Here is a 576,716-nt window from a genome sequence, read left to right as displayed (position 1 = left end):
TTACTTTTAGAACCCAGAAGTCTATATGTTGATGGTATAATTGTAGCCGGCCCCCGATTGTCTGAGGAAGAGGCTGAGAGAAAGAAATAGCAGCTATGCTCTCCACGAGTCCGTCAAAGATTGTGCTGGTTTTTGAAGAGCTGCTGGTTGAGACTTTTGTGGACACTCTTGCTTTTTTTCTTCTGCTGAGGTGGACGAGAAACTGCAAGCTTGGAAGAAAAATGCCTCTGATATGATGAAGGTTTAGATGAACGTGAAGTTGAAGAAGGCTTAAACACAGAGCTTCTCCTTCTCACCTTAATCACAAAAAACAAACAACTGCTCAGCACAGGACTCCAAGCAATACTCCTCCAATTCGATATTTCAGCAGCCTTCAACTCCATTGACCACCATTTACTACCAATAAAACTACCAGAAATAGACATAACAGGCACAGTGCTAAAATGGTTCTCAGATTTTCTAAAAAACAGAGAATATATCATCAATAAGAAAGGAAATACCTCCAAACCCTGGAAAGCCTTCTGAGGTGTGCCATAAGGCTCCCAACTCTCCCCCATCCTATTCAATCTCTTCATGAGCTCTCTAGGTAGTATCAAATTCGAAGACGAAAGCATAATGTCATACACAGATGACGTTTTTCTCCTTATTCCCATAACCAAAAAAATCAGGCTTACCCAACAAAATCTCACACAATATAGAAAAAATCCAAAATTGGCCAACAACCTGAAGCTAAACACAACTAAAACCAAAGTTCTATACTTGCAAACGTCACCTACAAGCATCACCCTTCGATCAGGCGAAACCCTCTCCATAGATGAGTCCTCCAAAATCCTAGGTTGCATACTGGACTCCACTCTAACCATGGAACCCCAAATATCTAGTCTCCGAAAGAAATCCCTCTACACCTTGAGACAATTAAGACTAATCAGACCTTACTTTCACCAATAACACTTTGCCTTAATCATGCAACTGATGATCCTAACACAACTGGACCACTGTAACTCCATCTACATGGGAATCAACACTGCTCTAATTCACAAACTGCAACTCATCCAAAACACTGCCGTAAGACTTATCTACAACCTGAGAAAATGCAACTCAGTCACAACCTTCATCAAACAAATGCACTGGCTACCCATCCCATCATGAATAACATTCAAAATATCTTGCATCATTCACCGCATACTTTATGGAAAATGCGGACCTACTCATCCAACTCTTCTCAATAGCATAAGAACAAAGAATTGCCGCTCCTGGGTCAGACCAGTGGTCCATCGTGCCCAGCAGTCCGCTTACGCGGCAGTCCTCTGGTCAAAGACCAGCGACCTGAGACTAGCCCTACCTGCGTACGTTCTGGTTCAGCAGGAACTTGTCTAACTTTGTCTTGAATCCCTGGAGGGTGTTTTCCCCTATGACAGACTACGAAGGAGCATTCCAGTTTTTTACCACTCTCTGGGTGAAAAAAGAACTTCCTCACGTTCGTACGGAATCTATCCCCTTTCAATTTTAGAGAGTGCCCTCTCGTTCTCCCTACCTTGGAGAGGGTGAACAATCTGTCCTTATCTACTAAGTCTATTCCCTTCAGTACTTTGAATTTTTTGATCATGTCCCCTCTCAATCTCCTCTGTTCAAGGGAGAAAAGGCCCAGTTTCTCTAATCTTTCACTGTACGGCAACTCCTCCAGCACCTTAACCATCTTAGTCGCTCTTCTCTGTACCCTTTTGAGTAGTACCGTGTCCTTCTTCATATACGGCGACCAGTGCTGGACGCAGTACTCCAGGTGAGGGCACACCATGGCCGGTACTGCGGCATGATAACCTTCTCCGATCTGTTCGTGATCCCCTTCTTTATCATTCCTAGCATTCTGTTCGCCCTTTTCGCCGCCGCCGCCACACATTGAGAGGACGGCTTCATCGACTTGTCGATCATAACTCCCAAGTCTCTTTCCTGGGAAGTCTCTCCAAGTACCGCCCTGGACATCCTGTATTTGTGCATGAGATTTTTGTTACCTACATGCATCACTTTCCACTTGTCCACGTTGAACCTCATCTGCCATGTTGATGCCCATTCCTCAAGCATGATTATGTCACGTTGCACATCTTTGCAATCCCCCTGCGTCTTCACTACTCTGACTAGCTTCATTTTGTCCGCAAATTTAATCACCTCACTCGTCGTACCAATGTCCAGATCGTTTACAAAGATGTTGAAGAGCACGGGTCCAAGCACCCCACTGGTGACGCTCTTCCAGTCCAAGTATTGTCCATGTACCCCCACTCTCTATTTCCTATGCTCCGGCCAGTTTTTAATCCACATGAGTATTTCACCCATGGCTCGTAATTTTCCAAAGTAGTCGTTCATGCGGAACCTTGTCAAACGCCTTCTGAAAATCCAGATATACAAAGTAAACCAGGTCGCCCTTGTCTATCTGTCTGTTTACGCCTTCAAAGAAGTGCAGCAAGTTCGTCAAACACGATCTGCCTTTGCTAAAACCGTGCTGACTGGTCCGTCAAGGTGATCAATGATGCTGTCCTTTATCAGTGACTCTACCATCTTTTCCGGTACCAAGGTCAGACTCACTGGTCTGTAGTTTCCCGAATCTCCCCTCAAACCTTTCTTGAAGATCGGCGTAACATTCGCCACCTTCCAGTCTTCCGGAATCTTTCCCAATTTGATCGACAGATTAGCTATTGTTGAAGCAGTTCAGCTATGATCTCTTTCAGTTCCTTGATGACTCTCGGATGGATGCCATCCAGTCCCGGGGATTTATCGCTCTTAAGCCTATCAATCTGCCTACACACCTCCTCTAGACTGTCCGTCAATCCTGTCAGCTTTCCATCTTCATTGCCAGCATATAGCCTGATGGGTTCTGGTATTATTCTTAATATATGTTTTTCTTTTACTTTAGTTTTATACCAATTTAAATTGCGGTTTATCTTAAACCTTATCAACCATGGAAGGTCCCTTTATGCCCACTTGACCAATCCGATTGCAGTTCACGCTGTGATTTATGTAGAAAAAAGGAAATCTCCCAAGCCCCAAGTAGGAAACTGTGATCAGGGGGAGAGACTGCCCACAGAGACGACCAGAGTGGAACACACTACTTCCTTTAAACACTACTGAGAAATAATTAAAGATAATATGTAGAGAGCCCTCAGTCGCACAACCAACCTCCGAACTCCGGAGAACATGGCTGCCACTGGTTTGCACCTAGAAGGTGATTTATGTAGAGCATGTAGCACTTTTTTATATACATTATCATCTCCTTTTTTTGTACATTAGTCCACTTATGTATCCCTGTTCACTTCCTATTTAAGTATCATATCTTGATCTTATGTATTTTGCGTGGTTTTGTATCACTCGCACCTACTCAAGTATAATATTATTTATTTGTTCATCACCCCACAAAGGTTATCACTTTGTCACTTATGTACACCAACTTTGTATCTATGATGTATTATCTGTATTTTCTCAGGTTTGCTATTTATATTCATTAGGACCCCTGAAGAAGGCGTGTTCTCCGAAACACGGACCGTGTCGGGTCCCTTGGTTTGTAAAAAGGTGATATCAGTAACCGCATTAAATATTTGGTAACATAGCCTGCATCTTGTACATATCAGTCTGCAGTTTTCTTTTGCTTGCTGTATTTGCACCACAGACCCTGTTGGATTTTTTTTTTGGTTTTCCGGTATGCTGTGTACATCTTGGACGCAAAAAATGTGTTCAGTTTGTTAGCAATTGCTTTGTCCTACTTTAGCGCTCCCTTTATTCATGGTCATCCAACGGTCCCACCGCTTCCTTCGCGGGTCGTTTCCCCTTAATATATCGAAGGAATGGCTTGAAGTTCTTCGCCTCTTTGGCTATTTTTTCCTCGTAGTCTCTTTTGGCCCCTTTTACTGCCTTATGGCACCTGCGTTGATGTTGTTTGTGCTTGTTCCAGTTTTCGTCCGTTTTTTACCTTTTCCATTCCTTAAACGAAGTTTTCTTGTCTCTGGTTGCTTCCTTAACCTTTACAGCGAGTCATGCCAGTTCTTTTTCCTCTTTTTCCTCTTTGATCCCTTGTCAATACACGGTATATTTAGATTTTGCGCCTCGGTAACCGTGTCCTTAAAAAGGAACCAAGCTTGCTCTAGCGTTTTTACATTGCTTATCCTCTTCTTAATCTTCTTCACTACCATGAGTCTCATCCCTTTGTAATTCCCTTTTCGGAAGCTTAGTGCCGTGGCAGTTGTTTTGGACTGATGTTTCTCCCCTGCATCCAGATCGAAGCGGATCATATTGTGATCGCTGTTTCCCAGCATCCCTTCTACTTCTACATCATGTGCCGGTCTTCGCAGGCCATTTAGAATTAAGTCCAGAATTGAATTTCCTCTAGTATTTTCCTTGACAAGTTGTTCCAAGAAGCAATCGCCTACAGCATCCAAGAACTTGGTCTCTCTAATGCAGCCAGAGATGCCTATGTTCCAGTCTATTCCCGGATAGTTGAAGTCACCCATGATAACTGTGTTGCCTCCCTTGCAGTTGCATTTAATCTCATCCGTCATTTCTACTTCCCGCAGAACTCTCAGCCAGATGCTACTAAATCTTCCATCCACTAAAGATCTTCACTATAAACGAGTTCTCCACTCCATGCTTACCTTCCTAGGAGTCAAAACTTGGAATGACCTTACAGAAAAGACCGGAACTGAATCTTGCCACATCATCTTCCAAAGAAAACTGAAAACCCATCTGTTCAATACTTAATCTCCTTTACCCTCTCTTCTCTCCCTTTCCCTTCCTCATCTCTCCCCTTTCTCTTTCTCTCCCCTCTTACCTCTCTTTACAGTCACCTTGAGCCTGTATAGGTATGAGCGACGCACAAATAGAAGATTAAATTAGAATAAAGTTGGATTTAACTGAAGCATTCCAATTCTTTTCAATGTCAATGAGTTTTTGTGTGGCTATCTCAATGGAATCACCAAAAAGCTCTTCTCTCAAACAGGGAATATTAGCCAATCTATTTTAGAAACATAGAAACATGATGGCAGATAAAAGGCCAAATGGCCCATCTAGTCTGCCCATCCGCAGTAACCATTATCTCTTTCTCTCTCCAAGAGATCCCACGTGCCTATCCCAGGCCTTTCTGAATTCAAACACAGTCTCTGTCTCCACCACCTCTTCTGGGAGACTGTTCCAAGCATCTACCATCCTTTCTGTAAAAAAAAGTATTTCCTTAGATTACTCCAGAGCCATTTACACCTCTTAACTTCATCCTATGCCCTCTCACTGCAGAGTTTCCTTTCAAATGAAAGAGACTCGACTCATGCGCATTGAAGATTGATGTCCATATCTGAGATTCTGAACCATGCCAGACATCTCATTGCCACTGACATGGATGAAGCTCTAGATAACTCAAAAGCATCATAAGCCGATCTGGCCAAATATTTTCATGCTTGGGAAAGAATGCGAAAGATATTGTGAAATTCCTGAAGGTGCTGTGCAGGAACATATTTATCAAAGGAAGGCAATTTCCATACTAGGTGCTTTACATAGCAGGACATGTAAAAATTATAATTCAGGACCCTGTTCGCCAACATGGAATTTTGATATGTGACATCTAAATTTATCCATAGTCCATACTTCAAGGCCCGGTAGAGTAGAGGCATAGATCTTAGAAGCAAAATACTTTTTCAAAGTTGATTCCAATACTAATGATTGGTGTTGAAGCTTTAGTTTATCAAAACCCGGAAAAGAAATGACATGGGATCTCTGAGAGAAAGAGATAATGGTTACTGCGGATGGACAGAATAGATGGGCCATTTGGCCTTTGTCTGCAGTCATGTTTCTATATAGACAATCAAGCTTTATGGGAGCCACTACAATAGTCAAGGGTGTTTCCTAATCCTTTTGAAGAGTTTCTTTGAGAATACCATGCAATGGTAGTTTTGAGAAATTTCTTGGGAGGCTCATCATAATCTAAAGCCTCAAGGCGTACAGAATCAGCTTCCAGGTCTTTGCCTAACTGCCTAGTAAATTTAGTGAAGGGAAGTCTTTCAATATCTTGTCTTTAGTGGAGATTTTTGAGAAGGTTCTGAAGGAATATCGCTAGCCTCAGTGGCAGAGCCTAATCAGCATCACTATCAGTGTGTAAGTCAGTGTCATAAACTAGCTTCGGTGACGGGGTGCATTGAGAGGATCGAGGCTTACGTCGACTCCAGTACTGATCCGAAGAAGAAGTGACGTAGGACATGAAGTTCTTTTTCGTTTTGAAGTACATGATGAAGAACGGTGCTTTCTGGTCTTTGAAAACGAGAGGAAGAGAAGGACTATTGATGTCTCGATGAGGTAGATCAATGCACCAATGGGGAACGTGATCTCCGATGCTTTGATCGACATTGAGGCATCAAACATCGAGAAGAGCGGAATTAAGTGGAGGAATATCCACGCCAATGTTCCACTGGAGAGCTGACTACAGTACCACAGGGCCTGGTGGCAGTATGTTCAGGTTGGGCTGGTACCAAGGGAATCAATGCTGGTTTATAGAGTTTAAATAAATCACCCAGCTCCCTTTGGAACAGCTCATCAAGCTTTTCCCAAAAGGAAAGCACTTGGTACCGGTAGATAAACCACAGGTACCAAGGTGCAGCAGCTTGCCTTGGAGAAGGTGACCTCAACGAGGATGCACACCTCAAAGATGAGGCAAGCCATAATAGGGGGCTGTTTGGTCTTTATCGAGGGATTCAATGTTTCGATGACCCGCGACACCAACTGGGAAGCTGGCGGCTTCTTAGCTGGTTTACCTGATGATGCAAGATCTCCCGACACCAATATCCATGGTCCTGAACAACTTCTCCTATTGAAGTTTATGGCTTTTAATGGAGCACTTCTGCAAGGTAGAACACCGGACACAGGATTCTACCCGGTGTTCAGGGCCAAGGCACTGCAAGCACCAACTATGCAGGTCGATGATAGCTATAGGCCTTTGGCACCTGCAGCACTATTTGAAGCTCATTAATGGTCTAGACATGGACAAAAAAACTGCGTCAGCAAGATCAAACTCAATTGCTGAGAGAAAAATGGAGCCTCGAAAGAACAGAGCCCTTGAAGAAAAACAAGAAAACTTTTTCTTTACCAAAAGAAAACAAGTAAACACAAAAAATAGAATAAAAAAAAGATGCATAGCAAGAAGGCAAAGCACAAAAAACTAAACAGAGTTCAGAAACATGACTTCTTCGCTCCATGGAAAACGAAGAACTGAGGTACCGCGTGCCTACGTCGGGAGGGCACATGTGCAGTGCGGGCAGTCGCAAAGTTTCTAAAAACTTAAGTGGCGATTTACTTTTAAAGCTGTCCATACCAGGGCTCCGTGAATGACATCACCCACATGTGAAAATATGCTGCCTGTTTGTCCTGAGATAATTATTTGTTCATTATTAAGACCCCTGATGTTAGCCGAAACACAGGCCATGTTGGGTCTTTGTGAATAGACATTACATTCCCAGTCCTTTTGTGCTGCTTTTCGGTTTATCAAGTATCAGAGCCTTTTTTAAAATCTTATCACTGAGATACCAAGATAAGTGGTACAGAAATGTAAAAACATGCAGAAGAGAAAAAAGGGGGGAGCTGGTTTATATTATCCTGGACTGAAACAAGATCTTGTTGAAATTACCATTTTTTGTCTACAGCATACAAGGGAATGCTGCTGCTCTTCCATTTCACCCCAACATTCTCCTGCTGAGCAGTTCTGTTCAGTGCGATAAAATAACGTTCCAGAATAACTAGCCTCTGCTTCAGCCTTTGTGCAGAAAGTGTTGTGGTAGCAATCTGGACAGCTAGAATTTGTTGTTCTTTCACCAGGATGTATAAGCACTCCTTCAGTTCATTTACATCTAAAAGGAAGATGACAAGACTTTAAATCATTCAGAATAGTCACCTCAATGTACATTAAAAAGAAAAAAAAAATATCAATCATATACTTTTTTTAAGTTCAATTTTTTAATTGAATTTTTCAAATAGATAGATGAACAATTAACAGAACTATCAGGAAATGTCAAACCATTTCAACAGCCAGACATGTCATACAAAGTGATGATGATAAATTACACATTTTGCTCAGTTACGAAATTATCAGTGAGGATCCATGTTGAAGTAGTGGAAAACGTTTCTCAACAACATATTGTTCATACCATTTATATAAGCATAAAGAGCAGTGTTATACCCAGGGCTTTTTAGCCGGACAGTCCACCCAGCTAATTTAGATGACCGCCCAGCTGTCATCTATCAGGAATCCTGCTGCTGCCACCACTCAACATAAAAAAATCCCCCCCAAAAACCATCTCTCACCGGTTTGGAGATGCGAACTCATGCTTCGGGGCTCTAAGGTGTGCTTGCCGGCTTCCCTTCTCTTCTCTCCGAAACCGGAAGTTACGTCCGGGGGGGGGGGGGGGAGAAGAGAAGAGAAGGGAAGCTGACACGCACACCTTAAAGCCCCAAAGCATGAGTTCGCTATGGGCTAAGGCAGGAGACTGGTTAACGATTGATGGAAGCTTACAACTTGCTTCGGGCTTTTCTCGTTGCCGGGTCCTGCCTACTTTCTGTTTCCGCAAAGGCAGGACCCGGCAACGAGGAAGGCCCGAAGCAAGTTGTAAGCTTCCCTCCGTCACTGACCTATGTCTAATGACGCAAAAAAAGTCATGGCGCAAGCAAAGCCTCCCCTTCTCCCGCTTGGAAACTTCACCGCAGCGCAGGATGCCTATGGTGCAGGACAGGACACTGAACAAATCGGACCTCGCACTCTCTACCACGCTGTCATTCGCAACCTTGCTGCTTAAAGCGTGGTCACCACCTGTTAAACCACCGATTCCCCCTCTCCCGTTCTCCGAATCATCATTATGTACAGGTTATTACAGGATATACAATGGCTACCCGATGCAGGTCTTCTACCATAACGGAGACCCTTTCTTCGTTGGCAGGAAATTGGTGATCAATGGCAAGCATGTGCCCACTTTTAATGCCTTCCTGTCAGAGTTGACTAGGCAAGTGCCCGTGCTGCAGGGGTCGGTGCTGCGCGAGGGCCACCCCGTGAGCACCATGGACAACATCCTGCCAGGCCACACCTACGTCGTAGCGAACAAGGAATCTCCGGGAGCTCGAGTACGTGACGTCATTGTGCGAGGGGGGTTGCCGGTAGTAGAAGTCAGGTGGACTGGTCTGGCCTTGTACGTTATAGGAGTGTGAGTGACATATAACTCCATGATTGATATAACTGATTACTAGTTGATAAAGGGCTAAAATTTATTTGTGGATATGTTTTGATATTATTTTATATTTAGCAATTTGTCACTGGAAAAAATGTGCAGGTACAGTAGTACTGTGGTATTTTTTCCCCCCAGGATTTGAAGTTACTGTAAAGTTATTTAAAGTTTGTTTAGCTCTTGTTAGGATAGTAATTGTGAATCATTTCTAACCAAAATTTGTATGTCTACTCAGTAAACAGAGACGTTCAAGATACTGAGTGCACAAAAAAAAAAGAGAAAGAGAAAACTTAAAAAATGGTGAACTTGTGTCATATGAATATAAAGGAGTGAAAAAGCTAATATAAGGGGCCTGTATGCAAAAACTTAAATAGTTATGTGTAGAAAATAGCTCGGTTTGCATCTTGGAATTAAGGATTTTTTAAATCGAAAATGCAAAATTATGCCAAAATATCTTGGATGTGGTCATTCGTCCCTCTTCCTCCCAGCAGGTCTACCATCTCTCCTCCCATACTAGGTCCAACATCCATAGTCAGTAGAATGCTTTTTTGCTTGGGGGGCCCAAAAGCACTGCCCAGGCTCCACCCCAGACCCAGCCGCCATACTAATAATAGTACTAATTGTAAATGCCATTTCTTCCATTCATTTTTCACATACACACAATATAATCGGGCAGAGGACGGGATAGACACACCACAGGAGGAGGGTAAACAGAATGAGGCTCGGGGACTGGCAGCCCGTGCGGAGATCGGCAGGAGCATCAATTCACGAGGAGATCCAAAAGAAACGGTAACAAATTCACGAGGAGATCCAAAAGAAAAGGTAACAAACCGGGACTTAAATTGCCTATACACAAATGCTAGAAGCCTAAGGACTAAAATGGGGGAGCTAGAAGTTATAGCCAGTAATAAGGACCTAGACATAATAGGAATCACAGAGACTTGGTGGTCCGAGGACAACAAATGGGATGTGGCCCTGCCAGGCTACAAACTCTACAGGAGGGACAGGGCACACAAGAAGGGGGGAGGAATAGCACTGTATATAAAGGACTCCATTCCTTCATCCAGAACAGAAACAACAGTAAGGGCGGACAGTCTGGAGTCACTATGGGTTAAGCTAACAGGAGGGGAAAGAGCTGATATCAAATTGGGACTGTACTATCGCCCATCAGGACAGCCAGAAGCAAACGACCTGGACCTGGAGGCCGAACTGAGACAGGTGTGCAAAAGTGGAAGGGTGTGGTTATGGGGGATTTCAACTACCCGGGAATAGACTGGAACATTGGACACTCAAATTGCACAAGAGAAACTAAATTCCTAGAGCCGACAAGGGACTGTTTCATAGAGCAGCTGGTCACGGAACCAACGCGAGGGGATGCCACTCTGGACCTAATCCTCAACAGGCTTGAGGGACCCGCAAAGGAAGTGGTGGTACTAGCACCACTAGGAAACAGCGACCACAACATGATCCAGTACAAATTGAACATAGGAACATCAAAGGTGAAAAGAACCACAACGACAGCACTAAACTTCAAAAAAGGAAACTACGAGGACATGAGGAAAATGGTGGGGAAAAAGCTCAGCAAAAGCTAAGGGAAGATGAAGACCATAGAGGAAGCCTGGACGCTGCTTAAAGGCACAGTGCTCGAGGCACAAGACCTGTATGTCCCAAGGTTTAGGAAAGGGTGTAAAAAAAATTGAGCTAGAAACCCAGCGTGGATAACAAATGCAGTTAAAAAGGCGATAAGCGACAAGAAATCATCCTTCAGAAAATGGAAAAAGGAACCAACAAAGGAAAACCAGAAAGAGCACAAAAGACACCAGAAAGAATGCCATCGAGAGGTCAGGAAAGCGAAGAGAGAATATGAGGAAAGACTGGCGGGAGAAGCAAGAAACTTCAAACCCTTCTTCAGGTATGTGAAAGGGAAACAACCAGCCAGAGAGGAAGTGGGACCACTGTACGACGGAGACAGGAAAGGAATGATAAAGGAGGAAAAAGAAATAGCTGACAGGCTAAACAAATTCTTCTCGTCAATCTTCACCAGAGAGGACACATCCAATATCCCAGAACCCGAGGAGATTATAAGCAGAGACCACGATGAAAGGCTGGTACAACTAGAGGTAAGCAAAGAGGATGTCCTCATACAGATAGACAGACTAAAGAGCGACAAATCACCGGGCCCGGACGGTATCCACCCAAGGGTACTAAAAGAACTGAGAAACGAAATAGCAGAAACACTTCGCCAAATATGTAACCTCTCCTTAAAAACTGGGGAGATCCCAGAGGACTGGAAAATAGCAAATGTCACGCCCATCTTTAAGAAGGGATCAAGGGGTGACCCGGGAAACTACAGGCCTGTGAGCTTGACCTCGGTTCCGGGAAAGATGATGGAAGCACTGGTTAAGGACAAAATCTGTGAACACATAGAAAACAATGGACAATTGAAGGCGAGCCAGCACGGCTTCTGCAAGGGAAGGTCGTGCCTCATGAACTTGCTATACTACTTTGAATTTGTTAGTTGAGAGGCCTCTCTGGCTCTTGACCAGGATCCTTGTATCTGCTGCTATTTCAAGTTGGTGTCTGTCTACCATTTTATTTCTGGTGCGATTTTAGAATTCAACATGGAAGCTCTCCATGTCCCATTGCACGGTCATGAGTGGTTTTAAAGACCAGATCTCTATGGCACATCTGGACTTTACTGCCCTGGTCACAGAGTAGTGGGAGACCCTGGAGAGGTTTTGGGTTATTCCATGTCAAGTGATTAAGGGCTCCCTGCATGACCATCACGGATTTTGATGAAACTTCATATGCAGAGTCCACCATGTCTCAAACGAACTTTGGTAAAGTTTTAGTTTCGCCTGTGGAATATTTGTGGAGATATAGCCATTTGTTTGACCCCATACTGCAATGACATACAGTACGACAGTGACATTCTGACAACTTTGAGTCACAATATCTCACGAGCTATGTTTCCAAAAAAACTGAAACTTAGCTACCCTGCACAACTTTTGGACCTCTATTCAGTGCTACCAATAATAATTTTTGTCGAGCACTGAGTGAATGGCTGAATTACAGTAAACTTGGCCGAAAAAATTAGTGCTCCAAAAAAAGTCAAAGTTTGACATTATTTAGCTCCCACAATAATTGAGTAATAAATGCGAAATTTGGCGCATAATGTCTCAGTACAACGTTGTTTTCAAAAGTACAATTTCAACCTCCAAGCTCTTTCCATTAGTTTACAAATTAAGTGTAAAGTTGCTAATTTGTGTAAAAAGGCCAAAAAGAGGGTATTTTCAGCCTGCTTTTACAGAAAAATACCTTTCAGAAACTCTTTCAAATCAGTCTCATTAGAAAGAGCATATTTCAAACCCCCTAGAAAAGTGGGGCTTCATTTTTCAACGCAGGTTAACAATGCCCGAAAAAGGGGGGACAAAGTTGGGAGATGTCACCATGGCAACGGCCTACGTTTCAACTTACAATTATGTCACTTTTCACACTGTTTTTTTCCCTGTTTATTTTTACTCAAGCTTTGGGTACAATTATAGTGTTCTTAATTAATGATTATTCCTAACTAGAAATTGAGGTGATAATTTTGTTGCATGCAGATCACAAATTACAACTTGTTTTCTTTTTCAGATCCACATTATTATTAATTTCAGTTAAAATGGATACCAACGAATCGATGCCAACAAAGTGGGACTTCACTTCGGCTTGGGAACCATATAAGATACCCAATTTAGGCTGGGAACCTAGGATAAGACACCCTAATCATTGGCTTTGGAACCAGAAAGATACCAACAAAAGGCTTTGGAACCTTGACAAATGAAACCAAATGCGAGGCTTGGGAACCTGGATGAAGTGGCCCACCCGTGGCTGGTATTGCACAGCTATACGGGCGTGACCCCTATGGTGATGGGGTTGCCAGTTCAAACTCTTGAACTGGTAGTGACAATGTCACCATGGACCAACGCAATAGAGTAGTAGTAATACTACGTCAATACAAAACTGTAACTTTAAAAATGACAGAACTATGTTGAAAATAGAGGTTGTTGCCCGTGGGCAACGTCTCCCAACTTTGTCCCCCTTTTTCAGCCATTGTTAACCTGCGTTGAAAAAATGAAGTCCACTTTTCTAGGGGGTTTGAAATATGCTCTTTCTAATGAGACTGATTTGAAAGAGTTTTCTAAAAGGTATTTTTCTGTAAAAGCAGGCTGAAAATACCCTCTTTTTGCCTTTTTACACAATTAGCAAACTTTATACTTAATTTGTAAACTAATGGAAAGAGCTTGGAGGTTGAAATTGTACTTTTGAAAACAATGTTGTACTGAGACATTATGCGCCAAATTTCGCATTTATTACTCAATTATTGTGGGAGCTAAGTAATGTCAAACTTTGACTTTTTTTTGAGCACTAATTTTTTCGGCCAAGGTTAACTGTAATTCAGCCATTCACTCAGTGCTCGACAAAAATTATTATTGGTAGCACTGAATAGAGCTCCAAAAAGTTGTGCAGGGTAGCTAAGTTTCAGTTTTTTTGGAAACATAGCTCGTGAGATATTGTGTCTCAAAGTTGTCAGAATGTCATCGTCGTACTGTATTTCATTGTGGTATGGGGTCAAACAAATGGCTATATCTCCACAAATATTCCACAGGCGAAACTAAAACTTTACCAAAGTTCGTTTGAGGACATGGTGGACTCTGCATATGAAGTTTCATCAAAATCCGTGATGGTCATGCAGGGCACTTTCCAAGAATCTGATCACTTGACATGGAATGACCCTTTTTGTTTGTGTCTTAAGGCCATGTCTAAGCTTTATTACACCTATGGCACCTAAGTTCCAGCAGCTCTTTGACCAGTCAAAGGTGGATTCAGCAGTCGCTTCGGTCACCAAGCGTACAGCTCTCCTGAGAAAAGGTGCTGTAATGCTGAAGGATGCTCAGGACCACAGGGTGGACATGATTGTTAAGAAACAATTTGAAGCTCTTGTTCTGGGGATCAAGGCTGCTGCTGCTTCCTTTGATATGTGGGCCTGCCACACCAGACTATGCTGGACTCCCTTGGCGGGTGGAGCCACTTAAAGCTCCCATTCCAATCATCCTGGCTTTCATTTAGACTGGGCTAGAAAAAGGCCTCCTAAACTTACTTGCTCCACTTCATCACTGACGCTGAAACCGTGGATTGAAGACAAAGTTTTATTTTATTTTTCTTTCCAGCTTATGATTTATCTTTAATCTTATCTATTGTTTTGCCTTTTGTCTTTGTTTTGTTCTATTTCTATCATTTAAATTTCTCCAGAATTCTACTGTTCAACGGCTCCCCCTTCTGCTTCTATTCCTTTCTCTACTCTCTTCTACCTTCCAAAATATTTAGATCAATGCTGTCTTGTTAAAATGTTTATTTTATTTTTATTTTTCCTCTAACTCTACTTTTCACTTCTCTATTACCCTCCAGGTACTTTAGTTAGATTGTGAGCCTTCGGGACAGTAAGGGAATTTTTCAAGTACCTTTCTTATTTCTAATCTTAATGTATATTTTCTGTAAACCGCTTAGAACCTAACGGATGTAGCGGTATATAAGAAATAAATTACATTACAAATAAATTACATTACTGGCTTCCCTCAGGGTGCAGGTGGCGTCTTTCATGCGCTTTTCTAAATTTCTTCCCATCTTGGATACATTTTCAGCATTGGCTGTGACTAAAATGCGTACTAGACATTGGAATTTTTTTCACATTTTATTATAGCTTTTGTTGCTGCATCCTGTAATATGCTGCAGTGTGTTAATTTCCTGAGATATCAATTGTTTCTGCAAGAAATTCATTCCCTTCTGTTATAGAAGCATATAAAACAGGGTCATTGTGGATACTGCTCCACTCATCAAGACTTAGTTTAACAATTTTACTCTCTACCTGTTGCACAGTGCTCCATTTCTCCATCATACGCTTTATCCAGCAGTCTCCCTGCAACATCTGCTCTGCTGGGTGGACTGTATCCTGGTTTCAGTGACTGAACCATATTAATGAATCAAATCTAATCTAAATCTTTGATTTGTATACCGAAACTCAGGGCTTGACTCGGTTAACAATTTTTAATGATAATTTTTTTTATATATTCTGGTAAGAAGCGTTGAAACAGAACAGTAGTCAAAATTTTTTGGAAGAACAAAAGTAAGATCTTAGAAAGGTACTGTATATACTCGAATATAAGTCGATCCAAATATAAGTCGAGACCCCCATTTCTCTCTCCCAAAAAAACAGGGAAAATGGTTGACTTGAAGTCGAACGGCTTAATATTCAAGTCAAGTGCCCTGCCAGGATCTGCACCCAGTGCCCCCTCCCTCCTCTGTCAGGCTCTGCACCCTGGCACTGCACATGGCTAAAAGAACAAAATAGCCCAGAATTACCTCACCTGATTCCTAGAAAACACAAGCGAGGAGGAGGACTAGCAATAATATACTGAAACTCATATACCATCACAGAACTGGACTCAGCCATCCACCCAGACCTGGAATACATAACCTTCAAACTAGAGGTCAAACCCTACTCTACACTAAACAACATAGGAATACTTCTGATCTACACCATCTCCCAACTGTTAGAAATAATAACAAATCTGGCATGCCAACACACCAACCTGCTCATCGTTGGAGATTCCAAACTACCTCTCGAATTGACCAACAATAATGATGTCTCTAAACTCAGGACCCTACTTGAAGACTGTGAAATCATCATCTTACTCTCAGGCCCAACTCATGAAAAAGGACACACCCTTGACCTACTCGCTACTACCCCCGTTGACCTCACCACAAATATCAAATGGTCCCCTATCCCCTGGTCTGAACACTACCTTCTCAAATTCAGCCTAAACCTCACAATAAAAAACCATGCAACCAAAACAGCAAAAGTAGTATATATAATACAAAAAATACCAATCCAGACCTCTTCTGGAAACAAGTAATGACATCTCTTATCTCCCCCTCAAACCGCACTACAACAATGCTAGCAAATTGGAACAAGTCCATAATCAATACCTTAGATGTTCTCTCCCCTCTACACCCCCACCAAATGATACATAAGAACATAAGAATTGCCACTGCTGAGTTAGACCAGTGGTCCATCATGCCCAGCAGTCCGCTCACGCACCCTAACTGAGACTAGCCCTACCAGCGCACGTTCTTGTTCAGCAGAAACTTGTCTAACTTTGTCTTGAATCCTTGGAGGGTGTTTTCCCCTATAACAGCTTCTGGAAGAGCGTTCCAGCTTTCTACCACTCTCTGAGTGAAGAAGAACTTCCTTACGTTTGTACGGAATCTATCCCCTTTCAACTTTAGAGAGTGCCCTCTTGTTCTCCCTACCTTGGAGAGGGTGAACAACCTGTCCTTATCTACTAAGTTTATCCCCTTCAGTACCTTGAATGTTTCGATCATGTCCCCTCTCAATCTCCTCTGTTCGAGGGAGAAGAGGACCAGTTTCTCTAATCTTTCGCTGTACAGCAGCTCCTCCAGCCCCTTAACCATCTTAGTCGCTCTTCTCTGGACCTTTTCGAGTAGTACCGTGCCTTCTTCATGTACGGCGACCAGTGCTGGACACAGTACTCCAGGTGAGGGCGTACCATGGCCCGGTACAGCGGCATGACAACCTTCTCTGATCTGTTTGTGATTCCCTTCTTTATCATTCCTAGCATTCTGTTTGCCCTTTTTGCTGCCGCCGCACATTGTGTGGACAGCTTCATCGACTTGTTGATCAGAACTCCCAAGTCCCTTTCCTGGGAGGTCTCTCCAAGAACTGCCCCGGACATCCTGTATTCATGCATGAGATTTTTGTTACCGACATGCATCACTTTACACTTATCCACGTTGAACCTCATCTGCCATGTCGATGCCCATTCCTCGAGCTTGATTATGTCATGTTGCAGATATTCGCAATCACCCTGCGTCTTTACTATTCTGAATAACTTCATATCATCCGCAAATTTAATCACCTCGCTCATTGTACCTATGTCCAGATCATTTATAAAGATGTTAAAGAGCACGGGTCCAAGCACTGAGCCCTGCGGCACCCCACTGGGGACGCTCTTCCAGTCCGAGAATTGTCCATTTACCCCCACTCTCTGTTTCCTATGCTCCAGCCAGTTTTTAATCCACGTGAGTATTTCACCCTCAATTCCATGGCTTGCAATTTTCCGAAGTAGTCGTTCATGCGGAACCTTGTTGAACGTCGCCTGAAAATCCAGATATTCAATGTCGACTGGATCGCCCATGTCTATCTGTCTGTTTACTTACTCAAAGAAGTGCAGCAAGTTCGTCAAACACGATCTGCCTTTGCTAAAACCGTGCTGACTGGTCCTCATCAGCCTGTGTCCGTCAAGGTGATCAATGATGCTGTTCTTTATTAGTCACTCTACCATCTTTCCCGGTACTGAGGTCAGACTCACCGGTCTGTAGTTCCCCGGATCTCCCCTTGAACCTTTCTTGAAGATCGGTGTAACATTCGCTACCTTCCAGTACATCTTTTCCGATTTGATCAACAGATTGGCTATTAGTTGAAGCAGTTCAGCTATGGTCCCTTTCAGTTCCTTGATGACCCTCGGATGGATGCCATCCGGTCCTGGGGATTTATCACTCTTAAGTCTATCAATCTGCCTACATACCTCCTCTAGACTGACCGTCAATCCTGTCAGCTTTCCGTCTTTGTTTCTAGCATATAGCCTGATGGGTTCCGGTATGCTGTGTACATCTTCTTTGGTAAATATGGATGCAAAAAAATGTGTTCAGTTTGTCAGCGATTGCTTTGTCCTCCTTTATTCCATAGTCATCCATGGTCCTTTGCGGGTCGTTTCACCTTAATATATCGAAAGAACTGCTTGAAGTTCTTCGCCTCCTTGGCTATTTTTTCCTCGTAGTCTCTTTTGGCCCCTTTTACCGCCTTATGGCACCTGCGTTGATGTTGTTTGTGCTTGTTCCAGTTTAAATCCGTTTTTGACCTTTTCCATTTCTTAAATGAAGTTTTCTTGTCTCTGATCACTTCCTTCTCCTCTACAGTGAGCCACGCCGGTTCTTTGTTCTTTTTCCTCTTGGATCCCTTGTTGATACGCGGTATATATAGATTTTGCGCCGGACCTCCCCCTAGTACACAGAATCTCTAAGAGCAGAAAAACAACTATGCAGGCGACTAGAAAGGAGATGGTGAAAGAACAAAATGCTGAACCACAGAGCACTATGGAGAGCAGCAGTTAATAAATATAAGTTCAACATATCAGAAGCCAGGAAATACTACTACGCCAAAGAAATAGGAACGGATGCCACCAACAACAAAAAAATATTCCTTCTGGTAAAACAGTTAGCCCCCCCCCAAAAAAACAAACCACTACAGAACATCTCAACACACCCACAGCCGAAAAGCTAGCAGATTACTTCCTAAACAAGATCAAAACTGTGCATACAGAAGTAGCCAGCAAGCCTCCCGCAAAAACACATCTCAGACTGACTCCTGAACGATCTTCAGAAATCAGCAAGGCCGATCTCATCTGGTCCACCTTCACTACTCTCTCTATCTCCGACACACAAAAATTATTAGACAAACTAGCCATCCGATGTAGCCCCTTAGATAACTGCCCCCCCCTACCTTCTCACATCAGCGCCCAAGGAAATTATCATATGGATCAACTCCCTCCTGAACAAATCCCTAAACCAAGGTTGCCTCCCAGAATAAATGGGAAAAATAGCTTTAACCCAATCCCTAAATCATCTAACACAGATCTCACCACTCCCTCAAATTACAGGCCCATCGCTGGTATCCCCATTCTCACCAAACTTCTCGAAATCTACATAAGCAAACAACTAACAGCATACATAGAGCAACATTCATGCCTTCATCAGACACAATTCGATTTCAGACAACAGCACGGAACTCCTCATCCTGACTTTACTGACCAAAATCAAACAACTGTTAAGTACAGGCTGTCAGGCCATTCTCCTTCAATTCAACATATCCACAACATTTGACTCAGTCGATCATCAACTATTCCTCACAAAACTCTCTGAGATAGGTGCAACAGATATGGTACTGCGCTGGTTCACAGACTTCCTCATGAACAGAGAATACACTGTCAAAGAAGACGGCGTTTACTCCAACACCTGGAGGGCCTTCTGTGGAGTTCTGTAGGGATTACTGCTCTCACCTATTCTTTTCAATCTGTTCATGAGCTCACTCGGAGACATCCAACTTGAAGATGAGAGCATAATGTCGTACGCGGATGACATCTTACTTCTCGTACCAGAGGCAGAAAATCAAGCTAACGCTCTAATGTAGAAAAATCCAAGTATGGGCAACCGCTCAAAAACTAAAACTAAATGCCGCAAAAACCAAGGTCCTCTATTTCCACAATGCCCAACAAACAGTGCCAACAAACATCACGCTCCAGTCAGGCAGCATACTTACCTCAAAAATTCTAGGCTGTATACTAGACTTCACATTATCCATGGAACCCCCAAATATCTCATCTTCGAAAGAAAGCCCTCTTCATCATGAAACAACTAAGACTCATCAGGCCATACTTCCACCAGCATCACTTTGCCATTATTGTCCAGATGATGATTCTTTCCCAACTGGATTACTGCAACTCTGCCTACCTGGGAATCAATACCACCCTCACCCACAAAATGCAACTTATTCAAAACAGTGCAGTAAGACTCATCTTCGGTCTGAAAAAATATGACTCTATCTCAACTCACCTCAAACAACTCCAATGGCTACCCATCACAGCCCGTATAAAATTCAGAATAGCCAGCAAAATTTAAAATAACCAGCATCATCTATGGCAACTCAGCAGTCCTACTCATCAAACTTTTAAATGAGCATGGTCCAGCTTACGCAGAATTCACAACAGGATCCAGCTCATCCTCCCCTTGACAAAAATCTCAAATACAGAAGAATCTTCCAATCCATGTTCACCTTCCTCGGAGTCAAAATTTGGAACAATCTCACAGAGACAATAAGAACGGAAACCAACCATATCCTATTCTGAAAGAAACTGAAAACTTCACTTTTTGACAGTTAACTCTTCTAAGATCACCTTAAGCACCTGACTTTATTTAATTCACCTAAGCTTTATGTTTCCCGTCCCCCTCCGCTCCTCTATCCTAACCCTTTCCAATTCTTTTCCTTAAGTCGCCTAGAGCCTGTTTAGGTATGCGTGACACACAAATACTAGATTTGATTAGAAATAGAATATGATATTAGTCATTTTGGATTTACCTGGACCACTAAAGAAATAAAATACCTCGATATTTATATACACAAAGATTACCATCACAGTATAGACTTCAATATTACTAAACTCAAATCTCTTGTTGCATCCCAATTTGCCAAATGGTCTCCACTATACCTCACTTGGTGGGGAAGGATCTCTTCAATTAAAATGACTTTGGCACCTCAAATAAATTACCAACTCGCCATGTTATCATCCTATACAGTTGGATACACCAGAAAATACAATCCTTCATTTGGCAAAATAAACCAAAAATTTCTCTGAAAAAATTGAAAGCTGCAAAAATAAATGGAGGTATTAATCTGCCAGTTTTTTATAGATACCACTTGGCCTCTGTTAAAATATGGTGCACAATGGTTTCAAACCGATCCATGTACTCCATCTCAACTTCCATCTTGGTTAGAATTAGAACAGCACATCTGTACTCTTTTACCTATCCAAGCTCTTCCTACTATGTCTCCCATCCACTTTCAAACATTTCCCTATTTTGAAAGCTACCCAAATTGCTCTAAGTACACTTGACAAAATCGCTACACAATCAATTTATATGCATCGTAATATGTCAATTTGGAACAATTCGGCTATTAAACATGCTAAAAAACCTTTACCCTGGAAAATTTGGCAAAAGAGTGGGGTTTGGTGTGTTAATCAGTTATATGATGGAGATGATCTCATGCTCTTTTCTAAATTTGTAGAATGCTTCCCATCATTGAATTGCAAATATCAGCAATGGTCAGTGTTGACAAATATATTATATTATCAAAGATGCAATTATCATTAACTGCTTGTATGATCAGTTGGTGCATGAAAGTTAAAAAGAAAGGTAAAGCTATATCATTTTACTATCAGCTCCTACGAGATTCTTATTTTGTGGGAGTAGAAGATATATGGGCAAAAAACCTTAATGTCTCTAACGCATTCTCAATGGAATATATTTTGGTCTAAGACAAATAAACCTCTCTTGTCAGCTAGTTTATCACAATCCATTTTCTTATGTGGACAGTCACCTGGACTCCCTCTCATATGAAAAAAGCAGCACTTAGAGAAAATGATAAATGTTGGCATTGCCTCAAATCTGTGAGTAATTTATCTCGCATGCTCTTTGAATGTGAAACTAATCATCCCTTTTGGAAGCTATATGGTCCACCATTAAGGAGATAACGAATTGTACTGCAGATATATCATATGACCTAATAATCTTGCGTTCTCTACATACTTGTTTTGACAACTTAAACTGTAAACCAAAATTAATAGATATGCTACTATCTATTGTACTACAGCAAGTGTTGCAACATTGGAAATCGGGCTCTAGACTCAACTATTCTTTCTGGTGGAACTCTGCAGTGTTCTCCCCAGAAATTTTTTCAGCCGGGTGGCATGAAAAAGTAGCCGGGTGGGATGGGGAAAATGAACCCCCTCTTTTACTAAGGTGCGCCAGCATTTTTAGCGCACGCAAACCCCTGCGCTAAGGGGGAAAACTAAAGCCAGCTCAATGCTGGTATTAGCGTCTAATGCATATGGTAATTCTGCGCGCGCTAAGCGCACGCTAAAACCACTATCACAACTTAGTAAAAGGAGCCCTAAATGTGTACTATTTTTTATTAGTTTATTATTATTTTCCAATGCTCAATATGACTTCCTTTTTTAAGGTTTGACACTTGTGCCAGAATATTTTTGCTAAATTTGAGAAGTATCCAATTCTAGAAGGGAATAATTAGATATTTGCCTTCTTTCAAATGGTATAGAGCAGGGGTGCCCAACGCGTCGATCGCGATCGACAGGTCGCTCGCTCAGGCGACCCCAGTCGATCGCAGAACGGGTTCCCTTCTTCCCTTCTCTTTTTTCCCCTCCTGACTGGCCCGCTCCTGAATTCTGCTGCTGCCTCCGCTGCTCAACATTTAAAAAAAAAAAAAGGCTTGGAGAACTTATGCTCCGGGGGCTAACATGTGCTTGTACCGGCTTCCCTCTGAAACCGGAAGTTATGTCCGGGGAGGGGGAGGGGGTAAGAAGGGAAGCCGGCACGCACATGTTAGAGCCCTGTTCGCGGGCTAAAGCGGGAGACAGGTCAGTGAAGCTTGCGATTTGCTCTTCTTGCTGCCAAGTCCTGCCTACTTTCTGTTTCCTCAAAGGCAGGACCCGGCAGCATTTTTCCCAAAATGTCGATCTTGGGCCGATCAGCCTTCCTCTTCCCGACCTCAATTGTGCCGTCGGAGAGGAAGTTCTGGCCAGCGGAACTTCCTCTCCGACGGCAAAATTGATGTCGGGGAGAGGAATGCTGGTGGGCCCGAAGCAAGGAGAGCTTGGCCGGCAGCGGGCGGCTTTGGGGGCCTGTTATCCGATGGCAGCGGCAGAAGCAGTGGCTTGTGGGTGGGCAGGGAGGGAGAAAGAGGGCAGGCAGGGAGACAGAAGGAAAGAAGAGAAACAGAAAAAAAGAATGGGGGCATGAAGAGAGAAAGAAAGAGAGGGCAAGGAGAGAAGAAGAAAACATTGGGGTGGGGAATGAGGTCAGGAAGAGAGGAAGCATACAGGCTAAAAGAAGGGAAGAAAGATTGGATGCACAGTCAGAAGAAGAAAGTGCAACCAGAGACTCATGAAATCACCAGACAAGGTAGAAAAAATGATTTTATTTTAAATTTAGTGATCAAAATGTGTCTGAATTTATATCTGCTCTCTATATTTTACAATATGGTCCCCTTTTACTAAACCGCAATAGAGGTTTTTAGGGCAGGGAGCCTATGAGCGTCGAGAGCAGCGCTGGGCATTCAGCGCAGCTCCCTGCGCTAAAAACTGCTATCGTGGTTTAGTAAAAAGGGAGGGGGTGGGTATTTGTCTATTTTTGTATGGTTGTTACTGAGGTGACAGTGCATAGAGTCATCTCCTTTGACCTCTTTGAAAAAACCCCAGAATAGGAATGATAATTAACAATTGTATGCGTACAGTGTGCGTTGTGTTTTTTTTTTTTAAATTTTATTGTTGGTAGATCATTTTGACTTGGTCATTTTAAAAGTAGCTCGCAAGCCCAAAAAGTGTGGGCACCCCTGGTATAGAGGTTTAAAAAAGGGAAAGACACTAATGAAGTCATTAGGTTCAATCTAGCCATTTATTTCTGCATGAATTTAAACAACAACAAAAAAAGATAAATATAGCTCATCCAGTCATACAAGAAATGGCTCTACAGCAGAGGTGCCCACGGGTCATTCCATGTCAAGTGATCAGATTCTTGGAAAGTGCCCTGCATGACCATCACGGATTTTGATGAAACTTCATATGCAGAGTCCACCATGTCTCAAACGAACTTTGGTAAAGTTTTAGTTTCGCCTGTGGAATATTTGTGGAGATATAGCCATTTGTTTGACCCCATACCACAATGAAATACAGTACGACAATGACATTCTGACAACTTTGAGACACAATATCTCCCGAGCTGTGTTTCCAAAAAAACTGAAACTTAGCTACCCTGCACAACTTTTTGAGCTCTGTTCATTGCTACCAATAACAATTTTTGCCGAGCACTGATTGAATGCCTGAATTACAGTAAACTTGGCCGAAAAAATTAGTGCTTCAAAAAAAGTCAAAGTTTGACATTACTTAGCTCCCACAATAATTGAGTAATAAATGCGAAATTTGGCGCATGTCTCAGTACAACGTTGTTTTCAAAAGTACAATTTCAACCTCCAAGCTCTTTCCATTAGTTTACAAATTAAGTGTAAAGTTGCTAATTTGTGTAAAAAGGCCAAAAAGAGGGTATTTTCAGCCTGCTTTTACAGAAAAATACCTTTTAGAAACTCTTTCAAATCAGTCTCATTAGAAAGAGCATATTTCAAACCCCCTAGAAAAGTGGACTTCATTTTTCAACGCAGGTTAACAATGGCTGAAAAAGGGGGACAAAGTTGGGAGACGTTGCCACGGCAACAACCTCTATTTTTCAACATAGTTCTGTCATTTTTAAAGTTACAGTTTTGTATTGACGTAGTATTACTACTACTCTATTGCGTTGGTCCATGGTGACATTGTCACTACCAGTTCAAGAGTTTGAACTGGCAACCCCATCGCCTTAGGGGTTACGCCCGATAGCTGTGCAATACCAGCCACGGGTGGGCCACTTCCCAAGCCTCGCATTTAGTTTCTTTGTCAAGGTTCCAAAGCCTTTTGTTGGTATCTTTCTGGTTCCAAAGCCAATGATTAGGGTGTCTTATCCTAGGTTCCCAAGCCTAAATTGGGTATCTTATATGGTTCCCAAGCCGAAGTGAAGTCCACTTTGTTGGCATCGATTCGTTGGTATCCATTTTAAACTGAATTAATAATAATGTGGATCTGAAAAAGAAAACAAGTTGTAATTTGTGATCTGCATGCAACAAAATTATCACCTCAATTTCTAGTTAGGAATAATCATTAATTAAGAACACTATAATTGTACCCAAAGCTTGAGTAAAAATAAACAGGGAAAAACAGTGTGAAAAGTGACATAATTGTAAGTTGAAACGTAGGCCGTTGCCATGGTGACATCTCCCAACTTTGTCCCCCTTTTTCGGGCATTGTTAACCTGCGTTGAAAAATGAAGCCCACTTTTCTAGGGGGTTTGAAATATGCTCTTTCTAATGAGACTGATTTGAAAGAGTTTCTGAAAGGTATTTTTCTGTAAAAGCAGGCTGAAAATACCCTCTTTTTGGCCTTTTTACACAAATTAGCAACTTTACACTTAATTTGTAAACTAATGGAAAGAGCTTGGAGGTTGAAATTGTACTTTTGAAAACAACGTTGTACTGAGACATTATGCGCCAAATTTCGCATTTATTACTCAATTATTGTGGGAGCTAAGTAATGTCAAACTTTGACTTTTTTTGGAGCACTAATTTATTCAGCCAAGTTTACTGTAATTCAGCCATTCACTCAGTGCTCGACAAAAATTATTATTGGTAGCACTGAATAGAGCTCCAAAAGTTGTGCAGGGTAGCTAAGTTTCAGTTTTTTTGGAAACATAGCTCGTGAGATATTGTGTCACAAAGTTGTCAGAATGTCACTGTCGTACTGTATGTCATTGCAGTATGGGGTCAAACAAATGGCTATATCTCCACGAATATTCCACAGGCGAAACTAAAACTTTACCAAAGTTCGTTTGATACATGTGGGACTCTCCCACTACTCTGTGACCAGGGCAGTAATGTCCAGATGTGCCATAGAGATCTGGTCTTTAAAACCACTCATGACCGTGCAATGGGACATGGAGAGCTTCCATGTTGAATTCTAAAATCGCACCAGAAATAAAATGGTAGACAGACACCAACTTGAAATAGCAGCAGATACAAGGATCCTGGTCAAGAGCCAGAGAGGCCTCTCAACTAACAAATTCAAATAGGGAACCAGACATCCCGGATTGAGTCAGAATCCTGGAACAAAAGCGGCATGAAATCCAGGGCTGTGGAGTTGGTAGATAAATGTTCCGACTCCGGCTCCTCAGTTTTTTGTACTTCAGACTCCGACTCCGACTCCAGGTACCCGAAATTTCCTCCGACTCCACAGCACTGGTTAATTTTCAGATTGTTAAAATGGAATGTCAAGTTGAGAGAAATGAGCATTTCCGACACCACCTTCTTTTTGCTATTAATCAAGGTTCTAAGGCCGCAGAAGCTGCTCGCAACATTTGTGCTGTGTATATAGTGGGTGCTATAGCTGAAAGAATCGCTCGTGATTGGTATTCCAAGTTCAAAAATGAAGTCGGTAGACAAATGTTCTGACTCAGACTCAGACTCCTCAGTTTTTTGTACTTCTGACTCCGACTCCGACTCCAGGTACCCGAAATTTCCTCCGACTCCTCGACTCCGACTCCACAGCCTTGATGAAATCTGACACTCATCGATCCCATCACGATCCAAAAGGTCACTGAAGTCAAGACCCGGCTTGCTTACCCAAGAAGCAGACACTGGTGGGGAAGACATTCTCTAGGTTGATGGATGAGTGCCCGTAGACTGCGCCACCTGTACTGGGCATATCAGAAAGGCTCTCCACATGAGATTCACAAATTCCAGAGAGAAGACTGGTGCAGGGGAAGTATATGAAGCCTGGCTGGGTTCCCACATAGTCCCCAGAAGTAATGCATCTCCTCTTCACATCTTCGTGAGAAGAGAGTCCTGGAAAACAAGAATGAGGCTAAACACAAGACGCCCGCCCCTCCCTCATGTGCATTTCATCACGCGGTATACAGATGCTCTTCTGCCGACAACTCAGCACAAGTTTTACATGAATTCACATCCTCACCCACTAAGGAGCACATCCCAGTTGACTGGTAGCAAAATTGAGGGGGTTTGAGGCAGATCAATTGAAATCCAAGATGGCCATTGCCAGGAAAATCGCACCAATAACAGCTCATGGAGACTTTTTGAAAAGTTCAAACACACAGAAAAAGGGGTTTTGGAGGTGGGAGACCTGAACCCTAACCACAGAAACCCTCAAAACTAGGAGTTTATTTTTACCACCCTGATTTTTTCACAGGAATCAATGGGGTTGTACTCACAAGTCTGTGCTGGTGCCTGCTTGAGGCTTTTTCAATGTAGCTGAGAAGGTGGAAAGGACTTTCTGCCTCAGATACTTTCTGTGAATCTCCAAACCAAGGAATCTTCAGGATGCCAGCCAGACTGATACCAACCTCCACCCCTAGAGACCTCGAAGAACAACAGGAGTGAGTACATTTAAAGCCGAGCTCCAATACCCCAAAGGTTTTTACACAGGGTATCCACAGCCTGCACTCAAGTCACTGAGAAACTCAGAAGGTGAGACAGCCCAGAAGAAACATGGCAGGCTGATCATAAGAACATAAGAATTGCCGCTGCTGGGTCAGACCAGTGGTCCATCGTGCCAAACAGTCCAATCATGCAGCGGCCCCCAGGTCAAAGACCAGTGCTCTAAATGAGTCCAGCCTCACCTGCGTAAGTTCCAGTTTAGCAGGAACTCGTCCAACTTAGTCTTGAATACCTCGAGAGTTTTCCCCTATAATAGACACCAGAAGAGTTTTCCAGTTTTCTACCACTCTCTGGTTGAAGAACTTCCTTATGTTTGTACGGAATCTATCCCATTTCAACTTTAGAGAGTGCCCTCTCGTTCTCCCTACCTTGGAGAGGGTGAACAATCTCTCTTTATCTGCTAAGTCTGTCCCCTTCAGTATTTTGAATGTTTCGATCATGTCCCCTCTCAGTCTCCTCTTTTCAAGGGAGAAGAGGCCCAGTTTCTCTAATCTCTCACTGTACGGCAACTCCTCCAGCCCCTTAACCATTTTAGTCACTCTTCTCTAGACCCTTTCGAGTAGTACCGTGTCTTTCTTCATGTATGGCAACCAGTGCTAGACATAGTACTCAAGGTGAGGGTGCACCATGGCCCGGTACAGCGGCATGATAACCTTTTCCGATCTATTCGTGATCCCCTTCTTAATCATTCCTAGCATTCTGCTCACCCTTTTCACCGCCACCACACATTGCGCAGACGGTTTCATTGACTTGTTGATCAGAACTCCCAAGTCCCTTTCCTGGGAGGTCTCTCCAAGTACCGCCCCGGACATCCTGTATTCATGCATGAGATTTTTGTTACCGACATGCATCACTTAACACTTATCCACGTTGAACCTCATTTGCCATGTCGATGCCCATTTCTCGAGCTTGATTATGCCAAGTTGCAGATCCTTGTCAATTTCCCGTCTTCGTTTCCAGCATATAGCCTTATGGGTTCTGATATGCTGTGTATATTCTCTTCGGTAAATACAGACGCAAAAAATGTGTTCAGTTTGTCAGCGATTGCTTTGTCCTCCTTTAGCACTCCATTTATTCCATGGTCATCCAACAATCCCACCTCTTCCTTTGCGGGTCGTTTCCCCTTAATATATCAAAAGAACAGCTTGAAGTTTTTCGCCTCCTTGGCTATTTTTTCCTTGTAATCTCTTTTGGCCCCTTTTACTGGCTTATGGCACCTGCGTTGATGGCGTTTGTGCTTATTCCAGTTTTCGTTCGTTCTTGACCTTTTCCACTCCTTAAACAAAGTTTTCTTGTCTCTGATCGCTTCCTTCACTTCTACAGCGAGCCACGCCAGTTCCTTGCTCTTTTTCCTCTTGGATCCCTTGTCGATACGCAGTATATATAGATTTTGTGCCTCAGTGACTGTGTCCTTAAAAAGGGACCAAGTTTGCTCTAGTATTTTTACAGTGCTTATCCTCTTCTTAGAGAATCTTCTTCTCCACCATGAGTCTCATCTCTTCATAATTCCCTTTGGGAAGTTAAGTGCCGTGGCCATCGTTATGGACCGATGTTTCGCCTCTGCGTCCAGGTCGAAGTGGCTCATGTTGTTATTGCTGTTTTCCAGTGTCCCTTCTACTTCTACACCTTGTGCCGGTCTTCGCAGTCCATTTAGAATTAAGTCCAGAATTGCATTTCCTCTTGTATTTTCCTTGACAAGTTTTTCAAGGAAGCAATTGCCAACAGCATCCAGGAATTTGGTCTCCCTAGCGCAGCCAAGGTGCCTAGGTTCCAGTCTATCCCCGGATAGTTGAAGTCACCCATGATAACTACGTTGCCTCTCTTGCTGTTGCATTTAATCTCATCCGTCATTTCTCCGTCAATTTCTTCGGACTGCCCTGGGAGTCGGTTGTAGATGCCGAGCTTCGTTTCCAGTCCATTTGCTCCCCGAATTTTGACCCATAGAAACTCTAACTTATCCGTCTGTTGTGGCATGTTCTCTTCAGTAGATTCAATTCCCTCTTTGACGTATATGGCAATGCCCTCAACTTTTTGAGCCATTCTGTCTCTGCGGTATAGTTTATATGCCGGTAGCACAGTGTCCCAGACATTTTCATCAGTCCACCATGTTTCCGTGATGCCTATGATGTCCATGTTATCGTTTTGTGCCATAGCTTCTAATTCACCCATCTTATTCCTTAGGCTCCTTGCATTTGTGTACATACACTTGAGTTTGCAGCCTGTTCCTTTCTTGCATTTCCTTCCCTCTTGTTTCCCTTTCAATCTGTCTTGCCTGTGATCCGGTGAGTCTTCCCCTCTATCTTCCTGCACAGTATCCTCCAGGTATACCAGTTCCCGAACCATCGACTCTCTATCTCAGTCGACTGACGGCTTTCCCCTTCTTCCTAGTTTAAAAACTTCTCTCTTGATGTTGTTTGCAAGTAGCCTAGTTCCGTCTCTGCTGAGGTGGAGTCCATCCTTCCTGAATAGCTTGCTCTTCCCCCAGAACGTCGTCCAGTTGCACACAAAGTGGAATCCTTCTTCCTCACACCAGTCTGCATCCATGTGTTGACTGCTTGCAGCTCCATCTGCCTCTTCTCGCTGCCCCTGGGTACTGACAGGATCCCCGAGAATGCTATCCTCTGCATTCTGGTCTTCAGCTTCCTTCCTATCAGCCGGAACTGGTGCTTCAGTACTTCCCTTTTGTAGTTCCTGTTGCTCATTGTTCGTCCCCACATGGATCACCACCACTGTATCTTCTTCTTCCACACTGTCGATGATCCTGTCGATGCGGCTCACTATGTCTTCTATCTTGGCTCCCGGTAGGCAGGTCACCAGCCGTTCCAGTCTTCCTCCCGCTATGTGGCTGTCGACTTGTCTGATGATGGAGTCCCCCACGACGATTGTTGTCCTCTCTATCTTCTCTTGATTCTCCAGCAAGTCCATGTCCCTGGTGTATGTCCATCTCTCCAGGCGCAGGTCCGTGTCGTTCCCATCCATTTTCTCTCAACCTGGCGTTGGCTTGTACTGGACTCGTCTTCTTGTGGGTCCCCTTTGCTGTTTCCAGATCTCGCTGCTGTGTCACGCATTTCTTCCTGGTGGTTGTGCCTCCCTGTATGCTTCCTCTATGAACTTCTCCAACTCTTGGACTTCTTCCTCGATGGTGTCCTTTGTCTTGATGTTCTCTGCATCCTCTGTCTTGATGTTCTCTGCATCCTCTGTCTTCCTCCTCCACTGCTTGAAGTACCTCCAGTTCCAATATTCTGCCCTCCAGGTCCACCCGAAGGCTTTCACTGCAGAGCTGCAGTCCGGCTCAGCAGCAACTGTATCCTTTCCCAGGTAGAGAATCCTCAAGAATGAGATCTCAGGCCACCAAAGCCTCAGAAAAACAATCTTTGAATGCAAGAAAGGAAAATAAATTTAAGCAGAGCTGATCAGAAACTTCTGCACAGTTCACTTGCAGAATAAAAACTGGAGGGTTCACTGGGCTCCACCTCCATATGGGAGGTGTTCAAAGTTGTAAGTATTCTCACTTCTGCAAATCCAGTTCATCCAGATTACCACACATACAGAATCCGGAGTAGATTTAACAGAAAGAAAGATTAGGTTCCTACCGTGGTAATAATCTTTCTAGTAAATCCATACTCTATTCCTGAACAAGTGGGAAGTCAATCCCATCTTGCGAGATCTCTTGTAGGAAGCCTCATTAGAATAAAACTTTTTGCACCTTCTCTCTTACCACTAGGACAAAAAAGAGAGGGGGGAAACAAGGAAACTCCCTGAAAACAAGTTTAATCTGTTCACATTAATATTAATAAACATTAGAAAACAATCAAAGAGGTTGTGTAAACATAATAAACACTAAAACCTGGAAAACAAGGAGACTCAGTCTGCACCAGCAGTGTGAGGCACAATAGCAAAAGACCCCAAGAAGCAAAGTGCACAATATGTTAATCCTGGAAAGTCTTGTCAAAGAAACAGAAGTCCAACTTACCAGTACTCATGGAGGCAGACAATCAGTGAATCAGTAACTCCCAGGGTGGGCTTCAGGAATAGTGTATGGATTTACAAGAAAGAAGATCTAATCTAATCTTCTATTTGTATGTCGCACATACCTATTCAGGCTCTAGGCGACATTCAGAGAGGGGTTGAAAGGGGATCAGGAGGAAGGACCAAAAGGGGCCTTGAAAGGGGGGGAGGATAAGAGGGGGCAAGAAATCATAGTTGTCTAGGAGCTCATCTAGCGAAAGAGGTGGGAAGATTCATTTCTGAGAAATCAAGTAGGTTCAGCTGTCAAAGAGATTCAGCTGTCAAGTAGGTAGATTTTCAGGTTTTTCCGGAATGTTGTATGTTTAGTTTCTTGTATGTTTAGCTTCTTGTACAATCCAACTCAATTACTGAATAAGTGGGACGTAATAGAGTAGAGAGGAGATAGCAAAGAGAGGTGCAGAGAGCGGAGCGGACAGAGCGGAGCAAGCAGAGGGGGAGGCAGACAGAGCAGAGAAAGCGGAGATAGCAAAGAGAGGAGTGGAGCAAGCAGAGGGGGAGGCAGACAGAGCGGAGAAAGAGGAGATAGCAAAGAGAGGAGCGGACAGAGCAGAGCAAGCAGAGGGGGAGGCAGACAGAGGAAAGAGAGGAGTGGAGCAAGCAGAGGGGGAGGCAGACAGAGCGGAGAAAGAGGAGATAGCAAAGAGAGGAGCGGACAGAGCAGAGCAAGCAGAGGGGGAGGCAGACAGAGGAAAGAGAGGAGCGGAGCAAGCAGAGGGGGAGGCAGACAGAGCAGAGAAAGAGGAGATAGCAAAGAGAGGAGCAGAGCGGACAGAGCAGAGCAAGCAGAGGGAGAGGCAGACAGAGCAGAGCAAGCAGAGGGAGAGGCAGACAGAGCGGAGGAAGCAGAGAGCAGAGCAAGCAGAGGGGGAGGCAGACAGAGCGGAGGAAGTGGAGATAGCAAAGAGAGGAGCGGAGAGCGGAGCAAGCAGAGGGGGAGGCAGACAGAGCGGAGAAAGCGGAGATAGCAAAGAGAGGAGCAGACCAAGCAGAGTCGAGGGGAAGAGGCGAGAGATAACTCCGCCTACCCCCCGACGTCACCAGCCGAACTCCCCCATAAAAGGGGAGGAGCCAATGGCGCGTAGCCATTCGGCGCACGGCAAAGGCGAGCAGCAAAGGCGCTCGCCTTAGCGAGAGCGCCTTTGCGAAGGGCCTCAAGGAGGGCTGAATCTTTATCACTAGGGCTCCGGAAAACCGCCAAGGTAAGGACTCAACACACAACAAGGCAGAGTACAACCACCAGGCACATACAACTAACTAATTAACTTTCAAACTATCTTTTAAACTTCCAATCTATCTTTCAAACTTTCAAAACAGGCAGATCTTTCTAACTAACAAGCAGGCAGACCTAACTAACAGGCAGACCTTACCAGACACTCTATCTTTCAAACTTTCAAACTATCTAACAGGCAGACTTCTCTAACTAACTAACAGGCAGACCTTACCAGACAATCTAGTAGGAGTAAGAAAAAAAAAAAAAAAATTCAATCTTGGAAATGGCAGGGAGAACTAGAAGCACCAAGACTACAATAAAGACCCGCGTTCCAGTCACCGAAGGGATCCAGAGGATGGCCATGGTCTACGTGCAGATGGAGGACAATCCAGGACGGTGAACAGAGGTCTCTGTGCAGACCGGGGGAGCAGACCGAGGCCATTCCCCAGCAGAAGACTACAGTCTCCATACAGACAGAAAAGGTGGGCCAGCTAGACGGAGACATCTTGCAGGAGCTGAGGAGCCTAAGAGAGGAGGTGAAGCACCTGAGAAGCATCCGGGAAGACGGAGTCATCCATCGACGGAGTCATCCAGGAGCTGTCTCAAATCACCGAGCAGGGGCAGAACAAGACCATCTTCGAGACGCCCAAACCGACCAAACCTACAGCTTTGAAACCAACGATTGGGGTACAAGAAGAGGCTAGAGACTCTGACTCCTGGCAGCTGGTAACCTCTTCCAAAGGCAAACACAGAAGACCTTCCTCTTTTTCTGTTTCTTTTTCTTGCAAACAGGGCAGTTTTACATCGACCCCACAAATCACCTTGAGGAACAGATTCCAGCTTTTACAGGAAGGAACTGCCAATGAAGTACAGGAAGTTGTCCAACAGATCAGCTCCCCCAGAAGAAGTGCAGAGTGGTAGTCATTGGGGCTCCCTGCTGAGGGGCACCGAGGGACCAATTTGCAGACCAGATATGCAATCAAGAGAGGTTTGCTGTCTACCAGGAGCCAGGATCCGAGATGTAACCACCTCCCTAGAAAATTATCAAGCCCCAAGACCACTTCCCCATGCTTCTAATCCACGTCGGAACGAACGACACTGCCAGGAATACCCCGGAGAATATACCTGAAGACTTTGGAGCCCTAGGTGAGAAGCTGAGGCGGATGGAAGCGCAAGTGGTCTTCTCCTCGATTCTCCCAGTGAGGGAAGAGCCAGGGAAGATTGTATCCAGAGGACAAACAAGTGGCTACACTGTTAGTGCAAGGAGATGAACTTCGGATTCCTGAACCATGGAGAGGTATTGCACGGACTACAGGGACCAGATGGGCTCCACCTGACCAGAAGGGGTAAGAACTTCTTTGGGACACCGACTAGCCCGCCTGCTTCGTAGGGCTTTAAACAGGTAAGTTGGGGGAGGGTACCCACTCATGTACTAGCGTGGTAAGTAACAATCCTGGTGAGGTAAGTTGCCACTCCATTTCCGAGTCTGAGGTAAGTACACACATTGCAAACAGTACTATAGGAGTCACTCTAACTCAGGCAGGAAAATCTCTACAGAGACCTAGCAAACATAAGGTATGGAGGGCTATGTATGTTAATGCCCACAGTTTAGGCAATAAAATTCTGGAATTGGAGACGGAAATGAGGAACACCAACCTAGATGGGGTGGCAATATCCGAGACTTGGTTCACGGATTCCCATGGGTGGGATATGGTTATACCGGGATACAACTTACTTCGTCGAGACAGAGAGGGCAAAATAGGAGGGGGGGTAGCACTATACACTAAAGAGGACTTCAAACTTACCAGAATCGCTGATGTCAAGTACACTGGGGAATCCCTCTGGGTGAACCTGGCCAGGGGGAATGACAAATGCCTATATCTTGGTGTAGTATACAGACCTTCAAGACAACAGGAAGACATGGATATAGAATTAATCGATGACAACGGAAGAAGCCATATCTGCAGACAGAACATGGACCACCTTCCCAACCCTACAATGGCCTGATTTGAACCGACTATACAAAAAATACAGCCACACCTCATGCGACTTGAACTACTGCCCATCGTATCTGCTTACAAATGCCTCCCTTAAATTCAAAACCAGCCTCATGCAATGGATACAAAGCACTCTCATAGAAGGTCAATTCCCACAAGATCTTGGAGAGATTATAATCACACCCCTACTGAAAGACCAAAAAGGCCCTATAGATGCTCCTACCAACTATAGACCTATCACTTCGATCCCATTATATGTCAAATTGATTGAAGGACTTGTGGCTCAATACCTCACCAACTACCTAGTTGACCATAATATACTTTATTCCTCTCAATCAGGATTTAGATCTCACCACAGCACGGAAACACTACTAGCAACACTACTAGACATAGCCCGACAATACCTCAGTAAAGGACACAGGATCCTAATTATCCAACTAGATCTTTCCGCCGCCTTCGATCTAGTTGATCACACCATATTACTCCAGATACTTGATGCAATCGGGATCTCAGGGGTGGTTTACAACTGGTTCCAAGGATTCCTTAAAATAAGAACGTACAGAGTTAAGACAAACAACACGAAATCTAACCCATGGTCAAATCCATGCGGAGTCCCGCAGGGGTCTCCACTATCGCCCATTCTATTCAATCTCTTCATCTCCTCCCTCGGTACCACTTTAGACAACCTAAATGTAACATCATTCAGCTACGCAGATGACATAACTATTTTCCTCCCCTTCGAAACCCAAGACCACACCTCAACAGGACACCTGGAAATAATTCTGGATGAAGTAGAAAAATGGATGACAAACCACAAACTGAAACTAAACTCGGACAAAACCAAATTCCTAATGCTTGAAACGGACAAAAACCCATCCATAACAGACCTAGAAATTAAAGCAACCAAATACCCAATCCAGACCTCACTCAGAATCCTGGGAGTGCTGATAGACAGATGCTGCACTATGCAGACTCAAATCAACAAAACTACCCAAAAAGCATTCTTCACAATGCGCAACTTAAGAAAAATAAGGAAATTCTTTGACAAAGAACACTACAGGATCATTGTACAATCCCTGGTACTAGGTCTTGTAGACTACTGCAATATCCTATATCTACCATGTCCCACAAACATGATCAAAAAACTTCAAACCGTGCAGAACACAGCTCTTAGACTAATCTACTCACTCGGAAAATTTGACCACATCACCAATGCCTACCTAGACTCACATTGGCTACCGATTCGAGCCAGAATTCAATTCAAACTATACTGTCTACTCTTCAAAGTAATTAACGGTACTGCACCTACCTATCTAAATGATCGCCTAAACCGTAACCTTCCACCCAGAACAAGAAGAACACTGACATCATTCTCATACCCACCACTCAAGGGTACTCATCGCAAAAAGCTTTATGATAGCCTCCTGGCAACACATGCAGCAAAACTCGAACCTTCCATCACCAGATTGTTAACCACAACATCCGACCTCAAGACATTCCGTAAAGAAATCAAAACACTGCTGTTCAAAAAGTATATACAATCTACCTAATCTCCCTCACCTCATCCCCCAAAAAATCATAACACTACTGTTCAAAACATCTTCCGATGTTATTAAGTCTTTACCATCATTCTGTTATTAAGTCTATATCCTCAATCTGTATTCTCCAATGTCATGTACCCTCCTGGAAATGTCCAGTTCTCTTCTTATGTAATCCGCTTTGAACCGCAAGGTACAAGCGGAATAAAAATCAGTAATGTAATGTAATGTAACATAGAGAACATCACCTTGCGTGGAGACACGGTGTTGTTAGGGGACTTCAATATACCTGATGCAGATTGGAACAAACTTTCCGCTACGACCAGCGGAAGCAGAAGGCTATTAACCTCCATAATGGCCCACTCAACATTTCATATTCTGCTCTTTTCACTGGTTTTCAGCATTATATCTGCTTAATTTCTCTTCTCCTCCCTGTTTCTTACTTAAAAAAAAAAAAAAAGCACAAAAAAATAAACCCTTCTCTTTCCTCTGTTAAATCTTATATCCTCTTCCTCTTCATAGGAATAAGGGTAAGACTTATAGTCCTACCATATATAGAAACCCAAATAATCAGGACTACTCAAATCAAGTCACTTCACAACTAATCAAGATGACCTTTATTCTATGCAATCACTGTGGCGCTTTAATTCCAAGACATACTATTTGGAGGTTTAAGGCTTGCCCCATCTTTTTTCACTTGCTAGTTTAAGGAGGAGCTCTGCAAACTTAAGGAATTGAATACAATTAAAGCAGCTTTCATCACTCCACAAAATCATACCAACTTACCACCTCTACCTCAAAGAATAAAACAGCCCAGGAATAAATGGTTCACAGTAGGCTCAGGAAGACTGAGACATGTAACACAGAAACATCCACCTTCACTAATATTACCTCTACATAATTCCTTCACTCCACTAGTGCACTGCGATACTCAAGAAAACAGAAGGGAGGTGGGACTGGAACCAATGAAGATAACTCAAGAGAGCAAGCACACCCTAAGCACAAATAAAAAGCCCAAAAACAGAAAACTATTACTGTTGGGGGATTCCATCATCAGAGGCATTAACCTTGGAACACAAGACGAGGAGACCAAAATAGTGAAATGTCTTCCAGGATCCTCAGCTACCAGGAGTTCCAGGCAAATACAGACTATAATTAAGGAAGAAACTAAGGATTTTAACACTGATGTTGTTATCCATCTGGGAACAAATGACCTGGCCAACAACTCCACACTTGCAGCACAGAGAGCTTTTCGGGAGCTTGGTGAGGGCGTGAAACCTTTTGTAAACACTTTAGCTTTTTCTGAAATACTGCCTACATATGGAAAGGGGGAGGAAAGAGTGAAAAACACAGAGGACTTTAATAGATGGCTCAAAGCCTGGTGTCATCAAGAAGGCTACAGGTACATAGGAGGATGGGGAAATACATGGAAGGACAAGAAGCTATATTGCACTGATGGGCTACATATTACTACAGCAGGAAAAAGAAACCTTGCAGAGAAATTTAGACAATATTTTTCTAGGCATTTAAACTAGAAGGTGGGGGTGGTGTATGTACGAAGGACAATTATAGAGACCACCCCCGGCAAAAGAAAAGATGTGATAGTAGTAAAGACTGCAACATAAGCAATATCAGCAACTCATTTCTTAGTATTGCAACGGAAAGTGAAACGAAACAAAAATCCATACGAAAAAGGAGATTATCACTGAAAAATATCTGGAAAGCGATGACCACAAATGCTCGCAGTCTAAGCAACAAAGTTCATGATCTGCAAGCCCTGATGTTAGAAGCAGATCTAGATATTGTCGCTATCACAGAGACATGGTTCAGTGAATCACACGGATGGGATGCAAACATACCGGGATATAATCTTTTTAGGAAGGACAGAGATGGTCAAAAAGGTGGAGGCTCTCTATGTAAAGATCAATATCCAAGCGACCGAAATGCAAGGGACCTGGGGAAAGGAAGAAGCGATATGGATTACTCTGAAAAGAGAAGATGAGACTTCTATCTATGTGGGTGTAGTCTACAGACCTCCGACTCAATCGCAGCAAATTGATAAAGTTTGGAAGGAAAGAGGAGGTTCTACTGTTGGAAGATTTCAACCTGCCGGATGCAGATTGGAATGTTCCGTCTGCAGAATCGGAAAGAAGTAGGGAGATTGTGGATGCCTTTCAAGAGGCTCTGCTCAGACAAATGGTGACGGAACCCACAAGGGAAAAAGCGATATTGGATCTGGTCCTCACAAATGGAGAATCTCTAATGTTCAAGTGGGTGCTCACCTGGGAAGTAGCGATCATCAAACGGTTTGGTTTGATATATCGGCTAAAGTGGAGAGCGGCCGCACGATACTTAAAGTCCTAGATTTCAAACGTACGGACTTTAATGCTATGGGAGAGTACCTGAAGAAAGAGCTGTTAGGATGGGAGGACATAAGAGAAGTGGAAAGTCAGTGGTCTAAGCTGAAAGGAGTGATAAAAATGGCTACGGACCTTTATGTGAAGAAAATCAATAAAAACAAGAGAAAAAGGAAGCCGATATGGGTCTCCAACCTAGTAGCTGAGAAAATAAAGGCGAAAGAGTTGGCGTTCGTGAAATATAAAAAAAAACAATTAGAGAAAAGCAGAAAGGACTACAGGGTGAAACTGAAAGAAGCCAAGAGAGAGATATGTCTGGCGAAAGCACAGGCGGAAGAACAAATGACTAAAAATGTAAAAAAGGGAGATAAAATTTTTTTCAGATATATTAGTGAAAGGAGGAAGATGAAAAATGGAATTGCTAGGAATCGATATGTGGAGAGTGATGAGGAAAACGCAAATGTGCTAAACAAATACTTCTGTTCTGTGTTCACAGAAGAAAATCCTGGAGAAGGACCGAGATTGTCTAGCAAAGTTACACGAGAAAATGGAGTAGATTCTGCGCCGTTCACGGAGGAGGGTGTTTATGAGCAACTTGAAAAACACAAAGCGATGGGACCAGACGGGATCCATCCCAGGATACTAAGGGAGCTCAGAGAGATTCTGGCGAGTCCTATTAAAGACTTGTTCAACAAATCTCTGGAGACGGAAGTGATTCCTGGGGATTGGAGGAGAGCAGATGTGGTCCCTATTCATAAAAGTGGTCAAAGGATGAAGCAGGAAACTACAGGCCGGTGAGCCTCACTTCAGTTGTTGGAATAAAAATGGAAGTTTTGCTGAAAGAAAGGATAGTGTACTTCCTTGAATCTAATGGGTTACAGGATCCGAGGCAACATGGCTTTACAAAAGGTAAATCGTGCCAAACGAACCTGATTGAATATTTTGATTGGGTGACCAGAGAGCTGGATCGAGGACATATGCTAGATGTAATTTACTTGGATTTCAGCAAAGTCTTTGATACAGTTCCTCATAGGAGGCTGTTAAACAAACTTGAAGGGCTGAAGTTAGGACCCAAAGTGGTGAACTGGGTCAGAAACTGGCTATCTGACAGACGCCAGAGGGTGGTGGTTAATGGAAGTCGCTCGAAGGAAGGAAAGGTGAGTAGTGGAGTCCCTCAGGGATCAGTGCTGGGGCCAATCCTGTTCAATATGTTTGTGAGTGACATTGCTGAAGGGATAGAAGGAAAAGTGTGCCTTTTTGCAGATGATACCAAGATTTGTAACAGAGTAGACACCGAAGAGGGAGTGGAAAAGATGAAAAAGGATCTGCAAAAGTTAGAGGAATGGTCTAATGCCTGGCAACTAAAATTCAATGCAAAGAAATGCAGAGTAATGCATTTGGGGATTAATAATAGGAAGGAACTGTATATGCTGGGAGGAGAGAAGCTGATATGCACGGACGGGGAGAGGGACCTTGGGGTGATAGTGTCCGAAGATCTAAAGGTGAAAAAACAGTGTGACAAGGCAGTGGCTGCTGCCAGAAGGATGCTGGGCTGTATAAAGAGAGGCGTAGTCAGTAGAAGGAAGAAGTTGTTGATGCCCCTGTACAGGTCATTGGTAAGGCCCCACTTGGAGTATTGTGTTCAATTTTGGAGACCGTATCTGGCGAAGTATGTAAGAAGACTTGAGTCGATCCAGAGGAGGGCGACGAAAATGATAGGAGGCTTGCGCCAGAAGACGTATGAGGAGAGACTGGAAGCCCTGAATATGTATACCCTAGAGCAGGGGTGTCCAATGTCGGTCCTCGAGGGCCGCAGTCCAGTCGGGTTTTCAGGATTTCCCCAATGAATATGCATTGAAAGCAGTGCATGCACATAGATCTCATGCATATTCATTGGGGAAATCCTGAAAACCCGACTGGACTGCGGCCCTCGAGGACCGACATTGGACACCCCTGCCCTAGAGGAAAGGAGAGACAGGGGAGATATGATTCAGACATTCAAATACTTGAAGGGTATTAACGTAGAACAAAATCTTTTTCAAAGAAAGGAAAATGGTAAAACCAGAGGACATAATTTGAGGTTGAGGGGTGGTAGATTCAAGAGCAATGTTAGGAAATTCTACTTTACGGAGAGGGTGGTGGATGCCTGGAATGCGTTCCCGAGAGAGATGGTGGAGAGTAAAACTGTGACTGAGTTCAAAGAAGCGTGGGATGAACACAAAGGGTCTAGAATCAGGAAATAAGATTAAATATTGAACTAAGGCCAGTACTGGGCAGACTTGCACGGTTTGTGTCTGTATATGGCCGTTTGGTGGAGGATGGGCTGGGGAGGGCTTCAATGGCTGAGAGGGTGTAGATGGGCTGGAGTAAGTCTTAACAGAGATTTCGTCAGTTGGAACCCAAGAAATAGCTAAGAAGAAACAATTAAAAAATTTAAATTGAATCAGGTTGGGCAGACTGGATGGACCATTCGGGTCTTTATCTGCCGTCATCTACTATGTTACTATGTTACTAGGGATCAGGCGATACTGGGCCTGGTACTCACCAATGGAGAAAGTGTCGGAGGTTTCGGTAGGCGATACGTTGGCCTCCAGTGACCACAACACGGTATGGTTCAACCTCAGGAAAGGTTTCACTAGATCAACACATCAACAAAGTCCTCAACTTTAAGGGCACTAACTTCAAAAGCATGGGAGATTTTGTCCACTGGGCGTTGCAAAATCTAGCCGAAACAGATAATGTAGATGTAATGTGGTCAACTCTGAAATCTACCCTACACGAAGCAACAAACCGCTATATAAAAACAGTAAGTAAATGGCGGAGAAACAATAAACCTCAGTGGTTCTTTGTGGAGATCTCGGATCTCGTAAAAAAGAAGAAAAAAGCATTTATCTCCTGCAAACAATCAGGAAAATGAGAGACTAAGGAAGAATATCTGGCCAAGTCTAAAGCTGTCAAAACAGCAGTCAGAGAGGCCAAACTCCAAATGGAAGAGAATCTGGCAAAGAACATTAAGAAGGGGGATAAATCCTTCTTCAGGTATATTAGTGACAGAAAAAGAAACACAGATGGGATAGTACATCTTAGGAAACCAGACGGGAATTATGTAGAATCGGATTCCGATAAAGCCGAACTACTAAATGAATACTTCTGCTCAGTCTTTGCCTGCAAGGCGCCGGGGTCCAGTCCACAGTTGCAGACAAAGGAAAGCTCGGAAGACCCGTTTTGAAATTTCGAGTTTACGCCCAGCAGCGTCTACTGTGAACTATTTAGACTCAAAGTGAATAAAGCCATGGGACCAGACAATCTACACCCCAAGGTGCTTAGGGAGTTGAGTGATGTCCTGGCGGAACCGTTATCCGCACTCTTCAATCTTTCCCCAAGTACAGGAAGAGTCCCGTTGGACTGGAAAACAGCTAATGTCATTCCACTCCACAAAAAGGGATGCAGGATTATAGACCGGTGAGTCTCACATCGATAGTGAGTAAACTTATGGAAACACTAATCAAACACAAATTTGATACAATCCAAAATGAGGAGAATCTGCGAGATCCCCATCAACATGGATTTACAAAGGGAAGGTCCTGCCAATCCAATCTAATCAGCTTCTTTGACTAGGTAAGAAGAAAGCTGGATATGGGGAAATCCCTGGACGTCGTGTACTTGGACTTCAATAAAGCTTTTGATAGCGTCCCACACCGCAGGTTGTTGAGCAAGATGAGTTTGATGGGAGTAGGTGAAACATTAACTGCATGGGTTAAAGACTGGCTTAGAGGTAGGTTTCAGAGAGTGGTGGTGAACGGTACCCTCTCCAAAAAGTCATTGGTGATCAATGGAGTGTCACAGAGCTCGGTCTTGGACCCGATCCTATTTAACATCTTCGTAAGCGACCTGGCTCAGGGACTTCGAGGTAAAATTACATTATTCGCCGATGACGGCAAACTATGCAACATAGTAGGCAAAAGCACAGTGCCAGACAGTATGACGCAGGACCTACTCTTACTGGAACATTAGTCCATGACTTGGCAACTAAGTTTCAATGCCAAAAAGTGTAAAGTCATGTACCTTGGCAGCAGAAATCCATGCAGATCTTACACCCTAAATGGTGAGACCTTAGCAAGGACTACAGCAGAACGAGACTTGAGGGTAATCATTAGGGAAGACATGAAGACTGCCAATCAAGTGGAGAAAGCTTCATCCAAGGCTAGACAAATGATGGGTTGTATCCGTAGAAGTTTCATCAGCTGAAAGCCCGAAGTCATAATGCTGTTGTACAGATCCATGGCGAGACCTCATCTGGAATATTGTGCACAATTCTGGAGGCCACATTACCAAAAAGATGTGCTGAGAGTTGAGTCGGTTCAGCGAATGGCCACCAGGATGGTTTCGGGACTCAAGGATCTCTCGTATGAGGAACGGCTGGGTAAGTTGCAGCTATACTCACTCGAGGAGCGCATAGAGAGGGAGACATGATTGAGACGTTCAAATATGTCATTGACCGTATCGAGGTGGAAGAAGATATCTTTTTTCTTAAAGGACCCATGGCAACAAGAGGGCATCCGTTGAAAATCAGGGGTGGGAAACTTCATGGCGACACCAGGAAGTATTTCTTCACCGAAAGGGTGGTTGATCATTGGAATGATCTTCTACTGCAGGTAAACAAGTGCCAGATTTTAAGAAAAAATGGGATAAGCATGTGGGATCTCTTCATGGAAGAAATTATGGAGGTGGGTCATTAGAGTGGGCAGACCTGATGGGCCGTGGCCTTTTCTGCCGTCATTTTCTATGTTTCTATATGCTGGGAGCTGCAGCAAGAAGCTAAAACAGCTTACAGAGAGATCGCTGCCCCATGAAGTCTGGAAGATGGAACTGTCTGTGTCTTCTGAATGCCTCTCAAGCCCACGTCCCAGCTGGCGACCTCAACCCCCACTGGATCCTATGCGTGCAATATGGGGGAGAACATAGTAAGCCCCGATCATGGACACACTACCACAGAGCCGTACAGACTGTGCTCCAATCCACTAGCGGACAAACCTGGAGTGAGCTATGCTCTCAAGGGATCGGTCCTAGAGCCCCGAAACTGAGAATGCAGGCTGTTCAAGTGGGTGCACTGCAAAGCAGTCATCCCCATGGAAGCAAAATCTATTTCTGAGAATCTGCGATCTCCCACAGCCGGAGCTGTTCCCCAAGGGGATCCTCTACAGCATAAAAAGAAATCATGCAATTTGGACAAAAAATACTGAGGTTAAAGAAAAAAATGAGCAGAAAAGAGTAGCTCCTACTGTCACACTTGTAGGAAGACAACTAGAAGTGGGAGGTTAGTCTAGAGGTAAGAGAGGAGGAGCAAAAAGTTATGCTAATGAGGCTTCCTACCAAAGATCTTGCAAGATGGGATTGACCACCCACTTGTTCAGGAATAGAGTGAGACTGTACAAGAATTACTTTTGAGAGTAAGTAGTACAACATGACATGACATGACATGTGGTTGGTATGAGTTGATCAAACCTCCTTGAAATAAGAATCAAGAGATGAAGTTATGCAATACACTTCCCCCTCCCCATTCGCGGTTTCTCCATTTGCAGTTTCATATAATTGCGATTTTTTTCTGGGGAGGGGGAAAATAAAAAAAGCAATCTTAATTTTAAAATAACCCATATTTTTTTATTCTCTGCCGCCTTCCCGGCCTTACCTGGTGGTCTAGAGGGCTTTCGGGGCAGGAGCAATCTTCCTATTGCGAGTTCCTGTAGTCTCTCGAGACTACGTCGGGAACTCCCTACAGCCATTTCCTCATGGCGATCTGCAAGGGGCAGGAGCTTAGGAAGATCGCTCCTGCCCCGAAAGCCCTCTAGACCAGGGAAGGCGGCAGGGAGGTGGGGGTGGGTCAGAGCCGGATAATCGCAGTTTTTCGCCATTCGCGGTCCGGCTCTGCCCGTATCCCCCGCGAATGACGAGGGAGAAGTGTATTCATATTGAGATTGTGTATAAAGATGGATATTTTACCTCTTCACATACCATAAGGCTTATACCATAAGGCTTTTACTATAAGTATTCATATTGAGATTGTGTATAAAGATGGATATTTTACCTCTTCACATACCATAAGGCTTATACCATAAGGCTTTTACTATAAGTATTCTTGGATGTGGTTATCAGTAAAGCAAGTAACCAATCAGTAATCAATTACTTTCTTAAATGAGTACTTTAATTACTGTAACTAATTACACTAAGTAACTACTTTTGAAGAGTAACTAGCACAAAACTGGCGATCAATGACTAATGCACGGGTTTCTGTATCAACCCCTCTTTCACCTTGTTAGAGACAAACAATGCAAGGCAAAGAAAGCAGAAAAGTTGCTTTCCCAGGATTTCTTGTGGCTGGGCATCAGTTATAGAATGCTTTGGAGCAGCTCATTGAGGCTATGTAGAGATCTGAAGTCTTTCAAAAAATCTTTGAAAACGCATTTGTTTAAGCATTCTTTTAGACTATAGGATGTTCTTTCTGGCTAAGTTTGACTATGTATGTGAATACTGTAACCCAATTAGGTTATAAGCAGTATAGAAAATTTTAAAATAAATAAATAGTAAGAGACCTTATCAATGAAAGCTTGTATAATAGTAATATAGTTGATTTCCTGCCTTTGGCACCCTCTGATGTATGGTATTTGTGTCTTACCGGGTTGCTGGCCCCAAACCCAACTCTCTATTATTGCTTTGGCCTTATGAGCAGGCACTGGTGTTTCTTCTTCATCTTTCTTCTCTTTTTCATTTTGATCTTCTCTCTTTGATCCAATTTGACATTCAGTGCCTTCATCTATAGAATTGAAAATGGATTCTCAGATTACAACTACATCTAATGCTATCTCTTAAAAACACTTACTCCCTCTTCTACAAAGCTGCGCTAGCGGCTGCCACACGGTAACTGCCACGAAGCCCATAGAGATATAAGAGCTTCGGGGCTGTTGCCGTGCGGCTTTGTAGAAGAAGGGGTTAATGCGCCAAATCAAAACATGTTTAATTACTTTGTCCTAAGGAAAAAATGGCACTAAAGAATCTCTTCTGAACAAGTTACTACAGGATAATAATGACCCTGCAGAACTAAAAACACCCAAAAAAATTCCAGTCCAAAGGATATTTTTAATATCCATCAAATTTAGATTCCAAAACCAGTACACATTAAAACAGATAATAGGGGAAGGGATAAATTGATGTGCTGAGCACAAGCAGGTGAACTTTCTTGAGTGTCTTTATTGTAGTCAAGACTCAACACATATGTATTTCAGCCGTAAGGCCTGTCTCAGGAGTCTACAAACATTAAAAAAATTTAAAAACACTTAAATTTAAAACTTAAATAAAAACAGAAAAAATCTTAATGACAGCCTAAAAAGGGGGATTTCAAATTAACAAACTAACTAAATATAAATATAAACCTTACATTCACAAATATAAAAACCATATATGAAACATGACATATGAAATCAATAAAACACAGGAAATAGAGTATTGCACCCATATACTCAACAACCGTATAAAAACTGGATCTAAACCCTTTCATTTACAAATGTAATCATAAAAATCATATAGAAACATGACATATAAAATCATTAAACCACAAGAAATAGAGTACTGCACTCATAATCAACAGCCATATAGAAACATTACATGTAACATTTTTAAGGCAAAAACAGATAAGACATGGACTATTGCATTTTTGTAAAAACCATCATTGCATTGTGTATGACATCTAGTGAAATATTTATTACAATGTGTTCAATAACATATGGATAACATATGAACTTTGATAAAATATGAGTACAGATAGACACATCTAACACATGGATATGTTTAAACATACCTGAGCCACAATACAGTGTTATATGTTGCTGTGTTTCTCTGTGCAAGAATATAATAAAAAGAATGACTGAAAACCTAAACGTGCGCTTTAAGATTTAAAAAAAAAAAAAAAAAAAAAGGGAAAAGGGGAAAGATGCAATAAGAAAAAAGAAAAGAAGGGGGAAAGAAAGAAGATAGAAAAAAAAGAAAGAAGAAAAATTAGGAATATGAACATACCTTGTTAATATACTATTTTGGCTCAAATCTGCAAGCAAGCAAGTGAAGCTGACAAAATAAACAGTAAACTGGAAAAAGAATTGAAAACTAATCAGATGGTGAAATGATATGGTGTTGTTTCTATTAGATATGCTGCGGTATTTGGAGGTAACCAATGAGTTTTTCATCTCGGACCACCTGTTTGTCCTGGTGAGTCCTGCCCGCAAAGGCAAACCTTCCTCTAAGGCTATCATTTTGAGATGAGATTCGATCGGCCATTTCTGCCGCTTATGTAGCGGCAGGAAAGAAGCCCCCCCCCCTCGGGGTGCGGGCTCATTATACCAAGGGCTTTTCTCCTCCTGAGCCACGTCGTCGTCGGTGACTCTGGATGAGATTTACAGGGCTGCTACGTAGTCCTCTTTGAACACCTGCACCAAGTTTTACAGGGTTGGTGAGGCAGCCAAGTAGGATGCTTCTTTTGGTGCCTTAGTGTTGGCAGCAAGCTCGGTAGTCCCACCTTCAGTCCCACCCTGAATTTTTAGGACTTGTCCGAGAATAAAATGGAATTGTACAAGAACGAAAGGTTAGGTTCTTACCTCTGCTAATCTTCTTTCTTGTAAATCCACACTTTATTCCAGGAACCTGCCCTATCTATGTCTGATTCGCTGATCATCTGCCTTGAAATACTGGTAAGCTGGATTTATGTTTCGGACCAGCATTTATAAGAATGCCATCTGACTGGAACTAGCACTAAATTGGGGGGGGGAGTTTTCCCTGATTTAGCACCCCCTTCTGACAGTGCAGGCTGTGTCTTCCTATAGCACTGTTTCTGTCGTTCAGGTTCTAATGTTTCATACTTTTCATTGTTGCTGTTTTGCATATGTTAATATGAGCAGAATTGATTTGTTTGGCAGGAGTTCCCCGTTTCCCTCTCTCTCTTGTTTATTATTTTCTGTAATTGTTCCTGGCTACTTGAAGACTAACTGGAGTCTAATGGGCATGCTCCAGGATATGCTAGCAGAGGGAGGAGCTATGACTTCAATCATCTGAAGCTACAGTGCCTGCCAGCTGGGTATGCATAAAACCCACTGGTCTCGGAATAAAGTGTGGATTTACAAGAAAGAAGATTAGCAGATGTAAGAGCCTAATTTTTCATTGTGGCTCAGGTAAGTTTAAACATATCCATATGTCTTAGATGTGTCCATCTGCATTCATGTTTTATCAAAGTTCATACATTATCAATATGGGGGTTTAACAGCTTATGGCAGTTGCAATGTGTTAGTACTTTAAATATGTATCCGGAGCAGTTAAAGAGCAGTAGCAGTGCCATCCTGCATTCAGATAAGTCACCTCTTATTTCTTGTATGTTATCAAGGTTGGAAATAAATAGTGGTGTATACTAGCAGGTGGCAGAGACAGTGAACTTGCTGTGATGGTCTCTATTATAACTGACTCCGTGATTTTTCACTAGAGTTTGGTTATGGGTCTGAGTGTTCACTTAGAAATCTAGTCACTGTGTCTGCTTGTTTATTTATATAGAAATAAGGTGATTATTTTTTTTTAATCAATATGCTATTGACATGATGAACTTTAAAATAGAAGTTCTTTTTTTTTTTTTTTTTATTTATAAAATTTACACATTTATTATCAAGCATATCATCTTGTACAGAAAGTGAGATCAAGAAAACATAATAATATTATTTACTCTCAAACCTGAAAGTAATTCAAAAATAATAAAGAAAATATACATCCTAACTTAATCACACACTAGTCCTCAAATAAAATAGAAGTTCTTATGAACACATTGTAATAAATATTTCACTAGATGTCATACACACAATGCAATGATGGTTTTTTACAAAAATGCAATATTCCATGTCTTGTTATCAGTTTTTGCTTTTAAAATGTTACATGTAACGTTTCTATATGGCTGTTGATTATATGAGTGCAATACTCTATTTCTTGTGTTTTAATGATTTTATATGTCATGTTTCTATATGGTTTTTATGATTATATTTGTAAATGAAAGGGTTTATATCCAGTTTCTATATGGTTGTTGATTATATGGGAGCGATACTCTATTTCCTGTGTTTTATTGATTTTATGTGTCATGTTTCATATGGTTTTTATATTTGTGAATGTAAAGGTGTCATATTTATATTTAGTTAGTTAATTTGAAATCCCCCTGTCAATTTTTTTTGTTTTTATTTTAAATTTGTATTGTTTTTAAATAATTTAAAAAATATATTTGTAGACTCCTGAGGCAGGCCTTACAGCCGAAACACATTTGTGTCACGTATTGACTACAATAAAGACATTGAGCACCACAGGTCATCTTCTCTGTTCTTTGTGTCTCTACTGTAGAAAGGTAGGAGCTCCTGTTTGGGTGCAGAACTTTCCCGAGTCACAGGAACCAATCCTTTCCTTACTTTGCACTCCTGGATTTTTTCAAGATCATCAATAATAGTTGGACAGAAATCTGACCCTAAAGCAAATTGAACTGAACAGCAAAACTGCAGGAGGGGAAGAAAAAAATAAAAAACAGGCAAAGTGGAAGAGAACAAAATGGTGGCAGAGCCGTCTATGTTTACCAATAGTCAGATTATTCAGCTTATTTTGTCAGTTGTGCTGGCATTGGATATCTATCCAGCTTGCTGCTTTCACAAACTTTGGCAGAGCACACAGACAAAGCAGCAGGTATCAACTACAGAAATGTAAAGTTAAGTCAACCAAACTGAATATATATGATATTGAAAAGAAATCTAGGGAGTACTAATCTCACTTTTTGGGTCTACCCAGTCATCAATCGGATTTGTACAATGATCAATGGGTAAGGTATGGGTAGAGCAAGAACACTGCCTAGGACCACATAAAGTTAACACAATTGACTTATGTGCATAAGGCTGCCTTGTTGCAGGCATTCTTGAAGAGATGCGAACTACACTATCGGGATCTTAAAGCACAAATATTTCATGACTACTTGACAGATGTTATATTCTCTGCACTGAGCTATTTGAACAGAAGGTGTTTTTCATGCTACTCTACTGGGCCATTGAAGATCTGTTGGAAAAGTAAAAAGAGTACTTTTGAAACAATGGCAGAAAAGAGACCTAGTTAGAACTAATGCTTCTGTGAAATGAAGACCCATAAATGGGTGAGACTAGAGACGAAAGATTATTGCTGGCTCAGGCTGTCATGTGACTGTTAGATTTAAATGAGAGGGCCTTTCATATTTGCTCTAGTGGAGGCAATTTTATGCCGTTGACAGGACCCTGATAAGACGGTAAACCTAGAAATCTGGTTTGTTGTTTGGTGATCCCTCTGGGGCAATTTCACATCTTGAGATAATGAAACTTATTTACAAGGGGACGTTATCCCAGTCTTTGTAATACATTAGAGTGATATCAGAGGCAAAACTAAACTTGCTCTACCATAATTGCGCTGATTCAATATAATATTATTTAGTCCCATCTTATATAAAACCTTAAGCGCGCATGCGTACTCCTACCTGCGTGATCCATGATCCGTATGTCCGTGGCAGGTAGGAGTGCCCATGCACGCGTCTGGCCAGCTCCCTTACACTCCCTGGCCAAAGTTACTTTTAAGTTCAAAGCCGCCACCGCGGCTCCTCTCACAAGCTGCACCTGCGTCGGAGAAGGCTTCCGATGCAGGTGGGGATCGTGAGAGGAGCCGTTGCGGCAGCTTTAAACTTTAAAAAAACTCCGGCAAAGAAACTAAGGAAGCCTATAGCACATCCTGCCCGTGCAGGAGGAGGAATGGGCCCATCTGCTCGCCAGCCACTACGCAGCAGTGATCGTGTATGATGAGGAGTGCGCGGGTGGAGGGTCTACACGAGCGGCGAAACGGACATCTGCTTGCTGAAAGATATGGGGGGGATGGAAAGATTTCTGGGCTCCTCCGATCTGTACCTATAATGCCACCGCTGCTGCAAACCCTAAAGCCCCTGCCTGAGATTTGTCCTACGCGAAGAGGTGTTTATCATGAGAACAGAGAGCAACTTTAAAGTTTAAAAAAAAGAGAGGGAAAGGGGGCTGCTTTGGGGGGAGGGGTGTGCTGGGGGGCAGACAGCAATCATGCTTAGTTCTGGAAGGGAGGGGAACAGAAGGGAGCCTCAAAGCAGGCAGGGCACAACAGGGGGCCAGGGAAAGAGGGAAAGGGGGCTGCTTTGGGTGGAGGGGTGTGCTGGGGGCAGACAGCAATCAGGCTTTGCTCTGGGGGGGGGAACAGAAGGGGGCCATGGAGCAGGCATGCATGGCACAACAGGGGGCAGGGGAGTGCTGGTGGGGCAGACAGCAATCAAGTATCCCATGCTGGTAAGAAGTGGAGGGGGAGAGGTATAGGGGGCTGCTTTGGGGGAGGGGTGTGCTGGGGGGCAGATAGCAATCATGCTTTGCTCTGAGAGCGGAGGGGCCATGGAAAGACAGGCACCCATGGCGCAACAGAGAAATACAGGCAGGCAGGGGGCCAGGGAGACAAAGAATGACAGACAGACAGGGGGGCCAGGGAGAGAGAGACAAAGAAAAAAAATCAGACATCTACTCTAGCACCCGTTAATATAACGGGCTTAAACACTAGTTATACTATAATTAACTCATTCAATGTCAATCGTGGTACTGAAGAAATAACTAATCAGTTATAACCACAATATAATATCTACCATAGTGTACAGCACAAGAGACAGAAAAGCCAGAAGCAGATTAGCAACCTACTCTTGATCGAGTTATAGACCACGTCTTCAAACAGGATTATAACTTCAATGAATATCACAATTAAGGTGCAAATTCACCTAAGAGTGGCATCAATCAGCACATCGCCTTTCCAGATGTCGTGACTCCTGATGCAGCTGTTCCTATCAAAACATGGACCCTTGTGGGGGGGGGGGGGTTTCATTATGGCAGAAACAAAAAAATATTCAACGGGACTGCAGTGAAATAACAAATCAAAGAACAAAGGCAAAAAACTGCAGTGATGATGTACAGGACGCCAAGTCTTTATTGGACAAACATAAAAATAAAATCATAAAACAGTTTGTATCCAAAAGGTCAGATAAAGCCGGACCCAATACAGTCCATGTTTCAAAGAAACACTCCTTCCTCAGGGGTCCTAATCTATACTTTTACAAGGCAAAAAAACCTGATGGATAACAACTGGATAAAAACAGTAATTAGCTGAACAAACTTTAGGGCTCCTACGTGGTGCAGAGCAAAGAATCAAAAAGTCTATTCATTATAACATACCTTTTTATGCGGTGTTGGATATTTCTATAATTGCTTATTTTTCAATAGAAGTACATTTGGAAACTAACTCTTTTGGTAGCATTTCTAAGTTGGAAAGACTAGTGTTCTATTTGTAGGTCTGCTTGATCAAACCAAGTGTCATGTCAGGTATTTTGTTCCACACAGTAGCGAGATGTGCTAGTATGGAATAACTCTGCATTTCTCTTCAATGGAGGTGGAGCTCAAATGGGCTACAAACACAGCCATAGCTCTGACACTGTAAACTGTAACATATCTCTCCAGAGTTAGTCCAGCAGAAGCAGAAATGCAGTCTCCTAGCCAACTGGACAAGGGGCATCTACCAAATGTTCCCACCATGTTTGGATCAAAGAAACAAAAAGCTGGGTATACCATGGGCTTTAATCCACTCCAGATAGAAGGCCAAAGCTCATTTGCAGTCCAAGGTGTGCAGTGCTTTTCACCTGGATGGGCATGAGGTTTTGGGAAGAAATATTGGCAGAACAAATGACTGGATTTTCACCTTCACCAACACTACCTTTGGAAGGAACTTAGGATGCATGCAGATAACTATTCAATTATGAAATTCTATGTAAGGCAGATCCACTACTAGGGCTTAAAGCTCACCTACTCTGTGAACTGAAATGTCTGCCATCCAAAAAAAAGATCTTCCAGGTCAGCCACTTCAGATTTCATAAATCAAGTGGCTCAAAATATTTCCTCCTCTTGGTTTTAAAGGTATTACTCTGTAACTTCATTGAATGTCCCCTAATCTTTGTAAGTTTTGACAAGAGTGAAAAATCGATCCACTTGTACCATTCTACTCCACTCATGATTTTGTAGACTTCAATCATATCTCCCTTCAGCTGTCTCTTTTCCAAGCTGAAGAGCCCAAACCTTTTTGGTCTTTCCTCATACAAGAGGCGTTAAATCCCCTTTAGCATCTTGGTCACTCTTATTTGAACCTTTCCTAGTGCCGCTATAGCTTTCTTGAGATAAGGAGACCAGAATTGAACACAATACTCCAGATGAGGTCGCACCATGGAGAGTAACAGAGGCATTATAACATTCTTAGTTTAACCATACTTTTTAAAATAATTCCTAGCATCCTGTTTGCTTTCTTGGCCGCCACCACACAGTGGGCGAAAGGTTTCATCGTTATTGTCTACAATGACATCCAGATCCTTTTCTTGGACGTTAACCCCCAACTGCCTCCTGGCATAAATAGGACCCTGTAACCCCATGCTTAGTATATGACAACCTGATTGTTTAATGAGAACAATTTGGTTCATTAGCTAATCTCTGAATGCCTTTAATATGTTCCAGATTGACTGAAGCTCCAGGAGATTGATGTGAAGCTAGATCTCCTAAGCGGACCAGTGTCCCTGGGTATGAAGTCCTTACATGTGAGCTCCCAAGTCCAGAATGGATGCATCTGAAGTCAGAAATTTGAAATAGAAGTTCCAGAATCAAATTGGACTGACTCATACACCAGAGAAGAGACTGAACAAACTCCAGTGTGATAGACTGACATCTACAAGGATACACATGGCTTGACACAACTAGGAAGCAAGGGTCCATTGGGTCTCTTTCAAATGGAAGCAAACCATTAGCATAACAATGCATTCTGAGGCCAAGTGGCCTAATAACCTTAACATCTACCAAGCTGTGACCTGCTAGATCTGAGTGGCAATGTATTAAATTTGCATCTGCTCCATAAGCAAGACAGAAATCCTGACAGATCAAAAGGGACACAAGAGGGAAGGAAATGCAAGAAAGCAACAGGCCGCAAGCTCAAGTATATGTATACGAACGTAAGGAGCCTAAGGAATAAGATGGGGGAATTGGAAGCTATGGCACAAAAAGATAACCTTGACATCATCGGCATCACAGAAACATTGTGGAATGAGGAAAACTTCTGGGACACTGTGCTACAGGGATACAAGCTATACCGCAGAGACAGAGAAGGTCAAAAAGGTGGGGGTATTGCCCTATACATCACAGAGGGAATTGAGTCTACCGGAGAGAACATGAAAGACATGAAAAATAAGGTAGAGTCTCTATAGGCCAAAATTCCAGGAATAAATAGAATGGAAACGAAGATTGGCATCTACTACCGACCACCAGGGCAGTCCAAAGAAACTGAAGGAGAAATGACGGACGAAATTAAACGCAACTGCAAGGGAAGCAACGCAGTTATCATGGGCGACTTCAATTATTCAGGGATAGACTAGAACCTAGGCACCTCCGACTGCAGTAGGGAGACCAAGTTCATGGATGCTGTAGGCGATTGCTTCCTGGAACAACTCGTAAGGAAAATATGAGAGGAAATGCAATTCTGGACTTAATTCTAAATGGACTATGAGAACCGGCGCAAGGCGTAAAAGTAGAAGGGACGCTGGGAAGCAATGATTACAATATGATCCACTTCAACCTGGACACAGGGGCAAAACATTGATCCAGAACGACGGCCACAGCACTGAACTTCCGAAAAGGAAATTATGAAGTGATGAGACTCATTGTGGGGAAGAAAATTAAGAAGTGGATAAGCACTGTAAAAATCGCTGGAGCAAGCACGGTCCTTTTTAAGGACACAGTCACCGAATCGCAAAAGAACAAGGAACCAGCGTGGCTCACTGTAGCGGTGAAAGAAACGATCAGCGACAAGAAGATTTTGTTTAAGGAATGGAAAAGGTCAAAAACGGACAAAAACTAGAAAAAGCACAAACAACATCAAAGCAGGTGCCATAAGGCGGTAAGAGGGGCCAAAATAGGTGGAGAAGGGAGGGGCTCTGTTTTACTTCTAAGGTTAATTGCATTATCTTTGGGACATTGCTGAAACAAGGCTGCCCTGTGAACTTCTAAAAGCTACCGTATTTTCACGCAAATAACGCGCACCCGTATAAAACGCGCACACGGGTATAGCGCGCAGAAATCACGATGATATGTACAAAAACTTTGGTATACCGCGCTCACGGGTATACCGCGCATGCTGCCCGACGCTCCTTTCGCCCGCCCTGACTTTCCGTGCGCTGTCCCGACGCTCCGTTCACCCCCCCTGACTTCCGTGCACTGTCCCCCCTTGAAGGTCTGTCCCCATCCTGAAAGCCTGATGCCCCCCCCCGACGTCCGATACATCCCTCCCCCCCCCGAAGGACCGCCGATTCCCCAACAATATCGGGCCAGGAGGGAGCCCAAATCCTCCTGGCCACGGCGACCCCCTAACCCCACCCCGCACTACATTACGGGCAGGAGGGATCCCAGGCCCTCCTGCCCTCGACGCAAACCCCCCTCCCCCCAACGACCGCCACCCCCAAGAACCTCCGACCGCCCCCCCAGCCGACCCGCGACCCCCCTGGCGACCCCCACGACCCCCCCACCCCCCTTCCCCGTACCTTTGGTAGTTGGGCCAGAAGGGAGCCCAAACCCTCCTGGCCACGGCGACCCCCTAACCCCACCCCGCACTACATTACGGGCAGGAGGGATCCCAGGCCCTCCTGCCCTCGACGCAAACCCCCCTCCCCCCCAACGACCGCCCCCCCCAAGAACCTCCGACCGCCCCCCCAGCCGACCCGCGACCCCCCTGGCGATCCCCACGACCCCCCCACCCCCCTTCCCCGTACCTTTGGTAGTTGGCCGGACAGACGGGAGCCAAACCCGCCTGTCCGGCAGGCAGCCAACGAAGGAATGAGGCCGGATTGGCCCATCCATCCTAAAGCTCCGCCTACTGGTGGGGCCTAAGGCGCGTGGGCCAATCAGAATAGGCCCTGGAGCCTTAGGTCCCACCTGGGGGCGCGGCCTGAGGCACATGGTCGGGTTGGGCCCATGTGCCTCAGGCCGCGCCCCCAGGTGGGACCTAAGGCTCCAGGGCCTATTCTGATTGGCCCACGCGCCTTAGGCCCCACCAGTAGGCGGAGCTTTAGGATGGATGGGCCAATCCGGCCTCATTCCTTCGTTGGCTGCCTGCCGGACAGGCGGGTTTGGCTCCCGTCTGTCCGGCCAACTACCAAAGGTACGGGGAAGGGGGGTGGGGGGGTCGTGGGGGTCGCCAGGGGGGTCGCGGGTCGGCTGGGGGGGCGGTCGGAGGTTCTTGGGGGGGGCGGTCGTTGGGGGGGAGGGGGGTTTGCGTCGAGGGCAGGAGGGCCTGGGATCCCTCCTGCCCGTAATGTAGTGCGGGGTGGGGTTAGGGGGTCGCCGTGGCCAGGAGGGTTTGGGCTCCCTTCTGGCCCGATATTGTCGGGAAGTCGGCGGTCCTTCGGGGTGGGGGTGCGAGTGGTCCTGCCGGGGGGGGGGATGTATCGGACGTCGGGGAGTCGGCCGGGCAAGAGGGCTTGGGCTCCCTCTTGCTCCGATCGTGGATGCGGGTGCGGGTGGGAGCGCGTGCGAGCGGTCGTTCGGGGTGGGGGTGCGAGTGGTCCTGCCGGGGGGGGGGGGGATGTATCGGACGTCGGGGAGTCGGCCGGGCAAGAGGGCTTGGGCTCCCTCTTGCTCCGATCGTGGATGCGGGTGCGGGTGGGAGCGCGTGCGAGCGGTCGTTCGGGGTGGGGGTGCGAGTGGTCCTGCCGGGGGGGGGGGATGTATCGGACGTCGGGGAGTCGGCCGGGCAAGAGGGCTTGGGCTCCCTCTTGCTCCGATCGTGGATGCGGGTGCGGGTGGGAGCGCGTGCGAGTGGTCGTTCGGGGTGGGGGTGCGAGTGGTCCTGCTGGGGGGGTGAATCGGGCGTCGGGCGGGGTGGGAACTATGTTTTAAAACTTTTGTATACCGCGCTCACGCATATAACGCGCGAGGGGTATGCGCGGTAGGTAAAAACGCGTATAACGCGCGCGTTATATGCGTGAAAATACGGTAAGTTACTCAGCATTTCATATTCTGCTCTTTTCACTGGTTTTCAGCATTATATCTGCTTAATTTCTCTTCTCCTCCCTGTTTCTTACTAAAAAAAAATATAAAAAAGCACAAAAAAATAAACCCTTCTCTTTCCTCTGTTAAATCTTATTTCCTCTTCCTGCATTTTTGTTTAAAATACTGTGTTTTAGGTGGTATAGAGCCTATATTTCTGGTGCCTGTGGCTCAGGGTGACTAGGGTGGGGAAAATCCTGTTATAAATCCTGTGTTTTAGGGTAGCACTGATAGAACCTGCAGTTTTGTTTAAAATACTGTGTTTTAGGTGGTATAGAGCCTATATTTCTGCCTTACTAGTAGTCTTATTTATAGTCCCACCAACCCCAGGGACCACTATTCATATATAGAGACCCATATAATCAGGACTACTCAAATCAAGTCACTTCACAACCAATCAAGATGACCTTTATTCTATGCAATCACTGTGGTGTTTTAATTCCAAGACATACTATTTGGAGGCTTAAGGCTTGCCCCATCTGTCTTCAACTTGCCAGTATTAAGGAGGAGCTCTGCAAACTTAAACAGGAATTGAATACAATTAAAGCAGCTTCCATCACTCCACAAAATCATACCAACTTACCACCTCTACCTCAAAGAATAAAACAGCCCAGGAATAAATGGGTCACAGTAGGCTCAGGAAGATTGCGACATGTAACACAGAAACATCCACCTTCACTAATATTACCTCTACATAATTCCTTCGCTCCACTAGTGCACTGCGATACTCAGGAAAACAGAAGGGAGGTGGGACTAGAACCAATAAAGGTAACTCAAGAGAACAAGCGCACCCTAAGTACAAATAAAAAAGCCAAAAACAGAAAACTATTACTGTTGGGGGATTCCATCATCAGAGGCATTAACCTTGGAACACAAGGCGAGGAGACCAAAATAGTGAAATGTCTTCCAGGATCCTCAGCTACCAGGAGTTCCAGGCAAATACTGACTATAATTAAGGAAGAAACTAAGGATATTAACACTGATGTTGTTATCCATCTGGGAACAAATGACCTGGCCAACAACTCCACACTTGCAGCACAGAAAGCTTTTCGGGAGCTTGGTGAGGGCGTGAAACCTTTTGTAAAGACTTTAGCTTTTTCTGAAATACTGCCTGCATATGGAAAAGGAGAGCAAAGAGTAAAAAACACAGAGGACTTTAATAGATGGCTCAGAGCCTGGTGTCATCAAGAAGGCTTCAGGTACATAGGAGGATGGGGAAATAAATGGAAGGACAAGAAGCTATATTGCACTGATGGGCTACATATTACTACAGCAGGAAAAAGAAACCTTGCAGAGAAATTTAGACAATATTTTTCTAGGCATTTAAACTAGAAGGAGGGGGTGGTGTATGTACGAAGGACAATTATAGAGACCACCCCCGGCAAAAGAAAAGATGTGATAGAAGTAAAGGCTGCAACATAAACAATATCGGCAACTCATTTCTTAGTATTGCAACGGAAAGTGAAACGACACAAAAATCCATACGAAAAAGGAGATTATCACTGAAAAATAGCTAGAAAGCGATGACCACAAATGCTCGCAGTCTAAGCAACAAAGTTCATGATCTGCAAGCCCTGATATTAGAGGCAGATCTAGATATTGTTGCTATCACAGAGACATGGTTCAGTGAATCACATGGATGGGATGCAAACATACCGGGATATAATCTTTTTAGGAAGGACAGAGATGGTCATAAAGGTGGAGGAGTAGCTCTCTATGTAAAGATCAATATCCAAGCGACCGAAATGCAAGGGACCTGGGGAGAGGAAGAAGCGATATGGATTGCTCTGAAAAGAGAAGATGGAACTTCTATCTACGTGGGTGTAGTCTACAGACCTCCGACTCAATCGCAGCAAATTGATAAGGATCTGATTGTGGATATCCAAAAGTTTGGAAGGAAAGAGGAGGTTCTGCTGTTGGGAGATTTCAACCTGCCGGATGCGGACTGGAATGTTCCGTCTGTGGAATCGGAAAGAAGTAGGGAGATTGTGGATGCCTTTCAAGAGGCTCTGCTCAGACAAATGGTGAAGGAACCCACAAGGGAAAAAGCGATATTGGATCTGGTCCTCACAAATGGAGAGAGTATCTCTAATGTTCGAGTGGGTGCTCACCTGGGTAGTAGCGATCATCAAACGGTTTGGTTTGATATAACGGCTAAAGTTGAGAGCGGCCGCACGATACTTAAAGTCCTAGATTTCAAACGTACGGACTTTAATGCAATGGGAAAGTACCTGAAGAAAGAGCTGTTAGGATGGGAGGACATAAGAGAAGTGGAAAGACAGTGGTCTAAGCTGAAAGGAGCGATAAAAATGGCTACGGACCTTTATGTGAAGAAAATCAATAAAAACAAGAGAAAAAGGAAGCCAATATGGTTCTCCAACCTAGTGGCTGAGAAAATAAAGGCGAAAGAGTTGGCGTTCATGAAATATAAAAAAACCCAAGAAGAGGAGAGCAGAAAGGACTACAGGGTGAAACTGAAAGAAGCCAAGAGAGAGATGCGTTTGGCAAAGGCACAGGCGGAAGAACAAATGGCTAAAAATGTAAAAAAGGGAGATAAAAATTTTTTCAGATATATTAGTGAAAGGAGGAAGATAAAAAATGGAATTGCTAGGCTAAAAGATGCTGGGAACAAATATGTGGAGAGTGATGAGGAGAAAGCAAATGTGCTAAACAAATACTTCTGTTCTGTGTTCACAGAAGAAAATCCTGGAGAAGGACCAAGATTGTCTGGCAAAGTTACACGAGAAAATGGAGTAGATTCTGCGCCGTTCACGGAGGAGGGTGTTTATGAGCAACTTGAAAAACTGAAGGTGGACAAAGCGATGGGACCAGACGGGATCCATCCCAGGATACTAAGGGAGCTCAGAGAGGTTCTGGCGAGTCCTATTAAAGACTTGTTCAACAAATCTCTGGAGACGGGAGTGATTCCTGGGGATTGGAGGAGAGCGGATGTGGTCCCTATTCATAAAAGTGGTCACAGGGATGAAGCAGGAAACTACAGGCCGGTGAGCCTCACTTCAGTTGTTGGAAAAATAATGGAAGTGTTGCTGAAAGAAAGGATAGTGTATTTCCTTGAATCTAATGGGTTACAGGATCCGAGGCAACATGGCTTTACAAAAGGTAAATCGTGCCAAACGAACCTGATTGAATTTTTTGATTGGGTGACCAGAGAGCTGGATCGAGGACATATGCTAGATGTAATTTACTTGGATTTCAGCAAAGCCTTTGATACAGTTCCTCATAGGAGGCTGTTGAACAAACTTGAAGGGCTGAAGTTAGGACCCAAAGTGGTGAACTGGGTCAGAAACTGGCTGTCGGACAGACGCCAGAGGGTGGTGGTTAATGGAAGTCGCTCGAAGGAAGGAAAGGTGACTAGTGGAGTCCCTCAGGGTTCGGTGCTGGGGCCAATCCTGTTCAATATGTATGTAAGTGACATTGCTGAAGGGTTAGAAGGAAAAGTGTGCCTTTTTGCAGATGATACCAAGATTTGTAACAGAGTAGACACCGAAGAGGGAGTGGAAAATATGAAAAAGGATCTGCAAAAGTTAGAGGAATGGTCTAATGCCTGGCAACTAAAATTCAATGCAAAGAAATGCAGAGTAATGCATTTGGGGATTAATAATAGGAAGGAACCGTATATGCTGGGAGGAGAGAAGCTGATATGCACGGACGGGGAGAGGGACCTTGGGGTGATAGTGTCCGAAGATCTAAAGGCGAAAAAACAGTGTGACAAGGCAGTGGCTGCTGCCAGAAGGATTCTGGGCTGTATAAAGAGAGGCGTAGCCAGTAGAAGGAAGAAGGTGTTGATGCCCCTATACAGGTCATTGGTGAGGCCCCACTTGGAGTATTGTGTTCAGTTTTGGAGACCGTATCTGGCGAAAGATGTAAGAAGACTTGAGGCGGTCCAGAGGAGGGCGACAAAAATGATAGGAGGCTTGCGCCAGAAGACGTATGAGGAGAGACTGGAAGCCCTGAATATGTATACCCTAGAGGAAAGGAGAGACAGGGGAGATATGATTCAGACGTTCAAATACTTAAAGGGTATTAACGTAGAACAAAATCTTTTCCAGAGAAAGGAAAATGGTAAAACCAGAGGACATAATTTGAGGTTGAGGGGTGGTAGATTCAGGGGCAATGTTAGGAAATTCTACTTTACGGAAAGGGTGGTGGATGCCTGGAATGCGCTCCCAAGAGAGGTGGTGGAGAGTAAAACTGTGACTGAGTTCAAAGAAGCGTGGGATGAACACAGAAGATTTAGAATCAGAAAATAATATTAAAGATTGAACTAGGCCAGTTACTGGGCAGACTTGTACGGTCTGTGTCTGTGTATGGCCGTTTGGAGGAGGATGGGCAGGGGAGGGCTTCAATGGCTGGGAGGGTGTAGATGGGCTGGAGTAAGTCTTAACAGAGATTTCGGCAGTTGGAACCCAAGCACAGTACCGGGTAAAGCTTTGGATTCTCGCCCAGAAATAGCTAAGAAGAAAAAAAAAAAAAAAATTTAAATTGAATCAGGTTGGGCAGACTGGATGGACCATTCGGGTCTTTATCTGCCGTCATCTACTATGTTACTATGTTTAATAGACTACAAGGAAAAAATAGTCAAGGCGGCAAAAAAATTGAAGCCTTTTTTTGATATATTAAGGGGAAATGACCCGTGAAGAAAGTGGTGGGGCCGTTGGATGACCATGGAATAAAGGGATTGCTAAAGGAGGACAAAGCCATCGCGACAAACTAAACACATTTTTTGTTTCTGTATTTACCAAAGAGGATATACACAACATACTGGAAGCCGACAAGCTATACACGCAGGAAACGAAGACGGGAAACTGATAGGACTGACGGTCAGTCTAGTAGAGGTATGCAGGCATATTGATAGGCTTAAAATCGATAAATCCCCAGGACTGGATGGCATCCATCCAAGGGTAATCAAGGAACTGAAAGGGGCTATAGCTGAACTACTCCAACTAATAGCCAATCTGTCGATCAAATTGGGAAGGATTCCGGAAGACTGGAAAGTGCCAAATGTTACACCGATCTTCAAGAAAGGAAAACCGGGAAACTACAGACCTGTGAGTCTGACCTCAATACCGGTAAAGATGATAGAGGCGCTGATAAAGGACCGCATCATTGATCACCTAGATGGACACACAATCTGATGAGGACCAGCCAGGCTTCAGCAAAGGAAGATCTTGCTTGACGAATTGCTGCAATTCTTCGAGGGAGTAAACAGGCAGATAGAAAAGGGTGACCTGGTCGACCTTCAATATCTGGATTTTCAGGAGGCGTTTGACATGGTCCTGCATGAACAACTACTTCAAAAAATTGCGATCCATCGAATCGAGGGTGAAATACGTGGATAAAAAACTGGTTGATGGATAGAAAACAGAGAGTGGGGATAAATAGACAACACTTGGACTGGAAACGCGTCACAAGTGTAGTGCCGCAGGGTTCGGTGCTTGGACCCGTGCTCTTCAACATATTTATAATCGACCTGGAAATTGGTGCGACGAGGTGATTAAATTTGCAGACGATACAAAGTTATTCAGAGTACTGAGGATGCAGAAGGATTGCAAAGACTTGCAATGCGACAAACACGCTCGAGAAATGGGCCGCGACATGGCAAATGAGGTTTAACGTGGATAAGTACAAGGTGATGCATGTCGGTAAGAAAAATCTCATACACAAATTCAGGATGTCCAGTGCAGTACTTGGAGAAACCCCCCCAGGAAAGAGACTTGGGAGTACTGGTCAGCAAGTCAATGAAACAGTCAGCGCAACGGCGGTGGCGATGCGGCGGTGGCAATGCAGCGGTAGCGAAAAGGGCGAACAGAATGTTAGGAATGATAAAGAAGGGGATCACAAACAGATTGGAGAAGGTTATCATGCCGCTGTACTGAGCCATGGTACGCCCCCACCTGGAATACTGCGTCCAGCACTGGTCGCTGTACATGAAGGACATCGTACTACTCGAAAGGGTTCAGAGGACAGCGACTAGAATGGTTAAGGGACTGGAGGAGATGCTGTATAGTGAGAGATTAGAGAAACTGGGCCTCTTCTCCCTTGAAAAGAGGAGACATGATCGAAACATTCAAGATAATGAAGAGAATAGACTTAGTAGATAAAGACAGGTTGTTCACCCTCTCCAAGGTAGAGAGAAAAAGAGAGCACTCTCTAAAGTTAAAAGGGGATAGATTCCGTACAAACATAAGGAAGTTCTTTTTCTCCCAGAGCGTGGTAAAAAACTGAAACGCTTTTCCAGAGGCTGTTATAGGGGAAAACACCCTCCAGGGATTCAAGACAAAGTTAGACAAGTTCCTGCTGAACCAGAATGTACGCAGGTAAGGCTAGACTTAGGACACTGGTCTTTGATTTAAGGGCCACCGCATGAGTGGACTGCTTGGCATGATGGACAGACTTAGATTTAGCCTAGGATTGTTTGTATTTGTTGCCTGGCAGGGCGGAACTTCCTCTCCGACGGCAGAATTGACGTCGGAGAGAGGAATGCTGGTCAGCCCAAAGCAGGGAGAGCTTGGGGCGGAGTCAGCATCGGCTTTGGGGCCTGTTATCCATGGGTGGCAGTTTGGGTCCTGTTCCCCGATGGCAGCGGCAGTGGCAGTGGCTTGGGGAAGGACAGGGAGAAAGAAAGGGGCAGGCAGGGAGACAGAAGGAAAGAAGAGAAACAGAAAAAAAGAAAGGAGGCATGAAGAGAGAAAGAAAGAAAGGTCAGGGAGAGAGGAAGAAAAAGTTGGGGGAGGGAATGAGGTGTGGAGGAGAGGAAACATACAGGCTGAAAGAAGGGAAGAAAGATTGGATGCACAGTCAGAAGAAGAAAGTACAACTAGCGACTCATGAAATCACCAGACAAGGTAGGAAAAATGATTTTATTTTAAATTTATTGATCAAAATGTGTCTGAATTTATATCTGCTGTCTATATTTTACAATATGGTCCCCTTTTACTAAATAGCAATAGTGTTTTTTAGCGCAGGGAGCCTATGAGCGTCGAGAGCAGCGCTGGGCATTCAGCGCAGCTCCCTGTGCTAAAAACTGCTATTGTGGTTTAGTAAAAAGGGAAGGGGGGTGGATATTTGTCTTTTTTTGTATGGTTGTTACTGAGGTGACGGTGCAAAGAGTCATCTGCTTTGACCTCTTTGAAAAAACCCCGGAATAGGAATGATAATTAACATTTTCTATGCGTACAGTATGCGTTGTGTTTTTTTTTATTTTATTGTTGGTAGATCATTTTGACTTGGTCATTTTAAAAGTAGCTGCTCTACAAGCACTGCCCAGTTCCAAGTGTTGTAAAGCATATACCCATGGTGGACATTTTGAAGGAATCTGATTGAGGGTATAACTCCTTGGGCCATTTTGAGAACCCAACAATCAATGATCATAAAAGGCCACTTTTAATGTAAAAAATTAAGCCTCCCTCCCACCAATAGGTCAATTGGGATAGTCACTTTAGCTATGCTCTCCTGGAGCCAGTCAAAAGCTTGTCCTCTGCTTAAACTGGGGAGATGGCTATGACTTCTGGGGTTTCTGCTGTCAAGTTTTGGAATGGCTCCTTGGGACTGCTGGAAAGGTTGAGCAGGAGTATACCTATGCCTAGAGTCTCCTCTGGATCTTGTCTGAACATCTTTGAAAAGTGGAGGATGCAGAAGAGAGTATCCAAGAAAGGGACTTGGGGGTAATGGTGGACATGACAATGAAGCCGACGGCACAGTGCATAGCGGCCGCTAAAAGAGCGAATAGAATGCTAGGTATAATCAAGAAGGGTATTACTACCAGAACAAAAGAAATTATCCTGCCATTGTATCGGGCAATGGTGCGTCCGCATTTGGAGAACTGCGTCCAATATTGGTCGCCGTACCTTAAGAAGGATATGGCGTTACTCGAGAGGGTTCAGAGGAGAGCGACGCGTCTGATAAAAGGGATGGAAAACCTTTCATACGCTGAGAGACTGGAGAAACTGGGTCTCTTTTCCCTGGAGAAGAGGAGACTTAGAGGGGATATGTTAGAGACTTACAAGATCATGAAGGGCATAGAAAGAGTAAAGAGGGACAGATTCTTCAAACTTTCAAATAATAAAAGAACAAGAGAGCATTCAGAAAAGTTGAAAGGGAACAGATTTAAAACGAATGTTAGGAAGTTCTTCTTTACCCAACGTGTTGGGGATACCTGGAATGCGCTTCCAGAGAGCATAATAGGGCAGAATACGGTACTGGGGTTCAAGAAAGGATTGGACAATTTCCTGCTGGAAAAGGGGATAGAGGGGTATAGATATAGGATTACCGCACAGGTCTTGGACCTGTTGAGCCGCCGCGTGGGCAGACTGCTGGGCACGATGGACCTTAGGTCTGACCCAGCAGAGGTATTGCTTATGTTCTTAGTAGAAATGGGATAAGTTATCATGAGTTAGTTCTCTTCTTGATAATGTCAGCAACCTCCTCCACTTAGTCTCCAAAAAGACTGTTTCCTTGGCAGGGGACATCTGCCAGTTTTTCTTGAAAAGCTGGTTCTAGATCTGATACAGGCAGCTAGGCTAGTCAGGACATCCTACTACCTAACATGAATGCATAGACACCACATCAAAAGCTTCATAGGTTGCCCAAGCTCAGTGCTTTGGAACTCTTCTACAGAGGCCAATGGCAGCCCCCTTCTAGGTGCTGGTGTCGACAACCAGGCAACAGAGAAGGAATGAGCCTCCAGGATCGGTTCAGATGGAGCCATAGCTAGCACTGATGCCCCCAAGGATTTGACATCAAGTTAGGCCAAGATCCTCGCCAACTCTTCCTACAGCATGGCCCAGATCTGTTCCTCAGGGGAAGGCAATGGTAAAAGCAGGGCCGGTGTAAGTTCATTGACAGCCTGAATAGATGCTGATGCCAAACAGGAAGGCTGGTCACAATGAATAAGAAGGCTAGTGTATAAGTACCAGCTTTCTTTCTTGTACCATTTTAAAGAGCAATTTTTTTGCTACAAAACTCAATGAGCCACATTTTTGACTCGCTATTCCTAATAGCTTAAAGTAGGCCTGAAAGTACACCAAGATTTCAAGCTGCATTTAATGTTAAAATATGCTGGAGATGTAGACAGGCACTGAAATAATGAGAGAAACTATGAATTGGAAAAGTGTGGCTTCCTAATAACTGTAAATTTTTATTAGGACAAAAAAGCACAGTTACCTACCGTAACAGGTGTTATCCAGGGACAGCAGGCAGCTATTCTCACATATGGGTGACGTCATCCGACGGAGCCCCGATGCGGACGCCTCACAAGCAGATTTGCTTAAAGAAACTCAAAGTTTCGAGTCACCCGCACTGCGCATGCGCGAGTGCCTTCCCGCCCAGCACAGGGCGCATCGCCTCAGTTCAGATAGCTAGCAGAGAAGCCAACCAGGGGAGGTGGGTGGGTTGTGAGAATAGCTGCCTGCTTTTCCTGGTTAACACCTGTTACGGTAAGTAACTGTGCTTTATCCCAGGACAAGCAGGCAGGTATTCTCACAAGTGGGTGACCTCCAAGCTAACCAGAATGGGATGGTGGGAGTGTTGGCAATTTAGGAGAATAAATTTTGTAATACTGTTTGGCCAAACTGTCCATCCTGTCTGGAGAAAGTAGCCAGACAATAATGAGAAGTGAAGGTATGAACCGAGGACCAAGTAGCAGCCTTGCAAATTTCCTCAATAGGTGTAGATCTGAGGAAAGGTACTGAAGCTGCCATTGCTCTGACTTTATGGACTGTGACTTTACTGTGAAGGGGTAATCCAGCCTGGACATAGCAGAATGAGATACAAGCCGCCATCCAGTTGGAGATGGTGTGCTTAGAAATTGGATGTCCCAACTTATTGGGGTCGAAAGAAAAAAAAAAGTTAAGGAGCAGTTCTATGTGGATTGGTTCGTTCCAAGTAGAAGGCCAAAGCACGTTTGCAGTCCAGAGTATGAAGAGCTGATTTTCCATGGTGAGAATGAGGCTTAAGAAAAAATACTGGAAGGACGATGGATTGGTTGAGATGAAATTCTGAAACCACTTTAGGGAGGAATTTCGGATGAGTACAAAGAACCACTTTGTCATGATAGAACACCGTCAGTGACTAAAGCTTGCAGCTCACTGACTCGTCGAGCAGAAGTGAGAGCAATGAGAAATACCACTTTCCATGTGAGGTACAGTGGTACCTTGGATTATGAGCATAATCCGTTCCAGGAGCATGCTCGTAATCCAAAATGCTCATTTATCAAAGCAAGTTTACCCATAGGAAATAATGGAAACTCGCTTTGATAGGTTCCCACCCCCGCCCCTCCCCCGAGGCCAGCAGCACTGCTTCCCCCCACGAGAACTGGCATTGCTCCCCCTGAAGGCCCCCCCCATGAACTGGCATCCTCCCCCCCGCGATCCAGCACCCCCCCGCCGCCATCGGGCACCCCCCCCCCCTGCCACGACCTGAGGTCCTCCCAACCCACCCGAACCCTCTTCTTACTTTGGTGTAGCCTCCGCACCGGCACCAGCATGTCCCGTGCGTTAGTGCCGGTGCCCGAAGATCTGCCTCCTGTGCTGGGCCTTGAGGGTTCAGGTGGGGGACCTCAGGTCGTGGCGGGGGGGTGCCCGATGGCGGCGGGGGGGGGTGCTGGTTCGCCGGAGGGGGCACTCGCAAATCGAGGCGCGCTCGGTTTCCGAGGCGCCGATTTTGCGAATGTTTTGCTCGTCTTGCAAAACACTCGCAAACCGGTGCACTCATAAACCGAGGTACCACTGTACTTTAGATGAGCTTTATCCATTGGTTCAAATAGAGGCTTCATGAGTTGAGTAAGAACAACATTAAGGTCCCATACCAACGGAGGCAGTTTGATAGGAGGTTTGACATTGAAAAGTCCTTTCATGAATCTGGAAACCACCGGATGAGCAGAGAGGGGTTTTCCTTCAATAGGCTGATGGAAAGCCGCAATTGCACCGAGATGGACTCGGATAGATGTAGACTTGAGGCCAGAATTGGATAAGTGCAACAGGTAGTCCAAAACAGAAGATAAGGAGGAATGCTGAGGCACCTTATGATGAGAAAAACACCATGTAGAAAATCTAGTCCATTTTTGGTGATAGCATTGTCTAGTTGTAAGCTTTCTAGAAGCTTTTAAAACGTCTCTTACAGATTGAGAAAATTGAAGAGGGGTTATGTTGAGAGGTACCAGGCTGTCAGGTGTAGAGACTGCAGGTTGGGATGAAGTAGAGATCCCTGACTCTGTGTAAGCAGAGATGGAAAAACTGGTATAAGGTATGGCTCCCTGCTGCTGAGTTGAAGTAGAAGGGAGTACCAGGGTTGTCTCGGCCACCGAGGAGCGATCAGAATCATGGTGGCATGATCGTTCTTCAACTTGACCAGAGTCTTGAGAATGAGAGGGAATGGAGGGAATGCGTAGAGGAAGAGATTCATCCATTCCAGAGGGAAAGCATCTGCCTCATGGCGGTGAGGGGAGTATATCCTGGAGCAGAACTGAGGCAGTTTGTAGTTTTGGGGAGCTGTGAAAAAATGTGATGAAGAGGCGAGGAATGGAGAGTCCATTCGTGAGGTTGCAGAAGACGACTCAAGTTGTCCGTCAAGCAATTCTTCGCCCCTTGAATGTAGACTGCTTTGAGGAAGGTGTTGTGGCGGATTGCCCAGTCCCAAACTTCCAGAGCTTCTTGACAAAGGGAGGCAGACCCTGTCCCTCCCTGTTTGTTGACATAATACATAGCGACCTGGTTGTCCGTGCGGACGAGAACTACTGTGTCGTGAAGTAATGTTGAAAAGCATGGAGAGCTCCGAGAATCGCTCTGAGTTCCAACTGATTTATATGACACTGACGATCCGTACTGGTCCAGAGGCCTTGAGTACGGAGACCATCGAGATGAGCGCCCCAAGCGTAGGTCAAAGAGTGTCGTGAGGACCTTCTGATGAGGGAGCGTTTGACAAAGCAAGCCTCTGGAAAGATTGGAAGAGAGCATCCACCAACGGAGAGACTGCTTCAACGAAGGAGTGACTGTGAAATGTCAAGAAAGAGGATGCCATGGTCCACTGAGGGATTCTGAGGTGAAGTCTGGCAAAAGGAGTCACATGTACAGTGAAGGCCATGTGACCCAGAAGTACCATCATGTGTCTCGCAGAGATGGAAGAGCGGGAAGACACTGTGTGACAGAGTTGAAGAAGAGTTTCCAGACGTTGTTGTGGAAGGAATGCTCTGAGTTGAACACCTCCAATGAATTGTAGATTCTGTGAGGGCTGAAGCTGAGATTTGGGAAATTGATTTTGAATCCCAGACTTTGTAGGAACCAGGTAGTCCGTTGGGTCCCTACAATAACCCCTTGAGATGTGGAATCTTTGATGAGCCAGTCGTCGAGGTAAGGAAATACCTGAAGACCATGATTCCTTAGAGCTGCCGCTACCACTATCAGGCACTTGGTGAACACTCTGGGAGACGAAAGGTAGTACTCTGTATTGATAGTGCAGATTACCCACCCGAAATCTGAGGTATTGATGGGAAGCTGGATGAATGGGAATATGAGTGTAGGCCTCCTTGAGATCCAGAGAGCATAACCAGTCATTCTGCTCGAGAAGGGGATAAAGGAATGCCTGGGACAACATTCAAAACTTTTCTTTGACTAGAAATTAGTTGAGAGCCCTGAGATCCAGAATGGGCCACAGATCGCCCGTCTTCTTCAGAACAAGGAAATAACAGGAGTAAAAATCCCTGTTTTGCTGTTCCAAGGGAACTGGTTCGATGGCATGGAGATGAAGCAGAGCTTGAGCTTCCTGAAGAAGAAGGGCGGTCTGAGATGGATTGGAAGGATACTCTCTTGGAGGAAGCTCTGGTGGAACCTGAGTGAAATGGAGAGAGTATCCTTCCCTGATGATGGTAAGCACCCAGAGGTCGGATGTAATTAACGTCCGTCGGTTGTAAAAATGATGGAGACGACCTCCTATAGGGAGAAAAACAGTCAAAAAGGCTGAGAAGCCTTAGGTGCAGCAGAAGGTTGAGATTTCTGTTGCTTCTGAGGTTGCTGTTTTTTCAGCGGAGGGCTAGTATAAGGAGCCGGCTTTGGAGCAAAACGCCTTTGATAGATAAGAGCAGGGCGTGCAGGCTTGGCAGGAGCTGGCTTTGGTTTAGGTCTGACAACTGAAGCAAATGATTTTTCATGGTCAGATAATTTTTTAGTGGCTGCCTTGATTGACTCATCAAAGAGGTCGTTGCCTTGACAAGGAAGGTTAGCTAAGCGGTCTTGAAGGTTAGAGTCCATGTCAATGGTACGAAGCCATGCAAGACGACGCATAGCCACAGAGCAAGCAGCCACTCGGGCAGATAACTCAAAGGCATCGTAAGATGATTGCAGGAGATGGAGACGTAACTGAGAGAAAGAAGCAATGACTTCTTGAAACTCAAAATGCATGTGGTTATCCATATAAGCCAAAAACTTTGGTAGAAGAGAAAGAAGAAATTCAAAATAAGTGATGAAATAAAAATTACTGTTGTAACTTCACTGGAAATGTCCAGTTAGCTCTTTTGTAATCCGCCTTGAACTGCAAGGTATAGGCGGAATAGAAGTCCCTAATGTAATGTAGAAACATAGAAACATAGAAAACATAGAAAATGGTGGCAGAAAAGGGCTATAGCCCACCAAGTCTGCCCATTCCAAGTATCCGCCCCCCTGAATTCACTCCCTTAAAGATCCCACGTGAGCATCCCATTTTCTCTTAAAATCCGTCATGCTGCTGGCCTCAATCACCTGCAGTGGGAGTCTGTTCCAATGATCCACCACTCTTTCAGTGAAGAAGTACTTTCTGGAGTCGCTATGAAACTTCCCTCTCCTGATTTTCAGCGGATGCCCTCTGGTGGTCGAGGGTCCCATGAGACAGAAGATATCATCTTCCGACTCGATGCGACCCGTGATGTACTTAAACGTTTCAATCATGTCTCCCCTCTCTCTTCGTTCCTCAAATGAGTACAGCCGCAATTTTTTTAGTTTTTCTTCATACGTGAGGTCCTTGAGCCCCAAGACCATCCTGGTGGCCATTCGCTGAACCGACTCGATCCTCAGCATGTCTTTACGGTAGTGTGGTCTCCAGAATTGAAAACAGTACTCCAAGTGAGGCCTCACCATGGATCTGTATAACAGCATAATGACTTCAGGTTTCCTGCTGACAAAACCTCTACGGATACAACCCATCATTTGTCTTGCCCTGGAGGAAGCCTTCTCCACTTGATTGGCAACTTTCATGTCCTCACTAATGATCACCCCTAGATCACGTTCTGCCGTGGTCCTAACCAAGGTCTCACCATTTAGTGCATAAGTTCTGCGCGGGTTTCTCTTACCCAGGTGCATTACCTTGCATTTTTTAGCATTGAAGCCTAGCTGCCAAGTCGTTGAGCATCGTTCCAGCAGCAGTAGGTCCTGTGTCATATTATCAGGTAACAAGCTTTTGCCTACTATGTTGCAAATTTTGGCAGCGTCGGCAAACAGTGATACCTTTCCTCTAAGTCCTTGCGTCATATCTCTTATGAATAAGTTGAATAGAATCGGGCCCAAGACTGAGCCCTGCGGCACTCCACTGAGCACGTCCGACGCTTCTAAACACTTCAGAAAACATCTGAAAACCTGGCTCTTCTCCAAAATGTAACTTCCCCCTCCCTTCCCCCCTCTCTCTCCTGTTTACCAAGCCCTCCTTCCTTCCATTGGAGTTCCTTTCTTTGTTTTTAATTCCTGTAAACCGTGTCGAGCTCCACTTCTGTGGAGATGACGCGGTATATAAACTTAAGGTTTAGTTTAGTTTAGTACCATTCACCACCACCCTCTGTAGTCTACCGCTCAGCCAGTCCCCAATCCATGTAGTTAGAGTGTCTCCTAATCCTATCGATTTCAGCTTGTTCAATAAACTTCGGTGTGGGACGCTATCAAATGCTTTACTGAAGTCCAAATATACCATGACCAGTGACTCTCCGGCATCCAGTTGTTTAGTAACCCAGTCAAAAAAGCTAATAAAATTGGATTGGCAGGATCTACCCTGGGTGAACCCGTGTTGGTGGGGATCACGTAGGTTTTCCTCATCTAGGATTGTGTCAAGATTCCGTTTGATCAGTGTTTCCATGAGCTTACACACTATAGACGCGAGACTCACTGGTCTGTAGTTTGCTGTCTCTGTCCTGCAGCCCTTTTTGTGGAGTGGGATTACGTTGGTGGTTTTCCAGTCCAAGGGGACTCTTCCTGTGCGTAGAGAAAGATTGAAAAACACAGATAATGGTTCCGCCAGGACTTCACTTAACTCCCTGAGCACCCTGGGGTGTAGGCTGTCCGGTCCCATGGCTTTGTTTATTTTGAGTCTTGATAGTTCGTTGTAGATGCTACTGGGCGTAAATTCAAAATCTTGAAACGGGTCTTTCTGGTTATCTCCCGTCTGAAGCTGTGAACCATCTCCCAGTGCTTCACATGTGAAGACTGAGCAGAAGTATTCGTTTAGTAGTTCTGCCTTGGCAGAATCTGATTCTGCAAAGTTACCGTCTGATTGCTTCAGGCGTTCAATCCCATCTTTGTTTCTTTTCCTGTCACTAATATAGCTAAAGAAAGATTTATCCCCTTTCTTAATGTTCCATGCTAGATCTTCCTCCATTTGGAGTTTGGCCTCTCTGACTACTTTTTTGACAGCTCTAGATCTGTCTGGATAGTCCTCTTTCGCCTCCTGTTTTCCTAAATGTTTGTAGGTGATAAATGCTTCTTTATTCTTTTTAACTAGGTCTGAAATTTCTTTGCTGAACCATTGGGGTCTTTTGTTTCTCCTGCGTTTACTTACTGTTCTTATGTAGCGGGTTGTTGCTTCATGTAGGATGGACTTCAGAGTCGACCACATATCCTCCACATTGTCAGATTTTGCTTGTTTATGTAGCTCTTGATGGACAAAAACTCCCATGCGGTTGAAGTCTGTGCCTCTAAAGTTGAGAACCCTCGTTGCTGTGTTTGACTTAGAGAAACCTTTCTTGAGGTTGAGCCGTACCATATTATGGTCGCTGGAGGCCAGTGTATCACCTACTGAGACTTCCGAGACGCTATCTCCGTTGGTGAGTACTAGGTCTAGTATCGCCTGGTCCCTGGTGGGCTCCAATACCATTTGCTTGAGACGTGCACCTTTTATGGAGGTTAAAATTATTTTGCTGCTACATGTAGTCGCGGAAAGTGTGTTCCAATCTGCAACAGGCATGTTGAAGTCTCCTAGCATTACTGTATCCCCGCGCAGTGTGATGTTCTCTATGTCCTCTATTAATTCCAAGTCTTTGTCTTCCTGTTGCCTGGGAGGTCTGTATATCACACCAAGGTATAGGCATTTTTCATACCCTCTGGCCAGGTTCATCCAGAGGGATTCCCCGGTGTATCTAACATCTGTGATTCTGGTAGTTTTGATGCTTTCCTTAGTGTACAGCACTATTCCTCCTCCCAATTTACCCTCTCTGTCGCAACGAAGTAAGTTGTAGCCCGGTATAACCATATCCCACCCATGCGAGTCCGTGAACCAGGTTTCGGATATCGCTATCACGTCTAGATCGGCGTTTATTATTTCAGTCTCCAATTCTAGAATTTTATTGCCCAAGCTGTGTGCATTAACATACATAGCCCTCCATATCTGTGAAGAGATTCCCTTATGAGTTTGTGTGTCTCCTAAATTATCATTGATAATTTTCCCTGACTTATCGTGGATATCATTGGTACCTACCTTAGACTCAGAAGTGTGGGTGCGACTTGCCTCCTCAGGGTGGTTTCTTACTGCTCTGGGATATAAGTATGTACCCTCCCCCGACTTACCTAGTTTAAAGCCCTATGGAGTAGGCGGGCCAGTCGATGTCCAAATAATTATAATTGAGGACTTTAGAGGACATCATAGCATTCTGGTAGATGCGACGTCCAAATTTGTCCTTAGTTTTCCCCTCTCTTCCAGGAGGACTGTGGCATAGACCTTGGAGGGATGGGATCTCTTCAAGGAAGATTCAACAAGCAGAGATTGATGAGATAACTGTGAGTTGTCAAATCCCTTGTGATGCACAGTCTTATACCTCGAGTCCAATTTTCCTGGAACTGCTGGTATGGAAAAGGGAGTCTCCATGCATCGAGCAAAAGTCTGGTTCAAAAGCTTATGAAGTGGAAGCTTGAGAGACTCTGCCGGAGGCTGAGGAAGACGCATGACTTCTAGATATTCCTTAGAATATTTAGAGCCAGTGTCCAATTGTGCATCCAAGTCTACAGCCATCTGTCGCAGGAAAGACGAGAAAGATAGCTGATCTGGCAATGCTTTGCCTCGAGAAGGACTCGAGGACGTCGAGGCAGCTTGTGTCGAAGAAGCAGCTTCGGCATGGAAAAAAGCATCATAGGAACCTGGTGACTTGGACGAGGCAATCAAGACCGGAATATCCTCGAGGTCCGGCATCGGAAACCTCGAATGAGGAGTTGGTGGTCTGGTCGAGGCTAAAGTAGAACGAGGCTTCGAGGAAGATGGTTTATCCTGCGAAGAACGATGCCTGGAAGAATGTCTCAATGAAGGCCTCGAACGGTGGTGAGAGCTGTGTCTAGAACCTGATCTCAAGGATTGAGGAGATCTCGCCTCAGAGACGTAAGCAGCCGATGCCAATGTATGAATAGGGATAGAAGCTGTAGATCGAAGCTCCAGAGGCTTGGAGGAAGAACCTCGATGCACTCGCAAAGACTTTGCTCCTTGCTGAGAGTGTGAGGATTCTCGTCGATGCACTCACAAAGAATCTACTCCTTGCTTTTCGTGCTTGGATGACAGACCAGACACTCGCAAAGGCTCTGCTCCATGCAAAGAGTGTGGAAGCTCCGACTGGGACATAGGAAGCGGCTTGACCTCGCGGGAGTCTGCTGAATGCCCAGGCAGGATAAGAGGAAGCAGTTTAGGACCCATAATAGTGAGGTACTGAAGAAACAGCTTCTCTAATATGGTCTGGAAAGAAGCCGGCAAGGATGGATCCGCGTCTGAAACCGGACCACCTGCCTTGGCTGGAGATTTCTTCGAGGCAGTGTGAGTGTGTTTCGACTTAGTAGTCTTGGACACTTTAATCACCACTGGTGGAACCGACTGCTGAGCTACCTGACCTGAGGAAACAGGGGAAGATACAGCAGATGACGTCGAAGCAAGAGCCGCTGCAAATGATGAAGGTCTGATGAGGCTCAAGGTGGAAGCAGGAGGCGCAGAAGGAGCCTCGATGGAAGTCGAGGCCGAAGACGCCTTCGAAATCGAGGGATCAGTCGGAAACTCCATCTCGAAGAGCTTGTCCACCAGAATGCAGCGACGCTTGAAAGCACGAGGCTAAAGTATTTGGCAAGGCAGGCACGACCTTGGGATGATGTTTCGGCCCAAGGCACTTGAGGCAGCGTCTGTGAGGGTCCGTGAGAGAGATCGCGCGCTGTCACTTGCTACACCTGTTGCAAGCCGGGACATAGGCCGAAAAATAGCCGCTGCAAAGTCGAAGCTCGCAGGCTGCGGCTGAGCGGCCCATCCTGGAGAACGGACGAAAGTACGAAAAAAAAATTTTTTTATGAACTAAAGGAAATAAAATAAAATAAAACAGCGATTCGTGAAGAAAATACACCAACCGCGGTTGTAGAGAAGGCAAAAGTGAACAAAGTTGAACGCAGAGAGTCAAAGACGGACTTCTCGGCTCCGCGGAAAACTAAGAACTGAGGAGACGCGCCCTGTGCTGGGCGGGAAGGCATTCGTGCATGTGCAGTGCGGGCGACTTGAAACTTCGAGTTTCTTCAAGCAAGTCTGCTTTGAGGCGTCCACATCGGGGCTCCGTTGGATGACGTCACTCATATGTGAGAATACCTGCCTGCTTGTCCTGGGATAAAAGCTCCAATGCTCTTAGAATTCCTATGAAAGTGAGAGCTAATTCTACTGCGGCCAGCAATAAAAAAGCCTAATGCGGCTTCATAAAAGGAAGCCTTTGAATCGTAAGATTATTTCAACTATATTAAACTTGTAAACCAAAGCACATTGATATCTAATAAGTTGTCCAGTTAGTAGCCCATGGCCCAAAACCAATGTCACTAAATTTTATTAAAACTGGAAATGTGCAGCTAGGATCCTTTACTGAACTTGCAATGAATCAACAACAACTAAATGTCCATTTATATGAAAGCAGTAGATGTCGTAACCCAAGTTAGCATGGCGAGCCCAACAAGCTTAACTGCACCATGCAATTTCAAACTTCTAGCTCATTTGCATATTATACAATAGGATGCCAAAAAATGCCCTTTTTACCATGTATATACATGTGAATAATGCAGCAGGCCAAAGCAAGGCTGGTTCAAAAACAAAACAGAATGGCTTCTGTAGCAAAATAAATAAATAAAAATAAGACGCTCTTTCAAGTGATATTAAAGAAAATTGGACAATGTACAGATGAGATATTTTCACTCAAAAAAAAATGGCCAAAATTTGTATGAAGCACTAATATCATTTCTTTAAGCAATTAATAACTTTATTGTTATATACCACAATACCACAAATAGTTCAGAGCAGTTTACAGAGGAAGAGACTGTATGCAGACAGTAATAATACAAAAAACGTTTGAATTTACATTAACATGTTAAGATTAATCGAGTTTATCTGGGAGTGTTTTAGGAATGCATCAAGACAGAAGTGGAGTCAGAGAAATTTGTCAAAGAGATAAGTTTTGATTAACTTCCTGAAAGTTTGATAAGAAAATGTGTTGGAAATAAAGTTGGAATGATTATATCTTTTCTTCCAATTGGAAAGCCTCTTAATGCAAATCCTATGTGCATGTCATGTGCCAAGACTTCTGGTACAGTTATGAAATGAAATACAGGTCAGGAGCAATGAGGAGTCCAAGTAGCTATTAAATTTTTTATAACATTTTTTGCCTACTTTGCTGGCTCATAAAAAGCACAGTTACTTACCGTAATAGTTGTTATCCAGGGACAGCAGGCAGATATTCTCAACATGTGGGTGGCCTCCAAGCTAAGCATAATGGGATAGAGGGAGTGTTGGCAATTTAGGAAAACAAATTTTATAAAAATGACTGGCCAAAATGGCCGTCCCTTCTGGAGAAAGTATCCAGACAATAATGAGAGGTGAATGTATGAACCGAAAACCAAGTGGCAGCTTTACAGATTTCCTCAATAGGAGTTGATCTGAGGAAAGCTACAGACGCCGCCATTGCTCCAACTCTGTGGCCTGTGACTCGACCCTGCAGAGGGAGACCAGCCTGAGCGTAGCAGAAAGAGATGCAAGCAGCCATCCAGTTGGATATGGTTCGCTTTGAGACAGGATGCCCCAACTTATTTGGATCAAAGGAAATGAAAAGTTGTGGGGCCGCTCTGTATGGTTGAGTGTGTTGCAAGTAGAAAGCCAAGGCACGTTTACAGTCCAAAGTATGAAGCGCTATTTCACCAGGGTGAGAATGAGGCTTTGGAAAAAATACTGGAAGAACAATAGACTGATTAATATGAAATTCTGAAACAACTTTAGGTAAGAATTTTGGATGAGTACAAGAGGACCACTTTGTCATGGTGGAAAACTGTGAAGGGTGGATCCGCAACTAAAGCTTGTAACTCACCAACTCTTCGAGCAGATGTGAGGGCAATTAAAAACACCACTTTCCAAGTGAGATACTTCAGATGAGTCTTATCAATTGGTTCAAAGGGAGGCTTCATCAATTGAGCTAGGATAACATTGAGATCCCAGACCACTGGAGGCGGTTTGAGAGGTGGGTTAATATTGAAAAGTCCTTTCATGAAGCGGGAAACCACTGGATGTGCAGACAGGGGTTTCCCTTCAAGAGACTGATGGAAAGCAGCAATTGCACTGAGATGGATTCTAATGGATGTAGACTTGAGACCAGAGTGTGATAAGTGTTGTAAATAATCCAAAACTGAAAACAAGGAGGTAGACATTGGCTCGATGTGATGAGTCGTACACCAAGCTGAAAATCTAGTCCATTTTTGATTGTAACACTGCCTAGTGGACGGCTTTCTAGAAGCCTCCAAAATGTCCTGTACAGATTAAGAAAACTGGAGAGAGGCAGTTAGGTTGAAAGGTACCAAGCTATTAAATGTAGAGACTGCAGGTTGGGATGAAGTAAGCAGAGAGGGAAAAACTGGAAGAAGCAGAGGCTCCCTGGTACTGAGTTGAAGTAGAAGGGAGTACCACAGTTGTCTGGGCCACCGAGGAGCTATCAGAATCATGGTGGCACGTTCTGTCTTGAGCTTGACAAGAGTCTTGAGAATCAAAGGGAATGGAGGGAAGGCATAGAGAAGCTGATCCGTCCAGTACAGAAGGAAAGCATCTGCCTCGAGGCTGCAGCAGAACTGAGGCAGCTTGTGGTTTAAAGGAGACGCAAAGAGATCTATCTGAGGGGTTCCCCATTGAGCAAACTCCTAACGTAGAGGCGAGGAATTGAGTGTCCATTCGTGAGGTTGTAGAAGACGACTCAATTTGTCCCCCAGACAGTTTTGCTGACCTTCAATGTAGACAGCTCTGAGAAAGATGTTGTGAAGAACTGCCCAATCCCACAGCCTGAGAGCTTCTCGACAAAGGGAGAGGGATCCCATGCCCCCGTTTGTTGACATAGTACATGGCGACTTGGTTGTCCATCCGGACAAGGACTACTTCGTCATGAAGAAGATGCTGAAAAGCTTTGAGAGCACTGAAAATCGCTCCGAGTTCCAACAGATTGATTTGACCAATGGCCTTGAGTACGGAGACTGTCGAGGTGGGCTCCCCAAGCGAAGGTTGAAGAGTCTGTTGTAAGAACCTTTTGATGAGGGAGAGAGTGGAAAAGCAAACCTCTGGAAAGACTGGAAGAGAGTCTTTGGCTGGACAAGGGAGGCAAAGGAGCGCTCATGTTCAGAGAGACGCTTGGTAGCCGCCTCTATGGAATCATCAAAAAGTTTATTCCCTTGGGAAGGTAAATTTGCTAGCCGGTCCTGCAAATTGGAGTCCATGTCCACAATGCGTAGCCAAGCGAGACGACGCATAGCCACAGCAAAAGCAGTAACCTTGGATGACAACTCAAATGCATCGTACGTGGCTTGTAGCATGAACAGGCGTATTTGTGACAGAGTGTGGAGAACACTTTTTGAACTCTGGAAGACATTGCTCCTCAAGGGCGGGAAATAACATAGGTAATGGTTAAAGTAAGAGGTAAAGATGTAATTGTAGTTAAGAATACGATTCGCCATCATGGAATTCTGATAGAGCCTGCAGCCAAACTTGTCCATGGTGCGACCTTCCCTGCCTGGAGGAACCACAGCGTAAACCTTAAAGCAGGGGTGTCCAATGTCGGTCCTCGAGGGCCGCAATCCAGTCGGGTTTTCAGGATTTCCCCAATGAATATGCATGAGATCTATTAGCATACAATGAAAGCAGTGTATGCAAATAGACCTCATGTATATTCATTGGGGAAATTCTGAAAATCCGACTGGACTGCGGCCCTCGAGGACCGACATTGGACACCCCTATCTTAAAGGGTTGAGCTTTCTTTAGCGAAGATTCCACCATCAAGGATTGGTGAGATAACTGTGTCATGGGAAGTCTCAAGGTTTCCTTGGGTGGATGAGGTAACTCCATATCAGCCAAGTACTCAGGAATAAGAACATAAGCAGTGCCTCTGCCGGGTCAGACCACAGGTCCATCCCGCCCAGCAGTCCGCCCCCGCGGCGGCCCAACAGGTCATGACCTGCCTGAATCACCAGAAGGGGCCCCCTTGCCCCCTAGGTATCTCATCGAAGTCCTATCTTCCCATCAAAGTCCTAACCCTCCGGCCTTTCACCTACACGACCTGGTGAGCTGTCTATACTTATGCAACATCCCAGCACCTCCCTCAGTACCCCACGATCCCCTTTTCCCTCAGGAATCCGTCCAATCCCTGTTTGAATCCCTGTACTGTACTCTGCCGGATCACTTCCTCCGGGAGCGCATTCCATGTGTCCACAACCCTTTGGGTGAAGAAAAACTTCTTTGCATTTGATTTGAACCTATCCCCCTTCAGTTTCTCTGAGTGCCCCCTCGTACCTGTCGTCCCTTTTAGTCTGAAGAACCTGTCCCTGTCCACCTTCTCTATGCCCCTAAGTATTTTGAAGGTCTCTATCATATCCCCCCTGAGCCTCCTCTTCTCCAGAGAGAAGAGCCCCAGTTTATCCAGCCTCTCGGCGTATGGGCAGTTTTCCAGCCCTCTTACCAGTTTCGTTGCCCTCCTTTGGACTTTCTCAAGAACTGCCATGTCCTTCTTAAGGTGCGGCGACCAATATTGAACGCAGTATTCCAGATGTGGGCGCACCATCGCTCGATACAGCGGCATGATGACTTCCCGCGTCCTGGATGTTATGCCCCTCTTGATGATGCCCAGCATCCTGTTGGCTTTCTTCGATGCTGCTGCACACTGTGCGGATGGTTTCATGGATGGATCCACTAGTACACCCAAGTCTCTCTCAAGTCCAGTGTCTCCCAGCAGTCCCCCTCCCATTTTATACTCGAACAACGGGTTCTTTTTCCCTATGTGCATGACCTTGCATTTGTCTACGTTAAAGCGCATTTGCCATTTGTTTGCACAGTCCTCCAGCTTATCAAGGTCCCTTTGCAGTTCCTCACACTCCTCCCTGGTCCTAACTCTGGCGCAGAGTTTGGTATCGTCTGCAAATTTTATAACCTCACACTTTGCCTCCGTTTCCAGGTCATTGATAAATATGTTGAAGAGTAGCGGTCCCAGCACCGATCCCTGTGGCACACCGCTCGTGACTCCCCTCCAGTCAGAATATTGGCCCTTTACTCCGACCCTCTGTAGTCTACCTGACAACCAGTGCTTGATCCATCTGTGTATATCCCCGCCCACCCCGTGGTTCCACAGCTTCCTAAGCAGCCTTTCATGTGACACCTTGTCAAAGGCCTTTTGAAAGTCGAGGTAAATGATGTCTATGGGTTCCCCTTTGTCCATCTGACTGCTTATTCCCTCAAAGAAGTACAGAAGGTTTGTCAGGCACGACCTTCCCTTACAGAATCCGTGCTGGCTTGTCCGCAGTAGGCCATTTTTTTTCGATGTGCTCGCAAATGCTGTCCTTGATCATTGCTTCCACCATCTTCCCTATAACTGAAGTCAGGCTCACCGGCCTGTAGTTCCCGGGGTCACCTCTCGATCCCTTCTTAAAGATAGGTGTGACATTCGCCAGTTTCCAGTCCTCTGGTACCTCTCCAGTTGTCAAGGATAGGTTGCAAACATGCTGGATTGCGCCCGCTATTTCCTGTCTTAGTTCCTTTAGAACCCTTGGGTGGATCCCGTCCGGTCCCGGTGATTTGCCGCTTTTTAACCTGTCAATCTGTTTGAGGACATCCTCCCGACTTACCTCTATATGCCCCAATTTTTCGGCCTGCTCCCCACTCATGAGCTCCTCTGAGTCCGATATATTGGACGTGTCCTCGCTCGTGAAGACCGACGAGAAGAACGTGTTCAACCTCTCAGCTACCTCTTCATCCTCCTTAATCACTCCCTTCCTATCCCCATCGTTCAATGGCCCCACCTCCTCTCTCACTGGTTGCTTCCCCTTTACGTAACTGAAGAATGCCTTGAAGTTTTTCGCCTCCCTGGCCAGCCCTTCCTCGTATTTCCCTTTTGCTTTTCTAACCTCTCGGTGGCATTCCTTTTGGCATATCCTGTGCTCCTGGTGGTTTTCCTCCGTTTGATCCCTCTTCCATTTCCGGAACGACACTTTCTTGTCACTGATTTCCCTCTTTACTTCAGGTGTCATCCAAACCGGGTCTTTTGACTGCTTGTTCTTGCGGCCTTTCCTGAAACTGGGAATGTACAATTTTTGCACTTCCTGCAGGGTGTCCCTGAGAAGGGTCCATGCGCTTCCTACAGTCTCCATCCTAAAGCCGTTCCTGAGCTTCCTCCCCACCATTTTCCTCATAGCAACATAGTTCCCTTTCCTGAAGTTGAGCGCAGTTGATGCGGTCCTCCCCACTATGGGTGACCCCCTTTCTAATGTGAATCTGATCACGTTGTGATCACTGTTGCCTAGTGTTCCTCCCACCTCTACCCTTCTTGCAGGCCCCCCTAATCCGTTAAGGATGAGGTCAAGAGTAGCACCCCCTCGCGTCGGTTCCTTGACTAGTTGCTCCATGAAGCAGTCCCTCATAGCTTCTACGAATCCTGTTTCCCTCGTGGAGTTGAAGTGACCCGTACTCCAGTCTATCCCTGGGTAGTTGAAGTCCTCCATCACTGTTACACTTCCAATCCTGCATTCCTGCCTCAGTTCTGCTTCCAAGACGTGTCCTATTGTTTCTGACGCACCAGGTGGGCGATAATACAGCCCCAGCTTTATGTCTGCACTCTTCTTTCCCGGCAATTTGACCCATAGCGATTCCAGCTCCTCTGCCTTTGTTGCCATGTCAATCCCAATCGAGTAGATATAGTCCTTTATATAGAGCGCTATGTCTCCCCCCTTCTTGTGGGTCCTGTCCCTCCTGTAGAGCTTGTACCCTGGCAGCGCCACATCCCATTGATTTTCCTCTGTCCACCAGGTTTCTGTAATTCCTATTATATCCAGGTCCTCCCCCTTGGCCATGACTTCCAGTTCACCCATCTTAGCCATGAGGCTTCTTGCATTTGCGTATAAGCACTGTAGGTCCCGGTGTTTGTCCTCCCCCTCTGCCTTTACCTGGGCCGCTTTCCCTTGAGTCTCAGGCAGTTTTCCCGCTCCCGGTGCCTCCACCTCTGCCTTTACCTGGGCCTCCTTCCCTTGGGTCTCGGGCCGTTTTCCCTCTCCCAGTGCCCCTGCTGTGCCCTCCGCCTTTACCCTTGCAACTCTCTTCCTCCCCATGTCCCCTCCACCCCACCTCCCCGCTTTTCCCCGGGGAATACCAGCCCCCTCCCGTGCTATCGTCCCATGAGCCTTGGTTTGATCCCCCTTGCCTTGTGGCTCCCCTTTGCCCTGTGGCTCCACCTTATTGCCTTCTGCTTGCACCCTGGTGCCATCTCATTTCCCTGAATCCCCTGTTTTCCCTTTCCCCTTAGGCTTCTCCCAGCAAGTTGCTGTTACCTGGTGTTTCCTTCGCTGTCTGATCACGAGTTCCATCGGACCCCCGTCCTCCTCCCTACAGTCAGCCCTTTCAGCATCTTTTCTGGATACTGCTGTCCGAAGCGTCATCAGGTCAGCTGTCGGCTTTTCCCCTCTCCGTAGTTTAAAGCCCTCTCGATCTCTTTCTTAACGTTGGCTGCTAGTATTCTTGTTCCCGCCGTGCTCAGGTGCAGGCCATCCCGCCTGTAGAGCTTGCTCTTTCCCCAGAAGGACGACCAGTTTCTCACAAAGTGGAAGCCCTCCTCCTTGCACCACCACCTCAGCCACGCATTCACCTGCTGGAGCTCGGCCTGCCTCCTTGGATCTGCCCTCGGGACTGGCAGGATCTCCGAGAATGCTATCCTCTGTGTCCTCCGTTTCAGCTTCCTTCCCAGGACCCTGAACTGGTCTGTTAGCGCAGGCATGCTGAAATTCCTCCGGCTCACATCATTTGTTCCGACGTGAACAATTACTGCTGTCTCCTCCGTTTCGGCTCCGTCCAAGATCCTCTCGATTCTGTCTGCAATGTCCTTTGTCCTGGCCCCTGGGAGACAAGTCACCAGCCGGTCCTCTCGACCTCCGGCTACATGACTGTCCACCTCCCTCAGGATCGAGTCTCCCACAATTGCAGACTTTCCCTTCCTCAAGAGCCTCCTCTGCCTCAGGTCCGTGTCCATGGTGAATCTTGGCGCTCCTCCCTCGGGGTCCTTGGCCTCCTCTGCCCTCCTGGCCTCTCCACTGGCCTCACCACTAGGTCCATCCTCCGGTGGGTCCTGGCTCTCGTCTGGTGACACCTGTCTGAGCTGCTGCTGGTTTTGCTCCTCGACCCTCCTGTAGCTCTCCTCAATGAATCTCTCAAGGTCCCTCACCTGATCTTCAATGAAGCTGTTTCTGTCTGGATCCTCAGACGCCTGGCATGGCTCCTCTGAAGCGAGCAGCCCCTCCAGGTCCTGAACCCTGGCCTTTAATCTCGCGACCTCATACTTTAGGCCTTCCAGCTCCCGGCACCGACCGCATATGTACTCCCGCCTTCCCGAGGGGAGGTAGTCGTACATATGGCACCCCATGCAGTATACTGGAAAGCTCTGGTGTATTCCGGCTGCCTCCATTTCTATCTTGTCCGCTCCTCTCTCCGGTCTCCCTCAGCTCTCCCACTCTGGTCTCCGCTCCGCTCCTTTGGTCCGTCTATCTGTTCTCCGCTCTCTCGTCTGCCTGTTCTGCTCCCTCCTCTGGCTCTCTCCTCTCTCCTCTGGCTCTCACCACTCTGGTCTCCTCTGGCTCTCACCACTCTGGTCTCCTCTGATCTGCTGGTGTCCTCACTCCCTCGCTCTCCCTCTGCCTGGTGCTGCTGTGTCCCCTCTCCCACTCTCCGCCTGTTGCTGCTGTGTCCTCTCTTCCTTTGCCTAGTGCTACTGTGTCCCCTCTCCCACTCTCCGCCTGTTGCTTCTGTGTCCTCTCTCCCAAACTCACTCTCCGCCTGGTGCTGCTGTGTCCTCTCTCCCTCTGCCTGCTGCTGCTGTGACCTCTTTCCCAAACTCACTCTCCGCCTGGTGCTGCTGTGTCCTCTCTCTCTCTGCCTGCTGCTGCTGTGTCCTCTCTCCCAACTCTCTCTCCGCCTGGTGCTGCTGTGTCCTCTCTCCCTCTGCCTGCTGCTGCTGTGACCTCTCACCCACACTCACTCTCTGCCTCAGGTTGTGTGCTGACCTTGGTGTAGTGCCCTGGCCCTTCTCAAGGCCCTTCGCAAAGGCGCTCTCGCTAAGGCGAGCGCCTTTGCCGCTCGCCTTCGCCGCGCGCCGAACGGCCGTGCGCCGTTGGCTCCCCCCCTTTTAAGGGGGAGTCCGGGCGCCCGACGCTACTGGTGCCTCGCTGGGGGTGGGCGGAGCTTCCTCTCGCCGCTGCCCCTCACCACGTGTCCACCTCTCTCTCCCCTTACTGGTGCCTGCTGCCTCCCGACTCGGCCCCCAAGTAAGTTCCTGCTCTGCTAACCTCCTCTGCCGCTTCTCCTGCTTGTGCCCTCTGCCTCCCGACTTCGGCTCAAGCAAGTGCCTTAGCGCCGCGGTTCTCCTCCTTTTAAGGGGGAGTCCGAGCGCCCGACGCTACTGGTGCCTCGCTGGGGGTGGGCGGAGCTTCCTCTCGCCGCTGCCCCTCACCACGTGTCCACCTCTCTCTCCCCTTACTGGTGCCTGCTGCCTCCCGACTCGGCCCCCAAGTAAGTTCCTGCTCTGCTAACCTCCTCTGCCGCTTCTCCTGCTTGTGCCCTCTGCCTCCCGACTTCGGCTCAAGCAAGTGCCTTAGCGCCGCGGTTCTCCTCCTTTTAAGGGGAAGTCCGGGCGCCCGACGCTACTGGTGCCTTAGATTCAGAGTGTAGATCCAGCTGAAGAGCTCTACCCATGTCAAAGACAAACCTCGCAAAGGAGGTGGACTTAGATGTGGAGAGTTCCTCAGAAGAAGGAGACCGAGACCTGGGAGCCGCCGAATAAGATGGTGAAGCTTCTCTGGAATATTGAGAAGGTATCTCAGGATCTAGCGCCACTGATGAAGCTCCACTGCATGTTAGAGGAGGAGTCAGAGAGTGTTTGCGCTTCAGAAGCCTCGATGGAGAAGTCCCCGGAGTCTGAGGGACGGAATGTCTCGAGGCAGGCGGAGAAGGATCCCTCATAAATGGTCTCGATGGAGGGGTCTTCGACTTGGATGGGCTTCAAAGTGAAGCAACAGGAGTAGAAAGCTGGTTGATCGCTGGAATAATCTTCCACAACAGGTAATTGAGGCAAGCAGCGTGCCAGACTTTAAGAAAAGATGGGATTGGCATTTGGGATCTCTTCATGGAGGTAGTTAGGGGGTGGGTCATTAATGTAGGCAGACTAGATGGGCCGTGGCCCTTTTCTGCCGTCATGTTCTATGTTTCTATGAGACTGAGGTTTGTGCTTAGGCCTCGAAGGAGCCTCGAAAGGCTTTAGATAAACAAGGCATAGAAGACTCAGTACTAGGAGGAGGCGAGTCATCTTGTTTGAGAGAAGACTCCTGATTCTGCTTGGAAGCAAGGTGCCTCGAGATCGAGGTGTGCTTCAAGTGGTGCCTCGATCGAGGTGGAAAAGACTCTGACCTGGAAATATGCGGTGAAGAGTCACTGGAAGATAATCGACGATGGTGCAGGGAGATGAACTTCGGATTCCTGAACCATGGAGCGGCGCTGCAAGGACTACAGGGACCTGATCGACTTCACCTGACCAGAAGGGGAAAGAACGTTTTTGGACACCGACTAGCCTGCCTACTTCGTAGAGCTTTAAACTAGGTAAATTGGGGGAGGGTACCCACTCACGTGCAGTGCAAGTAACCAGTAACCAACTTGGTGAGGTAAGTTGCCAATCCATTTCTGAGTCTGAGGTAAGTACACACATTCCAAACAGTATTATAGGAGTCCAATTAGCTCAAGCAGGAATATCTACACAGAGACATAGCAAACATAAGGTATGGAGGGCTATGTACGTTAATGCCCACAGTTTGGGCAATAAGATTCTGGAATTAGAGACAGAAATGAGGAACGCCGTCCTAGATGTGGTGGCGATATCCGAGACTTGGTTCACGGACTCCCATGGGTGGGATATGGCTATACTGGGATACAACTTACTTTGGCGGGACAAAGAGGGCAAAAAGGGAGGAGGGGTAGCACTATACACTAAAGAGGACATCAAAGTTACCAAAATCGCTGATGTCAAGTACACCGGGGAATCCCTCTGGGTGAATTTGGCTAAGGGGAAGGACAAATGCCTGTATCTTGGTGTAGTATACAGACCTCCAAGACAACAGGAGAACATGGATATAGAATTAGTCAAAGACATTGATAATATCACTTAGCGTGGAGACACAGTATTGTTAGGAGACTTCAATATGCCTGATGTGGATTGGAACACACTTTCCGCTACGACCAGCGGCAGCAGGAAGCTATTAACCTCTATAAAGGATCTACACTTTCTGCTACGACCAGCGGCAGCAGGAAGCTATTAACCTCTATAAAGGGAGCGAGACTCAGACAAATGGTATTAGAGCCCACTAGGGATCGGGCGATACTAGGCCTAATACTCACCAAAAGAGAAAGTGTCACAGAGGTCTCGGTAGGCGATACGTTGGCCTCCAGTGACCACAACATGATATGGTTCAACCCCAGGAAAGCTTTCACTAAGTCAAGCACATCAACCAAGGTCCTCAACTTTAAGGGCACAAACTTCGAAAGCATGGAAGATTTTGTCCATCGGGCACTGCAAAACCATGCCGAAACAGATAATGTAGAGGTAATGTGGTCAACTCTGAAATCAACCTTACACGAAGCAACCAACCGCTACGTCAAATCAGTAAGTAAACGGCGTAGAAACAATAGACCGCAGTGGTTCTCTGTGGAGATCTCAGACCTCATAAAAAAGAAGAAAAGAGCGTTCATCCTCTTCAAACTATCAGGGAAGCGAGAATCCAAGGAAGACTATCTGGCCAAGTCAAAAGCGGTCAAAACGGCAGTCAGGGAGCCCAAACTCCGAATGGAGGAGAACCTTGCGAAGAACATCAAGAAGGACGATAAATCCTTCTTCCGGTATATTAGTGACAGAAAAAGAAACACAGATGGGATAGTACGCCTTAGGAAACCCGATGGGAACTATGTAGAATAGGACTCCGACAAAGCCAAACTTTTAAATGAATACTTCTGCTCGGTCTTCACTTGCGAGGCGCTGGGATCCGGCTCTCAGCTGCCGACAAGGGAAAACTCGGAAGACCCATTTCGAAATATCGAGTTTACGTCCAGCAGTATCTACGATGAGCTATCAAGACTCAAGGTGAACAAAGCTATGGGACTGGACAAACTACACCCCAGGGTGCTCAGGGAGTTGAGTGATGTCCTGGCGGAACCGTTATCCGCGCTCTTCAATCTTTCCCTAAGTACAGGAAGAGTCCCATTGGATTGGAAAATGGCTAACGTCATTCCACTCCACAAAAAGGGATGCAGGACGGAGGCTGAGAATTATAGACCGGTGAGTCTCACATCGATAGTGAGTAAACTTATGGAAACACTAATCAAACGCCAATTGGATACGATCCTGAACAAGGAGAATCTACGAGATCACCATCAACATGGTTTTACGAAGGGAAGGTCCTGCCAATTAAATCTGATCAGCTTCTTTGACTGGGTAACAAGAAAGCTGGATACAGGGGAGTCCCTGGATGTCTCGGACTTGGACTTCAGCAAAGCATTTGTTTGTTATTGAGCAAGATGGGTTCGATGGGACTGGGTGAAACATTAACCGCATAGGTTAGGGACTGGCTTAGAGGTAGACTTCAGAGGGTAGTTGTAAACGGTACCCTCTCCGATACGACGGAGGTGATCAGCGGAGTGCCGCTGGGCTCGGTCTTGGGCCCGATCCTATTTAACATCTTCATAAGAGACTTGGCTGAGGGGCTTCGAGGTAAAATTACATTATTCGCCGATGATGCCAAACTATGCAACATAGTAGGCAACCACACACAAGATGAAAGCACAGTGCCCGACAAAAGCTCAATGCCCGACAGTATGACGCATGACCTACTCCTGCTGGAGCATTGGTCAAAGACTTGGCAACTAAGTTTCAATGCCAAAAAATGCAAGGTCATGCACCTTGGCGGCAAAAATCCATGCAGGACTTACACCTTAAATGGTGAGATCCTAGCAAGGACTGTAGCAGAATGTGACTTGGGGGTGATTATTAGCGAAGACATGAAGACTGCCAATCAAGTAGAGAAAGCTTCATCCGGGGCTAGACAAATCATGGGCTGTATCCGTAAAAGTTTCATCAGCCGTAAGCCCGAGGTCATAATGCCGTTGTACAGATCCATGGTGAGACCTCATCTGGAATACTGCAGTGTTCTCCCCAGAAATTTTTTCTAGCCGGGTGGCACAAAAAAATAGACGGGTGGGACGGGGAAATATGTTGGTGCAAATTTGATGCTATGCAAATTAACCCCCCCCCTGATTACAGTGAAGGAGTAGGAGTGGGGAAGAGGGTTGGCCCACGACCTGGAACGCTATGAAAGTTACCCCTCCCTGCTCACGGTGAAGGAGTAGGGTAGGGGTGTCCAACCTTTTGGCTTCCCTGGGCCACATTGGACAAAATAATTTTCTGGGTCCGCACAAACACCAACACTAGCTGATGAGCAAAAAAAAAAGGCTGAGCAGGTCCCAAATTTGCAGTCACTAATATAGAAGATGTACGTATCTAATAATAAACCTTCATTAAAGGGACACTGTGGAGAGGAACCCAAAAAAGCAGTAATTCTTACCCTGACTGAGTGATCCTCCACGTACACCGCTGACAGTGGGAGCAGCCACAGGCTTCCACATCCCCACTCTGATGAGCAGGGATAAGAACATAAGAAGTTGCCTCCACTGAGTCAGACCAGAGGTCCATCTCGCCCAGCGGTCCGCTCCCGCGGTGGCCCACAAGGTCCGTGACCTGTGAAGTGGTTTTTGTCCACTTTTATAACCTACCTCTAGTTCTATCTGTACCCCTCAATCCCCCTATCCTCTAGGAACCTATCCAAACCTTCCTCGAACCCCTGTAAAGTGCTCTGGCCTATCACCTCCTCCAGAAGCGTGTTCCATGTGTCCACCACCCTTTGGGTAAAAAAGAACTTCCTAGCATTTGTTCTAAACCTGTCCCCTTTCAATTTCTCCGAGTGACCCCTAGTGGTTGTGGGTCCCCACAGTTTGAAGAATCTGTCCTTATTCACTTTCTCTATGCCCTTTAGGATTTTGAAGGTTTCTATCATGTCCCCTCTAAGTCTCCTCTTTTCCAGGGAGAACAGCCCCAGCATTTTTAACCTGTCAGCGTATGCAAAATTTTCCATACCTCTTATCAGTTTAGTCGCTCTTCTCTGGACTCCCTCGAGTACTGCCATGTCCTTCTTGAAGTACGGCGACCAGTACTGGACACAGTACTCTAGGTGCGGGCGCACCATTGCGCGATACAGCGGCAAGATGACTTCCTTCATCCTGGTTGTGATACCCTTTTTGATGATGCCCAGCATTCTGTTTGCTTTCTTTGAGGCTGTCGCACACTGCGCCGATGGTTTCAATGTTGTGTCCACCATCACCCCCAGGTCTCTTTCAAGGTTGCTCACCCCTAGCAATATTCCCCCCATTTTGTATCTGAACATCGGGTTCTTTTTCCCTACATGCATGACCTTGCATTTCTCTACGTTAAAACTCATTTGCCACTTTTTTGCCCATTCTTCCAGTCTCGTTAGGTCCCTTTGCAGGTCTTCACAGTCTTCCGTGCTTCTAACCCTGCTGCAGAGTTTGGTGTCATCAGCAAATTTGATAATCTCACATTTCGTCCCCGTCTCCAGGTCGTCAATAAATATATTGAACAGGAGAGGTCCCAGCACCGACCCCTGTGGAACTCTGCTCGTGACCCATTGCCAGTCTGAGTATAGGCCCTTTACTCCAACCCTCTGTTTCCTGCCTGCCAACCAGTGTTTGATCCATCGGTAGATATCCCCTTGCACCCCGTGGTTCCACAGCTTTTTAAGTAGCCGTTCGTGAGGTACCTTGTCGAAGGCTTTTTGGAAGTCAAGGTAGATGATGTCTATGGATTCCCCCTTATCCATCTGGCTGTTTATTCCCTCAAAGAAGTACAGCAAGTTCGTGAGGCATGATCTTCCCTTGCAGAAGCCATGGTGGCTCGCCTTCAGTTGTACATTGTTTTCTATGTGTTCACAGATTGTGTCCTTAACCAGTGCTTCCATCATCTTTCCCGGAACCGAGGTCAAGCTCACAGGCCTGTAGTTTCCTGGGTCACCCCTTGATCCCTTCTTAAAGATGGGTTTGACATTTGCTATTTTCAAGTCCTCTGGGATCTCCCCAGTTTTTAAGGAGAGGTTACATATTTGGCAAAGTGTTTCTGCTATTTCGTTTCTCAGTTCTTTTAGTACCCTTGGGTGGATGCCGTCCGGGCCCGGTGATTTGTCGAACTTCAGTCTGTCTATTTGTTTGAGGACATCCTCTTTGCTTACCTCTAGTTGTACCAGCCTTTCATCATGGTCTCCGATTATAATTTCCTCAGGTTCTAGGATATTGGTTGTGTCCTCCCTGGTGAAGACTGACGAGAAGAATTTGTTTAACCTGTCAGCTCTCTCTTTTTCCTCCTTTATCACTCCTTTCCTGTCTCCGTCGTACAGTGGTCCCACTTCCTCTCTGGCTGGTTGTTTCCCTTTCACATATCTGAAGAAGGGTTTGAAGTTTCTTGCTTCTCCTGCCAGTCTTTCCTCATATTCTCTCTTCGTTTTCTTGACCTCTCGATGGCATTCTTTCTGGAGTTTTTTGTGCTCTTTCTGGTTTTCCTGTGTTGGTTCCTTTTTCCATTTTCTGAAGGTTGATTTCTTGTCACTTATCGCCTTTTTAACTGCATTTGTTATCCACGCTGGGTTTCTAGCTCAATTTTTTTTGCACCCTTTCCTAAACCTTGGGACGTACAGGTCTTGTGCCTTGAGCACTGTGCCTTTAAGCAGTGTCCAGGCTTCCTCTACGGTCTTCATCTTCCCTGAGCTTTTGCTGAGCTTTTTTCCCACCATTTTCCTCATGTCCTCGTAGTTTCCTTTTCTGAAGTTGAGTGCTGTCGTTGTGGTTCTTTTCACCTTTGATGTTCCTATGTTCAATTTGTACTGGATCATGTTGTGGTCGCTGTTTCCTAGTGGTGCTAGTACCACCACTTCCTTTGCGGGTCCCTCAAGCCCGTTGAGGATTAGGTCCAGAGTGGCATCCCCTCGCGTTGGTTCCGTGACCAGCTGCTCCATGAAACAGTCCCTTGTCGCCTCTAGGAATTTAGTTTCTCTCGTGCAATTTGAGTGTCCAATGTTCCAGTCTATTCCCGGGTAGTTGAAATCCCCCATAACCACCACCCTTCCACTTTTGCACACCTGCCTCAGTTCGGCCTCCAGGTCCAGGTCGTTTGCTTCTGGCTGTCCTGGTGGGCGATAGTACAGTCCCAATTTGATATCAGCTCTTTCCCCTCCTGTTAGCTTAACCCATAGTGACTCCAGACTGTCCGCCCTTACTGTTGTTTCTGTCCTGGATGAAGGAATGGAGTCCTTTATATACAGTGCTATTCCTCCTCCCTTCTTGTGTGCCCTGTCCCTCTTGTAGAGTTTGTACCCTGGCAGGGCCACATCCCATTTGTTGTCCTCGGACCACCATGTCTCTGTGATTCCTATTATGTCTAGGTCCTTATTTCTGGCTATAACTTCTAGCTCCCCCATTTTAGTCCTTAGGCTCCTAGCATTTGTGTATAGGCAATTTAAGTCCCGGTTTGTCACCTTTTCTTTTGGATCTCCTCGTGAATTAATGCTCCTGCCGATCTCCTCACGGGCTGCCAGTCCCAGAGCCTCATTTTGTTCACCCTCCTCCTGTGGTGTGTCTATCCCGACCTCTGCCCGCTTCTTTGTTCTTGGGTAGCCCTCTGGTTCCGGATGTTTCCTCCTTTTCCTGCTCTTTAGCTCTATTTGCCTCTCGGGTCCCTGTAATGCATCTTTGGGTTTATGACCAAAAGGTGTCCATTCAGTCTCTAGTCCTCTATCGCCATTTCCTGTTTCAGTATCCTTGCATGATACTGTGGTCCAATGTGTCGAGGTCAGATCGACTATCGGCTTTCCCCTTGTTATCAGTTTAAAGTCATGTCTATGCAGGTCAGGATGTTGCGTGCCAACATCCTCGTCCCAGCCATGCTCAAGTGCAGTCCGTCTCTCCTGTAGAGCTTGTTTTTCCCCAGGAAGGTTGACCCTCCTCATCACACCATCGCCTCAGCCATCCGTTTGTTGCTTGCAGCTCGATCTGCCTCCTTGCATCTGCTCTCGGTACTGGCAGGATCTCTGAAAAGGCTATCTTCCTTGTCCTCAGCTTCAGTTTCCTCCCCAGGATCTTAAACTGCTCGGTCAGTGTAGTCATGTTGAAATTCCTTCTGCTGATGTCATTTGTTCCGACGTGGATTATCACTGCTGTCTCCTCTGTCTCAGCTCCCTCCATGATTCTCTCGATTCTGTCGGAGATGTCCTTTGTCCTCGCCCCTGGGAGACATGTCACTAGGCGATCTGCTCTGCCTCCTGCTATGTGACTGTCCACCTCTCTCAGGATTGAATCTCCCACCACGATAGCAGATTTCCCTTTCCTCAGCTTCCTCCTGGGTCTCAGGTCTGTGTCGGTGGTTTGATCCTCCAATCCTTCCTTCTCCTGTTTGGTTCCTCCGCAAGGTCCTTCTCCCCCGGCTCCTGGTGGGTCCTGTCCTCCATCTGTTGGTTCCCTTTTGAAAAGCGGGTGATCCTGTGCCTCTACCATCTTGCAGGCCTCCTCGATGAATCTCTCTAGCTCTCTGACCTGTTCGTTGATGTGGTTTTCTCTGGTGGTGTCCTCAGCTGGTTCAAATTCCCTCGGTTCCTCTATGGAGCGGAGTCCCTCTAGCTCCTGTACCTTGATCTGCAGTCTCCCGACCTCCTTCTTTAGGCTAGCCAGTTCCTGACATCGACTGCATATGTAGGCCTGCCTCCCGGTAGGGAGGTAGTCATACATGTGACAATCAATGCAGTATACTGGAAAGCTTCACTGGGCTTCTGCTGCCTCCATTTTTCCTTCCTTGTGTCTAAAGTTCCTTGGTGCGTTGGAGTGTGCCCGTTGTGTAGCTAGGTGGAGAAGTAGAGAGAGAAAAAGCACAGTTACTTACCGTAACAGGTGTTATCCAGGGACAGCAGGCAGATATTCTCACATGTGGGTGACGTCATCTACGGAGCCCCGACGCGGACAGCTTTTCAAGCAAACTTGATTAAAGCTTTCAAGTTTGCTAGTGCTGCACCACGCATGTGTGTGCCTTCCTGATCCACTAGAGGGCGCATACCCTCCTCATGGTCCTCAGTTCAGATAGCTAGCAAAGAAGCCAACCTCGGGGAGGCGGGCGGGTTGTGAGAATATCTGCCTGCTGTCCCTGGATAACACCTGTTACGGTAAGTAACTGTGCTTTATCCCAGGACAAGCAGGCAGCATATTCTCACATGTGGGTGACCTCCAAGCTAACCAAAAAGGGACGGAGGGAAGTTGGCAATTCAAGAAAACAGATTACGCAAAACCGACTGGCCAAACCGGCCGTCGCTCCTGGACAGAGTATCCAGGCAGTAGTGGGAGGTGAAAGTATGAACCGAAGACCAAGTGGCAGCCTTGCAAATCTCCTCGATAGGCGTCGACCTGAGGAAAGCTACAGAAGCCGCCATCGCTCGGACTTTATGTCCCGTGACTCGACCATGCAGCGCGAGACCAGCCTGAGCGTAGGAAAAGGAAATACAAGCAGCCAACCAGTTGGACAAGGTGCGCTTGGAAACTGGGCGTCCCAACCAATTAGGGCGAAGGACAAAAAGAATTGAGGAACCGTCCAAGGAGACTGAGTGCGTTGAAGACAAAAAGCCAACGCCCTCTTACAGTCAAGTGTGTGAAGCGCCACCTCGCCAGGAGGCGAGTGGGGCTTCGGAAAAAAGACCGGAAGAACAATGGAAAGATCGAAAGGAAAGTCCGAAACCACCCTGGACAAGAACTGGGGTTGAGCACGCAGGACCACCGTGTCATGATGAAATGCAGGAAAAGACGGGTCCGCAACCAGAGCTTGCAGCTCACTGACTCTGCGAGCAGACGTGAGAGCAACCAGGAATACCACCTGCCAGGTGAAGTAATTCAAAAGAGCTTTATCAATGGAATCAAATGGAGGTATCACCAATTGAGCCAGGAACACACAAAGATCCCAAACCACCGGAGGGGCTTTGAGCGGAGGATGTACAATGAAGAGATCCCTCATAAAGCGGGAAACCGTCGGATGGACGGAGAGCAGCGTCCCATTCAGCGGCCGATGAAAGGCAGCAAATGCACAGAGGTGGACTCGAAAAGATGTAGATTTGAGACCAGACAGAGACAAGTGCAACAGATAATCCAGCACTGAAGGCAAGGAGGCAGAGAGCGAATCCATGCGGTGCTCAGTACACCACGCAGCAAATCAGGACCATCTCTGGGAAAAGCATTTCCGAGTGGAGATCTTTCGAGAGGCCTCGAGAACACCCCCACCGACTGAGAGAAACAGAAGGAGGGAGGCACGTTGGGAGGAACCAATCTGATAAGTGTAGAGACTGCAGATTGGAATGCAACAGAAACCGCAACACTGAGACAGCAGAGACGGGAACATAGGTAGAAGCTGAGTCTCCCTGACACGCTGGAGGAGCAGGGATAACCATGGCCGCCAGGGCCACAGAGGCGCCATCAAGATCCTGGTGGCGCAGACCGACAGGAGGTGTATCAAAGACCCGAGAATCAGAGTAAAGGGAGGGAACGCATAGAGGAACCTGCCCATTCCATCGAGAAGGAAAGCATCCACCTCGATGCGAACCCAGGAGAACATCGAGCAATATCGATGCAACCAGTGAGTGAGGGGTGAAGCGAACAGAACTACCTGTTGAGTTCCCCACCGAACAACCACATGCCGCAGAGTCTGAGAATGGAGCAACCATTCATGCGGCCGAAAAGGGCGACTCAACGTGTCCACCCGACAATGCTGCACGCCCCGGAAATACACCGCCCGAAGAAAGAAGCAGTGGTGTAACGCCCCCTGCCAATGACGAAGGGCTTCCCTGCAAAGTAACAGGGAACCTGTACACCCTGGCTTGGTCACAGAATACATCGCCACCGAGATGTCGGGACGCACCAGGACCCCGCAATCTTGCAACCGATAACGAAAATCCACCACGGCATTGTAAATGGCCCGGAGCTCCAGCAGATTGATGCGGCTGCGACAGTCCGCACCCGACCCAGGACCCTGAGTCCGAAGGCCGTCGAGGTGCACCCCTAAGCCAATGCCGAGGAGTCCATCGGCAGAACCTTCTGATGCGGGGATACGAAGAGGTGGCCCACCAACGAAACAAGTGTGTCAAGGAGGGAGGCACCACAATGTGCTGGGAAGCGGGATCCCGTCCTGCCATCACTGAGATGCTCGGGTCCAGCGGGGAACACGAAGATGAAACCAGGCGAACATCGGGACATCCACCGTGGAGACCCCTGATCCCAAAAGGATCAGCATCAGCTCGGCCGAGGCCGAAGACCGCTGAGACACCAGCCGACTCAAGCGCCGACAGGGGGCCTGCCGAGGCAGAGGCAGAAAAGACCGGAGGCGGACCGAGGACAGAGGGGCCACCTTCCAGCATAAACAAACAAGGACCTCCCCCTGAGGCCGAGACAAGAAGGCGCGCAGACAAACTGGGTCCAGGTCCGCCCCGACGGACTCCCAAGACTGGGGCGGCCAGAGTCTGACCCACTCCCGTACTAGAAACTAGTGCAGGTCACAGAGGGCCAGGATCAGACGCAGATGGGAGGATGGGAATGCCCAACCGACAGAAGTGAGGCTATACTCCCGGTGCGTAGACACGGAGACACCCCTCCCGAAGGGAGGGGAAGAATCCCCTGAAGGAGAGCAGCCCGGAGGCTATGCGAGAATAGACAAAAAGACGGCCAGGAGTCACCGAAGCCGGCGGCTGAACCCTAACCCGGCGCTGCTGCAGCTATTGCGGCTGCTGCGAAGGAGGCCGAGATAACACAAGAAAGGTGTCCGGAGGGCCCCTCCGGAGAAGGAGTCCAAACCACCAAGGCAGACGGGATTTAGCTGAAGGCGTCCCGATAGACGAAGGACCGGTCACGTTCTGAGAGACGGTTAGTGGCCACCGCAAGAGAGGCCTCAAGAAGCGCAGAACTCACGCAAGTAAAAGCGGCGAGACGATTCTGAAGGTTCGGATCCTCAGCCACACTCTGCGCCAAGCGAGATGACGCATGGCGGGAGCAATAGAGCCAGAGCAGGGAGAGAGTCTCCTCCAGGAAACCAAACTCCGCACTACAAGATTCCGTCACGGCTGCCCGGAATGAACCGAAGAGAAAGCGGGGAACCCTCTCGCACAGGAGCTGGAGACGTCGAGGCGCAAACCCGCAGTCGACGCCGAGGCCCAAAACCTCAGCCGCTGCCGAGGTAAAAAGCCCCCAGCGACGTTGCGGCACCAAGCCACAGTCGACTTCGAAACACAAGGCCACAGCCAACCAAAGGGCATAAAGCCCCAAGTGACGTCAAGTCACAAAGCTCCCGTCGACGGCACGAAGCCTCGGCAACGACGAGGCACAGAGCTCCAGCCGACGAGGAGGCTCCCAGCCTCAGTCGACGTCGAGGCACCCAGCCGCAGTCGACGTCGAGGCACCCAGCCGCAGTCGACGTCGAGGCACCCAGCCCCAGTCGACGTCGAGGCACAAAGCCCCAGTCGACGTCGAGGCACAAAGCCCCAGTCGACGTCGAGGCACAACGCCCCAGTCGACGTCGAGGCACAAAGCCCCAGTCGACGTCGAGGCACAAAGCCCCAGTCGACGTCGAGGCACAAAGCCCCAGTCGACGTCGAGGCACCAAGCCCCAGTCGACGTCGAGGCACCAAGCCCCAGTCGACGTCGAGGCACCAAGCCCCAGTCGACGTCGAGGCACCAAGCCCCAGTCGACGTCGAGGCACCAAGCCCCAGTCGACGTCGAGGCACCAAGCCTCCGTCGAGGCCCAAAGCCTCAGTCGACGTCGAGGCCCGAAGCCTCAGTCGACGTCGAGGCCCGAAGCCTCAGTCGACGTCGAGGCCCGAAGCCTCAGTCGACGTCGAGGCCCGAAGCCTCAGTCGACGTCGAGGCCCGAAGCCTCAGTCGACGTCGAGGCCCGAAGCCTCAGTCGACGTCGAGGCCCGAAGCCTCAGTCGACGTCGAGGCCCGAAGCCTCAGTCGACGTCGAGGCCCGAAGCCTCAGTCGACGTCGAGGCCCGAAGCCTCAGTCGACGTCGAGGCCCGAAGCCTCAGTCGACGTCGAGGCCCGAAGCCTCAGTCGACGTCGAGGCCCGAAGCCTCAGTCGACGTCGAGGCCCGAAGCCTCAGTCGACGTCGAGGCCCGAAGCCCCAGTCGACGTCGAGGCCCGAAGCCCCAGTCGACGTCGAGGCACCAAGCTCCAGTCGACGTCGAGGCACATCGAGGTTCAGAAGTCGGCACCGTACCAATGAAACTGGTAATAAAGGTGCAGCAGTGCACTCCATAAAGGGCAACCTCGAGATGAGTATTCCCATGAAAGGAGGCACGCTTCGAAGGTCTCGTAGAGGCGGGCACGACTGCACTCGATGCCTGGAATGCCTGAGACTCAGCCGATGGCATTACCGAGGTAACGCAGCTAGAAGACAGAAAGAAGACTTACCGGGGATCGAAGCTACTCAGTCCGATTCCAACGAAGGAAAAAGGGTCCCGGCCATCCTGCTCACACGAGGTGAGCCCAGAGAGAGGCCAGGGAAGAAGAAAATACAGCTGCAGCCAAATGAGGCCTAGCCGCATGGCTGAGGCCCAAGAAGGGCCTGCCGGGCAGAAACACAATAAAAAGTCCTTTTTTTTTTTTTTTTTTTTTGAAAACAAAGAAATACACGATCAAGCAACAAACGCACAGCGACTCCCTAATAAAATAAAGAAGCCGCGGTGCTAGAAAGGCACTTAGAAGAACGCAAAGAAGAGAGACAGGGCTTTCTGGCTCCGCGGAAAGCTAAGAACTGAGGACCATGAGGAGGGTATGCGCCCTTCTAGTGGATCAGGAAGGCACACACATGCGTGGTGCAGCACTAGCAAACTTGAAAGCTTTAATCAAGTTTGCTTGAAAAGCTGTCCGTGTCGGGGCTCCGTAGATGACGTCACCCACATGTGAGAATATGCTGCCTGCTTGTCCTGGGATAAAAGAATGAGTATAGTATAGAAGAAAGGAAAAAAAGATTTTTATCTTTTTTTAGAAGTTAATTAGGAAGATTGAAGATTGAAAATTGAAGTTGCTGCTGCGCAGCCGGGACTCCTGGCTCCTTCTCTCGGCTCCTTCGCAAAGGCGCCCTCGCTAAGGCGAGCGCCTGGCCGCGCGCCGTTGGCACGCCCCCTTTTAAGGGGGAGCCTGGGCACTGAAGCGGCCTCTGACGCGGTGGGGGTGGGCGGAGCTTACTCTCGCCGCTACCCCGATCAGTCTTCCACCCTTCCTGTCCTCCGCCTGCTGCCCTAGTGTTTCTCCTCTCAGCCCTGGCTTCCTCCCTGCCTCCCGATCCTGCTTGCTATCCTGAAAAGAAAGGTAAAGAGAAAGAGAAGCCGATTTGAACGCTGCCACGGTCTGCCTCGTGCTCAGTCTTCCTGCCTTTTAAGGGGGAGCCTGGGCACTGAAGCGACCTCTTGACGCGGTGGGGGTGGGCAGAGCTTACTCTCGCCGCTACCCCGATCAGTCTTCCACCCCTCCTGTCCTCTGCCTGCTGCCCTAGTCTCTCTCCTCTCAGCTCTGGCTTCCTCCCTGCCTCCCGATCCTGCTTGCTATCCTGAAAAGAAAGGTAAAGAGAAAGAGAAGCCGATTTGAACGCCGCTACGGTCTGCCTTGTGCTCAGTCTTCCTGCGTGTTCCTGGTTCTCCCATTCACTTCTATTACAGCTATGGTGAGCCTCTTCAGAGAGGGGATGCTGAATCAGCTGTCAGCAGCGCACGAGGAGGATCGTTTAATCAGGGTAAATATTACTGCTTTTTTGGGCCTCCTCCCTGCCCCCCCTTGGTTTTCATGTATGCATGAAAGCAGGGGCAGCTTGAGGATATTGCCTTTGGCTGCAAAGCTTGGAGATTTTGAGTTGCCAGACTGGAGGAAAATGTCTTCAGTTGGCAGGGCTTGGGAATCTCCACTAGCTCAAGTATTTATAAATTGCATTCAGGCAGGGAGAAACTTTGGTGCCCCTCCACTAATTTTGGGCTCCAGTCCCTCCCCCAAATCAGCTGTATACGACTACGCCACTGAATACAAAAATAATTGTGATGCACATATCCTAAAGCTAACATATTCCAGTTAATAAATTCATAATAAAACAATTTTTTCTACCTTATTGTCTGGATGTTTTGTTTTTCCATCATCTTGGTCCCAGTTTCTCTTTCCGCTTTTTGTCGATCTTCTACCAATTCTCTTTCCAGTGTCTGCTGTCCAGTTTTTCTCCTCTTCTCAGTACTGTTCCATTCTTTCCTTATGCCCGTCTCCAACGTATTGATTTTTCCCTTTCAGCCTTCTTAACTTTTTCTCTTTTTTGCCTCTGTCCACTCAAATCTTGCCTTCTTTCTCACCCTTCTTCTTTATAAATGTTCAGCTACCTCTCAATTCTCCATCTTCTCTCAGTCCCTAGCTCTCCCATTTCCCATCTCACTCCTTTCCCAGCCTCCTATTTCCTTCTATTTACTCCCCATTACCACATTTCTACCACTGTACTCACTGCTCTCTCACTCATCTTGTCATTTCCCTTTTGACCTCATCCACATAGCTCACCACTTTCAGAATCCCCCTCCCTCTCTCCACTGGTCAGGCTGTAACTCCCTGTCCCTTTCTTTCCATCTCCTGCCTAGCATCTTCTTATCCCAGCTCTCTTCCCTCCTGCCCTCCCTCTATCTACTCCCCATTACCACATTTCTACTACTGTACTCACTGCTCATCTTGTCATATTTTGACCTCATCCACATGGCTCACCACTTTCAGAATCCCCCTCCCTCTCTCCACTGGTCAGGCTATAAGTCCTTGTCCCTTTCTTTCCATCCCTTAGCATCATCTTATCCCAGCTCTCGTCCCTCCTGCCCTCCCATGGTTCCATCTCTCCTCCTCTATCTCCATGGTCCAACATTTTGCTCCCTCTCTTTTCTGTTTTCTTCTTCCCTCCCCCTTTGATGCTGAACAATGAAATGGAGGGGGAAAAAAAGAGAGATGCTGCATCTCTGCCTTCCATCCACAGACCTAACATTTCTCCCTCCTTCCCATCCCAAGATCCAACTTCTCTCCCTTTCTCTTCCTAACTGACCCCATCCCATCTCTCCCCTTGCCTACCTGCCTCCCTTCCCCAGGTCCACCATTTCTTCCTTTCTCTTCCCAACAGTTCTCCCTTCAAATATATTTTTCCCTCTTCCTCCACACCAATGCTATAAATTCTGTGCAGGTAAGATGAACTAGACCATTTCTAGAATGCTTTTGAAGAGTTATCAAATGTATCTACAATTGATCTGGATCTCTAGAGCAGTGTTCCTCAACCTTTTGACACCTATGGACCGCGCGAGGAGCCGACACCACTCGCAGTCAACTGCAGAAGGGAGCCGGCCAGAAAACTACCGCTGGAAGAAGAGAGAAGCTGGGCCGCACAAAACCCCTTGTCGGGCCACGGATTGGACACCCCTGGAGTAGGAACAGGGAAGAGGATTGGAGCGCAGCTTTGATGCTGGTGGTGCGGATGCAAGATGACAGCCGGGCGCCCGGCTAAAACACGCTAGGGAGAACACTGTACTGTGTACAATTCTGGAGGCCGCATTATCAAAAAGATGTGCGGAGAGTTGAGTCGGTTCAGCAAATGGCCACCAGTATGGTCTCAGGACTCAAGGATCTCCTGTATGAGGAACGACTGGGTAAGTTGCAACTGTACTCACTCGAGGAACGCAGAGAGAGGGGAGACATGATCAAGACGTTCAAATATGTCCGGGCCGTATCGAGGTGGAAGAGGATCTCTTTTTCCTTAAAGGACCCACGGCAACAAGAGGGCATCCGTTGAAAATCAGGGGTGGGAAATTTCATGGCGACACCAGAAAATATTTCTTCACCGAAAGGGTGGTTGACCACTGGAATAATCTTCCACAACAGGTAATTGAGGCCAGTAGCGTGCCAGATTTTAAGAAAAGATGGGATTGGCATGTGGGATCTCTTCATGGAGGTAGTTAGGGGGTGGGCCATTAGTGTGAGCAGACTAGATGGGCCGTGGCCCTTTTCTGCCGTCATTTTCTATGTTTCTATGACATTTCTGAGGCTTGCCTCGAGATGCTTCGACAGGAGGCTTAGGCTTGCTCGTAGGAAGCAGGGCCGAGGCAGGGACAAGTTGAGCCAAGACCGAGGTAATCTGAGTGGTTAAGATGGCTTTTAACATTTCCTCAAACATAGGCACCAAGACCAAGGGATCTGGTCTAGGAGGTGCAGAAGTGCGCTCCAAGGAGGGCGACCTCGAGGATGAGTATTCCCTATGTTTGCAGGCACGCTTAGCTGGAGGTCTGGTAGAGGCTGGCAGGACTGCCCTCACTGCCTGGGATGCCTGAGACTCTGGAGGCTTCTTAGGAAGGGTACCTGAAGGAGAAACAGGAGACTTACCCATAGACGAAACCTTAGAAGGGACCACAGACGAGGCCTTCAAGGACGAGGATGTCGAGGTCTTAGTTGAGGACGCTACAGGGGTCAAGATCGTGGAAGTCGAGACCGCCCCCGAGGTCGAGGTCAAGGCCATGTCCGCAGACTGCTCCATAGTGCCAAATAGTTGAAGAATTTTAGCACAGCGTCTGCGAAGGGCTCAAGGTTGAAGGGTAGCACAGCATGGGCAAGACTCGGGACAATGTTCTGGTCCTAAGCAGGCAATACACCAATGATAGGGGTCGGTGATTAAAATGACCCGGCCGCACTGGCTATACTTTTTAAAACCGGTAAGAGGCCGGGACATAGGAAAAGGGTAAACCCACGATATGAACAAGGTTCAGTGGTAGGGCCTAAGCCCAGAGGCCACCGGTCGAAATACAGCGAAGAAAAAGAAATTATTTCTTCTTTTTTTTTTTTAAAGTATAAAACACACTGGCACAGCGAGTTCAAGAAAATAAGAAAGCCGCGGTGCGAGAAGGCAACGAAGAACTGCAGAGCTGAAGCAACCGGGACTTCTCGGCTCCACGGAAAACGTTGAACTGAAGTACCTCACAGGAGTCGCGCGCCCTAACTCAGGCCCTAACTCGCCCAATGAAGCCGGCGGCACAATGCGCAGCGGCCTCAAAGAAGGCGAACAGAATGTTGGGCATTATCAAAAAAAGGTATCATGACCAGAACGAAGGAAGTTATCCTGCCATTGTATTGGGCAATGGTGCGCCCGCATCTTTAGTACTGCATCCAATACTGGTCGCCGTACCTTAAGAAGGATATGGCGATACTCGAGAGGGTCCAGAGAAGAGCAACAAGGATAATAAAAGACATGGAAAACCTTTCATATGCTGAAAGGCTACAGAAGCTGGGGATCTTTTCCCTGGAAAAGCGGAGACTTAGAGGGGACATGATAGAGACTTATAAGATCATGAAAGGCATAGAGAAGGTGGAGAGGGACAGATTCTTCAGACTAGCGGGGACAACAAAAACAAGAAGGCATTCAGAAAAATTGAAAGGAGACAAATTAAAAACAAATGCTAGGAAGTTCTTCTTCACTCAGAGGGTGGTAGACACCTGGAATGCGCTTCCAGAAGAGGTGATAGGACAGAGTACAATATTGGGTTTCAAAAAGAGATTGGATGATTTCCTGAAGGAGAAGGGGATTTAAGGGTATAGATAGAGGGTTACTATACAGGATATTAAATGATTAGGGAATAAAAGATTTAGATAAAGGATCACTTACAGGTCATGGACCTGGGGGGCCGCCGCAGGAGTAGACTGCTGGGCACGATGGACCCCCTGGTCTGACCCGGCAGAGGCAATGCTTATGTTCTTATGTGCGGTGCAGCACTCATAAGCTCTTAAAAGATCTTCAAGCAAGTCTGCTTGCGAGGCTGTCCGCTGCAGGGCTCCGTTGGTGATGTCACCCACATGTTGAGAATATCCTGCCTGCTTGTCCTGGGATAAAGAAGGTAAGCTAATGTTACATTCCAAACTTTGCACATGAAGTTAGTGCCAGAGGCTGTATTAATCCGCAAAATTTCAATTATCTTGGAGGCTTTGTTGATCTGTAGTTACTAGACAAAGTTGCCATTTTGTGTTATTCAGACCACAGTACTCCGAGAGTGACCTACATTTGACAGCCTCCAGATCTCAAGCCAATAGAGAGCCAGCTTAACATTTTTATATGATTTCATTTGAGGCTATAGGGAACATCCACACAAAATTTTTTTCAATTTGGAGGTTGAGTGGGGATGATTTTCAATACTGGGACCACTTGTCATAGAATGACCCAAATATAAAAAAGAGGAGAGTAATGGAGACAAACTTTAGGGGGCCTAAGTTACATAATTTGATACATGAATTTTAGGGATGACTCAAGACAGACAGAGGAAGGGGACAAGGGGAGGGCTTGAGCTCTCAAACAGGCCATCTACCCCTCCCCTCCCTCCTTCAGTCTCTTCTGCTAACATCCCCTCAATATCTACCCACCCTCTCCTCCTTCTCTGTGATCACTGAAGAGGAAATCACATATCTTCTCTCATCCTCCAAGCCCACGATCTGCTCCTCTGATCCAATTCCCACTCACCTACTCAGCACTCTCTCCCTCGCTGTCATTCCCTCTCATATGTCACATCCTCAACCTATCGCTCTCCACTGCAACTCTCCCTGATGGCTTCAAAACATACTGTCGTTACACCCCCTCATCAAAAAGCTCTCACTAGACCCTGCATGCCCCTCCAACTATTGCCCCATCTCTCTCCTCCCCTTCTTATCCAAGTTACTTGAATATGCTGTTTACCATCGTTGCCTGGACTTTCTCTCATCCCAAACTACTCTTGATCTGCTTCAGTCAGGTTTTCGCCTGCTGCATTCTACAAAAACTGCCCTTACTAAAAAGTTTCCAATGACCTGTCCCTAGCCAGATCCCAGGGCCTCTACTCTATTCTCATCCTTCCTGATCTATCTGCCGCCTTTGATACTGTTGATCACTGCTCCTTGATATGCTGTCCTAGCTGGGATTCCAGGGTTCTGCTCTCTCTTGATTTTACATAGTAACATAGTAGATGACGGCAGATAAAGACCCAAATGGTCCATCCAGTCTGCCCAACCTGATTCAATTAAAATTTTTTTTTTTTTTTTTTCTTCTTAGCTATTTCTGGGCAAGAATCCAAAGCTTTACCCGGTACTGTGCTTGGGTTCCAACTGCCAAAATCTCTGTTAAGACTTACTCCAGCCCATCTACACCCTCCCAGCCATTGAAGCCCTCCCCTGCCCATCCTCCACCAAACAGCCATACACAGACACAGACCGTGCAAGTCTGCCCAGTAACTGGCCTAGTTCAATATTTAATATTATTTTCTGATTCTAAATCTTCTGTGTTCATCCCACGCTTCTTTGAACTCAGTCACTCTCCACCACCTCTCTCGGGAGCGCATTCCAGGCATCAACTATCCTCTCCGTAAAGTAGAATTTCCTAACATTGCCCCTGAATTTACCACCCCTCAACCTCAAATTATGTCCTCTGGTTTTACCATTTTCCTTTCTCTGGAAAAGATTTTGTTCTACGTTAATACCCTTCAAGTATTTGAACGTCTGAATCATATCTCCCCTGTCTCTCCTTTCCTCTAGGGCAGTGGTTCCCAACCGACGTCAATTCTGCCATCGGAGAGGAAGTTCCGCCCAGCCAGGCAGCGATTGGCTGGCCCGAACTTCCTCTCCAACTGCAGCCTTAGGGGGGTGCACAGCCAGGGCGGACCGCCCCCCCTTGGTACGCCACTGAAGACATGGCAGCGGCTCCTCTCACGAATCCCCACCTGCGTCGGAAGTCCGATGCAGTCGGGGATCTTGAGAGGAGCCACCGCTGCATCTTTCAACTTTAAAATACACTAAGGCCGCCGCCGCTTCCTCTCACCTCCGCCCGCCCTCGAGTGAGCGACAGGAGAAAATGTATGAGCGACGCCACTGAAAATAGTGAGCGATCGATCATGCGCTCAGCTTAGAGGGAACATTGGTCTCAGGCTGCCTGGATGTCTCATCGCCATCTAAAACTGAATATGGCTAAAATAGAGCTGCTCATCTTTCCACCTAAATCCACCTCCTCACTTCTCTGTCTCTGTGGACAACTCTCATCCTCCATGTCTTGTCTGCTCATAATCTCCGGGTCATCTCTGACTCCCCTCTCTTCTTCTTCGCCCAGATACAACATATTGCTAAAACTTAATGCTTCTTCCTCTATTACCAAAATCCAACCTTTCCTTTCTGAGCACAATACTAAAATCTTTATCCATGCCCTCATCCCCTCAGGCTTAGATTACTGCAACTCTCTACTCTCAGGTCTTCTGATCTGCCATCTTTCTCCCCTCTAATCCGTTCAGAATTTGGCTGCATGACTCACATTCCATGAGAGCTGCTATACTCGCATTATACCTCTTCTAAAATCACTTCATTGGCTTCTCATCCATTTCTGAACACAATTCAAATTGTCCTACAAATGCATTTAATCAGCTGCCACTTCTCTCTCCCTATGATTCCACCCCCCACCCCCCCGAGCTCCACTCAATGGTTAAGTCCCTCCTATCTGTGCCCTTCTTTTCCTCTGCCAATTCCAGACTCCATCCTGTCTGTCTTGCTGCGCTCCAGACTCCATCCTGTCTTATGGCAGGCTCCACCTCTGGCAGTGTTCAAGTCCAAGTTAAAATCTCACCTCTTTGAGACTGCTTTCAACTCCTAACTCTTCTCACCTTAGGTTCTACATCCCCAACCCTCTATGTCATATGTCTGTCTGTCCAAGTTAGATTGTAAGCTCTTCCGAGTAGGGATTGTCTACCTAATGTCAACATCCTTCAGTGCTATAGAAGTGTTAAATAGTAGTAGTAGGGCAAAGACAGGATCAAGGTAAATCAACTACAGGAATAGCTAAGGTGATGAGTATTTGCCTACCAGTCTGGGGGAAATGCTGTAGTAAAATAGGTTTTTAGTTTTTGCTTTAAAAAGTTTTGTAAGAGTGCTCTAGTCCAAAGCCCAGAGAAAGTAGATTCATTAAGATGGCATTATTACTTTGAAATCTGCTGCTTATTTCTACTATAAGCAGCATAAAATCTGTTTTACTCCTTGAGATCTTGACAGGTACTTGTGACCTGGGTTGGCCACTGTTGACAACAGGATACTTGGCTTGATGAAGTTTCAGTATGTCCCAGTATAGCAACTCTTATGTAAACAAGAGTTTTGAGTAGTTTCAGAAATGATTACATGGTAAAAGATTCTGTTGTACTGTTCACAAGGTGGAGTATAGAGCAGTGAATCGTAAACAGTGTGCCATGGCAAACTTCTGGGTGTGCTGCCAGGGAATGTGTTACTTCCCGCATCAGTGCCTCTCCGCCCCCACTCAAACCTCATCTCGTATCCATACATTTTTGCACCTACCATATTTACTGTTAATATGTTTTGCATCAATGCAAATATCACCAAATAAATAGCAAACTATGTATATACATTTTCTAGAAAGTTATACTTAACTACTGTACTGTGTAGAAGATGCATCAGTTTGTGTTTACTTAGGAATTCATTCATACAAGCTGATAAAGTATGCCTAAAACTTTTGGTTGATATTATTTATATGGCAATATAAAGACAGGTTTAAAAATAAATGAATAAAACACAACCACACTACCTTTTCTAGGAAGTAGTTCTCCATTTTGTGTTAGTTCTGTTCCACCATATATAATTTCACCATCCTTAACCATTTCATTCCAAAGACCACAAAGTCCATCCCGTGTGAATGCAAGCTAAAAAAGAAGAGCATCAAGAATGTGACACAACACCTATTATTTCCACACAAAGCATGTGTCAAAAAGCAGTTACTTACCATAGCAGGTGTTATCTGGAGACAGCAGGCAGATATTTTCACATGTGGGTGACATCAGCCATGGAGCCCAGAATGTACAGTGCTAAAAGTGCACTAACACTAAGCTTTGTGAAGCTTCAAGACTGTCCGCACCGTGCATGCACAAGCGCCATCCCGCCCATCCGCTCACAGTTCCTCAGTTCCGTAAGCAAGCTAAGAAGCCAACAAAAAGAGGTGGGCAGGATGTGCGAATATCTGCCTGCTGTCTCTGAACACCCATTACAGTAAGTAACTGTGCTTTATCCTAGAACAAGCAGACAGCTTATTCTCACATGTGGGACTCCCTAGCTTACTGTAATGGGATGGAGAGAGTGGTGGCTATTATGAAGAGAATAAATTCTGTAATACTGCTTGGCTGAAACGGCCATCTAGGTCTAGGTCCTGGCAACTCAGCTTCAATGCCAAAAAATGCAAAGTCATGCAGCTGGGCAGCCAAAATCCATGCAAGACTTACACCCTTAATGGCGAGATCCTAATAAGAACTGAAGCAGAACGAGACTTAGGGGTGATCGTCAGTGAGAACATGAAGACTGCCAATCAAGTGGAGCAAGCTTCATCCAAGGCAAGGCAAATCATAGGTTGCATACGCAGGAGTTTCGTCAGCCGTAAGCCTGAAGTCATTATGCCATTGTATAGATCCATGGTGAGGCCCCACCTGGAATACTGTGTGCAATTCTGGAGGCCGCATTACCGTAAGGATGTGCTGAGACTGGAGTCGGTCCAGAGAATGGCCACCCGGATGGACTCGGGACTCAAGGATCTCCCATACGAGGAATGGCTGGATAAGTTGCAACTGTACTCACTCGAGGAACGCAGAGAGAGGGGTGACATCTAATCTAATCTAAACCTTAAGTTTATATACCGCATCATCTCCATGAGTATGGAGCTCGACACGGTTTACAAGAACTTAAATAATAAGTAGAGAAGAAGAAAAAGGTTTACATGAACATATGTGTAGAAGGGAGGAGAAAAAGGGGGGGGGGGGAGGATAGAGTTACAATTTGGTGAAAAGCCAAGTTTTCAGTTGTTTGCGGAATAATTGAAGGGAGCCCAGGTTCCGCAACGGGATGGTGAGGTCGTTCCAAAGACCTGCGATTTTGAAGAGAAGGGATTTTCCCAGTTTTCCTGCATAGTGGATGCCGCGTAGAGAGGGGAAGGCTAGTTTATTCCTTTGGGCAGTTCTGGAGGAGTTGAAAGATAGTGGGATAAGGGGGGGGGGAGGATGCCATGAATGATCTTAAAAGCCAGGCAGGAACATTTGAAATGGATTCTGGAGATTATTGGGAGCCAGTGAAGTTTGGCAAGGAGTGGGGAGGCATGGTCAGATTTGCGTTTTGAGAAGATCAACTTGGCTGCAGTATTCTGGATTAGTTGAAGTCTCAGAAGACTTTTTTTTGATAGATTTAAGTAGATGGCGTTGCAGTATTCTAGTTTGGAGAGGATGATGGATTGGACAAGGATGGAAAAGTGTTGTTGGCTGAAGTAGAATCTAACTTTCCTCAGCATGTGAAGGCTGAAAAAGCATGATTTTTGCCAAGGAGTTGAGGTGGTCATTGAGGGAGAGAGAGGAATCGATAATGATGCCAAGGACCTTGCATGAGAATTCGAGCTGTAGTGCATCGCCTGTGGGTAGTGCGAAAAGAGTGGGCAGGTGTTCGAATTTTGGGCCAAGCCAGAGTAATTTTGTTTTTGATTCGTTTAGTTTCATATGTACCGAGAGGGACTAGGCACGGAGTCTCATTATGCAAGCTGTAATGTTTTCGTGGAGGTTGGTGAGGTTCTGGTCAGTCTCAAGGAGGACAAGGATGTCATCTGCTTAAGTGTAGATTGTTTCAAGGGGGGATAGTTGAAAGAGTTTCAGAGAGGACATATAGATGTTAAAGAGAATAGGGGAAAGGGGTGATCCCTGAGGGACACCGCAAGATGGAGTCCAAGGAGTGGACATGTAGCCATTTGTGTTGACGGTGTAGGAGCAGGAGCGTAAGAAGTTAGAGAATCACATTAGGACGGTAGAGTCAATACCAATCTCGGAAAGTTGGTAAAGTAGTATGTCGTGGTGGACGACATCAAAAGCAGCAGAAAGATCGAATTGTAATAGGACAGCGAATTTGTTACGTGAGTGTAGTTGTTGCGACATGATCGAGACATTCAAGTATCTCACGGGCCGCATCGAGGTGGAAGAAGATATCTTCTTTTTCAAGGGTCCCACGGCAACAAGGGGGCATCCGTGGAAAATCAGGGGCGGGAAACTGCACCAGGAAATTCTTTTTCACTGAAAGGGTGGTTGATCGCTGGAATAGTCTTCCACTTCAGGTTATTGAGGCCAGCAGCGTGCCTGATTTTAATGCCAAATGGGATAGACACGTGGGATCTATTCACAGAGAAAGGTAGGGGAGGGTCATTGGGGTGGGCAGACTAGATGGGCCGTGGCCCTTATCTGCCGTCTATTTCTATGTTTTTATGTTTTTATCTCATTTAGAATAGGTTTCTAAACAGTAGTGATATGTAAAAGTGTGAATTGAAGACCAAGTAGCTGTTTTGCAAATGTCTTGGAGTGGAACGCAAGAAGGTTAGTGATGTTGCCATAGCTCGGACTTTGTATGCTGTTACACGACCCTCGAGCTGCAATCCAGCCTAAGCATAGCAGAAGGACATGCAGGCTGCTAACCATGCAAATAGTCCTTTTGATGACAGAAACTCCCAATCTGTTAGGATCAAAAAAAGATGAACAGTTGTGGAGAAGCCCTATGAAACATTTGTGAAGAAGTCTTTGTATGTAATAAGCCAAGGCCCATTTACAGTCCAAAGTATAAAGAGCTGTTTTTCTAGGATGAGAATGAGGCTTTAGAAAAAACACTGGAAGCACAATGGATTGACTGAGATGAAAATCCATGACTACTTTTAGAAGAAATCTTGGATGAGTTCTGAGGACCACCTTGTCATCTATAATAAAACCCTAGAGCGCGCATGCGCTGCCGAACGATCGTGAGTCCTGGTGGCTTGAGGTGTGCTTCTGTGTCAGTCCTCAGGGCGCCTGCGCCAGCGACTCCTCCCTCCTGCTGTCGCTCCTTGGGTCTTCTACAAATTTGCTTGCTCCTTTTACTAGCATTTAAAAAATGTAGGTAAAAGTTCAAATTCTTCATCAGTCCTCTGCAATTCCTAATGTGGGTTTAATTCATTTTCAGTAGCAATAGGGTTAATGTGAACTGAAGCTGGCTTTGAAGAATTGGAAAACTAACAGAGAGAATCACAGACCTCTCACGATGAGCAGGAAAAGCTCAGTATAAATCCAGCAAAACTTTGTGAAATTGTCTTGCCAACAAAGTTATCTAAATTTGAACCTGCGAGGAAAGAAGGAGAGCAGGCTGCAATTTTGATGCAAATTTGCTTCCTGCCCCAGGACCAAAGGGTGTTACTTCCTGATTAAAGGATGCCTGGGGGATTGATGCAGGGAGTTGCCAGAGGAATGGAAAAGAATTAGCGGGAGGGTTTCGTTTTTAAGGGAAGAAGGTTCTGTTTTGTTTGTGCAGAAACGTAGAAAACTGGAAGATACGTTGATTTCACAGAGCGAGAGAGGTAAAAGCAAAATAACTGTATTCTTTGAGCCCAGCTTTGCGTGTATGGTGTGAAGTTGCAATCCCCCTCCTCCAATAAAAACTCTGCCTGTTTTGTTTTGAACTGAGAGAAACTGCCTGTAAAACACATAAGCCCAGATCTTAGTCAGTGTTTGTGGTTCTCCTGATACTCTAGAGCAGTGTTTTTCAACCTTTTTTGGGCAAAGGCACACTTGTTTCATGAAAAAAATCACGAGGCACACCACCATTAGAAAATGTTAAAAAATTTAACTCTGTGCCTATATTGACTATATATATATAAAGTAATTCACTTGAGTGCCACCGCCGCCATCGGGAACAGGCCGGCGCCAAGTTCTCCCTGCTTCTCTTCCCCATGGGGCCAACCAACTCTCGCCACCCGTCGTCAATTCTAACGTCGGAGAGGACGTTCTAGGCCAGCCAGGCAGCGATTGGCTGGCCCAGAACGTCCTCTCCGACGTCAGAATTGACGCGAGTGGCAAGAGTTGGCCGGCCCCACAGGGAAAAGCAGGGAGAACTTGGGGCCGGCCTGTTCCCGATGGCGGCGATGGCACTCAAGTGGCTAAAGAGCCGCAGTTTGCCGGCCTAGGGACAACACTGGAGGGTGGCCAGCTGTGCACCCCCTTGGGACATAAACCCGGGGTGGGGAAGACCGCCCCCCCCACCTTGGTATGCCACTATCTGTACCTCACTCCCTCCCTATGACCAAAAATTCTCCTTTCTTCTATTCCCCGTGTACACAACCATCTCTTTCCCTCCCTTCCTCTCTCCAAAGTCCATGCCTTCTGTGTCTAAACACTCATTCCCTCCCCCACCTCAGCATCTCTTTCCCTCCCATGTCCATTTCTTCTGTGTCCAAAAACGCATTCCCTCCCCCACCTCAGCATCTCTTTCCCTCCCTTCCTCTCTCCCAAGTTCATGCCTTGTGTCCAAAACGCACTCCCTCCCCCCTTTTGTGTTCCGTGTTTGCCTCCCAGCCCATCTTTGCAACTTTCTCAGCAAAACGAAGCTCAAGCCACGAGGCTTGTCTTCTGCTTCCTGCCTGCCCTGCCGCGCACAAATAGCCGAACGGAAGTATTCTCCGACGTCAGTGCTGACGTCGGAGGGCAGGCTTTGCTTAAGCCCTCCCTCCGACGTCAGCGCTGACATCGGGGAACGCTTGCGATCGGCTATATGTTAGCTGCAGGGCAGGCAGGAACAGAAGACGAGCCTCGCGGCTCGAGATGTATTGAACTCCGCGGGTCCCCCGTCCAGCTCTCTCCTGTCCACGTGGGGCGGACCGCCCCTCTCCCTAGACTGTGGCCTAGGACCCTGGGGGAGCCCGGGCCCCCTGTCAGCTCCGGGCCCCTGAATGCAGGACTGGTGGTACTGCCCTGATGGCGGCCCTGACCGTACGGCACACCAGGCAAAATCTCGCGCAGCGGTTGAAAAACACTGCTCTAGAGCAGTGGTCTCAAACCCGTGGCCCAGGGGCCACATGCGGCCCGCCAGGTACTAGTTTGAGGCCCTCGGTATGTTTATCACAATCACAAAAGTAAAATAAGTTTCTTGATCATATGTCTTTAGCTATAAATGACAATATTATTATTAAGACTTAGCTGAAAAGAAAGATTTATAAACTATAAAGCACAGTTACTTACCGTAACAGGTGTTATCCAGGGACAGCAGGCATATATTCTCACATGTGGGTGACGTCATCTACGGAGCCCCAGCGCGGACAGCTTTTCAAGCAAACTTGATTGAAGTTTCAAGTTTGCACACTGCACCACGCATGTGCTAGCCTTCCTGCCCACTAGAGGGCGCATCCCCACCTCGTGGTCCTCAGTTCCATATCAAGCAAAGAAGCCATCCCCGGGGAGGTGGGCGGGGTTGTGAGAATATATGCCTGCTGTCCCTGGATAACACCTGTTACGGTAAGTAACTGTGCTTTATCCCAGGACAAGCAGGCATGATATTCTCACATGTGGGTGACCTCCAAGCCAACCAAAAAAGGGCAGGTGGGAGGATGGCAATTCAGGAAAACAGGTTACGTAACACCGACTGGCCAAACCGGCCAATATGTCCTCCATAGGAGTGGATCGGAGGAAAGCAACCGAAGCTGCCATCGCTCGGACCTTATGCCCCGTGACTCGACCCGAGAGCGGGAGACCAGCCTGAGGGTAGCAAAAAGAAATACAAGCAGCCAACCAGTTAGACAAGGTGCGCTTGGAAACAGGATGTCCCAACCGATTAGGATCAAAGGACAAAAACAATTGAGGAACCTTCCGATAAGACTTGGTACGTTGGATATAAAAAACCAACCCCCTCTTACAGTCAAGCGTGTGAAGCGCCGCCTCACCAGGATGAGAATGGGGCTTCGGGAAGAATACCGGAAGAACAATGGACTGATTGAGGTGGAAATCAGACACCACTTTAGGCAAAAATTTAGGATGGGTGCGAAGAACCACCTTGTCATGATGAAACACAGTAAAAGGAGGATCCGCAACCAAAGCCTGCAACTCGCTAATCCGACGAGCGGATGTGAGCGCAATCAAAAAGACCACTTTCCAAGTGAGGAACTTAAGATGAGATTTGTCGATAGGCTCAAAAGGAGGCTTCATCAGTTGAGCTAAGACCACATTAAGATCCCAAACTACAGGAGGAGGTTTCAGAGGAGGATGGACATTCACGAGACCCCTCATGAAACGAGTAACCAGAGGATGAAGAGAGAGAGATCGACCCTCGAGATGCCGATGAAACGCCGCAATGGCACTGAGATGCACCCGAATGGAAGTCGTCTTCAGTCCAGACTCAGACAGATGCAACAAATATTCCAGCACCGAAGACACGGGAACTGAACTCGGGTCTAGAAGGTTCGAGGAACACCAGGACGAAAATCTGGTCCACTTCTGGGAATAACAAAGCCGAGTCGAGGCCTTGCGCGAGGCTTCCAAAATTTCCCTCACCGACTGAGAAACAGGAACCGAAGTCAAGGGGAAAGGAACCAAGCGGTCAGATGTAAAGACTGAAGATTGGGATGTAACAGCTAAACCCGACTCTGAGACAGCAGAGAGGGAAAGACAGGCAGAAGCAGAGGTTCCCTGACACTGAGTTGAAGAAGCAGGGAGAACCAGTGCTGTCTGGGCCAACGAGGCGCAATGAGAATCATCGTGGCTCTGGTCGATTTGAGATGTACCAGCGTTCTCAAGATCAGAGGAAAAGGAGGGAACGCATAAAGGAATCTCCCCCCCCAGTCGAGAAGGAAGGCATCGGCCTCGAGACGGTCCCGGGAGTACATCCGAGAACAGTAGAGGGGTAGTTTGTGAGTCTCCGGGGAAGCAAACAGATCCACCTGAGGAGTCCCCCAGCGGTCGAAGACCTCGCGTAGAACCCGGGAGTTCAGCGACCACTCGTGTGGCTGGAGAAGACGACTGAGTTTGTCTGCCAGACAGTTCCTCTCTCCCTGAATGTAAACCGCATGCAGGAATATGTTCTGGGAGACTGCCCATTCCCAAAGGCGCAGGGTTTCCTGGCACAGGGGCCAAGAACCCATCCCCCCCTTGCTTGTTTACATAATACATTGCCACCTGGTTGTCCGTCCGTACGAGCACTACTTGATCGTGCAATAGGTGGCAGAAAGCTCGAGCAGCCAGAAAAATGGCACGAAGCTCCAACACATTGATGTGACAAAGACGGTCCTCGGCCGACCATAGACCCTGCATTCGCAGACCGTCGAGATGTGCCCCCCACGCGTACTCCGAGGAGTCCATGGTCAGGACCTTGCGACACGGAGGAACGAGAAACAGCAAACCCCCTGAAAGACTGGAAGAGTTGGTCCACCAACGGAGCGAGCGTCTCAAAGAAGGAGTCACTGTTATCGGACAAGAGACTGGGTCGCGATCCTGCCGCCATTGAGAGGCTAGAGTCCACTGAGGAAGCCTCAGATGCAAGCGGGCGAAGGGAGTGACGTGGACCGTCGACGCCATGTGGCCCAGAAGGATCATCATACGCTGAGCCGACACCACGGATCGCTTCAAAACTTGGCGACCTAACCGAAGCAATGCCTCCCGCCGAAGGGGGGGGGAGGAAAGAGCGGAGGCGAACCGTGTCCAGCACGGCTCCTATAAACTGGAGAGACTGAGCCGGGCACAACTGAGACTTGGGAAAGTTCACTTCGAACCCTAGACGTTGAAGTAAGATGATAGTCTGTTGGGTCGCTAAGATAACTCCCTCCTTGGTCGGGGCCTTGATCAGCCAATCGTCCAGGTAGGGAAAGACTTGTAGCCCCCGAGAGCGCAGGGCCGCCGCGACCACCACCATACACTTTGTGAACACCCGAGGGGACGACGCCAGACCAAAGGGAAGGACCCGATACTGAAGGTGTAAATCTCCCACTTGGAACCGTAAGAACTTGCGGAAAGCGGGATGCACCGGAACATGGGTATAGGCTTCCTTCAAGTCCAGGGAGCACATCCAATCCTCTTCCTCCAACAGGGGGTACAAGACCGGAAGCGATAACATATGGAACTTCTCCCGGACCAGGAACTTGTTGAGCTTCCGGAGGTCCAAAATGGGGCGCAAATCCCCGGTCTTTTTCGGGACCAAAAAGTAACGGGAGTAAAACCCCCGACCCCGCTGGTCGAGAGGGACAAGCTCCACTGCCCGTAGGCTCAACAAGGCCCTGGCCTCGACCAGGAGAAGGGCCAACTGGCTCCGATTGGACGGGCAAGCGCTGGGTGGCATATCTGGAGGTTGCGCTAAGAAGTTGAGCGAATAGCCCTCGGAGACGGTCCGGAGCACCCATGCGTCAGATGTAATCTCGGTCCAAGCCCCGTAAAAGGACCTGAGTCGACCCCCGATGGGGAGGGGGTCCGGCGATACTGCGGAGGGGGCCCGCCCCCAACCGCAGATCCCGTCAAAAAGACGGCGCAGGCTTGGACGCTCCCTGCGCTGGGGGTTTTGATGGACCTCCCCTACCCTGCTGGGGTGGGCGTCGAGGCGGAGGTCTCGAGAAGGCCGGCGTAGATTTCTGAGGGTATCTTCTCGGGGGCTGCCGAAAAGGCTTTTGCAGCGGGGCCTTAGGTTTAGGGCGGACCAGGGAGGCAAGACAGCGCTCCTGCTCCGACAGACGTTTGGTCGCCGCCTCCAAGGAGTCGTCAAACAACTCAGAACCCACGCAGGGCAAATTCGCCAAACGCTCCTGCAGGTTGGGGTCCATCTCGAGGGTACGGAGCCACGCCAGCCGGCGCATAGCCACCGCACAGGCCGAGACCCTCGAGGCGAGTTCAAAGGCGTCGTACACAGCATGGAATAGGTACAAGCGCAGTTGAGATAGATTTGACATAAAGGTGGCGAACTTTTCCCTATGAGAATCAGGTATCACATCCCGAAAACTGGGGAGGTCCTTCACCATGGTACGCAAGTACGAAGAATATGAGAATGCGTAATTCAAGACCCTCGTCGCCATAAGAGAGTTAGCGTAGAGGCGACGACCAAATTTGTCGAGGGTCAGTCCTTCCCTCCCAGGCGGGACCGCTGCAGACACCCTGGAAGGTTGCGTCCTCTTAAGCGCCGACTCCACCAGGAGCGATTGGTGAGAGAGTTGTGCCCTCTCGAACCCCTTAGGAGGGATGGTCCGGTATTTCGACTCCATTTTGGACGGCACCACCGTGACTGTAAGAGGGGCTTCCAAATTTCTGAGGAAGGTCTGATGAAGGACCTTATTTAGCGGAAGGCGAGGGGATTCCCTCGGGGGAGTAGGAAGATCCTGCTCCTCCAAAAACTCTTTGGTGTAATGGGAACCTGCCAACAAGTCCACGCCCAAAGCACCCGCCATATCCTGCACAAACCTGGAGAATGACGAAGGTCTGGCAGGCGGAGAAGGGGTCCGAGATCTCCCCGCCGAGCAGAAGGGGGAGGCCTCGGGAGAGTACCTCGGTTCTCTACCCGACCCCGATCCCCATGAGGTTCGTTCCCGGGACCTCGAGGGGGTCAGGGACCGATCATGCCTGGAAAAACCCTTGGGGGAACCCCCCAGGGTACGAGGTATCGAGACCCGTCCCTTCCGCCCCGGCGAGGAGGCACGGGAACTCTCTCCGACAGGGGAGCGAAAAAGAGAAGGGTTATCCAGGCGGAGCTCCGAGACCTGTTAGGTCTCGCCCCCGAGCGGCGACGAGCGACCGCGCCTCCGAGGCGAGGCCCGTGATCGCTTGGCCTTCCTCGGACGGCGCCTCGCCCGAGGCCTGCCCGAAGGCGAGGAGCCTCGCGAGGACCTCAAGGAAGAAGTGGACGAGAGCCTCCGTACCCGGCGCATCCTGTCACGGGGCCGCACGCTACGCTCAGGCTGGGCCACCGATGCCGGGTCCGAGGGCAAAGCCGAGGTCGAGGTAGTACGAACCTCGGGGGCCGAAGCCCCAGTACCCGAGACCGAGGTCGCCAACTGCGGGGCAGCCGAGACCGAAGCAGTCGAGGCCGAAGCCTGCTGCAGGTGCTCAATGGCCCCGGACAGCTCCGAGGCGATCAAAGCCCGGAGCAAGTCCTGGAAAGCCGGGATCGTCATCCCAGGCGGTAGCACCGAGCCCGGTCGATGCTCCTCAGAGGGCGACCTCGGTCTCGAGTATTCCCTCGGGGCAATCGATTTGGACACCTTGGGCTGGGCGGAGGCAGACCCTCCCGCCGTCGAGGAGCCCGAGGATGGCTTCCTGGTCGATCCCGGAGCTGAGGAGGGAAGTGAAGACTTACCCGAGGCCGGCTTGGACGAGGCAACAGGCTTTGATAGGACCGAAGGTCGAGGCGAAGTCGAGGGGCCGGAGGCCGAGGTCGAGGCCGAGGTCAAGGCCGGGGCCGAAGCCGAGTCCGAACTCGAGGCCTTCCCGGCCGGGGAATCAACGGCGAAAAGTTCCGCCATGCGGGCCCTGCGGCGTTTAAGAGCCCTTTTCTGAAAGGTGGCACACCGGGCACAAGAGTCTGTCGGGTGCTGGGGGCCCAAGCACCGTAAACAGCACCGGTGAGGATCTGTAAGAGATAAGAGTCGGTCGCACCGACTACACTTTTTAAATCCCGTCACAGGCCGGGACATGGGCCCAAAAAGCGGCCGGGAACAGACGAGGTCCCACGGCCGCGGCTACCGGGAGCCCCCGGAGCGACGGAGAAAAATAAAACTTTTTTTTTTTTTTTTTTCCGACGATAACTGAAAGAACAAAACAAAAGAACAAGGAAAAACGCAGCGACCGCGCCGAAAACAGGACACAGCCGCGGCGACAGAAGGCAAATTGAAGAGCACAATTTTCCACAGGGCTTCTGGCTCCGCGGATGAAATTGAACTGAGGACCACGAGGTGGGGATGCGCCCTCTAGTGGGCAGGAAGGCTAGCACATGCGTGGTGCAGTGTGCAAACTTGAAACTTCAATCAAGTTTGCTTGAAAAGCTGTCCGCGCTGGGGCTCCGTAGATGACGTCACCCACATGTGAGAATATCATGCCTGCTTGTCCTGGGATAAAGAGTTTTACCTCATGCAAAATTGTCATTTCTTTAATAAGACATTAACTATTTTTTTTTCTGAGGCCCTCCAAGTACCTACAAATCCAAAATGTGGTCCTGCAAAGGGTTTGAGTTTGAGACCGCTGCTCTAGAGGCTGTGTGCTAAAACAAATCGTAGTTGCTGCGGGCAGATAGGCAGACTTGCATCAGGGGGGGGGATTCAATGGAAGGCAGGCAGGCAGGCTTGGGGGGGAGGGGGGTTTCCATGGAAACATGCTGCTCAGGGGGATGGGAGGCAGGCAGGCAGGCTGACATCGGGGGGGGTTCAATGGAAGGGGAATGGGAGGCAGGCTGACATAGGAGGGGGGTGGGGGGATTTCAATGGCAGGCAGGCTGGCATCGGGGGGTTCAATGGAATGGGAATGGAAGGCAGGCTGGCATCGGAAGGGGGTGGGGGTTTCAAAGGCAAGCAGGCAGGCTGGCATCGGAGGGGGTGGGGTTTCAATGGCAGGCATGCAGGCTGGCGGTGGGGTGGTTTCCATGGAAACATGCTGCTCAGGGGGATGGGAGGCAGGCAGGCTGCCATCGGAGGGGGGGTGAGGGGAGGAAGGAGGCACTAAGGACATAGAAAGGGGCACTGGGGGCACTATGGACATAGGAAGGGGCACTAAGGACACAGGGAGATTCACAGACAGGAAAAATGACAGACAGGCAGCGTGCAAGGAGAGAAAGACAAAGAAAAAAAAATACCCAGACATCTACTCTAGCACCCGTTAATGTAATGGGCTTAAAGACTAGTGATGAAATAATGTAAAAGGTAGGTCACAAACTAGAGCCTGAAGTTCACTCACTCGGTGAGCAAAATTGACAGAAATTAAAAAGACCACTTTCCAAGTGAGAAACTTTAGATGAATAGATGCCATTAGTTCATCAGCGTGGATATGACCACATTTAGATTCCAAAAAACTGGAGGTAGTTTGAATGGAGATTTGGAATTGAAAAGCCCTTTCATGAACCGGGAGACAAGTGGACAAGCAGTGAGAAGTTTATTATTGAAAGGAACACGAAAAGCACTAATAGCACTGAGGAGTACTCTGACCAAAGTAAAGATCAGAGTTGGATAAATGAAGCAGATAATCCAATATTGGAACAAAAGCAGATAGAATATTCAAATTATGGAGGTTACACCACAACAGAAAAATTGTGTCCATTTCTGGTGATAGCCTCCTACTCAGCAGTGCTTTCTGGAAGCAGTTATAATGGCTTGCATTGAGTCAAAAAGATGGCAATCTGTTGAAGTCAGTCCAAGAGGTACCAAGCTGTCAGGTGCAGAGATGGCAGATTGGGATGCAAGAGAGAACCTTGACTCTGAGAAAGTAGAGATGGAAAGATCTGCAGTGGAATTGCATCCCTGGTACTCAGTTGAAGTAGAAGGGAGAACCAATGTTGTCTGGGCCACCAAGGGGCTATCAGAATCATGGTGGCTGAGTCTTGTTTGAGCTTGATTAAGTCTTTAAGATGAGAAGGATTGGTGGAAATGCATACAGGAATTTGTCCATTCAATCCAGAAGGAATGCATCTGCTTCGAGATGATGCGGAAAATACTGTCTGGAGCAGTATTGAGGTAACTTATGATTGAAGGGAGACACAAATAAGTCTATCTGAGGAGTCCCCCAAAGAGAAAAATTGTGGTGCAGGACTGCAGAGCTGATCAACCACTCGTGTGGTTGGAGAACTTGCTGAAACTGTTGGCTAGAAAATTCTGTTCACCCTGCACATAAATGGCCTTCGAGAAAGATGTTGCAAGGAATGGCCCAGTTACAAAAGCTTTCGGCCTCTTGACATAGGGGAAGAGAGCTTTTGCCCTCTTGCTTGTTGATGTAATACATTGCTACCCGATTGTCTCTATGAATGAGGACTTGGTTGAATAGGCGATCCTGAAATGATTTGAACGCATTCTGGATCACTCAAAGCTCCAACAAATTGATGTGGGCAGACTTGTCCCGATAAGACTACAGACCTTGGGTCTGTAGACTGTCCAGGTGAGTTCCCCAAACATATGTGGATGCATCCATGGTTAGTACTTTTTGATGAGGAGAAATATGAAACAGGAGATCTCTGGAGAGATTTGTTGGAGTTAACCACCACTGGCAAGCTATGCTGATTTTTTATTTTAGATGTCTTCGTTTTGATTTTTTGTTCCAAGTTATCAATCGTCTGTTTATGTTTTTTGTTTTGCCCGATGGAGTAGGTTATTATATGGCCCCTGATGGTGGCTTTATAGGCATCCCGCAAAAAACAAAAGGAATTGACCCCAAAATATCCACAAAGAAGAAAATCCAGAAAAAACCAAAAAAACTCTATGGAGTGACGATGTTCCTAAATGGACTTTATTTGAAAGTATCAAAGTTCCAAAGGTACGCTAAAATCATCCACATAAAATAATTTATGTGGATGATTTTAGCGTACCTTTGGAACTTTGATACTTTCAAATAAAGTCCGTTTAGGAACATCGTCACTCCACAGAGTTTTTTGGGGGGGTTTTTTATAGGCATCCCACCAAGTGCTAGTATTATAGTCCCCGTGACTGTTTAGCAAGAAGTAATAATCAGTGATTTCTTGTTTGTCTGACAAATTCTTCAATCTTTGAGTAAAAAGGAATTATATCTCCAAGGGGGGTTTTTGAAGTTTTTTGGTGAGATGTTATCAAGTTCTATAGTTATTGCAGAGTTATCCGAAATAGTCCTGGCAAGGATTCCGGATTTGATGGATGGGATTAAGGAGGAGGAGATTATAAGAAAGAAATCGATACACGAGAAACTAATGTTAGGAAGTGAAAAGAAAGTATAATCACGTTCTGTAGGGTGAATCAGTCTCCAAGGATCAGTTAGACCAGGGGTCTCAAAGTCCCTCCTTGAGGGCCGCAATCCAGTCAGGTTTTCAGGATTTCCCCAATGAATATGCATGAGATCTATGTGCACGCACTGCTTTCAATGCATATTCATTAGGAAATCCTGAAAACCCGACTGGATTGCGGCCCTCAAGGAGGGACTTTGAGATCCCTGAATTAGACTAAATTTTTTTTTTTTTTTTTAAATTTCAATTACCTTGGTGTTAGATTTAGCATACTTGTAAGGACTATTAGATTGTCTGTCTAAAATACCATCCTGAATCCGATTGAAGTCTCCTCCTACAATGATGACCAGATCTGGCGAGCTCAAAAGCTATGTCTTTAAAGAAATCTGGACAGTCAATGTTAGGAGCACATAAGTTCAGAATGTATTTCATCTTTTAGATAAGAATTTCTAATATAACCCATCTACCCTGTAGGTCATTAGATTGGCCCACAATTGTAGCATTAAGTGAGTTCCGGATAAGGATGGCTACTCTGTTATGTTTATTTATGTCTGGAGAAAACCCAGCAATAAAGTATATATTATTTTTCAACCTTTGATTGTCAGAGTGATTTAGGTGGGTCTCTTGTATAAAATCAGTATCAGCATTAAGGTGTTTCAAGTAACGGAGTAATTTGGTTCTTTTGATGGGATTATTTAAATCACTTAATGTTAAGAAATTAAATGAATGCACAAGTATCAAGTAGATAATGAGGGCATAGTAATTTAAAAGAAAATTGTATGTGGGGTAAGAGGTAACAAGAAAAATAAAAAAAATATACAATAGCACATGAGAGGGCAGGCAAAAGGAATCAGCAAGAAAGCTGAATTACTATGTGAACAATGGTTGCTGATGGTACAAATAGATGGACGTGAGCTCCAGCTCGAGAGAAAGCAAGAAATATTATAATTGTGATTAACGTATGAATTAATCAACCAGTATAACAGCAGTAGATTGAAAAGCAACAAGTATCAATAAAAATGTATAACAATTGAAAGGCAGGGAGTAATATTAACTGGATACACAAGCAGATTAGCATTTAACACTTTATATATAGGGCATAAATCATGAGCTTAGTCATAGGAAACAGAACCAGCGATGTTAACAGTGCGAGAAAGCTACAAAAAAGTATTAAGAGTAATAAAATTAAAGTGTAATGGCAAAAAAGCCAAAGGTAACTCAAAGGTGCAAAGTACAAGGGGGTCGAGCGTGGCCTCCTGGTCCATTGACATGGAATGACCGTATAGCGCTACCAGACGCACACAGCGCTGCAGCGAGTCACAAAGAGTACTTCAGGGTTTTGGGTTTTTTTTAATCATTTTTATTAGAAAAGGGTTCAACAGGATAACAGGAACAACAAATGCACCAATAGCTCAAATAAAAGTGATCAGTAGAACTACAAGAAAAAGAATACTCTCCACGGATAGCTACTGGGAGAGGACAGGCATAACATGGCAATAAAGCAACAAAAGAATAAAAGGGCCCTCCCCAGCGAGCTGAAGCGAGAAAAGAGCTGTAATATATAGGCAAAAGCATCCCCAGAACCATAGAAAGGGTAGAAAAACAGAAGGCCCCACTGCCCCCCATTGGGGGGGGGAGACGAGACAAAAAGGTCATCCCAGGTCATCCAGCCGACCCCTTGCATTTTTATTGTTATGGAAAATACAGACATCCCAACCGGAACAGCTCCCCAAGAGGGGAGGGGAGGGTCTGGGCACTCCACACAACACCATCCAGCCATACAGACAGACACACCACAAACACGAACCCATACCCCATTCAACCTCCCTCACTACCCCCCCCTGTAATGCACGACCATAGGTAACTGCAGAAATACCTTCCAGAGTGCCAGATATGCCAACACCTCAGGATTTGTTGATTGGTGATAATAGCAGAGCTCGAAGCAGGCCAGTTCAGACATCTGACCCAGCCAGCTCTCTCGGGGTATATCCCCACCCTGCGTCCAGTGAAGCAATATAGTTCTTTTGACAGTCAAAAAGGTCAGATAGATAAAGCGCCTCTGGGGCACTGTAAGGCCCTGAGCCTCCAGCAACGTCTGATCACCAAAGAGCAGCATTTTATAATCCCACTCCAAATCGGCCTGCAAGACCAATTGAAGCTGTGCAAAAGATGTGTTCTACAGAGTAAGTTTGGGACACTCCGAAGTTCCCTCACATTTTCTACACAGTGCATCATCCCATTGGCCCAACCGGGCATCCCTCGCCTTGGTAATATACGCCCTGTGGAGGACCTTGAATTGCGTTTCCTGCCAAGCCGTGGACTTCACAAAATCATGCAAGGTGTGAAAAAGCTCCTGGAAGACCTCAAGCATATAGTGAGCAGAGAGATCACGATTCCATGCATCCCGCAACTGAGAGAGGAGGCCCTTAGAGTTAATGGTGCAGGCAACCCACCATTAACTCCCCCAGAAGGATAAAGAACCCCCCGCAGCCAGGATCCGTAAAAGATACTCGTCCTAGCCACTCCGGCAACTTTGCTTATTTCAGTGGCTCTTACAATGGACAAAACATGGTTATTGAAGCTATATTTCAAAAATAAACATAAGAGTTTCTAGGACTGAGAATTCAAATGTTTCCTGATTTGGCCAGAGACACACAGAGGTGAAGAAAAGAATTTTTGATATTGAGACCAGCAATTACTGCTCTGGGGACTACCTTTTTTCTTCGGCATCCTTGTAAATGTATAGTACATTATAAGTCGCATAAATTTGTTTTCTTTGAACCCTCACAACTGACAACATTCCTATCATTGTCAAGCCTGGAGAAAGCTCAAGATGGATAAAATGATAAATGACTTCCTTAGCACAGATTTACCTATAACTGTTTTTTCTTTTCCTTGATGATTGCTTAAATTCCGTTTTTGCTTAATCTTGGATTTCAAATGATGAGGACTTGAGTGAGATTTAAGATAATCTTTTTTCCTTTCATATATTATATATTAAGCTTGAATTATTTTCTTTCTTTATTCTTGAATTTTGCTTTCTGTACAAGTATATACTTGATTGTTATATTTGAAAAATTTATAAAATAAAAAAAAAAAAAGATACTCATCCAAGGGCCCACACAGCCACCCCGGCCCATGCAGCTGCTGAAGACTGCAGAAATAGTGCTGAGCTTGCAAATAGATGAAGAATTGATTGTTCGGTATGTCCCATCGTTCCTTGAAATGAGTAAACATGGAGAATGTGCCCGTATCGCCATCAGTCATCTCATAGAGGGTTTGGGCCCCACAAGAGGCCCAAGCTACAAAGGGGCTATATCCAAGGCCCAGCCGAAAAAGCACAGTTATTTACCGTAACAGGTGTTATCCAGGGACAGCAGGCATATATTCTCACATGTGGGTGACGTCATCTACGGAGCCCCAGCGCGGACAGCTTTTCAAGCAAACTTGATTAAAGTTTCAAGTTTGCTACACTGCACCACGCATGTGCATGCCTTCTTGCCCACTAGAGGGCGCATCCTCACCTCGTGGTCCTCAGTTCCATAACCAGCAAAGAAGCCATCCCCGGGGATGTGTGCGGGTTGTGAGAATATATGCCTGCTGTCCCTGGATAACACCTGTTACGGTAAGTAACTGTGCTTTATCCCAGGACAAGCAGGCATGATATTCTCACATGTGGGTGACCTCCAAGCCAACCAAAAAAGGGCAGGTGGGAGGATGGCAATTTAGGAAAACTGGTTACGTAACACCGACTGGCCAAACCGGCCGTCGCTTCTGGACAAATTGTCCAGACAGTAGTGGGAGGTGAACGTATGAACCGAAGACCAAGTGGCAGCTTTACATATGTCCTCCACAGGAGTAGACCGGAGGAAAGCAACAGAAGCTGCCATAGCCCTGACCTTATGCCCCGTGACTCGACCATGGAGCATGAGACCAGCCTGAGCGTAGCAAAAAGAAATACAAGCAGCTAGCCAATTGGACAAGGTGCGCTTGGAAATAGGATGTCCCAGCCGATTAGGATCAAAGGACAAAAATAATTGAGGAACCTTCCGATAAGACTTGGTACGTTGGAGATAAAAAGCCAACGCCCTCTTACAGTCAAGCGTGTGAAACGCCGCCTCTCCAGGATGAGAGTGGGGCTTCGGAAAGAACACCGGAAGGACAATAGACTGATTGAGGTGAAAATCAGACACAACCTTAGGTAGAAATTTTGGATGGGTGCGAAGAACCACCTTGTCATGATGGAACACAGTAAAGGGCAGGTCCGCAACCAAAGCCTGCAGCTCACTAATTCGACGAGCAGACGTGAGCGCAAGTAAAAAGACCACCTTCCAAGTGAGAAACTTAGGAAGAGACTTGTCAATTGGCTCAAAGGGAGGTTTCATCAGCTGAGCCAAGACCACATTCAGATCCCAAACTACAGGAGGAGGTTTCAGAGGAGGATTAACATTAACTAAACCCCTCATGAAACGAACCACCAGAGGATGAAGAGAGAGAGAACGTCCCTCTAGATGCCGATGGAAAGCAGCAACAGCACTGAGATGCACCCGGATGGAAGTTGTCTTCAGCCCAGACTTGGACAAATGTAGCAAATATTCCAGAACTGAGGACACCGGAACCAAATTCGGGTCCAGATGGTGCGAGGTACACCAGGATGAAAATCTGGTCCACTTCTGTGAATAACAAAGCTGAGTCGAGGCCTTGCGCGAGGCTTCCAACACCTCCCTGACCTCCGAAGTCAGGGAGAAAGGAACCAAGCCGTCAGATGTAATGACTGAAGATTGGGATGCAACAGCGAACCCCGACTCTGAGACAGCAGAGAGGGAAACACAGGCAGAAGTAGAGGCTCCCTGACACTGAGTTGAAGGAGCAGGGAGAACCAGTGCTGACGAGGCCAACGAGGCGCAATGAGAATCATAGTGGCTCCGGACGACTTGAGATGAACCAACGTCCTCAAGGTCAGAGGAAAAGGAGGAAATGCATAAAGGAATCTCCCTCCCCAGTCGAGAAGGTAGGCATCTGCCTCGAGGCGGTCCTGGGAGTAAATTTGTGAACAATGGAGGGGCAGTTTGTGAGTCTCCGGGGAGGCGAACAGATCCACCTGAGGCGTCCCCCAGCGGTCGAAGACCTCGCGCAGAACTCGGGAGTTGAGCGACCACTCGTGCGGCTGGAGAAGACGACTGAGTTTGTCGGCTAGACAATTCTTCTCTCCTTGAAAGTAAACCGCCCGCAGGAAGATGTTCTGGGAGGTCGCCCATTCCCAAAGGCGCAAGGCTTCCCGGCACAGGGACCAAGAGCCCGTTCCCCCTTGTTTGTTTACATAATACATCGCCACTTGGTTGTCCGTCCGTACCAGGACCACCTGATTGCGCAGCAGATGACCGAAGGCTCGGGCTGCCAGAAAAATTGCACGAAGCTCCAACACATTGATTTGACAACGACGGTCCCCCGCCGACCATAGCGCTTGATTCCGCAGACCGTCGAGATGAGCCCCCCACGCGTACTCCGAAGAGTCCGTGGTCAGGACCTTGCGATGCGGAGGGATGAGAAAGAGCAAACCTCCGGAAAGATTGGAAGAGTTGGTCCACCAACGGAGCGATCGTCTCAAGGAAGGAGTGACCGTTACAGGAAGGGAGAGCGGGTCTCGATCCTGACGCCACTGGGAGGCCAAGGTCCACTGAGGAAGTCTCAGATGCAATCTGGCAAACGGCGTGACATGAACTGTCGAAGCCATATGGCTGAGTAGAATCATCAGCCGACGTGCAGAGACGGAGCGCTGCAGCAGAATCTGACGGGCCAGGCGAAGCAGAGCCTCCAGTCTCGACGAGGGCAGGAATGCACGAAGGCGAACCGTGTCCAGCACGGCCCCGATAAACTGAAGGGATTGAGCCGGGCACAACTGCGATTTGGGAAAATTTACCTCGAACCCCAGACGTTGAAGGAAGATGATAGTCTGTCGGGTCGCTGAGATAACCCCCTCCTGGGATGAAGCCTTGATTAGCCAATCGTTCAGGTAGGGGAAGACCTGCAGCCCCTGGGATCGTAGGGCAGCCGCAACCACCACCATACACTTCGTAAAGACCCGAGGAGACGAGGCCAGCCCGAAAGGGAGGACTCGATATTGGAGGTGCAACTCCCCCACCTGGAACCGTAAGTACTGGCGAAAGGCGGGATGCACCGGAACATGCGTATATGCTTCCTTGAGGTCCAGGGAGCACATCCAGTCCCCCGAGTCTAGTAGAGGGTACAGGACTGGAAGGGACAACATACGGAACTTCTCCCGGACAAGGAACTTGTTGAGCCTCCGGAGGTCCAGAATGGGGCGTAAGTCCCCGGTCTTCTTCGGGACCAAAAAGTAACGGGAGTAAAACCCCCGTCCCCTTTGGTTCGGGGGCACATGCTCCACCGCCCGAAGGCCCAACAAGGACCTGGCCTTGGACAGGAGAAGAGGAAGCTGGTCTCGGCAGCAAAGAGAAGCCGCCGGCGGATGTTCCGGTGGCATGGACAAAAAATTCAGCGAGTAGCCCTCGGAGATGACGTGATCTCGGCCCATGCTGGGAGAAAGGCCTGCAGTCGGCCCCCGATAGGAAGGGGGTCCTTTAACAGTGCGGAGGGGGCCCTCCCCCAACCGCGCATCACGTCAAAAAGACGGAGCGGGTTTAGACGCTCCTTGTGTCTGAGGCTTTGGTTGGGACGCCCTGCCCTGCTGCTGGGGACGTCGGGGCGGAGGCCTGGAAAAGGCCGGTGTCGACTTCTGCGGGTACCGCCGCGGAGGAGGTCTAAACGGCTTCTGCGGCGGAGCCCGGGGTTTGGGACGGACCAACGAGGCAATAGAGCGCTCGTGTTCAGACAATCGCTTGGTCGCCGCCTCCAAGGACTCATCAAACAGCTCTGAGCAAACACATGGAAGATTGGCCAGACGTTCTTGTAAGTTCGGGTCCATATCCAGGGTACGGAGCCATGCCAGACGGCGCATGGCCACCGCGAAGGCAGACACACGAGAGGCGAGCTCGAATGCGTCATACACCGCATGGAAGAGGTAGAGACGCAGTTGGGACAAATTGGACATAAAAGCCCCAAAATCCTCTTTATGGGAATCTGGCATGACTCCATAATACCTCGGCAACGACTTCACCATCTGTCTCAAATAAGACGAGAAGGTGAATGCATAATTCAGGACCCTGGTCGCCATCAAAGAGTTGGAATAGAGGCGACGACCAAACTTGTCCAAGGTCTGTCCCTCCCGTCCGGGGGGAACAGCCGCCGAGACTCTGGACGGCTGCGACTTCTTCAAAGCTGACTCCACCAGTAAGGACTGGTGGGACAGCTGTGCCTTATCAAAGCCCTTGCACGGAACAGTGCGATATTTAGACTCCATTTTAGAAGGCACCGCTGTGACTGTAAGAGGGGAGTCAAGGTTCCTCAAAAAGGTCTGGTTAAGAACCCTATTGAGAGGTAGCCGAGGCGACTCTCGAGGAGGGGAGGGTAAATCCTGTTCCTCCAAAAACTCCTTCGTGTACTTTGATCCTGCTCCCAGATCAAGGTCCAAAGCCCGTCCCATATCTAGAATGAACCTCGAGAAAAAGGAGGGCTTCGAAGGCGGGGAGGGAGATCGAGACGAGCACCTCGCCAAGAAGGAAGGAGAAGCCTCGCATGAGTAGTGAGGTTCCTTCCCCGTACCAGACCCCGAACCCCAAGAAGCCGCACCGAGCGATCTGGACGGGGTCGGGGACCGCCCATGCCCCGAGGACCCCCTTCGGGAAGTACCCGGGGTATGGGGCACCGAGGCACGCCCCATTCGTCTTGGCGAAGAGTCCCTCGAGCACTCAACCTCAGACGAACGAAAAAGCCTCGGGTTATCGAGGCGCAGTTCGGAGACCCGCAGGGTCTCGGCCCCGGTCGTCGAGGAGCGACCGTGTCGTCGAGGAGACGCCCGGTGGCGTTTGGGCTTCCTCGACCAACGCTTCGCCCGAGGCCGACCCGAGGGCGAGGAACCCCGGGAGGACCTCGACGAGGACGACGAGGAAGAGATCCTCCGAACCCGCCACACCTTGTCCCGAGGCCGCACACTCCGCTCAGGCTGGTCAACCAAGGTCGAGGGCAAGGTCGGGGCCGAGGCCGAAACCCCCCCCCGGGCCCGAAGTCGAGGGCACCGGGACCGAGGTCACGGACACCGGGGCAGCCGAGGCCGAAGCCTGCTGAAGGTGCATGAGGGCCCCGGACAGCTCCGAGGCAATGAGAGCCCGGAGCAAGTCCTGAAAGACGGGAACCCCCATCATAGTCGGCAGGTTCGGGGCCGTCGGGTGCTCCCTCGAGGGTGACCTCGGTACCGAGTATTCCCGCGGGGCACCCGACTTCGGCGCTCGGGGCGGGGCTGAGGACGACCCACCCGCCCCCGCCGAGGAGCTCGAGGATGGCTTCTTCGAGGCTGAAACAGAAGCAGGAAGTGAGGACTTACCCTTCGCCGACTTCGGGGTCGAAGACGCCGGCTTCGACGCCGGGGGTTCCCGGGGCGAGGACGAAGGAGTCAAGGCCGAGGTCAAGGCCGGGGCCGAAGCCGAGGCCGATGTCGAGGCCTTCCCCGTCGCAGGGTCAACAGCAAAGAGCTCCACCATACGAGCCTGACGGCGGCGGAGAGCTCTCCTTTGAAAAGTGGAGCACCGGGAACAGGTGTCGGAGGGGTGCTCAGGGCCCAGGCAACGCAAGCACCACCGGTGAGGATCGGTAATCGACAGGAGCCGATCGCACCGGGTGCACTTTTTAAAGCCCGTCACAGGATGGGACATGGGCCCAAAAACCGGCCGGGAACAAGCGAGGGTCCGCGGCCGCGGCTACCGGGAGCCCCCGGAGCCGAACGAAAAGATTTTTTTTTTTTCCGACGAAAACTGAAAGAAAAAAGAAAGAAAAGTAAAGTAAGCACAGCGACCATGAAATAACACACAGCCGCGGTGTCAGAAGGCTAATTTTAAAGAGCACAATTTCCACAGGGCTTCTGGCTCTGCGGAAAAAACTGAACTGAGGACCACGAGGTGAGGATGCGCCCTCTAGTGGGCAAGAAGGCATGCACATGCGTGGTGCAGTGTAGCAAACTTGAAACTTCAATCAAGTTTGCTTGAAAAGCTGTCCGCGCTGGGGCTCCGTAGATGACGTCACCTACATGTGAGAATATCATGCCTGCTTGTCCTGGGATAATCAGGATTACCCATCAGCTGCAGGAGCGGAGATGCAACGGGAGTCCTAGCCTGAGCCCTACGCCACCACCTACCTCCATGCCAAACAGAAGGGTCTCAGAAACCGAAGTTTGGAGGGCAAGCTCCCCCCACCCCCAAGTAGCACAGGGGGAGTGCAAGAGGTTCAGGAAAGTAAAAGGAGTGCACCAAGCCGTCAACCACCCCGTGGGGGAAAACCTAGCAGATCCCAAAATCCCCTCATGGATGAAGTGCAGAAGAGCCGCCACATTATACACTAACATCGGGGAGTCCTAGACTAGAGAATGACACAGTGGCTGTTACCCGCGGCTAGCCGTGGGTAACCCGCCAAAACGGTGGGGGAAAAACTGTGTTCACCGTTGCTACGGGGACAAGGCTATTCACTGCCCCATGGAGCGGTGAATGGCCTTGTCCCCTCAGTTAAGGGAGGAACGCGCGTGGTCACCTATCTCGCTCCCTCCCTCCTTACTGCTGCCGCCAAGTCTAAACATCTCCCTACTCCTCCCTGCCCCTTACCTTCGTGGCCGCGATTTCTAAACTGCCTTCTTACAGCAGCCAGAACGTTGAAGCTTTCATGTGGCTGCCGTAAAGGTAATCTCTGATACAACCAGAAGTTGCATCAGAGACGACCTTTCCGGCAGCCATATGCAACTTCAACGCTCCAGTTGCTGTAAGAAGGCAGTTTAGAAATCGCCGGCCACAAAGGTAAAGGGCAGGGAGGTTTGTCGGCACAGTTGTGCGCTGCAAGCAGGAAACACTCCTTCTGCCTGTCGGACCGGGCCTGTTGTCCGGGGGGGGGGGCATGGTGGAAGTGGTTAAGAGATGTTCTCGCTGCAGGGGGGGGTGAAAGAGCCACGAAGGTAAGGGGCAGGGAGGGAGACAGAGTGGGGAGAAGGATGCTGAAGGGAAATGGGGAAGAGAGAGAGGGAAGAAGATGCTGGCAGGGAAGAAGACAGAGATGCCAGACTATGGGGGGAGCAGAGGGAAGAAGATGGGTGCCAGACCAATTTGGAGGGGGGGAGAAAGGGAGAGGCACATTAACAGAGCAAATGGAAGACGCAGAGAGAAGAGAGACAGTGGATGGAAGGAACTGAATGAGAAGATGAGGAAAGCAGAAACCAGACAACAAAGGTAGAAAAAAAAATTATATTTCTTTTTCTTTTTTGCTTTAGGATAAAGTAGTATATTAGTTGTGTTGATAAAAATTTATAAACAAAGCCCTGCCAGCTGAACATCTTTTTCTCCAGTTCAGCTGCTAGAACTTTGATTTTTAAGGAAGGAATAAGCTAAATATTGCAGTACTGAGGCTTGTATGGATGCTGCGGGGACGGGGTGGTGAAGGGGATGGCGGTGAAGGGGACGGTGGGACGGCGCAGTGACGGGGACAGATTCTTTCCCCCCGTGTCATTCTCTATCCTAGACCGCCCTGCCCCCTAAGAAGGGTCAGCTTGGCATAGCTGATGCGCACCAATCAATGTCACCATAAAAATGTGGTGAAGACGGATCGAAGTTTGCCAATATCACGCTGCAGGATAGAGAAGTTTGGGTAAAAGTATCATCTTGATTAGAGCGGCCCATCTGAATAGTGACAAAGGGAGATCCTTCCATGTGCAGCAAAGAAGTTTAATTTTCTCAATAGCAGCCAGAATGTTATGCTTGTAAAGGATCCGCGGATCGAGATGTAAGTAAATTCCAAGATACCGTATCAGTTTGCATACTGGAGATATGGGCAGATGAGCATGCCAAGGCTCCCAAGCGAGGCCTGTGAGGGGCAGCAATTCTGACTTCTCGCAGTTCACTTTGAGACCCGAGATGACATCAAAAATCGGTCACCAAGCGAACAGTCAGCGGCAAATGGTGAGGGGCCTGGTCAAGAAAGAGCAAGATGTCATCGGTGAACAGAGTGAGGCGGCATTCAGTATTCCCCACACGGATCCCTCGCAATTCAGAGCTGGCATGGATCTTAATGGCCAAAGGCTCCAAGGCCAAAACAAACAAGAGCGGGGAGCAATTCTGGCGAGTCCCCCAGCATAGCTCAAAGGTGGGGGCAAAAGGCCTCCATTAATAAGAGGTTGGGCCTGGGGCTTGGTATAAAGGCCCTCAATCTAGTGCACAAAATTCCCTGTCACACCGTGCGCCAGCAGCACCCAGAATATGCTGTCAAAGGCCCTGTCCATATCAAGGCCAGCTATCGCAGAAGTGCTGCCGTCACCCCTGCGATCATGCATTGCCGATAATGCCTTAAGTAGGTTCATAGAGGAACAAACCCCACCTGATCCTCACCAATAAACTGCAGTAAGAACATGCTTAACCGGGCGCCAAAATTGAGGCTAGTAACTTAACATCTTGATTCAATAAGGAGATAGGTCGGTAAGAGCCAACCTGGGTAGGGTCCTTCCCCGGTTTGGGAAGCAATATAATATGAGCCAAGTTGCTCCGAGGGCCTGTAGGACTAAGAGATAAGTAATGGAAGTAGGCCCCCCTATGGCTGAGTTTAAGATATCAGACAAGAGTTTGTAATACTCTGGGCCATAGCCGTCTGGGCCAGGCAATTTAGAGAGTGCAGCTTCCGGATCCCCAGACAAATCTCTTCCACTGATATAGGCACATTTAATTGTACCGCCCGAGACTCCGAGAGCCATAGTAGGGGGGAGATCCTGAAAAAAGCGATCCCTCTCCGCCTCAGTATAGTCCTGCCTCGCATAAAGCGACCTATAAAAATCCACAAATTGATCCCTGATTTGAGACTCTTGAGTAAAACACACTCCCTGCTTATTCCGCACCAATCGGATAAGTTGTTTTTTCCTGTAGGGGCGAACCAAATTCGCGAGAAGCTTGCCCGCCTTGCTCCCCCAATGATAAAGCCTAAACTTCTTATAGTAAATGTTTTGTCAGGCCCGCTGATCAAGGATATTGTTGATTTGAAGATGAATAGACTCAAGTGGCTGAAGCTCAGCCACGTCCAAACTTGTGTGATGACGCCAACGCAGGGTAGTCAGTTTCCCCAAGAGGGCCATGAGCTCCGCGCCCTGTTTCTTTCGCTTAGCAGTGACATACTGAATGATATGCCCACGCATAACCACCTTAGAAGCCACCCCCAAAATTTCAGGGTCCACATCCGGAGTGCGGTTGTGAAAGTCGTACTTGAGCCATTTAGCTCTAAGGTAGGTGCAAAAGTCTTTGTCACCATATAGGGCTGCAGAGAAACGCCATGAGCCCTCCTCTTGTCGGTTCGTAACTCCCAACGCAAGTACCACCGCCGAGTGGTCCGATAATGACATGTCTTCAATAGTGACTTATCGACCCAAGACAAAAAGAGAAGACACCAGAAGATAGTCCAGTCGCGAGTATATGTTGTGAGGATTAGAGAAAAATGTATATTCTCGGTCAAACTGATGCAGCATTCTCCATGCATCCAAATGACCACAGAGAAAATTCACCCCCTGCTGATCATGACTTTGGGGCCGCGGCTTGGCAGGGGAGCAATCCAAAGCGGTGTCAGTTGTGATTAATATCCCCACCAACAACCAGCTGATACGTAGGATATTGTGTCAGTATTCCCAGGAGCCCTGAATAGAATTTGTGACTATAAATGTTAGGGGCGTAAAGATTACAAAAGAGGAAATTATACCCCCACAGTTCTCCCAATAAGAGGATATAGCGGCCTTCTTTATCCTGAATAATCTTATGGACATTAAGGGGCAGTTATTTATGGACTAGGATGGACTGTGTATATAGTGGATGCTATAGCTGAAAGAATCGCTCATGATTGGTATGCCAAGTTCAAAAATGGAGTCGGTAGATAAATGTTCCGACTCCGACTCCTCAGTTTTTTGTACTTCTGACTCCGACTCCAGGTACCTGAAATTTCCTCCGACTCCTCGACTCCGACTCCACAGCCCTGGTTATGTTTCATATAAACATTTTCTACAAGCATTCACAGTATATGGTCTTACAAAAGGAACAGATGTTAAGTGTGTATAGATGTAGAGGGTGATCCAAAAGTAGGTATACAATGTTTATTATTGCTTTTTATTTTATAACTGTCACAAATAACGTGAGGTTTTTGTATCAGTTACATCATTTCACTTGATTATAGTTCAGTACTGTATTATACCTATTCAATACCCGTAAACTAAAGAAATAATAAATAAATATTATAACCTACTTCGTGTGTGATGACTTTACACAATAGCACACAATCACATGAACAAAAATAAATAAATAAATATAATAGACACATGAACGCATTTACCTGCAAGTCTGATTTCAACCATTTTGAGTCAAATCTGGGATGGACAACCAAACAAAAAGCTTCTGAAGACATTTTTCTTCTGCCACCTCACTGCGTGGAAATCACTATCCAGACTGCAAAATAGTAAAATGTGTTATGTTCCAAAACAAATAATTATGATTTATGAAAGATTATTTTATTCAATACAGCACTTTATGTTTGCAGCTGCTTGTGATCTTGGGCAAAGCACTTAACTCTTCACTATTTGAAATACAGACTGTAAGTCCTACAAGAAAATATACTTTATCTACTTCAGAGAAACCAAGTCTGCGCGTTCGTTCGGTTGCTCACACGTCGAACACGCCTTTCTACACATACTTGGGAGCCAATCTTCCCTCCCCATCTACGCTTCTCCCCCGATATCATATCGCATCCATATCCTAGCGTCAAATCATTACTCACCACTTTCCTTCGCTAATACACCGTCCCCTCTAACACAACGTCTCTTCCTCAGATACGTCCCACCATACTGAAAACAGGAAGTTGCGTCAGATGAGTGCAGGAAGCTGGAGATTTAAGAATTGCGTCAATGAAGGTGGGACCTGAGAAGGAAAATTGCAGGGCCTGTTTTTGGTGATCTTCAAAGAGTATAGTTAGAATTAGAGGGCAGCATGGGAACGGAGTTTGCGGCAATCGAATAATTCCTGTGGCGTTCACGTCGGAATCTACTAGTTTCTTAGTGATTAACTACCTACCCGGGTTTTTCTGAGCTGTTCTAGTACCGCATCCTCCTTCTGTAAAACAGCGCTGCCTTACTTACTCTCTGTCTGGGAGTGCAAGCTGATAAATGAACGGCCGGCCGTATTAGAGATCACTGATCTACTGACACATGCGACCTCTATGGGTAACGTGACCATTTAATTTTTTTCATCAAAACGGGACATCTATTAATTGTCAGTCTCGCCCCCAATCCCGCCTTAGCTCCGCCCTAATTTCTTCCATTCATTTTTTTTGTGTACTGTACACATAATATCTTATTAATTCATAATGATAAATATAATTTTTTTTAAAAACCACAAAACATACTATAGGCAGAGAAATTGTTAATTATTTATATTTGGGGGTTTCAAAGATGTCAAGGCAGATGATTAAAATATGCAATGTCACCCCAGTAACTATAGAAAAATAGACAAATATAGTGCAAAATATAGACAGCAGATATAAATTCTCAAAACTGACACATTTTGATCACTAAATTAAAAATGAAATCATTTTTCCTACCTTTGCTGTTTGGTGATTTAAAGACTCTCTGGTTGGGTTTCCTTCTGACTGTGCATCCTTTCTGCACTCAGGCCCAACAATTGTCCCTTTCTATTCCCTCCCTCCTTCCTTCCTATGCCCTTAGTGCCCCTGGTGCCTCCTTCCTATGTCCTTGGTACCCCCTCCTATGTCCTTAGTGCCCCCAGTGCCTCCTTCCTATGTCCTTAGTGCCCCCAGTACCTCCTTCGCATGTCCTTAGTGCCCCCGTGCCTCCTTCCTATGTCCTTAATGCCCCCAGTGCCCCTTCCCATGTCCTTAGTTCCCCTTCCTATGTCCTTAGTGCTCCCAGTACTCCTTCCCGTGTCCTTAGTGCCCCCAGTACTCCTTCCTATGTCCTTAGTGCCCCCAGTGCCTCCTTCCTATGTCCTTAATGCCATCAGTACCCCTTCCCATGTCCTTAGTGCCCCAGTATCTCCTTAGTGCCTCCTTCCTATGACCTTAGTGCCCCCAGTGCTTCCTTCCCATGTCCTTAGTGCCCCCAGTGCCTCCTTCCTATGTCCCCCTTACAGCCTTCCAGACTTTGTTCCACCCCACACCCAAAGCCAGCCTGCCTGCCTGCCTACCTCCCTCCCACGCCAAAGCCACCCTGCTTGCCTACCTATTTCCTTCCCTCCCTGCCGCGTACAAAAAAAAATCGCCTCCCTCCTTGCTTCCCCTCCCTCCTCAGTCCGCTCACGGCAGCCTTCTGGTCAAAACCAGCGCAATAACTAAGACTAGCCCTACCTATGTACGTTCTGGTTCAGCAGGAACTTGTCCAACTTCATCTTGAATGCCTGGAGGGTGTTTTCCCCTATGACAGACTCCGGAAGAGCATTCCAGGTTTCTACCACTCTCTGGGTGAAGAAGAACTTCCTTACGTTCGTAAGGAATCTATCCCCTTTCAACTTTAGAGAATGCCCTCTCATTCTCCCTACCTTGGAGAGGGTGAACAACCTGTCCTTATCAAGTTTCAAGTTTATTTAGGAATTTTATAAACTGCCTAATCGGTCTTCTAGGCAGTGAACATTACGTTAAAAACATGTATGAGGTAACTACATCCGTTAAAACAATAATCATAGTTAAAAACATTTAAAAACAATACAAAACAAACAGGAATAAAATAAAGGGAAAGAAGGGTAGAACTACAATTTATCAAGTAAAAGAGAGAACATTTAGGGAAAGAACAATAAGTCTATTCCCTTCAGTACCTTGAATGTTTCGATCATGTTTCCTCTCAATTTCCTCTGTTCGAGGGAGAAGAGGTCCAGTTTCTCTAATATTTTGCTGTACCTCAGCTCCTCCAACCCCTTAACCATCTTAATCGCTCTTCTCTGGACCCTTTCGAGTAGTACCGTGTCCTCCTCCTTCTACGGCAACCAGTGCTGGACGCAGTACTTCAGGTGTGGGCACACCATGGCCCGGTACAGCGGCATGATAACCTTCTCCAATCTGTTCGTGATCCCCTTCTTTATCATTCCTAGCATTCTGTTCGCCCTTTTCGCCATTCTGCACATTGCATGCATGTATGGCTTCATCGACTTGTCGATCAGAACTCCCAAGTCCCTTTCCTGGGAGGTCTCTCCAAGTACCGCCCCAGACATCCTGTATTCATGCATGAGATTTTTGTTACCGACATGCATCACTTTACACTTATCCACGTTGAACCTCATCTACCATGTCAATGCCCATTCCTCGAGCCTGATTATGTCAAGTTGCAGATCTTCGCAATCCCCCTGCGTCTTCATTACTCTGAATAACTTCTTATCGTCCGCAAATTTAATCACCTCGCTTGTCGTACATATGTCCAGATCATTTATAAAGATGTTGAAGAGCACGGGTCCAAGCACCAAGCCCTGCGGCACTGCACTAGTGACGATCTTCCAGTCCGAGTATTGTCCATTTACCCCCCACTCTCTGTTTCCTGTGCTCCAGCCAGTTTTTAATCCACGTGAGTATTTCACCCTCGATTCCATGGCTTGCAATTTTCCGAAGTAGTCGTTCATGCGGAAACTTGTTGAATGCCTACTGAAAGTCCAGATATACAATGTCGACCGGGTTGCCCTTGTCTATCTGCCTGTTTACTCCCTCGAAGAAGTGCAGCAAGTTTGTCAAACAAGATCCTTTGCTGAAACCGTCTGGCTGGTCCTCATCAGACCGTGTCCGTCAAGGTGATCAATGATGCGGTCCTTTATCAGCGCCTTTACCATATTTCCCGGTACCGAGGTCAGACTCACTGGTCTGTAGTTTCTCGGGTCTCCCCTCGAACCTTTTTTGAAGATCAGTTTAACATTCGCCATCTTCCAGTCTTCCGGAATCTTTCCCGATTCGATCGACAGATTAGCTATTAGTTGAAGCAGTTCAGCTATGGTCCCTTTCAGTTCCTTGATGACCCTCAGGTGAATGCCATCCGGTCCCAGGGATTTATCGTTCTTAAACTTATAAGTCTGCCTGCATACCTCTTCTAGACTGACTGTTAGCCCTATTAGTTTCCCGTTTTCACTTCCAGCATATAGCTGTGTATATCCTCTTCGGTAAATACAAGTGCAAAAAATGTGTTCAGTTTGTCAGCAATTGCTTTGTCCTCCTTTAGCGCTCCCTTTATTCCTTGGTCATCCAATGGGTCGTTTCCCTTTAATATACCGAAAGAACGGCTTGAAGTTTTTTGCCTCCTTGGCTATTTTTTCCTCGTAGTCTCTTTTGTCCCTTTTACCACCTTATGGCACCTGCGTTGATGTTGTTTGTGCTTATTCCAGTTTTCGTCCATTTTTGATCTTTTCCCTTCCTTAAACGAGGTTTTTTGTCTCTGATCGCTTCCTTTACCTCTACAGTGATCCACGCCGCTTCCTTATTCTTTTTCCTCTTTGATCCCTTGTTAATACGCAGTATATATAAATTTTGCGCCTTGGTGATTGTATCCTTAAAAAGAGACCAAGCTTGCTCTAGCGTCTTTACAGTGTTCATCCTCTTCTTAATCTTCATCCCCACCAGTGGCGTACCTAGGGTATGTGGCACCCGATGCCCATCATTTTTTGACACCCCCCCATATAAAAAAATATTTTTTGTAATAACTATGAAACGGAATAAATGGTCATAATAGAAACAGGCAGTGAAAAATTTCTTTTATTGAACCTCATATATGGAACCATTATTCCAAAAATAACATAAATTATGTCTGAATTGTCATGACGTCAGAAGTACATATGGAGTAGTTGCAGGTGATGCTTGGGACAGTTCTGATTGTGTTAGTTCGGTTTTATGTGTTTTTTGAATAGAAGGGTTTTTATTTCTTTTTTGAAGATTTTGTAGTCTGTGGTCGAGGTCAATAGGTTGTAGAGTTGGGGGGTCGAGTGTTAGGAGGTTGTCGAACAGTTTTTTTTCTTTTGACGATTTTGGTTGGAGGGTATGTGAATGGTGCCTGAGTTCTCCGTCTGGTTGAGGTGGATTGAATTATTTAGCTGAAGAAATTAGTAACCCCCCTCCCTCATTCCACACACATTAATTCTCTTCCATTTTTGTTCCCATTCTAAAAAACACTGATAAGTTCCCAGAAAAAAAATACATTAAAATAAGAAGTAAAAACAAAGGCCCCTACAGATGAGAACATAACATAAGAATAGCCTAACTGGGTCAGACCAATTGTCCATCATGCCCAGTACCCATTCTCATGGTAACCAATCACTAGTACCTGGTCAAAACCCAAAGAGTAGCCACATTCCATGCTACCGATCCAGGGCAAGCAGACACTTCCCCCATGTCTTAATAACAGACTATGGACTTTTCCTCCAGGAATTTGTCCAAACCTTTCTTAAAATCAGCAACGCTATCTGCTTTTACCATAACTTCTGGCCACTTCATTTTTAAGCTTAGATCTTTCCTTCCAAACAGATACCTTGCTAGATGTCAAATACAGAAAGAACAAGGTAACTTCACAAGGACTTAGCTGTGCAGGAAATGTGAATCTCCTCATACACCCACCATATAGTTCAAAAATGTGCAAAGGTCTGGTTTTTTCTTTCGATCACTACATAGCCTAATGCCACACAAGCAGCGCTGTTACAAACATATTCTGAAGGTCAATGCTAAGGTTAACAAAGTCTCCTTCCAAGGAGATACTGACAAACCACTGGAAGAGATCCCAAAACAACTACCCAGGCACAACACCCAAAGACCCACTCAGTGTGTGAACCAGTTGAATGGAGTGAACTAACTGGGGGGTGGAAATGGGCCCGGAGTTTGCTCAGCAGAATTTCCCAGACCACCTCTTCTTCTCAACACATTGACACGCTGCCACCACCACCACCACCATTAGGAATACCTCACCGGGTAGGCCAGCAATGCTTATAAACTTTATAAAACACATTATTATATTTTCTTATAAAGCACATATTTTAACTGAACTCTCCGACATCCTCAGCCTTGCCATTCACAAAAATAGAAGGAAGAAAAGTTCCGTTTCCTGCTGTCTCATGTCCTTGGCCTATACAATATTTTTCTTCTGCAGACCCTTCAAAAGTCTGACCAAATCCTCGTTTCACTTGCATTATAAAGTACTAAGGATGCCATCTCTCCCCAATCCCAGGTCCTAAAGTCTAAGACAGTAGCGCAAACTAGTGCTGCCCGATTCAAGAAAAAAAAAAAAATTTCGATTCGATTCAGTCTATTGAATTGGTTTTTCAATTCAACTTTCCTGCCCAATTGGGTGTTTTGGTTTTTGTTTTTTTCAAATATCCTGGTGGGTTTATTTTATAGTTTCAAGTTTAATATATATTTGATTGATCGCTTTATCAGTTTCAAAGCGATTAACACATGATTAAAATTACAATATAAAAGAAGTTTTAAAAATAATTAAAAACAAACAAGACATGTACAGTTACAAGATAAACTGGAAACATTAGGATAAGTAGGGGGAGAAATTACAATATATTTGAGCAGAGTGGGAAACAAATAAAGGAAAACACATATGGGTGAGATAAGAGGGGGGATAATTGAAAAAATGTTATAGAAAAGAGAAAAGAATTGGTTCCAAGATTTGTAAAAATATATTAAATGAGACCAAATAGTATTAAATAATAAAGGCGTCATTAAATAAAAAAGTTTTTAGTTTACTTTTAAATTTTTCCAAATTAAGTTCTTCACGTAGATAATTGGGGAGAGAATTCCAGGTTTGGGGCGCTGTGACTGAAAAGATATACTGTCGACGCGTATTGATTATTTTTAGCGAGGGAATTGTTAATAAATGCTGTTCATCTGATCTTAAAGTTCTATTAGAGGAATAAGGGATTAATAATTTATGAATAAAAGCCGGAGTTTTAAATAGAAGGGATTTAAATGTGAGTAAGCAAAGTTTGTAGATTATTCTGTGGGCCACTGGGAGCCAATGGGCTTCTTTAAGAAGAGGAGTAATATGATCAAATTTTTTAGCTTTTGTGATAAGTCTGATAGCTGTATTTTGTATGATTGTAAACGTTTGATTTCCTTTTGTGCAATACCCTTAAACAATGCGTTGCAATAATCTAATTTCGATATAACGAGAGAATGAATGAGTATTTTCAAAGAGTCAGTATTGAATAATTGTGAGATAGAGCGTATTTGTCTAAGTCTAAAAAATGAAGACTTAATGACGCTACTAATGTGGTCATGGAAGGAAAGTTTGTAATCGAGAATTACTCCGAGTATTTTGGTTTTTTGTACAACTTGTAAAGGGAGTCCATAAATAGAGATTGGTGAGACAAGTTTAGGATTATCTTTCCAGGGGAAGAGCAATACATTAGATTTATTGATGTTTAATGCAAGTCGATTTTTGTTTAACCAGTGGTGTACTTTTTCAAGTTTTGTATTGATTAGAGTTATGTCAGAGGAGTTATTAGAGTCTATAGGATGCAGAAGTTGTATGTCGTCGGCATAGGCGAATGTGGTGAAGCCGATTGATTGACATAAAGTCAACAGAGGTGCTAGAAATATATTAAATAAAAGTGGAGATAATATAGAACCTTGAGGTACACCATGCGTAGTAGAGAAGATGTCAGAAATTGTATTATTGAAGGAGACAACTGAGGAACGATTTGAGAAATAAGACTGGAACCAAGATAAGACTTGGTCTGTGATGCCTATTGATTGAAGTCTATCTATTAATAAATCATGATCGATTGTGTCAAAGGCCGCCGAGAGGTCTAAGGAAACTAGAAGAACTGACTGATGATGATCCAAGAAGTAATGGATAGATGTGGTCATGCCGATTAAGGAATGCTCAGTGGAATGATATTGTCTAAAGCCTGTCTGATTAGGGTGAAGAACGTTAGTTTTTTCAATGAAGTCGGAAATCTGATTAAACACCACCTTCTCAGTTAATTTTGCTAGGAATGGAATATTGGCTATAGGTCTATAATTTGAACAATCTCCAGCACTAATTTTTTGATTTTTTAAAATGGGGTGAATAATCGAGTGTTTTTCACCCCCCCCCCTTTGGCTTCTCCTAACAACACTGGCGCTGTGGTGTAAATAAAATAAAGAAACAAAAAGGACTTTTCCTCTCTCTGTTAAATCCTAGCTCACGTTTGCGGTCTAACACCAGCTCTGGCAGGATACACATTTCAAATCTGACATATTGTAATCACAAAACAGAAAATAAAATTAGTTTTTCTACCTTTTGTTGTCTGGTTATTTTTCAAATCTTGTTGGTCCAAGGCTCTGGTTGTCTTCTGATAACTTGCTTGCCAGGGTCTCCTTCTTCCTTCTTTCTGCATGCTAATCATCCATCTGCCATCTCTGTCCTCCCCGTTTCCCTTCCCTCCCCAGGAGGTCTGGTATCTTTCCTTTTTTGTCTCCCTCCACAGATCCATCTTTTCTTAACTACCCTTTCATCCGGCATCTCTCCCTCCTTCCCCACCACCCCAGAGTCCACCATCTCTCCCTTTCTGTTCCCAACTACCCTCCTATCCAGTATCTCTATCCCCCCCCTCCACATCATCCCTTGTGTCCAACTTCTCTCCCTTTCTGTTCCTTCCCTCCCTAAAAACCATGGTCCATCATCTCTCTCCCTCTTCTCTATTTTCAGACCCATTATTTCTTCCCACCCAAAGTCCGGCATATGCGCGTCTCTTTGAACCCCCCATTCCCTCCATGTACTTCTACACCAGGGCCCCCCTCCCTGAAGGCCTGTCCCCCCTTAAAGGTCTGTATCCCACCCCTGAAGGCCTGTCCCCCCCTGATGGCCTGCACCCCCCCGAAGGCCTGTCCCTCCCTTGAAGGCCTGTTCCCCCCCTTTGAAGGCCTGTCCCTCCCTTGAAAGCCTGCCTGCCAGTCCCCCCCTTGAAGGCCTGCCTGCCTGTCCCCCCTTGAAGGCCTGTTCCCCCCCATGAAGGTCTGCCTGCCTGTTCCCCCCTTGAAGGCCGGCCTGCCTGTCCCCCCTCTTCAAGGCCTGCCTGTCACCCTCCCCCCTTGAAGGCCTGCCTGCCGGCCCCCCCCCCCTTGAAGGCCTGCCTGCCTGTCCTCCTGGCCTGCCTGCCTGCCTGTCCCCCCCCTTGAAGGCCTGCCTGCCTGTCCCCCTGGCCTGTCCCCCTTGAAGGCCTGCCTGCCTGTCCCTGCTGGCCTGCCTGTCAACCCCCTTGAAGGCCTGCCTGCCCACCCCACCCTGAAGGCCTGATGTCCCGACCCACCCCGAAGGACCGCTCGCCCCCCTGGCCTCCCCGCACCACCTACGGAGAGAAGCAGCCCGCAGCAGGATCGCGATGCCAGCGATCCCTGCGCTGCTTCGGAGCTGCTTCCTCCGCCGCGGTCCCACCCCTCCTCTGACGTCAGAGGAGGGGCGGGACCGCGGCGGAGGAAGCAGCTCCGAAGCAGCGCAGGGATCACTGGCATCGCGATCCCGCTGTGGGCTGCTTCTCCACCATAAACGGTGAGGGGGGAAAATCTGGACGTTGGGGGGCGGGGAACTGGACACCAAGGCCGGGAGCACCCCCTCAGGGCTAGCACCCGGGGCAGACCGCCCCCCCCCCCTCCCCTTGGTACACCACTGTTCCCCATCATGCGTCTCATCCCTTCATAATTCCCTTTTCAGAAGTTTAGCACCGTGGCCATCGTTCTAGACCAGTGGTCTCAAACTCAAACCCTTTGCAGGGCCGCATTTTGGATTTGTAGGTATTTGGAGGGCCGCAGAAAAAATAGTTAATGTCTTATTAAAGAAATGACAATTTTGCATGAGGTAAAACTCCTTGTAGTTTATAAATCTTCCCCCCCCCCCCTCCCCTGAAGGCCTGCATGTTCCCCACTTCTTTGCAGCGTCCTCCAGCTTCCCCCCTGGCCTCCCAGTCTTAGTTTCAGCTAATTACCTCAGCCTGCAGAGAGGATTGCCGGTGCTGTAACGTTCCCTGCAGGCTGCCATCGGCCTCCGCAACACGTTCCCTCTGCCGCAGTCCCGCCCCTCTTCTGACGTCGGGCAGGATTGCGGCAGAGGGAACATGCTGCAGAGGACCACGGCATCCAGCAAGGTTCGCTGCAGCACCGGCAATCCTCTCTGCAGGCCGTGGCAATTATCTGAAGGTAAGAGTGGGAGGCCAGGGTGAAGCCAGAGGACACTGCAAAGAGCGAGCAGCACTAGGGCCGCAAAATAGTACCTGGCGGGCTGCATGTGGCCCCCGGGCCACAAGTTTGAGACCACTGTTCTAGACTGATATTTCGCCCCTATTTCCAGGCTGAAGCGGATCATATTGTGATCGCTGTTTCCCAGCGTCCCTTCTACTTCTACATCTTGTGCCAGTCCTTGCAGTCCATTTAGAATTAAGTCCAGAATTGTGTTTCTTCTTGTATTTTCCTTGACAAGTTGTTCCAGGAAGCAATCGCCTACAGTTTCCAGGAACTTGATCTCTCTAGCACAGCCGTTGGTGCCTTTATTCCATTCTAACCCCGGATAGTTGAAGCCGCCCATGATAACTGCGTTGCCTCCCTTGCAGTTGCGTTTAATCTCTTCCATCATTTCTCTATCAATTTCTTCGGAGTGCCCTGCGGGTCGGTAGTAGAGGCCTATCCTCGTTTCCGGTCCATTTGTTCCTGGAATTTTGATCCATAGAGACTCTAACTTATCCGTCTGTTGTGACATGTTCTATCCAGTAGATTCAATTCCCTCTTTGACGTATATGGCAATGCCTCCTCCTTTTTTGAGTCACTCTGTCTCAGCAGTAATGAATGGCTCCCAGGACTCTGTTATGGCAAGGGAATAGTAACTCTCAGTACTAGACCCTCTGTCCTTTCTCTTTTTTTCAGATTATTTTGAATTATTCATGAGGTGGATTTGAATGCAGTAGGTCTAAGAACCAAGATGATGTAAAAAAAAACTTGTATGTACCTCACAACTGTTTATACGCAGTTTAAAAATCAGATGGGTTATGGGTGCAACCGAGAACTGGGTTAACAACCATTGACTTGCTGTAGTCTGGATCAGATATTAAACCAAGATTCTGATCTCTGTGGACATTAAAAATCTGAGGCTATTCTTTGCAAAAGATGGTAAGTACATCCCAGAGTCACAGCTAAATTCCATCCGGCACCTGCCAAAACCATCCAACTAATTAATATCAGAAATATCCCTTTCCTGCCATATATTGTCTCATGAAATCCTGTGCGGCACTTGGGGGCGAAAGACTTCTACTGGGCACATGCCAGTTCCATCTCCAAGTTAAAAAAAGTAAACTCTTACCCTAGAAACAGCTCTATAAACATTCATTTTGAATCTGTTCATACTAGAGCCAACCAAAGAGTATCTGATGCCCTAGGCAAACCATGCCCTAGGCTCCCTTCAGAGCAAACAATTAAATGGCACCTTCCAAGGCACTCATAAAGGAGGACTCTCTCAGAATTCTGGTTAGAGAAAAAGGAAGGAAGGAGGGTGAGTCCCCTCACTTAGAACACTCAGGCCAGGCATTGTCCCAGGAAAAAATAATGCAATTTAATGAATACTTTGCAGTTGATTTTTAATCATTAAAAAAAATTGTTGCTGGGATCTAATATAAAAAATATTGACTCCCTGACTTGAACAATGGACCAACATGGTGTTAAATTCTGCATCCACTGAAGTCTCAAGGGAGGCAGAGTAGAATTAGAATATTTCCTCATAGAACTCAGCATTATAAAAAGCCAGATTCAGGGGGGGGGGGTTTCTCTCAATTACAGCAACATAAACTCTATCCAGTATTAGGCATATTCTGAAATACAAAGCCCAGAGCTCATACAACAATGAGTCTACCCAGAAAAAGTCAGCATTACAAATATTGCAATGGGCTCTAGTACATCAATTTATCCCAGGACAAGCAGGCAGCATATTCTCACACATGGGTGACGTCACCGACGGAGCCCCGCAGCGGACAGCCTCGAAAGCAGACTTGCTTGAAGATCTTTAAGAGTACCGTCTCTGGATGAGCGCATAGCATCCATCCTCCAGGTCCAGCTTAAGGAGCAATTACAACACCTGCTCCCGGCTCTGCTCACTCCGAACCTTCCGGTGTCGGTACCTACTGAGCCTACGGTACCGATCGTCACCCAGCCTATTTTGTCGGCATCGACGTTATCGGCACCGCTTAAATCTGCCTCTTTTATTTCTATGCCTATTTTATCGGCAGAGCCAAAGTCTCTTCGTCGAGCTGCTCATGCTGTATCTGATCCGGTACCGCTCTCCGACACCCATACCGCTTTACAGTCGCCAGGTACGGTGTCGATGCGTTCCGGCACATCGGTACGCAAGACCAGGCATACCGAATCCTCTACTCCTCTATCGCAGGGCCGTCTTCCATCGGTACGTGACCCTGATCTATGGGATGACTCCGAGGATCCCCTCAGTACTGAGGAGGATTTTTCATTGGCTGACCCATCAGTGCAGGATCCTGCTAGTAAGCCAGAGCACTCTTCCTTCACTAAATTTCTGAGGGAGATGTCAGACACCCTTTCTCTCCCCTTGGAGTCTGATTCTAAGAAGTCAAAAGCATTCCTGGATGCTTTGGACTTTGACCAACCTCCCAAGGAATTTTTAAAATTACCCCTTCACGATATCTTAAGGGAAACTTTTTACAAAAATCTGGAGACTCCTCTCACCATCCCAGGAGCTCCAAGGAAATTGGAATCACTTTATAAAGTGATCCCTATTCCAGGGTTTGACAAACCTCAGCTTCCACACAAATCTTTGCTAGTGGAATCAACCCTGAAAAAATCTGCAAGCTCAAGTGTGTATGCTTCTGTCCCTCCTGGCAGAGAGGGCAAGGCTATGGACAAATTTGGTAAACGACTTCACCAGAATACTATGTTGGCCAACCGTTCAGGTAACTATGCATTCCACTTCTCCTTTTACCTGAAACATCTTATCCAGCAGATGGCCACTTTTCAGAAATATATTCCTGACTGCAAGCTTTCTGCTTTTCAGCAATGCACTGCCAGTCTCTTGCAGCTCAGGAAGTTTATGGTCCGTTCCATCTATGACACTTTTGAACTGACATCCCGAGCTACTGCTATGTCTGTAGCGATGAGACGATTGGCATGGCTTCGCGTCTCAGAACTTGATGTGAACCACCATGCTCCCTGCCTGGGTGATGAGCTGTTTGGAGAATCTCTGGATACCACCACCCAGAAACTTTCGGCTCATGAGACGAGGTGGGATACCTTATTGAAAAATAAAAAGAAACCTCCTCCTACTCGTCCTTTTAGGCAGCAGACGTCGTACCAGCACCGTTTCTCTGCTCGGCCAATTCAGCCTCATCCTCCTCAGCCTCGGAGACAACGGCAGCAACAGCACCAACAGGCTCGCCAACAATAGCCGCCTGCAATTAAACCTGTGACTCAGCCTAAACCAACTCAGCCCTTTTGACTCTCTTCTCCAGGGCATTGCCAGTCTTCCTCCCTCATGTCCTCTTCCACAGCCTATCGGAGGTCGCCTCCAAATTTTTCTGGCTCGATGGGAGCTAATCACCACCGATCAGTAGGTGCTCTCTATCATCGCCCACGGCTACTCCCTGAATTTTTAGACTCCTCCGCCAAAAGGCCTGCCAAAAGAGTCTGCTTCCAACAGGTCTCAATCCCTCCTTCTCTCTCAAGAGGTTCAATCCCTCCTTCTTCTCAATGCCATCAAAGAAGTTCCTCCAGATCAGCGAGGTCAGGGTTTTTACTCCAGGTATTTTCTGGTTCCCAAAAAGACCGGAGACCTCAGACCTATATTAGATCTCAGAGATCTCAACAAATGTTTGGTCAAGGAGAAGTTCAAAATGCTCTCTCTTGCCACCCTCTACCCTCTTCTCACTCAAGGCGACTGGCTATGCTCCCTCGACCTCAAAGAGGCCTACACACATATTCCTATCCATCTGATGTCCAGGCAATATCTACACTTTCTCATCAATCAAAATCATTATCAGTACAAGGTGCTACCCTTCGGTCTGGCCTCCTCTCCCAGGGTATTCACCAAGTGTCTGATTGTGGTAGCAGCTTATCTCCGCTCTCACAATTTTCAAGTCTTCCCTTATCTGGACGATTGGCTGATCAAGGCTCATTCTCCTCAGGTGGTTCTGCTTGCCACCAACCAGACCATTCACTTCCTGCAACTGTTGGGTTTCGAGATCAATCTACCCAAGTCACATCTCATTCCAACTCAGCGACTTCAATTCATTGGCGCCATTCTGGACACTGTTCTCATGAGGGCGTTTCTTCCATCCAACCGCCTTCAGACCATCCTTCATCTCTGTCGGCAGGTGTTTCAACAAGTTTCAAGTTTATTAGGTTTCTTGATTAATCGCTTAATCAGACTTCTAAGCGATGTACATATTAAAAATTTACATTTGTTAGGTGACAATACAATACATAAAATACTTAAAAAGGATTAACTTACACTCAATTTAACATATTCTTAACATTAGGTGAGGAGGGATGAAATACAATTCATTAAAGTAAAGAAAAGACATTAAGGGAAAATACAAGAGGGTAACAAATAAAAAAAATATAATAAAAAAGTAGGGTAATAAGATAATGAAATTAGTTTGCAAAGGCATCCTTGAAAAGAAATGTTTTTAAGTTACTTTTAAATTTTCCAAATTCCTTCTCCTCCCTTAAAGAAATAGGGAGGGCATTCCAAGTCTGCGGTGCAGTACATGAAAAAATAAATTGTCGTCTAGTGTTTATAATTTTCAACGAGGGAATAGACAATAAGTTTTGTTCATTAGATCTTAAAATTCTCCTTGCAGAATATGGAATTAATAACTTAAATAAAAAAGCGGGGGTCATATTATAGAGGGTTTTGAAAGTAATTATACAAAGTTTATACGTTATTCTGTGAATAACTGGAAGCCAGTGAGCATTTTTAAGAAGTGGTGTTACATGATCAAACTTTCTAGATTTGGTTATTAGCTTAATTGATGCATTTTGTATAATTTGAAGACATTTTATTTCATGTAAAGCAATTCCTTTAAAAAGAGAATTGCAATAGTCGATTTTAGACATCACCAAAGAGTGAATCAGGATGTTAAGTGATTTGGGACATAGAAATTTAGAAATAGATCAAATTTTACGTAACCTGTAAAAGGTAGTTTTCATGATGTTACTGATATAGTCGTGAAAATTAAGTTTGTTGTCGAAAATTACCCCTAAAATTTTAATATTTTTAACTGATTGTAGGGGGACATTTTGAATAGAGATAGGAGTAACAAGAGGGAAACTATCCTTCCACGGAAAAAGCATGACATTAGTTTTTTTGATGTTAAGTGCCAATCTGTTTGTATCCAGCCAATGATAAATTTGGTCAAGTTTTTCATTGATTGCTGAAATTTCAATTGTATTATTATTATTTAAAGGATGTAGTAGCTGAATATCGTCAGCATAGGCAAAGACATGAAAGCCTACAGATTGGCATAAGGTCATTAGTGGTGCAAGAAAAATATTGAAAAGTAAGGGTGAAAGAATAGATCCTTGGGGGACCCCATGTGCAATCTGTGTAGGTTTGGAGGAAGATTCCTTGAAAAGAACGGTAGATGTGCGATCAATGAAATAAGATGTAAACCAAGCAAGAACTTCATCTGTAACCCCAATAGATTGGAGTCTGCTAAGAAGAAGTTGATGATCAATCGTATCAAATGCTGCTGAAAGATCAATAGAGATTAACAGCACCGATTGATGATGATCTAAGAAATATTGAGTAGAAGTGGTCATGCCGATTAGTGAGTGTTCCGTGCTATGGTGCTGTCTGAAACCAGTTTGATTACATGATGGTGCTCTTGGGGCACATGGCTTCGACAGTGCATGTCACCCCTTTCGCACGTCTCCACCTGCGCACTCCTCAATGGACCCTAGCAACCCAGTGGTCCCAAGCGACGGATCCTTGCTCACAACACATATCTGTGACATCGTCTCTTCGACAGTTGCTTCTTTGGTGGTTGACATCTTCAAATCTATCCAGAGGTCTAGTGTTCCATCTACCTCCTCATCATCTCGTGATCACCACAGATGCATCCCCCTATGCCTGGGGAGCTCACTTAAACGAATTCCAAACTCAGTGGTTTTGGACTGCCCAGGAAAAGAAGCATCACATCAATTTCCTGGAACTCCGAGCAATGTTTTATGCCCTCAAGGCATTTCAACATCTTCTCTTTCCTCAAGTACTACTCCTTTGCACAGACAATCAAGTTGCAATGTACTACATCAACAAACAGAGAGGGACGGGCTCTCGCCTGTTGTGTCAGGAAGCCCAACGGATTTGGTCTTGGGCGACAGCTCGTCATTTATTCCTGAAAGCTGTCTACATTCAAGGGGAGCAGAATTCCTTAGCAGACAATCTCAGCAGAATTCTCCAACCTCACAAATGGACTCTTGACCCCTTGACTCTCCAGTCCATTTTCGCTCAATGGGGCACTCCTCAAATGGACCTTTTTGCAGTTCCTCACAATCATCAACTGCCCCTGTTTTGCTCCAGACACTACTCACCTCACCGTCTGGCACCCGATGCATTTCTCCTGGATTGAACCAATTTCTTCCTATATGCATTTCCTCCTCTACCGCTCATGCTGCGGACATTGCTCAAGCTCAAGAGGGAACAAACCACCATGAATCTCATCACTCCACTGTGGCCCAGGCAACACTGGTTCTCCCTTCTACTTCAACTCAGTTCCAGGGAACCCATACTTCTTCCACTGTTTCCTTCTCTGCTTACTCAGCATCAACAGTCCCTACTTCATCCCAACTTACAGTCTCTGCACCTGACAGCTTGGTATCTCTCGGGCTGACTTCGGCTCATTCATTCCTTTCTCAGCCTGTCCATTCTATCATTGATGCTTCCAGGAAACCGGCTACCCTTCATTGTTACCAACAGAAGTGGTCTCGGTTTTCTTCCTGGTGCCTCTTACATCACCATAATCCCACGTCTCTAGCAGTGGGACTGGTGTTGGACTATCTTCTTTCCCTGTCTGACTCTGGTCTCAAATCTACTTCTATCAGAGTTCATCTCAGTGCCATTGCTGCTTTTCAAGAGCCAGTTCATGGAAAACCCCTCTCTGCTCATCCTTTGGTTTCCAGGTTCATGAGGGGCCTTTTCAATGTGAAACCACCTCTTAAAGCCCCTTCTGTTGTCTGGGATCTCAATGTAGTTCTTTCCGCTTTAATGAAGCCTCCTTTTGAACCTTTGGCCACAGCACATTTCAAATTTCTCACTTGGAAAGTGGTCTTCCTTATAGCTCTCACCTCTGCCAGGAGGGTCAGTGAGTTACATGCACTAGTGGCCGATCCACCTTTTACTGTTTTTCACCATGATAAGGTGGTTCTACGTACACACCCAAAGTTTCTCCCTAAGGTTGTGTCTGACTTTCATCTTAATCAGTCCATTGTCCTACCTGTTTTTTTCCCAAAGCCTCATTCTCATCCAGGTGAACAGGCTTTGCATACCTTGGACTGTAAACGTGCTTTGGCTTACTATCTCGAATGCACTAAACCTCACAGATCATCTCCTCAACTGTTTTTGTCATTTGATCCTAACAAGATGGGTCATCCTGTATCTAAACGCACTCTATCCAATTGGCTTGCTGCTTGCGTTTCATTCTGTTATGCTCAGTCGGGCCTGACACTGGAAGGTTCTGTCACGAGCCACAAAGTTAGAGCTATGGCAGCGTCTGTAGCTCCACTTCCATTGAGGAAATCTGCAAGGCTGCTACTTGGTCCTCAGTTCATACTTTTACATCTCACTATTGTCTGGATGCATTCTCCAGACGGGATGGACACTTCGGCCAATCTGTTTTACAAAATTTGTTTTCCTAATGGCCAACCTTCCCTCCATCCCTCTTTTTGTTAGCTTGGAGGTCACCCATCAGTCAAGAATATGCTGCCTGCTTGTCCTGGGATAAAACACAGTTACTTACCGTAACAGGTGTTATCCAGGGACAGCAGGCAGATATTCTTGCGTCCCACCCACCTCCCCGGGTTGGCTTCTTAGCTGGCTTATCCTAACTGGGGACTGCGCGCCTTCGTCGGGCGGGAAGGCACTCGCGCACGTGCGGTGCGGCCTAGCTAGAACTTTCTAAGTTCTTAGAGTGCAATCACTCTAAAATTGTCCGTAACAGGGCTCCGTCGGTGCCGTCACCCATCAGTCAAGAATATCTGCCTGCTGTCCCTGGATAACACCTGTTACAGTAAGTAACTGTGCTATATGGCGATACTCGAGAGGGTTCAGAAGAGAGCGACACATTTGATAAAAGGTATGGAAAACCTTTCATACACTGAAAGATTAGAGAGACTGGGGCTATTTTCGTTGGAGAAGCGGAGACTTGGGATAGAGAAAGTGGAGAGGGACAGATTCTTCAAACTTTCGACAACTAGAAGAACGAGAAGGCATTCGGAAAAATTAAAAGGGGACAGATTTAGAACCAATGTTAGGAAGTTCTTCTTCACCCAACGGGTGGTAGACACCTGGAATGCGCTTCCAGAGGGCGTGATAGGACAGGGTACAGTATTGGAGTTCAAGAAGGGATTGGACAATTTTCTGAAGGAAAAGGGGATATAAGGGTATAGATAGAGGGTTACTATACAGGTCCTGGACCTGATGGGCCGCCGCATGAGCGGACTGCTGGGCATGATGGACTTCTGGTTTGACCCAGCAGAGGCACAGCTTATGTTCTTATGAAATCCCCAAGAAGCCACACTGTACATGCAGTACAACACCAATATCCATCATCTGACTCCCTCTTCACTTCCCCCATGCTCCATAAGAACCATGTTTGCTGTAATGTGTTTCATGAAGCCTTTTGCTTTGTCCATATGTCTTGACTAGGTTGTATGTTTCACACAGCAGGGACTATAAAGCATTACTTATATCTAATAATCTTTTAAGTGTGTTGATTTGTGGTTACAGCAGCAGCCTTCAACACTCAGATGGGAAGTTCTCAGACTGGGAGAAAGTGACTAGTGGTGTGCCCCAGGGCTCGGTACTTGGGCCCATCTTATTTAATATTTTCATCAATGACCTGGAAGAAGGAACGTCCAATGAGATCATCAAGTTTGCAGACGACACAAAGCTATGCCGGGCAATCAGATCGCAGAAGGATAGCGAGGAACTCCAGAGCGACTTGTGTCAGTTAGAGAAATGGACAGAGAAAAGGCAGATGAAGTTTAATGTGGAAAAATGCAAAGTAATGCATTTGGGCAGAAAGAACAAGGAGCACAAGTATAGAATGTCAGGTACAACTCTGGGTAAGAGAGAACAAGAAAAGGACCTGAGTGTACTGATAGATAGGACACTGAAACCGTCGGCACAATGCACAGCGGTGGCAAAGAAAGCAAATAGAATGTTAGGCATGATAAAGAAAGGAATCACGAGATTGGAGAATGTTATAATGCCGCTTTATAGAACAATGGTCAGACCACACTTGGAATACTGTGTCCAACATTGGTCTCCCTACCTAAGGAAGGATATAAAACTGCTGGAGAGGGTGCAGAGGCGAGCAACGATGCTAGTAAAAGGTATGGAGAACTTGGATTACGAAGAACGACTTAGGAAACTGGGATTGTTCTCTTGAGGAGACTGCAAGGGGATCTAATTGAGACTTTCAAAATACTGAAAGGAATCAACAAAATAGAGCAGGAAAAAAAGTTATTTACGATGTCCAATGTGACTTGGACTGAAGCTGAGGGTGGACAAGTCCAGGACAAATATCAGGAAGTTCTGCTTCACGCAGCGAGTGGTGGACACCTGGAATGCTCTCCCAGAGGACGTTGCTGCGGAATCCTCCGTTCTAGGATTTAAAGGCAAGCTAGATGCACATCTCCTTGCAAGGCGCATAGAGGGATACAGGTGACTAAGGTTAACATAAGAACATAAGAACATAAGAACTGCCTTCTCCGGATCAGACCTTCGGTCCATCAAGTCCGGCGATCCGCACACGCGGAGGCCCTGCCAGGTGTACACCTGGCTTAATTTATAGTCCACCATATCCTTATATGCCTCTCTTAAGGAGATATGCATCTAGTTTGCTCTTGAAGCCTAGGACGGTCGATTCCGTCATAATCTCCTCTGGGAGGGCATTCCAGGTGTCAACCACTCTCTGAGTGAAGCAGAACTTCCTGACATTAGTCCTGAACCTGTCCCCCCTTAGCTTCATTACATGTCCTCTAGTCCGTGTCAAATTGGACAATGTAAATAATCTTCTCTGCTCTATTTTGTCGATTCCTTTCAGTATTTTGAAGGTCTCGATCATATCCCCACGCAGTCTCCTTTTCTCAAGGGAGAACAATCCTAGTGTTATAAGTCTGTCCTCGTATTCTAGTTTCTCCATACCCTTCACCAGTTTTGTTGCTCGTCTCTGCACCCTCTCCAGCAGTTTTATATCCTTCTTTAGGTAGGGAGACCAATCTTGGACGCAGTATTCCAAGTGTGGTCTGACCATTGCCCTATAAAGTGGCATTATAACTTTCTCCGATCTACTCGAGATTCCTTTCTTTATCATGCCCAACATTCTATTTGCCTTCTTTGCCGCTGCCGCGCATTGTGCCGACGGCTTCAGGGTCCTATCTATCAGTACACCCAGGTCCTTTTCTTGTTCACTCTTCCCCAGAGTTGCACCTGACATTGTATACTCGTATTCCTTATTTTTATTGCCTAAATGCATTACCTTGCATTTCTCCACATTGAACTTCATCTGCCATTTCTCCGCCCATGTTTCTAACCGACACAAGTCGCTCTGGAGTTTCTCTCTATCATCCTGCGATCTGATTGCCCGGCATAGTTTTGTATCGTCTGCAAACTTGATGATCTCACTGGATGTTCCTTCCTCCAGGTTACGCCATGGTACACCTGGCTGGGCCTCCGTGTGTGCGGATCGCTGGCCTTGATGGACCTAAGGTCTGATCTGGAGATGGCAGTTCTTATGTTCTTATAGCATCATCTTTTTAATATTTGTAAAGCCAGACCTGTAGATGACTTTGAGGACTAAAGGCTATGAAAAATGTCCTATAAATATAAGATTTTTTTTGTGTGTGTGTGTATGTGTATATGCAGTTGTTTTTTCAGCCATCTGAATCAAGTTGAATAACGGTAACATGTCAGCTACTGCTTAATATGGATTCTGTAAAAGTGCATCTATTTGAAAATTGACATTAAGGGATCCTTTTACTAAGGTGCGCACTAAACGCTAACGTGTCCATTATATTCTATGGACGCGTTAGCATTTAGCGCACGCTAAAACGGCTAGTGCGCCTTAGTAAAAGGACCCCTAAATCTTTTACAGATGTTACCTCACAACCTTTGAGTAAATTTGATTGCACACATTACTTTTTTAGGAATGTGACAGATGCCAATATCCTCTCATTGGAACAAAGACTCTTGCAAACGATGGACATGATTGTCAGCAAGAAGAAAAGGTGAATCTGAACACCCAGAAACCCATTATCGATGCTTCTAGCTAGTGGCAGATGATTCTAATATGTCTGAACAAGTATCGTCCAATGCAGCCAGAAAAGTTTTTTTTTACTGCTAAACTCTAACAACCATATTTATATGCTGCAGCAAATATACCTAATGGTTTATATTTCAAACCATTGTGCTAGCGGTGCTTGTAACATTTCATTTATTATTCTGGACTTAAGTTCGTTAATCTGATATGCATATATGTAGGCTATTCCTGCCTACATATATGAGACCGCATGGGCACGTTGTAGGATTTACAGGTGTATTGAAATTAAGTTTTTTGGGCATCCTGGTGGTATCCATTCAGATCCTTCAATGGTCAGTTCACACTATTGTGGCAATTACCATACTTTGTATGTGCTCCAATCAAATCTTCATTGTCAATATCCATATATCTGGATTTGGACAATCGTTCTCCCAGATTTTTTCCCCTATTGTAAGCTATAATAGGAAACTCATGAAAAATCTCGGAAGTCATCTTCATGATGTGCCAGTGTTTTTTCATACTGTCAACCTTTATATATGAGTGATCATAATAAAGAAGTACAGACACCAACTTATCTTCTATATTTTGTTTTTTTTTCTTCCAATAATAATTCTTGGTTCGCATATTTTGCTCAAAGAAATACTCTTCGAATATATTTCATTGGATATCCCTGTTGGGCAATGTGTGCTTCCAAGATCTTAGATTGTTTGACAAATTCTTCCTCCTCTGTGCATATTCTTAACCTGAGAAATTGTCCCACAGGTAAGTTGGACTTAAACCTATATGGATGATGACTATGAAACTGTAGAAGAGTATTTTTTTGACCGGTTTGCAGTATAAGTTGGTTTTTAAATTTCATCTGGACAAGAAAGATGGTGATCCTCGTATCAAAATTGATTTTTTGATCAAATCAGTTGATTTGGTTATATCTCATAACTATTTTTGGTTTGTAGGTGATTTTTACCTGCAAACCCAAGAAGTCGCCATGGAGGCTACTTTGGCCCAATCGGTATCCACCTTATACATAGCTAAGTTAGAAGAATGTTTGATATAGCCATCCTTTCAATTCAAATCTGTAATGTTTTGGAAACGTTTCTTAGATGATATTTTTTTCATCTGGACCAGTGCAGAGGATAATTTGAAAGTGTTTGGAGATTGGATTAATAGCCTGGATCCTCAAATAAAGTTCACACTGAAATATGTGTATAACACATTGAATTTTTGGACTCCCAACAACTAAAAGCCGGTCACAAACCGGACAAAAAAATACTCTTCTACAGTTTCATAGTCATCATCCATATAGGCTATTGTAACACTCCCAAACACCTTTGTTTCTGATAATTGAGTCATCTCCTTTGAGGGTAGCTTTTATCATTTTTGTGAGAGAAGAAACAAAACAGGACAGTCGGGCACTGAGAAACAGAGTGAAGCATTTGTAGATAGGAACTGCACTTATGCTTCAGGAAATGTGGTAGTTACTAAGACAGGACACTGACTTCATAGCATGTGAATGCAGATGTGTTTGTGTGGGGTAGGGCAGGGCTGAGTTAGCATCCATCTCCCAGAGAGCTGGTCATGCTCAAACTTATCATGGATTCTAGAGTAAAAAAGTGTGTAGACCTCATGATGGAAGCCTGGAGAATCTAGATATGTCACTAATTAAATGAAGGCAACAGGGTAGTGGTCATTGGAGTTTGTTCTGAGGAAAGGAATGTTACCGGTGGTGTGCCTCAAGGTTTGGTTCTTGGGTCTTTTCCCCTTAGAAGAGCAAACTTGGCTTACTTCTTCTTCTCCCTCCTCTGCAGATTAGCAGCTCCCTCTCCCACTCCCATGGGCCTACCTTAGGGTCACCTGGTAATCTGATGGCTAGTTGGGGCAGGAGTGATCCAAACCAAGGGGCAAATTTCAGCCACAAATTCAGTTTCAGCCCAAACTAACAAAAATAGTTTTGGTCTGCCTCTAATTTCAATTCACTAAAGAAATATTTATCCTCAAAAAGATGAGATTTCAAGATGGCATCGGGTGAAGACGCCTGAGAGGGAGGCTCCGTTGAGCCGACTCTCCCATCGCTAAGGCAGTCTTTCCCGCGAGCAGGAATGGGAAAGAGGAAGAGAGCCCTGCGCCCTATCCCTCCGATATTGGTGGCCTCTTCTCAGTGATTTAAACAGACGACTATGGGAGTTTTTTCCCTATCGGGTGGGCCAGCATTACCTGTTTCTGGGGAAAGCCCGATGTCTGCGGGTGAACCCTGCAGCAAACTGACCAAGCATCGTAAAGCCCGGATCAGCAACTGGTCCTGCCCCAACCTGGAAGCAAGCTGGTTGTAGGAGAGACTGAAGCAGCAGAGCCAAGAGAGGAAATGCTGAATCTCAGCAATTGAGGGTCCCCTGCTCTAATCCCTGCTGGAGAAGGAGTGGTAGGAGAATTACTACAACCGCTGGGGCAGAGGTGAGAGGGGCTTCAGGTAGGACTACCATTCAATTTGGGGTTTTGGAGAAGCCAGCAAAGATTGACTTAGAAGCTTTATGGCAAGCTATATCAGTTATGGATGCTAACATCAAAGTATCATTTTCAACTTTAAATACTAATTATGGGACTATCTTTTTTTAAAGTCGAGCAACAGGGTTTGGCTTTAACCAAGATGAATGACAAATTGGAGAAACAAGAAGAAAAAATATGTGAAATGAAAGTATTAGAATCTGAACTGGTGAAGGAAAGATCTTTTGTGGCAAGGAAGATGGAAAGGTTTGAAAATCAATTAAGAAAAAATAACCTGAAACTTTTGTGTTTAAATCTTTTATTAATTTTCCAAAGTTAACAAAAATGCAGTACAGTATCTACAGAAGCAACATTATTCATATATGCATTTATAATCAATCAAAATCCCCACACCAAGATTTAAAAAACCCCACCCCCCTTGCAAGAGAATAAAACCTGAAACTTTTAAATTTTCCTAAATGCCCTCTGATCTCACCAGTGGAGATGGTGAGAAAATACTTCAAAGAAATTCTTGCTATACCAACGGAAGATTTGCCTCCTATTGTAAGGGCTAATTACCCTCAGATAAAGAAATAATTGGGGGCTTCAACCCTCAATCAAATTCAAGCAGTCAGACCTGTGGATATGAATTTATTACATTACATTAATGATTTCTATTCCGCCTGTACCTTGCAGTTCTAAGCGGATTACATCAAAAAGATAACTGGACATTTCCAGGAAGAGGATTACAATTAAAGGCGTTGGGGCCTAATACAATTTTGAAGAGAGGATACTAAGTGGGAGAAAGAGGGGAAAAGAGTGGGGGTTAGGACATCTGGATGAATTTTTTGAATAGTAGGGTTTTGATTTCTTTTCGGAAAGCTTTGAGGTCTGTTTTTGCTGTCAGCAGGTTGATGATGGAGGGGTCCAATTTTGCTGCATGAGTTGCTAGTAGGTTGTCATACATCATTTTGCGCTTAGTTCCTTTGAAAAGGGGGTAGGAGAAAGGGGACTGGGTTCTCCTCTGTCTGGATGAGAGGTTCCTGTTTAGGCGGTTGTTTAGGTGGGTGGGTGCCGTTCCGTTTAATGTTTTGAATAATAGGCAGTATAGTTTGAATTGGATGTGGGCTTGTATAGGAAGCCAGTGTGAATCTAGGTAGGCGTTGGTGATGTGGTCAAATTTTCCAAGAGAATAGATCAATCTGAGGGCTGTGTTCTGCACGGTCTGTAGTTGTTTTATTAAGTAGGTGGGGCAAGGAAGGTAGAGGATATTGCAATAGTCCATTAGACTTAGGACTAGGGATTGGACTATGAGTCTGTATTGTTCTTTGTCAAAGTATTTTCTAATTTATCAACTTTTTTGGAAAGTTCACTTGAGGTTATAATAGAGAGGAAAACCTTGCTGATAACTTTGGCTTTAGAAAGTGATAGAGAATATATAATGAGATTGTATTTCCGACATATAAATGATCAGTTTTTGGGCTCTAACGTTAGTATATTTCAGGATATGTCTCAGAGATCCCAAAGGCGAAGGAAGGAGTTCTTGGCATTAAGGCCAAGAATCCTCGCCTTGGGAGGAATTTTTTTATTGAAGTTTCCTGTGAAATGTTTTATTACCTATCAAAATAATAATTTCCTATTTTTTGAGCCCAAACAGCTGTTAGAATTTATAAAATCAAGAGAGGCTGGTAACCGTAACCAAGATATAGAGCCACAACCAGCTGCAGGATATGCTGAGCAGTTCTGTTTCCCGTTAGTATATTTAGTTTTTTTCTTGTGTTTAATTTCCTGATGAAATCTCTCTAAATATTGTGGACTGAGTATCTGAGTTATTATTTCCTGTTTTGTTTTTTTTCTTGTATTTTAATTTGAATTATGAATCTGTTTCAAGTTGTATTATACTTGATTGTAAAGGAATAAATCATAAATAAAGAAAGAAATATTTATCCTCTGCACCCTCAATCCTTTCAGCAGCAACAATAAAAACAACATGGATCTCACTCTTTCCAGTCAAAAGAGGGCCCAAAATAGAGGAAGGCTAAGGGGCTCATAATCAAAAACGAAAGACGTCCAAAAATCAGCCTAAACCAACATTTGGATGATTTACCACTCAAGTTGTCCAAGTAGCGATAATCGAAAGCCGCCAACACTACGTCCAATGGCACAAAACGACCAACGTAAGTCGTACTAAATGGAGGCATTCTGTGGGCATTCCGAGAGCGGGTTTATGGCGGAAACGTACAAATACAATAACCAAAATGAAATCAGTTTGCTCTGTGCGTTCTAAGTGCTATATACATTTAGGCCTACTTGGAACTCATCTAAGTTGATCCTGATTGTGTGCTACTAGTAAAAGCTGTCTTCTGGCAGTGTTTGTGTCCTCCTCCCTCTGGCCATCTGTACCTGACCTTCCCTACTTCTTTGGTACACCCATTTGTCTCCCCACATTTAACAGACCCCTCCAATAGCCCCTTTCCCATCCCACCTACCTCCTATCAGCATCTCCTCTTTATCTTCCTTCCATTTCATCTTACTCATTCACTGTGGTCTCTGTATCCAGTGGCAGGAGCTGCACAGGAGTGAGTGATCAGTTTCCCATCTGGATTGATCCCTGGGGAGGGGGGAGGAGGGAGTTAGGTCACTGCCTGCCTGGGGACTGTATAGATTTTAATTAGCTCTGCTTTGTTTGGTAGATGGTAGTGCCCTGCACCTCTGTGGGCAATGGAAGCCCAGAATGCTCTGCTTAGAACATAAGAAGTTGCCTCCACTGGGTCAGACCAGAGGTCCATCGTGCCCAGCGGTCCGCTCCTGCGGCAGCCCATCAGTATCTGACCTGTGAAGTGGTTCCTGACTATTTCTATAACCTACCTCTACTTCTATCTGTACCCTTCAAACCCCTTATCCTTTAGGAACCTATCCAGACCCTCCTTGAACCCCTGTAGTGTGCTCTGGCCTATCACAACCTCCAGAAGCGCATTCCATGTGTCCACCACCCTCTGAGTAAAAATGAACTTCCTAGCATTTGTTCTAAACCTGTCCCCTTTCAATTTCTCTGAGTGCCCCCTTGTACTTGTGGTTCCCCACAGTCTAAAGAATCTGTCCCTATCTACCTTCTCTATGCCCTTAAGGATTTTGAAGGTTTCTATCATGTCCCCTCTAAGTCTCCGCTTTTCCAGGGAGAATAACCCCAGCATTTCCAACCTGTCAGCGTATGAAAAGTTTTCCATACTTTTTATCAGTTTGGTCACTCTTCTCTGGATTCCCTCAAGCACTGCCATGTCCTTCTTGAGAGATGGCGACCAGTACTGGACACAGTACTCCAAATGTGGGCACACCATTGCACGATACAGTGGCATGATGACTTCCTTCGTCCTGGTCGTGATACCCTTTTTAATGATACCCAACATTCTGTTCGCTTTCTTTGAGGCTGTCGCACACTGTGCTGATGCTTTCAATGTTGTGTCCACCATCACCACTAGGTCTCTTTCAAGGTTGCTCACCTCTAGCAATGATCCCCCCATTTTATAGCTGAACATCGGATTCTTTTTCCCTACATGCATGACCTTGCATTTCTCAATGTTAAAACTCATTTGCCATTTTCTTGTCCACTCTTCCAGTCTCGTTAGGTCCCTTTGCAGGTCTTCATAGTCTTCCGTGGTTCTAACCCTGCTGCAGAGTTTGGTGTCATCCGCAAATTTAATAACCTCACATTTCGTCCCCATTTCCAGGTCGTTAATAAATATATTGAACAGGAGCGGTCCCAGCACCGACCCCTGCGGTACTCCGCTCATGACCCATTGCCATTCTGAGTAATGGACCTTTACTCCAACCCTCTGTTTCCTGCCTGCCAGCCAGTGTTTGATCCATCAGTGGACATCCCCTTGCACCCCGTGGTTCTACAGCTTCTTGAGCAGCCGTTCGTGAGGTACCTTGTCGAAGGCTTTTTGGAAGTCAAGGTAAATGATGTCTATGGATTCCCCTTTATCCATCTGGCTGTTTATTCCCTCAACGAAGTACAGGAAGTTCATGAGGCATGACCTTCCCTTGCAGAAGCCGTGCTGACTTGCTTTCAGCTGTCCATTGTTTTCTATGTGTTCACAGATAGTGTCCTTAACCAGTGCTTCCATCATCTTTCCTGGAACCGAGGTTAAGCTCACCGGTCTGTATTTTCCCGGGTCACCCCTTGATCCCTTCTTAAAGATGGGCGTGACATTTGCTATTTTCCAATCCTCTGGGATCTCCTCAGTTTTTAAGGATAGGTTACATATTTGGCGAAGTGTTTCCGCTAGTTGGACCAGCTTTTCATCCTGGTCTCCATTTATGATCTCCTCGGGTTCTGGAATATTGGATGTGTCGTCTCTCGTGAAGACTGACGAGAAGAACTTGTTTAACCTGTCAGCTATCTCTTTTTCCTCCTTTACCACTACCTTCCTGTCTCCATCATCCAAGGTTCCCACTTCCTCCCTGGCTGGTTGCTTCCCCTTCACATACCTGAAGAATGGTTTGAAGTTTCTAGCAGTCTCTCCTCATATTCTCTTTTTGCTTTCCTAACCACTCGGTGACATTCCTTTTGGTGCCTTTTGTGCTCCTTCTGGTTGTCCTTGGTTTGGTCCTTTTTCCATTTTCTGAACGATGCTTTCTTGTCACTTATCGCCTTTTTCACTGCATTTGTTATTGACACCGGGTTTTTTGTTCGATTCTTTTGGCACCCTTTCCTAAACCTGGTGACGTACAGGTTTTGTGCTTCGTGCACCGTGCCCTTGAGTAGGGACCAGGCTTTTTCTATGGTCTCCATCTTCCCTAGCTGCTGCTGAGTTTCTTTCTCACCATTTTCCTCATGGCCTCGTAGTTCCCTTTTCTGAAATTAAGTGCTGTCGTTGTGGTTCTTTTCACCTTTGATGTTCCTATTTCTAGCTTGCTGCTGAAATCCTGCTGCAAGAGAAGAGGGATAATGAAAGGCTGCATCACAGAGCCTAACGCAGGACAATATTCAGGCCTCGCTCCTGCTTTTTTGGCCTGACCAACCAGCAGTGTCTGGAGAGATACCGCTTCGATAAGGCAACCATCCAGGATCTCTGCCTGCAACTGCACCCCCTCCTACATGCCCATACTCATCGCAATAACCCCATACCTGTTCACCTTAAAGTGACAGCAGCCCTTACATTTTTGGCAACTGGGAGCTTCCAGTCAGTCCTGGCTGCGAACACTGGTCTGACTCAGCCTGCCATCTCAAACTGCCTCAATCAATTCCTCCGTGCCTTCCTGACCCACACCCAAGACTACATCTCCATCCCCACCACTCCCCAGGCCCTAGAGGGCAGTTCTATAATGTGGCATAATTCCCCTGTTATCGGGGTGGTAGACTGTACCCACATTGCTCTCAGACCCTCTCGGGCAGATGAGGCCAGTTATAGAAATTGCAAAGCCTACCACTCTATGAATATGAAGGTGGTGTGCAATGCACAGGGAGAGATCCTGGATGTGTGCACCAGATACCCCCGGCTCCACACATGATGCATACATCCTGCAACATTCGGGTCTGTACAGGAGAGCTACCCAAGGGAAATTCAGTGTCAGGTCAAAAGCGCGCTGGGACAAAGGCGCGCGCAGACAACTGAGCGTAACGTGGAGCCACGTGCCGAAGAAAATGACTGTTTTAAAGGGCTCCGACGGGGTGGGGGGACCCCCCCATTTTACTTTATACAGATCGCGCCGTGTTGTGAGGGGTTTGGGGGGTTGTAACCCCCCCCATTTTACTGAAAACTTCACTTTTTCCCTAAAAAACAGGGAAACAGTTAAGTTTCCAGTATAATGAGGAGGGTTACAACCCCCCAAACCCCCCACAACACCGCCACGATCTGTATTAAGTAAAGTGGGGGGGTTCCCCGTCAGAGCCCCTAAAAACACTCTTTTTCTTCGGCGCGCGCTTCCATTTTGCGCTCAGTTGTCGGCGCGCACCTTTGTCTTCGGCAGTTTTGTCTATGAACCGGGAATTCAATGGCAGTTGGCTTCTAGGTAAGCACTACGGGGACACAGTAACCCTGTTTCCCCCCATCCCAACACTCTCTTCCTGCAAACGCCCACCAATCTACCACTTCAGTAGGTTACCTGCAAATCACTGCCACTCACCATCTTTCCCTCTCTCTCTCTTTTTATCTCTTTCTCTCTCTCCCATAGGTGACAGGGGGTATCCCCAGCAAGTGTGGCTCATGACATCGATTGTACACCCTCACACTCCAGCAGAGGAAGAATATAATCGCAGGCACAGAGCTACCAGTGCATCATAGAGCGGACCTTTGGCCAGCTGGATCGATCAGGGAGCTAGTTGCTCTACAAACTGGAGAAGGTGGCTCAGATATTCTTGGCATGCTGCATGCTACACAATCTTGCTGTACAGAAAAGCCAGCCACTGCCAGATCCCACACAGCAACACCATCAGCAGCCACCAGATGGAGAGGATGACGAGCCTCCTCCACCTCCATGCCACAGAGCCGACCAGAGTGTCTTCCAGGAAGGGGTCAGTACCAGGCACCGATTCTTATCCACTTCTTATCCAAGGCAACTGACAATGTGGAGGTTCAGTGAAACTAAACTGAATCAAAAAAACTGCAGTCACAATAGTCAGCTTCAGTGAAGCTAAACTGAAGCTTGTAAACAGCAATGAAAATAGTCAGCTTCTGTGAAACAAAACACCTTTATTTACAAATAGCATGTGTAGAACACTACCCCTACATACCCCCCCAACAACCCCACCCCCCAAACACCCCCTACCCACCCCAACAACACAATACCTTTACTTTTTTTCCGCCTCCCCGTCCCTCGCCCCCTCGGTCTCCCACGACCCCTGAGAGCCCTCCCAGCTCCCTCTCTAGACTGAGCAGAAGCATCTGGAGCAACTGGGTCCACATCTGTGTCAGAATCGGCACTATCACTGCTGGTGTCAGTGTCCTGATGTGCCTGCTGTTGAAATGCTGGCCATTTGACCGGCGTGGAGCAAAGCAGGCGTACAGGGCCCAAGATCTGGGAGTGTTGGCATTTTTCAGTGGCTTTGCGTCCTCTTGCCACTGAGGCAGTGCTGGAGGGTGGTGCAGGCTCCTGATGAGGGTGCTGGCCTGTGGTGAGAGGATAGTTCTGGCTGTGAGCTCACTCAGGAGGCCTTCCAGCTTTGCTGCGATGCCAGTGTTAGCGTGCAAGAGCTGCCTCAGAATCTCATTGTTCTCACGATGGGCCTCCAATGACTGCTGCTGTGCCTGGATCCCCCTGTCTCAGCAGGTGGAGCTTCTGCTGGCGATAATCCTGCAGGCTGATATTGTGGCCCAGTAGCTTCTGGGCCAGCCTAATTAGATGATGACGCTGGCAACTGGGTGCCTTCCAGCGGGCAGCCTGTGCTCCCTCACTGGCCTCCTCAGTATCTCCAGCCACACTGGCAAACTGCAGAGGTAGTGCAGGAAGGAGCTGGTCCTCATCCCCATAGCCAGGCTCCTGTGGTTGCGTGTCCTGGAACTCTTGAGGCTCCTGCTGGCTGTGTTGCAGATGCCAGCACACCTGCCTCATCCTGATGCTCTTGCACTGCTTGGACTACTATGCCCCTACACCCTGCCTGATCCTCATCGGAGCTGACATCTGCATAAGGGAAAAGCACATATGTCAGCCATAGCATACCACTATTTGTCCTACTCCCTCCAGGTGCTCTTCCCGTGTCTAGGTGAGATGAGCTGCCAGTATCATGCATTCCAAAGGTGTGTGACTACATACCCATCTACCATAGGGAAATGTGCAGGGGAAGTGTGTTGCTGGCATTATGAAGGGGATGGAAGGAGTGTATGTCCAGAAACTTGGCCTGAGGACACCTGCTGATCATATCAAATGTTTCAAACTGCAAGTATAAGGGTCTAAAAATCCAATTCCATGCATCAACATGCTCTGAGACCAGCACATGGAACAGTACCAAACAGGTGTTATTTAAAGGTTAGAACAGCAGGAGTACTCGCAGCCCATTGTAGAAGGAGGAGGAGGAAAAGGATGAAATGGGAGATAGCTCTATGAATATGGGAGATAGCTGTTTGAGGCAAGTATATACCTGAAGGATGTGCAGGTGCTCCAGCTGACGTGTCCTGAGTGCCCACACAATAGGTGGCCTGTGTACAGTAAGAATATCAAGTTAGGATGACCACATCGTGCATTGGTTGCATACTAGTATCAAACAATACACAATAAAAAGGCAACCCTATGCCCAACCCATTGAGACCAAAAAAGTGGTGGTGAAATTAGAGCTGGTATTATGGGGAAACATAGCTGCCGAAGCATTGCTAGGCAATGTGATATAAAAGCCACCGTCATTCATTTTGTTTTTTTCTCTCTCTGTGCTGCTTCAAAAGACAAAATCAGATGTCTTGAATCTCTGAGGCCTTCACCCAACTGTTAAATTTATCAGGCCACCCCTTCCATTTCACGAGACAAATTTTGTTTTTACCCCCTCCTTTTAACTTTAGAACCTTTTCGATATGGTATATTCTGTCCTCTAGAGGCTTGACTTTTAGTAATTCTTCAGGATAAAAAGAACCTTGTATAGCTTCACTATCGTAATCCTGTATCTTGTATATTGTTCTCTGACCCCTGTTTAAAACATCTTTTATTATAAATATCTCATCCGTCCATGTCTGCTCGTAACCTTTCTGAATTTTTCCTTTAAGTTTTGATAGCCTTACATGGTCTCCTTTCATTAAGAGATCTTTGGTGGGATCGCGTTTGATGTTACTGCCGTAAACTGTTTTCCAAATCTGCAAAGAGTTTGAGGGTGTCACATCTACAGGCCTCGCCTGTATCGTTCTGTGAAACTATAATTATAGGACGTCTTGATAAGTAAAGTTATTATAGGCTGTAAAATATCTCCACATTTTGGATTTTAAAGTCCTGTTAAATCTTTCCACTACAGCTGCTTTAACATCATTATGGGTCACAAAATGGCTAACATCTTTTTGTTTTAATAAATTCTTCAGAGACTTATTTAAAAATTCTTTACCCTTGTCTGTTTGAAGTTTTTCAGGTGTACGCCCTAAATTAAATATTGTTTCAAAGGCTTTGGTAACTTCATGACCGGTTTTTGTTTTTAAACACACGACCCATGCATATTTTGACAGGATATCTATTACCGTTAAGATGTATTTGTAACCGTTGTTATAATGGGCAAAGGCTGACATGTCGACTAAGTCACTTTGCCACTGTCTGTCAACTTCCGACACAATTGTTTTATTTATTTTAAAATGGATTCTAGCTGGTTTGTGTAAATTGTATGCGTTTTGACCGGTGACCCAATCCACTACATCTTTTCTCCGGACTGTTATATCACTCTTTTTAGCCGCTTGAAGTAGAGGGTTAATGCCTCCATAGCTTCCTGCCGCGTATGGATCATAATAAATTTGCTTCAATAAAGATTCTTTCATAGCTCTGCCTTTTTAACAGAGCCCTGTTAGGTGACAGCTGCTTTTGTTTTTTGTTTTTTAAGATTGTTAAGACAACAGTAGGGGGCCGGGATAAGTTCAGACATGTTTTAACACACCTCCATCTCTCCCCCCCCTTGGCTTTATCAGGGGAGGGGGGCTGCAAGGGGCTTATCAGCTGTTACCATGACAATAGTGGAATTGGCCCATTAACCATTAGCTCAGAAAGTGTGTTAAAAGCAGAAAATAAAATAAATAAATAAATGCAACCTTTCTCAATTGTTTCTGCCCCTGATTTGTTTTAAAAACAGGAAAGATTTTGTGAATGTCTTTTGTTTTGTGATCTGCTCTATCCATGAGCTCTTAAACCCTGTCTTTTAACTAAAAACTGTTAAAATAAAGACGCTTCTTTTTTTGGCCACATCATTTCCGGGAGGGTTTTGACTAAGTCTGTTTCCCCTATTTCCGCCTATGTGGTCAGAAAAGCGCATTTCCGTCGCTTCATTTACCCTATTTCCGCCTATGTGGTCAGAAAAGCGCATTTCCGTCGCTTCATTTACCCTATTTCTGCCTACGTCATCAGAAAAGCGCATTTCCGGTAGGGGCAGGCACTCCCATTTCCGGTGATGTCATCAGAAAGTGTATTGATAGGGTCAAACACGCCCCCATTTCTGGGACATGAGGGGGTGGGGCAATGGGAGGGGAGGGGCATGAGGGACGGGGCGGGGCATGGGCGGGCTACCACCATTCATTCCTATGGGAGGGGTGGGGCATGGGCGGAGAGTGGGGCAGGGCAATGGGCGGGCAGGGCAGGGTGTGGGCGGGGCTTAACCCGGAAGTGAACGCTGATTGGTCGATCCTTATCTCTGACAGCTGTCAATCATTTTGACATGAGGTGTATCCATTATACTACTAACGTGCCTAGGGCCTGAAATTGTTAGGGGGCCCCAGGGCCAACGTTATAGGGAGCAAACAGGGTAGCTGCCCTGGGCCCCACAGATCCAGGGGGCCCCGTGTCGTAAGTGCTTATTAACACGATACCTTTTCCTTTTCATAGGGGCCCGACACGGCAGCCGTTCTCACAAGCTGCTAGCGGCTGCCCCAAAGCTTTCCCTCTCTGCAGCGATCTGCCCTGTCGGAAACAGGAAGTTGCGGCATAGAGAAAACTTCGGAGCAGCCGCCGGCAGCTTGTAGGAAATGCTGCCATGTTGGACCCTTCTGAAAATGGACCTCCCAGACGACGCTGCCCGTGCTTCCACCGCACGTGCCTCCGCTCAGGTCAGAAAAGATTGCAGGCAGACGAGACCCATCCCCACCGACTCTCGTAAACTCTAGTCCTCCAGTGCACCCGCCTTCCTGCTGCAGATTTATTGTACCACTAGGGGTCTTGGTAGTAACAAGAGACTATTGTGGCCACCCTATTCAGTGTGGCTGCAGCCATAGGCAGGAGGGAATGAGCATTGCTCCTGTCCCAACATCTGACTAGACCATTAAGGATTCAAGTAGGCTTGGGGGATCTATGTGGAGTGTGGAGGGTGCAGGACTAAGGCCCCCCGCACTTTTGTTGCCAAAATAATTTTCAGGGTCCCCCTTCCAAGAGCAGATAACCCCACCACCTTCTCCAAACAAAATGAACATTCTCCTAGAAGACACAGGAAATGATATGAAGTGAAAAAATTTTGGCTACCCATCCTTAATATGTGTCTATGAGAAAGGGTTTGAGGGTCTGTACTGGAGGAGAGTGAGTATGAGTGAGTGAGTGTGTGTGCGTGTAACTTTGAATGACAGAGAGATGTAAATCAGTGTTCCCGCTAAGCTGCGCTGGGGTGCGCTGGCGCTCAAAATATTACCTCGCAGCGCACAAGTTTCTCGTCACAGCGCACACAGTGTAGAGCACAGTTCTTCAACCGCCAGTCCGCAAACAAAATCTTGCCGGTCCGCGAAGGATTCGGTCCCCGCCGCAACAAAAGGCCGGCGTCAGCTGACTTGCAACTTCCTGTTGCAGTCGCTGTGCCGGGACTCCTGCCTTCGCCGGGACTCCTGCCTTCCACCGCGTTTGCCTCCTGCCTTGTCTCCGCACCTCCAGACCAGCAGCGGCAGCTGTGTATGCTTTTAACTTCGGCACAGAGCTGCCCCTAATCAATAGTTTAGCGCGGTTTCATAAGGCAGCCTCGGGGCCTTTGCTAGGCCGGCCCACATCGCATCATCGAAGCGGGCCGGCTATCAAAGGCCCCGAGGCTGCCTCATGAAACCGCGCTAAACTATTGATTAGGGGCAGCTCTGTGCCGAAGTTAAAAGCATACAGAGCTGCCGCTGCTGGTCTGAACTCTTGGGCCGCTGAAGGAGGGCAAAAAGCAGCTGTCCTGGAGGTTTCCCTTCCTCTCGCCTTTACAGGTTCCTTTTTTCCACCTTTTTTTTTTTCCTTCAAACGGCAACGGGCCCCAGCATCGACATCAATCAAGTAAGTTCCACTGTCAATCAAGCGGTTCTGCTCGGCCAAAGCTTCCCCTGTGACATGAGCCACCCTCAGGGGAAAGAAAGTGACCCACAAAGGTGAGGGGAAGGGGGGCAGATGATGGAAGTTAGGGGGGGGGGGAGAGAGAGAGAGAGAGAGAAGGGGCAGATGATGGAATGGAGGAGATGAGAGAGAGAGAGAAGGGGACAGATGATGGAAGGGAGAAGAAGGGAGAGAGAGCAGAAGGCAGATGGATGTCAGTTGAGAAGGGAGAGCAGATGCTGAATGGAAGTGGGGAAAGAACACATACTGGATGGAAGGAGGAGATAAATAAAGGGGGAAGAAAATAGTAAGATAATGGAGGGGTGAGGGAAAGGGGTGACAAGCTGTGTGTAGACACAGTGAAAAGAGGGAAACGGGACTAAATAGTAAGAAAGAATTTAATTTAGATGGAGGCAGAAAATAGAGAAGGAAGACCAGAGAAGAAAAGGGAAGAGAGAGCAGAGAATGATCAGATCTGAGTGGAGGAAATGAGAAGAGAGATATGCTAAAAACCACAGGGGGGAGGGAAGGATAGAGATGCCAGACCATGAGGGGAACAGAAGGAAGATGATGGATGCTAGACCAAATTGGGGGGTGGGGGGGGCAGGAGGAGAGATGGCAGGGAAAGACAGACAGTGAATGGAAGGGGCAGATGCTGGACTGAAGAGACAGAGAAGGTTATCATGCTGCTGTACCGGGCCATGGTACGCCCTCACCTGGAGTACTGCGTCCAGCACTGGTACTTTAAGAAGGACACGGTACTACTCGAAAGGATCCAGAGAAGAGCAACTAAAATGGTTAAGGGGCTGGAGGAGTTGCCGTACAGCGAAAGATTAGAGAAACTGGGCCTCTTCTCCCTTGAGCAGAGGAGATTGAGAGGGGACATGATAGAAACATTCAAGGTACTGAAGGGAATAGACTTAGTAGCTAAGGCAGGGAGAACGAGAGGGCACTCTCTAAAGTTGAAAGGGGATAGATTCCATACAAACGTAAGGAAGTTCTGTGGTAGAAAGCAACATATTTATTTGGCTCATAACTTGCTGGCGCCCGATATTTTTAGCTCACAGTGAAAAAAGTTTGCTCACAACACCCGCCCGCTTAGAGGGAACACTGGAACTTGTGACCCGTCTTCACTCTAGGCTACAGGACTTGGGGATATCTGTTGCTGTTCTCATCTGGTTCCACACAGCCTAGTGCCCATCAACTTCCCTCTCCACTACTGGCTGGGCACCACAGGGCTCTATCCTGGAAAGGAGTAAGGAGAGACATCTGCTAAGAAACTAAACTGATTGGGGATAGCTCAATAGGGAGATCAAATCCTGAGTTTCAGAAAACAGAAAGTAACCAAGCAAAGCTGGTCTACAGTCCTTACAGGAAAAGGACTGGATGCTCCTGAAAGAGAGAGGAGGTGGGGGTCCAAGTCTTGGGTGTTGCCTGATGTGCATGGTCTAAGTGAAAGGGACTGTGAGGATCTGCGGAAGGATCTGAACCAGCTGGAGAAGTGGGCGAAAAAGTGGCAGATGAATTTTAACATAGACAAATGCAAGGTGATGCATCTGGGAAAGAAAAACAAGGAACATGAATATAGGATATTGGGTGTGACATTAGGCAAATGCGAACAAGAAAGGGATTTGGACAGGACCCTAAAGCCATCGGCTCAATGTGCGGCGGCGGCAAAGAAAGCAAACAGGATGTTGGGCATGATTAAGAAGGGGATCACGAGTAGATCGGAGGACGCCATAATGCCACTTTACAGAACAATGGTCAGACCATACTTGGAATACTGTGTCCAACACTGGTCTCCATACCTTAAGAAAGATATAACTCTGCTGGAGAGGGTGCAGAGGCAGGCCACAAAACTAGTCAAAGGTATGGAAAATTTGAGCTACAAAGAACTCCTCGGAAAACTGGGACTGTTCACCCTCGGAAAGAGAAGACTGCAAGGGGATATGATAGAGACTTTTAAAATATTAAAGGGATTTGACAAAATAGACCAGGAAGCAGCATTACTGACTTTTTCAGATGTGACACGGACAAGAAGTCATAGCCTGAAACTGAGTAGCAGCAGGTTCAGGACAAATGTTAGGAAGTTCTGTTTCGCACAGAGAATGGTGGGCGCTTGGAATGCTCTCCCGGAGGAGGTTGTGACGGAGACTACTGTTCTGGGTTTCAAGCGCAAGTTGGATGCACACCTTCTTGCAAATCATATCGAGGGATACGGGAAATCCGGGTCTCCAACAGAGATCACCTAACTAGGCCTCCGCGAGTGCGGGTCGCCGGACCAGATGGACCTAGGTCTGATCCGGTGAAGGCGTTTCTTATGTTCTTATGAAAAGGAGCACTGGGGAATGGGGGAATGAGGAGGAGACGAAGAGAGAAAGAGATTGGAGCTTTCAAAATATAGTGAGAGGAGAGTTCAGGTCTTGGCTTATGCCCAGAAGCTAGAATATAACTGAATGATTGATAAAGAGGAGAGAGGCAAAAGTCTGTCAAGAGTGAAAGATGTGTGATCTTGAAAGATGCTCTGAGGAGATCAAGAGGTACACTCCTAAAACCTTTGAAATCTTTTGATGCTTTTGCAACTTCATGTTCTTTATCTACATATTTCTATTTTTGTTTGTAATTACTTATTCCATACTGGGTGAGGGTGTATCTGTGTTCTGTGTGTATGAAAGACATGGTTTTCTGTTAGCGTTGACTAGCCTTGTTTGGCGAAATGCATCGAGCATGGTTCTTGGGAGCACCTTGAATAAACCTGATTTGAATTTCCTTATTGTCTGTCGATCTTCTTTTGTTTCATGTTGGATTCTTTGGACTGCTTGCCTTGTTATTTTGTTACAAGTTAACATACATGGAATGGAACATACTAGAGGAGTTACAGATTTGGTTGTTTATACATACATATGGGTTATAGTTGATCGACATAGAGTGAGACAGTTGAGAGATGTTGTAAACTTGGTTATTAATATAGACTTATATTTCGGATAGTATTATTGCTTTACAATATATTTGAACACTTTTATATACGTATTGAAAGGGTTCAGAGTTGAGGGGTCACATGATGGCTGGCACCTGAACGGACGTCCGAGCACGGAGCACCGCTCTAACTCCCCCTTTGAACTCCCTTTTCTCAGGTCATAGACGGTACTTTTTCTACTATTTCGGTTTCTGAGCTTATCTGTGTGTGAGTGCCTGGCTGTAAATTGTGCGGTGATTTTTCTAATTTGGCGGTGTGAGGGATTTCTCTATCCTGGCGGCGCGTGGGATGCCGGCCAGAGCACTTAAGGTGGCAAAGAGCAGCGTGGCCCAGACGAGCAAGATGGCGGGGACCCAAACAGAGGCGTCTGTAGATCATTCTGCAGACGAGGTGCTGCAAGTGTCTATGCGGCATTTATCTCAACTATTGGACGATAAGCTTGCAAAGCTTTACGCTTTGATGGATGAACTCAAAGATGTGCTGGCTGGCCACACAGCTCAAATCCAGCAGGTAGAGTAGCGCGTGTCAGCCCAGGAAGATCACGCGGTGGTCGCAAATGGTCGACTCGACTCTTTGGAAACCCATGTTTGTCAGCTGCTGAAACGAGTCGAGGACCAGGAAAACAGTGCCCGCAGGAAGAATCTTCGTATCATAGGGCTCCCGGAATCTGTGAAAGACTCTGAGCTTCTCCGAGTGGTGGAGAGCTGGTTACTGAGAGAGCTGGGCCTACCTGAGCAAGCAGATCCCATGGTGGTAGAACGGGTCCATCGAGTTGGGCAGCACCGCGATGGTGATAGGACTGGCTGCCCGAGACCTGTGTTGGCCAGATTCCATAATTATGCGGTCAAGGCATGTCTTATGGACTTGTTCAAAAAATCCAGAAATCTGTCCTACGAGGGGGCCAAGGTCATGCTGTTCCAGTACTTTTCTAACAAGGTTGCCGAGCAACGCAGAGCCTTTACACCATATTGCTCGCAATTGGTTACACGGGGGATTCAATTTGCCCTCCTTTATCCTGCTAAGGTGAGGCTCGCTCATGAAAATCGGTCCCTTACCTTGACCATGGTGGATGAGATGAAGCGGTTCATCGAGAGGCTGCTGGCACAGTAGAGCTGCTGTTGGGCTCTTAATTTTGCTTCTTTACTTCATGGCATCTTGCCTTGGTGGGAGATTGGTGGATTCTCTCTCCTACACGGGGCTCGTGGGGGTCTCTAGACTCTCTCCTTGCCTTTGTTATGATCTAACTTGGAGCGCCCTGGACCCCGTTGCTCTTTGTACTTTATCAGATGCCAGTCTCCCTTGAGTCATTGATTGCATGAGAGGCTTGAGACGGGGGCTTCACTGGACTTTGGACATGGACTATGCTCCATGAGGATCTCTGAGCTTTGTAGGCCTGCGGATGTTGGTGGCTTTCCACCCTTTTTCATTTTTCACTTTTCACTTGTATATGTTAATTTGGTCACTGATTTTTGGCCTGGTTTATGGTAGTTTCTGTAGTTGGAGGTTTGGTGGAGGAAGGGACGGCGTGAGTGTTCATGTGTGGAGGTGATATGTGGCAGAAAGTTGTTTTGGGGTTTTGTGTGTGGGGGGGGTTGGTTGGCTGGGGAGTGTTTGTGATAAGAGGGGTAACTGGGGGAAGTGGTAGGAGGGGATGGAGGGGGGTATTGGGGATGGGAGGGGTTTTGGTGGGATGGGGAGTGTGGGAGGGGTACGTCCTGGGAATCTGATTGGTACTGTTTTTCATTGAAAGTGGGTAGCGCATAGGTTTGGCTGGGAGACTGACGCCACTGCCCCATTAGGGCTGTTAACTGTTGGGTTTGCTTCTCCAGCTTTTCTTATGAGTTCTGTTAAGATTGCTAGCTTTAACATTGATGGCTTGAATTCTCCTGCAAAACGAAATAAGCTGTTACAGTATTGTAAGAAATTGCATGTGGATGTCTTATTTCTGCTGGAGACTCACCTTAGTGTCTCTGAGCACGCTAAGCTAAAAAGGGACTAGGTTGGGAAGGTGGCATATGCTTCATATAATAGTAGATAAAGGGGCGTTGCTATCCTCTTCCACAAAAAGCATTCTTGTACTTTACATAGAGTGATCCAGAATCTTGAAGGCTGATATGTGATTTGGGCTGGGGTCTTTCTGGGGAAAAATATGTCTTTTGTTCCATTTATGCTCCTAATGTATACTCTCATAGATTTTTCTCTGTCTTAGTGGCTGCTCTCATGCCTTTCTCTGAATATCAGCTGATACTGGGCGGGGATTTTAATATTACCGCTGATCCTCTTATTGATTGTAAACCTCCCAAGCCTAGGCTGAAAGTGGGCAATCAAAAGGGAATGAACTTTGTTATGCGACAGATGGAACTAGTCGATTTGTGGCGTACACTCCATCCTGATGAATTTGACTTCACTTTTCATTCCCTAGTCCATAATGTTCATAGTCGCTTGGACTATCTGCTGGTGGCCCCTTCCCTTTTGTCGGGAATATCCCAGGTGAGGATCGAAGATGGTGTCATGTCTGATCATCACTTGGTCTGGATGGAGTTGATTGACGCACAGGGGTCCTGGCGGTCCCCCACTGGTTGGCGTATGAATCCCACGCTGTGTGAGGATGCCAAGTTTAGGGCTTTCCTTGAGCAGCAGTGGGATTACTTTATAGCCGAAAACCCTACTTCCTATGTTTCAGAGGTGGTGTTTTGGGAAGCCAGCAAAACTGTCTTGCAAGGTAAAATCCTTGAGTACACTGCTCGAAAACGCAAAGCTCAAGATAAAGCTCTGTTGGACTTGGTGCAGTGTTTGGGCCCAGTGCGGGGAGGATCTCCACAAATCTGGTGCTACTGATGCTCGATCCCAATATTTCACTTTAAGAAAGCAAATTAATGAGCTGTTGGCAGACAGAGCCCTTAAGATATCCTGATGTATAAATACCGTCTGCACCGATGGGGAAATAAGACAGGTAAACTGTTGGCCTCCCTGGTTACTGCAAGAGCTCCAAAGCGTATTATTCCAAAAATTAGGGCACCCAATGGGAGTGAGGTGACCACCTTGGCAGGTATACAACAGAGCTTTGTTGACGTTTATCGGGCTCTGTATGATCGGGGGACTTGTGACACCGAACAGAGGACTGCTTTCTTTAGGGACCTTCAGCTTCCGATTCTGGGACAGGACCAATGGGAGGTGCTGAACGCTCCTGTGCAGGGGCTGGAAATTCAGCAAGCTATTAAGGCCTTGAAATTAGCTAAAGTGCCTGGGCCTGACGGGCTGGCTCTGAATATTACAAGCTGCTGGGGCTAGGGTGGTAGGCCCTTTTCAAGCCCTCTGTGGGGCCCTTTGCCAGGGGGAGATGCCTCCGAATAGGCTTACCCATGCGCACATTGTGGTTCTCCCAAAACCGGGTAGGATGGAAGATCAGTTGGGGTCCTTCCGGCCCATTTCCTTGCTCAATCAGGATATCAAGCTGTTTGCTGCCATCATGGCTGCTCGTCTGGGCAGGGTTTTGCCCCACCTGGTCCACCCGGACCAGGCTGGCTTTGTGCCAGGCAGATATTCTGCGCTTTCGGTGTTGCAGAATCCTGGACTTGTAGGGGGATACCTGGCCAGAAAAACTATGAAGGCATAGTTAGTTTGGACGCTGAAAAAGCGTTTGATAAAGTGCTGTGGGATTACCTTTTTTGGGTTTTGCCCCAATTGGGCATTATGGGGAGTTTTCTGGCTGGGCTCCACTCCTTATATGCTCACCCTACTGCCCAGATTTTGGTTAATGGGGAACTCACTTCTTCTTTCACGTTAGAAAGAGGGACACGAGAGGGTTGCCCCCTTTCTCCTATGTTATTTGTTTTGGCCTTGGAGCCTCTAGCAGCTAAACTTCGTCAGAGCACAACCTTGTGCGGTATCCAGATGGGTCCCAGGAATTTAAGATTAACCTGTTTGCGGACGATATGCTCATCTTCTTGGGGGATGCGGTGACGGGAGTTCCCCGGTTAATAGAGCTTATTCAGCAATTTGGTGCCTTCTCCGGGCTGCGGATTAATTTTGATAAGTCTGAGGCCTTGGCGGTCCACCCTACGTGCGCTCTGTGGCAGGATCCCTCCTTTCCGTTGCAATGGTCCAAGGGTATGCTTAAGTATTTGGGGGTCTATTTGCATGCAGATCCCAGGGTGGTTTACCGAAAGAACGTGCTAGATAAACTGGATGGTATCCGAGCCCTGTGCAGGAGGTGGATGGACTTTCCCCTTTCATTTCTGGGGCATATTGCCCTTATCAAAATGGTCCTCTTACCGAAACTGCTTTGCCCTCTCCAAATTATGCCGCTTTGGATTAAGCAGAAGGATGTACAGGCTTATAAGGGGGTTGTTTCTTCTTTTGTTTGGCGCTCACACCGGGCGAGAATTGGGTATCACAGGTTGGTACAAGAGCGAGAGCAGGGTGGCGCGAACTTGCCTGATTTACTTCTCTACAATGTTGCTGCTCTGATGCGGTGGGTGCATGAAGTCTATACGGGTGAAGATAAGTTTGCTCCAGTAGGGTTTTGGCATCTCTTGACGGCCCCGGTGTCAGTCTTTAATGTCCTGTGGCAAGGAGCTGGGGCTTGCGCTCCTATGCTTCGGCCCTTGCGCATGGCATGATACTGGTGGCGATCTCTGGGGAAGGTGGTGGGTAATCCCGGAATTTGTGGGTAACCCTAGGTTCCCTGCTGGCTCGTTTCATGCATCTTTTTCCTCCGTTTGGAGGTCTGGCTGTTGTTTGTGGGGCAGGTTGCTGAGTTGGGGTTGGGGGTGGTCCCCTCTTTTATGGCGTGTCAAGATCGGTGGGGCTGGACTCAGGGGCCCGCGTTCCCTTATCTTCAACTCCGTAGTTACTGTTTGGCGCTCCGACCGTCGGGGGGTATGGTATCTACTTTTTCTCCCTTGGATAAAGCTTTTATGTCCGTCCCTTCTGAGCTAAACATGCTCTCGGGGAGGTATAAAATGGGGAAAGCGTGGAGGCCCAAGAGGGCTCTTGATTGGATGGCAGAGGATTGTTGAGAGAGCTGGTTTCTGCTACGTGCTTTCGGGAATGTGCATCAGCCTCTCCAAATGTGAGTTTGCAAGAGGTGCATCTAAATATTCTGCACAAGGCATACATTACGCGATGTAAAGGGCATAAGATGGGACTCTGGCCAGATGACTGTTGCCTTCATTGCCCGGCTCATCGAGATACTTTGGTACACCATTTTTTGGAATGTTCCATTGTGGGGTCCATGTGGATATCCATGCTTCAGGTACTGGAGACTATTAATGGGCAGTCCTTAGAATGGTCTTATAAGACGTTGCTGTTGGGTGTCACGAGTCCCCTGGTGGAGGCTGGTATTTCCGAGCCTCAGCGGTGGTTTCTCTTAGTGGCTTTGGGAATAACTAAAAAACTTATTCTTGGGTTGGAGATCCGCGACCTACAGTCCAACAGTGGCAAGCTAGCATGTCTCAGATGGCAAGCTGAGAGAGGCAGTACAGAAAAGGGGCATCCAGCTGGAAGTCTGGATTGCTGGAGTTCCTTTTAGTGCCAAATGGAGCCCTGGGATGCATGGGGTGGGGGTGGGGGTGGGGGGTGGTCTACTTCTTTCAATTTTAAAAATTGGATTTTGCATAGGAGCTGCTTTGGTGATTGTTTTTGCCTGTTTTTTTCTTGTTGTCTCTATTATGAGCCATTGTATTTTGCTGTTTTCTTTAGTGGTTGTCTTTTGTATTTTCTCTTGTGCATTGATCATTTAATAAAAACATTAAAAAAAAAAAAAGAAAGGGTTCAGAGTTAATGTCCCAGGGAAGTAGGTGGGAAGGAAGGGGGATTTGTTCACAGATGTTTAGGATTGCATAGAAGAAAAACTGCATTGTTATGCTAATCTCTGTTTTGAATTAAAAAATAGAAATACAGGTAGAAGTAAATAAGAAAACAGATAAATAGGGGCGGAGCAGGGACAGGGTATGGGTGGGGCAGGGCCCAGTGTACTTGTGTGCCTAGGGGCCCTCGAAGAATTAATCCTGTCCTGCTTTATATCTGGGCAGGGGCTGGGAACCATCCACCCTTGTTTTAATGGTCTAAGATTCCCCTCCCAAAAGTTCCCACTATCAGGGATGTGCAATGTCAGGTCACTGAATCCACTCCGGCCTTTATTTCTCCTTTTAAGGAGCATTACCCATCCCCCCACTCACTATGTGGTGCATGCATACAGGGATTCTGGTTTAATTTCTGCTACTAACCAATCCTTACATTCACACATCAAACTCTCATGCATCATACCATCCCCGATAAGGACAGAAATGTTTCTTTTAAGTACTTTAGACCATTGTTACAGAACAAACTTTCATTCCCTTCCCCCACACAGTACTTTACTCACTCATGCTGCATTCAGACATATAGTCTATGGCTTCAGGGCTGCAATCCATTTCATTTCCCTCAGAGATATCTCACTCTCTGAAGTTGGGTACATGCTATCCTCTGAAGCAGCATTTGGCAAGCCCTGCTCATGGAGCTTTTCCCTTCCAATTAGCCTCTGCTTGGAAAGCAAAGTTTTGTTAGTATGGTAGTTCTGTGGGACAGGGAGTTTCTTAGCAGAAGGCAGTAAGACAGAGCTCCTAGCCTTCAGTTCCCTGTTCTATGAGGAATGTCCTTCCCTCCATGATTGCTTTTGTTGCTTGTGTGGGTTCTCAGCTGGCTTTGGTTTATTCTGCTGTGTAACTTTCACTCTGCTCTAGTCATGTTCTGCCTGTCAGCTCCACCCCTTCCCTTAACCTATGTCAGATTGCCTGACCAGAGGTTTAGCTAGAGAATTAACAGATGATTTATAAAAGGGATTATAGTGACTTGGAACAAGTATTCTGTTCTTCTCTCCCATCCCTTCTCTGTTCTGCCTGCCTGTCTGATCTTAGCACTGGAAACAGAGTTAATGGGCAATTGCCTTGGCTTAGGAATAGGCACATTTGTTTTAGTGGCAGGGTTTAAAGCAGGTTTTAAACCAGTGACAGGGGCTTCCCTGTCACAGCGTCTAAAGATAAAGCTAGACATGAGTCCTTATTAGAGTGAGCAATTAAATTACATTACATTACAGATTTCTATTCCGCCATTACCTTTCAGTTCAAAGCGGATTACAAAAAGAGTTGTGGAAGGAGGGTTACAAAGTTAGATCAGAGGTCATTTCAAAGAGAGGGTTAGGTAGGGTCAGGGGTTAGGGAGAGGGTGGTAAAAAGGAGGTATTCGTGGTATTAAGCTTTCTTCAGGGATTTCCTGAAGAGTATAGTTTTTATTTCCTTTCTGAACATCTTGTAGTCTGGGGTTGTTATCAATAGGTTGGAGATTTTTCTTATGTAGTTATGCTGCTTGGTGGCTAGTAGGCCGTCGTATAGTTTTTTTTCCGTTTTACTTCCTTGATTGGGGGGTATGTGAATGGGTGTGTGTTTTTCTATGCCTGGTAGAGGTAGTTTGGATAAGGTGGTTGTTTAGGTAGATTGGGCTGTCCCCGTTTATAGTTTTAAATAGTATACAGTATAATTTAAATTGTATTCTTTCCTGGATTGGAAGCCAATGTGAATCAATGTATGCCTCAGTAATGTGGTCATGTTTCTTCAATGAGTAGATGAGTCTCAGAGCTGTATTTTGAATTGCTTGTAGTTGTTTAATCATTATTGCCGGGCAGGGGAGGTAGAGGATGTTGCAGTGGTCCGGTATACTTAGGATTAGAGATTGTACTAGGAGCTGAAATTGTGGTCTTTCGAAGAATTTTCGGACTTGTCTAAGGTTTCTCATAACTGCGAAAGATTTCTGTATTGTTTTATTTATTTGTGGTTGCATGGTGCAGCCTCTATCAATAGTCATACCTAGTAGTTTTAGGGTGGTTTGCATAGGGTAATTGATAGAGTTGATTTCTAAGTTGGTTGTGGTTGGGACTTTGTTATTTTCTAGAAGGATGAATTTAGTTTTGTCTGGGTTGAGTTTCAATTTGTGGTCTTCCATCCAAGTCGTTAACTGTAACTAGTGTTCGGTGTAGTGTGTCTGTCATTGCAAGCTTTGGTTGGTCGAAAGGTATGAGGATGGTGATGTCCTCAGCATAGCTATAAGAGGTTAAGCAATGGACGCTAAATGAAAGAAAAGAGGGGGAATTATCCGATATGAGTCTACCTGGCATAAAACCAACCTGGTGGAAGGAGATGAGTCTGCCTATGTAGTGTTGAGGCCGATGAAAGAGGATTGTTGTGTATATTTTATAATCAGTATTCAGTAAGGATATAGGCCTGTAATTTGAAATTTGTTGAGGATCTTTATTGGGTTTAGGAATAACAGTGATTACTGCGTCAAAGAAATGGCTGGTGGAAACCCTCTGAGAGTTAAGAGAGTTAAATAGAGACGCAAGTATAGGAGACAGTTTATCACGAAAGACTTTATAAAACTCTACTGTGAGTCCATCTAGTCCGTATGCTTTCCCAGAGGAAAGATGCTTAATAGATGCTAAAGTTTCTGATATATCGAATGGATTTTGTAAGGATTCACTATCGGTTACAGTGAGGTTTGGAGATTGTAAAGAGGTTAAGAAGTCATTTATGTTTGATTGGCAATCTGACACATCTGATGAATATGATTGAGAATAAAAAGAATGAAAGGCTGCAGAGATATCAGCATGCGAAGAAAGAAGCTGTCCATTAGCAGATTTTATAGACGGGATCTGCATCCTAACCCTTTTCCTTTTGAGATAATTAGCAAACATTTTACTAGTTTTCTTCATTTCCACATAATATTTAGTGGAGGTAAGAAAAAGATCTTGCTGCGCTTTTATACTAGGAATAATATAGTATGAATATTTCAGTCTATATATTTTGGGCAGAGGCTTCTATCATTAGAATTATAAAAAGCTTGCTCTTGACTTTTAATTTGAACTTCAAGACTATTAAGTTCCTGATTGTTCTGCTTCGTTTGATATGCTTGAATAGATATTAGTTCGCCTCTGAGCGAAACTTTAAAGGCCTCCCATATTGTCAAAGCATCTAATGTATCAGAGTTGTTAAACTGAAAAAAAATTGTTTCCAAATTAGGAACTATTGAGGAAGAAATAAGAAAATAGTCTATTCTCAAATAACTGTATGTGGCGAGGAGAAGTATGTATAATCTCTGGTATCTGGGTGTTGTAATCTCCATGGTTCTGACAGACTATAGAGTTTAACTAAAGAGTGGAGGGTAGAATTAGCCTTAGATGGGTTAATGGTAGAAGAAGAGTGTCTGTCTAGCCACACATCTAGAGGTAAGTTAAAATCACCTGCCATTATGATAGGAAGGGGCTCAAATTCAGAAATAGTCTGAAAGAGTTGTGTAAAAAATTCAGGAGAATCTGTATTCGGAGCATATACATTAATGAGAAGGACCTCTTGTGAAAAGATAGCCGCTTTAAGTATTATCCATCTACCTGCTGGATCTTGTTTAGATTCTAGGAGTTGAAAAGAAATGTTTTTGTGAGATAAAATAGCAAATCCATGTTTTCTACCAATTGCCGGGGCTTCAGCAACATAAGTTAGCCAGTCATGAGAGCCTAAAAAATTAGAAATATTAGAAATGTGAGTTTCTTGTAAGAAAACAATATATGGTTAATTTTTTCAAGATGAGTGAAGATTTTTTTCCATTTAATTGAGTGCCGTAACCCATTAACATTCCAAGATATAAAGGTCAGCGTGGATAGAATGTTATTAGAGGCCATATCGGAAGTATGAAATGGTTAAAATCAATTGAGTCAGATATACAGAAAACAGAGATAGAGAGAAAAAGAGAGGAAAGGACCTCTGGGAGAGAATATCAAGAGAAGGCATATAGAGCTAAAGTGCAACCAAGTAAAAGTAATTGAGATAGTGGGGGAAAAGCAACCAGACAAGGGACGCCCGAAACAAAGGAAAGTCCTCCAACAACAAATCAGAAAATTAAGAAAGCCAGACAACAAGAGAGAAAAGTAAGGCAAAAAATAAATTAGAAGAGGGATTACAAACTGTACAAAAGAACCCTGAAGAGGAGCAATAAACAGAAAAAAACCAGTAAATAAAAGGATTAGGAATCTCCAAGATGGAAGAAAAAGATGGAAATTTATATGAAAGTTATAAGTAAAATCCAGTATTAATAAGAGAATAAGTATAAATATGTAAAACAAGGTGGGTCAGTATCAAGAAACAATATACAAATGATCATAGTGCCAGGAGCTGGAAAGCTTGAAGAAGGAAGTAAAGCGACTAGAGGACAAGATACAGGAGCTAGAAGGACTTCACACTACAGAGGACCCAATCAGGATAGCTATAGACTTCATGAATGAGAGACACATTGAGGAGGAGGTCAGGGAACTCGAGAAATTCATTGAGGAAGCCTACGGGAGGAGAATGGAAGAAAACAAACTTCAGATGAATGATGAAGTTACACCAATACCAACATGGAAGGGAGAACAAGAAGCAGATGACCTCATAGAAGACATCCACAGAGGAACATCACACAAGGGGGAGAAAATGGCTAGTCGATGCCCAGGAGAGGAATCAGCGAAGCACACCGAGGACAATGACCTGAGACCAAAGCGAAACCTAAAGAAGGGAAAGTCAGCGATCCTAGTGGGAGACTCGATCCTGAGGCATGTGGACAGCCACATAGCAGGAGGAAGAGAGAATCGAATGGTGACCTGCCTTCCAGGAGTGAGAACCAAGGACATCGTGGACAAAATTGGAAAGATCCTGGAAGGAGCGGAGACGGAAGAGACCACAGTAATGATCCACATCGGGACTAACGATGTCAGCAGAAGAGACTACAGAAGAAGCAAGCTGATAGAACAGTTCAAGATTCTGGGAAGAAAGCTGAAGATGAGGACCCAGAAGATAGCATTCTCAGAGATCCTACCAGTACGAGGGCAGATGTGAAAAGGTAGGAGGAACTACAATCAATAAATGCATGGATGAGGAGATGGTGTGAGGAAGAAGGGTTCCACTTCGTGAGGAACTGAACAACATTCTGGGGCAAGAGCAAGCTCTACAGGAGAGATGGACTGCATCTGAGCGCGGTGGGAACAAGACTTCTAGCAAACAACATCAGGAGAGGAATAGAACAGGCTTTAAACTAAGAAGAAGGGGAAAGCCGGCAGTCGACCAAGTGTCAACGATTCGAAAGACGGTATCCCGTGAAGATACCGAGGGGAAAAATGGCTGGGAAGAAACAATGGACAAATTACAGGAGTCCTCTAAAAACAAAAGAGAAGAAACTAAAGACCGAAGCACAGGGAAAGGAAATAAAGACAAGAAAATACCAGGATCTAAATTGCATATACAGTGGTACCTCAGTTTACGAGTGCACCAGTTTGCGAGTGTTTTGCAAGACGAGCAAAACATTCGCAAACTTGGTGCTTTGTAAACCGAGCTTGCCTCGCTGTACGAGCGCCTTCCCCCCACGATCCGGCATCCCCCCCAGCGATCCGGCATCTCCCCCCCCGCTCGCATTGCCCCCTCCACCGCGATCCTACTTCCCCCCCCCCCGAGCAGTCAATGACACCTTTACCCGACTTGGCACCAGTGCCGGTGCCCAAAGATCCTCCCTCTGGCGCAGCCTGGGCTGGGCGGTGAGTCGGAGATCCTCCTTCTGGGCTGGGCTGGGCTGGGCTGGGCTCGGAGAGAGTGAGACCAGAAGGCTTTGAGCATGCGCAAATGCTCAAAGCCAGTCCAGCCCAGCCCAGCCCAGAAGAAGGAGGATCTCTGACGCACCGCCCAGCCGCGCCAGAAGAGGGAGGATCTTCGGGCACCAGCACTGGTGCCAAGTTGGGTAAAGGGTGTCATTGACTGCTCGGGAGGGGGGAAAGTAGGATTGCGGTGGAGGGGGGGCAACGCGAGCGGGGGGATGCTGGTTCGCAGGGGGGAGGGAAGCTGGATCGCGGGGCGGGGTTTGGAACAGCGTCAGATTCCTCAAGAGGGGGAGAATGGAGCAGCGCCGGTAGCCTCGTGCGGGGGGGGGAGGAGATGGAACCAATCAAAGCAGTTTCCCTTACTTCCTATGGGGAAACTTGCTTTGATATACGAGCAATTTGGTTTACGAGCATGCTTCTGGAACGAATTATGCTCGTAAACCAAGGTTCCACTGTATAGTAATGCAAGGAGCCTAAGAAACAAAATGGGGGAATTAGAAGCCATGGCCAATGCAGAGGACATAGACATTATTGGAGTCCCTGAAACGTGGTGGAATGAAGAAAACAAATGGGATACAGCACTGCCGGGGTACAAGCTCTATCGCCAGGACAGGTCAGGACAGAAAGGAGGTGAAATAGCCCTATACATAAAAGAAAGCATACAATTGACAAAAATGGACACAGCAGAGACGACCAACAAGCTGGAATCGCTATGGGTTAAAATATCAGGAAGGAAAGGGCCTGAAATAAAGATGGGCCTATACTATCATCCATCCGGGCAAACCGGAGATATCGATGAAGAAATGGACGCCAAGATGAAGCGAGAATGCAAAAGCGGTAACACGGTTATTATGGGAGACTTCAAATACCTCGGAATAGATTGGAGTCTTGGAAGCTCAAAATGCACTAGGGAGACAGAATTCCTGGAGGCTATAAAAGATTGTTTCATGGAGCAGCTTGTTAGAGAACCAACGAGAGGAAATGCCACTCTGGATCTAATCCTAAATGGGTTAAGGGGACCTGCAAAGGAAGTAGAGGTAGTGGGACCGTTGGGAAACAGCGATCATAACATGATCAAGTTCAAGGTTGAGGTAGGAATACCGAAAGAAAAGAGAACCATAGCGACAACTTTCAACTTCAGGAAAGGAAACTACGAAGCAATGAGGGAAATGGTAAGGAAGAAACTTAGGAACACTTCCAAAAAATCGCAAACGATAGAACATGCCTAGTCTTTTCTCAAGAACACGGAGAGCGAGGTGAAAAATCTGTATATCCACAGATTCAGAAAGGAAGTCGAACAAAAGACCCGAGCAAAAAGAGTCGAACAAAAGACCCGGTGTGGATTACTAAAATAGTGAAGGAAGCGATAGGCAATAAGAAAAATTCATTCAGGAAATGGAAAAGGGACAAAACTGAGGGAACTGGAAAGAGCACAGGAAGTATCAAAAAGAATGTCACCAAGTGGTTCGAAAAGCCAAAAGAGTGGCTAGCCAGGAAAGTACGAAATTTCAAACCGTTCTTTAGATATGTTAAAGGGAAGCAACTGGCTAGGGAGGAGGTGGGACCGCTGGATGACGGAGACAGGAAGGGAGTGGTGCAGGAGGAGAAAAAAGTGGCAGAAAGACTTAACATGTTCTTTTCATCTGTATTTACAAACAAAGATACATCCAACATACCGGAACCTGAGCAATTCTTCAATGGAAATCAAGCAGAAAAATTAACATCCATGGAAGTGAGCCTTGAAGATGTACGCAGGCAGATAGAAAAACTAAAAACTGACAAATCCCTGGGTCCGGACGGAATCCATCCAAGGGTTCTGAAGGAATTAAAGGAGGAAATAGCAGAACTACTGCAGCAAATTTGCAATCTATCCCTGAAAATAGGCGTGATCTCGGAGGACTGGAAGATAGCCAACATTACTCCCATCTTTAAAAAGAGATCAAGAGGTGACCCGGGAAACTACCGGTGAGTCTGACCTCGGTTCCGGGGAAAATGGCGGAAGCACTGATAAAAGAAAACATCGATGAACATTTTGAAAGAAACGAACTTCTGATAACCAGCCAACATGGTTTCTGCAAGGGGAGATCGTGCCTAACGAACTTATTGCACTTTTTCAAAAGAATTAACAAATGGATGGACAAAGGAGACCCCATAGACATCATATATCTAGATTTTCAAAAAGCCTTTGACAAGGTGCCCCATGAACGCCTACTCCGGAAACTAAAGAACCATGAGGTGGAAGGAGACGTACATAGATGGATCAGAAACTGGTTGATGGGTAGGAAACAGAGGGTAGGAATGAAGGGCCACTACTCGGACTGGAGGAGGGTCACGAGTGGGGACCCGCAGGGCTCGGTGCTCGGGCTGCTGCTATTTAATATATTCATAAATGATCTAGAAACAGGGATGAAGTGTGAGATAATAAAATTTGCGGACGATACCAAACTATTTAGTGGAGCTCGGACTAAAGAGGACTGTGAAGAATTGCAAAGGGACTTGAACATGGGCATGGGCGATGAGATGGCAGATGAAGTTCAACGTTGAGAAATGTAAAGTATTACATGTGGGAAACAGAAACCCGAGGTACAAATATACGATGGGAGGGACAATTTCCTGCACACTATCGATCCCACAAGTCAAAACGACATTTCCACTATCAATCAAAAACTAGCTAAAGTTCATGATTGGCTAAATACCAATATGCATTTTGCTTTTCCCATGGAAAGAAGAGGTACAGCTAATTGCCCCAGATTCTATCGATAATACTCCTCTTAAACCAACCACCACCATTAAAATTCTAGATGTTCTTATAGATAACAAACTTACATTTCATCCACATATTAGTGCGTTGGTCAAAAATTGTTTTTATAAATTGAGGATGATTAGATCATTGGTCCCCCTTCTTGATGCTAATTCCCTAAATGTGTTAATCCATGCTCTTGTAATATCTAAAATGGATTATTGTAACTCTTTATTAAAAGGGATTTGCCTAAAAAATATAAAGCGTCTTCAACTAATCCAAAACACAGCTATTAAAAAATTTGACCACGTTACCCCACTGCTACAAACAGCCCACTGGTTGCCTGTAATACATAAGATAACATATAAAATTGCTCTCTTGACTTTTAGAACTATACAAACCAACACCCCAGCATTTATAGACCGACTCTTGATTCTGTACCATCCCCCGAGAGCCCTCAGATCCACTTCACAGCACACTCTTAACGTTCCATCTTTGGAAAATAATTGGTATTCGTCGTACCTTAATCTTTTCTGTGACCGCTCCAATGACTTGGAACTCTCTTCCTTTATACTTAAGAATCGAACGAAACCTGCAAAAGTTCAAAAGCAGTCTAAAGTGTTTTCTTTTTAAAGATGCCTTTAACTGACAACATGTTATCATTCTACTTTAATAGTGCTCAAAATTTGACACTTATCTACTGGAACAGTGTCTACAATTATTATTATTTTTTTCTTCTGTCTAATATTCTTAACCTTTCCTACTCCTTTTTGTATTTACCTTCAGTGTTCCTTTTCTTTAAAAAATTGTAGTTCTCCTCCCTTCCTATTGTTTCTCGAGGCTCTAGTGAGCCAGTTAACCCAAGAATATCCGTTAATCAGTCATGTATGTCTAATTCATCAAATTATTTGTCTCTGTTATTTTTAAAGATTTTGTAAATCGCTTGGTATCTTTGGATAAGCGTTTAATCAAATGCTTGAATAAACTTGAAACTTGATAGAGGGGTATAGATAGAGGATTACTGCACAGGTCCTGGACCTGTTGGGCAGCCGCATGAACGGACTGCTGGGCACGATGGACCTCAGGTCTGACCCAGCAGAGGCATTGCTTATGTTCTTATGTTTAATATCTAAAAGTATGATTTACAAAAGAGGCTACATAAAGGTAGTTATTGTGGTAGCATGTAGACACCAGGGAGGCAAATCAATTAGAAAATTAAATAATATTCAGGTTCATAAAGGCATTTCAAATGATATTAATACTCTGAGCAAAAAGGGTTGTAGTATACATAAGGTACAGAAATTCATTATATAAAGTTAGGATATACAACAATGTATACATAAGGAGAAGGGAAAGTCCATTCAAAAAAGTATCAGCAATGGAGGAGCAGTGGGTAGAGAAAATGGCAATGAGAGTATAACCCCATAATTAATTCAAACAAGACAACAGGGGAATATGCAATAATAATAGAAAGATAAAAAATGGCACAGTATACACAAGTAATATCTAGCATAAGGACATGCTAGGTATGAGATATGTAAAAACAAAGAACACTTTTATCAAGATTCATGGTATATATGATGCAAATATACAATTAGGGAGAGGCTAAGAAAAGCATAAATTGTAAAAAGATCTACATATAATTAAGCATTATATAAAGAAGGTATGTAATCAATATAAAGCAGCGACAGGGGATCACAAATAGATAAGTCAAGCTAAAAAAATCAGTGATATCAATAGTGGTACATCAGACAGTAAGGCCTAGATTCTGTAAACTGCATCTAAACAGGCGTGGTTTAGATGTCCTCGTAGCGCAAGTGCCAATCAGCGATACTTAGGCATTACATAGGCTTCGGCTAGACGTCTGTACAGCGCTGAGCACGAGGTAGATGCGGCTTTCTGAAACGTCATATAGACGTCTCTACATTGCCATTCCTAGACGCCAGATAGACGTCCCTACTATGTTATATTTATTTCAGCATGTTATAATTATTTCAGCATTGTAAGCTTTCACATAATTAACCCAAAGTATAAGATCATTAAAAGGATAATAAAAACACAGTATACCATATTTAAAACTATATTTATAATATATTAGTTTCAGTGGGAGTTGATCTGGGAATATCACTGAGTATATTGAAAAAATATGACATGCTAACCTTCACTCTAATCCGCTGTGCTAGACAACGAACCATACAATAATAGGAATTCTGATTTGATTATACTACGCCTTATAGGTAGGGAATGGCAGTTAATTCTGCTAGGAGACGGAACACTGCCCTGTTATATCTTTTTTCTTCATGATTTCAGAATTGTATACTTTACCATTATAAAAACTTAAAAAATATGCCATGTTTAAAAGGAGAAATATAAGATGAGAAGTACTGAGTAGGAGTTGAACTCAAATTATCAGCATGGAAGGGGGAAACTTTAGATTTATGCTACACAGAAAGTTGTACAGTAATGTTATCAACTCCTATAAGAAGTGGAAAGCATAGGACTTTGAGCACCATATAGGCTTTTGATAAACTTAGTTTAAGCTCCAGAAAGACTTTGATAGGTAGCCTAAGTCATCCAATAAGCTTTCTCTGGGCTTCCCAGAGCCGTTATTTGAGAGAGGGTTTTTAGAAGTGATTCCTTGCTCTAAATAACACTGTAAGCAGAAGGCTATGTGTGGAAGGGAAGAGAAGTGAAACCCAGGTGTGTAAAAAGGAAAATATTTCCCTACAAACCACAAGATGGAACAATACCACCTTGTCCATCCTCTCTAGTAATGCCATCTTCTTAATTATGCTATTTGTAGGCTCTGAGGTAGTGTCATTGGACTGGTGAGCAAATGGGAGACATGACAACACGTAGTTCCCCCCCCCCCCCCAATAGCACACCTATCCTGTTTGCTACCCCACTTCTCTCCTTTGCAACTTGGCCCTCATTAAACACTAGTTAAGACAAAGATCAATGTGATAACATTGATCAATTTACATCGGTACTTAAGGAAACACTAATGCCTGTGCACTACTCAATGTATCAAAATGGGCCCTGGCATTCCTTTGGTAAGTAATCACAAGATCCATAAATGGTTTAAGATTTTTATTGTAGAATATCATGTCATTTCATTGACGCTCAAATATAGAATCCTTGCACAGTCCAGGAAAGCGGTGTGCAAGTGTAACATCATGCAACTGCAGTTTGATGAGATGGATCACAGCTACACCGGTATACAGAGTAAGCCACTCCTAGGTCCAAATCAACTGCCAGCCTACAGGAGGAAAGGGTAAAATGTCAGTGCGCTTGAATTATTAAAGTTTCCTCATGGACCCCCGGTAGGATAAGGCAGGTTGTAGGAAAAGGAAGATGGATTCAGAGATGTAGGATGTTCTTTGTTGCACTGGAAGAAAGGAAAGTAAGGAGGTCAGAGAATAAAGCCCAGAGGTTTCTGCCATTGAAAGCAAGGGAAATAAATGGCACATATCTCAAGCCGTCCTCCTTGTTACAGAGTCCATATGAGAGCTAGGAACCTACACACACTGTTTGGAATGTTGGAGGTTAGTGGAAGTGAGCACAAATGTCTTGTACCTACCTATGCACAAGTATCAGGAATAGGTCACAGGATCTGCCCATATCACAGGAACAGCTTCATGATGAGATACTAGCCACAGGAGGAGGTCAGCTGGGCCCGAACACCTGCAAAGAGGGGAAGCATGTTAATACATCGGAAAAGTCCCCCACCTCAAACTGTCAGAACACCTACAGTTACCCTATAGCTTCAGTTGAACTTGAATTATCAGCATGGAAAAGGGGGGGAGCTTTAGTCTTATGCTACACAGAAACTTGTAGAACAATACCATCATTAACTCCTATAAAAAGTGGAAAGCTGAGCACCATATAGGCTTCTGATAACCATAGTTTAAGATTTTAGCAGTATAGGTAGTCTAGGTCATCCAATCAGCTTTCTCTGAGCTTCCCAAAGACGTTCATTGAGAGAGAGTTTTTAGAACTATAGATTTGATTTATACTTAAAACAAAGGGGGTGTTCAATCAACACATATGCTAAACTAACACCAGCATGTGTTGATTTAGGACTTGTTTTTGGTTAAAAAAAAAAGATCCTAAACTGCTAGCTCTTACCAGGCCATCAAGAAGCACATTACGATGCCCTTGTATGGTGACGATGAAAGTCTTGGACATCCAACCTGCAACAAGAGTATGAAAGTTGTTAGCTATTTGAAATGTGGTCAATTCATCATAAAGCCTGCTAATGGAATGATATACAGGAGCAACTAGTGAATCAGGCCAAAAACAAAGATAGCTATATCCGATTCTCACCTATTATTCCACCTTTAATACTTGAGCTGCTACCAATAACTTCTTGCTTTGGTGGTCAGGGACATCTGGGCTTTAACTGCTGCCTAGAGAAAGAGGCATGATCACATTCAGTTACATGAGATAGAGACAGACAGAGAGAGAAGCTTTTTGGGATTCACATAAATATACTCACCATTATCCCAAGAAATGGGCTCTTATTAGGTTGTCCCTGACCACCTGCCCTCTCCTACGCTCCTCTTGCTCAGGTAGCAGCTTCTGTCTAGGTTGGATGTCCTCGTCAGTGTCACTGTCTTGGATCGGCTCAGGAGTGTCTGGCATTCTTCTCACCGCTAGGTTATGAAGCATGCAGCACGCAACAAACTTCTTGGACACCTTGTTGGGGCTGTAGAACAGTTGCCCTCCTGAGCGGTGTAGACATCTAAAGCGGGACTTGAGCAACCCAAACGCACGTTCAACGATGGCCCTTTTGGTGTTCAGAGCCCGGTTATACTGCACCTCCTCCAGCTGTTGGGGATGCACAACTGGGATCATCAACCATGCCCTCAGGGGATAAGCACGATCACCTACAAGAAGTAACAATATTTGAAAAGGGGCACATATCTGTTGTCCATTTTTCTGCATCATCCTCCAAAGTTTGCGATGACCCTGTGGTAAAATGAGAGAAAGGCGGTTGATGTAGCAAAGCTTTATTTGCAGTAGTATGTTAACTGACCAACCAGCCATCCACCGTGGATTTCTCCCCTTTGGAACCTGCCAGATAGGCCGGAGTGGGCCAGCATATAAGCGTCGTGGCAGGACCTTGGGAAGCTGGCACACACATCCGTCACCTCCATGGTAGCACTACAGACCACCTGCATATTCACCTGCATGCTGTGAACAAGGCTGCCCTGTGAACTTCAATAAGCTAAGTTGCTCTGCATTTCATATTCTGCTCTTTTCACTGGTTTTCAGCATTATATCTGCTTAATTTCTCTTTTCCTCCCTGTTTCTTACTTTAAAAAAGCACAAAAAAATAAACCCTTCTCTTTCCTCTGTTAAATCTTATTTCCTCTTCATAGGAATAAAGGTAAGACTATTAACTCTAATTAAATCCTGGTGCCTGTGGCTCAGGGTGACCAAAGTAGAGAAAATCCTGTGTTTTAGGGTAGCCACTGATTTGTTATAGAACCTGCATTTTTGTTTAAAATGCTGTGTTTTAGGTGGTATAGAGCCTGTATTTCTGACTTACTAGTTTTTAGCCATTGTGTCTGCTGATTAGGTGGAGAAGGGAGGGGCTCTGATTTACTTCTAAGGTTAACTGCATTATCTTTGGGACAGTGCTGTGAACAAGGCTGCCCTGTGAACTTCAATAAGCTAATTTGCTCTGCATTTCATATTCTGCTCTTTTCACTGGTTTTCAGCATTATATCTGTTTAATTTCTCTTCTCCCTGTTTCTTACTTTAAAAAAACAACAAAAAAAGCACAAAAAAATAAACCCTTCTCTTTCCTCTATTAAATCTTATTTCCTCTTCATAGGAATTAGGGTAAGACTTTATTAACTCTAATTAAATCCTGGTGCCTGTGGCTCAGGGTGACTAAAGTAGGGAAAATCCTGTTATAAATCCTGTGTTTTAGGGTAGCCATTGATTTGTTATAGAACCTGCATTTTTGTTTAAAATACTGTGTTTTAGGTGGTATAGAGCCTGTATTTCTGACTTACTAGTTTTTAGCCATTGTGTCTGCTGATTAGGTGGAGAAGGGAGGGGCTCTGATTTACTTCTAAGGTTAACTGCATAATCTTTGGGACAGTGCTGTGAACAAGGCTGCCCTGTGAACTTCAATAAGCTAATTTGCTCTGCATTTCATATTCTGCTCTTTTCACTGGTTTTCAGCATTATATCTTCTTAATTACTCTTCTCCCTGTTTCTTACTTTAAAAAAACAACAAAAAAGCACAAAAAATAAACCCTTCTCTTTCCTCTGTTAAATCTTATTTCCTCTTCCTCTTCATAGGAATAAAGGTAAGACTTATAGTCCCACCAATCCCAGGGACCACTTTTCATATATAGAGACCCAAATAATCAGGACTACTCAAATCAAGTCACTTCACAACCAATCAAGATGACCTTTATTCTATGCAATCACTGTGGTGCTTTAATTCTAAGACATACTATTTGGAGGCTTAAGGCTTGCCCCATCTGTCTTCAACTTGCTAATATTAAGGAGGAGCTCTGCAAACTTAAACAGGAATTGAATACAATTAAAGCAGTTTTCATCACTCCACAAAATCAAACCATCTTACCACCTCTACCTCAAAGAATAAAACAGCCCAGGAATAAATGGGTCACAGTAGGCTCAGAAAGACTGTGACATGTAACACAGAAACATCCACCTTCACAAATATTACCTCTACAGAATTCCTTCGCTCCACTAGTGCACTGCAATACTCAAGAAAACAGAAGGGAGGTTCCGTCTGCGGAATCAGAAAGAAGTAGGGAGATTGTGGATGCCTTTCAAGAGGCTCTGCTCAAACAAATGGTGACGGAACCCACAAGGGAAAAAGCGATATTGGATCTGGTCCTCACAAATGGAGAGCGTATCTCTAATGTTCGAGTGGGTGCTCACCTGGGAAGTAGCGATCATCAAATGGTTTGGTTTGATATAGTGGCTAAAGTGGAGAGCGGCCGCACGATACTTAAAGTCCTAGATTTCAAACTTACGGACTTTAATGCAATGGGAAAGTACCTGAAGAAAGAGCTGTTAGGTTGGGAGGACATAAGAGAAGTGGGAAGACAGTGGTCTAAGCTGAAAGGAGCGATAAAAATGGCTACGGACCTTTATGTGAAGAAAATCTATAAAAACAAAAGAAAAAGGAAGGCGATATGGTTCTCCAACCTAGTGGCTGAGAAAATAAAGGCGAAAGAGTTGGCGTTCATGAAATATAAAAAAACCCAAGAAGAGGAGAGTAGAAAGGACTACAGGGTGAAAATGAAAGAAGCCAAGAGAGAGATACATTCAGCGAAGGCACAGGCGGAAGAACAAATGGCTAAAAATGTAAAAAAGGGAGATAAAATTTTTTTTCAGATATATTAGTGAAAGGAGGAAGATAAAAAATGGAATTGCTATGCTAAAAGATGCTGGGAACCAATATGTGGAGAGTGATGAGGAGAAAGCAAATGTGCTAAACAAATACTTCTGTTCTGTGTTCACAGAAGAAAATCCTGGAGAAGGACCGATATTGTCTGGCAAAGTTACACGAGAAAATGGAGCAGATTCTGCGCCGTTCACAGAGGAGGGTGTTTATGAGCAACTTGAAAAACTGAAGGTGGACAAAGTGATGGGACCAGACAGGATCCATCCCAGGATACTAAGGGAGCTCAGAGAGGTTCTGGTGAGTCCTATTAAAGATTTGTTCAACAAATCTCTGGAGACGGGAGTGATTCCTGGGGATTGGAGGAGAGCGGATGTGGTCCCTATTCATAAAAGTGGTCACAGGGATGAAGCTGGAAACTACAGGCCGGTGAGCCTCACTTCAGTTGTTGGAAAAATAATGGAAGTGTTGCTGAAAGAAAGAATAGTGTACTTCCTTGAATCTAATGGGTTACAGAATCCGAGGCAACATGGCTTTACAAAAGGTAAATCATGCCAAACGAACCTGATTGAATTTTTTGATTGGGTGACCAGAGAGCTGGATCGAGGACATATGCTAGATGTAATTTACTTGGATTTCAGCAAAGCCTTTGATACAGTTCCTCATAGGAGGCTGTTGAACAAACTTGAAGGGCTGAAGTTAGGACCCAAAGTGGTGAACTGGGTCAGAAACTGGCTGTCGGACAGACGCCAGAGGGTGGTAGTTAATGGTAGTCGCTCGAAGGAAGGAAAGGTGACTAGTGGAGTCCTTCAGGGTTCGGTGCTGGGGCCAATCCTGTTCAATATGTTTGTGAGTGACATTGCTGAAGGGTTAGAAGGAAAAGTGTGCCTTTTTGCAGATGATACCAAGATTTGTAACAGAGTAGAGGGAGTGGAAAATATGAAAAAGGATCTGCAAAAGTTAGAGGAATGGTCTAATGCCTGGCAACTAAAATTCAATGCAAAGAAATGCAGAGTAATGCATTTGGGGATTAATAATAGGAAGGAACCGTATATGCTGGGAAGAGAGAAGCTGATATGCATGGACGGGGAGAGGGACCTTGGGGTTATAGTGTCCGAAGATCTAAAGGCGAAAAAACAGTGTGACAAGGCAATGGTTGTTGCCAGAAGGATGCTGGGCTATATAAAGAGAGGCGTAGTCAGTAGAAGGAAGAAGGTGTTGATGCCCCTGTACAGGTCATTGGTAAGGCCCCACTTGGAGTATTGTGTTCAGTTTTGGAGACCGTATCTGGCGAAAGACGTAAGAAGACTTGAGGCGGTCCAGAGGAGGGGACGAAAATGATAGGAGGCTTGCGCAAGAAGACGTATGAGGAGAGACTGGAAGCCCTGAATATGTATACCCTAGAGGAAAGGAGAGATAGGGGAGATATGATTCAGACGTTCAAATACTTGAAGGGTATTAAAGTAGAACAAAATCTTTTCCAGAGAAAGGAAAATGGTACAACCAGAGGACATAATTTGAGGTTGAGGTGTGGTAGATTCAGGGGCAATGTTAGGAAATTCTACTTTACGGAGAGGGTAGTGGATGCCTGGAATGCGCTCCCGAGAGAGGTGGTGGAGAGTAAAAGTGTGACTGAGTTCAAAGAAGCGTGGGATGAACACAGAAGATTTAGAATCAGAAAATAATATTAAATATTGAACTAGGCCAGTATTGGGCAGACTTGCACGGTCTGTGTCTGTGTATGGCCGTTTGGTGGAGGATGGGCTGGGGAGGGCTTCAATGGCTGGGAGAGTGTAGATGGGCTGGAGTAAGTCTTAACAGAGATTTTGGCAGTTGGAACCCAAGCACAGTACTGGGTAAAGCTTTGGATTCTTGCCCAGAAATAGCTAAGAAGAAAAAAAATAAAAAAAATAAAAAATTAAATTGAATCAGGTTGGGCAGACTTGATGGACCATTCGGGTCTTTATCTGTCGTCATCTACTATGTTACTATATTCATGCCTTTTAATAACTACGTTAGCCTTATCATAATACTTTTCTTTAGTATCTTCGCTATCTATGCTTTCACATGAACAGGTCTGGATTTAAATGAATTGATTTCTGTATTTTTTATATAACCCTCTTATTTTTCTTGTCTTCTTTGCTGTGATCTATTTTCCCTCTTAATCATTCCTAATGTTTTGTTAACCTTATAATAATATTGAGGTAATATATATATTTTTTTTAGTTCTAGTAATTTTATTGGTTTTATTAACAGTATAATACAGAAATATAAGAGAAGCTTCCGAAAAAACTACGGAAGTAATCAAAAGAGAAGGTCACCATCAAGTATATCACATTGCATGAGGGTAGAGATTGGGCAATAGAAAACAAACAAAAATACGATACAGCAAGTATATGTTAATACATCAGCTATCAATAAAGAACGTAGATAGAAAAAGGGAGAAGAAACATCAGATGATAAGTGACAAGTGAGTACAATGGCAGGAATAAATATTACTGACAGTAATCATGTTAAATCATACAGAGAGCTATCATATCAGAAAATACAGCAACAGAATGAATGCTCATAGTAGACATATTGAATATTAATATGAATATGATAAAAAAAGATCAGGTATGATCATAGTCAAAGGTCCAAACCACAAAATTCCATTATTATCGACCAAGTTTTAGTATAGGATAACGATGATTTACAACGGCCCGCTATATGACGTTCGTATTTATTATGGAGACAAACAGTTCCACCACTGGTTGAAGTCAAGTTTTGTAAAGTCTTTCCAGTTTTGTAATATTATTTGAAGAGCGAGAAATAACAAAAGGGTTAAAAGGCGGTCATGATACATAGAGAGAGGTGTGGAGGGAGCTAGAGATCCCTGAATTATTATATCAAAAGATAAGGGGTCATTAAGCGCAAAATTTTGGTAATCATCTGCCAAATAGATGTCCAGAAGATCTGTAAATGAGGATATTCATATAACATAAGGCGTAAGGATCCTTCAGAGGACTTGCAGGTCCAACATAGATTATCCGAGGATCTCATGACTTTAGCTGTTTTGGTGGGAGTCCAAAAGACTCGATGGTAAAGGAAAATCGCTGTTTGTCTATGAGAGGCAGAATGAAGGGACTTAAAAATTTTGGTCCATATAGTATTCCAGACTCCATCAGTGATAGGAGACATCAACATCTGATGCCATTTGATTTTGGATTCCAGGAGTGCAGGAAAACATATAGATTGAATAAGTTTATACCAATTGGAAGACTGACCCCTGGAGGCTGAAAAAGTGAGAATCTTAGAGTGTAAGTCCGGGTTAGTATGAAGAGAGGAAGGAGAAGAAAATTTCGCAGTAAGACAATGGTGTAGTTGTACCCATCTAAAGTACTGAGAAGCGGGAATATTAAATTTTGCCATAATATCGGAGAAGGTAATCCATTTGTCATCTACAATAAGATGAGATAAATTCCAAATGCCCTGACGATGCCAAGCTTTCCAAACCACAACTGCATTATCAATCTTAAGGTTGGGGTTATGCAAGATCGGCGCTCATACCGATTCACCCAATTTTTTCTCTAAAATAGAGTCTATGCGATGAAGCGCCTGCCATGTGTTAAGCAAAATTGGGTTTTGATTGGCTAGTGGAGGAAGAGGAATGGCAGGAGCATGCTGGAGGTAATAGGGTTCCACAATCGAGTGTTCTAAAGACAGCCACGTGGGTAATATGTTTGTGGAGCAATGAATCAGCCAAATGGAGCCTTGAGATAACAAGAAAGCATAGTGATATTCCCGGAAGCTGGGGAAGTTAACTCCACCCTCTAGTTTAGAGCATTTCAATTTATGCAATGCTATGCGAGGTTGTTTGCCCTGCCAAAGGAAAGACGAGAGAAGGTGTTCAATTTGGGAGTATACCGAGTGAGGGAAGAGACAAGGAAGCATGCTGAGAATGTAATTGATCTTGGGTGTGATCATCATTTTTATGGTAGAAAGTCTGCCCCACCAGGAGAGATTTAAAGGGGACCATCTGGAAGTGCAAGAATGAATAATAGAAAAGATAAAATCAGAATTGAGACTTAAGGTGGAGTCGAGCGAGGATCCAAAATATAAGCCTAGGTATTTAATCTTAGTAGGGGACCAAATAAACCCATATTTAGAAGATTCAGATTGAACATCAATACAGAGCGGAAGAATTTCAGATTTAGTGATGTTTAGTTTATATCCAGATATGGTAGAATAGTGATTAAGTACGTATATTAGGGATTCAGGAGTGACATAGAGAAGAATATCATCTGCGTAGGCCGATAATTTAACTGAGAAGGGGCCTGATTGAAACCCCCCGATCCTTGAATCGTATCTGAAGGCAGCTAAGAGTGGTTCCAGGGCAAGATTAAAAAGTAGAGGGGAAAGAGGACATCCCTGTCTCGTACCGCGGGATGGAAAGAAGGGTCGCGAAAGATTTCCATTGATCATAATCCGAGTTGTTGGGTGTGAGTAGAGAACTCTAATCATGGATAAAAGGATTCAGGGAAGTCATACCAACGAAGAATATGAAAAAAAAAATGTCATTCGAGACGATCAAATGCTTTTTTAGCATCAAGGGCTAGGACCAGTAGGTGGTCGGAATGAGACGAGGCATGATGTATAATGTGAGATAGTAAGCGTATGTTATTGGAGGAATATCGATTGTTCAGAAAGCCCGATTGATCAGGTGAGATGAGAAAAGGAAGAACAGATTGTAAACGGGAAGCAAGGATTTTGGCAAAAATTTTTGCATCGACATTGATTAGGGAGATGGGACGGTAATTTTTTACGTCGTGAGGATCCTTACCTGGTTTGGGGAAAACAATGAGTGTAGCTTCTGTAAAAGAGCCTGTGGAACGGCCCTGCTCACATAGATATTGAAAAAACGATAAAAGGAATGGTAGCAGGGAGGGGAGAAAGGCTTTGTAGAATTCAACAGTAAGGCCGTCTGGGCCTGGAGATTTATTAGGGGTCATGGAATTGATGTCATCTGTAAGTTCTTGGGCTGTAAAGTCAGTGATAAGTGAAATAGATTCCGGTAGCGATAAAGAAGGGTGAGGGAAAGATAGGAATGAGTTGAGGTGGACATTAGCAGGAGAGGTTTACGAGGAATATAAGTGCTGATAAAAATCATAAAAGGTGGAAGAAATGTCAGAAGGGTCCGTGAGGTATTGACCAGATGAGTCCTTAATAGAAGATATAGTGGATTTATCTTGGGATTTTTAAAGATAATTCGCAAGTAAATGGCCTGGTTTATTACTGTCCCCATAGTAGGTAGAGGATTGGGCAAACACCGATTTAGCAGCAAATGAACTTAGCAAAGAATTGTATTGGAGTCTAAGGTTACGCAGGTTTGACAAGGCTGTAATATCAGAAATATCAGAAATGTGGCGAGATTCATTTTCACAAATTCGAGTTTCAAGATCCAGTTGTGTTTGTTTCCTAGATGAATGAAGGCGTGTAGTGAACTGAATATTGGCGCCCCATATGTAAGCTTTAAAAGCGTCCCAGGTGGTAGACCAGTTGGTGTGTGAAGGGATATTGAATTGAAAAAAATCCTTAATAGCAGCCATTATGTAATCTGAAAACTGGGCCTCAGCCAGAAGTGAGGAATTAAACCTCCATTGCTTACTGCGAGGTGCAAGAGAAAAGTGAGAACATGTGATAGAAATAGCAGCATGGTCAGAAATTGTGATGGAGTGGATATGAGAAGTGGTGATGAATTGCAAGATAGAGGAGCTGGTAAGAAAATAATCAATCCTGGAATAGGTGGAATGAGGAGCAGAGAAAAAAGTAAATTGATCAGAGTCTTTATGGTGGAGCCTCCAGGGGTCAGTCAATTGTAGCTGAGACAATAAATCATGTAATGCATACCACGATTTAGGTTTTTTATATATGGCATGTGAATTTCTATCTTTCAATGGGTCTAGAATAAGGTTGAAGTCTCCACCTACAATGACAGGAGTGTCAGGATCTTGTAAAATATGATTAGCTAAATTGTGAAAGAAATCTGGGGGGGTCTAAATTTGGTGCATAGATGTTAATAATACGTAGATTGCGATTGGAAATAGATAGCTTGGTACTTACCCATCGTCCATATGTATCATGAGAGCTGGCAATAATTGAAATGGACGGGTGTTGTCTTATTAGAGTAAGAACACCATTCTTTCCATTCAATGCAGGAGAGAATACAGAAGGGCAAAATCCCTGTTTAATGAACTTGGCTGAGTCCGAGTCATTGAGATGAGTCTCTTGTAGGAGAATGATATCAGATTTAAGATCATCAATATAAGATAATACTTTACGTTTCTTAATCATATTAAGACCTTTGACATTTAAAGAAGTTATGGATAAGGACATTGTACATACTGCAAAATAATCTGCATGGACAATAGAGCATCTGTATAAAAATGAGATATCAGGAGACAAGAGCACACAACTGTAAGTAGTGTCAGCAATGAAGAAATGAGAGCTGTAACAGTCAGAAAAATGCACATAAAAAGTAAGCATAAATAGCAATATATTTTTATACTAGCTTTATAGCCCATTACATTAACGGGTGCTAGAATATATGTGTGTCTGTCTTTATTTCTTTCTCTCTCTGTCTCCTTAGCTGCTTTTTCCTGTCCATTCTCCCTTATTTTTACCTCCCCTGTGTCCACCACCACCCCTTCACTGCTCCCCTTATCCAGCAGCAGCCCTTCTCCCTTTGTTTTACCTCCCCCCTGTCCATAAGCACCTCTTCCTGCTCCCCCTGTCCAACAATAGGCCTCCATTCCTTTCCCCCCGTCCATCATCATCTCTTCCTGCTCCCTCTGTCCAGCAGTAGGCCTCCCTTCATTTCTCCCCCTGTCCATCAGCACCTCTTACTGCTCCTCTGTCCAGCAGTAGGCCTCCCTTCATTTCCCCCCCTGTCCATCAGCACCTCTTCCTGCTCCCCATGTCCAGCAGTAGGCCTCCCTTCATTTCCCCCCTGTCCATCAGCACCTCTTCCTGCTCCCCCTGTCCAACAATAGGCCTCCATTCCTTTCCCCCCCGTCCATCATCACCTCTTCCTGCTCCCTCTGTCCAGCAGTAGGCCTCCCTTCATTTCCCCCCCTGTCCATCAGCACCTCTTCCTGCTCCCCTGTCCATCAGTAGGCCTCCCTTCATTTCCCCCCCTGTCCATCAGCACCTCTTCCTGCTCCCCTGTCCAGCAGTAAGCCTCCCTTCATTTCCCCCCCTGTCCATCAGCACCTCTTCCTGCTCCCCCTGTCCAGTAGGCCTCCCTTCATTTTTCCCCCCCTGTCCATCAGCACCTCTTCCTGTTCCCCCTGTCAAGCAATAAGCCTCCCTTCCTGTACAGTTGTCTGCCATTCTCCCCAGAGTCCTTGCGCCCCCCCCCCTTCCCTTCCCTTCCCACGGACCTGACTACCTACCCAGCGATTCCAGCAGCGTGTGCAGCAGTCTTCACACGCTGCTTCGGGTCCTTCTACTGCCCTGATTTACTCTGGCACGTCCCTGATGACATCATCAGAGACGCGGCAGAGCAAATCAGGGAAGTAGAAGGGCCCGAAGCAGCGTGTGAAGACTGGTGCACACGCTGCTTGAATCGGCAAGGTAGTCAGGTCCGCGGGAAGGGGGGTGAGCGGAAAAGGACTCGGACTCCTGTGGTCTGTCGCGGAGGGTGGCCAGGCTCCATTTCAGCCACAGGGAAGGCTCACTGCCCCAGCTCCTTACCCGTCCGCAGCCCGGGCCAGGCCTCCCGCGCTTTCTCAGCGGCCCGGCTTGCTCGTTTTTTTTGGGTTTTTTTGTTTACCTGGTCACTCCGCTTCCTGCATTCGCTGCTCTCCGTCAGTGACGTAATAAGCGCGCATGCGCACTTGTCTTCCCACATCCCGACAGAAAAGGGATCAGGGAACACGCGAGGCAAGTGCGCATGCACGGCTAGTATTTTATTATTTAAGATTTTTATAGGTAATATATTTCTATTTTACGATGCATCTTCTACATGCTTTTTTAATTTTATTTATATCATTGTGTGTATTACTTCCTAAGAGCTGTATTATTAACTCAATATTTATTTCTTCTCTACCATTAAATATATCCAAATGCATATTTCCTTTTATCTCATTTAGATCTAATTTAGAGGTTATATCCTACTTACCATTTCTTTCAATTACTGCTTTTCCTCTTCTAGTATTGTTTTGAATGAACTTTCCCCTATTTGTATTACTGTATTTTCTCACTTGTGTATCATTAATTTCTAGACTTATAGTAAACCTGTAGGGTAGGTCCTGCCAATCCAATCTCATCAGCTTCTTTGACTGGGTAACAAGAAAGTTGGACTTGGGAGAGTCTTTGGACGTCGTGTACCTGGACTTCAGTAAAGCTTTTGAGTCCCACACTGCTAAGCAAGATGGAATCGATGGGGTTAGGAGAGACACTAACTGCATGGGTCAATGATTGGCTGAGTGGCAGACTTCAGAGGGTGGTGGTTAATGGTACCCTCTCTAAAACATCGGAGGTGAACAGTGGAGTGCCGCAGGGCTCGGTCCTGGGTCCACTCCTTTTCAACATATTCATAGGGGATCTGATTCAAGGGCTTCAAAGTAAAATAACACTATTCGCCGATGACGCCAAACTATGTAATATAGTAAGTGAATGCAGTTTACAGAATTATATGGCGCAGGACCTGCTTACATTGGAAAGTTGGTCCTCAACCTGGCAGCTAGGCTTCAATGCTAAGAAATGTAAGGTCATGCACCTCGGAAGCGGAAATCCATGCAGGACGTACTTCTTGAATGGAGAAACTTTAACTAGGACTTCAGCAGAACGAGATTTAGGAGTAATCATCAGTGCAGACATGAAAACTGCCAATCAAGTGGAGAAGACTTCATCTAAGGCAAGGTTGTAATAGAAGTTTCGTCAGCCGAAAGCCTGAAGTCATAATGCCATTGTACAGGGCCATGGTGAGACCTCATCTGGAGTACTGTGTGCAATTCTGGAGGCCACATTACAGTAAAGATGTGCGCAGAATTGAATCGGTTCATCGGACGGCCACCAGGATGATCTCGGGGCTCAAGGGTCTCTCGTACGAAGAGAGACTGTGACCAAGCAGACACAAGGCCTGCCATGGTCCCAGATAAGCTGGGGGAAAAAGTAAAAACAAAATCCCGGAAGGAAAAACCCAGGATCTCCCAGAGGTATATTGTGGGAGATAATGCCAGTGACCACCAGGAGGAGCCAGTTTTATCTGAGGAAGAAGGGAGTGAGTTGGATCCTAGTCACCACCAGGGGAGCTCTAGAGGCCCCTGGACTTCTGCTGACACTCTCAGAATAAGGCACGCCCCTAGAGTACATAAGCCAGCAGTGGCATTCAAGCCAGCAAGCCAGTTAGGGAGGAAGTTTAGGTCTTGCCTCCCTAAGGATTCACCTGGGCCTAACAGGGACAACAGGCCTATACCGATGGAATGGACTGAGGCTGAATAAGCAGAAGACTTACCATTCCTGAGCGAGGAGCTTATGGACTTCCAAGAAGCTGGTATTGGCTGTGAATCCAATTATCCTGAATTAATGCAGGTGGACCTGGCTTCAAGCCACAAACAGTGAGTGTGATATGTTTTGGACTGTTTGTGTGCTGTTTTCTAGAATGTTGATTTTGAGGAAGCTGTGAGAGAGTGTGGGGAGAGGTTTTGCTTCCACCTTGGGAGGGAATTTGTGAAAGCCTATCTTAAGGCCTTTATTTTGGCAAAACCTATTGCACTCTCCTGTTCCTGGCAGACATATACTGTTGCCAGAGGCTATCCTTTATTTTCTTTAATGACTGAGAATTAAGGAAACTAGAATGCTGAACTTTAGTTTTGATTTAATAAAATACCTGCTTTGGAGCAGGCAGAGCTGGCTCTGTAGCGAGCTGAAGTCACAAGAGTAATTGAGACTTATTAAGCAGTGGAAGAAAGTTTGGACTTTATTTTTGGACTGCTTTATTTTCTTGCCCCTTTTGGCAGTTTTGTTTTTTTTTTGTTTTGTCTTTAATGCTGTAAGGAATCCTGACGAAGTTTGAGGAATTACTTACCTGCCTTAAGAGTTGAGTAAACTGAACTATTGCTCTAAGCAACCCTATTGTTGGGACTTTATTTTTGAGTTTAATTTTGAGTGCTGTTGAAGAGTCCGGTCCTGCAGGGTGACTCCATGTCGGGTCACACGCTAGTGCACTGTTTGTTGTAGCCACCAGGATTTCTACAGAGCCCTGCATTGGGCTATAGTGGTGGCCACAAGACTGAACAAATTGCAGCTCTACACTCTCGAGGAATGTAGGGAGAGGGGAGACATGATTGAAACATTTAAGACTAAATGGGATACCCATGTGGGATCCCTACGAGGGTCAAGATAAGGAAATTGGGTCATTAGGGCATAGACAGGGGGTGGGTAAGCAGAGTGGGCAGACTTGATGGGCTGTAGCCCTTTTCTGCCGTCATCTTCTATGTTTCTATGTTTCTACTTGCCTTTTTATGAATTTAGGCATAGATTCTGTAAAGTGTGTCTAACTTTAGGCGTGCTTTAGACGTCTGCTTTAAGTAGATAACGGGCCAATTAACTATCTTAACAAGTGTTAATTTAGATTTAGGCGTTGGCTAGACATCCATAGCTCGCAGGTGCAAGCTAGATGCAGAGGTAGGACTTAGGCGCGTCCAATCTTGTAGACATGGGCATAACCTGGGCATGGTTAATGATAGGCACAACTTAGACGCTAGTTAGGTGGCCCAATGCGTCTAACTAGTGTCTAACATAAAGGAGAACGAAAAACTGGTCTAACTATAGTATTTTCTTCATTTCAATGCAGTTTCAACTTTCATCCCGCCGATTCCTTTAGACGCAAGTTAGGCGTGCGTTCTGCTTCCGTATTGATATTTCCTATACTGACTTTGAATATGGGTTTTTTCTTCTTTTTTCTCCCTCCTAATAGATTTAATAAGCCACCATATCAATAGAGCACATAAATATAAACATATTGCATGGGAAACATAGTACTTTTCTGCCCAAACAGTAATATAGTTTGCTCATTGCACCACCTCTGGTTTTCCTGCTTAAAAACAACCTCTTTTTTTTCTCAACAAACAGTCCTGCAATCAGCTCTTTCTTGAGAGCAAAGAAACAACATGAGAAATATCATTATTGCACACATTACTTCATTTCTCAGCTCTTAAAAAGAGAAAAAACACATACAGATCTTAACATGCATTTTCTTTCATTGCAAAATGGAGCTCTTCACCTTCACAAAGCTGATCTCATTGTGAGATCATCAAGCTGCACCTTCAAGGAGTATGCCACAATTAAAAGATATGGTGGGTGTTGAACTCACAACCTCCGTATGATTAAGACAAGATTTTAATCCATAGAGCTACATCAGCTTCTACTCAGGTGGATCTCACTGCCCTTTCATATCATACTTGACTGACCTGTCTATCTTTCATATGCTTAGGAATTGCCCTAAAGAAAGCATTTGTGGCGCACCAGGTTAATGCGCCTTGTCCGTCTTCTCAAATCCCCTGGTTTAAATCCCACCTTCACTCATTTTAACAGCTTCCTATTAGCTGTTATAAGAGGGTCTAGATGGAGGGACTTTGGCATTTTTATGAGTGCATTTCCTTTTCCAGGCACAAATATATTTTCTCCGTCCCATGGCTAGGACATCCTAAGCTGTCATGGGAGGAAACTTCTCCTTTGCCAGGAAGATGCCATTTGTGATGCACCAGGTTAATGCATCTTGTCCATCTTCTCAAGCCCCCCAGTTCAAATCCCATCCTCATCTTCCCTCTTTTTCATAGCATCCTAACAGGTCTCATAAGTGGTGGAATTTGCGGTGTTTCATCAGCATTCTGCAGGCACAGGTGCATGAGATACTTTCATTTGCTCTCAACTACAAGCCATTCTAGTAGGAATGTGTTTCTTTTGATGCAATATAGGCATAGGGCAACAGCTATAAGAGTTAAATAAAACCTCAGAGGGCTTGGACAGGTGTTGAAAGACGATACATGTGTTGAGATAGATCCTAGAGACATTAGTATTGGTAAATGCAGTTTGGCTTGAGAGTTTAGGGGGGGTGTTGGGGTGGGGAGGGGGTTCAGGATGAGAGAGAACAGGTTGCATTAAAAATTAGACAATGGCTGCAGATAATAAAAGCTGAAGCAAAATATTTTTAAGCAAAGGCATGGCTAAAGAGTTTCCAGGTTTCCCGGGTGAAAAATTAATATAAACTATTTGCTAACTTCACTCAAGACTTGAACTCCTGATGTATGGAAGATAAAAGCAGTGCCTTAAAGCATAGAGCTATAAAGGGAACTTTGTTTAGAACATAGAGCTTCGTGTCAAAGCTTAGAGATGTAAAGGAAATGATTAAAAAGTCACTACAGGTGTATTTGGCAAAATGACATCCAAAGCATGTCCAATCAGATTTGAATAATTTCAGCGAAGTTCTAACGGTGCCTATGATGTCAGATGCTAATTAGGCGTGCTTAGTATATAGAAGGCTTTGCCACAGCAATTTTTGCCTTTTAAGACCCCCCATGTAAGTTGGTGCTTGTGGTGTTCCATTTCCTCTATGATGAAACTTTGTGCTATGACCTCGCTGTTGTCATTTGTACTCCCTTCTGCCTTTGCCACTCCTCCCCACCCCCATTATCTGTATTTGTTTTGTCTATGGATTTTTCTGGGTGATGGTGTGAGGAATTGTTGAGAACTTTGCTTTTGTGTTAAGTGTGGAGGGGAATCAATTGTTAGGGAAAAGAAGGGGCCAGGCCAGGTTAGACATAGATGCCCACGCCCACCACTCTCTCTGCTTTCATAATGTCATGGTCTGCCCCCCCCCCAATGTCTCCACCTCCATTTTCCATGTCAGCAGAGTACACCAAAAAGAAAGAGCAGAGGGGCCCCACAGCTTTCAATTAACTCCAAGTGGAATGGATGTGAAATTGTGTTTAGACATGGGAAAAATGTTATGGACCAAGGCAACTACTGCACCAAATGGGATAGATATTAATGATTTTCTTAAGTTGAATGCAGGAGAGGTGTCTAGAAATGGCCAGACTTGGGGAGGGGGGAGTGACGGGGACCAGAAACAGAGGTTAGGGGAGAGAGAGAGAGATATGCTGGACAGTGGTCTGGAATGAGAAAAGATAAAAGGGAGAGATGGTGGATGTCATGGAGGCAAAGAGAGATCTGGGATGGGAGGGCATTTGGGAACAGAAAGGGTGAAAAGCTGATACGGGATGGAAGGAGGTTAGGGATAAATGCTAGGTTTTGAGGTGGAAAGGAAAGATGCCATGTAGGTTCCTACCCCCCCCCCCCCTCATTGGTCTGCATCAAGGAGAACAGAATAGAGAGGGACAGATGTTGATGCATGGGGGAGCTAGGTTGTGAAAGGTGGGATAAGAAGATTGTAAGGGATAGCCCTAGTGAGTATGCATGAGAGACTAGCATCTAATAGAGGTGTCAGGCATCAAATCTATCCCCATGCATAGCCATTAGGGCTATTCTCAAAACCTAACTGGCCTGGTGGTCGTTCATGACAAGGTTGGGACAGATTTCTATAAAGCATATGAAACAGCAATGTAGCTCAGTGAAGCACCTAATGAATAAAATATATGCAGAAACACGAACACACTGCCAGCTATATGTTCAATTGATTTGATTGATTTTATTGTAAAAAAAATCCATTGGCTTGCCGTTGTACATAATAGATGGAAAAATGCATAATACATGATGCAAATAGATGCCAGAGCTTTCACCTCTGTGAAGTGAGACAAATGTCCAGGGTGCAAATAAATGCCAGAGTTCCACCCCTGTGAAGTGAGACAAATGTCCAGGGTGCAAATAGATGTCAGAGTTTCCACCTCTGTGAAGTGAGGCAAATGTCCAGGGTGCAAATAGATGCCAGAGTTTCACCTCCAAGGCAAATGTCCAGGGTGCAAATAGATGCCAGAGTTTCCACCTCTGTGAAGTGAGGCAAATGTCCAGGGTGCAAATAGATGCCAGAGTTTCCACCTCCAAGGCAAATGTCCAGGGTGCAAATAGATGCCAGAGTTTCCACCTCTGTGAAGTGAGACAAATGTCCAGGGTGCAAATAGATGCCAGAGTTTCCACCTCCAAGGCAAATGTCCAGGGTGCAAATAGATGCCAGAATTTCCACGGCTTGCAATTGGAGTGGTGAATGAAGATGGCAACATGGCTCCTGGAGAGCTGTGGATCCTTGGAAGGTTGTAATAGTTATTATCCAACTATGATGCCCTCTATGGGAGTTGAAGCTGATGAGGATTGGCACTCAGGCCAGGAGGCTATCTGGATGAAAAATCTGCAGTGACTGAACCGTGATATAGAGGCTGTGGCGTGTACATGTGGAGGAGGTCCAGCAGAGCCACAGGGTCCATTCAGCATGACAGGCCTGGGAGTGTGTTAAAAGGACATAGTGGGTCCTAATGGGGTCCCTTTCCCTTTCCCTGGCCATGGCCCCGACCCCAGGCTAGGGGGCAGATGTGGTCGGGAGGAACCCTGCCTGGTGTGGACCTGGCTGGAGGAGGGCTGGGAGGTGGCTTGAGCTCCAGGATCCCCAGGGGAGTGAGTCTGGATGATGAGCTGGGGAGAAGGTGTATAAGAATGCCACACATGTCCTCCAAAGCACGGCGCGTCCCAGCCTGCTCGGCTCGTGTCGCAGCCTGCTCTGCTACCAGGAAAGCCAAGTGCTGGTTCATGGTTTGGGCCTCCCTGGCGAGGACACATGTGGATTCTTTAATCTCAGCCACATTCCTAATGAGCAAGCCCTGTCTATGATGTATGTTGTTCCCAACCTCCACCATTAGACGGGCGTGCTCATCAGGGTGGGCCTCCAGCTCATCACCCTGATGAAAATCCTCCTCCCCCAGGGCTCCGACCTCAGCCATCTCCTCGACCCCCTCCAACTCTTCCCCCTCCTCTGTTGCCCTGTTGTCATCATGGGAATGAAGGGGGTGCTGGCTCAGGTTCAGTGTTTTGAGGAGGAGGGGCGGCGCACAATGGCCCAGCCTCTTCCTCCTCCTCTTCCTCTTCCCCTTCATCCCTATCAGCAGCAGAAGGAGGATGGGACGCCTCTGAAAGAAAAGACACATTGGTATCAGTTGAAAGGGGTAACATTTGAGAATATCATTTGAATTGCATCACAGATCACAATATTGTACATCTTTGCATCTGGTCATTTACAAGGTATCATGTAGGCTAAACTAAACTAAATTAAACCTTAGGATTGTATACCGCATCCTCTCCACAATCGTAGAGTTCGGCATGGTTTACAAGAGTTGGGAGAGAAAGGAACTCCGATGAAGGTTAAAGGATATAGTGAGAAGAATATTTGGAGGGCATAGGATGCCAGAGAGGGAGTAGGTATTACATTTTTGAGAACAGCCAGGTTTTCAGATGTTTGCGGAAGAGTTGGAGAGAGCTCAGGATCCGAAGAGGGGAGGTAAGGCTGTTCCAGAGCTCAGTGAATCTGAAGGGGAGGGAGGTCCCTAGTTTTCCTGCACGGGAAATGAAGGAAAGGATAGTTTTAGTTTGTGAGTGGGTCCGGTGGTATTAGAATTTGAGGAGTTCCAGGAAAGTGGGATAAAGGGAGGGAGGATGCCATGAAGGATTTTGAAAGTTAGATAGGTGCATTTAAAGTGGTCCCTGGCGTTTATCGGAAGCCAGTGAAGCTTGGACAGAAGCGGTGAGACATGGTTGAATTTACTTTTTGTGAAGATAAGCTTAGCCGTGGCATTCTGAATCCGCTGAAGTCTTTGAAGGTTTTTCTTAGTAAGGCTTAGGTAGATTGAGTTGCAATAGTCCAATTTGGACAGGATGATGGATTGGACAAGGACGGTAAAGTGTTTTTAATGGAAACAGGATCTTACTTTCCTCAGCATGTGAAGGCTGAAAGAGCATTTTTTTGCCAAGGAATTGAGGTGGTCATTGAAAGACAAAGTACAATCAATGATGATGCCCAAAACATTGCTTGAGGACTCCAGCTGCAGAGTGGAGCCAGAGGACAGAGGGATGGAGGTGGGAAGTTGGTCTAGTTTTGGGCCGAGCCAAAGTAGTTTAGTTTTGGACTTGTTCAGTTTCATTTGACAGTATGGGCCCAGGACTGAAGGTTCGTTATACAGGAGGATATGTTCTCCGAGAGGTTGGTAAGGTTTGGGTTGGTCTCGAGGACTAGGATGTCATCAGCATAAGTGTAAATTGTTTCTAGGGGGATAGATGGAGGAATTTAAGGGAGGACATATAAATGATGAAAAGAATAGGAGAGAGAGGTGAGCCTTGCGGGACTCCACAAGTTGGTTTCCAGGGGGAGGATGAGGTACCATTCATGTTGACAGTGTAAGAACGAGAACGTAGGAATTTTGAGAACCAGTCTAGGACTGTGGAGTTAATGCCTATCTCAGAGAGTTGGTAGACTAGGATGTCGTGATGGACAACGTCAAAAGCAGCGGAAAGGTCGAATTGTAGGAGGACGGCAAACTTATTTCGAGAGTGGAGTAGTTGAACCTTTGAGATTGTCCAGAGTGCTGAAATTGGGACGAAAGCCATATTAGTAAGGTAGGAGAATAGAGAATCTCTCTAAATATGATGAGAGTTGGGCTAAGATATGGAACATAGGCAACTTATTCCACATGTTAGGCTGGCAAGAGTATCAAAACAGGCAATAGCTTTATTGTATTACTATGAGTTGCGTTGGTTGTATGGCACTGTTGTAGTTTTGAAAATTAATAAAGAATGAGTTTTAAAAAAAACAAAAGGCAATGGCTTCTATATAAAGTGTGTTTACCTTGGCGCCCCAGGGAAGTATCAATACCTCCCACGACAGCTGCTATTCCAGGACCCACTATGTCCATCACCTCAATCTCCAGGACAGTTAGATGGAGGATGCCGCAAGGACCCTGCGCATCGATCAGTTCCTGCTTCCGCCAGACCTCTCTCTGCAGGGCACGCCACCGTTTTTTCAGAGCCTCTATATCACGGCCCTGATGGTGAACTGCATCCATGTCACTGCAGATCCTCCTCCAGATAGCCTGCTGGCCTTCTGTGCCAATCCTATCAGCTTCCCTCCAAAAGAGGGAATCATGGTTGGCCCCGACTTGAGCCACAAAGATCTGCATCTCTCCAGGCAGAAAATTAGATTTCCTCTTCGGAGCCATGTTGCAAAGTGTAGCCATCTTTCCAAGCTACTTATAGAACACTTTCACACACACTCCCATAGGATACCCAATGAGGTGTGCTGGGTGTGGTTAGTAGGCGGAACAAACTGCTTCGCCCCACACGACGCCCGATAGGCATCATTACCGCTTCCCGCCAAAACCTGAGGTTAGCTGATGTCAAACGCTACATTTCTTGAGATCATCAACCTGGATAATGGAGAGAGAGAGAGAGAGAAAGAAAGAAGAGGGAGGGATATGATGAGTGCCATATAGCACTGTGGCATAACACGTTTACTTAAGTATTGACCTCTATAATTACATAAAAATGGAGTGAAAGATACGCTGGCCTCCAAGAGCCCCTATCATCTTTGATGCCTGCCTCCTGCCATGTTTTACATCAGTGTATTCAAGTACTCCAGCATTTTCCCCTTTCTGTGCTGGTGGCCTCATTATCTATCTACTGTACCTGGTACAATGGGGGGGGGGGGGGGAATTAAGTGACTTGGCCAGCATCACAAGGAGCAGTGTGGGTTTGAACCCACAACTCCAGGGTGCTGAGGCTGTAGCCTTTCAGCACTGAGGCTGTAGCCTTTCAGCACTGCCCCACATTAAAGTTTGCCTTTATTAATCTAGTCAAGCAATATTTCCTGTCCTGGTGAGCTTACAATCATGCAGCAGGGGCAATAAAATAGTTTGGTCAGAAGGAGCAGTGTGGCTTTAAACCCCCGACGTCAGGGTACTAACGCTATCACTTTAAACGTTATGCCACTATCTCCCTAGACCTGCAGATTGATACATACATATGGGAAAGGAAAGTTTTAGGTACTAGAAATGACATAGGAGCACTTTAATATATTTTTTCCTTTGGCAAAGTTGATTTAAAGATGTTTCCATTACAAATGCCATGCTGGTGACCCTAAAATTACTTGTGTGCATGTTGTGAATGGGATAGATGTGCTATAGAAGCTGAATTTGTCATTTGAAATCCTACTACTGCTCCTTTGGGAAGTGCTTTAATTTTAGTATTCAATGTAAAAGATTTATTATGCACAATTGTAGTTTTAAAAAGGAATCAAGATTTACCAACAAAAACATGACCAATTTGATTGAAACAGGTTTCCATTATTACTTTTGACATGATTATTTGTGAAAGCCTGACTAGGAATACTTACTTCCCTGGGACAGGAGGCTCTTCTATTGTACCGCCGGGTCAGGCGGGTCCAGGATTCCTACAAAATAATTGTGCTCGTGCACCAAGAACAGCCTGGCCAGGAGTTTTGTGTCATCAGTGCTAAAATTGGGCTGTCTCCTGGCAGCCATTTTAGGAGAAATAAATGCGTATGAAGAACGGGCGATTCTATGATGTCGCAATGCAAAAAACGCGATGACGTTTTTGGTGCCACTTGGGCATGCTTGTGGCGTCCACTCCGCGCTACATAAACTCCATAGATTACATAGTTTACCACGCCGAAACCGCAGTTATAAAAACAAATATAGCAGAACGCTTAGAATGAAGCTTACCATGTAAACCTAATGGGAGTTCAACTCCCCCCATGTATTTAAGTTCACACAATCTACATTTGAGCAAAAACAATGACAAGTTATAAATAACATAAATTAAGAATGGGAAGTAATAGGCATAATCTCAGGAGGTTCACATATTTTAGCTTAGCAAATTAAGGCACTTTCATGCGCCAGCTCACCAGTACAAGTCCCAGTGTCACCTGCATTTATTTTAACAGCTCTCATAAGTGTAGAACAGGGGTAGGGAATTCCGGGCTTTGAGAGCCGGAGCCAGGTCAGGTTTTCAGGATATCCACAATGAATATATATGGATTGGCATGCACTGCCTCCTTGAGATGCAAATCTATCTCATGCATGTTTAGTGTGGATGTCCTGAAAACATGACCTGGCTCTCGAGGACCAGAATTCCCTACCCCCTGGTCTAGAATATGAACATTACTATTGGTACATTCTGCTTGGCTTTAGAATCGTGGGTAGGGATGAGGGGTTTCTAAACGTGACACAATAGGCTGCTTTAATAATCTGAGAATGGCTGCTGATAATTAAAGCTCAATCCAAAGAGTATGCAGGTTTTTTTTTGTGTGCAAAAAAAGAATATTACATAAGAACATAAGTAGTGCCTCTGCTGGGTCAGACCACAGGTCCATCACGCCCAGCAGTCCGCTCCCGCGGCGGCCCCTGTCTGAATCACCCCTTGGTTTCTCATCTAAGTCCTATCTTACCATCAAATTCTTGACCCTTTGTCCCCGCACCCCTTTCAGTACCCTACGATCCCTTTGTCCCTCAGGAATCCGTCCAATCCCTGTTTGAATCCCTGTACTGTATTCTGCCTGATCACTTCCTCCAGGAGCGCATTCCATGTGTCCACAACCCTTTGGGTGAAGAAAAACTTCCTTGCATTTGTCTTGAACCTATCCCCCTTCAGTTTCTCCGAGTGCCCCCTCGTACCCGTTGTCCCTCTCAGTCTGAAGAACCTGTCCCTATCCACCCTCTCTATGCCTCTCAGGATTTTGAAGGTCTCTATCATATCTCCCCTGAGCCTCCTCTTTTCCAGAGAGAAGAGACCCAGCTTATCCAGCCTCTCGGCATATGGGCAGTTTTCCAGCCCTCTTACCAGCTTTGTTGCTCTCCTTTGGACTCTCTCAAGTACCGCCATGTCCTTCTAGAGGTGCAGCGACCAATACTGAACGCAGTATTCCAGATGCAGGCGCACCATCGCCCGATATAGTGGCATGATGATTTCCTGCGTCCTGGTTGTGATACCCTTCTTTATGATGCCCAGCATCCTATTGGCTTTTTTCGCCGCTGCTGCACACTGTGCGGATGGCTTCATTGATGCATCCACTAGCACACCCAAGTCTCTCTCAAGTCCGCTGTCTCCCAGCAGTGCCCCCCCATTTTGTAGTTGAACAACGGGTTCTTATTTCCTATATGCATGACCTTGCATTTCTCAACGTTAAAGCGCATTTGCCATTTGTTTGCCCAGTCTTCCAGCTTGTCCAGGTCCCTTTGCAGGTCCTCACACTCCTCCCTGGTCCTAACTCTGCCGCAGAGTTTGGTATCGTCCGCAAATTTTATAACCTCGCATTTTGCCTCCGTTTCCAGGTCATTGATAAATATGTTGAAGAGTAGCAGCCCCAGCACCGATCCCTGCGGCACACCGCTCGTGACTCCCCACCAGTCAGAATATTGGCCCTTCACTCCGACCCTCTGCAGTCTACCTGACAGCCAGTGCTTGATCCATCTGTGTACATCCCCGCCCACCCCGTGGTTCCACAGCTTCTTAAGCAGCCTTTCATGTGGCACCTTGTCAAAAGCCTTTTGAAAATCGAGGTAAATGATGTCCATGGGTTCCCCTTTGTCCACCTGACTGCTTATTCCCTCAAAGAAGTACAGTAGGTTCGTAAGGCATGACCTTCCCTTACAGAATCCGTGCTGGCTTGTTCGCAGTAAGTCATTTTTCTCGATGTGTTCGCAAATGTTGTTCTTGATCATCGCTTCCACCATCTTCCCTATAACTGAAGTCAGGCTCACCGGCCTGAAGTTCCCGGGGTCACCCCTCAATCCCTTCTTAAAGATAGGTGTGACATTCGCCAGTTTCCAGTCCTCTGGCACCTCTCCTGTTCTCAGGGATAGGTTGCAAACATGCTGGATTGTGCCCGCTATTTCCTGTCTTAGTTCCTTTAGAACCCTTGGGTGGATCCCGTCCAGTCCCGGTGATTTGCCGCTTTTTAGCCTGTCTATCTGTTTGAGGACATCCTCCTGACTTACCTCTATATGCTCCAATTTTTTGGCCTGTTCCCCCCTCATGAGCTCCTCTGAGTCCGGTATATTGGATGTGTCTTCGCACGTGAAGACCGACGAGAAGAACGTGTTCAACCTCTCAGCTACCTCTTTGTCCTCCTTAATCACTCTTTTCCTATCCCCATCATCCAACGGCCCCACCTCCTCTCTCGCTGGTTGCTTCCCCTTTACGTAACTGAAGAATGCCTTGAAGTTTTTCGCCTCCCTGGCCAGCCCCTCCTCGTATTCCCTTTTTGCTTTTCTAACCTCTCAGTGACATTCCTTTTGGCAATTCCTGTGCTTCTGGTGATTTTCCTCCGTTGGGTCCTTTTTCCATCTCCGGGCTTTTTGACCGCTTGTTCTTACAGCCTTTCCTGAAACTGGGGATGTACAGGTTTTGTGCTTCCTGTAGGGTGTCCCTGAATAGGGTCCAGGCGCTTCCTACAGTCTCCATCCTAAAGCTGTTCTTGAGCTTCCTCCCCACCATTTCCCTCATGGCAACATAGTTCCCTTTCCTGAAGTTAAGGATGTTGTGTACTTGTCAGTTGGTGTCTTTGGTTTGGTGTTGGTTTGAGAGATGGCTGACTACTTTGAGTTTGTCTTACGTGTAGAGGCCCGCAATAGATTGTTGCGCAAAGGAAGGGGTCCGACCCCAGACCTGGGGCGTGGCCAGGTCAGACGCAGAGGTGTAGAAGGATTTATGGTTCACTTAGCAGTATTATAAACACGTTACGTTTCTGTTAAGTGGTCTAGAGAAAACCATAACCTTTTATTCAAGTTCAAATATCATGGTCTAATTATACGACACAAACCCAGGCTAATGAGAAATATCTTTATTATGAAAATAGAAAAATATAATTCACAAGCCAGCTGCAGAATCTAAATATTGTTCAAAATATCTAATTACACAAATGAAACTCAGTACATGATTGTCACAATCTAATGGTTAGACAATTAAGTAAAACTTCTTGTTAAACACACACTATTCCTTATAATAATAATCCCTGATTAGCAAATGATTATATTATCACCCAGGTAACTTTTCAACCCTTTACCTTTATCAATGATTCCTATCTAATTCCCAAGCTAATAAAAGTAATTTCCGTATGCTCACCCTTAATTAGCCTCTCCGGCACAATTAGGTGGAAGAGAAAACTTTGTGTCAGCTGGAAGACGTCAGGAATACCGTTGTAAATGTTACACGTGTTGAAAATCCTTGATGAGGCTATAAATCATCAGCAATAAGTTCCGTTTATCTGTGCTAAGTTCAGAACAGTTTTTAAATGTCCGAATGTCTATCTCTTAGGCAGAGAATCACACGAGGTAACTTACAGGTCTAATTATTGAAAGAAAAAGTTTACAATTAGAACATCTGTGAGCAGATCTGAGCTTCCCCGGACCTTATCACAGACTAACTAATTATTAATTAATTAGCACCTTTCTTTTCTTGAATCTCATCAGATGACTTCCTCGGACCAATCCAGAAACAGAACTTGATGAATAGCCTTTCTGTATAAAGTATCATATATGCTGGAAGACCCAGGGCTGTTAGACAGATAAGAACAGAATAATTTCTTCAAGATTCACACTGTCCCATTATTAAAGCACAGATGAATGCCCTTGAATAGCAACATTCGGGTACATCCCCATAATGCATCGTTCTTCTTACTTCTTGCAAAATTCATGCTGGAAAGTTGCTTGCAGAGAGATTCTTGAAACAATGGTTCAGGCTTGATGACATCATGGAGGCCTAACCTTCAGGTGTGAATACGGAAATATCCCTACAGTCCCCCCTTTTGGAGGAGAAATAACTTCAATGGAGTCTATTTCACCTTCAACCTAACTAAGTAGGAAAGGATCGACAAGACCCAAGGTGATATAAAAATGCATAAACATAAGCAATACCATATAAATCAGCAATAAATCAAAGATATCAATAATCAACGGATAATAATCATAAAGGCAAGGGCAAAATATGTGAACCCAGCCAAATAAATGATAATAAAATCACTGAATAATGGCAATATATGATAAAATCAAAAATCATAACTACTTAGCAAGGCACAAAAGGTATGCCAAAGCAAATGTTAAGACAGAAAGATCATAATCAAAAATACGGCTAGCAAAATTACTCTTTCATAGCCGCAATGTAATCATGCATTCTTAAGTCTGTATGTGATGGTTTCTGTTGAATAAGACGTTTAATCCGGATGGTCTCATAGAGTGCAAAAACAGAGAACCCAAATAAGAGAACCCACAAAATGGCAAAAATTGGAATAACAACAGTGATAAAAAGATCAATACTGCGGGTATCAACAACTTCATGTACATTGGAGGAGCCAATATGAAAGTCCTCAATATGAAGCTTATCATTATCAACTTTCAGTTCAATGGTGTGGGAAGGTTTTGTCATCAAATATTGTTCCACTTCAAGGGTAAAATTGATGGGATGTCCACGGAAAACATCCAGGATTTCCAATTCAGTTTCAGTAGGAGTAGAGTCCAAATGGAAAAGAGAAACATCGAAAGAAGATGTTCTGGAGCAGGATCTGGAATGGGAAGAACAAGAAACCAGGAGAATCTTGGAGGACAACACGGGACTGCGGACCAGGATCGATTACTTTGGTACCAACGCCAATCAGCAGGACAGCCAGGAACAGCATCGGCAGAACTCGTTTCGCCATCTTAAAAACAGAAAAGAGAGAGAACAGCCTAGGCTGTTGCTAGGTTAATGTCTTCATCACAATAATGGTTTCATCCTGGGCAAATTTACTGGGATGACATGGTCTCAGTTGATTAATGTGGACCCATTTAAGGACATCTGCACCTGGAGAATTTGATTTGATGCGAATTTGATAGGCCACAGGTGAAGCTTTTTCCACTATAGGGAATGGACCATGCCAACTTGGCAAAAATTTACTTTCTTTGGCCTTGGTTTTGCCAAAATTGTAATAGAATACCTTGTCGCCAATTTGGTATTCCTTTGTGGTAGTCCTATGATCATAATAGGCTTTTCTACCTTTAGCAGCAATTTCCAGATTTTTCTGGGCAAAAGAAAATGCACCCTGTAAATGTTTACGTAAATGGGTGACATATTCATGAGCAGTAGTAGCACTGGAAAGATTTACATCATTAGTTCTATACAACAAATGAATTGGTAATGTCATTTCTCTACCTGTCATCATTTCAAAAGGCGTCACCCCCGTAGAACGGTGAGGCGTGGCACGAATAGCCATCAGTACCAAAGGTAACTTCATGTCCCAATTCTTACCAGAGGTAGACACGTACTTCTTCAGGATCGTGATGATGGTACGATTCGCTCTTTCCACTTGTCCCGATGATTGAGGGTGGTAAGCTATGTGCAATTTACTTTTCACTCCGAGTATCTTCCACATGTGTCGCATCACATCCGCAGTGAAATGTGATCCTTGGTCTGAGTCCACTCTCATGGGCAAACCCCACCTACTGAACACATGATTCAGTAACAAGGTAGCGGTAGTCTCTGCCGTACAATTGGGTGCAGGCAAGCACTCAATCCACTTTGTAAACAAACAAGTGACAGTCAACATATACTTATTACCTCGGGAGGAACGGACCACTGGGCCAATCCAGTCAATCTGGATGTCGGACCAGGGCATGACCAAACCCTTCTTTCTCAAGGGTGCTCGGTGAAGTGGTGTAGAGGGTTGAAATTGACAACAAGTCAAGCAACCTCTCGTATATAACTGCACATCTTGCCGCATATGAGGCCAATAGGCCACTTGCTTCAGTGTCTCATAGGTAACTTCTTCACCTCTATGTCCAGCACAAGGTTCATCATGGGCATGTTGCAACATGATTCCTCGATATGCACGGGGTACAACCCACTGCACAATACCATGCTTACTCGTCCGAGTGAGCAGGTTCTGATGAATCGAAAATTTCTCTCTGGAGGTGTAGAGTATCCTGAGTTCTTCATCCTTCCGATCGTCTTCAGACAATGGATGATCCTGTGGATTCTGTATGAAGTTATAGAACTTTCCCAGGATAAGATCGGTCTTCTGAGCGGTTACAAGATCAAAGGAAGGGATATCATTACCCCACTGCACTACAGGTGTTTCAGCTACCTGTTTCGCTTGGCGTCGAGTAATAGCATGTACCATCGAAAACAACTCTTCAGGGCATTGCCATAGTTCACCTGACAAAGCACCTTCTTTGGCCAATTGATCCGCAAGGTCATTTCCGATCTTGTCAGAACTATTAACTTTAGCATGACCTTTCACTTTCTTCCAGTAGATGGTCATGTCATTGTCTCGTACCAATTGATCTAAGGCTAGAATCAAGTCGCCATGATGGACAGGCTTTCCTTTGGAATTTAACATGTCCTTCTTTTTCCACACGGGTAAGTGAGACACAAAGTTTTGACGCACATAATCAGAATCTGTACAGATAATCAGTTCTGGGATCCCCTTCTGTACCGCAGACTGTACAGCGACCAGAGCTGCTACAATCTCTGCGTATTGGTTGGTTTTAGCACCCAATCTATACTTCAAGGTTTCCATAGGTGTGTCGGCATTCCACACTACACCTACTCCTGCGACCAAATTATGGGTCGAGATCTGGTGGAAGGCACAGCCATCTACGGAGACTTGAGGTATATTGGCACATAGTTGTTCATCGTAAAGATGATGACGATGGGGTTCCTCCTCTTCTGGTGGAACATCAGGTTCCGGTATACCTGTAAGAGAATCTTGTTCTGTACAATCATGTAATTCTGCTATCACTTGGGCTACTGTATTTCGATGTTTCAGTGCATACTTTACCTGTAAAGGCCATCCTTGGAGAGCCAAAGTCCATGAGACTATTCGGCTATTGGAGACACGACCAGTTTTGATCTTGTCACTGCCCAAGAAACTAATGGGTTGATGACAAGTCTCTACAATGAGTTTTTCTCCTTGGATGTAACTCCGAAAATGTTGAAGAGCCCAAACAGTTGACAGTAGAGCTTTCTCACATTCAGAATACTTCTTCTCTACATCGGTGAAGCCTTTGCTTGCATAGGCCACCACACGCTTGTCAGAGTCGTATTTCTGGTACAGGACAGCACTCATAGAGTGTTTGGAGAATCCTAGGTCGATGAAGAATTCACGACCACTCTCGGGGTAGGCCAAGCAAGGAAAGCTACTAAGCTGCTCTTTCATCTCTTGCATAGCATCTTCCTGTTCAGGACCCCACGTCCAAGGTACATCCTTCTTTAGTAAGGCAACCAAGGGTCTAGAGATCTCTGCATACTGATCTATGAACTGTCGAGAATAATTGCATATCCCCAAAAATGAACGAAGTTCCGTCAAATTGGTAGGTTTCCTCAACTGTTGTAGGGCCTGTATCCTTTTCTTCTGTGGTCGAAGACCTTCAGAGGAAATGTCATACCCTAAATAATTCAGAGATGTTCGGCACCATTGACCTTTGGCAAGGGTCAATTTAGCTCCTGCATTTTGCAATTGTTGGAACACATGTTCTACCTCTTCCAGGTGTTTCTGAAAGGTGGGACTCTTGATCAGGATGTCATCCACATAGACTAGAGTTCCTCGAGCTTCCGCATCTGGAAGGGCTTTATGGAGAAATATATTGAACTCAGCTGGAGAGTTCAGAAAACCAAAAGGTGTTCTATTCCACGTGTACTGTTTCTTCCCAAAGGTAAATGCTAGTTTGTATTGATCCGGTGGATGTACAGGAACTGTCCAAAATCCAGAAGCTAAATCCAAACTGGTAAAATACTTAGCTCCTTTGATGGTAGTCAAGCTCTGGTCAAGATGGGCCATAGGCCACCTAGACAAGGGTACCCGCTTGTTTAGCTGTCGGTAGTCCAAGGCAATTCTCCAACTGTTATTCTTCTTCAGGATTGGCCACAAGGGTGAGTTGTATGTACTGTTGCAAAGCCTAATGATACCCCTAGTCTCCAGGGTATCAAGTATCTCTTGCACGGACTCATACGAGGCCAAAGGAATCTTATACTGACGTACGAAGACGGGCTTACTGTGGAGATCCGTAGGAATCTTGGTCACATGTAGATCAGTCAGTCCAGTGTCATAAGAATCCACTGCAAAAAGGTCTCGATACTTGTACAACAACTGTGTGAACTGAGCCTTTTCTTCATCAGAAGAGCACGCATCAGCTAGGTCCACTTGTTCCTTTACCATAGCATCAAACTTAGAAAAAGGTTGGTTGGAAGAGATTTCCACTTGGTCTTCAATCTGTTCTTGCAAAGATGAAAACTCAATGGCATTCACCGCTTTAGATTGGTCAGACAGAGCTAACTTCCTGGATAAAATCAAAAAATCATTCTCCACTGTTACATGGGAAGTCGTTGCATCATATGGCCAAAGGAAGTCCAGTGAAATGAGTCCTTTAGGTGAGGTAAAAATATGGTCCAGTATATCCCCCCCTTGGCAGGGGTCAACAATGGAAGACAAGCTGCCAATGATAGGCAATGTTACCTCAACATCAGGAAAAGATTCACCCACTAGAAAACCCAAATGTTCTCCAGCGGAGAGAAAGACTTCCGTAGGTTGAGCATTGACAATCAATACATGGAAAGAAGAGGTAGGTACTTCAAGACATGGTAAAGCACCTAGAGAAAGACCATGCTCGAGAAAAGAGGTATTCGGGTTGAAAAAGCCAATATCATCGAGCATGCGTTGACCATGGGCCAAACGAAGAGGTAGAGCAAAATCCTGCACAAGGCCAGGAATCTTGACGTCTTCAGCACAAACCACTTCACAAACTTGAGGAAGAAGTTGTCCAGCCTTCAGACCATCCATCAGGTCCACATCTTCTACCGGGGTGCCTTGCAATCTGCTCCAAAGCACACCATTCACCAAATCAACGTAGACTCCTAGACGAACAAGACATTCGGATCCCAAACACAAGGATGTGTGTAGGCCTTTCACCACAGAAAAGTGATGAGTGAAAGTCTTAGAACCCAGGGTCAGCAGAAGGCTACAAACCCCAACAAGAGGCTTGACCCCCTGACCTGGTATAGGTAGGTGAGTAGAGTGGCGCTGAACAAACGGAACTGATGTGGTTCGCTGAAGTTGACAGTAAAAAGATTCACTAATCATGGAGATGTCACTCTGGAGTAGCAGTTGAGCTTGAACTGGGACAGAACCGTGCAGGTGAACATCAACAAACAAGTCAGTATCATCCTGGTGAAGTACAGCCAGTAGACGAGGATGAGAGGTCAAAGAACTGGAAACAGATGAGGTCGGGTCTTGGACAGTCTCTTGAGGTGGATCTGGCACGGGGAACGTAGACTTCAGAACAATCTCCAAATGGTCAGCCTGGAGAACAATGTCAGATATTTGTTCCTTGGGAACGCTGACAATCTCGCGGTCTGTGGGACCCCCTTCTGGAACATTGGCATACCGTAGCTCCAAAATGTGTGGATCCGCTGAACGCAGGAAATTTATTCGAATTGAAGTATCGTTTCGTTCCACAGTACTGGTAACCTGGGGAAGGCGTGTAGTCGGTACCTTTCCAAAAGGAAGGGGACGAGTCACCTGAGCCCAGACCACTTCTTGGACGTAATCCAAAATAGGCCGCAATCTCTTCAAAAGATCGTTTCCAATCAAAAACTCCTCTCCTGGACTAGTGGTAATAATCACTGGGTGTTTAACATTCATTTTGCCTAACTGCAAGGTCAGCCAAGTTTGACCAACTGTCTCAATGTTCTGATGTCCATATGCAACCAAAGACAAATCACTGGGAACAATCAACAGTGTATTCTGGGTACCCAGAGTAGTCTGCAAACGTTGGAATAGTCCCTGAGTGATCAAAGTCACTTCGGAAGCCGTATCAAGTAAACCGGGACAAGACAAAACCTGTTGGAGAAACAAAGGTAAAGTGTACCGTTGACCCATAGGCGTTAACCTACCCAAGAAATACTTGTGTGACTTAATGGAATCCCATGAAGGAAGCCACTCTGTGTCCTCAGATAATTCACTGGATTGTACCGGATCTATGTCTTGTGTAGCATCAGGAGATGTTGTTTGTACAGAAGATACAATAGTGGGTGGAGAAATTGGTTCTCGGACTAGTCATGCGGTATCATCCTCTAACAATTCGGGTGTGTCATCCAGGTCATCTACTGAGGAAGCCTGGGTGTCAGTTACTACAGACTTGACCACTCGAGTTCCAGAAGGCCTGTAACCGATATTGTTATCCATTCTCCTTGAGGTCTGTTCCTTTCTCGCGGGGACAGATGCTGCCAATTGTTTAGAAGTCAATTCCAGGGTAGAAATACGATCCACCACCTGAGCCAATTGTTCCATTATCACACTGAGGTCACTCTGCTTCTGTTGCTTATTGGGCCGTCTCTTCTTCTGTGTCTTGGGTCCATCCCTATTGGGTGGTGCATCAGAAGAGGAAGTCTGGTCTGCTGGACGAGATGGAACAGGTCCTGGTGTGGAAACTACAGAGCTACTAGGTTCCAAAGCAAGTGAAGTCTGAACTGCACATACACTCAGCTTAGATTCCTTAGATCGTGCTTTGGGCACCGGTTTCTCAGATGGGCCTGCAGGAACCCTGACTTTATGATCATAGAAATCCTCAGCTACGGCTAAGATCGATGAGTAAGAGGCCTTTTTCATACCAGCCACAACCACACTCATATATTCAGGCAAGGCTTTTGCAAAGAGAGATCGGAATTCTCCATACTCCAGTTCGTCCTCAGAAGGAGTCCTGTCTGGAAAGAAATGTCGTTTCAGACGGAAAGCAAATTCACGGGGATTTTCTTGGAGTCCACAACGCAAATGGAATGCAGCTTTGCGAGATTCAATGGAATCAGCATATGTACCATAACGTCTTTTGAGTTGTTGTTCCACCTCTAACACATCCGAAGTACCAGTGATGATGGATCGCAATGTCTCAGAACACTCAGAAGCAAAGGACCAACGGAGTAAACGAAGCTTATCACTGTCCTCTGTCACTGCATAAGTCTCAAAGAACTCATGTATTGAGGCCAAATGTGCTTCAATAGTTAGCTTAGTTCCCTCTCTAAAAGGTTCTATCATTTGTTTAAACATCTTCATTATCTGGACGTGATAGGGTGGTATAGTATAACCACCTCCTTTCTTTTGAGTTTCTTTCCCTGTTTCATTATTGTGCTGTGACCTTTGTGGAGTATGTTGTGAAATGTCTGGTGCTTTGGTGCCATCTGGTGGTTGTTTAGGCTCACTGTAAACTGACCTTACCGGGCGTGGTTTAGAGTCAGAAGGTTCAGTGACGTCACAGGAATTTGAGATAGACCTTACAGGGCGTGGTTGCTGCAATGGGCGGTCAGCTAGTGTCACTAATTTCTCAGGGCAGGGTTTGTTACTAGGCAACAAGTCATCTGCAGTAGAATCAGAACACTCCTGCGAATTCCTGTTCCCACCTCCCCCACTAGAGCTGTAAAAAGAACGAAAGACTGTTCTTGGAGCCGGTTTAGGAGAATGAAGAGGTGACACAGGGAGAAAGACAGTTTTAATATCCCTCTCACTACAAATAGCAGCAACTTTGTCTTGCAACACTTTCACATCAATAGCTAACGAAGTTCTTTGGAAGGATATATCTTGAACATTCTGGCGCAGAGCCAAATTATCGGCATCTGCCTGACATAACGAGTCAGTTAGCTTTGTGACCTGTAACTTACTTTCAGAAAATCGGTTCTGAGACTCAACAAAGTCCGCTTGTAAGGCACATAATTGCCTGTCAGCACGGGCTGCCTTATCATTAGACAGACGTTCGGTAGCGTCTAACTTTTCACCCAAACAAACATAAGCAGAAGTTACGTCTGCAAGTTCCATCTGCAACCTAGATAAAACCTCAGCATGATTTTTCTGACAAGTAGATAAAGAGACTTGTAAATCTGCCTTCTGAGCCCGGACAGTATTAAGTTGCGTCACTAAAGATGTACACTTAACACAAGAGATATCCACTGTACTTTTTTTCTGACTTTCAAGTTCAGCATTCAACTCAGAACATTGATGTCGTAACTCAGACATCACCTGATCAAAGTCGGAATGTTGATCTTCACAATTAGAAACTAACAGTTCAAGGGAATCATTACGAGTCCGTTCTGCTTGCAAAGAATTTTTACAATCCTCTAATTGCTCATATAAATCACTCTGAAGCTGACGTTGTTGAGATAAACTAGCAGAGATAGAAGTTTTAAAAGCCAACAACGCACAGATAAGCTCTGAATAATTTTCTCCTGTAGGTTTAGTACGAGCATGTAGGAGACGCTGCAATACTAAACAGTACGCCTGATTAGAGTCCTCTATATCTGCATGTAATAAACGTACCAGGTCAGAAAAATACACATCAGAATCTGTCTGTTTTAAAACTTGCACAGCCAATTTCTGAAAAACATCCTTTTCAAGAGCATGCCACGAAATCTGAGTTTCAGTGTCAACAGACATAGCTACAGTCGTAAATTAGAAACCTAGATATCCCGGACGAGCCCCCAAAATCTGTAGAAGGATTTATGGTTCACTTAGCAGTATTATTAAACACGTTACGTTTCTGTTAAGTGGTCTAGAGAAAACCATAACCTTTTATTCAAGTTCAAATATCATGGTCTAATTATACGACACAAACCCAGGCTACTGAGAAATATCTTTATTATGAAAATAGAAAAATATAATTCACAAGCCAGCTGCAGAATCTAAATATTGTTCAAAATATCTAATTACACAAATGAAACTCAGTACATGATTATCACAATCTAATGGTTAGACAACTAAGTAAAACTTCTTGTTAAACACACACTATTCCTTATAATAATAATCCCTGATTAGCAAATGATTATATTATCACCCAGGTAACTTTTCAACCCTTTACCTTTATAATTGATTCCTATCTAATTCCCAAGCTAATAAAAGTAATTTCTGTATGCTCACCCTTAATTAGCCTCTCCGGCACAATTAGGTGGAAGAGAAAATTTTCTTGTCAGCTGGAAGACGTCAGGAATACCGTTGTAAAAGTTACACGTGTTGAAAATCCTTGATGAGGCTATAAATCATCAGCAATAAGTTCCGTTTATCTGTGCTAAGTTCAGAACAGTTTTTAAATGTCCGAATGTCTATCTCTTAGGCAGAGAATCACACGAGGTAACTTACAGGTCTAATTATTGAAAGAAAAAGTTTACAATTAGAACATCTGTGAGCAGATCTGAGCTTCCCCGGACCTTATCACAGACTAACTAATTATTAATTAATTAGCACCTTTCTTTTCTTGAATCTCATCAGATGACTTCCTCGGACCAATCCAGAAACAGAACTTGATGAATAGCCTTTCTGTATAAAGTATCATATATGCTGGAAGACCCAGGGCTGTTAGACAGATAAGAACAGAATAATTTCTTCAAGATTCACACTGTCCCATTATTAAAGCACAGATGAATGCCCTTGAATAGCAACATTCGGGTACATCCCCATAATGCATCGTTCTTCTTACTTCTTGCAAAATTCATGCTGGAAAGTTGCTTGCAGAGAGATTCTTGAAACAATGGTTCAGGCTTGATGACATCATGGAGGCCTAACCTTCAGGTGTGAATACGGAAATATCCCTACAGAGGTACAGGCCGATGCCGACGCCAGGCACCCAGGGTATATAGGCCCAGGGCGAACTTCCTTGATATGACAGATAAGCGGTGCATTGGTCTCTTTAGATTTAATCGGGAGACCATAGTTCATCTGTGTGAGCAACTGTAGGAGGATTTGGAGCACACCACTCTTAGGAGACATTCCCTTCCAGTTTATGTACAAGTAACTACAGCCCTGGGATTTTTGGCTACAGGAACCTTCCAAAGGCCCCTGGGAGCTGGGACTGGCATCAGTCAACCGTCTGTATCCAGGATCATCAATAAGTTTTTTGATGTCTTTTTAAGGCGTATTGCTATGTATATACAGTTTCCGATAAGTGAGGCAGAGCGTTAACGCACAATGAGGGGTTTTGATTAACTGGCACGTTTCCCCTCTGTCCTGGGAGCTATAGACTGCACACATGTAGCACTCAGATCACCTGCCGAGACTGAAAGGCAATTTAGGAACCGGAGGGCATATCATAGTAACATAGTAGATGACGGCAGATAAAGACCTGAATGATCCATCCAGTCTGCCCAACCTGATTCAATTTAAAAAATTTTTTTTTTTCCTTAGCTATTTCTGGGCAAGAATCCAAAGCTTTACCCTGTACTGTGCTTGGGTTTCAACTGCCAAAATCTCTGTTAAGACTTTCTCCTGCCCATCTATACCCTCCCAGCCATTGAAGCCCTCCCCAGCCCATCCTCCACCAAACGGCCAAATAAAGACACAGACCATGCAAGTCTGCCCAGTACTGGCCTTAGTTCAATATTTAATATTATTTTTTGATTCTAAATCCTCTGAGTTCATCCCACGCTTCTTTGAACTCAGTCACAGTTTTACTCTGCACCACCTCTCTCGGGAGCGCATTCCAGGCATCCACTACCCTCTCCGAAAAGTAGAATTTCCTAACATTGCCCCTGAATCTACCACCCCTCAACCTCAAATTATGTCCTCTGGTTTTACCATTTTCCTTTCTCTGGAAAAGATTTTGTTCTACGTTAATACCCTTCAAGTATTTGAACGTCTGAATCATATTTCCCAGCAATGTCACTCACAAACATATTGAACAGGACTGGCCCCAGCACCGATCCCTGAGGGACTCCACTACTCACCTTTCCTTCCTTCGAGCGACTTCCATTAACCACCATCCTCTGGCGTCTGTCCGACAGCCAGTTTCTGACCCAGTTCACCACTTTGGGTCCTAACTTCAGCTGTCAATTTCTGACACCATTGTTTTATTTCTTTTAAAATGGATTCTAGCAGGTCTGTGTAAAACTATATGTTTTGACTTCGGACTGTAATATCGCTCTTTTTAGCCTTTTGAAGTAGAGGGTTAATACCTCCATAGCTTCCTGCCGCGTATGGATCATAATAAATTTGCTTTAATAAAGATTCTTTCATGTTCCATTCAGCTCTGTTAACATAGCTCTAAATTAAAAAAAAAAAGTCTTAAAACTCTGCCTTTTTAACAGAGGACAATAGGAACAATTTTTTTTTCAGATTGTTAAAGAGACAGGGCATACGTCACTATGATAACACCAGGGGGCCGGGGCATGTTCAGACATGTTTAAACACACTTCCACCTCCTTCTCCCCTTGGTTTTATCAGGGGCTGCAAGGGGCTTATCAGCCGTCACTATGACAACCTGGGTGTTGCCCACAAGCATTAACTAAGGTTTGGTGCTGTCTGTTAAAAAACAGGAAAATAAAAAGCAGCTGTATGTCTTTTTTCTCTTCTGAGTTGGTTGTACAGTGCTCTTAAAACCTAGTTTTAAAAAACAGGAAAGAATTTGCGATCAGCTTGTGTATTGCTCTAACCATGAACTCTTAAATTCTGTCTTTTAACTAAAAACTGTTAAAATAAAGATACTTTTTTTGTGGCAGTCATTTTGTTTGACGGTTTTGAGAACTTATTTCTGTTGCTAACAGCTGTGAGAACTTTTTTTTATTTTTCTGTTTTGTAAAGAGCCTTGGTCTAAGTCAAAACGAATAAGTGCTGACTTTGCAACCTGCCTAAATCTTTGGTTATATCTGCTGTATGATTAAGTGTAAGTCAGCCCACCTCCCGCCCTTTCCCGTCCTCTTAAAAATGCCTTTTTGCTCTATGCGTTTACAGACAGGGGAAAGGCCTAAGCTGGTTTTAGATACGTCTAAAACCAGCTTTGGTTATGGGTACTTGGACGATCAGGCTTTTTTGATCGTCCAAGTACCCATTTATGCCACTTTTTAGATGTTTTATGTTTTAATTATGAGCCCCATAGCGTCCTTAATAGGATAGTTATAGACCAAAAGCGTCCTGAAAAAGGAAAGATTTTAGTTTAGACCTAAAGTGAATTAAATGAGTTTTTACCCGTAGGTAATTAGGTATACACTGGCATCCATCAGAGGGTCATTAAGGAACTGAAAGGGACTATAGCTGAACTGCTTCAACTAAAAGCACATCTGTCGATCACATCGGGAAAGATTCCGGAAGACTGGAAGGTGGCAAATGTTATGCCGATCTTCAAAAAAGGTTCGAGGGGAGATCCGGGAAACTACAGACCTGTAAGTCTGACCTCAGTACCAGGAAAGATGGTAGAGGTGCTGATACAGGACCGCATCATTGATCACCTTAACGGACACAACCTGATGAGGACCAGCCAGCACGGCTTCAGCAAAGGACGATGTTGCTTGACGAACTTGCTGCACTTTTTAGAGGGAGTAAACAGGCAAATAGGCAGGGGTGACCCGGTCGACATTGTATATCTGGATTTTCAGAAGGCGTTTGACAAGGTTCCGCATAAACGACTGCTTCGGAAAATTGCGAGCCATGGAATGGAGGGTGAAATACGTGGATTAAAAACTGGCTGGCGGAAGTTGAAGCAATGCAGTTATGCTGCCGCAGGAAGCTCAGGGCCAGGTAAGACTCCTCTCCAGTGCCCTCAAAAGACAGTGAGGCTCCCTCAGCACCGCGGCTGCAGTCTTAGTTTTATGCTGGAAAAGACGGACCCGATGATGTCAACGGTCGTCTCTCCAGGTGCCTGCCTGACAGCCTGCACCGAACTCAGCTAAAGTTGAAGCAATGAAGCAATTATGCTGCCACGGGAAGCTCAGGGCCAGGTAAAACTCTTCTCCAGTGCCCTCAAAAGATAGCCAAGTTCGATGCAGGCTGTCGGACAGGCACCTGGAGAGACAGACCATTGACAGATCCTTTCCGTCTTCACCCATCCCCGCAAGGAATTACCTCCAAACCCGCCTGTCCCCATAAAAAGGAGCAATTACTTCTGAAAGGATCATCAATTCCACAGTTTATTTTGTGTTTGCGCTGCTGGTTTCCTTGTGGAATCTCTTTGGTGGAACCCTTTTTGTTTTCTGTTCAGGTTATTAACTTATAAACCCCCTCTTTTACTAAGGCTGATGTGTCCATTATATTATTTGGACGAACCCTGCTTCCAAAGCCTTCCATCCCCTTGGGAGTCCCGTTGGCTAGAGGGGTGTCCCCGTGGGCCAGAGGGGGGTCCCCGTGGGTTAGGGGGGATTCCCGCGATCCCCATTCCCTTGCAGACCTCTAATCTTGATCAAACGTGAAGCCTTTGAAGCTCTCTAGTATGCTGAATCAATTTCCCTTCTATATATTGGAAATTGGGACTGATAGATTTAGTAAAGTTTGCAATCAAATCCCATAGTAAGTCTAAAGTTACTTGTGCTGGTTTCTCCCATATTGGTAACCTTTGCTGGGTGTAAAAATGCTCACCGTCCTGAGAACAAAAGCTATCCTGGTCTGATTCTGGCTGGAATCCACCTCCGTCTGCTTATCCTACCTTGGTTTCTTCTGCAGCTGCTCCCTGGTCCGGAAGCACTGCTTTCACAGTCTCCAATACTGGTCTTACTGCCTCTGGGAAAAGGACCTCCCCCTTCTCCGTGGTTTCCTCTACCCCTGGTGAAATGGTAGACCGAGGTTGCAGAGGTGGGGCTCTCACGTCAGGGCTTAAGGTGGTTTCAAGCCCAGGAGAGACAACCCCAACCTCACTCCGCCCGGGTGCTCTCAACGGGCTGCTCTCCGACATGGACAACGCTGCACCCTGCATCTGCTGCAACAGATCGAGTCTGCCGAGGGAGGGTATGTCAGAGCGCCATGAGGCACCAACCGCACTCCTGCCCCTTCTCTTCGGCATCGCAGTCAGGAAATCGGACCACAAGCCACCGAATCTCTAAGAAAAAGGTAAGATGGCTGGAGTGGTCTGGAGCATTGCTCTCAGAACGTCTGTACCGCGGCCATCTTGGATCTTGGAAACTACCATCGATACAAACAATTTAAAATTAGATAAAAATTATAAGTAAGTAATAAGATACATTAGGTTGCCAGTCTATTGAATAATTGAGTTTTTATCTGTTTTCTAAAATCAAGATAAGAGGAAGCTTCTAACGCAAGCCATGTATTCAGTGTGGCTGCCTGAAAAGAAAAGGTTCTGTCGAGGAACCTTTTGTAATGACAGGATTTTATTGAGGGATATGCAAACAAGTGTACTCTTCGAGAGCTCTTATTAATGTAACTCAGGGGTACGATAACTAGATAGCATGCCAAATACTGCTTTGTAGCAGATGCATGAGAACTTAAATAAGACTCTGGATTTCAGTGGCAGCTAATGAAGCTTTTGAAAGAATGGAGTAATATGCTCCCAATTTTTTAAACCAAAAATAAGACGAACAACCGTATTCTGAACTACTCAACTTTTTGAGAATTTTCTTAATAGCACCCAAATATATGATGTTACAGTAGTCCAGAATACTTAAAATGGAAGATTGAGTTAACAAGCGAAAGGAGGCTTCATCAAAGTACTTCTTGATGGAGCTTCCAAAGCACTGAAATGCTTTTTTAAAATATTAAATCAGCTGCAGGGCGTGACCAAAGGGGCGTGCCCTAAGAGGCATGTCAGGCTCCTTGGGAGCCACAAGAACATAAGAACATACATAAGAACATAAGAAACGCCTTCGCCGTATCAGACCTAGGTCCATCTAGTCCGGCGATCCGCACATGCGGAGGCCCAGTTAGGTGCTCCTTATTGGAGACCCGGATTTCCCGTATCCCCCGATGTGATTTGCAAGAAGGTGTGAATCCAACTTGCGCTTGAAACCCAGAACAGTAGTCTCTGCCACAACCTCCTCTGGGAGAGCATTCCAAGCACCCACCACTCGTTGTGTGAAACAGAACTTCCCGACATTTGTCCTGAACCTGCTGCTGCTCAGTTTTAGGCTATGACCTCTTGTCCGTGTCACATCTGAAAATATCAGTAATGCTGTTTCCTGGTCAATTTTATCAAATCCTTTTAATATTTTAAAAGTCTCTATCAAATCTCCTTGCAGTCTTCTCTTTTCGAGGGTGAACAGTCCCAGTTTTCTGAGGCGTTCTTTGTAGCTCAAATTCTACATACCTCTGACAAGTTTTGTGGCTCGCCTCTGCACCCTCTCCAGCAGAGTTATATCCTTCTTAAGGTATGGAGACCAGTGTTGGACACAGTATTCTAAGTGTGGTCTGACCATTGCTCTGTAAAGTGGCATTATGACGTCTTCCGATCTACTCGTGATCCCCTTCTTAATCATGCCCAACATCCTATTTGCTTTCCTCGCCACCGCCGCGCATTGAGCCAATGTTTTTAGGGTTCTGTCTATCAGTACCCCCAAATCCCTTTCTTGTTCGCATTTGGCTAATGTCACACCCAATATCCTATATTCATATTCTTTGTTTTTCTTTCCCAGATGCATTACCTTGCATTTGTCTGCGTTAAAATTCATCTGCCACTTTATCGCCCACTTTTCCAGCTGGTTCAGATCCTTCTGAAGATCCTCGCAGTCCCTTTGAGAGCCCACCACCCGACATAGTTTTGTATCATCTGCAAACTTGATTATATTGCATGTTGTCTCCTCTTCCAGGTCATTTATAAAAATATTGAACAAGATGGGCCCAAGAATCGAGCCCTGGGGCACGCTGCTAGTCACCTTCTCCCAGTCCGAGAATTTCTCATTTATGCTTACTCTCTGCCTTCTGTTCTCTAGCCATTTGCCGATCCATCTGTGCACTTCTCCTCCTATTCCATGACTTAGTAATTTACTCATAAGCCTTGCGTGCGGGACCTTGTCAAATGCTTTCTGGAAGTCCAAGTAAATTATGTCCACTGGATGTCCACTATCCATGTGTTTGTTCACCTTCTCAAAGAATTGAAGTAAATTTGTCAAACATGACTTCCCTTTCCTGAAGCCGTGTTGACTAGCTCTTATTAGGTTGTGATCTTCCAGATGTTGTACAATGTTATCTTTAATTATTGCTTCAATTATCTTCCCAGGGACCAATGTGAGACTCACAGGTCTGTAGTTTCCCGGTTCACCTCTTGATCCTTTCTTGAAAATTGGGATGACATTTGCTATCCTCCAGTCGTCTGGTATTTGCCCGGTTCTAATTGACATGTTAGCTAAGGATTGTAATAGTTCCCCAATTTCCACCTTAAGTTCCTTTAATACTCATAAGAACATAAGAAGTTGCCTCCGCTGAGTCAGACCATAGGTCCATCCTGCCCAGCAGTCCGCTCCCGCGGCGGCCCATCAGGCCCATCGCCTGAGTAGTGGTCTATACCTATCTATACCCTTCAATCCCTTTTTCTTCTAGGAATCTATCCAAACCTTCTTTGAAACCATTTAATGTTTTGTTGTCTACAACAGCCTCTGGAAGCGCGTTCCATGTATCCACCACCCTCTGAGTGAAAAAGAACTTCCTAGCGTTTGTTCTAAACCTGTCCCCTTTCAATTTCTCCGAGTGCCCCCTTGTACTTGTGGTGCCCCTTAATTTGAAAAATCTGTCCCTGTCTACTTTTTCTATGCCCTTCAGGATCTTGAAGGTTTCTATCATGTCTCCTCTAAGTCTCCGCTTTTCTAGTGAGAAAAGTCCCAACTGCTTCAATCTGTCGGTATATGGCAGATTTTCCATTCCCTTTATCAGTTTAGTTGCTCTTCTCTGTACTCCCTCAAGTACTGCCATGTCCTTCTTGAGGTACAGCGACCAGTACTGGACACAGTACTCCAGATGCGGCCGCACCATTGCACGATACAGCGGCATGATGACTTCCTTCATCCTGGTCGTAATACCCTTCTTAATGATACCCAACATTCTGTTTGCTTTCTTTGAGGCTGTGGCGCACTGCGCCGATGCCTTCAGTGTTACGTCTACCATCACTCCCAGGTCTCTCTCCAGGTTACTGACCCCTAGCGGTGTTCCCCCCATTCTGTATGTGAACATCGGGTTCTTTTTCCCCACGTGCATGACCTTGCATTTCCCTATGTTGAAGCTCATTTGCCATTTTTCGGCCCACTTTTCCAGCTGTGTTAGAAAAATGGCAAATGAGCTTCAACATAGGGAAATGCAAGGTCATGCACGTGGGGAAAAAGAACCCGATGTTCACATACAGAATGGGGGGAACACCGCTAGGGGTGAATTCCGTCCGATCCAGGGGATTTGTCCTTCTTTAGTTTGTCAATCTGAAAGTATATCATGTCCAACTCCACATTTAATGTTGCGAGGCTTTCCTCTATGCCTCCGGTGAATATCCTCTCTGTTTCTGGCATTGTTGCAGTGACCTCATTTGTGAAGACAGATGCAAAAAATGAATTTAACCTATCGGCAACCTGTTTGTCTTCGTTAATTGACCCTTTCCTTCCTTGGTCGTCGAGAGGGCCCACTGCCTCTCTTGCTGGTTTCTTTCCTTTTATATATCTAAAAAAGGGCTTAAAGTTTTTGGCTTCTTTCGCTATCTTTTCTTCATAGACTCTTACCACTATATGACACTTTCTGGTCGATTTTGTGACAGTTCCAGGCCCCCGTCGTTTTTTCTCATTTCCATCTTTTAAACGATTTCCTCTTATCCCGCACTGCATCCTTCACCTCTTTGGATAACCAAGCTGGTTCTCCTTTGACCCTTTTTCGCCTTCCTTTGGATATCTTCGGTATGTAAAGATTCTGTGCTTCTATGATGGTGTTTTTCAGAAGAGACCATGCTTGATCAACTATTTGGATTTGTGCTTTCCCCTTCTTGAGCTGTTTTCTAACCATGGTTCTCATGCTGTCACAATTCCCTTTTTTGAAGTTAAAGGTTGCGGCTTTAGTCTTGATTGGTTTCCCTTTTCCGATGCCAATGGAAAAATTGATCATATTGTGATCACTTGTCCCCAGAGGGGCCGCAACTTCTACATCTGTTGTCCTTCCAGTAATGCCATTCATGACCAAGTCCAGGATTGCGTTTCCTCTTGTCGGTTCTCCCACCATTTGTTCAAGGAAGCAATCTCCTATCATTTTCAGGAATTTTATCTCCCTGCCGCAGATTGACGTTGCCAGTTTCCAGTTTATTCCCGGAAAGTTGAAGTCCCCCATGATCGTTACATTTCCTGATTTACATCCACGGTTGATTTCCTCCATCATTTCTTTGTCTGTTTCCTCAATCTGTCCCGGGGGTCGATAATAGAGGCCAATTTTTATGTCTGCTTCTTTTTGTCTGGGAATCTTTATCCAGAGGGACTCTAGTTCACCATTTGCTTCCGTATCCCCTTCTCTAATAGATTCTATTTCTTCTTGGACGTACAGGGCAATACCTCCCCCTTTATGCCCAATCCTATCTCTTCTGTATAGTTTATATCCTTTCAATGCCGTGTCCCATTCATTCTCTTCATTCCACCATGTTTCTGTTATTCCTATGATATCCAGTTGTTTTCTTTTTGCTAGCTCTTCCAGTTCTCCCATTTTATTTCTTAAGCTTCTGGCATTCGTGTACATACATTTAAGATCCTTTTGTGCTAATTTCCTGGATTTAGTGGTCCTCGCATCCCTTTTAGTATCCATTTGATCTTTTTGATTGCCTCTTGTAGTTTCATCTTGTTCTTGCCCTATATCTGTGTGGTTGCTTGAAGTTTCCTCCTCGGTTTCATCTTGTTCTTGACCTATATTTGTGCTGTTGCTTGAAGTTTCCTCCTCAGGATATCCTGGTGTCCGGGCCATCGACTGGTTGTCGACTGTCGGCTCTCCCCTGATCTTTAGTTTAAAGCCTTTTCAATGGACTTCTTCATGTTCTCAGCCAGGACTCTAGCTCCCTGTTTGGTGAGGTGTAGGCCGTCCTTTCTATAGTACCTGTTTCTTCCCCAGAACGTTGTCCAGTTTCGCATGAAGTCTTCGCACCATTTCCTCATCCAGGCGTTTACTGCTCTCAGTTCATCCTGTCTCATTACATCCGCTCTCAGTACCGGCAGGATTTCCGAGAAAGCCACCTTCACCTCCCTGACCTTCAGTTTCCTTCCGAGTGAGCGGAGCTGGTCCTTCATTTCTTCCCTGTCCTATTTCCGTCCGCTAACATCGTTGGTACCCACGTGAATAAGCACGGCAGTGTCGTTTCCTCCTGCACCGTCTATGATGCTGGTGATCCTGCTGGCCACATCCTTCACTCTTGCACCGGGCAGGCAGGTGACCAATCTATCCTCTCTTCCTCCCGCAGTGTGGCTGTCCACATTTCTTATGATGGAATCTCCTACTATGATCCCAATCTTCTTTAGTTGGAGGTTCCTCGGGGGTCTTAAGTCCGTATTCATGGTGTAAGTCCTGTCTACCTTCTTCTGTGGCTCATCTCCAGATGGTCCATCGTCTCTGCTGAGTGTGTGAACATATACGGCCTCCGTTTCTACCTTCCCGTCAATTGGATTGATGCTTCCTTCCTTATCTATTATTCCATCCTCCTGGGTTGCTCGGTTGCTGATCTCAAGCCCTGAGATCTCCACAATCTGCTGGTGGGCATCCTTGATGTATTTCTCCAATTCTTCAATCACTTCACTGGTGCTGGACTCCACAAGCAACCTCTCATACTTGTGCTTTTCCTCTTTATTGATGAGAAGTTCTTCTAGTTCCTTCACAGTTCCTTCCAGCAACCAGACTTGCTTTTTCAGGCTTTCCAGCTCCCTACACCGACTGCAAATGTATGCCGTAGTCCCTGAGGGGAGGTAGTCATACATCCTGCAGCCGGTGCAGAAGACTGGAAAGCTTATCTTCTGGCTTCCGTGGGTGCTCATAACCTGTTCCTCCTCCGAGCTGCCTGTGCTTTATGTGTGAATCCTCTATATCGGTGAGTTGTGTGAGTCCTCTTGCCAATTAGTTGTCCTCCTTCCGTACCAGCCAACCGTCTGTGTGTGTATGACAGATTACGACTTACGATTTGGGATTATTAATTTGTTGGCCTTGCTTCCCGGCTCTTTCTTAAGGCGTCTTCGCAAAGGCGCTCTCGCTAAGGCGAGCGCCTTTGCTGCTCGCCGTTGGCCCTCCCTTTAAAGGAGGAGCCGAGTCGCGCTGCTGGTGACGCGCGGGGGGTGGGCGGAGCTACCTTTCGCCTACCCCACTCTGCCTGAAGTCGCCTTTTACTCTCCCCTCCTGCCAAAAACGAGAAACAAATCTAAGACCACCTCGCAGTGCAAGGAGCATAATAAATTTATTGCAGATACTTTTTCGATCCTTGAAGTATTGTTTGTCAAATTATGAGTAAGAGAAAAATTAAACCTAAAAGTTGAACCCCAGCAGTTACAGACCCAATGGATAAACATTTAAAATTAATTGAAAATACTTCAGTAGCTGCTCTCTCTATGGATTCATCTTCAATTTCAGGAGCTTCATTAAGCCTATCGACCGAACTCCTCCCCCTCCACCAGTATCGAGTTCAGGTGGGGCCGAAGTAAGCCCTACTAATCCCTCAGATTCAGAAGCTCTACCCAAAGTACAAATAAAATAGTTTATACTGAAATTCCTAAAGAGTTAGAATTTTCAAGTGACTCGGGGATATCTTCCGTATCAGAGGGAATACAACAAGATATTACACTTAAAGACTTGTGGTTAGCAATATCTAGAGTAGAGGGGCTGCTGAGGTCAACAGTAAATAGACAGTGGACTTTTCACAACCAGTTGCTCACAAGTTGGAGAATGTAGATTCCAATTTAAGTATTTTGGATAAGAGGATGTATAAAATTCAATCACAAGTCACACATTGCAAACTGTTTCTACTACAGCGGTTAAGGATTCATGTGTTATACATTCTAAGCTAGAGATAATGGAGATTATAGAGCTAGGAATCTCCGCTTGGTTAATTTCCCAGTAACTCATTTACTTTCACTAAAAATATTGTTAAAAAAATTATTTAAGGAGATACCAGATCTACCCAATGTGGAGACTTTTACTATAAATAATCATATTCCCCAAAAAAACTTGAATCCAACCAGGATGTTGACCAACTGGTATCAACTGGAATAAATCTGACAGAATTATTAGAGGATAGTCAAGGTAATAACTCTCGTCCACTCTGGTAATAACCTGCATGAGTGAGAAGGATAAGATATTGTTAATGAAATTATATTTTAAAAATAGATTGACAAAATTTTGTGAAGATTTGGTAAGAATTTTTCTGGATGTCTCCAGAGCCACTCAATTAAAAAGAAAATAATTTTTGAAACTGAAACTTAGGGTGATTGCTCTGGAGGCTTCCTTTTACTTAAAATTCCCTTGTAAATGTTTGGTTAAATTGCAAGATTCGGAATTTGTGTTCTGGGATCCTATACAGTTACAACAATTTCAGCTGGCTAGAGAAATGAAATGAGTACTTTACAACAGATTTTAGAGGAATAATAATTTGGCCCTAGATAGTATTGATTGAATTGGGGTCCATTTTATGGACTTGATTCAGTTAATTGTTTATCTATAGTGTGTATATTTTCCTGAAATAGTGGTGTGGCACTTCATTGACATGGGCTTGAAAAGAAATTTTGGATTGATTTGTTTATCTTCATATTATTGTATTAATTTTCCTTTTCTTTATTCATTATGTATGTATGTAATGACTAAAAATTTATTAAACAAAAAACTAACAAAAAACAACTGGCTGGCAGATAGGAAACAGAGAATGGGGGTAAATGGACAATACTCAGATTGGAAGAATGTCACCAGCGGGGTGCTGCAGGGCTTGGTGCTTGGACCCGTGCTCTTCAACATACTCATGAACGATCTGGAAATTGGTAAGACGGGTGAGGTGATTAAATTTGCAGACGATATGAAATTATTCATAGTAGTGAAGATGCAGGGGGATTGTGAAGATCTGCAATGCGAAATAACCATGCTCGAGAAATGGGCAGCAACATGGCAAATGAGGTTCAACGTGGATAAGTGTAAGGTGATGAAAGTCAGTAACAAAAATCTCAGACATGAATACAACTTGGAGAGACCCCCCAGGAAAGAGACTTGGGAGTACAAGTCGACAAGTCAATGAAGCCGTCTGTGCAATGCGTGGCGGCAGCGAAAAGGGCGAACAGAATGCTAGGAATGATTAAGAAGGGGATCACGAACAGATCGGAGAAGGTTATCATGCTGCTGTACCGGGCCATGGTACGCCCTCACCTGGAATACTGCGTCCAGCACTGGTCGCCGTACAAGAAGAAAGACACAGTACTACTCGAAAGGGTCCAGAGAAGAGCGACTAAAATGGTTAAGGGGCTGGAGGAGTTGCTGTACAATGAGAGATTAGAGAAACTGGGCCTCTTCTCCCTTGAAAAGAGGAGACTGAAAGGGGACATGATCGAGATATTCACGATAATGAAGGGAATAGACTTAGTAGATAAGGACAGGTTGTTCACCCTCTCCAGGGTGGGGAGTACAAGCGGGCACTATCTAAAGTTAAAAGGGGATAGATTCTGTACAAACGTAAGGAAGTTCTTCTTCACCCAGAGAGTGGTGGAGAACTGGAATGCTCTTCTGGAGTCTGTTATAGGGGAAAACACCCTCCAGAGATTCAAGACAAGGCTAGACAAGTTTTTGCTGAACTGGAATATACGCAGGTGAGGCTGGTCTCGATTAGGACACTGGTTTGATCCAGCAGCGGCAAATGTTATGTTCTTATGTTAAGTTCCACAGCAAGGGGGCTGTAACTGAGAAATTTTTGTGCGCCTTGTATTGATAAATCTTAATGATGGGATAGCGAGCAAGTTCTGGGAAATAGATCAAAGGGATCTTTGGGGAGTGTATGGTATCAGAATTCTATTTGTGAATTCTGGAAGACTTGTGTCATGAATTTTAAATGTTAGTAATAAAATTTTATAGGTAATTCTATGTTCCACTGGGAGCCACATTGGATAAGTAGAGGTCACATGGTCATATTTCCTTGCATTTGTTATGCCCCTGTCCAGCAACCACGATAAAACAACTTCAAACAATACAAAACACAGCCCTAAGACTTATCTACTCACTGAAGAAATATGACCACATCACAGAAGCATACCACGAATCACATTGGCTCCCAATACAAGCCAGAGTACACAAATTATACTGCCTTCTTTTCAAAGCTATAAACAGAGACAGCCCTACCTACTGGAACAATCAACTAACCCAAACCACCTCAACCAGACACAGGAGAACCCACACAATTTTCACATACTCACCAACCAAAAATGTCAAAAGAAGAAAAATGTATGATAACCTACTGGCCACCAGAGCAGCGAAACTGGACCAACAGCTCACCAATCTACTGACTTCGACCACAGACTACAAAACCTTCAAAAAAGAAACAAAAACCCTACTCTTCAAAAAATACATAAAACCAATATAACACAACCAAACAGGCTTGGAACTCCTCCTGCAATTACCAATTACTCCTTAATAAATTAAAAAATGCTCAAACTCTTCCTAAGTACTTCTTAATATCTTAACAATATGTTTCTTCCTATTATCATAGCACCTTCTTGCAAATCACATTGAGGGGTACGGGTAAACAGGGTCTTCATCAGGGAACACCTAGTTTAGCCTCCTCGTGTGCGGGTCGCTGGACTAGATGGACCTAAGGTCTGATTCGGTGAAGGCATTTCTTATGTTCTTATGTAATCTGCCTTGAACCGCAAGGTAAAGGCGGAATAGAAATCACTAATGTAATGTAATGTAATATAATTTGTAATCATCTTATTTCTTTTTTGGGTTATACCTTTGTAGAGGGCATTGCAATATTCGAGGCATGAAATAACTAAGGAGGGAATTAAGATATTGATGGATGATGGGTCTAGAAGTTTGGAGATATAGTGAATCATGCACAGTCTATGGAAACATTTCTGTACTACTGTACTGATCTGGTTATGATAGTTTAATTTTCCATCGAATGTGACACCCATCAATTTAAGAGTTGGTACTATTTGTAGGGGAGTGGATGAAAGTTTAATTGGACTTGGCAAGGCTCTTGTATTGGGAAGATCACCGTTTTTTTTTAATGCTTAGTGCTAACATGTTAGAACTTAACCATCAAAAACAAAAAAATAAGATACTGGCTATGTCATCTGGATTTTCAAGATTGATTGGATGGACTAGCTGGATGTCATCAGCATATGCGAACATAATAAATCCGATTGACTGGCCTAAAGCGCAGTAGAGGGGCTAGAAATATACTGAATAGAGATAAAATTGAACCCTGTGGTATTCCATACTCATTTGGAAATGAATTGGAAGTAGTATTGTTGAAAATAACTTTTGAGGATCAGTCAGCAAAGTAGGAGATGAACCAATCCATAATTTGATCTACGATTCCTATATCGTGAAGATTGTAGTAGTACATAAGAACATAAGAAGTTGCCTCTGCTGGGTCAGACCAGAGGTCCATCGCGCCCAGCAGTCCACTCCCGCGGCGGCCCATCAGGTCCATGACCTGTAAGGTGATCCTTGTCTAAAACCCTTTATGCTTCTATCTATCCTTTCATAATCCTATCTCTACCTCTATCTGTATCCCTCAATCCCCATATCCTTTAGGAATTTATCCAATCCTTCTTTAAAACCCCGTAGTGTACTGTCCTATCACAACCTCCGGAAGCACATTCCAGGTGCCCACCACCCTCTGAGTAAAAAAGAACTTCCTAGCATTGGTTCTAAACCTGTCCCCTTTCAATTTCTCCGAGTGCCCCCTTGTTCTTGTGGTTCCTAATAGGCTGAAGAATCTGTCCCTCTCTACCTTCTCTATGCCTTTAATGATCTTGAAAGTCTCTATCATGTCTTTTATCAGCGCTTCTACTATCTTGCCCAGAACTGAAGTCAAGATAGTAGTTCCCCGGGTCACCCCTCAATCCCTTTTTATGTTTAAATGATTTTTATTATTCCAGCAGTAAGAAGCAAATACAGACAGTAGTACCATTCAGGAAATAACATTTTCAACTATATAATCAGTTCCCCTCCCATCCCCCCTCCTCAAGAATCCATGGCCAGTCCAACAGCTGAGAGTGGGAATAAAATCTTAAAGATTCAAAAATCTACTGCGAGCACGCGGTGTGAGATCCTGCCAGAAGTGCTATTTTCCAGTCCTCCGGGATCTCCCTAGTTTTCAAGGATAGGTTGCAAATTTGTCGGAGTGTTTCCGCTATTTAGTTTCTTAGTTCTTTTAATACTCTTGGGTGGATTCCGTCCGGGCCCGGTGATTTGTCGCTTTTCAATCTATCTATCTGTTGAAGGACATCCTCATGGCTTACCTCTATTTGTGACAGTTTTTCTTCTTGGTCTCCACTTATGATCTCTTCGGGTTCTGGTACATTGGATGTGTCCTCGCTTGTGAAGACTGACGAGAAGAACTTGTTTAACCTGTCAGCTACCTCTTTTTCCTCCTTTACCACTCCCTTTCTGTCTCCATCATCCAACGGTCCTAATTCCTCCATCGCCGGTTGCTTCCCTTTAACGTATCTGAAGAATGATTTGAAATTTCTTGCTTCCCCAGCCAGCCTCTCTTCGTATTCTCTCTTTGCTTTCCTAACAGTGGTTAGGAAAGCAAAGAGAGAATACATTCTCTTTGCTTTCCTAACCACTTTGACACAAAAAGTGACATTCTTATGTCACTTTATTATGTGACATTTTATTATGTCACCATTTTATGCCACCATTATTATGTCACCATTTTATTATGTCTTTTTGGTGACATTTTATTATGTGACATGTCAATTTATTATGTGACATTCTTTTTGGTGTTTCTTGTGTTCCTTCCAGTTTTCCCCGGTTTGATCCTTTTTCCATTTTCGGAATGATTTTTTCTTGTCTCCTATCGTTTTCTTCACTTCATTTGTTATCCATACTGAGTCTTTTGTTCAATTTTTTTTGCATCCTTTCCTAAACCTGGGGATGTATTAATTTTGTGCTTCTTGCACCATGTCCTTGAATAGGGACCAGGCTTTCTCTACGGTCTCCATCTTTCTTGAGCTGTGTCTGAGTTTCTTTTTCACCATTGCTCTCATAGCATCGTAGTTCCCTTTCTTGAAGTTGAGCGTGGTCGCTGTGGTTCTCTTCACTTTTGATGTTCCTACTTCTAATTTGTACTGGATCATGTTGTGATCGCTGTTTCCTAGTGGTCCTACTACTACAACTTCCTTTGCAGGTCCCCATAGCCCATTGAGGATTAGGTCGAGAGTGTCAGCCCTTCATGTTAGTTCATTGACGAGCTGTTCCATGAAGCAGTCCCTCACAGCCTCTAGGAATTCTGTTTCCCTTGCGCAGTTGGAGTTTCCAATGCTCCAGTCTATCCCAGGGTAGTTAAAATCCCCCATTACCATCACACTTCCATTTTTGCATTCCCGCCTCAATTTATCAGTTTATGATTGATTGTGTTGAGTGCGGCCGATAAGTCCATGGAAATGAGGATGACTGATTTGTGATGATCAAGGTGATAGAGAATGTTGATGGTTAATCCAAGCAATGAAAGTTCCATTGAATGGTGTTGTCTGAACTTTGTTTGGTTTGGATGTAGTACTTGTGGTTTTCCTATGAACTCTGAGACCTGTGGTAATAAGGAAATTGTGTGGCACAGCTGAAAGACATTGCTGTTTGCTGAGGTAGAATAGCTCATTCTTTAGTATTCAAGTGAACCCTTATAAACTGCAACATCTGAGTGATTTTTGATAGCACACTACAAACTCTAGCAGTTTCAGTAGACGAATGTTGATTTGGCGGCATGCTGAGTTAGTAATGATGAAACCTTGATCAACCAGTCATCCAGATAAAGATGTGAAACCTCCACTACCCCAAGGCATTTTGTGAAAACTGATACATCCTTGGGCTGGGCTGAGGCAGGCATGGGGAGTCTTTGAAGCCTGTGAAGACAGTCGGCACTAGCCATGAAAGCTCTTCCACACATTGATGGCTTTTCATGCATCAACAAATTTGATGTCTGGGAGGATGCAGTGGTATGCCTAGAAGAGTACTTATGCTTCTTAGCTTTTTATGTGCTAGTTCCCCCGATGATGATGTAGAGTCAACCCTGATGCACGATGTTGCTGATAGGGTGTCAGTGTTTATGGGAATTTGAGCATCAGGTTCCGAATCCTCAGCCACACTCGATGCTGATACAGTACCAAAAAATGTTTTCAATTGAAATTTATGGGCTTTCAGAGACCTTTTTTGTATATGGGAACAATCAATATCCCAATGCTCTGGCCACACCAATTACGTGGATCAGAGCCTAAGATGGTTCTATTGCTTTGAGATCATTTCTTGAAGCCGCATGGTCCCAATTTTTTTTTTTTTTAAATAACAGCTTTTATTGAAATACACCTCAAGCATAACATAAACATATAGCATACAGCAGCAAGAAAATACAGTGCAATCATCCACACTCCAAAAAAGAAAAGAAAAACACTCGAAGTGTAGCCCAGAACAAATACAAATATCATCCCCCAATTCAACAATAACAAACTACAAAACCCACCAAAATACAGTCAAAATCCCCCCTCCCCCCACCCCCCAGGGACAAAACACAGTTCCCACAACACCCAATTAGGTCGAGAAGCATCTAATATCAGAAAGCAAAAAACTAAGAATGGAATAGGGATATAGATAAAGGTTCCCCCCAGTCTCCGCTATCCCAGTCCAGCCGCATAGTCGACTCAGTGCCCCAGTCCACCCCTGCCACTAATCCCCACAGATGCCCGAAATCTGCGCCAAATGTGAGCATAGCCATGAAGTTTGCCGTGACGTAGAGCTGTTAAATGGTAAAGAAGTTGCCAAGTAAGCAAGCGATGCTCCACCATGGCCCACGTGGGAGGGAGCACCTGATTCCAAAGGGAGGCAATAGCTAATCTAGCAGCAGTAAAGGCCAACTTACAGAACATAGAATCACCCCAAGCTAAATCCAATTGATGCCAGAACAACAAGGCATGTCGCCAATCCACCGGAATGGGGATATCCAGGATCCGAGACACCCGAGAAAAAATCTCAATCCAGAACCCAGACACCCGCCCACACTGCCACCACATATGAAAATAGGTACCCACCTCCCCACAACCCCTCCAACAAAGAGCACTCGCACCTCCCTGCCAACGAGCCACCGCCTGAGGGGTATAATACCAGCGAAAAAGAACCTTGTATCCATTTTCAATCAACAAGGCCGCTATACCCGCCGAAGAAATCTCTGACCAGATATCCCCCCAGGTGTCCCAGGATATAGCAGAGCCCCAATCACCCTCCCAAGCCCTCATGTAGGAATGTGGGGTCCCCCGACAATTAAGGCATCTATATATAGCAGATAGAGTTCCCTTCCTGAGCACCGGTCCCAACATCAGTTCCAAGGGAGTCTTACCCCCCCTCAGATCCCTTAAAAGACCCGAGGCCCTGATATAATGAACCACTTGCATGTAAGGGAACAAATCTCTCATCCCAAAACCAAACCTGCCCCGAAGCTCCGTAAAGGGTCGAATACGGCCCAGAACCGGATCCCACAATTGACCCACACACACTAAGCCCCTAGTTTCCCAATCAGCAAACACTCCACCACTCCTTCCCGGTAGAAAATCTGGATTGTGTCTTAATGGGGTAAACCAGGAATGGCGCCTACCTAGCAATAGACTGCCCCAGGTCTGATTCCAAACCCTCAAAGAAGTTCCCACTGAGGATAAGCCACCCTCCAACCGCACCCTGCCCGGTAACCAAGGCCGATGTAACAAAGGCACCCCACCACTTAAACTTTGCTCTATCTCCACCCACAGTTTCGGTGTCTGCGTCTGCCACTCTAAAAGGGCGTGCATCTGAGCCGCCTGATAATATTTTACCACATTAGGAACCCCCAACCCGCCATCACCCCTACCCATACATAAGACCGTCCTACTCACCCGAGGTCTTCTTCCAGCCCAAATAAAGTGAAAGATATGCCGTTGAACTCCCTCCAATGTGTTCCTACTCACCCAGAGCGGCAGTACTTGAAACAAAAACAAAAGGCGCGGCAATATCATCATTTTCACAACTGCCACCCTACCCAACCAAGAGAAATACTGATCTTTCCAACTAAGCAAATCTTGACGAATGCGGCGAAATAGCGGGGGAAAATTAAGATCATAAAGATCCACTCCCGGAGGTCCAAAATAAACCCCGAGGTAACGGAGAGAATGCTGAACCCACCGGAACGAAAACCGATCTCGGAGGTAAGCCACTCGGTCCTCAGCCAAGTTGATGTTAAGGAGCTCAGACTTCCCAACATTGACACGAAATCCCGAGACCTTACCATAAGCATCCAGCTCCCGTAAGATAGCATGCAGGGAACCCTCAGGATCCTCCACCGTAAACAAGAGATCATCCGCAAACAATGCTAACTTATAATCCCCACCCGGCACCGTAACCCCCTTGATATCCCGATTCAGCCGCACCCTCTGCGCCAGGGGTTCTATCGTTAAGGCAAAGAGAAGAGGTGAAAGAGGACACCCCTGACGCGTTCCCCGTGCTAGCGAAAAAGTCTCCGAGTAGCCCCCATTGACCTTAATACATCCAATGGGGCAAGAATAAAGGATCTGGATCCAATCCCGCATGCGCGGACCCAATCCAATAGATTCCAAAACCCTGAACAAGAAAGGCCAGGAGACCCTGTCAAACGCCTTCTTAGCGTCGACCGACAAAAACACCGTTTCCCTCACTCCCCCCCTTGCCCTTTCAAACAAATTGTAAACCCGACGAGTGTTGTCACCCACCTGTCTTCCCGTTACAAAGCCCGACTGATCCGGATGGATCAGCCGAGGGATCCAACTCATCAATCTGTCAGCCAAGATCCGCGTAAAAAGCTTAGTATCGACCCCCAATAACGAGATCGGCCTATAAGAAGTACATTGCAGGGGATCCTTCCCCTCCTTGGCCAACACCGTCACACCCGCTAATCTCATAAAATAGGGGAGGGCACTATTCTCTTGCAAGGAGTTAAGAAAACGCAACAAAGGAGGCAGCAAAAGATCCTGAAAGCGTTTATAATATCGAACAGTAAAACCATCCAAGCCAGGCGATTTACCAAGGGGCATAGAACGCAACGCTCCACGAGCTTCAACCAACGTGAGAGGACGGTCCAACCGTGCCACATCATCCTGCGCAATCCGGGGCAACTCCGCTGAGGCCAAATAAGCGTCCAGGTCTGGTAAGGACCCAGAAGTGTCCGATGCGTAGAGATGGGAGTAATACTCCACAAAACGTGTCCGAATAGCATCCTCTGTCCGCAACAGCTCACCAGAGGCTGCACGTAGCGAGAGAATCTGATTGCGCGTCTGCCTCACTTTCAGACGATGGGCAACCAGTCGACTAGCTTTATTAGAAAATTCAAAATAACGCTGCTTGAGAAGCTGTAAGTTGTGGTGTAAACGCTCCAGGTCTAAAGCCTGAAGATCCCGGCGTGCCTGAAACAAACGTTCCCGTAATGCAACATCCCAAGGGCTACGCTTATGCAAGCCCTCCAACCGACCAATCAAAATCAGCAAAGCCGCCGCCTCTTCCCGTCGTTTACGTTGCCGGGCCGAGGCCAGGGCTATCAATCTGCCCCTGAGGGTAGCCTTTAACCCCTCCCAAACCGCTTCTAACGAAGCACCACACTCCACATTCACATCCAAATAGTCCTGTATCCACCCTTCAATCTGTGCTCCCACCTCAGGATCATCCAGGAGACTATCATTAAAATGCCAGAATTTGCGTCCCGAGCCACCACCCTCTCCCCGTACCCGCAACCAAACTGGGGCATGATCCGACCATGTTAGGGACTCAATCCCCGCTGATTCCACCCTCCGGAGCAGTCCCCGCTCCACAAAAATAAAATCAATTCTAGAATAAGAGGAGTGAATACCCGAAAAATAAGTATAATCTCTAACCGATGGATGGAGCCACCGCCAGCAATCCACCACATTCAGAGTAGCTAAGGCCTCCCTTAACAGTTTACGATCCCGCCTCCCATACTGATCCGCCCTCCTTGAATTATCCAAATGAGGGATCATGGTAAGATTAAAATCCCCCCCAAGAACCAGGGCACCCCCCTTAAACCGGAGAATTCTAGGCACCAACTCACGAAAGAAGACCCCTTGCCCCTCATTGGGAGCATAGACATTAACCAGAGAGTACAAGACCCCCTCTATCGAAGCCTCCAACATTATATATCTACCCTGTGGGTCCCTCACCACCCTCCGCACTTCGCATCGAATCCCCTTACGAACAAAAATACCCACCCCACCCCTTTTAGAAGTGCCCACCCTGGAAGCCCAATAGGCCTGAGGAAATCTAGAATCCCTAACTAGGGATTCATGGGATTGGAGTAGGTGTGTCTCCTGGACAAAACAAACATCAGCCCGCAAGCGCTGCAGTTCCCTATAAAAAGCTCGTCTCTTATTGGGGGAATTAAGACCCCTGATGTTATAAGAGACTAACCGGAATCCCTCCATAATCCAGTATAAAGAGTAGCAATGCAAACCCAACCCCCGCCAAATTGTCCCCATAGTCTCCCGCCACCTCCCCCCCTCCCTCCCCCCCCTCCCCCATAGTGAGAGTCCACAGATCTCCCACCAGCAGTCAAGGAAGTGATCCATCCCCAAGGCCCCTTACACAAACCCACAACACACCACTAACTGTCAATATACAATTCCCACAACAATCCCCAACATCCAACCCGCCAACCCCCACAGTCCCCCACAGTACTCTCCCCTTCTGTTCCCACCCCCTCCCCCACAAAACAACATTCCCCCCCAGAGCACCAATATAACCCGTCTACTTGCCCCCTCCCACCCCCCCCAGAGCCAGTCCACGGATAACCCCCACGCTGAACCATTCCAATACTCAGGTCCAGGCACCCAGCTCCAAGGAGGGGTCCATACACACAAACACAGTCAGGTAGCCCTCAGGGGGGGGCACTGGATGTAGAAGCGGCGACTGGAAGAGGAGGTCCACCTCCTCGGCCGCCTCTCCCGCTCCGGGATCCTCTCTCCACTCGTTGTCATCGGGAGGGGGTGGAAGGCGCCACTCTGTGAGATACCACTCCCCCAGCAGGAACAGCCACCTCCGGAATTTCAATACCCGCCTGTTGCAACAAGCCACAAGCCTCTCGCACTGTAGTGACTTTCGTATGAACTCCATTGATAGTAATCACCACCCCAAAGGGGTAAGTCCATCGGTAGCGCAAATTACTGCGCTGCATTGCTTTAGTCACTTCTCTGAACGCCCGACGTTTCTGGAGCGTGCCCGCTGCCAAGTCTTGATAGAACTCCAGCCGGTGTCCTTCCCAGGTGACTGTGCCCATCTCCCGGGCTCTGCGGAAGATCCGTTCTTTAAGAGTGAAGCTCAGGAGGCAGAGGACAATATCCTTAGGTTGATCAGAGGTCCGAGGACCCAGAGCTCGATGCGCCCACTCAAGACCCAGTTCCAAGGCATCATCCTGTAACAGCCACCTAAGCAGCTTAATAGTAGTAGCCCGCACATCTTTATACTCTGGTAAGTCCGGTAGGCCCCGCACCCTCAAATTATTGCGCCGGGTGCGGTTCTCCAGATCCTCAACCTTATCCAGGAGGATTTGATAATCAGCAGAGGCAGTCTCTAAGGATCTTTGCACCCCGGTCACATTCTCCTCACAGCTATCCAGTCTCATCTCTACAACCTCCACCCTGGTGCCCACTTCCACCAAGTCAGTGCGTAGCTCTTGCACCGCTTCCCGGACCTACACCGCCACAGCCAAAATTTCCGATTTTACTTCAGTAATCCAGTGCTGCATGTCCGCTTTAGTAAGCGGTTCCGGCGGGGCATCCACCTGCACAGGCTCAACCAGCATGTCAGCAACCGCCGTGATAGCGCCACTCAAACGCGCCGCTTCCCTGCTGCTGGTCTCCGGGCCCGCTCCGCCACGTGCTACCCGGCCCAGCGCCTGCTCCATCGTGCGCTGGCCGGGTTTATCTCCGGGAATTTTTTTGCGCGTTGCCATGGGGTTCTCCCAACCCTCACCCACCGCACCACCACTCGGGAAGCCGAAAAAAGCGCCGTTTACACAACTTTGAAGAGTTAGATCGCCAGGCCCGAACGGAGCTTTCAGATTAAGCTCCCATCCGCGGCGATGACGTCACTTCCTCCTCCACCAATTTAGACATGAAGGGAAAAATGGCTGATGCAAAATCAAAGGGTCCAAGTAAAAACCAACCTGAAAAATATTGATGCTCTGAGGAAGAAAAAAGGGCTTAAAGTGGCCTGAAGCCTCAAAAATGAAAAGTGAAAAACAAAACGAACTCAGTAGGAATGAAAGAACTCAAAATAAAAAATAGAAAAACAAAGGAAAAATGATGGGAAAGCACCAAAAATTGATATTGAGTGTGACAATCCTGCATCCCAAAGTCTTGTCACAGAGAAATATGGGAGGAATTACAAACCCTGATGCAGAAGGGCTGACCAAGTCAGAGGCCGGGGGTGTAGATCAGCTGACTATTCTATGGACAGTGAAGAAATGGAAGTGGAACAGATAAGCTGTGATTTCCCTGATACTGTCCTGAAGCCAGGCAGTAAAGTTTTACCTCGCTGTTTTCCAGGTGCTGGGAAGCAGAAAGCAGCACAGCAGGGGGCCAGGAGAGAGCTGATTCAAGCCGAGGGAAGGCAACTCTCCCCCCTGCAGCTAAAGGGGAGTGGTTTCTTCTCGCAGCTTAAACAGAGGCTCTGTAATGAGCTTAGAGGAGCAGCAGGGACGGAGCAGAAAGGAACCGGCAGAGCCCTCAGGACAGGGGCAGAGCAGGAACCAGAATCCCAGCATGAGACTGAACTGACCTGGAAGCAGAGCTTCTTGCTGAAGGGGACTGGGACATGAAGGAGGAACAGGTTGGAAACTTGCCTTTACAATACTGTATGCCTGAGCCGATGATAGTTGAGGAAGGCTGTGCTCCGTGTGTAGCTACTGCTGAACCCATGGAGATTGCATAAGGGCTGAGAGTGTAAAGAGGGAAAGTTTCTGTTCCTTACTGTTACTCTGCTGTTCCCCTGCTCACAAAGGAAAGTTATGTCTGAAGAGATAATTACAGAAACTGTCAGTGTTACTCTTGGGAATAGGACTGAATAAGGCATCAGAGCTTATGTGTGTGAGATATACAAACTTGCATATAGTTTAGTCCAACGCTGTGCAGGACGACAGCTGGGTTTACCCTGGTTTCGGGTTACCAAACCTCTGTGCAGGACTGGCAAGTGCTAATTGATCTCCATAGCAACCAGGGAGAGATAACCAGTACTGCCTGTCTTTAGATCTGAAACCAAATGCTGACTACAGACTGCTTGTGTATGTTGGGGAAGTACAATTACTGTGTATCCAGCTCAGTTTTACTAGCTGTACCTCGTAGAAACTGAAATAACTTTTGATGAATATAAGTTACCTTTTTTCAGTTATGAGACTCTGGTGAAGAGGACTGTTAATGCTATGATTTATTTTGATGAAGTCCAGAGCATGTCGGATTATGTTTGATTTAAAGAAGTGCCTGTTTTGTATATAAAGTTTATGATACCAGTGAAACCTGGCTTGCTTGATGGTGCAAGGCCAGTAGCCTAATAAAGTCTATGATTTACAATTGAAGCCATTCAGACTGCTGGAGTTTTCTGTGCAAGAACACACAACGTTTAGCCCAGGCAACAACCCAGGGGTATCCTGCTTGAAAGGTGGCCCTACTTCAAAGGGGCTCACGCCGGAGTATCAGTTGTGTGTCACTGCCTAGCTGCCAAACCGCTCAGCCAGATCATAGGTGGTGACATGAGCCACTGAGAGCACTGAAGTCACAGCTTTTCAGCTCCACAGAAAATGAAGAACTGCAGGTCCCATGGGCTGACATTGGGTGGGAAAGCACTGGCGCACGCGCAGTATGGGCATTACCAAAAGATTTAAAGGGAAAGTACACTTGTATTCTGTGGATAGTGTCACCCACATGTAAGAAGTTTATACCTGCTTGTCCTCAGAGAATGCCTGCTACAGGTTAAGACAGTATCTTTGGTTTTTAATAGCTGTGGTAACGAAAGATTAAGTTCTTACCTCTGCTAATCTTCTTTCTTGTAAATCTAATCTAATCTTTGATTTTTTATACCGATTCATCCCAACAGAAGGGCTCGACTCGGTTAACAAAATATTAATAAAATTATACAGGAGATTACATAGTAACATAGTAGATGACGGCAGATAAAGACCCGAATGGTCCATCCAGTCTGCCCAACCTGATTCAATTTAAATTTTTTTTTTTTTTTCTTCTTAGCTATTTCTGGGCGAGAATCCAAAGCTGTACCCGGTACTGTGCTTGGGTTCCAACTGCCGAAATCTCTGTTAAGACTTACTCCAGCCCATCTACACCCTCCCAGCCATTGAAGCCCTCCCCTGCCCATCTTCCTCCAAACGGCCATACACAGACACAGACCGTACAAGTCTGCCCAGTAACTGGCCTAGTTCAATCTTTAATATTATTTTCTGATTCTAAATTTTCTGTGTTCATCCCACGCTTCTTTGAACTCAGTCACAGTTTTACTCTCCACCACCTCTCTCGGGAGCGCATTCCAGGCATCCACCACCCTCTCCGTAAAGTAGAATTTCCTAACATTGGCCCTGAATCTACCACCCCTCAACCTCAAATTATGTCCTCTAGTTTTACCATTTTCCTTTCTCTGGAAAAGATTTTGTTCTACGTTAATACCCTTCAAGTATTTGAACGTCTGAATCATATCTCCCCTGTCTCTCCTTTCCTCTAGGGTATACATATTCAGGGCTTCCAGTCTCTCCTCATACGTCTTCTGGCGCAAGCCTCCTATCATTTTTGTCACCCTCCTCTGGACCGCCTCAAGTCTTCTTACGTCTTTCGCCAGATACGGTCTCCAAAACTGAACACAATACTCCAAGTGGGGCCTCACCAATGACCTGTACAGGGGCATCAACACCTTCTTCCTTCTACTGACTATGCCTCTCTTTATACAGCCCAGAATCCTTCTGGCAGCAGCCACTGCCTTGTCACACTGTTTTTTCGCCTTTAGATCTTTGGACACTATCACCCCAAGTTCCCTCTCCCCGTCCGTCCATATCAGCTTTTCTCCTCCCAGCATATACGGTTCCTTCCTATTATTAATCCCCAAATGCATTACTCTGCATTTCTTTGCATTGAATTTTAGTTGCCAGGCATTAGACCATTCCTCTAACTTTTGCAGATCCTTTTTCATATTTTCCACTCCCTCTTCGGTGTCTACTCTGTTACAAATCTTGGTATCATCTGCAAAAAGGCACACTTTTCCTTCTAACCCTTCAGCAATGTCACTTACATACATATTGAACAGGATTGGCCCCAGCACCGAACCCTGAGGGACTCCACTAGTCACCTTTCCTTCCTTCGAACGACTTCCATTAACCACCACCCTCTGGCGTCAGTCCGACAGCCAGTTTCTGACCCAGTTCACCACTTTGGGTCCTAACTTCAGCCCTTCAAGTTTGTTCAACAGCCTCCTATGAGGAACTGTATCAAAGGCTTTGCTGAAATCCAAGTAAATTACATCTAGCATATGTCCTCGATCCAGCTCTCTGGTCACCCAATCAAAAAATTCAATCAGGTTCGTTTGGCACGATTTACCTTTTGTAAAGCCATGTTGCCTCGGATCCTGTAACCCATTAGATTCAAGGAAATACACTATCCTTTCTTTCAGCAACACTTCCATTATTTTTCCAACAACTGAAGTGAGGCTCACCGGCCTGTAGTTTCATGCTTCATCCCTGTGACCACTTTTATGAATAGGGACCACATCCGCTCTCCTCCAATCCCCAGGAATCACTCCCGTCTCCAGAGATTTGTTGAACAAGTCTTTAATAGACTTGATTAGAATAGAATGATCACCTTATTCTGGGACTCGTGGGTTATCTCCTCCCGCCAGGGATCTGTAGGAAGCTTCAAACATATGAAGCTTTTACCCCCTCCCTCTCTACCACTGAGCATGCTCCTTCTGTACAAAACAAATAAGAGAGAGAAAGGAACGGGGAACTTCCCGACAAGCAAATCAATTCTGCTCATATATGGGAAGACACAGCCTGCACTGTCGGAAGGGGGTGCCTGAACTAGGGAACCCCCCAAAACTAAATGCTAAACCCAGTCAGATGGCACTCTTATAAAGGCTAGTCAGGAAATAGAACTCCAGCTTACCAGTACTCGTAAGACATGGAAAAAAGTGAATCAGCAAGGCATAGGGTGGGGTCCCGGAATAAAGTGAGGATTTACAAGAAAGAAAATTAGCAGAGGTAAGAACCTAATCTTTCATTCTTGTACTTTCCCACGTTATTCCAGGACCAGTGGGACGTAACAAAGCAGTTCTGAAAACTCAGGGTGGGACTGATGAACCTGCTGTCAATGCAGAGGAACCGAAATCGGCATCCTGCTTAGCCACCACATCGATCCTGTAAAACTTGGTGAAAGTGTGCAAGGAGGACCATGTAGCAGCTTTGCAAATCTCATCCAGAGACACAGCTGATGACTCTGCCCAAGAGGAGGAAACTCCTCTGGTCAAATGAGCTCTCACCCCTAGGGGTGGCTTCTTCCCTGCCGCTACATAAGCCGTGGAAATGGGCGAGTAAATCCACCTGGAAATGGTAGCCAAAGGACACATTTGAAGTCTTCTGTCTATGTCTGTGATGGGGGGCTCAAACACAGACAGTGTTTGTGCTTGTTCTCTTGATGTTCTGGGAAAAGGCCATTTAATCTTGTTAATGAAGTTAGCTGTTTGAGACAATGGAGGTTCGAACCCCCACTGCCATGTACCGGTTGAGAGAGATAAGGGAAGCTTTAACACCTTTAGATTTAGACAATGAAGCATATATCCTGCTCACTCACCCGCCCACCCTTTTCTTGTGTTGATTACTTCTTTGAAGCCTATGTATCCTGTCACCAGAAATGGTTTGTACTTACGTCATCTGCTAATACCACTGACCCATGTTCAAAAAAGTATAAAAGCTGGATGTAAACTAATAAAAGATTATGCAATCTCTTTAGGACACTGTCTGAGTATCTTTCCTTTCTAAGGGGAATGTCTCCAGATATCTGTACAGATGATAGGGTGTATGCAGGGCGGTTTCGGGACCAAGAAACGGACCCCATTCGTTTCAGTTGAGGGCTTGTGTCCGGGATGGACTGGACATCACCAATATCTTGTGAATATTTCTGAATTTTTTCTGTTCTTTAATACTCACTGGTATTGGCGTCCTGTTCCAACCCTTTATTTATTAAATAAGGCTTTTGGGAAGCCTATTTCTATTGCACAGAGTTTTTGGGAAGCACCACAAAAATAAGCAGCTGCCGTTCTTTCAGAAAGAACGAAATTAAGTGAAGACTTTTGGGAAGTCTCTCTATTGTGGATTTATAGAAACGCCTGCCCACTCTGTCGCCTGTGTCTTTTGCATGTGCTTTTTCTTTTCTATCGCTTAGATAAGATTTTATAGAGTATAAGATTTTATTGTATATTATTAATGTACCTCGCTTATAAGGTAAGATAAGCGAAAATTTCTGCATTGTTATATTGTTCTTGTTATGGGTCATAAAGACACTTAGGATTCCCCCCTCCTAGACAGATAAGACTTGTAAGGCTTATGTTGCCCGTGTGTGTGACACTCTCCCTCCAGCTAACATCTCTCTGTGTCACCAGTCCTGAATTTTGATAGCTGTATTCAGTTTAAGATTTTTTCTTCGCAGCTTGTACACAAGAACTGTTTCTTGTCTCCCTCTCGAACGTACAATAGTTTGACTCTGACTCATGTTTTGAGTTCCTTCTTCGGCTGCTACCCTTTTGCCAAAGAAGGAAACTTCTGCCGTTTCTTGTGCTGTGTTTCCGGAAAGAAAAAATTCCGTTTTAGGTTTCAGGTTTGTTTGGGGATTTGATATACCGCCTTGTCAAGGTTCAGAGCGGTTTTACATGATATATAAAGACAGAGAGTAGAAAGGCATACATTAAAAACAAATTATAATTATTAAAACAGACAGTCAAACACATAGACGAACATTAACTTACCGAAACAAAATGAAAAAGGGTAGAAATACATTTGTGTAATGAAAAAGAGAGGGAGAAGGATCAAAACAAAAGGGAGGGAACAAAAAATAAATATCTAGCACTTTGTAGAAAAGATTAAAATGAATAACAAAAACAAGGAGCAAAGTTCCATTACAGTCCTTAAAATGACTATTATATTCCAAATGCGTCTTTAAAAAGAAAGGCCTTCAAGCTACTTTTAAATTTATCAAGTGATGAAATTTCTCTTATATAATTTGGTGCTGAGTTCCAGATGGTAGGGGCCGTAACAGAAAAGATATTAGTACGCATGGTGCCAATGTGTCTTAAAGAGGGAATGGATAACAGGTTTTGATAAGAAGAACGTAATGTGCAATGGGGGGTGTGGGGGATTAATAACCTGTTGATGAAATCAGGTAGACCGGAAGCTATGGTTTTATGTATCAGTAACATTATTTTATAAGTAATTCGATGATCTATGGGAAGCCAATGGGCTTTAATCAAAAGCGGTGTGACATGATCAAATTTTCGAGCTTTTGAAATTATTTTAATGGTAGTATTTTGAATAATTTGGAGGCATTTTATTTCTTTCTTAGTGATGCCTTTATATTAATGCATTGCTATAGTTTAGACATGAAATGACTAGCGAATGATAAGAGTATTTAAAGAAGTTTGGTCTAATAAAGTAGAGAGAGATCTAATCATTCGGAGGTGGTAAAAACATTTCTTGACTGCTGAACTTATATGATCATGGAACGAGAATTTTCCGTCAAGAATAACTCAAACAAGTTTAATAGAAGTAACTATTTGAACAGGAACAGAGTTTATTGTAATAGGGACGGAAGAGGAAAAACCATCCTTAACTGGGAAAATCATTATTATTCCCCATTGTCCTGTCATCCTTCTTGGTCGTGATCTTTTCTTCCCTCTTCTCATCCAGCTCACTACAGCAGTCCTTTGTTACCCCCTCTGAACTTGATGCCTGGCATCTGGCAGGTGCCCAAAGCCGCCCTTCGGACGGACTTTGGTGCAAAGAGGGGAAACCTTGTATACCAGCTGCTAGCTCTCCCTTATTCATTGCCCAATATCATGGCATTGGTCACTGCAGTGCTCGCTCAACATTTCAACTTCTTGCCAGTGATTTTTTCATTCTTGACCTTCGCTCCCTGATACAGACATATATAGCGCGACACCTTACTTACCCCACTTCTCCTTTTACACACTTACAGATTGACTTTACTCATATTCCTCATGCCACCGGGACTCGCCAGGATTATGCCCTTGTTATTGTTGACATGTTCTCCCGATGGCCTGAAATTTTTTCCCACTACAAATGAAACTGCTCAGACTGTGGTGAACATTTTACTTCGCGAAATCATCCCTAGGTGGGGATGTCCCACACACATCAACTCAGATAATGGTCCTACTTTCACTTCCAGAGTATGCAAAGATTTAGCTATCGCACTTTGCATTGAGTGGAAATTTCATCTCCCATATCACCCACAGAGTTTTGGTATTGTTGAATGCATGAACAGGACTATTAAAGACAAAATCAGGAAAGCCACAGCTGGCACGTTTGTGAATTGGAAAATTCCTTCCTATTGTTTTAGCTGAAATTAGGATGTTGCCAATTTAAAATGTTTTTTTTTCTTTTTCTTTGCAGCAGTTCGGATATATACATAGCCATCCCAGACCAGTTTTGGCACAAAGATATTTCTAGTGTTTTCCAAGGATCCTCTTTATCACTGCAGAGATAAAGACGTTCCAAAGAAGATATTAGCTTTATGCCTTTTCTGAATATGAGATGGTTATGATATGCATTATTTGTATTACTCATGTGTTCATCTTTATTTTGGTTTTCTATAACAATGTGTTTATTTGCAGAGTTAAAGTCAGCCCTGCACACTTGACAGATGGAAAAATAGCTTCACGCCTAAAACTTTGTGTTATGTTTTGTCTGTGCTATGTGGTCTGTGTTTTGTCTACTTGTTTTAGTTTAGTGGGTACCCCAGGATACGTAATATTGGCCATTTCTAGAGCTCTTTTCCCACCTTTTACTAGCCTACTTGCGCAATGTTCTTTTTACTTATAGCTTTCATATTCTAAATGTTGTAGCTTAGTTAGGGGTTATATGTTTAAGAAAAGGTTATACAGTGTTTATTATATGGTGCTCACTAGATATGAACCATTCAGTATACATTTCTGACATAATTTTTTTTAATACATTCAGTACAGAATTATGGTCTCTCTGAATTGCCATAATAGTTATATGGAGCACACAGAAACACATCTTTTTGGAATATCCGATTAAGAACTTTAAGTAACTGAATATTGTTTTGCCATAACTATACCAAGTAAGAACATAAGAACATAAGAAGTTGTCTCCGCTGAGGCAGACCAGAGGTCCATCTCGCCCAGCGGTCCGCTCCCGCGGCGGCCCATCAGGCCCATTGCCTGAGCAATGGTCCCAGACTATCCCTATAACCTACCGCAACTCCTATCTGTACCCCTCAATTCCTTTCTCCTCTAGGAACCTATCCAAACCTTCTTTGAAGCCTTGTAACATGCTCTGGCCTATCACAGCCTCCGGAAGCGCGTTCCATGTATCCACCACCCTCTGGGTGAAAAAGAACTTTCTGGCATTTGTTCTAAACCTGTCCCCTTTTAATTTCTCTGAGTGCCCCCTTGTACTTGTGGTTCCCCATAATCTGAAAAATCTGTCCCTGTCTACCTTTTCTATACCCTTCAGGATCTTGAAGGTTTCTATCATGTCTCCTCTAAGTCTCCGCTTTTCCAGGGAGAACAGCCCCAGCTTTTTCAGTCTGTCAGTATATAAGGGGTTTTCCATACCCCTTATCAGTTTAGTTGCTCTTCTCTGGACTCCCTCAAGTACCGCCATGTCCTTCTTGAGGTACGGCGGTACTGGACACAGTACTCCAGATGCGGTCGCACCATTGCACGATACAGTGGCAGGATGACCTCCTTTGTCCTGATCGTGATACCCTTCTTAATGATACCCAACATTTTGTTTGCTTTTCTTGAGGCTGTGGCGCACTGTGCCGACGCCTTCAAAGATGTGTCTACCATCACTCCCAGGTCTCTTTCAAGGTTACTTACCCCTAGCAGTGATCCCCCCATTTTGTAGCTGAACATCGGGTTCTTTTTCCCTACATGCATGATCTTGCATTTTCCTACGTTAAAGTTCATTTGCCATTTTTTGGCCCATTCTTCTAGCGTCGTTAGGTCCCTTTGTAGATCTTCGCAGTCGTCCATGGTTTTAACCCTGCGGTAGAGTTTGGTGTCATCCGCAAATTTAATAACTTCGCAATTTGTTCCCACCTCCAGGTCATTAATAAATATATTGAACAGGAGCGGTCCCAGCACCGACCCCTGCGGAACTCCGCTCGTGACCCAATGCCAGTCTGAGTAATGGCCCTTTACTCCAACCCTCTGTTTCCTGTCTGCCAGCCAGTTTTTGATCCATCGGTGGACCTCCCCTTGCACCCCGTGTTTCCACAGCTTTTTAAGCAGTCTTTTGTGCGGTACCTTGTCGAAGGCTTTTTGAAAGTCAAGGTAAATGATGTCAATGGATTCCCCTTTATCCACCTGGCTGTTTACCCCCTCAAAGAAGTACAATAAGTTTGTGAGGCATGACCTACCCTTGCAGAAGCCGTGCTGGCTCAACTTTAGCTGTCCATTGTTTTCTATGTGTTCACAGATACTGTCCTTAATCAGTGCTTCCATCATCTTTCCCGGGACCGAGGTCAAGCTCACCGGCCTGTAGTTTCCCGGGTCCCCCCTTGAACCCTTCTTGAAGATGGGCGTGACATTTGCAATTTTCCAATCCTCCGGGATCTCTCCAGTTTTTAAGGATAGGTTACATATTTGGCGAAGTGTCTCTGCTATTTCGTTCCTTAGTTACATGAGTACCCTTGGGTGAATGCCGTCCGGACCTGGCGATTTGTCGCTCTTTAGTCTGTCTATCTGCCTGAGGACATCCTCTTGGCTTACCTCTAGTTGGACCAGCTTTTCATCCCGATCCCCATTTACGATGTCCTCCGGTTCCGGAATATTGGATGTGTCCTCCCTCGTGAAGACTGACGTGAAGAACTTATTTAACCTGTCAGCTATCTCTTTTTCCTCCTTTACCACTCCTTTTTTGTCTCCATCATCCAATGGCCCCACTTCTTCCCTTGCCGGTTGCTTCCCCTTCACATATCTGAAGAACGATTTGAAGTTTGTTGCTTCCCCCGCCAGTCTCTCCTCATATTCTCTTTTGGCTTTCCTAATCACACGGTGATACTCCCTTTGGTGTTCTTTGTGCTCCTTTTGGTTGTCCTTTGTTTGGTCCTTTTTCCATTTTTTGAACGATGCTTTCTTGTCACTTATCGCCTTTTTCACTGCAGTTGTTATCCACGCTGGGTTTTTTGTTAGGGTTTTTTTGCACCCCTTCCTGAATCTGGGGATGTACAGGTTCTGTGCCTCTTGCACCGTGCCCTTGAGTAGGGACCAGGCTTTTTCTACAGACTCCATCTTACCTTGCGCTGCCATTGAGTTTCTTTCCCACCATTTTCCTCATGCCATCATAATTCCCTTTTTTGAAGTTGAGTGCTGTCGCTGTGGTTCTTTTCACTTTTGATGATCCAATTTCCAGCTTGCACTGGATCATGTTGTGATCGCTGTTTCCTAGGGGTCCTAGCACCGCCACCTCCTTTGCAAGTCCCCCTAGCCCGTTGAGGATTAGGTCAAGAGTGGCATCCCCCCATGTTGGTTCCATGACAGTCCCTCATGGTTTCCAGGAATTTGGTCTCCCTTATGCAGTTTGAGTGTCCAATACTCCAGTCTATCCCAGGGTAGTTGAAATCCCCCATCACCATCACACTTCCGCTTTTGCATACCTGCCTCATCTCAGCCTCCAGGTCCTGGTCAAGTGCTTCCGGTTGTCCAGGTGGGCGATAGTACAGACCCAATTTTATGTCTGCTCCAGTTCCTCCAGGTAGCTTAATCCATAGTGATTCCAAGTCGTCTGCCCTTACTGTTGTTTCCATCCTGGTTGAAGGTATGGAGTCCTTTATATAAAGCGCTATTCCTCCACCCTTCTTGTGTGTCCTGTCCCTCCTGTAGAGTTTGTACCCTGGTATGGCCACATCCCATTTGTTGTCATCAGCCCACGTTTCTGTGATTCCAATTATGTCCAGGTCCTTTGTACTGGCTATGACTTCTAGTTCTCCCATTTTGGCTCATAGGCTCCTAGCATTAGTGTATAGGCAATTTAAGTCCTGGTTGTTTGCCTTTTCCGCTGGTTCTCCTTGTGGTTTGGCGCCCCTGCCAACCTCTTCATGGGTTGCCAGCCCCCGAGCATTGTTGTGTTCATCCCCATCCTGCGGTGTGTCTGTGTCGTCCTCAGCCTGCTTCCCCATGTTTGGATGACCCTCTGGCTCCTGTTGTTCTCTCTTAATCCTGCTTGCTAGGTTTGTTTGTGCATTGGCTCCCTGCATTGCGTCCTTGTGTCCTTTTCCCAAAAGTTCCCTCTCAGTCCCGAGCCCTCCTTTACATATTTCTGGTTCGATACTTTGGTCCAATGTGTCGAGGTCAGGTCGACTGTCGGCTTTCCCCTTCTCCTCAGTTTAAAGCCAAGTCTATGCCGCTCTGGACGTTGCGTGCCAGCAACCTCATCCCAGCCGTGCTCAGGTGCAGTCCGTCCCTCCTGTAGAGCTTGTTCTTCCCCAAAAAAGTTGTCCAGTTCTGTACAAAGTGGAAACCCTCCTCTTCGCACCATCTCCTCAGCCAACCGTTTACTGCTTGCAGCTCGGTCTGCCTCTTAGCATCCGCCCTCGGTACTGGCAGGATCTCTGAGAAGGCTATCCTCCTTGTCCTCAGCTTCAGTTTCCTCCCAAGGATCCTGAACTGCTCAGTTAGTGTAGTCCTGTTGTAGCTCCTCCTGCTGACGTCGTTGGTTCCAACGTGGATTATCACCGTTGTCTCCTCTGTCTCAGCTCCGTCCAGGATTCTCTCTATTCTGTCAATGACGTCCTTCGTTCTCGCCCCCGGGAGACATGTCACTAGTCAGTCCTCTCTCCCTCCTGCTATGTGACTGTCCACTTCTCTCAGGATTGAGTCTCCCACTACAATTGCAGACTTCCCCTTCCTCAGTTGTCTCTCTGGTCTCAGGTCCGTGTCAGTGGCGCGATCCGCTAATTTTTCCTCTGGGTTCTGTTGGGTCACTATCTCCTCTGTCTGTCCAGATCCTCCGCAAGGTCCTACTCCCATGGCGTCTGGTGGATTCTGTCGTCCAATTGTTGGTTCCACTCTGATGTGCTGTTTGTCCTGTGCCGCCACCATCCTGCAGGCCTCCTCGATGAATTTCTCGAGCTCTCTTACTTGCTCCGTGACGTGACTCTCTCCGGTGGTATCCTCCGTTGTCCAGCACGGTTCCTCTAAGGTGCACAGTCCTTCCAGCTCCTGGACCCTGGCCTGCAGTCTCCCGACCTCCTTCCTCAGGCTATCCAGTTCCTGGCATCGACCGCATATGTACGCCTGCCTCCCGGAGGAGAGATAGTCATACATATGACACTCGATGCAGTACACTGTGTAGCTCCGCTGGGTTCCTGCAGCCTCCATTTCTTTTTCCCTGCTCCTATGGTCCCTCGGTGTGTATGAGTGGTGCCCGGCGTGCAGCTAGCTGAAAGGGTAGAGAGAGAAGAGAGTAATGAGAGAGAAGAAAAGTCCTTTTTTTTATTTTTTTTAGAGGTCAGATTTTGCTGCTTAGCCACCACATCGATCCTGTAAAACTTGGTGAAAGTGTGCAAGGAGGACCATGTAGCAGCTTTGCAAATCTCATCCAGAGACACAGCTGATGACTCTGCCCAAGAGGAGGAAACTCCTCTGGTCAAATGAGCTCTCACCCCTAGGGGTGGCTTCTTCCATGCCGCTACATAAGCCGTGGAAATGGCCGAGTAAATCCACCTGGAAATGGTAGCCTTAAGAGGCAGGCCTACCTTTGCAGGCAGGACCCACCAGAACAAACAGGTGGTCCAAAAGACGAAACTCATTGGTAACTTCCAAGTACCACAATAAAAGCTTGTGCACGTCTAGGGACCGTAGCAATTGGTCCTGGACCTTTGAGCCAGAGGAAACAAATGCAGGGAGCAGGACTTCCCGATGCAAATGGAAAGCGAAAACCACTTTCGGAATAAAGGAAGGAACAGTACGTAGCATCACCATGGAATCCATAATACACAGGAAGGGATCCCTGAGGGAAAGAGTCTGAAGCTCCGAAACCCTCGGGGCTAAAGTGACAGGCACAAGAAATATCATCTTGACAGATCCATCAAAGATGCCTGCTCTAAAGGCTCGAACGGGGGACGAGCCAGAGAACGCAGAACTAGATTTAGATTCCACATCAGACAGGGAAGACATTATATTACATTAAAATACATTTCTAGACTGCAGTACTTTCCAGATCGATGCGGTTTACATTATAAAGAGACTGTACATCACAGTGAATATAAAAGAAATATAATCTTCCTTACTTTCCTAAGAATTTTACAAAAAGAGATGTCTTTAATAGTTTTTGGAAATGCATATATCAAATCGAAGAAGCAAACAAAATATGCAGTTCCGAATCCCAATTAGCAGCCTGATATGCAATTGTTAGATGCAAAAATTTCTTGTAAAGACATCCTCGTACTGGATGGAACACAAACAATGAAGTTATCCTTACTGGACAAAGCACCTTAAAAAATTCAAATTGTTCTAGTAAATAACTGGGTGCCTTACCATATACGGCTTTATAATAGAGCACAAAGGAGGCCAAAGCCGAATTGTGCCCTGTAGAAAATGGACCACATCCGGATGAACAGCCAAGGAGCCCCTCAATGCAAGATGGTCCATATACAAAAGACCTGCAATCTGAACATGGAACGAAGCCACTGTAAGACCCTTCTTCAGGCTATCCTGCACAAACTCTAGGCCATGAGGAATCAAAGGAAGAGAAGGATCCTCCTGCCAGAGTGTGCACCATGCTTGGTAGCACTGCATAGTCTTTGCTTAAGCTGCCACCTTGAACTTCTGTTTACTGTGAAGCAATGTATCAATCACTGCCGAAGAATAGCCCTGGCCCGTGATGGCTGCGCACTCAAGAGCCATGCCGTAAGACCAAAGCGGTCTGGATCCTGTAGAGCAGGGATCCCACACTTTTTTAGCTTGTGAGCTACTTTTAAAATGACCAAGTCAAAATGATCTACCAACAATAAAATTTTAAAATACAAAAAGCACACTGTACGCAGAGAAAATATTAATTATCATTTATAGTCAAACATATTTTATTGAGCTAACAAAAACACCAACAGGATAACAATCAATGTGCAGACAAGCTCAACATTTTCAAATTACAAAACCCAATAACCCCCCCATCCCCAAACCAACCCTCCCAAAAAAAAAACCATCCCCCCCGGGTCTTCCTTCCAAGCATAATATTACCAATGAAAAACACAAAATTAGACAGGTATGCCAGGTGCAACAAAATGGAATAGAAACAAAGATTCAACAGTTAAGCAAATGACTGCGAGCCAGTGGAGTCATGGTTGTCCAAAACAGTTCCCAAGTGCGCTGAAAGATGTGGCCTGAGAGAGAAGAAAGGTCCATCATATCCCTCCTTTCCCACATCAGGAGAGTAATCATCCTACAGCACCAAAGGGAATAGTCCGGAGCATCGGCTTCAAGCCATTGCAACAAAATGCATTTCAAGGCAACGAGGACAGTCCACTTGAGGAAAGCTGCAACTCCCCTTATACGAGGGAAATAGTGGGGAACAACTCCAAATAAGAGCAAAGGGGAGCGACGAATGTTAATCTTCCAAATGCTCTCCACAAAAACAAAAACAGCAGTCCAAAAAGCTTGAACATTAGGGCAAGTCCAAAACATATGTCCCAAGCCCGCTTCTGGAGCTTGACAGCGAGGACAGGTAGCAATCTCACGCAATCTGGATAGATATGCCCTCTTAGGAGAAATGTACAAATGGAAGACCAACTTGTAGTGTTGCTCCCAAAAAGTAGTATATTTTCGAAATGTAGGCAGCCTATGTACTGCCTGTAAAAGCATATCATCAGACAATTCCACAGCAAGATCACCAGCCCAAGCATCTCGCAGTTTAGAATGATCAAACAAGGGGGATTCATCCTTCAAGTGGCGATGATGGAATCTGAGGGGAACAGGAAGTTGGGAGCCAAGGGTAAAAGCTGTAGACAGCAGTTCATGACATGAAGCTTGCAAAGAAGAAGAGGAAATATAATGATGAAGTTGCATATAAGCAAAATAGGCAGTGGAGGGGAGATCAAACTCATCACGCAACTGTGCAAAAGGCTTCAGGGCCCCATCATCAGCGACCACTTGAAACACATAATGAATACCCCTTGCTTCCCACTGAGCAAAACTGAGGCCATCAATCCCAGGCAAAAAGGAACTATTAAAACGGATAGGCAGAAAAGGAGTAACAGAAGCAGACAGAGCGTGGTATTTACAGACCCTGCGCCAAACCTTCCACAAGGGACGGTGAAGCACCTTCATAGGGAGAGATTCAGGCAAGAGAGAAGGAAGAGAATGAAAATATGCGCTAAAGTGAATAGAGCGGAAACAGGAAAGCTCCAAAGAAGTATTAGTAAACACTGAAGTACCCCTGAAGAAGTCATTGACGTGGCGCATGCCACATCCAATAGTCAGGTATCGAATGTTCAATAACCCCAAACCCCCTTTGTACCACGGCGACGACACCCATCTATAGGGCAAGCGAGGTCGCTTCCCAGCCCAAAGAAATCGCTGAACCAAGCTCGTAAGGCGGCGTTCATCTCGAGAGATCAAATAAAGAGGAAAAACCTGAAAAACATAGAGCCAACAGGGGACAATCAGCATGTTATAAAGATGAACCCTACCTAAAAGTGAAAAAGGAAGAGTTCTCCACAACTGTAGTTTATTCTGAAGAGCCCTAAACAACAGTTCCACGTTCAAGCGATACAGACTACCTAAATCCTGCGGAATAGAGAACCCAAATATTTCAAAGCGGTGTCAGCCCACCGAAAAGGAAAGACACCCCTCCAATTAGCACGCAACTCAGAGGGAAAAGGCATGGCAAAGGACTTATCCAGATTAAGAGACAAGCCAGAGTAAAAACCAAATTCTGAAATGAGGTCCAAAGCCTTCAGTAAAGAATCCTCGGGCCTGGTAAGAATCAAAAACATGTCATCCGCAAAGGCCAAGGTCTTTAATTCCACCCAATCAACACGGAGGCCCTGAACCGCCGCAAACCCCCGAAGAGTGCAAAGCAAGGATTCTAAAGAGAGAAGAAACAGCAAGGGGGAAAGGGGGCAACCCTGCCGAGTACCACGAAGGATGGGGAAGGAATTCGTGCGTGATTAGAAGCGAAGCTCTCGGGTTAGAATAAAGAGAGTGGATCGCCTGAAGGTAAAAGCCCCCCAACCCAATGTGTTCCAAAGTACGTAACAAAAAGGACCAGTGGACACTATCGAACGCCTTAGAGGCATCTAAACTGACAAACAAAGCCGGGATCTGATGAGAATGACAATGAGCAAGGGCAAAAAGAACTTTGCGGACATTACAAACTGATTGGCGTCCCCGGACAAACCCGACCTGATCATCATGAACAAGCTTAGGGAGGTGAGGGGCAAAGAGCTTAAGATCTACATTAATCAATGAGATGGGACGGTAAGAGCCCGGGGAATCAGCCTCCTTGCCAGGCTTTAACAGTAAAGTGATCAAAAGCCTCATTAGCGTAACGCGGAAAAGAACCCAGAGTAATAGCAGCATTGAAGTTAGCCAGTATGGGAAGAAATAATGCGATAAAAGTCTCCTGAAAAGTCATCCGGGCCCAGCGCCCTACCAGATGGAAGAGCTTTGATTGCAGAGTCCAATTCAGCCGCCCGAAGCGGACTATTGAGGGAAGACACTACATCCCCCGCAATCGAGGGAAGCCAGAGGACTGAAGATAGTCCGACAGTAAATATGGAGAAACATTCTCAGGAGCTTCATATAACTGGCTAAAAAAGTCAAAGAGAACCGAGGAAATGGCAGTCGTATCTGTCACCACACCCCCATTCTGGGTCCAAAGAGACAGGATCGGTTTCCATCCAGTCTCTGCCTTCACTATTCGTGCCATAAGGCGCCCAGGCTTATTACCAAAGCGATGAAAGCGATGCTTATGGATAGCCACCCATTTTTGAGAACAGGAATGGAGAAACGAATTTAAAGCCTCTTGGGTAGACAAATAGCATTCTCAAGCCTCCCGCATGGGATTCGATTGAAACGACCGCTTTGCCACTCGCAAGGCCCGTTCCAAGTTAATAATGCCCCTATGAATACTTTTGTTGCGGGCACTCATAAAAGAAATTATTTGTCCCTGAAGTATCGTCTTAGCGGTCTCCCAAAACAAGATAGGATCATCCATATGTTGGGCATTATCATTAGAGAAATCATCCCAGCGAGCCTGCAGGAATGTACGAAATTCCTCATCCTTTGCTAGAAAGAACGGGAACCGCCAAATGGAAGTCCGTTGATACATGTCATCCAGGTGGATATCCACCCAAATTGGAGTATGATCAGAAATATTCAGGGGACCAATCTCGGCCAACACAACTGAGGAAAGCAAAGTTGAAGACAGAAAAATATGGTCTATCCGAGACCAGGTACCATGGGCCCGGGAAAGATGAGTATAATCACGAACCTCAGGGTGAAGAAGTCGCCAAGGGTCCACCACAGAAAGAGTATCACAAAAGTCAGAAAGGAGGTGACCCTTGGCACCCAAGGAAGCGACAGAGGTTCCGGACTTGTCCAGATCAGGGTTCAGCACCAAGTTAAAGTCACCCAATAGGAGAAGCGGATCCCAAGCAAAACGAGAGCAAAGATGAAGCAAACATTGCAAAAAAGCCGACTCCCCTGAATTAGGGCCGTATATCACAAGTAAGAGATAGGAGCGAGCCCCCAAAGTCAATCTCAAAAGTAGAGATCTACCATCAACAGCTTTGTCGAGAACCTGCACTCCAATAGGCGAAGACTTGCGTACCAGCACAGCAATGGCACAGTGGCGACCCTGGGAGGAAGCAAAATACACCTCCCCCACCCAGGAGCGACCCAACTTTAGATGTTCCACGTCAGTTAGACGAGTTTTCTGTAAGCAAGCAATATCCGAGTGATAACGCTGTAAAGCAGCTAAAATTTTGGACAGTTTTATCAGAGATGTAATGCCCCCAACATTCCAAGAGGTAAGCCTAAAAGGGGTACTCAGGTCGGAAAATCAGATAAGAGTAAAGTAGAGCAGTAAGAGAAAAAAGATGGAAACTACCCCAGGAGCCCAGCCTCCCCCCGGAGCAGAAGTGCCAAACATGCGGCATAACCCGAAAAACTAAATAAGAGCAAAACTTATACCGGAAAAACTTAATAGACATTCTGAAGGAGGACCCCCCACCCTTCCCAATCCAGCCCAGTCCGAATCCCCCATGTTCCCAACCACTGTCCCACGCTCCGTCCCACCGAAGTGGAGTGGAGAAGGAGCCACGCTAAGATGTGAACAGGGCCCCTAGGCCCCCCAACCCCACCCACTCCATAAACCCTCCACCAAAAACCCAACCAATACAAAGGACCCACATCTGCACCCGCACCAAGCCATCCACTCCACCCACCCACCCATACAGCCACCCAAGCAGAATCTCCAGAGCGCACAAAGCCACAGACAGAGAGAACTAAGATGTGCTTGAGTCAATGGGCTCCAGAGAATAGCAGCTCCAGCCAGACCTCCCACCCGAAAGGTAGCTCCAAGGCTTTCAAACATACAGCCCACGAAACCACACACACACTACGGCAATGCAAACAAGCCCAATTCCATAGTTGGAAGCCCACCCAGAATCCAAAATAGAGTTCCATATAGACAAGGAAACAAACAGGCACCCCCCCAGGGAAAGCAACCCCACCCAGGCCATCCACACTAGCAACCCTAACCCGAATCAACACCCACCCAATCATACTGCAAACTCACAAAAAGCAATAAAGCACCCATACAAAGCAGAATAAAGGCTCCAGGTGTCCAAGGATGCCCCACTCCAGCAAAGGTCCGGAAACCCAAGAGGCATCAAAAGGGGGTGCACAGCCGAGGATGCACTTCGCCTCCCCCGCCCCCCAGCCAGGCGGGAATAGCAGCAACCGGGTTCGGAACATCTCATGAGTGTGTCCCAGTCTCCACCAAAGTACCAGACGTCCAGGGAGAGGTGGAATGGCAGGGCCACCCAAGCACACCCCAAACTCCCAGCTACCAGCCGGGAGCCGGAAAGGCGAAAAAGCACCTGTCCCGGAGCCAAGGAGTCAAACTCAGGCAGAAACATAAGGGAGACCTCCAAAAATAGAAGGGCCAAAGAACAGTCTCAGAGAGCAGTGCCATCAAACAAGCGGGAACTACGGCATGCAGGCCCAGGGCAGCACAGCGATGGGCAGCAGTCATCTAGCCAGCCAGGTAGGGAGGTAGAAATCTTCGGTAGAATAGCCAAAACTCAGCTCACAAACAAGGCCAAACTGAGCACCAACAGGAACAGTAACCACAACCTCGTGCCGGACAGCTTTAAGGGGCCAAAGAAGGCCCAGACTCCCCCGGCAGAGAATCCAAATAGGCCTGAGCCTCATCCACCGAAGCAAAACTTTTCCACCCCGCAGCAGTCCATATCCACAGCAGCGCCAGGTAGAGCAGCTGGAAACGATGTTTGAAGTCGAAAAGTGCTGAGCACACCCTGGAGAAACGCCGCCTGCGCTCCTGCAATGCCGGAGAGTAATCTTGGAAAAGGCGGACAGGGGTGCCATCGTAGGTGAGGGTATTACGCTTTTGGCATTAATTCCATCTTGTGCGCGGAATTATGCACCTTGAAGATGGTGACCCGGGCCCTAGTATGATCATCGGCACGTCTCCCAAGACGGTGGGCCTGGGCCACCAGGAAGGCCCCATGCCATCAGGGAGTGGCAATTCCGCACGGAGCCAGGTCTCCAGAGCGGCAAGCAGGCGAGACTCAGGCACTGCCTCCGACAAGCCAATCAAACGTAAGTTGTCCCGTCTTGAGCGATTCTCGAGATCTTCAATTTTGTCTGCCTGCTGCAAGAGCTGTTCCTTCAGGGACACCAGATCCGCCGCTGAGGCAGTATGGGCCTCCTCAACATGTGCCACACATGTCTCCAATTCGCCCATCCTCCGAGTTGTTTCGGAGAGTAAGGACTCCAGCGATGTGAGTTGGCCCGATAATTGATCAAATCTGGCATCTAGGGCCCGTACTACCGAGGTGGATAACGCCGCGATGTGGGCAGCTGATAACGGGAGTTCCGTGCCCGAGTCTGCCGCCACTGCTGCGATCTTAGAGTCAGGCCACTGCGTCCGCGCTTCCCGGTCCCTGCTACCACGGGTCGCCTTGCCGCTCATCGCCAGGCTACTCGGTCGCATAAACCGATCCATATACCGCACAAATGAAGAGTAGAAAGGGGAAAGCAAAAATGCACAAAAGGCAAGGCCCAGGGGGACTTGGGGCTCCGGAGCTCGAGCAAAACGTCCTGCTCAGCTCAGCACATCACGTGACTCCCCTTAATTATCATTTATATTCGGGGTTTTTTTCAGAGATCAAGGCAGATGACTTTAAAATATGCAATATCACCTGAATGCCCCTCGCAGCTCCTGACATTCATAGGTTCCCTACACTAAAAAACACTATCACGGTTTAGTAAAAGGGGGCCATAGTGCAAAATATCGACAGCAGATATAAATTCTGAAAACGGATACATTTTGATCACTAAATTGAAAATAAAATAATTTTTCCTACCTTTTTGTCTGGTGATTTCACGAGTCTCTGGTTGCACTTCCTTTTTCTGTAAAGCCAATCGTTCTTTCTTTCTGCCTTTCTTTCTCTCTCCTCCTGCTCCTCCAAGCAATCACGCCGATTTCTCAATTTCCCCAATTCTTTCCCCCCCAAGCCACACTGCTGATTTCTCCTTGCTGCTTCCCCGAGCCAGGCCTGGCACTTACAAGCACCGGGCCCACAAGACTTCACCTCTGACGTCAATTCTAACGTCAGAGAGGAAGTTCCAGGCCAGTCAGGCAGCGATTGGCTGGCCCAGAACTTCCTCTCTGACATCAGAATTGATGTCATAAGAACATAAGAACTGCCATCTCTGGATCAGACCTTTGGTCCATCAAGTACGGCAATCCGCACATGCGAAGGCCCAGCCAGGTGTATACCTAGCGTAATTTTAGTTACCCTTATCCCTCTATGCATCTCGTAAGGAGATGTGCATCTAGTTTGCTTTTAAATCCTAGAATGGTGGATTCTGCAATAACCTCCTCTGGAAGAGCATTCCAGGTGTCCACCACTTGTTGCGTGAAGCAGAACTTCCTGATATTTGTCCTGGACTTGTCCCCCCTTAGCTTCAGTCCATGTCTTCTTGTCCGTTGAAAGGAAAGGATAAGTTTTCTGTCTCTGTCTATGCTGGAAGTAATCAAATGTAGAATGTTCGTGTTTACTCTCTTAATGGTTTGGGAAGAGGTCATTTAATCATGTTAATGAAGTTTCGTCTTTAAGACAATAAAGGCTCAAACCCCCCCTGCCATGTACATATCCTGCTCACACACCCCCTCCCCTCTCTTGTCCATCCCCCTTTTCCTGTGATGGTTACCACTGACCCATGTGAAAGATATATAACTGAATGTACTCTGAAAATAAAACAGGCTATCCCTTTAGAACTCTGTCTGCGTATCTTTCTTTCTAAGGGGAATTGCCTCCAGACATCTGAAATAGATGATAGAATGTTTGCAGGACAATTTCGGGACCAAGAAACGGATCTTTTTCGTTTCAATTTGGGGGCTACGTCCGCGATGGACTTGACATTACCAATATTTTGTGAGTATTTCTGAATTTTGAATTCTGTTCTTTAACACTCACTGGTATTGGGGCGTCATGTTCCAACCCTTTATTTATATTGTAGGGTTTTTGGTAAACCCACCGCGGTTACTGTTCTTTTGGCAAGGACAAATATTAATGTGGAGTTTTCGGTAAGCTCCCGCCACGAAAATAAGCAGCTGCCATTCTTTCGGGAAGAATGAAATTAAGTGAAGACTTTTGGAAAGTCTCTATTGTGGATTTATAGAAATGTCTGCTCATTCTGTCATCTGTACCATTCTTTGCATGCGCTTTTCTCTTCTATCGCTTAGATAAGATTTTATAGAGTATAAGATTATATTGTATATTATTAATGTACCTCGCTTATAAGGTAAGGTAAGCGAAAATTTCTGCATTGTTATATTGTTTTTGTTATTGAAAAAAAATTCCTGCATTGTGATATTGTTTTTGGTTATGGGTCATAAAGGCAGATGAGACTTTGTTCGCTTCAGTAATAATAATGGTAATAACTTTATTCTTCTATACCGCCACAATCTTGCGACTTCTAGGCGGTTTACATTTAAGAGAGCTGGACATTCAGCGATTTACAATATGTGGAGAGAGTACAGAGTACAGAAACTATTAGGAATCAAAATTACAAAATATAATGTTTGCTAAGAATTTCGGAGCGGACCTGTAAAGAAAAATCGCAGCTTTCCTGAAAAAAGGGAGCAAATTACAATGTACAGTTTGTTTAGAGATTCAGAAACAGCAAGAATTAGGATTTCAGAGAGCATTGTGAAAAGAAAGAGTACTTGGTGAGGTTCTGTTTAGGTGATGTATCTGTCGAATAGGGTAGTTTTTATGAGTTTTCTAAAGGCATTGTAGGTCAGTTCGGCTTTATTAATGTGACTGTCTAGCCAATGTTGTTGTTTATTTGCTTGGAGCATGAAGGTTTTGTCCAGAAAGGTTTTGTATTTACAATTGGTTATGCTTGGGTATGCAAAAAAAAGATAGCTGTTTCTGGTTTGTCTTGTTGGGTTGTGGAGTGCGAAATGGGTTTGTCCCCAAACTAGCTTGAAACATATGCAGGAGAACTTGAATAATATTCTTGCCTCAACTGACAGCCAGTGCAGTGGTTTGTGGTGGGGGTGACATGGTCATTCTTTTTTAATCCATATATCAAACGGACAGCTGAGTTCTGAATGATACCCAAATAAACGATATTACAATAGTCCAGGGTAGAAAGCACTAGTGATTGCACTAGTAATCTAAACGATAGTGGGTCGAAGTATTTTTTGATGGTCTTTAATCTCCATAACATCGTGAAACATTTTTGTTGCCACTATATTCGTGTGTTCAATCATAGTGAGGTGTGTGTGTCTAATGTGACTCCCAATATTTTTATTGTGTTGGTAATTGGGTAATCATGGTCTTTTATATGTAATTTTGTCCGTTGGGCTTGCAAGGAAGATTTTTGTTTTTTTCTGTGTTAAGTTTCAGTTTGAAGTTGCTTGTCCAATGTTCTATTTCGGTCATTATATGAGTAATGTATTTTGAGGTTTCATTTGTTATGCTGTTCACTGGGATTAGGATGGAGATGTCATCTGCATATATGTAATAGATCAGGTTTGGTTTTGCAGTGGGTGTCCTAGAGATGATATGTAACTCCTTTGTTGTAGTGACAAGCAGGCTGACTAGTTTTCAGCACTGTTTGTGGGTAGCATGGAGCAGCTGGTAGGCCGGCTGAGAACTTTTCAGCAGCTTGTTTGATACATAGACAAATTGTCTGAAATAAGTTTTAAGAATGATAAAAGAATATTGGAAATGTTATAAAATGTTAATGTATATTCAGTGGACAGAACGAATATGATTTCTGAAACTTTGTTATGTTGCCCGTGTGTGTGATACTCTCCCTCCGGCTCACATCTTTCTGTGTCACCAGTCCTTTCCCGTATGTATTTGCACTGCTTATAGGTTTAAATATCTGCCGTTTCTTGTGCTGTGTCACCGGAAAAAAAAAAAAAAATTCCGTTTTAGGTTTCAGGTTTGTTTGGGGAACTTACCGAAACAAAATGAAAAAGGGTAGAAATACATTTGTGTAATTATTAAAACAGACAGTCAGAAAGGCATATATTTAAAAACAAATTATAATGAAAAAGAAAAAGAGAAGGATCAAAACAAAAGGGAGGAAACAAAAAAATAAATAATCTAGCACTTTGTAGAAAAGATTAAAATGAATAAGAAAAGCAAGGAGCAAAGTCCCATTACAGTCCTTAAAAGGACTATTATACTCCAAATGCGTCTTTAACAAGAAAGGCCTTCAAGCTAGTTTTAAATTTATCAAGTGATGAATCTTCTCTTATATAATTTGGTGCTGAGTTCCAGACGGTAGGGGCCGTCACAGAAAAGATATTAGTATGCATGGTGCCAATGTGTCTTAAAGAGGGAATGGATAACAGGTTTTGATAAGAAGAACGTAATATGCGATGGAGGTTGTGGGGGATGAATAACCTGTTGATGAAATCAGGTAGACCGGAAGCTAAGGTTTTATGTATCAGTAACATTATTTTATAAGTAAATCGATGATCTATGGGAAGCCAATGGGAGTTAATCAAAAGTGGTGTGACATGATCAAATTTTCAAGCTTTTAAGTTGAAATAATTTTAATGGCAGTATTTTGAATAAATAAATTAAAGGCGTCTTTAAAAAGGAAGCTCTTCAGATTGCCTTTAAAATGGTTTAGGTCATTTTCTTCTCTTACATGCTGAGGTAAGGTGTTCCATAATTGTGGGGCCATTACAGAGAAGATATTATGATGACGAGTTTCAATAACTTTCAGTGATGGAATTGTTAAGAGTTTTTGATTAATGGATCCTAAATAACGTGAAATACTATGGGGAATAAATAGTTATTAATGAATTGGGGTTCGTTCAAAGACAGTGTTTTAAAAACTAAAAGTAGGATTTTAAAGGTAATGCGATGAGTAACAGGAATCCAATGTGATTCGATCAGGATTGCAGACAGAGCTTGATAGGTGTGGAAGAGGTTTAATGAAACCTGGACCCAAGAGGCAGGTCTTAGTGCTCATGCAAATATGGATTCCCTACTTATTCAGACTTTCCTTTCTACCCTCCGTTCTCCTTTGCAGATTCTGGTCAAACAAATGATTTCAGAATGGCCCACTAGTTCTCGTGCATAATTTCAGATTGGAAAAAGGAGCAGTGCGGGGTTTGAACCCCCAAACCTCGGTTTCCTTAGGCTGTAGCGCTAACCACTACACAACACTCTCCTACGCTTTGAGATCTCTAAGCCTCGGGAAATCCTGCATTATCAGGGCCAGCTACCTACCTGGGGACCGCACCTGTCCGCTCATCGCGGAAGAGGGGGTCACGGGTTTCGTAAGGGGAGGGCCCCTGTCTCCGATTGAGATGGTAATAATCCATCTAGAAGTACAGTGGTGCCTCGCATAACGGACGCCTCGCACAGCGAACGCTGCGCACAACGAACTTTATGTCTTGATTCGTACAACGAACTTCGTTTCACACAACGAAGTCGCCCGAGCTGCATCCTTCCGCGCAGGCACTGCGCTTAACTGCCCTCTCTCCGCCTGGCTCCCTCTTGCCCCCCCCGACTCCCCGACACGATCGGGTCAAGAGGGAGCCCAAGCCCTCTTGCCCCCCCGACTCCCCGACACGATCGGGGCAAGAGGGAGCTCAAGCCCTCTTGCCCCCCCGACTCCCCGACACGATCGGGGCAAGAGGGAGCCCAAGCCCTCTTGCCCCCCCGACTCCCCGACACGATCGGGCCAGGAGGGAGCCCAAGTCCTCCTGGCCACGGCGACCCCCTAACCCCACCCTGCACTACATTACGGGCAGGAGGGATCCCAGGCCCTCCTGCCCTCGACGCAAACCCCCCCTCCCCCCAACGACCGCCCCCCCCAAGAACCTCCGACCGCCCCCCAGCCGACCCGCGACCCCCCTGGCCGACCCCCACGACACCCCCAACCCCCTTCCCCGTACCTTTCTGTAGTTGGCCGGACAGACGGGAGCCAAACCCGCCTGTCCGGCAGGCAGCCAACGACGGAATGAGGCCGGATTGGCCCATCCGTCCCAAAGCTCCGCCTACTGGTGGGGCCTAAGGCGCCTGGGCCAATCAGAATAGGCCCGGGAGCCTTAGGTCCCTCCTGGGGGCGGGGCCTGAGGCACATGGGCCCAACCCGACCATGTGCCTCAGGCCCTGCCCCCAGGAGGGACCTAAGGCTCCCGGGCCTATTCTGATTGGCCCAGGCGCCTTAGGCCCCACCAGTAGGCGGAGCTTTGGGACGGATGGGCCAATCCGGCCTCATTCCGTCGTTGGCTGCCTGCCGGACAGGCGGGTTTGGCTCCCGTCTGTCCGGCCAACTACAGAAAGGTACGGGGAAGGGGGTTGGGGGTGTCGTGGGGGTCGGCCAGGGGGGTCGCGGGTCGGCTGGGGGGCGGTCGGAGGTTCTTGGGGGGGGCGGTCGTTGGGGGGAGGGGGGGTTTGCGTCGAGGGCAGGAGGGCCTGGGATCCCTCCTGCCCGTAATGTAGTGCAGGGTGGGGTTAGGGGGTCGCCGTGGCCAGGAGGACTTGGGCTCCCTCCTGGCCCGATCGTGTCGGGGAGTCGGGGGGGCAAGAGGGCTTGGGCTCCCTCTTGCCCCGATCGTGTCGGGGAGTCGGGGGGGCAAGAGGGCTTGAGCTCCCTCTTGCCCCGATCGTGTCGGGGAGTCGGGGGGGGCAAGAGGGCTTGGGCTCCCTCTTGCCCCGATCGTGTCGGGGAGTCGGGGGGGCAAGAGGGCTTGAGCTCCCTCTTGCCCCGATCGTGTCGGGGAGTCGGGGGGGCAAGAGGGCTTGGGCTCCCTCTTGCCCCGATTGTGTCGGGGAGTCGGGGGGGCAAGAGGGCTTGGGCTCCCTCTTGCCCCGATCGTGTCGGGGAGTCGGGGGGCAAGAGGGCTTGGGCTTCCTCTTGCCCCGATCGTGTCGGGGAGTCGGGGGGGGCAAGAGGGCTTGAGCTCCCTCTTGCCCCGATCGTGTCGGGGGTGCCAGGGACCACACGGAGTCACCCACCGTACCACCCGATTCGGGTAAGCGCAGGTATCGGTGGGTGGCTTATTTGCGGGGGGGTGCCTTATTTTACATTTTTTTCTAAAAAGGGGGGGCTGTCTTATTTGATGGCCCTGCCTTATCATCGGGGAAACACGGTAGAAAAAAAAAAAAAATGAACAGTTAAGTCCCAGTTTTTGCCGCTGAGACTCTGCCCTCTCTCACTGTAAAATTAGACTCTACTTAGTCTGTCTTTAAATTTAAAAAATGTGTGTTGTTTTAAAAAACAATTATGTTTTTAGATGTATCTAAATAAAAATAATAACCAAAAATTTATCTTTTTTTATGTCATCTTAGCATATTTTATGCTGCAGAACGAATTATTTTTTTTTACATGTATTCTTATGGGAAAACGCGTTTCACATAACGAACGTTTCGCATAACAAACTTGCTCCTGGAACCAATTAAGTTCATTGTGTGAGGCACCACTGTACTAGATGTTTTAATTGCGGAGACCCTGGTCACTGGCTTAATCAATGCCCATCTGGCCGGTGCCCAAAGCCGCCCTTCGGATGGACTTTGGGGCAAAGAGGGGAAACCCTGTATACCAGCTGCCCTTGTTATTGTTGACATGTTCTTCCGATAACCTGAAGATTTTTCCCACTACAAATGAAACTGCTCAGACTATGGTGAACATTTTACTTCGCGAAATCATCCCTAGGTGGGGATGTCCCACACACATCAACTCAGATAATGGTCCTGCTTTCACTGCCAGAGTATGCAAAGATTTAGCTATCGCACTCCGCATTGAGTGGAAATTTCATCTCCCATATCACCCACAGAGTTCCGGTATTGTCGAACGCATGAACAGGACCATTAAAGATAAAATCTGGAAAGCCACAGCTGGCACATTTGTGAATGGAAAAAAATTCCTTCCTATTGTTTTAGCTGAAATTAGGATGTTGCAAAATTAAAATGTGTTTTTCTTTTCTTTTTCTTAGCAGCGGTTCGGATATATGCATGCCCATCCCAGTTTTGGCACAAGGATATTTCTGGTGTTTTCCAGGGATCCTCTTTGTCACTGCAGAGATAAAGACGATCCAAAGAGACATTAGCTTTTCTAAATATGAGATGGTTATGCTATGCATTATTTGTCCATATACTTTACTCATGTGTTCATCTCTGTTTTGTTTTTCTATAACAATGTGTTTATTTCCAGAGATAAGTTCAGCTCTGAACACTTGACCGATGGAAGAATAGTTTGAAGCCTAGAGCTATGTGTTTTGTGTTTTGTCTGTGCCATGTGGTCTGTGTTTTGTCTACTTGTTTTAGTTTGAGGGGTACCCCAGGATACATAATATTGGCCATTTCTAGAGCTAGCTCTTTTCCCACTTTTTACTAGCCCAAATGCGCAATGTTCTTTTTTCCCTATAATTTGCATTTGCTAAATGTAGCTTAGTTAGGGGTTATATTTTTAAGAAAAGGTTTTATTCTATGGTGCTCGCTAGATATGAACCGTTCAGTACACATTTCTGACATAATTTTTTAAATACATTCAGTACAGAATTATGGTCTCTCTGAATTGCCATAATAGTTATATGCAGCACACAAAAACATATCTTTTTGGAATGTCTGATTAAGAACCTTAAGTACTTGAATATTGTCTCTCTTTTGCCATAACTATAACAAGTAAATGTATTAATATTGTCACATGTTGCCACATTCAGTACAGGCAACCTGGTCTCTCTCTCTCTCTCCATTCAGTACAGGCAACATGGTTTCTCTCCCGTTTTCTATCTCTTATTTGGATCACACTGAAGCACAGCTGCTGAATGATATCGGGACTCTTTTCAAATCCCTCCCTGTATGCACAGACATCATTTCATCTCAAGGGTGAACACCACTAGTTTCCAGTGACTTGACAGATCCTGTGCACATTTCATCCCAAGCGTGCATCTCACCAGTTTAAAGAAACTGTAATTCATCTTCCTGTACCCTGACTGCAAAGACTTTTACACAATGTTTCCTGTTCATCGGATATAGCCACCTTCCTAAGAACGCTTTGCTGTACAATTCCACCTATTTAACCTATTCTACGGACATTCCAGACTTTATTTCATATGCTGTACATCTACTACCTCTTGGTATGGGCAATGAGACATTTCATAAGCTGCTGAACTTTATTGAACAACTTAAGAAAACCTCCAAAGAAGTGAATCATACTATCACTTTTGAAAATGAACAGATTGCACAAAATTTGCTCCGAGATGCTCATGTCTCAAGTTTGGGAACTTTTCTTTGAGTATTCGCCCACTGCAAACCATGTATTTAATGTTTTAATTCACCCTATCTTAACACGTGTACATTTCTTTTCTCACAAGGTTCCTTCTAGCTTTTAAAGGCAGTTATACATGAATTTCCAGTATCTTCTCTGACACTTGCTAATTTGGTTCTAATTTGGTTTTAATTTGGCATGGCCTATTGCATTACCATTACCAGGGTCAGAGATAATATTATCTCATATCCCATACTTACATACTCTCTTATGACATCTTTGTACCTTTTTGCCTGGGCCTCCTGAGAAAGTTTCCTGCATCCCTTATGCACCGTTCATTCGCTCAACGACGGGTAAGATATAGATATGACCTATGCAACCTAAGACAGAGGTTTGAACTCATAATGGGAACTGTTCATCTTCATAGCTTGGAGGACAGGGGACGTGCTGATATACTGTTAGAGATTGGCAAGGCATAAGCGAGGCAAGCTGGCTAAGGGTACCACAAGTTTGCTTTCATTTCAAAGAATATGGAAGATGTCAGCATAGCTGTTGCAGGCGTTCAGCATTTTGGTTGGCATAGCTGTTGTCAGCCAAGGCCTATGGGAAATTGTATCAATCTGACTCTGGCATGGGGATGCAGATAGACCCTGAGGGCAGGAAGACGGTTTCAAGTAGTCCTGATTAAATCATAATTAGCTAAAATAGGTTAATGTATTAATCAGAAACTATTGTCCGAGGCATACTGGAAATTTAACTACAGCCTAGCATTCTTTTTTGGAAATTATAGGTATGCTTCACTGTTGCAGCATTAGATTTTGCTTTAGGTGATATTTACTGGCTCTGTGGAGACCTCCGGCTCCGTGTTAAACTACCCAGCCAGTAGATAGGCCAGTGCGCTTTAGCTATACATAGATGAGATAGGAGTCCCAAGAGGGGTCCCAGATGAATTCAAGGCCTGAGACCAGGTTAAGGCTAGGTTTGAGTCCCTTATTCCCCTTATTACTATCAATAAGAATGTTGATTGGATTAATTACATTTATTATAATCAGCAACGCTTTGTTGGGTGTCTGTAAAATTCTCCCCAGTACTTTATCCTGTTGCATCTTTATTCCTGACAATGCAGGTCCCACGGGTAAGGTTACTATGGCCATTAAAAAATTAGAAGACCTCTCTGCTGAACTTAAACGTAATTCTGGTTTATCTAATCCTTGGGATCTGTATTTTAGTTGGATGCAGGGGTGGGTGAAAGACCTTCTTATTGTTATATCTGCACTCTTGTTGCTTATGTAATTTTTAGACTGTTCCTGCGCTGTTTGACTCATATTACAGCCCTTAAAACCCCTCCTCAAGAGACATATCAAAATATCTCTCCCTCCACGCTCATGCTGTGCATTTATGATGTCATTTTCATGACGTAAGAGGGGATTGAAAGGAAAGGATAAGTTTTCTGTCTCTGTCTATGCTGGAAGTAATCAAATGTAGAATGTTCGTGTTTACTCTCTTAATGGTTTGGGAAGAGGTCATTTAATCATGTTAACGAAGTTTTGTCTTTAAGACAATAAAGGCTCAAACCCCCCTGCCATGTACATATCCTGCTCACACCCCCCCCTCCCCTCTCTTGTCCATCCCCCTTTTCCTGTGATGGTTACCACTGACCCATGTGAAAGATATATAACTGAATGTACTCTGAAAATAAAACAGGCTTTAGAACTCTGTCTGCGTATCTTTCTTTCTAAGGGGAATTGCCTCCAGACGTCTGAAATAGATGATAGAATGTTTGCAGGATGATTTCGGGACCAAGAAACGGATCTTGTTCGTTTCATCCGTGTTACATTGGACATTGTAAATAATTTTTTTTCCTGCTCTATTTTGTTGATTCCTTTCACTATTTTGAAAGTCTCGAACATATCCCCTCGCAGTCTCCTTTTCTCAAGAGAGAACAATCCCAGTCTCTTAAGTCGTTCCTTGTATTCCAAGTTCTCCATACCTTTTATTAGCTTCGTTGCTTGTCTCTGCACCCTCTCCAGCAGTTTTATGTCGGAGGTGAAGTCTTGTTAGTCCGGCGCTTGTAAGCGCCAGGCCTGGCTTGGGGAAGCAGCAGGGAGAAAAAGATTGCAAAGGAAATGCGATCGACTCGCGTTGCCTTTGCAATCTACTGGTCGATCGCAATCGACCATTTGGGCACCCCTGCTGTAGAGCGATTGGCTCCTGTATGAGGAGTGACACGGCAACCAAAGCCCCCCAATCCTGCTGGAGCCAAACCAAGTCAGCATACCACGGTCGTCTAAGCCAATTGGGAGCCACCAGGATCACCGGCCCCTCGTGATCTGCCATCCATCTCAACAGACGCCTTATCATGGACCACAGAAGGAAGATATAAAGAAGACCCTCTAAGGTCTAGAGCTGAACCAGAGCATCCAGGCCTATGCTGCCAGCCTCTCGATGACTGTAGAACTGAATGGCCTTCTTGTTCACTGCAGTCGCCAAGAGATTGAACACGGGGATCCACTAAGCAATCCAATGCTCTTCGAGAGACCACTCTCCAGGGTCCAGCATCTGATGACAGAGAAAATCTGCCTAAACGTTGTCCACACCTACCACGTGTGCTGCAGACAGTGCCACAAGGTGCCTCTCTGCCCACCAAAAGAGCAGCTGAGCCTCTACACTCAAAGAGGAACTCTTTGTGTCCTCCTGACGACTGACATAAGCTACTGCTATGGCATTGTCCAAGAACACCCGGATGGCTCGATGATGGAGGCGACCTTGGAAATGGAGGGCAGCCATATCGCCCGCAGATCCCGGCGATTGATCGACCACTTGCGCTCCAAGGGCACCCACTGACCCTGCACTCAGACAGACATGCATACTGCTCCCCATCCCTTGAGACTCACATCCATTGACAGGATCACCCAATCTGAGATACGGACTGGAAGGCCCTGGCCAGCAAGAGGAAACACAACCACCACTCAAGACTATTGCGCACTACCACCGTCCAGGGCAGAGGTTCAAGTAATGGGTCCTGATGCAGATTCCAGTGCGACAGCAGAGCCTCCTGCAGTGGATGCAGCCTGGCTCTGGCCTGTGGGACCACATTGATCGTCGCCATTGAAAGGACACATTTTAATGGATAAGTTTTCTGTCTCTGTCCATGCTGGAAGTAATCAAATGTAGAATGTTCGTGTTTACTCTCTTAATGGTTTGGGAAGAGGTCATTTAATTTATGTTAACGAAGTTAGCTCTCAGACAATGAAGGCTCGACCCCCCACTGCTATGTACCGGTTGAGATAGATAAAGGAAGCTTTTTACACCTTTTAGCTTTAAACAATGAAGTACATATCCTGCTCCTTTGTGATTACTTCTTTGAAGCCTATGTATCCTGTCACTAGATATGGTCTGTACTTATGTCATCTGCTAATACCACTGAAGATATATAAATGAATGCAGACTGATAATAAAACAGGCAAAATCTCTTTAGAATACTGTCTACGTATCTTTCTTTCTAAGGGGAATTGCCTCCAGATGACAGAGTGTTTTGCAGGGCAGTTTCGGGACCAAGAAACGGATCCTGTTCGTTTCAGCCATCATGGTCCCCAAGACTTGGAGACACTACCACGCCATTGGGGTCAGAGTGGCCAGGTCTCTGATGACCCGGTGAAACTTCTCCTGAAGGGACACAGTTAGAAATACCCTGTTCTGACCCATGTGCCAAGCTTATTCTATATTTGATATACCGACCATCAGCGAATATCTGATATGTTTAGAGTAAAATTACAATGTAAATTACAATATTATAATAAAAATATAATTCTAAAATAAAATTTTAAAAAAGGGTCATTAACCAAGTATTTACATAATTGACTGACGGGATTTAGACTGGTTTGATACATAAGGTAGTGGGTTAGGGTGGGAGAATAAAATACATCTAAGTAAAAAAAATTAAAAGGGAAAAGGGGAGGAAAGGAAACAAAAGGAGGGGGGGGTCGCTTCTTAAAAGCAGTTCAGTTTCTTCCTTGATCAGAGGAAGGGTGGAAGAAGTGTTCTTGTCTCATGTTAGAAATATGTCTTGGAATAAAAATGTTTTGAGTTTGCTTTTAAACTTTTATTGCGAGTGTAGAAGAGCTCCTTAATTGGGTGAATAGTCAGCAAGTTTTGGTTTGTAGATCTTAAGGCTTGTGGACTGGAATAAGAGATAAGATATTTGTCCAAAAAGGATGGACAGTGAGTTTGATTTTGAAGGCAAAAGTGTCTTATACGTCGTTCAATCTGTTACTGGTGAGCTTCATGAAGTAGAGGTGTAACGTGGTCGTATTTACTTGCCTTATATAAGAGTTTAATGGCAGTATTTTGAATCAATTGTAATCTGCGGGTTTCTCTTTGAATGTGAAATCATACTAACAGAACATAAGAACATAAGAAACGCCTTCGCCGGATCAGACCTAGGTCCATCTAGTCTGGCGATCCGCACACGCGGAGGCCCAGTTAGGTGCTCCTTATTGGAGACCCGGATTTCCCGTATCCCCCAATATGATTTGCAAGAAGGTGTGCATCCAACTTGCGCTTGAAACCCAGAACAGTAATCTCTGTCACAACCTCCTCTGGGAGAGTATTCCAAGCACCCACCACTCGCTGTGTGAAACAGAACTTCCTGACATTTGTCCTGAACCTGCTGTCACTCAGTTTCAGGCTATGACCTCTTGTCCGTGTCACATCTGAAAATGTCAGTAATGCTGCTTCCTGGTCTATTTTGTCAAATCCTTTTAATATTTTAAAAGTCTCTATCAAATCTCCTCGCAGTCTTCTCTTTTCGAGGGTGAACAGTCCCAGTTTTCTGAGGCGTTCTTTGTAGCTCAAATTCTCCATACCTCTGACAAGTTTCGTGGCTCGCCTCTGCACCCTCTCCAGCAGAGTTATATCCTTCTTAAGGTATGGAGACCAGTGTTGGACACAGTATTCTAAGTGTGGTCTGACCATTGCTCTGTAAAATGGCATTATGACGTCTTCTGATCTACTCGTGATCCCCTTCTTAATCATGCCCAACATCCTGTTTGCTTTCCTTGCCGCGGCCGCCCATTGAGCCGATGGCTTTAGGGTTCTGTCTATCAGTACCCCCAAATCCCTTTCTTGTTCGCATTTGGCTGTCACACCCAATATCCTATATTCATGTTCTTTGTTTTTCTTTCCCAGATGCATTACCTTGCATTTGTCTGTGTTAAAATTCATCTGCCACTTTATCGCCCACTTTTCCAGCTGGTTCAGATCCTTCTGAAGATCCTCGCAGTCCCTTTGAGAGCCAACCACCCGACAGTTTTGTATCATCTGCAAACTTAATTATATTGCATGTTGTCTCCTCTTCCAGGTCATTTATAAAAATATTGAACAAGATGGGCCCAAGAACCGAGCCCTGGGGCACGCTGCTAGTCACCTTCTCCCAGTCCGAGAATTTCCCATTTATGCTTACTCTCTGCCTTCTGTTCTCTAGTCATTTGCCGATCCATCTGTGCACTTCTCCTCCTATTCCATGACTTAGTAATTTACTCATAAGCCTTGCATGCGGGACCTTGTCAAACGCTTTCTGGAAGTCCAAGTAAATTATGTCCACTGGATGTCCACTATCCATGTGTTTGTTCACCTTCTCAAAGAATTGAAGTAAATTTGTCAAACATGACTTCCCTTTCCTGAAGCCGTGTTGACTAGCTCTTATTAGGTTGTGATCTTCCAGGTTATCTTTAATTATTGCTTCAATTATCTTCCCAGCAACCGATGTGAGACTCACAGATCTGTAGTTTCCTGGTTCACCTCTTGATCCTTTTTTTTTTTTTTTCCAAAATGTATTTTATTAAATTTTTCAAATAAGTGAAACATTCCAAAATGCAAGATGTACAACACAAGATAGCATGTACCAATACACTTCCCAACTTCACCCCGCATCAGGTCAACCCCTCCCTCCCCCCCCCATCCCTACCCACTCCCGATCCCTTGGCTATACCATAAAAACACAAATTCCAATCCAGTGTTATCACAGCAAAAACACTCAAACATTCAATAAATGGCTACGTGCCCTTGGCGTTAAAGTTTCCCAAAAAGGTGTCCAGCACAGACTAAATAACCGTCCCTGCACAGAGTCCAATGAAGGAAAACAAAGCCTCTCCATCGATGCTTGGTGAATCATCAATGTTCTCCAACAGGAAAGTGTCGGGGAATCCGTGGAAATCCAGCACAGCAAAATTGCTTTCTTCCCCAGTAACACCGCTCTTGACAGAAAGCTGCGAAATCCCTTTGGAGCTGACAAGGGAACATGATCCAATGCAAACAGCATCACCGGATCCAGGACAAAGTTGTAATTCCACAGAGTTTGAATATGTATATTAAGCTGATGCCAAAATGCAGCAATCCGAGTACAGGTCCAGAACTGATGCCCCAATGTAGAGGGCGAATGAGAACATTTGAGACATTGGTCAGTCGCACACATTTTAGCTCGAAACTGATATGCAGTGGATCTGTAAAGCCTGTGTAAAAATTTGTAATTAAGTTCAAACAAGATAACATTATGGGTCACACGGGCTGTCCGAAAAGTCCCCCTGCGAATCATAGTTGCAGTCACCACACAAGGGAGATCCTGAGACCATCGTAAAGCAATTGATTCGTAGTCAGGTTCCCCCAATTGCTCCTGTAGGTGACGATGATGAAATCTCAATGGGATCTGTGCCTGAGCCGATAAGCTCAGCGCTTCGGAGAGGGACTCCATGCATCGATCAGTGAGGGATATTCTCGGCAATGTGGTCATGTAAGAAGATAATTGGAGGTAAGAAAGCCAGTCAGTGGGTTTCCATCCATTATCACGCTGTAGTTCCTCAAACGTTTTCAAGGCACCAGACTTGTGGACCAGTTGAAAGATGTATTGATTAGATCGCGATTTCCACACCCCAGTGGACACCGGGTCCAGTCCCGCTGAGAATGCCCCGTTGCCCCTCAAAGGTAAATAAGGAGTCACCTGAGGCTGGATCCGAAGTTGATGACATAGCAATTTCCAGAGGCGTCGCAAAGGCAGCAAGAAGAGATCCCGTGCTGAGGAAGTCTTTCTTGGCAAATGAGGAGCATGGAGCAAATAACTAAAGTGGTAAGGATCACAGAGGAACAGTTCATGATTGGTGGCTGAGAAATGTCCAGTGCCCCTAAACCAGTCATTCAAATGTCTCATCTGACACGCCTGAGACAGTAACCGAAGATTACGGAGTCCAAAGCCTCCCCGGTCCCGAGGGCGTGCCAAATGAGACAGAGATAACCGAGCCCTCTTCCCATTCCACAAAAACCTTTGTATACATTTCCCCAGCAATTTGTCATGGCGAGCAGAAAGTAATGCGGGTATCATTTGAAATACATAAAGCCACTGTGGTACAAGCACCATGTTATACAATGCTATTTTACCCAATAAAGAGAGTGGATAAACCCTCCAATTCTCTAATTTCTGAATCGTTGTAAGTACCAGAGGGTCTATGTTAAGAGAATACAGTTGAGACGGATCAGAGGAAATAACAATACCCAAATAGGTAAGATGGTCCGTCGCCCAAGCCAATGGAAAGTCACCCCTCCACTGCGTCTGCACCTCCATGGATAGGGGCAGTACCATTGATTTTGATCTATTCAGCTGCATACCTGAGTACATACTAAATTCATCTAACAGTTCCAACGCCCTATACAGAGAGGCTGCAGGGGATCCTAACGTTAATAAGAGATCGTCTGCATAAGCCAATACCCGTAGTTGAGAATCCCCCTCTGGCATGCCCTGTAGGATATCATCACAGAGTATTGTACGCAATAAGGGGTCCAGATACAGTAAGAAAAGCAGTGGGGAAAGCGGGCTGCCCTGACGTGTTCCACGCTCAATCTGAAATGCTGGAGATCTAGCACCATTGACCAAAATACAAGCGGTGGGATCCTTATAAAGCAATTGAAGCATATTAAAGAACCACCCAGTAAATCCCATGTAAGTCAGCACACTAAACAAGTACTTCCAGTTGACCTGGTCAAAAACCTTAGCTGCATCTAAACCCACCAGTATCCCATGTGCTCCAGAATCCCTCATACGTTGTATAGCAGTAAGTAATCTACGAACATTAAGGACTGAATGACGGTTTCGTACAAAACCCACTTGTTCAGGCACTATCAATTTCGGCAACAGGGTGGAAAGCCGATTAGCCAATATTTTATCTAATATTTTGATGTCCACATTAATTAATGAGATAGGGCGATAGGATTCCACGTCCGTGTCTAATTTACCCGGTTTAGGAATTAAGGTAATATATGCCTGGTTTGCCCCCAAGGGAAAGGATCCACCCTCCAAAGCTGCATTATAATATGCCTCCAGAGGACCACAAAGGGCGGGAAAAAGAAGTTTATAAAACTCTGGGGAAAACCCATCGGGACCAGGCGACGTACCTCCCTTAAGCTGCTTGACCACTGCCTGTAGCTCTTTACCCTGAATGGGATGATTCAAAAATAATCTATCCGGGGATGACAATCTAGGAACCCCTGCATCCATCAAGTAATCCTCCACCTCAGGTCCTCCCCGACCATCCCTAGCAGCATAGAAGTCTCTATAATGCTGTAAAAAGCCTTCCACAATGTCAGGGGTGTTGGTTAATTCCTTCCCCGAACTAAGTAATATTCGGGAAATATGACGGCTAGAACGATATGGTTTAGTCAAATTGGCCAACAGACGTCCCGCCCTATTCCCAAATCTGTAAAATTTAAACCTACAATAGTGAAAGTAATGCTGAGTACGTTCGTGTAATAAAGTGTTCAGAGCCGTCTGTGCTGATGTCATGGCTTCCTGTGTCTGCGAGGAAGGGTGTGCAATATGAGCCCGTTTACAACGTTGGTATTCATGCTCTAAATGTAAAACTCCCCTGGAAATACGGTGTCTATGTGCACTAACATAAGAGATAATATCTCCCCTAAGAACTGACTTCGCCGCCTCCCAGAACAACAATGGCCTGTCTTGATGTTGAGAATTGAAGGACAAATAATCTTCCCATTTCTGAGCAAGATATTTCTGAAAATTCAAGTTGTTAAATAAGTAGGAGGGAAACCTCCAAGAACCTCCAGGCAAGGAATCTGTGCCATGTAAAACGTCTATCCAGATAGGACAGTGATCAGACACAGAAAGAGGGCCCACCTCGGAAGCTCCGAGCCTAGGCAAATATGCCGTCGATGTCAAAATGTAGTCTATACGGGAAAATGTGTGATGCGCTCTAGACTGGTGCGTATAGTCCCGTTCCGTAGGGTGCAGTACACGCCAGGAATCATTAAGATCTAAGGTGTCACACAAGTATGGGATTCCCTTGGTAGGACCACCGGATTGGGAAGGTCCCGGGCCAGTTCTGTCCATTGTTGGGTCTAGCACCTGGTTAAAATCCCCCAATAATATCAAAGGATTAGTAGGATCACGCACTCCCTTCCTCACCAAGTTGGCAAAAAAGGAGTGGTCATATTGGTTGGGAGCATAGAGCATTAGCAAGTTAAAGGTAGACCCAGACATAGTCACCCTGCAAAACAAGGTCCTCCCCAAGACGTCCTTGTAGAGTTGTTCAATTTTCCCCGGAAATCCCTTTCTTACCAGCAACACCACTCCCGCTTTCTTATTGGAGGAGGAAGTATAGAAAACCTGGCCCACCCAACCTCTTAATAGCTTAGCATGTTCAGAGTCCGAAAGTCTGGTCTCCTGAAGACAGGCTAAATCAGCTTTATGATGTTGAAGGCGTTGCAGAATCTTACTACGCTTCACAGGGGAGGTGATCCCACAAACATTCCAAGATAAAATACGAAAAGTAGATGGAGTCATGAGTCGTGCAAAGAAAAGTACTTTGCCCAATAACACGTACAGGTTCCCCCCGACTCCCAGCCATACCGGGGAAAACTAATCTGCAAGCAAACCAGTAATGTAGGAGATGTAGCTTGACTCAGAAAAAGCATAGAACCTGCACTGGACAGGAATATACAGAAGTATGGCACTCGTCCCAACCCCCCTAAACCAATCCCCCCCTCCTCTCCCGGCCCACCCAACCCATCCCCCACCCTCCTCCCAACCCCTGCTTCTCCTCCCCCAATCTCCCCCCCACCTAGGTCCATCACTTTCCCAAAACCCTCCAGGCCCTGGAAAAGCTGGTCACGTCTCAGAGGCTGTCAGAGCCCTGCCCCCGCAAAGAATTTCAAAGTAAGTGAACAAACAACAGCGAACTTGTATTACAGTATGGTAAACCCCCATTACCAGCCGAACAGTAAACTCAATGATACATGATCAAGCTTCCCCTGCATTAGAGTCAGAACGGTTTATAAACTCTCCCGCCAAGTCAGCAGAGTCAAATACATGCCACTTTCCATTTTGATGAATTTTCAGGACTGCAGGATAAAGAAACATAAACCTCCTCTTTTGCTCTACCAGTTTAGAACAGAGAGGATGAAACACTTTACGCCTTTCAGTGAGTGCAGCAGAATAGTCCTGGGCTACTCGCACAGGAGAGGAGTCGTAGGTCAGAGATTCTTTTTTAGCTCTGAATGCACGCAGCAGCTCCACTTTATGCCTGTAATTATGTAATTTGCCAATGACCACTCTGGGTCTCTGGTCAGTTCCAGCCCGAGGGCCCACACGATGTACCCTCTCAAATCTGGCAGGGCCCAAGGAGGCAGGCATTGGTAGTTCACTGGCTAACCAGGATTCCACCACCGAGAGGAGTACAGAATCAGCAATAGTCTCAGGTAATCCTATAAATCTCAAGTTGCCACGACGAGACCTGTTCTCTAGATCCTCCAGTTTATCTTGGCAGACACGGAGCTGAGTCGTCAACGTGGACACCGTCGTGTCCAGCGCTAGGGCTCCGTCCTCCACCGCCGAAACCCGCGTCTCCAATTCCGTGACGCGCTTGGCATGGTCTTCAAGGAGAGATTCCATCTTAGTCAATTTAGAGGAGATTGTGTCCATGTGCGGCCCCAGCGCCTGCAGAATCACCCGCTGCAGCTCCGACAACATTTCGGGCGAGAAAGTGGCCGCCGGAGCCTCCGCACGAGGCACGGCCGCCATCTTGTCCTCTCCGGTCCGCACCTTCTCCCGATCCTTTTTTGTAGATTTGGATGTCATCTGGGCAGGTGAGTGTGCCAAAAATCTGTCCATATGAAAAGGCGCTACGTCCGCCGGCAAGGGGGATATAAAGCGTTCGTTCCGGCGCTTAAATTGCCGCGATGCGAGGTGCAGGGCTCCGGAGCCGAACGAGCAAGCAGCCGCTCAGCTCACAGCATCACGTGACCCCCCCTCTTGATCCTTTTTTGAAAATTGGGATGACATTTGCTATCCTCCAGTCATCTGGTATTTGCCCGGTTCTAATTGACATGTTAGCTAAGGATTGTAATAGTTCCCCAATTTCCACCTTAAGTTACTTTAATACTCTCGGGTGAATTCCGTCCGGTCCAGGGGATTTGTCATTCTTTAGTTTGTCAATCTGAAAGTATATCATGTCCAACTCCACATTTACTGTTGCAAGGCTTTCCTCTATGCCTCCGGTGAATATCCTCCCTGTTTCTGGCATTGTTGCAGTGTCCTCATTTGTGAAGACAGAGGCAAAGAATGAATTTAACCTATCGGCAACCTGTTTGTCTTCTTTAATTCCTTCCTTCCTTGGTCGTCGAGAGGGCCCACTGCTTCTCTTGCTGGTTTCTTTCCTTTTATATATCTAAAAAAGGGCTTAAAGTTTTTGGCTTCTTTCACTATCTTTTTTTCATAGACTTTTTTGGCGTCTCTTACCACTATATGACACTTTTTCTGGTCGATTTTGTGACAGTTCCAGGCCTCCGTCATTTTTTCTCATTTCCATCTTTTAAACGATTTCCTCTTTTCCCGCACTGCATCCTTCATCTCTTTGGATAACCAAGCTGGTTCTCCTTTGACCTTTTTTCGCCTTCCTTTGGATATCTTCGGTATGTAAAGATTCTGTGCTTCTATGATGGTGTTTTTCAGAAGAGACCATGCTTGATCAACTGTTTGGATTTGTGCTTTTCCCCTCTTGAGCCGTTTTCTAACCATGGTTCTCATGCTGTCATAATTCCCTTTTTTGAAGTTAAAGGTTGTGGCTTTAGTCTTGATTGGTTTCCCTTTTCCGATGCCAATTGAAAAATTGATCATATTGTGATCACTTGTTCCCAGAGGGGCCGTTACCTCTACATCTGTTGTCCTTCCAGTAATGCCATTCATGACCAAGTCCAGGTACTCCAAATCCTGTGTGGGCTCGATGTGACTCTTCCTGAAGTTGATCACCCAGTCCAGAAGTTGCAGCAACTGTACCACCTGCTGCCCCTTGGACAGCAAGGGAGTTCTGATAACCAGTCATCCAGATATGGATGAACCAGGACACCCAGAGAGCAAAGATGGGCTGCCACCACCACCATCACTTTGGTGAAGGTCCAGGGAGCTGTTGCCAATCCAAAGGGGAGAGCTGCAAACTGAAAATGCTGCTCCAAGACATGAAACCGCAGAAACTTCCGGTGGTTTGGTAAAATGGGAATGTGGAGATGCCTCTGTCAGATCTAGGGAGGTTCGAAACTCCCCCCCCCCCGATGCCACTGATGCTATTATTGAGCGCACTGTCTCCCTGCGGAAGTGGGACACTTTCAAAGTCGCATTGACTACCTTGAGGTCCAGAATCGGTCTCCAGTTGTCGGATCCTTTCTTTGGAATGAAGTAGATCAAGTATCTCCCAGAGCCCAATTCTTGCTCTGACACTTGTTCGATTACTGCAAGATCCAAAGATCTGCGGACTGTGGCCTGCACCCAAACCACCTTCTCGGGGTGGCCCGCAGGTGAATCCATAAAATATTCAGTCAGAGGACAGAAAAACTCCAATTTGAGGCAATAGCGGAGGATCTCCGGAACCAGCAGTCAGAGGTGATAGCTTCCTATTCCGTCAGAAAAGCTGATATCCTCCCTCAATGCGTGGAGATGGCGGCCTGGCATAAGAACTGTTTCTTAGAAGTCGCCGGCTGTCTTGTCACTGATGGTTACCGTATTTTCACGCAAATAACACGCACCCGTATAAAACGCGCACACGGATATAGCGCGCAGAAATCACGATGATTTGCACAAAAACTTTGATATACCGCGCTCACGGGTATACCGCGCATGCTGCCCGACGCTCCTTTCGCCCGCCCTGACTTTCCGTGCGCTGTCCCGACTCTCCGTTCACCCCCCCTGACTTCCATGCACTGTCCCCCCTTGAAGGTCTGTCCCCATCCTGAAAGCCTGATGCCCCCCCCCGACGTCCGATACATCCCTCCCCCCGAAGGACCGCCGACTCCCCAACAATATCGGGCCAGGAGGGAGCCCAAATCCTCCTGGCCACGGCGACCCCCTAACCCCACCCCGCACTACATTACGGGCAGGAGGGATCCCAGGCCCTCCTGCCCTCGACGCAAACCCCCCTCCCCCAACGACCGCCCTCCCCAAGAACCTCCGACCCGCCCCCCCAGCCGACCCGCGACCCCCCTGGCGACCCCCACACCCCCTTACCTTTGGTAGTTGGGCCAGAAGGGAGCCCAAACCCTCCTGGCCACGGCGACCCCCTAACCCCACCCCGCACTACATTACGGGCAGGAGGGATCCCAGGCCCTCCTGCCCTCGACGCAAACCCCCCTCCCCCCCCAACGACCGCCCCCCCCAAGAACCTCCGACCACCCCCCAGCCGACCCGCGATCCCCCTGGCAACCCCCACGACCCCCCCACCCCCCTTCCCCGTACCTTTGGTAGCTGTCCGGACAGACGGGAGCCAAACCCGCCTGTCCGGCAGGCAGCCAACGAAGGAATGAGGCCGGATTGGCCCATCCATCCTAAAGCTCCGCCTACTGGTGGGGCCTAAGGCGCGTGGGCCAATCAGAATAGGCCCTGGAGCCTTAGGTCCCACCTGGGGGCGCGGCCTGAGGCACATGGTCGGCGGAGCTTTAGGATGGATGGGCCAATCCGGCCTCATTCCTTCGTTGGCTGCCTGCCGGACAGGCGGGTTTGGCTCCCGTCTGTCCGGCCAACTACCAAAGGTACGGGGAAGGGGGGGGGGGGGGTCGTGGGGGTCGCCAGGGGGATCGCGGGTCGGCTGGGGGGCGGTCGGAGGTTCTTGGGGGGGACGGTCATTGGGGGGGAGGGGGGTTTGCGTCGAGGGCAGGAGGGCCTGCAGCCCTCCTGCCCGTAATGTAGTGCGGGGTGGGGTTAGGGGGTCGCCGTGGCCAGGAGGGTTTGGGCTCCCTTCTGGCCCGATATTGTCGGGAAGTCGGCGGTCCTTCGGGGTGGGGGTGCGAGTGGTCCTGCCGGGGGGGGGGGATGTATCGGACGTCGGGGAGTCGGCCGGGCAAGAGGGCTTGGGCTCCCTCTTGCTCCGATCGTGGATGCGGGTGCGGATGGGAGCGCGTGCGAGCGGTCGTTCGGGGTGGGGGTGCGAGCGGTCCTGCTGGGGGGGGTGAATCGGGCGTCGGGCGGGGTGGGAACTATGTTTTAAAACTTTGGTATACCGCGCTCACGCATATAACGCGCGAGGGGTATGCGCGGTAGGTAAAAACGCGTATAACGCGCGCGTTATATGCGTGAAAATACGGTAGTCCTGCTGAAGCATGGTCTGGAAGATGAAGAGGACCACTGTCCTGAGGAAGAACGGGAGTACAGATGGGAATGCCAAAAGGGACAAAAATTAGAATACCCTGAACTCCTGGAAGGGCTGGACCGGCTCCCAAGCAATGCCTTGGGTTTACAATCTTGGACACTGGCTATAAGACATCCAGACCCTGACCAAACAGAAGCTGGCCCTTAAAGGGCAACCTACTCAACGTGGCCTTAGAAGAAGAATCCTTCGAGCCAAAACTGAATAGGTGCCCAGCTTGGCGAATACTTTCAAAATGATGTACAAGGCATAAGCCATTTAATACACTCCAGAGATGAGAAAATCCAAATCACATAGCACCAGTGTCAGGATCATGGCGCAGCTTGGAATGACATGCCCGTGCAACAAAGGATGAGGCTGTCACCGCTTTGACACCAGCTGTGGCTGAGTCAAACAGACGTTTAAGGATGAAATCCATGTGTCAGTCTTGAGCATCCTTCATGACTACCCCTTCATCTGTGGGAAGAGATGTGTGCTTGATGACCTGCGCCAATGAGGAATCCACCTTCAGAGAAACAATGCGCTAGTTAAAACCATCTGCCATGGGAAAAAGCCTCACTATGGTCTGAGCGCATATCAGGGGACCTTCTGGATTGTCCCAGATATCTGAAAGGATACAAACCACATTAGGGTTATCAGGATAAGAGGAAGATTGTGGCCTCTGGTCAATCATAAGGGAACATTCAGCAGTGATCCAACTGCAGCTTCAATTACTGCAGAGATTCAGAAATTAAATCCATAAGGTGTGTGGGCTTGAAAAAATCTGCGCACTGTGGGGTCGTTCACCAAATCACGGGTCCCACACCGACTGGATCATGGAGATTCACAAGATTAACAACATCTGTGACCACCTCAGTACCACTCAGCAAAAGCAGAGGAATCGAAAGAGTGTCCGCCGCAACAGTGGGCACTGCCATCTTACTCTCCAGAGCCCACACAGGAAAAAGCATGGCATGCTGGCGTAAAGTCACTATACGAGAAATTAGCAAGAGTCAAAAAAGTCAAAACATATACAAGATCTTTCTCATCACCTTGGTTCACAGAAATCCTGAGAGAACAGAAAAGGAAAGTCAGGAAAGCGGAAAAATCTGGTGCAAAACACACAACGCTGAGGACAAATCCACCTGGAAAAGCCTCTTGAAAGATTATAAACTAGCAACACACAAAACAAAAAAGGCATATTTCACAAACCTAATATCCAAAATCCCCAACAGATGAAAGGCCATCTTCTCACTGTCAAAAAACCTTTTCACCTCCTCCCAAGGACCACGCCACATCTAACAATCAAACTTAAGACAGTGAATCCACGCAAATTTCTTCCATGACAAGATATCAAAGATACGAGAATCCTTAGACTTAGAAGCCAAAGCTCTGCCAAGCATCCCAAATACTATACAAACCCAGTTCCTTGAAGACCCACCGTCTACACCCCGGATGGATGGAATCCCAAAGATACCAAACGAAATCTCGCTAAAATTCACATGCCACCGCAAATATAATCTGAATTACTACCACGTTCTCTAACAACAAAGATGCACCCACCTGCAAAGAAAAGCTATTTCACTTCCTAGTATATCTACACTGAAAATGCTGCAATTTAAACCAACCTATGACAACTAAGTCTGTATTTGTAAGTCTAAATGTTATATCTATACTGTAATTGCTGTCCATGCTGTAAAGTCTATGTCTCACTAAAATGTGTCCTACCCATAATATGAATGTACTCCTGTAACCTGTTCTGGGCTCCTTTGGGACGACAGGCTAAATAAATGACTAAATAAATAAAACAAGAGGAAAGATCCTGGTCCAGAAGAGGAGTCCCTGTGACTGGAACAGAAGCTGACAGAAGGGAAAAAGGCAGGAGACGAAGTCCCCCGCAGCAGAAGCTGATTTCTGCAGCTCAGATTTGGAATGCTTGGAAGACTTGTGAATTTTTTTCACTGGATTCACGCTTGCGTTTCACCAAAACGCTACCATCAAACTCCCCAGGGCCTCCAGATACCAATTTCGCGGGAGTTGGGGTAGAAGGCCTTTAAGAACCTCCCCGGAGATGGAAGGCACTGCATCCGGGCAAACCTTGTCCCCCTCGCGGGTCGTAGCGCATGTGGAATATGGCTGTGCATTTGATAGCCATCCACCATAAATGAGGCATGAATCCATCCCATCCTGTACTGGGGAGGTCATCTTTGAAGTTTTCTTGCCAAAACGAAGCCCAGAAGTATAAAAAATATACTTAAATTCAAATTGGGGAAAATCCAAGATGGCTACCACAGGTGACGATGTTGAAGAAAAACCACCCAGGAAAAGTACAGGAACCCTCAGAAAACGGCGATTTTGGGATTTTATAGGTGGGGAGGAGTAAGATGTGCAGGGAAACCACCCCAAAAACCCTTTTTAAAGCACCCTTCCCAAATCGCTGATTCAGGCTGTCAGCCTCTTACACTTACGGTACGTTAAGGGGAAGCAACCGGCGAGGGAGGAAGTGGGACCCTTGGATGATGGAGACAGAAAGGGAGTGGTAAAAGAGGAAAAGGAGATAGCTGACAGGTTAAACGAGTTCTTCACTTCAGTTTTCACGAGGGAAGACACAACCAACATTCCGGAACCGGAAGGGATCGTAAAAGGAGATCAGGATGAAAATCTGGTCCAACTAGAGGTGAGTAAGGTGGATGTCCTCAGGCAGATAGACAGGCTAAAGATCGACAAATCGCTGGGACCGGACGGCATTCACCCAAGGGTACTCAAGGAACTAAGGAACGAAATAGCTGAGCCACTTCGACAAATATGCAACCTATCCTTGAAAACAGGAGCGATTCCGGAAGACTGGAAAATAGCAAATGAAATAGCAAGGAAAATAGCAAGGGGAGACCCAGGAAACTACAGGCCGGTGAGCTTGACATCGGTCCCGGGAAAGATGATGGAAGCGCTGATCAAGGACAGTATCTGGAAACATATCGAAAGCACTGGACAGCTAAAGCCGAGCCAGCATGGCTTCTGCAAGGGCAGGTCATGTCTCACAAACTTATTATACTTCTTTGAAGGGGTAAACAGCCAGGTGGATAAAGGGGAATCTATAGACATTTACCTTGACTTCCAAAAAGCCTTCGGCAAGGTACCACACGAAAGACTGCTAAGGAAGATATGGAACCACGGGGTGCAAGGGGAGGTCCACAGATGGATCAAAAACTGGCTGGCGGACAGGAAACAGAGGGTTGGAGTAAAGGGCCATTACTCAGACTGGCAATGGGTCACGAGCGGAGTTCCGCAGGGGTCGGTGCTGGGACCGCTCCTGTTCAATATATTTATTAACGACCTGGAGGCAGGAACAAAATGTGAGGTTATTAAATTTGCGGATGACACCAAACTATGCAGCAGGGTTGAAAACATGGAGGACTGCAAAGATCTCCAAAAAGACCTGACAGCGCTGGAAGAGTGGGCCAAAAAGTGGCAAATGAGCTTTAACATAGGGAAATGCAAGGTCATGCATGTAGGGAAAAAGAACCCGATGTTTACTTACAAAATGGGGGGATCACCGCTAGGGGTGAGTAACCTTGAAAGAGACCTGGGAGTGATGGTAGACACATCATTGAAGGCGTCGGCGCAGTGCGCCACAGCCTCAAGGAAGCAAACAAAATGTTGGGCATCATTAAGAAGGGTATCACGTCCAGGACGAAGGAAATCATCCTGCCACTGTACCGTGCAATGGTGCGCCCGCACCTGGAGTACTGCATCCAGTACTGGTCGCCGTACCTCAAGAAGGACATGGTACTTGAGAGAGTCCAGAGAAGAGCAACTAAGCTAATAAAGGGTATGGAGGACCTCTCCCTGGAAAAGCAGAGACTTAGAGGAGACATGATAGAAACCTTCAAGATCATGAAGGGCATAGAAAGAGTAGAGAGGGACAGATTTTTTAAATTATGGGGAACCACAAGTACAAGGGGGCACTCAGAGAAATTGAAAGGGGGAAGGTTTAGAACAAACGCCAGGAAGTTCTTTTTCACCCAGAGGGTGGTGAATACATGGAACACGCTACCGGAGTATGTGATAAGCAGGAGCACGCTACAGGGCTTCAAAGAAGGTTTGGATAGATACCTGGAGGACAAAGGGATTGAGGGGTACAGATAGGAGTAGAGGTAAGTTATAGGGATAGGAGTAGAGGTAAGTTTTAGGGAGAGGATTAGAGGCAGTAGAAAAATTAGACAGGGGCACTGTTCGGGCAATTAGGCTTGATGGGCCGCCGCGGGTGTGGACCGCTGGGCAAGATGGACCTCTGGTCTGCCTCAGCGGAGGCAACTTCTTATGTTCTTATGCTCTTACATGTGCTGTATGATAGAAACTGCAGGCAAAGCTGAACACAGCAAACAGGGAGATCCTGAGCCTCAGGGAACTGGAAATCTGGATTTCAAGTCTTCTGACTGCCCCACCGCCAGACCACCACAGCCGGAGACCTCCGCCATCCATGGACATGCCGCACAGACGCCTGGTGGAGGGACGCAGTCTGGCTCCAATCCCAGTTGCGCCTCCATGGAACAGCTCAGTCTGCACTACATCCACTAGTGGACAGACCTGGGGTGAGCTAGCTCCCAAGAGAAGGACTCCAGAGCCACGATCTGATGTGCAAGTTGTCCAGGGGGCTTATTGCTGAGCAGGGAACCCCCCAGAAGCAGACATTTTCCAACAGTCTGCGATCTCCTACCAGAAGGATGTCCACGCAGGGGACCTCCACAGCATGAGGGTGAAACTGCAACCGAGAAGTACCGAAATTACTGAAAAATCACTAAAAGAAACACGAGCAGAAAAGATAAGCTCCTATAGCCAGTAGGAATTTAAGACTGAAAGTACAGATGGAGCATGCTCAATGGTAGAGTGTAAGAAGGATAGGGGTAAAAGTCTTCATATGTTTGAAGCTTCCTACAAATCCCTGGATAAACAACCCACTAGTCCTAGAATAAAGTGGGATTGTACAAAAAAAAATGGTTAAGCACAGTGACCATGTCAGGATGCCCTTAAATAAAAGAGGCATAAAAGAGTCCCTGAATTAGATGTGAAACTGGATGCAGGAAATTGTGGTAAATAGCAATCATTAAAATGCTATACCAAGAATATGATAACATATTAATTAAATATTTAATTTATTGATTTCTTTAATTCAATTCATATCCTAAAACTAATAAAATTTATTTCATCTACAATAAAATCTACAATAACATGTAATACAAAGTGCAAAGTGCTACTAATAACAAAATCATAGGCTGGGAAAAGCTACAGGTACTATCTAAAGCTTTAAAGTAGAGTCCATCAATCAATCTTCAAGGTTCTTAATGATGTTAAGTTTATGATGTTAGGATTAAGAGAGAACCTCAGAACTGATTAAGCATTTTTAATTGGATCATTAATATAAGGAACAACTGGCTTGATCAAGCCTACAGATTAGTACTCAAGCAGATATTGGGACTTTAATTGACTCATTATCAAGTTAAGTGAGCTTCATTGGGCCTGTATGGCTTCAAAACGTAACATCATTAAGAACCTTGAAGATTGATTGATGAACTATAAAGCTTTAGATAGTACCTGTAGCTTTTCCCAGCCTATGATTTTGTTATTAGTAGCACTTTGCACTTTGTAATACATGTTATTGTAGATTTTAAATGTAGATGAAATAAATTTTGTTAGTTTTTAGGATATGAATTGAATTAAAGAAATCAATAAATTAAATATTTAATTAATATTATGTTATGGTATTCATGGTATAGCATTTTAATGAATTGAATATCAGTAATTGACTATATTTACCCTACTTTGTATAGTTGTAAATAGCAATCACTCTGAAGAAGGCAAAATGACCAGAGGGAACAGTTATTTCAATATCTTTATTAGGAACATGTAATTTTATTTATTGAAAATTTTATTATATATATCTAAATAAGGAAGAAGGAAATTAATAGAAATGCATTACTGAAGGAAAACAAATCAATTTGCATTGGCACCAGAAAATATATTATCTGGGTCACATTAAAGGGAGATACAAAACCCTGAAAAATTAAAAGGAGAAGTATACCACAGTAAAGGCATCTAACTTGTGCTTTCTTTTTCTCTACCTTTTTTATCAGCTCTGTGTCAATTCACAAATACAGTATTATTTTTTTTAATATGTAAGTTAACATTTGCAAATTTCCAGAATGTTCCAAGCTTAATACTTACATTTTTAAATTTGGTCTCATTTCATAATGAAGTAGAAGTATTTATCATTTCAATTAGACAAACTAATCCCCTGTTTTACTAAACCATGGTAGAGGTTTCTACCATGGCCTGGAGTGCTAAATGCTCCGACGCTACTCTAATGCTCATAGAATTCTACCTCTACTGTGGCTTAGTAAAAGGGGATAAAATTGTAAAAAAACAAAACAAAACCTGCAACAACAAATAAAAAATAAGTTAGCTGTTTAGTCTTCTCAGAATGACAAAATATTTCACATTTCATAAAGTGTTTAAAGTTCTAGAATGGACTATTCTTACATTATCTACTATTAACATTTTGGTCCAATGCAATAATGATTTCTGAACATCTTCTGCAAACAAATTATATAACTGTCTTATAAAGTAAAAAAATATTCCAATTTTAAATCAGAGTACAGAAACACAAAACATTTATATAAAAACTGTTCCTGACCAAGACTTAATATACCGTATTTTTCACACCATAAGACACGCCTAGGTTTAGAGGAGGAAAACAAGAAAAAACCCCATTTTGAACCAAATTGAGTACTATTTAATAAAATATACCAGGCTCTGCACACAGCCCCCCCTAACTCTCTGCCACGGCTCTGTACCCTGTCCCCCCTCTGGTGGTCTAGTGGTAGGCCGGGACAGGGTACAGGGCCCCCTCTGGTACCTTTTTTTAATTCTGGTGGTCCACTCCAGAGCTGCATCGGCAGGAGCTTTCCACGCTCCTGCCTCTCCCTTGCTGGACGGCTTCATCCTCATCTCTTGTGGCCAGCGGCTTTTTGTGCGCCTGCCTGGCCCCATGCTGCTTCCTGAATGGCTGCTGTCAATTCTCACGAGACTCCATTCAGGAAGTGGCGCAGGGCCAGGCAGGAGCATGAAAAACTCACTCCTGTCTTCTAGCCGCTGGCCGCCAAGGGATGAGGAGGCAGCCATCCAGGGAGGGGCAGGAGCGAGGAAAGCTTCTATTGATACAGCGCTGGACCACCAGAATTTAAAAAAGGTACCATACAGACATTTCCACCCACTTTTTTTTTTTTGGGGGGGGGGAGGGGGGTGCGGAGGGGAAATGCATCTTATGGATTGAAAAATACAATATTTGTTTTTTTTCATTAAGGCTAAGAAAATTTGCCAGCACAAGAAATATACAACAAAAACAACACCAAGTAAAAAGGCTGTAAGATCTAAAATGCATCTGTTTTCATAGGTATTTCATACGCCCATCTGAATATCAGCATAGTTGTAGAAGTTGTCCACATCTTGAGAAGCTGATGTCTTCTTTTCTGACACAAAGACCTATTTCAATGAAATATAATTAATAACAAACTGCTATATCATAAAAGGCATACATCTGAAACAATTGTTGATCACCTTGCCCTTAATGAATGGAATTAACAGTGGTATTAACAGTGCAGAATTGGTATTAACAGTGCAGAATTGTCTTTGGTCCAATTGGGGTACTGTGTAAAGTAGTGCTCTTCCATGCAAAGGCTGGGAGCCAATGGCAAGCTCTGGAGACATCTGGAGAAGCTCCCATCATTAACATTCTGGGTTTTTATAACCTCTGCCTTTCTACCTAAGCTCACAACAGAAAGAGAGAAGTGGATGGGGGAAGAGCCATGGGCTAATTCACTAAAGTCGCTGGTAACTGACCTGATTCACTAAATAACCAACTGCATGTTTTTCCCCTCGATCGCCCATTTTCTGATCTGGCCATGCAAATTAGTAAAACCCCATGCACAATAGTCAAGTGATTGATTCACTTACATTGCTTGGCTATTTAGCATTGGGTTTTACTGATTCTAAAATCCGATTGCTGTAGACCTGTTGGCAACTGTGTTATGTCAGGTTTGCCTGCTTTTCTTTTTTTTTTTTTTCTTCAATGGCACAGATATTTTGCGTGTATTACACACACAAAATATCTATCCCACAAAAAAAGAGAGAAAAATCCTCCACTGCCGCCAACCCCTGACATCGTGCCTCCCCAATTGCGGCCACCCACCCAAACCTAAAACAAATGGCAGTAGGGATGCCCACTCCCTCCTGCCATGAAGGATCTCCATCCTCCCCTCCTCCCCCCCCGAAAAAAAAAATACCCCAGCAGGAGGGATGCTCATACCCTCCTGTCCGGAAAGACCTCCCCCCCCCCAAAGAAAAAGGCAGTTGGGATGCCCACTCCTTGCCCGGAAAGACCTCCCCTGTCCCCCTGAAGAAAAAGGCAGTTGGGATGCCCACTCCCTCCTGCCACCGGAGGTTCCTCTCCCCCCACCACCTCCAGACCCCATACCTTAAAGTTTGGAGCAGGAGGTACTGAAAACACCTCCTGCTCCTCCTGTTGTGACGACAGTGGGCCATGTGATGTGTGGGGAGGGGCCTAAGGCCCTGATTGACTCAGATGCCTTGGGCCCCTTCCAAGGGACTGAGGCATCTGAGTCAATCAAGGACTTCTTTAGGCTCCTTCTGTATCCCGGATACAGAGGGAGCCTAAGGGAGTCCATGATTGACTCAGACACCTAAGATCCTTCCAAAGGGGAGGTCCTGAGGCATCTGAGCCAATCAGGGCCTTAGGCCCCTCCCCTGTGTATCACATGATGCACCAGGGAGGGGCCTAAGGTCCGCATTGCAGACAGCAGCTGGTGGAGGAGCTGGAGGGACCCCTACTGCTCCCAAGGTACCGGGGAGGAGGGGGCTGTTGGAGGCCTCAAGTGGCAGGAGGGAGTGGGCAACCCTCCTGCCATTTTTTCTTGGTTCCGGGTGGGAGTGGGGAGCAGGAGCGTCCGGTGGCAGGAGGGAGTGGGCATCCGTCCTGCCATTTTTTGGGTTCCGGGTGGGAGTGGGGAGCAGGAGCGTCCGGTGGCAGGAGTGGGCATCTCTCCTGCCGTTTTTTTTTCCAGGGGGAGTGGGAACATCTACTGGAAGAAGGGAGTGGGCATCCCTGCTGTCATTTTTTCTTGATTCCGGAGAGGGGATGGGTGGGAATGTTCAGTGGCAGTAGGGAGTGGGAATCCCTCCTGCCATTTTTTTGGGTTCAAGGGGGGGGATGGCGATGGCATAGCATGGCACAGAAGCCCTAACAGCAGTGACAGGAGGCTGCTTTCCCGGTCACTGCTGTTAAAGCTGTACGTCAAGCTGATGGAAGGCCTCGTAGCTAAAGCCCTAACCTTATACCTAGAAAACCACAACTTACTCCACCCCACACAGTCTGGTTTCAGAACCAACTACAGCACTGAGACCCTATTAGGAACACTCATGGACACAGCTAGACAACACCTCAGTACAGGCAAGAAAATTCTGATCATACAACTAGACCTCTCTGCAGCCTTTGACCTGGTAGACCATGACATCCTCTTACAAACACTAAACTCCATAGGAATCTCAGTCAAAGTACTCTCATGGTTTAAAGGCTTCCTACAATCCAGAACCTACAGGTCTAAAACAATCAGAACCATGGTCCAACCCCTGCAGAATTCCCCAGGGATCACCTCTGTCATTATTCAACCTATACATAGCTTCCCTCAGCTCCTGCCTAGACAAACATGGCATAACCTCCTACAGCTATGCAGATGACATCACCATTCTCCTCCCCTTCGAATATACAGCACTCACCATGATAGGCACAACACACAGAACACTTGAAACAGTAGCAACATGGATGACAGAACACAAACTAAAACTTAACTCTGACAAAACAAACTTCATCCTAGAAAACAGCGAAACCCCAATCTTAACAAACCTAGTAATAAACTCGATCTCATACCCCTTTCAACCCATGCTAAAACTTCTTGGAGTACTGATTGACAGAGGCTTTACCATGCAACCACAAATCAACAAAATAATAAAAACATAATTCACAACTATGAGAAACCTAAGACAAATATGAAAATTCTTCGACAGGAAACAATTCCAACTTTTGGTACAATCTTTTATCCTTGGACTAATAGACTACTGCAACATACTATACCTCCCTTGCCCAGTGATCATGAAAAAGCAATTACAAACAATACAAAATACAGCCCTAAAACTCATCTATTCACTGAAAAAATACAACCACATCAAAGAGGCATACCACAACTCACACTGGCTCCCAATACAAGCAAGAGTACACTTCATATGCTATTGCCTACTATTCAAAGCTATAAACGGAGACAGCACAACCTACTGGAACAACCGATTAACTCAATCCACCTCAACCAGACACAGGAGAACCCACTCACTATTCATACACCCGCCAACCAAAAATGTCAAACGAAGAAAACTATATGACAACCTAATGGCCACCAGAGCAGCAAAACTAGACAGCCAACTCACCAATCAGCTGTCTTCAATCAGATTACAAAACCTTCAAAAAAGAAACAAAAATTCTACTCTTCAAAAAATACATAAAACCTATTTAACAAGACCAGATCCATCCCAAGCTCCACCTACTATACTGTCTCCTTATCAAATCTAAAATGTTCAAATTACCTACCATGTATTACCTAATTTCATGACAATTCTTATGTAATCCGCCTATATATCTTGTAACTTCACAACTCTTATGTAATTCGCCTTGAACTGCAAGGTAGTGGCGGAACAGAAATCACTAATGTAATGTAATGTTGCAATCGCTCACTGAGCGATTAAATTGGTTGGGTTTGCATGCAAATGATTTGCAACTCCGTGCAAATGATTTGCATGCAAACTTAATAGTGAATGGAGAATTGGCCAACAGCGATTGAGTTGCTGTCTTTAGTGAATCTAGTCCCATATGTTTTAAGAGCCATTTTAAAAAATACCAACCTTATGGTAAGGTTTTTTTGTGTGTGTGTTTAATCTCTATTGGCTTCACCAGAACATTCCATAACTTTAGAAATAATGTTAATAGCTAATAACACTGCACAACAAATTTTAACTTTTTTTCTGGGGCAAGAAGAAAATGAGGTTTACTTTATAGAATTTGACCTCCTGTGTATGAAAATAGCCTCAGTTTTCTCTTATCATGTATAGTTTTTGAGCAAATCACAAATATTTTATAGCATGAGAAGTTATAATGTAAAGCATAGTGCCGATTTAAGAGTTCTTATAAATATTATTTTCTAGAATTGTTTGTTGTTGAAGTTCATTTATAAATGAGATTAGGAGCATCTCTAATTAATGTCTCACAATAGTCAGCCAGCATTGATGAATTCCATTTGTCCTGATATCTTTCTCCATTGTTGAAATGTCCTAGTGAAACCTTCCCAGTGCTCATCTAATACAGTGTTCTTCAATTGCCAGTCCGTGGACCGGTGCCGGTCTGCTGAAATTTCCAGCCAGTCCACAGGGCCGGCACATGCATCGGGCTCGAGACAGTGTTCTTAGCCGCTGGTCCCATTATCTTTGGGCCGGTTCCCTCTTCCTCAGTGCTGCAGTGCACAAAGCCGTGGGCAGAGGCTCCTACGTGTGTCCTGAGCCTTCTCTCTGACGTCGCAACAGATCCTCTTCCCACGAGTGAAAAGGACGCCGTGATTGCACAACCCCGGAGAGATACCTGAATTAGAGGTGTTAAACTTGTGGGAACCAGTTACTGCCCAGGACTGCAGCGCTCAGTAACATCTTGAGCCGGAGCGTCGGGAGCTGAACCTCTGCGGGCACCTGTAGAGACGGACACCCTGATGTCACGTGGGTCCTCTTCCCACAAGTGAAAAGGATGCTGCGATTGCGGCGTGTGGCCGCAGGGTGTGGCCAAAGGGGCATGCCCTAAGGGGCATGTTTTGCCCCTTGGGAGCCCCTTGGAGACACGGGGACACTAATTGTATGTATTAAAGTTTGATTTACTATGAGGAAAAGAAAGGAGAAAGCAAAAGTGTCTACGCCTATATTACCTGGACCCATAGATAGACACCGTGTTTCTACAAGTGTCCTTGGTCAAAGTCAGGGAGCTGATTCGCTATCTGGGGCGTCTCTTAGTCCCCCAGGAAGAACTCCACCGCCTCCACCAAATATTCCTGTAAGTTTGGAGCCCAAGCCTGGCTCCAGTTCTCAACTGGTGGAAGTATCAGTGCAACAGGTTTCATCCTCATTAATTTATGGGGCAATACCTAAAGCCTTATCTTTTCAAGATGAGGCTTTATTTGCAAGAGACTCCCCAGTAGAGTCACAGGAAGTTACTCTTAAGGATTTATGGCAAATTAATACAGAATGGAGGGGTTATTAAAGTCAGTGGTGACTCAGAATGTAAAATTTTCACAAGAGGTGATTGAGAAGTTGGAAAATGTTGATTCAAATTTGAAGACTATGGAAAAAGGTATTAGAATAACAGAGTCTCATGTGGTTACACTGCAAGCAGTGTCTTTAACAGCTGTTAGAGATTCTCATATTATTCATATGAAATTTGAGAAAATGGAAAATATTCAGAGGGCAAAGAATCTACGACTAGTTAATTTTCCCAAAACTCAACTGTTATCGCCAGAAATATTGATTCGGAAATATTTTAAAGAAGTATTGGGGATGGCTGACGTAGAGAAATTGCCCATAACAAATTTATATTATATTCCTCAGAGAAAGAAAATTCCTGCAGATTTGGGTGTAGATCAGTTGGAACAAATTGATTTTGATTTAACTGGTTTCCTAGAGGATTCACAAGATACAATCCAGACTAGATCCACCCTATTGATAACATGTGCAAGAGAGATAGATAAATCTTTAATTATGAAAGCTTATTTTCAGAATAAGCAATCAAAATTTTGTGGAGATAAAGTATTGATTTTTCCAGATGTGGCCCAAGCCACACAATTGAGAAGGAAAGCTTTTTTAGCTTTGAAATCAAGGTTGTTGGCTTTAGGGGCTACATTCTATCTAAAGTTTCCATGTAAATGCTTAATTAAATTTAAAGAAACTGATTATGTATATTGGGACTCTGTTCAGTTGGAACAATTTTTACAACTTCATGTGACACCATGTGAATTAATATTTGGAGTTTCAGATGTATAAAGCACCGTTAACGATTGATTCTTATCATGATTATTTGAATGTTTCGTTTAGTTAACATCAGGATATTTTCTCTCAATTATGAGGACTTGAGGAGTTATTGAAATATACTATTTAAGACTATATTACTTTTTTTGTAACTTTCCTTTTCTTTATTATTTGTATAAATGATAATTTTGAAAATTTGATTAAAAAAACACCAAAAAAAACCCCTGCGAGCCTGCACTGCAGGGAAGGCGGCAGAGAACAGAAGAGTCAGGGCCAGTGAGTTTTTAGCCTTTTAAAGAGGCTGCTGCTGCTGCCGGGGATCGCCTTTCAAGATAACTGATGGTAGGTAGCTCGAGAGTCGGGCCCCCCCCCAAAAAAAATATGCAGCAAAAATGAACATGAACGCATGTGCAGATCATCTACAAGGAAAACAGATGGTCTGCAAATGCGTCTGGATCGCACACTAGCGATTCGTGTTGGCGGATGGGGCATTCCTCTGATCACCCACATTAGAATATTATTGCTTGCAGAATCCATTTCACCTGCCCGGATCAGACACGGATTGGTCACGATTGGGCAGGTTAGTGAATCTAGCCCTTAGTTTTTGGTCCCGTATTTGCATGGGGTTATCTGTGTTCTGGTAGGAATGAATATTAAGAAGCATACAGTGTGCTTTGTGTAGTTTAATTTTGTGGTTAACCATTATGTGTTTTTAATACAATTATATTGTGTGTGTATATATATGAAAAATGAATGGAAAAAATGGTGTTACAATTAGTACTATTATGGGGGGCGGGGGTCTGGGGCGGAGATTGGATGAAGATGGGCGGGGTCTGGCTCATGACTTAGCCCAGTGTTCTTCAACTGCCAGTCTGCAGACTGGTGCCGGTCCACAAAATAATTATTTTATTTTTACCGGTCCATAGTCAGGGACCACTGCACAGGTGATAGGCCTGATGGGCCGCTGCGGGAGCGGACCGCTGGGCGGGATGGACCTCTGGTCTGACCCAGCGGAGGCAACTTCTTATGTTCTTATAGGTGTCAAAAGGTTGAAGAACACAAGTCTTCCTAGATTCAATCAACCCTTACTTCAATGAAATGCCTGAACATAAAGTTATGTCTCCAATAACTTCTTGAAACTAAGCACATTCTCAAGTTTCAAGCAATTCTGAAGCAATGCAAGTTTTCAGGAACAGCATTCAATAAAATTGAACCAGCAACAGAGAGAGAAGATTTAGCTGTATTCACATAATGCACATTACACCCCTTATTCTAACATCCTACAGCATACGTTTCTCAGATCTCATTGTACGCTCCGGCTTGTAAATCTAAAATTTCACTAAAATAACTGGGGAGTTTACCATATATATACCCAGTTAAACCAATTTCAAAATCTTATAATGAATACAAAATTGCACTGGAATTCAATGCGATTTCTTCAATATAGGGATAATGTGATAAAAACATGATACTTTGCTTTGACTTCTTGTTAACCCTAACTGTTCTTGACCCACTCCACTCAGGCTTTCGCCCACTACACTCTATGGAAACTGCCCTCACTAAAGTCTCCAACAACTTGTCCCTGACCAGATTCTATCCTCATCCTTCTCGATCTATCCGCTGCTTTTGACATAGTAGAACACCACATTCTCCTCACTTGGATTACAGACTTCTGTTCTTTCTTGGTTCTACTCTTATCTCTCACACCACACTTTTAGTGTATACTATGGTGGATTCTCCTCTACTATTATCCCGCTATCAGTCGGGGTAGCCCTGGGACCCATTTCTCTTCTCCATCTATACTCATTCCCTTGGCAGTTTGATCTCCTCCCATGATTTTCAATACCACCTCTATGCTGACGACTCCCAGATCTACTTCTCCACACCAGAAATCTCTACGGATAGATAGTCAGGCCTATGTCTCAGACTGTCTGTCCAACATATCCCAACGCCATCTAAAGCTGAATATGGCCAAGAATGAGTTACTTGTCCTTCTGCTTAAATCCACCCTTTATTTCAGTGGATTGTGTTTTCATCTTCCCTGTCCTGTCAGCTTGCAACATTGGTGTCAACTTTGACTCCCTCTCTGCACAAATCCAGCAGATCACTAAAACCTGTTGCTTTTTTATAATAAAAATCTGACCCTTCATCTCAAAGCACACTACCAAAACCCTTATCACCTCTCACCTCGAATACTGCAACTTACTTCTCAAAGGTCTTCCTTGTAACCGTTGCATAACTTCTGTTCTGCCAGTCACTATACCTATATCCTCTCCTCAAACCACTCCATTGGCTCCACATCCATTGGCACATACAGTCAAACTCCTCTTACTAATTTACTAATGAATACATTCTGCAACTCAATATCTCTCCTATATTCACTGGGAACTCAGTTCATCGGGTACGTTCTCCTATCATAGAAACAGAGTATGACGGCAGAAAAGGGCTGGCGGCCTAACAAGTCTGTCCACTCAAGAACCCTCCCTCATCAAGTCTGACCTCCCTCAACAAGTCTGCCCACTCAATAGTCCCCTCTCAAGAGTCCTCCCTCCCATGAGAATCTATCTTACAAGCATAACTCTGTAGCGACCCCACTTGTTTGTCCCATCGTCTCTTGAAGTCGAGCATGCTACTGGCCTCGATCACCTGGCGTGGTAGATCATTCCATCGATCAATCACCCTTTTGGTGAAGAAGTATTTCCTAGTGTCTCCATGAAATCTTCCTCCTTTAAGTTTTAGCGGATGCCATCTTGTCACTGTGGGACCCTTAAGAAAAAAGATTTCTTCCTCCACTTCAATGCGGCCCATGATGTATTTGAATGTTTCTATCATGTCCCCTCTTTCTCTGCGCTCGAGAGAATATAAGCACAGTCTAGTCAGACGTTCTTCATATGGGAGATCCTTAAGTCCTGAGACCATCCTAGTGGCCATTCTCTGAATCGACTCCATCCTCTTCACATCCTTTTGATAATGCGGCCTCTAGAACTGGACACAGAACTCCAGGTGTGGTCTCACCATGTATAACGGCAGTATGACTTCAGGCTTTCGGCTGATAAAGCTCCTTCTGATACAACCCAGCATTTGTCTAGCCTTTGCTGAAACTTTCTCCACCTGATTTGCAGCTTTCATGTCTTCTCGGATCAGTACTCCCAAGTCCCTTTCTGCAGTAGTTCTTGTTATGTTTTCACCATTCAAGGTGTATGTTCTGCATGGATTTCCACTTCCAAGATGCATTACTTTACATTTTTTGGCATTAAAGTTTAGTTGCCAAGTACTGGACCATTGTTGCAGTAAAAGTAGGTCCTGCTCCATAGTGTTGGGCCTGGTTGCGCTGTCAGGTTCTGTTGCCCTGGCCACAATGTTGCATAGTTTAGCGTCATCGGCAAATAATGTAATTTTGCCTTGAAGTCCCTGAGTCAGGTCCTTAACTTTAAGGGCACTGACTTCGAGAGCATGGGAAATTTTGTCTATGAGGCGCTGCAAACCCAAGACACAACAGATGATGTGGAGGTCATGTGGTCAGCTTTAAAATCTACCCTACAGGAGGCAACCAACCTTTTTATAAGGTCTGTGAGTAAACGGCGGAGAAATAACAAACCCCAATGGTTCTCTGCAGAGATCTCAGAACTCATAAAACAGAAGAAAAGAGCATTTGTATCCCACAAACTATCACATTGACCAGAAGACAAAGAAGCTTATCTAGAAAAATCTAGAACTGTCAAAACGGCGGTCAGATACGCCAAACTCAGGATGGAAGAAGATTTAGCTAGGAATATTAAAAAAGGGGATAAATCCTTCTTCAGGTATGTTAGTGATAGAAAGAGGAATACAGACGGGATAGTGCGCTTAAGGAAACCTGACGGCAACTTTGCAGAATCGGACCCTGATAAAGCCGACCTACTGAACAAATACTTCTGCTCAGTATTTACCTGTGAGGCACCAGGATCCGGCCCACAGCTGCAAACAAGAGAGAGCTCAGAAGACCCGTTCAGGAATTTTGAATTTTCCACCAGCAGCATCTACCAAGAATTATCAAGGCTCAAAGTGCATAAAGCCATGGGACCAGATAATTTGCACCCCAGAGTGCTTAGGGAATTGAGAGATGTCCTGGCAGAACCATTAGCCGCGCTCTTCAATCTTTCCCTGGGCACGGGAAAAGTTCCACTAGACTGGAAAACAGCTAATGTCATTCCGCTCCACAAAAAGGGATGCAGGTTAGACACTGCAAATTACAGACCGGTAAGTCTCACATCAATAGTGTGCAAGCTTATGGAAACATTGATTAAACACAAATTAGACACGGTTATGGATGACGAGAGACTGAGGGATCCACACCAGCATGGATTTACTAAGGGGAGATCCTGCCAATCCAACTTGATCAGCTTCTTCGACGGGGTAACAAAAGAACTGGATAAAGGAGAGTCCCTGGATGTGTTGTATCTGGACTTCAGCAAGGCTTTTGACAGCGTCCCACACTGTAGACTTTTGAACAAGATGAGTTCATTAGGGCTAGGAGAAATATTAACTGCATGGGTTAAAGACTGGCTCAGTGGTAGACATCAGAGGGTGGTGGTAAACGGTACCCCCTCTGAAAAGTCGGAAGTGCACAGTGGAGTACCGCAGGGCTCGGTCCTGGGCCCAATCCTTTTTAATATCTTCATACAAGATCTGCCTCAGGGACTTCGAGGGAAAATTGCATTATTTGCCGATGATGCTAAATTGTGCAACATAGTGAGCGGAGATACCAACATAGTGAGCGGAGATACCAACATAGTGAGCGGAGATACCATGCCCGACGCTATGACACAGGACATACTTGTTCTGGAACACTGGTCTACTCTATGGCAGCTGAATTTCAATGCCAAAAAGTGTAAGATAATGCACCTTGGTGGCAGAAACCCATGCAGAACCTACACTCTGAATGGTGAGACCTTAACCAGAACTGTGGCAGAATGAGACCTGGGAGTAATCATTAGTGAAGATATGAAGGCAGAGAAAGCCTCATCTAAAGCTAGACAAATGCTGGGTTGCATCCGGAGAAGCTTTGTCAGCCGAAGGCCCGAGGTGGTGATGCCGCTGTACAGGTCCATGGTGAGACCACATCTGGAGTACTGTGTACAGTTTTGGAGGCCACACTATCGGAAGGATGTGCTAAGAATGGAATCGGTTCAACAATTGGCCACAAAGATGGTCTCAGGGCTCAAGGATGTCCCTTATGAAGAACGACTTGGTAGGTTGCACCTTTACTCTCTCGAGGAACGCAGAGAGAGGGGTGACATGATAGAGACGTTCAAATACGTTACTGGCCGCATTGAGGTGGAAGAAGATATCTTCTTCCTTACAGGCCCTACGGCGATAAAGGGGCATCTGCTGAAAATCAGGGGAGGGAGATTCCATGGTGACACTAGGAAGTACTTCTTCACCGAAAGAGTGGTCGACCGTTGGAATAATCTTCCACTTCAGGTAGTTGAGGCCAGTAACGTGACTGATTTTAAGATCAAATGGGATCAACACGTGGGCTCACTTCAAAGAGGAACTTAGAGGGGAGGGTTATTTGAGTGGGCAGACTTGTTGGGCCGTAGGCCCTTTTCTGCTATCATATTCTATGTTTCTATGTTATAAAGATGTTAAACTGCATCGGGTCCAAGACCGAGCCCTGTGGCACTCCGCTGGTCACTTTGACTTTTTTGAAGGAATACTATTTACCATCACCCTTTGTAGCCTGCCGCTAAGCCAGTCTTTTACCCATGCTGTCAGTGTTTCTCCTAGTCCTAACGTGTTCATTTTGTTCAATAACCTACGGTGTGGGACACTATCAAAAGCCTTATTGAAGTCTAAATACATGATGTCCAGGGAGTCGCCCCCATCCAGTTTATTTGTTACCCAGTACCCTTCTCCACTAATGCCAACTCCAGACTCTGTTCCTTCTCTCTTGCTGCGCCTTATGCCTGAAACAGACTCCTTGAATCATTACGTCAAGCACCGTCACTGGCTGTATTCAAATCCAGGCTCAAGACCCACTTCCTTGAGGTTGCTTTCAACTTCTAACCCCCACTCACTGTTAGGCATTCATACCTGATGAACTCCTCACCCCCCCGATGTTTGTCTGTTAAGCAGATTGTAAGCTCTTCTGAGCAGGGACCGTGTTTTCAATGTTCTAATATACAGTGCTGCTTAGGTCTAGCAGTGCTATAGAAATGATAAGTAGTAGTAGTAGGTATTATCCTTAGACAAGCAGGCAGCATATTCTCATATGTGGGTGACATCATCCATGGAGCCAGGTACAGACAGTGGTAAAATATACTTTAAGCTTTAGCAAAGCTTTGAGTCTTCCTGCACCACGCATGCACCTTCCCGCCCAATGCCAGCTCAAGAGGTCATCAGTTTTTCATTTTCAATGGAGTGAAAATGTATCATTCCCTCGAGTTGCCTTCTGGCTTAAATTTTCTTCATATTTTAGTTATTTTTCCTTTCATCTTATTTTCTTTAAAACAAATTAAGTTTTGGTGAACAGGCCAGGGCTTTCGACTATTATAAAGCCTTTGCCCCTGCCTACAGTGTTGACGGCTTTTCAGCCTTCTTTTCACTCCACCTCGGTACCGTCCTCTCCTGCTTGCTCTGAGTCCGGGACTAAAAGAAAAACAGGGGGAACAACAAACAAACTACCCGCTGTTTTTCTTCTTCTCAATATATATATATTTTCTTTTAGGAAAACTTAGGCCTAGAGATGGATTTACAGCAACTTGGACTTCTCTGTAGTATCCACTCCTATCGGTACCTGTGGATATAGACATCAAATAGAATCATGGCATATCTAGCATCAAGTCTCTTCATGCATGCTTCTAATTGGCACCATTGTCTATGAGGCAGGTTGTCATTTCTGAAGCGCATAGTCTATTGAGGCAACCACGCTTCAACACCTGCTGCACCTTTGGTACCAGCTACTAGCATCCAGTACTGGTGCATCCTCTTCATACATCGAGATCTCCCCCAGCGTCGTGGGAATTCCCAGCATCGAGTCTCTCGATTTTTGCCTTTCATTGATGCCATCATTTCTCAATGCAGACTGTCATTTCTGCTCTTCAGGTATCAACACTTCGACACCCTGCTGCACATAGGGTACCAACTATAGGTTATATGATACTGGTGCATCTCTTCACTTAGTTAAATGTCGGAAGACTTTGTGATGCATTGAGTTAGCCTCAACAGCATTGACAAGCACTGACAGATGAGCCAACGGTACTGGTGCGCTTCTTCTGAGTTCAACTGAAGGAGTTCTTCAGGAGGATATCAGTGACATTTTCAAGTTGCATGCAGCACCGATGCTAACAAAGAATCCTTTGATACCGGTCCATGTCGAACATAGCACATAAAAGCCTGAAGGTACCGACTCTAGTTTTTTCATCAATGACCATCGAGATTTCATACCAATAAGAATCACGGTACCAATTCTACCCCCTTGCTGACATTGGTCCAGTCATAGGTGTCAGAAGGGGGGGGTTCCACAGGGGCCATGTTCTCCCCCAAAATTACATTACATTACATTAGATATTTCTATTCCGCCATTACCTTGCGGTTCAAGCGGATTACAAAAGATTTATAAATGGGGGTTACAATGGAAGAACAATTGTCATTTCTAGAGTTGTAAAGAGTAGATCATTTGTCATTTCTAGAGTTAAGAGTAGGTGAAGTTAGGACTGTTTCAGGAATTTCTTGAAGAGTATAGTTTTTATTTCTTTTCTGAAAATCTTGTAGTCTGAGGTGGCTATCAATAGGTTGGAGATTTGGTTATCGAGTTTTGCAGCTTGAGTGGCTAGGAGGCCGTCTTTGCTTCCGCCATCTCTATCAGCCGAGGCCCTTGCAAATTTCTTTAATGAAAAGATTACCACCCTAAGATGCTCCTTCCCCCCCTCAGTCTCCTACAATTCCCTGACCTCTACTGTTCCCAACTATACCTTACCGGTATCCATTCCTGCCGACAGATCCTGGACCACCTTCGAGCTTGTCTCTGAACCGCAAGTCTCCAAACTCTGTCTCAAACTAAAAACTTGCAAGTGCATTTTGGATCCTTTCCCCTCCTACCTATTCGAGAATATCCCTACACAGGCCATTGCTTCCCTCACCGAACTTATAAACTCTGCCCTAACATCAGGCCTTTTCTCCCCCGACATGGGACACATTTCACTGTCCCCTCTACTGAAAAAGGCCGACCTCGATCCCTCCATTCCATCAAATTACCGGCCTATAGCAAATATCCCTCTCCTAACCAAGCTATTAGAATCCATCATATCCACCCAACTCTCATCCTACCTAGAACGATTCTCTATCCTCCTACCCCACCAATTCGGCTTCAGACCCAACTTTAGCACCGAATCCCTCTTGGCCTCACTAATTTCTAAGGTGCAACAACTCCATTCTCGCAACAAATTTGCTGTTCTTCTTCAATTCGACCTCTCCGCAGCCTTCGATGTCGTTCACCACGACATCCTACTCTTCCAACTCTCCGAAATAGGCATAAGCTCCACAGTTCTGGATTGGTTCTCGAAATTCCTACGCTTCCGCTCCTACACCGTTAACACTAACGGTTCCTCATCCCCCGCCTGGAAGCCAAAATGTGGAGTCCCTCAAGGCTCACCCCTCTCCCCTATCCTTTTCAACATCTACATGTCCTCTCTGAAACTCCTTCATTTATCCCCACTAGAAACTCTCTACTCCTACGCCGATGACATCCTCATCCTCCTCGAAACCGACTCGAACCTCTCGAACCTCGCTGAGAACATTTCCACATGTATTATGAACCTCCAATCCTGGGCCCAATCTGTACAAATGAAACTGAATGAATCCAAAACCAAACTACTTTGGCTCGGCCCAACCTTAGACCATTTACCCACCTCCATCCCTCTATCTTCCGGCCCCACTCTTCAGCTTGAGTTCTCAAGCAAAGTCCTTGGCATCATCTTAGATTCCTCTCTCTCCTTCAACGATCACCTCAACTCCCTAGTAAAAAAATGCTTCTTTAGCCTCCATATGTTGAGGAAAGTTAGATCCTGCTTTCATCACTCTCATTTCGCCATCCTCGTTCAATCCACCATCCTTTCTAGACTGGACTACTGCAACTCCATCTATATAAGCCTGACAAAGAAAAACCTCCATAGACTTCAGCTAATTCAAAACGCCGCGGCCAAGCTTATCTTCGCAAAAGGCAAGTTCGACCACGTTTCCCCACTCCTCTCCAAGCTTCACTGGCTCCCAGTTTACTCCAGAGTCCTCTATAAATGTGCCTGCATAGCCTTCAAGATTCTACATGGCGTCCTTCCTCCTGTTATCCCACTCTTCTGGAACTCCTCAAACCCGCTCTCGACTAGATCCTCCCAAAAACTGAAACTATCTTTCCCTTCTATAAAAGGTATATCCCGCGCAGGAAAACTTGGAACATCCCTCCCCTTTAGAACCACAGAACTCTGGAACAACCTTTCATCCCCGCTCAGAAATTCTAGCTCCTTCCAATCCTTCCGCAAACACTTGAAAACTTGGCTCTTTTCAAAAACCTAATCACCTCCCATGCTCTAGTATCCTGTCCCCCTCTATCTCCTCAGTCCCTCTCCTATATCCTTTCCTTGTAGTTCCTTTCCTCTCAACCTCTGTAAACCGTGCCGAGCTCTGCGCACGCGGAGATGGTGCGGTATACAAACCTAAGGTTTAGTTTAGTTTAGTAGTTTAGTTTCTTTGATCGGGGGAGTTGTGAATGGGGAGTGCATTTTTCTATGTCTGGTTGAGGTTGCTTGGATGAGGCGGTTGTTTAGGTAGGATGGGCTGTTTCCGTTTAGGGTTTTAAATAACATGAAGTAGAATTTAAATAGTATTCTTTCTTGGATTGGTAGCCAGTGTGAGTTGATGTAAGCTTCTGTGATATGATCATGTTTCTTCAATGAGTAGATGAGTCTCAGAACTGTATTTTGGATTGTTTGTAGTTGCTTGGTCATAGTAGCAGAGCAGAGATCCGGGAAATTATAAACCAGTAAGCCTCACTTCAGTGCCAGGCAAAATGGTAGAAACGATTATAAAAAATAAAATTGTGGAACATGTACAGAAACATGATTTAATGAGACGGAGTCAGCATGGGTTCAGCCGAGGGAGATCTTGCCTCACAGATTTGCTTGACTTCTTTGAACGTGTGAATAAACATGGTTGATATACTATATCCAGATTTTCAGAAAGCTTTTGATAAAGTTCCTCACGAGAAAATTAAAATGTCATGGGATAGGTAGCAAAGTTCCGTTGTGGATTAGGAATTGGTTATCAGTTAGAAAACAGAGGGTAGGATTAAATGGTCATTTTTCTCAATGGAGGAGAGTAAACAGTGCAGTACCGCAGGGGTCTGTACTAGGACCGGTCCTATTTAACTTATTTATAAATGACCTGGAAATTGGAACAATGAGTGAGGTGATTAAATTTTCAGATGACACTAAACTGTTTAAAGTTGCTAAAATGCATGCGGATGATGAAAAATTGCAGGCAGACCTTAAGAAATTGGAAGACTGGGCGTCCAAATGGCAGATGAAATTTAATGTGGACAAATGCAAAGTGATGCACATTGGGAAGAATAACCTTAATCACAGTTACTGGATGCTAGGATCCACTTTGGGGTGTCGTCGTAGACAATATGATGAAACTTTTCGCCCAATGTGTGGCGGCAGCCAAGAAACAAACTGGATGCTAGGAATTATTTAAAAGGGGATGGTTAACAAGACTAAGAATGTTATAATGCCCCTGTATCGCTCCATGGTGCAACATCTTCTGGAGTATTGTGTTCAATTCTGGTCTCCTTATCTCAAGAAAGATATAATGGCACTAGGAAAGGTTCAAAGAAGAGTGACCAAGATGATAAAGGGGATGGAAAGACTAAAACGGTTAGGGCTCTTCAGCTTAAAAAAGAGATAGTTAAGATTGAAGTCTATAAAATCATGAATGGAGTAGAACGGATACAAGTGGATTGATTTTTCACTCCGTCAAAAATTACAAAGACTAGGGGACACAATGAAGTTACAGGGAAATACTTTTAAAGCCAATAGGAGGAAATTTGTTTTCACTCAGAGAATAGTTAAGCTCTAGAACGTATTGCCAGAGGTTGTGATAAGAGTGGATAGCATAGCTGGTTTTAAGAAAGGTTTGGACAAGTTCCTGGAAGAAAGTCCATAGTCTGTTATTGAGAAAGACATGGGGGAAGCCACTGCTTGCCCTGGATCGGTAGCATGGAATATTGCTGCTGCTTGGGTTTTGGCCAGGTACTAGTGACCTAGATTGGCCGCTGTGAGAATGGGCTACTGGGCTGGATGGACCATTAGTCTGACCAGTAAGGCTATTCTTATGTTCTTAACATCCCCCAACAAGAGGAGGGGGTCATTGGGATATTTAGAGTAAAGCGCAATCAAACTTTGAAAAAAAGGTAGTTCAACTGAATTTGGCCCATACACCACTAATAATAAATAGTGAAAATCTCCCACTTGATATCGACCATCCTTGTCTTTCTCCAGGACCTGAACCCCAATGGGAGAATATTTACGGAGAAGAATAACAACTCCACCATGATGCTCCATGGGGGAAGAGAAAAAGACCTCACCCACCCAAGACCTCTGCAGCTTCAGGTGCTCCTCGTCTGTCAACCTGGTCTCCTGGAGACACGCGATATCAACATTAATAAACTACAGCGCTGTAAGAATTTTCTGCCGCTTAATAGGAGAGGTAACATCTCCCACGTTCCAGGGGTCAAGTTTTCCTGCTTTCGTTGCTAGGAGGCTGTCGTACAGTTTTTTGCGTTGAGTACCTTTGAGAGGTGGGTAACAGAATGGGATCTGGGTTCTCCTTATTCTGGGTGAAAGGTTTCGCTTTAGGCAGTTGTTTAGGTAGGTGGGTGCAGATCCGTTTATTACTTTGTATAATAGACAGTATAATTTGAATTAGATTCTGGCTCGTATAGGTAGCCAGTGTGAGACTAGGTAGGCATTGGTGATGTGGTCAAATTTCCGAGTGAGAGCTGTGATCTGAATGGACTGTAGTTGTTTAATTAAGTTTGTTGGACATGGTAGGTAGAGGATATTGCAGTATTGTTCTTTGTCGAAGAATTTTCTTATTTTTCGAAGGTTATGCATGGTGAAGAATGCTTTTTGGGTAGTAGTTTTGTTGATTTGAGTCTGCATTGTGCAGCATCTATCTATCAATACTCCAAAGATTTTAAGAGATGTCTGTATTGGGTATTTGGTTACATTTATTTCTAATTCTGTTATGGAAGGGTTTTTGTCCTTTTCAAGCAGTAAGAATTTTGTTTTATCTGAGTTAAGCTTCAATTTGTGGTTTGTCATCCATTTTTCCACTGCTTTCAGAGTTGTTTCCAGGTGTCCTGTTGAGGTGGGGTCTTGGGTATCGAAGGAGAGAAGAATGGTTATGTCATCTGCGTAACTGAATGATATTACATTTAGGATATCTAGAGTGGTAACAAGGGAGGATATGAAGAGATTGAAGAGGATGGGCGATAGTGGTGACCCTTGTGGAACTCCACAGGGGTTAGACCATGGGGTTGATTTGAGATCGTTTGACTTTACTCTATATGTTCTTGTTTTAAGGAATCCTTGGATCCAGTTGTATACCCCACCTGAGATCCCTATGGTGTCTATTATCTGAAGTAGTATGGTGTGATCTACTAGGTCAAATGCAGCAGAAAGATCTAGTTGGATAATTAGTATCCTACTTCCTTTACTGAGGTATTGTCGGGCTGTATCCAGTAGCGTTGCTAGTAATGTCTCTGTGCTATGGTTTGTTCTGAATCCTGATTGTGAGGGATGGAGTAAGTTATGGTTTTCCAAGTAATTGATGAGATATTGTGCAACAAGACTTTCTATTAGTTTAACGTATAATGGGATTGAGGCGATGGGTCTATAGTTGGAGGGAGTGTGTATTGGGCCTTTAAGATCTTTCAGTAGAGAGGTGATTATAATCTCACCTAGTTCTTTGAGTGTGATTTGTATCCATTGCATGAGGCTGGCTTTGAATTTAGGGGTAGCATTCGTTAGTAGATATGATGGGCAGTTATTCAAATCGCAAGAGGCTTTGCTGTATTTTTTGTATAGTCTGTCCAAGTCAGTCCATTGTATTGTTGGGAAGTTGGTCCAGGTTCTGTCAGCTGTTATGGCTTCTTCCATAGTGGGATTTATTAGTATCTTGTCGAGGTTGGTTTGTGGGTTATTAAAAGTGGTTCTGGGGGGCATGGCCGTGCAGAGCACAGGGAAGACGTGTTTTCTCTGAGCTCCGCTGCTCTCCCGCTGAATCGGCCCCGCTGAACTAACTTCTTGGATCGGATTTCCCCAAGCTTTTCTGTGCGATTCTACGGAGGTCTATGGACAGATTTGTGCTGAAAACTAGCACTGATATGGCCACGAAGAGCGGCAAAAAGGAGCGGGAGAGGCTGAAGTTGGGGCCTGGGCCTGAGGGCAAGATGGCGGGCCCGGCGGAGGTACTTGAAACTGCGAATGAGGACATGGTCACACGGCTCACCGAGGCGGTGGTTTCAGCCCTGGGCACCCGACTCGATAAAGTTAACGAGTCGCTAGAGACACTCTCAACCTCCGTGGCTGATTTCAACATTAGAGTGGCAGAGGTAGAGCAACGTGTGAGTTCCGCGGAAGACACACTTACCCGGGTGCAGGAGGAGCTTCGCCAACTTCAGAGCTCTGTGGTGTGTACTACTGAAAAGATGGAAGATCTGGAGAATCGCTCCAGACGCAATAATTTGCGTCTGGTGGGTATCCCTGAGTCGGTTTGGGATGTGGATTTCCTGCCTACTTTGAAAAAATGGCTGGCTGAAGAATTACTAGTCTCCCCTGCCTCCGGCCCGCTTCGGATCGAGAGAGCGCATAGATTGGGTAGAAAGCAGGGGGGATGATCAAACCCCGGGTGGTGATAATTCGTATCCTCAACTTTGCCATCAAAGATATGCTTCTTAAGTCTTTTCGTCAGAGGAGAGATCTACAGTTTCAAAATCACCGTGTTCTACTCTTCCAGGATTACTCTGCGCATGTAGCTGCTCTTTGTCGAGGATTTGCGTCTCTCTGCACTGCTCTTATTGAGCGGAAGATACGTTTTACCCTGCAGTTTCCTGCCAAGCTCCGGGTCATTTATAATGGCCAACCGGTGCTGTTTGAGACTTGTGCGGCGGCACGGGCCCAGCTGCTTCTGTGGTTCCCGGACCTGCTACCTAGCACCTGAGTGGTGGCTTTCGTTCTATTGGGTTCTTTGACTCACTGGTTTGGTGTTCCTCTGGAATATTGCCGGCTCCTTTGGGGGGAACCTTGTGTGGGTACTTCTATACTTTGGGCTGACTGCACTTAATTCCTTTCTATTTGAGGATTTGCTGTGCTCTTGTTTCTTTCTTGTATATTATGCTTTTCACATGGACCTTTGTGGTTTTTCCCTGTGGCGGACATTGGTAGAATATATGCCTAACATTTTGTTCTATACTACTGTTTTCTACATGGTTTTTCTAGTTCGCAATTAAAGCTTGGGTTCTGTATTCGGGGGTTGAGAGGGGGGGCTTTGGGCCTTTTGGTGTCCCTTTTTCTGATGTGGTAGTTTTTGGTCTGGTGGGGGGGTTGGGTGGGGGGTTTGGGGATGGGGGTGGGGTGGGTGGGGAGGACAAGAGGGGGGTGGGGGCAGTTTAGGTCCTGTATGTATGTTGCGGTTTGTTGTAGGGATGTGCTCTGGATGCTTGGCTGCTGGGGGAGGGCTGGGACTCCCGGCGGCTACTTTGTGCTTTTCTTTTTTTCTGGTATGTTTGGTTCTTCTTTCTCCTGTATGGTGCTTAAGAGAGGTTTACGATGTGTGACCTGGAATGTATCTGAAATTAATTCCCCTATCAAGAGGACTAAGATCTTGCAGTGCCTGGCATATAGTGGGGTTGCAGGAGACTAAGCTCAGTGACCGGGAACATGGCAAGTTGAGGCAGTCGTGGGTGGGGCACTGTTACTATGCCTCCTCTCCCAAAGCCAAGGCAGGGGTCGCTTTGTTGTTTCATAAATCGGTGTCTTTTACTGAATCTGGGGTCATATCGGACCCGGAGGGTCGCTATGTAATTGTTCAGGGCACTGTGTCTCAGAGCCCTGTGCTCTTAATGTCGGTGTATGCCCCAAATAACGCACAACGTTCCTTTTATAATAAACTACTGGGAGTTCTAATGTCCCTGCCCCAGATACATGCTGCTCAAAAGATATTTTTAGGGGATTTTAATTCTATCTTAGATCCTGTTTTGGATTCCTCCAGGGGGGCCTCTGTTTCCTTGGGGAGGACGGACAATGGGCTTACAGCATGGATGGATGCTCTAGATTTAGTGGATGTGTGGAGGACACTTCACCCTGGGGAACGGGATTTCACTCATACGTCCAAAGTGCATAATTCTTCTTCTAGAATAGACTATATTTTTCTTTCGCGTTCTTCTTTCTATGCGGTTCATGCAGCTGAGATTGGAGCGCTTGTTATCTCGGATCATACTTTGGTATGGATGGACATTAGTCTTACTAATGGTGCCCCTGGGGGTGGTGGCCACTGGCGCTTTACTCTGACCCTGATTTTAAGCGGTATTTAGAGCAGCAGTGGCGGGACTATGTGGAATTTAATGGAGTGCATGCAGAGGATGGAGTTCTCTTCTGGGAGGCGGCCAAAGCGGTACTTCATGGGGCGGTGTTGGCTTACTGTGCCCGCCGCAAGAGATTGTTGGCCGAGAAAATTCTGATCCTTGAGCATCGGGTGCAGGAGAGCAGACTTCTGGCCATCCATTCCCCCACTTTACCCCACAAACATGCTTTTCAGACGTCACAGGCGGCACTCCATGCTCTCCTTCATGAGTGAGCCCACAAAACCTTATTCTACTATAAATACCGTTTGCACCAATTTGGCAATCGGACGGGTAGAATGCTGGCTCAGCTCACTAAGGCACAGCGGGGTTCCACCACGATTACCTCTCTTAGGGACTCTGGGGGACGGCTGGTTACATCTCAATCTCAGCTGGAACACCTCTTTGTAACTTTCTATCGTTCTCTTTATACAGCGGAGGTGATGAACAAAGAGCGTCCAATCCGAGACTATTTGGATTCTTTACCCTTACCTAAACTCTCGGCTACTGATAGTGAGACTTTAGTCTCCCCTATCACTCGGGAGGAAGTATTAGGTGTCATTCAGCACTTACCTCTCTGCAAATCCCCGGATCCGGATGGATTTGGGGGAGAATTCTATCGCCTTTTTCAAGGTTATGTGGCCGACCCGTTGAGGCGCTATTTTGAGCAGGCTGTGGAGGGGGGTCACTTTCCTATGGGATCCAACCGGGCGTTGATTACTGTGTTACCTAAACCGGGTAAAGATCCTTTGCGGGTGGAGTCTGATAGGCCTATATCACTTATTAACGTTGATCTTAAAATTCTTGCCCGGATCCTTGCGAATAGGCTGGCTCCGCTTGTTCCCTCCCTCGTGGGTGGGGACCAGGTAGGCTTTGTACAAGGTCGCCAGGCAGGCCACAATGTTCGGAAGCTTTTACTTGCTTTGGCTCATTGTGATTCCCATTGGCAGCCTGCGCTGGCTATTAGTTTTGACTCGGAAAAAGCCTTTGATAAAGTAGAGTGGGCTTTCCTTTTTCCGTTGTTACAGTCCTATGGAGTGGACGGTTTCTTTCTTCAAGCTATTCGTGCCTTATACTTTCAACCGGCTGCTGCGGTTCTTGTGAATGGGATTGCTTCTTCGGACTTCTTTCTTCAGCGGGGCACGCGTCAGGGATGCCCTCTGTCCCCTTTGCTTTATATCTTATTTTTAGAACCTCTGCTTATTTGCCTTCGTTGTCACCTGCGGCTAGCTGGAGTGGATGTGGGGGGTCCTCTATTCGCTGCATGGCCTTTGCTGATGATGGTTCTTTTGACTGATCCAGTGGCGGATCTCCCTTTGTTACTGGAGCTGTTTCGGCACTTTGAGGAGATCTCAGGTCTTAAACTCAATGTGTCTAAATCGGAGGCGCTCCCGCTTCATCTTAGTGTTTCTCATCTCTGGGTGGATTTCCCACTGAAGGAGGCGTCCCAGCAGGTGAAATACCTGGGGGTTCTGATACCTTCCTCTTTGGCGCGTCTCTATGACCTTAACGTTCGACCCTTGCTTCAGAGCTCGGTTGAGAGTCTGCGCTTGTGGGGCGCGTTACCGGTATCCCTTGCGGGGCGTATATTTTTGTACAATATGATGATAGTTCCCTGGTGGCTCTATCTTTTGCAGACTGTACCGATATGGCTGCGACACAGGGATCTAGATACGTTGTATAGTGCCTTACGAATTTTCTTATGGTGGGGTCGGCGCCCGCGGTTGCCTCTCTCTATTTTGATGTTGCCTTTTGGATCTTCATGCCTATAACCTGGCCTGTGGTATGAAATTGATTCGGGACTGGTTTATGGAGAGTTCCTCCTCACTATTATTCCCAGTGGACAGGGACTTTTTATACCCTGTTTCTGGTCTGTTTTTGCTGCATGCTCCTTCCGCCCAGCTGGACTCAGGCTTGAGGTCCCATGTGGTTTGGTCTTATATGAGACTTATTTGGAAACAACTTTGTAAACACCTGGGAGTCAACTATAATAATAATAATAATAATAACTTTATTTTTGTATACCGCCATACCCCGAAGAGTTCTAGGCGGTTCTAATGTTAACTAATGGTAACTAATGTTAGTTAAACAGAGATTACAAGTGGTTACATTAGTTAAACAGAGATTACAAGTGGTTACATATCAAATTGATCATAGAGTAGTTAAACAGAGATTACAAGTGGTTACATATCAAATTGATCATAGAGTAGCAGACAGCAAGGAGAGAGTATTTACAAGTGATTACATATCAAATTGATCATAGAGTTGCGAACAGCAAGGAGAGAAGTAGTGGGAAGAGGAGGGAGAACGGGGGAGGGGCGAGGATCAGGAGGGGGGGGAGAGGATTGGAAAGGGGCATTAAGGGTCTTGGTCTCGGAATAGGTGAGTTTTGAGTAATTTTCTGAAGTCGAGGTAGTTGTGGGCCTTGAGGACCATTTGGGCTAGCCAAGGGTTTAGTTTGGCGGCTTGGAAGGCGTAGGTTTTGTCTAGGAATTTTTTTGAGTGGCATAGTTTTAGGGAGGGGAAGGCGAAGAGTTGAATTTTACGGGAGTTCTTGTAGTTGTGATTAAGGGTGAAGTGAGGGGTGATGTAGTGTTTCTCCTCTGCTCCCTTTAGTGGGGAACAAAAATTTTCCACCGGACTGTGATAGTGCAGTTTTTCGGCACTGGCATGCTCGCGGGGTTCGCCGAGTAGGGGATGTTGTTACTGCTGGGGGCTCCATTCTTTCCTCTGCGGAACTGGGGTCCTTATATGGCTTGGATAAAGTGGACGTCTTTGGCTATTTACAGCTTTGCCATTATGTTCGTAGTTTGGATGGGACTCACATTAAGGCTTCTGTAGCGCAAGGACTTGGACGGGGCTTGGCTTTGGGGGAGGATTCGGCTCCCCGCCTGCGTTTCTTTGTCACTGTTCTGCAATCCTTACTGAAGACTGAGCGGGCAGACTGGCTGGCAGATGCGTGGAGTGCTGACTTGGGGTGTATTATCCCGTCGGCTCTGATTGCGCACTGCTTTGTCCTCTTGCGTACTATTTCCTATAACATGCTTTCTAGGGAACAAGAATATAAATCAAGTTTCAAGTTTATTAAAATTTGATAAATCGCTTATTGCATACTAAGCGAGTAACAATTAATATTTAAGATAGATCAAGAATCCATTGTACATCATTAAGGAGGGTTAAAAACAAACAGACAAAACAAACAAACATGATACATAGGGGAATGGAAAGCAAGAGAGAACAGTTACAATGTTAATATTTATCTTAATTTTAAGGAAAAGAAAAACAAATAGGGAGAAAACATGAGGAAAGGGATTGGAATTGATACAAATGAATTATTTAAACATTGACTATTAAATAAAATGAATTATTTTAAACATTAAAAGCATCTCTGAATAAAAATGTTTTAAAAATATTTTTGAATTTATTGAGATCTTTAACTTCTCTTATATGTAAGGGCAAGGCATTCCAGGTTTGAGGGGCCATTACAGAATATATGTCGTGTTGTCTGGTTCCGATAATTTTCAGAGAAGGAATCATTAACAGACCCTGAGATGCGGAACGGAGAGATCGTGTCGTATTATAAGGAATGAGTAGCCGATCTATAAATTGCGGTTCGTTAGTGGATAATGTTTTAAATACTGAAAGCAAAATTTTATAGATTATTCGTTGATTGATGGGAAGCCAATGTGAATCAATCAGGAAGGGAGTGACGTGATCAAATTTTTTTCCGTTATGAATGATTTTAACTGCAGTATTTTGTATTATTTGTAAACATTTCTTTTCCTTTTGAATAATATTTAGCAATAGTGAGTTACAATAGTCAAGCTTGGCAATCACAAGCGAGTGTATTAAAATATTTAAGGATTTAGATTCTAGAAACTTCGACAGAACGAATCATACGCAAACGATAAAAACAACTTTTGACAATATTACTAATATGATCGTGGTAAGAAAGATTTTCGTCGATGATAACCCCGAGTATTTTTAATGATGATACTAGGTTAATGGGTATATTGTCAATTAAAAATGGGGTCGTTGGTGTTAATCCCTGTTTAGTTGGAAAGAGTAATGCTTTAGTCTTAGTTACGTTTAAAGCTAATCTGTTCTGTAAAAGCCAATTCCTCCATAGAGTGTATATTGCCCCACAAAGAGCATATAGGGCGGGTTTTGCTGAACATGCTTGTTGCCCCAAATGTCCTGCGAACCCTGCCTCCCTGGGTCATATGTTTTGGGCATGCCCTGTGGTGCGGGCTTTTTGGCGTCGCGTATGGGCCCTGTGGTCTTCTTGGGTTCCCATGCTGCCTATATGTACCTCCTCCCTTGCTCTATTTTACGATGCTGCCTCTGTTGGGCAGCGGCTCTATTTTGACATTTTGGAGGCAGTCGCATGCCCCTTCCTACTCTCGCTGGTGCCTGTCTATTTATGCCTTGGCTCTTTTTGAACGGAGGGCAGCGGGGACCCATGATGACCGCCTCTGGTTTCGCTTCCAGGACATTTGGGAGCCTTACTGGTTGTCCCTGCCACACCGTGAGAGGAGCTTGCTTTTGAACTGTTAGTACTCCCACCTGTGGAGGGGTGCTTTCTTGACTTTTATTGACTTTCCCTTTTTCTTTCTTTTTCTGTATTTCTCTCTTCTTTGTTCTTTCCTCTTATCTCTCTGGTATGATTTCTATCCCTACTTCTTCTCTGCTCGTGCTACCGTTTGATGCAGGACTGGGTGGATAGGGTGGGTTGGGTGGGTGGGGCCTTGGGGGTTTCTGGTGGGGGGATGGTCCCTTTGTTTATTGTAAAATGTGATATTGAGCATTGCTAGTTGTATATTCGTCTGATGCTTGCTGTCTTTCTGCCTTGTACTTCTTGTTTACCTGCCTGGGCGGGTACTTGCTATTGCAGTTATACCTTTGTTCTGCTTTGTTTTCCATATTCGGTTTTGCTCAATAAAGAAATATTATACATAAGAAAAAAAAAAAAGTGGTTCTGATTGTGATGATCTTGTGTTTGAAGTGGTCTGCTAGTTGGGAGGCTGTTGGTGGGTGGTTTCCTTGAGTGGCTAGAAATGGTGTGGTATCAGTGAGGTTTCTTACTAGATTGAAGAGTGTTTTAGTGTCTGGGGTGTTAGTGCCAATTAGTTTGGAGTAGTAGGCTTTTCGTTTTTCCCTGAGTTTGATCTTATATTGTTTGATTAGATTTCTCCATGCTGTTTTGGTTTGTTCCTGGTTTAAATACTTGGAAGATATCATACAGATGTTTAAATACTTGGAAGGAACCAAATCTTTTCCAGAGAAGAGAAAATGGTAAAACTAGAGGGCATAATTTGAGGTTGCAAAGAAAAAGACTCCAGGAGTAATGTTAGGAAATTCTTTTTCACAGAGAGGTTGGTAGATGCCTGGAATGCCCTCCTGAGGGAAGTGGAGGAGAGGAAAATGGTGATAGAATTCAAAGAAGCATGGGATAAATATAGAGGATCTCTAATTAGAAAATGAAAAATATAAATTAATGAGCTAAGGCCAGTACTGGACAGACTTACACGGGCTCTGTCCCATATGTGATGATTTGCTGTAGGATTGGGCTGGGGAGGGCATTGATGGGAACTCCACTAATTTGAAACATGAGGATGTTACTGGCCAGACTTTATGGTAGATATCCTGATAAACAGGATGGTTGGATAGGATGGAGCAAGCTTGGACAGTAACTTCAGCATTTGGAACCTAGGACAATATCAAGTGGACTTTACAGTCTATGACCCAGAAATATCAAACAAGAGAAGTTAATTTAATCATGTATTTTTAATGGGTATAACTAATGGGCAGACTGGATGGACTGTTCAGGTCTTTATCTGCCATCATTTACTATGTTACAGTCTAGGGCCCAGAAATATCAAAGAATCATTGAATTCATGTTTTTCTGTATCACCATGCCAGTTGGTAGGCCTGAATCAATTTGTTTTGTCTTAGCTTGTCTTAGTTGTCATTAGAAGGAGGACCTTGGGGGAGTTTTGGGGGGGTTTGTTGGGGAGTCGGGGTATTGTGGGGGTGGGTTTTGTAATATTGAAAGTTGAGCTTATATGCATCTTGTCTTGTATATTTATATAGTTTCTTCTGATGAGCTCAATAAATATATTTGTACATAAACACAAATAAAACAGAGAAAGGTTCAACAAAACCAATCTTCCCTCCCTTTCACATATATCCCCTTCACTATTGTGAAAACTGAACAAACCAAATTACTACAGAATACTAACAGTATTCCTGCCATGTGTGACTGAAGTATCAAGCTAACAGAATACTTCAGTCACACATGGCAGGAATACTGTTAGGGGAGTGCAACTAGGGCAACTGCCCTCTGTTCAGAGAGAGAGCCCTAAGCCAGCTGGAACTAAAGATGCACAGCCTGGGCTTTGCGGTTCCCAATTATGTCTAATTCCAGCTCTAGCAGGATACATATTTCAAATGTCTCCACTCCTGCGAATTTACTGCGGTGACACGTGGTTTACCATGGTAAACGGTCCCCGTGTCATTCTCTAGGTGATTTGTTTTGGGGGGATTTTCTTCTCCTTCCTGCTTAAAAATGAGAAGTATTGAACAGTCCATTTCCTTTTTGTTCTTCGTTACCGGTTTTGTGTTTCTGTTATTGCTGGGGACTGAAACTGGAGGGGGAATGTGGGGCCTCAGCCTTCCCTTCTCTAACCTGTACGATTTGTAATTGGTATTTTGTCTCTATATACCCCCTGTACATTGTTTGCTTGTTCTGTATGTTCACTATTTTCTGCTCAATAAAAATTATTTCAAACAAAAAAAAAAAAAAAGAAATAATGAAAACTCAGATGATTCGTTCCACAACCCAAAAAGCACAGTTACCGTACTTACTGTAACAGTTGTTATCCAGGGACAGCAGGCAGATATTCTCACACATGGGTGACGTCCCCGCAGCGGACAAGCCTCGAAAGCAAACTTGCTTGAAGATCTCGAACTTTCGAGTACTGCACCGCGCATGCGCGCGTGCCTTCCCGCCCGAACTAGGGGGCGCATCTCCTGTGAGGATCCTCAGTTCAGATACCAAGCCAAGAAGCCAACCAGGGGAGGTGGGAGGGTTGTGAGAATATCTGCCTGCTGTCCCTGGATAACAACTGTTACGGTAAGTAACTGTGCTTTATCCCAGGACAAGCAGGCAGCATATTCTCACACATGGGTGACCTCCAAGCTAATAAACAGGAATGGAGGGAAAGTTGGCAATTTAAGAAAAAAGATTTTGCAAAACAGATTGGCCAAAAAGGCCATCCTTCCTGGATAAAGTATCCAGACAGTAATGAGAGGTAAAAGTATGAACCGAGGACCAAGTGGCAACCTTGCAGATTTCCTCAATAGGAGTTCATCTGAGGAAAGCTACAGACGCCGCCATAGCTCGAACTTTGTAGCCCGTTACTCGACCCTGCAGAGGAAGACCAGCCTGAGCATAGCAAAAAGAGATACAAGCAGCCATCCAGTTGGAGATGGTACGCTTCGAGATAGGACATCCCAACCTATTCGGATCAAAAGAGATGAAGAGTTGAGGAGAAGTTCTGTGAGGTTGAGTGCGTTGGAGGTAAAAAGCCAAGGCACATTTGCAATCCAAAGTATGAAGTGCCACCTCTCCCTGATGAGAATGCGGCTTTGGAAAAAACACTGGCAAAACAATAGATTGGTTGATATGAAATTCTGAAACCACCTTAGGCAAGAATTTAGGATGTGTACGAAGGACCACCTTATCATGGTGAAAAACTGTGAAAGGGGGATCCGCAACCAATGCTTGTAACTCACTGACTCGTCGAGCCGAAGTGAGGGCAATCAAAAATACAGCTTTCCAAGTGAGGTACTTGAGATGAGCCGTGTCAATAGGTTCAAATGGAGGTTTCATCAGTTGAGCTAGAACCACATTAAGATCCCAAACCACAGGAGGCAGTTTAAGAGGTGGATGAAGATTAAAAAGCCCTTTCATAAAGCGAGAAACCATGGGATGCGCAGAGAGTGGTTTCCCATCCAGAGGCTGATGAAAAGCAGCAATAGCACTAAGATGGACTCGAATAGAAGTAGATTGGAGGCCCGACTGGGACAAGTGGAGTAAATAGTCCAGAAATGAAGCTAAGGAGGAAGACATCGGATGAAGCTGACGACTGGAACACCAAGCAGAAAATCTAGTCCATTTATGGCCGTAACATTGACGAGGTGATGGCTTTCTGGACGCTAGGAAAGCATCTTGAACAGACTGAGAAAATTGAGAAGAGTCTGTTATGTAGAAAGGTACCAAGCTGTCAAGTGGAGAGACTGCAGATTGGGATGCAGTAAAGACCCCTGACTCTGCGTGAGTAGTGAAGGAAAAACTGGTAGAAGTAGAGTACCAAGGTTGTCTGGGCCACCGAGGAGCTATCAGGATCATGGTGACATGTTCCGATTTCAGCTTGACAAGAGTCTTGAGAATCAGAGGAAATGGAGGGAAGGCATAAAGAAACTGTCCAGAAGAAAAGCATCCGCCTCAAGACGGTGAGGTGAGAAGATTCGGGAACAGAACAGAGGGAGTTTGAAGTTGCTGCGCGACGCAAATAGGTCTATCTGAGGGGTCCCCCATTGAAGAAACACTTGACGAAGTGTGGGGGAATTGAGTGTTCATTCGTGAGGTTGCAGCAGACGACTCAATTTGTCTGCCAAACAGTTCTGTTGACCTTGAATGTAGACAGCTCTGAGAAAGATGTTGTGAGAAATCGCCCATTGCCACAACCTGAGAGCTTCCTGACACAGGGAATGAGATCCCGTTCCCCCCTGTTTGTTGACATAATACATGGCTACTTGATTGTCTGTCTGAACCAGAACCACCTGGTCGTGAAGATGAAGAAAAGCTTTGAGAGCAAGGAAAATCGCTCTGAGTTCCAACAGATTCAGTCTCTTACAACTCCCTAGTGCCCACCGATTCCACTCACACCTTAATGGTCTCCAACCCTATCCCAGCTGACAGATCCTGGACCACCTTTGAGCGCGTATCTGAATCCCTGGTCCTCAATCTCTGCCTCAAACTGAAATCCTGTAATTGCTCCTTGGACCCATTCCCCTCCTACCTATACGAGAACATTCCCGCTCAGGCTATTTCTTCTATCACCATTCTCATAAACTCCGCCCTTCAGTCGGGCCATTTCTCCCCAGAAATGGGTCATATCGCCTTGAGCCCACTACTGAAAAATCTGACCTTGACCCTTCCATACCATCCAGCTATCGCCCAATTGCAAATATCTCTCTCCTAACCAAGATGCTAGAGTCCATCATTTCTTCCCAACTCTCATCATACTTAGAGAGATTCTCTATTCTTTTACCCTATCAATATGTCTTTCGTTCTAATTTCAGCACCGAATCCCTACTGTCTTCCCTGATTTCAAGGGTTCAAGAACTTCACTCTCGAAACAAGTTTGCCGTCCTCCTACAATTTGACCTTTCCGCTGCTTTCGACATTGTTCACCATGATATTCTTGTTTACCAACTCTCTGAGATAGGTATCAACTCCACAGTCCTAGGTTGGTTCTCTAAATTCCTCCGCTCTCGTTCTTACATTGTTAACATGAATGGCACCTCATCCTCCCCCTGGAAACCGAGGGCTCTCCACTATCCCCTATCCTTTTCAACATCTATATGTCCTCCCTAAAACTCCTCCACCTATCCCCCCTTGAAACAATTTACACTTATGCAGACGACATCCTCATCCTCCTCGAGACCGATTCGAACCTCACCGACCTGTCTAAGAACATATCCTCTTGTATAATGAACCTACAATCCTGGGCCCACACTGTACAAATGAAATTGAATGAGTCCAAAACAAGACTTCTTTGGCTCGGTCCAAAACTAGATCACCTACCCACCTCCATCCCACTACCCTCTGGCTCCTCTCTGCAGCTTGAGTTCTCGAGCAAGGTCTTGGGCATCATCATTGATTCCACATTGTCCTTCAATGACCACCTCCAATCCTTGGTTAAAAAAATACTTTTTCAGCCTTCACATGCTGAGGAAAGTTAGATCCTGCTTCCATCAAAAACATTTTACCCTCCTTGTCCAATCCATCATCCTCTCCAGATTAGACTATTGCAACTCTATCTACTTAAGCCTAACTAAGAAAAACCTCCACAGACTCCAATGGATTCAGAATGCTGCGGCCAAGCTCATCTTCGCTAAAAGTAAATTTGACCATGTCTCCCCGCTCCTGGCCAAGCTCCACTGGCTTCCGATATTCGCCAGGGTCCACTATAAATGCGCCTGTTTAACTTTCAAAATCCTATATGGTATCTTTTCTCCCTTTATCCCTCTTTCTTGGAATTCCTCAAACCCTAATACCACCAGATCCTCCCACAAATTAAACTATCCTTCCCCTCGCTAAAAGGCATTTCCCACACAGGAAAGCTAGGGACCTCCCTCCACTTCAAAATCACTGAGCTCTGGAACAACCTTACCTCCCCTCTTCGGAACTTGAACTCTCTCCAAGTTTTCCACAAACATCTGAAAACCTGGCTTTTCTCAAAAAATGTAAGTCTCCCTCCAACTTAGGAATCAAGGAAACTCTTATATCTTGGCATCCCAAGTCCTCTAAATTTTCTTCACACTTCTACCTCTAACCCTCTGTTGTAGTTCCTTCCTATTTCTCCTACTGTAAACCGCGTCGAGCTCTACGAACGTGGAGATGATGCGGTATACAAACCTAAGGATTAGATTAGATTAGATTGATATGACACCGACGATCTGTGGACATCCACAACCCTTGCATACGGAGACCATCTACGTGGGCTCCCCACGCATAGGTGGATGAGTCGGTTGTGAGCATTTTCTGATGAGGAAGATCGTGAAACCGCAAACCTCTGGAAAGATTGGAGGAGAGCATCCACCAGCGGAGAGAATTCTTCAACAAAGGAGTCACCGCTATTCGACGAGAAGGTGAGTCCAGAGCTTGTTGCCATTGAGACGCCAGGGTCCACTGAGGAATGCGAAGGTGAAGTCTGGCAAGAGGGGTCACATGAACCGTAGAGGCCATGTGGCCGAGCAGAACCATCATTTGACGGGCAGAGATGGTCTGAAGACAAGACACCTGTTGGCAAAGGCGAAAGAGGGTCTCCTGATGGTTGAGTGGAAGGAACGCTCTCATGCTGACAGAATCCAGAGTCACGCCAATAAATTGAAGAGACTGGGCCGGAACCAATTGAGATTTGGGAAAATTGACATGGAACCCCAGACTTTGAAGAAATGTAATAGTCTGATGGGTCGCTGCAATATCCTCTGGAAGAGAAGGGGCTTTGATAAGCCAATCGTCGAGGTAAGGAAAAACCTGAAGACCTCGAGAGCGTAGAACCGCAGCCACAACTACCAAACACTTGGTGAACACTCTTGGGGAGGCTGCCAGGCCGAAGGGAAGAACCCTGTATTGAAGATGGAGATTCCCCTCCTTGAATCTGAGATATGTGCGAAAGTTTGGATGAACAGGGATATGAGTATAAGCCTCTTTGAGATCCAGTGAGCACATGCAATCCCCCCTATCCATGAGGTAGTACAAGGTCAGTAACGAGAGCATGCGAAACTTCTCTTTGACCAGAAATTTGTTGAGGGCCCGAAGATCCAGAATGGGTCGCAAATCCCCTGTCTTCTTGGGCACCAGGAAGTATCTGGAGTAGAACCCCCGATTGTGCTGGGGAGTAGGAATCTCCTCCACCGCTTGAAGGCGAAGCAGTGCCTGAGCCTCCCGAAGAAGAAGGGGGAGATGCCAGGAACTGGAAAGACACTCTCTTGGAGGGTGATCTGGGGGCACTTGAATCAGGCGCAGAGAGTATCCCTCGCGGATGATGGTCAGAACTCATAGGTCTGATGTAATGTTTTCCCAACTGGAATAAAAAAGGGAAAGATGACCTCCAATGGGCAGGGAAGAATTTGGATGCAAGGAGGTTGGAATGCTCAAGGCTGGACCGTCAAAAAGACGGAGCTAGTTTCGCAGGAGCAGGCGTCTGAGGCTTCTGAGGACGTTGTTGTTGAGGCCGCCGAGGAGGAGGACGAGAAAAAGCTGGAGTGGTTTTCATAGGATATCGACGAGCAGGAGGTTTGTAAGCTCGAGTCGTAGAAGGTTTGGGCTTCGGCCGAAGTAGGGAGGCAAAAGAGCGCTCATGTTCAGAAAGCAGTTTCGTGGCCGCCTCAATGGAATCGTCAAAAGGTTCATTGCCTTGACACGGTAAGTTGGCCTGACAATCCTGCAAGTTAGGGTCCATATCGACTATCCTAAGCTAGGCTAGATGACGCATGGCCACTGCAAAAGCCGAGACCCTAGAAGAAAGCTCAAACACATCATAAGATGCCTGCAACATAAAAAGCCTCAACTGGGAAAGAGTTTGAAGGATCTGTTTAAATTCAGACAGACGGTGCTTGGACAAGTCTGGATAAAAGGATGGCAACAACTTCAAAAAAATGATTAAAGTAGGATGTAAAGACATAGTTGTAATTTAATATCCTGTTCGCCATCATAGAAGTTTGATACAGTCTACGACCAAATTTGTCCATTTGTCTTTCACGACCAGGAGGGACAGTTGCAGACACCTTAGATGGATGAGCCTTCTTAAGGGAGGATTCCACCACCAAAGATTGATGGGAAAGTTGCGACTTTTCAAAACCCTTACAGGGGACAGTACGATAACGTGACTCCAGTTTTGATGGAATAGCCGTGACCCAGTATGGTGTTTCCATATTACGGATGAAAGTCTGCTTAAGCACTGGTGTCATGGGGAGCCGCAAAGTCTCCTTAGGAGGATGTGGAAGCTCCATGTCTGCAAGTATTCTGGTGTATATTTTGAATCTGAGTGTAAATCTAAATGAAGAGCTTGACCCATATCATAGACAAATTTGGCAAAGGAAGACGATTTTGAAGAAGAAGCTTCCTCAGGGGAGGCAGACCTGGAACAAGGGGCTACAGAATAAGAGGGCGAAGCCTCATGTGAATATTGTGACACCGGCTCCGACTCTACCCGCATTGTCACTGAAGAAGCCCCACTACCAGTTTGTGGTGGAGTATGTTTCCTTTTCAGACTCCTCGTTGGAGATGTTCTCGGAGTCCGAGGAGTAGAATGCCTCGTAGCTGGAGGAGAAACATCCCAAAGTAAAGACCTCGAGGGAGGAGTCCTCGACCTCGAATGCCTCGAAGACACAGAAGAGGTAAGCTTCGACTCAGAACGATGAAGGTGCCTCGAAGAAACCTCCGAAGGCCTCGAGCTCTTTGAAGTGAGATGTCTCGACGGCTTCACTTGATGCTTCGGACGAGGCAAAGAGGATCTCGAGGTAAGATCCGGCGATGAATCAGAGGAAGAAACTCTTTTCCGAGACCTGCCTCGTGGATGGTGTATCAAGGTCTCAGGTTGCTGCTCAGGCTGGTCTACACGAGGCAAGGTCAAAGAGGGGACCAACTGAGCCACAATGGAAGAAATTTGCGTAGTCAAGATGGACTTGAGCATATCCTCAAACATCGGCACCGAGACCAAAGGATTCTGTGGCACAGATGCTCCTGTGCGCTCCAAGGAGGGCGACCTCGATTTAGAGTATTCCTGAGACTTGGAGGCACGTTTTGCAGAAGGTCTCGAAGATAGAGTGGCACCGGAGCCCCGGGGAGCGTGGAGAGAGACTCTGGTGGCTTCTTGGACATGGTACCTGGAAAGGAAGTAGGAGATTTACCCCCAGACGCAGGCTTTGAGGACGAAATCAAAGAGGCCTTCGAGGCCGAGGACCATGAGGTCTTCGAGGCCGAGGCCGAAGTAGGTGTCGAGGGCGAGAGCTTCGCGCCTGAGGTTGTCCCCGATGACGAGGCCTTTGGCTCCATGTGAAACAGTTGAAGAAACCTGTCACAGCGGCGGCGAAAAGCATGAGGCTGAAGGGTTAGACAGCGATCACAATCCTCTGGACGATGACTGCCACCCAAACAAACCATACACTGACTATGAGGGTCGGTGATAGAAATCGTCCTGCCGCACTGATAGCAACGTTTAAACCCGGTTACAGGCCGGAACATAGAAAAAATAAAGTCCATACCGGAAAAGTAGAGGGCCTAGGCCTAAGCCCTCAAAACCGGACAAAACAAAAATAAAGAAAAAGTTTGTGTTTTTTTTTTAAAACGAAAAAGAAAAAGGAATGAATCCGGAGCACAGCGACCAAAGAAAAAACTAGCCGCGGTGAAGAGAAGGCAAATGCTGCAGAGCCAGAAGAACAAGTGTTCTCAGCTCCGCAGAAAACGAATAACTGAGGATCCTCACAGGAGATGCGCCCCCTAGTTCGGGCGGGAAGGCACGCGCGCATGCGCGGTGCAGCACTCAAAAGTTCGAGATCTTCAAGCAAGTTTGCTTTCGAGGATGTTCGCTGCGGGGCTCCGTCGGTGACGTCACCCATGTGTGAGAATATGCTGCCTGCTTGTCCTGGGATAACCTTTAATACAAAATACTATATGTACTTGTATTGCAAGACCTTGCTCATTTAGAACAGTCACTACACTCTTGCAGTGTCAGAGAGAGAAGAACCATTGGCTCAGTTGTGATGATGTGACGCATGTATACTGTATGTACTTGTATTGCAAGACTTTGCCTGTATATCAAGTTAAAATTTAATAAAATGTTTTGCTCATCTTGAAAAACACTTGCATACCATGTTACCTGCAATCCAAGGTATAAGTTATGGGCAGACTGGGTGGACTGTTCAGGTCTTTATCTTCCATCATTTACTATGTTACTATTAGTATTTATATACCACTGTTTGTTACAACATCAGTGCGGTTTACAACAATTTAAAAAGAAAACAATACCAGGGAATGACGTGGGGGAAAAAAATTGTCCCTGTTCCCGCTATCTCTGTCCCTGTTCTTGCCCCATCCCCTGCAAGCTCTGTCCCCATCCTCACAAACTCTGTCTGATCCCATCCAAACAAGCCTAGAATAGTTATTTTATATTGAAATCATTAAATTATTAAAAAAAAACCCCAATATACTGAACAACTGTCGTTATATAAATGACAAATACAGAAAAAGGATAAACAAAACCCGTGTCCCCTCACAATATCCCCTCCACTATCAGGAAAACTGAACGCTACATAGAAAATTCATCCTAACAGAATACCTTCAGAGATGCATAAGAGAAAGCCCCAGAAGGGCAGGCCACGTGCAGCCTGTTCAGAACCTGTATCTACTAGCCGTCTACCACCGCAGCTGCTGCTTTAGGAGCCCTGGAGGTATGTCAGACCTCACCGAGGGTTGTTCACTGAATTGGTGAGTCTGATTTTGGAGGAAAACAAATTGATTCCAATTGGTAAATTGGGCAGCACTAGTGAGAAGAGAGCTTCTTTGATATCTAGAAGCCACCAATGAGTTTAGACTCTCTGACCATCTGTTTGTGCTGACTCATTCGACTAAGCGAGATGTACCTGCTTCCAAGGATCTGTAAGGCCATTTTGTCAGCCTACATTCTCTGTGGGAAACAGTCCCCTGTTTCTGTTAAGGAACATTTGACTAGAAGTGTAGCTTCGTCGTGGACAGAGGCTAGGGCAGTATCTCCAAAGATTTGTAGTGTTGTGACTTGGTCCACTCTATACACAGTTGCAAGGTTTTACAGGGTGGACGTTGTGGCAAGAGAGGACTCTGCCTTTAGGTCTTCGGTGTTATGGGCTGGTGCAGTCAGCCTGCCCTAGATTTCTGGAACTGCTTTTGCATGTCCCGCTTGTCCAGAATGACACACCTATTGCACTGGAAAAAGAGATTATGGGACTCACTTGGATGACCTAAAAGACAGGTTGATAAACCGAATTTCTGGATGTATTCACAGCTGAAAGGGGCGTATCTGAAGGAATGGTTAGGGCGGTATTTAGGCAAGATGTGGGCCAACCTACACTTAGTTGTCCTGCAGGGATAATCAATTGTTTCACGAGACTTCCTAGGCGAAACAAAAGATTCTTACCTCTGCTAATCCACGCTTTATTCTGGGATCAATGGGTTTTATGCATCTCTAACCGCCAGGCACTATAGAAAGCTTCAGATGATTGAAGTCATAACTCTTCCCTCTGCTAGCATATCCTGGAGCATGCCCATTAGATTCCAATCAGTCTTCAAGCAGCCAGGAACATCTACAGAAAAGAATAAAGAGAGAGAGAGGAAAATGGGGAACTCCCCGCCAAACAAATCAATTATGCTCATAATAAAATATGCAAAACAGCAACAATGAAAACCGTAAAACAGGTTATCGAACATTAAAAGTGCTATAGGGAGAGCACAGCTTGCACTGTCAGAAGGGGGTGCTAAACCAGGGATACCCCCCCCCCATTTAGTGCTAGTTCCAGGCAGATGGCACTCTTATAAAAGCTGGCCCCCCAAAATAAATCGAACTTACCAGTACTTCAAGGCAGGTGATCAGCGAATCAGACATACATAGGGCGAGTTCCCAGAATAAAGTGTGGATTTACAAGAAAGAAGATTAGCAGAGATAAGAACCTAATCTTTCATTCTTATACAATCCCACTTTATTCTGGGACCAGTGGGATGTAACAGAGCAGTCCCGAAAATTCAGGGTGGGACTAATGAGCTCCCTGCCAACACCGTAGCACCAAAAGTGGCATCCTGCTTGGCCGCCACATCAACCCTGTAAAACTTGGTGAAGGTGTGCAAAGAGGACCACGTGGCAGCCCTGCAAATCGCATCTGGAGGTACCACCAATAACTCAGCCCAGGAAGAGGAAACCCCCATCTGGTAGAATGAGCCCGCACCCCAAGAGTGGCTGCTTTCCTGCCGCTACATAAGCTGCAGAAATGGCTGCTCAAATCCATCTCAAAATGGTAGCCTTAGAGGCAGGCTTGCCCTTGAGGGCAGGACCTACTAGGACAAACAGGTGGACCGCGACCCGAAACCTGTTGGTTACTTCCAAATACTGCAGCAACAGCTTGCTCTCATCCAGAGACCGTAGCACTCGGTCCTGGGCGTGAGCTGGAAGGAACAAACGCCATAAGGCGAACTACCTGATTCACATGGAAGACAGAAACTATACGTAAGAGCCCTTGGTATTCGCAATATGCAAGAAGGATCCCGACAAGAAAGAGCTTGAAGCTCCAAATTGTCCAAGCTGACATGACAGACACAAGGAATACTGTTTCGAGAGAGAGATTCATCATGGATGCCTGCGCCAAAGGCTCTTAAGGCAGGTGAGCCAGAGAGCGGAGATCAGTCAGATTTAGCAGTAGACAAGGGAGGCACAAAGGAGGCCTCAGACAAACTGTATCCCATAGAAAATGGACCACGTCCTGACAACCACCAAAGGACCCCTGAAAGCAATAGTGCCCAGGCAGGTCAGACTTGCATTCTGAACCTATAGGGAAGCCACTGCAAGGTCCTCCTTAAGGCAATCCTGCAGAAAATCCAGCACTCGAAGAACCGAGGGAGAAGAATCCTCCTTTCAGCTAGTGCACCAAGCCTGGTAGCACTGCCCAACTTTTGCATAGGTCACCATCATGGACTTCCTCTTGCTGTGAAGCAGCACAGCTATCACCCAAACAAAATAGCCCCAGGCCAACAAGTCCGCACGCTCAAGAGCCATGCAGCAAGACCAAAGAGACCTGGGTCCTGCAAACTCACCTCCCCGGGCCCTGCTGGAGCTACATGGAGTTGGCATACCATGGTCGTCTCGGCCAATTGGAGACCACCAAGATCACAGTTCCCTAACATGGGCCATGGAGGGAAGGTGTAAAAAAGACCCTTCTACAGCCAAGACTGTGCCAAAGCATCCAGACCATCACTGCTAGCCTTTTGACTACGAATGAAAAACCGATCGGCCTTCTTGATCGTCGTAGTTGCCATGAGGTGCACTATGCACTTGTACGTACTCCAGGAGAGAGACACTCTCCGGGATCTATTGTCTGGCAACTGAGAAAGTCTGCCTGAACATTGCCCACATCTGCTATGTGCGCTGCAGACAGCGCAACTTGGTATCTTTCCGTCCAGTATAAGAACAACTGGATCTCCATGCTCAGAGAGTGACTATTCATGCCCCCTGCCAGCTGACTTAAATCACTGCCATGGCAATGTCTGAGGACACTTGGACAGTTCGAAGACGGAGACGGGCCTGAAAAGGCAAGAATGACAGCTGAAATGTCCTCAGTTTCAGGTGAATGGACGACTACTTGCCAGTGGCGTACCTAGGGTATGTGGCACCCGGGGCCCATCATTTTTTGACACCCCCCCATGTAAAAAAATATTTTTTGTAATGACCATGAAACGGAATAAGTGGTCAGAATAGAAACAGGCAGTGAAAATTTTCTTATATTCCAAACATAACATAACATAAATTATGTCTGAATTGTCATGACATCAGAAGTACATATGGAGTAGTTGCAGGTGATGCTTGGGACAGTTCTGATTGTGTTAGTTCGGTTTTATGTGTTTTTTGAATAGAAGGGTTTTTATTTCTTTTTTGAAGGTTTTGTAGTTTGTGGTCGAGGTCAGTAGGTTGTAGAGTTGGTGGTCGAGTGTTGCAGCTCGAATGGCTAGGAGGTTGTTGAACAGTTTTTTTCTTTTGACGTTTTTGGTTGGAGGATGTGTGAATGGTGCGTGAGTTCTCCTATGTCTGGTTGAGGTGGATTGAATTATTTAGCTGAAGAAATTAGTTACCCCCTCATCCCACACACATTAATTCTCTTCCATTTTTGTTCCCATTATAAAAAACACTGATAAGTTCTCAGAAAAAAAATACATTAAAATAAGAAGTGAAAACAAAGGCCCCTACAGATGAGAACATAACATAAGAATAGCCTAACTGGGTCAGACCAATGGTCCATCATGCCCAGTAGCCCATTCTCATGGTAGCCAATCCAGGTCACTAATACCTGGTCAAAACCCAAAGAGTAGCAACATTCCATGCTACCGATCCAGGGCAAGCAGACACTCCCCCCATGTCTTAATAACAGATTATGGACTTTTCCTCCAGGAATTTGTCCAAATCTTTCTTAAAACCAGCTACACTATCTGCTTTTACCATAACTTCTGGCCACTTCATTTTTAAATTTAGATCTTTCCTTTCAAACAGAGACCTTGCTAGATGTCAAATACAGCACAAGGTAACTTCACATGGACTTAGTTGTGCAGGAAATGTGAATCTCCTCATACACCCACCATATAGTGCAAAAATGTGCAAAGGTCTGTTTTTTTTCTTTCGATCACTACATAGCCTAATGCCACACAAGCAGCGCTGTTACAAACATATTCTGTAGGTCAATGCTAAGGATAACAAAGTTTCCTTCCTTGGACCAGAAGGAGATACTGATAAACCACTGGAAGAGATCCCAAAACAACACCCAAAGACCCACTCAGTGTGTGAACCAGTTGAGTGGAGTGGAGTGGACTAACTGGGGGGTGGAAATGGGCCCGGAGTTTGATCAGCAGAATTTCCCAGACCACCTCTTCCTCTCAACACATTGACACGCTGCCACCACCACCACTAGGAACACCTCACTGGGTAGGCCAGCTATGCTATAAACTTTATAAAACACATTATTATATTTTCTTATAAAGCACATATTTTAACTGAACTCTCTGACATCCTCAGCCTTTCCATTCACAAAAATAGAAGGAAGAAAAGTTCCCATTTCCTGCTGTCTCATGTCCCCGGCCTATACAATATTTTTTTTCTGCAGACCCTTCAAAAGTCTGACCAAATCCTCGTTTCACTTGCATTATAAAGTACAGAGGATGCCATCTCTCCCCAATCCCAGGTCCTAAAGTTTAAGACAGTAGCGCAAACTAATGCTGCCAGATTCAGGAAAAAAATTTTGATTTCGATTCAGCCTATTGAATTGGTTTTTCAATTCAATTTTCCTGCCCAGTTGGGTGATTTTTTTCAAAACTCCTGATGGGTTTTATAGCTTTTTCACCCCCTTTGGCTTCTCCTAACCACACTGGCGCTGTGGTGTAAATAAAATAAAGAAACAAAAAGGACTTTTCCTCTCTCTGTTAAATCTTAGCTCACGTTTGCAGTCCAACATCAGCTCTGGCAGGATACACATTTCAAATCTGACATATTGTAATCACAAAACAGAAAATAAAATTAATTTTTCTACCTTTTGTTGTCTGGTTATATTTCAAATCTTGTTGGTCCAAGGCTCTGGTTTTCTTCTGATAACTTGCTTGCCAGGGTCTCCTTCTTTCTTCTTTCTGCATGCTAACCATCCATCTGCCAACTCTTTCCTCCCTTTCCATTTCCCTTCCCTCCCCAGGAAGTCTGGTATCTTTCCTTTTTTTCATCTCCCTCCACAGATCCACCTTTTCTTAACTACCTTTTCATCCGGCATCTCTCCCTCCTTCCCCACCACCCCAGAGTCCACCATCTCTCCCTTTCTTTTCCCAATTACCCTCCTATCCAGTATCTCTATCCCTCCTCCACACCATCCCTTGTGTCCAATTTCTCTCCCTTTCTGTTCCTTCCTTCCCTCCCTCCCTAAATCCCATGGTCCATCATCTCTCTCCCTCTCCTCTATTTTCAGACCCATTATTTCCCCCCCCCCCCAAAATTTGGCATATGCACGTCTCTTTGAACACCCCCTTCCCTCCGTGTACTTCTAAACCAGGGTCCCCCCCAAAGGCCTGTCCCCCCTTAAAGGTCTGCCTGTCCCCCCTTGAAGGCCTGCACCCCCCTTGAAGGCCTGTCCCACCCCCTTGTAGGCCTGTCCCCCCCCTTGAAGGCCTGTCCCCACCCTTGAAGGCTTGCCTGCCTGTCCCCCCCTTAAAGGCCTGCACCCCCTTGAAGGCCTGCACCCCCCCGAAGGCCTGTCCCCCCCCTTGAAGGCCTGTCCCACCCCCTTGTAGGCCTGTCCCCCCCCCTTGTAGGCCTGTTCCCCCCTTGAAGGCCTACCTGCCTGTCCCCCCCTTGAAGGTCTGCACCCCCCCCGAAGGTCTGCACCCCCCCGAAGGCCTGCACTCCCCCCCCCGAAGGCCTTTCCCCCCCTTGAAGGCCTGTCCCACCCCCTTGTAGGCCTGTCCCCCCTTGAAGGCCTGCCTGCCCCCCCTTGAAGGCCTGCACCCCTTGAAGGTCTGCACACTCCCCCCGAAGGCCTGCCTCCCCCCTTGAAGGCCTGCCTGTCCCCCCCTTGAAGGCCTGCCTGTTCCCCCCCTTGAAGGCCTGCCTCCCCCCTTGAAGGCCTGCCTGCCTGCCTATCACCCCCCTCCCCCTTGAAAGCCTGCCTGCCTGCCCGCTCGCCCCACCCTGAAGGCCTGATGCCCCGACCCACACCGAAGGACCGCTCACCCCCCTGGCCTCCCCACACCACCTATGAAGCAGCCGCAGCAGGATCGCGACGTCAGCGATCCCTGCACTGCTTAGGCGCTGCTTCCTGCGCTGCGGTCCCGCCCCTCCTCTGATGTCAGAGGAGGGGCGGTACCGCGGCGCAGGAAGCAGCGCCCAAGCAGCTCAGGGATCGCTGAGTTCGCGATCCTGTTGCGGGCTGCTTCATAGGTGGTGCAGGAAGGTCAGTGGGGCGAGCGGTCCTTCGGGGGTGGGGGTGGGACTGAATGGCAAGGCCGGGAGCACCCCCTTAGGGCTGGCACCTGGGGCGGACCGCACCCCCCTTGGTACGCCACTGCTACTTGCATCCTGAGGTAGCCCACCGGCCCTGTACCGGAACAGACATACAGACTATCCCCCAGCAGGAGAAACTTGCATCCGTTGACAGTCACCTAATCTGAATCTGGAGCATAAGGCCTCTGGCTATTGATATGGGATGAAACCACCACTTCATGCTACTGCGTGCCACCACCATCCAAGGCTGGAGGGCATGCAATGGGACCTGCTGTGGATTCCATCGGGACAACAGAGCCTGCTGCAAGGGCTGCAGTCTGGCTCTGGTCTACAGAACTCCATCAAACATCGCCACCAAAAGCCCCAGGACCTGGAAATAGTGCCAGGCCGTCGGGGTCTGAGTGGCAAGAAGGTCTCTGATGACTGTCCGAATCTTCTCTTGACTTTGTTCTATTCTGTGTAAAAGTGAACCCCCAGGTACTCCAAATCCTGGATGGGTTTCAAGTGACTCTACCGAAGGTTAAACACCCACTCCAGACATTGCAGCAAGTAGACCACCTGCTGAATCGCCTGGATCCTCTCAGCCACAGAAGCAAATTGTCCAGGACACCCAGATAGTGAAGATGCACTGCCACTACTACCGTCGCCCAAAGATAAGAGCCATAAACAGAAAGCGCTGCTCCAGGACGTGAAAGCGCAGAAATGTCCTGTGCGTTGGAAAAATGGGGATATGAAGATACGCCTCCTTGAGATCCAGAGGCCAGAAACTCCCCCAGCATCACTGAAGCAATGACTGAATGCACCATCTCCATATGGAAGTGGGGCACCTTCAGTGCCGCATTGACTGCTTTGAGATCTAGGTTCAGTCTCCAAACTTTGGAGCCTTTCATTGGGACAATGAAGCATATAGAATATCTCCTGGAGCCCAAGTCGCTCTCTGGAGCGGGCTCAATACTACTACTACTATTAATTATTTCTATAGTGCTACCAGACACACATAGTGCTGCACAGAATCACAAAGGGTAAGAAAACAGTACCTGCTCGAAGGAGCTTACAATCTAAACAGGCAAGACAGACAAATAGGATATCATGGATACAATTAAGGGGAACGGTTAATCAGCAGATGGGGTTGCAGGGCAGATGAATAGGGTTAAGGATTGAAAGCTATATCAAAAAGATGGGTTTTCAGTCTGCTTATAAACAAGGGAAGGGGCTTGATGGACAAACTCGGGTAATTTATTTCAGGCATAGGGGGCAGCTAGATGAACGGAACGGTCTGGAATTGGCAGTGGAGAAGTGACTTATCTGAGGAACGGAATTCTCTAGGAGATATATAAGGAGAAGCGAGGAGAGATATTGAGGGGCAGCAGAATGAATACACTTGTAAGTCAGCAATAAAGATCTTGAACTGTATGCGATGGCAGATAGGGAGCCAATGAAGTGACTTAAGGAGAGGTGACATGAGTGTAGCGAGGTTGGTAGAAGATGAATTGTGCAGCAGAGGTTTGCACAAACTGCAAATGGGAGAGGCGACATTGAGGGATACCAGTTAGAAGTAGATTGCAGTAATCTAAGCGTGAGGTTACAAGAGCTTGGACAAGGGTCTGGGTAGTGTGCTCAGAGAGGAAGGTGTGAATTTTGGTGATACTGAAGAGATTGAAGCGACAGGTCTTAGCAGCTTGTTGGAAATATGTAGAAAAAGAGAGGTCAGAATCGAAGATCACTCCAAGGTTGCTAGCAGAGGAGACTGGAACAATGACAGTATTATTTACAGAGATGGAGAAAGGAGGAGGAGGAGCAGAGGATTTAGGAGGAAAGAGGCGCAGCTCAGTCTTGGACATATTTAGTTTCAGATGATCGCAGGACATCTAGGCAGCAATGTCAGCCAAACAAGCAAAAACTTTTTCTTGTACTTTAGGTGAAATTTCAGGTGTAGAGAGGTAGATCTGGGAGTCATCAGCATGGGAAGATATAAAGGCACTGAGGGAAGAGGTGTAGAGAGAGAAGGGAAGAGGTCCTGAGACCAAACCCTGGGGTACACTAACCGCTAGCGGGATAGCAGCAGAAGAGGACCCACCTACACATACACTAAAGGTGCGTTGGGAAAGGTAGGACGGAGAGGACAGATTCATGGAATCCAAACGAGGACAGCATATCAAGGAGTAAGCTGTGATTTACAGTATCAAAGGCAGCAGACAGGTCAAGGATAAGGATAGAGAAAAAGCCCTTAGATCTGGCCATGAACATGTCACTACAGACCTTAGTGAGGGCAGTCTCTGTAGAGTGTTGGGGACGAAAATCAGATTATAGAGGATCGAGAATCTGTTGAGTTGAAAGGAAGTCCAGGCAGCGACGGAGAATAGCATGCTCAAGTATCTTGGACAGGAATGGAAGAAGAAAGACAGGGCAATAGTTGGACAGGCAAGGGTCCAGCAAGGGTTTTTTGAGAAGCTTAACAACCGCATGTTTGAAGGCAGCAGGGACAGTTGTAGTGGAAAGAGATTGAAAATATGGCATATGGGAGGGATAACAGTATGCGACATAAGATTGAGTAGAGGGGTGGGAACAGGGTCCGAGGGGCATGTAGTAGGTTTGAAGACAAATTGTACAGTTTCTTCCTCTGTGATTCCAGAGAAGGCAGAAAAGTCAGCAGCAGTTGAAGATAGGGACAAGCGGGTGGGAGAAGCTTCCTGAGCTGTTTTGGTGAAGGATGAAAGGGATGTGCGAGGTTGAAGTTCAGGAGAGTGGATGGTGGGTAAGGGAGAAGGATGTGACTTTGTAGTGAACTCAAGGGCGATCTTGCGGACCTTGTCATGGAAGTAATCAACCATAAAACCACTTGTAACACTACTAGACACAGCTCGACAGCAAATTAGCAAAGGCAAAAAGATGATGCTATCCAACTTGACCTCTCCGCAGCATTTGACCTGGTCGACCACTCCATACTGCTACAGATACTTGATGCCATTGGGATCTCAGGCAAGGTCTACAATTGGTTCAAGAGCCTACAGGGTAAAGTCCAATAATATCAAATCAGAACCATGGTCCAACCCATGCGGAGTTCCACAAGGATCACCTCTATCACCTATGCTCTTCAACCTCTTTATTTCCTCCCTTGGAGTCACTTTAGATAACTTAAATGTTACATCCTTCAGCTACGCAGACAACATCACCATACTCCTCCCCTTCGACCCATCAGAGCCCACCACTACAGCAAAACTGGAAATAACCCTAGATGCAGTGGAAAAATAGATGGTAGACCACAATCTGAAACTAAACTCAGATAAAACAAAATTACTTCTGCTCGAAAAGGCCAAAACTCCCACCATTACAGAACTGAAAATTAAAAACACCAAATACCCAATACAGCCCGAACTCAAACTCCTAGGAGTAACGATAGACAGATGCTGCACAATGCAGTCCCAAATCAATAAAACATCCCAGAAAGCTTTTTTAATTATGAGAAATCTACGTAAAATAAGAAAATTCTTCGATCCAGCACAATTCAGGCTAATTGTCCAATCCCTAGTCTTAGGTCTACTGGACTATTGCAACTCCCTCTATCTACCTTGTCCTGCCAACATGATAAAACAACTTCAGACTATACAAAACACTGCCCTCAGATTGATCTACTCCCTGAGAAAATATGATCATATTACAACTGCCTTCCTAGACTCTCACTGGCTACCTATGCAAGCACGAATTCAATTCAAATTCTACTGTCTATTATTCAAAGCATTAAATGGCTCTGCCCCCCCTATCTAAACAACCGCCTAAACCAGATCCTCACCTCAAGACAAAGAAGAACTCCGAACCCTTTTGCCTTTCCTCCACTCAAGGGCACTCAGCGCAAAAAGATGTTTGATAACCTTCTGGCGACGCAAGCAGCAAAACTTAACCACTCCATCTCCAACCTGTTGACGGCAACGGACGACTTCAAAACTTTTCAAAAAGAAATCAAAACCCTACTTTTCAAAAAATTTATCCAGATATCTTAACCCAACCCTTCCCCCTCCTCCTAGATAAATTCTACCCCAAAACCTCCACTTAAATAATCTCTTCCTCCCCAAAACACCAACCAAGCATTCAGATCCCTGAAATGTAACGTAATCTTATTTGTACTCTAACTGTAATCTATTTGTTATATCACACAGTAAGAATTAATCCAGGTACCTCTCCTCCCTTATAACCAAAAAAACCCCCAAACAAAACCCCCAAAACTGTTGTAACTTCACTGGAAATGTCCAGTTAGCTCTTTTGTAATCCGCCTTGAACTGCAAGGCATAGGCGGAATAGAAGTCCCTAATGTAATGTAATGTAATGTAATAATCTGGGGAGAGATAGGAGGGTTCGAGGTAGGGGTGCTTTGAGGGGGGAGTTAAGAACAGCAAAGAGATGACGAGAGTTGGAAGAAAGGGAGTTAGTTAGTTGGCTATAGTAGTCTAGCTTGACCCATGTAAGTGCAGAATTAAAGGATAACATAAATTTAAAGTGAAGAAAGTCAGCACATGTGCGAGATTTGAGTCACAACGGTAAGATCAGATAATATAGCTGGTTTTAAGAAAAGTTTGGACAGGAATCCCTAATTAAGAACAATATCAATTTAAGAAGAAAATTAGAGACACTTGAAAATAACTCCCAAATAATAATTTGAGATTAATTAATTTTCCTAGATTGACTTCGATTACCCCTAGGGAAATGCTTATGAGATATTTGATAGAAATATTAGAAGTGTCAGAAGAAACCTTACCACCGTTTGCTCAAGTATACTATTTGCCAAATAAAGAAGGGGCCCCAATGCAAGTTAAAGCATCAAATCAAGTATTACTGAATGTTTCTGAATTGTTAGAAACTTCAGATAGAGAAACAGCTGTACCTTCCACTTTGATTTTGACTGTAGCTCTCGCTATTGATAAAACATGGTTATTGAGACTTTTCTTTAAAAATAGACACAAAGGCCCTGATTCTCCAAAAGTGCGTCCCGATTTTAGGCAGCTGTAGACATCCTACAGCTGTCTAATCAGCCAATCGGGATGCACGTTTTAAAAAAAAAAAAATGCTCCCCAGGCAGGCCGCCCGGGAGAGGCATCCTATACTAAACGCCGATTCTGTAACCAGCGTCTTTAGAGAATCGGGTTAAATTAGACGTGGCCGCTATACTTATGGCAGCAAGGGATCTTATATGTAAGCAAGCAATATGTATGCAAGCAATATGTATAGCGGCCGCGGTTGTTGCGGCCGCCTGTCCCATCACCGACAGGAGAATGCCTAACTCCTCCTGTCGGAACACCGAGCCCCCTCCCCCCCAAACTCGTAATCGCCGACAGGAGGATGCCCAACTCCTCCTGTCGGAACCCCGGACCCCCCTCCCCCCCAAACTCGTAATCGCCGACAGGAGGATGCCCAACTCCTCCTGTTGGAACCCCGGACCCCCCTCCCCCCCAAACTCGTAATCGCCGACAGGAGGATGCCCAACTCCTCCTGTCGGAACCCCGGAACCCCCTCCCCCCCAAACTCGTAATCGCCGACAGGAGGATGCCCAACTCCTCCTGTCGGAACCCCGGAACCCCCTCCCCCCCAAACTCATAATCGCCGACAGGAGGATGCCCAACTCCTCCTGTCGGAACCCCAGAACCCCTTCCCCCCAAACTCGTAATCGCCGACAGGAGGATGCCCAACTCCTCCTGCCGGAAAGCCCAACGACCCCCCGCCCCCAACTAATCTCCCTCCCCCAACTAACCTTTCAACGTTGGTCAGCTGGACGGGTCTTGCTGCCGTGCAGCCGACGGGTCTGCCTCGTGGAAATGAGATGGCACGCCCCTTCCCGGCCCATCCCCGCTAAATCTAAGGCCTGATTGGCCCAGGCTGTAGAAGCCTGGACCAATCAGGCCTTAGGCATAGCGGGTCCGCCCATCCCCACTAATCCTAAGGCCTGATTGGCCAAGGTGCCTAGCCTGGGCCAATCAGGCCTTAGATTTAGCGGGGATGGGCTGGGAAGGGGCGTGCCGTCTCATTTCCACGAGGCAGACCCGTCGGCTGGACGGCAGCAAGACCCGTCCAGCTGACCAACATTGAAAGGTTAGTTGGGGGAGGGAGATTAGTTGGGGCGGGGGGTCGTTGGGCTTTCCGGCAGGAGGAGTTGGGCATCCTCCTGTCGGCGATTACGAGTTTGGGGGGGGAGGGGGTTCCGGGGTTCCGACAGGAGGAGTTGGGCATCTTCCTGTCGGCGATTACGAGTTTGGGGGGGAGGGGGTTCTGGGGTTCCGACAGGAGGAGTTGGGCATCCTCCTGTCGGCGATTACGAGTTTGGGGGGGGAGGGGGTTCCGGGGTTCCGACAGGAGGAGTTGGGCATCCTCCTGTCGGCGATTACGAGTTTGGGGGGGAGGGGGTTCCGACAGGAGGAGTTAGGCATCCTCCTGTCGGTGATGGGACAGGCGGCCGCGGCCGCTATACTTTATTGCAGCAGGGAGATCCCTTGCCGCGATCAGTATAGCGGCCGCGTCTACTTACAATGTAGACCAGCATTTTGCTGGCCTACATTTTAAGCGTCTCTTCCTCTACTAGGGAGACGCGTAGGGCCGCCTAAGTTCGCCTAAGGCCTGTAGGCGAGCTTAGGCATCTTGCGGGTCTCCCTAGGCTCCCGGAGGCGCCTTCAGGCCTGCCTGGGGAGCATTTTTTTTAAAAAAACGTGCATCCCGATTGGTTGATTAGATAGCTGTAGGATGTCTACAGCTGCCTAAAATCGGGACGCACTTTTGGAGAATCAGGGCCAAAGAGTTCCTTGGTTGTAAAATACAAATGTTTCCTGACCTTTCAAGAGAAGCTCAAAAGCGACGTAGAGAATTTTTGTTGTTGAAACCTGGAGTCACATCACTGGGAGCAACTTTTTACTTGAGACATCCTTGCAAATGTATTATTTACTACCGTTCATTTAAATATGTTTTCTTTGAACCACAACAATTAACAGCTTTTCTGGCTACATCTAGACTGGATAAAGAGAAAACAACATCTCCATAATTTTATATCTGCCTATCTCTCAGTTTTGTCTGCATTCTATTCTTCTTTTAATAATATTTCTTTGTTCGCTCTAATGAAATCTTGGATCTACATTTGAGGACTTGAGTTGAGTTGGTTAGATTTTCTTGTACTTAGTTTCTTTATTGGACTGTATATGATTTATATTGTATATAGTTCTCACCTTACTAACTTACTTTCTGTACAAGTGAATATTTGACATGTCATTTGAAAAATTATATAAAAAGAATTAAATAATAATAAGAAAGGTTTGGACAAGTTCCTGGAAGATGTTGAGGAATTCTTGACATTTGCAGGTGTGATAGGGTGTCACAGATGATATGAAACTGAGTTTGTGAATAAACTAAAACAATGTGTCTATTGTCACAAGCCCGACTCCCTTACCAGCCTTGTGCCAGTCAAGAACCCCAGAAATCACCCTGTGAAGCTGGTTAGAGCTGACCAGTATGTCCCTGCAGTAACAGGACTATGAAGTTCAGGCTGAGACCAGACAAAACTTGGAGCATAGCCTAGAGCAGTGTTTTTCAACCGCTGTTCCGCGGCACACTGAGATGATGCCTGGTGTGCCGCAGGGCCGCCGGGCCCGGAGCTGACAGGGGGCCCGAGGCAGGGGCGCCAGTAGCTCGCCAAGGCAAAGTGAGTCGATCACCCAGGACTCACTTTGTCTTGGCGATCTAATCTATCGGACCTATCAGTCTTCCTCTCCCCGACGTCAATTCTGCAGTCGGAGAGGAAGTTCGGGCCAGCCAATTGCTGCCTGGCTGGGCGGAACTTCCTCTCCGATTGTAGAATTGACGTCAGGGAGAGCATGCGTCGGCGTCGGCTTTGGGGCCTGTTATCCATTGGTGGGTCCTGTTCCCCGATGGCAGCGGCAGTGGCAGTGGCTTGGGGAACGGCAGGGAGAAAGAAAGAAAGGGGGCAGGCAGGGAAACAGAAGGAAAGAAGAAAAAAAGAAAAAAAGAAAGAAAGGTCAGGGAGAGAGGAAGAAAAAGTTGGGGGAGGGAATGAGGTGTGGAGGAGAGAAAGCATACAGGCTGATAGAAGGGAAGAAAGATTGGATGCACAGTCAGAAGAAGAAAGTGCAACCAGAAATCACCAGACAAGGTAGGAAAAATGATTTTATTTTAAATTTAGCAAACTGGAGGCAGTATTACCACAGTTTTCAAAGGAATTTGCCCAAATAACTTAATAGTTAACTGGGTAAATTCCCAGAGATGAAAACTTCCCTTCACTTACTATGCACAGTTCTGAATTTATATCTGCTGTCTATATTTTACAATATGGTCACCTTTTACTAAACCGCAATAGTGGTTTTTAGCGCAGGGAGCCTATGAGCGTCAAGAGCAGCGCTGGACATTCAGCGCAGCTCCCTGCGCTAAAAACTGCTATTGTGGTTTAATAAAAAGGATGGAGGGTATATTTGTCTATTTTTGTATGCTATAAAAACCAAATACAGAGAGAGACTGAGAGCTGTTGACGAAGAGCTACGTGTGTGTCTTTCTTCGATTCCAGCCAGAATATCAGCTTTGTGTTCAGCCAAACAGGCCCAGGTTTCGCACTGAATAAAGTATTTTATAATTTTTATTTCGTAATAAAGTAATTATAAAATACTTTCTTTGTGTTTATTTGATTCCTATTCAAGAGAATTACTTTATATATAGTCAATATAGGCAGAGAGTTAAATTTTTTAACATTTTCTAATGGTGGTGTGCCTCGTGATTTTTTTCATGAAACAAGTGTGCCTTTGCCCAAAAAAGGTTGAAAAACACTGGCCTAGAGAAATGAAGTCTGTCCCCTTTAAGAACTCCCAGTTTGAAATTGCTGACCAAACAGGTTGAAAGGCAGCCTGAGCTGCAGAAAGCCCTTTCCCCGCACAGGGCTGGGCGTGGCACCAAAGCTCTGCAGCACTTAGAGAGCTGGTTGTCCCAGAGGAAGAGGCAGCCCAGGGAAGCTCCCATGTTGGAGGAGCCTCCTCATTCTCAAGCCCCAGGATATGTAGAAATGCAAAGCCCAGAGGAACCAGAGGCCATGGATTGGAATGCTTGCTTTTCCAGAGGAAATGGAAGTAAGTTGGGCATCATAAAGAAGGGCATAACAACCAGAACACAGGAAGTCATCATGCCACTGTATCGAGCGATGGTGCGCCCACATCTGGAATACTGTGTTCAGTATTGGTCGCCGCACCTCAAGAAGGACATGGCGGTACTTGAAAGAGTCCAAAGGAGAGCAACGAGAATGGTAAGAGGGCTGGAACACTGCCCATACGCCGAGAGGCTGGATAGGCTGGGGCTCTTCTCTCTGGAGAAAAGGAGGCTCAGGGGAGATATGATAGAAACCTTCAAGATCATGAGGGGCATAGAGAGGGTGGATAGGGACAGATTCTTCAGACTGAAGGGGACAGCTAATACGAGGGGGCATTCTGAGAAACTGAAGGGAGATAGGTTCAAAACAAACGCAAGGAAGTTTTTTTTCACCCAGAGGGTCGTGGACACTTGGAATGCATTACCGGAGGAAGTGATCAGGCAGAGTACGGTCCAGGGATTCAAACAGGGATTGGACGGATTCCTGAGGGATAAAGGGATCATGGGATACTGAAGGAGGAGCTGGGATGTAACACAAGTATAGAAAGTTAACCAGGTAATGAGTAAAAACCAACCAGGTCGTGCATGTGAAAGACCGGAGGGCTAGGGCTTCGATAGGAAGGCAGGACTTAAATGGGAAGCCAAGGTGGCAATGGAGCCCCTTCTGATGATTCTGACAGGTCGTGACCTGTTTGGGCCGCCGCGGGAGCGGACTGCTGGGCAGGATGGACCTGTGGTCTGACCCGGCGGAGGCACTGCTTATGTTCTTATGTTCTTATGACTGTGTGTTTGCTTTTGAAAAGTTTTTTTTTTAATTTTTTGGTTTTGGCTGCCTTACTGCTGGGAGAACTATTCAGCTGCAGAAATGTTATGTGAAATTGTTAGTATTGAGAAAGATGAATTGACTACTGAGGAAGGAAAACTGCTAGCAAATTGTTTTGGTGTTTGAAAGTTTTTTTTATATGCAAGATGGCCGCTGCAAGCAGAGGCTGGGCTGCAGTTAGGCAGGCCCAGTGATGTCCTTCCTGGAGCTGTAAAAACCCTGAAGGTTGGGGGCAGGATCTGCCCATCTATGTGGTCGGTTTTGAGGGTTTATTTTTTACTCCTTGCGTTGACAAGGGGCTGATTTGGCAAATCCATCAACCTTCTGCTCCTTAATTCCTGGAAAGCATTGCGAAGTTATAGTTTTTGTGTTTGGACTAAAGACTGCTTGAGACTAAATTGTGCTTTGTTCTGTTGTTGCTGAAGGAGTTTGGGACTGGTTTTCCTGAGTCTTGAACTAAGTTTTTTTCTTAATAAAATGCTGAATTAAGTTTAATTGCAGACCTGACTTATCTCATGTTCTAGCCTGCCTACACTGGGTGTTGTAGCTTGGACGTTTTAGCTTCTTATGGTTATCTCAGCATACACAGTATTGTATTCCGCCCTCCTGGACATGCAACAAAAAGACCTGCTAGTGTGAGCTTAGGATCAATGATTGTTAAGAAAAGTAACATGAGAAGTTTTGCTAGCATTCAGGTTTTTAGCCAGAAAATGTATAAATATCATTGTAACTTCCTGGTTTCGGGACTTCTGAAGCTGCCAGCTTGGGGGCTCAGGAGTTCGCATATGCTGAATAAAACATCTGTGCTTTCTTCAAGTCTCTTAAGTTTTGTGGCTGACCAAAGTGACCTTTCATTTGGCGCCCAAACAGGGACTTGAAAGTCATTTGACCACCAGTCATTTGATCAGTCTGGTCTAAGAGCTGACATGTCCGCCTAGCCGGCTTGGTCCTCTCTTGGGATTGGTGGAACTCAGACACATCGACCAGCTCAATTGATTAATCCAGTCCTGGTTTAAAGTGCAGGAACTGATATCTGTCCAAATTTTGAGTGGCCACTCATCTGGTAAGTGCAGAAATTGATCACTTCTGTCCTTTCTCTTTTCTTCTGCCTAGTAAAGCTACTTGATTTCATCGCTGAAGTCACGGGGAGGGATTCTAGGAACTGTTATTTTCTGATTGGGTAACCAAACTGAAGTCTGTCGTGTTTTGTATGTCTGAGAGTGTCTACGACATTCTTGTGGACGAAGCGAGTGTGGACCTGTTAGAACTGCGTTTCCCTAGTCCGGAGACGAGCAGGGCCAGGAATACAGGGAAGTGTTTTTGTCCTGCATTGCACAATGGAGGGATGTCAGTCTACCTATGGGGACCCCTTGATACAATGTTAGTTAATTTTAAAAAGGGATTTGGTTCTGATTATTGGACTACACTTAAAAGATCAACCCTTATTCGTCTGTGCCAGTTAGAATGGCTGACATTTGGTGTGGGCTGGCCCCCGTCTGGCTCCCTGGAAGAGGACATAACCCGTCAGGTTTTTATCATAGTAACATAAGAACATAAGAACTGCCATCTCCGGATCAGGCCTTAGGTCCCTCAAGTCCGGCGATCCGCACACGTGGAGGCCCAGCCATGTGTACACCTGGCGTAATTTTAGTCACCCTTATCTCTCTATGCCTCTTGTAAGGAGATGTGCATTTAGTTTGCTTTTAAATCCTAGAACAGTGGATTCCGCAATAACCTCCTCTGGGAGAGCATTCCAGGTGTCCACCACTCGTTGCGTAACCTACCCTAAGACTGGCCATCCTGATCAGTTCCCCTATATAGATAGTTGGTTAGACTTAGTCCGCAGCAAGCCTTCTTGGCTTTTCCCTCCTGTACCCAAGAAACTCCAGTCCCAAGTCCTCGCTCTCAGGAAGACTGTCAATGTGCGCTATCGTCCTACTCATGTCTTTGAGTCTTACCCTTCAACTGACATACTTGAAATACCCACCGCTCTGTCGTCTTACTTGGCAACACCACAGCCAATACCCACTCCTAGTTCTGTCTCCCTTGCTCAGCCTTTTTTCCCAGCCTGTACAACTCACTGCCCAACTTCCAGTCTCCCCTTCCCGAGCCCTGGCCAATAGCACAGCTCATGAAATCCTGTACTCCCCAGTCCTTTATCCACCTCTGGACTCTCTCTTTCTGATGATTCTCCTATCAGATATCGCTTGAGACCTGATCCTCCTCAAATAGTTCCCATGAGAAGACAAATGAAACAGGAGACTCTGGAGGCTACAAATCTGGTCTTGCCCCTTCGGCAGGTTCCTGTTGCCAACCCACCGGATGTCGTCGGGCATCCTAGACCACCCACTGCCTCTAACAAGTGCCTTGAGTATAACTGTTTTAGGTTTTCTAAGTTGTTCCTGACAAAATGAGCTTCTTGTGCCAGCATTGTCGGCATCTTTTGTGTTATATATCTGACTTTTGTTTTGCCCTCACTGTCTTATGTTTCTTTCTTCTGTATTTCTTCCCTATTGTACTAGGAGATCAGCCACAATCCCTTACCCCCTGTAAACCGTGCCTTTCTCAGGTTCGTAATGGAGATAAGGAAGAAATGGCCCTCCTATACCGTATCCAATTTAAGTGCCCCGCGGCCCCTTTGCCTGATGTTTGTTTGCATGACGGAGTTAAGCACAGAAAGTGTCAAACATCAGAGGGTATTATCTGTTTCCAACATACTGTTGATGAAGTTGAAAAGTGGGCGGAGATCCGCATTGATAATGTTGAGGGTCCACTTAACAACCAGACTCTTATTGTAGATGTGCATGTTATTTGATATTGCCCAGGGTCATGGTATTGCCTCTAATACAATCCCATGTGGCTCCCTAGCTTGGCAGTGCTATTACACCTCATGTCTTAGTATGCGTGCCTGTACAACCTAATGCACTTTAAGAAATGCCCCTATGAGGAAACCTTCACTAATGGTGGAGCCTGACCTGACCCATGTGTCTCGTGGGCCACCTACAAGAACCCTCATAAATACCCAGCCAATACCCCCTCTGCCACTCTTGCAGTAGGCCCTAACCCCGGTCCCACGTGTACTGCAAGCCACTGTAATCCCATGGTTTTCACTATCACTAACCCTCACACCTGGAATGCCAATGCCCAGGTCCGGTATGCTAAAAAACGAATGGGATTCTACATTGATGTTAAAGGACTAGACCCAGGCACTGTTGTATATATCCGTATTGTGTCCTGCCCTCGTGCCCCTGTTCACCACTATGGTGTTTCCCCAATTTTATGAAAATATGAAAGTAGATATTGATATTCCTGTAATCACTAGAAATCTGTTTATACAGTTTGCTGAAACTATAGGCCAGACTCTTAACATTAGCAGTTGTTTTGTATGTGGAGGGACTGGTATGGGAGAACAGTGGCCATGGGAGGCAAAGCAGTTGGACATGTCAAACCTGACTTCACAGAATCTCACTTTCCCGTCAGGTCCACGACCTCTACGATGGGCCTTGTGAACTTCCATTGTTGCTTCCCACTGCCTTCAGTGAATCGGGGTTCCCTTCAAGTGTTCATCTCTCTCATCTTTTAATACCGCCACTATTGCCTGGGACCCCTGGCCTGCCAATAACACCTCCAATTTGCCTCAACCCTTCAGACACTGCTTAATGAAACTTCCTATGAACGTTGGCCAGCTCCTGATTGTTGATATTGGCTCTGTGGTCTGTTTGCTTACTCTTGGTTACCTGCTAACTGGACTGGCATGATCCGTCCCAGCTTCTTCCTGTTACTGCTGGCGAATGCCTGGGAGCCCCTGTATTCGACGCCAGGGGTTGCCAAAAGTGGTCTACTTCCACTAATTCCCTTAAAATAGTGAATGGGGTGATGACTGGCCTGCAGAACGGATCATCGCTGCTTATGGACCTGCTACTTGGGCAGAAGATGGCTGCTATGGTTATCGGACCCCTAGCTATATGCTTAACCTCAGGCTGTTCTTGAACTCATTGCCAATGAAACAGCTCGTGTATTGGCTACCATTGGCAAGGCCAATGCTAAAATGCGCACTATCTATCAGAACCGCCTAGCTCTAGATCAGTGGTTCCCAACCCTGTCCTGGAGGACCACCAGGCCAGTTGGGTTTTCAGGATAGCCCTAATGAATATGCATGGAGCTGATTTGCATGCCTGGCACCTCCATTATAAGCAGATCTCTCTCATGCATATTCATTAGGTCTATCTTGAAAACCTGACTGGCCTGGTGGTCCTCCAGGAGAGGGTTGGAAACCACTGCTCTAGACTACTTGCTGGCAGCAGAAGGTGGTGTCTGTGGCAAATTCAACCTCTCCAACTGCTGCTTTGAACAGGATGACGATGGTACGTCAGTCATCTGCAGCATGTAGGGCAACGGGCCCTGCATGCTGCACATGACTGACGCGAAGCCTTCCATCTGACAACAGCTCTGACTACGGGGGAAGACTTCCGGTCGGCTATGTGTGCTGCTGCAGGCAGGAAAAGAAGACGAGCCTCGCGGCTCGAGCTGCCTATCAGAGCTTCATTTGGATGATGAGGAGAAAGTTGCTGAGTAGGTAATTTGCTGGAAGATGAGGGCTGATCAGGGCTTTTGCTTGCCAGAAGCAACAGGCTGGAATTTCCTTTGCCTGGTGCCAGCAACATTCTGCGGCCGGATGGGGTTTCCAGAGAACTCAGCACAAACACTGCCTCTCTGAACATAAAGCAGAGTTCATCGGCAGAAAATGCTTAGAAAGAGCCCCCTCTCCCTCTGTTCTGGTAATGTTTCTGTTTTATTTTTTTATTTTCTATAACCCCTTTCCCTTGCCTTCTCTTCTCTTCCTCTTGCATGTGTTTTCACTGCTTTTAAAGATGTTTTTAATTACTGCTACTTGCTTCTCCCCTAGGACCTGCCAGAGCTGTAGTCTAATGAGCTGTACTCTCCATAGCTTTGGCTCTCAGACTATGCTTGGAAAATTGTACAACCTTTTGTCATAAGGAAATGCTACTACGACTCCCCTTTTAGTTGTATTATTATTATTAATAATGAAGAAAGGAGCCCACTGGCAAGTGGAGTTTGAAACATTAATAGAAACACTTGACTGCCTTTACACTTTTTTTTGCCTTCACCATCCTTCCTTTCTTTTTCTTATATCTCTTACAAGTACCATACAAAACAAGACTTTGAGCTACCTCCAACCCTTGCCCTTATCTGGACACGAACATGGGAGGCAAACGCAGGACACAGAAGGGGTCAAACGTGGGAGGCAAATGCAGGACAGAAGGGGGTTGAATGTGAGAGGTAAACGTGGGACAGAAGGGGGTCGAACATGGGACACAAAAGTGGGGAGAGAGTGCATTTTTGGACACAGAAGGCATGAACTTGGGAGAGAGGATGGAGGAAGGGAGGGAAAGAAAGGGAGAATTGGGTGTGGGTGTGTCAGTGAGAGGGAAAGAGAGATGGTCGTGTACAAGGGGAATGGAAGAAAGGAGAATTTTTGGTCCTAGGGAGGGAGTGAGGTACAGATGATAGAGAAGAGAAAGATGAGAGGGAGAACTGTGGTGGAAAGGGAACAGTGGGACAAATTGAAATGGATTCAAGCAGGGAGGAATGTTGGACATAGTGGTGAAGGGAATGGAGGGAGAGATGTGGCATGTTGTTGGAGAGGGGTGATAGAAGGATTAATGTCAGGCATGGGGCTGGTGGGCAGGGGCGAAAGATGAGAAAGGGATAAATGCTGGACCATGGAAGGAGAAACTAAACTAAACTAAACCTTAAGTTTATATACCGCATCATCTCCACGGAAGTAGAGCTCGGCACAGTTTACAAGAACTTAAAAATGAGAAAGGGTAGGAAAAGGTTTACATAAGTTTATAAATCGAGTGGAAAAGTAAGGGAAAAGAAATTACATGTTAGAGAATAGCCAGGTTTTTAGTTGCTTGCGGAATAAATGGAGGGAGCTCAGGTTCCGCAGCGGGATAGTAAGGTCATTCCAGAGACCTGTGATTTTGAAAAGAAGTGATTTTCCCAGTTTACCTGCGTGGAGAATACCATGTAGGGAGGGGAAGGATAGTTTTAATTTATGGGCGGTTCTGGTGGAGTCAGGGCACGAGGAGTTGAAAGAAAGTGGGATTAGGGAAGGAAGGATGCCGTGAATAATCTTAAAAGCCAGGCAAGAGCATTTGAATTGGACTCTGGAAATCACTGGGAGCCAATGAAGATTGGCCAGGAGTGGGGAGATGTGGTCAGATTTACGTTTTGCAAAAATCAGCTTGGCTGCCGTGTTCTGAATAAGCTGGAGTCTTTGGAGGCTTTTTTTTGTTAAGCATAGGTAAATGGCATTACAATAGTCAAGTTTGGAGAGGATGATGGATTGGACAAGGACGGCGAAATGTTATTGGCGGAAGAAGGGTCTTGCTTTCCTTAGCATGTGGAGGCTGAAAAAGCATGATTTTGTCAAGAAGTTGAGGTGGTCGTTGAGAGAGAGAGAGGAATCGATAATGATGCCAAGGACTTTGCTTGAGAACTCAAGGTGTAAGGCAGTGCCTGAGGGCAATGCGAAGAGGGTGGGCAGGTGTTCTAACTTTGGGCCGAGCCAGAGTAATTTTGTTTTTGATTCATTTAGTTTCATCTGTACCGAGAGGGACCAGGAGTGGAGTCTCATTATGCAGGATGTTATGTTAGCGTGGAGGTTGGTGAAGTTCTGGTCTGTTTCAAGAAGGACAAGGATATCGTCGGCGTATGTGTAGATTGTTTCAAGGGGGAAAGCTGGAAGAGCTTCAATGAGGACATATAGATATTAAAAAGGATAGGGGAAAGGGGTGATCCCTGAGGGACACCGCAAGAAAGAGACCAAGGAGTGGACATGGTGCCATTAGAGTTGACAGTGTAGGAGCGAGAGCGAAGGAAGTTTGAAAACCAATTAAGAACGGTGGAATCAATTCCTATCTCGGAAAGTTGATAAAGTAGTATGTCGTGGTGGACGACATCAAAAGCAGCAGAAAGGTCGAATTGTAACAGAACAGCAAATTTGTTTTGAGAATGTAGTTGTTGCACCTTTGATATTAGGGAGACAAGGAGGGACTCGGTGCTGAAGCTGGGTCTAAAGCCATGTTGATAGGGGGAGAGAATGGAGAATCTCTCTAGATAAGAAGATAGCTGGGTAGCGACTATGGACTCAAGCAGTTTGGTTAGGAGGGGGATATTTGCTATGGGGCGGTAGTTTGATGGTGAGGAGGGGTCGAGATCAGCTTTTTTCAAAAGAGGGGATAAGGCAATGTGTCCCATTTCTGTAGAGAACAGGCCAGATAGTAGGGCAGTGTTTACAAGATTGGTGAGGGAGGAGATGGCCTGTGCAGGAATGTTATCGTAAAGGTAGGATGGGAAAGGATCTAGGATACATTTGCATGATTTCAATTTGAGACAAAGTTTAGAGATCTGGGAATCGGAGGCTATTTCGAAGGCAGTCCAGGATCTATCAGCAGGGATAGGGTTGTAGTCGTTGGGGGATAGAGAATTGTAGGAGATAGTTGGGGGGAAAGAGCTTCTTATGGTAATTATCTTATCGTTAAAAAATTTGGCTAGGTCGTTAGCAGATGGTGGAGAGAGGGGGGAGGTGGAGTCATTTTTTGAGGTTAAATTACGCCAGATGTTGAACAGTGTACTAGTTTGGTTTTTTGATATGGTGATTTTGTCACCATATAAATTTTTTCTTGCTTTTCTCAATACCGTGTTGTAGAACTTGATATTGTCTCTCCAGGATTGTCTGTCAGAAGTGGATTTCGATTTTTTCCATTTACGCTCCAGTGCTCGACATTTCTGCTTCAATTCCCTATGATATGGAAGATACCAGGGAGCTTTGCGGGAGTGGGAGATAGGTTTAGTACAGAGGGGAGCAAGAGTGCGGTAAGTGGATTCAGAAAGGGTTACCCAGTTGTGCCAGTTGGAGTCAGAGTCGGTATGGTCAGGAGAAGGAGGGAGTTGGTTGAGAAATTGGGACCAGAACTGTTCACTCGTGATTTTTTTGCGGTAGGTGATATAGTTTGTGGCTCGGGGAGGAGTGCCCAGATGGGACATGAAAATGGGAAGGCAGACAGAGCCAAGAAGGTGATCAGACCAGGGAACCAATGGACAGTAACAGAAGAATTTACAGAAGATGGGAAAGCGGAAAAAAAAAAACTGGGACCAACTTGATGGGAAAATAAGTTTCCAGACAACAAAGGTAAAAAACTTAATTTATTGACTAAAAATATATTAGCTTTGGGAAATGTATATAGCAGATGTCTTTGTATTGTGTTCAAAAGAAAAGGAAATGCATTTCTGGTTTTATTTCTACAGTGTTTAAGTACTTACTGACCCTTGCTGTGGCTGGTGGGGATCCCCAAGCACTGCCAGCAGAGGACCTCTTCTAGAGACAGCCAGAACTCCCCTCTACCAAGCGCAGCAGTCACTGGCAGCATCTATGAGCCACTGAGGTGCCAGCATCTGAGAGTCAGGGATGCTACTGCTGCCTGCCAAGCTTGGCAAAAGGGACCCCCGGCCAACTGCACTGAAGTCCTCAGCTGACAGCTTGGGGGGTCCTCATTAGTATTTATATTTTATATTTACATTAGAGGCTCTGGTAGAAACCTGTTTACAAAGTATGTATTCTTCCCAATTAATATTTCCAAATTAATAAAGTGTCTTTGCTTATTTCTAAATGGGTTTCTACCAGAGCCTTTAATTCAGTAGCATAATTAAATGAAATTACTTCTGAAGTTTATAGGGACGGGCAGGGATGGATTTGATTCCAGCGGAGACGGGTTTGACTCCTAGCGGGGACGGGTTTGATGTCTGTCCCCGCGCAACTCTCTACTTTTAACTTCATCCTATGCTCTCTCCTTCCGGAGTTTTCCTTCATTTGAAAAAGCCTCTCCTCCTGTACATTAACACCACAGAGATATTTAAAGGTCTTATCATATCCCCTCTCTGCCTTCTTTCTTCTAGAGCATGAGATCTATTTGCATGCATTGCCTCTCATTATATGCAAATAGATCTCATGCATATTCATTGGGGAAATCCTATAAATCCGCCTGGATTGCGGCCCTCGTTGCCCACCCCTGTTCTAGAGTACACATATTAAGTTCTCTAAGTCTGTGCCCATAAGATTTAAGACAAAAGCCACTATCAAATTTTATAGCAGCCCTCCGGATCAACTCCATCCTCTTTATATCTTCTTGAAGGTGCAGTTTCCAAAATTGCACATAGTATTCCAAATGGGGCCTCACCAGAGACTTATACAATTGCATTATCACCTCCCTTTTTCCACTGGCCATTCCCCTTCCTTATGCACCCAAGCATCTTCCTGGCTTTGACTAGCACCTTTTCTACGTATTTTGCCACCTTTAGATCATCAGACACAATCACTCACACACAGAAGTTCCTTGCCTCCTATCCTATCCTATTCTGGATTTTTGCAGCCCAAGTGCAGGACCCTGCATTTTTTAGCATTAAATCTTAGTTGCCAATTGCCAGATCATACTTCAAGCTTCGCCAGATCCCGCCTCATGTTATCCACACCCTCTGGGGTATCTACCCCATTACAGAGCTTGGTATCATCCGCAAAAAGACAAACTTTGCCAGACCGTTCTTCCGCAATATCATTCACAAAAGATGTTAAATAGAGCCAGCTCAAGGACAGATCCCATGCTGCCTCGGATCCTGCAGTCTGTTCAATTCTAGAAATCTTACTGTCCTTAAGAAGCATTTCTATTAGTTTATTCACTACCAAGGTCAGACTAACCAGCCTGAAGTTCCCAACCTCCTCCTTACTTCTGCTCTTGCACAGAGGGACCACATCTGCCATTCTCCAGTCCTTCTGGGATTATACCAGATTCTAAAGAAGCATTGAAAAGATGAGACAACGGAGTCGCTAGAACCTGAGTTCCTTGAGTATCCTGGGATGTATCATGTCTGGTCTCATTGCTTTGTCTATTTTTAATTTAGCTAGCTCCTCGCAAGCATAGTCTTTTGAGAATCTTTCCAGATCTACTACATATTTATTCCTGTTTGTTTTTTGCAGTCCTATCCCCGGTCTTTCATCTGTGAATACAGAACAGAAATAATTGTTAAGCAGTTCAGTCTTATCATTTTCTGAATATTTGTCCCCTTCACCCTTGAGCCTCACTATGCCATTTTGACACTTCTTCCTATCACTTACTTATCTAAAAAATGTTTTGTCCTCCAATTTTTCAAAGATGAGAATGTTATAACGCCCTTGTATTGATTCAAGGTGCAGTCACATCTTGAATACTGTATACAATTCTGGTTGCCTCATCTAAAAAAAGATATAGCAGAATTAGAAAAGATACAGAGAAGAATGACAAAAATGATAAAAGAGTTGGAATGACTTCCCTGTGAGGAAAATCTAAGAGGAGACAGCTCAGGGAAGATATGATAGATATCTATAAAATACTGAATGGAGTGGAACAGGTAGATGTGAATCACTTGTTTATTCTTTCCAAAAATACTAGGATTAGTGGGCAAATTTAAGAAACTGGACTCCTGAGAAAGGCGGAGCTTGCCGAAATAAGGACCGTGTTGGGTCCAGGTTTACTACTTGTGTTCAGCTTCAAAGCAGCTGAGGATGAACGATGCAGACTAGATTTGGATCGTCGAGACGATGAGGAAGAACGCTGATGCCTCGAAGAACTGGATCAACACCGTGATGAAAAACGGGCTCTGCAATGAAACGAGCTGTGTTTGGACGTGGAATGTTGATGCTGTACCGGAGATCCAGTATCAGTACCGCAGGACCTGATGGCTTTATGCTTAGGCTGGGCTGGTACCGATGGAGTCAGTGTTAGAGTAAGGAGTTTGAACATGTCACTGATTTGTAAAAGCGCTTTGAGCTTTTCATGGTATGATATCACCAGTACCTTTTGGCATTTTGCTGGTACCATTGGTGCCGTTTCTGGTCTCGGATAGGGTGACCTCGAAGAGGATGCACACCTCGATGGAGGAAAGGTCAGATGCAAGAGCGGTCGTCGCTTTGGTCGACTTCAAGGGACTTGATGCAAGGTTGACTTGCGAGACCTGTTGGGAAGCTGGCGGTATTTAGCTGACTTACCGGATGGAGTGATGTCTCCCGACGACAAAGTAGATGCTTTCGACGCGGAAGGCTGTAATGTCTTCTCGGTGTCCTTGTCGGTGCCAAAAAACTTTTCTTGTTGGAGCTTTACACTCTCTTTTTTAAAAAAAATTCTTTATTAATTTTCAAAACTACAACAGTGCAATACAACCAATGCAACTCATAGTAATACAATAAAAGCACATTCATCTTTTTCACATTCATAATCATCCATTTCCCACCCCCCACCTATTCACCCAAACAATTATCATTCTGTATAACACAAACATATATTATCATAAATATCCTATCTATTCTGAATAATGATATCTTCACACCCATCCCAATTATAAATATTCAAAAATCAATTTATGACATAAAGAATTCCTTCCCCCCCCACCCTGGATATGTACCATAATAAAGAACAAACTGATTCACAGTCAACAAACAATTACAATGAGATAACATAAGATGCCAATGGGCCCCATATTAATTTAAATATATTACCATGTCCTAAATTTTCAGCATTTATTCTTTCAAATCTATAACTAGAGCAAAGACTTGCCCACCAAAATGAAAAATTTAAACGATCACATTTCTTCTAATTTCAGGTGATTATCTGGATGGCTATCCCAGTCATTATAAGGAAAAGCCGACTTTTATATTGATCTATAAGGGGTTTAACATGTAATATTGTACCACAAATAACTGCCTCATACATTAGAGGAATTGATGATTCCAAAATGTTATTTATTCTACCCCATATTGATCTCCAGAAGCAAAGTATCAAAGCACAATAGAACAACAGATGATTCCTGATGTCTCCCGACGACAAAGTAGATATTTTCGACACAGAAGGCTGTGATGTCTTCTCAGTGTCCATGTCAGTGCCAAAAAACTTTTCTTGTTGGAGCTTTACACTCTTAATGGTACGCTTTTACAGGGTAGAACACCACACGCAGGATTCAACACAGAGTTTCAGGCCAAGGCACTGTAAGCACCAACTATGTGGATCAGTGATAGAAATCTGCCGTTGGCACCTGCAACACTTTTAAAAACTGGTTAGCGGCCTGGACATCGACGGAAAAACCAACTCAGCCAAATTAAACTCAATAGCCGAGAACAAAGAAGCCTCGGAAGAGCGAAGCCTGATAGGTGAGAACAGCGAGGAAAAAAATGTCCTCTTTTTTCTTTTTTAAGTTAAACTATAAAAGTAAATAAAAGAAAAATGATGTGTGAGATGGAAGGCAAAGGCAAAAATTTGAACATTTAAAAAAACACACAAATTATTAGCTCTGTGGAAAACTAGGAGCCACAAGCGGGTATCAGGCGAGAAGGCACTCGCGCATGAGCAAAGCGGGCAGTTCTCAAACTTTCTCAAGTTCTTAAAGTGGTGATGCACTTTTAAAGTTTCATGGATGATGTCACCCACATGTGAGAATATGCTGCCTGGTTGTCCTGGGATAATTATGTTTCCTCTCTCATCCTCCCGCCACAATTTTTTCTTCTCTCTTTTCTTTCCCCCCTCTCCATTTCTTCATCACTTTCTGCCCCTTCACAATCTTATTCTCTCCCTCTGTCCCAACACATTCTTGTTGCCCATCTTTGTGCCTTCTCTACCCCCTCTTCCCTTTCACAGTCTCTTTATCAGTTTTTCTCTCTTTTGCCTCTCTCTCACCAACTACCATCAGACTGCGATGAGTATAACTCGTCTCCTGCAGACTGAGGACTGTGACATCTGTCCTCCCCCTGCCAGACTATGGAAGGAAGAGTTCAAGATTGTATTGATGGCTGTGCTTCCTTTTCTTCCAGGGGTTAGCAGAAGGACTACACTACTTACATCCAATGTACTGACTAAACGTATCTTTATTGTAAACCATTTCTATCCCATGTACTGTCAAATGTATCTTTATTGTAAACCGCTTTGAACTTCACAGTATGGCGGTATATAAGAAATAAATTATTATTATTATTATTACTCTAGACCTAGGAGTAAAGAAAACTGGCAGAAAGTTGTATAAAAAATAGGATTGGCTTGGTTTTGGCAATGTAATACCAGGAAATGTATTTCCTGTACTGAGATAGGTGTCTCCTTCAAATTCAATACAAATAACTCTTACCTTAGTTCCACTGAAGATTGCATTTACAACAGCATTACATTCTTCTACTGCACCATCTCCATTAAATTCCAATGCAACAACAGGGCCTAGAAGAATATCAATATCACGTTTATATACTTTTATAATTTTTTTAATTTGTATTAATTAATTAATTTTGTTCATTTGGATGTTATAGGATATTATTTATTAGAAATGCTATTCTTTTTCCTTCCTATTTAAATGGAGTTCTTTTCATAAATTTGACTGAGTTATATTGTAAACTGCTTTGATCCTTTTTGGCTGAATATGCGGTATATAAAGATTTTAACTTATTTTTTTATTGAATTTCAAATTTTTTATGATAAAACAATCATATTGAGAACAACAGTATCCATAGTTATACATTCCTAATACAGTACAGGAAAAACCCCAATAAGGACAACGTAATAATATATTCCTATTTCCACTATATTTTAGTCCACAATAATTGGAGGAGTTTTCACATAATTGGAGAACAATATTACTTCATCAGAATTTAGGAATGTATATAAAGATTTTAATAAACATAAACAAAACAAACATCACTGCTTAAAAATAAACTTTACCAGTTAATATGAACGACTTAACAAAAACTATCAAATAGCTTTTACAGTTACTTTATACTTGGTTGCTGCCTCTAATACTATCAAAAGTAAGATTGTGTAGACATTTGGGTAACTATTAAGAATATCAGTACTGTTCATTTTTCTTTGGTGAGTAAAATGAGATCTGCTTTTGATTTTACTGGCAGAATTTCCTTCCCATCATAGTTCCTGCATCCTGCTCTTCTTTGTTATAGCACCTCTCTTGTGGGCTGTATTGGTCTTTGAATGCTCAGTGCCTGATGTTCCCATCTGAGGATGAAAGGTGTTAGTGTGTGGAACTTCCTTCCCTACCCCTCAAGAAAAACTGCAAAACAAGTATGGCTGGCTGGTTATCAATATTTAAAAGTCTTACCCATAGGCAGGAGTACAACTGGACTGATGGCTGCTAAAAGTCCTGGGAAGAACTATGGTCCCTGGTTCTTGGTCTGGTGTAGAGAATGACATTTGTCCCCATTTCTGCCCCATTCCCGTAAGCTCAATCCTCATCCAGTCCCCACAAACCATCTGATCCCATCCGCACAAGCCTCAAATAGTTATGATTTTATACTGAACTTATTTTATTAAAGTATAAAAAGAAACAATAGACCCTGATCGATTTTCAGAGTGTTGTGTTTGTGAGGAGCTAGTTAAAATAAAGGTAGACAAAACAATGGGGCTGGATGGTATACATCCGAGGGTGCTGAAGGAACTTAGGGAAGTTCTGGTGGCTCCGCTGACTGACCTTTTCAATGAGTCTCTAGAGTCGGGAGTGGTACTGGAGAAGGGCGGATGTGGTCTTTCTCCACAAAAGTGGAAGGAAGAAGTAGGGAATTACAGGCCGGTAAGTCTGACTTCTTTGGTAAGCAAATTAATGGAAACGCTTTTAAAACGGAGAATGGTCAAGTTTCTGGAATCCTGTGGATTACAGGACCGGAGGCAACATGGATTTTTTAGAAGTAGGTCTTGTCAGACAAATCTGATCAATTTCTTTGATTGGGTGACCAGAGAATTGGATAGATGTGGTGTATTTATATTTTAGCAAAGCCTTTGACAATTTTCCACACAGACATCTAATAAATAAACTGAGTGCCCTCGGGATGGGTCCCAAAGTGATGGGCTAGGACGAGAACTGGTTGAGTGGAAGGCGACAGAGGGTAGTGATCAATGAAGATCGCGCTGAGGAAAGGGATGCCTCAAGGTTCTGTTTAGGGCCTGTTCTTTTTTTTTTTTTTTTAATATATAAATTTTTATTAGAAAGATTTTTCAGAAAATACAACAGAGAACATACACAACCAATTGGTACATCAATAGAGCAGACATCAGCTATTAAGATTGCGCAATATACCAAAATGCACATTTTCCATACTATTTTCACCCCATGAACCCCCCCTCCCCCCAGTCATTCATCCATCCCCCCCTCCCATCCCCCAGACAACCCCCCCCCCAGAACTTTCGCTCAACTTCCTATGAACCGGCCAGGCAGAGAGAAATCAGAAACCCCTACAGGGCGTCCAATAAGGTTCCAATTGTGCTCCAAGTCAAAGAACTTGTCAGGAGCTTCTGACGGCGTTTAGCCACCGCCAGTTCCATTCTCCCAATGGACAAAAATCTAGTAGTTAGGACCTGTTCTTTTTAACATTTTTATAAACGATATTGTTGAAGGGTTATCAAGTTTCAAGTTTATTTAAAAATTTGATTTGATCACAATATAAAATGCGATTTACAAATAATAAAATTAGGGTAAGAAAAACAAAACAAAAAAATCACACAATTGTTAAAACTTTGACACTAAAGGACACAAGAAGAAGACAGGTTTAATTACAATTCACAAACAAATAAAATGAACATAGAGGTTAAAACAGTAGGATGGGAATAGTTACCCACTTAATTTTCTTTTAAAGAATTTTAGTCCACTATAGGGTGTTTGAGTTTTATAGAATTCAAGCAGCTCAGTAGAAAGTGTCCTTAAAGAGCCAGCTTTTTAAGAGACCTTTGAACTTACTAAGGGCTCCTTTTACAAAAGTGCACTAGCGTTTTTAGCACACGCTAACTGAAAAACTACCGCCTGCTCAAGAGGAGGCGGTAGCGGCTAGCGCGCGCTAAGGCACTAACACACCTTTGAAAAAGGAGCCCTAAGTGATTTTTCTTCCCTAATATAAATTAGAAGCGAGTTCCAAGTTTGAGGTGCCATAACACAGAAGATCATGTCTTTCCTCGTGTAAATGATTTGCCTGTTTGCAGATAATACCAAAATCTGCAATAGAGTAGACATGCCAGATGGTGAATAACATGAAGAAAGACCTGGTGAAGCTTGAAGAATGGTCTGAAATTTGGCAGCTAAAATTTAATGCTAAGAAATGCAAGGTCATGCTTTTGGGCTACAAAAACCCGAGGGAACGGTACAGATTAGTGAACAGATGAGTGAACAGCTTTTGTGCACAACAGAAGAGCAGGACTTGGGTGTGATTGTATGTGATGATCTTAAGGTGGCTAAACAGGTTGAAAAGATGATGGTGATAGCTAGAAGGATGCTAGATTGCATAGGGAGAAAAGTATGGCTAGTAGGAAAAAGGAGGTGCCCCTGTATAAGACTTTGGTGAGACCTCATTTAGAATATTGTGCACAATTCTGGAGGCCGCACCTTGAAAAAGATATAAAAAGGATGGAGTCGGACTAGAGGAATGCTATTAAAATGGCGTGTGGTCTTCATAATAAGGTGTATGGGGACAGACTTAAAGATCTCAATCTGTATACTTTGGAGGAAATGTGGGAGAAGGGAGATATGATAGAGATGTTTGAATACGTACGTAATATAAATGTGCATGAGTCAACAAGTCTCTTTCATTTGAAAGGAAACTCTGCAATAACAGGGCATAGTATGAAATTAAGAGGCGTGGAACAGTCTCCCGGAAGAGGTGGTGGAAACAGAGACTGTCTCTGAATTCAAGAGGGCCTGGTATAGGCACATGGGAAGGAAGGAAAGACAGGTTACTGCGGATGGGCAGACTAGATGGGCCATTTGGCCTTTATCTGCTGTCATGTTTCTATGTACAACTGTCATTTTATAAATCACAAATAGTATAGAGCAAGGATCAACAAAACCCCTCATACCCCCTCATAAATATCCCCTCCACTATCGAGAAAACTGAAGTCAAATTACTACAGAATCCTACATAGAAAAAATTCAAGCTAACAGAATACTTCAGTCACAAGTGGCAGACATAGTGTTAAGAGAGTGAAACTAGGGCTACTGCCCCCTAGTCATAGAGCCCTAAACCCGCTGGAAGCTAAAGAAGCACAGCCTAGGCTTTGCAGTCCCCAGTTATACCCAATACCAGCTCTAGGCAGGATACATATTTCAAATCTGATTTATTCTAAATAGAAAATACAGTAAAACCTTGGTTTGTAAGCATAAGTCGTTCCAGAAGCATGCCTGTAATCCAAATCACTCATATAAAAAGGCGAATTTCCCCATAGGAAATAATGGAAACTCAGACGATTCATTCTACAACCCAAAAACTTTAATACAAAATACAGTAAAACCTTGGTTTATGAGCATAGTTTGTTCTGAAAACATGCTTGTAATCCAAAACACTCATATATGAAAGCGAATTTCCCCATAAGAATTAATGGAAACTCAGACGATTCATTCCATAACCCAAAAACTTTAATACAAAATACTATACATACTCGTATAGCAAGACTTCGCTCATTTAGAACACTCACTACACTCCTAAAGCATCAGAGAGAGAGAACCACCATCGGCTCAATTGTGATGATGCGACGCGTGTATACTGTAAGGACTCGTATTGCAAGACTTTGCTTGTTTAGAACAGTCACTACACTATTGCAGTGTCAGAGAAAAAAACATCGGCTCAGTTGTGATGTGTGTATTGTGACAAATCTAGCGCTATCCCTAGCTTTGACAAGTGGTGAAGAAGGTAGGTAGTCCCCGAGGCAGGAGAGCTGGTCAGGTTGGCCCTGCAGAATATGAAAAGCTGACTTCACTTGGACTATCCCAGAAGCTAAGAAACGACAGCTCCCAGAAGGCCAGTCTCAGCACAGAAAGCTGTGACTGAGACAGGCACAGCTGCAGAGAGTTTTCTCTCCCTTCTCACTCTGCAGCAGGGAGGGGCGAATTAGAGGGGGTTGGGCATGATAAAGAAAGGAATCACGAGTAGATCGGAGAAAGTCATAATGCCGCTTTATAGAGCAATGGTCAGACCACACTTGGAATACTGTGTCCAACATTGGTCTCCCAACCTAAAGAAGGATATAAAACTGCTTGAGAGGGTGCAGAGACGAGCAACGAAGCTAATAAGAGGTATGGAGAACTTGGAATATGAGGAACGACTCAAGAAACTGGGACTGTTCTCCCTTGAGAAGAGGAGGCTGCGAGGGGACATGAACGAGACGTTCAAAATGCTGAAAGGCATCGATAAAATAGAGCAGGAAAATAAATTATTTACATTGTCCAACGCGACACGGACAAGAGGACATGGTTTGAAGCTAAGGGAGGACAAGTCCAGGACAAATGCAGGAAGTTCTGCTTTACACAGCGAGTGGTAGACGCCTGGAATGCTCTCCCAAAGGAGGTTATTAAGGAATCCACTGTGCTAGGATTCAAAGGCAAATTAGATGCACATCTCCTTACGAGAGGCATAGAGGGATATGGGTGACTAAAACTACATCAGGTGTATACCTGACTGGGCCTCCGCGTGTGCGGATCGCCGGACTCGATGGACCATGGGTCTGATCCGGAGATGGCAGTTCTTATGGTTAAAACAGAGCAGCTGAGAGAGAGTCAGGAGGAGGAGGAGCCGAGGAGGCTTCAGGGTGTGCTCGGTGGAGAACCCTCTCCTCCTCAACGGAATGCTGAGGAGCTTAACCAAGACTGGAAAATATTGGACACAGAAGAGCTTACTGCTGACCCAGGGAGTGAGGAAGGAATCCCAGGGGAACCCATGGAAATCCAGGAGAGTCTGGTAGGACCGGAAGAGGTGTCCAGGGACATTGATAAGCAGTAAGGGGATGTGTATTGCCTGTGTCCACAGTAGTGAAGCTACCAGTTATGCCAGTGATAGTTTAAAGGGGAGTTGTAGTTCTCTCCCTGCTGATAATGAACTGTTAATTGCTGCTTGAAAGCTTTAGGTACAAAGCTAGCAAATGTTGTGGCATTTTTTTTTTGTTCTCTCTGCTAGCAGCTAAGCTGAGCAGAGAGCGTCCTTCCCCACAGCTGTGCATAATTAATTACTTGCAAGTCACAGCAGGGAGCTGTGCTGAGAGCCTGCACGGACCTTGTGAATTCTGTGCTAAAGAAGAGAATACGTTTTACAGAACTACAGTATGTGATAAGCCACGTTAGACTGTGAAAACCAGGTGACATGCTGGCCAGGTTTTTGTTGCACAATTTTTGGGTTAAAGTTTGTTTCTGTTCTGAATGTTTCATGCCTGTGAAATGACACAGCTGCTGGAGCTGAAGCAGCTCAGTGAAAGTTTCTAAATCCAAACTGCTCTGGTGAACAGGACTGTTTATAGGTGTGCTAACAAAGTCCAGAGGCTGTGGAACTGTAGGTTAAGATGGGACACGCCCAAAAACCTGGACACCGGATTTCTTTAAAAGTTATGCTCTGTTTGAACAGCTTGTGTTTTGCCTCATAGTTTTGAGTGCTTGTTTTGAGGTCTGCTAAGCTGAAGCATTTTTCCTTTTGTTCAATGCAACCAGTGAACATAATAAAACCTTTGTTTGATTATTCTACTATACTGGATTTTGAGGTGTGTGAGTTTCTTTTTCCCTTGCCTGTTTTTCTTTTGGTAATGTCAGGGAATCTGATATTATACCTTAGGCAGACGCCTAAGAAGGCCTGAAGGGTACCCTGGTTAAAGGGTACACGTATGGACAGGAACAGTCACAGTGTTCCAGCTCGCTGCTGTGAACACGAGCTGGGCAGTTGTGACAGTATACTGTATGTACTTGTATTGCAAGACATTACTTGTATATAAAGTTAAAATTTAATAAAATGTTTTGCTTGTCTTGCAAAACATTAGCAAACCAAGGTTTTACTGTAACATTATTTTTTTCTACCTTTTGTTGTCTGGTCAATTAATTATTCACATCACATGTCTCAAACTCTGGTTACTGTTTCCTTCTGTCTACTCTTAACTCACCAGGGTCTCATGTTCAGCATCTCCCTTCTCTCTCTCCTATACTTCCCCTTTCTAGTATTTACCCTGTGCCCATTTCATAGTAACATAACATAGTAACATAACATAGTAGATGACGGCAGATAAAGATCCGAATGGTCCATTCAGTCTGCCCAACCTGATTCAATTTAAATTTTATTTTTTTTTTTCTTCTTAGCTATTTCTGGGAAAGAATCCAAAGCTTTACCTGGTACTGTGTTTGGGTTCCAACTGCCGAAATCTCTGTTAAGACTTACTCCAGCCCAACTACACCCTCCCAGCCATTGAAGCCCTCCCCTGCCCATCCTCCACCAAACGGCCATACACAGACCGTGCAAGTCTGCCCAGTAACTGGCCTAGTTCAATATTTAATATTTTCTGATTCTAAATTTTCTGTGTTCACCCTACGCTTCTTTGAACTCAGTCACAGTTTTACTCTCCACCACCTCTCTCGGGAGCGCATTCCAGGCATCCACCACCCTCTCCGTAAAGTAGAATTTCCTAACATTGCCCCTGAATCTACCACCCCTCAACCTCAAATTATGTCCTCTGGTTTTACCATTTTCCTTTCTCTGGAAAAGATTTTGTTCTACGTTAATACCCTTCAAGTATTTGAACGTCTGAATCATATCTCCCGTGTCTCTCCTTTCCTCTAGGGTATACATATTCAGGGCTTCCAGTCTCTCCTCATACGTCTTCTGGCGCAAGCCTCCTATCATTTTCGTCGCCCTCCTCTGGACCGCCTCAAGTCTTCTTACGTCTTTCGCCAGATACTGTCTCCAAAACTGAACACAATACTCCAAGTGGGGCCTCACCAATGACCTATACAGGGGCATCAACACCTTCTTCCTTCTACTGACTACGCCTCTCTTTATACAGCCCAGCATCCTTCTGGCAGCAGGCACTGCCTTGTCACACTGTTTTTTCGCCTTTAGATCTTCGGACACTATAACCCCAAGGTCCTCTCCCCGTCCGTGCATATCAGCTTCTCTCCTCCCAGCATATACGGTTCCTTCCTATTATTAATCCCCAAATGCATTACTTTGCATTTCTTTGCATTGAATTTTAGTTGCCAGGCATTAGACCATTCCTCTAAGTTTTGCAGATCCTTTTTCATATTTTCCACTCCCTCTTCGGTGTCTACTCTGTTACAAATCTTGGTATCATCTGCAAAAAGGCACACTTTTCCTTCTAACCCTTCAGCAATGTCACTCACAAACATATTGAACAGGATTGGCCCCAGCACCGAACCCTGAGGGACTCCACTAGTCACCTTTCCTTCCTTCGAGCGACTTCCATTAATCACCACCCTCTGGTGTCTGTCCGACAGCCAGTTTCTGACCCAGTTCACCACTTTGGGTCCTAACTTCAGCCCTTCAAGTTTGTTCAACAGCCTCCTATGAGGAACTGTATCAAAGGCTTTGCTGAAATCCAAGTAAATTACATCTAGCATATGTCCTCGATCCAGCTCTCTGGTCACCCAATCAAAAAATTCAATCAGGTTCGTTTGGCACGATTTACCTTTTGTAAAGCCATGTTGCCTCGGATCCTGTAACCATTAGATTCAAGGAAGTACACTATCCTTTCTTTCAGCAACACTTCCATTATTTTTCCAACAACTGAAGTGAGGCTCACCGGCCTGTAGTTTCCTGCTTCATCCCTGTGACCACTTTTATGAATAGGGACCGCATCCGCTCTCATCCAATCCCCAGAATTCACTCCTGTCTCCAGAGATTTGTTGAACAAGTCTGGACTCGCCAGAACCTCTCTGAGCTCCCTTAGTATCCTGGGATGGATCCCGTCTGGTCCCATCGCTTTGTCCACCTTCAGTTTTTCAAGTTGCTCATAAACACCCTCCTCCGTGAACGGCGCAGAATCTACTCCATTTTCTCGTGTAATTTTGCCAGACAATCTCAGTCCTTCTCCAGGATTTTCTTCTGTGAACACAGAACAGAAGTATTTGTTTAGCACATTTGCTTTCTCCTCGTCACTCTCCACATATTTATTCCCAGCATCTTTTAGCCTAGCAATTCCATTTTTTTATCTTCCTCCTTTCACTAATATATCTGAATATATCTCCCTTTTTTACATTTTAAGCCATTTGTTCTTCCGCCTGTGCCTTCGCCAAACGTATCTCTCTCTTGGCTTCTTGCAGTTTCACCCTGTAGTCCTTTCTGCTCTCCTCTTCTTGGGTTTTTTTATATTTCATGAACGCCAACTCTTTCGCCTTTATTTTCGCAGCCACTAGGTTGGAGAACCATATCGGCTTCCTTTTTCACTTGTTTTTATTGATTTTCTTCACATAAAGGTCCGTAGCCATTTTTATCGCTCCTTTCAGCTTAGACCACTGTCTTTCCACTTCTCTTAAGTCCTCCCATCCTAACAGCTCTTTCTTCAGGTACTTTCCCATTGCATTAAAGTCCGTACGTTTGAAATCTAGGACTTTCAGTATCGTGCGGCCGCTCTCCACTTTAGCCGTTATATCAAACCAAACCGTTTGATCGCTACTTCCCAGGTGAGCACCCACTCGAACATTAGAGATACTCTCTCCATTTGTGAGGACCAGATCCAATATCGCTTTTTCCCTTGTGGGTTCCGTCACCATTTGTCTTAGCAGAGCCTCTTGAAAGGCATCCACAATCTCCCTACTTCTTTCCGATTCTGCAGACGGAACATTCCAGTCCGCATCCGGCAGGTTGAAATCTCCCAACAGCAGAACCTCCTCTTTCCTTCCAAACTTTTGGATATCCACAATCAGATCCTTATCAATTTGCTTCGATTGAGTCGGAGGTCTGTAGACTACACCCACGTAGATAGAAGTTCCATCTTCTCTTTTCGGAGCAATCCATATCGCATCTTCCTCTCCCCAGGTCCCTTGCATTTCGGTCGCTTGGATATTGATCTTTACATAGAGAGCTACTCCTCCACCTTTTTGACCATCTCTGTCCTTCCTAAAAAGATTATATCCCAGTATGTTTACATCCATCCATGTGATTCACTGAACCATGTCTCTGTGATAGCGACAATATCAGATCATGAACTTTGTTACTTAGACTGCGAGCATTTGTGGTCATCGCTTTCCAGCTATTTTTCAGCGGTAATCTCCTTTTTCGTATGGATTTTTGTTTTGTTTCACTTTCCGTTGCAATACTAAGAAATGAGTTGCTGATATTGCTTATGTTGCAGTCTTTACTACTATCACATCTTTTCTTTTGCCGGGGGTGGTCTCTATAATTGTCCTTCGTACATTACACCACCCCCACCTTCTAGTTTAAATGCCTAGAAAAATATTGTCTAAATTTCTCTGCAAGGTTTCTTTTTCCTGCTGTAGTAATATGTAGCCCATCAGTGCAATATAGCTTCTTGTCCTTCCATGTATTTTCCCATCCTCCTATGTACCTGAAGCCTTGTTGATGACACCAGGCTCTGAGCCATCTATTAAAGTCCTCTGTTTTTCACTCTTTGCTCTCCCTTTCCATATGCAGGCAGTATGTCAGAAAAAGCTAAAGTCTTTACAAAAGGTTTCACGCCCTCACCAAGCTCCCGAAAAGCTTTCTGTGCTGCAAGTGTGGAGTTGTTGGCCAGGTCATTTGTTCCCAGATGGATAACAACATCAGTGTTAAAATCCTTAGTTTTTTCCTTAATTATAATCAGTATTTGCCTGGAACTCCTGGTAGCTGAGGATCCTGGAAGACATTTCACTATTTTGGTCTCCTCGCCCTGTGTTTCTATAATTCAGGGGGCGGGTACTTGGAATGGACAGACTCGATGGGCTATGGCCCTTTTCTGCCACCATTTTCTATGTTTCTATGTGTTCCAAGGTTAATGCCTCTGATGATGGAATCCCCCAACAGTAATAGTTTTCTGTTTTTGGCTTTTTATTTGTACTTAGGGTGCGCTTGTTCTCTTGAATTACCTTCATTGGTTCCAGTCCCACCTCCCTTCTGTTTTCTTGAGTATCGCAGTGCACTAGTGGAGCGAAGGAATTCTGTAGAGGTAATATTAGTGAAGGTGGATGTTTCTGTGTTACATGTCGCAGTCTTCCTGAGCCTACTGTGACCCATTTATTCCTGGGCTGTTTTATTCTTTGAGGTAGAGGAGGTAAGTTGGTATGATTTTGTGAGGTGATGGAAGCTGCTTTAATTGTATTCAATTCCTGTTTAAGTTTGCAGAGCTCCTCCTTAATACTGGCAAGTTGAAGACAGATGGGGCAAGCCTTAAGCCTCCAAATAGTATGTCTTGGAATTAAAACACCACAGTGATTGCATAGAATAAAGGTCATCTTGATTGGTTGTGAAGTCCTGATTATATGGGTCTCTATATATGAATAGTGGTCCCTGGGGTTGGTGGGACTATAAGTCTTACCCTTATTCCTATGAAGGGAAAGAGGAAATAAGATTTAACAGAGGAAAGAGAAGGGTTTATTTTTTTGTGGTTTTTTTATTTTTTTTTAGTAAGAAACAGGGATGAGAAGAGAAATTAAGCAGATATAATGCTGAAAACCAGTGAAAAGAGCAGAATATGAAATGCAGAGCAACTTATCTTATTGAAGTTCCAGGGCAGCCTTGTTCACAGCAATGTCCCAAAGATAATGCAATTAACCTTAGAAGTAAAACAGAGCCCCTCCCTTCTCCACCTAATCAGCAGAAAACAATGGCTGAATACTAGTAAGACAGAAATATAGGCTCTATACCACCTAAAACACAGTATTTTAAACAAAAATGCAGGTTCTATCAGTGCTACCCTAAAACACAGGATTTATTACAGGATTTTCCCTACTTCCATGAGTTCCCGTAGTCTCTTGAAACTACGACGGGAGCTCACGGCAGCCATTTCCTATTGGTGATTTACACAGGGCAGGAGCGTAGGAAGATCGTTCCTACCCCGAAAGCCCGCTACACCACCAGGTAAGGCCGGGAGGAAGGCTGGAGGGAGGTGGGAACGTCCGAAACTATGGGGGTTCCCCCCCAAAAAAAATCGCGAATATGTGAAACCTCAAGTGTCGAAACCACGAATAGGGAGGGGGAAATATATAGGTTAACAGAAATTCTTTCCTCTGAGCTTGATGGATTCTGGTTGCCACCCCATTAGCTATATGAACCTGCTCCACTATTGCCCATCACAGTGCCAAAGTTCAGTTTTTTAAGCCACTCTGGATGGGGTAAAAAATGGTGGAGAAAGACACAGGGTAAATCATACAAAGCCTCTCTGTTTATAAGTCTGGTGGGGAACCCAGATTTTATCCCAGGATTGGGAAAGTCATCTTTTCAAAGTTGGGACAAGAAGGGCTGTTCCATTTTACTTCAGCTCTTTGAGACAGGAGGGGGAAATTTCCCATCATTTGCACAGATGCAACAGAAGTGGGGTTTATGTCAGACACTCTTCTGGGCTCATTTACAGACTCATCACTATTTTGATGGGTTGCAATGCAAATAGGGATTCCTCTGAGGGTGCATTACATTAGATATTAAACTATTTCAAATGCCAATTTTCAACAAATTATCAATCTGGTATAAATTTGTGAAGGATACATTAGATAAGCTGATGAAGACACTGATGAAGTATGGGGACAGGAGTTTGAAGTGTCATTTCCTAGACATGTTTCACATGACTTTTGAATTGCTTAAATCTCCAGATTTGCAGGAAACTCAATTTATGTAAGTCCTACATCAGGCCTTTCTTAAGCAGGTCTGGGGTTGGTGGTCTTTCGGGTCCTTAATACACTCATTTTTTTGAGTGTCCCAAGCTAACTATTTGGTCACAGGTATTGCCCAATAGACAGCACTTAAAACAGGTAACAGTGCCTTGGGATTATAGTGTTCTGTTGTTAGGAGACCAATGGACACTTCTGGAGTATAACATCCCTACAATTTGTTCAAGTCCCTTTGCAATTCTTCACATTCCTCTTTAGTCCCAGCTCCACTAAATAGTTTTGTATCGTCCGCAAATTTTATTATCTCACACTTCGTGCCTGTTTCTAGATCATTTATGAATATATTAAATAGCAGCGGCCCGAGCACTGAGCCCTGCGGAACACCACTCGTGACCCCCATCCAGTCCGAGTAGTGGCCCTTCACCCCTACCCTCTGTTTCCTACCCGCCAACCAGTTTCTGATCCATCTATGTACGTCTCCGTCCACTCCATGGTTCTTCAGTTTCCAGAGTAGACGTTCGTGAGGCACCTTGTCAAAGGCTTTTTGGAAATCAAGGTATATGATGTCTATGGGGTCTCCTCTGTCCATCCGTTTGTTAATTCCTTCGAAGAAGTGCAATAAGTTCGTTAGGCACGATCTACCCCTGCAGAAACCACGTTGGGTTGTTTTCAAAAGTTCGTTTCTTTCCAGATGTTCATCGATGTGTTCTTTAATCAGTGCTTCCGCCAGTTTCCCCGGAACCGAGGTCAAACTCACTGGTCTGTAGTTTCCCGGGTCACCTCTTGATCCCTTTTTAAAGATGGGCGTGACATTGGCTATCTTCCATTTATTAACATAACTTTGCTGCTGTTCATGAAAATCATACTAAAATTTTGGACTATGGAAGATAGTTTTCCATTTAATCTTTGGAAGCAAAAAATGAACAATGAATAAACAATGGTATTTATATCTGTGGCAAAAATGCTTGACACAGTTTAATGCATAGATGCCATGTAACTATGAATACTTGCTTTCTCCTCATCACTCTCCACATATTTGTTCCTAGGCTAAAAGATGCTGGGAACAAATATGTGGAGAGTGATGAGGAGAAAGCAAATGTGCTAAACAAATACTTCTGTTCTGTGTTCACAGAAGAAAATCCTGGAGAAGGACCGAGATTGTCTGGCAAAGTTACATGAGAAAATGGAGTAGATTCTGCGCCGTTCACGGAGGAGGGTGTTTTATGAGCAACTTGAAAAACTGAAGGTGGACAAAGCGATGCGACCAGACGGGATCCATCCCAGGATACTAAGGGAGCTCAGAGAGGTTCTGGCGAGTCCTATTAAAGACTTGTTCAACAAATCTCTGGAGACTGGAGTGATGCCTGGGGATTGGAGGAGAGCGGATGTGGTCCCTATTCATAAAAGTGGTCACAGGGATGAAGCAGGAAACTACAGGCCGGTGAGCCTCCTTCAGTTGTTGGAAAAATAATGGAAGTGTTGCTGAAAGAAAGGATAGTGTATTTCCTTGAATCTAATGGGTTACAGGATCCGAGGCAACATGGCTTTACAAAAGGTAAATCGTGCCAAACGAACCTGATTGAATTTTTTGATTGGGTGACCAGAGAGCTGGATCGAGGACATATGCTAGATGTAATTTACTTGGATTTCAGCAAAGCCTTTGATACAGTTCCTCATAGGAGGCTGTTGAACAAACTTGAAGGGCTGAAGTTAGGACCCAAAGTGGTGAACTGGATCAGAAACTGGCTGTCGGACAGACGCCAGAGGGTGGTGGTTAATGGAAGTCGCTCGAAGGAAGGAAAGGTGACTAGTGGAGTCCCTCAGGGTTCGGTGCTGGGGCCAATCCTGTTCAATATGTATGTGAGTGACATTGCTGAAGGGTTAGAAGGAAAAGTGTGCCTTTTTGCAGATGATACCAAGATTTGTAACAGAGTAGACATCGAAGAGGGAGTGGAGAATATGAAAAAGGATCTGCAAAAGTTAGAGGAATGGTCTAATGCCTGGCAACTAAAATTCAATGCAAAGAAATGCAGAGTAATGCATTTGGGGATTAATAATAGGAAGGAACCGTATATGCTGGGAGGAGAGAAGCTGATATGCACGGACGGGGAGAGGGACCTTGGGGTGATAGTGTCCGAAGATCTAAAGGCGAAAAAACAGTGTGACAAGGCAGTGGCTGCTGCCAGAAGGATGCTGGGCTGTATAAAGAGAGGCGTAGTCAGTAGAAGGAAGAAGGTGTTGATGCCCCTGTACAGGTCATTGGTGAGGACCCACTTGGAGTATTGTGTTCAGTTTTGGAGACCGTATCTGGCACAAGACGTAAGAAGACTTGAGGCGGTCCAGAGGAGGGCGACGAAAATGATAGGAGGCTTGCGCCAGAAGACGTATGAGGAGAGACTGGAAGCCCTGAATATGTATACCCTAGAGGAAAGGAGAGACAGGGGAGATATGATTCAGACGTTCAAATACTTAAAGGGTATTAACGTAGAACAAAATCTTTTCCAGAAAAAGGAAAATGGTAAAACCAGAGGACATAATTTGAGGTAGAGGGGTGGTAGATTCAGGGGCAATGTTAGGAAATTCTACTTTACGGAGAGGGTGGTGGATGCCTGGAATGCGCTCCCGAGAGAGGTGGTGGAGAGTAAAACTGTGACTGAGTTCAAAGTAGCGTGGGATGAACACAGAAGATTTAGAATCAGAAAATAATATTAAATATTGAACAAGGCCAGTTACTGGGCAGACTTGCACGGTCTGTGTCTGTGTATGGCCGTTTGGTGGAGGATGGGCAGGGGAGGGCATCAATGGCTGGGAGGGTGTAGATGGGCTGGAGTAAGTCTTAACAGAGATTTCAGCAGTTGGAACCCAAGCATAGTACCGGGTAAAGCTTTGGATTCTTGCCCAGAAATAGCTAAGAAGAAAAAAAAAAAAATTTAAATTGAATCAGGTTGGGCAGACTGGATGGACCATTCGGGTCTTTATCTGCCGTCATCTACTATGTTACTATGTTACTTGCTTGGAGAATTAGTATGAATCTGTCTGTTCCACAGGATGATTGGCGATGTATGCATGGGAAGTATGAGAGGGGTAAGAAAGGTAGTGTGAATATTGTGTGGGTGTTATGTTTCAAGTTACAAAAGTTGAAAAAGTATAGCATGAGGAATAAGATAAAACAGAATTGTTCACAAACAGTTATATGTGACTCAATGAGAAGGAACAGAGATACATTTTTATGTTGGATACAGTGGCACCCAGGGGGTTGAACAATGAATTGGAGTGGGCTTCAATGATTGGTTGAGAGTTAGGCCAATAGGAAGTAGGGGGAGGTTACATTTTTGAAAAGAAGGGGTGGAGGAGTATATAGGCACCGGGGTTGCACGCTGCCGCCATCTTTCTCCTACAAGTTATATTTGGAGTCGGATGACAGTAGCTACTTCGGTAAGATTCTAGTGGATGAGAGGGAATATTATATAGAAATATTGATGAGGAAGGGAGCGGTAATATAATGATAACTTGACTGCTTTCTTCCTCTTAACCTGTAGGGAGACCCTTGATACAGCACAATAGTGCAAAACATGTTGGGTCAGGCTCCCAGATGTTGGCGGATGCAGAGATAAGTGCATATTATTTCTAAAATGATTCACTACAGGGATTATCACTTGAATTAAAAAGAACAAATTGAAAATATATTAGACTTGGCCATTAGCTATTTAACAATTGGTGAATGCAGAATAGCCAATGATGAAAGTCACCCGTAATTTCTTCCCGCGTTTGAAAATAATCAGCGGTGGAGTGATGGGACTGAGGCTTTCACATTTACTCATTTGCAAACTGGTGACAGTATCTAGTCCTATTTGATTACTTTATATGTGACTTGGCAAGTTCTGGTGTAACAAACATATTGCTGAATTGCTTACTTAAGAGCATGTTTATTGTGTTATATACTGGTGATCAATAATATGTAGATCTGTTAGAAGATTAGGGCCTAGATGCACTAAATGCTCCGATTGTCTACCGATAGTCGCTAAACCAGTTGGACTAGTTTAGCGACCAACCAAATTTGCTGACCCGATGTACAAAACGGCTCATCATGTGATTTTCTGTGTGTTCTACTACTATTATTTATCACTTGTATAGCGCTGAAAAGTGTAAGCAACACTATACATTTTGACATTTAATAGATGGTCCCTGCTCGGAAGAGCTTACAATCTAACTTGGACAGACAGACATGACATATAGGGTTGGGGATACAGAACCCAAGGTGAAAGGAGTTAGGATTTGAAAGCACTCTTTAAGAGATGGGCTTTCAACATGGACTTGAACACTGCCAGCGACGGAACACACCGTAGGGATTTGGGCAGTTTGTTCTAGGCATATGGTGCAGCAAGATAGAATGGATGGAGTGTGGAGTTGGCAGAGGAGGAGAAAGGAATAGATAGGAGGGACTTACCAGCTAAGCAGAGCTTGCCGTGGGGGTGAGGGGGAGCATGGGGGGGGGGGAATAAGTTGAGAGAGTGAGGAGCAGCTGAGTGAATACATTTGTAAGTCAACAAGAGTTATTTGAATTGTTTTCAGAAATGGATGGGAAGCCAATGAAGTGACTTTAGGAGAGGTGTAATGTGAGTATAGTGGCTCTTCCAGAATATGAGTCAAGCAGCCAAATTCTGGACAGATTAAAGGGGAGAAAGATGGCAGAGCAGAAGATTTGAGAGTAGCAAGTTGCAGATTTTGGTAATATTATAGTCGAAGAAGTGTTGGGTTTTAGCAATATGTTGCATCTGGGCAAAGAAGGAGAAAGAGGAGTCAAAGATGAACTGAGATTGCAAGCAGACAAAACAGCAAGGATGATAGCATTGCCCACAGTGACAGTGAATGGATTTAGGTGAGAAGATAAGCAGCTCCGTTTTAGCCATATTCAGTTTTAGATGCAGTGAGACATCCAAGCGGCAATGCCAGACAGGCAGGTTGAAACTCAGGTTTGGGTTTCAGAAGAGATATTCTCCACTGTACCCTGTTTATTACTTGATTCTCTACTATGAAATTCTTTTGGAAAAGATCCAGATATCTTATAATTTATAATCCTCTACCACACCATGTAAAGTTCATGAATCAATGTTATGTAATTCTCTCGGTAATGTCCAGATTTCTTCTAACTTGTAATCCGCCTAGAACCGCAAGGCACAGGCGGAATAGAAATCACTAATGTAATGTAATGTAATGTAATATTTGGTACAGAAAGGTAGAGTTGGGAGTCATCAGCACAGAGGTGATACTGGAAGCCGTGAGAGGAGATCAGCGCTCCAAGTGAGCAAGTATAGATTGAGAAAAGGAGTGGACCTAGGTACACCAAGCGATAGCAGGATAGCTGTGGAGGAGGAACCACCATTGCATACACTGAAGGAGGATGGGAGAGATAGGAAGAAAATCAGGAGAGAGCAGAATCCTAGTGAGGACAGCATATCAAGAAGGCGGCAGTGATCAACAGTATCAAAGGCAGCAGACAGATCAAGAAGAATGAGGATAGAGGCCTTTGGAGTTGGCCAGGAACAGGTAATTGGAAACTCTAGTAAGGGCAGTTTCTGTAGAAATGCAGTAGGCTTCGTTGACAGTCTTATGTGATACTGTAGTTGAGGAGAGGGATGAGACAGCAATTGAGAGGGCTCTAGGTTCAAAAGCCTGAAAGTTCTTGAACATATTGGTGTGAATTGGCTGGGTCTGGAGGGTGGAGTTATGGATTGTGAATGTTAATAGATGATGGTCAGAGAGGGGAACGGTGGTATTGCAGAATTTGGATGGCGAGCAGTTGGAGGAAAGGACTGGGTCAGGCAGCATCTTTTCAGATGTGTAGGACTGGTGGAATACAGCTGGAGATTGAAGATGTTAAGGCAAGGAACCTGGAAGCAAAGGAGTCAGGGGTCGTCTAAATGGATGTTGAAGTTGCTGAGTATGAGGGAAGGGAATGAGGGAGAATCAGGAGTCAAAGTCAGTGAGGAAGGAAGAGCGGAACGTATTGGGGGTCAGTAGATGACTGCTACTCGGAGGGGCAGAAGAGTGAATAGATGTATGGAATGGACTTCAAAGGAGGTAAAGCATTGGGATTGTGGTGGGAGAAGGGGTTGAAATCTGCAAGAGGGCAAGAGTAGCAGCCCAACACCTCCTCCTTGACTAACCGGGCGAGGCATGTGTGAGAAAAGGTAGCCTCCATGACACAGGGCAGCTGCTGAGGTAGAGGCATCAGGGCAAATCCAGGTGTCTGTTTGAGCGAGCAGGTGGCAAGATCGTGAGATGAAGAGGTCATGGATGTAGGCAAGCTTGTTAGGAACAGAGCGGGCATTCCATACGGTGCAAGAAAATGGCGGGGAGGAGAGGAACAGAAATAAGGTTGGTGATATTGCATGTTGCCTCTCCTAATTACAACTGATGACTACTACCTAAAGCCTGTTGTTCAAAGGTCAGATTGCCGACATCTACAGCATCCTGTTATTCCTGCATCTGCTGTTGCTTTATGCCATATGCTGGGAAGAAATCTGTGGAGGCGTGACAAATTAGCCATTCTGTTTTGCAGCAGTTCCCACCTTTGACTGGGAGTGGGCAAGAAAGAGCTTTCTTTAGACTGCTTTAACCCTCTGCAATCTGACCTCCAAGCTTCAATCATTGCTTCTGTCTGCTGCCAAAGAATGCTGGGGAACTGTCCTCCAGATGACCATCATCTAGAGTTCTAGACTCTACCAAGCTTGTTCTTAGAAAAACAGACTTCTACAATTTACCTTCCCTCAAACCTAACGCTACGATACTCATACTGCGCTATGAACAACATTAAAGTAATATGAGGGAGGAGGCCACTACCCATACCCAACTCCTCACATTTGATACCCTCTCATCGAATCCCAGTACAGCTGTTACCTGTGATGAACAATCATTCCAGCACTCAGTCAGTCATTAACATAGTTCTTTTAAACTCACGATCTATAAAGTCAAAACATCATCTTTTAAAATATCTCATCATCCAAAAAAATTCAGAACCATGGTTATCTGATGGAGAGGAAGCATACCTTGCATATACCAGCCCACCGAGGTATTCATATAAACACAGCAATCGTGTAGGAAAAAAGGTGGAGGACTAGCAGTAATCTATCGGACACATCTGGCCATCAACCTGGAACAGTTCTCCAACAAATCACCCCTAGAATTCTTACAATTTAAACTAACTTTCAATCCTCCAGTTGACTTTCTAAGAACATAAGAATTGCCTTTGCTGGGTCAGACCAGTGGTCCATCATGCCCAGCAGCTCATCATGCTCACGCGGCAGCCCTTTGGTCAAAGGCCAGCGCCCTAACTGAGACTAGCCCTACCCGCATAAGTCCTTGTTCATCAGGAACTTGTCTAACTTTGTCTTGAATCCCTGGACGGTGTTTTCCCCCTATAACAGACTCTGTAAGAGCGTTCCAGTTTTCTACCACTCTCTGGGTGAAGAACTTCCTTACGTTTGTACGGAATTTATCCCCTTTCAACTTCAGAGAGTGCCCTCTCATTCTCTCTATCTTGGAGAGGGTGAACAACCTGTCCTTATCTACTAAGTCTATCCCCTCTCAATCTCCTCTGTTCAAGTGAGAAGAGGTCCAGTTTCTCTAATCTTTCATGTACGGCAGCTCCTCCAACCCCTTAGCCATCTTAGTTGCTCTTTTCTGGACCCTTTCGAGTAGTACCGTGTCCTTCTTCATGTACGGCGACCAGTGCTGTACGCAGTACTCCAGGTGATGGCGCACCATGGCCTGGTACCATGATAACCTTCTCCGATCTGTTCGTGATCCCCTTCTTTATCATTCCTAGCATTCTGTTCGCATTGCTCCCTCAATGCACTGCTCCCTCAATATTTGCGGGGGTTAGGGGCAGTACTGGCCTGTGAATATTGAAAATTCACGAATAACTTTTCGGCCAACTCTGACCCACCGCCTCCCTCCTGCCTTCCCCCCGGCATCCTGGACCTTACCTGGTGGCCTAGCGGTCTTTCGGGGCAGGATCGATCTTCCTACTTTCCTGCCGTGAGTTCCCGTTGTAGTCTTGAGACTACAGGAACTCACAGCAGCCATTTTGGATGAGTGTTCTGCACAGTGCAAGTGTGTAGAAAGATTGCTCTTGCTCCGAAAGACCGCTAGACCACCACATAAGGTCCTGGGAGATCTGGGAGGCAGGAGGGAGATGGGGGTGATTCCAGTTTTAGGAAATCGTGAATAATCAAAATCGCGAATGGGAGGGGGGAGTGACAACATAGCCATCCTACAATCCTTAATATTTGACTTTTGCACAACTACAAATAATCCAATCATCCTCGGCGACTTCAACATTCACTTTGATGATACAAATAATTCCTTTACAAAAGAACTTACCACGCTTTTTGATTATCTTCAACTAACTCCCCAAATAACAAAACCAACCCATGAAGGAGGGCACATTAATATGCTCCTCTCCTCTGATTACAATGGCTAGGTCATCTCTCCAACCACAAATACATCTGTTCCCTGGTCAGATCACTCTCTCATTACATTCACAATCACTTAAAAAAATATAAAAGAACCTCTCACTAACAAAACAATAACTTTCTGTGATCTCAGTAAAATAGATGCAACATCCATTACTTCCACCTTTCAATATAATGCCGAGGATCATACAAACTGTTCCATGGACATTCAAAATGAACACGAATAAATCTCTTCAGACTCTCCTCGATGAATTTGCGCCCCTCATTACACGTATTCTATTAGCCCATAAGCAACGTAACCCCTGGTACACAGAAGAACTTACCACACTTAAAAAGCAATTAAGATCGCAGGAAAGAAAATGGTGAGGTAACAAAAACAAAATCACACTTCACAATTATTCAGAGCTTGCTAAGTTCTATAAACATAAGATCAATTTACCAAAATATTACTCAGAAAGAATCAATAAAACCAAGAACTCATCAACACTATTTTCCATTGTCAGAGCACTAACAAATTACAATAAACAAATAAGACTGACAGGCAGCACAAGTACTTGCAGACTATTTTATAAACAAAGTCAGAGAAATCAGGGCACACATACCATCAACAGGATTAACTAACAATATTAGCATCTCGTTCAGTGGAGTACCTAGCATATGTGACACCTGGGGCCAATCATTTTTTGACATCCTCCGCATCTGTATGAAAAACATGATTTTTAGTAACAATCCACACGTCACACAAGAGTGTACCTAGGAAAAGGCAGCATCTTATATACTGCAGTGAACAGTACATCAATACACCCATTGTAAAGCTAAACAAGCCAGACTAGTACAGATCAATCCTAACAGAAAACCATGTCTTTTCGAACACACAGAACACAGAAAACACCTTCGTCTAATATGTAATCACAAACTAACCCCTCCCCCTTTTACAAAACTGTAGTGTGGTTTTTAGCCTTGGTGGTAACAGCTCAGATGCCAACACTAAAAAACGTTCTACAGTTTTGTAAATGGGGAGATAGAATAAAAATATGTAGACAAAGGTTAAACTGAAGCACCATGCAACACCACAGAAACAATGATGCATCTCCCCAAAAGCAAAAATAAATAAATAAATAATTTTTTTCTACCTTGTCTTTTCTGGTTTCTGCTTTCCTCCTCTTCCTTTCATCCACTGTCTACCCTCTCTCTGCCCCTTCTATATGGTGTCTTCTCTCCTTTTATTCCCCTTCCAGAAACTTTATGCCTCCCCCTTCCATCTCTCCCTTCACCTCCATTGGTCTGGCATCCATCTTCTTCTCTTCCCTCCTCCAATGGTCTGGCATCTCTCTCCTCTCCTTCCCTCTCCCACACCCCCATGGTCTGGCATTTCACTCTCTCCTCCCCCTTCCCCCCCACTTCCATCAGTATCTGCCCCCTTTCTCTCTCTCCAACCCAATTCCATGCAGTATAAGGATATATCTTACCCCTTTCCCTGCAATTCCATCAGCATCTTTCCTTTTCTCTCCCTCCACCACGCTTCCATACCACTCTGACCCTTTCTTACCCAACATACCCTTCCATACCACCCTGACCCCCCTTTCTCACTCTCCACACCCTTCCATACCACCCTTACCCCCTTTCTCACCCTCCACACCCTTACATACACCCCTGACCCCCTTTCTCACCCTCCATACCCTTCCATACCACTCTGACCCCCTTTCTCACCCTCCACACCCTTCCTTACCACCCTGACCCCCTTTTCTTCCTTCCACCACCCTGCTATGTTCTTTTCTCTCTCCATCCAAATCAGAAAGGCTCAGCAGGAATGCTTCAGCAGTTCAAATTTGCTTTAAAGTTTTACTTTATTTCTCTGCCTACCTTCCTCGGACCACACCACCTCCCGACTTGAATCAGGAGAAGCGATAGCAGAGCAGAAGCAGGGTAAAGTGCACCCAGGGTGTGGGAGTGAGCTCCGCCCCTCCCCCTCATCGTTGCACCGCTGAGCTAGTTAGAAGGCTCAGCAGGAATGTTTCAGCAGTTTGAATTTGCTTTAAAGTTTTACTTTAGTTTTCTGCCTACCTTCCTTGGACCACACCGCCTCCCGACTTGAACTGGGAGAAGCGAGAGCAGAGCGGAGCAGGGTAAAGCGCAGCCAGGGCATGGGAGCGAGCTCCGCCCCTCCCCCAATAAAAGGCTCAGCGCCTACCAGTACACCGTCTAAGGCGCGCATCAAAGGCGCCCGCCTTAGTGAGAACGCCTTTGCGAAGCGATCTACCAACCCCCTCAAAACCTACCCTCAACCACAGTATCCATTCCCTTCAAATCTTCCCACAACACCAAGTTTTTCTACAACACCTCCATTAAAAAATCATACTCCCACCCATCCAGGTACAACACAAGATCAACAACCTAATCACAGAGAACCACTCCTCTTCCAATCCCTCCCCCCCTGTAGGGATGGAGATCTGATAAGTTCTGAGTCAGGGCATCAGAACACAGGCAAGGTCAGCACACAGGCAGTTTTGAACTGACCCAGGCTAGGTTGGCACACTGACCTAGGCCCTGTGTGCAGATCTAGGCCCTGTGTATGGATCTAGGCCTGTGTTTGGATCTGAGGCCCTGTTTCTCATTCCCTCTCCCTCCTGCCACGTATACTTTCTAAGCAAGGACAAGGTTTGCACCTTGTGACAGAATGCTGAGGCATTTCTCCTCCCTTCCTGTCACATATTAATCTGACACACATTTACCCTTATTCCTTATCTTGTTTAAGCATCCCTTATATGGGCAACAATCAGATTTTGCCTGAGCAGGCCTTGACTTAAGGCTAATCAAGAAAGCTTAAGGATTATGCATTATAACCTTTGGACTGTCACCTGCTATAGTAAGATTTGAGATATATCAAAAATGTACACATTGGGAATCACTTTATTATAACCATTATATGTATTCAGATGTCATGTGAGATAGTAACTTTGAGAAGCACTATGAAATATGTAAACAATGAATTACTTTGGCCTAATCCTCACTGTAAATGCTTTATGAAATTATAACCTTGTAGAGCAGTGGTCTGAAACTCACGGCCCGGGGGCCACATGTGGCCCGCCAGGTACCATTTTGAGGCCCTCGGTATGTCTATCATAATCAAATGTAAAATAAAACAGTTTCTTGATCATATGTCTCTTTAGCTATAAATGACAATATGATTATTAATATTTAGCCAAAAGGAAAGATTTAGAAACTATAAAGAGTTTTACCTCATGCAAAATTGTCATTTCTTTAATAAGACATTAACTATTTTTTTCTGAGGCCCTCCAAGTACCTACAAATCCGAAATGTGGCCCTGCAAAGGGTTTGAGTTTGAGACCACTGTTGTAGAGCATTAACTAAGTAATTAATGGAGCTATAATTCTCAATAAAAGAGGGAGAGACCATTCATTTGGAGCGCCTCCTTCTCGACTCTAAGACTGCGTGTGTGTTTCCTGTGTGGTATTCCTACAAATGTCGCCGGGAAACAGGGACTCTCGATGACCCTCGCCCTGCTTGCTCCGTCTGACGATTAGACTTGGTGCACCTCATCCTCCAGGATCCTTTTGAGTAAGTATGGGCAATTCCCTGTCAGATTTACAGCGTGTTCATGTGAAAGAATTGACGTATGTTCTGAGACATACAGACAGAGAGGCCTCTGATTCACAGTTAAACTGTTTAGTACAAGAGATAGGAGAGCACTGCTCCCAGTATCCGGACAAGGGATTATTAAAATTAGAAGATTGGCTTAGTTGGGAAAGTTTTGTATGCTGAGCCTCTGGCCTCGGCAGCCATATGGGTATGGCATCAGTGCGAGCGTGCCTTGGAAATGGTAGGGACAGAGTCGCCTTCCAAGGTGGCAACAGTTTCGTTAACCGTTCCCCCCCTGACTATTCAAGTCAGAACACACATCCAAAAATCATACCTGCAGCACACGTATCCCCAGCTCCTTTAAAGAAAAAAGGCAGAAACATTAGTGCAACCTTTAAGCGCATTTCAAGCACTGATAAAAATGGCCAGAGAGGAAGGGCTATTAGCAGCAAAGGACACAAAAGATTTAATTCATGCCTATCCAGTCACATATGCCCAAGATCCTAATGGTCCAGGACAGATAGCTACTTATCAGCCATTATCCTTTGCTATATTGTGAGAAATCCATAAATCTATTTCAGAGACAGGTTTAAAAAGTGATTTCACAGCTGGGTTATTTGAATCTATGGCTGGAGCACATACTTTAATACCACAAGATTGGAAAGACATTATGCGCATGGTGTTAACTACGGGTCAATATGTTATGTGGGATAGTGAGTATCAAAGGGAAGCTCAGCGAAGAGCTTTACAGTCTGGAGGGCTTTATACCCCAGATCAGTTAGCCTAGCGACACCAGTTAAAAGTTATGCAAGCATCAAACAGGGAGCTGAACTTATAAATAGGTTAGGGCGACCGCCTGATACTTGTTGTAGGTGCAGGAATTAGTTTAATAGAACCGAGAAATATTACACTACAGAGTGGATATAGAGACTGCTTCTGTGAGTGAGAAAAATAGGACTGTCTGCCAGCAAGAATGTGTGTTTTTCTTGTCTGCCTGCATGAATGTGTGTTTTTTTTTGTGTGTGAATGAAAAGAAATTAGCGAAGGAGAAGTTGGTCAAAAGCTTTAGAGAGAGAATGGGGATTTTAACCTCTTATCTTTATAACCTCTTGGTTTAGAAAATAACAATAAATTATATTTTTGTAAATCAGTTGAACTACCGATGACTAAGATGTGGGGTGTTAATTATCCCTCATAAATTGGAGTCACTGTTAAATTTCTAAATTCACTTTGACACTGTGGCTAGAGTCATTTCTTCCCCAAACTACCTGACCTTTGCATTTCTTATCAAGTTTATTGACATACTTCAGCCCAGGTCCTTTGTTTGCAACTCTTTAGTACTGATGACTTTGATGTTATCTAGGTTTGTCTCAAATAAGATATAAAGAATGTGTCCTTCCATAGCCTTTGCTCACGCTGGTTAAGACAATTATTAACTGGATGGCAGGGCTCGCTCAGAGGTTAATTTAAACTTTTTTGACAGGTAATCTCTTTAAGATAGGAGCCTTCTACAGTGATATTAATGTTTACATATAAATCAATTTGCAATTTGTTATATTTCATGTCTTATTTGTGAAAAGAAAATATTTTACAGAAAACCCCCAGATATGGAATGCCTTCCAAGATAATTGCAATTACGGTAAGCTATTTCTGAGTCATGTTATTACAAGAATTAATAGCTCCTCATTGAGTGGGCGAAAATTAAAATTTGGATTTTAATTGTACTTTGGTAATCTGATGGAAGAACGAATTACTGATTCATAAAGAAAAATGCTGGCTTCTGGAACTCTCCAGTGTTTGTAATAAAGAAATGACACCAGACAATTTTACTGTTGCTATTTTTGCACAATTAACTTGTAATTTTTTTAGTGATTGTTATTTGCTTGCTAACCTTTCTTAGCCTTCCTTTACCTTCTGCTGGGGAAGCATTGGAGAAAAGAATTCAATATCACTTTTGGGAAATCTTAGGAAAATCCTCCACATCCAGATGATAAAGCAAACATCTTAATAGCAGCACCACAAATAAAAACAGAATGGATTTCTGAATTGACCACACATTTAAAACATTATGGGTTGTGCATTGCACCTGAAATAAAATTCAAATGCAGTATTCTTATATTTATTTGGGTCACAAATTGCTGCAATCATATGCAGCTCCTACCATTATTACTTTAAAACTTAATTCTACAATCACGTATGTTGAGCTGTAATTGGGTACGCCCCTATTTTAATATCCCTACTGATCTTCTCAGCCTCTTATTTCATCTTTTGACTAAAGGCAAACAACCTTCAGATTTGATATATATCACACCAGACCTTCAAAAGGTGATAGCGATTATTAACCAGCATTAACGCAATGGGTTGTGTGACAAATCTAGTTCTCTGCCTAGCTTTGACACAGGGTTAGAGAAGATCATCTGTAAACCCCGGGGCAGGAGAGCTGACCAGGTTGGCCCTGTAGAGTATGAAACGCTGACTTCCCTTGGTCTATTCCTGCTGAGCCTGACAGTACTTGGACTTGGACTTGGTCCCTCATCGAAGATTACTGAACAAGCTGAAATCGATGGGATTAGGAGACATTCTAACTACATGGGTTGGGGATTGGCTGAGCGGTAGACTTCAGAAGGTGGTGGTAAACGGTACCCCATCCAAAGCATCGGACGTGATCAGTGGAGTGCCACAGGGATCGGTCCTGGGTCCGATCCTATTCAATTTATTCATAAGAGATATGACGAAAGGACTTAGAGGAAGGGTATCACTGTTCGCCGACGATGCCAAACTTTGTAACATAGTAGGCAGAGGCTTATTACCTGATAATATGACACACGACCTACTGCTGCTGGAACAATGGTCAAAAACTTGGCAGCTAGGCTTCAATGCTAAAAAATGCAAGATAATGCACTTGGGCAGGAGAAACCCCCGTAGAACTTATGTACTAAATGGCGAGACCTTGGTTAGAACTACGGCGGAACGCGATCTAGGAGTGATCATTAGCGAAGATATGAAGGTTGCCAATCAAGTGGAGAAGGCTTCCTCCAGGGCAAGACAAATGATGGGGTGTATCCGTAGAGGTTTCGTCAGCAGGAGACCTGAGGTTATGATGCCATTGTACAGAGCCATGGTGAGGCCTCACTTAGAGTACTGTGTTCAGTTTTGGAGCCCACACTACCGAAAGGACGTGCTGAGGATCGAGTCGGTTCAGCGAACGGCCACCAGGATGGTCATGGGGCTCAAGGATCTCACGTATGAAGAAAGACTAAAGAAATTGCGGCTGTACTCACTTGAGGAAAGAAGAGAACGGGGAGATATGATTGAAACGTATAAGTACATCACGGGACGCATCGAGTCAGAAGATGATATCTTCTGGCTCATGGGACCCTCAACCACCAGAGGGCATCCGCTGAAAATCAGGGGAGGGAAGTTTCATGGCGATCCCAGGAAGTACTTCTTCACCGAAAGAGTGGTGGATCATTGGAACAGATTCCCACCCCAGGTGATAAAGGCCAGTAGCGTAACGGATTTTAAGAAAAAATGGGATACTCACGTGGGATCTTTAAGGGAGTAAATTCAGGGGGGGATACTTGGAATGGGCAGACTTGGTGGGCTATAGCCCTTTTCTGCCGCTTTTTCTATGTTTCTATCTGCCAAGGAGCTATTAGGGGTTAAGAAAATACAACTCCCAGAAGACCAGGCTCAAAGAAGGAAGTGGTCACAGAAGCAGGCTCAGCTGCAGAAAGATTTCTCTCCCTTCCCCTTCAGAGCAAGGAGGGGCGAGTTGAATAAGGTTAAAAGAGAGCAGCTGGGACACAGGGGGGAGGAGGAGCTGCGGAAGCTCCAGGATGAGCTCGCAAGAGAACACTCTCCTCCTCAACTGAAGCCTGGTGAATTAAGCCACGACTGGGACATGGTGGACATGTCCGATGGGCTGGATATTGAAGCTGAGACAGAGTTACCAAATTGGGAACCAATGGACATTGGAGTATCTAGTCTGCCTAGTGAATGCTTGGAAGCAATGGATACAAACTAAGCAGAGGTTTGAAAGTGTTTTGCTGTTTGTTTTTTCTTACCTTTGTTTCTTTTTTCTTACCTTTGTTTCTTTTTCTGCTTAATAGTTTTGAGATTGAAGTTGCTTGTGTGTCAATCTCTGTAAGCTTGTCAGCTCTGATCTCAGAAGCACTGCTATAATTGAACTGTGACATTTGACTATGTTACTGAGCTTTGTCTGTTCCCTCTCAGCCCAGCTGGAGGCTAATTAAGGGAGATAAGGCTCCGCTAGAACAGCAAGCACAGGGAAGCTCCTTTTAGAGGAATTCCAGGGCTGCAATGGCAGCAGCTTTGTGTTCTGTTTTTGTAAACTTTATTTTGCCTGGACTGCAGGAGTATAGTTTTTGTTTTTCCTTCTGCCTTTGCCTGAAGAGGGAATTTTGCTGAGGCCATCCTTGACTCACCAAAGGCTGGTGAAGAGGACTATGACAAAAGGACTAGAGTCCAGCCTAAAGTGTTTATTTTGAGCTTATCTTTTGGACATTAGAGTCAGGCTGGTATGTATAAAACCAGAGTGGGCAGCCTGACCTAAAGTTTTGTGTTTTCTACAACCTGTATGAAAATTGTTCCAATGTGCTATAAATACCTGGACAAAGTAAACCAGAAGTATAGGAATAAAATACAACTTTATTGTTCTTCTAATCTGTTTTGGAAGTGTGTGAATTTCTTTTCCCTTGCCTGGTTTCTGTAAGGACATGGAACCTGTTGTTGTACCTTAGGCAGGTGCCTAAGAAGGCCTGAAGGATACCCTGGTTAAAGGGTACACATTTGAAACAGTTACGGTCACGGGGTCCACAGCTCGCTGCAGTGAACACGAGCTTGTGGGGTGTGACAAAGTGGTATCAGGAGTGCGATTAGTGCCTCCTTCAGGCATAAAAGTAGTGTCAAGTGGGAAAATTTTTTTTTTTTGGTCTTGCACACCCCTGAATTTTTTTTTTTATTATTCTGCCGAGAGGGCAGGAGTGCCCAGTGGTATGTGGAGTAAGCTAACATTTTCCTGTAAGCACTGCACTTCCAGAGCCAGCGGAGACCTACAGCAGGACAACGCAGAGGATACCGCCGTGGCAAAGTTGGAGAACAGCAGCCTAGGAAAAGATCAGCACACAGCCAATACCAGAGGGACCGAAGGAGCCAAGCAAGGAGGACCGGTAGTCCAAGAAAAAGGGCGGTGCACCCTGAAAGAGCACGACCGCGCAAACTCACCAGTGCCCGGGTAAGCACGCCAGGCAGAGGGGCAGGTGAGGAAGGAATTTGGGAGAATGGACCTGTAAAGTGTCACACTTGGGTCTTGTTTTCTCTCTTGTTTCTGTTTCAGACCGGAGATGGATCCAAAGGTGGTGGCGATATAGGCGGGCGAGCATCAGCGTCAGAATGAGGAGCTGTTGAAAATCTTGGAGACCAGCCAAGAGAGGTGGAACGCTAGCCAGGAGGCTACTCAGCGTCAGCATGGAGAACTATTGTTGGCTATGGGAGAGCAAAGTAGAGTTTTGGCACAACTGGTCCAAGCTACAACCGGGAGTCGTGCTGTGGCTGCAGGTCCTGAGGTGATACCAGCTGTACCCATGGTAGGACAAAATACTCTAAACATTATGAAGTTAAGTAAGATAACTGCTGAGGATGCCCCAGATGACTTTTTAAGTTCCTTTGAAAGGATCGCAACTGCGGCAGGGTGGCCAGCAGACCAGTAGGCGGTACGCCTATTGCCTTGTTTAGCTGGGAAATCTCTGGCAGCCTTCCAAACGATTGCACCTGACCAGACCAATAATTACCCAGCCATTAAGGGGCACATTTTAGATTTTCTAGGGTACACTAGAGAATATTACAGACAGGTCGTCCCAGTTACAAGACAGGGAGAGGCCTAAGGCTCTGTTACGCCTCACCAAGTTGGCGGAAAGGTGGCTGCAACCGTTCTTAGGAGACCCTAGAGCGCTATTAACAGAAATTCTGAGAACAATTCTTGGAAGCCATGCCCCTGAACGTGAAAAATTGGATCCAGAGGCAGGGTTGCCAGGAACTGAACCAGTCATTGACAGTAGCTGAGGCGTATCTGGATGCTCAGGGTCCTGTGGAGAAAGGAGGACCAGGACCAGCAGATAGACCTCAGGCTACTACGTATCAGGGCCCTGGCCTTGATCCTAACCTCACGTCAGGCACTAAGAAACCCTTAACCTCTGCCCCATCTATTGTTTTAGGTGTGGGGGAAAAGGTCACCGACAGAGGGAGTGTAAGGAAAGGAGGGACTTCACGATAGCGTGCCAGGGGAAGAAGAATGGACATGGGGAGTATTTCCAGAAAGTAAGGGTGGTTGGTAGGTCGGTGTCGGCTCTGATAGACACAGGGGCAGAACAGAGTATCATGAGCTAGAAACTGTTCCGACAGGTCAATACTTTTCCAGAGGGGGTTGGAATGGATAAAGTGAATGTCTGGTGTATACATGACGATGTGAAAGAATATCCCCGACATCTTGTGAGTGTGAAAATAGGGGAAGAGGTGATAAAGCTAAAAGTAGCTATTGCCCCAAATATTTCGCATGCACTGATCTTAGGTCAGGATTGGCTTAGGACCAAGGTTGGGGATGCTCAGAAGGTCCCTGTTCAGGGTAAGGAAAAGGAGAGATCCCAGGATATGCATAAGCGGGTATTAGCAACATGGTCTGAGCAAGAGTAATTCCCTCCTAATGAGCAAAGGAAGGCAAGGGACCAGCGGTTCAGAAGGCAGAAGTGGGGGTGGCAACCTATGATTAGATGAGTACCGATGTCAGAGAAAGCGAAGGCTCCTACAAAAGCTTATGGGCGACCGGCAGGATATGATCTGTATGCTGCTCAGGAGCAACTGATTCCTAAGAATGGAAGGGCCCTAGTAAATACCGACTTACAGGTTTCTCTTCCTCCAGGGTCATTCTTGAGAATTGCGTCCCGTTCAGGCTTGGCATCCAGAAACGCTGTGGAGGTAGCGGCAGGTGTCATTGACCCAGACTTTAGAGGAAATATAGCAGTCCTTTTGGTCAATCATGGGACAGAACTATACCAGGTTCAGATTGGGGATTGCATAGCGCAAATGATTTGTGAGCGTATCTGGGTGGCGAAACTACAAAAATGGGGCCACCTTTATGATACGGAAAGAGGGGCTAAAGGTTTTGGGTCCTCAGAAGGTAGGGGATCCCAACAGGCCGTAGGTCAAGCAGTAGAAGAGGTCCAGACACAGGGGTCTGACACATTAAACCCTGTAACCCACCCAGTTCCAGTAGGCCCACCCAGTGTACAACAAAAGGGGGAGGCTGAGTTGAGGAAAGAGGTGGAAGGTTTGAAGGAAGAAATAAAGACCTTAATAAAAGATAGACACATACTACTGATATAAAACAGGAAGTTTTGAAACAGAGTCAGCAACAGGCTGAGACCTTTAGTAAGGCCTTAGCGGAGGTAGCTGAGCAACTTTCCAAGGTAGGAGAGCAGGTAGCCAACATCACGAAGATTTACGAAAGATCGTAGAAACCTTGGCAGGACAAGGAAAGGACAGGGAGGTTGAAACAGGTAAATGGGTGAAGCAAGGGCAGACCTAGGAAACCCAGTTGGCACAGTATAAAGCCCAATTAATTAATTGGAAGATGCATTAAGAGATGTACAGGCCCAAGTAAGGCAAGTACAGGAAGATAGCATGAAAGAGATGACAGAGGCTGTAGTTGCCCTAGCCCAGAGGGTGGAGAGCGTAGAAGTTAGGGACCAGGTCGAGGGTGGTAAACAAAAACAATCTGCCCAAGTACCAATTCTACATTGGCCCGTCCAGAACAGAGGAATTGGAGGACAATAGGAGGATAGTGACTAGTGCTGAAGACAGCTTAGATAGAATAAATAGTGATCCATTCTTCTTAGACTCTTCTGTGAGAGAAGAGGTGATACTCTCAGCCCAGCAGTGGGCAGCTTGTTTCCCTCACTTATGCCCTAACCAGCTTGGAGAGGAGAGTCAACAAGGATCAGAATCCACTCAGCCCACAGGAAAGAAAAGTCGTAATAAAAAATGACATTGATAAGGTGGGTGGTTGAGGATAACACATAAACTTCTCAGAATTCATGTAAGAGTCAGCGTTTAAGGGTGGGGGATTGTGACAAATCTAGCTCTCTGCCTAGCTTTGACACAGGGTTAGAGAAGAAGATCTGTAGACCCCGGGGCAGGAGAGCTGACCAGGTTGGCCCTGTAGAGTATGAAACGCTGACTTCCCTTGGTCTATTCCTGCTGAGCCTGACAGTATCTGCCAAGGAGCTGTTAGGGGTTAAGAAACTACAGCTCTCAGAAGACCAGACTCAAAGCAGGAAGTGGTCACAGAAGCAGGCTCAGCTGCAGAAAGATTTCTCTCCCTTCCCCTTCAGAGCAAGGAGGGGCGAGTTGAATAAGGTTAAAAGAGAGCAGCTGGGACACAGGGGGGAGGAGGAGCTGCGGAAGCTCCAGGATGAGCTCGCAAGAGAACACTCTCCTCCTCAACTGAAGCCTGGTGAATTAAGCCACGACTGGGACATGGTGGACATGTCCGAAGGGCTGGATATTGAAGCTGAGACAGAGTTACCAAATTGGGAACCAATGGACATTGGAGTATCTAGTCTGCCTAGTGAATGCTTGGAAGCAATGGATACAAACTAAGCAGAGGTTTGAAAGTGTTTTGCTGTTTGTTTTTTCTTACCTTTGTTTCTTTTTTCTTACCTTTGTTTCTTTTTCTGCTTAATAGTTTTGAGATTGAAGTTGCTTGTGTGTCAATCTCTGTAAGCTTGTCAGCTCTGATCTCAGAAGCACTGCTATAATTGAACTGTGACATTTGACTATGTTACTGAGCTTTGTCTGTTCCCTCTCAGCCCAGCTGGAGGCTAATTAAGGGAGATAAGGCTCCGCTAGAACAGCAAGCACAGGGAAGCTCCTTTTAGAGGAATTCCAGGGCTGCAATGGCAGCAGCTTTGTGTTCTGTTTTTGTAAACTTTATTTTGCCTGGACTGCAGGAGTATAGTTTTTGTTTTTCCTTCTGCCTTTGCCTGAAGAGGGAATTTTGCTGAGGCCATCCTTGACTCACCAAAGGCTGGTGAAGAGGACTATGACAAAAGGACTAGAGTCCAGCCTAAAGTGTTTATTTTGAGCTTATCTTTTGGACATTAGAGTCAGGCTGGTATGTATAAAACCAGAGTGGGCAGCCTGACCTAAAGTTTTGTGTTTTCTACAACCTGTATGAAAATTGTTCCAATGTGCTATAAATACCTGGACAAAGTAAACCAGAAGTATAGGAATAAAATACAACTTTATTGTTCTTCTAATCTGTTTTGGAAGTGTGTGAATTTCTTTTCCCTTGCCTGGTTTCTGTAAGGACATGGAACCTGTTGTTGTACCTTAGGCAGGTGCCTAAGAAGGCCTGAAGGATACCCTGGTTAAAGGGTACACATTTGAAACAGTTACGGTCACGGGGTCCACAGCTCGCTGCAGTGAACACGAGCTTGTGGGGTGTGACAAAGTGGTATCAGGAGTGCGATTAGTGCCTCCTTCAGGCATAAAAGTAGTGTCAAGTGGGAAAATTTTTTTTTTTTGGTCTTGCACACCCCTGAATTTTTTTTTTTATTATTCTGCCGAGAGGGCAGGAGTGCCCAGTGGTATGTGGAGTAAGCTAACATTTTCCTGTAAGCACTGCACTTCCAGAGCCAGCGGAGACCTACAGCAGGACAACGCAGAGGATACCGCCGTGGCTAAGTTGGAGAACAGCAGCCTAGGAAAAGATCAGCACACAGCCAATACCAGAGAGACCGAAGGAGCCAAGCAAGGAGGACCGGTAGTCCAAGAAAAAGGGCGGTGCACCCTGAAAGAGCACGACCGCGCAGACTCACCAGTGCCCGGGTAAGCACGCCAGGCAGAGGGGCAGGTGAGGAAGGAATTTGGGAGAATGGACCTGTAAAGTGTCACACTTGGGTCTTGTTTTCTCTCTTGTTTCTGTTTCAGACCGGAGATGGATCCAAAGGTGGTGGCGATATAGGCGGGCGAGCATCAGCGTCAGAATGAGGAGCTGTTGAAAATCTTGGAGACCAGCCAAGAGAGGTGGAACGCTAGCCAGGAGGCTACTCAGCGTCAGCATGGAGAACTATTGTTGGCTATGGGAGAGCAAAGTAGAGTTTTGGCACAACTGGTCCAAGCTACAACCGGGAGTCGTGCTGTGGCTGCAGGTCCTGAGGTGATACCAGCTGTACCCATGGTAGGACAAAATACTCTAAACATTATGAAGTTAAGTAAGATAACTGCTGAGGATGCCCCAGATGACTTTTTAAGTTCCTTTGAAAGGATCGCAACTGCGGCAGGGTGGCCAGCAGACCAGTAGGCGGTACGCCTATTGCCTTGTTTAGCTGGGAAATCTCTGGCAGCCTTCCAAACGATTGCACCTGACCAGACCAATAATTACCCAGCCATTAAGGGGCACATTTTAGATTTTCTAGGGTACACTAGAGAATATTACAGACAGGTCGTCCCAGTTACAAGACAGGGAGAGGCCTAAGGCTCTGTTACGCCTCACCAAGTTGGCGGAAAGGTGGCTGCAACCGTTCTTAGGAGACCCTAGAGCGCTATTAACAGAAATTCTGAGAACAATTCTTGGAAGCCATGCCCCTGAACGTGAAAAATTGGATCCAGAGGCAGGGTTGCCAGGAACTGAACCAGTCATTGACAGTAGCTGAGGCGTATCTGGATGCTCAGGGTCCTGTGGAGAAAGGAGGACCAGGACCAGCAGATAGACCTCAGGCTACTACGTATCAGGGCCCTGGCCTTGATCCTAACCTCACGTCAGGTACACGCACTAAGAAACCCTTAACCTCTGCCCCATCTATTGTTTTAGGTGTGGGGGAAAAGGTCACCGACAGAGGGAGTGTAAGGAAAGGAGGGACTTCACGATAGCGTGCCAGGGGAAGAAGAATGGACATGGGGAGTATTTCCAGAAAGTAAGGGTGGTTGGTAGGTCGGTGTCGGCTCTGATAGACACAGGGGCAGAACAGAGTATCATGAGCTAGAAACTGTTCCGACAGGTCAATACTTTTCCAGAGGGGGTTGGAATGGATAAAGTGAATGTCTGGTGTATACATGACGATGTGAAAGAATATCCCCGACATCTTGTGAGTGTGAAAATAGGGGAAGAGGTGATAAAGCTAAAAGTAGCTATTGCCCCAAATATTTCGCATGCACTGATCTTAGGTCAGGATTGGCTTAGGACCAAGGTTGGGGGATGCTCAGAAGGTCCCTGTTCAGGGTAAGGAAAAGGAGAGATCCCAGGATATGCATAAGCGGGTATTAGCAACATGGTCTGAGCAAGAGTAATTCCCTCCTAATGAGCAAAGGAAGGCAAGGGACCAGCGGTTCAGAAGGCAGAAGTGGGGGTGGCAACCTATGATTAGATGAGTACCGATGTCAGAGAAAGCGAAGGCTCCTACAAAAGCTTATGGGCGACCGGCAGGATATGATCTGTATGCTGCTCAGGAGCAACTGATTCCTAAGAATGGAAGGGCCCTAGTAAATACCGACTTACAGGTTTCTCTTCCTCCAGGGTCATTCTTGAGAATTGCGTCCCGTTCAGGCTTGGCATCCAGAAACGCTGTGGAGGTAGCGGCAGGTGTCATTGACCCAGACTTTAGAGGAAATATAGCAGTCCTTTTGGTCAATCATGGGACAGAACTATACCAGGTTCAGATTGGGGATTGCATAGCGCAAATGATTTGTGAGCGTATCTGGGTGGCGAAACTACAAAAATGGGGCCACCTTTATGATACGGAAAGAGGGGCTAAAGGTTTTGGGTCCTCAGAAGGTAGGGGATCCCAACAGGCCGTAGGTCAAGCAGTAGAAGAGGTCCAGACACAGGGGTCTGACACATTAAACCCTGTAACCCACCCAGTTCCAGTAGGCCCACCCAGTGTACAACAAAAGGGGGAGGCTGAGTTGAGGAAAGAGGTGGAAGGTTTGAAGGAAGAAATAAAGACCTTAATAAAAGATAGACACATACTACTGATATAAAACAGGAAGTTTTGAAACAGAGTCAGCAACAGGCTGAGACCTTTAGTAAGGCCTTAGCGGAGGTAGCTGAGCAACTTTCCAAGGTAGGAGAGCAGGTAGCCAACATCACGAAGATTTACGAAAGATCGTAGAAACCTTGGCAGGACAAGGAAAGGACAGGGAGGTTGAAACAGGTAAATGGGTGAAGCAAGGGCAGACCTAGGAAACCCAGTTGGCACAGTATAAAGCCCAATTAATTAATTGGAAGATGCATTAAGAGATGTACAGGCCCAAGTAAGGCAAGTACAGGAAGATAGCATGAAAGAGATGACAGAGGCTGTAGTTGCCCTAGCCCAGAGGGTGGAGAGCGTAGAAGTTAGGGACCAGGTCGAGGGTGGTAAACAAAAACAATCTGCCCAAGTACCAATTCTACATTGGCCCGTCCAGAACAGAGGAATTGGAGGACAATAGGAGGATAGTGACTAGTGCTGAAGACAGCTTAGATAGAATAAATAGTGATCCATTCTTCTTAGACTCTTCTGTGAGAGAAGAGGTGATACTCTCAGCCCAGCAGTGGGCAGCTTGTTTCCCTCACTTATGCCCTAACCAGCTTGGAGAGGAGAGTCAACAAGGATCAGAATCCACTCAGCCCACAGGAAAGAAAAGTCGTAATAAAAAATGACATTGATAAGGTGGGTGGTTGAGGATAACACATAAACTTCTCAGAATTCATGTAAGAGTCAGCGTTTAAGGGTGGGGGATTGTGACAAATCTAGCTCTCTGCCTAGCTTTGACACAGGGTTAGAGAAGAAGATCTGTAGACCCCGGGGCAGGAGAGCTGACCAGGTTGGCCCTGTAGAGTATGAAACGCTGACTTCCCTTGGTCTATTCCTGCTGAGCCTGACAGTATCTGCCAAGGAGCTGTTAGGGGTTAAGAAACTACAGCTCTCAGAAGACCAGACTCAAAGCAGGAAGTGGTCACAGAAGCAGGCTCAGCTGCAGAAAGATTCTCTCCTTTCCACCTCTTCAGAGCAGGGAAGGGCGAGTTGAATAAGGTTAAAAGAGAGCAGCTGGGACACAGGGGGGAGGAGGAGCTGAGGAAGCTCCAGGGTGAGCTCGCAAGAGAACACTCTCCTCCTCAACTGAAGCCTGATAAATTAAGCCACGACTGGGACATGGTGGACATGTCCGATGGGCTGGATATTGAAGCTGAGACAGAGTTACCAAACTGGGAACCAATGGACATTGGAGTATAGTCTGCCTAGTGAATGCTTGGAAGCAATGGATACAAACTAAGCAGAGGTTTGAAAGTGTTTTGCTGGGTGTTTTTTTTTTTCTTACCTTTGTTTCTTTTTCTGCTTAATAGTTTTGAGATTGAAGTTGCTTGTGTGTCAATCTCTGTAAGCTTGTCAGCTCTGATCTCAGAAGCACTGCTATAATTGAACTGTGACATTTGACTATGTTACTGAGCGTTGTCTATTCCCTCTCAGCCCAGCTGGAGGCTAATTAAGGGAGACAAGGCTCCGCTAGAACGGCAAGTACAGGGAAGCTCCTTTTAGAGGAATTCCTTATCTACAGTCACTATGAAGCAGGGCTGCAATGGCAGCAGCTTTGTGTTCTGTTTTTGTAAACTTTATTTTGCCTGGACTGCAGGAATATACACCTATACAGGAATTTTGCCAGGACTGCAGGAATATACACCTATAATTGACGCTCTCACTGTCTATACAGAAGGCCGCATGACACGCGGAGTCATGCACTGGACCCAAGAAAATGCTTCTTGGGTCTTATTCACTCCCCCGCAACAATCTGCTCAGCCCTCAGATGTAAGAACATAAGAAGTTGCCTCCGCTGGGTCAGACCAGAGGTCCATCATGCCCAGCAGTCCGCTCCCGCGGCGGCCCATCAGGTCCATGACCTGTAAGGTGATCCTTTGTCTAAAACCCTTCAATCCCCTTTATCCTTCTATCTATACCCTTTCATAATCCTCTCTACCTCTATCTGTATCCCTCAATCCCCGTATCCTTCAGGAATTTATCCAATCCTTCTTTGAAACCCCATAATGTACTCTGTCCTATCACAACCTCCGGAAGCGCATTCCAGGTGCCCACCACCCTCTGAGTGAAAAAGAATTTCCTAGCATTGGTTCTAAACCTGTCCCCTTTCAATTTCTCAGAGTGCCCCTTTGTTCTTGTGGTTCCCAATAGGCAGAAGAATCTGTCCCTCTCCACCTTATCTATTCCCTTCATGATCTTGTAAGTCTCTATCATGTCTCCGCTTCACCAGGGAGAAGAGCCCCAGCCTTTCTAACCTGTCTGCGTATGAAAGGTTTTCCATACCTTTTATCATTCTTGTCGCTCTTCTCTGAACCCTCTCAAGTATCGCCATGTCCTTCTTAAGGTACGGTGACCAATATTGGACTCCAGATGCAGGCGCACCATCACACGATGCAGCGGCATGATGACTTCCTTCGTTCTGGTTGTAATACCCTTCTTAATAATACCCAACATTCTGTTTGCTTTATTTGAGGCTGCTGCGCATTGTGCCGCCGTTATTCTTGCGCTGCAAACCTTTTCCCACTGTCCATTGAACCTGATTACAGACAGTCTGTACGTTCGTAATTTAGCCTACCAGCTTCCTGGTGCCTATGTCACCTTGTCAATTGATGACAACTTACTATCCTTGTTTCTTGAATTACGCCCGTTATTGTTGACACGTAAACACTCCCTTAGCGTATTTCACATTCGTGGCCATCAAAATCTTCCTGGAGTCATTTCTACAGGAGATAATATTGCAAACGCTGCACAATTTACCACTCTCACAGACAGCCAGGCATTCTTCCACCAAAATGCCAAAGCCCTGTTGAATATGTTTAAAATTCCCTTAAATCAAGCCACAACAATAGTTCAATCCTGCCCTAAATGCTCTCAGCTGCATTCTGCTGCTGAGTACGGGGTAAACCCCAGGGGACTTACAGTAAATCAAGTGTGGCAATTGGATGTCACATAATATCCCCCTTTCGGAAAATGGAAATATCTGCACGTTACTATTGACACCTATTCTGGTTATCTCTGGATAACAGCACAAACAGGAAAAACAACGAATCAAGTAATTAATCATATCTTACAATGCATTACTGTTATGGGAAAGCCAAAAACTTTAAAAAACAGACTATGGTGCTGCATATTCTTCCAATGCTTTTACAATGGGATATCCAGCTGATTCACGATTTGCCTTATAATTCTACAGGACAAGCCATTGTGGAATGTGCCCACCATACAATAAAATCTTATTTATTAAAACTGAAACCAGTGAAATATGCCATTCCTAATTTGAGACAGGTTCAAATGTCTTTAAACATTGTTTTGTTCACTCTTAACCATCTGAACTATTTTTCAGAGTATTCATACCTTGGGGAAAAGGCTATGCCGTTGTCTCAACTCCTACAGGTCCAGTTTGGGTACCGAGCAGATATGTCCGGCCTGCATGAACAGAAACTACAGAAGAAAATCAAGCTGCCCCTACAGAAGAAAAGCAATCAGCTGCAGACACCAGTGCAAGAACTACAGAAGACAATGTCGTGGCATCAACTCCTGCAGAATCCCATTCCTGAATTTGATTCCATCTTAAGGAAACCACAACAAAGTCCCATCTCATAGCTAGATGACCGGAAAAGAAAGCGTTATTCTAAGACTGATCTCGTAACTTGGGGACACCTTAAAAGCTTGAGTAACCAAGCCATTCTCACCTTGAAAAAAGACTGATAATTTTCACATTAGGTGTGCAACTGTTGTGCTTTTTCTTTTTTTAATTTAACAAACCTGTCCTATGGTTTAATACCTTTCTGCCAAAAAATATACACCCACACCATGCAAGCTATTTATAGTAGCACTGCAGATCTTCAGAATCTAAAAGGCCCATTATGATAATTTATTAGCTGTTGTAGTCTCTTTATTATTGTCTCATGCATTGTTCTCAGAAAAGAACTATTTGTTTATCCCATATTTTTATGTACTGTAACACCTGTCACAGGTAATAGGCCTGTCCCACATGTGGCAGTAATTTACATTTTTGATTATTTGCTGACACATCACAAGTTCTTTTAACGATTTAAATTTAATTTGAGAACTTGGCCCTTGCACCACACTCTAAGAAGACAAAATCTGTCTTGTGTGTATCCATTGTTTGTATCAAGTTTCAAGTTTTATTAGGATTTTATATACCGCCTATCAAGGTTATCTAAGTGGTTTTACAATCAGGTACTCAAGTATTTTCCCTATCTGTCCCAGTGGGCTCACAATCTATCTAACGTACCTGGGGCTATGGAGGATTAAGTGACTTGCCCAGGGTTACCTTCACCTGAGTTAACTGTCCTATGATGCATATATTTGGGCTTTTTAGGGTTTGCCCTGGGCATTTCTTACTATGCCCGGCACTTCTGGGTATAGAGAAAGTAATCTTGAGGTTCTCTTATTTTAGGGACATTTAGGGACTTTTTGATATGCCTCATATATCTACTAGGGAACGCTAATTAATGCCAGACCTCCGTCTGGCTTAGGAAGATATAGGGACTTACAATTTTGATTATAATATATGCACCTTATTAGTTATTATTGCATATGTGATAGATATGCATGTGACGTGTTTGGGGCCCCAGACTGTGTGTGTGAGCATGTGTTGGATTAGATGTGTGAATTGTGGATGTGTCATTATATTTGAAATGTGCATATAATAACAAAAACATTACTACCAACACATTACATTTTGAAACTTCCAGAGGCACTATATGGATATGATTAAGTTAGCGCAAAGGGGAATAAGAAAATTTCCCTACTAACCAATTTTATGACTGAAGCTGAAGTATCATGTACCAGGTTTACATCATGGGGAAACGTAGCTATAACATCACCCTGGGATGCCATGACCATTTATACCCCCATTGTAGCAACTCCTAAAAATCTGTCAAGTGCTAGGGTAAGAATTGTACTAGAAATTGAACTAACAGTGTAACTAGCTTTATGGAACTGTTTGCATTTCCTATATTAATGTTCACCTGGTCGTGCATGTGCAAGACCGGAGGGCTAGGACTTCGATAGGAAGGCAGGACTTAAATGGGAAAACAAGGTGGCAAGGGAGCCCCTTCTGATGATTCAGACAGGTCTTGACCTGTTTTGGGCCGCCGCGGGAGCGGACTGCTGGGCGAGATGGACCTGTGGTCTGACCCGGCGGAGGCACTGCTTATGTTCTTATGTTCTTATGTTCCTGCCTGCAGGATATCCCTGCTAATTTAACACACAATATGCAAGGCTGCCTGAGAAGATTAGGGGCAGCCTTGGCACATACACAGCAATTGATTAATCCCAGAATTGCTAGAGCAAGACGCTCTGTCTCTATACCCTCTGATAGTTATGCTTTAACTGATCAATGTAATATTAATGTTAACTTGCTCTCAAAAGCTGAACTTATCTCTTTGACAGTCTCTTTATTTGGTGTACCTGGGTTAGCATTATAGAATTACTAACCCTTTACCCCGATTAGCTTGTGCATTAGCCAAAAATGTCGATCATACCTCACACAGCTCTTAACTTGTTAATTCAAGAACACAATAACTCACCAGAGTGCTGGAATGCTTTATGGGCATGGCTCCCATCTGGCCAGTGGATCCAGGTTATTCTGCAATATCTCCTCTTTGAAATAGGTCTCTTGATTTCCCTCTGTTTTGTGCAAAGCCTACCTTCCTTGTTTAAATTGCTCATAAGTCCATTTTATGGTCGCTATCGCAAATTATCCCGAGCAGATTTGCCCTACCTCTGTAAAGCCCTTAAAATAGTAAAATAAGGGGAAATGTAGGGATGGAGATCTGATAAGTTCTGATCCAGGGCATCAGAACACAGGCAAGGTCAGCACACAGGCAGTTCTGAACCGAACCAGGCCAGGTCGGCACACTGACCTAGGCCCTGTGTGCAGATTTAGGCCCTGTGTACGGATCTAGGCCTGTATTTGGATCTGAGGCCCTGTTTCTCATTCCTTCTCCCTCCTACCACATATACTTTCTAAGCAAGGACAAGGTTTGCACCTTGTGACAGAATGCTGAGGCATTTCTCCTCCCTTCCTGTCACATATTAACCTGACACACATTTACTCTTATTCCTTATCTTGTTTAAGCATCCCTTATATGGGCAACAATCAGACTTTGCCTGAGCAGGCCTTGACTTAAGGCTAATCAAGAAAGCTTAAGGATTATGCATTATAACCTTTGGCTGTCACCTGCTATAGTAAGATTTGAGTTATACAACTAGCAAATTTCTGGGATACAATCGTAATGGCTGATAAATATATGTTAGATACGTATTGTAGAATATAGTTAATAGCAGGGAAACATTCAAGCCACGTATACAAAAGTTGCTGACATAACACAAGCTGTATGAAAAATCATAATATAACAGAGAAAAATAAACCTCAATTGTGGGAGGCTAGGACTACACAAGTGCCCAACCCTCAATACATCATCACGGGTTTATAAAAAAACTCCGCATACATATATATAAATAGATAAATCACTCATGTCCGTTCATACAGAATCATATTTTTTTCAAAAGCTTTTTTATAATAATGACAGCTGTGAGCACCAAATTCCATGTATTATTCTTATCAAAAACTGGTGACCAGAATCCCAAACTTAACTAGATTAATAGCGAGGGCTACAGCTCAGTTTCACTTATGTAAGCAGTTTTGGAGGCATAGAGCACAAAATCACAATCAAGGAAAAAATACACTCATCTGAAGGTGTGAAATTTCAAAAGAGGCTTGCAACTCCTAATCCCGACAGAAAATAATTAAGAAATATAAAAGACATCTGCCACTACTTAAAACTCTCCCCTGTTTTGAAAATAAGCGATTTATTTTTTCTCAGTCAAGAAATAAGAATCTGAGTGATCTGTTATGTCATACTTCTAAAGAAAAATTTATAGATGAAGATTTAAACACCATATTTGGACACAGGCCGTGTGGCCACTGCTCAAATTGCAACATAATGGTTACTGTTTCTAATTTTATTAATCCTAACAATGGTAAGAATTATATTCTACATCACTCGTCTTCATGTCAATCTATGAATATCGTTTATGCAATTCAATGTCCATGTGACCTATTATATATAGGTCAAACATCACGGACTTTAACTGTAAGAATAACTGAACATAAAAGTTGGCTTAATACTTGAAAATTAACAGCTCCCATGGTTGCTCACTGCATCCAATGTGGTCATAGATTTGAAAACTTGAGATGTTGGGTAATTGAAAAATTGCCTTTTACCCAGAGAAGAGGAGACATCAGAAGAGTGTTGTGGCAGAAGGAGCAACAGTGGATCAATCGATTACAGACTTTGGAACCGTTGGGTCTAAATACAGCTTATGAATGGCAACCTTTTCTCTGAATTTGAGTATTATCATTTAACTCTTCATTGGTGATTGTTTTGTGTTTTTTTATATGCCGATGTTTAGCCTATCACGCATCACGTTTCGTGATGACGTTATGACGCCCGGTTCGTTTTGTTTTTTATTCGAGCCGGGCGCTTCTCACAGTCCCAGTACCATTTCGAGAGGAGCCGGCCTCACTACCATTGGATTGTAAGAAGCAAGGAGACATTTGAAGATGGCATAAATCCCCTGAAGTAGCCCTTTCCAGGCAAAACAGAAAGTCTTTTCTGTCGGGATTAGGAGTTGCAAGCCTCTTTTGAAATTTCACACCTTCAGATGAGTGTATTTTTTCCTTGATTGTGATTTTGTGCTCTATGCCTCCAAAACTGCTTACATAAGTGAAACTGAGCTGTAGCCCTCGCTATCAATCTAGTTAAGTTTGGAATTCTGGTCACCAGTTTTTGATAAGAATAATACATGGAATTTGGTGCTCACAGCTGTCATTATTATAAAAAAAGCTTTTGAAAAAAATACTATTCTGTATGAACGGACATGAGTGATTTATCTATTTATTTATATGTATGCGGAGTTTTTTTATAAACCCGTGATGATGTGTTGAGGGTTGGGCACTTGTGTAGTCCCAGCCTCCCACAATTGAGGTTTATTTTTCTCCGTTATATTATGATTTTTCATACAGCTTGTGTTATGTCAGCAACTTTACGTGGCTTGAATGTTTCCCTGCTATTAACTATATTCTACAATAGTAAGATTTGAGACATATCAGAAATGTACACATTGGGAATCACTTTATTATAACCATTATATGTATTCAGATGTCACGTGAGATAGTAACTTTGAGAAGCACATGAAATACGTAAACAATGAATTACTTTGGCCTAATCCTCACTGTAAATGCATTATGAAATTATAACCTCGAGGGCATTAACTAAGTAATTAATGGAGCTATGATTCTCAATAAAAGGGTGAGAGACCATTCATTTGGAGCGCCTCCTTCTCGACTCTAAGACTGCATGTGTGTGTATCCTTTGTGATATTCCTACACAAAATGAAGCTAATCCCACATACACACACCCTTCTTATTACCAGCTGGAAGGCAGTAGCAAACAACATACCTATTACACTCACTAGCTCAATTGCAAACAAAACCCACCACCATAACAGGAGAATTCCAATAGCCAGAAGCTCGAACACCAAACCAACGTTCAACATCCCGTCACCCTAGCATGGGGAAGAAGATCAACACACCCCAAGACCAAACCTCAACTTTTCCCTAAATCACTCATCTACTCTAAAATGAATCACAACTATCAAACAGAAATCACAACACTAACATGTGCCTACTTAAATATCAGAGCCTTAGGCCCAACTACAGAACATAGAAAAAACTCGATAAAAAATGAAAATCTAGACTACCTCTTCCTCACAGAAACTTGGCTAACATCAGACACAGATCCCAGAATAACTGAAGTTTGCCCTCAGGGATACAAGATAACAGTGACCTGCAGAGAGAAAAAAAGAGGAGGAGGATTAGCAATCTTAATCAAATACTCCCTAACCCTAAATATACCTGAAAAAACATCCACCCCATACATGGAACTTGCCTGTCATCTCTCAAGCACCACACTAAAAAACTCACTAAATTGCATGCTCTGCTACATAACACCAGGAAACTGGACCACAGTAAGACCTGAATTTGAAAACTTCATATACCAAAACTCACTAACAGCAACATACAACCTTATCCTAGGAGATCTAAACCTACATCTTGAAGACCAATCATTGAAACCAGTAGATAACTGTCTATCATTTCTCAATGCCTTATCTTTCCGAATTTTAAACCCACAAATTACTCATTAGAAAGGACACCAACTTGACATTGCAGCCTTCATGACCCATCAACCATCTACCCCAGAAATTCAAACATCTAATGGAACTTGATCCCCATCCCTCTGGTCAGATCATACAGCTTGTGTTATGTCAGCAACTTTTGTATACGTGGCTTGAATGTTTCCCTGCTATTAACTATATTCTACAATACGTATCTAACATATATTTATCAGCCATTACGATTGTATCCCAGAAATTTGCTAGTTGTATAACTGTATCTAAGGAAAATTGCGATGGCACAGCTATGGGATAGTGGCTTTGGCTTCTCAGATGGTCAAAGGACTGAGATACTGCAAGCACCGACTTTATCCACCAATGAGGAAACACATGATACTGATTTGGCTTGGTTAGATATTGAAAAAATGATGAAACAAATAATACAGATGGAGTTGCAAAGTGCTAGTTTAGTGGAATATTGCAAAAATGAAATAATTCCAAGGGGCTTGAGAATGAGGACAGCTCCACAGATGTTCACTGACAATAATGATTTCATTACAATTTTGAACCAAATTTTGAACCGGTGTTCTCTGGATTTAATGTTGTTATTAATTAAAACATTACAAACTAAAATTCAGGAGACCAAATTAAAACATGAAGAACTTATAACGGAAGCTCGTAAAAATAATGATTTTGAAAATAAATTAGCAGACTCTAACTCTAGAATGGATAAATTACGTAGGGAAGTGAGAACTAACAAACTTAAAAAGTTTCAAAGAGATCAAAAAGATTACCAGATTGGATATGTTTACAGATGGATGAGTGTTAATTATAAACCAAAGACAGTTAGATTTACCACTTCAGGAGAATCTTCCGATAATGTGAATAGTGAAAGTACTTCCACATCGGAAGATCCGGATGGGGATCAAGGCCAAAACAGACAAACTACAGGATATACACGCGGAGGCAGAAATGCTCGAGGCAGAGGGACTTTTCGAGGGCGGTCACGTGCCCAAACACAGAAGAAACGGAATCAATAGTGATTAATATTTCTAATAGAATTTTGACTGTAGATGAAACAGCTTTATTATCTAAGGGGCTTACTTTTGTCCCGACAGTTGCTCATAATGCATTTCAAGCTCAAATTGATCTAGAAAAATTTTCACGTAGATTGAATTTATGTTCGTTTTTTTATGAACATCCGAGTTCCATACCCGACACGTCTTGTGTACAGCCTAAATCAAAATGGAACCCCCCGGGTCCATTGAACCCTATTATACAAGCCTTTGAAGCTCTTGAGCCTTATGGCTCAAGAGCTTCAAAGTATAAATGAGATGGCTAAAATTCAAAGAGGGTTTCATAATTTATCCCCCGCAGAATATAGTGCCCTACAGAAATTGAGTAATGATCCTACTATAGTGATTAGAAGGGCAGATAAAGGGGGTGCTGTAGTGGTTTGGGGTCGTGATCTATATATATTACAGAAGCTAACTCTCAACTATTTAATCAGGACACTTATCTTAAATTGGATCAGGATCCTTCCATGGAAATTTTTGAAATGATTGCTGGTATCTGTTCTGATGCAATGAAACGAGGTTTTCTCACTAAAAAAGAATATACATTTCTCACTCCCCAATGTTTCAAGGTACCTATATTTTACTTGTTACCAAAGATTCATAAAAAACACCCAATGTCCACCGGATAGGCCTATTGTATCGGCCCGTGATTCATTATTAGAAAGAACATGTAAATATATCGATAAACAACTTCAATGTTTTCTGAAAACTATTAAATCATATTTACAAGACACTACTCAGTTTTTAAAAATGCTTAATGAGTTGGAATCTGAAATGCCTACAAATTATATATTGGCTACTTTTGACGTGTGTTCGTTATACACAAGTATTCCGCAAGAACTTGAAACCTTTCAGTACTTGAAACCTTATGGAATTCTCAATTATTCCATGATAATACTCACACAAACTTCTTAAAGGACTTATGTGCAATAGCGCTGAAAAACAATTATTTCATTTTTAATGGTGAATTTTTTAAACAACTTTCAGGGATAGCGATGGGTGCTTCATTTGCACCAAACACTACAAGAGAGGTTCTTGAAGATAGGAAGTGAGGTAAAATGAACAACTCAAACAGTGTATAATCCTCACTCAGCAGGATAAACCATTCAAAACAGAACAGACCAACTTGTGACGTTCTTCAATTTTCTTTATTCAAAAACTTTTCTTTTTTCTTATCATTCTTGCTCCAATGCTCAAATGCCCGATGGGACCCATTTCGCCAAACTGGCTTTATCAAGGGTTCCAGCAAGGAGCACTTAATTTAGCTTCCTCTTGCAGAAAAAAGAGGAGGAGGATTAGCAATCTTAACCAAATACTCCCTAACCCTAAATATACCTGAAAAAACATCCACCCCATACATGGAACTTGCCTGTCATCTCTCAAGCACCACACTAAAAAAACTCACTAAATTGCATTCTCTGCTACATAACACCGGGAAACTGGACCACAGTAAGACCTGAATTTGAAAACTTCATATACCAAAACTCACTAACAGCAACATACAACCTTATCCTAGGAGATCTAAACCTACATCTTGAAGACCAATCATCGAAACCAGTAGATAACTGTCTATCATTTCTCAATGCCTTATCTTTCCGAATTTTAAACCCACAAATTACTCATTAGAAAGGACACCAACTTGACATCGCAGCCTTCATGACCCATCAACCATCTACCCCAGAAATTCAAACATCTAATGGAACTTGATCCCCATCCCTCTGGTCAGATCACTACACATACACATACACTTACTTCAGTATCAACTGGACCAAAAACAAAACCACACCAAAATCCATTAAATACACCTCATATAAAAAAAGTAATTTACACCTCACGCAAATACATCGAGCCCGCCAAATTCTGGACAAAAATAGAAACATTATAGGAATTTAACCCCAAGGACTTCATTTCACATTGGATCAATTTGAGCACTAACATCCTTGATGAACTAGCTCCACTACAAACCAAAACTAGAACCAGCAGACGATCAAACCAATGTCAACGAACTACTCTCACTCAAAAGACAATGCAGACGACAGAAAGAAAATGGAGAAAAACCTACCTAGATCACAAGAAAACTGCCTGGAAAAAAATTAACAAACTATACAACTACAACTAAAGGGTAAGGAAAAGTATACTACACCAACCTAATAAGCACAGAAACCCAAGATACCAAAAAACTATTCCAAATATTAAAAGATCTAACAGATACCAAACCCTACATGGCCACTAACAATACCCCCCTTCAGCCACCGTCTTAGCAGAACACTTCAAGAATAAAATTACAAATGCCAGAGCTACCCTCAATGGTACCCCATCCCATTTAATTGAACTCACAATACATCCCACAGAAAAAGAATCAACTGCCACAGACAGAACTTAGCCCCAATTCCCCAACATACAATGATCCGAATTCAACAAACTCTACAAAAAGTACAGCCACGCATCCTATGAACTCAACTACTGCCCACCATATCTCCTAACAACCGCCAGCACAAATCTCCGTACTCTACTCCTACAATGGATACAAACCATGCTCACAGATGGCCTTTTCCTAACGGATGTAGCGGTATATAAGAAATAAATTACATTACATTACATTTTCCCAACTGACCTCAGCGAAATCATTATCACCCCAATCCAAAAAGACCCAAAAGGACAAACAGACCAAACATCCAACTGCAGACCCATTGCCTCAATATCTCTATATGTCAAACTAACAGAAGGACTAGTAGCCAAACTCCTCACCAATTATCTAGAAGACCATAACATACTCCACCCCACACAATCTGGCTTCAGAACCAACTTCAGCACAGAGACATTACTAGGCTCCCTTATTGACACAGCTAGACAACACCTCAGCAAAGAAAAAAAATGCTGCTCATACAACTGGACCTGACCACAGCATTTGACTTGGTAGACCATAGTATCCTACTGTAAATTTTGGACACAATAGGTATCTCAGATAAAGTATACTCATGGTTTGAAGGTTTCCTAAAATCCAGAACATACAGAGTAAAATCGGACAAAGAAAAATCTGAACCTTGGTCCAACCCCCGCGGCGTACCACAAGGATCCCCACTATCCCCTACTCTCTTCAACCTATACATCGCCTCCTTCAGGACATACCTGGACAAACTCGGCATAACATCCTATAGTTATGCAGACGACATTACCATTCTCTTACCTTTTGATCAACCAAAGATCGCCATGACAGACACTCTACACCGAACACTAGAAACAATAGCGACCTGGATGGAAGATCACAAACTGAAACTCAACCCAGACAAAACAAATTCATCCTCCTCGAAAATAACAAAGTCCCAACCATAACCAATATAGAAATCAACTCAATCAATTACCCCATTCAAACCACCCTAAAGCTACTAGGAATGACAATAGACAGATGCTGCACCATGCAAGCACAAATAAATAAAACAATACAGAAATCTTTCGCAGTTATGAGAAACCTAAGACAAGTCTGAAAATTCTTCAAAAGAACACAATTCCAGCTCATAGTACAATCCCTAATCTTAGGTCTACTAGATTATTGCAACATCCTCTACCTCCCCTGCCCTGCAACAATGACTAAACAATTACAAACAATTCCAAATACAGCTCTGAGACTCGTCTACTCATTGAGGAAACATGACCACATTACAGAAGCATACATCAACTCACACTGGCTCCCAATTCAGGAAACAATACTATTTAAATTCTACTGTATACTATTTAAAACTTTAAACGGAGAGAGCCCATCCTACCTGAACAGCCGCCTCATCCAAACTACCTCAACCAGACATAGAAAAACACACACCCCATTCACACACCCTCCAATTCAAGAAGTTAAATGGAAAAAACTATACGATGGCCTCCTAGCCACTCAAGAAGCAAAACTAGAAAACCAAATCTCCCATCTACTGATAACTACTATAGACTACAAGATGTTCAGAAAAGAAATAAAAACTATACTCTTCAAGAAAGCCCTGAAAAAGTCAGATTTTAAAAGGAACTGCACTAACAGCGTGCAGCCAGACTGCTTCCTTGCAAAGCCATCTCTTCCACTCCAGGGGTCAAGTACCTGCTCTAGCCTTATTATCGTTAAGGAGTGTTTTTTCATCCGCTGGCTACACTACAACGGCTCTGTTCGGAGCCTCTCTTCAGTCCGGGCACGGGAGTGTGTAACAGTTTGCCCAATGAGCTGACTGCCTAACCAGCTGACCATGATCACCACCAATAGGTAGCCAGATTTTAAAAGGAACCTCGCTAAGTGCATAATGTTGAAGGCGCACATCAAAGGCGTATGCGCCTTTGTGCCTTTGTGAAGAGACTTGATGAAGTGACAGAAAGGATCATCTCACCATGTCAGAACTGGGAGATTGAAAAACTGTTCCAGTGGGAAAAAGTAGCACTTCGGTATTTTAGTTATTACTGTCAGCTCAGTTCAAGTAATTTTGGCTTCGGGTGTGAATGTTTGCTCCTTTTCTCTACCACACGATTGGAATTGGGACATTACAACTTTCCAAGGATCATCGATATGTACTGCTTGGTGTATGCGAGAAGCAGCGACACAGTATTATGAACTCAATTTTAGACTGATATATGAATTCAATTTTAAACTATTTGAGATTAAGAATTCAATTTTAAACTAATTGGTCATTTTATTTTCATTTAACTTATTTTTATTGTAGGGTTGTACCATGGCTTTGTCAAACTATCGTTTATGCATCTTGCTTTTCTTTTTCTATTTAATTAGTTTTAGAAGTAGGGCAGCTGTTTTATCATACTCTGCCCCAATCCCTGTTCACTATTCTACAATTCATGCGGCAAAGATAAGAATTCCAACGACCCCGCACTGTGTCTTATACGATTACACAGAATCTTGCCCATTCCCAATATCAGTTTTACCAGCTTTGCGCAGACTAAATAAGCCCTACACAAAAAAACAAGTACTAAAAAATTTGTCTTTACTCCCACTTTTTCCCAACTGATCCCCCTAGTTATCAAAATCTATGTGGTTTCTATTTAAATATAAGATCTATGAGAAATAAATTCATGTTAATCAATGACTGGCTGAAAGAAACTAATCCTGATTTTGTCTTACTTACGGAAACATGGTTGCTATCAGATAGTGATATTAATTCCCCTTCGCTAAATAGCAAAGAACTTTTCTCTGTTCAATATTGATTTGCATAAACGCTCCAACTCAGACCTCCCACCCTCTGCTGCAACCCTAGCCAACTACTTTGCCAGCAAAATTCATAATCTGAAATCGTCTCTCGTAGTTTCCAGCATAGAATCAATAATCAACCAACCTGCTGTAGGAAAGGAAGGTTCAATAGCAGACATGACCTGGAATCATTTCGAAAACCCAGACTGGAACCTATTTCTCAAGCTCTACTCTAAATATGCAAAATCCAATTGCCTACTAGCCAACTGCCCACCCTCTATCATGAAATCTGCCCCCTCCCCATTTAAAGCTGAACTTTTCAACTGAGTTTCACTATGCTTGTCCACTGGCCACTTTCCGATGGAATTTGGCCATATCCTTGTATCTCCTATTATTAAAAACTCCAAGGAGCCAATCTCTTCGGCTTCCAACTACAGACCCATTGCCAATATACCATTCTTCCAAAAACTTATGGAAGGTCTAGAGAAATACTTATGAAATACCTAGAGAAATTCAACATTCTTCATGACTCCCAGTCTGCTTTTCGTACAAATCATAGCACAGAAACTGTCTTAGCTTTACTGACTAATTACATCTTCCATTTGTTTTCACTGGTAAAAAATGCCCTGGTACTTCAGTTAGACTTGAGCAGTGCCTTTGACCTGGTTGACCATGACATTTTACTCAGATGCTTCGACTCCATTGGACAGATATTAAACTGGTTCACAAGAGTCTTAAAAAAACGCACTTACCAGGTTCACTGTAACGGAACCTTCTCCTAAACCTGGTGCAATCCCTGCGGAGTGCCATAGGGCTCCCCTCTATCCCCCTCTCTATTCAATGTCTACATGGCTTCATTGGGACATATGTTATCTGACTTAAAACTGAAATCATATATATACGCAGATGACATCACAATTATTCCCATAACCTCTCTGACACAAGAGACGGAACAATTCACCTCATCCATCTTCACCAAGATAGAACAATGGACCACACTATTCAAATTAAAACTGAACCCAGAAAAAACCAAGATTTTCTAGGCAAGTCCTACCTACAAGTTAACAAATACCTCTTTGAAATTAAACAGGTTAGACTACCCAATCAACCCTTCTATCAAAATCCTTGGAGTCATCCTGGACCGATGCCTGACTTTTGAAGTCCATACTAATGCTCAGGTCAAAAAATGCTTTTGTACCCTCTGGAAACTCCGCACCATCAAACACTTTCGACTTCCTCTCCTTTCGACTGCTGGTCCAATCACTAATCTTAAGCATCTTAGATTACTGCAACATTATATACCTGGGTTCCTTTAAGAAAACTATCAAATGCTTGAGAATTGTACAAAATGCTGCCGTTCGCCTCATCCACGATCTTTAAAAATCAGACCATGTAAGCCCTTATTACACAAAACTGCACTGGCTGCCAAAGGAGGCAAGGATCATCTTCAAATTTGCTTGCCTCTGCTTCAAAACCTTAACAGGCTCTTCCCCAATCTACATGTCGGAACATTTTGAATTTTCAGGCCCCACCCACACACGTAATGCCTACCTGTTTTCCTTCCCGTCCTTAAAGGGCTGTAACCACAAGAGATTCCTTGATAGATCTCTGTCATTCCAAGCAGGCAAATGGAATAAATGTCTAACCACCCTCATTTCAAATTCACCCTCCTACCAAACTTTCAGAAAATCAATTAAAACCTATCTCTTTGATAAATTTCTCTGACTCCATCCTTGCCTTGTATCTTTGATATGCCTCTGGATATATCTGACTAATCCTGATTTGCTAAGCTAATCTGAATGTCTTGAATGTAACATCGCTGTCTGTGTACAGTCTCTTCCTCTGTAAACCGCTCTGAACTGTTGTGGTACTGCGGTATACAAAAATAAAGTTATTATTATTATTATTATTCAAGGATGCCTTCTCCCAGGTTTCAAAATTTTATCATTAGCAAGAGTTTGGGGAATGGGGGGAGGATTGGCAATAATTTTTTGAGATTATTTAAACTGTACTATTTTAAATTCTAAATTTACTTCCAATTTAGAAATCTTATCCTTTACATTAACTTCTAAATCTTTAGCGGATGCCTTAACAACCATTTTGTTTTAAGTTCCTCCAAAAATATGGAACTTAGTGAAGGAGGAATTTGAATTTTTTTTAACTAATTCGATATCAGGTCCGTATAATTTATTGTGTGGGGACGTTAATATTCACCTTGAACAATTAGATCAACCAGAAACTACAGAGTTCTGGTCCTTTATCTCCTCATTAGGTTATTACAAACCTCCAGTTAAAACTCATCAGAGAGGTCACCAACTTGATCTAATTATATTTTCCTCTAAGGAATCAATCAATCCTAAAATCCGCTGGAAATAAGAGAATTGGGCAGACTCTTTATGGTCTGACCACAAACTTTGTAATTTTGAAACTGATTGGCAGTAAAAGATAACCAAATAAAAAACCAATGATAATAAAATAAGAAATAAAAAATTTAATGCAAGTAGAGGTAGGTTAAATCCTGTGGAATTTTGGTCCCATTATGAGATAATTTCAAAACAAAATGATGAGATTGATCAATTTATGGACTCTTGGATTAATACTAGTACTCATATTTTAAATGACATGACTCCTATCAAAGTACGAAGAAAGAGACTTAAAAATTTGGATGGATGGTTTGATACAGAGCTATTAATGGTAAAGAGGGATTTAAGAAAACTGGAAAGACAATGGCTAAAATCAGGAACCCAAGAGCACAGAGATGCCTGGAGGCAAAAATTGAAAAACTATAAAAATTTGACAAAGGAGAAACGCAAAAAGTTTTATGCCCAAAAGATTGGCAACCTATCAATTAATAGTAGTAGTCTTTTTAAATTAGTTAATTATTTATATGACACAGAGGCATTTACTGATGCTGCAGAAGAATTTACTCTATCTGCAAATAGCTTGGCTGATTTTTTTAACACCAAAATACAAAAACTAAAATCCACTTTAGCTGACTCCACGGATATTCATTGGTGTTTCCCTATTCTGCAGGATTCTGATGTTTCCAGAGTAGATTTGAGTTGGAATAAATTCACAGCTATTGACTGGCAAACCTCTAGTAAATTTTATAATAAGTATGCTAAATCATACTGTAGCTGTCCCCTGAATGTCATGAAAATTGCCCCGGTCAATTTCAAGGCTAAATTGTTGATTTGGGTCAATTCTTTATTATCCTTAGAAAAGTTTCCAGAAGAACAAAATCAAATAGTGATTACACCAATTAGAAAAAATATTAAAGAACCATCTAATATTGCATCTAATTTTAGACCCATTGCTAGTATCCCCTGGCTACTAAATTATTGGAGAGGGTGGTAAAAGCTGAACTAATCACATATCTGGAGAAGTATAACATCTTGCATGATAACCACTCTGGTTTTCGGTCAGGTTTTAGTACCGAAACAGTCATGGCCTCTCTGTTAGATTATTTGTATTCACTATTCAGTCAAGGTACAAGCGCTATGATTTTGCAACTTGATCTGAGTAGTGCTTTCGATCTGGTTGATCACATCATTCTTCTGCACTGTTTGGAATCCATTGGAATTTCGGGAAGTGACTTGAACTGGTTTTGTGGATTCCTGGGTAAAAGATCCTATCAGGTGTTCAAGGACGACATTCTATCCTATCGCTGGGAAAACTCCTGTGGGGTTCCTCAGGGTTCCCCTCTGTCCCCCACCTTGGGAAATTTTTTACAGAGCTTAAAGTTTAAATTCTACATTTATGCGGATGACATAACTATAGTCATCCTGCTAATTTGCTTGTCATCCGAGTTTATAAATTCATTATCAACTATTTTTAAACCAGATTGAACCTTGGATGGCTGCTTTCAAATTGAAATTAAATACGGAAAAAACTAAATTTTTCTTAGCAACCCCCAACGACAAGATTAAAGAAACAATGATACATGTGAATGGGCTGGACAACAATATCGAACAATCAATGAAAATTCTTAAAAAATTGAGAGTGGTTCAGAATACTGCTGTTCACCTCATTTTTGGTCTAAAAAAATGGGAGCACATTACCCCTTTCTATCAAAAACTCCATTGGTTGCCGTTGGAATCCAGAGTCTTATTTAAGTTTTCATGCATTTGTTATAAAGTAGTTTTTGGTATGTTACCAGGTTATCTTACTCCTCATTTTGACTCCTCATTTTACCCTGAGTTACATTAATAAGAGTACACGAAGAGTACATCTGTTTGCATATCCCTCTATAAAATCTTTGTCATTACAAGAAGTTCCTCGAGAGAACCTTCTCATTTCAGGCCGCCAAATTTGAATACATGGCTTGCAAAAATTATATTAGAAGCGTCTGTTCCTTTCCTACACCACCCTTCCCTCTCGCCACCTCAACATCCTTCAACACCCCTTGCACGGCCCCCTCTCTCCATACCCGAATCTATCTATTTATCTCCCTCTCTCCCCTTTACCTTCGGCGCGTTTTGAGTAACTTCTTCAAAGCCATTGGAGCCTGCAAACAGTAGCGTGTGTGTGTGGGCAGAAGCTTTTCTTCTCACGCAACTGTCAGCACAATCTTCTGGAGCGTGAAACAATCCAACAATCGCTTTGGAATGAATAGAAAATAGTAATGGCGTCTCAGGAGTTTAGGAATGCCCTGGAGAACCCAAAGGCGTCAAAGTATGAAATGCCACAGCGATAAAAAATCAAAACAAGACAAAATGGGGGGGGGAAAAAATATATATATATATATATATATATGAAAAAAACTAAATTGGAAAAAAGTCCCATCAGAAACTGTAAAAAGAATAATAGAATCATGAACGTTCTTAAAAAGAAATTATCTGGTGAAACGTCTATCCATGTTTTCATTAAGTCCCATAGGAGGGTATGATTTAAGATGAAAAATCCAAAAATTATCTCGCCTTCTATGGGCAACTTAGGCCACCCTGTCTTTCTTTGATTAGAAAACCATCGTTTTCACCCTTTTCCATCTGACCTTTCGCATGTTACCTTCTCTGGCTCTTGGACTTTTTAGTATGTGCCTCTCCCCTTCCTCCCTATTCTTCAAACCTTATCACCTTTATATCATACTGGAATAAAGAAGCTATACCCAGAGGGATTCTTTCCATCTATTCTCTGAGAAAACTCCACAACTGTGAGTATCTATGTTATATTTACTCAATAAAGTATATCTCAGAAAACAGGAAGAGTATCTGCATCTGCGTTTGAATCTGCATGGAGGGGTTTAACTCTGCTTAATACATAATTAGAGATTTCTTCATATTAAAGCAGCAAAATCGGTGCCTTTGATGTCTCTTCCTGCATGTTGACACCGAACAACTGTTCCTTTTGAAGGATATGTTTTATTTTATGGTACGCTTTGAAGAGTAGAACACCGCACACAGTTCGGAATCCAGTGATCTGGGCCCAGGCACTGAAATTCCAGATGTGAGGGTCCGTAAGGGAAAAATGCGAGGACACCGCTTGCACTGTTTGTTTTGTTTTGTTTTTTACCGTCAGCAGGCGTGATATGGACAGGGAGACCACCTCGATGGCTGAGGTGATACACAGGGCCCCGCCGCTAGATGGCTGAAGAAAAAACAGAGAACTCTTCTTTTTTTAAAAAATTAAGTAAATCAACGAAGAAAAGAAAGAAATGAATGCGAGAGCGAGAAAGCAAGGAAAACATTTCAATGAACGTTGAAAGACACAATCTCTTAGCTCCACGGAAAACTAAGAACTGAGGAGCATTGCGCCTACATCGTGTGGGAAGGCACTCACGCATGCACGGTGTGGGCTATCACAAACTTTCTAAGTTTCTTAATGTGGCGATCCACTTTTAAAGTGTCCGTACTGGGGCTCCGTGGATGATGTCACCCACATGTGAGAATAATGCTGCCTGCTTGTCCTGGGATAAGAATATGCACCAACCCAGTGTCCCAAAAACTTTCTCAAGCTGCGGCACACTGAAGGTAGTGACATGCGTGATGTCAGCATGTTGACGTCGGCACATGAGCGAAGACCTTTCAGATGGGTCCAGAGATGCCAATGGGGCCAGTAGGGAGGATGGCTGGAGAAAAGGAAAGGCACTGGCGCCGGCTAATTGCCTAGAGAACATACCTCTTGCCACAAGAGGCACATCTTGTAGGCCAGGGGTGCCCAATACGTCGATCGCGATCGACCGGTAGCTCAGGAAGGCAACGTGAGTCGATCACAGAGCCCATCCCAGGCTCCGTGATAGACTCGCGTTGCCTTCAAAATCTACCGGCCGATCAGCCTTCCTCTCCCCGATTGCCTGGTGAAAAGACAGCTTCCCTCCCTTCCACTCACTCACTGCCCTCTTGCCCACAAGCAAATTGAACTCAGGCTGCAGGGCTTTAACACTGCGTGCGCTGGCTTCCCTTCTTCGAAACAGGAAGTTATGTCATTCCTGTTTCAGAAGGGAAGCAGGCGCGCGCAGTGTTAGAGCCCGCCCCCCCTGCCTGGGTTCAGTTCCTCTAACAACGCGTGCAAACTCCGGCCTTGGGGCGCGACACTCTGGTAGCTGGCTGCAGCCGTAGACACGTCCCGCACGGCCACAGCGGCAAGTATTTGGACTGCCGAAGGGGCAGGACGCGGCAGCCATGCTCTGAGCGTCGCCTTCCCTCCCCCGTGGAACGTTTCTGTTCATGTCCGCCCCCGAGGAGAGCACCGCCGAACATAAATGGGTGAGTGCCGTTCTCCCCACATATTTTTCTGTCACCTTCTCCCGCTCCAGCATCCCCAGAGCCAGAGAAGGCAAGTGGCTGCATCCGTTCCTTCACTGGGACTTCTCCAGAAGGCAGGGCAAGTAGGGATTAAAAATAAAACAAAAAATATTATAATGCATCTATATTGCTTGGCCACTAGCCGGCAAGTCTGAGAGGCCCAAACCGGACATTATAACTGTGGGGTGATGCCGCCCTTTACCTCCTGCCTGTCTACCAAACATGGAGGCGGCAGCAGACGCACAGTAAATGCCACGGGCTTCCAAGAGAAGGGAAGGAAAAGAGAAACCAGACCATGGAAGGAGAGAGACGGGAAGGAGAGAGAAGGGAAGGAGACAGATGCCAGACCAGGGGCAAGGAAGGAGAGAAAATGCCAGATAATGGAGGGGGGAGGGAGAGATAGAAGAGAAGGAAAGGAAAAAGATGCCAGAGCATGGCAGGGGAGGAAGAGATAGAAGGAAAGGAGAGAGATGCCAGGCCATGGGGTTGAGTAGGAAGGAAAGGAGGCATGAAGAGAGAGAGAAAGAAAGGGCAGGGAGAGAGCAAGAAAAAGTTTAGGGAGGGAATGAGGTCTGGAGGAGAGGAAGCATACAGGCTGAAAGAAGGGAAGAAATATTGGATGCACAGTCAGAAGAAGAAAGTGCAACTAGAGACTCATGAAATCACCAGACAACAAGGTAGGAAAAATGATATTATTTTAAATTTAGTGATCAAAATGTGTCTGAATTTATATCTGCTGTCTATATTTTGCACTATGGCCCCCCTTTTAATAAACTACAATAGCGGATTTTAGCGCAGGGAGCCAATGAGCATCGAGAGCAGCGCTGGGCATTCAGTGCAGCTCCCTGCGCTAAAAACTGCTATTGTGGTTTAGTAAAAAGGGAAGGTGCGTATATTTGTCTATTTTTGTATGGTTGTTACTGAGGTGACAGTGTATAGAGTCATCTGCCTTGACCTCTTTGAAAAAAACCCGGAATAGGAATGATAAAAATAAAACAAAAAATATTATAATGCATCTATATTGCTTGGCCACTAGCCGGCAAGTCTGAGAGGCCCAAACCGTACAGTGTGCTTTGTTTTTTTTTTTTTAATTTTATTGTTGGTAGATCATTTTGCCTTGGTCATTTTAAAAGTAGCTCGCAAGCCCAAAAAGTGTGGGCACCCCTGTTGTAGGCTGTCAGCTGGTGCCTCTCCTTCTCCCCAGTGTGCCACAGCACACCTGAAATCTCAAGAGGCAAGCAGTTTGCAATACACTGCACTAACCATTAGAAAATTATCCCGCTTAGTGTTTCTTATATTTTAGTGGAGTTTTATTTTCAATAGGGTCGCACTTTCTGAAAGTAATTATAATTACACAGATACAATAATGGCCTACACCAATGTTCCACTGAGCCCAGCATGCTGTCTCCAACAATGGCCAATCTGCATCACTTGGAATAAATACCCTAATATAAAATTTAATTTCTTGTTAGTCATCCCAAGCACCTGCCAGTTAGAAACTGAGCTCCTAAAACCAACATGGCTAATAGCTGTTAATAGCTGTTCTCTATTTGCCCAACTACAGTACTTGACCACATCCTCCAGCAACAATTCCACAGCTTAATTTTGCACTAAGAAAAAATTTTAATAAAATAATTTATATTCTGTTTTATATCTTATCACTTAGTTTAACAACATGTTGTCCAGTACTATTTCTAAAGGTAAATAACCTATAGGACTAAAGAGACAAATTGTTCCAGTGGGAATGTTCAAGTGTTTCCAGATGTTTGTAAACAGACTCAGTTAAGGAGATGGAAATTTTGGGAGATGAAACAGGCTAGCAGCTACGTCTCAATTAAGGTTTCACTGTAATTGTATTGTTCCTTACAAAACAGGCACAGATGTAGACAGCTACCGATCATATGTCAATCATGCAATGGTGCCGGTTAGAGACTTGTGCTTCCTTGAAAGAGTAAGGAAAACATTGAGGTCCCAAACCAGAGGAGGCAGTTTGAGAGGAGGTTTGACATTGAAAAGTCCTTTCATGAATCTGGAAACCACTGGATGAGCAGAGAGGGGTTTCCCTTCAATAGGCTGATGGAAAGCACTGAGATGGACTCGGATAGATGTAGATTTGAGGCCAGAATTGGTAAGTGCAAAAGATAGTCCAAAACAGAAGATAAGGAGGAATGCTGAGGCTCCTTATGATGAGAAAAACACCACGTAGAAAATCTAGTCCACTTTTGGACATTGTCTAGTGGCACATTGTCTAGTGGTAGGCTTCCTAGAGGCTTCTAAAAAGCACAGTTACTTACCGTAACAGGTGTTATCCAGGGACAGCAGGCAGCTATTCTCATATATGGGTGACGTCATCGACGGAGCCCGGATGCAGACGCCTCACAAGCAGACTTGCTTGAAGATACTCGAAGTCTTGAGTCGCCCACACCGCGCATGAGTGAGTGCCTTCCCGCCCAGTGTAAGGCGCGTCTCCTCAGAATAAGGCTTTGGAAAAAACACTGGAAAAACAATGGATAGGTTGAGATGAAATTCCGAGACCACTTTAGGGAGGAATTTAGGATGAGTACGAAGAACCACCTTGTCAGTGAATGGTGGGTCAGCAACTAAAGCTTGCGGCTCACTGACTCTTCGAGCAGAAGTGAGGGCTATGAGAATCACCACTTTCCAAGTGAGATACTTCAGATGAGCCTTATCAATTGGTTCAAATGGAGGCTTCATCAGTTGAGCAAGGACAACATTGAGGTCCCAAACCACAGGAGGCGGTTTGAGAGGAGGGTTGACATTGAAAAGTCCTTTCATGAATCTGGAAACCACCAGATGAGCAGAGAGGGGTTTCCCTTCAATAGGCTGATGGAAAGCCGCAATTGCATTGAGATGGACTCGGATAGATGTAGACTTGAGGCCAGAATTGGATAAGTGCAAAAGATAGTCCAAAACAGAAGATAAGAAGGAATGCTCAGGCTTCTTATGATGAGAAAAACACCATGTATAAAATCTAGTCCACTTTTGGTGATAGCATTGGGGAACAGCAGAACAGGGGTTTTTTACTCCCATTACTTCCTTGTTCCGAAGAAGACGGGCGATCTGCGACCCATTCTGGATCTCAGGGCTCTCAACAAATTCTTAGTCAAAGAAAAGTTTTGAATGTTGTCCCTGGCATCCTTTTATCCCTTTCTCGAGCTGAACGACTGTTTATGCTCTCTGGATCTCAAGGAGGCCTACACTCGTATCCTCATTCATCCGGCCTCCCATCAATACCTCAGATTTTGGGTGGGGAATATGCACTATCAATACAGAGTACTATCCTTCGGCCTGGCCTCATCTCCCAGAGTGTTCACCAAGTGCCTGGTAGTGGTAGCAGCAGCTCTAAGGAATCATGGTCTTCAGGTATTTCCCTACCTTGATGACTGGCTCATCAAAGATTCCACATCTCAAGGGGTTATTGTAGCAACCTAACAGACTACCTGGTTCCTACAAAGTTTGGGATTCAAAATCAACTTTCCCAAATCTCAACTTCAGCCCTCACAGAATCTACAATTCATTGGAGCTGTTCTGGACACTGTCCAACTCAGAGCATTCCTTCCACAACAATGAATGGAAGCTCTTCAACTCTGTCATACAGTGTCTTCTCACTCCTCCATCTCAGCGAGACACATGATAGTACTTCTGGGTCACATGGCCTCCACAGTACATGTAACTCCTTTTGCCAGACTTCACCTCAGAATTCCTCAGTAGACCCTGGCATCTCAATGGACGCAAGTTTGCGACCCTCTTTCTCTATTCATATCAGTCACTCCTTCATTGAAGCAGTCTCTCCGTTGGTGGATGCTCTATTCCAATCTTTCCAGAGGCTTGCTTTTTCAAACGCCTCTCCCATCAGAAGGTCCTCATGACAGACTCTTCGACCTACGCTTGAGGCGCTCATCTCGATGGTCTCCTTACTCATCGTACAGATCGTCAGTGTTTATCAATCTGTTGGAACTCAGAGCGATCCTCAAAGCTCTCAATGCTTTTCAACATCTGCTTCACGACCAAGTAGTCCTCATTCGGACGAACAACCAAGTCGCCATGTATTATGTCAACAAGCAGGGAGGGACGGGGTCTGCCTCCCTTTGTCAAGAAGCTCTGAAGGCTTGGGACTGGGCAATCTACCACAACACCTTCCTCAAAGCTGTCTACATTCAAGGGGCAAAAAATTGCTTGGCGGACAACTTGAGTCGTTTACTGCAGCATCACGAATGGCCACTCCATTGCTCCCCTCTTCATCACATTTTTTCACAGTGGGGAACGCCTCAGATAGACCTTTCTGCAGCTCCCCACAACTACAAACTGCCTCAATTCTGCTCCAGGATATACTCTCCTCATCGCCTCGAGGCAGATGCTTTTCTTCTGGAATGGACAAATCTCTTCCTCTATGCATTCCCTCCATTCCCTCTCATTCTCAAGACTTTGGTCAAGTTGAAGAATGATCATGCCACCATAATTGCTCCTCGGTGGCCGAGACAACCTTGGTACTCCCTGTTACTTCAACTCAGCAGAAGGGAGCCATACCTTCTACCAGTTTTTCCTTCTCTGCTTACACGGAGTCAAGGATCTCTGCTTCATCCCAACCTGCACTCTCTACACCTGACAGCTTGGTATCTCTCAACATAACCCCTCTTCAGTTTTCTCAATCTGTAAGAGATGTTTTAGAAGCTTCTAGGAAGCCTATCACTATAGAGTCAGAACGGTGGAGGTTATCCTCTGTTTTAAACAGTCAAAAAGGCTGAGTAGCCTTAGGTGCAGCAGAAGGTTGAGGTTTCTGTTGTTTCTGAGGCTGCTGTTTCTTTAGAGGAGTGCGATTATAAGGAGCCGTCCTCGGAGTAAAACGCCGCTGATAGATAGGAGCAGGGTGTGCAGGTTTTGCAGGAGCTGGCTTCGGCTTGGGTCTGACAACAGAAGCAAAGGATTTCTCATGGTCAGACAATTTCTTGGTGGCTGCCTCGATGGATTCATCGAAGAGGTCATTGCCGTCACAAGGGATATTAGCCAAGCGGTCTTGAAGATTAGGGTCCATGTCAATGGTACGAAGCCAAGCAAGACGACGCATAGCCACAGAACAATCAACTGCCCAGGCAGACAACTCAAAGGCATTGTAAGATGACTGCAGGAGATGCAATCTGAGTTGGGATAAAGAAGCCAGGACTTCTTGAAATTCAAAATGCTTTTGAGTATCCAGAAAAGTCAAAAACTTTGGCAATAGAGAAATAAGGAATTCAAAATAAGTGATGAATTGAAAATTATAATTGAGGACTTTAGAGGACTTCATAGCATTTTGATAGATGCGACGTCCAAATTTGTCCATAGTTTTCCCTTCCCTTCCAGGAGGAACGGTGGCATAAACCTTGGAAGGATGGGACCTCTTTAAGGAGGACTCGACAAGCAGGGATTGATGAGATAACTGGGAGTTGTCAAACCCTTTGCGATGCACAGTTTTATACCACCAGGAGCCCAATTTTCCAGGAACAGCTGGTATGGAAAAAGGTGTTTCCATGCATCGACCAAAAGTCTGATTCAAAAGCTTATTAAGTGGAAGCTTAATAGACTCTGCCGGAGGTTGAGGAAGATGCATGACTTCGAAATACTCCTTAGAGTATTTGAAGCCAGTATCTAATAGAAGGTCCAAGTCCACAGCCATCTGACAAAGAAAAGATGAGAAAGATAGCTGATCTGCCATGCTTTGCCTTGAGAAGGACTCAAGGACGTCGAGGCAGCCTGAGTCGAAGATGAAGCTTCGGCAGGAAAAAAGGCATCAAAGGAATATGGTGACTTGTTTGAGGCAATCGAAACTGAGACTTCCTCGAGTTCTGGCATTGGAAACCTCGAACAAGGAGTCGGTAGTCTAGTCGAGCTTGGAGTAGATTGAGGCTTAGTGGAAAAAGGTCTTTCTTTAGAAGAACTATGCCTGGAAGGATGCCTCGAAGAAGGCCTCGATCGTCGATGAGAACTATGCCTGGAAGCAGATCTTGAAGATCGAGGAGACTTCGCCTCGGAGACGGAAGCAGCCGATGGTATCAACTAATGTTTGGGACTGCAGGCTGTAGATCGAAGCTCCAGAGGCTTGATGGAGGAACCTCAATGCACTCCCAAAGACTCTGCTCCTTGTATAGAGTGTGAGGATTCCTTCCGAGGCACTTGCAAAGAATCTGCTCCTTGCTGTACGTGCACTGATGCCAGACCAGACACTCGCAGAGACTTTGCTCCCTGCAAAGAGTGTGAAAGGTCAGCCTGAGGCAGTGGAAGCGGCTCGACCTCACGGGAGACTGCTGAATGCCCAGGCTGGATAAGAGGAAGAAGCTTCGGTCCCATATTAGTAAGGAACTGAATGAACTGCTTCTCCAACATGGTCTGGAAAGAAGCCGGCAAGGATGCTTTGGATGGAGGTTCCTTCGAGGTAGTGTGAGTGTGCTTCAACTTAGTGATTAAAGTCTTAGTGATTAGTGATTAGTGTCTTAAGCACTTTAATCACTACCACTGGAACCGACTGCTGAGCTATCTGACCTGAGGAACAGGGGAAGATACAGCAGAAGAAAGAGCCGCTGCAAACGAGGAAGGTCTGATGAGGCTCAAGGTGGAAGCAGTAGAAGCAGGAGGAACCTCGGTAGGAGTCGAGGTCGAGGTTGCCTTTGAAGTCGAGGGATCAGTACAAGATTCCATCTCGAAGAGTTTGTCCACCAAAATACGACGATTGAAAGCTCGTGGCTGAAGTGTTTGACAGTGCAGGCACGACCTAGGATGATGTTTCGGCCCAAGCACTTGAGGCAGCAACGGTGTGAGTCCTTAAGAGAGATCGCGCGCTGGCACTTGCCACGCTTCTTGAAGCCCGTGACAGGCCGGGACATAGAAATAAAAATAGCCGCCACAAGATTGAAGCCCTCGGGCTGCGGCCGAGCGGCCTGTCCCGGAAAACAGACAGAAGAGGAAATAATTTTTTTTTAACTGAAAAGAAAATAAAGAAAATAAGAACAGCGATTCGTGAGGAAAAAAGTAACAAACTGCGGTTCAGAGAAGGCACAAGTAACGAAGTTAACGCAGAGCGTCAAAGACGGATTTCTCGGCTCCGCAGAAAACTGAGAATGGAGGAGACGCACCCTACGCTGGGCAGGAAGGCACTCATGCAGGCGACTCGAAACTTCGAGTTTCTTCAAGCAAGTCTGCTTGTGAGGCGTCCGCATCCGGGCTCTGTCGATGACGTCACCCATATGTGAGAATGCCTGCCTGCTTGTCCTGGGATAACACCACTTCCAGCGTTAGCCATGCCCATAGTGGCATTACGTACAATTCTGGTGCCTTTTCTTTAGGCACCGGTAGGTGCTTTAAAGTTATTTCAAATGGCGTTTACCTATTAACTTTAGCAACGGTAGGGCACCTACCTACATATAAGTTAAGGCACCATTTATACAATTTCCTGCTATATCTATCTGGTCTATGTGGAGTCTTTCAGGATGTAACATTTATCAGATGAATTGCTATTCTTTTTTTTTAATTTCTTTAACATACTATCCTTCTATGGCTTATGTGAATCTGACTCTCCTTCTTCTCTAATATGGACTATGAATGGTTTATACATTTTTCCTTAAAATTGATTTTTTTTTCCTTTCTCCTATCTTTTTATATTTCTTATTTAAAGAACTCTTTAAATCTTGTATATAAACAAAAAAAAAAACCCAAAAAATAAATAACAGGTCCATATTTATTGATCTGCATTATCCATGTATTTTTAAAAATATTCTTTTCAGTAATTTCTTCTTCAAGCTGAAATGTGTTCACCTGGTAAGCATTTCTTCATAGGGGAGAGTGAGGCGCAGTGGTTAAAGCTACAGCCTCAGCACCCTGAGGTTGTGGTTTCAAACTCATGCTGCTCCTTGTGACCCAGGGCAAGTCACTTAATCTCCCCATTGCCCCAGGTACGATAGATAGATTGTGAGCCCACCAGGACAGAGAGGGAAAACTGCTTGAGTACCTGAATAAATGCATGTAAACCATTCTGAGCTCCCCTGGGAGAATGGTATAGAAAATTGAATAAATAAATAAATAAGCGTACAATTTCAAGCTCTATCATTTTGTTGCCACAATGGGTTGGAATTTTCATGATCTTCCACTAGCACCCCAAAACAACTTCAGTATTTTTATTAAGAAATATTTAAACTAGATCTGGCATTACTTATATAATCCTGTGGTAATTCAGAGAAAAAGTTCTAAAAAATTTTGAAATTCCTGTACACAATATTTTAAAACTTTGCATACCGTATATACTTGAATATGTCAATCCGAGTATAAGGTTGACTCGAATATAAAACAGAGTGTGTGTGTGTTAATGTTCATGTGCCCTGACAGGATCTGTCCCTCTCCTTCCAGCCTCTGCACCCTGTCTTCCCTTCCCTCCCTGCCAGGCTCTGCACACAGTTCCACCTCCATGTTCTGTACCCTGTCCCACCTCTCTCCTGATGTCCTGCAGGCCACCACTGAGCTAGTGGTCCAGTGGTAGGCAAGGATAGGAGGGATTCCTTCCATCTCTTGTCCTGGCCAACTCTGACAATTTTTTAACCTCCCTCCCACCTCCCCCGCGTACCTTTTTGAATCTCTGGTGGTCCAGTGGTGTACCGGGCAAGAGTGAGCTTTCCGTGCTCCTGCTCCACACTGAGGCCCTCCCAAAATGGCTGCCTCAAGTTCTCGCAGCCCAGCGGTATACCGGACAGAAGCAAGCATTTTGCGCTCCTGCCTGGCCCTGAGCCGCTCCCTGAATGGCTGCTGCCAGTTCTTGCAAGTCCCATGAGAACTAGTGGCAGACATTCAGGGAGTGGCTCAGGGCCGGGCAGGAATGCAGAAAGCTCGCTCCTGCCTGGTACACCACTGGGCTGTAATAATTCAAAGCAGCCATTCTGGGAGGGAGTGGGTCAACGCGGGACAGGAGCATGGAAAGCTCACTCCTGCCCGATACACCGCTGGACCACCAGGGATTCAAAAAGGTACATGGGGGGGGGGGGGGCGGGGGGGAGGTGGAGGGAAGTAAAAAAATTGTCAGAGTCGGCTGGGACAGGAGACGGGAGAAATTCCTCCTGTCTCGGCCCACCAGATAATACAGCAGGCTGGCGGAGGCTTGCAACAAATCCGGGAAGAGGTGGGTGGGTGCCAATCCGAATATAAGAAAAGACCCCCATTTTTGGACCCCAAAATCTCATCTTATATACGAGTATATACGGTATATTATTTGTAGGACCTAAAGCTTCTCCTAAGGACACTAACAAATGCCTAATGCAACTAAAAATGGAGTACTACAGGACATCTCAGGCATCCAGTTCAAATGAAGAGTTGGGTGTCTAGGACGGCAGAGGAGGAAGACATAGCCTTGTGTGGAGTTGTGTACCACCCTCTTTTTCTTGCTGCATGATCAAAACAAAGGATAGAAAATAATTGAGGAGAACTGCTGATCCCAGTGCCTGTGCAGAATTCTGCAGAAATTCTGCATTGCACATGGAGTAAATATTTCATTGCTACTTTTCTTTCAGAAACCACCTATAATTTTGCTTACCGTCCTCAAGCAAGTGAACAAAATTAGATGCCTTTTCATGGAATACTCTATTCGCATCCTCTGGCTTCATTGCTACTTCTTTGGTCTGAATCAGTAAAAAACCTTTTGCTGTTATCTGGAAGATAAATATACAACAATCCATAGTGGCATTAAATACATATTTAGTTTGGGAGACAAAATTTATCTTTTAATTAAAAAAAAAAAGAAGTGTTATTTTAGTTATGTGCAGCATGGATGTGCAAATTTACTTGAGACCAATATTAATTGTGGATATTCTGAAACCCAATACACCCCCCACTTTTTACAAAACCGCAAAAGCAGTTTTTAATGCAAGTTGGCACGCTGAGTTGGCAACTCATGAGAAAGTTGGCAAGTCATGAGAAATAAAATATAGTAAAAGAAAATTCGAGTTTTTGTGAGTTCCTTATGGGACCCTTTTACTAAGCAGCAATGCTGATGTGATGCTGACTCCAAATGGGTTGTGCAGTGGAAATCCAGGATTTAGGGCTCCTTTTACAAAGGTACGCTAGCGTTTTTAGTGCACGCTACAATGCCATGTGCGCTAACACTACAATGCCATGTGCGCTACACGGAAAATACTAACGACAGCTCTATGGAGGCGTTAGCGTGTAGCGAGCGAGGCAATGTAGCATGTGCTCTGTGTTACTCCTGATGTAAAAGGAAGGGGGGGGGGGACAGTTTGTAGTCTTGCTCTGCTGAAATAAGTCCCAAAAGTGTAATCTAATGTTCTTTTCTAGTTCAACTTGCATAACCATCTTCCTTATTTATTTAAAATATTTCTTCCATACCAATTTAAGAGGTCCTTTTACTAAGATGCCTAACATACTTAAAAATGGAGTACTGTGGGACAAGCTAGGCATCTTTTACTAGAAACATGACACCAGATAATGACCAAATGACCCATTGAGTGTGCTCATCCGCAGCATCCACTATTGTTTGGTCAAAATAACTCCATGAACAGGCTACATACTACCTCAGTTCTTAAGTCTATCTCCAGAGGCGGCCAAGGAAAAAAAAAAAAAGAAAAGAACTACCAGAGACAAAAATGTAATTTAAACATTCAAAACCTTGGGAACATTTTGGTGTCTTACTAACTGGTAAGATGACAACCAAGAGTCTCACCCAAATACAAGTGACTAGCCATTTTATTGGGATAATGACATCATCAATTAATTCATTATTAAACATACATAGTTGGTACATCTTCCAATTAGATTACAAGTGCTTCACTAGGATCCAATTACAAACTGCATACTTCAGCAATATTCTATTGGTTCCATTCAAGTCACACAGTTTCTAGCTAATCATACTTCTTTAGTACTTTTCCTTAGCAAAAAGTAATGACTGAAATCATCACATCCTACTGAATCACAAGACATTCTTATGCCATACTGGTAAACAGCTAAGTTTTGCCTCCCCAAGCAGTTGTCTTTAATCCCTACTTCCTTTTTCACTATACTTTCTGAAGTACCTTGGAAAATCAAAACGTTTCTAATGTATTTCCCTTCTCCACTTACCTCCCTTTATTTTTATCTCGATGTATTTATAAACTTAAATTCCCCTACTTCCCTCTCATTTCATGTACATCAGTGTGAGTATGCCCCCATATTTTTTAGCTTTTGATAGTATATTTCTTTTAATTTGACTTTTTTTAAAAATTTCATTTTATTGTAAACCGTTTAGATACCCCTCTGATAAATGGTATATCAAAAATATACAAATATATATATATATATATATATATATATATATATATATATACTAGTCTTTAAGCCCGTTACATTAACGGGTGCTAGAATAGATGTGTGTGTCTGTCTTTCTTTCTCTCTCTCCCCTTGGCCGCTGTCTGTCTGTCTATGTTTATTTGTTTTTCTCTCCTTGGACACTGGCTGTCTCTCCTTGGACGCTGCCTGAATGTCTTCCTTTCTGTCTGTCTCAATGGCTCCCTGTGTGTCATTCTTTGTGTCCGTGTCCTTGTGTCATTCCCCCGCCCCCCCAAAGCTAAGCTGTCTGCTTCCAGCATACCCCTTTCCCTCTCCCTGACCCCCTTGTGACTTCCCCCTCCCCCCCCGAGCAAAGCTGTCTACCCCCCAGCACACCTCTCCAACAAAAGCATCTCCCTGTACCTGCAACACTGGCACGACACCCTTCAGCCAATCGTGAGTGCTCAGAGCGCGACAGGGAGCGGGGCCTGCAGCTTCTTTGGCGTCGGTGAGGAAGGAGAGGTTGGCCCAACTCTCCGCTATCTGCAGTCAGCACAACCCTCCCACCAGAACAGCCGCCTTTCCTGCCTGCTCCATGGCCCTTCTTTTTCCTCTTCCCCTCCCTCCAGTCACCGCTGCCATTCCTATTTAAAACGGCCTGCTGAGGTTCGCGGCCGGCTGTAGCGAACCTCGCAGGCCGCTGTTCACCTCAGTAGCATGTTCCCTCTGACGCGATTGCATCAGAGGGAACGTGCTACCACGTGGAGAGCGGCCTGCGAGGTTCGCTACAGCCGGCCGCGAACCTCAGCAGGCCATTTTAAATAGGAATGGCAGCAGTGACTGGAGGGAGGGGAAGAACAGGAGCGGTAGCGGTTGTCGCGGGAGGGGGTGAGTCGGAATGGCAGCGGTGACTGGAGGGGGGGAAGAACAGGAGCGGGAGGGGGTGAGTCGGAATGGCAGCGGTGACTGGAGGGAGGGGAAGAACAGGAGCGGGAGCGGTTGTCGCGGGAGGGGGTGAGTCAGAATGGCAGCGGTGACTGGAGGGGGGAGAAGAACAGGAGCGGGAGGGGATGAGTCGGAATGGTAGCGGTGACTGGAGGGAGGGGAAGAACAGGAGCGGTAGCGGTTGTCGCGGGAGGGGGTGAGTCGGAATGGCAGCGGTGACTGGAAGGGGAAGAACAGGAGTGGGAGGGGGTGAGTCGGAATGGCAGCAGTGACTGGAGGGAGGGGAAGAACAGGAGCGGTAGCGGTTGTCGCAAGAGGGGGTGAGTCGGAATGGCAGCGGTGACTGGAGGGGGGGAAGAACAGGAGCGGGAGGGGGTGAGTCGGAATGGCAGCGGTGACTGGAGGGAGGGAAAGAACAGGAGCGGTAGCGGTTGTCGCGGGAGGGGGTGAGTCGGAATGGCAGTGGTGACTGGAGGGGGGAAGAACAGGAGTGGGAGGGGGTGAGTCGGAATGGCAGCGGTGACTGGAGGGAGGGGAAGAACAGGAGTGGTAGCGGTTGTCGTGGGAGGGGGTGAGTCGGAATGGCAGCGGTGATGAGGGGGGAAAGAATAGGAGCGGGAGGGGGTGAGTTGGAATGGCAGCGGTGACTGGAGGGAGGGGAAGAACAGGAGCGGTAGCGGTTGTCGCGGGAGGGGGTGAGTCGGAATGGCAGCGGTGACTGGAGGGGGGAGAAGAACAGGAGCAGGAGGGGATGAGTCGGAATGGTAGCGGTGAATGGAGGGAGGGGAAGAACAGGAGCGGGAGCGGTTGTCGCGTGAGGGGGTGAGTCGGAATGGCAGCGGTGACTGGAGGGGGGAAGAACAGGAGTGGGAGGGGGTGAGTCGGAATGGCAGCAGTGACTGGAGGGAGGGGAAGAACAGGAGCTGTAGCGGTTGTCGCAAGAGGGGGTGAGTCGGAATGGCAGCGGTGACTGGAGGGGGGGAAGAACAGGAGCGGGAGGTGACCAGGATAATTGCACACATGCGTACTTATAGCTTTCTAGGGTTGTAAAATGAAAATGGAAAAAAATAATGATGCAAAATATTTTCATAAAATCCAAAATCTTATTTTTTATTAGATATCAATATTAGATCATAAGAGTACACAATTAATTTTATTAGCAAATCAATTGAGTATCTTTTGCATCAGAGAATTATTACAGAAGCCAAACGCTGGCCTTTCTCCTAACAATTCCAAAGTTTTTTTACCAGTTACATGTCCATATATAACTTTTGGTTTAGTGACATCATCAAGTTTGACGACCAATAACATTTCTATGGGTGGTCTCAAAGTTTAGACAAAGAAACATTCTTCCATGTTTAAAAGTTATACAAAGTTTCAGAAAATTACTTTTGATTTCTGAATTAACATTAACATTCAAAAGAATTCACAATTATTAACATGGTGCTGAGAAATTCTCAGCCCTTCCATGCTGACAGATTCAAATTGCATGGCCTTACACAGAAAGCCTACTCTGGAGGAAAAGGGGGGGTTAAATCCCCCTCTCCTCTTCCTGAAGCGTGGGCTTCCAATGCCCCCCTTCTTCCTATTCTTGAGACTGACTCTAATCACTTCCAGATGTTGTGCTCAGGATTTTTCCTTAGTGTTTCTTCTTATAAACCATTTATATCACCACATATCACATTCATGGGCCCCAAACATTCATAATTTCATTCATATCTTGGCCATTCATACTTCATACATTTTATATCTCAGTTTGGAATATGGAGTCTAATATGCTTTTCCTAACTGGCCTAAGCACATCTGTTATCATTTAGAACCACGAGGCTAAAGGCGGGAAGCTGAACAAAGAACAGAAACTATTCACTGGCACAAGATGGTGGCCTAAGACAGGACAGTTATAGCACACACACAAAGAACCTAAACTGGACTCCATGTAATCATGTAATCATGATTTCCACCATGATTTAGCTCAACAGCAAAGTACACAAGAAAACACCATTCTTTTCCTTATATTAATCTTTAGTGTGTTTTTTCTTCTGGCCTTAGCTACATTATATTTAAATGTTTTATTCACCTATTTTTCGTACACTTCTATTTGGGCGCGGTCCTTAACTAACACAGATGTTTGTCTAACTAGAATTACCCAGAATCATACGAAAAACTGGCGCTACAAAAATACTGCACTATCATGCTTCTGACATCCATTTCAATATGGGAATAAACAGCGCTAGCCACGAGCCACGACTCAGAGGGGGTGAGTCGGAATGGCAGCGGTGACTGGAGGGAGGGAAAGAACAGGAGCGGTAGCGGTTGTCGCGGGAGGGGGTGAGTCGGAATGGCAGTGGTGACTGGAGGGGGGGAAGAACAGGAGCGGGAGGGGGTGAGTCGGAATGGCAGCGGTGACTGGAGGGAGGGGAAGAACAGGAGCGGTAGCGGTTGTCGCAGGAGGGGGTGAGTCGGAATGGCAGCGGTGACTGGAGGGAGGGGAAGAACAGGAGCGGGAGCGGTTGTTGCGGGAGGGGGTGAGTTGGCGACGTGCAGACCGCTATGAACAGGAGCGGCAGCGGCGGCAGGACCATGAGCCCTCCTCCCCGCCATCCGCTGCCAGAGCCGCTCCTGTCACCCGATACAGCTCTCAAGCCGCGGCCGAGGCTGGGGACTCGCGCATGCGCACTCCTGCGGCCACAGACCTACACCGCACAGAACGCGCAAATAGGAGTGCGCATGCGCGGCTAGCTCTTTATTATATTAGATATATATATATAGTGGTTTTAGTGTGTGCTTAGCGTGTGCAGAATTGCCACGTGTGCTAGATGCTAACACCTGATAAATCTTAACCAATTGAGCTGGCGTTAGTTTTCCCACATAGTGCGGGGGTTTACGCATGCTAAAAATGCTAGTGCACCTTATATACACATCAGTGTTCTCCCCAGAATTTTTTTCCAGCCAGGTGGCATGAAAAAGTAGCCGGGTGGGGCGGGATGGGGAAACTTGGTGGTGGAGAAAATTAACCCTCTCTTTTACTAAGGTACACTAGCACTTTTAGCATGCGTAAACCCCCGTGCTATGTGGGAAAACTAACGCCAGCTCAATGCTGGTGTTAGCGTCTAGCGCGCATGGCAATTCTGCGCACGCTAAGCACATGCTAAAACCACTATCGCAACTTAGTAAAAGGAGCCCTAAATATGTACTATTTTTATTAGTTAATTATTATTTTCCAATGCTCAATATGACCTCCTTTTTTAAGTTTTGACACTTGTGTCAGAATATTATTACTAAATTTAAGAAGTATTTGCCCTCTTTCAAATGGTATAGAGGTTATAAAAAGGGAAAGGTGTTAATGAAGTCATTAGGTTCAATCTAGCCATTTATTTCTGCAAGAATTTAAACAACAACAACAGCAAAAAGATAAATATAGCTTATCCAGTCATACAAGAAATGGCTCTACAACAGGTGTGCCCATACTTTTTGGGCTTGCGAGCTACTTTTAAAATGACCAAGTCAAAATGATCTACCAACAATAAAATTAAAAGAAAACCACAAAGCACACTGTACGCAGAGAAAATGTTAATTATCATTTATATTCCATGGATTTTCAAAGAGGTCAAGGCAGATGATTCTATGCAATGTCAGCTCAGGAACAACTATACAAAAATAGACAAATATACGCACCTGCTATATCTATCTGCCTGCGTCTTTCTCTCTCCCCCTGCCCCCCACCAAGCCATCACGTTGATTTCTCCCTGCTGCTTCCACGAGCCAGGCCAGGCACATACAAGCACCAGACTCACAAGACTTCACCTCTGACATCAATTGTAACGTCGTCGGAGAGGAAGTTCCAGGCCAGCCAGGCAGTGATTGGCTGGTCCAGAACTTCCTCTCCGACATCAGAATTGATGTCGGAGGTGAAGTCTTGTGAGTCCGGCGCTTGTACGTGCCTTGCCTGGCTCGGGGAGGCAGGAAGAAAAAGATTGCAAAGGCAACGCAATCGACTCACATTGCCTTTGCGATCTACTGGTCGATCGTAATCAACCATTTGGGCACCCCTGCTGATATGGTATCCTGTCCTGACCTGAGGATAGTTCCAAAAAAAAAACAAAAACCTGCCTTATTTCTATTTCCTGTTTATAAACTTTAATCAATACAGTTACAATACTATTTGATTCTACGTAAAGCAACAAAAAAAAATTTTTCTACCTTTTGTTTCTGCTTTAATCATCTTCTCTTTGCTCTCTTCTTTCTATTCAGCATTTGTCCTTGCTCCCTTCCATGCAACATCTGTCCTCTCTTTGCCCCTTCCACCCAGCCTCTGCCCTCTCTCTCTACCCCTTCCATCTACTGTCCACCCTCTCTCTGCCCCTTACATCCACTGCCCACCCTCTCTGCCCTTTCCATCCAGTGTCCGCCCGCTCTCTGTTCCATCTGGCATCTTCCCTCTATGTCCCTTCAATAAACTGTATATCCTGTGCCCTTTCTCTTCTTTGTACATGATTCATTTCAGCTTCACCTCCTCCTCTATGCTCTGGCATCTCTCTCTTCTCCTTTCCTTCCCACTCCACCCCATGGTCTGGCATTTCTGTCTCCTTCCCTTCTCTCCCTGCATGCCCTGGCATCTCCCTCCTCCCCCCATATGCACTGACATCTCCCCCCCTCAATGGTCTGGTAGCTCCTTTCCTTTCCCTCCCTCCTTCCCATGGTCTTGGCATCTCTTGCCTCTCCTCTCCCTTCCCTGGTCTTCTTTCTCCACTCCCCCTCCCCAATTGGGTGCAGCAGCAACTTTTCTCTTCCCCCCAATTGGATGCACCAGCTTTTCTCTTCCCCCTCCCCACAAAAAATTGGGTGCAGCAGCAGCATTTATCTTCCCTTCCCCCCCCCAAAATGGGTGCAACAGCAGAACATTTCTCTTCCCCCTCCCCTCCCCCATTCGGTGTAGCAGCATGGGTGTCAGGTCAAAAGCGCGCCGGGACAAAGGCGCGAGCAGACAACTGATCGCAGTGCGGAGGTGCACGCCGAAGAAAAAGACTGTTTTTAGGGGCTATGACGGGGGTGTGGGGGGGAACCCCCCCACTTTACTTAATACAGATCGCGCCGCATTGTGGGGGCGTTGTGGGGGGTTTGGGGGGTTGTAACTCCCCACATTTTACTGAAAACTTAACTTTTTCCCTGTTTTTAGGGAAAAAGTTATGTTTTCACTAAAATGTGGGGGGTTACAACCCCCCAAATCCCCCACAACGCCGCCGCGATATGTATTAAGTAAAGTGGGGGGGGGCTCCCCAACAAAATCCCCTGTCGCAGTCCCTAAAAACAGTCTTTTTCTTCGGTGCGCGCTTCCGTCTTGCGCTCAGTTGTTGGCGCGCGCCTTTGTCTTCCGCGTTACTGTCTATGAACCAGCAGCATGTCTCTTCCTTTCCCCCCAAAATGGGTGCATCAGCAGAACATTTCTCTTCCCCCTCTCCCCATTCGGTGCTGCAGCAGCCTTTCTCTTCCCATCCCTCTCAGCTCATACATCCATTGGCAGAGTCGCTAGGCAAGTTGTAAGCTTCCCTCCATCGCTGACGGAGGTCATTGACGAAGGGAAGCTTACAACTTGCTGCTTTTACTTGCTTCGGGCCTTCCTCGTTGCCGAGCCTTGCCTACTTTGTTTCTGCGAAGGCAGGACCCGGCAGCGAGGAAGGCCCGAAGCAAGTAAAAGCAGCAAGTTTTAAGCTTCTCTCTGGGGCCTGGGGCTCTAGCGTGTGCATGTCAGCTTCCCTCCAAAACCAGAAGTTGCATCCCGTGGGGAGGGGGGGAGGGAAGAGAAGGGAATACTGGTCCAATACTGGTCGCCGTACCTTAAGAAGGATATGGCGATACTCGAGAGGATTCAGAGGAGAGTGACATGTTTGATAAAGGGTATGGAAAACCTTTCATACACTGAGAGACTGGAGAAACTGGGGCTCTTTTCCCTGGAGAAGAGAAGAATTAGAGGGGATATGATAGAGACTTACAAGATCATGAAGGGCATAGAGAAAGTGGAGAGGGACAGATTCTTCAAACTTTTGAAAACTACAAGAACGAGAGGGCATTCGGAAAAGCTGAAAGGGGACAGATTCAAAACCAATGCTAGGAAGTTTTTCTTCAGCCAGCGGGTGGTGGACACCTGGAATGAGTTTCCAGAGGGTGTAATAGGACAGAGTATGGTATTAGGGTTTAAGAAGGAATTGGATAATTTTCTGAAGGAAAAGGGGATACAGGGGTATAGATAGAGGACTACTACACAGGTCCTGGACCTGTTGGGCCGCCGCATGAGCGGACTGCTGGGCACGATGGACCTCTGATCTGACCCAGCAGAGGCACTTCTTATGTTCATTCTCCAATCCAGAAATCTCCACCTCTGGATCAGAAAAATGGTTCGGTTTCAGTCATGAGGCAGTATCTGTTGCAGCAGGCATGGCCCCCCTTTCTTATCAGCCAATGGTATCTTCACTGCAGTTCACTCCAGCTGGGCCGCAAGAAGGGCACGGGAAGAGTACCATGAAGTGGGTAAAAGATAAGCTTTCTAAAAGTTGCATCTAGTGAATACATATTGTTTTCAATAGGTCTATCACTATCTTGTCATTGCAATAACTTAGTAATAAACATAAATCAATACTTCATAAGTCCATAAAAAAGATTAAAACAAAACAAGCTGTAAAGCTTTAAAGTCTAGTCTCCTTTTTTTTTTTTTTTTTTAATTGAAATTTTACATAATTCACAAGAATATTCCTCTTGTACAAGTAAAGCAGAAAAGAAACAAGTTAAGTAAACTCACAATTACTGCTATCAGGAAAAATTCATTCTTTCTTAGACCACTAACTCAGGAGGGAGAGGAGATGAATATATTGAAGAGATAACAAACATAAGTAATAACTATATTCTTGAAAGGCTTAACAGTCTTTAACCCCCTCTTTTCTTCCTACTCTTAAACATTCCGGGTAGCAAGATTCTTTAAATCTAAAAAGGTGCGTAACTGTTCTGGTGCATAGTAGACATATTTAACACCTTGATATTTAATTAAACATTTGCATGGATATGCTAATAAGAATGTCGCTCCAAGGGTCAAAGTCTCTACTCTCATTGCTAAGAATAATTTCCTTCGCTCCTGCGTTGTTTTCGTGACGTCTGGAAAAATCCATACTTTCTTTCCAAGAAACATTTGTTGAGAATTTCGGAAATATAAACGCATAATTGCATTCATATCTTGTTCGAAAACAAAAGATATGAACATTGTGGCTCTCTCTGTGGATTCGGAAAGAGTAGTTTCTAATAGTTCAGTAACATTTAAAGCGTCTATTATCAAACGTTCCTCTGCCCCTGGGTCGGTTCCTTCAATTTTCTTTTTCGGCAAATAATAAATTCTATTAAGTGAAGGTATATGTTCAGGGGAAAACTTTAATACTTCAATTAAATACCTTTTCCACATATCTATAGGTGTAATCCCCAAGGCCTTCGGAAAGTTCAACAGACGCAAATTCAATCTTCGGTTGTAATTTTCTATTTGTTCAATTTTTTTACTCAAAATTGTTCTTTCCTTTATCAAATTATTGGTTACAGCTTGAATATTTACCACATTGTCCTTAACCTCTTTTATCTCCGTTGAAAATTCATCTTTAGTTTTCTCCAAGGATTTCCCCAAAGCGTCCACAGTACTTACAAGAGTTGTCAAGTCACGTGAAGATCTGGCTACCTGGTTGTTTAGCCTCTCGAGAGAATCCCAAAACTTCTCGAGGGTAATCGCCTCTGATTTAGCTGTTCCAGAGCCAGTAACAATGCTGGATCTCACTTCCCCCTGCTCTCCTGCTCTCGCAATTCCGAGCCCCTGAAACGGGGTCTCCCCAGCGTTCACTTCTGCAGAGGAAGCCTCCATTCGGGCCGCGAGTTGAGCAGGGTGCGGGGGCGGAGCAGGCTCCGGAGGGGAGAGAGAAACCTCCTGCCCGAAATCTCCAACTGCTCTTCCGGCCAGAGAAAGCCCGAGTCCACCTCCTGGAGTTTAGGGGCCAAAAAAAGCTGCAGCGAAGTCCAGGATAGAACTCTGAACGGGGGTAGACGTCCGAGCCACAGAGGGCTCGGCTCAGACGCTACCCTTCCGTTTAGAGTGGGGCATAACGAGGTAGGAGAAAGAAACTTTCCCGGACCGCTGGTGTGATCGCAAGCTTCACGCTGCCGCCATCTCACTCCTCCCCCCCCGTGAGATTTCAAGTCCAGTCTCCTAAATTTCACTCTGCCATTGTAGGCCGGTGATCCTGGTGGCAAGTCAATCAGTCCTTTTGTGGTAGCCAATGAAGGAAAGTCCTGGTGTTAAGCTGATCCATGTTAGGCCACAGTACTCAGCTATGGACATTCTTTGCTAAATTTCAGGTACTTAAGTCAAGTCTCTCTCTCTCTCTCTCTGTAGCTTGGTCTTCTATGTAGGGAAATTCATCCCCCCTCTGGATACACTGTAAATGGAAGTCCTCAACAAATGTTAAAAAGATGATTCTACAAAAGTGCAAACAGTAAAAATTAATCATAGCCATCTTCATCAATTTTGAATGTGGGTCTTATACTTGTGCAGGCCACAGCCCAGTCAATTATTGCATTATTGCAGTCATTATTGGCTCTTATAGCAACCCAATAAATTTTATTGTATTAAGATATATAGATATACTAGCTGATGCCCCGGCGTTGCACGGGTGTTAAATTATAGCAATAACACTGTAAATGGATTCAAATAAAGATACTTTATAGTGGTGAATGAAATTATTTATTTACAGCTTTATAAAAAGTACAATATTCAAATTATAATGTGAAATATTTGACAAAATGAATATAATACAACTAACACAAAACTTGATTATAAACAACATTTTTAGTTTCACCTCCAGGAGCAAGAACATATAAATTCTTGGGTGAAGAGACCCCCAGAACATATCACCCCAGGTAGTGAGGGATCTGCATACCAAGTTTCGTTCAAATCGGTCAAGCCGTTTTTGATTTACTGTGAGAATGGCAGCTGTTTACATTTTTTCCATTGACATGAATGGGTGAAATCTGATTTTCTGTTTGTAGCTCCGCCCACGTGTGCAGGTGGGCCGCGAGACCCCCAGAACATATCACCCCAGGTAGTGAGGGATCTGCATACCAAGTTTCGTTCAAATTGGTCAAGCCGTTTTTGATTTACTGTGAGAATGGCAGCTGTTTACATTTTTTTAAACATATAAATTCTTGGGTGAAGAGACCCCCAGAACATTTCACCCCAGGTAGTGAGGGATCTGCATACCAAGTTTCGTTCAAATCGGTCAAGCCGTTTTTGAATTACTGTGAGAATGGCAGCTTTTTACTTTTTTTCCATTGACATGAATGGGTGAAATCTGATGTTCTGTTTGTAGCTCCGCCCACGTGTGCAGGTAGGCCGCGAGACCCCCAGAACATATCACCCCAGGTAGTTGGAATTACTGTGAGAATGGCAGCTTTTTACATTTTTTCCATTGACATGAATGGGTGAAATCTGATTTTCTGTTTGTAGCTCCACCCACGTGTGCAGGTGGGCCGCGAGACCCCCAGAACATATCACCCCAGGTAGTGAGGGATCTGCATACCAAGTTTCGTTCAAATCGGTCAAGCCGTTTTTGAATTACTGTGAAAATGGCAGCTTTTTACATTTTTTCCATTGACATGAATGGGTGAAATCTGATGTTCTGTTTGTAGCTCCGCCCACGTGTGCAGGTGGGCCGCTAGACCCCCAGAACATATCACCCCAGGTAGTGAGGGATCGGCATACCAAGTTTCGTTCAAATCGGTCAAGCCGTTTTTGATTTACTGTGAGAATGGCAGCTGTTTACATTTTTTCCATTGACATGAATGGGTGAAATCTGATTTTATATTTGTAGCTCCGCCCATGTGTGCAGGTGGGCCGTGAGACCCCCAGAACATATCACCCCAGGTAGTGAGGGATCTGCATACCAAGTTTCGTTCAAATCGGTCAAGCCGTTTTTGAATTACTGTGAGAATGGCAGCTTTTAACTTTTTTTCCATTGACATGAATGGGTGAAATCTGATGTTCTGTTTGTAGCTCCGCCCACGTGTGCAGGTGGGCCGCGAGACCCCCAGAACATATCACCCCAAGTAGTTGGAATTACTGTGAGAATGGCAGCTTTTTACATTTTTTCCATTGACATGAATGGGTGAAATCTGATTTTCTGTTTGTAGCTCCGCCCACGTGTGCAGGTGGGCCACGAGACCCCCCGAACATATCACCCCAGGTAGTGAGGGATCTGCATACCAAGTTTCGTTCAAATCGGTCAAGCCGTTTTTGAATTATTGTGAGAATGGCAGCTTTTTACTTTTTTTCCATTGACATGAATGGGTGAAATCTGATGTTCTGTTTGTAGCTACGCCCACGTGTGCAGGTGGGCCGCGAGACCCCCAGAACATATCACCCCAGGTAGTGAGGGATCTGCATACCAAGTTTCGTTCAAATCGGTCAAGCCGTTTTTGAATTACTGTGAGAATGGCAGCTTTTTACATTTTTTTCCATTGACATGAATGGGTGAAATCTGATTTTATGTTTGTAGCTCTGCCCACGTGTGCAGGTGGGACGCGAGACCCCCAGAACATATCATCCCAGGTAGTGAGGGATCTGCATACCAAGTTTCGTTCAAATCGGTCAAGCCGTTTTTGCGTGATCGCGGCACATACACACATACACACACATACACACACATATACATACCTCCGATTTTATATATATAGATCAGGGGTGCCCAACGCGTCGATCGCGATCGACCAGTAGCTCAGGAAGGCAACGCGAGTCGATCGCGGAGCCTATCCCGGGCTCTGTGATAGACTCGTGTTGCCGTCCTGATCTACGGGCCGATCAGCCTTCCTCTCCAGTGTTTTTTCTCCCTAGGGCCTTTTAGCTGGGCGATCCGCCCAGCTGTCATCTGCCGCTGCTGAACAAAAAACCGGCTTGGAGATTTCAGCCCGTAGCGAACTTATGCTCCGGGCTCTAACGTGTGCGTGCCGGCTTCTCTTCTCTTCCCTCCGAAACCGGAAGTTATGTCCGGGGGGGTGGAGGGAGAAGGGAAGCCGTCACGCACATGTTGAGAGCCCTGAAGCAAGCGTTCGCTACGGGCTAATGCGGGAGACAGGTTAGTGAAGCATTTGTTCTTCTTCCTGCCGGGTCCTGCCTACTTTCTGTTTCCGCGAAGGCAGGACCCGGCAGCATTTCCCCCAATAGGTTGATCACGATCTTGGGCTGATCAGCCTTCCTCTTCCCGACGGAAGAATTGACGTCGGGGAGAGGAATGCTGGTTGGCCGAAGCAGGGAGAGCTTGGGGCCTGTTATTGGTGGCATTTGGGTCCTGGTCCCCGATGGCAGTGGCAGTGGCTTGGGGGAGGGCAGGGAGAAAGAAAGAAAAAGGGCAGGCAGGGAGACAGAAGGAAAGAAGAGAAACAGAAAAAAATGAAAGGGAGGCAGAGAGAAAGAAAGGGCAGGGAAGAGGAAGGAAAAGTTGGGGGAAGGAATGAGGTCTGGAGGAGAGGAAGCATACAGGCTAAAAGAAGGGAAGAAAGATTGTATGCACAGTCAGAAGAAGAAAGTGCAACCAGAGACTCATGAAATCACCAGACAAGGTAGGGAAAATGATTTTATTTTAAATTTAGTGATCAAAATGTGTCTGAATTTATATCTGCTGTCTATATTTTACACTAAGGTCCCCTTTTACTAAACCGCAATAGAGGTTTTTAGCGCAGGGAGCCTAGGAGTGTCGAGAGCAGCGCTGGGCATTCAGCGCAGCTCCCTGCACTAAAAACTGCTAACGTGGTTTAGTAAAAAGGGAGGGGGGTATATTTGTCTATTTTTGTATGGTTGTTACTGAGGTGATAGTGCATAGAGTCATCTGCTTTGACCTCTTTGAAAACCCTGGAATAGGAATGATGATTAACATTTTCTATGCGTACAGTGTGCGTTGTGTTTTTTTAAAATTTTATTGTTGGTAGATCATTTTGACTTGGTCATTTAAAAAGTAGCTCGCAAGCCCAAAAAGTGTGGGCACCCCTGATATAGATATTTAAGTCCCATTTCCTTATAAATCTTGCCTCTAGTAACACTCTCATTTCCCTTTTTCTACATGCGCATTAATTCAGGTTTACTTGCAATTTCTTTTCTATAAACACATCTAACATTGTATTAGTGTCTTGCTGTAAATCACATTTCCCACTAATACATTTCTTCTCTCTGTCTTTAACCTCACTAGTAATAGATTCTCAGCAAAAACTCCTGGGTTTTTGGTTTTCTCTGAAATATCCTTATATTTACAGGCAATAGAAGAAAATATCATATAATCCAATTTATGTATCATCACTATAGTACAATCACAAATTACAGGGTGAGAAATACTTATATAAGTCTCAGAAAGCAGTCACTTACCGTAACAGGAGTTATCCGGGGACAGCAGGCACATATTCTCACATATGGGTGACATCATCCACAAATCCCGGCATGGACAGTTTGTCACTTTAAGTTTGAAAAAACTTCATGACTGTCCGCACCGCGCATTCGCGAGTGCCTTCCTGTCCGGAAAGGTGTGAGATACCTCAGTTCCATAAGAAAGCTAAGAAGCCAACCAAGGGAGTGGGTGGGATATGAGAATATCTGCCTGGATAACACCTGTTACGGTAAGTAACTATGCTTTATTCTAGGTCAAGCCGGCAGCATATTGTTACATATAGGACTCCCTAGCTTACAGAAATGGGATGGAGGGAGAGTTGGCCAATTAAGAGAATAAATTTTGTAAAACTGCTGGAAAGAGTCAGACAGAAGTAAGAGGTGAAAGTATGACTGAGGATTGAGTAGTTGCTTTGCAGATTTCATCTATACAAGTGGAATGCAAAAATGCAACTGAAGCTGACATAGCTGAGACACGTCCTCCGAGCTGCAGCCCAACCTAAGCATAGCAAAAAGAAATACAAGCTACAAGCCTAGTGGAAATAGTCCTCTTGGTGATGGGCTTGCCGAGTCTGTTTTGGTCAAATGAGATGAACAGTTGAGGAGATGTTCATCATAAATAATAAGCCAAGGCTCGTTTGCAATCCAAGGTATGAAGAGCCGTCTCACCAGGGTGTGAATGAGGTTTCGGAAAGAAAACTGGTAACACAATAGACTGGTTTAAATGAAACTCTGAGACCATCCTTCGGTAGGAATTTTGGATGAGTGTGAAGAACCATCTTATGGTGAAAAACTGTTAAAGGTGGTTCTGACACCAATACTTGAAGCTCACTCACTCGACATGCTGAAGTGATGGAAATTAAAAATACCAGGTGAGATATTTAAAATGAGCTGATGACATTGGTTCAAATGGAGTCTTCATTAGAATGGAGAGAACAACATTAAGATCACAAACCACTGGAGGCGGTTTGAGAGGTGGTTTGATATTGAAAAGACCTTTCATTAATCTAGAAATAAGAGGATGTGCAGCCAGAGATTTATTGTTGATCTGAACATGGAAAGCACCGATAGCACTGACTGAAGTGGTTTTAAGACCTGAGTTGGATAAATGTAGGATATTCCAACATTGAAGAGATGGAGGATGTAGCATCATGATGATGAAGAGCATACCACGCTGAAAACCGGGTCCAATTTTGCTGGTAACATTGCTGAGTGGAAGACTTTCTGGATGCATCTAAAATGGCTCTGACAGGACCAGAAAGATTATTTATTTGATTCAATTTCTATCCCATCCTCCCAGGAGCTCAGAACGGGTTACAAGCCAACATTCACAAAAGTTACATTGGCAGTACATTTGGTGATACAATAGTATACAATACATACAATATTATACAATACAGTCATAAAGGGCAAGGCTGGGGAGTACAGTAACTTGAGAACATTCATAGGAAATTTCTGGAGGGGCATTACAGAAGATTGAACCACGGGGTCGCAAGCTGGTGGTTGTTGGCAGAGAGAGATCAGAGGGAACATTTGGGACCTTTAGTTGAAGATAAAGGACTTCACTGCTCTTCGGAAGGACATCATTGAGTTCTGTGATCCGATTTGAGGGGAAGTTGGTTCCAAAGAGGCTGTAGGAGCGTTTGTGGGCGGTTTCCAACAGGAGAGATCTTCCTGGGGGGATGCACAGTCGTCTCTCTGCTTTAGAGCGGAGGGGGCGGGTAGGAGCCTATAGATGGAGTTTATATAGGCTGGGGTGGTGGCGTTGAACCTTTTATGCACTATTACCAGAGCCTTGAATGTGCAGCGTTTGTTAATCGGTAGCCAGTGTTCTGTGTGGAAGGCTGGGGAGATGGGGTCATGTTGCAAGATACTGTCAGGTGTAATGACTGCAGATTGGGATGTATAAGTGACCCTTGACTCTGAGTGAGAAGAGATGGAAAAATCTGCAGAGGTATAACCATTAGCTGACCATTAGCTGAAGTAGAAGAGCGTACCATGGTTGTTTGGGCCACCGAGGAGCTATTAGTATCATAGTGGCTTACTCCTGCTTAAGTTTGACCAGTGTCTTGAGAATGAGTGGAATAGGAGGGAATGCCTAGAGTAACTTGCCCGTCCACTCCAAGAGAAAAGCATCTGCCTCCAGACGATGAGGAGAGTATTGCCTGGAACAGAATTGAGGCAGCTTGAGATTAGGTCCCTCTGAGGAATCCCCCAAAGAGAAAAAAATCTGATATAAAACCTTGGAGTGGAGAGTCCACTCGTTTGGCCCAAGGTATCTGCTGAGCTTGTGGGCCAGAGTGTTTTGCTTTCCCTGAACATAGACCGCTTTCAAAAAGATGTTCCGAGGAATCGCCCATTTCCAAATTTTTTCAGCCTCTTGACAGAGAGTTAAAGAACCTGTGCAAACAAGGAGTATGTGATTGGAGATACTGTGTTGAAACATCTGCAGAGCATTTTGGATTGCTCTGAGTTCCAAAAGATTGGTATGAAGCTTCTGTTCTTGAACAGACCAGTGACCCTACATCTGGAGACAGTCCAGGTGAACTCCCAACGCATACATGGACGAGTCTCTGGTCAGAGCTTTCTGATATGGAGGTATTTGAAATAACTGCCCTTTGGAAAGATTGGAAGAATTCATCCACCACTGAAGAGACTAACGCAGCAATAGTGTGACAGTAATCTGCTGGGGAAAAAAGGATCGAGAGCCTAAGACCATTGAGATACCAGAGATCACTGAGCTGTTCTGAGATGAAGCCTCATGGAAAGGGTAACATGAACTGTAGAGGCCATGTGACTCAAGAGCTTCATCATTTGTCTGGCTGAGATAGTTGGCAGATGAGAAACTTGATTGCAAAGTTGTATGAGGTTGTCTTGTCTTTGCTGTGATAGGAATGCCCTGAGTTGTATGATATCGAGCAGGGCTCCTATGAACTGAAGAGCTAGAGAAGGCTGAAGTTGAGATTTGGGAAAATTGACTTTGAATACCAAATGCTGAAGGAAAAGAATTGTTGACTGAGTCGTCAAACACATCCCTTGTGAAGAAGTGTCCTTTATCAGCCAATTGTCAAGGTAAGGGAAAACTTGAAACCCTTGATCTCTTAGAAATGTTGCTACAACGACAAGGCACTTGGTGAAGACCCTTGGAGAGGAGGACAAACCAAAGGGTAGAACCCTGTATTGGTAATGCTGATGGGCAATTTGAAATCAAAGAAATTTTGTGAGTTGGATGAATTGAAATGTGGGTATAAGCCTCTTTGAGATCTAGAGAGCATAGCCAATCGTTTTAGTCTAAAAGGGGGATACAGAGCTCCTAAAGACAACATTCAAAACTTTTTCTTTTATCAGGAACTTGTTGAGGTTGCGAATGTTGAGGATGGGATGCAAACCTCCTGTTTTCTTTGGAATGAGAAAATACCTGAAGTAGAACCCTTGATTCCTCTGAGAGGGGGGCACTACCTTTATGGCATTTAAAAGAAGCAAGACTTCTAGTTCTCAAAGAAGGGATTCTGCTGATGGTTGAAAGTGGACTCTCTCGGTGGATGATCTCGGAGGGATGGAAAGAAAATTGAGAGAATAACCATCCTTGAGTACTTTGAGAATCCAGGAATCAATTGTTATCAGCTGGTAATAAATTTGCAGAGTACCTCCGATTTGTTGAGGAAGGGGCTGTGAGAGAGGAACAGCGACTATGCTCTTAAGAAACATGCCAAAAAGACAGAGCAGGCTTCTGAGGAGCTGCTGATTGAGGCTTTTGAAAGTGTTGCTGTCTAGAAAAAGATTGTTTAGCAGTGTAATGCCTCTGATATGAATAAGCTTGCTTGCTTGAGTGCCTTGAAATGGAAGGTTTAGCCTTTGGTTTAACCAGAGTCCCAACTAGTTTCATGTAATGTTAACTTTTATGTAGCTGCTTCAATGGAATCCCCAAACAGCTCATCTCCCAAACATGGAATATTGGGCTAATCGATCTTGAAGATTAATGTTCATGTTAGAAAATCTAAGCCAAGCTAGATGTCTCATAGCAACTGACTTCGCCAATGCTCTGGAAGACATCTCAAATGCATTGTAGGCTACAGAATAGATATAATCTGCTGATATTGTGCAAGGTGTTACAAACATAAGAAAAGCCTTACTGGGTCAGTCCAATAGTCCATCAAGCCAAGTAGCCCGTTCTCACGGTGGCCAATCAAGGTCACTAGTACCTGGCCAAAACCCAAGGAGTAGCAACATTCCATGCTACCGAACCAGGGCAAGCAGTGGCTTCCCCCATATATCTCTCAATAACAGACTATGGTCTTTTCCTCCAGGAACTTGTCCAAACCTTTCTTAAAACCAGCTACGCTATCCGCTCTTACCACATCTCTGGCAATGCGTTCCAGAGCTTAACTATTCTCTGAGTGAAAAAAAAATTCCTCCTATTGGTTTTAAAATTATTTCCATGTAACTTTATAGAGTGTCTCCTAGTCACTGTAATTTTTGACAGAGTGAAAAATGGATCCACTTGTACCCGTTCAACTCCACTCAGGATTTTGTAGACTTCAATCATATCTCCCCCTCAGCCATCTCTTTTCCAAGCTGAAAAACTCTAACCATTTTAGTCTTTCCTCATATGGAGAGGAGTTCCTCCCCTTTATCATCTTGGTTGCTTTTCTTTGAACCTTTTCTAGCACCACTATATCTTTCTTGAGATAAGGAGACCAAAACTGAATGCAATGCTTCAGATGAGGTCGCACCATGAAGCGATACAGGGGCATTATAACATTCTTAGTCTTGTTAACCATCCCTTTTTAAATAATTCCTAGCATCATGTCTGCTTTTTTTGCCGCCGCCACACATTGTCTAGGATGATACTCAGATCCTTTTCTTGGGCGCTAACCCCCAAGGTGGACCCTAGCATCCGGTAACTGTGATTCAGGTTATTCTTTCCAATGTGCATCACTTGGCATTTGTCCACATTAAATTTCAACTGCCATTTGGATGTCCATGTCAGCCCTACCTTAACTTGCTGGCCTTACCAATGTCAGCAAAGGCCTATGGGACATAAGGAATGCCACTGCTGGGTCAAACCAGTGGTCCATCCTGCCCAGCAGTTCGCTTATGCGGCGGCCTTCAGGTCAAAGACCAGTGCTCTAAATGAGTCCAGCCTCACCTGCGTATGTTCCAGTTTAGCAGGAACTTGTCCAACTTTGTCTAGAAACTCTGGAGGGTGTTTTCCCCTATAACAGACTCTGGAAGAATGTTCCAGCTTTCCACCACTCTCTGGGTAAAGAAGAATTTCCTTACGTTTGTACAGAATCTATCCCCTTTCAACTTTAGAGAGTGCCCTCTCATTCTCCCTACCTTGGAGAGGGTGAACAGTCTGTCTTTCTCTACTAAGTCTATTCCCTTCAGTATTTTGAATATTTCGATCAAGTCCCCTCTCAGTCTTCTCTTTTCAAGGGAGAAGAGGCCCAGTTTCTCCAATTGGCTGATCAGAATTTATTGATCATACCTTCCATCAAAGAATTCTGTTACACTAGGAAAACTAATTTTTCTGTTGTAGCTCCAACTTTATGGAACGCCATGCCACCTCAACTCCGCCTTGAAAATTCACTCGACACTCTCACTGTACGGCAACTCCTCCAGCCCCTTAACCATTTTAGTCGCTCTTCTCTGGACTCTTTCGAGTAGTACCCTTGTCCTTCTTCATGTACGGTGACCAGTGCTGGACACAGTATTCCAGGTGAGGGCATACCATGTCCCCGTACAGCGGCATGATGACCTTCTCCAATCTGTTCGTGATCCCCTTCTTAGTCATTCCTAGCATTCTGTTCGCACTTTTTGCCGCTGCTTCACATTGTGCAGAAGGCTTCATCGACTTGTCAATCAGAACTCCCAAGTCCCATTCATGGCTGACCTTAGGGCATGTCAGTGCAAACAGCCTCAGATTGCCCCAGCCTAAATTAAATCAGTGCTCAAAGGTAACAAAGGACCTTGGTACAGCGAAGAGGTGCTAAAAACAGCTAAGATGTGATAAGATGTGTTAATGTCTGGTGCTTAAGATGGACAGCTTAAGATATACAATAAGTCCAGGTGCATGGTCTAACACAGTAGTTAGGTTAATCAGAAACTATTCAGAGTGAAAATGGAAATTACATTTGACTTCTCCAGTCTCTCATACCTCACTCCACCTTATTCGCCATTGTTTCAAACAGTTTACAAAAGATAGGGGTACTTCAATAGATTCTATTTTTAGAACAAGCCTCAAATGTATAAATATGGGAGATTAGAATTCCCCCCCCTCTCTCCCTGGAACATCACCTCTCTCTGTCTGGAACATCACCACCTTCTCTGTTTTTTCTCTGGACTATGTAAGGCAGGTAAACTGTCTTTTCTCTCTCATTAATTGTAATGCTTGATGTATCTTTATGAATCTTGCTTTTCTGTAATATTAAGCTTATTTCTGCACAATATATACATTCTTTATGCAAGCACTCTTAGCGGTCTTTGTCAGTAATTTTACTTCCTACTGAATTTTCAACGAGGGTATTGAACCCGGGACCTGGCAGATTGTAAGGCCGCTTCAACATTACCCCTCCAACCTTACATTTGGGGGGCTAGTCTCGGTTCTTCCTGAAGATTTTCATCTGGGTAAGTAAAATTCAATTTTTTTTCTTGTATGCATTGTGCAATAGGTAGAATTATTGGCTGCATAAGACAAGGTGAGAGATGGTATTTTACACTCAAAAGTCCTTGTGCGGTTTTGATTGATGATTGAGTATAGACAGAGTGAGATAGGAATCAAAAGACCTTGGGACGCCCTTAGATTGTACTTTAGACTGGATATGACACTGGTGAAAAGTTCCAGTAATATTATGGGTTTTTATACTTGATTACTGTGCCAGTTTGCATTTTATGATTTGCTATTATAGGCTTGCCAGAATGTGTTGCCTGTAGACAATTTGGTTAAATATTTGAGCTGCTCTGAAGTTCAAGTTTATTAATTTTAATATACCGACCATCGCTGAGCACCTGGCCGGTTTACAATGTTATAAATGAAAGGTTAAAATAAATTATTATAAGGGGAGGGGAAATGTGAACATTAAGTGGACAAATTACAAATATGAACATGAGCTTGAGTGTGAAGGGGGAAGGGAAAGTTAATAATTACATCATTAAAAAGAGAGGAAGAGAAGGGGAGGATATAACATCAGGAAAGGGATCGCTTCTTAAAAGCGGTTCATATTTAGTTAGCTAGCTGTTGGAGAAGAAATATTTAAATGCTGTGGTATGTGTCTTGGAATAAAAACATTTTTAGTTTAATCTTGAATTTGTCGAGTGAATTTTCAAGGCGGAGTTGAGGTGGCATGGCGTTCCATAAAGTTGGAGCTACAACGGAATTCTTTGATGGAAGGTATGATCAATAAATTCTGATCAGCCAATCTAAGAGTCCGGGAAGGGCAAAAAGTTTATCAAGAAAAGATGGGAGATGCAAAAGTTTGATTTTGTAGACCAGCATTAAAGTTTTATAGATGATATGGTGGGTATTGGGTAGCCAGTGAGCTTCTCGTAAAAGAGGAGTGACATGATCATATTTCCCAAACTTATAGATAAGTTCGATTGTCGTGTTTTGAATGAGCTGCAGATGATGTAATTCTTTTTGAGTAGTTCCGTTATATAGTTACAGTAGTTCCGTTATATAGAGAGATACAGTAATCTAAATGAGAAATGACCAATGAGTGAACGAGGGTTGAAATAGCATAAGTTTCAAGAATTGAGGTTAAGGAACAAATGAGCCGAAGTTTGTGGAAACAGGCTTTTACAACGGAGCTTATCTGGTCATGAAAGATTAAATCTTTGTCTAGAGCAGGGGTAGGGAACTCCGGTCCTTGAGAGCCGTATTCCAATCGGGTTTTCAGGATTTCCGCAATGAATATGCATGAGATCTATTTGCATGCACTGCTTTCAATGCATATTCATTGGGGAAATCCTGAAAACCTGACTGGAATACGGCTCTCGAGGACCAGAGTTCCCTACCCCTGGTCTAAAGTAATTCCAAGCAATTTTATTTTTGATTCCATTTTTATCAGACAAGATTTAATAAAGATTTGTCCATTTATCATTTTATTGTTTCTGATTGGGAAGAGTATACCACAGGATTTATTGATGTTGAGGGAAAGTTTATGTGAAGCCAGTCAGTTTGGTATTAATTTCTTGTATTTCACTAATATTTGAAGAATCAACAGGGTGAAGAAATTGGATGTCGTCTGCATAAGCAAAGATAGTAAAGCCGATGGACTGAGCTAAAGTGAGAAGAGGAGCAAGAAGAATATTGAATAGTAAAGGAGAAAGAAAAGAGCCTTAAGGAACGCCGAAAGTTTGAATAATGGGAGATGAGATTTTCTCTTTCGAGTAGACTTTGAAATTACGATCTTTGAAATAAGAGGGAAACCATGAGAGGGCTGAACCTGTGATACCACAGTTCCTGAGACGGTCAATAAGGAGGTGGTGATCAACAGTGTCGAAGGCAGCTGACAAGTCTAGAGAGATAAGAAGGATGGATTTTCGGTGATCGTGGAAGTAGTGTATAGTAGAGGTGAGGCCTAGTAGAGATAATTCAGTGGAGTAATTGGAGTGGAAGCCTGTTTGGTATGGGTGCAGCACATTGGTTTTGTCGAGGAATTCTGTGAGCTGATTCAGTACTTTTTTCCGTAAGTTTAGAAATGAGAGGAAGGTTGGCAATGGTCGGAAGTTTGCAGGCTGAGTGTTGTCTAGATTTTGGTTTATTAGTTTTGAAAAGACTAAAGCAGATTTCCAAGCTTTTGGAACGAGATTAGAAGTAAGACTTTTTTGTTATCATTTCCAGAATGAATGGACCGAAAATAGGAAATAATTTTTTTAGAATTGAAGGAGGGATGCTTTCTATTGGTTTATTAGGGGCGTTTATTGATTGGAAGAAAAGCAAGGTCCAAAGTTAAAACAGTCACTCAATTAAGACATGCCACATCTGTACTAATAACTTTTACTTTTTACTTTGTGCTTTTAATTCTATTTCTTGTCAGTCTCTGTCCTGGTGAAGGCCCAGTGCAGACTGGGCTGGAACAGGCATCTCTGTTCTTTTAAGAAACTTCTTATATTTTTTCCTGTTAAACTTCTGTCTGTAAATTTCAGGTAGTAACCTTTGCATTTAAAGTGTGGGCAAGTGTGGGCATAAGTGTATTTTTTATGCTGGTGACTCTTGCTTAACACGTTTTACCTCCATCTTTCTACCTATTTCTAAAGGCTCCCTCCTCCATAAGTGGGAGCATTTCAATCTCAAAGGCTACACATAGACAGGGCTATTTAGAAGGCCATATAAATATATGAGCAAGGCCCATGTACCAAGGCAGACTTCTGCAGACTCTAATATGGACGCTTTTGATTTTCAGGAACTTACAGATATTGTACAGAAATATTTTGACAGGAAGGGCGGCCCATATGAGGGTGATTTTCCAAAACACATATGGTACAATATTCAGAAACAAATGGTTAATCATTCTCAGGAGTTTAGAAAGAAAACAAGTAAATGAAAGTGCCTTTTCATTCAAGCCCTATGTAGGGGAATTATTAGTATCAGATAAGAAAATACTGAGTTGAACATTCAGTGCCATCAGTTGTCCAAAGACTTAGATGAGGCACAAATTAATATATCCATGCTAAGAACCCAAATTGTTCAAGCTACAAATTCCTGTTTAGCTGTAAATGAACAATTAGAAGAGGCTAAGGCAGAGTTAAAGTATTTAAGTCCAAATGTGCCTCAAAGGGACAGGTTAATGCTGTCTCCTCACAGATTTTGCTTCGGCACCTGTGCCACTTTTACCATATAATCCATGTAGTCAATTTATAGAGAAACAGAACACAGTTTTTGTAGCAAGCCAGAGAACCTTTTCTTGCAATAAAGATGAATTGAATTTCCATGGTTTCTGTATATTTTTGGACCCAGGGGAGTCTAAAGTTAGCAGTACAGCAGCATGATCTGAGACGCTAATCTCTTTAATTTCAGAATGTAGAATGGACTTGACAAGCGAGGGACTAATAAGAAAATAATCAATCCTCGAATAGGGGGAGTGTGGTGCAGAGAAGAAGGTATAGTCACGATCTTCCATATGGGTGATACGCCAAGGGTCAATTAGCTTGAATTGGGCAATAATGTCTTGTAAGCTATGCCAATATGACTGGTCTTTGGAGAATAAATCAACTATATTCAGAGGCTTCTTGGATAAGTTTCCAGCATCTTGTTGCCATCTATAATATACCCACAACTCACTTTTTCAAGTGGATACAAATCAAAGCGGCCATAGGTGCTTATATGAAAAAACACAAGCTCAGTGATGACACTCCTGCCCTGCTTCAGCTTTGTAATCAACTGTCTTACTCGAAACATGAGTCATCTCATTGGTATAAAATACTACAGAAAAACAATACTTTTTCAATGGGAGGTCTTCATTCGGTGTGGGAATGAGACACTGGCATGCACATAGATAGCCACATTTGGTCTCGGATTTGGCTGGAATCATATTGAGCTCTACGATCATTGGCTATGACACAATCGCTTTACTTCCTCCTGCATAAAGCCTTCTAGACTCCGATGAAACTGGTTAAACTATCGAACCAAGCGCACAAGGCTGATAATAAATGCTGGTCTTGCCACACCTCAGCAGGAACTTTGGACACATCTCTGAGCCCCTTACTCTAGCCACGGTGATTTATGGTGGCTATGGCCCAAATACAACAGTGACAGAAGCTTTGGCTCGTCTGCTTAAAGCATTGATCTCTATTGCCATCAAATTAATACTGACACATTGGAAAACTCATCTGCTCTGTCTGACAGCTAAATACGAACTCTATGTTGCAGATAAGAAAGGTATACTTTCAAAAACTCAGTCCATCTGGCAACCCCTAACTGATTTCTGTGCTGATATATAATTTCATGATGTATCTATGATATTGCCCTATTTCTGAACCACTGTGATAAAAATTCTGATTGATGTCTCTGGTTTTTGTAGCTGAATGGCCATTTATTATTTATGATTATTTCTGTTTACGGTATGATTTCTCATCTTTTTCTTTTTGTATATTTTCTTGAGTTTTCAGTAATGCGCTGGCTGTATTTGGCTATCCTGATAGATAATAATTTGTTATTGCATTACTATTTTTCTGCTTGAACTTACCTTGTTGGTTGTGTTCCTTGTTTATTGTACTACTTAAATGCCAATAAACAGTTTGAACTGAAAATTTAGTGATTGATTTACATCTGCTGTCTGTTCAGGAAGAAATGCATTTGGTTCTTTTTCTCTGGGGTTGTACTGCTTGCATAGTCTTGCATCTTAGGGCTTGTTTGTAAATATTAGTACTTTTAGTTTTGGGTCCTGCATTTGCATGGGGTTATCTGTTTTCTGGTAGGAATGAATGTTGAAAAGCATACAGTGTGCTTTGTGTATTTTAATTTTGTGGTTAACCATTATGTGTTGTTAATACGATTATATGAAAAATGAATGAAAAAAATGGTGTTACAATTAGTACTATTATGGGGGCGGAGTCTGAGGCGGAGATGGGCACGACTTAGCCCAGTGTTCTTCAACTGCAGGTCCGTGGACCGGTCCCCAAAATAATTATTTTATTTGCGCCAGTCCATAGGTGTCAAAAGGTTGAAGAACACTGATCTAGACTGTAATTCACTGTATCAATCAGACAGAAAGATCTTCGCAGGCTACAATTAATCCAGATCACTTTGGTGAAGCTTATCTCCAAAGCCAAAACATATGACATCACACTTCTAAAATTCTTCTGCTCACTTTCAAAATTGGACAAGAATATACCCCAGCCTTCATCCATCATCTACTCATTCCACTCCAGCCAATAGAATCTTTTAGTTATACCATCTCCATGCCACATCAGTTATGATATAACCTATCATGCAATATTTTCTGTAACTGCACCCAATTATGGAATGCACTCCTGGCATCACTCAGTTTTGAAACATCCTTAACCAAATTTAAGATCATTCTCAAAACATTTTTGATCAACAATACCTATGACATATCCCCTTCCCTTACCCAGAATATAAAATTTGCCTTTCAATCTTGCCCATCCACAAGTCCCAAACAAACAAAAAAGGCAAGTGAGATATCTAAAATAATCAAGGGTACAGTTTATTAACTTAAAAGTTTAAAAGAACATAAGAGACTGATATTAATTACCTATCGAAAAACATAAAACATATTAAACATTAACAGAGCAGCACATAAATGTTTAAATAAGTACAGTACATGATAATGATAAAAAGTAAGCTTGAATGAAATAAAGTGTGTGTGTGTGTCCTGGACTGGATCAGCCAGAGTCTTGACTTGGGTCATCCAAGCCTCGGCCAAGTGGATGAGCGAGGCATGGAGGATAGAGGGGCGTCTGCATCAAAAGAGAATGTCCAGCAAAGGTGTGTAGTATGAATTTATTATTTCTTTATTTTATGGCTTATACTTTGATGAAACAAAACTTGCCCTGGTAGCTAAACAGCCTGTTAGTCCAGCCATGTTTCAATAATTGTACAGTTCCACAATCAGAACATGTGCTTGCTGCAAACTATGCTCTGCCGGTCAAACAAAGAAAAATCAAACTTTCTGTATCACAGTCCTGGAACCAGCTGGGATTGCTCTGCCCAGTTCCCTCACAGTAATCTTGTGCTTTATACAATGTCAGAAGTAGTGCTTCCCACCCTTCTGTTCCCCTAATTTAATTAGGGGCAGTGATTCTTCACTCATCTCTCCTCAGGGATTTTGAGGCAGTTCCACCTTATCAGCACAGCACATAGTTTCCCCAAGCTTTTACTCAATAAGCATGTCTTCAGGTAAACAGGAGCTATCAGGTTCCATTTCATAATTAAGTATGCATATTTCATCTGGCATTTCAATATAAAAAGTATGGTTACCTTCAGAGGAGTGCTTACAAGCTTCAGTCCTGAGCTTTTCTCCCTGTTGCCTGTGGGAAATGTTGGCTACTGACTTCTGTCCCCTGGATTGCACTGGCCTACCTCTTTCCAAGGGTTCAGGCAGGCTAAAGGTTGGTGGTTGCCTCCCTGGCCTAGAGACCATACCCTCTTCTCTAGCCCTGTGCTGATTGTCTCTAGGAACTAGTGCTGCCCAATTCACGATTCAAATTGATTCACCGATTCACTTCGGGTTTTTAAAAAATCGGTCTGGCCGATTCATTGACTGACCCTCCTCCCCATGCCTTCAGATTGCAATAGGGCTTTTCTCCTTTCGCTGTCACTGATTTTTTGATTACATTTTTTTAAAATGTACCTTCCTGCTGCTAGTTAGGCCTCTGCCTAGTCTCTCAAGCCATTTCCTGTGAGCGATCTGCACGGAGCAGGAGCGTGGGAAGATTGCTCCTGCCCCGGAAACCCACTAGACCACCAGGTAAGGCTTAAGGGAGGGCTTACAGGGCTTAAAATAGCCTGAAAATGAAAATGAATACGGAATTCGTGAACACGGAGGGGGAAGTGTAGTGCAAAGTGAGAGCTAAGGCAAAACAGTTTAGGTAAAGAAGCAGGTAATAATTAGCAATGTATTAAAAATATTTTATTTTTATTTGCTTATAATGTCATTTGAAAGCTGCTTGATGTTAATACAACTTTAATTTAATTCTTTATAGTGGGGGTGGGGTGGGGGTGGGACAACACCTACATCAACAGTAAAGTTAGAATAGGGTCATTAAATCCAGTGGCGTACCTAGTATATATGACAGCCAGTGCTGATCATTTTTTTAACAACCCCCTCCTCTATATAAAAAAGATTTTTTTAGTAATAATCTATGAGTCACACAAGGGTGCACCTAGGAAAAGGCAGCATCTTAAACACTGCAATGAGCACTAGAACACCAACACAATCATTGTAAAACTAAACAAGCCAGATCCTGCACAGTCAATTGATCCTGTACAGTCATTGCTAACAGAAAGCCATGTCCTTTCATACACACAGACAGATACACCCTCGCCCAATATGGAATAATCACAAACTAAAAATAGAACTATGCAGACAAAAGTTAAACTGAACCAAGAAACCAGACTCTTCATACAATGCAACACCACAAAAATAGTGACACATCCTCTAATACTGTGCAAAATATAAAGACAGTAGATGTAAATTTGAAAAAAACTGCTACATAACAATCACCACTTTACAAATTAACAAACTGAAATAAAACAAATAATGAGAAATAAGAAAATATCATTTTTTTGGACTAATCCATTTTTCAATTAGCTTTCAGACAGCACAACAGGGGTGCTCACACTTGCTTGCAAGCTACTTTTTTAAATGAACAAGTCAAAATGAGCTACCAACAATAAAATTTTAAAAAACACAAAACACACTGTACACAGAGAAAATGTTAATTATCATTTGTATTCGGGTTTTTATTTCCAGAGGTCAAGGCAGATGACTTTAAAATATGCAATGCAATCTTAGTAACAACTATACAAAATTAGACAAATATACCCTCTCCCCTTTTACTACACCGCAATAGCGTTTTTTACCGCAGGGAGCTGCGCTGAATGCCACCGCGCTGCTCTCGACACTCATAGGCTCCCTGCCCTAAAAACCACTATCACGGTTTAGTAAAAGTGGGCCATAGTGCAAAATATAAACGGCAGATATAAATTCTCAAAATGGACACATTTTGATAACTAAATCGAAAATAAAATCATTTTTCCTACCTTTTTGTCTGGTGATTTCATGAGTCTCTGGTTGCACTTCCTTCTTCTACCTAATTCCAATTATTTCTTTCTTTCTGCCCCTCGCCTTTTCTTTCAGTCTCTCTTTCTTTCTCTCTCCCCCTGCCTGTCTTTCTTTCTGTCTCCCCCTGCCCCCCTCTTTATTTCTGCCTTTGTTTCTCTCTCTCCCCCTGCCCCACCAAGCCATCACACTTATTTCTCCACATCCCCGATTCTTTCCCTACCCCCCCAAGCCACCATGACGATTTCTCCCTGCTGCTTCCCCGAGCCAGGCCAGGCACATACAAGCGCCGGACTCACAAGACTTCACCTCCAACGTCAATTCTGACGTTGGAGAGGAAGTTCCAGGCCAGCCAGGCCTGGCTCAGGGAGGCAGGAAGAAAAAGATCGCAAAGGCAACGCAATTGACTCACATTGCCTTTGCGATCTACTGGTCGATCGCGATCGATCATTTGGGCACCCCTGCAGTACAGTATACTGCTGTTATGGTATCCTGTCTTGACCTGAGGAAAGGTGGTTTAGGCCCCCCCAAATTGCCTTATTTCCATTTCCTGTCTATAAACTTTAATCAATACAGTTACAATACTACTTGATTCTACGTAAAGCAACAAAAAATTTTTTTTCTCACTTTGTCGTTTCTGCTTTAATCATCTTCTCTTCGCTCTCTTCTTTCTATTCAGCGTTTGTCCTCGCTCCCTTCTATGCAACATCTATCCTTTCTCTTTGCCCCTTCCACCCAGCCTCTGCCCTCTCTCTCTCTCTACCCCTTCTATCTACTGTCCACCCTCTCTCTGCCCCTTGCATCCACTATCCACCCTCTCGTTCCATCCAGTGTCTGCCCTCTCTCTGTTCCATATACTAAAGTAAACTAAATCTTAGGTTTGTATACTGCATCATCTCTACATTCGCAAAGCTCGACACGGTTAACAGGAGTTAGGGTAGAAAGGAACTCCAGAGGAGGGAAGGATGAAGAGGAAATTTAGAAGACTAGAATAATCAGAGAGGGAGGAAGAGTTACATTTTTGAGAATAACCAGGTTATATCCTGTGCCCTTTCTCTCCTTTGTACATGATTCATTTCAGCTTCACCCCCCTCCCCTATGCTCTGGCATCTCTCTCTTCTCCTTTCCTTCCTTACCACTCCACCCCATGGTCTGGCATCTATCTCCTTCCCTTCTCTCCCCCATGCCATGGCATCTCCCTCCTCTCTTGCCCTCCTTCTTTGGCACCTCCTCTCCTTTCCTTCCTTCTGGTCTGGCATTTTGTCTCCTTTAGTTTCCCTGCCTTCCCCATCCCCTGGCATCTCTCTCCTCTCATCTCCCCCTCCCACTCCATTATCTGGCATCTCTTCTCCTTCCTTCCACCTGGTCTGGCATCTGCCTCCTGCCCCACTCCCCATATGCCCTGATATCTCTCCCCCCCCCTCCATGGTCTGGTAGCTCCTTTCCTTTCCCTCCCTCCTATGGCCTTGGCATCTCTTTCCTCTCCTCTTCCTTCCCTGGTCTTCCTTCCCCCTCTCTCTCCCCAATTGGGTGCTGCTGCTGCACACTTCTCTTCCCCTCCCCCTCCCCAATTGGGTGCAGTAGCAGCACTTCTCTTCCCCTCCCCAACTGGATGCAGCAGCAGCATTTCTCTTCCTGCCCCCAATTGGGTGCAACAGCTTTTCTCTTCCCCCCTCCCCCCCAAAAAATTGAGTGCAGCAGTCGGAACATTTCTCTTCCCCCCTCCCCCCAAAAAAAATTGGGTGCAGCAGATGGAACATTTCTCTTCCCCTTCCTCCCAAAAATGGGTGCAGAACATTTCTATTTCCCCTCCCCCATTCGGTGCAGCAGCAGAATTCCTCTTCCCATCCCTCCCAGCTCACATACCCGTCGGCAGAGTCAGTAGGCAAGTTGTAAGCTTCCCTCCATCGCTGATCTATCTTCCATAGGTCAGCGACGGAATGAAGCTTACAACTTACTGCTCTTGCTTGCTTCGGGCCTTCTTCGTTGCCAGGTGCTGCCTTCACAGAAACAGAAAGTAGGCAGGACCCAGCAGCGAGGAAGGCCCGAAGCAAGTTGTAAGCTTCCATCTGTCGTTGACCAGTCTCTTGCCTTAGCCCATAGCGAACTCATGCTTCGGGGCTCTAAAGTATGCATGCCGGCTTCCCTTCTCTTCTCCCCCCCCCCCCCCCCGAGGACGTAACTTCCAGTTTCGGAGGGAAGAGAAGTGAAGCCAGCATGCATACCTTAAAGCCCTAAAGCATGAGTTCGCATCTCCAAGTGGGTGAGAGGTGTTTTTTTGTTTGTTTTTTTATGTTGAGCAGTGGCGGCGGCAGCTGCAGGATTCGGGATAGATGACAGCCGGGTGGTCATCTAAATTACGTAGTCGGGCGCAGCGCCCGGCTAAAAGGCCCTGGGGAGAACACTGTATATATACAGTATATATATTGTAGCGTGGCCATCCCTTAGTCTACGGCAGGGACCAGCACACGTCACTGATATAGGCCCAGCGTGCTTCTCCAAATAGGAGAAAGACCCTGTACTGGTTGGCTTACCCCAGTATACAATAGTCAGAATGGCACAAAAACAATTAAGCTTTCAAACAACAGAATTTATTTAGCATTCAGACTTGGCTGAGAATCCAAAGTAAATTGTGTTCTGAGGTAAAACAAACCCACCCCCAAAGTTTCTCCGGCCAGCCTGGTCTGGCCCAAAACACTGAGTGCTCAGTCCATGTCCCAGGTAAGTTCCAATTATTTCCAAACACAGAAAAAAACCCAAAAAACCATGATTCAGGAAAACTCTCACTCAGTTCTTATAGCAGGAAACAGGGTTCCAACCCAGGCATTGAGTTGAAGAAGAGCTTCCGGGCGTTGTTGTGGAAGGAATGCTCTGAGTTGGACAGTGTCCAGAACAGCTCCTATGAATTGGAGAGTCTGTGAGGTTTGAAGTTGAGACTTGGGAAAATTGATCTCGAATCCCAAACTTTGTAGGAACCAGGTAGTCTGTCAGGTCGCTACAATAACCCCTTGAGACGTGGAATCTTTGATAAGCCAGTCGTTGAGGTAGGGAAACACTTGAAGACCATGATTCCTTAGAGCTGCTGCTACCACTACCAGACACTTGGTGAACACTCTGGGAGACAAGGCTAGGCCAAATGGTAGTACTCTATATGGATAATGCAGATTCCCAACCCAAAATCTGAGGTACTGACGGGAGGCCGGATGAATGGGGATATGAGTGTAGGCCTCCTCAAGATCCAGAGAGCATAACCAGTCGTTCTGTTCGAGAAGGGGATAAAGGGATGCCAGGGACAACATTTGAAACTTTTCTTTGACTAGAAATTTGTTGAGAGCCCTCAAAGAGTGTGTAAGCTCAGACTGATGCAAAGGAAGCGGCTCGACCTCGTCTGCTGAATGCCCAGGCTGGATGAGAGGAAGCAGTTTGGGACCCATATTTGTAAGGAACTAAATAAACTGCTTCTCTAACATGGTCTGGAAAGAAGTCGGCAAGGATGGATCCGCGTCTGAAACCAGACCACCTGCCTTGGCTGGAGGTTCCTTCGAGATACTGTGAGTGTGCTTCGACCTGGGAGTCTTAGGCACTTTAATCACTACCGGTGGAACCGACTGCTGAGCTATCTGACCTGAGGAAACAGGGGAAGATACAACAGATGTCGTCGAAGAAAGAACCGCTGCAAACGATGAAGGTCTGATGAGGCTCAAGGTGGAAGCAGGAGGAGCCTCGGTAAGAGTCGAAGCCGAAATCGCCTTTGAAGTCGAGGGATCAGAAGAATACTCCATCCCGAAGAGCTGGTCCACTAAGATACAATGACGATTGAAAGCACGAGGCTGAAATGTTTGACAAGGCAGGCACGACCTAGGATGATGATTCGGCCCATGACACTTGAGGCAGCGACGATGTGGGTCCTTAAGAGATATCGTGCGCTGACACTTGCCATACTTCTTGAAGCCCATAACAAACCGGGGCATAGAAGAAAAAATTGCCGCCGCAAGATCGAAGTCCTCGGGTTGCGGCCAAGCGGCTCGTCCCGGAAAACGAACGGAAGAAATTTTTTTTTTTTTAAGAAAGAAATAAAGAACAGCGATTTGTGAGAAAAAGAAGTACAAAACTCGTTTCAGAGAAGGTACTAAATAACAAAGTTCACGCAGAGAGTCAAAGACAGACTTCTCGGCTCCACGGAAAACTGAGAACTGAGGAGACGCGCCCTGCACTGGGCGGGAAGGCACTCGCGCATATGCGGTGCGGGCGACTCGAAATTCGAGTTTCTTCAAGAAAGTCTGCTTGTGAGGCATCCACATCTGGGCTCCGTCGATGACCTCACCCATATGTGAGAATACCTGCCTGCTTGTCCTGGAATAACAGAGCATAACCTCCTTCCGTGGAGGTTATGTCTTTGACTCTCTGCGTGAACTTTGTTACTTAGTACCTTCTCTGAACCGAGTTTTGTACTTCTTTTTTTCACAAATCGCTGTTCTTTATTTCTTTCTTAAAAAAAAAAAATTTCTTCCGTTCGTTTTCCGGGACGGGCCGCTTGGCCGCAACCCGAGGACTTCGATCTTGCGGCGGCAATTTTCTCTTCCCCCTACAGGAGGACATCTCCATCATTTTTACCACAGATGGAAGACAATTACATCCGACCTCTGGGTGCTGTCCATCATCAGGGAAGGATACTCTCTTCTTTTCACTCAGATTCCACCAGAGTTTCCTCCAAGAGAGTATCCTTCCAGTCCATCCCAGACCGCCCTAATTCTTCAGGAAGCTCAAGCTCTGCTTCATCTCCATGCCATCGAACCAGTTCCTTTGGAACAGCAGAACAGGGGTTTTTACTTCCGTTACTTCCTTGTTCCGAAGAAGACAGGCGATCTGCATCCCATTCTGGATCTCAGGGCTCTCAACAAATTTTTAGTCAAAGAAAAATTTTGAATATTGTCCCTGGTATCCCTTTATCCCCTTCTAGAGAACGACTGGTTATGCTTTCTGGATCTCAAGGAGGCCTACACTCATATTCCCATTCATTTGGCCTCCCGTCAATATCTCAGATTTCGGGTGGGGAATCTGCATTATCAATTCAGAGTGCTATCCTTTGGCCTTGCTTCCTCCCCCAGAGTGTTCACCAAGAGTCTGGTAGTGGTAGAAGCAGCTTTAAGGAACCATGGTCTTCAGGTATTTCCCTACCTAAATGACAGGCTCATCAAAGATTCCACATCTCAGGGGGTTATTGTAGTGACCCAACGCACTACGTGGATCCTACAAAGTTTGGGATTCGAAATCAACTTTCTCAAACCCAACTTCAACCCTCACAGAATCTACAATTCATCGGACCTGTTTTGGATACTATCCAACTCAGAGCATTCCTTCCGCAACAACGTCTGGAAGCTCTCCTTCAACTCTGTCATACAGTGTCTTCCCGCTCTTCCATCTCAGCGAGACACATGATGGTACTACTAGGTCACATGGCCTCCACAGTACACGTGACTCCTTTTGCCAGACTTCACCTTAGAATTCCTCAGTGGACCCTGGCTTCTCAATGGACGCAGGTTTGTGACCCACTTTCTCAACACATAACAGTCACTCCTTCTTTAAAGCAGTCACTCCGTTGGTCGATGCTCTCTTCAAATCTCTCCAGAAGCTTGCTTTTTCAAATGCCCCCTCATCAGAAGGTCCTCACGACAGATTCTTCGACTTACGCTTGGAGCGCTCATCTCGATGGTCTCTGTACACAAGGCAACTGGAAGAGTACGGATCGTCTATGTCACATCAATCTGTTGGAACTCAGAGCGATTTTCAAGGATCTCAACGCTTCTCAGCATCTTCTTCACGGCCAAGTAGTCCTCTTTCGGACGGACAACCAAGTCGTCATGTATTATGTCAACAAACAGGGAGGGACGGGATCTGCCTCCCTTGCCAAGAAGCTCTGAAGGTTTGGGACTGGGCAATCCGCCACAACACCTTCCTCAAAGCTGTCTACATCCAAGGGGCGAAAAATTGCTTGGCGGACAACTTGAGTCGTCTTCTGCAACCTCACGAATGGACTCTCCATTCCTCGCCTCTTCATCACATGTTTTCACAGTGGGGAACGCCTCAGATAGACCTCTTTGCAGCTCCCCACAACCACAAACTGCCTCAGTTCTGCTCCAGGATATATTCTCATTGCCTCGAAGCAGATGCTTTTCTTCTGGAATGGACGAATCTCTTCCTCTATGCATTTCCTCCATTTCCTCTCATTCTCAAGACTCTGGTCAAGTTGAAGAACGATCATGCCACCATGATTCTGATTGCTCCTCGGTGGCCGAGATAACCTTGGTACTCTCTTCTACTTCAACTCAGCAGCAGGGAGCCATGCCTTCTACCAGTTTTTCCATCTCTGCTTACACAGAGTCAGGGATCTCTGCTTCATCCCAACCTGCAGTCTCTACACCTGACAGCTTGGTACCTCTCAACATGACTCCTTTTCAGTTTTCTCAACCTGTCAGAGACATTTTAGAGGCTTCTACCACTAGGCTTCTACCACTAGCATTGTCTACCACTAGACAATGCTATCACCAAAAATGGACAAGATTTTCTACGTGGTGTTTTTCTCATGATAAGGAGCCTCAAAATTCCTACTTATCTTCTGTTTTGGATTACCTTTTGCACATTCACTTTTGGCCTCAAATCTACATCGATCCGAGTCCATCTCAGTGCAATTGCGGCTTTCCATCAGCCTATTGAAGGGAAACCCCTCTCTGCTCATCCAGTAGTTTCCAGATTCATGAAAGGACTTTTCAATGTCAACCCTCCTCTCAAACTGCCTCCTGTAGTTTGGGACCTCAATGTTGTTCTTGCTCAACTGATGAAGCCTCCATTTGAACCAATGTCTACAGCTCATCTGAAGTATCTCACTTGGAAAGTGGTGTTTCTCATTGCCCTCAGTTCTGCTCGACGAGTCAATGAGCTGCAAGCTTTAGTTGCTCACCCAATTTTCACTGTGTTCCATCATAATGTGGTCCTCCGTACTCATCCTAAATTCCTCCCTAAAGTGGTTTCAGAATTTCATATCAATCAATCCATTGTTCTTCCAGTGTTTTTTCCAAAGCCTTATTCTCATCCTGGAGAAGTTATTCTTCATACTCTGGACTGTAAATGTGCTTTGGCCTTCTATTTGGAACGCACCAAACCACACAGAACTGCTCCTCAACTTTTTGTCTCCTTCGATCCAAACAAGTTGGGATATCCGATCTCTAAACACACCATCTCCAACTGGATGGCTGCTTATATCTCATTTTGCTATGCCCAGGCTGGATTACCCCTATACAGTAGAGTCAAAGCCCATAAAGTCAGAGCAATGGCAGGTTCAGTAGCTTTTCTCAGATATACACTATTGAGGAAATTTGCAAGGCTGCTACTTGGTCCTCGGTTCATACTTTCACTTCTCACTATTGTCTGGATGTTTTCTCCAGATGGGATGGCCAGTTTGGCTAGACAGTATTACAAAATTTATTTTCCTAAATTGCCAACATTCCCACCATCCCATTCTGGTTAGCTTGGAGGTCACCTATATGTGAGAATAGGCTGCCTGCTTGTCCTGGGATAAAGCACAGTTACTTACTGTAACAGGTGTTATCCAGGGACAGCAGGCAGCTATTCTCACAACCCACCCACCTCCCCTGGTTGGCTTCTATGCTAGCTATCTAAACTGAGGAGACGTGCCCTACGCTGGGCGGGAAGGCACTTGCGCATGTGCGGTGCGGTCAACTCGAAACTTCTAGTTTCTACAAGCAAGTCTGCTTGTGAGGCTTCCGCATTTGAGCTCCGTCAATGACGTCACCCATATGTGAGAATAGCTGCCTGCTGTCCCTGGATAACACTTGTTACGGTAAGTAACTGTGCTTTATTGTGAGTGATATGTATGTGAAATCAATCTTCAATGAGGTATTGTTCATATTTTTGGAAAAGATTATTCATATTTTGTAGGGAGGCAAATATGCAGATGTATGCAAATAACTCCCTTAGTTGTTTAGGCATGCTGTATTGGACAGCATCTTCCAAAGTGTTCTCATACACTTGATCATCGTTAATGAGGCTTGTTTGTTTGGCGGCCTCTTGGAAAGTGGGGTAGATATTTCCATTTACAGTTCTTAGATCTTCAAAGGATAGTGCACCAGAAATATTGAGCAATTGGAGGAGCAGAGCATAGCGTTCATGATCAGATAGTAAGTTGACAAAATACATGCGTCCAATAACTTTTTCTGCACCCCATTGATGTAATTTCCAAGTACAATGTTCAGAGTCAAACACATAATGTAAAGGAATGTCTCAGTATAATATGCTCCTTGTTTCATCTTGTTTTTTATTTAGTTTGAACCAAGCTGTCAAATGAGTATTGCGTTGTGAAGCTATCTGTGCCACTCTGGTAGTTATTTGGGTTGAAAAATACAGTTTGTTCGTCAGGCAGCTGCATTTTTTTAACGTTAATATTCCTTTTCTTCAATATATATATTTGCTCATCTTTGTTGTTCTATTTTGGCGTGTTTCTGACACAGTGATTGTTGTTCTTTCGGAGTCAGACTTGTTTTAGCTCTGTATCTTTGTGCGTTTTTTTAAACTTTGATTTTCCTTTTCTTCAATAGATATATTTGCTCCTCTTTGTTTTTCTCTTTCGGCCTTTATCTTCTTCAACTCCACCTGCTGAGGTGATTGTTCTTCTAGAAGTGTTTTGGTGGGCATTTTTGTTAATGTTCCTTTAAGTGTGTTTGTTTAATCTTGCGGTTGGAGTAGCTGACTGTTGGCACTGTGTAGTGTAGAACATTGACTGTTGGCACTGTGGAGGCTATTTAGGTACACTGACTGCTGGCACTGTGGAGCAGTGTAGTTAAATATTAGCACAATAAAGCGCTGAGGTGTAATGCAAATTTGGTTTTGGCGTGACTGCTGGCACAGTGGATTGCAATAGCTGACTTGGCACTATGGGATGACTGCTTGCACTGTGGAGTGTGGTACCTGACTGTTGTCACTGTGGAGGCTATTCAGGCACACTGACTGCTGGCACTTGTTTTTGGTAGTGTGGAGTGAGGAGGTTTTGATATTTTGGTGGTTTATTTAAGTTGCTGGGTACTGTGGAGGCTATTTAAGCATACTGACTGCTGGCACTGTGTTTTTGGCAGTGTAGAGTGAGGAAGTTTTGATATTTCAGCAGTTTGTTTATGTTGCTGGAGGCTATTTAGGCACACTGACTGCTGGCACTGTGGAGCAGAGTAGTTCAATTTTAGCACAATGGGGTGCTGAGGCGTAGTACGAATTTGATTTTGGCATGACTGCTGGCACAGTGGATTGCAATAGCTGACTGTTGGTACTATGGGACAACTGCTTGCACTGTGGAGTTTAGTACCAGAATGTTGCCAATGTGGAGGCTATTCAGGCACACTGACTGCTGGCACTGTGTTTTTGGCAGTGTGGAGTGGATTACACTCACATCCTTGCACTTCTCCTCGTTGTTTCTCTAGCTCCCTATTGGCTTCTGGTGCTATCCATCACCGAGCTCAGCCCTCCCCTGCAGTAGAGAAAGCCTACCCCAAGTCCTCACATCCTTGCCCTTCTCCTCATTGGCTCTCTAGCTCCCTACTGGCTTTTGGTGCAGCAGCAGATAGGATCTGCATACTGATAGCCTGAATTTGGTACTAAGACCCAGAAGCAGTGGTTACAGGCCACAAAATGACATTGGCCTGGCCTGTTTGTGTTCAGTGGTTTTTACTATTTGCCTATGATGCTTGGGTGGAAGAGTGTGGGTACACCTTTCCGTGGCTGAGGCTTTTCTTTCACTTAAATAATAAGCTAGCTTTCTTGGCTTGTGTGGTGCTTTTATTTTAGAGTGATATTTTTGTATTATACCAGTGGTTCCCAAACCTGTCCTGGGGGACCCCCCAGCCAGTCAGGTTTTCAAGATATCCCTAATGAATATGCATGAGAGAGATTTGCATATAATGGAAGTGACAGGTATGCAAATCTTTCTCATGCATATTCATTAGGGATATCTTGAAAACCTGACTGGCTGGGGATCCCCCAGGACAGGTTTGGGAACCACTGTATTATACTTTCCTCCATTCCTCCCTGTTTTTTTTTTGGTTATACGGTATATATATATAAATGAATGTATTTGTGTGTATATATTTATATATATACACACACACATACACAGTACATATATTTATATAAATGAATATGTGTGTATATATCTATCTATATATACACACAGTGGTACCTTGGTTTACGAGCATAATTCATTCCAGAAGCATGCTCGTAATCCAAAGTACTCATATATCCAAGCAACTTTCCCCATAGGGCATAATGGCAACGCTGACAATTCGTTCCAGAATCCAAAAGGAGCCGAGGAAGTGGCGAGGGGTGGCCCAGGAGTCTGTACTTTTTGGGTGCCGGGTCTTTAGTTAACGCCTCCTCCGTCCGTCAGCCGCTGGAGAACCCTGCAGTGCTGCTTCAGGGGATGCCTTGTCTGTCCGCCAGCCGCTGAAGAACCCCTAAGCCCCCACAGCACCGCTTCAGGGGGATTCCTCTTCCATCTGCCGGTCAGCCTCCCACGCCGGGTGCCTTCCGCATGTTGGAGAGCTTATGAGAGTCCACACAGCCGAGTGCTGTCGCACCTGCACGTTCCGTATGATCACGCACAACGTCGATGATTGACGTTGTGCATAATCATATGCAACGTGCAGGAGGGATGGCACTCGGCTGCGTGGGCTCAGATAGAGGCTCTCCAACATGCGGAAGGCACCCAGCATGGAAGGCTGGCCGGCGGACAGAAGAGGAATCCCCCTGAAGTGGCCCTGTTTATCAGGACCGTGCTCGGTTTGCGAGACAAAAGTTTGAGTGTTTTTGCTCGTCTTGCAAAACACTCTCAAACCGCGTTACTCGCAAACCGAGGTTCCACTATATATATATGAACCAAATTCTCCTGCCAGGCTCTGTACCCTGTACCCCTTTTGGTGGTCTAGTAGAAGGCAGGGACAGGGCAGGCAGACAGGCCTGGCCCGCCATTCCGAGGCAAGCAAGCAGGCAGGCAGGGCCCCCCAAAGTGCATAATCTTTCTTCTCTTAACTATCCATTTCCTCCCCTTCCATTAAGTATCACATCTCTATATCTTTATTCCTCCCCTTTCCAGCATAATTCCTTGTCCCTGTCCCTATGCTCCCTCCTCCTTCAGCATTTCTTTGCTCTGTCTCTTTCCCTACCGATTGCCCTCGTTCTTATGCTGGATTGTCATTTTCTTCCTCCTGTACTCCTCATCCCCACCCCAAGGCAGGCAGGCAGGCAAGGCACCCCCCTCCCGAGGCAAGCAGTCAGGCATGCAGGCACATACACCCCCCGTACCTCCTCCGACCTCTACATAGAAACATAGAAACATGACGGCAGATAAGGGCCATAGCCCATCAAGTCTGCCCACACTATTTACCCACCCTCTTAAGTCTACTGACCCCCTAAAGAATAATTGTAATTATACTGTCACTCTACTGACCCGCTCATTCAGTCCTAGTGACCCTATCCCTTGGCATGACCTCGTAGGGATCCCACATAGGTATCCCATTTATTCTTGAAGTCTGAGATGCTGCGTGCCTCGACCACCTGCACTGGAAGCTCGTTCCAATGCTCAATCACTCTCTCCGTGAAGAAGTATTTCCTGGTGTCTCCACGAAACTTCCCTCCCCTGAGCTTGAGCGGATGTCCTCTTGTGGTCGAGGGTCCCCTGAGAAGAAAGATATCATCTTCCACCTCTACCCGTCCCGTGATGTACTTAAACGTCTCAATCATGTCTCCCCTCTCCCTACGCTCCTCGAGAGTGTAGAGCTGCAATTTGCTCAGTCTTTCTTCGTACGGGAGACCCTTTAGCCCCGAGACCATCCTGGTGGCCATCCGCTGAACCGATTCAACTCTGAGCACATCCTTACGGTAATGTGGCCTCCAGAATTGAACACAGTATTCCAGATGCGGTCTCACCATGGCTCTGTACAGTGGCATCATGACTTCAGGTGTCCTGTTGATGAAGCTTCTCTTGATACAACCTATCATTTGCCGTGCTTTAGATGAAGCCTTCTCCACTTGAGTGGCTGCTTTCATGTCAGCACTGATGATTACTCCTAAGTCTCGTTCTGCCGTAGTCCTGGCTAAAGTTTCTCCATTCAGGGTGTAAGTTCTGCAAGGATTTCCGTTGCCGAGATGCATGACCTTACATTTCTTGGCGTTGAAGCCCAGCTGCCAGATCAAGGACCAATTTTCTAAAGTACGCAGGTCTTGCTCCATAGCATCCTGAAGATTACAGCCGTTTACTACATTGCATAGTTTGGCGTCATCAGCGAATAAGGTTACCTTACCTCGGAGCCCTTGAGTCAGATCCCTAATGAATATGTTGAAGAGGAGTGGGCCCAGGACCGAACCCTGTGGCACTCCGCTGGTCACCTTCGACATTTTAGAAAGGGTACCGTTGACCACCACCCTCTGAAGTCTGCCACTAAGCCAATCTTTAACCCATGCAGTTAGAGTCTCTCCTAATCCCATAGATTTCATCTTGTTCAGCAGCCTGCGGTGTGGGACACTGTCAAACGCTTTGCTGAAGTCCAGGTACACGACGTCCAAGGACTCTCCTGAGTCTAGTCTTCTTGTTACCCAGTCAAAGAAGCTTATTAGATTGGATTGGCATGACCTACCCTTGGTGAATCCATGTTGGCTGGGATCCCGGAGATTACCCTCGTTCAGGATCGTATCTAATTTGTACTTAATTAGTGTTTCCATGAGTTTGCACACTATTGAGGTGAGGCTTACCGGTCTATAGTTCGCAGCCTCAGCCTTGCAACCCTTTTTATGTAGAGGAACGACGTTGGCTGTTTTCCAGTCCAACGGAACTTTCCCCGTACTTAGTGAGAGATTGAAGAGCACCGCCAACGGTTCTGCCAGGACATCTCTCAATTCTCTGAGCACTCTTGGGTGTAAATTGTCCGGTCCCATGGCCTTGTTTACCTTTAGCCTTGCCAGTTCGTTGTAGACGTCCCCAGGAGTGAACTCAAAATTCTGAAACGGGTCATCCACGTCTTGTATTATCATCAACTGTGGTCCGTGTCCCGGTGCTTCGCAGGTGAAGACTGAGCAGAAATATTCATTTAGTAGTTCTGCTTTTTCTGAATCCGCCACCGCGTAGTTTCCGTCCGGTTGTCTAAGGCGTACTATACCGTCTGTGTTCCTTTTCCTATCGCTGATATACCTAAAGAAGGATTTGTCCCCTTTTTTAATGTTTTTTGCCAGAGTTTCTTCCACTCGACGTTTGGCCTCCCTAACTGCTGTTTTGACCGCTGCAGATCTGGTCTTATATTCTACTTTAGTTTCTCTTCTCTGGGTGCGTTTGTAGGAAAGAAATGCTTTTTTCTTCTCCTTAATGAGGAGTGAGATCTCTTCAGTAAACCATTGGGGTTTGTTGTTTCTTTGCCGTTTATCTACTGATTTTATGTAGCGATTAGTTGCTTCGTGTATGGATGATTTCAGGTACGACCACATAGTTTCCACATTGCCGGTCTCTGCTTGGTCCTGTAGCGTCTGATGAACGTGATCTCCCATACGTGCGAAGTCGGCGCCCCGAAATTTGAGCACCTTTGTTTTTGTAATTGATTTAGGGGATCCTTTCCCAATGTTGAACCATACCATGTTATGGTCGCTGGAGGCTAGCGTATCTCCTACCGAGACCTCTGAGATGCTTTCCCCGTTTGTGAGTACCAGGTCTAGGATCGTCTGGGCCCTAGTGGGCTCCGTTACCATCTGTTTGAGATGTACTCCTTTTATGGAGTTCAGAAGCCTCCTGCTGCTGCTGGTTGCTGCTGAAAATGTCTTCCAGTCTGCATCTACCTGTACCTTTAGTTCCTCCGGCGCAGCTTGATGGGCCCGTTCCTCCATGTCCTGCCCGAATGTGAAGGGAGTCAGAGGAGCGGCGGTGGAGGCAACTGAAGCCTGGATGTGCCCCCAGCACTGTCATGGGAAAAGGGAGGGAGGAGAGCGGGAGGTCGGAATCAGCTGCCGCTGCTACTATTGCTGCAGCTGCTCGCTCTCTTCAGGGCTGCACCGCCATGCCAGGACTCCCATCGCTTTCTAGATCCGATGGCTGCTGCTCGTGCCCAGCCCGCGGGGAGTGTGTGGAAAGCAGGACTCGCGGACTCCAGCTGCCTCTCCAGGGGCAGTGGCATGCAAGGCTGCCTGCCTATTTCCGCACCACTTCCCACGAGAACGGAAGTGACACGGGACTAGTCAGTCAGCCTTGTGCGCTACTCTGCAGCTACAGAAAGGAAGAGGAGGCAGCTGCATCAGCGGACCAGGCATGCAGCCTTGCACAGCACTCTGTCGCTGTAGAGGCAGCCGCGTCCAGCGAGGGAGGGCACCAAAATTAAAATAAGGTAACCGTGGGGTGGTTTGGGTATTCGCTTAACTGCCCTCTCTCCACCTGGCTCCCATATTTTAAACCCCCCTGCTGCCGCTGCTGCATATTTTTAAGCCTCTGCCGCCACCGCATATTTTTAAACCTCCCCCCGCCGCCACATATTTTTTAAAAAAAGCCACCACTGCTGCAACTTTAATCTCACCCGCTCACTCGTAACTGGTGGTCTAGCAAATTTCCCAGCCAGAAGCGCAGAGATCAAGAGCAAGCCTTCTGTGCTACTGCCTGGGCCTGCGCTGATCTCTGAATGGCTGCAGTCAGCTCTCGCGGGACTCACAAGAACTAACTGCAGCCATTCGGAGATCGGCATGGGCCCACATAGGCGTGCAGAGGAATTGCTCCTGATCTCTGCGCTTCTGGCCTGTACGCCACTGGCTGGGAAAGATGGGAGGAATTAAAAAAGGTACCGAGGGGGGATGATTAAAAAGGTACTGGGGAGTATGTGGGGGGTGATTATAATACACAGCAAGGATCAACAAAACCCCTGTCTCCCCTCCCCTTCACATATATCCCCTCTACTATCAAGAAAATTGAATAAGCCAAATTATTATAGAATGCTACACAGAAATATCATACTAACAGAATACCACAGTCACACATAGCAGGAATAAATTTATCTTTTTTTATGTCATCTTAGCATATTTTATGCTACAGAACGAATTATTTTTTTTAACATGTATTGTTATGGGAAAACACGTTTCACATAACGAACTTTTCGCATAACAAACTTGCTCCTGGAACCAATTAAGTTCGTTGTGTGAGGCACCACTGTATATATAAATGAAAGCTTGTGTGTATATATACAGCCACAAGGGAGAGAGGCAAGAGAGAGACTCGGAAGGCAGAGGTTAGGAGAGGAGGAGAGCCAGGAGGGCACAGAGAGAGTGCAGAGCGAGGGGTAGCGGTGAGAGGTAGCTCCGCCCACCCCTCCGACAGCGGACCTCGGAGCTCCGCCTTAAAAGGGGCGGAGCCAACGCCAATTGAGTCCAGCTTGCCTGCAAGCAGCCACAGAGGGAGAGAGGCAAGAGAGAGACTCAGAAGGCAGGGGTTAGGAGAGCCAGGAGGGCACAGAGAGAGTGCAGAGCGAGGGGTAGCGGCGAGAGGTAGCTCTGCCCACCCCTCCGACGTCGTACCTCGGAGCTCTGCTTTAAAAGGGGCGGAGCCAACGCCAATCGAGTCCAGCTTGCCTGCAAGCAGCCACAGAGGGAGAGAGGCAAGAGAGACTCGGAAGGCAGGGGTTAGGAGAGGAGGAGAGCCAGGAGGGCACAGAGAGAGTGCAGAGCGAGGGGTAGTGGAGAGAGGTAGCTCCGCCCACCCCACCGACATCATACCTCGGAGCTCTGCCTTAAAAGGGGCGGAGCCAACGGCACGCAGCCATTCGGCACGCTTAGCAAGCAAGCCTTTGCAAAGGAGCCGTTGAAGGAGCCAGGAAACTCGGACACCAGTGGAGTAACACCAACAAACTCACACCAAGCAGGAAGGTAGATACAGATCCTAGACTTTAGCTAGCTACACAATAGGGCACACTCCCTCACATACCACAGGAAGAACAGAGTACTCACCGACTCCACCACTGACTCCAACACCATAATATAAGCAAAATCAGAACCGACATAAGCCAGGAGACTCACTACAAGCAGGAAGGTAGCCACAAAACACAATCTTTATCTAGTCACAAAGCAGGGCACACACTCCCCTCACATACCACACACCCAGAGGGGAAAAAGGCACTCACAGACGCTAACACAGTAACACTAGCGGACTGAGATCAAACAGTAACACTAGCAGACTCACATAAAGGAAGGTAGAAACCAGGAAGCCAGAAAACATCCAGACGTCAGAGACAGAATGTCCATAACCGATTTGCCCAAACAACTCAGAAGGGGGACAAGAGATGGATGCCCAGGGAAGCCAGAAGGTGAGCTTTCCAGTCTTCTGCACCGGCTGCAATATGTATGACTACCTCCCTTCGGGGACTAGGGCATACATTTGCAGTCGCTGCATGGAGCTGGATAGCTTGAAACAGCAGGTCCGGCTACTAGAGGAGACAGTGCTGAATCTAAAAGAACTCCTCACCTTTGAAGAGGAAATACACGAACAGGAGAAGCTTCATAGAAACATAGAAAGGTGATGGCAGAAAAGGGCCATAGCCCACCAAGTCTGCCCACTCTACTGACCCGCCCTATCAAGTCTGAGTGTCTTACTAGGCCTCTGTAGGGATCCCACGTAGATGTCCCATTTATTCTTAAAGTCAAGCACGCTATTGGCCTTGGCCACCTGCTCCGGAAGTTTATTCCAGTGCCCTACCACTCTTTCCGTGAAGAAATACTTCCTAATGTCACCCCTAAATTTCCCTCCTCTGAGTTTGAGCGGATGTCCTCTTGTGGCTGAGGGTCCCCTGAGTAGAAAGATGTCATCTTCTACCTCAACACGACCCGTGATGTATTTAAACGTTTCAATCATGTCTCCCCTCTCCCTGCGTTCCTCCAGAGTGTAGAGCTGCAGTTTGTTCAGTCTCTCCTCATACGAGAGACCCTTGAGCCCCGAAATATTCCTAGTGGCCATCCGCTGAACCGACTCGACTCTAAGCACATCTTTGCGGTAATGTGGCCTCCAGAATTGCACACAGTACTCCAGGTGAGGTCTTACCATGGTTTTGTACAGTGGCAATATGACCTCAGGTTTCCTTCTAGTCCAGTTCAGTCCAAACGAAGAGGTCAAGGAACTAGAAAGATACATCGAGGAAGCACACCAGTAGCATGTGGAGAACAGAACCCGAACAACTCAGGAAGAAGGCCTGGATGAGAGAAGAGAAGACATCCCTGCAAATTCTGGAGAAAAGGAAGCGGAAACAAGGGGCAATCACACACCAGGTGTAAGAGGGAGACTGCAGGAGGACACCCCCCCCCCACCCGAAGAGCAGAAAACAACTTCAGGAGTATCGCAGGAAGAAAAAGATCGGCCCTATACCATGGATGTAGACTTACGACCCCCAAGGAACCACCGAATAAAGAAGATGGGGATCATCGTGGGAGACTCCATCGTACGGCATGTGGACAGCTACACCGCAGGAGGGAGAGAGGATAGAATCGTCACCTGCCTGCCAGGAGCAAGAGTGAAGGATGTGGCCAACAGGATCTCCAGGATCATAGACAGCGCAGGGGGAAGAGGACACTGCTGTGCTTATCCACATGGGAACCAATGATGTGAGCGGACGGATGACAGGGAAGAAATGAAGGGTCAGCTCCGCTCACTCGGAAGAATACTGAAGATCAGGGAGGTGAAGGTGGCCTTCTCCGAGATCCTCCCGGTACCAAGAGCGGATGGAAGCAGGCAAGGGGATCTGCAAGCGATCAACGCCTGGATGAGACGATGGTGCGAAGAGGAAGGCTTTGACTTCGTGCGCAACTGGACAACGTTCTGGAGAAGAAGCAAGTACTACAGGAAGGATGGACTGCACCTCAACGAGGAAGGAGCAAGAGTATTGGCAGGCAACATCAAGAAGGCCATCGAGAAGGCTTTAAACTAAAGGTCAGGGGAAAGCTGACAGTCGACCACCAGTCGATGGTCCGGGCGACAGGATGTCCCAAAGAAGGAACTATGGACAACTACTCAGATATAGGAGGGGACGACCACAAAGCATTTAAGAGAGACAATACAGGAGCAAGGAAGGATACTGTGAAGGAACCAGGGGATACTGTGAAGGAACCAGGGGAGACTGCTAAGCTTAAGGAGTCTAAGAAGGCAACACAAAGGGAACTCAAATGTATGTATACTAACGCTAGAAGTTTGAGAAACAAAATGGGAGAATTAGAAGCAATAGCAAAGAACGAAGAACTGGAAATCATTGGCATAACAGAAACCTGGTGGAATGACGAAAACAAATGGGATACAGTACTTCAGGGATACAAACTGTACAGAAGAGATAGAGTGGGGCCGAAAGGTGGAGGTGTTGCACTATATGTTCGTGAAGAAATAGAATCTGTGAGAGAGACTATGACAGAAGAGAAAGAGAAGCTGGAATCCCTCTGGATAAAGATTCCCAGACACAACGGAGTTGACACAAAGATTGGCCTTTACTATTGACCGCCAGGACAAATGGAAGAAACAGACGTGGAAATGAGAGAGGAAATTAAACACGAATGTAAGACAGGTAATGTCATAATCTTGGGGGATTTCAATTTTCCTGGAATAGACTGGAACCTGGGAAATTCAAATTGTGGCAAGGAGGCAATGTTCCTGGAAGTGCTAGGGGACTGCTTTCTGGAACAATTGGTGGGAGAGCCGACAAGAGGAAATGTCACCTTGGACTTGGTCCTAAACGGCATTTCGGGGCCAGCAAAGGAAGTAGAAGTCACGGTCCCGCTGGGGACGAGCGATCACAACATGATCAACTTCAGACTCGATGTCGGGAAGGGGAAAAGTACCAAAACCTCAACCACAACTTTAAACTTCAAAAGGGGAAGATATGATAGCATGAGAGCCATGGTGAAACAACGGATCAAGAAAAAAATGGGCAAAGTCAAAACGGTAGAACAGGCATGGTCCCTTCTGAAAAATACTATCACGGAAGCACAAAGCTTCTACATTCTGAGGATACCCAAAGCAAAGAAAACCAAAGGCAAAAGAGAGCCGGCGTGGCTTACTAAAGAGGTGAAGGAAGCCATAAAAGAAAAGAAGGACTCCTTCAAAGCATGGAAACGCACGAAAACAATCAAAACTTGGAACAAACACAAGGGTGATCAGAAGAAGTGTCACAGGGCGGTAAGGGATGCCAAAAAGGACTATGAGGAGAAAATAGCGCAGGAGGCCAAAAACTTCAAGCCCTTCTTCAAGTACGTGAAAGGGAGAAAACCCGCAAATGAGGCGGTGGGACCGCTGAACGACCAGGGAAGGAAAGGGTACATCAAGGAAGACTAAATTAATTCTTTGCATCTGTCTTTACAAAGGAAGACACTGCAACAATTCCAGAAGCAGTGAAAGTGTTCAAAGGAGTAACAGAGGACAGCCTTACCACAGTAGATGTGGACTTGGACCAGATATACTGCCAGATCGACAAACTCAAAAGCGACAAATCCCCTGGACTGGATGGAATTCATCCGAGAGTCTTGAAAGAGCTAAAAGTGGAAGTCGGAGAACTATTCCAAAAACTTGCCAACCTGTCAATCAAAACAGGGCAGATACCAGACGACTGGAAGATAGCGAAAGTCACGCTGATATTCAAAAAAGGATCAAGAGGAGTACCGGGCAACTATAGACCTGTGAGTCTCACGTCGGTCCCTGGGAAGATGGTTGAGGCGCTGATCAAGGATAGCATAACCCGGCACCTAGACACACACGACCTGATGAAAGCCAGCCAACATGGATTCAGGAAAGGGAAGTCATGCTTGACGAACCTACTTCAATTTTTTGAGACAGTGAACAGACAAATTGATAATGGAGAACCGGTGGATATTATATACTTGGATTTTCAGAAAGCGTTCGACAAAGTTCCACATGTAAGACTCCTCAGGAAACTGCAGGGCCATGGAATAGAAGGAGATATACTAAGATGGATAGGCAAATGGCTGGAGAACAGAAGGCAGAGAGTGGGCATAAATGGGAAGTTCTCGGACTGGGAAAATGTGACTAGCGGTGTGCCCCAGGGCTCGGTACTTGGGCCCATCTTATTTAATATCTTCATCAATGACCTAGAGGATGGAACATCCAGTGAGATCATCAAGTTTGCAGATGACACAAAGCTATGCTGGGCCATCAAATCGCAGAAGGACAGTGAAGAACTCCAGAGCGACTTGAGCCGATTGGAGAATTGGGCAGATAAATGGCAGATGAAGTTTAATGTGGAAAAATGCAAAGTGATGCACTTAGGCAGAAAAAATAAGGAACACAAGTATAGTGTGTCAGGTGCAACTCTAGGAAAATCTGAACAGGAAAAGGACCTGGGAATATTAATCGATAGGACACTGAAGCCGTCGGTGCAATGTGTGGTGGCAGCGAAGAACGCGAATAGAATGCTAGGCATGATAAAGAAGGGAATCACGAGTAGATCAGAGAAAGTCATAATGCAGCTTTATAGAGCGATGGTCAGACCACACTTGGAATACTGTGTCCAGCATTGGTCTCCATACCTAAAGAAGGATATCATACTGCTAGAGAGGGTGCAGAGACGAGCAACAAAGCTGGTGAAAGGTATGGAGAATCTGGATTACGAGGAAAGACTTAAGAAACTGGGGTTGTTCTCCCTTGAGAAAAGGAGACTACGAGGAGATATGATCGAGACATTCAAAATACTGAAAGGAATTGACAAAATAGAGCAGGAAAAAACGTTATTTACAATGTCCAATGTGGCACGGACAAGAGGACATGGGCTGAAGCTAAGGGGGGACAAGTTCAAGACAAATATCAGGAAGTTCTGCTTCACGCAACAAGTGGTGGACACCTGGAATGCTCTCCCAGAAGAGGTAATTGCGGAATCCACCATTCTAGGATTTAAGGGTAAGTTAGATGTACATCTCCTTATGAGTGGCATGAAGTGACATGGGTAGGAGTAAGCTAGATGCACTTCTCTTTACGAGAAGCTTGGAGCGATATGGGGACCAAAACTATGCCAGGGTACACCTGGCAGGGCCTCCGCGTGTGCGGATCGCTAGACTTGATGGACCTAGGGTCTGTTCCAGAGATGGTGCTTATGTTCTTATATATATATAAATGAATGTGTATGTGTATATATATATATATATATACACACACAGTCAAACCTCGGTTTGCGAGTAACACGGTTTGTGTTTTGCAAGACGAGCAAAACATTCTCGCAAATCTTGTCTCGCAAACCGAGCGTTGACTCAATTTGCGAGCACCCCCCGAGACCCGGCATCGCTCCCCCCCCGCTCACAAACCGCCCCCCCTTGCCCGGACAGCATTCAGTCTTACACTCCATCTGGCACTGGCATGCAGCCGACAGGACATGCCGGTGAAAGAAGTTCCTGCCTCTTGCCTGGGCTTTAAGCATCTGCGCATGCTCAAGGCCTTCTGGTTCTCGCTCTCTCTGAGATTCTCAGAGAATCTTGGAGAGAGCGAGAACAAGAAGGCCTTGAGCATGTGCAGATGCTCAAGGCCCAGGCAAGAGACAGGAACTTCTTTCACCAGCATCGGGACGTCCTGTGGGCTGTGTGCCGGTGCCAGAAGTGGGATTAGACTGAATGCTGTTCGGGGGGGGGGGGGGGGGAGGGGGGGAGCAGTGCCGCTGGCCTCAAGGGGTAGATGGGAACATATCAAGCGAGTTTCCCTTACTTCCTATGGGGAAACTTACTTTGATATACGAGTAATTTGGTTTACGAACATGCTTCTGGAATGAATTATGCTCGTAAACCAAGGTTCCACTGTATATATAAATAAATATGTTTGATTGCATATATATATATACCGTATTTGCCGGCGTATGACGACTTTTCAGTACCTTAAAATCCTCCCCAAAGTCGGAGGTCGTCTTATACGCCGGGTACTGTTTACATGCCCTTACTTTACATTAGAGAGCTGCACGGGGACGCCCCTAGCGTCGCGGGGATCCCGTGGGGACGTCCCCTAGGGTCGCGGGGATCCCATGGGGACGCCTCCGAGGGTCGCGGGGCTGGATGCTCAGTCTTCTGGATGTACGCGGCTCTTCTTCTCCCTACCTTCTCTGCTTGCAGCACAGAGCCGAACGGAAGTCTTCCCGACGTCAGCGCTGACGTCGGAGGGGAGGGAGGGCTTAAACAAAGCCCTCCCTCCCTCCGACGTCAGCGCTGACGTCGGGAAGACTTCCGTTCGGCTCTATGCTGCAGGCAGGGCAGATAAGGAGAAGGAGAGTAGCCTCGTGGTACCAAGAGAGAGGGGCGGCCGCCCCGCCCCGGTTGCAGCACAGCCGGCCAGGTTCCCTTACTTTTGTGGCACTTCCCCGACCGACCGATAACAGCCCGGGTCCGACAATCCTCCCTGCCCTGTAGCCGCGAATCTAAATTATCTTCTTACAGCAGCTGTAAGAAGGTAATTTAGATTCGCGGTTAAGGGAAGGGAGGTTTGTCGGACCAGGGCTGTTGTCGGTCGGTCGGGGAAGTGCCACAAAAGTAAGGGGACCTGGCCGGCTGTGCTGCACCCGGGGCGGTAGAGAAGGTGTGCGGAAGAAGGGGTAGTCTTATACGGCGAGTATATAACAAAACTCTATATTTTAACTAAAAGTTGGGGGGTCGTCTTATACGCCGGCAAATACGGTATATATAAATGAATATGTTTGATTGCATATATATATATATATATATATATATACACATAAACATACACACACACAGTGGAATCTTGCTTTACGAACATAATTCGTTCCAGAAGTATGCTCGTAAATCAAAATTGCTTGTATATCAAAGAGAATTTCCCCATAGGAATGAATGGAAACTCACTTGATACGTTCCCCCCCCCCCCCCCCCGGTGCTGCTCCATCCCCTCCACGATCCGGCATCCCCCCCACTCACTTCGCCCCCCCCTCGCGATCCTACATCCCCCGCCGAGCACCTAAATAGTATCCCTTACCCTGATTTGGTACCGGCACCAGCACCAACGCACAGGACATGCCAGTGCCCGAAGATCCTCCCTCTTGACTGGGCCTTGAGCATTTGCGCATGCGCAAGGCCTTCTGGTCTCACTCTCTACGATATTCTCAGAAAAAGCGAGACCAAGCCTTGAGCATGTGCAAATGCTCAAAGCCCAGTCCAGCCAAGAGGAAGGATCTTTGATCCACAATCCAGCCCACCCCAGAGGGAGGATCTTCGGGCACCAGCACCAGCATGTCCTGTGCGTGGTGCTGGTGCCAAATCGGGGTACGGGATGCTATTTGGAAACGTCAATCGCTCCTCCTAAACTTACTTGCTCCACTTCATCACTGACGCTGAAACCGTGGATTGAAGACAAAGTTTTATTTTATTTTTCTTTCCAGCTTATGATTTATCTTTAATCTTATCTATTGTTTTGCCTTTTGTCTTTGTTTTGTTCTATTTCTATCATTTAAATTTCTCCAGAATTCTACTGTTCAACGGCTCCCCCTTCTGCTTCTATTCCTTTCTCTCCTCTCTTCTACCTTCCAAAGTATTTAGATCAATGCTGTCTTGTTAAAATGTTTATTTTATTTTTATTTTTCCTCTAACTCTACTTTTCACTTCTCTATTACCCTCCAGGTACTTTAGTTAAATTGTGAGCCTTCGGGACAGTAAGGGAATTTTTCAAGTACCTTTCTTATTTCTAATCTTAATGTATATTTTCTGTAAACCGCTTAGAACCTAACGGATGTAGCGGTATATAAGAAATAAATTACATTACATTACATTTGGATGCTTGGTGTGGGATGAAGGATCGCAAACCAGTGCACTCGTAAACCGAGGTTTGACTATATATATATATAAATGAATATATGTGTGTATGTTTGTGTATATATGTATGTGTGTGTGTATATATGTATGTGTGTGTGTATATATGTATGTGTGTGTGTATATATGTATGTGTGTGTGTATGTGTATATATGTATGTAGGTGTGTATATATGTATGTGTGTGTGTATATATGTATGTGTGTGTGTATGTGTATATATGTATGTAGGTGTGTATATATGTATGTGTGTGTGTATGTGTATATATATCCTCTGTAATAAAACCCTAAACGTACATACAACGGCGTGATCCTTGCCTCTGTGATTTGTGCCTCCATGGCCGTGTTTGATTTGCGGTGCGTGCAACAGCTTGAGCGGCTTAGAGAGCAATGGCAGGAGGGTTCACCACCGAGAGCAATGGCAGGAGGGTGTCTGGCCTGGATGAGGCGGACAGGGTGCCGGTGCTGCGAGGGGGAGAGGGGTATGCTGGGGGGAGGGGTGTACTGGGGGGCAGGCAGCAATCTTGGTTTGCTCTGGGGGAGACAGAAGGGGGCCACGGAGAGACAGGCAGGCATGGCGCAACAGAGACAGATAAGGGGCCAGGGAGAGACAAAGACAGACAGACAAGGGGCCAGGGAGAGACACAGACAGAAAGAAAGATAGACAGACAGCGGCCAAAGAGACAGAAAGAAAGGCAGACAGCGGTCAAGGAGAGAGACAGACAGGCAGAAAGAAAGACAGCAGCCAAGGAGAGTGAGAGTCAAAAATAAAAAGACAAGACAGATAGCAGCCAAGGAGAGAGAGAGATAGAGACAGACAGACAGCGGTCAAGGAGAGACAGAAAGAAAGCGCTACTGCTGGATAGGGGGAGCAGGCAAGGAGTGGTGCTGAACAGCCGAGGAGAGAGACAGACAGTGGCCAAGGAGAGACACAGAAAGAAATATAGACAGACACATCTATTCTAGCACCTGTTAATGTAACGGGCTTAAAGACTAGTATATGTATATATATATATATATATATAAAACTAATTTAGCCAAACGGCACTCAATTTTTATATATAAATGTTCTTGTGATTATCTCCAATCAAACTCTCACAAAGATATATATCAAGCTCAATATATACCTCAAACTCCTCACCTCTAATGTATAATCCCTAACTCCTCAGAAGTACCACCTGGGCTCAAAAGCTTTCACAGCCCTACCTACTCACTGGATCCGTTATCAATTTTTACTCACAAAATTTTTATTTAACAACCCTTCTAGCATATTTCAAGGGTACTTAGCTTTTAATTGTGGTCTTTTTTTGAGGGAAATAGGAGCCAACATGTTTTACCCACAGGTTTTTTCAAGGCTTATCATTCCTTAGCAAGCTTTACACCGACATATATGACCAATGAATGTTGATTATACATTAGAGGTCATATACACATTAAAGATGAGGAGTTTGAGGTATATATTGAGCTTGATATATATCTTGGTGAGAGAATATATATAAAAATACACATATTCTCTGAGATCTCCGAGAATCTCAGAGAGAGCGACAACCAGAAGGACTTGAGCATGCGCAGATTCTCAAGGCCCAGGCAAGAGGTAGGATCTTCGTTCACTGGCACCAGCACATCCTGTGGGGTAAGCCTTCTGTTTGGGTGTGCAGGGGGGGGGGATACTGGTTCTCAAGGGGGCGTTTATGTATGTGTATATATAAATGTATGTATATGTGTACATATTTAAAAATAAATGTTATGTGTATATATAAATGTGTGTATATGTGTATATATAAATATGTATGTCTATGTGTATACATATATAAAAATGAATGTATATGTGTGTACATATATAAAAATGAATGTGTATATATATAAAAATGAATGTGTATATGTAAATGAATGTGTATGAGTTATATGTTGTGTATTATGTTATACATATACATATATGTGTGTATATATATAAACACATAAATGTGTGTATATAAAAATGAATATGTGTATAAATATATATATAAATGTGTGTGAATAAATATATATAACAGACATTCATATATATATATACACATGCACATATATATGCATGTGTATATATGTGTGTATACAGTATATATATATGTGTGTATATATGAATGTGTGTATACAGTATATCTATATATATATGAATGTACATATATAAATGAATGTGTATAGTATATATATAAGTGTATATATACTGTATATATACTTATAAATTCATATATATGCACACATTCATTTATATATACACACAGTATTCATTTTTATACTGTATATACACACTTCATTTATATATACACATTTATTGTTATATATTCATTTACATATACATACATATTCATTTATATACACATATTTATACATATATATATACATAGTCATTTTTATATATATACACATTCATATTTATACATATATACACGCATTCATTTATATATACATATATACACACATTCAGTTATATATATTATACAAATATATTCATTTTTATATATATACACATATTTATATATATACTAGTGTTTTAGCCCCTTACATTTGTTACAGTAACGGGTGCTAGAATAGCCCCACCTATACCCTGACTGATCCCACCCATGCCCCGCCTCTATATTTAAGCAGCATAAATTTGTTCTACTCTTTGTCTTCCCTATCTCTCCTCTTTCCCTCCATCACTGTGTACCGTCTCCTGCCTCACGTTGGCCTTGCAGTGTGGGGGGGTGGGCAGGGAACCTGTAGCCGCAGGCAGCCTGCAGCCGTGGCGGCGAACACCTTCATCTCGGCTGTCTCCTCCTGGCCCTGTTTGCTGTTCTGAGCTCTGGGCAGTTGTAGGTGCGCTTGCGCACTTCTCACGGCCACAGACATACGGAACACGCAAGTAGAAGTGTGCATGCGCGGCTTATGGTTTTATTATAGAGATTCATATATACACAGATAACACATTCATTTATTTATATATATATATATATACTCATATATACACACATTCATTTATATATATACGCATACATATATATTTATATATACATACACGTTTATATATATATGTGTTTATATATATACACACATTTATATATGTGTTTATATATACACACATATACATACATGCTTATAAGTGAATATATGTGTGTGTATATATATATATATACACACACACATATATATACATACATATATATATGTGAGTGTGTATGTATATATATATATATATATATACACACACACACACATATAAATATACACACATATATATATATATATATACATACACATTCATATAAGTGAATATGTGTATATAGTAGATGACGGCAGATAAAGACCTGAATGGTCCATCCAGTCTGCCCAACCTGATTCAATTTAAATTTTTTTAATTTTTTCTTCTTATCTATTTCTGGGCAAGAATCCAAAGCTCTACCCTGTACTGTGTTTAGGTTCCAACTGCCAAAATCTCTGTCAAAACCTACTCCAGCCCATCTATACCCTCCCAGCCATTGAAGCCCTCTCCAGCCCATCCTCCACCAAAAGGCCATATAAAGACACAGACCATGCAAGTCGGCCCAGTACTGGCCTTAGTTCAATAATTAATATTATTTTCTGATTCTAGATCCTCTGTGTTCATCCCATGCTTCTTTGAACTCCGTCACTGTTTTCTGCTCCACCACCTCTCTCAGGAGCGCATTCCAGGCATCCACCACCCTCTCCGTAAATTTCCTAACATTGCTCTTGAATCTACCACCCCTCAAATTATGTCCTCTGGTTTTACCATTTTCCTTTCTCTGGAAAAGATTTTGTTCTACGTTAATACCCTTCAAGTATTTGATTGTCTGAATCATATCTCCCCTGTCCTTCCTTTCCTCTAGGGTATACATATTCAGGGTTTCCAGTCTCTCCTCATACGTCTTCTGGAGCAAGCCTCCTATCATTTTCGTCACCCTCCTCTGGACTGCTTCAAGTCTTCTTACATCTTTCTCCAGATACAGTCTCCAAAACTGAACACAATATTCCAAGTGGGGCCTTACTAATGATCTGTACAGGGGCATAAACACCTTCTTCCTTCTACTGGCTACGCCTCTCTTTATACAGCCCAGCATCCTTCTGGCAGCAGCCACTGCCTTGTCACACTGTTTTCTCACCTTTAGATTTTCAGACAGTATCACCCCAAGGTCCCTCTCCCCGTCTGTGCATATCAGCTTCTCACCTCCCAGCATATACGGTTCCTTCCGATTATTAATCCCCAAATGCATTACTCTGCATTGAATTTTAGTTGCCAGGCATTAGACCATTCCTCTAACTTTTGCAGATCCTTTTTCATATTCTCCACTCCCTTATCGGTGTCTACTCTGTTACAAATCTTTGTATCTTCTGCAAAAAGGCACACTTTTCCTTCTAACCCTTCAGCAATGTCACTCACAAACATATTGAACAGGACCAAACCCCCCAGCACCAAACCCTGAGGGACTCCACTACTCACCTTTCCTTCCTCTGAGTGACTTCCATTAACCACCACCCTCTGGCGTCTGTCCGGCAGCTAGTTTCTAACCCAGTTCACCACTTTGGGTCTTAACTTCAGCCCTTCAAGTTTGTTCAAGAGCCTCCTATGAGGAACTGTATCAAAGGCTTTGCTGAAATCTATTAAATTACATCTAGCATATGCCCTCGATCCAGCTCTCCGGTTACCCAATCAAAAAATTCAATCAGGTTCGTTTGGCACGATTTACCTTTTTTAAAGCCATGTTGTCTCAGATCCTGTAACCCATTAGATTCAAGGAAGTACACTATCCTTTCTTTCAGCAATACTTCCATTATTTTTCCAACAACCAAAGTGAGGCTTACCGGCCTGTAGTTTCCCACTTCATCCCTGTGACCAGTTTTGTGAATAGGGACCACATCCGCTCTCCTCCAATCCCCGGGAACCACTCCCATCTCCAGAGATTGTTGAATAAGTCTTTAATAGGACCCACCAGAACTTCTGAGCTCCCTCAATATCCTGGGATGGATCCCGTCTGGTCCCATCGCTTTGTCTACCTTCAGTTTTTCAAGTTGCTCATAAACACTCTCCTCCTTGAACGGCGCAGAATCTTCTACATTTTCTGGTGTAACTTTGCCAGACAATCTTGGTCCTTCTCCAGGATTTTCTTCTGTGAACACCGAACAGAAGTATTTGTTTAGCATATTTGCTTTTTCCTCATCACTCTCCATATATCGGTTCCCAGCATCTTTTAGTTTAGCAATTCCATTTTTCATCTTCCTCCTTTCACTAATATATCTGAAAATTTTTTGTCTCTCTTTTTTTTACATTTTTAGCCATTTGTTCTTCCACCAGATGTACCTCTCTCTTGGCTTCTTTCAGTTTCACCTTGTAGTCCTTTCTGCACTCCTCTTCTTGGGGTTTTTTATATTTCTCGAACGCCAACTCTTTCGCCTTTATTTTCTCCGCCACTATCTTGGAGAACCACATCGGCTTCCTTTTTCTCTTGTTTTTATTGATTTTCTTCACATACAGGTCCGTAGCCATTTTTATCACTCCTTTCAGCTTAGACCACTGTCTTTCCACTTCTCTTATGTCCTCCCATCCTAACAGCTCTTTCTTCAGGTACTCTCCCATTTCATTAAGGTCTGTAATTTAGAAATCTAGGACTTTAAGTATCATGCGGCCGCTCTCCTCTTTAGCCATTATATCAAACCAAACCGTTTGATGATCGCTACTTCCCAGGTGAGCACCCACTCGAACATTAGAGATACTCTCTCCATTTGTGAGAACCAGATCCAATATCGCTTCTTCCCTCATGGGTTCTGTCACCATTTGTCTGAGCAGAGCCTCTTGAAAGGCATCCACAATCTCCCTACTTCTTTCCAAGTCCGCATCCAGCAGGTTGAAATCTCCCAACAGCAGAACCTCCCCTTTCCTTCCAAACTTTTGGATATCCACAATCAGATCCTTATCAGTTTTCTGCAATTGAGTAGGTCTGTAGACCACACCCACATAGATAGAAGTTCCATCTTCTCTTTTCAGAGCGATCCATATTGCTTCTTCCTCTCCCCAGGTCCGTTGCATTTCAGTCGCTTGGATATTGATCTTTACTTAGAGAGCTACTCCTTCTCCTTTTTGACCATCTCTATCCTTCCTAAAAAGATTATATCCCGTATGTTTGCAACCCATCCATGTGATTCACTAAACCATGTCTCTGTGATAGCGACAATATCTAGATATGCCTCTAACATCAGGGCTTGCAGATCATGAACTTTGTTGCTTAGACTGTGAGCATTTGTGGTCATCGCTTTTCAGCTATTTAGCACAGTTACTTACCATAACAGGTGTTATCCAGCAGGCAGCTATTCCCCAACATATGGGATGGCACCGCACATGCGCGAGTGCCTTCCCGCCCAACCTAGGGCGCATCTCCTCAGTTCAGATAGATAGCAGAGAAGCCAACCTGGGAGCTGAGTAGGTTGTGACAATAGTTGCCTGCTGTCCCTGGATAACAGCTGTTACGGTAAGTAACTGTGCTTTATCCCAGGACAAGCAGTCAGTCTATTCTAAATATATGGGTGACCTCCTAGCTAACCAGAATGGGATGGTGGGAGAATAGGCAATTCAGGAGAATAAATTTTGTAACACTGCCTGGCTGAAATGGCCATCTCGTCTAGAAAAAGCATCCAGACAATAATGAGAGGTGAATATATGAACTGAGGACCAAGTGAGCAGCATCGGGAGAGGATCATCGGGAGAGGAGGAAGAGAGTAGCGAGGCAAAGCAGGAAGGAGAAAGGGAGACTAAGAAGGTAAAAGGGCACTAACCCAACCTTTGGAGTTCCGTTTAACAAGGCAGAGAGCAGGAAACTAGGGGCAGGGCAAGAGTACGCTCCCACCACGTCGGCAGAAGCATCAGCCGGACTCCCCCTTAAAAGGGGAGGAGCCAATGGCACGCAGTTGTTCGGCGAACGGCAAAGGCGCTCGCCTTAGCGAGAGCGCCTTTGCAAAGGGCCGGGTCGCTACATCCAGGCACCCCAAGAAAGGCAAGGGAGACAGAAAGGTAAGAAGTTAGCAAGAGCGGAACAGAGCATACACACACAAGCTAGTAAGGCAAAGGGGCAGCATGCACAGAAGATAAGAAACAAGTAGGCCCAGGAGGAACCACACCCACACACGAACCAAGGGGAGAGACAGGCAAGGAAAGCGTAGAAGATAAGCGGCAAGGTCAGAAGATAAGGAACGGGTAGGCCCAGGAGGTAGCACACGCGCACACAATCAACAAGGCAGTAACAGGCAAAGGACAACAGAAGGCAGACTCAAGAGAGAATACACACAAATACACCAGCAAATGGTAAAGGCAGGCATGAAGGCAAGGAGGAGGCAGACGACACGCACGCACCAGCAAAGGGAAGCAGAAAACGAAGAAGGTAAGGAAGAGCCAGGCACAGGAGTGAGCACACTAGCAAAGAGTACCAGGATTCCTAGAAGGCGGACAAGAATGGATGCTGAAGGAACCCAGAGGATGAGCTTCCCAGTGTACTGCATGGACTGCCACATGTACGACTACCTCCCCTCGGTGCGGCAGTCGTATGTGTGCGGAGGTGTCAGGAACTAAAGAGCGAAGTTAGTCGTCTGAAGCACAGGATCCAGGAGCTGAAGGACTCTACATCTCAGAAGACCCATTCCAGACAGCCGAAGACCCTATGCGAGAGAGGAATATCGATGAACAAGTCAGGGAGCTCGAGAAGTTCATCGAGGATGCCTACAGGAGAGTGGAAGAACAGGAACACGAGCAACGCAGGAATGAAGAAGATGCACAGGACGGAGGACATGAACCAACTGATACCACAGTAGAAGGTACCCATAGAGGAATCCCGCAGGAATAAGAGGCAAGATTCTACCAGGGCCTAGAGGGAGAAGAAACGAAGCACACCAAGGACACGGACCTGCGACCGCCATGGAGGCTGAAAAAAGGAAAATCTGCAATCCTGGTGGGAGACTCCATCCTAAGGCAAGTGGACAGTCACATAGCAGGAGGGAGAGAGGATCAGCCAGTGACCTGTCTCCCAGGAGCAAGAACCAAGGACATCATCGACAGAATTGAAAGAATCCTGGAGGGAGTAGAGACAGAAGAGACAGCAGTGATAGTCCACGTCGGGACGAATGATGTCACTAGGAGAGACTACAGCAAGAATGCACTTACTGAACAGTTCAAGATCTTAGGGAGGAAGCTAAAGATGAGGACTTTCTCGGAGATCCTGCCAGTACCGAGGGCAGAAGCAAAGAGGCAGACGGAACTACAATCAATAAATGCGTGGATGAGGAGATGGTGCGAGGAAGAGGGATTTCTCTTCATGAGGAACTGGACAACATTCTGAGACAAGAACAAGCTCTTCAAGAGAGATGGACTGCACCTGAGCACGACAGGAACTAGATAACTAGCAAATAACATCAGAAAAGCAATAGAGCAAGCTTTACACTAAGTAGAAGGGGAAAACCGACAGTCGACCTGATGTTGATGGTTCGGAAGACAGTATTCCGAGAAGATACTGAGTGGGAAAAATGCTGGGAAGACACAGATGGCATACAACAGGAACTGGAAAAAAAAACCAGGGAGCCAGAACAAGCGAGAGGATAGGAGGTGCATACTACAAGGGGAAATCGAAATTGAACAGGACCAAGGGAAGAAACAAGAGGAGGACAACAGGAACATACCACAAGGGGAAGACAAAAGAAACAAAAATCAGGAGTCGGCAGGTCAGGAAGGGGACAGAAAGAAAAATGAAACGCAAGGGAAAATAACAAGGAAAAGAAAATACCAGGACTTGAATTGCATTTATACTAATGCAAGGAGCCTAAAAAACAAAATGGGGGAATTAGAAGTCATGGCCAAAAATGAGAGCCTAGACATCATAGGGATCACGGAAACATAGTGGAACGAATAAATGGGACATTGTACTGTCAGGGTACAAGCTCTACCGAAGAGACAGGACACATCGGAAAGGAGGAGGAATAGCACTATACATTAATGACACCATTCACTCGGTCAGTGTGGACGCAGCAGTGACCAATGACCAACTTGAATCACTATGGGTCAAAATACCAGGAATAAACGGAACCGAGATAAAGATGGGACTGTATTACCGTCCACCTGGGCAAACTGAAGCAAATGATACAGAAATGGAAGCCAAGTTGAGGCGGGAATGCAAGAACACTAACACCATAGTTATGGGAGATTTCAACTATCCTGGGATAGACTGGAGTCTTGGAATTTCAAAATGTACAAAGGAAACGGAGTTCCTGGAGACAGTAAGGGACTGCTTCATGGAACAACTTGTCAAGGAACCAACGAGAGGGTCAGCGATTCTGGATCTAATCCTCAACAGGCTGAAGGGACCTGCAAAGGGAGTGGAAGTAGTGGGACCATTAGGTAACAGTGACCACAACATGATCCAGTTCAAAGTGGAAGTAGGTTTACCAAAGGGAAAGAGAACCAATGCAACGTTTAACTTCAAGAAAGGGGACTATAATGCCATGGTGAGAAACAAACTCAAAAACAGCTCCAAGAAAACGCAAACTGTGGAGCAAGCCTGGTCCTTATTCAAAGACACGGTAAACGAGGCGCAAAACCTGTATATACCCAGAATTAGAAAAGGATGCAAAAATAATCAAACGAAAGACCCGGCATGGATGACCAATGAAATTTAGAAAGTGATAGGAGACAAGGAGAGATCATTTTGGAAGTGGCAAAAGGACAAAACCGAAGAAAATTGGAAAGAGCACAGGAAGCAACAAAAAGAATGTCACCGAGTGGTCAGAAAAGCGAAAAAAGAATACCAAGAGAGACTAACCAAGGAAGCACGGAATTTTAAACCATTTTTCCGATATGTGAAAGGAAAGCAGCCGGCGAGGGAGGAGGTGGGGCCTCTGGATGAGGGAGACAGGAAGGGAGTGGTGAAGGAGGAAAATAGGTGGCTAACAGACTAAACATGTTCTTCTCATCGGTCTTTACAAGAGAAGACACATCCAATGTGCCTGAACTGGAAAAAATATTTAAGGGAGACCAAGAGGGAAAATTATCATGCATGGAAGTAAGCCTCTAAGATGTACCCAAGCAGATAGATTAAAAACTGACAAATCTCCGGGCCCAGATGGAATCTACCCGAGAATACTGAAAGAGCTTAGAGACGAAACAGCGGAGTTACTACGGCAGATTTGTAACCTATCCTTGAAAACAGGGGTAATCCCGGAGGACTAGAGGATAGCAAATGTTACACCTATCTTCAAAAAAGGATCGAGAGGCGACCCAGGGAACTACAAGCCGGTTAGCTTAACCTGAGTTCCGGGGAAGATGGCTGAATCATTGATCAAGGAAAGTATCAATGAGCATTTAGAAAGAAATAATTTGATGAGAACAAGCCAGCATGGTTTCTGTAAAGAAAGATCATGCCAAACGAACCTACTTCATTTCTTTGAGGGGATAAGCGAACAATTGAACAAGGGTGACTCCATAGACATCGTATATCTGGATTTCCAAAAAGCCTTTGACAAGGTACCTCATAAGCGCCTACTAAGAAAACTGTGAAGCCATGGGATGGTAGGGGACATGCACAGATGGATCAGAAATTGGCTGGCGGACAGGAAACAGAGGGTAGGAGTAAAGGGACACTACTCGGACTGGAAAGGGGTCACAAGTCGTGTCCCACAGGGGTCAGTGTTGGGACCGCTGCTGTTCAATATATTCATAAAGGACCTGGAAACAGGGACAAAGTGCGAAGTTATAAAATTTGCAGATTGACACAAAACTATCCAGTAGGGTCAGAAATGTTGAGGAATGCAAAGTTCTGTAAAAAGACCTGAACAAACTGAGCGAGTGAGCAAAAAGATGGCAGAGGAGCTTCAAAGTTGAGAAATGCAAAGTCTTGCATATAGGGAAAGGGAACCCGATTTATAGCTATATGATGGGAGGGAGAGTACTGGGGGAAGGCAACCTAGAAAAAGACTTGAGGGTATTGGTGGACAAAACAATGAAGACGGCGGCGCAATGTGCAGCGGCCTCAAAGAAGGCGAACAGAATGTTGGGCATTATCAAAAAGGGTATCACTACCAGAACAAAGGAAGTTATTCTACCACTGTATCGAGCGATGGTGCGCCCACATCTGGAGTACTGCGTCCAATACTGGTCGCTGCACCTTAAGAAGAATATGGCGATATTCGAGAGGGTCCAGAGAAGAGCGACTAGAGGCATGGAAAACCTTTCGTATGATGAAAGGCTGGGGCTCTTTACCCTGGAAAAGCGGAGACTTAGAGGGGACATGCTAGAGACTTATAAAATCATGAAAGGCATAGGGAAGGTGGAGAGGGACAGATTCTTCAGACTAGCGGGAACAACAAAAACAAGAGGGCATTCAGAAAAGTTGAAAGGTGAGTTTCAAAACGAATGCTAGGAAGTTCTTCACTCAGAGGGTGGTGGACACCTGGAATGCACTCCCAGAATAGGTGATAGGACAGAGTACAATATTGGGTTTCAAAATGGGATTGGATGATTTCCTGAAGGTGAAGGGGATTGAAGGATACAGATTAGAGAATGACACGGTGGCGGTTTACCCGCGGCCACCGCATTTTAGCCGCGGGTCACCGCCGAAAACGGGGAAGAAAACTAGCAGTCGCTGCGGTGACGGGGACAAGGCCATTCACCGCCCGCGGGGCGGTGAATGGGTCTTGTCCCCGCAGTGAGGCATGAAGGATCGCGCGGTCCCCGCAGCTCACACCCGCCTGCCCAATCGATTCTAGTGTTTAGTCAGCTCTCTCCCTTCTCCTCACCCTAGTTTGTAGATTTTCTTTTTCGGCGACCCGCACGCTATCAAAGAGCCGCTGCTGCTCAGTTTCGATCTTCTGCTCTGACGCAACCGGAAACAGGAAGTTGCAGCAGAGCAGAAGATTGAACACTGAGCAGCCGCGCGTGTGCGGCTCTTTGGGAAAGCGTGCAGGTCGCTGAAAAAGAAAGCCTGCAAATTAAGGTGAGGAGAAGGGAGAGAGCTGGCTAAACACTAGGATCGATTGGGCAGGCGGGTGGGGGCTGCGAGGACCGTGCGATCACCCGTGTTCCCGGCTCAGACTGTAAGGAGGGAGTGAAAGGGAAAAGGATTCTGGGCCAAGGTGATGAAAACGGAAAGAAAAACCCACAGCAGGAAAGAAAGGGAAGGACAGGCAGGTGAGCCAGATGCTAGAAGCAGGGGGGGGGAAAGAAAGAGGGAAAAAAGCTAGATGGGGTTGAAAAGAAGAGACACACTGGTATGGAAGAGGAAGATAGGGGAAATCTGGACACAGGAAGGTAACAGAAAGAGGGGAAATTATGTGCATGGGGCATAGGGACAGAGACAAAAAGGGGACATGCCATGGGGATGGTATATGGACACAGGGGGGGGCAATGGCAGATACATAGGGGAGACATTAGAAAAGTATATAAAATCGTACCCGTTTGAGGCTTTTATGTATGCAGCGGTGACGGTGACGGGGCGGTGAATGGGGTTGCAGTGGCGGTGACGGGGCGGTGAATGGGGTGGCAGTGGCGGTGACGGGGCGGTGAATGGAATGGCGGTGACGGGGCGGTGCAGAGGATGGTGAGACGGGGATGGGGCGGTGACGGGGACCAATTTTTTCACCGTGTCATTCTCTAATACAGATAGAGGGTAACTATACAGGACACTAAATGAATAGGGAATACACGATTTAGGTAAAGGATCACTTACAGGTCATGGATCTGGGGGGCCGCGGCGGGAGCGAACTGCTGGGCACGATGGACCCCTGGTCTGACCTGGCAGAGGCAATGCTTATGTTCTTATGTCCTCAATAGGAGTAGATCTGAGGAAAGCTACTGATGCCGCCATGGCTCCGACTTTGTGGGCTGTGACTCGACTCTGTAGATGCAGTCCAGCCTGAGCATAGCAGAAAGAGATGCAAGCCACTAACCAGTTGGAGATGGTGCACTTGGAAATCAGATGTCCCAACTTGTTTGGATCGAAGGAGACAAAAAGTTGAGGAGCAGATCTATGTGGCTGAGTGCGTTGCAAGTAGAAAGCCAAAGCACGCTTACAGTCCAGAGTATGAACAGCTGTTTCTCCAGGATGAGAATGAGGCTTTGGAAAAAAACACTGAAGTACAATTGAATGGTTGAGATGAAATTCTGAAACCACTTTAGGGAAGAATTTAGGATGACTACGGAGGACCACCTTGTCATGATGGAATACTGTGAAAGATAGGTCCACTACTAAAGCTTGTAGCTTGCTGACCCTGCGAGCAGACATAAGAGCAATGAGAAAAAACACTTTCCAAGTGAGATATTTAAGATGAACCGAATCCATTAGTTCAAAAGGAGGCTTCATCAATTGAGCAAGAACATTGAGATCCCAAACCACTGGAAATCACAAGATGAGCAGAAAGGGGTTTTTCTTCGACAGGCTGATGAAAAGCAGCAATTGCATTGAGGTGGACTCGAATGAATATGGATTTGAGGCCTGATTGAGATAAATGGAACAGGTAATCCAAAACTGAAGACAAGGAAGATTGAGGCTGCTTGTGATGAATGGTGCACCAAGCAGAAAATCTAGTCCATTTCTGATTGTAGCATTGTCTAGTGGTTGGCTTCCTAGAAGCCTCTAAAATGTCTTTCCTTCTGTCTCTCTCCTTAGCCACTTCTGTCTGTCTCTCTTCTTGGCCGCTGTAATGTAATGTAATGTAATGTAATGTAATTTATTTCTTATATACCGCTACATCCGTTAGGTTCTAAGCGGTTTACAAAAAATATACATTAAGATTAGAAATAAGAAAGGTACTTGAAAAATTCCCTTACTGTCCCGAAGGCTCACAATCTAACTAAAGTACCTGGAGGGTAATAGAGAAGTGAAAAGTAGAGTTAGAGGAAAAATAAAAATAAAATAAACATTTTAACAAGACAGCATTGATCTAAATACTTTGGAAGGTAGAAGAGAGGAGAGAAAGGAATAGAAGCAGAAGGGGGAGCTGTTGAACAGTAGAATTCTGGAGAAATTTAAATGATAGAAATAGAACAAAACAAAGACAAAAGGCAAAACAATAGATAAGATTAAAGATAAATCATAAGCTGGAAAGAAAAATAAAATAAAACTTTGTCTTCAATCCACGGTTTCAGCGTCAGTGATGAAGTGGAGCAAGTAAGTTTAGGAGGAGCTGTCTGCCTTTCTCTCTCCTTGGTTGCTGTCTGTCAATCTTTCTTTCTGTCTCTCACTCTCCTTGGCCGCTGTCTGTCTCTCAATCTTTCTTTCTGTCTCTCACTCTCCTTGGCCGCTGTCTCTCTCAATCTTTCTTTCTTTCTTTCTGTCTCTCCTTGGCCGCTGTGTCTTTCTTTTTCTTTCTTTCTGTCTCACTCCCTGGCCCCCTGTATTTCTGTGTGTCTGTCTTTCTTTCTTTCTGTCTTTCTTTGTTTCTCGTGCTCCAAGATGCTTCAGCTCCAGGCCCCTTCTCCCACCTACCTTTTAAAAATAAAGCAGCTCTGACAGGGTCCAACACTGGCACCTTGTATGGAGGAAACCGCCATACACAAACCGCCACAGGCTTCACCAACGCACACGCCGCAAACATCTACTGCGCATGTGTGGCACTAAACAGGGTATCTTACCAAACCCTGCCCTTAGTTGCCCCGGAATAATGACAATTGCACAAATCTTTTCCCATCAGTTATTTTTTATTAGCTTTAACATGATCAACGTTCATAAGGTAATTTGCGCAGGAGACCCATCAGGCGTTAAAATTGTACCTCTCCTGAAGGAATACATAGTCTCAGGGGAAACCTGCCATATACTTTCGCAATGCCTAGCATGACATCACATCTGTCAACCAATCAGCCAACAGAGGAGGCCGTCCTTAGGTATGAACAAAGAAAATTCCTTTTAACATAGTTACCAGGCTTAATAAAAGTTTAACAAATCATATTTTTGTGAACACTTTTTCTCTCAGTAATTCTTGAGCAGTTTAGATCAAACCAGCTTTCTGACCAAGACTCATTAACGCTGACAGCTTCAAATTTCACTGATACACACAAGAAAAGAAAGACCCAGACCCCCCTTACTGAGAATTTCCATGTGGGCTAAAGGAGCCCACCTTAATGAAATTCCTATGCAGGCTGAACAGCCCTCCCTTCACAAGTTTCTATGGTAGGCTAGCTTAAAGGTCAATAAGTCAAACTGCAGATGTGTTACTTCTCAGGATTTCTTCAGGTTTAAAATATATAAAAATATGTTTTCAAAACCAATTCTCGTGTTTAAACATACATTCACACACATAATCAAACACATTCTCATACATTCGCATTCGGGGCCCCAAACATTCACAAATCACACGACATATTTCATTCATAATCAATACTGCTTTCAAAGCCTATTCAAGAAAGATTTTCTTCTATACCCAGCATTGGAATGTCAGAACCATCTGTTAATACTTAAGCCATGAGGTTTCATGACAATCCAGACAAAGAACACTAGAAACCCAGGACTTTTTTAACCTTCAGTATTTTAGACCAAGAAGAGACACAAAGAACGATAAAAAACAAAATGGAGTCAGATTAATACCTCTATAAGTGTGTTATGTATTACCTGATTTCCCCTATGATCTGGCTTAATCCAGCCCTCCTGGTAACCCCTAGTGTTTTTCTGTTATTCTCTAGTGTTATTTTTCTGGCCTTTGCCACAATCCATATTCAGATTTGTTTATATTTGTTTACCAACTTTTCATAAGTTTCTATTGGGCGTGGCCTTAACTATCACATATGCTTCTAACTAGATTTACTCAGAATCACATGAAAAGGAGAAATCTCATATGTAGAAAAATCTACAACATACTCCACAAACATGTCTTGCACACTATCCATTCCATTACAGCATTATAGCGCCCCCTACAAGCCAGCCAGCGCCACTACTCAATCCCCTCTTGAATATCATGCAAGTTTACTAGCGTGATATTCACATCTAGGGAGCTTGTGGTCTTACCTCTGGCTCTCAGGGGGTTACTTTGGGCACTGTCTATCTTATCGATCAGTGTAAGTCTGTGCAAGTATATTCTCTTAATGCCAATTAGGCAGGACTAACTGCACAAATAGCCAGAAAAACATACTACCAAGGCCTCTAAAGGTGCCTAGAAAATCTCTGGTGAGAAAGTAAGCAAATCCCATCCATTGTCCTAGATAAAACCATTCTTCAAGTAATTTATGTAAAGTTGCTGGCTAAGCAAAACCATACAGGAAACTTACAATTCAAGTGGGCAGGTATATAAGTAGTGTCTGATCTACCGTTCAGGTACAATAGCCATGTACCAGAAGAGCCGAACAGAGGCTAAACATGCGACCATTGTGTTATTTATAGAAGTTATCAGTGAAACTCTAGTACTTTTTGAAGTATAAAGGTCAGAAAGATGCAAAGAAATAGCTAAGAGAAAAGATAGATATTAGACATATCTAAATCCCTTAATTACCCTAAAATAAGAGAACCCCAATATTACCAAACTTAGAATTTGTCCCTATACCCAGAAGTGTCTAGCATAGTAAATTAGGATTAAATGCAGTAAGATGTAAAATAAATGTAAAGTGGAAACCCTAAGAAACCCAAATATATGTAAAATTAACTCATGTGAAGGTGATGCAAGCACTGAGTGCACACAAAATATAATTTTTCTTTTCCTGTGTGTGCTGCAAGAACTCATTTCTCAAAATAAGATAAAATTATTAAAACACTAGTGATGTCAGCAAATAAAGCACATGAAAAGCTCTGCCACCTGCTTCAGGTGTCACAGTACATAGAATACAGCAAAATAAAGTAAACTTTAGAATACAGGATAAACAAAAAGTCTTTTCAGAGAACAATGCATGAGGACAATGATAAAGACAATACAATAGCTAACAGGATGTCATAATGAGCCTATTGGATTATGCAAAAGCATAATTAAAGTGCATAAGCATAATTCAAATGAAGTGGCTTAAAGTAAAGTGGCTTGAAGTCTATTATTTGTGCAAAATCTTTTGAGTCCAGAATGTCTATGCAACAGGTAAAATCAGTTTATGGATCAATTTCAATGAAACTGAATAATGGCTTTAACAGTTCATGTTGCTGTCTGTGACTGAAGATACCAAAATCAATTCATGTGGGCTGGAGGAAAATTCAGGCACGTCTTCTCTTTAGCTACTGCAACTGCTGCGAGATGCTGGGAGTATATGGGTGCTTTCTTCCTCCGGCCTGAGGCATGGACAGCCTAAGTAATACGAGATGCTACGTTGCTGAAAAATAAACACATGATCAGTAGTGCTGGTGAACAAAGAAAAAGCTGAAATTCTCGCCAAAAACAAGCTTGAATTCTCTGTGCTCGTCAAATCTAATACAGCTCGAGTGGTGGAATGCGGGTACTGTTCTTTTTCCTCAGAGGGCGGTGCGGGGCACTGCAAAGAAAGCACATACGCATTAACATAACGTGGTGTCCCCCTCTGCAGCTGCAGCTGCAGGGCTGCAGCCGAGAATTACAGCTCCTGACTGTATTGTTGAAAAGCAACACAAGTTGAAAAAGACTTATACAGGGTCCTGTAGCTGAAAAACAAAACACAGGGTGAATAAACCTTTTACAGAGTCCTGTAATACCAAATATGGCCACAGGAAAATTTAAAATGGAAACCCACTATCTAAGGGACATAATTAAACTTTCTACTAGCACAAAAGAATTATTATTCTCAATCCATATTCTGTATGAGGTTCCTACCCCAAAGAGCTTACTTGTAAAAAATTAAGCTAAAACTCAGCTCCGTGTCTACCCATTTACATAAATCACTATCATAATTGTTTATTACCCTTACCAATGTTATCAAACCCTTTGCTTATCATATATTTCAATGAACAGAAAAATATGGGTACTTAACCTCTATCTTTGTTAGTCTTTAACTTTATTTATTTTCTCTGGAGCCCTAACTACCCAGTTTATTTTAAAGTATATTTAAAATGTGATTAATCACCTAATCATACATTCAGGGCAATACACAATTCTAAAAATACTTTATAAAACATGCAGGGGAACAAAACTTCATATTCAGAACTAATTAGGAACACTAGGATAGAAATACAAAGGCAGGGATTTTTGAATTTCATGCACACCCAAAAACCACACATACATGCAGATAAACTGTCCTTTCCTCTGGTATTTATGTTAGAATAAATCTGTTACTGCACAAAATATTATTTCACAGTGAGGAATCATTCCCCTGGGCATACACAAGACTTCCAGCAGATTTTAAACCAGCCACTTTCTATAAACCTTCTCCTTATCTTCTCACTGATTCCAGCTACACTGGACCTTTTAATCAGGTCATAATTCATATAAACATCCCTTCTTAACACGTCTCACAAACTTTCTCCTTTTTTTTGAAACACCTAGCTTGACTTCCTGTTTTCACATACTCTATACCAGGGATCTCAAAGTCCCTCCTTGAGAGCCGCAATTCAGTTGGGTTTTCAGTATTTCCCCAATGAATGTGCATTGAAAGCAGTGCATGCACGTAGATCTCATGCATATTCATTGGGGAACTCCTGAAAACCCAACTGGATTGTAGCCCTCAAGTAGGGACTTTGAGACCCCTGCTCTATACCTTCTTTTAAAAGCGTGCTGCCTAAAGAGCAGGCACTCTAAATCAATCACTTATTGCAAAACACTACCTCATTTATATCAAACAATCTTAAATCACTTGCCTTTCCAGCTTCTTGTAAAAATAAAGCACAAGAGAAATATACCAATTCCAAAGATAACTTAAAATCTGCAGCCCATTCTAACCAACTTCCCGACTCCTATTTGTCCCCATACTTTTCCTACAACTCTACAAATGCATAAACGTAACCTTTTGGGTTTTTTTCCCCCTAGGATGCATCCGAATTGCATCTTGGCTCTGAGTGCTCATGCTGAGCCCGGTAAATACAAACAGCTTACTTCTATTGTCCTGACACAGCATGGGTGAATTAGCTATGCAAAACTTTCGATCTTCCAATACACTGATCTCAGCGTACAAAAGTAAAAGTTTATTCAGAGTGCCTGTCCCCTCTTTTAACTTTTAAAAATAAATCAACATGTTCAGACTATGTAACCTTTCTTTTTCCTGCTGTATCGGAAAAAAATTTAAACCACATACATAAAGTTCTCATGCCTTGCTAAGCTACAAGTTCTTAATAAAACCTTTTAATATGCAGATAGACTTGCTCCGAGACTCAAAACAAAATCCTTTGTTTTAACACAGCATGTGTTTCTCAGCCACACCAGTTTCAGCTAACAGAACACAAGTGTAACCAAAGGCTGTGCACTCGGTTCCCCTCTGGGTCCTTGCTTTCTTTGCAAACTATTACATTTTAAATTTCTCAACTGACTAGTATATAAAAAAATAATTTAACCACGATACCTGTGCTGAAAAGTCTTGGAACTCAAGACAAAGAAACTCCATGCTGCTCCATTCCCCTCTCCCCTCTTCCTCCTAGAGGAAGGAGGGGGGCTTCCAAAGCCCACCTTCCAGCCCGAATGATAGTCACTGTGGAAGGCATAGAAGGGAGAAGAAGGAGGGGGTGAAATCCCTCGCCCAGAGGCATGCCCACCCTGGAGAAAAAGGGAGAATCTGGAGAACGGGAAACTTTTTCTAAAAATTTAAGCTAGCAAGCAAATTAGGGGGGACAAATGGGATTTATCTTTATTTATTTTTCTTTCACAGAGAGGAATACTTGACTTAATTCAGACAAGCAGCTCGGATCACAGCAGAGAGGAATTTTAAAAGCTGTGGCTGGAGCTTTATAGTTTTTTCTTTCCTTTTCCTTACATTAACATACATATTTTACATAATATCACCTTACAACCCTGCTAATTACATATTTACACTCTAGAGACATATTTATATCCCGATACCCTAGTACAGTGGTTCCCAACCCTGTCCTGGAGGACCACCAGGCCAATCGGGTTTTCAGGATAGTCCTAATGAATATGCATGGTGGTCCTCCAGGATAGGGTTGGGAACCACTGCCCTAGTATATTTATTGTTTGTTATTTTTTTTCTGTTTCTATTTGTTTCTCTTTCTTTCTTTTTTTTCGTTTCACTATTATCATGCCAATAAAACACACATGCTACTTACGTTTTCAGAAATTCTTTCTGCTTCCATGGGATATCTTGACCGTCTTTTTGGATAGCGGACTGCACACCTTCTGTTACACAACCGAATACTTCCTCCAAGGAAGTAAAGTTAAGGGGGCAAGTAAGGATCCCATCTGGGGTGCCAATTGAACAGGGTATCTTACCAAACCCTGCCCTTAGTTGCCCGTGAATAATGACAATTGCACAAATCTTTTCCAATTGGTTATTTTTTTATTAGCTTTAACATGATCAATGTTCAGAAGGTAATTTGTGCAGGAGACCCATCAGGCGTGAAAATTGCACCTCTCCTGAAGCAATACATGGTCCCAGGGAAAACCTGCCACCAGGTTCACTTATATATTTTCACAGTGCCTATTATGACATCCCACCTGTCAACCAATCAGCCAACAAGTTTCAAGTTTATTTAAAATATTTGATTTGATTGCAAAATCCAAATCCAATGCGATTTACATTTAGTTAAAAATTAGGTTAAAATAAAAAACAAGACAATTTGCACTATTTTAATAAAATAATGCATTTGAAAAAGGGAGGAGAAAAAAGGATTAAATACAATTCATAAACAAAAAGGGATAGGTAATGAGACAAGAGGATGGGGAAGGTTACCCACTTAATTTTTGCTTAGCAGTACCCCTAGTCCACTGTAAAATAATAAAATTAAATGAATCAGTTAAAAGCGTCCTTAAAAAGCCAAATTTTTAGGAGACTTTTAAACTTACTAAGTAATTCTTTTTTCTCTTATGTTAATCGGGAGCGAATTCCAAATTTGAGGGGCTGTAATAGAAAAAAATCACATCCCTCCTTGAATAAATGAATTTTAGTGAGGGGACTACTAATAAAGATTTTTCTTCGGATCTTAAAGATTTTGTGGGTATTAGAAATCTTTCTAAGAATGCTGGAACTTTGTTTATTAATATTTTGTGTGTGAGTAATGCTATTTTATATGTGATTCTGTGATTTACGGGTAACCAATGCTTTTCTTTTTTTTTTTCTATTTATTGTCTTATTTACATCAAAGCAAACAAACTGAATAAGAAATTAAAATACAACTCCTGAAAGCAAATTTTTCCATATCTTAGTTACAATACAGTCCACAAAAAGAAAAGGGAGAAAAACCTTTCACAACCAAGGGAAGTTGGAACTTAGAAAAGGCAAAAGGAAATATGGAGACTGTTAATCAAATCAAATTTATGTTCGATCAGGTTCGTGGGCAATGGGTTCACTATCTGGTTTTCTGAAAACTGCCTTGCCTTCCAGGAAAAATTGTAATTGTTCAGGTTCATAAAAAACATAACGATTACTTTGATAGGAAATACAACATTTACATGGAAAGCGTAGTTGAAAGGTAGCCCCCAAATTCAAAACTGCTTGACGAAAGGTTAAAAATTTATTTCGTTGAGATTGTGTCCATTTAGAAATATAGCAACCTTAGAGCCAAAAAACTCAACTTTTTCAGTTTTATAGAATCGAAGAATTGCTTCTTTGTCTTGAAAAAAGCCAAATGTCACTAATAGTGTGGCTCTAGCATTAATTTCTACCTGGGAAGATTCCAGGAATCCAGTAATGTCCAGTCCAATTGGTTCTTCAGCTACTACTTCTTCCTTGCTTAAGTTAAGGTAATACAGTTTCTGAAGTGGAGGCATATTTGTCTCTGAATACTTCAAGACTGAGGTCAAAAATAATTGAAACATTTCCTTAGGAGAATACAATCTAAAGACAGGAAAGTTAAGGAGGTGCAAATTAAGATTCCGATTAGCATTCTCCAGATTTTCTATTTTCCTAATTAACATATTCCTATCTCTTAAATGTTGACCAGATTGATTTTTAACTTCAGAAAATGACTTTTCAGCTTGATCTAATCTAACTGAATATTGCTGTAGTTTTTCCGCTAAAGTTTTTATTTGTTTTGTGGAGTCAATAAGAGGAACAATGAACAGGGAGCATACCTGATGCAAATTTTTAATAGCTCCCCAGAGTGCCTCCATATCCATGACAACGGGCTTCACAAGTGGCTTTAGGGATGGAATAATAGGAAATCCTGATGCTGAATTCAATTCCATATTCTGAGAGTCTTCTACCTCTCCCAATGCCAACTGACAGCCCGATCCTTCATACGAGAGCGTCTCCAGCGAGGTGCTCCTCTGCAGTGTCAGTCCTTCCAGGGTCAGAGGAGAAACCGGCAGTGCCATCGGTGAAAAAACTACCAACGCCTCCCGCTGCTCTATCGGATCATCCTGCATTACTCCGGGCCGTGGAGGAATTCCTGGTCCTGCCAGGCTCAACGAAATCTCGTTGTCCAAGATGGGGGGTCTGCCCACCCACGGCAGTGGATACGCCCTGAGTAATAGGCACAGCAAAGGTGGTGATTGCTGTTTGACGCAGCGTTGAAGTAGCAGCTGAAGCAGGAGGAACTGTCCTCTGCCTCCCTCTTCTCTTCAGCATGCTCCCAAAAAGGTATTTCAAAAGTGGTTATCAGGAAACTTTAGTCTTTAAAGCCTAGAGCGGGGAGCCTCCAACTATGTGACCTTCTCCATCGCCATCTTGTTTTTTCTCCCCCCCCAATGCTTTTCTTTTAAAAGGGGAGTTACATGATCAATTTTTTTTCTTTTAGTGATTATTTTTATTGCGGTATTTTGAAGAATTTGCAGTCTAGGTACGAACAAAGAAAATTCCTTTTAACATAGTTACCAGGCTTAAGAAAAGTTTTACAAATCATATTTTTGTGAACACTTTTCCTCTCAATAATTCTTGAACAGTTTAGCTCAAATCAGCTTTCTGACCAATACTCAGTAACGCTGGCAGCTTCAAATTTCACACAAGAAAATCCAGACTCCCCTTACTGAGAATTTCCATGTGGGCTAAAGGAGCCCACCTTAATGAAATTCCTATGCAGGCTGAACAGCCTTCCCTTCACAAGTTTTTATGGTAGGCTAGCTTAAAGGTCAAATAGGTCAAACTGCAGATGTGTTACTTCTCAGGATTTCTTCAGGTTTAAAATATATAAAAATATGTTTTCAAAACCAATTCTCGTGTTTAAACATACATTCACACACATAATCAAACACATTCTCATACATTCGCATTCGGGGCCCCACGACATATTTCATTCATAATCAATACTGCTTTCAAAGCCTATTCAAGAAAGATTTTCTTCTATACCCAGCATTGAAACGTCAGGACCATCTGTTAATACTTAAGCCATGAGGTTTCATGACAATCCAGACAAAGAACACTAGAAACCCAGGACTTTTTTAAAGCAGGAAACCTTCAGTATTTTAGACCAAGAAGAGACACAAAGAACGATAGAAAACAAAATGGAGTCAGATTAATACCTCTATAAGTGTGTTATGTATTACCTGATTTCCCCTATGATCTGGCTTAATCCAGCCCTCCTGGTAACCCCTAGTGTTTTTCTGTTATTCTCTAGTGTTATTTTTCTGGCCTTTGCCACAATCCATATTCAGATTTGTTTATATCTGTGTACCAACTTTTCATAAGTTTCTATTAGGCGTGGCCTTAACTATCACATATGCTTCTAACTAGATTTACCCAGAATCACATGAAAAGGAGGCATCTCATATGTAGAAAAATCTACAACATACTCCACAAACATGTTTTGCACACTATCCATTCCATTACAGCATTATAGTGCCCCCTACCAGCCAGCGCCACTACTCAGCACAGAACATGGGTGCAGAGATCAAAAAGATTGAAGTGCGCATGCGTGCTAAGGGTTTTATTATAGTAGATACACACATATATATCCAGCGGTACCTTGGTTTGCAAGCATAATTTGTTCCAGAAGCATGCTCGTAATCCAAAGCACTCCTATGAGCGTATATCAAAGCAAATTTCCTCATAGGAAATAATGGAAACTCGGACAATTCATTACACAACCCAAAAACTTTAATATAAAATACACTGTACATACTTGTATTGCAAGACCTCGCTCATTTAAACAGTCACTACACTTCCATAGCATATTGAGATTAGGTGGAAACTCAGGGAATTGAGTAGGACTATATAGACTTTGAGCCAAATGGGATGGAATTGGGCACTGGCAGAATGAGAAGTTCAGGGACTGTGCAACAGTGAAGGCAAGGCCAGGATGTATTGGGCTTGGGTATATTGTATTGCGGGTAAATTGTCTGTGTATGCTGTGCGTGCTTGTATTCCGCTTAATTGCTGCGTTCAGCGATGCACTGAGCAATGCAACGCGCGTATGTTATGCGTACTGTGATGACGTGGCGTACGAAGTGCTTGTATTGCAAGACAATGCTCGTTGATCAAGTTAAAATTTTATCAAACATTTTGCTCGTCTTGCAAACCACGCTACTCGCAATCCAAGGTTTGACTGTATATAGATAGATATAATGCTAATAAAAAAAAGAGCAACAACCATAAATCTTAATGTCATAAGTAAAATCATAAACTGTTCTAAAAAAAGTGAACTTGAGAAAAACAATAGAACAAAATATGTACTATATGTGAAAATAAGTACTACCGTATATACTCGAATATAAGTCGAGACCCACATTTTCCCCCCAAAAAAGGAAGAAAAATGGTTGACTCAAATATAAGACGGGAGCTTAATATTCAAGTGCCATGTCCTGTCAGGATCTGCACCCAATGTCCTCTCCCTCACGCCCTCCCCTGCCAGGCTCTGCACTCAGCCCCACTCCCTGAATAGTTCTGCACCCATCCCCCTTCTCTCCCTGCCCTGCAAAGCTCTGTACCCAGCCTCCTGCCCTACCAGGCTATGCAGCCAGTCCCCTCACTACTTGGCAGGCTCTGCATCCTGTCTCCCCCCCCCCTGCCAGGCTCTACACTGCACCCTGTCCCCCTTCCCTGCTAGGCTCTGCACCCTGTCCCACCTCTCCTCTTCCACTTCTGGTGGTCTAGTGGTAGGCCGGGCCGGGACAGGAGAGATCCCTCCTGTCTCCCGGCAGATACAAATCATTATTTTTTTACACCCCCGTACCTTTTCAGTTATCCCTGGTGGTCCAGCTGTGTATGGGCAGGACCGTGCTCCTGCCTTGCACACTTCCATTCGAGCTCGTGATTTGCCAATTGGGACTTGCGGTGCACAGGCATGCAGGAGCTAGCTTCTTGAGCTCCTGCACGGCCCAGCACTGCTAGCAGAATGGCTGCCGCCAGGTCCTGTGAGTCTTGCAAGAACTAGCAGCAGCCATTTTGCTAGCAGCGCAGGAGCTCAAGAAGCTCGATCCTGCGTGCTTGTGCGCCATAAGTTCCGAGCCCGGAAGGAGGTGCGCAGGACAAGAGTGCGGTCCGGCCCATACATTGCTGGACCACCAGGGATAACTGAATAGGTATGCGGGGGGAGGAGGGGGGATATTAGAAAAAAAAAAAAAAAAAAAAGATTTGTATCGTCTGGAACAGTAGAAGGGAGGGATTTCTCTTGTCCCGGCCTATCAGAGGCCTGCATCAAGTCAGGGAGAGGGAGGGTGATTACCCAAATATAGGATGAGACTCCCATTTTTGGGCCCAAAAACCTATATTCAAGTATATACAGTATATTGTTTAAAAATAGAAAAACAGCCATGGATATTAGTAACATAGGTAAGATAATGCACTAATATAAATAAATAGGCAAGATACATTTGGACCAAAATATGTATGTGTAAATAAGTACTATATTGTTTAAAAATAGAGAAACAGCCATGAATATTAACAACATAGGTAAGATAATGAACTGATATAAATAAATAAGTATCAATAAATGAGCACAAATGAAACCCTTATGTAGGCAACAGCAAACATACAATAAAAATAATTAGATATCAATAAATAAACACAAATAAAACACTTGTGAAAATACTTGTAAGCATCTATAATAATAAAACCCTAGAGCGCGCATGCGCTCTTGAAAGTTTGTGATTCCTGGCGCCGTGAGGTGTGCTTCTGTGGCAGTATTCTATTTCACACCTCACGGCGCTTGCAGGGGCTGGAGGCGCGTGCGGTGGCTGAAGGCGCGCGACTGTGGAGCTGTGTCAACGGTGGTCAGCTTCAGGCGCGTTTGCCAGACCGGCGGGAGAGTGCAACTGTGGAGCTGTGTCAACGGCGGTCGGCTTCAAGCGCGTTTGTCGGACCGGTGGGAGAGTGGCGGTTGCGGTTTGACAGCGGCAGCGCCGGCATTTTCTCTTCTGTTAGTAGGGGCTGGAGAGTGTCGGCTCCGGTGTTACTTTGTAGGAGGCTGTGCAGCGGCTGTTATAAGGTAAAAAAATAAAAATAAATACTACGGCCCAGGGAAGTGGAGGAGGAGAGGGGAAGGGGGCTGCTTTGGAGGGAGGGGTGTGCTGGGAGGCCGACAGACAGAAGGGGGCCAGAAGAGACAGAGAAATACAGGCAGGGGGTAAAGGACAGAGACAGGGGGCCAGGCAGAGAGACAGACTGAAAGAAAAACAGGGGGCCAGGCAAAGAGAGAGACAGAAAGAAAGACAGGGGTCAGGCAGAAAAACAGAGACAGAAAAACAGGGGGCCAGGCAGAGAGACAGCCAGAAAGATAAACAGGGGGCCAGGCAGTAAGACAGACAGCAAGAAAGACAGCCATCCACACAGCGGCCAAAGAAAGAGAGAGAGAAACAAAGAATGACAGACAGACAGTGGGCCCGAAAGACAGACAGACAGCCAGCAGCCAAGGACAGAGAGAGAAAGAAAAAATCTAGACATAGACAGCGGCCAAGGAGACAGAGAGAAAGAAAGAATGACAAACAGACAGGGCCAGACAGAAAGTGAGAAAGACAGACAGAAGGAAAGACAAACAGACAAGGGGTCAGAGAGACAGATAGAAAGAAAGACAGACAGCCATCCAGACAGTGGCCAAGAAGAGAGAGAGAATGAAACAATGACAGACAGGATGCCAGAAAGACAGACAGAAAAACAGACAGCCAGCAGCCAAGGAGAGAGAGAGAGAAAGAAAAAAAAATACAGAGAGACAGACAGCGGCCAAGGAGAGAGAGAGAGAAAGAAAAAAAAGACATACAGAAGGCCAGTAGCCAAGGAGAAAGAGACAAAGAATGATATACAGACAGGCAGACAAAAAGGGAGAGAGACAGACAGAAATAAAGACAGACAACCAGAAGCCAAGAAAAGAAAGAGAGAAACAAACAAACAAAAAAAAAGACAGACAGTGAGCAAGGGAGAGAGACAGAAAGAAAAGGGCCAGGGAGAAAGAAAGACATACATCCTATATAATGTTCCCTGCCGCCGTGTTTTCTTATCCGTGCCCGATTCTATTTTAGAATGCGGCAGCAGGGAACACTCTGGCCACTCCCCTCCTCCCGTCCTCGCTCACCAACCGCTGGAGGAAGCACAGGCAAGCTCTCTCCCTGCCCGTCACCCTGTCACTCCTCACACGCGCACGACACCGAGACAACAGGCCACTGCCCAGCAGAAGCCCCAACACAGCGCCGACCATAAGGGAATTTCGCACAGGAGCCCCGCCCCGACACAACCCTCCAAGACAAGCAGCACAGACATGGAGCCCCGAAGGCAGCTCGAGAACACGTGCCGACTCTGCCAAAAAGGCCCGGCGCACAGCTCCACCCATGCAACCACCGCACGCCAACTGAAGAAAACGCCATGGACGCCCGCCCGCAAGGCAGGCCCTCAGGATGACACCTGCAGCTCCGAGCAGCCAGCGCTCCCGACATGCAGCCCGACGGAAAGAGGTGCTATTGGACTGGGGGAGCAAGGAAGAGGGACAGGGGGAGCAGGGAAGAGGTGCTACTGGGCCGGGGGAGCAAGGAAGAGGGACAGGGGGAGAAGGGAAGAGGTGCTACTGGGCCGGAGGAGCAATGAAGAGGGACAGGGGGAGCAGGGAAGAGGTGCTACTGGGCTGGGTGAGCAATGAAGAGGGACAGGGGGAGCAGGGAAGAGGTGCTACTGGACCGTGGGAGCAGGGAAGAGCTGCTACTGGACCATGGGAGCAAGGAAGAGGGACAGGGGGAGCAGGGAAGAGGTGCCACTGGACCGTGGGAGCAGGGAAGAGATGCTGCTGGACAGGAAAGTGGAGTGAAATGCTGCTGGTGAGAAAAGAGGGCTCGGGCTGAATGGGAACAGATGGGAGAAGGGGGCTGGGGGGGGTAAAAATGGGATTGGAGCTGGGGCTGAAAATAGGGGACATGTGAGGGAAGGAAGCCTTACTAGCACCCGTTAATGTAACAGGCTTAAACACTAGTACAATCATAATAGACCATAAGAAACGAACCCCCCAAAAAAACAAGCCATAAATATAACTATAATTGTAGAATTAAAAAAGCAATGGGTGCCCCTAATAAAATAAGCAAATCTGCTCTAGATTGAAATCAAAAGACTCTCAAGGAAGAGGTGACTGTATCACTAAGGGTCATATGGATAGACAAAGGGTAACACGGAGAGGACGTTCATGGTCGGCAAAAGTTTAGTTCCACCATGATGAAAGCCTGTGTGTGAACCCTTTTGCTTCCCATCCCCTCTTTCCCCTCACTCTTTTTATCGAGCACTTTAGTTCCTCCCCCTTTCCCTCCCTATCTTTTTACCCAATGGTGTGTTTCACTAATATACTTTTTTTTCCTCTTCTGTACAACTTATAAAATATACACCGCTCAGAAGATTCAATGGGCGGTAAATCAAGATTGTAATAAGATTGAACCAGTTATGTCATATTGGACTAAAGAGGGAGAAAAAAACCCAAACCCTCAGGCTTAAGCAGGGTAAAGGTCCATAACCAATCTCTAAGAGATTTTCAAAGATAAGGACTCATCCATGAGGCTGCAGATTGCACATATTGATCAAGGGATTCAGTCCAACAAATCTTGCTGCACCAGTTCATCTGTAGCATCAGACAGAACAGTGGTCTCAAACTCGCGGCCCGCAAGGTACTATTTTGAGGCCCTCGGTATGGAAAAATTATGTTCTTACCTGTTAATTTTCTTTCCTTTAGACGCAGCAGATTAATCCAGAGACCAATGGGATAGCACACATTTACCAGCAGGCGGAGATAGAGCAACTGATTAACAGGTGGTCCTATTGGCAAGCACTCCTCCTGTATCTCCAGTATAGCTCCTTGCCCAAGCATCCGTAACCATCAATAGGCATAGCATGTAAAAAACTTCTTTCCCATAACAAATCTCAAAAGGCAATAATACAGAATACAACCATCAATAACAACAAACTTCGAAAGTTGGAAAAGAAAATCCGACAGACAATATCCAGAAAGGGTGGGGCTCTGGATTCATCTGCTGTGTCTAAAGGAAAGAAAATTAACAGGTAAGAACATAATTTTTCCTTCCTTAGCAACAAAAGCAGATGAATCCAGAGACCAATGGGATGTAGCAAAGCAATCCTCAATCTGGGTGGGAAGCAAACGCCGCCTCCACAACAACCGAAGCACTAAACGCATGCGCACATATACCGCATGCGCCCCCACATCCAACCAGTAATGCTGAGAGAAAGCACTCTCGGAAGACCAAGTAGCCACGAGACAAAACTCCTCCAAGGAAAAAACCTCTGGACCGAGTCCAAGAAGTAGCCATCGTTCTGGCAGAATGGTCATGAAGTTCTTTCGCCAACTGCTTCCCTGCCATCAAGCAAGTGTAAAGAATGTCCTCCTGGACCCATCGAGCGATGGAGGCTTTGGACACCGCCATACGTTTGAGGTGTCCCGTGAAGAATACAAAAAGGTGTTCTAAACAACTAAAAGTCGTTAGAAACCTAGCTCGCGGAGAACGCTATGCACTTTCAAAAAAATGCAGTGAATAAAAGCACGTCTCCCCATTTCTCCTCCCAGGAAGAAGGAAGGACAAGTGAGAGTGTCATAAAAGAAAGGATGACACCTCTGTCAGCCTAGCTATCGCAACCATTCAGCATTTTTAGTTGGCATTACTTATGTCAGCGAGGCCTATGTGAAATTATATAGAATATTGTCTGACTTTTGCCATAACTATACCAAGTAAATGCATTAATATTGTTACATGGTGCCACATTCAGTACAGGCAACCTGGTTTCTCTCGCTCTACATTCAGTACAGGCAACATGGTTTCTCTTCCATTTTCTATCTCTTATTTGGATCACACTGGAGTACAGCTGCTGAATGATATCGGGACTCTTTTCAAATCCCTCCCTGTATGCACAGACATCATTTCATCTCAAGGGTGAACACCACTTGTTTCCTGTGACTGACAGATCCTGTGCAAACATCGTTTCATCCCAAGCGTGCATCCCACCAGTTTAAAGAGACTGCCGGTTCCTGCTGGACTAATTCAGCTTCCTGCTCCCTGTCCGCAAAGATCTCCTACTCCTCTACTTCTTCACACACGTTGTACTACCTTGGAGCTGGACATTTTTGTTTTTAGCTATTCTTTCCACAAAACTTTCCTGTTCCTTGGATCCCCGGATTCATGACAGCCACCTTCCTAAGAACGCTTTGCTGTACAATTCCACCTATTTAATCTATTCTATGGACATTCCAGACTTTATTTCATATGCTGTATATCCACTACCTCTTGGTATGGGGAATGAAACATTTCAAAAGCTGCTGAACTTTATTGAACTCCATGCCTACATTGAACAACTCAAGAAAACCTCCAAAGAAGTGAATCATACTATCACTTTTGAAAATGGACAGATTGCACAAACGGTAGAAAAATTGTTACGAGACGCTCATGTCTCAGTTTGGGAACTTTTCTTTGGGTATTCGCCCACTGCAAACCACGTATTTAATGTTTTAATTCACTCTATTATTATCTTAATTATTGTACAAATTTTGCTATGTATTATTATGATTTTTCTTTGCTGTAAAGTGAAACACATGTACATTTCTTTACAACGCTTATCATATAAAGTTCCTTCTAGCTTTTAAGGCAGTTATACATGTATTTCCAGTATCTTCTCTGACACTTTCTAATTTGGTTTTAATTTGGCATGGCCTATTGCATTGCCTTACCAGGGTCAGACATAATATTATCCCATATCCCATACTTAGATACTCTTATGACATCTTGGTACCTTTATACCTGAACCTCTTGAAAAAGCTTCCTGCATCCCTTATGCACCGTTCATTCGCTCAACGACGGGTAAGATATAAGCATACTGGGATCCCCGCCCAGATGATGGCCTATACAACCTAAGACAGAGGTTTGAACTCATAATGGGAACTGTTTATCTTCATAGCTTGGAGATTCTGGAAGACAGGAGACGTGCGGCTATAATGTTGGAGGTAAAAGAAGCATCTGCTAATTGCAGAATGGCTGTTTAAAGAAGAGTACCACAAGCTTGTCCTCATTTCAAAGAATAAAAATAAAAATAAAAAAAATATGGGAGATGTCAGCCTAGCTATCACTACCATTCAGCATTTTTAGTTGGCATTACTTATGTCAGCGAGGCCTATGGGAAATTATATCAATCTGACTCTGGCATGGGAATGCAGATAGACCCTGAGGGCAGGAAGACGGTTTCAAGTAGCCCTGATTGATATGTTTTAAGTATCCCTGATAGCCCTGATTGAATCATGACTAGCTAAAAGGTGTTAATGTCTGATTAAGAGGGTGCTTAGGACAATGGGTCCAAGTGCACAGATCAAGAACAGAGACTAATCCCATCTTCCATGCTTGCAGGTATCACACCCTCCTTTGTCAATTAAATTGACCATGTCTCAAACAGTTTGCAAGTTCTAAACAGAAAGATACTGGGACATACAATATTTTCTATATTCAGAATAAGATTCCAAGGTATAAAAGCCTCCTTTCTGCTCTATCAATCTATCTATCTCTGGAGGAGAGAGGTCTCAACTCTCCCTCTCTTTCTCTGTCTATCTTTCCCTTTATCTATGGAACACGAAGCTTAGACCATCCCCCTTTTCTCTCTCTCTCTGCCTTTCCCTGAAACTTCACGCTTCCTTCTGGACTCTGTAAGGCAGGGAAACTACTTTGCTCTCTACTTAATTGTAAATGCTTCATTGTAATGCTTATAAATATTGCTTTTCTGTAAGACTATTTCTATAATATATTCTTTATGCAATCACCTCTGGCTATGCCTTCTTTATTCTACTTCCTGGTGAGTCATCTGTGAGGGAACTGAACCTGGGACCAGCGTTTGTCAGTACGCCTTTCACTTAACCCCTACCACCATACATTGGGGGAGCCATGAACAAAACTGACAACCTCCTTAGAAAGAAAGTGTGGAACTGACACCCCAGATTTTGTAAATCAGAAATAGGAATCCCCGCCAAACAAGGCCTGCAACTCAGAAAACCGCCGAGCTGAAGCCATGGCCACAAGAAACCCCGTGTTCAACGGCACAGCCCTTTAGAGTCTCAAAAGACAAGGATGAAATGAGGCCTTCAGTAAACTGCGAAGAAATACCTTAAGACTGTACCTTTCTAAGAGGTGTACATTTAGGAACTGAACTATATGAAGCTGAGAAGTACCGTATTTTCTCGCATATAACGCGCGCGTTATACGTGGTTTTCACCTACCACGCATACCCTTGCGCGTTATACGCGTGAGCGCGTTGTACAAAATTTTTTTTACATAGTTCCCCCGACGTCCGATTCACCCCCCCCCCCGTAGGACCGCTCGCACCCCCACCCCCACCCCGAAGGACCGCTCGCACGCACTCCCACCCACACCCCCACCTTGAAGGACCGCTCGCACCCCCACAGCCTCCCGACCCCCCCATCATGTAGAAGCTCCTACCGGTGTCCTGCTGCTTCCTCTTGGCGGTCCCGACACAATCGGGGCAAGAGGGAGCTCAAGCCCTCTTGCCCCAGCCAACCGCGGCACCCCCGACATGATCGGGGCAAGAGGGAGCTCAAGCCCTCTTGCCCCGCCGACTCCCCGACAATGTCGGGGTGCCGCGATTGGCTGGGGCAAGAGGGCTTGAGCTCCCTCTTGCCCCGATCGTGTCGGGGAGTCGGGACCGCCAAGAGGAAGCAGCAGGACACCGGTAGGAGCTTCTACATGATGGGGGGGTCGGGAGGCTGTGGGGTTGCGAGCGGTCCTTCAGGGTGGGGGTGCGTGCGAGCGGTCCTTCGGGGTGGGGGTGCGGGTGCGTGCGAGCGGTCCTTCGGGGTGGGGGTGCGAGCGGTCCTGCCCGGGGGGGGTGAATCGGACGTCGTGGGGGCATCAGGCTTTCAGGGTGGGGACAGGACTTCAAGGGGGAGAGGAGAGTCGGGGCGGGCGAAAGGAGAGTCGGGGTGGCCAGAGGAGAGTTGGGGCGGGCGAAAGGAGTCGGGCGGCGACGGGAGAGTCGGGCAGCATGCGCGGTATACGGGTGTGTGCGGTATATAAAAATTTCTGTACATAAATTTGTGTTTTTCGCACGGGGTGGCCAGAGGAGAGTTGGGGCGGGCAAAAGGAGAGTCGGGCGGCGACGGGAGAGTCGGGCAGCATGCACGGTATATGGGTGTGCGCGGTATATAAAAATTTCTGTACATAAATTTGTGTTTTTCGCACGCTATACCCGTGTGCGCGTTTTACACGGGTGCGCGTTATCTACGTGAAAATACGGTAATCGAAGAGTAATATACCTAGCCCTTGTACCAAGCTAAGAATGGCACTTGAAGCTGAAGGGAATTGAACGCTAAGCCTTTGGCAATACACATGTGCCAAAAAAGAACTCTGAAGTGTGCAAATGTTGAGAAGTACCCCAGAAAGGAAAAACCTCCAAAAGGAAGCAGAAGTCACAGGTGAAGATGTCTGTATTGCCTTGATAAGAGAAGAAACAACCTGCTTCACATAATCTTACAGGTCAGCCATGACTTTTGAAAAGCTAGGTCGCAATTAGAGAATGACACGGTGACTGTTACCCACCACAACAGTGACCAAAAAAAAAAGTCACTGCGAGATCAGGGACAAGGCCATTCACTGCCCCGTGGAGCAGTGAATGGTTAGTACGGGGTGGTGAACGAGCGTGAATGCGCGGTGAAGAGCATTTGATCCAGCAGCCCCCTCTCTCCTGCCGGCCGGCCATGCATCTCCCTCCTCCTTTTCTTGCTGGTGATTTCTAAAAGGCTATGTGCTGTATTACAGCCGGAGCCTTGAAGTTGCGTCGCGTTGCCTGCTGGAAAAGTCTCCTCCTACACAACTTCCTGTTTCTGGTTGCATCGGAGGAGACTTTTCTAGCAGGCAACCCGACGCGACTTCTGCTCTCTGTTACCTGGCATGTGATAAAAAGATCTGATTGGATCGTTGTTACTGTTGAATGCTTATAGTCTGACTGAATCCTTGTAAAGTGGCGTATGCCCATGAGAGAGAGAGAGCACTTTTCACATACAGATATCCAAACCAGCAATTGTGAGGAAATCTAAATACTTAAATAATTTCTCTTGTCCTTCCTGCTGAATAAGGGATAGGGACTTGTATACCACCTTTTTGTAGTTACACAACCACATTCAAAGCAGTTTACAAATAGATAAACATTTTTCCTATCTGTTCCGGTGGGCTTACAATCCATCTAATGTACCTGGGGCAATGGAGGATTAAGTGACATGCCCAGGGTTACAAAAAGCACCATGGTGGTTTGAACCCACAATTGCACCACACAGGCACAGAGTGGGAGAAAATGTTGTCTACCCATTTGCATTCACAGTAAAACCGGTCACGTACATTTGTTTACAACCTATACAGAGAGAAATGAAAACTCATTTTATGGGGAAAGATGTGCAGTTAATTTTGTTGTGGTTAAATGAGAGAAGAGGAATTAGATATAGGGCTTTTATAAGCCTGTAAGGTACAGTTTATTGCATAGTTTGTAGTAGGTGCTATGTTTAGGATTAATTTGAGCCCTAAAATTCTTCTTTGCAGGGACATTATTTTAAGCAATGAGCCCAAAATGTGAGGCCATGTGCTCAGTGGTGGGATCAGCCCTGCCTCACGGAAAAATCAAAACCTCCTCAGAATTGTGGTATGGGAGAAATTGTTGCATCCTTCCCTGCTCCCTGGAAACTCGGGTAAGGTGGGCCGCATCCCCACACTTTCTGTTTGCTTGCCTGCCCAGGGTTCCCCGGGGGGAAGGGGGGGTTCTTTCTTTGCTCCAGTGTCCGGTTGAGCTAATCGCAAGGGAATCCAAGATCAGCTATCATAAGTGGACTAAGTAGGGAGGTAGATAGATAAGCCATGCGAGAGGAGCTGAAGGGTGGTAGAAAGGAACAGATAGTGAAGGAGGGAGGGAAGGGTGGTGGTAGAAAGGAATAGAACAGACATTGTAAGAGGGTAAAGAGGAACAAACCCTGAAGGGAAATGTGGAAGACAGAGTGGGGAGAAGACGCTGGAAGGGAAGAAGACAGATGCCAGACTATGGGGAAGCGGAGGGAAGAAGATGGGTTCTAGACCAATTGGGGGGGGGGGTGAAGGGAGAGGCACAGTAACAGCAAATGGAAGACGCAGAGAGAAGGCACACAGTGGATGGAAGGAATTGAATGAGAAGATGTGGAAAGCAGAAACCAGACAACAAAGGTAGAAAAAAAAATTATATTTATTTATTGCTTTAGGATAAAGTAGTATATTAGTTGTGTTGATAAAAATTTATAAACAAAGCCCTGCCAGCTGAACATCTCTTTCTCTAGTTCAGCAACCAGAACTTTGATTTATAAGAAAGGAATAAGCTAAATATTGCAGTACTAAGGCTTATATGGATGCTGTGGGGACGGGGCGGTGAATAGGATGGCAGTGACGGTGAAGGGGATGGCGGTGACGGTGACAGGGTGGTGAAGGGAATGGCGGGGACGGGGCGGTGACAGATTTTTTCCCTGTGTCATTCTCTAGTTGCAATACAAAAGTAGTACTCAAATATCCCCCCCCCCCCCCCCCACATACCTATTCAGTTATCCCTGGTGGTCCAGCAGTGTATGGGCCGGACCGCACTCTTGTCCTGCGCACCTCCTTCTGGGCTCGGAACTTATGGCGCACAAGCACGCAGGATCGAGCTTCTTGAGTACTACTTTGGTATTCATGTTGATCGGACCCTAGGTGAGTAAATCCAGAGATACCAGGAAACTCAACAGTCCGGCTGTTGAAAGACTCATCAGATCCGCATAGCAAGGATGGCGCAGCCAATCTAGAGATGGCAAATCCAAGCCATCATCAGCCAGGGGAAAACACTGAAAAAAGAGAAACCAGAGGCGAGAAAGAAGCTACGCTGCTACCCCCTCCGACTCCCACTCCCTGTGCCCGCCGAAGAAGCTAGGAAGCTTAGAATTTTGAGACGAGGCCATGAGGTCGTTTCAGGAGATCTCACTTCCATAAAAAGAGCTGGAACGCCTGAGCCAAAATTCTCAATATCCAGGATGTAAAAGATTTCACTAGTACTAACCTTTACACTTTCTAGAGCGTACACAGCACTGTACACTGTAACATACAATAAATGGGCTATGCACAGATTTCGCAGAGAGAAAGTCTATCCAAATTCTTTTCCTGACCCTTAAAATGATCTGCCAACAGAAGAGGACGATGAGGGTCCACCCATTGAAATAGAACCACAACTTTACCCGCCAACTGAGTGCATCACCTACTGCCCAGGCTGTAGAGAAATACCCCATCATAATACTGACTGAAAAGTCCTTTAGCGTCATTCCGGAAGAATGGTCTGAAGCTCCAGAAATGGTAGCCTGACCATGCTCCAGAGTAGAAGAATGAACAAGTACTGAGTCGCCTCTTAAGACCAGACTCCTGGAGCTGAGGATGGAAGGCACCGAGCTCCCCAACCCGACAGCCCGGGATTATTGGGGGCCATGAGCTAATCCAGCAAAGACCGAGGCATGCCTTTGAAAAGAGAAATCTCACCGAGCCACCAAATCATATAGAGTGAAGCTTGAGGAGCCTACCAAATAATTGGAGCCCTGAGATACCGGGAACCACCGGAACAAAATCGACTGCTGTAGCGTTAAAATGGGAAAGTAAGCCGAAGTTCCCAGTGGAGTCAGCAATATGGATCCTAGAACCTGTACAGAATCCCATACTCTTGGTCATGGTGACTGAAGAATGCAAACCTGAGATTGTGACCCATCGCCCTAGTCTCTGGGAAGAAACACATTTCTCTCCTATATGAATAAAAACATCTCCCCAATATACCTATAAATAGTAAAGGAGAAAAGAGCGCTGTGCAAATTCGAAGATCCAAAGAACTGAGGAAAAGAAACCACCCTTTTCGTGTCAGTCAAATGGCCCGACTGGAAGACGTCCGAATCGAGCAGTCAGTCAAGAAGAAATTAGGTGAATCGCCTGGTAGCGCCACATTGTCTAAAATGTTCGTGAAGCCTTGGGTAGGCAAAATGGCATGTGCCAAAACCGAAAGCGCTGCTCCAAGAGAGGCAAGCAAACCTAGTGCAGATTCGAAATCCATAGTATATGTAAATATTCTCCCAGTTTTCTGCAGAAATGTGTAACCCTGAGGAACTAATTCAGCAGAATGGGATCCAGCCTGCCCAATGCCCCCGTCTTGGGCACCATGCAGCAAGTGGAACAATGTCCCTTAGTTCCTGAAGGGGAAACACAAAACATAGACTCCAAGAACGAGCCGGAAACCTGAGGAGAATGCAAAGTTGTTCACAGCCCCCTGACCTGACATTAAGCACAGTTACTTACCGTAACAGGTGTTATCCAGGGACAGCAGGCATATATTCTCACATGTGGGTGACGTCATCTACGGAGCCCCGATGCGGAAGCATTTTCAAGCAAACTTGATTGAAGATTTAAGTTTGCTCTGCTGCTCCACGCATGCGTGCCTTCCTGCTCCACTAGGGGGTGCATCCCCTCGTGGTCTCCAGTTCACTTAACTAGCCAAGAAGCCAACCTCGGGGAGGTGGGTGGGTTGTGAGAATATATGCCTGCTGTCCCTGGATAACACCTGTTACGGTAAGTAACTGTGCTTTATCCCAGGACAAGCAGGCATGATATTCTCACATGTGGGTGACCTCCAAGCTTACTGAAGAGGGATGGAGGGAAGTTGGCAATTTAAGCAAATAGATTTCGCAATATCGATTGGCCGAACCGGCCATCGCTTCTGGACAGGGAGTCCAGACAGTAGTGGGAGGTGAAGGTATGAACCGAAGACCACGTGGCAGCTTTGCATATTTCCTCGATAGGTGTGGACCTGAGGAAGGCTACGGAGGCTGCCATCGCTCGGACTTTGTGTCCCGTTACTCGACCATGCAGCGCGAGACCAGTCTGAGCGTAGCAAAAGGAGATGCAATCGGCCAACCAGTTGGATAAGGTGCGTTTGGAAACTGGGTGGCCTAACCGGTTTGGGTCGAAGGACAGAAACAGTTGTGGGACTTTCCGGTGTGGCTGAGTGCGTTGGAGGTAAAAGGCCAACGCTCTTTTGCAGTCAAGAGTGTGGAGCGCCACTTCTCCTGGGTGAGAGTGGGGCTTGGGAAAAAACACGGGTAAGACGATGGACTGATTTAGATGGAAATCAGACACTACTTTAGGTAGGAACTTTGGATGGGTGCGGAGTACCACCTTGTCGTGATGGAATACCGTGAAGGGTGGGTCCGCTACCAGCGCTTGTAGCTCACTAACCCGCCGTGCGGACGTGAGCGCGAGTAAGAAAATTACCTTCCAAGTGAGGAATTTTGGATGGCATTTGTCTAATGGCTCAAACGGAGGTTTCATTAGTTGGGCCAGAACCACGTTAAGGTCCCAAACCACCGGGGGAGGTTTGAGAGGGGGGTGGACGTTTAGCAGACCCTTCATGAAGCGAATGACTAAGGGATGGAGCGAGAGGGCTTTCCCTTCCAGGGGCTGATGAAAGGCAGCAATTGCACTGAGGTGTACTCGAATGGAGTTGGTCTTTAGGCCGGAATGAGATAGTTGAAGTAGATAGTCAAGGACCAGGGGGATGGGGAACGACACTGGGTCCTGGCTGTGGGAGGAGCACCAGGTTGAGAATCTGGTCCACTTTTGTGAGTAGCAGGTTCTCGTTGAGGTTTTTCTGGAGGCCTCCAATATCTCCTTGACTGATTGAGACACGGGGAGAGCAGTCAGGGGGAGAGAAACCAAGCATTCAGATGAAGAGACTGAAGATTGGGATGTAACAGTGAACCCTGACCCTGTGACAGTAGAGAGGGAAACAGAGGCAGAGGCAGTGGATCTCTGACACTGAGTTGAAGTAGCAGGGAAAACCACGGCTGGCGTGGCCAGCGGGGGGCAATCAGGATCAGGGTGGCTTGTACTGTTTTCAGGTGGACAAGCGTCCGCAGTATCAGGGGAAACGGCGGGAACGCGTACAAGAACCTTCCCTCCCAGTCGAGGAGGAAGGCGTCGGCCTCGAGCCGGTCCGGGGAGTATATCCGGGAGCAGAAGAGAGGTAGCTTGTGATTGTGAGGGGACGCGAACAAGTCTATTTGAGGCGTCCCCCACCGTTCGAACACTCCTCGTAGTGCCTGAGAGTGTAGTGCCCACTCGTGTGGCTGGAGGAGGCGGCTGAGTCTGTCCGCCAGGCAGTTTTGTTCTCCTTGTATGTACACCGCCCGAAGGAAGGTGTTGTTGGAGATTGCCCATTTCCAGAGGCGCAGGGCTTCCCGACAAAGGGGCCAAGACCCTGTGCCCCCTTGTTTGTTTGTGTAGTACATCGCTACCTGGTTGTCGGTTCGGATGAGAACCACTCGGTCGCGGAGCAGATGTTGAAAGGCTACAGCTGCGAGGTAGATGGCCCGAAGTTCTAGCACGTTGATGTGGCAGCGACGGTCTTGTGCTGACCACATTCCTTGGGTGCGTAGGCCGTCCAGATGGGCTCCCCAAGCGTACTCTGACGAGTCCGTGGTGAGTACCTTGCTGTGGGGTGGGGTGAGGAAGAGCAAACCTTTGGAAAGATTTGAAGAGTCGGCCCACCAGCGGAGCGATCGTTGCAATGAAGGAGTCACTGTCACGGAGCGGTCGATCGGGTCCCGGTCTTGACGCCATTGAGACGCCAGGGTCCATTGAGGGATTCTCAGATGGAGGCGGGCGAAGGGTGTGACATGGACGGTGGAGGCCATGTGGCCCAGGAGGGTCATCATCTGTCGAGCTGATACTGAGGTCAGCCGAGAGATCCTTCGGCTCAGACTTACTAACGCCTCCAGGCGCGGAGGGGGGAGGAAGGAACGGAGGCGAACCGTGTCCAGCGTGGCCCCGATGAACTGTAGGGACTGCGAGGGGCGTAGTTGAGATTTTGGGAAGTTTATTTCGAACCCCAGACTTTGTAGGTAGGTAATAGTCTGTTGGGTCGCTGAGATAACCCCTTCCTTGGACGGGGCTTTGATTAGCCAGTCGTCCAGGTAGGGGAATACCTGGAGGCCCTGGGAACGTAAGGTTGCTGCTACCACCACGAGGCACTTGGTGAAGACCCGAGGTGATGATGCTAGTCCGAAGGGGAGGACTCGGTATTGTAGGTGCCAGTCCCCTACCTGGAAACGCAAAAACTTGCGGTGGGCGGGGTGCACTGGGACATGTGTGTACGCCTCCTTGAGATCGAGGGAGCAGAGCCAGTCGCCCTCGTCGATCAGGGGGTAGAGTGTTGGTAGTGAGAGCATCCGAAACTTTTCCCGTACCAGGAATTTGTTGAGGCGTCTCAAGTCTAGTATTGGGCGTAGGTCTCCCGTTTTTTTCGGTACCAGGAAGTAACGGGAGTAGAAGCCCTTCCCCCGTTGGTCGGGGGGGACCTTCTCCACTGCTCTCAGGCGGAGCAGGTCTCGAGCCTCGGAGAGGAGTAGAGGTAGCTGAGTCCGGTTGGGAGGGCAATTCCTTGGTGGATTGTCTGGGGGAATGGCCCGAAAGTTGAGAGAGTACCCTGATGAGATCACGCCAAGGACCCATGCGTCCGACGTGATTTGTTTCCAGCGAGGGTAAAAGGCTTTGAGTCGACCCCCGATGGGAAGGAGGCCTGGGACTATGGCGGAGGGGGCCCGCCCCCTTCCGCGTGTCCCGTCAAAAGGACGGGGATGGTTTGGTGTTCGCGGGCGGTTGAGACTTGGGCATGGCCCTGTGGTGGGCTTGCGGACGTCTGGGTGGGGGCCGCGAGAAAGCAGGGGTGGACTTTTGTGGGTAGCGGCGCGGAGGGGCCCTGTATGGCCTGGACGCTGGCGGTTTGGGCTTTTGCCGGACAAGGGAGGCAAACGAGCGTTCATGTTCGGAGAGGCGTTTTGTCGCCGCCTCGATAGTGTCATCGAACAATTCCTTTCCCACGCAGGGGAGGTTAGCCAACCGGTCCTGTAAGTTGGGGTCCATGTCGACCAGGCGCAGCCAAGCTAGTCGGCGCATGGCGATAGCGAAGGCTGCTTCTCTGGAAGAGAGTTCGAAGCTATCGTAGGCTGCGTGGAATAGATGAAGGCGCAGGTTGGAGAGGGACTCTAAGAGCAGGCCGAACGTTCCCTGCCGGGAGGCCGGTAGGTCAATCTCAAAGGCTCTCAATAGTCCAATGAGGTGTTTGAGGTATGATGTGAAGGTGAAAGCGTAGCTTTGCACCCTAGAGGCCATCATTGCGTTTTGGTATAGCCTCCTGCCGAACTTGTCCAGGGTTCGGCCTTCTCGGCCTGGGGGGACCGCTGCTGAGACCCGGGACGGATGAGCCTTTTTCAAGGAGGATTCTACTAGCAGCGATTGGTGGGAGAGCTGTGGTTGCTCGAATCCCGGGTAAGGTACTGTGCGGTACTTGGCCTCCATTTTGGAGGGTACGGCCGTGACCATGTAGGGGGTCTCCAGGTTCCTGAAGAAGGCCTGTTGGAGTACCGGGTTAGGTGGTAAGCGAAGGGACTCTCTGGGCAGTGATGGCATATCCAGCTCCGCCAGGTATTCCTTAGAGTATCTGGAGTCGGACTGGAGGTCTAAGTCCAATGCGTGGCCCATGTCTTGGACAAAGCGAGTGAAGGATGGGCGAGATGTCCCCGGGGCCCCGTGCGGGGTCGGGGAACGAGACCTTCGTCGGTTGGAGAAGGATAAGGAGGCTTCCCTCGAGTATCGAGGTTCATGCTCTGATCCATGCTCCGAGACTGGGGAAGCACTGTGAGAGTGTTCCGGGGTTGTCGATCTTCGGCGTCTCGAGGAGCCCCTCGGAGACGATGCCGGGGTTAGGGGTACCGATCGATGTCGGATTGGTGACCTTGATCCGGACTCCCTCGGAGAATGCGTCCGAGGGGGGGTTCGGAGGATGTGCGGGTTGGAGAGTGATAACTCAGCCACCCTTAGTGGTCCCGTACAAGGTGTGGGAGAACGGCCTCGTAGAGTTGGTGAACCTCGTGCCCTCTTGGAGGTACGGCGGTTCGAGGTTTCTGTAGTTCTAACCCGACGTTTTGCCCCTCTGCGGTCTGCGGAGGGGGAACGTCTCGGGCGTCTCGGCGAGGAGTCCGAGGAGGATGGGATGCGGCGAGGGTTGCGCACCTTTCCTCGAGGTTGTTCGGTGTGAGGCTCAGGCTGGTCTGGCACATTCGAGGTCGAGGCCGATTGAAACTGGGCCATTGCAGCGGACAGCTCCGACGTGATCATCGCTCGGAGTAGGTCCTGGAAGACGGGCACGGACAGCATCGAAGGCATGTCCACTGCCTCGGTGCGCTCCACCGGGGGCGACCTCGTATTAGAGTATTCCCGTGTGGTGGAGGCACGGCCCGAAGGCTTGGAGGGCTTAGATGGGGCTGTAAGCATGGGGCTTCCGCCATGCGTCGCCGCTGTCCCCGAGGTTGGCTTCTTCGCTGTTACAGAACCTGAAGAGGGAAGAGGGGACTTACCCGGAGCCGAGGCTTTTTGTTGTCCCGAGGACTTCAAGTTTCAAGTTTCAAGTTTCAAGTTTATTAAGTCTTGATGAATCGCCTATAAATTTGCTAGGCGATGTACAATAAAAATAACATGTATTAATAAATGAAACAAGTACAATATTAAAAATGACATAAAAACAAATTTGTTGTATAGACAAGAAACATACTTTCCAAACTACTCAAAAAACCTAAATTCACAATAATGTGAAGGTAAAACAAACACGACATGTGAGGATAAATAGGGAAATAGTTACAATTTTGATAGAGGAGAGGAATAAACATAAAAGGAAAAAAACAAAAGGTGGGAAAAAAGATGGCTGTTTTTTTTTTTTTTTTTTTTTATTTATTTTAAAAAAAAGAAAAAACCGAAAATGTAAATAAGAATGTCAAATTTTTACTGCTCATAATCACCATACGCATCTTTGAAAAGAAAAGTTTTTAACATTTTTTTGAATTGAGTTAGGTCTTTTAGTTCTCTGATGTGTTGGGGTAGAAGATTCCATGATTGAGGGGCATTAACTGAAAACATATCCTGTCTTCTAGTTCCTATCATTTTAATAGAAGGAACTGAAAGAAGATTAGTTGAAGAAGAACGAAGAGAGCGTGTCGTACTATAGGGAATAAGCCATCTGTTAATGAATTGGGGTTCGTTGTAGTTTAAGGCTTTGAACACTAAAAGCAACAATTTAAAAGTGAATCGATGGCTTATGGGAAGCCAATGAGATTTAACCAACAGCGGAGTAACATGATCGTATTTTTTTTTTTTGTGAATTAGTTTCACGGCGGTGTTTTGTATGAGCTGCAGCCTTCTTTTTTCTTTCAAAGTTGTATTAAAGAGGAGAGAATTGCAGTAGTCTAATTTCGTCATAACGAGGGAATGAATGAGAATGTTGATTGCTTCTGGTTCTAAGAATTTAGTTAGTGATCGAATCAAGCGAAGTTTATAGAAACAAGATCTAACTATATTGTTTATATGCTCATGATAAGAGAACTTATTGTCGATAGTGACTCCCAAAATTTTTAAAGAAGTGACCTGTTCTAAATTGGTGTTGTTGATCGAAATTGGAGAACTCAAAGTTAAATCTTTTTTCCAAGGAAAAAGCATCGTTTTTGTTTTGTTAATGTTTAAAGATAATTTATTTGTCGTTAACCAATTTTTTATTGTTGCCAGTTTATTGTTAATTGCTACAATGTCATCGGTGGTTTCTGGATCCAAAGGATGAATGAGCTGAATATCATCTGCATAGACAAAAGCTGTGAAACCTAGAGATTGTGCTATGTTTAGAAGAGGAGAGAGGAATATATTAAATAGAAGAGGAGATAGTTTTGAACCTTGCGGAATACCATATTCTAATGAATAACTTTTGGAAATACTATTGTTGAATCTAATGAAGGAAGAACGGTTAGACAGAAAAGACTTAAACCATTCAAGAGTTTGGTCAATGATTCCAATAGATTCAAGTCGATTAATTAGCAGGTTGTGGTCAATGGTGTCGAAAGCGGCGGTTAAGTCTAAAGAAATTAGAACCACAGATCTATGGTGTTCAAGGAAATAGTGAATGTTGTTGGTTAATCCTAACATGGTATACTCAGTGTTATGGAATTTTCTGAATCCAGTTTGAAAAGGGTGAAGAACATTCGTGGATTCAACAAAGTCAGATATTTGTTCGAAAACGAGACTCTCAGCTAGTTTTGCCATAAAAGGAATATTTGCTATCGGTCGATAATTAGAGATTTCTTCGGGCGTAGTTTTATGGTCTTTAATTATTGGTGTGATTATAGTTTGTTTCCAACTTTGGGGAAATGTAGCGGAAAGAAAACTATTTTGTATTAGTGAGAGAATGAAAGGGCCTAAACACGAAAAAAATTTTTTGAAATAATAAGGTGGTAAAATTTCCTCACGAGTACCCTTAAGGTTGATTTTGTGTAAGCTATGCTCAATATCATTCAGCGTAGGAATTTTAAGTTTGGAGCATTTGGACAAAGGAACAAATGAGTGAATTGTTTTGTCTGCAGGTTGATTACATACACTAAATTGAAATGATTCTCTAACCTTGTTAAGTTTTGCAGAAAAGTAATCCGCAATATCCTGGGCTGTAAGATTACAATTTTGTACATTGTTCTTTTTTAATAGAGGGGATAAAGATTTTACCAATGAAAAGAGAGTTGCTGAACTTTTGGTTTCTGTAATTTTTTTGTTGTAATATTTGTTTTTCGCTTGATTTATTTTTAGTTTATATAAGGTTGCGTGATCTTGGTATTGTTGTAAATTTGTAATTGTTTTATTATTTCTCCATTTTCTTTCGAGAGATCTTTGCTGTTTTTTTAGTAGTGAGAGTTCTTCTGTGAACCATGGATTTGTAGTTTTGCGGCTTGAGATTGTTTTGGAAATTAATGGAGCTTTAATATCAACTAGGTTTCTTAATGTACATTCCCATATTTTAATTTGATCTTTAAGAGATGAGGAGGAAAAAACTGAGTAAAGTGAATCAAATGCTGATATTACATCAGCTTGTTCGATTTTAGAAAAATCTCTAAAAGTAATTGTTTTATGGTTAGGCAATAAAAAATTAGAGATGGGTTGTTGAAAAGTAAGATTACTAGATATAAGGAAATGATCGGACCATGGTACTGGATAGACTACAGGATCAGAGTATTTATACGGAGAGGTTTTCGATGTAAGAATCATATCAAGAGTATGTTTAGCTGAATGAGTTGGTTGATGAATAATGGGCACGAGATTAATTGTGTGTAGGAACGAAAGCATCTCCTTTGTGATTGATGATGATTGCTCTTCAAAATGAATGTTAAAGTCTCCCATAACTAAAGGATGTGAACAGGATGTGCAGTGATCGAAAATTAAATTTTGTAATGAGATTATTTTATTTTGATCCATCGGAGGTGGGGCATACAGAAGTAATAATTCCAGATTGGGGTGGGTTTTAATTTTTGCATGTAAATATTCGATGGAAACGTTACCTAGAGATTGCTCACAACGATCTACTAATCCTTTACGAAAAATAATGGCAAGACCACCACCCTTACGGTTGTGACGGTGATTCCAGATAAAATCATAGTTTGGGGGACAGCAGTATGAAAGATAAGGCTCTTCTCCTTCAGATAACCAAGTTTCTGTAATGCACAAAATATGAAATCCTTGGGTTAAAATTGTGTCTTTCAAAAGATGGAACTTGTTTTTGATTGATCTAGAGTTTATTAGTCCTAATTTTAGGGTAGTAATTCTATTATTGTTGACTACTGATGATGATAAGAGATTATTTGAGGTGATCGTGGAGCGAATTGGCAAAAAAGGAATTTCTAATAAGTTCTTTGGGTTGAATGTAATCTTGTTCTTGGGTGGTGGTCGATGACCCCACTGTACTGGTATATTGAAGGTGTTGTTCATTGTCCTATTTGGGTTAGTGTTAATAAAAGTTTTTGTTGATTCAAAAGAAGGATTAAAGTCTTTAACTGAGTTATGGCATGAGAATAAAAAACTAAAAGGTAAAAATACCAAATAAAACCAAAGTAAAAAATAATGATTGGCGCCCTCAGCGCGCCGAAGGCGCGCGCCTTTGCGGCGTGCGCCGCAAAGAATCCAGGGAAATATAGCATAGCCAACCTGGTGGGGGCGGAGTCCGGCACGCCGCCGCTGCGCGGCGGCAGAGACAGCTGGGAGAACAGCAAAGACTACAACAAGAAAAGTAATCAGATAAATAAAGGTAAAAAGATAAAACTGTCGGGTCTCGAGGTGAGGTTTCCGGGGCCGGGGCCGAGGCCGGGGCCGACCTCGAGGCCGAGGTGGAGGGTTGGTCCGGGGTGAAGAGATCCGCCATGCGGGCTTTTCTTCGGCGGAGGGCCCGGTTTTGAAAAATAGCGCACTGGGGGCAGGAGTCGGTTGGATGAGCCGCCCCCAGACAGAGGATGCACCGGCGATGCGGATCTGTGAGAGAAAGAAGCCGCTCGCACCGGGTGCACTTTTTAAATCCGGTCAGAGGCCGGGACATTAAATCGAAAGTAGCCGCGGGTCGATTAGCCACGCGGCCACGGGGACCCGGAAGCCTCCGGGTCGTCGAAAACGAAGCAGGAATCAAGTAAAGAAGTAAAGAATTCGCGCACAGCGACTTAATCGTGAAAAAACAAGAAAAAATCGCGATGCTAGAAGGCAGTTGGGGCAGAGCCTGAAAAACACGTCTTCTAGGCTCGCGGAAAAATTTTGAACTGGAGACCACGAGGGGATGCACCCCCTAGTGGAGCAGGAAGGCACGCATGCGTGGAGCAGCAGAGCAAACTTAAATCTTCAATCAAGTTTGCTTGAAAATGCTTCCGCATCGGGGCTCCGTAGATGACGTCACCCACATGTGAGAATATCATGCCTGCTTGTCCTGGGATAATAGCGTCTTCTCCCTCATGAGAAAGCCTGAAGAGTCATTGGAAGAAGTCAAGATCCCCTCAGAATGAAGTGCAGAAGGTCAGGGATGAGAACTGTAGGAAGAAAGAAATTCTCCTAGGAAAAAAATCAAGTTTCGCAATGTAAAGAGGATTATACTGGAACCATGAAAACAGTAACAACTCCATGCAACGTGAGCGAAATACGTATGTCCTTTAAAGTGAATACGTACTAGACGCAATCAAGATGCTGCATCTACCGCCCCGTGGAAAACAGCATCCTAACAGGTATCAGACAAAACTCACATCGCTAATGAGAGCTTCAGGGATGAGGCTAACTGCCACATAGCGCGCGCTCCTCCGCGGGTTTGATAGAATAGGCAACTGGCTCCTGGTTAGAAGGAGCTGCACAGCCCTTTCTGTCTGGTTGGGGGATCCGTCTAGCATGTGCCATGAGAAGATGGCGACTAGAGAAACCAGCGTGATAAGCATGGAAATCTGAAGTCCAGGCCCTTTCAGAAATAGAGAGAGTCCTGGCCGCAGGAAGATGCGAAGTGTCATTATGCCCATAGAGACAGCCTTTACTTGGAAACTGTTAGTACTACCTTTAGGCATATATATCCTATGCCACTACTAGACACATGCAGCACAGCACAGAGGCCCAAATAAGAAGGACAGTTACCAACAGACAAAGGCTCAATCTGCAGGGACCCCAAGAGAGACAATGAGATACCCGTGTGAAATACAGGGCACTATCTTACTGCTGAATCTCACTGTGCCGTGAGTTGCCGTATGTCGGCTCAGTCCTGAGACAAACCGAGACTGGGTGACCTAGCACAGGTCAGAGTCTGTCTGGTAATCCCCTTGAGTGCTAACTCCAGAGTCTGATTAAACTAGCAGTTTCTTTCAAGGGAATACAGCAGGAACACAGACATAGACATATAAATCTGTCCAAGCTTGTCCCAAAGCTGGTGAAACATGTACAACTTGTTTGAACCGGAAAGGAGAGAAGCCGCGGCATACCCTGACCAAAGTCAGCTATAAATAAACTACCGGAACGCTTCAGCTCTCCTGCCATCGCTGGAAACCCAAGCGCACGCCTGATTCTCGCTGACATGTGGCCGCTGCATCAATGCTCCTAGAAACATAGTCAGATTCAAGCCCCGCAAAATTTACCCTGCCACGGCCTGCATAGAAAGAAAATCAGACTCGGGGAATAACCAGAAGAGAGCCGGAAAAAACATGTCCCATCTATTGCGCACTGCTATAAACCGGCTGCACATGGCCATGACAAATACCTACGAAACAGAGCCTCAGAATAAACAGGACCACTACTGCTGCACTGAAACCCAACGAGGAGAACAAGTGCAAGCATGGAATCACACCGCTACTGCCGCGCTGTAACCAACAAGGAAATCAAGTGCATGCATGCAAAGGGCGGGAAAGTCCCGGCTCCCTCAATGGATTTCTAGTCATAAAACTTAGCCTCAATAAAATATCCATTCCTTAAATGTACGTTGACCGAACCCACAATACTAAGACTCCCAAACAGAACCTGAAGTTCAAACAGTAAAAAACACACATACTACTCACAAGCTTGTTGTTAGAGCCGGTTGAAGCCAGTTAGAGCTGGATGTGCAGCACTAACAGAGCAGAATGTAGCAACTGTGGTCTCCTTTTTTTTTTTTTAAACAGAGAAGGGAAAGAAGAAAAAATCGAGACCCAGTCAGACCCTCTAGTAATGGTGGGAGGGTGAGGCAGGGACCTGGGGGGGCCCAGGTGTAACCCCTAAAGCCGGCACCGTTTAGCTGGACATCCCTGTCTCACTGAAGAGAAAATCTCAACAGGAGAAATAGCATTGCCAGCTCACTGAAGAGAAACCTCAACAGGAGAAACAGAATGGTAGTCTCACTGAAGAGAAACCTCAACAGGAGAAAATAAAGTTCCAGTCACAGCCAGAATCCAGGAGCTATTCGAATAGCAACCATCACCTGCTGGGAGATAGAGCATACTGGAGATACAGGAGGAGTGCCAGCCAATAGGACCACCTGTTAATCAGTTTCTCTATCTCCGCCTGCTGGTAGATGTGTGCTATCCCATTGGTCTCTGGATTCATCTGCTGCTGTTGCTAAGGAAGTTTATCATAATCACAAAAGTAAAATAATACAGTTTCTTGATCATATGTCTTTTTAGCTATAAATTATAATATTATTATTAAAACTTAGCCAAAAGGAAAGATTTATAAACTATAAAGCACAGTTACTTACCATTAACAGGTGTTATCCAGGGACAGCAGATATTCTCACTTGTGGGTAACGTCATCCACGGAGCCCCAATGCACACAGACTTGCAAGCAGACTTGCCTGTACAACTTTAGAAAGTTTGTGACTGCCGCACCGCGCATGCGTGAGTGCCTTCCCGCCCAACCTAGGGCGCGTCTCCTCAGCATCTCCTCAGTTCAGATAGCTAGCTAAGAAGCCAACCAGGGGAGATGGGTGGGTTGTGAGAATATCTGCCTGCTGTTCCTTGGATAACACCTTATTTTTAGTTCAAATTTTTTATTGAAAATTTTTTGATACAATGCTTAACTAAATCAAAAAACAGAAAACTAGAACCATGAACAAATACATGTTAAAGTTCAAGATATCATAGAGTATATAGACTACACAATGTAAATAAGTCTGCGAGATCAAGTAGGGACAGGAAAATATAAATGAAAAAGAAGGAATAAAGGGAAAAATGTATAGTAGAGTTAAGATTATGGAAAGGTTAGTAAGGTGGATCAGTTGTACCTTTCAAGAAATTTCCAAGGTGATATAACAGAAGCAGTAGACAGTTTAGAAATATGACGTTTTTCAAACGCATATTGTTCATGTTTATTGTACAAACATAATGAATTCCACCAGAAAGTATAGTCCAAATGGGAGGCTGATTTCCAATTCTTAAGAATGTGCATGATAGCAGTAGCAAACATAGTGTCAATCAACTTTGCACGGCAATCAGTATTGGCAAAGCAGGGATGTTGAGAATGTAGCATGACGATATCAAATGAAATAACTGAGTGACATGTGGTAATTCTTTTAATGGTTTTCCAAATGCTGGACCAGAATGGGCGAATAGCAGTGCAGTGAAACAGCATATATTCCAGAGTTCCTTCAGGGCCCAGACAATGCCAACATGTAGGGTCAGGCCGCAGTTTGGCCTTCCACATGCAATGGGGAGTCCAGACCGCCTGCCACATGACGAAATACAAGGATTGTGATACTCTGGAAGATAGTAATGGGCGATTCATTTTCGTCCAATATATTCTCCAATTAATGGTTGAGATAGGGGATGTTAGCATAGATTCCCATTGTGTCAGAACTGGAGGTGAAAGAGTATATTTATAATCACGTAAAATTTTATAGAATACAGACACTGCTTTCCCCTGAGCAATAACTGAATCACTCCAGTGATGAAAAGAAATCACTGTTGTTGAGGAAGTCAAGTGAGGAATCACAGCAGTAATGGAAGAGGACAACATCAACCATTGAGAATAAAATTTCCCACAAAAGGAGGAAAAAGGAATTATCTTATTATCCCCAAGTAATTGTTCCACAAACCATATTCCGGCATTTTGCCATTTTTTCCAATAAAACTGTTTACCATTATGTTTCAATTTGGAGTTATTCCAAACAGACATTTTTGAGGTATTATATAATGAATGTTCAGTCATAGCATCCAGATATCGTATGGCCTGTTGCGTCGCCCCCATAAAGGCAAAAGTCTTTAATCTCATAGGGATATTCATCGTGCAGAGAGCAGACAGGGGTGGCATATATGTAATTCAAGTTCTAGCCAGGGAGGTACATCTGTAAGAGGTTGAGGTTGAACCCAATGAGCCCCATATTTAGCCAACGAAGCCAAGTAATAGAGGTGGAAATCTGGAAGATTCATGTCTCCATTCTCTTTGGAGGCTCTCAATTTGGCCAGAGAAGTACGAGGTTTTTTATTGTTCCAAATGAACTGGGACAGATTTTTATCAATCCAATTAAATAAAGATTTTTTGCAAAGTGAGGGTAGCATGGATAGAATGTAAGTGACTCGTGGTGCTAGAGTCATTTTCACAGATGCAATGCGGCCCCACAAGACAAAAATAATGGAGACCATTTGGTGACGGATTGTTTTATCAAAGATCTGATCTTGGATCTATTTATAGACATAATAAGAGAGGAGTCCTTGTGTATCATAATACCTAAATATTTAATAGCCGTATCAGACCAATGAAATAGGAGATGAGATAATTCCACTTGAGTAGCGGAATTATTTAGTGGGAATATTTTGAATTTCTCTCAATTAACCAAGTACCCAGACAGGGATGAGTATTCATTAATGATTGTGACAAGAGCCGGGAGAGAATGCACAGGATTGCGGATGAATAGGAGATCATCGGCATAAGCCGCCAGTTTAATTTGTCTGTTAGCAGATGGGATGCCTTCAATTAAATTAGATTGACGAATGGCAGATAGAAGGGGCTCCAGAGCGAGATTAAATAATAATGGAGATAATGGGCATCCTTGTCGGGAGCCTCGTTGTTGAAATATTTTATTGGAGAGAGTGTTATTGAAGAGAATTTGCGAAAGGTGCCAGTATAATGTTTTAATCCAATTTATAAAATAATCCCCAAAATTGTACCAATGAAGGACCCGCAACAGGAAGGGCCGTTCTACACGATCGAATGCTTTTTCAGCATCGATGGCCAATCCTATTGCTGGTTCTGAAATCGTTTTGGTGTAGGCGTTGATGTGATGGAACTGTTTCAAATTATCTCCTATATAGCGATGTTTAATGAAGCCCACTTGATCTACATGAATCAAATTGGCGATAATTTTATTTAATCTAATAGAAAGGATTTTAGCCAGAATTTTATAATCTAAATTTAAGAGAGAAATGGGACGATAGTTTTTAACTAGGGTTGGGTCTCTCTCAGGTTTTGGAAAAAGCGAAGTTGTATTGTATGTCAGGGGTATGATGTATGAAATTGTAGTAATTTAATAATTGAGGACCTAGAATATTATTGAATTTTTTTATAAAATTCGTTGGTAATCCCATCAGGTCCTGGTTTGGCTATTGAAGAGATTGCTAAAATTATTCCTGCTACACTAATAGGTGCATCTAATTCTGATTTTGCGGAATCATTCAGTTGTGGATGTTGGATTTTATCTAGAAAGGAACTAAAGTCAGGTTTTTGTGATGGTAGATCAGATTTGTATAATTTAGAGTAAAAGAGCTCAAATTGAGAAGAAATAGAGTCATTAGAAGTGGCTATTTGTCCAGTATGAGTTTGAATAGAAGAAATCGTAAATCTTTTAGACTTCATTTTGAGATAATTAGCAAGAGGTTTTCCCGTGGTATTGTCTCCCATATAATGACCCGAAGCCAACATAAAAATATCTTGTCTAGCTTTATAGGATGTCAAAGAGTTGTATTCATATTTAAGTTTCAGTAATTGATGATAGGTAGAGGGATCATGCATGTGATTAGCCAGCATATGTTGAGTTTCTAATTGCTTAATGGACAATTCTAAGTCTTTTTCTTTTCGCAATATGAGTTTCTTTTTCCAAGTAGAAAGCTTAATTAGCTCGCCTCTTAAGGTGGCTTTGTATGCCTCCCATATTATAGAAGGGGATATTTCAGGATCTTACGTGTTAAGCTCAAAGAATTCATTTGTGAAAAGTTTTATTTTTTCCATAATATCCTCGTCAAATAATAGTTGGTTGTTTAATCTCCATGAGGGCTTATTAAGTGGTTGAGAAGAATTGAGTAGATATAAGCAAATGGATGCATGGTCCATAAGGCAGATTGGGTGAATAATATGTTTAGTTAGGAGCTGAGAAAGATGGGAGGAAATGAGGAAATAATCAATTCTCGTGTATGTATTGTGTGGTGGGGAATAATCTCTTTTCCTTTGGGATTAAGTAATCTCCAGGGGTTAACTAAAGTATAATTTGCAATGAGATTATGGAGTTCATGATAGGATTTGGATTGAGACAGCTTGGAAGAGGAAGATCTAACCAGGATCAAATCTTGTATTTGGTTGAAGTCTCCTCCAATGATCAAGAATTTTGAAGAGAATTCAAGCAGCATAGATTGGAGACCACGAAAAAATTCAGGATGATCTAATACAGGGGCATATATATTTAAAAAGACATATTCTACGGAGCGTATCGCAACATGGGCCAGGCACCACCTTCCCTCCGTATCTGCTTTATGTGTTATAATTCTAATAGAAATATTATCTTTAAAGAAAATAGAAACCCCATTTTTCTTCTTGTTAATAGCTGGTGAAAAAAGTTGGGCCGAATAGCCTTTAATGGTTAATTTGAGGGCAGGCGCAGAGGGAAGGTGTGTCTCTTGAAGGAAAATCACATCTGGATGCTTTGCAAGAACGAAGTTAATAATTTTTTTTTTCTTTTAATTGGGTGATTGAGTTCATTGACTTTATAAGACAATATATGAAGATCAGCCACTATCAAAAAGCAGTAGTGCGGCCATTCCATAAATGAAAGAGAAGGATATAAAAAAGAAATAAAAAGGAGAAAAATAGAAAAAGATCAGCAGAATGAACACAGAGCATGACTATATGTGCACAAGATGAAACACATGGAGCATTGAACAGCACCACACCATACTGAAAATGAATCATAGTTTATTCCATTAATATGGAGACATGAAAGAAAAGAGATTCATCAAGTAATAAGTCAAGTCATAGCATTCTGGATTGAATCCAAGAAGGATTTTAACTCTGTTGGTTCCAAATAGAAGTAGTGCGATTGTTGTAAGTTACCTTCATTCTGGCTGGATACATGAGGCCATATTTCGCCCCAATATCCTTCAGCTGCTGACAGTATGAGAGAAATTCCTTGCGTTTAATGGCGGTAGATTTGGCAAGATCAGGGACTAGGAAGAACTTCCTGCCTTGATATAAAAGATGAGGATGCACTTTTGCTGCATTTATTAATTGCAAAGCGTGTTGAAATCGCAAAATCTTCACCACAATAGGCCTCGTTGCAGTAGATTGTGTGGAAGGATGTGAGGGAACACGATGCGCTCGTTCGATTTCCAACGGGGCTGTAAATGAGGCCCAATGATTTCGTCAGAAAATCCGTCAGGAAGGTAATAATATCTGACCCTTCCGATGCCTCTGGGATGCCGATGATGCGGACGTTACTTTGCCTGCCACGGTTCGAAAGGTCTTCCAGATCACGTTGGAGTGAGATGATCAGCTTATTATGCTTATCCAGCAGGGAGCATTTGTTATGTAGTCTGCTCTTCGAGGGCATCCAGACGGTGCCTAGTGTCAACAAACTGACCATTCAAAGCTTCTATTTCTAAACTAAACCTTAGGTTTGTATACCGCGCCATCTCCACAAGCGTAGAGCTCGGCACGGTTTACAGGGTTAGGTTGAAAAGGAGCTACAATGAAGGGTTATAGGAAAAGAGCTAGGAAGATAAAGAGGGACAGGGAACCAAAAAGCGGGAAGTGTTAGATTTTTGAAAAGAGCCAAGTTTTCAAGTGTTTGCAGAAGGATTGGAGGGAACTTGAAACTCTGAGCGGGGATGTGGTTATTCCAGAGTTCTGTGGTTCTAAAGGGGAGGGATGTTCCTAATTTTCCTACGTGGGATATACCTTTTGTAGAGAGGAATGATAGTTTCAGTTTTTGGGAGGATCTAGTGGAATTAGGGTTATAGGAATTCCAGAAGAGTGGGATAACGGGAGGGAGGATGCCATGTAGGATCTTGAAGGCTAAACAGGCACATTTAAAGAGGACTCTGGAGTGAACTGGGAGCCAGTGAAGTTTGGACAGGAGTGGGGAGACGTGGTCGAACTTGCCTTTAGCGAAAATAAGCTTGGCCGCGGCATTCTGGATTAGCTGAAGTCTATGAATCATAGTGACAACTTTTAACTTCAGGAAAGGAAACTACGAAGCAATGAGGGAAATGGTAAGGCAGAAACTTAGGAACACTTCCCAAAAATGGCAGACGGTAGAACATACCTGGTCCTTTTTCAAGGACACGGTGAGCGAGGCGCAAAATCTGTATATCCCCAGATTCAGAAAAGGATGCAACAAGAGTCGAATAAAAGACCCGGCATGGATAACTAAAATGGTGAAGGAAGCGATAGGCAATAAGAAAAATTCATTCAGAAAATGGAAAAGGGACAAAACTGAAGGAAACTGGAAAGAGCACAGGAAGTATCAAAAAGAATGTCACCGTGTGGTTCGAAAAGCCAAAAGAGAGTATGAAGAGAGACTAGCCAGGGAAGCACAAAATTTCAAACCGTTCTTTAGATATGTTAAAGGGAAACAGCCGGCTAGGGAGGAGGTGGGACCGCTGGACGACGGAGACAGGAAGGGAGCGGTGAAGGAAGAGAAAGAGGTCGCAGAAAGACTTAACATGTTCTTTTTGTCTGTATTTACAAGCGAAGACACAACCAATATACCAGAACCTGAACAAATCTTCAATGGCAATGAAGCACAAAAGTTAATATCCATAGAAGTGAGCCTTGATGATGTGCGCAGACAGACAGAAAAACTAAAAACTGACAAATCCCCGGGCTGGATGGAATCCATCCAAGGGTGCTGAAGGAACTAAAGGAGGAAATAGCAGAACTACTACAGCAAATTTGCAACCTATCTCTGAAAACAGGTGTGATTCCGGAGGATTGGAAGATAGCCAACGTTACGCCCATCTTTAAAAAGGGATCAAGAGGAGACCCGGGAAACTACAGACCGGTGAGTCTGACCTCTGTTCCGGGGAAAATGGCGGAAGCACTGATAAAAGAAAAAAAAAAAATCGATGAACATTTTGAAAAACACGAACTTCTGATAACCAGCCAACATGGTTTCTGCAGGGGGAGATCGTGCCTGACCAACTTATTCCACTTCTTCGAGGGAATTAACAAACAGATGGACAGAGGGATGCAAACATACCGGGATGTAATCTTTTTAGGAAGAACAGAGATGGTCATAAAGATGGAGGAGTAGCTCTCTATGTAAAGATCAATATCCAAGCGACCGAAATGCAAGGGACCTGGGAGAAGAAGAAGCGATATGGATTGCTCTGAAAAGAGAAGATGGAACTTCTATCTACGTGGGTGTAGTCTACAGACCTCCGACTCAATCGCAGCAAATTGATAAGGATCTGATAGTGGATATCCAAAAGTTTGGAAGGAAAGAGGAGGTTCTGCTGTTGGGAGATTTCAACCTGCCGGATAAGGACTGGAATATTCCGTCTGCAGAATCGGAAAGAAGTAGGGAGATTGTGGATGCCTTTCAAGAGGCTCTGCTCAGACAAATGGTGACGGAACCCACTAGGGAAAAAGCGATATTGAATCTGGTCCTCACAAATGGAGAGAGTATCTCTAATGTTCGAGTGGGTGCTCACCTGGGAAGTAGCGATCATCAAACGGTTTGGTTTGATATAACGGCTAAAGTGGAGAGCGGCCGCACAATACTTAAAGTCCTAGATTTCAAACGTATGGACTTTAATGCAATGGGAAAGTACCTGAAGAAAGAGCTGTTAGGATGGGAGGACATAAGAGAAGTGGAAAGACAGTGGTCTAAGCTGAAAGGAGCGATAAAAATGGCTACGGACCTTTATGTGAAGAAAATCAATAAAAACAAGAGAAAAAGGAAGCCGATATGGTTCTCCAACCTAGTGGCTGAGAAAATAAAGGCGAAAGAGTTGGCGTTCATGAAATATAAAAAAACCCAAGAAGAGGAGAGCAGAAAGGACTACAGGGTGAAACTGAAAGAAGCCAAGAGAGAGATACGTTTGGCGAAGGCACAGGCGGAAGAACAAATGGCTAAAAATGTAAAAAAGGGAGATAAAAATTTTTTCAGATATATTAGTGAAAGGAGGAAGATAAAAAATGGAATTGCTAGGCTAAAAGATGCTGGGAAGAAATATGTGGAGAGTGATGAGGAGAAAGCAAATGTGCTAAACAAATACTTCTGTTCTGTGTTCACAGAAGAAAATCCTGGAGAAGGACCGAGATTGTCTGGCAAAGTTACACGAGAAAATGGAGTAGATTCTGCACCGTTCACGGAGGAGGGTATTTATGAGCAACTTGAAAAACTGAAGGTGCACAAAGCGATGGGACCAGACGGGATCCATCCCAGGATACTAAGGGAGCTCAGAGAGGTTCTGGCGAGTCCTATTAAAGACTTGTTCAACAAATCTCTGGAGACGGGAGTGATTCCTGGGGATTGGAGGAGAGCGGATGTGGTCCCTATTCATAAAAGTGGTCACAGGGATGAAGCAGTAAACTACAGGCCGGTGAGCCTCACTTCAGTTGTTGGAAAAATAATGGAAGTGTTGCTGAAAGAAAGGATAGTGTACTTCCTTGAATCTAATGGGTTACAGGATCCGAGGCAACATGACTTTACAAAAGGTAAACCGTGCCAAACGAACCTGATTGAATTTTTTGATTGGGTGACCAGAGAGCTGGATCGAGGACATATGCTAGATGTAATTTACTTGGATTTCATCAAAGCCTTTGATACTGTTCCTCATAGGAGGCTGTTGAACAAACTTGAAGGGCTGAAGTTAGGACCCAAAGTGGTGAACTGGGTCAGAAACTGGCTGTCGGACAGACGCCAGAGGGTGGTGGTTAATGGAAGTCGCTCAAAGGAAGGAAAGGTGACTAGTGGAGTCCCTCAGGGTTCGGTGCTGGGGCCAATCCTGTTCAATATGTATGTGAGTGACATTGCTGAAGGGTTAGAAGGAAAAGTGTGCCTTTTTGCAGATGATACCAAGATTTGTAACAGAGTAGACACCGAAGAGGGAGTGGAAAATATGAAAAAGGATCTGCAAAAGTTAGAGGAATGGTCTAATGCCTGGCAACTAAAATTCAATGCAAAGAAATGCAGTGTAATGCATTTGGGGATTAATAATAGGAAGGAACCGTATATGCTGGGAGGAGAGAAGCTGATATGCACTGACTGGGAGAGGGACCTTGGGGTGATAGTATCCGAAGATCTAAAGGCGAAAAAACAGTGTGACAAGGCAGTGGCTGCTGCCATAAGGATGCTGGGCTGTATAAAGAGAGGCGTAGTCAGTAGAAGGAAGAAGGTGTTGATGCCCCTGTACAGGTCATTGGTGAGGCCCCACTTGGAGTATTGTGTTCAGTTTTGGAGACCGTATCTGGCGAAAGACGTAAGAAGACTTGAGGCGGTCCAGAGGAGGGCGACAAAAATGATAGGAGGCTTGCGCCAGAAGACGTATGAGGAGAGACTGGAAGCCCTGAATATGTATACCCTAGAGGAAAGGAGAGACAGGGGAGATATGATTCAGACATTCAAATACTTGAAGGGTATTAACGTAGAACAAAATCTTTTCCAGAGAAAGGAAAATGGTAAAACCAGAGGACATAATTTGAGGTTGAGGGGTGGTAGATTCAGGGGCAATGTTAGGAAATTCTACTTTACGGAGAGGAATGCGCTCCCGAGAGAGGTGGTGGAGAGTAAAACTGTGACTGAGTTCAAAGAAGTGTGGGATGAACACAGAAGATTTAGAATCGGAAAATAATATTAAATATTGAACTAGGCCAGTTACTGGGCAGACTTGCACGGTCTGTGTCTGTGTTTGGCCGTTTGGTGGAGGATGGGCAGGGGAGTGCTTCAATGGCTGGGAGGGTGTAGATGGGCTGGAGTAAGTCTTAACAGAGATTTTGGCAGTTGGAACCCAAGCACAGTACTGGGTAAAGCTTTGGATTCTTGCCAGAAATAGCTAAGAAGAAAAATTAAAAAAAAAGAAAAAAAATTTACATTGAATCAGGTTGGGCAGACTGGATGGACCATTCGGGTCTTTATCTGCCGTCATCTACTATGTTACTATATACCTAGATTTCCAGAAAGCCTTTGACAAGGTGTCTCATGAACGTCTACTCCGGAAACTGAAGAACCATGGGGTGGATGGAGACATGCATAGATGGATCAGAAACTGGTTAGCGGGTAGGAAACAGAGGGTAGGGGTGAAGGGACACTACTCAGACTGGAGGAAGGTCACGAGTGGTGTTCCGCAGGGCTCAGTGCCCGGGCCGCTACTATTTAATATATTCATAAATGATCTAGAAACAGGAACGAAGAGTGAGATAATAAAATTTGCGGACGACACCAAACTATTTAGTGGAGCTCGGACAAAGGAGGACTGCGAAAAATTGCAAAAGGACTTGGACAAATTAGGGGAATGGGCAGAGAGATGGCAGACGAAGTTCAATGTTGAGAAGTGTAAAGTATTGCATGTGGGAATCAGAAACCCGAGGCACAGCTATACGATGGAAGGGATGTTATTGAATGAGAGTACCCAAGAATGGGACTTGGGGGTAATGGTGGACATGACAATGAAGCCGACGGCTCAGTGTGCGGCGGCCGCTAAGAGAGCGAATAGAATGCTAGGTATAATCAAGAAGGATATTACAACAATAACGAAAGAAGTTATCCTGCCGCTGTACCGGGCAATGGTGCGTCCGCATCTTGAGTACTGCGTCCAGTATTGGTCACCATACCTTAAGAAGGATATGGCGTTACTCGAGAGAGTTCAGAGGAGAGCGACACGACTGATTAAGGGGATGGAAAGCCTTTCATACGCTGAGAGATTGGAGAAACTGGGTCTCTTTTCCCTGGAGAAGAGAAGACTTAGAGGGGATATGATAGAGACTTACAAGATCATGAAGGGCATAGAGAGAGTAGAGAGGGACAGATTCTTCAAACTTTCAGAAAATAAAAAAACAAGAGGGCATTCGGAAAAGTTGAAAGGGGACAGATTCAAAACGAATGCTAGGAAGTTCTTCTTTACCCAACGTGTGGTGGACACCTGGAATGTGCTTCCAGAGGACATTATAGGGCAGTGGACGGTACTGGGGTTTAAGAAAGGATTGGACAATTTCCTGCTGGAAAAGGGGATAGAGGGATATAGATAAAAGATTACTGCACAGGTCCTGGACCTGGTGAGCCGCCGCGTGAGCGGACTGCTGGGCGCGATGGACCTCAGGTCTGACCCAGCGGAGGCATTTCTTATGTTCTTTTGTTACCTGCTACTGCATTATGTGCTTAAACGAGCGCATTTATTTGATCAACACATCAATTTGTGATTCCTCGTGTTTCGTCGCCATTTTGTCTGGCAAACCAGATTCAGTTTTAGGCTGCTTACCGCTGGGCAGCGTTGGAGTGGAGTCTCCTTTTGAAATCTTCGGTGGTGACATGTAGGGGGTAAATCTGATCAATATCCCTGTTTAGAAGCGCGATGTCGAAGGAATAAAGCTCGGAATCAGGTAAATTGATGTCGGTGTGGAGGAGCTTCTACCCCGTGCATCTGTAGTCAGCAGGCTCTGCCCCCCCCTCCCCTCCGGATAACACCTATTACGGTAAGTAACTGTGCTTTATCCCAGGACAAGCAGGTAGCATATTCTCACATGTGGGTGACCTACAAGCTAACCAAAATGGGATGGTGGGAGAAATTTTGTAAAACTGCCTGGCCAAAATGGCCATCCCATCTGGAAAAGGAATCCAGACAATAATGAGAGGTGAAGGAATGAACCGAGGACCAAGTGGCAGCTTTGCAGATTGCCTCACTAGAAGTAGATCTAAGGAAAGCTATTGATGCTGCCATGGCTCTGACTTTATGGGCTGTGACTCAACTCTGTAGATGCCATCCAGCCTGAGCATAGCAAAAAGAAATGCAAGCAGCTAACCAGATGGAGATGGTGCGCTTGGAAATCAGATGTCCCAACTTGTTTGGATCGAAGGAGACAAAAAATTGAGCAGATCTGTATGGCTTAGTTCTTTGCAAGCAGAAAGCCAAAGCACACTTAAAGTCCAGAGTATGAAGAGCTGTTTCTCCAGGATGAGAATGAGGCTTTGGAAAAGACACTGGAAGTACAATGGATTGATTGAGATGAAATTCTGATACCACTTCAGGTAAGAATTTAAGATGAGTACGAACGACCTTGTCATGATGGAATACTGTGAAAGATGGGTCCGCTACTGAAGCTTGTTGCTCACTGACTCTGCGAGCAGACTTGAGAGCAATGAGAAAAAACACTTTCCAAGTGAGATATTTGAGATGAGCCGAAGCCATTGGTTCAAAATGATGCTTTATCAATTGAGCAAGAACAACATTGAGATCCCAAACCACTGGAAGTGGTTTGAGAAGTGGTTTGACACTGAAAAGTCCTCTCATAAATCTGGAAACCACAGGATGAGAAAAGAGGGGTTTCCCTTCGATAGGCTGATGAAAAGCAGCAATTGTACAGAGATGGTCTCGAATGGATGTAGATTTGAGGCCAGATCGAGACAAATGCAACAGGTAATCTAAAATTAAAGACAAGGAGGTAGATTGAAGCTCCTTGTGAAGCCTCATGGCCAAGATGGGTGAACTAGAGGTCGTGGCCAAGGGGGAAGACCTAGATATAATTGGAATTACAGAAACATGGTGGACAGAGCAGAATCAATGGGATGTGGCGCTACCGGGGTACAAGCTCTACAGGAGAGACAGGACCCACAAGAAAGGGGGAGGCATAGCACTATATATAAAAGACTCTATCTACTCGGTCGGGATGGATATGGCAACGAAGGCAGAAGGGCTGGAATCGCTATGGGTCAAATTGCCGGGAAACAAGGGTGCAGACATAAAACTGGGGCTGTATTATCGCCCACCTGGTGCGCCGGAAGGAGTCGGACACGACTTGGAAGCTGAACTGAGACAGGAGTGCAGGACTGGAAGTGTAACAGTGATGGGGGACTTCAACTACCCGGGGATAGACTGGAGTACGGGTCACTCCAAATGCACTAGGGAAACAGGATTTGTAGAAGCTGTGAGGGACTGCTTTATGGAGCAACTGATCAGGGAACCGACGCGGGGGAGTGCTACTCTTGACCTCATCCTGAACGGATTAGGAGGGCCTGCAAGAGGGGTAGAAGTGGGAGGACCACTAGGCAACAGTGACCACAATGCGATCAGATTCACTTTAGAAAGGGGGACACCCATAGTAAGGAGGACCGCAACAACTGCGCTCAACTTCAAGAAGGGGAACTATGTTGCTATGAGGGAAATGGTGGGGAGGAAGCTCAGAAACATCTTTAGGATGGAGACTGTGGAAAGCGCCTGGACCCTATTCAGGGACACCCTACAGGAAGCACAAAAAATGTACGTCCCCAGTTTCAGGAAAGGCTGCAAGAACAAGCGGTCAAAGGACCCGATTTGGATCTCAGCAGAAGTAAAGAGGGCAATAAACGACAAAAAAGTATCCTTCCGGAGATGGAAAAAGGATCCAACGGAGGAAAATCACCAGGCGCACAGGAAATGCCAAAAAGAATGCCACCGAGAGGTTAGAAAAGCAAAAGGGAAATACGAAGAGGGGCTGGCCAGGGAGGCGAAAAACTTCAAGGCATTCTTCAGTTACGTAAAGGGGAAACGACCAGCGAGAGAGGAGGTGGGGCCGCTGGACGATGGGGATAGGAGGGGAGTGATTAAAGAGGATAAAGAGGTAGCTGAGAGGCTGAACACGTTCTTCTCGTCGGTTTTCACGAGAGAAGACACATCTAATATACCGGACTCAGAGGAGCTCATGAGTGGGGAACAGGCTGAGAAATTGGAGCACATAGAGGTAAGTAAGGAGGATGTCCTCAAACAGATAGACAGGTTAAAATGCGGCAAATCACCAGGTCCGGACGGGATCCACCCGAGGGTTCTGAAGGAGCTAAGACAAGAAATAGCGGGCACAATCCAGCATGTTTGTAACCTATCCTTGAGAACTGGAGAGGTACCAGAGGACTGGAAATTGGCGAATGTCACACCTATCTTCAAAAAGGGATCGAGGGGTGACCCCGGGAACTACAGGCCGGTGAGCCTGACTTCAATTATAGGGAAGATGGTGGAAGCTATAATAAAGGACGGCATTTGCGAGCACATTGAGAGAAATGGCCTACTGAGAACAAGCCAGCACGGATTCTGTAAGGGAAGGTCATGCTTAACGAACCTTCTGTACTTCTTTGAGGGAATAAGCAGTCGGGTGGACAATGGGGAACCCATCGACATCATTTACCTCGATTTTCAAAAGGCTTTCGACAAGGTGCCACATGAAAGGCTGCTTAGGAAGCTGTGGAACCACGGGGTGGGAGGGGATGTGCACCGATGGATAGAGCACTGGTTGTCGGGTAGACTGCAGAGGGTCGGAGTAAAGGGCCAATATTCTGACTGGCGGGGAGTCACGAGCGGTGTGCCGCAGGATCGGTGCTGGGGCCGTTACTCTTCAACATATTTATCAATGACCTGGAAAAGGAGGCAAAGTGCGAGGTTATAAAATTTGCAGACGATACCAAACTGTGCGGCAGAGTTAGCTCCAGGGAGGAGTGTGAGGACCTGCAAAGGGACCTAGACAAGCTGGAAGACTGGGCGAACAAATGGCAAATGTGCTTTAACGTGGAAAAATGCAAGGTCATGCATATAGGGAAAAAAAACCCGTTGTTCAACTACAAATTGGGGGGAGCATTGTTGGGAGAAAGCAGTCTTGAGAGAGACTTGGGAGTGCTGGTGGATGCATCACTGAAGCCATCTGCACAGTGCGCAGCGGCCTCAAAAAAAGCAAACAGGATGCTGGGCATCATAAAAAGGGGCATAACAACCAGGACGAGGGAAGTCATCTTGCCACTGTATCGAGCGATGGTGCGTCCGCATCTGGAATATTGCGTTCAATATTGGGTCGCCGTACCTCAAGAAGGACATGGCGGTACTCGAGAGAGTCCAAAGGAGAGCAACGAAACTGGTAAGAGGGCTGGAGACACTGCCCATATGCCGAGAGGTTGGATAGGCTGGGGCTCTTCTCTCTGGAAAAAAGGAGGCTCAGGGGTGATATGATAGAGACCTTCAAGATCATGAGGGGCATAGAGAGGGTGGATAGGACAGATTCTTCAGGCTGAAGGGGACAACAGGTACGAGGGGGCATTCGGAGAAACTGAAGGGAGATAGGTTCAAAACGAATGCAAGGAAGTTTTTTTTCACCCAAAGGGTCGTGGACACTTGGAATGCACTACCGGAGGACGTGATTGGGCAGAGTACGATACAAGGATTCAAACAGAGACTGGACGGATTCCTGAGGGATAAAGGGATCGTGGGATACTGAGAAAGCTAACCAGAAAATAAGTATAGAAACCCGACCAGGTCGTGCATGTGCAAGACCGGAGGGCTAGGACTTTGATGGGAAGATAGGACTCAATAGGAAACCAAGGTGGCATGGGGGCCCCTTCTGGTGATTTGGACAGGTCGTGACCTGTTTGGGCCGCCGCGGGAGCGGACTGCTGGGCAGGATGGACCTATGGTCTGACCCGGCGGAGGCACTGCTTATGTTCTTATGTTCTTATAATGATGCACCAAGCAGAAAATCTAGTCAATTTCTGGTTGTAACACTGCCAAGTAGTAGGCTTCCTAGAAGCTTCTAAAATGTCCTGTATAGATTGAGAAAACTGTAGATTGGCAGTGAGGTTGAGAGGTAACAAGCAGTCAGGTGTAGAGATTGCAGGTTGGAATGAACTAGAGACCAGTGACTCTGTGTAAGCAGAGACGGAAAAACTGGTAGAAGAAATGGCTCCCTGCTGCTGAGTTGAAGTAGAAGGGAGAACCAAGATTGCCTGGGCCACCGAGAAGCTATCAGAATCATGGTGGCATGATTTTGTTTGAGTTTGACAAGAGTCTTGAGAATGAGAGGGAATGGAGAGAACGCATACAGGAACTGATTCGTCCATTCCAGAAGAAAAGCATCTGTCTCGAGGCAGTGAGGAGAGTAGATCCTGGAGCAAAACCGAGGCAGTTTGTGTTTGTGGGGAGACGCAAAGAGGTCTATCTGAGGGGTTCCCCACTGAGAAAAAATGTGATGGAGAGGCGAGGAATTGAGTGTCCATTCGTGAGGTTGGAGAAGATGACTCAATTTGTCTGCCAAATAGTGTTTCTCCCCTTGAATGTAGACTGCTTTCAGAAAGGTGTTGTGATTGATTTCCCAGTTCCACATCTTTTGAGCTTCCTGACAAGAGGGAGAGATCCTGTTCCTCCCTGCTTGTTGACTTAATACATGGCTACTTGGTTGTCTGTCCGAATGAGGACTACCTGGTCGTGAAGAAGATGCTGAAAACTTTGAGAGCATTGAAGATCGCTCTAAGTCCCAACAGATTGATGTGAAACTGATGATCAGTGCTGGCCAATGGCCTTAAGTACGGAGGCCATCGAGATGAGCCCCCCAAGCGTAGGTCGAGGAATCTGTCGTGAGGACCTTCTGATGAGGGGGTGTTTGAAACAGTAAACCTCTGGAGAGATTGGAAGAGAGCATTCACCAGTGGAGAGACTGTTTCAACGAAGGAGTCACTGTAATATGTTGAGAGAGTGGTTCGTAAGCCTGCGCCCACTGAGATGCCAGGGTCCACTGAGGAATTTTGAGATGAAGTCTGGCAAAAGGATTCACGTGAACTGTCGAGACCATGTGACCTAGGAGAACCATCATGTGTCATGCTGAAATTGTAGCCAAGGAAGACACGTTGTGGCAGAGATGAATAAGAGCATCTTGATGTTGTTGAGGAAGGAATGCTCTGAGTCAGATAGTGTCCAGGACAGCTCCGATGAACTGTAAAGTCTGAGAGGGCTGCAGTTGGGATTTGGGAAAGTTTATTTCGAACCCCAAACTCTGTAGGAACTACGTAGTCCGTAGGGTCGCTACAATAACCCCTTGAGATGTTGAATCTTTGATGAGCCAGTCATCCAGGTACGGGAACACCTGGAGCCCATGGTTCCGCAGAGCTGCTGCTACTACTACAACTAGGCACTTGGTGAACACTCTTGGAGATGAAGGCAGGCCGAAAGATAGCACTCTGTACTGAAAATACAGATTTCCCACCCGAAATCTGAGGAACTTTCGAGAGGCTGGATGAATGGGAATGAGAGAGTCATCCTCTTTGAGATCGAAAGAACATAACTAATCATTCTGATCTAGAAGGGGGTATAAGGATACCAGAGACAGCATCCAAAATTTCTCTCTGACAAGAAATTTGTTGAGGGCTCTGAGATCCAAAATGGGTCGTAGATCGCCCGTCTTCTTTGGACCTAGGAAGTAACCTGAGTAAAACCCCCCTGCTCTGCTGTTCCGGGGGAACTTCCTCGATGGCACGGCGATGGAGTAGAGCTTGAGCTTCCTGAAGAAGAAGGGCGGTCTGGGAGGATACTCTCTAGGAGGCAGATCTTGAGGAACCTGAATGAAATGAAGAGAGTATCTTTTCCCTGATGATGAACAGCACCCAGAGGTCTGATGTAATGATCTCCCAGTGTTGGTACAAATGATGGAGATGACCTCCAATGGGAAGGGGAGAGGACAAAGGCAGAACGATGGAGGTTATGCTCTGTATCAGATGGTCAAAAAGGTTGAGAGGCCTTAGGAGCAGCAGGAGTTTGAGGTTTCTGCTGCCTCTGTTGCTGTGGTTGTTTCTTAGGAGGCGCTGTGGTATAAGGAGCTGCCCTCTGTGAGAAACGCCGCTGGTAAGATGGTAGAGGCCTGAAGCCCTTAGAGGTGGAAGACTTAGGCTTAGGACGAATGATGGAAGCAAATGACTTCTCATGTTCAGACAACTTCTTAGTGGCCTCCTCGATGGAGTCATCAAACAAGTCATTGCCTTGACAAGGAATGTGGTCGAGGCGACCCTGTAGATTAGGGTCCAAGTCAACAGTGCAAAGCTAGGCAAGCTGGCGCATGGCCGAGAAGGTGGTAACTCTCGAGGAAAGTTTAAATGCTTCATAGGAAGATTGAAGGAGATGCATGCGGAGTTGATTCAGATTGATAATGGTATTCAGAAAATCTATAAGATGGTGTTGAGGAACATACATGAAATATGTAGGCAGTAAGTCAACCAAATGCTTGAAATAAGAAATGAAGATAAAATTGTAATTCAAAACCCTAGTTGCCATCAGAGAATGCTGATACAAAACGGTTCTGCCCTCTCTTCCATGAGGGGACAGTGGCATAAATTTTGGAAGGGTTGTTCCTTTTTCAGAGAGGACTCCATGAGAAAGGATTGATGGGATAATTGAGACTTCTCAAAGCCCTTACAATGGACCATTCTGTAACGGGATTCCAGCTTGCTTGGTACAGCAGGAATGGAATAAGGTGTTTCAAGGTTCCTCTTGAAAGTTTGAGATAGAAGTCTATTAATGGGTATTTTAAGACACTCCACAGGAGGTCGAGACATACCCATTTCTTCTAAATACTCAGTAGTGTATTTGGAATCAGAGTCCAAATTAATACAGAGTTCCTTACTCATTTGACGTAGGAAAGAAGAGAAGGAGATCTGTTCCAAGGTAGGTTGACCTCGAGGGGAAGGTGACCTCGAAGAACAGAGAACGAGGGCGAAGCTTCCCTGGAGTACTCACACCTGAGACCTGAATATGCAGGTATAGACCATTCACTGGGAGAAGAATCCCTCACAGGAAAAGTAGATGGAGGAGGCGTCCTCGACTTTGGAGCAGAAAGCCTCGAATAGCTTCAAGGTGTAGAGAGCCAAGGCATGTCTCAAGAAGAGGATCTGTGCCTCGATGGATGCCTTGACTGCTGTGGAGAACTGTGCCTCGAGAACCAGGCAGATCTCGCTGAGAAGAAAGTTGAGGAGTCTTTGCCCTATGCCTCGGGAAGGGTGATGCCTTATGCGAGGAATGAGGAATCGAGGCTGGAGATTGAGACACCACAAGAGATTGAACTCCTGGTGTCAGACATCTCAAGGCACTGACAAGGACTCGGCTCCTTGGATAGGGTGCTTATGCAAATGACAGAATGGAATTGTCCAAATCAGAATGATGTGCACAAATAAAGTGTCCTCCGATAGTATAAAAATCTTTATTCATCCAATGACACAATGATTCATCCAACGACTCAATGACACGGCCTCCTAGCGTGCTTATGCTTCAGACGAGACACTCGCAAAGAATCAACTCCTGGCATATAGAGTGTGGAATCCTCTCGAGGCACTCCCAAGGACTCAACTCCTTATAGCAGATGCAGCTCGAGGCACTCCCAAGGACTCGACTCCAGGTGTTACTGCTAAGTGCTCAGGCTGGACTGCAGGAAGCAGAGTCAAGGCAGGAGTATGTTTGGCAAGGATATTGCCCAACTGATGATCCAAAATGGTCTGGATCAGAGCCTCCAAACGTGACTCCGAGACTGGAGGATCTCGTACTTTTGGTGCAGCAACAGTCTCCGAGGAAGAATGACTCTTCGACTTGGAGACATGCTTCTTAGGCAGCTTGATAACCACTGCTGGCACCTGACCTGAGGGAGGCAGCGAGGCAAGCGTCTCGTCAGGAGAAGATTTAGCAGATTTACTCGAGGACGAGGTCCCGTCGAACCAGGCAGGCTTGATCAAAGATGAGGCTGAGGTTGAGGCAGAAGGCGGAACCCCCCATAAGCTTGACTGGATGCGAGGTCGAGACTGGGGTAAAGGGATTCCATAACGCCACAGAGTTTCTCCACCTGAACTCGATGATGCTTGTGGGCTCGAGGTTGAAAGGTAGCACAGCGAGTACAACGACTCCAGAAGATGGTCAGTTCCAAACACACCACCTATGTGGGTCAGTGAGGGAGATCGCTCGCTGGCAACAGCTACACTTCTTGAAGCCTGTGACCGGTCTGGACATAGACGGAAAGATGGCCTCAGCATAATCGAAACCCACTGGCGAAGGCCGCAAAGCAGGCTCTGCCGTGACAAAAGAAATATAGTCTTTTTATATTATACTAGCTGATGCCCCCGGCGTTGCACGGGTATTAAATTATAGCAATAACACTGTAAATGGATTCAAATAAAGATACTTTATAGTGGTGAATGAAATTATTTGTTTACAGCTTTATAAAAAGTACAATATTCAAATTATAATGTGAAATATTTGACAAAATGAATATAATACAACTAACACAAAACTTGATTATAAACAACATTTTTAGTTTCACCTCCAGGAGCAAGAACATATAAATTCTTGGGTGAAGAGACCCCCAGAACATATTAACCAGGTAGTGAGGGGATCTGCATACCAAGTTTCGTTCAAATCGGTCAGAGCCGTTTTTGATTTACTGTGAGAATGGCAGCTGTTTACATTTTTTCCATTGACATGAATGGGTGAAATCTGATTTTCTGTTTGTAGCTCCGCCCACGTGTGCAGGTGGGTCGCAAGACCCCCAGAACATATCACCCCAGGTAGTGAGGGATCTGCATACTAAGTTTCGTTCAAATCGGTCAAGCCGTTTTTGATTTACTGTGAGAATGGCAGCTGTTTACATTTTTTTGAACATATAAATTCTTGGGTGAAGAGACCCCCAGAACATATCACCCCAGGTAGTGAGGGATCTGCATACCAAGTTTCGTTCAAATCGGTCCAAGCCGTTTTTGATTTACTGTGAGAATGGCAGCTGTTTACATTTTTCCATTGACATGAATGGGTGAAATCTGATTTTCTGTTTGTAGCTCCGCCCACGTGTGCAGGTGGGCCGCAAGACCCCCAGAACATATCACCCCAGGTAGTGAGGGATCTGCATACCAAGTTTCGTTCAAATCGGTCAAGCCGTTTTTGATTTACTGTGAGAATGGCAGCTGTTTACATTTTTTGAACATATAAATTCTTGGGTGAAGAGACCCCCAGAAACATATCACCCCAGGTAGTGAGGGATCTGCATACCAAGTTTCGTTCAAATCGGTTAAGCCGTTTTTGATTTACTGTGAGAATGGCAGCTTTTTACATTTTTTCCATTGACATGAATGGGTGAAATCTGATTTTCTGTTTGTAGCTCCGCCCACGTGTGCAGGTGGGCCGCGAGACCCCCAGAACATATCACCCCAGGTAGTGAGGGATCTGCATACCAAGTCTCGTTCAAATCGGTCAAGCCGTTTTTGAATTACTGTGAGAATGGCAGCTTTTTACTTTTTTTCCATTGACATGAATGGGTGAAATCTGATGTTCTGTTGTAGCTCCGCCCACGTGTGCAGGTGGGCCGCGAGACCCCCAGAACATATCACCCCAGGTAGTTGGAATTACTGTGAGAATGGCAGCTTTTTACATTTTTTCCATTGACATGAATGGGTGAAATCTGATGTTCTGTTTGTAGCTCCGCCCACGTGTGCAGGTGGGCCGCGAGACCCCCAGAACATATCACCCCAGGTAGTGAGGATCTGCATACCAAGTTTCGTTCAAATCGGTCAAGCCGTTTTTGAATTACTGTGAGAATGGGCAGCTTTTACATTTTTTCCATGACATGAATGGGTGAAATCTGATGTTCTGTTTGTAGCTCCGTCCACACGTGTGCAGGTGGGCCGCTAGACCCCCAGAACATATCACCCCAGGTAGTGAGGGATCTGCATACCAAGTCTCGTTCAAATCGGTCAAGCCGTTTTTGAATTACTGTGAGAATGGCAGCTTTTTACTTTTTTTCCATTGACATGAATGGGTGAAATCTGATGTTCTGTTTGTAGCTACGCCCACGTGTGCAGGTGGGCCACGAGACCCCCAGAACATATCACCCCAGGTAGTGAGGGATCTGCATACCAAGTTTCGTTCAAATCGGTCAAGCCGTTTTTGAATTACTGTGAGAATGGCAGCTTTTTACTTTTTTCCATTGACATGAATGGGTGAAATCTGATGTTCTGTTTGTAGCTCCGCCCACGTGTGCATGTGGGCCGCGAGACCCCCAGAACATATCACCCCAGGTAGTTGGAATTACTGTGAGAATGACAGCTTTTTACATTTTTTCCATTGACATGAATGGGTGAAATCTGATTTTCTGTTTGTAGCTCCGCCCACGTGTGCAGGTGGGCCGCGAGACCCCCAGAACATATTACCCCAGGTAGTGAGGGATCTGCATACCAAGTTTCGTTCAAATCGGTCAAGCCGTTTTTGAATTACTGTGAGAATGGCAGCTTTTTACTTTTTTTCCATTGACATGAATGGGTGAAACTGATGTTCTGTTTGTAGCTACGCCCACGTGTGCAGGTGGGCCGCGAGACCCCCAGAACATATCATCCCAGGTAGTGAGGGATCTGCATACCAAGTGTCGTTCAAATCGGTCAAGCCGTTTTTGCATGATCGCGGCACATACACACATACATACATACACACATACATACCTCCGATTTTATATATATAGATTTTTAAAAAAAATGAAATACAACGCAAAAAACAGCGGGGACTCTGAAACATAACAAAACATGAACTGCAGTGAGAGAAGGCACGAAGTTTAGAACCTAGTCTAGTGCAGAGCATCGAAAACAAGACTTCTCTGCTCCGCAGAAAACTGAGGAGACACACGCCCTTGCGTGGGCGGGAAGGCACTCACACATATATGGTGCGGCAGTTGCAAACTTTCTAAGTTCTGCAAGCAAATCAGCTTGCGAAGCTGTCCACATTGGGGCTGCGTGGAAGATGTCACCCATATGTTGAGAATAGGCTGCCTGCTTGTTCTGGGATATATATATGTGTGTGTGTGTATGTGTGTATATATGTATATACAGTGGTACCTCAGTTTACGAGTGCACCGGTTTTGTGAGTGTTTTGCAAGACGAGCAAAACATTCGCAAAATCAGCACCTCGGAAACCGAGCTTGCCTCGATTTGGAAGCGGCGCCCCCTGCGATCCGGCAGTCTCCCCCCCGTGATCCGGCATCCCCCCGCTCGTGTCGCACCCCCCCCTGACCGTGATCTGAAAATCCCCCAGACCCACCCTAACACGCTTCTTACTTCCAACTGGCCACCGGCACCGGCATGTCCTGTATGTTGGTGCCGGTGCCCAAAGATCTGCCTCCTCTTCTTTGCTGAGCCTTGAGCATCTGTGCATGCTCAAGGTCTGCAAGTTCATGCTCTCTCCGTACTAGTGTTTAAGCCCGTTACATTAATGCTAGAATAGATGTGTAGACTTAACAGGCCACAAAATCAACTGAAAACGTACTAGTGAGCATTAATATCCTTTGTACGGTTGATTTCCAGGCTTTAAACAAGCTTCACCCAAAACCAATATAAGGGTCACTCCCTGCCCTCCTCCCCAGCATACTGGTCCCCCAAAAAGCAAAGCAAGAGTGTTTCTTGCCCCCTACCAAGTGAAGGGACACTATCTCCTAGTTTTCCTTAGGTTATGTTTGAAAGCTGTAAGAAAACCAGACCCTGTTTGTTTTTCCTTCTCTAAAATACTACAAGGCCATTTATGTTTGAGAAGATGTGTTCTTATCTTGTTGTGAAGTGAATTCAATTGTTTTCATAGCTGTATTTGCAAGCAGCTTTAGATAAGAAAAAGGCAGCTCTGCTGACCAATGCACCCTTTGGACTTCAGTCTTTAGATAGTAAAATGCTTGTTATTTCTTTAAAGTTTCATGTGACCTGTGTCCATATATGGTTTGCATTTACGTCACATGCTGACACATGCTGACAACACTGATTCATGTAAAATGATATAAAAGAGTGGTAAAGCTGACAATAAACTGGACATGTTTCGGAGATAATTTCTTGCCTCTAAGATATGTCCCCAGATGCATCTGTCTTGCTAATGGACAGGAGAGGGTGGGGTAGTTAATTGGGGACCTAATTCCTTTTCAGTTGGGGGCCCGCCCGGGAGGGGCAGATGACATCACCAATATTTTGTGAGTATTTCTGAATTTTTTCTGTTCTTTAATACTCACTGATATTGGCGTCCTGTTCCCACCCTTTATTATAAGTTCAAGCTTTGGGTTCTTTACGGTGGTTTTGGGAACAATCTCAGGGTACTTTCGGTAAGCGCCCCTCGTGAATATAAGCAGCTGCCATTCTTTCGGGAAGAATGAAATTATTTATAGAACCCCCCCTCCTGCCCACTCTGTCATTTGTGAGGTTAAAAAATTTTATAGAGTATAAGATTTTATTGTCTTTTATTACTGTACCTCGCTTATAAGGTAAGATAAGCGAATATTTTTGCATTGTTATATTGTTTTTGTAATGGATCATAAAGGCACTTAGGATTCTCCCCCTCCTAGACAGATGAGACTTGTAAGGCTTATGTTGCCTGTGTGTGTGTGACATTCTTCCTTCAGCCTACATCTTTCTGTGCCATCAATCCTTTCCCGTATACGTTTGCACTGTTTATATGTTTAACACTGAGGTAGGGACATGCTGTTATGTGGAATGAATTGCAAGCGGTGTTTGAATCAGTCTAAGATCTTTCCCTTGTAGTTTGTACACAAGAACTGTTTCTTGTCTTCCTTTTGAACATACAATAGTTTGATCCTGACTCATTTTGTGCGTTTCTTCAACTGCTGCTTCCTTTGAGTTCTGTGCTGGCAAAAATTTTGTTTTGTTTTTTGAAGATTAGCAAGTTGTACATTTTCTCTGTGCTTATTTGGATACCTAGTTACTGACCTTAAGGAATGCGATTCTGGTTTTCTCTTTCTGACTGAAAACCATATTTTTCTATTTGACAGTCTGAATTATATAAAGCACAAATGCATTTTTGACTGCCATACTAGTTGTTGTTCTTTGCTTTCATTATCAGGGTCCGTGCATGAATGCTTTTGCCCCTCCCCCCAGACTTCCCAGTTTGGGCTTCCACTGACAATGTTGTAAGCAGTACGGTGAGAATCATGATTCCACTGATTATCACTTTTTCTTTCTTTGGTATTATCAAAACCACTATCAATCCTGTTGTCAAAGCTGATGGCATCCCCCGCTTCGTCCTAGACTTTAGGGCTGTCCTTGATGTCCTTTTCTTCCTCTCCTCCATTCCACCGGCAGCCAATGTTTTTTTTTTTTTCTGTCATTGTCCTAAAGAAAGTTTTTTTTCAGTCCCTGTTGATGAGGCTTCTCAGCCCCTTTTTGCCTTCAACTTTAAGCAACAGTATACCTGGTGTGGAATGCCCCAGGGCTATGTTGACTCCATTGTCCTCCAGGCTATTCTACAGCCATGCACTGCCCCTCATGGTTCTGTCTTCATCCTGTACCTCTTTTGTGTTCCATAATTCAGGAGACCTGTCAGGCTGATAGTTTGCACCTTTTACAATGGTTGTCCTGTGTGTGGTCACAAGGTGTCACGAAATAAACTGCACTGGTGTAAATCTGAAGTGAAATACCTGGGTTTTGTCCTGTCTCATGGTCAGAGGAAACTTGCACTTCCAGCATTGCTGCTTTTCTGGGTCTGCCCCCGCCCAGCCTACCAAGAAAGACATGCTTATATGATGGTTACTTGCCGCCAATGGATCTCTGATTGTTCCTTCTAATGACCAGAATTCTGAGACATACCCTGGTTCTGAAATGACTGCTCTTATCAGATGGACTCATGAAATGTTGGACATTTGAGATGTGCTTTGGTTTCTAGCCCAGGCCTGGGTCTTCCTGATTATGACCGTATGTTTTATCTCTTTGTTCGGGACCATTGTAACACCATGAAGGGAGAACATGGCGGTAAGTTACGCTCTGTTGCCTTTTTTTCTATAGTCACTCCTGTTCAAGTTCATGGCATGCTTGCCTGCTTGAGAGCCCTGGCTGCATGTGCTATGGTAGTAGAGATGGTTACTCCTCTGACCCTTGGTCACCCCACTACCCTTCACACTTTTCACGATGTCCAAGCCCTTCTTTTAAATGGGCTACTGGATCTCAAGGGTGAATAGGATTCTCTTCCTCTCTTTTTTCACAGCTTCAGTCCTTTGTTACTCCCCTCTGAACTTGATGCCTGGCGTTTGGCAGGTGCCCAAAGCCGCCCTTTTGGACGGACTTTGGTGCAAAGAGGGGAAACCCTGGATACCAGCTGCTAGCTCTCCCTTATTCATTGACCAATATCATGGTATTGGTTATCGTAGTGCTTGCTCGACATTTCAACTTCTTGCTTGTGATATTTTCATTCTTGACCTTTTGCTCCTTGATACAGATATATATAGCTCGATAACTACAGCTGGCACGTTTGTGAATTGAAAACAAATTGGAAAACGCAATTCCTTTCTATTGTTTTAGCTGAAATTATAGCCATCCCAGATCAGTTTTGGCACAGATATTTCTAATGTTTTCCAAGGGTCCTCTTTATCACTGCAGAGATAGAGACGCTCCAAAGAGACATTAGCTTTATGCCTTTTTCCGAATATGAGATGGTTATGATATACATTATTTGTAGTTTTGGTTTTTTTATATCAATGTGTTTATTTGCAGAGTTAAATTCAGACCTGCACACTTGACAGATGGAATAAAAGCTTCACGCTTAAAACTTTATGTTTTGTCTGTGTCATGTCTACTTGTTTTAGTTTAGTGGGTACCCCAGGATACATAACATTGGCCATTTCTAGAGCTCTTTTTCCACTTCTTACTAGCCTTTTTTTTTTTTTTTTTAATTTATTATTTATTAGTTTTATACCTTTACAAGAAAATACATCTTGCTTAGGAAAATACAGCAAGAATAATTGTTCAAATGTTCAAAATCATATTTTACAATAATAAAAGAAAAGGAAATACGGGTATGCTTTCTTAGACCTCAAAAAGCTATTGAGGGGGGTTAAACAAATAGTTGAGAAGCTAATCAATCATATTACAAAGAATCAAAAGTACCATGAAAGGCCATAACATAACACTCTGCATTCTAAATACTACTAATCACCTATACACCAGCAGCCATTTTCTTCAGTTCCAAAAAAGATCTTAACTGCTCTGGTTGAAAGAAGACATACTTAACTTGAGCATATTTCACAATGCATTTGCAGGGATATGCGAGCAAAAAGGACGCACCCAAAGCCCTGGTATCCTGTCGCATTGCTAGGAAAAGTTTCCGCTTTTCCTGCGTAACCTTCGTTACATCCAGGAACACCCATATCTTTTTACCGTAGAACAATTCTCTAGAGACACGAAAGTAAAGTTTCATAAAAGAGTCAATGTCCTGTTGGAAAATAAATGAAGCTAGAAATGTCATTCTCTGAGTCATATCTGTAATAGATTCCTCTAATATGGCTGAAATATTATTTAAGTCCAATTGTGGAGTCTGTTCTCCAACCCCCATTACTTCCCTGTTTTTTGGTGAAGAAGGCAAATAATAAACTTTATTCAAAGGAGGAATATTGTCCGGGGAATACTTTAAAATTTCTACTAAGTATTTCTTAAACATATCATAAGCCAATATCCCAGGTACTTTGGGGAAATTCAGAATCCTAACATTCAGCCTTCTATTAAAGTTTTCTATATTTTCAAGTTTACGATGTAAAGTCATTGAATCTTTAATTGCAGCATTTTTAAAGTCCACAAGGGATTTCACTTCTGTTTTTACTTCCATGAAGCTATTTTTAGTCTCAGTATTTGATTGTTCCAGTGCCTCGGTTAATTCGTCCATCTTACTAGCCATCATTTGTACCTTTGTAGAAGTCTTCGTTGCCTCAGAGTCCATTTTCTGTAACAGTCCCCAAATCGCTGCTAGTGTCACCTCACCGGAGGGAATAAACTCCCCAACGTTGGTCGCCATCGGCAGAAGCTCATCTGCTCTGGGAGCTTCCTCCCTAAGAGCTCCGTGTGCAACTTCGGCAACACTTTCCGTTCCTACTGCCAAAGCAGAAGAGTCAGCCGGACAGGGAGGTAGTTCGGTGAAAGGAGGCGAAAGTGAGATCTCGTTTCCGTGTGGGCTAGAGCCTTCTCTACTCTCTCCCACCGCTGGAGTTACATCGCCCCGCTGAATGCAGATACCAGACAACAATTGCTCAATCGTCTGCTGACGAGCTAGGAGCACTGGCGTCGAGGAAGCTGGCGTCTTAATGCTCCCTTTCCTCTTATGGGGCATTTTTTCTTGCGAATATTACTCCCGAAGTAGAGAGAGCACGATCTCAGCGTCTGGTCGATGCCGCCATCCTTACTAGCCTAACTGCGCAATGTTCTTTTACTTATAGCTTTCATATTATAAATGTAGCTTAGTTAGGGGTTATATGTTTAAGAAAAAGTTTTACTTTATACAGCGTTTATTTCGTGGTGCTCCCTACATATGATCCATTCAGTATACATTTCTGAATACATTCAGTACTTCAGTATGGTCTTTCTGAAGTGCATAATAGTTATATGCAGCACGCAAAAACATATATTTTTGGATTGTTCAATTAAGAACCTTAAGTAACTGAATATTGTCTCTCTTTTGCCATAGCTATACCAAGTAAATGTACTGGTATTGTCACATGTTGCCACATTCAGTACAGGCAAAATGGTTTCTCTCTTGTTTTCTATCTCTTATTTGGATCACACTGGAGCACAGCTGCTGAATGATATTTGGACTCTTTACAAGCCGGTGTATCTCTTTCTGTATGCACAGACATCTGGCTGCTCTCCCCTTTGAGATTCTCATTGGGATGACCTTTCCCCGCCCCATGGGTAGACAAACCCTTAATAGTTGAGAGTAGTGATCACTTCCCTTGATACAGGAGAATATTCCCAAAAGCTCATTGAAAGATTAGGGCTTGTTCAAAGAAACGTGTCTTGCACTTCTCTTTTCTCTTCACATATTCCTACCCAGTTTTTTGTCCAGCCTGGTGAAAAAAGTTATCGTCCAGGAAGCTTTCCAAGGATCAGAAGCAGACGGATTTCCCCTTTGGCCTTCCCACTACTGCGATCGCGCTGTGACCCAGGACGCGCTGTAATCACTGAGGAGATCCCTTTTGGATCCACGCAAGTCGCTTGAAGAGGGTTAACCTAAAAACCCCAGAAGGCAAGGTCTTCCCTGCGCAGATTTACACCTCTCCGTCCAGTGGAACAACATGATGATCTCATTGCAGCATTCTAACCACTTATCATTCTCTTACTGGCAACGCTGCTGCTAGTTTTTCTTCCTGTATGAATCATATTCTAACTGGGTCTACAGGGATGATGTGTTCTGAGTCCACGACACTTTCTGCCCATACCCCATCTGTAAATGACACTCCTGCTGTAAACAGCACCCCCAGCACCTCTTTGCGAACACAACGTCAAGCTGGACTCCCTTCCAAGGGCTGCCCTTCAATTGGAATCCAGAAAGACAGACAGTATACTACCCTTTGGTATACTTCCAGCAGTGTGCACGTGGTCACCTTCACTTTTGAGTATTGTGACATTGTGGACTGTTCATCAATTGATATCCCAAGGCTGTGTCATTGTCCTCAGAGATTCTTAAAAACTAAAGACATATGTATAAATATATGTGTTACTGACTCACGTTGGGGGGATAAGTGTGCATTCTGGGGAGCGGTAGGGTGGAATATTGATACTGACTGGGCTTATAAACCAGAAAGTGCTCTGAAAAAAAGTGGACCAGAAATGGTAAAATCACTGCTTATTCATAGGACCCTTCGTAAGGTTGGAAACTGTTATAGGAAAAGTGTGTTCCTGCACAAATTATTAAGCTTTCTCTTACTATTGACAACCCTAGACCTACTGATGAAGGTATGTACATTATGGGCATGTGGTTAAGGGTGGGTCTAGCTATCCGACCCATCAGTTTATTCTTACGGGATCTATCTACCATCCTCTAATATTATACCTATCCCCTTTGTGGCACTGTGGTGTTCTAAATACTTTTTGTTGCCTGGACAGAAAAAGCTTGATATTGCCGTTACCATCTATAAGGGTAATTATACATGTCATGGTTTTAATCTGACACAGGGTAGTTTTGTAGGTTAATTTGCCCCCAGGTTATTGTTCTGTCCTTAGGCTCATAGGTATGCCCCATTGTTGCAGCATCAAGATTTCACCCTATGTGATATTACTGGCTCTATGGAGACTTTTGGCTCCCTGTTAAGCTACCCAGCCAGTGGATAAGGCCAGTGCACTTTCGCTAAGGTTACCATACTCCTGCATATTCTTTCTGAAAGGCATCCTTCCTATTCACATGGTTTTTTCCTCTTTCTGTCTCGACATAAAATCATGATCTCCTTGGTTGTTTTGATCCGCATGTATACATAGATGCTATAGGGGTCCCAAGAGGGGTCCCAGATGAATTTAAGGCCCAAGATCAGGTTAAGGCTGGGTTTGAGTTCCTTATTCCTTTTGTTACTATTAATAAGAATGTTTGATTGGATTAATTAAATTTATTATAATCAGCAACGCTTTGTGAACTACTCTAGGGATGCCTTGCAAGGTATTGCTGATCAATTAGGCTCCACTTCATCAGATGGTTTTCAAAATCGTATGGCCCTAGATAGATTCTAGCTGAGAAGAGGGGTGTCTGTAAAATTCTTCTCAGTACTTTATCGTGTTGCACTTTTATTCCTGACAATACAGGAACGGTATTATGGCCATTCAGAAATTAGCAGACCTCTTTGCTGAGCTCAAATGTAACTCTGGTTTATCTAATTCTTGGGATCAGTACTTTAGTTGAATGCAGGGTTGGGTAAAAAGACCTTTTTATTGTTATAATCTCTATTATTATCTGCACTCGGTCTGTAAATTTTTCGCCTGCTCATGCACTGTGTTATTCGTATTACAGCTCCTAAAATCCCTCCGTCAAGAGACAAATCAGAGTAATCTCTCCCTCCCAGCTCATGCTGTTCAGTTATGACATCATTTTCATGACATTAGAGGGGATTGAAGGGACACGTATCTCTTAGTTTCCTTAGGCTATGTTTGAGAGCTGTAAGAAAACCAGACCCTGTTTGTTTTCCTTCTCTGAAATACGACAGAGGCCATTTTAATGTTTGAGAAGATGTGTTCTTATCTTGTTGTGAAGTGAATTCAATTGTTTTCATAGCTGTATTTGCAAGCAGCTTTAGATAAGAAAAAGGCAGCTCTGCTGACCAAAGCACCCTTTGGACTTCATACTTTAGATAGTAAAATGCTTGTTATTTCTTTAAAGTTTCATGTGACCTGTGTTCCATATATGGTTTGCATTTACTTCACATGCCTGACAACACTGATTCAGTAAAATGATATAAAAGAGTGGTAAAGCTGACGAATAAACTGGACAATGTTTCGGAGAGTAATTTCTTGCCTCTAAGATATGTCCCCAGATGCATCTGTCTTGCTAATGACAGGAGAGAGGGTGGGGCAGTAATTGGGACCTAATTCCCAAGCACGCCCTCTGCCTAAAAGCAAGAGCAAGATAGCTTCCAGGCCATCTCCCCAGCACACGCCCCACTGAGAAAAAAATGTGATGGAGAGGAGGGGAATTGAGTGTCCGATTTGTGAGGTTGGAGAAGATGACTCAATTTGTCTGCCAAACAGTTTTTTTCCCCTTGAATGTAGACTGCTTTCAGAAAGGTGTTGTGATTGATTGCCCAGTTCCACATCTTTTGAGCTTCCTGACAAAAGAGGGAGAGATCCTGTACCTCCCTGCTTGTTGACACAGTACATGGCAACTTGATTGTCTGTTCGAATGAGGACGACTTGATCGTGAAGAAGATGTTGAAAAACTTGAGTGCACTGAAGATCGCTCAGAGTTCAAACAGACTGATGTGACAATGACGATCTGTGCTGGACCAATGGCCTTGAGTACGGAGACCCCAAACGTAGGTCAAGGAATCTGTTGGGAGGGATCTTCTGATGAGGGGGGCGTTTGAAACAGTAAACCTCTGGAGAGATTGGAAGAGAGCATCCACCAGTGGAGAGACTGTCTCAATGAAGGAGTCACTGTAATGTGTTGAGAGTGTGGGTCAAAAGCCTGAGTCTACTGAGATGCCAGGGTCCACTGAGGAATTCCGAGGTGAAGTCTGGCAAAAGGACTCATGTGAACTGTAGAGGCCATGTGACCGAGGAGAACCATGTGTCTGGCTGATATTGAAGATAGGGAAGACACTTTCTGGCAGAGCTGAATGAGAGCATTTTGACGTTGTTGAAGAAGGAATGCTCCGAGTTGCACAGTATCCAGTACAGCTCCAATGAACTGTAAAGCCTGAGAGGGTTGTAGCTGGGATTTGGGAAAGTTGATTTCGAAGCCCAAATTTTGTAGAAACCACGTAGTCCGTTGGGTCACTACAATAACCCTCTGAGATGCTGAATCTTTGATAAGTCAGTTGTCCAGGTACAGAAACACCTGGAGCCCATGGTTGCTCTAGAGCTGCTGCTACCACAACGAGGTACTTCGTAAACACTCTGGGAAATGATGCCAGGCTGAATGATAACCCTCTGTATTGAAAATGAAGATTTCTCACCCGAAATTTGAGGAACTTGTGAGAGGCTGGATGAATGGGATCGAGAGAAAATAGCCAATTGTTTCGATCTAGAAGGGGATAAAGGGATGACAGGGACAACATGCGAAATTTTTCTTTGACAAGAAATTTGTTGAGTGCTCTGAAGTCCAAGATCGGTCGAAGATCGCCCGTCTTCTTCGGCACTAGGAAGTAACGGGAGTAAAACCCCCCCTATTCTGCTGCTCCAGTAGGAACCTCCTTGATGGCACGGAGATAGAGCAGAGCCTGGGCTTCCTGGAGAACAAGGGTGGTCTGCGATGGATTTGAAAGATACTCTCTTGGAGGTAGATCTGAAGTGAATCTGAGATGGTCAAAGACTAAAGAAGGCTTGGGTGCAGTAAAAGAGTGAAATTTTTGTTGTCTTTGCTGTTGCTGCTGTTTCTTAGGGAGCGCCCTTGAATAAGGAGCTGCCCGCTGTGGAAAACCTCTGGTAGGATGGAAGAGGCCTGGAAGTTCTAGCAGTAGAAGGCTTAGGCTTTGGTCCGATGATGGAAGCAAACTATTTCTCATGTTCAGACAAGCATTTGGTATTTGCCTCGATAGTCATGAAAGAGCTCATTGCCCTGACAAGGAATATTAGCCAGAAGATCATGAAGATTCGGTCCATGTCTACAGTGCAAAGCCAGGCAAGGCGAAGCATAGCCACCGAAAAAACAGTGACCCTCGAGGAAAGTTCAAATGCATCATACAAGGATTGAAGAAGATGCATGCATAGTTGAGCCAGAGTGTGAGTCAGCTGTTGAAACTCTGGAAAACTATGTTGTGGAATATATTTGACAAAATCAGGCAAGCTGTTGACCTGATGCTTGAGATAGGAAGTAAAGACAAAATTGTAATTCAAAACCCTGGTTGTCATAAGGGAATTTTGATTCAAGCGACGCTGAAACTTGTCCATAGTCCTGCCCTCTCTTCCAGGGGGGACAGTGGCGTAAACCTTGGCATGGATGGTTCTTTTCAAAGAAGACTCCACTAAAAGGGACTGATGGAATAATTAAGAGACTTATCAAAACCCTTGCAGTGGACCATCCTGTAGCGAGATTCCAATTTCGCAGGCACAGCAGGAATGAAATATGACCATCTTTCTCAAACATTTAAACCAAATCTTGAGACACCAGTGTCTCAAGATTTGATTTAAATGTTTGATAAAGAATTCGCTAGGAGGATAAGGAATACTCATTTCTTCCAAATATTCCGTAGGGTACTTGGCGTCAGATTCCAAAGTGAAGTTGAGATCTTTACTCATCTGACAGAGGAATGTAGAAAAAGAGAAGGTTGGCCTCGTGAGGAAGGAAGGTGACTCTCGAGGCGCCCTCGCATGGCAGAGAACGAAGGTGAAGCTTTCTCGGGAGTATTGATACCTGAGTTCTGAATATGCAGGTATAGATGACTACACTGAGAGAATGGGTAAAGTATCTCGCAGGAGAAGACTCAAGCAGTGAGAGTAGAATGGCTCTGCAGGTGGTCTTCTCGACTGAGGAGATGAAGGCTTCGAAGAGTCTCGATGTGTGAATAAATGAGACCTGTCTCGAGACGAGGACCTGTGCCTCGAAGTCTGCAGATGATGTGGAAAACTGTGCCTCGAGTCAGACAGATCCTGCTTCGATGGATGTTGAGGCGTCCTCGCCCTGTGACTCAAAAAGGGCAAGGCCTTATGTGAGGAAGAAGGGCTGGGAAGTATGGAGATCGACATCGAGACACCAAAAAGGACTCGTCTCCTTGTGTCGAGGTATCTCGAGGCACTCGCAAGGACTCAGCTCCTTGAATAGAGTGTGTAGATTTCAGTCAAGACACTCGCAAAGACTCGACTCCTTGCATAGAGTGTGTAGATTCAGATCAAGACACTCTTAAGGACTCGACTCCTTGTACAGAGTGAGTAGTTTCAGATCGAGGCACTACCAAGGACTCGACTCCTTGTGATATTGCTGAGTGTTCAGGCTGAACTGCAGGAAGCAGAGTCGAGGAAGCAGTGTATTTGGCAAGCATGCTACCAAACTCCTGATGCATAATAGCTTGGATCATAGCCTGAAAATGGGGCACCGAGACTTGAGGATCTGGTACATTTGCAGCGGCTATAGTCTCCGAGGAAGATGATGGAGAATGACACTTCGATTTGGAGACATGTTGCTTGGGTAGCTTCAAGACTACCCGTTCTAGGGGTGGCATGTCCGAAGGAGGCTGCTGAACTACCTTACCTGAGGGAGACAGTGAGGAGAGCTGCTTCTCAGGAGAGGATTTGCTTGAAGACGAGGACTTTCCAAATGAGGAAGGTTTAATTAAGGCCGAGGACGAGGTAGACCTCGGGAGCCCCGAAGAAAACTTGACCAGCTTCAGGGTCGAAGTCAGGGTTGCAGTATCCATACCGCCGAAAATCTTCTCTACCTGAACTCGACGACATTTAATGGCTCAAGGTTGAAGAGTAGCACAGCAAGTATATGACTCCAGATGATGGTCAGGCCTTAAACACACCACCTATGTGGGTCAGTGAGGGATATCACGCATTGGCAACAGCTACACTTCTTAAAACCTGTGACCAGTTGGGACACAGAACGGAAAATAGCCACGGCCAAGTCGAAGCCCGCAGGCTGAGGCCAAAGGAAGGCCCCATCGTGATACGAAAGAAAAAGTTAAATTTTAAAAAAAATAAGACGCAAAAAAGAAAATACAGCGATCCTTAACAATACACGATCCGTGGTGAAAGAATGCACAAAAAGACTAAATCTACGCAGAGCGTCGAATAGAGGACTTCTCGGCTCCGCGAAAAACTGAGAACTGAGGAGACGTGCCCTAGGTTGGGCGTGAAGGCACTTGCGCATGTGCAGAGCGGCTGTCGTGAACTTTCTAAAGTTCATACAAGCAAGACTGCTTGCGAAGGCTGTCCACACGGGGCTCTGTGGACGACGTCACCCACATGTAAGAATATGCTACCTGCTTGTCCTGGATAAAGAGTTTTACTCATGCAAAATTGTCATTTATTTAATAAGACATTAACTAATTTTTTCTGAGGCCCTCCAAGTACCTACAAATCCACAAATGTGGCCCTGCAAAGGGTTCGAGTTTGAGACCACTGAGCTAGAAGGATAGAAATAGTAGCAAGTAGATTGAACCAGCTCCTTATGCTGGTGTGACATTACTGAAATGTCAACGTTATCAATTTGTCTTTAACCAGTTCTCTTACTCCATCTTCAAAACCAAGCTTTTGTGATCCATTCCATTAAATATTCAGAAAGTTATTTTGCCACCCCCCCCACAAATTCTTACCTGCTTATGAATAATTTCTTTCCAAAATCTGTTGGGTCTGAAAGAACAATAATTAGGGCTAATTCAGTCAATTGCTTACCTCATCTATTAGCTTTCTAGCATTAGCCATTGTGTAATCACCTGCAAAAAACACAACCAGGCATAGCTCATCACTCTTCTTCGGTCTCCGACCCTGTGTTACTGGAATAATGCTTCTGGTTGGATCTGTACAGATGCGGACAGCTTTGAGTTCTTCTGAATCAGGCAAAGGAACATAATCTTGAACCATTTCATTTGAAAGAAGACACCAATTGTTTTCTCCTTCCACAGGTGTAAAATCATGGATATTGCTCCAGGTATTATTGAAGATACTCAGCCCAGCATCCTTGAACTGGAAAGGCAATTCAGGGTAATAATACTGGAAGCACCCAAATTTAATACCTGTTGATGACTCAATAATTGGCTGAGTAGCACAACATAAGAATACATCAAGCCTTCTGCAATCCCGTGCACGAAACTGTTGGCAAGCGACAATACATTTGCAATCTTTGCAGTCACGAAAAAAGACACTGCCCTTTACGGGACCCAAAAAGATGCGACAGCTTGTACAGTCATCAATGGTGATAGCTGCAGAATGATCAAATATGTAGATGTTGCAGTTCTCACACTCCTGAATAACAAACTGTTGTCCTGCAACTTTCCCAGGTAGACGGCCCACAGTTTTGATTCTTCAATCCACTCAACATGTAAATCTTTTAAATCAACCTAAGGAAAAAGAAAAAAAAAAATGGCAGATAACGTTTTTAAAAGTAGTTAAAAAGAGCTAATGTACTTACCCTGGTAAGATCTTTTCCAGTAGATAGGTGAGACATTCTAGACCAGGGGTGTCCCAACCTGCGCCCCGTGAAGTATTTTGTGCGGCCCCGGTCGAGGGCGATGCAGTGTTTTCCTCTGCTGCCCCCCGGGTGTTTACCGTCTTGATGGCTCCCTCCTCTGTCTTGCTGCAGCATTTGCGCGGCCCCAGAAACATTTTTTTTCAGCCAGTGCGACCCAGGGAAGCCAAAAGGTTGGATACCCCTGTTCTAGACCATAGGGTTATTTCCCCTTACTTGCATGATCTGCAGAAGAAATCATTCTGCCTCTAGTGTACTTCACAGGCTAGTATAAAGCCCTCTAGCAGACAGTACCCAAGCATAAAGAGACACACTCATCTGTGAAGTAGAGGCACCTGTAATGACAGACTAAACTATGGTTCTGCTCAAACAACTAAATAGTACCATTAACCTCCAACAGAAGCATCAAAGGAGTTCAGAACTACTCCAACAGGTTATACATATGTAAAAATTCTTGTTAACCCCAAAGGGTTGACCAGTCTCCAAGAAACTGATTGGATAAGCAGGAGACTGAAATCTGAAATCAGAATCTGAAACAGGCACAGCAAGGACAGGGCGGGTGTCTAGAACGTCGCACCTATCTACTGGAAAAGATC

General features: G+C 45.1%; 2 protein-coding genes across 2 annotated transcripts in view; both read right to left on the bottom strand.

Annotated features, from left to right (window-relative positions):
- Nucleotides 1-135,314, bottom strand: part of HERC2 (HECT and RLD domain containing E3 ubiquitin protein ligase 2) — a 3,346,202-nt gene extending 3,210,888 nt beyond the window's left edge. Inside the window, 5 exon segments of the mRNA XM_033948978.1 lie at nucleotides 7,646-7,865; nucleotides 45,039-45,176; nucleotides 107,117-107,231; nucleotides 134,722-134,834; nucleotides 135,163-135,314. Coding sequence (XP_033804869.1) covers nucleotides 7,646-7,865; nucleotides 45,039-45,176; nucleotides 107,117-107,231; nucleotides 134,722-134,793 — 545 coding nt within the window. The 5' untranslated portion in view covers nucleotides 134,794-134,834; nucleotides 135,163-135,314.
- Nucleotides 135,315-300,765: 165,451 nt separating this feature from the next.
- RP2 (RP2 activator of ARL3 GTPase) lies at nucleotides 300,766-575,973 on the bottom strand. The gene is given in 5 exon segments (XM_033947687.1): nucleotides 300,766-302,430; nucleotides 368,459-368,544; nucleotides 436,830-436,944; nucleotides 575,328-575,948; nucleotides 575,950-575,973. Coding segments are annotated over 5 exon segments (930 nt in total). The 3' UTR covers nucleotides 300,766-302,346.
- Between the last annotated feature and the right edge of the window lie 743 nt (nucleotides 575,974-576,716).

The sequence above is a fragment of the Geotrypetes seraphini genome, chromosome 6 (assembly GCF_902459505.1).
Source record: "Geotrypetes seraphini chromosome 6, aGeoSer1.1, whole genome shotgun sequence".
Classification (NCBI taxonomy): domain Eukaryota; kingdom Metazoa; phylum Chordata; class Amphibia; order Gymnophiona; family Dermophiidae; genus Geotrypetes; species Geotrypetes seraphini.
The sequence above is the reverse complement of the archived record's forward strand: the minus strand, read 5'-3'. Positions and strand labels throughout refer to the sequence as shown.